Here is a 576,716-nt window from a genome sequence, read left to right as displayed (position 1 = left end):
GGTTGAAAGACCTGCTGGTGACAAAATTGTCAAGTCAAGCGGAACGCGACCTGTCAACATCTCCTCCTTCACATTCTCCCGCAACTGGGGGTGCGAGGAAAAGGCTCAGAATTCCGAGCCCACCCGCTGGCGGTGATGCAGGGCAGTCTGGAGCGACTGCTGATGCTGACATCTGGTCCGGACTGAAGGACCTGCCAACGATTACGGACATGTCGTCTACTGTCACTGCATATGATTCTCTCAACATTGATAGAATGGTGGAGGATTATATGAGTGACCGCATCCAAGTAGGCACGTCACACAGTCCGTACTTATACTGGCAGGAAAAAGAGGCAATTTGGAGGCCCTTGCACAAACTGGCTTTATTCTACCTAAGTTGCCCTCCCACAAGTGTGTACTCCGAAAGAGTGTTTAGTGCCGCCGCTCACCTTGTCAGCAATCGGCGTACGAGGTTACATCCAGAAAATGTGGAGAAGATGATGTTCATTAAAATGAATTATAATCAATTCCTCCGCGGAGACATTGACCAGCAGCAATTGCCTCCACAAAGTACACAGGGAGCTGAGATGGTGGATTCCAGTGGGGACGAATTGATAATCTGTGAGGAGGGGGATGTACACGGTGATATATCGGAGGGTGAAGATGAGGTGGACATCTTGCCTCTGTAGAGCCAGTTTGTGCAAGGAGAGATTAATTGCTTCTTTTTTGGGGGGGGGTCCAAACCAACCCGTCATATCAGTCACAGTCGTGTGGCAGACCCTGTCACTGAAATGATGGGTTGGTTAAAGTGTGCATGTCCTGTTTTGTTTATACAACATAAGGGTGGGTGGGAGGGCCCAAGGACAATTCCATCTTGCACCTCTTTTTTCTTTTCTTTTTCTTTGCATCATGTGCTGATTGGGGAGGGTTTTTTGGAAGGGACATCCTGCGTGACACTGCAGTGCCACTCCTAGATGGGCCCGGTGTTTGTGTCGGCCACTAGGGTCGCTAATCTTACTCACACAGCTACCTCATTGCGCCTCTTTTTTTCTTTGCGTCATGTGCTGTTTGGGGAGGGTTTTTTGGAAGGGACATCCTGCGTGACACTGCAGTGCCACTCCTAGATGGGCCCGGTGTTTGTGTCGGCCACTAGGGTCGCTAATCTTACTCACACAGTCAGCTACCTCATTGCGCCTCTTTTTTTCTTTGCGTCATGTGCTGTTTGGGGAGGGTTTTTTGGAAGGGCCATCCTGCGTGACACTGCAGTGCCACTCCTAGATGGGCCCGGTGTTTGTGTCGGCCACTAGGGTCGCTAATCTTACTCACACAGCTACCTCATTGCGCCTCTTTTTTTCTTTGCGTCATGTGCTGTTTGGGGAGGGTTTTTTGGAAGGGCCATCCTGCGTGACACTGCAGTGCCACTCCTAGATGGGCCCGGTGTTTGTGTCGGCCACTAGGGTCGCTAATCTTACTCACACAGCTACCTCATTGCGCCTATTTTTTTCTTTGCGTCATGTGCTGTTTGGGGAGGGTTTTTTGGAAGGGACATCCTGCGTGACACTGCAGTGCCACTCCTAGATGGGCCCGGTGTTTGTGTCGGCCACTAGGGTCGCTTATCTTACTCACACAGCGACCTCGGTGCAAATTTTAGGACTAAAAATAATATTGTGAGGTGTGAGGTATTCAGAATAGACTGAAAATGAGTGTAAATTATGGTTTTTGAGGTTAATAATACTTTGGGATCAAAATGACCCCCAAATTCTATGATTTAAGCTGTTTTTTAGTGTTTTTGGAAAAAAACACCCGAATCCAAAACACACCCGAATCCGACAAAAATAATTCGGTGAGGTTTTGCCAAAACGCGTTCGAACCCAAAACACGGCCGCGGAACCGAACCCAAAACCAAAACACAAAACCCGAAAAATTTCAGGCGCTCATCTCTAGCAAGTATGCGATTGCACGTGTATGCCGTGTTAAAAGTGTCCCTCAGTCAGCGAACAGCGGCAAATCCGTTCACACCTCACTCACCATCGAATGTTTTTACCACTGTGTGCAGTCTGTGAGCAGCCCAGGACTTAGGGGTCTATTTACTAAGCCGTGAATGGAGATAAAGCGGACAGAGATAAATGGGGACATTTACTAAGCAGTGATAAGAGCGGAGAAGTGAGCCAGTGGAGAAGTTGCCCCATCAACCAATCAGCAGCTCTGTATAATTCTATAGTATGCAAATTATAGATGTTACTTCACTGCTGATTGGTTGCCATGGGCACTTCTCCACTGGCTCACTTCTCTGCTCTTATCACTGCTTAGTGAATGTCCCCCAAAGTCCCATCCAACTCCTAAATGTCATTTTGCAAAACTCAGACTGTGACATGGTAGTTAGGAGCTGATTGGCTGGAACTTTATCTCCGTCCACTTTATCTCCATCCAAGGCTTAGTAAATAGGCCCCTTTGTCCTACAGTGCGATGAGAGCAGGCTGATCGGGTCTGAAGCTGATGTCACACACCCTCCCTGAAAACGCTTGAGAATGCCTGCTTTTTCCCTGACACTCCCAGAAACGGTCAGTTACCACCCACAAATGGCCTCTTCATGTCAATCAGCTTGCGAAAGGCTGTACGATTGAAATTTTTGCACCATCCTGTCGCTGTTGTTGTTGCGATAGCTGTTGTTGTTTAGCGACTACGCATGCACAGTCAATCGATACTCTTCCGCTGTGCGAAAACGCGCAGCAGCAATCAGGTCTGAATCGGGCCCTAAGTTTGAGAACCACTGGTTTTAGAGCATAGTACTCACAGTAGTTCATTTAAACTCACCCTTTTCCTCTTTATTTGTGATACAGTTTAGAAGGTTATGTATACAGTTAATATTGTTTCATAGAATTCTCAAAGCAATAAGTATGGCCAATATAAATGCAGGCTCATGGCTAAATCAAGAACCAAATAAAGTTCTAACAAACCTTTTGTTTAATTTTGGAAGAGAAAGAGTATCAAGGGAATAATATGTAATAAGTTACTAGTTCCTGGATAATGGCCCTCATTCCAAGTTGATCGCTCGCTGGCTAGTTTTAGCAGCCGTGCAAACGCTATGCCGCCGCCCACTGGGGAGTGTATTTTAGCTTAGCAGAAGTGCAGCCGAGCTCTGCAAAAACAGTTTGTGCAGTTTCTGAGTAGCTCTGAACCTACTCAGCGCTTGCGATCACTTCAGGCTATTCGTGCGACTGAAAACTTCGCTAGAACCTGTGCACAACCACAACGGGCTTTGTACCCGTATGTCACGCGTGCGCATTGTGGTGCATACACATGCGCAGAAATGCCAATTTTTAGCCTCATCGCTGCGCTGCTGTCACGATCCGGGTATCTGGACGCCATTACCTGCCGTTTAGGTGTCTTCTGAGACTGGCCCAGCGATCCAAATCCGGATCTCATCTGTGTCAACACTCTGCACATCCCTCCTGTCATTCTGAGACACTACCACAGCGGCGCCATGTTTGAATCCAACATGGCGTCTCCCATCCTCCGCGGCCTCCGCCGCCGTTACTGTGTTATTGCTGCAGGTTCTCAGAATCATGTATCATGCCTGCCGCGGCCTCTGCTGCCCTCCAGGTGTCTCAGCATGTAGCTGCCGTCTGGCGTCTCCTGTCCTCCGCGGCCGGCGCCGCCATTATCACTATGTTTGCACATTTCATTACAAACCAGTTTTCCCTCCAGGTTCCAGCATGGGCGCAGCCATGTTGGATTTGATCACATGCTCCAATTCCTCCAATCCACCATCTCTGGAATCTGCATAATTGCCTAGCCAATGCCTGCATAGCAGCAGGTATAAGTATCCTGTGTCTAGGCCAGATAGATGTCAGTGCTTTGAATGTCATACCTTGTTCCAGTCTCTCTCTCCTGTGGTTTGTTTCTCCAGGTTCCAGCTCCTGTCTCCAGCATCCACAAAGAGACCCGCACCTGCTTTCCATCCTGCGGTGCAGCCTGACTCTGCAATCCTCTGTGACTGCTCCAGCTTTCAGCTATTACTTCGTTTGCTTCCAGCTTCCAAGCTTTCAGCTATTAACCCATCTGTTTCCAGCAACCTGCTTCCAACAGAATTCAACCTCCTTAAAGAGCCGGTGTTCTCCCAGCGGATTTCTACTTACCAGCAGTATCCACTACCACCGGTAACCACTCTTCATTTCATCTGTTTCCACGCACCCTAGCATCTTTCAGTTTTAACTCCGTATCTCCACCATCTGGCTGGTTCCGTCCAGTGACTTCTTCAGTGCATTCCAGTTACCAGCATCATCTTATACACCTATTGGCGTGTTCCTCGGTTGTCTCCACTACTACAGCCTGGCCTGGTAAGGTTATTCTACCCAAGGACTATAACATCTGTTCTGCAACCTACCAGTGCCCTGTTATACCTTCTATGGTTTAGTGATCCAGGAACTGTATTATCTGCCACTGCTAATACTGACTGTGAACACTGTTGTGATTATACGGAGTCTGTTTAATAAACTTTCATTTGACTTTTAACTTGCTTGTCATGGTCACACCTTCGGGTTTCCTTCCACACTTACATGTCCAGGGGTCTGATTAAACCATCTAAGTTTAACTTCATTCCAGCCCCTACAACTGAGGCTTCCTCCCGTCAGCTTAAACCCTCAGTTGTGACAGCTGCGAACAACGGCAGCTAGCGATCAACTCGGAATGATCCCCAATGTGTAGATGTAATGAACCTACAAGAGGGATGCAAGAACAAATGGGCATATAAATAAAAGTTTTGATTTGAAATAATTTTAAAAGATTTTACGCAAACATAAAAAAATAAAAATAGAATGTTTATGAAATTGCAAACTAAAATAAACAATGTACTGTAATGGGGTCCATACACATCCAAACTGCATATGAAAATGCAACACTATTGGGCTGATTCTGGGTTGGATGCTGTTCTTTCCTTATGCTGCATAAGGCTGATTTACTAACATATGCTTCCGTAACCCGCTCATCCCTCTGCTTTTCCATCCGCTGACACACTGTCCTCAGTAGTGTCGCCGCTTGAACCAGATACTAATGATAGTAAATAATGTACATTTTATTGATTTGTTTCTCTTTTTTTTTTGTGGGCTCTACAGTATTGTAGTTTTTATTTTTTTCCATGTTGTGGTTGTTGTGTTGTTGTAGAGTTTATAGTATTGCTGTTTATTGATAATGCATGCTAAGGGTTAATATAAAAAAAATGGAGGGTTTATAAATGCTGGGTGCATATGATATAGGTAGTGTACTTCCATACAATAAAAATGCTGTGCAGTAAATCAGCTGAGTGGAATTAATATGGTAATATGAGAGCAATATTTTAAGCAGCTGTAATTGTGCCAGTATACACAGGGCAATATCAGGTTGAATGTCAGCCCCTCTCAGCTGACATTGGGAAGTGTATCTGTGGATACAGGCAATAATAAAATCACAGTATTTATTACAGCTGCACTTTTTATTGCAGGTATCCATCTAGTACATTTAAACACATTTAAATCAATTTGGTTTAATAAATTCAGTACGAGTTCAATGGATAACTTTCTTGCATGTTCTTTTTATTTGTGAGCTGATCTGACAGGTAACCCTTTCTGTGCACTGTACCGGCGGTATCTAAAATATAATATGAAGTAAAATCATGCCAGTGGATTTTTATTAATGTTTTTCTCTTGGTTTTTTTTTATATTGCTTTTGCTGGAAGAGGGTGTGTGAGGCTGGAATACATTGTATAATGTGCACTGTAATACTGCAAATATTTTAAAAAACAAACATGAAAATTATATATTGAGGCACAAAGAACATCAGGATACCGGTGAATATAGTTACATACAGTAGTTACATAGTTACTGAGGTTGAAAAGAGGCAAACTGCCCATCGGGTTCAACCTGTATTCTGTGTTACGCTGTTCATATTATAATGCACCTGCTGAAGTAACGGTTTAGTACCAATTGACAACTATGATTCTTACCACTCCCAGATATTAATGTCACTTTGTTAAATGCTATAACCCTGGATAGTTTTTCCAGTTATAAATTTGTCCAATCCGTTTTTAAATGCATTTACAGAGTCTGCCATTACTACCTTCTCCGGCAAGGGAGTTCCAAATCTTTATTGCCCTTACCGTGAAGAACCCTTTCCTACGTTGTGTACGGAAATTTCTCTACTCTAGCCTCAGCGAGTGCCCACATGTCCTATACAGAGTTCTTTTAATAAATAAATCCCCTGCTAACTCCTTGTAATGACACTTTACATAGTTGAAGGTATTAATAATGTCTCCTCTTAGACGCCTCTTTTCTAGTGTATAACATATTTAAGCCTTTCCTTGTACTCCAGTGTCTCTAACTCTTTAATCAATTTAGTAGCTCGCCTTTGAACTCTTTCTATTTCCCCGATATCTTTTTTATAATATGGTGCCCAAAATTGAACACAATATTCCAGGTGCAGACGTACCAATGATTTGTACAGTGGCAGCATTACATCCTTGTCCCTTGTCTCAATGTCCTGTTTTATGCACGCAAGCACTTTACTTGCCTTTTTTGCAGCATTTTGGCATTGTGTACTGTTATTAAGCCTATTATCTATGAGCACCCCTAAATCTTTTTCCACCACAGTTACACCTATATTTTCCCCATTAGCAAGTGTGTTTTTTGTCCCAAGATGCATAACTTTGCATTTATCTATATTGAACCTCATTCCCCATTTAGACGCCCAGGTTTCAAGTTTAAATAAGTCATTCTGTGGAGACTCCACATTGCTTTCTGAATTAATTACCTTACACAGTTAAGTATCATCTGCAAAGATTGACACAGTGCTTTCCAGGCCTATTCCTAGATCATTGATAAATATATTAAACAGTAGCGGGCCAAGTACGGACCCTTGTGGTATTCCGCTGACTATTGGTGCCCAGCTGGAGAACATCCCGTTGACCACTACTCGTTGTACTCTGTTATCCAGCCAATTACCTATCCATGTACAAATAGTATATCCTAGGCCAAGTTCCCTTAATTTGATGATCAGTCTCCTGTGAGGCACTGTATCAAAGGCTTTTGCTAAATTTAAATACACCACATCCACTGCTTTTCCCTGCTCAAGATTCTTGCTCACTTCCTCATAGAAGCTAATTAAGTTAGTTTGACATGATCTGTCCCTTACAAACCCATGCTGACTTTTGATAATAATCTTATTAACCTGCAGTTAATCCTCTATGTTATCCCGCAAAATACTTATCCAATATTTTACCCACTATAGAGGTTAAACTAACTGGTCTATAGTTACCAGGATTATTTTTAGTTCCCTTTTTAAATAAAGGCACTACATCAGCTATGCGCCAATCCTTTGGTGCCATGCCTGATGTAACTGAACTATGGAATATCAAGTATAGGGGTTTTGCTAGCTGCGACCTAAGCTCCATAATAACTCTCGTATGAAAACCATCTGGGCCTGGTGATTTATTAATCTTTATGTTGCTTAGTCTCTCCAGGACTACTTCCTCACTTAAACAAGCATCATGCCAAGAGTCATTACCTTCACTATCGTTATGCACTACTCTCACCGTTTTGATCCTCCCTGGTGAATACTGAGGAAAAAAATGTGTTCAGTATTTCCGCTTTTATTTTATCATCGTTTATCAAAGCTCCCAATTCATCCTTTAATGGGCCTACATTCTCCTTCTTTAACCTTTTACTGTTTATGTAGTTATAAAACTTGTTAGGATTGGTTTTACTCTCTATGGCAATTTGCTTTTCGTTTACATTTTAGCAGCCCTTATTACTTTTTTGTATTTTTTATTGCATTCCTTAATGAATGACTTCTCCCCTTCATTACATTTAAATGTTTTGAAAGCACGTCTCTTTTTAGCCATTGCTTCTTTAACCTCCTTATTAAGCCACATTGGCTTGTGTTTAGTACTCCTGCGTTTACTGCTGATGAATGAATTTGTGAATATTGCTATCAAGAAACCCTTTTAAAGCAACCCACATTTCCGTTGTGTCTTTACCATGAAATAAAACTTCCCAGTCAATGTCGTTTAGTGCCTGTCTCAGCATGTTGAAGTTAGCTTTTCTAAAGTTAAATGTTTTACTTGTTCCCTTATAGCTATGTTTCTTGAAACTGATATTGAATGTGATCATATAGTGGTCACTGTTTCCCAAGGTCTCCCCAACTTTAGCGTTTGATATAATGTCCACATTATTGGTAATAACTAGGTCCAGAATAGTTGTACCTCTAGTTGGGTCCTCGACTAATTGAGTCAAGTATTGATCCTGTAATGTATTTAATAACCTGCTGCTCCTAGTTTTTAAACATGAATCGTTACTCCAATTTATATCCGGATAGTTAAAATCCCCTAACACTAGGATGTGCCCCCACTTGTGATCTCAACCCATAGTGACTCCACGTTATCTCCAGTCCCCTCGTAAATACCATCTATTAAGTTTGGTTTTAGAGATGGCTTAACAAAGAGACATACCCCTCCTCCCCTTTTGGTAGCCCTTTTGGTAGCCCTATCCCTCCTGAAAAGAGAATGTTCATCCAAATTCACAACCCAGTCATGAGAGTCGTCTCACCATGTTTCCGTAATACATATAATATCATATTGAGATTTTGATACAAGGCATTCCAATTCCCCCATTTTACCTCATAGGCTTCTTGCGTTCGCATGCATACATTTTAGCTTAGCATCTCCCTTGCCCGTTTATTTTATTGGTATCTTATCTATATTTACAAGTGCCTTTCTAGACTTACCCTTACCGACTGTTATTCTCTTCCCTTTCCACCCCATCATACTTAATACTGCCTTCCTCACTACTATCTCTATTTGACCTATTAAGACTTCCTTGATGTTAGTATCTTCCCTTATGCTATGGACATCATTTTCTATATACGGTATTGTTGAGCCATAATTGTCATTAGGTGATAAATTGGGAATATCTTGGGCAATACCTGTGTCAGTATTTCCAGTGTCAATACCCATGCAAATGCCCTTGCTGGCTGATCTTTCGCTCCCCCCGTCCGCCCCAAACTACTACTGTGGTCCTTATGGGTGGCTCTACTACTGTTGTGTTATTTTTATTGGGCACTAATACTGTGTGCATTATGTGCTGCACTACTGTCGGCATTATGTGTATGGGGCACTACTACTGTGAGAGTTATGTGTAAGGGGCACCACTACTGTGGGCATTATGTGTAGCACTACTACTGTTGGCATTATGTGTAAGGGGTAATACTACTGAGGAATTATATGTGGCACTACTACTGTGACTGCTAGTGTAAAGGGCAATACCACTGTGGGCATTATGTGTAAGGGGCACTACTACTGTGGGCATTATGAGCAGCACTAATACTGTGGGCAGTATGTGTAAGGGGCAGTACTACTGTGGGCATATGTGTGGCACTACTGCTGTGGGCGTTAGTGTAAAGGGCACTACTACTGTGGGCATTTTGTGTAAGTGGCACTACTACTGTGGGCATTATGTGTAAGGGGTGCTACTACTGTGGGAATGATGTGTATAATGGACACTACTGTGGGCATTGTGTATAATGGGCACTACTCTGTAGCATAACATGACTAAGGGCTTTGCGACATAATGTGAATAAGTGGTACTACTATGTGGTGTAATAAGAATCAGGGGTACTATGTGCAGTGTAATGTGAATAAGATCATGCCACTGTATGGCATCATTTGAAATAGGGGTACTATTGTGTGGGCACACCCCTTCCCTGTAAGACCACACCTGTTTTTGGGTCACACTGTCCCTTTATTATTTATGAGAGGGAGTGCGCAAATTTATCATATGCAGGGAGGCGCTGGACACCCTAGGACCACCACTGAATACCATAAAAACAATAACACATTGCAAATAACTGTCCAAACATTTTTGACATATTTACAGTAATGTAGTGCATATTATACAGCACTTTCAAACCCTGTTTTTCTTATATTACTATATATTTTTTATTTGTTAGCAACTTTACCTCTCTCTTTGGTTGAGCTGCTATTGAAAAATAATTATTTGTGCATAGGCACTTATATTTTTACTTGTACTGTTAGTGCTGTCTTACAAATTGTGTCATCTTGTTGTTCATGGAAAACAGAGCCGTAACTAGGTGTGTGTTGAAGGTTCCTGGCACACAGCGCATATGCGCTGTGGTTGTACCGTTCGGCAATACCCGCACGGCTGCTCCACACTGCTAGCTGCAATGCTGCCTGCTGTCATGTACAGTATGCAGTGGTGCACTCAACTACTTCTTTGCCGAGCACACCACTACATATATACTAGACACATACAGCGTGCAGCATTGCAGCTCCGCCCCCTCCCGGATTACCCAGTTTTAGGCGCGCATGTCATAGCACAAGCCTCCCATCCCATACACTCATCTTGACAGTGACAGACAGCCACCAGCGCCGTTGAGCAGCACAGGTCTGCCTGGCGGCTGTCCAATGGAATGAGAGGCTGCAGCCTGCGGCTCAGACATTGGCCGGCATGCAGGCTGCAAAGAAGGAGGAGTTGGGAGGACAGGATGGCACAGTGAAACACAGAAGCCACAGAAGGAACAGGAGGAAGGAAGTCAGGAGCAGGAAACGTGCTCTGCAGCAAATGCAATAGCACTTCTATTGATCGCTACAACTGGTCAGCCAAAAAAGTAAGGGCAATAGTGAACTTTTTAAAAAAAAATTCAGATTGAAATAATTAAAATAGAAACAGAGAAGACGGGACCGCAGGAGCATCGAGCAGCCAGCAGTACACAGCAGCAGCGCATCTTGGCGTTGGGAGTGGCCTCAAACACCGGTGCACTGCTTCCCGCCTCCCTGACTGAGCCCCTGAATAGAGGAGACCTGGTAGCTGCTGTGTGACAGTCCCAGGTTTGACTGCACTGTGAGCCAGAGCTAACTGCCTGCCGAGAAACCAGACCACTAAGTGTGGAGAAGAGGACTTCTGTAAGTGCTCTGTCAGGGGGGAGGGGAGGAAGGTGTTTGCATATACAGTATATGTGCTGTCAGTGTGAGTTTGAAGCAGAGCAGTCGAGGTGTTTTTGTGACGGAGTTGTCAGTGTGGGTATGATGAGAGCAGCGGGGGGGTGGGGGTTGAGTGCGTTAGATGTTAGATTTGATACTATTGTTAGCATGAGGGTCAAATATAGTTGAGAGGAGATAGGGTAGCGACAGGTTAGGAGGAGGGGGAGATGGGTAAGCTGCAGATGAGGGGGAGGAGGAAATGGGGTAGCGACAGGTCGGGAGGAGAAGATATAGAAGCGACAGTTCCAGGGAAGGAGATGGTGAAGCGAAAGGTCCAAAGGAGGAGATGTGGCAGCAACAGGTTGGGAGGACGAGGAGGAAATGAGGCAGCGACAGGTGTGGAGGAGGAGGAGATGGGGAAGCAACAGGTGGGGAGGAGAAGATATAGAAGTGACAGGTCAGGAGGAGGAGGAGATGGGGAAACAACAAGTGGTGAGGAGAAGATATAGAAGAAGCGATAGGTCGGGATTAGGAAATGTGGAAGCGACAGGTCAGGAGGAGAAGATATAAAAGAAGCTACAGGCCAGGAGGAGGAGATGTGGAAACAGCAGTTTAGGACAATTACCAACTATATATATATATATATATATATATATATATATTAACAAATATATGCACATTTATTTAATGCTTGACTACTGCACTAGCCACACACATAAAACAAAATGGTTGCTGGTTACCATTAAAGGGGAGGAACAACAACCTGCCGTAAAGTGTAAAATGGGACTCTACCTGCCGTATTGTGTGATAGGGGCTCTACCTGGAGTAATGTGTAAAATAGGGCTCTACCTGGAGTTATGTTTAAAATGGGTCTCTACCTGGCATAATGTGTGACAGGGGCTCTACCTAGCGTAATATGCAAAAAGGGCTGTACCTGTGTAATGTGTGTAAGTGGCGCTACTGTGTGGCAAAATTGTAATAATGAAGACTTCTGTGCAGCGTAATAAAATTTGTATTATTTTGTGGTGCTCAATCCCCTTCCCCATAAAGTCACGCCCCTATATTTTTGCGTACTTGCCCTATTTTGAATATGGGGGGTGTGTAGATGCTGTTTCTTGCACACATCGCTAAAATATCTAGTTACGGCACTGATGGAAAAGGATGCATGTCAGATGTGAGTGGGGACGACCACAGCAGGATAAAAAATAGTGGGGTACAGAGGTCAAATACAGTTTAGACCTTGATGCACGGCAAGGGAGCATAACTGATTTGCAAACACAGAACATAATAAATGTAGACTGAAATGCTAATGACATTATTTTACTTTTTTTAATGATATATACTAATCAGGGGTGGATTACTGACAAGGTGGTATAGGCAACTGCCTATGGCTTTCTATGGGACCGCCTGCCCACTGCAGAAGGTTATTATTATTATTATTTTTTGATGCCTCCATGCACAAATTCTGCTAGGCTGGGAGGCTTGAGCCGGGTGTGATGGACACAAATGTGTGCATTGTGCTACACTCATCAAGGGTTGAATTGAAAAGGGCAGTAGGGGATGTCCCTGCAGCTCTCACACTGTGAAGTATATCCCAGGGGTCATGGGGAGCATGTGCTGAGATGATCCATGATGACTGGAAGAGTCCCTGATTGGTGGAGCTTCTCTCTGATCCCTGGAATTATGAGGATTCCTCAGCATAACCCATGTATAACCCATGGCTGTAAGTATCCTGCCACCTCTATTTCCACAGCTTCAGACAGCTTCTTCTGTCTCTGCCCCCCTCTATACTTATGGTACCAACTTCTTTATGTGCAAAAGCTATGCCCCTGACCCCTACCTCTATGCCTCTTCCACTGGGTGTGTGGCTCCCGAACACTTCTCCTCTATCTGCTTTCTTCAATGTTAGGCTGTCTGCATTCTGTCTCTCATCCATGGGAATATCTCCATTTATATCTCCCCTATTTTCCTCCCAGTTCTCAATGTTGTATGTGTATCTTTCCCCATGTGTGCCTCTAATTCCCCCACTTTGTGTGTCTGTGTATTTTTCTCTTCTGTGTGTGTGTCTGTCCCTGTCTATGCCCATCTGTTTGACCTCAGCCTTGTAACATTTGTCCCAACACCCACTTTTCCCTTGTGCACCTCACAAAACAGTTTTTCTGTTGCCTTGCACCTTCCCCGCCTCACTGCTCTTATTCCTCTTCTGCTCTCTTCTGTCCTTACCTGTTTCCTCCCTCTGCTGCTGAAGTTAGTGTCTTGGTGGCTGCTGATCAGAAGCAACGTAGACAAACGTATGTATAGCTGTGCCCAACACCACATTATCTATCCCAAGAAGCCTAGAACCCGAACAACAAAACAAAAATGTATTAATTGAGACATGTTGCTGAAACCTTGTTTCTTTGATTTCCTGCATGTTCCTGAACATTTGCGGTGGACACTCCAACAGTAGTCTGCCGCATATGCGCTATTGTCAATGTACCATTCTTCCATGGTCCTTATTTCCTGGTGAAATTGCTCACCAATCGCTTACATCACCAAGACAATGAGGAAATTGATCCAAATGACTGTAGAGGTAATGCACTTTTATGCTCATGTTACAATCAAGTGTATGGAAACAAGTGAGTATATTATCCATAAGTTTAATATAGTTAACAAAAAAGTCTGATCATATAAAGTACATGTTGTGTTCGTGTAAGTGCCCATTGACACAAACAGACATGGAGACCAGGAGCTAAGACCAGCATGCTGCTTTCAACTTTACCTAACTGCAAATGAACATGCTGCAACACACTTTTGCAGCAAGCTGTACAATAGCACTGAACAACAATACAGTGGTGAAACATGGTACTGCAAGTATAAAACAGAAATGCACAGCAATGTAAATCTGACATAGCCAGATTCCAATATCTAACAGTTCCCTCCCCGTGTAGATAAATGCCTTTTAACCCATCTTACAAGTCCAGTCTTTGTGGCTCATGTCTTACATGAGAAGGATAACAGCGGTCCTCATGAATGACCTGTGAACTTGGAGCAGGAGCACTTAAGATGTATGTGGACTTTACTGTGTCAGTGTTCACTTCAACAGTATCATTGTGCTGGAACAATTGTGCAACTCCGGACAGGTCATCTGAACAATCCGCTGTGTCTACTGCTGTGGGTATTGACACCAGAGCTTCTGCAGAAGGTTTTTCTCCATCAAGCGTAGGTGATCCATTATGGTTATATAGTTGATCCAGGTGCCTGTGCCACAGTACCACCGGCTCAATTTCCACTATATATGACAGTGGGCCTTTACATTGTTTGATACAAAAATAAATGGGGAGGTGTATCTAGTGCTTCCCAACAGCTGACCTGAACCAACTCACGAGAACACCAATCCTCAATAGTACATAGATATAAAAGATAGAGAGTGGTTCACAAGCGCTGTTGTAGGTTAATCCTCGAGGTATGTCTCCGAATATCCAATAATCTCAACCACATTGAGAGAGCAGGAAAACTTGATCAGGTACCAGAGGATAAATCAACTATTCATCATTATTTCATTCTGGGAGCCTTAGACTCACCTAGAATCAGTATGATGCGTTCATCATATGGTATCTTTGGTTTTTATTCATTCACCACATCAGAGTATATAAATTCACATTAGATTGACACTCACCAGTAGAACGGTCCCTATGTTTATCAAAAGGTATCTTTAAATATGTTCATTCCCAACTGGTGTATCTTCCAGTAGCAGCAATATCAGGTTGGTATTCTCCACACAAGAATTTATTTATAAAAGCAGGTTACATCCAACAGTTCATTAAAAATCATTAAGAACAATTAAAAAACATTAAACATGGACTAGTTTGTTCCACTCTACTCCGTAAAGTACCAGAAACATAATCCTCTCACCATTTAATCCCGGAAAAAAATGGGAGGCAGGAAAGTTTTGGTTAGGTGGATGTATTACCAAATAGTCAGCTGAAGTGGACATCGAGATCATGAAAATACTCAGTCACCTCAAGGATTTTATTCCACTCCTCCTTAAATTCCGTAGACTCATCCTGAAATGAGGGGGTTTTATTAATTCTTAATCCCTTCTAAACATAGATAGTTACAGGCTCACATAGTCTAGCCTACAGACAAAACTCGCATTTTGGTACCACCTGAACTTAGAGACCGCTTCAGTTGCCAATCACGAATCCATCCACGAATATCCAGCTTAATCAGATCCAGTTGAGACCTGAGGTTCCTGCCCAGGAACAGCATTGCTGAGGTTTGATTCATTGTGGTATGAACCAAATTCCTGTAGGAAAACAAGAAATTGGAGAGCTTGTGTTGTAAAGTGCCTCTGTGCGCATGGCGCGACAAGCTTGCTTTAAGGTTCGTATGAAGTGTTTAGCCAGTCCATTTGTAGCTGGGTGATATGGGGTGGAGGTAATATGATGAATTCTGTTTTTCTTCAGGAAAGTCTGGAACTCTTCAGTGGTAAACTGGGGGCCATTGTCACTGACCAACTGCTTTGTACCCCTGTTCTGTCAGAAAGATTCCTCAACACTTCCACCATGTGTGCAGCTGTAGTAAAAGTAACTGTAAAAATGTTAGTCCATTTGGAACAGACATCCACCACCACCAGGAACATGGACCCTAGAAATGGTCCCACAAAGTCCACATGTATCCGCTGCCATGGAGTGGATGGCTACTCCCATGGATGCAATAGTGCTGGAGCAGGCATATTTTGAACAGATTGGCGTCCGGAACATTCTGGCCACCATTCTGGCCATTCAAGCCTGGCCACCACACAAAACTTCTGGCAAGTGCCTTCATTTTGACCTTGCCCAAATGATCCACATGGAGCTCCTCTAAAATCCATGCACGCAGCTTGACAGGCATGATGATCCACAACCCCCAGAGGAGGCAGCCAGTATCAACTGTCAACTCACACCTCCAATGAAAGTAAGGGGCACAGGCACAACCCACCCTTTTTGTGTGGCTGTGAGTACTTGAGCCGGTATAGTGTACCGAGCAGTCTCACATCTGATCATACTGGCAGTTATGGGAAGACATTCCACCTGTGTCATTGTGGAAACATTCCACAAATCCTCAGTAAATCTGTAAAGGCAGTCGGGACAACCCAGATTCCCCTGGCGCTTGATTAGTTCCACTGGAACAGTGGATTTGGAACAAAATAAGCCAATGCGGATGTCTTCCACACTGCCCCTTAAAGAAAACAGATAACACACCTCATAGGGCAATACATTCTGTCTCTTTGCAACTATTCACAAAATTATATTGAGGACTCCTACCCTGTGAAGGGGTCTACATGCAAAGTAGACAAAACAGCATTTGGTTTTGAGAGGGTAAATCCCACAATGGATTCATCATGCATCCAGTCCTCAAGTAAAACAGATCGGTCCAGAAATAGCGTAATACAGTTTAATACATACAATAAAAACAGTAAAACATGGACAGTGGCAGTAGTACTGGACTCTCACCCGGTAAGTGGTCTACCAAGATTTTAGCAGACAAATGAGCATAGATGTAAATGACAGGCATCCCTGTAAGCTCAGGATACCACTGGTTGCCCCCAGCCTCCTTTCCAACGCGTTTCAATATACCTGGTATCTTTGTCAAGGCATAAGGAGTCAGTACCTAATAGGGTATTTATACCCTGAACAATTTCAATAAAAATATACCTATTTCCAGACATCTATGCTCATTTTGTCTGCTAAAATCTTGGTAGACCACTTACCGGGGTCTAATGCTTGCCAGCTTCCTCAGGAGCATATATCCCTCATGCTGCCCTTATATGTTTATATACCCTCTTAATTAGGGTGAGAGTGGGGACACCTGATACATTCACAATTAATTTACAAAAAATGTCCCCAAAAATATAAAAAGCTTTATACAGAAGGCATTCCTATTGTCACACATATGGGTTCAGAAGCCACTCATCGCCAATTGTTGTGTTCATGTAAGTGCTCATTGACACAAACAGACATGGTGACCAGGAGCTGAGACCAGCATGCTGCTTTCAACTTTACTTAACTAGGCATGGCCATCGACCATGGATGATTCAAAATCATCAATGGTTTATGGCCGATGTAGAATACTTTTGCCATCGATGAGGGAGAACCAGATGGTTTCCCTCCATCAATGGAAAGGTATAACCAAATACTTTTTTTTTTACTGTGGTGCCAGGTCATGGAGCATAGCTCCACCCCTGACACCCGCTAAGCCCTGCCACTGGCTTTTTATTGGTTTGCGGACCAGCCAGCACCTTTCAGTGGTGGCCATCCAGTGGTGCAAACCATTGATGCTTCACCATTGATGGTTATTGTCGATGGTGTCATTGATGGCAACCATCGATGGACACCCCACCAATGGCCATCCTGTATTTAACTGCAAATGGACATAATGCAACACACTTTTGCAGCTGGCTGCACAATGGCACTGAACAACAAAACAGTGGTGAAACATGGTACTGCAAGTATAAAACAGAAATACACAGCAATGTGAATCTGATATAGCCAGATTCCAATATCTAACAGTACACATGCAAACATCAACAGAACATCAGCAAAATCATCTCCTATATAATAGCCCAGATCTGTGACTTTATGCCTGTGTGTATAACGCATCTCTCATTGGGTTAGTGGCAGGTCTATCACACCCAATCCACAGCTGATTGGGCGAGAAATGCCCTCCCACACAGGTTACATCCAATGGGAGGCTCTGTCCTTTGCCTGCTGTGTTTTCACAGAGCAGGATTAGCAATGGGACTGATGGAGCTGCAGCTCCAGCCCCACACCCCAAAATAGGCCCACTGTATCTGCAGCAACATACCCTCCAACAATTTACACATAAAAATTGATACAAATTCGAAAAGGGGGCGTGGCCACACCCCTTTTCCTATACTTTCAATGGAAGCTTGGAGAGTCAAAAATCGGTATAGTCCATAAAAAAAAGGCGCTGTACCTGCCAAACAGGTGCAGCTGGAGGGTATGCCACTGCATCTGCAGCAAGTCTCTGTGCTGTAGATAGGGGGGAAAAAACATCCTTTTACTGCAGCATCCTATGTCCTGCTGCCAGTCCACCTGCCCCCTCCAGCATCAATAATCCCCACTCCCTAGCCGCGGCGCAGGTATAACAAAAGCTTCTGCAGCCACCGGCATAGATGTGTATGAAAGCGATGCAGCAGAAGGCTTTCATAGCCCTCCCTGAGCCGCATACTCTCTGAGCCCCGGAGCCTCCTCTGCGCATGATGTCACAGAACTGCCTCCCCGCCACAACCGCACCTAGATCCCCAGAGGCCCTGACTCCGCAACACAACACCTGGGCTGCCAGCCTGGAAGCCCCGAGATGGCTACTGTAACGGATAGAGTGGGTGATATCGTGGAGGGTAATGTCTGGATCCTGAATCAATGTAAAAGGTAACAGTGCTGTGCAGTGCAGTGGGTGTGCAGTCTGGGCCGGTGCTAGGGTGTTCGTCGCCCCCCTGCAAACTATAAATTTGCACCCTCACATACTTTACAAAGGCACAGCGCACATAATACCCCCTGTAGTAGAGACACACATGTAACGCCCCCTGTACCAGTGACGCTTACACGTGTAATGCCCCCCTGTACCAGTGACCATACACAAGTAACACCCCCTGTAGCAGTGATGCTTACACACGTAACGCTCCCTGTACCAGTGATGCTTACACACGTAACGCCCCCTGTACCAGTGATGCTTACACACGTAACATCCCCTGTACCAGTGACGCTTACACACGTAACGCCCCCTGTACCAGTGACGCTTACACACGTAACACCCCCTGTAGCAGTGACGCTTACACACGTAACATCCCTGTAGCAGTGACGCTTACACACGTAATGCCCTCTGTACCAGTGCCGCTTAGACATGTAATGCCTTCTGTACCAGTGATGCTTAGACACGTAACGCCCCTGTATCTGTGCCGCTTAGACACGTAACGCCCCCTGTACCAGTGATGCTTACACATGTAACGCCCCCTGTACCAGTGCCGCTTACACACATAACGCCCCCTGTACCAGTGCCGCTCACACGTAACGCCCCCTGTAGCAATTCTGCTAACACACGTAATGCACCCTGTACCAGTGCCGCTTACACACGTAATGCCCCCTGTACCAGTGCCGCTTACACACGTAATGCCCCCTGTACCAGTGCTGCTTACACACGTAATGCCCCCTGTACCAGTGCTGCTTACACACGTAATGCCTACTGTACCAGTGTCGCTTACACACACGCTGCAGTCACACATACACACACAACAGACACATATATATATATATATATATATATATATATACAAACACACACACACATACAGTACATACATTACACACATACACAGTCACACATATATACAGTATACACAGACACTGTATATACAGACACACACTCACTCTCTTTCCAGACACTTAACTCATGAAGTCTGGCTGGCCGAAGCTGTAGCAGCTCATCCTCCTCCTGCAGCATGGTCCCATATAGCTCCACCCCTTATTCCCATCTAGCTCCCGCCCCGGCCACTGAATGTAACACAAGGGAGCGGGGGAGAGAGAGGAGGCTTTGTGCTGCCGGCGCCGAGGGGGAGAGGAGGTTTTGTGCTGCTAGCGCCGCTGCATGTGTGACAGCAGCCGGCAGCAGCAGCAGGGATAGCTGCAGCAGCTCAGCACAGGGATGCAGAGCAGGTAGAGCGTCTCTCCTTCCTGGTGCCTCCCTGCACTGTATCCCTTTGCTGAGCGGCTAGCACCAGGCCTGTGTGCAGTGTCACTGACACTGCACAGCACTCTCACCTTTTACATTGATTCAGTCAGTCACTCAGTTCTGCCAGCCAGTCACTATTGTTATCACCAGTGTCCCAACGCGCCGCATTACAGGGAAGTAGATGCACTAAATAAACTACAGCTCCTAGCAGCCCTTAGCACCGAAGCATTCCGGCCCGTAGGGCTACTGGGAGCTGTAATTTATTGAGTGCATCTTCTTCCCTGTAATGCAGCGCGTTGGGACACCGGCACTAACAATAGTGACTGGCTGCTGTGCAAGTCTCCGGGAGAGCCACTGCTAAAGGGAGGACAGCAGCTTAGCTGCTGACAGGAGAAGCAGGATATGCATTACCCGCTCCTCCCCCACTCACAGTACCTTCGGGCCCCATCCACGGCATTCCCACACCCCTTCCAGCACCGGCGGTAACTCTGGACCCCCTCCCCCACCCACAGCAACCCCGCACTTGCCCCTCCCGCCGCACCACCACATTCACCCCTCCCCCACCCAGGGCACCATTGCACTAGCCCCTCTTCCACCTGCGGCACAACCGCAACCGCCACTCCCCCTCCCGTGGCATCCCCGGATACCATCCACGTCTCCCCCACACCCTCCACTCCCCCAACCAAAGCACCTACTAGGTGATTCATCAGGCCTTGCGTGCGCTGTTCACGCCATTGCAAGGGGCTTTGACCCTTTAACCATCGCACGCCCTTTGTCCATGCAATATTTAACCACTCACACAATTATGATTGGAGGTAATACTCCCATATAATAAAAATATTGCACACCACAAGGGTGTGCAAGGGTTAAGGGGGCATAGCCCCTTACGACAGTGTGAAGAGCGCCCGTAGGGCGCGATGAATCACCTAGTAAGTATATATGGAGTAATCAAAAAAACAATAGGTAATGACGTCAGCAATATCTAAAAAACTAGAGCTCCTAGAATGAAAATACCCAGAACCAGGTCTAAAATTCCACACATCACGTAAAATATTTTTTATTTGTCCCACAGTGAAAGAAAGACATAGATTCAAAGGTTGGGAGACACTGCACTGAGACATAGGGGGTAATTCAGACCTTCTAGTAGCAGCAAATTTGTTAGCAGTTGGGAAAAACCATGGTGGTCATTCCGAGTTGTTCATTAGCTGCATTTGTTCACAGCGATCAGGCAAAAAAATGGCTGTTCTGCACATGCGTATGCTGCGCAATGCGCACGCGCGCCGTACGAGTACAATGAACAATGTAGTTTTGCACAGGGTCTAGCGAAGCATTTCAGTCACACTGGTGGCCGCAGTGTGATTGACATGAAGGGGGCGTTTCTGAATGTCAACTGACCGTTTTCTGGGAGTGTTAGGAAAAACGCAGGCAAGCCAGGAAAAATGCAAGCGTGGCTGGGCGAACGCTGGGCAGGTTTGTGACGTCAAAACAGGAACTGAACAGTCTGAAGTGATCACAAGCGCTGAGTAGGTTTTGAGCTACTCTGAAACTGCACAAAAAACTTTGTAGCCGCTCTGCGATACATTCGTTCGCACTTCTGCTGAACTAAAATACGCTCCCAGTGGGCGGCAGCATATCGTTTGCACAGCTGCTGAAAACTACTAGCGAGCAATCAACTTGGAATGACCCCCCATGTGCACTGCAGGGGGGGCAGATATAACATTTGCAGAGAGAGTTAGATTTGGGTGGGTTATTTTGTTTCTGTGCAGGGTAAATACTGGCTGCTTTATTTTTACACTGCAATTTAGGGGGTCATTCCGAGTTCGCTCGCAAGCTGCTTTTAGCAGCTTTGCACACGCTAAGCCGCCGCCTACTGGGAGTGAATCTTAGCTTCTTAAAATTGCGAACGAAAGATTCGCAATGTTGCGATAAGACATCTCTGTGCAGTTTCTGAGTAACTCGAAACTTACTCGGCATCTGCGATCAGTTCAGTGCTTGTCGTTCCTGGTTTGACGTCACAAACACACCCAGCGTTCGCCCAGACACTCCTCCGTTTCTCCAGCCACTCCCGCGTTTTTCCCAGAAACGGTAGCGTTTTTTCACACACACCCATAAAACGTCCAGTTTCCGCCCAGAAACACCCACTTCCTGTCAATCACAGTACGATCACCAGAACGAAGAAAAAACCGTGAGTAAAATTCCTAACTGCATAGCAAATTTACTTGGCGCAGTCGCAGTGCGAACATTGCGCATGCGCACTAAGCGGAAAATCGCTGCGATGCGAAGAAATTTACAGAGCGAACAACTCGGAATGACCCCCTTAGATTTCAGTTTGAACACACCCCACCCAAATCTAACTCTCTCTGCACATGTTACATCTGTCCCCCCTGCAGTGCACATGGTTTTGCCCAATTGCTAACAAACTTTCTGCTGCGATCAACTCAGAATTAGGCCCAAGGGGGGTCATTCCGAGTTGTTCGCTCGCTAGCAGATTTTAGCAGCATTGCACACGCTAGGCCGCCGCCCTCTGGGAGTGTATCTTAGCTTAGCAGAATTGCGAACGAAAGATTAGCAGATTTGCGAATAGAAATTTCTTAGCAGTTTCTGAGTAGCTCCAGACTTACTCAGCCATTGCGGTCAGTTCAGTCAGTTTCGTTCCTGGTTTGACGTCACAAACACACCCAGCGTTCGCCCAGACACTCCCCGTTTATTCAGACACTCCCGCGTTTTTCCCAGAAACGCCAGCGTTTTTTCGCACACTCCCATAAAACGGCCAGTTTCCGCCCAGAAACACCCACTTCCTGTCAATCACACTCCGATCACCAGAACGATGAAAAATCCTCGTTATGCCGTGAGTAAAATACCTAACTTTTGAGTAAAATAACTAAGCGCATGCGCTCTGCGACCCTTGCGCATGCGCAGTAAGCGACTAATCGCAATATAGCGAAACTCGGCAATGAGCGAACAACTCGGAATGAAGGCCATGGGTCTGCCCAACTGCTAACAAATTTGCTGCTATGATCAGGTCTGAATTACCCCCATAGATTGAAGGGGGGGGGGGGGATAGACAATGCACTGAGACATAGATTGTAAGGGTGGGGAGATACTGCACTGAGACATAGATTGAAGGGGGGACACTGTACAGAGACATAGATTCAAGGGTGGGGAGACACTGTGATGGTGTGGAGTGTTGAGAAATAACGCAATGGGGAGGTGATTGTGTGGCTGAAAGATGGCGCAGTGGGGAGATAATGGTGTTCTGAGAGATGATGCAGGGGTCAGGAAGTGACACGGGGGGCACAAGTCTGGTTGAACCACTATTGCATGATAATGACCTTGTTAATATTCCTACACAAACAAAGCATCTTCCAGGCAATGTGACCTACATGAATAGTGAATACCGATTGAAGATGCCATCTTCCCAGGGAGGATGCATTTCTTTAGAGGTTCCACATTGTGAGAAACCATCATATAGGTAAGATGCATATAGAATTGAAAGTATTGTTCCTAGAGTGATGAGAGATGGGTGGCGTTTCATGTTGGCACAGCCCATTTTCAGTGGCCACGTCCATTCCGGTATGTGGCCATGCCCACTTTTCCAACACGAGCTATATTTTGTATTTGTGTGCTGGGGGGAAAAACACCATTCTTCATCTTGCCATGGATGCCAAAAACCCTAGTTACACCTCTATCGCACCCTATCCCTGCCCGCAACCTAACTCTAAACCTCCCTGGCATTGCCTAACCCTAACCCTCCTTCCATGCAGCCTAACTCTAATCCTCCCCCTTGGTGCCTAAACCTAACCCCCCTTCTTAGTGCCTAAACCTCTCTCCCCGCAGCCTAACCCTAACCCCCCTAAAGCCTAACCCTCCCCCCACAGCCTAAACCTACTGTCCCCCTCACAGCCTAAACCGAACCCTCCCCGGCATACTTCCGATCAGGATGCCAGCAGTCAGGATTCTGGCGTCGGCATTGTGATCCATGCGTTGGTCATGTGATCTGTGTCGGGATTACAGCATTGGGATTTTTACTGCTGGCATCTTGATCACCAGTATGCCAATGGGATCCTTTAATGACTACCCAATGAATGATATTTCTCCTGTATTCTATAACTTTATTTTATGGGCTCTAGTAGCTCTGCCTGCATATTGAATTAGATGGGGCACTCAAATATACGTATTATGAATGAAGTGTCTACAATCTTGATCCTTTCATGGGAGAACTTTGACTTTACAGCACAGCAATCTTTTCTCTAGCATTATCTCCAATGTTTTCCTTTTTCATAATAATTCTTCCCATATTACAATCCTAGGGCCTAATTCAGACCAAATCCCAATCGCTCCCAAATCGCAGGTGATAGTTCCTGCTCTTGTGAGAACCTGCAGACAGAAGGGAGTTGGGGGGGTTCCCCCCTGGTTTCTCCCCAGCACGCTAAAAAATTATCTGTAACCATACCTGAGCCTATCTGGTAATAGAATTTCAGAGAATTGGTCACATGTGTTTGCAAAGACATGTTTAGCTGCTGAGCCTCGCCAAGGCTTCTCCGATATCAGCAGTCCTAACACTACATAATAGCAGTGCCCACATAGGGCCATTTGATTTGTGTACAGTAAGGCCTCATAATAAAGGCTCATACTAAAACACATCCAGACAGAGAGCTAACTTACCCGGGAGCCACACCCAGGATCTCTCATTAGCACTGCAAGAAACAGCATGCCTTCCAAATACTGCCCCCATTCAATGCCTTTCTCACACATGCAGACAAACAGTGGTAGTTGCTCTATAATTCCTGGAGATAATTATATATCAGGTGCTAGAAAGGGGGAGGGGTCACAGACAAACAGCAGACAGAGGGGGGGGGGGTGCTTTTGCCCCCCTGGTATCCCCCCAGCACACTAAAAAATTACCTGTAACCATACCTGAGCCTATCTGGTAATATAATTTCAGAGAATTGGTCACAGGTGTTTGCAAAGACATGTTTAGCTGCTGAGCCTCGCCAAGGCTTCTCCAATATCAGCAGTCCTAACACTACATAATAGCAGTGCCCACATAGGGCCATGTGATTTGTCTACAGTAAGGCCTCATGATAAAGGCTCATACTAAAACACATCCAGACCGAGAGCTAATTTACCTGGGAGCCACCCCCAGGATCTCCCATTAGCAGTACAAGGAACAGCATGCCTTCCAAATACTGCTCCCATTCAATGTCTTCCTCACACATGCAGACAAACAGTGGCAGTTGCTCTATAATTCCTGGAGAACCTGTCAGCTACTGTGAGAATTTGTCAGCCTGTTAAATATCCATGATTCTGAGACCCTGCCTGACTGATTTCCTGATCTGATCCAGCTAGCCTTGTATTCGGGTTTTGGTGTGGAGTTTCCACACAGGCACTACATTACTTTATTGTATCCCCCTTATGCATTGTTGCATTAATATTTAATTAAGTTGCTTATTACATCCTGTGCATTGTTGCATTTACAAATCATTTGTATATACAGTCTCGTTGATTATAACACTCTGTGCATTGTTGCATGTACATATTGATTGTGTTAAGAATATACTCCTCAGTCTGTGCCTTAGCATAGTAGTAAGGTTATGTCAGGTGAACATCTCACATTACTGCATTTACCCCTGCACAGCCTCCGATAGTCACCTTGTCCATACATAAAACCTGGGGGCATCTGAGTATGGGGTCGACCTAATTCACCCTGGAAAGGTGGCTGCTATAGGACAAGCCTAGTGTTTCAGGAGACTAAAAGACTGCTGGGCAGTGGGTAATTGCGTGAGCGTCACAAGGCACCACCTATAAACCTATGGAACTGAGTGTAATCGTAACAATCCTTCGATTCCTCACCCATTTCAGTGTGTACATCCTCATCCTCACAGAGTATTGATTCGTCCCCACTGGAATCCACCATCACATGTCCCTCTGTACTTTCTGGAGGCAATTGCTGGTAAAGTTCTTCCTAGAGGAATTTATAATTCATTTTGATGAACATCATCTTATCCACATTTTGTGGAAGTAACCTCCTACGCCAATCGCTGACAAGGTTACTGGCTGCACTAAACACTCTTTCGGAGTACACACTGGAGGGGGGGCAACTAGGTAAAGTAAAGCCAGTTTTTGCAAGGACCTCCAAATTGCCTCTTTATCCTGCCTGTATACATACGGACTGTCTGACATGTCTACTTGGATGCTGTCACCGATATAATCCTCCACCATTCTTTCAATGGTGAGAGGATCATATGCAGTGACAGTAGATATGTCAGTAATTGTTGGCTGGTAGTTCAGTCTGGACCAGATGTCAACACTTGCTCCTGACTGCCCTGCATCACTGCCAGCAGGTGGGCTAGGAAATGTTATCCTTTTCCTTGCAGACCCAGTTGCAGGAGAAAATGAAGGAGGAGCTGTTGATGGGTCACGTTCCGCTTGAGTTGACAATTTTCTCACCAGCAGGTCTTTGCACCTCTGCAGACTCGTGTCTGCCGGAACACAATGTAGGCTTTAAACCTAGGATCGAGCACGGTGGCCAAATTGTAGCGCTCTGATTTCAACTGATTGACCACCATTGAATCCTGGCAAAGCGAATGAAGGGCTCCATTCACAAGTACCACATACTTTGCGGGATCGCACCATCTTAGCTCCTCCTTCAATTTCTCCAGCTGCTTCTGCAAAAGTCTGTTGAGGGGATTGACCTGACTCAAGCTGGCAGTGTAATTTCAGTGCCATTTCTGCACATGCGTATGCACCGCAATGTGCAGGCACGTTGTACGTGTGCAGTGAGCATCGTGGGTTTGCACAGAGTCTAACGAAGATTCCAGTTGCATAGACGAACGCAGGAAGATTGACATGAAGTGGGTGTTTCTGGGTGGCAACTGACCATTTTCAGGGAGTGCTTAGAAAAACGCAAGCGTGTCTGGAAAAATGCAGGCGTGGCTGGGCGAACACTGGGAGGGTGTGTGACATCAAAAGCCGTCCCGCCGTCATTAGAATCAATGCACACGAAGAGTAACTACAGGGCTGGTCTTGTTTTGCACAAAAAGATTTTGCAGGCGCTCTGCTGCACAAGCGTTTGCACTTCTGCAAAGCAAAAATACACTCCCCGGTGGGCGGCGACAATGCGTTTGCACGGCTGCTAAAAACTGCTAGCGAGTGATCAACTCGGAATGACCCCCTCTGTTAGACTCTTGTATAATGGCAATGTAATAGGGTTAGACAGTTCGGTAATGATGGACTATATCATAGTTCTGTCAGAGCACATGGTAATTAGACATCCATGTCACCTTATTAAATCACACAGAATAACATTGTGAAATTCCATGTTACGGTACTGTGCCCCAAGATGTCGTACATACTGTAGTAATGCTGATACAGGGATATGATACAGCTAAGAGTCAGCGTAACTCCAGTAGGAGGGATAAGATGCACATTGCTGAAACCCTAGGTGGCATTTCACGGCCTGGTATTACACCAACAAGCATTTTGTCCATTTTTATAATCTCAGAGAAAACACTACAAATATTATCCTAAACTGCACATTCTCAGCAGGAAGTACAGGAAACATACATATCATGCATATCATACAGGAAATATCAGACAGTGATGAGCAAATGATAGTCTATCAATGAGCATTAAGCAAGATAACAGCTATAGTATAATGTTTTTTTATGACTTGTGGTTCTGTAAATTTGTACGATGGCGTAGAAAATAGAGATGAGCGGGTTCGGTTTCTCTGAATCCGAACCCGCCAGAACTTCATGTTTTTTTTCACGGGTCCGAGTGACTCGGATCTTCCCGCCTTGCTCGGTTAACCCGAGCGCGCCCGAACGTCATCATGACGCTGTCGGATTCTCGCGAGGCTCGGATTCTATCGCGAGACTCGGATTCTATATAAGGAGCCGCGCGTCGCCGCCATTTTCACACGTGCATTGAGATTGATAGGGAGAGGACGTGGCTGGCGTCCTCTCCGTTTAGACACTTGATTTACTAATTTTGGGGAGCATTAGGAGTACTCAGTAGTGTACAGTGCAGAGTTTTGCTGATAGTGACCATGACCAGTGACCACCACTTTTATTTATAATCCGTTCTCTGCCTGAAAAAAGCGATACACAGCACACAGTGACTCAGTCACATACCATATCTGTGTGCACTGCTCAGGCTCAGGCCAGTGTGCTGCATCATCTATTATCTATATATATATATCTGTCTGACTGCTCAGCTCACACAGCTTATAATTGTGGGGGAGACTGGGGAGCACTACTGCAGTGCCAGTTATAGGTTATAGCAGGAGCCAGGAGTACATAATATATTATATAGTGAGTGACCACCAGACACACAGTGCAGTTTATTTAATATATCCGTTCTCTGCCTGAAAAAAGCGATACACACAGTGACTCAGTCAGTCACATACCATATCTGTGTGCACTGCTCAGGCTCAGGCCAGTGTGCTGCATCATCTATATATATTATATATCTGTCTGACTGCTCAGCTCACACAGCTTATAATTGTGGGGGAGACTGGGGAGCACTACTGCAGTGCCAGTTATAGGTTATAGCAGGAGCCAGGAGTACATAATATTATATTAAAATTAAACAGTGCACACTTTTGCTGCAGGAGTGCCACTGCCAGTGTGACTAGTGACCAGTGACCTGACCACCAGTATATAATATTAGTAGTATACTATCTCTTTATCAACCAGTCTATATTAGCAGCAGACACAGTACAGTGCGGTAGTTCACGGCTGTGGCTACCTCTGTGTCGGCACTCGGCAGCCCGTCCATAATTGTATATACCACCTAACCGTGGTTTTTTTTTCTTTCTTTATACATACATACTAGTTACGAGTATACTATCTCTTTATCAACCAGTCTATATATTAGCAGCAGACACAGTACAGTGCGGTAGTTCACGGCTGTGGCTACCTCTGTGTCGGCACTCGGCAGCCGGTCCATAATTGTATATACCACCTAACCGTGGTTTTTTTTTCTTTCTTTATACATACATACTAGTTACGAGTATACTATCTCTTTATCAACCAGTCTATATATTAGCAGCAGACACAGTACAGTGCGGTAGTCGACGGCTGTGGCTACCTCTGTGTCGGCACTCGGCAGCCCGTCCATAATTGTATATACCACCTAACCGTGGTTTTTTTTTCTTTCTTTATACATACATACTAGTTACGAGTATACTATCTCTTTATCAACCAGTCTATATTAGCAGCAGACACAGTACAGTGCGGTAGTTCACGGCTGTGGCTACCTCTGTGTCGGCACTCGGCAGCCCGTCCATAATTGTATATACCACCTAACCGTGGTTTTTTTTTCTTTCTTTATACATACATACTAGTTACGAGTATACTATCTCTTTATCAACCAGTCTATATATTAGCAGCAGACACAGTACAGTGCGGTAGTTCACGGCTGTGGCTACCTCTGTGTCGGCACTCGGCAGCCCGTCCATAATTGTATATACCACCTAACCGTGGTTTTTTTTTCTTTCTTTATACATACATACTAGTTACGAGTATACTATCTCTTTATCAACCAGTCTATATATTAGCAGCAGACACAGTACAGTGCGGTAGTTCACGGCTGTGGCTACCTCTGTGTCGGCACTCGGCAGCCCGTCCATAATTGTATATACCACCTAACCGTGGTTTTTTTTTCTTTCTTTATACATACATACTAGTTACGAGTATACTATCTCTTTATCAACCAGTCTATATATTAGCAGCAGACACAGTGTAGCAGTGAAGCTGCTGCCACTAGTCATGGCCGAGACGATGAAATGCCAGCAACGTCGTCTGCCAAGGCCGATGCCCAATGGCATAGTACAGAGCATGTCAAAACCAAAACACCAAATATCAGTAAAAAAAGGACTCCAAAACCTAAAATAAAATTGTCGGAGGAGAAGCGTAAACTTGCCAATATGCCATTTACCACACGGAGTGGCAAGGAACGGCTGAGGCCCTGGCCTATGTTCATGGCTAGTGGTTCAGCTTCACATGAGGATGGAAGCACTCAGCCTCTCGCTAGAAAACTGAAAAGACTCAAGCTGGCAAAAGCACCGCAAAGAACTGTGCATTCTTTGAAATCCCAAATCCACAAGGAGAGTCCAATTGTGTCGGTTGCGATGCCTGACCTTCCCAACACTGGACGTGAAGAGCATGCGCCTTCCACCATTTGCACGCCCCCTGCAAGTGCTGGAAGGAGCACCCGCAGTCCAGTTCCTGATAGTCAGATTGAAGATGTCAGTGTTGAAGTACACCAGGATGAGGAGGATATGGGTGTTGCTGGCGCTGGGGAGGAAATTGACCAGGAGGATTCTGATGGTGAGGTGGTTTGTTTAAGTCAGGCACCCGGGGAGACACCTGTTGTCCGTGGGAGGAATATGGCCGTTGACATGCCAGGTGAAAATACCAAAAAAATCAGCTCTTCGGTGTGGAGGTATTTCACCAGAAATGCGGACAACAGGTGTCAAGCCGTGTGTTCCCTTTGTCAAGCTGTAATAAGTAGGGGTAAGGACGTTAACCACCTCGGAACATCCTCCCTTATACGTCACCTGCAGCGCATTCATAATAAGTCAGTGACAAGTTCAAAAACTTTGGGTGACAGCGGAAGCAGTCCACTGACCAGTAAATCCCTTCCTCTTGTAACCAAGCTCACGCAAACCACCCCACCAACTCCCTCAGTGTCAATTTCCTCCTTCCCCAGGAATGCCAATAGTCCTGCAGGCCATGTCACTGGCAAGTCTGACGAGTCCTCTCCTGCCTGGGATTCCTCCGATGCATCCTTGCGTGTAACGCCTACTGCTGCTGGCGCTGCTGTTGTTGCCGCTGGGAGTCGATGGTCATCCCAGAGGGGAAGTCGTAAGCCCACTTGTACTACTTCCAGTAAGCAATTGACTGTTCAACAGTCCTTTGCGAGGAAGATGAAATATCACAGCAGTCATCCTACTGCAAAGCGGATAACTGAGTCCTTGACAACTATGTTGGTGTTAGACGTGCGTCCGGTATCCGCCGTTAGTTCACAGGGAACTAGACAATTTATTGAGGCAGTGTGCCCCCGTTACCAAATACCATCTAGGTTCCACTTCTCTAGGCAGGCGATACCGAGAATGTACACGGACGTCAGAAAAAGACTCACCAGTCTCCTAAAAAATGCAGTTGTACCCAATGTCCACTTAACCACGGACATGTGGACAAGTGGAGCAGGGCAGGGTCAGGACTATATGACTGTGACAGCCCACTGGGTAGATGTATGGACTCCCGCCGCAAGAACAGCAGCGGCGGCACCAGTAGCAGCATCTCGCAAACGCCAACTCTTTCCTAGGCAGGCTACGCTTTGTATCACCGCTTTCCAGAATACGCACACAGCTGAAAACCTCTTACGGCAACTGAGGAAGATCATCGCGGAATGGCTTACCCCAATTGGACTCTCCTGTGGATTTGTGGCATCGGACAACGCCAGCAATATTGTGTGTGCATTAAATATGGGCAAATTCCAGCACGTCCCATGTTTTGCACATACCTTGAATTTGGTGGTGCAGAATTTTTTAAAAAACGACAGGGGCGTGCAAGAGATGCTGTCGGTGGCCAGAAAAATTGCGGGACACTTTCGGCGTACAGGCACCACGTACAGAAGACTGGAGCACCACCAAAAACTACTGAACCTGCCCTGCCATCATCTGAAGCAAGAAGTGGTAACGAGGTGGAATTCAACCCTCTATATGCTTCAGAGGTTGGAGGAGCAGCAAAAGGCCATTCAAGCCTATACAATTGAGCACGATATAGGAGATGGAATGCACCTGTCTCAAGTGCAGTGGAGAATGATTTCAACGTTGTGCAAGGTTCTGATGCCCTTTGAACTTGCCACACGTGAAGTCAGTTCAGACACTGCCAGCCTGAGTCAGGTCATTCCCCTCATCAGGCTTTTGCAGAAGAAGCTGGAGGCATTGAAGAAGGAGCTAAAAGGGAGCGATTCCGCTAGGCATGTGGGACTTGTGGATGCAGCCCTTAATTCGCTTAACAAGGATTCACGGGTGGTCAATCTGTTGAAATCAGAGCACTACATTTTGGCCACCGTGCTCGATCCTAGATTTAAAGCCTACCTTGGATCTCTCTTTCCGGCAGACACAGGTCTGCTGGGGTTGAAAGACCTGCTGGTGACAAAATTGTCAAGTCAAGCGGAACGCGACCTGTCAACATCTCCTCCTTCACATTCTCCCGCAACTGGGGGTGCGAGGAAAAGGCTCAGAATTCCGAGCCCACCCGCTGGCGGTGATGCAGGGCAGTCTGGAGCGACTGCTGATGCTGACATCTGGTCCGGACTGAAGGACCTGACAACGATTACGGACATGTCGTCTACTGTCACTGCATATGATTCTCTCAACATTGATAGAATGGTGGAGGATTATATGAGTGACCGCATCCAAGTAGGCACGTCACACAGTCCGTACTTATACTGGCAGGAAAAAGAGGCAATTTGGAGGCCCTTGCACAAACTGGCTTTATTCTACCTAAGTTGCCCTCCCACAAGTGTGTACTCCGAAAGAGTGTTTAGTGCCGCCGCTCACCTTGTCAGCAATCGGCGTACGAGGTTACATCCAGAAAATGTGGAGAAGATGATGTTCATTAAAATGAATTATAATCAATTCCTCCGCGGAGACATTGACCAGCAGCAATTGCCTCCACAAAGTACACAGGGAGCTGAGATGGTGGATTCCAGTGGGGACGAATTGATAATCTGTGAGGAGGGGGATGTACACGGTGATATATCGGAGGGTGAAGATGAGGTGGACATCTTGCCTCTGTAGAGCCAGTTTGTGCAAGGAGAGATTAATTGCTTCTTTTTTGGGGGGGGTCCAAACCAACCCGTCATATCAGTCACAGTCGTGTGGCAGACCCTGTCACTGAAATGATGGGTTGGTTAAAGTGTGCATGTCCTGTTTTGTTTATACAACATAAGGGTGGGTGGGAGGGCCCAAGGACAATTCCATCTTGCACCTCTTTTTTCTTTTCTTTTTCTTTGCATCATGTGCTGATTGGGGAGGGTTTTTTTGGAAGGGACATCCTGCGTGACACTGCAGTGCCACTCCTAGATGGGCCCGGTGTTTGTGTCGGCCACTAGGGTCGCTAATCTTACTCACACAGTCAGCTACCTCATTGCGCCTCTTTTTTTCTTTGCGTCATGTGCTGTTTGGGGAGGGTTTTTTGGAAGGGACATCCTGCGTGACACTGCAGTGCCACTCCTAGATGGGCCCGGTGTTTGTGTCGGCCACTAGGGTCGCTAATCTTACTCACACAGCTACCTCATTGCGCCTCTTTTTTTCTTTGCGTCATGTGCTGTTTGGGGAGGGTTTTTTGGAAGGGCCATCCTGCGTGACACTGCAGTGCCACTCCTAGATGGGCCCGGTGTTTGTGTCGGCCACTAGGGTCGCTAATCTTACTCACACAGCTACCTCATTGCGCCTCTTTTTTTCTTTGCGTCATGTGCTGTTTGGGGAGGGTTTTTTGGAAGGGCCATCCTGCGTGACACTGCAGTGCCACTCCTAGATGGGCCCGGTGTTTGTGTCGGCCACTAGGGTCGCTAATCTTACTCACACAGCTACCTCATTGCGCCTATTTTTTTCTTTGCGTCATGTGCTGTTTGGGGAGGGTTTTTTGGAAGGGACATCCTGCGTGACACTGCAGTGCCACTCCTAGATGGGCCCGGTGTTTGTGTCGGCCACTAGGGTCGCTAATCTTACTCACACAGCTACCTCATTGCGCCTCTTTTTTTCTTTGCGTCATGTGCTGTTTGGGGAGGGTTTTTTGGAAGGGCCATCCTGCGTGACACTGCAGTGCCACTCCTAGATGGGCCCGGTGTTTGTGTCGGCCACTAGGGTCGCTAATCTTACTCACACAGCTACCTCATTGCGCCTCTTTTTTTCTTTGCGTCATGTGCTGTTTGGGGAGGGTTTTTTGGAAGGGCCATCCTGCGTGACACTGCAGTGCCACTCCTAGATGGGCCCGGTGTTTGTGTCGGCCACTAGGGTCGCTTATCTTACTCACACAGCGACCTCGGTGCAAATTTTAGGACTAAAAATAATATTGTGAGGTGTGAGGTATTCAGAATAGACTGAAAATGAGTGTAAATTATGGTTTTTGAGGTTAATAATACTTTGGGATCAAAATGACCCCCAAATTCTATGATTTAAGCTGTTTTTTAGTGTTTTTTGAAAAAAACACCCGAATCCAAAACACACCCGAATCCGACAAAAAAAATTCGGTGAGGTTTTGCCAAAACGCGTTCGAACCCAAAACACGGCCGCGGAACCGAACCCAAAACCAAAACACAAAACCCGAAAAATTTCATGCGCTCATCTCTAGAAAGTGTGACATAGAGAAACATGCCAATGCTATTGTGCACACATTATAGCGCAAATAAGTCCTTCAGCTGTTATGCAGAACTAAATAATTTCAGAAAGGAACTGATACATATTTCTTTAGTTGCTATGCAGTACTCACTTCGAAAAATGCTTCTATGAACAATTCCCTCAGTCAACACAAAGCTGCCGTTTTAGTTTTTCAATATTATAACAAGAAAATGCCTGAAAGATACTTTACTTTTTATTATTATTATTATTATTATTATTATTACAAATGTAAGATTTTAAATTATACTATGTATTTCTCATGGGAGTTTATATGACTGCCATATTGAGAGTACTGCCCTTGAACAATATTTTTTTTTTCTAAAATGTCATGTTGAATTCCATGCTTTTATATATTTATCTTACATGAATATATTCCAAGGTGATTGGTATGATATACCTACAATCAAAATCCCGATGGTCAAAATCCCGACAGCAATTGCCAGATGGTCAAAATCCCGACAAGGTCAAAATCCCGACATGGACAAAATTCCGACATTTAAAATATAGACAAGTTTTTCATTGTTTTTTTTGTGTGTGTATGTTGACATAGGTCGACATGGGCACCATATAAGTGTACCGTGTCCCCTCGCATGGCTCGCTGCGCTCACCATGTTCGGACACAGTGCCTCGCTGCGCTCGGCACACTATTATATTTCCCCTCCAGGTCCACTGGGATGGTAAAGTATGATCAAGTCGGTTTCAATGAAAAAAATCATGAAAAAATGGTCGACTTTTTGACCTGTCGACATTATAAATGTCGGTATTTTGACCTTGTCGGTATTTTAAATGTCGGTACTTTGACCATGTCGGGATTTTGATCTTGTCAGGATTTTGACCGTCAGTCAATTGCTGTCGGTATTTTGACCGTCGGGATTTTGATTGTCGGTAAATTGACTGCATCCCTTTCCAAGACACAGACCCAAGTAGAAATCTGTGCAATGGACACTTGTCCATCTGTTTTTCATTTCTATGGCCTCAATGACATCATTCTGCACCTAATATGATAATACAAACACTTATACAAACACTTCTATCCCTAGATCTTCAAGAAATAGCCCTCTCTTGGTTCCTATCTTACCTATCTAATCGCTCCATCACTGCTCACTTCTCTGAATCCACCTTCTCTTTGCTACCCCTTTCAATTGGAGTACCACAAGGCTTAGTCTTAGGTCCTCTGCTATTCTCAATCTATACCTCATCTCTTGGTATCTTTTGGATTTCAGTATCTTCTGTACGTGTATGGTACTCATATCTATCTATCTATCCTCTCCAGATTTGTCACCATCTGTATTGGTCCATGTCACTGAATGCCTTTCTGCCATTTCATCTTGGATCTCATCTCGCCACCTCAAACGTAATATTTCCCAACCCGTCCGCTCCGCTCTTCACAAGATCTACGTCTCTCATTCACACTCATTACTCACTCCCATGCACGATTGTAAGACTTTCTTCGGGCTGCACCCACTCTGTGGATTGGCCTATAGCACACAAAAATACTCTCTCCTGGGCCAGTATTTACTAAAAATCCGAGTTTGTCCGATTTGTGTTTTTTTTTCTAAGTCCCAATCCGGGAATTCACTAAGCACAAATCTCGGCAGTGTTTGGACTATTCGTAATGGTTTGAATGACAACGTTCAGAAATACGAATGAATAGACCATCGGTCAAACGCGGCTGTTATTACATAGAATACGGGAATTCACTATTCATTTGTATTTGGATGTTAGTCTCTGAGTGCTCAAATGCGGTCGTATTTTTTTGCGATTCGTTAAAAAAAGCGGCAAAAAAATAGACCTGCTTTTTTTCAGGCGTGTTTACATGTGTTGCAAATAAAAAATCACTCACACCTGAATTAGGATGCCTATAAAAGGATGTTAGGCCCATTTCAATACACCTACACTCAGAAATGGCAGCAGGACTGTGGGCCAGTGATCTTTTGTGTGCTGTGGGATTCCTCAGACTCAGACATCAGCCTGTAAGTACCCAGGGCCAAGAAACTGAACATGGTCAGCAGGTTGTACAGGTTCCGCGGAGGCTGCGCAGGCCTCGTTTTTTTAGGGGGCGTTTAAACTTGAACGCATTGTCCGATGATAAGGTCATACAGATGTTCCGTCTAAATCGTAACAACATTTTCCGTCTGTATGACCTTGTCAAACTGGGCCTAGACCCTGAGACAGCACGCTCTCGCTCTGTCTCAGGCCTGCACAAACTCCTGGCTGTGTTGCACTTTCTGGCTACTGGCAGCTTTCAGGCTGTGTCTGGGGATGTCATAGGAATCTCACAGCCCTCATTTTCCAGAATCTTAACACAGGTGATGTATACCAAGCTACCTCTTCTGTTTTTTGTTTGTTTTATTTTCTCGGTGGCCAGTTCTGTCCTAAAATCTCATGTTTATTGTTCTTTAAAATATACACACAGGTGTTGGCTGTTTTGCAGCCCCACATCGAGGCCTCAATCTGCTTTTCTACCCAGGAGTCTCAGTGGCATGCCGTCAGAGTAGATGTCTATGAGCTGGCTGGCATGCCCAATGTGCTTGGAGCCATAGATTGCACACACATTCAGCTGAGACCACCTAGGGGCAGGCAGCACATATATACTAATAGAAAGATGTTTTGGTGTGCTGAAATCTAGGTTTCGGTGTCTGGATAAGTCTGGTGGCCTTTTGTTGTATAGTCCCTCCAAGGTGACTCAAATTGTGTTCTGCTGCTGCTTTCTTCATAACATGTGTTTGCAACAACATCTGCCACATGTTGAGGAGGAGGAAGATGAAGAAAGCAGCCAGCAAGCAGAGGAATTAGAGACATCTGGTGATACTTGGAGTACAGATGTAGGGAGGCAGGTTAGGCAAGAGCTCATCACTCGCTATTTCTAAGGTAAGTTTGGTTTGCTTATTTCATTTGTTGTGTAATCATAAATAGATGTTTTGTTATTTTTATTGGCAAAACCATTACTCAGAATGTGTCTGTCTCCTTGACACATACAAACATACCCTCGCTTTATGCAAAACAAATGTCACATGTGTATTGTGTGTATTTTTAAACTCAAAACAACAGATTATGAGTGGCATGCATTAAGTCTGGATAAGTGATCGTAAACTTGCAGTGCTAATTTATTACAAACCCACATAATCCATTTAGTATTTCACTTTATCATTGTGTGTAACGTCCTAATGCACAGGTTCACAAACTTGGCCCTCAGGACCACACACAGTGCATGGTTTTCACGTAACCCAGTAGAAGCACAGGTGTATGAATTACTCACAGACATATGTTAAAAGGTTCACAGGTGGAGCTAATTATGTCACTTGTGATTCTGTGAGTAGACCTGCAAAACACGCACTGTGTGGGGTCCTGAGGGCCGAGTTTGAGAACCTGTGTTCCCAAAAAACATTCCTCAACATATAATATGTTAGCCTTCAGGAATACATGTGTCCCTATGTGTGATGCTCCATCATATTTAAGAGACACAAACTTACTGTAATCAGGAATAATTTATTTCCTAATGTTTGATGCAGTAAACTTGATGATGTGTAAGTAAATACACAGTTTGCCACATATATACATTATTAGACACATTCTTTGTTTTTTGGTTAAAAAGTTCTTATTTGTTGGTTTCTGCATCATGTGTAATAACATTCTTACTAATTTTTAACACACACAAACATGTCCCAACAATACTGACATTCATTTTGTCAATGTTTTGTTAAAAATTCAATGCCAACATATTAAAAGCTTTTTACGCAACTCAATTGTGTTCTTCTTGTAATGTTGTATAGAGAAGAAAGGTAAAATAGTTAACAATAACATTGTAATTTGGATTGTCTGCAGGAAAAAAGAATGATTGGAATCTAGAAAGAGTAATGATTAGAAAAAAATCAAGTGGTCAGTTTACTTCCTGCTAAAGACGTTCTGCCTGGCTGCCAATTATTGTGTCTGCAGGAAAAGAGAATGATTGGAATCTAGAAAGAGTAATGATTAGAACAAAATCAAGTGGTCAGTTTACTTCCTGCTAAAGACATTCTGCCTGGCTGCCAATTATTGTGTCTGCAGGAAAAGAGAATGATTGGAATCTAGAAAGAGTAATGATTAGAACAAAATCAAGTGGTCAGTTTACTTCCTGCTAAAGACATTCTGCCTGGCTGCCAATTATTGTGTCTGCAGGAAAAGAGAATGATTGGAATCTAGAAAGAGTAATGATTAGAACAAAATCAAGTGGTCAGTTTACTTCCTGCTAACATGTATGTGCGGCTCCATCAACATTTCCCTCCTCCAATACCCCAAAAAAATGGTAAAGAATAAATGTGCGTACAAATTTTATGTTGTTGTTTGTACCACTTATAATTAATGATGTTGTAAAAATTGTCAAGGAGCTAAGTGTTATATATTTTTTTATAAACATACACTTACTAACTATTTTGAGTTACTTATCACAAATGTCTAACTTGTATTATTTTCACGTTTTTTTTGGTGGCTGCTTGTCCTGCCCTTTGCCTTTAGCACTGTCATGTTGTCGTGCTCTGGTGGAGCGTCTTGGTGGTGATGAGACTGGCGTGATATTTGGAGTAGTCGTACCAGAACTGCTGCTTGTTTGCTGTTGGTGCATGCATCTAAGTGTTTCATTCAGGTTAGTGAGGGTGGCATTTAGTTCACGTGTAGCAGCATTTTGATTGTCTACAATTCGGAATAAACTTTCATTAATCTTTTGATTGTTTTGAAAAATGTTCATATAACTTTGCTGTTGTCTGTGCTGTTCTTCCATTAGTCTGTGCTGTTCTTCCATTAGTCTGTGCTGTTCTTCCATTATGCGCTGTAAGTTGCCCATGACCTATGTAATGTCTGTACGCATGAGTTCCATGGTATTGCCTATTCTGGTTGTTTATTCATTTTGTCTATTCAGATTTCTTGATATTCTTCTGAGGTGAGATGGTAGGCTTGCAAACATTTGTGTCTGCCTACGCAGGCAATATTCATTAGTGGCCTGCTGTCTAGCCCAAATGGACCAAAACACCTGATCAGGGCCTTGTGTTACTGGTGTTGTTGGGCTGTGTTGTGGTGGTGGTGTGCTTTGCTGTGGTGGTGTACTCACAGGTGCTGGGGGGCTCATTCCTTGCCTTAATGTCTGCATTTCTAAGATGTTTGTCTCCTCCATGTCACTGTGTTGCTGTTGTTGCGGAGGGATGCTGTTCCCAGGACTAGAAGCTGAAATGTTAAAAAAAACTCCGTTAGCTATCCATATGTTTGAGAAATGTAAACAAATCACTACACATGGAACACATGTCATTCACTGTTGCTTTCAACTATTCTGCCTAGCAACATCATCACTCATAACTTAAATACATACATATGCCTGTTTGTGGCAAATGTGTCTGGTTACTTAATTGTGAAAGCAAACACTTTAGTTTAATTGTAGCTCACACATACTCCACCATAAAAACACATTGGAATCCATAATGTGTTACCTTATAGCTTTGATCAAACAAACATAGTAATGTTTTATATGTATTTTGCAATGTTACCTCAAACACACATGTGAAATTTGGAAAAACAACCTTACTTTTTTCAATTAAAAAAACATGCTTTTTTGTTGCAGCATCTTACACACAATGTCATACTGTATGGCTCAAGTGGACATACATATCTTTACTGGATGTGGACAAGGCCATTTAGCTAGGATTCCATTTCAGCTTTTACTTACTGCGGTAAGTATCTAAGTTTTTGATGTGTTTTGGCTTAATGCGGTTATGAAAAAATGTGATTAAATTCAGAAATTTTTTACATTTATTTCAGTTTGATACTCACAATCAAGATGAGGGGAGTGTGGATGACGTCTTGGAGGTGTGTCCAAAATTTGGAGTGGGGGGACAGAACATACGGACGATAATCTTCGTGGCGGGGTAGCCTGCTGTGGTTGGCCCGGGACATACGACCTTGCTTTCTTTTCGGCCACAGGTTTTTTGTGGTGATGTCTTACAGAAGTGCCACTTCTGCTGCTCCATACTTCTTTTGATGGAACTTTTAATGAAAGTGCAATTTTGTTATGCCCATTCCTTTACAAACATACCCTATACTACAATGGACACTTTACCTGCTTCCGCAGCGTCATCATCATCAGATGTGATAGGAGTTACTGGCCGACGAGTAGTACTGCTTTTTTCAAACACTATAAAATTCAAAAAAAAAACAATTATTCATGCTATTGTGGATACATCCACCCATTATGCTTATAAACATTTATTCTTTAAGAAATGCTTGGTTTTTAAAAAAAAAAAAAACAAGGACCGAAAAAAAACACATAAAACAATAAACATTGTCCAATAGACATATGCACTATGGCAAAATCAACACAGGAAAACATGTACAGGACACTGACAGGCCACAAGTAAAAAAAAAACATTACCAACCAAAAACACACACATCTTCATTTTGTATTGAAAGGAAAAATATTACAGATGCAATATATAAATTGCTCTGTGATGTGGCACTCCAAAGACACATTACCACTATATGAGCCAAACCAAAATGTAGCAACATTTTACAAATTACACTGCAGTGTGGTGTCACGGTACAAATACAAGCTAAAAATTATCAATGAAATAGTGTTATTTTGTTTAAAAATTTTACATTATCTAATAATGACATTACACATGTAAGTGGTTTCCAAACCACTTTCCACTACTCCAGCCTCTAACATGACAGCCACTGTTTTTTAAACATTGCACATGGATCACAAAAATATAAAACATAGTCACAATTTTAAATTAAAAAACGCACAAAAGGAAAACATTATTACAGGACAATTCAGAGACACACCAAGTCCAAACTACACATGCAAAATATCTTTCATAAAAACACATGACATACAATAAAGTAAGATGTTACATTGGCTTTTGTATAAAACATTAACCAAAACAACGTATTTGCTGACACACACTTGAAGATGGGAGTAATATGCAACATCACATGACACACATTTAAAAAAAAAATATCAAAAAAAAATCATAGAATGTAAATGCAAATACACATGCTCACCATTCTTCCTGGGCCTATCTGAATCCCGGACATGGGTTGCAGAGACAACTTCAGGAGGTATTACACTCCGCATGGGCTCCTCATACTCCAGATATCTTGCAATATAGGGCTGCCCACCACCGGTTTTCCGAGCCGACTTGGCCTCCTTGGCCATTTTGGACTTGACACGTCACTTTATGTCATAGTACCGTTTGCGGCACGTGTCCTCCGTCCGCTTGACCACCCCCTCACTATTGACAGCAGCAACAACTTTCGCCCACAACACCGTCTTCCTCCGTGTTGGCACCTTGGCGGACTCAGGGCCAAATAGCTGCCTCTGATACTTCATCAGCTCACGCACCAATGCCACATTTTCAGCAAAACTAAACTTTACATTCCACCCAGTCTTAGTAGTGGTGCGTGGCTGCGGAGCACTCTGACTGTCACTATCACTTGAGGCTGCTGCAGCAACCTCACCCACCTCACTAACCTCACTAACACTCACCTCCTCCACCTGACCAACCTCCTCCCCCTCACTCACACCCTCCACCTCACCCACCTCTGAGTCACACATAATTGTGTGTCTAAACAGTTAACACAGAAAAAAAAGGACAAACAACACACTCCTCCACTACCACTGCACAACTCACACACACACACACACCCCCACACACACACACACACACACACACACACACACACACACACACACACACACACACACACACAAACACTGACAAGGGACTATAAAGAAAAATAACTTGGACTAAAAATGAAACAAAACCACAAAATACAAGACAACAAGATTGACAAGACAACTTTCAAACACAATACCACACTCAGAAATCGCTACCAACACTCCTCACCAAACCACAAATTCACCTACCTCCACAGCACAACCTCCCTCCTCCTCACCACTAACTAAACCCACGAGGTGCGGACGGTTTGGGGCGTATTTATATGGTTGCGCACAGACACTCCTACCATCTGAAACACAACCAATCACAAACGGGGATGAAAATCGAAACTGAAAGTCAAAATGCGGCCGCGGGAAAAAAAAACCCTGCCGCGTTTAACTTAGGGAAAAAAACAGCAAATACAACAAAAACACGTACGCAAACGACAATGATGGGCGTAAATGTGCCAAAAAAAAAACGACTGGCATCGACATCGGAAAACACGAAAACCATAAAGTCGACTGCTTCGTAACTTTGCGTATATGGATTCAAAAAGTTGCATGAAAATGCACCCGATACAAAACGAGTTTAAACACTACACAAACCGACTCAAACACGAATATTAGTAAATATTGCCCCTAGTCTCCAAACCATCAAGCATTCCCTGAAAACTCACTTCTTCAGGATAGCATATCACATTCCAGAACCGCTCACTCAACCTTCATAAGATTTCCTACCCAATTATATCCCCACTGTACAGTCCACGCATATCCCCCAAATATTTTCCCTTCTTTCTAACCCTGGGTCATCTGATGTCATGCAGCCCACCAAGAGCCTTTGCAATCTGGTGGACAACTATGCAATAGAAAGCAACTATCTTCATGTATCAATGCCTATTTCCCTATAGATTGCAAGCTTATGAGCAGGGCCTTCCTACTTCTAGTTCTGTTATTATTACCCAGTTTTGTTTTATCATTGTGTCCAATTGTTAAGCGCATTGGAATTTGCTGCGATATAAAAGAAACTGTTACTATATAAATACCAGTGACGTGCGGTGAGGTCATTGGCTGGGGAGGCACTGATATCTTTTTATATATATATATATATATATATATATAGTGTTTGAAGTGGAAATTTTGAAGTGGGGGTATGCAACAGTTAAGGATGCAAGTATGTGCGCGCCGAAGGCTCCAGAAAAGGGGGCGTGGTCACCCAATAGGTGGCGTGTCCAGTGTAGTAGAACCCCTTATACTATCTAGTACTGGTGCCCCTTTTACCTTGTAGCACACGGTAGGAGCCGAAATTCACATTATAGCACATGGTACGAGCCGAAATTCACATTGTAGCACACTGAATGAGCCCAAATTCACACTGTAGCACACTGAATGAGCTGACATTCACATTGTAGCACACTGAATGAGCCGAAATTCACATTATAGCACACTGAATGAGCCGAAATTCACATTGTAGCACACTGAATGAGCCGAAAGTCACATTGTAGCACACTGAATGAGCCGAAAGTCACATTGTAGCACACTGAATGAGCCGAAAGTCACATTGTAGCACACTGAATGAGCCGAAATTCACATTGTAGCACACTGAATGAGCCAAAATTCACATTGTAGCACACTGAATGAGCCGACATTCACATTGTAGCACACTGAATGAGCCCAAATTCACACTGTAGCACACTGAATGAGCCGAAAGTCACATTGTAACACACTGAATGAGCCAACATTCACACTGTAGCACACTAAATGAGCCCAAATTCACACTGTAGCACACTGAATGAGCCGACATTCACATTGTAGCACACTGAATGAGCCGAAATTCACATTGTAGCACACTGAATGAGCCCAAATTCACATTGTAGCACACTGAATGAGCCCAAATTCACATTGTAGCACACTGAATGAGCCGACATTCACATTGTAGCACATTGAATGAGCTGAAATTGTGATAGCAGGGAGAGCCAGAGTGACGACAGGGAGAGCCAGAGTGACGATAGGGAGAGAGAGTGACGACAGTGACAGCAGGGAGAGAGAGTGACAGCAGGGAGAGAGAGAGTGACGATAGTGACAGCAGGGAGAGAGAGTGACGATAGTGACAGCAGGGAGAGAGAGTGACGACAGTGACAGCAGGGAGAGAGAGTGACAGCAGGGAGAGAGAGAGTGACGATAGTGACAGCAGGGAGAGAGACGACAGTGACAGCAGGGAGAGAGAGAGAGTGAAAATAGTGACAGCAGGGAGAGAGATTGACGACAGGGAGAGAAAGTGTGACAGTAGGGACAGGGACAGTAACGACAGGGAAAGAGGGTGACAGCAGGTGAACATTACTTGACTCATTTGTTGCGGCTGGTGGCGGTGAGTGGCTGGCGGCGGTGGGCGGCTGGCGGTGGTGAGCGGCTGTGCGCGGCTGTGCGCACTACACAGCCGCCGGCCGTCAAGCAGGGGCTTCTGTCTGAGAGAGGGCAGAGGAGGAGAGCACCGGGCGCCGCTCAATTCACGCTGGGTCTGTGGCTTCCTGCCGCTGTTGCCGTGCACATTAGCCAGCGTTTGGGCCAGCGGGGGACATGGAACACACTTTAGCTAGTAGGGGGAGGGGGGTACATGGCACACACACATTAGCTAGTAGGGGGGGACATGGAACACACACATTAGCTAGTAGGGGGAGGGGGGGACATGGAACACACACATTAGCTAGTAGGGGGAGGGGGGACATGGAACACACACATTAGCTAGTAGGAGGAGGGGGGACATGGCACACACACATTAGCTAGTAGGGGGAGGGGGGGGGACATGCCACACACACATTAGCTAGTAGGGGGAGGGGGGGACATGGAACACACACATTAGCTAGTAGGGGGAGGGGGGACATGGAACACACACATTAGCTAGTAGGGGGAGGGGGGACATGGAACACACACATTAGCTAGTAGGAGGAGGGGGGACATGGCACACACACATTAGCTAGTAGGGGGAGGGGGGGGACATGCCACACACACATTAGCTAGCAGGGGGAGGGGGGACATGGCACACACACATTAGCTAGTAGGGGGAGGGGGGGACATGGAACACACACATTAGCTAGTAGGGGGAGGGGGGGACATGGAACACACACATTAGCTAGTAGGGGGAGGGGGGACATGGAACACACACATTAGCTAGTAGGGGGAGGGGGGGATATGCCACACACACATTAGCTAGTAGGGGGTGGGGGGGACATGGAACACACACATTAGCTAGTAGGGGGAGGGGGGGGGACATGGAACACACACATTAGCTAGTAGGGGGAGGGGGGGGACATGGAACACACACATTAGCTAGTAGGGGGAGGGAGGGACATGGAACACACACATTAGCTAGTAGGGGGAGGGGGGGACATGGAACACACTTTACCTAGATTACAGTAGGAAGATCTGCCGTTCCGCTCTCCCCCTCCTCCCTGTACCGCTGCTGCTGCACTCACTGTCTTCAGGCTCTGCCTGTGTGTGACAGGCGAGGGACCAGCAGCGGCAGCAACAGCAAGGACACTGTGAGTAAGGAGGCAGGGAGGGGGAGCTGCTCTTACTGAAGTCAGCCCCGCATGGACTCCTGGGCATCCCGGCGCCGCCGCAGCTGGAGCAGTATGAATGGTCCCGGCGCCACTTCTCCCGGCCGCGTCTATGTGATTGGACCAGCGGATCCAGCACTGGATCCGCTGTCCAATCACAGGTGCCTCGCTAGCAGGGGCGTGCTTTCCCTGCCAGCGAGGCACTTGTATAAGTGCCGCATTCTAGACTTTTTGTAATGGTCTTTTCCAGCCCAGCGCATGGCCCCGCCCCCCCGCTTTGTCCCGTTATCACTAGCTACGGGAGGCACTAGCTGTCAGTGCCTCCCAAACGTATTAGATGGGCTAAAATGATTAAATTAATATAGAGAGGGTACAATACATATGACACAGAATATGTGTCTTATGTATCTTCTTTCTATTATTTTAATCATAATGACAGGGGAGGCACTGCCTCCCCTGCCTCCCCTGACTGCACGTCCCTGATAAATACATATATAATAATAATAATAATAATAATAATAACAACACCATAAAAAGTGTATATGGAATACAGTTATAAATTATATACATTAATTTCAACATTTCCTAAAGGTGGAAGCATAAATAGAATTCCAGCCTTAACAACCCTCTGCTGCAGTATAACATTTTATTCTTCCTTGTTCTGAATCTGCATAAGATTATCTCTTCAGTATTTGATATGAAGCCACAATGTTAATTCTACAACCTAATATAAAATATGTAACTAATATGTTTCCCTTTATTCCAGTTATAACATGCAATAAAATAAAAATAAACTCACAAAAGAGCTGCAGAATTGTCATCCACTAATGCATTAGGATTTCCATGTGGGGAAATGTAACAAGATAACTACTTAATGGAGTCTTGGTAAATCTGCACTTTCCCTGTTGCTCAGCAAAGGATAACATGAGCAATGCTATGTTACGGTTTCCAACTGTGGCAAGACATTTAATATGTGTAAAATCATCATTTAAATAGCAGTTGCCTGCCTAGGTAGAACAGCCAAGTGGATGGCATCAGACAAGTAAGTGTTTTGGAAAATCAAAACCTTCCAACATGTCATCTAAAGAGCCTAATAAATTAAAGTTAATTTTAAAAAGATTATGTATTTATGATGACAACAATTTGCTTCCATTTCCTTGCAATAAAAATATAAATAGACTTGAAGCCTTTTATGTCTAGTGTTTATCTTAACTGTATTATCATAGGCACTAAGAAAGCTTGTCTGCACCTTTTAATCTAGCAATTCATCTGGGATTTTCACTTGGAATGTCTACCTTTATATAATCGCTGACATGGGATAGCAGGCGTTGACAGTATTAGAGGACAGCATGTCTCTTCACAGGAGTAACTTGGGCTAGTAGAGAGTCACACTACTAGAATTTGCACCTTATTGCCCCCATCAGACCGTGTGTGGGCCGTGTGTGGGCCCCCTCCTCTCCCATAGACATTGCGCCGCTGCTAGCGCACTGGCCACTAGAGACTCTGGCACAGTGACAGAGTCTACAGCGCATGCGCAGGACTCCAAAAAAATGGAGCAACGGGCATCTTCCGGAGTCCTGCGCATGCGCTGTAGACTCTGGCACTGTGCCAGAGTCTACAGTGCTCAGAGCGCTAGCAGCGGTGCAACGGCTACAGGAGAGGAGGGAGCCCACACACGGAGTCTGCACACGGGTCCCCTCCTCTCTAGAGACGCCCCTGGTCAGCGCTGTCTCTATCAGATACTGTACCATATGGCACAGACAGAATCTGAGTTAATTTGTATATCTGCTTCTCACATAAAAAATGTTTGTAGGAATTAGGGAATTAGGGTCTGGTCTATGTGTGGCACCCCGGAAAGTTGTGTGTGCCCCTTTAGTGACTTACTGTACAGTGTCATGATAGTACAGCAGGGGTTAAGACTGGACCAGAGTCCGGTCACATGTTCTAGCTGGTGAGCACTAATTGGACAAGGGAGTTTGGGAGCAGAGGAGCCTTGTGGGGAGAACATGATGGAGTTGAGAGGAAGCCATTGTAGTGCTGAATACCCTGAGAGGAGCGGAGCAGGAGCTGTCAAGATGGAGCAAAGAGGGTGGGGGAGAACAGCGGTTCAGAGCTGAAGCAGTGTAGTGCTACCGGAGTGCAGAGAACCGGAGAGTGGGCGTGACACATTGCCAAGCCTATTGAAAGGTGCGGACGCTGTGGCCATCTTGTAAATGCTGAGAATCACTGGGACAGGTCCAGCCAATGGAAGTAACTACAGCAGAGGTTCGAGTGAGTACACAGAGACTGTTGGTGTGGTGTGCCCAATTGTCCCTTGGTTACACACACTACACATTATTGTATGGAGAGAAGCATTGTCACCAGGCCATAGTACTACCATTTACAAACTAGCCCCTTATTTGAATACATTTATTAGGACAGAGACAAACTTTATAAGAAAAACTTGAGAGACATTTACCCATTTTAAGTAGTAAAAGGACTGAGTTATATATCCAAGGAATATTGAGTTATTTAAGAACGGATGAGAGACATTAGAATACTTTTACGATCTACTTCCTTTTTGCACAACTGACTCACAGTGACATTTCTATTAAAACCCATGACTTATCTGGATTAAAAGAGAGCTCCATCATAATTTGCCAGTGAAGATTGAAAAATCATTATTAGGGAACATTAGCAACTGTCATTGAGAATTGTATTTTTCATCACTCTCCTTATCATGCTCATTATTGTTGTGTTGTTGGAAAATGCATATATCTGTGATTAGATTGATTGTCCTATTGAATGACTAAATGTTCCACCACATTGTAAGGTATGGTCAACTGTGATTCGCTAATCTTCTTTAATGCCATCTTATTCTTGTGATTGTCTAGTTTTTGCCAAATAACTAATCATCCTCTTTAATCCAGGTTTTTAAAACTCTGCTCAATAAAAAGACATTGTGTTGGAATTGCTGTCTATACATTCCTGTTGTGTATCAATCTATTCTACCTCCCTGAGCATGGTAATATGGACAAGGTACCGGGGAGAACACTTTAGGGAAAAGGTTGGTCACATAGCAACTATACATCTGTGATACCTCTTCCAACAACTTTGACATACCTCCCAACCCCAACCTCCCAACAAACTACTGCGCATGCATAAGCACCGCAATGCGCATGCACTTCGCCAAATAGCGACAGGATGGTGAAAAAAATTTCAATTGCACGGGCATTTGCAAGGTGATTGACAGGAAGGACGTTTGTGGGTGGTAACTGACCGTTTTCAGGGAGTGTCAGGAAAAATGCAGGTGTGTGACGTCAGCTCCGGCCACGATCAAGAGGAAAGAACCAACCTGGGTTGGAAAGGGTCACTATAGATGGTGGAGAGAAACCTTATGAGATAAAGAATTATATAAACTGTGATACTTCATATGTAATCTACATGTTAGTATGTGGGTGTAACATAAAGTACATTGGGAGAACTACCCATCCACTTAAAATGAGATTTCTTGAACATGGCAGAAATATATTGAAAAAAATCCAAACACATAGCGTATCCAAACACTATAAAGATCACCGCAATGGGAACCCCAGGTGTTTGAAAGTGTTGGGTTTGAAATTTATCCCAAAAACAACACGAGGGGGTGACCGTTACAAAAAACTTTGTAAGCAAGAGGTGCTCTGGATGCTTAAAATGAACTGCATATTCCCTGTGGGTCTGTATGAGTAAATATATATATATATATATATATATATATATATTTATATGGTGTGTGTGTGTGTGTGTGTGTGTGTGTGTGTGTGTGTGTGTGTGTGTGTGTGTGTGTGTGTGAAATTGGCCTCAGTGTCCTATACAATTCCTAACATGCCAGCTAGCGTGTATACAGTACATAAGCAGAAAGACTGGTTGATGGTCGTCACTCAAAGATTTGAAAGTGATAGTACTGTATATTGTGAACAATGTCACAAAATGTTGTGAATTTATTTACAATACACTTTATCACTTTAAAAGTCTTTGAGAGTTGTCCCTTTTCTCTAGTGTCCACCTGCATCTCCCATCAGAGGTGGGGGGTGGGGTTAGCAGGTTAGGGGGCGCTAGGCTGAAGCTTTGCCTAGGGTGTAGAGAGACCTTGCACCGGCGCTGCCTATTGTTGTAACTGTATTCACTGTACAGTATATGAAGCAGTAAGATCGCTGCATTTGCTGTCACACATAGAAGTCTCTTTCCATGTGTCAGTAAAGCATCAAGGTTTGCTCATTCTGACAGCTTTGGACACTGTATTGATGTTGTCAATGTTCCAGTGCAAATGTAACTTGAATCTTTGAAAGTTTGTGTTGAGCTCTGTGCAGAGTAAACCCTCCTTTTGCCCTGGCACACAGATATGTCAAGATAACAGATGTCCCTCCATGAGATACATAAGGGATTTTAGTTGGACTATGCAGAGCCAACTTCAGCTAAAAAATTCCCTTTTAATACACACAAACACTTATTAGCAGCTGGTGCTTCACAGAACAAAATATTTGTAAGCTTGCGATCAGGGCACTCTTATCTCTCTGTCTGTCTGTTAATGCTGAGTCTCTTTTTTATTTTTGTGTTCCCAGTTGTAATTGCCATGGCATATGCTAGCTCTATATAAATAAATATTCATAAAGAAATAAAATGATTAAAATGTTCTATGCCAAATATTAATATAAAATCCAATTAAAAGGGATATCAAATAAAAGTATAGGACATACAGTATGTGATCACAAAAGGACAATTAACCCTTCATTCTTACCCTTAGACCAGTGGTTCCCAAACTTTTTCGAATCATGGCGCCCTAGAGTATCAGAATTTTTTTCCGCAGCAATCCTAGGCCAAAAGTTTATTTTTGAGAAATTTAGAAAGAAATATTATTTTATGTAAATTGTGTTTAATTGTCATCATTAGGTTCAATTGTGTGGTGAGGGATAAGATTTGCTTCTGTTTGTCCACATATTTTATGACTGGCAGCCACCAGCACTGGTTTTGCCTATTATATTTACCATGAATAATTTGAGTTGATCCTGGACCACCAATCCAAGGCACCCTTGCAAGTGCCCTGAGGCATCCCACGAGCCACGGCACACAGTTTAAAACCACTTAACTGGCATGGTCAGATCTCATGCGACTGCGCCGTCCCACCCTGTCCCCCCGTTTTTGATGAGGAGATCCATTCTGCAGAAGTGCATAATATAATGTTGAAATATTTAGAAAAATACTTTTTAAACTTTATTAAATACATTTAAAAAAAACCCCAATGTTATTAACAGTTTTGAAAGGAAAAATCGTCAGTTAAGTGGTTTTAAGTACCAAAACCTTAGGGGATGTCTCACTTCTTTATGTAAACTACTGTGTGGAGTTTGTATATTCTTCCCATGTTTGTGTGGATTTCCTCCAGGTACTCCAGTTTCCTTTCCCCAAAAAAATAATTAACCCTTATGTATGCGTGTACATGTGTTTAGTTAGTTTAGCAGACCAGATCGGCCAAGATAGTTTGAGCTATGTTCAAGAGTGAAAATAAAATTAATGACAATATAGCTATATACTTATGTTATAATTGCAAATGTACTATACAATTTATTATAACAGAAAAAAATAAATGTGTGCATTTTGCTTTGAGGATCCTGTCCCATTAAATTATTTTATCTTCTTTATACTGCAAACGTTTACAAAACTGCTAAACATTTTAAACACCAGTCTGAGAAGGGAGTTTTTTGCAAATGAAATTCCCTGGCAACCGCAATATTGTATTTACTTGAAAAGAGAATGTCTTGCTAATTGCGCCCATGTCCCTGAGATGACCTTGCTTGCTTGGTAAGTCCCCCCCACATGATATTGCTTACAATACATTTACTGGAATAGACGTTTAAACATCAAGATGCACTGTGCTCTGTTTATTTAGTAGAAGGAATTTTTATTTGTAATTGATCACATAAGTACATATGAAAATTGGAGTGGGCAATTAATGCAATCAGTTTAATAAAGTTAATTATAATAATTCTTGAATGTCCACAATAATAACAAACAGAATAATAAAAAGAGATGGGTGATTAAACTAAGCGGAGAATGGAAGGCACAGAAATTGGAATACATTAGATTGAAGTTTTGCTTTTAATTTATTACAAACGCTATTGTAATGTTCTCTGAAAGAATAGCTGCAGTGATCTGCAATTTGATTCTGTGTGCCTGATTATGCGATGGATGCAAACCCATAGGCGTGCGCAGCTTATTTTATTAGGGTGTGCACCGCCAGAGGGGCTTGTCTAGCACTATTTTACATTCTCTCAGTAAAATCACATGGCTTAATCTAATTTATCCCTAGTTCCTAATAGTACATGTAGATATAATACACCTCAGAGAAATAAACTTAATAAAATGAAGCATAATGGCGAGACCACTGGCCAGTACTCCACTATGGCATAACCCTGAGCCCCAGCTGCCACTGCACCCTGTCGCTGCTTACACTTCCCCAACCTATCCCTGACCCAGTGGCAGAACTAGAGAGTGGTGGGCCTAGGTGCATATGCGTTCTCTTGCACTCCCAGCACTTACACCCTGATTTTGAGTGGGACACTCTGAAAAGTATGTGAGATTTAGGGGGGCGAACACTTGTGTTATTCACATTATGTCACACAGTATGAGCCGAAATTCACATTATGCCACACAGTATGAGCCAAAATTCACATTATGCCACACAGTATGAGCCAAAATTCACATTATGCCGCACAGTATGAGATGAAATTGACATTATACCACAAGGCATGAGCCGAAATTCAGAATATGCCACACAGTATGAGCCGAAATTCACAATATGCCACATGGTATGAGCCAAAATTCACATTACGCCACAAGGTATGAGCCGAAATTCACAATATGCCACAAGGTATGAGCCGAAATTCACAATATGCCACACGGTATGATCCAAAATTCACATTATGCCACAAGGTATGAGCCGAAATTCACATTACGCCACAAGGCATGAGCTGAAATTCAGAATATGCCACAAGGTATGAGCCGAAATTCATATTCTGGTTTTCATATTCAGAGGATGACACTGGGGTGAGGCAGAGGGTGACAGCCATGAGGGTGACACTGGGGTGATGCAGTCGGAGAAAAGCAGAGTGTGACATGTAGTGGGATACAGAGGGTGATACTGGGGTTACACAGTGGGTGACAGGCAAATGGTAACACTGGGGACATGTAGTGGGTGACAGGCAGAGAGGGTGACAGCCATGAGGGTAGCACTGGGGTGAGGCAGTGGGAGAAAGGCAGAGGGTGACAATGAGTATACTTAGTAGATGACAGGCAGAGGGTGACACTGGGGACATGTAGTGGGGACAGGCAGAGAGGGTGACACTGGGGTGAGGCAATGGGAGATAGACAGAGGGGCATACTATGGACAAGTAGTGGGTGACATGCATAGGGAGACACTAGTGATACATACTTAGTGACATGGAGGAAGGTTGGGGATGCAGCAGATGGGCATTTGGAGCTGTGAGGGGAGAGTAGCGCATGTGTGGGCAGCAGGTGGGACTGTATTGAGAACGCTCCTAATGAAAAAGCTGAGAGAAGACCAGGTACCCTGGCCACACCACATCCATTAATGTGGAGCACTGACAGACACGGGGAAGAGCCAGCATGTATCAGAGAGTTGGGTAAGTGGGGCAAACCTTGGCTGCGGGCGGCTACTCTCTCCAGTACCACCAGCTGGCTCAGCTCCGCCGACACCTTGCCCTGCAGACGCTCTGAGTCCTGGCCCCTCAGCAGCTCTTTCAGTGTGCACTCTGCTCCGTTCATCACCTCCGCGGGTCCCGCAGCCATGGCATCCTTTAAACAGAATCTGTCAAACAAGTCATGTCACACAAGAGCAAGGGCCGCTGGGGGGAGTACAGACGGCACCTGTGGAGTAGAAACTTGCCCGCTTCTCCATGATCCTTAGTGGACCCACTTCACCGTGACTGTGGAGCTGGTATATGTAATAGGCTAACACTGAGGGGTATCTGACATTAGGGTATGCCTGTGCAATACCCCCCATGCGCACGCCTATGCATAGAACACTTACATATACATACACATAGAACATATACATATAAACACACATATGGGTTTGGTATGCATGACAGCTGGATGGGATGCCGGCAGTCAAAATACCGACGCCAGCATCCAGAGGAATGAAATCCTGACAGGGGTGATTTAACTAATCTAACCCCTGTCCCCTACCCCCCTAAGCCTAACTCTCCCTTCTCGCAGCCTAACCCTAACCTCCCCTCTTAGTGCCTAACCCTAACCTCCACCCGGTGGTGCCTTACCCTAACCCCCCTGTCCGCAGCCTAACCCTATCCCCTAAAAGTGTTGACTAAATCTACCCCCCCCCCCCCTCTCCCCCCTTTCCGGCAGTAGTCAAAGCTCTGTGGCTATACTTACAATGGCCAGGATCCTAACACATACACAGACATAGTACACACACTGTACATATACACACAAATACAAAACATACATATACACATATAGAACACATACACATGCAGTACATATAAACAAACACACACAGAACACATACATATGCACATATATAGACACTACAAACCCACTGACACCTGGAAGATGGAGCCTGGCGGTAGCTGCAGAAACCAGGAACAGATCAGTGCTGGCAGTGCTGGGGGTCGTGCATAGCACTTTTCATCATTAAGCTCCGCCCCCTAGTGGCTTATGCCGCGATTCGCGGGTCGGTGGGGGTGGAGCCAATATGACACCATTCAAAGAGAAACATATCATAATGGCTCCACCCCTCAGCACCGACCCGCAAATCGCGGCATATAGCCGCAAGGGGGCGGGGCTTCAATCGCCGGGACAGGGACCCACTAGAAAAAAAATAATAATTTGTCCACGGTGGGGGGAACTATCAGGTCCTTCCATTGCCCAACGTCTAGGTGAGCCAGCTCTGGCATGCCCCTAGGCGTTTGCCTATAGATAGGGCCGGCTCTGACTGCCCGCTACGTTCTCCGCTGCCACCTGTCAAATGTCAGGGTTGCCGGACATTAGGGGGTGCCCGTGCGAACCAGGCACCCCCCGTGCGCACGCCTATGTGCAAACTAGAGATGTGCACCGGAAATTTTTCGGGTTTTGTGTTTTGGTTTTGGGTTCGGTTCCGCGGCCGTGTTTTGGGTTCGAACGCGTTTTGGCAAAACCTCACCGACTTTTTTTTGTCGGATTCGGGTGTGTTTTGGATTCGGGTGTTTTTTTCAAAAAACCCTAAAAAACAGCTTAAATCATAGAATTTGGGGGTCATTTTGATCCCAAAGTATTATTAACCTCAATAACCATAATTTCCACTCATTTTCAGTCTATTCTGAACACCTCACACCTCACAATATTATTTTTAGTCCTAAAATTTGCACCGAGGTCGCTGGATGACTAAGCTCAGCGACCCAAGTGGCCGACACAAACACCTGGCCCATCTAGGAGTGGCACTGCAGTGTCACGCAGGATGGCCCTTCAAAAAAACACTCCCCAAACAGCACATGGCGCAAAGAAAAAAAGAGGCGCAATGAGGTAGCTGTGTCAGTAAGCTAAGCGACCCTAGTGGCCGACACAAACACCTGGCCCATCTAGGAGTGGCACTGCAGTGTCACGCAGGCTGGCCCTTCCAAAAAACACTCCCCAAACAGCACATGACGCAAAGAAAAATGAAAGAAAAAAGAGGTGCAAGATGGAATTGTCCTTGGGCCCTCCCACCCACCCTTATGTTGTATAAACAGGACATGCACACTTTAACCAACCCATCATTTCAGTGACAGGGTCTGCCACACGACCGTGACTGAAATGACGGGTTGGTTTGGACCCCCACCAAAAAAGAAGCAATTAATCTCTCCTTGCACAAACTGGCTCTACAGAGGCAAGATGTCCACCTCATCATCATCCTCCGATTCATCACCGTGTACATCCCCCTCCTCACAGATTATCAATTCGTCCCCACTGGAATCCACCATCACAGCTCCCTGTGTACTTTGTGGAGGCAATTGCTGCTGGTGAATGTCTCCATGGAGGAATTGATTATAATTCATTTTAATGAACATCATCTTCTCCACATTTTCTGGAAGTAACCTCGTACGCCGATTGCTGACAAGGTGAGCGGCGGCACTAAACACTCTTTCGGAGTACACACTTGTGGGAGGGCAACTTAGGTAGAATAAAGCCAGTTTGTGCAAGGGCCTCCAAATTGCCTCTTTTTCCTGCCAGTATACGTACGGACTGTCTGACGTGCCTCCTTGGATGCGGTCACTCATATAATCCTCCACCATTCTTTCAATGGGGAGAGAATCATATGCAGTGACAGTAGACGACATGTCCGTAATCGTTGGCAGGTCCTTCAGTCCGGACCAGATGTCAGCATCAGCAGTCGCTCCAGACTGCCCTGCATCACCGCCAGCGGGTGGGCTCGGAATTCTGAGCCTTTTCCTCGCACCCCCAGTTGTGGGAGAATGTGAAGGAGGAGATGTTGACAGGTCGCGTTCCGCTTGACTTGACAATTTTCTCACCAGCAGTTCTTTGAACCCCTGCAGACTTGTGTCTGCCGGAAAGAGAGATCCAAGGTAGGTTTTAAATCTAGGATCGAGCACGGTGGCCAAAATGTAGTGCTCTGATTTCAACAGATTGACCACCCGTGAATCCTTGTTAAGCGAATTAAGGGCTCCATCCACAAGTCCCACATGCCTAGCGGAATCGCTCTGTGTTAGCTCCTCCTTCAATGTCTCCAGCTTCTTCTGCAAAAGCCTGATGAGGGGAATGACCTGACTCAGGCTGGCAGTGTCTGAACTGACTTCACGTGTGGCAAGTTCAAAAGGTTGCAGAACCTTGCACAACGTTGAAATCATTCTCCACTGCGCTTGAGACAGGTGCATTCCACCTCCTATATCGTGCTCAGTTGTATAGGCTTGAATGGCCTTTTGCTGCTCCTCCAACCTCTGAAGCATATAGAGGGTTGAATTCCACCTCGTTACCACTTCTTGCTTCAGATGATGGCAGGGCAGGTTCAGGCGTTTTTGGTGGTGCTCCAGTCTTCTGTACGTGGTGCCTGTACGCCGAAAGTGTCCCGCAATTCTTCTGGCCACCGACAGCATCTCTTGCACGCCCCTCTCGTTTTTTAAATAATTCTGCACCACCAAATTCAAGGTATGTGCAAAACATGGAACGTGCTGGAATTTGCCCATATTTAATGCACACACAATATTGCTGGCGTTGTCCGATGCCACAAATCCACAGGAGAGTCCAATTGGGGTAAGCCATTCTGCGATGATCTTCCTCAGTTGCCGTAAGAGGTTTTTAGCTGTGTGTGTATTCTGGAAACCGGTGATACAAAGCGTAGCCTGCCTAGGAAAGAGTTGGCGTTTGCGAGATGCTGCTACTGGTGCCGCCGCTGCTGTTCTTGCGGCGGGAGTCCATACATCTACCCAGTGGGCTGTCACAGTCATATAGTCCTGAGTCTGCCCTGCTCCACTTGTCCACATGTCCGTGGTTAAGTGGACATTGGGTACAACTGCATTTTTTAGGACACTGGTGAGTCTTTTTCTGAGGTCTGTGTACATTTTCGGTATCGCCTGCCTAGAGAAATGGAACCTAGATGGTATTTGGTACCGGGGACACAGTACCTCAAACAAGTCTATAGTTGGCTCTGCAGTAATGATGGATACCGGAACCACGTTTCTCACCACCCAGGATGCCAAGGCCTCAGTTATCCGCTTTGCAGCAGGATGACTGCTGTGATATTTCATCTTCCTCGCAAAGGACTGTTGGACAGTCAATTGCTTGGTGGAAGTAGTAAAAGTGGTCTTACGACTTCCCCTCTGGGATGACCATCGACTCCCAGCAGCAACAACAGCAGCGCCAGCAGCAGTAGGCGTTACACGCAAGGATGCATCGGAGGAATCCCAGGCAGGAGAGGACTCGTCAGAATTGCCAGTGACATGGCCTGCAGGACTATTGGCATTCCTGGGGAAGGAGGAAATTGACACTGAGGGAGTTGGTGGGGTGGTTTGCGTGAGCTTGGTTACAAGAGGAAGGGATTTACTGGTCAGTGGACTGCTTCCGCTGTCGCCCAAAGTTTTTGAACTTGTCACTGACTTATGATGAATGCGCTGCAGGTGACGTATAAGGGAGGATGTTCCGAGGTGGTTAACGTCCTTACCCCTACTTATTACAGCTTGACAAAGGCAACACACGGCTTGACAAATGTTGTCCGCATTTCTGTTGAAATACTTCCACACCGAAGAGGTGATTTTTTTGGTATTTTCACCAGGCATGTCAATGGCCATATTCCTCCCACGGACAACAGGTGTCTCCCCGGGTGCCTGACTTAAACAAACCACCTCACCATCAGAATCCTCCTGGTCAATTTCCTCCCCAGCGCCAGCAACACCCATATCCTCCTCATCCTGGTGTACTTCAACACTGACATCTTCAATCTGACTATCAGGAACTGGACTGCGGGTGCTCCTTCCAGCACTTGCAGGGGGCGTGCAAATGGTGGAAGGCGCATGCTCTTCACGTCCAGTGTTGGGAAGGTCAGGCATCGCAACCGACACAATTGGACTCTCCTTGTGGATTTGTGATTTCGAAGAACGCACAGTTCTTTGCTGTGCTTTTGCCAGCTTAAGTCTTTTCATTTTTCTAGCGAGAGGCTGAGTGCTTCCATCCTCATGTGAAGCTGAACCACTAGCCATGAACATAGGCCAGGGCCTCAGCCGTTCCTTGCCACTCCGTGTGGTAAATGGCATATTGGCAAGTTTACGCTTCTCCTCCGACGATTTTATTTTAGATTTTTGAGTCCTTTTTTTACTGATATTTGGTGTTTTGGATTTTACATGCTCTGTACTATGACATTGGGCATCGGCCTTGGCAGACGACGTTGATGGCATTTCATTGTCTCGGCCATGACTAGTGGCAGCAGCTTCAGCACGAGGTGGAAGTCGATCTTGATCTTTCCCTATTTTTGGAACCTCAACATTTTTGTTCTCCATATTTTAATAGGCACAACTAAAAGGCACCTCAGGTAAACAATGGAGATGGATGGATACTAGTATACTTATGGATGACGAGTGACTGCCGACACAGAGGTAGCTACAGCCGTGGACTACCGTACTACGTCTGCTAGTATAGACTGGATGATAATGATATAAAATATATATATATATCACTACTGCAGGACAGGTATATATTATATAATGACGGACCTGCTGGACACTGTCAGCAGCAGACTCCTAAACTACTAGTATGAAGAAGATAGAAAAAAAAAAACCCACCACAGGTAGGTATACAATTATGGACGAGCACTGCCGACACAGAGGTAGCTACAGCCGTGGACTACCGTACTGCGTCTGCTAGTATAGACTGGATGATAATGATATAAAAAATATATATATATCACTACTGCAGGACAGGTATATATTATATAATGACGGACCTGCTGGACACTGTCAGCAGCAGACTCCTAAACTACTAGTATGAAGAAGATAAAAAAAAAAAAACCCACCACAGGTAGGTATACAATTATGGACGAGCACTGCCGACACAGAGGTAGCTACAGCCGTGGACTACCGTACTGCGTCTGCTAGTATAGACTGGATGATAATGATATAAAAAATATATATATATCACTACTGCAGGTATATATTATAATATAATGAATGACGGACCTGCTGGACACTGTCTGTCAGCAGAATGCGTTTATAGAATAAAAAAAAAAAAACACCACACGAGTGTTTAACTTTTTCAGGCAGACAATATACTGGTGGTCACTGGTCAGTCACACTGGCAGCAAAAGTGGGCACTGTTATGTACTCCTGCTATAACTGCTCCCCAGTCTCCCCCACAATTAAGCTGTGTGAGCAGTGAGCACTCAGCACAGTCAGATATACATAGATGACATTATCATGCAGCACACTGAGGCTGAGCACAGATATGGTATGTGACTGTGTATCGTTTTTTTTCAGGCAGAGAACGGATTTTAAATAATAAATAAAACTGGTGGTCACTAGTATAACTATCAGCAAAACTCTGCACTCTCTGAGTACTCCTAATGCTCCCCAAAATTACTAAAATGAAATTACTAGTAAATCAAGTGTCTCACTCTCTATCTAAACGGAGAGGACGCCAGCCACGTCCTCTCCCTATCAATTTCAATGCACGTGTGAAAATGGCGGCGACGCGCGGCTCCTTATATAGAATCCGAGTCTCGCGATAGAATATGAGCCTCGCGAGAATCCGACAGCGGGATGATGACGTTCGGGCGCGCTCGGGTTAGCCGAGCCAGGCGGGAAGATCCGAGTCTGCCTCGGACCCGTGTAAAAAGGCTGAAGTTCGGGGGGGTTCGGATTCCGGGGAACCGAACCCGCTCATCTCTAGTGCAAACCCCATATTTTTACTCAGTTGATCAAATATCAGCTGACTGCACATGCGCCTAGGTCAAACTGTGCATATGCTACATTGGTCTTGCGATGGAGGTCACAGAGAGGATTTATTAGCACATTGGGGCAGATGTATTAACCTGGAGACGGCATAAGGAAGTGATAAACCAGTAAAAAGTGCAAGGTGATAAACGCACCCGCCAATCAGCTTCTAACTGTTAATTTACATATTGGAGCTGATTGGCTGGTGCATTTATCACCTTGCACTTATCACTGGTTTATTACTTCCTTATGCCTTCTCCTGGTTAATACATCTGCCCTAGTGATTGACAGGGACTGTTTAGGGTGGTTACAGGGAGTGGCGGCAAAAACACAAGAGAGTCGTGACCATTTTCAGTGTATGTCTCAGCCTAAAATAATAGTGCTCCTTAGTCAGTTACTTATATAATAGTAGAATGAAAGTAAATATTACTGATTGCTGATGCACAATTAGTTAAACTCGGGTGAGCCAATCAGGAGAGGTATGTAATCTGATTTGGTTCACAGCTATAAAGTAGCTGGATTCACTCAAGCTTTTATGCTTCAACTGCATTCACACCATAGAGCAATGGTTCCCAAACACGGCCCTCTAGGCACCCCAACAGTACAGGTTTTAGGGATATTCCAGCTTGTGCACAATTGGTATAATCAAACTGACTGAAGTGCTAATTACCTGTCACCTGCGCCTAAGCATGGAAATCCTTAAAACCTGGACTGTTAGGGTGCCTTGAGGATCGTATTTGGGAACCAGTGCCATAGAGTTTTTTTTTTTATATATACCATAAAGATTGTCCATATTCGCAGTGGGTTACATAGGATAATAATATATTAGATAAGTATTTAGTAGGGATACAACATTTAAGTATAAATAATGGAGGCCATTATCATTTGTTTTATTAAGTTGGCAATAGTAATTTATTATCTTATGCTAAAGGGCTATAATATATATTGTCATACTATAGGGGTACTATTATATTATGAATTGACTAAGAGGACACTCATACAGTATTTATTTGAGGATGGGGAAACACTAGTAGTGCACACTGATAGTAGTACAAGAACAGTATGAACTAATTTATCAGACAGGGGTTCGGGGGCCCATTCGTTCCTACCCCCACAAAAAGCAGTTTGGTTCACTGTTGAGTAGGCTGGACTTGGAAATGGAAAAGGAATGGGCGTTAAAACTGAGTTTGCCTGGGGGGGCGTGGCCTGGCAGCTGCTTGGTGAGGACGCATGCAGCCTGAGCTCCTCTATAAATCGCTCCTAAAAGCTATTTTACCTACCCACGCAGCTTGGACAGCCACACTGGGGGCTGCCAACAGCACCTTTCTCATACCTGTCACCCGTCTGCAGTGGTCATGGAGCCGGGAGGGATCTGCTATACTTCTGCAGGTTGTGGCCTGCTAACGCGTGTGGAGCAGGGACCTGGAGTGTAGACCTGGTTAGACCACCCACGACTTGTATGCTGCCGGCGGCGGCGCACGGAGCCCCAGCAGACATTGCCTTGCAGCCGAGTCACCCCAAGAGGAGAAGTGTGCAGAGAGCCTGCTTCCCCTCACTGCCTACGTGTGTAGCTGTGTCGGCACCGAAGTCCTGCAGCCTGGCGGATGCAGCCGCTCAAGTAAGTGAAGCACCCTGCATCCCGCTGCCTACAGAGCGAGAGCGGGGTCACAGTGGCCACAGTGCCCGTGTCTGTTCCTTTCCAGAGGCTCAGGTCCTGTCTCGCCCTCCATGCTAGAGACACCCTCCCTGGGGCTGTGCACTCTGCCCTTCCTGCTATGCACAGAGGGATTCCTAAGCTGTATCTCCCACTGCCTTCCTCCCTGCAGTCCCAGTCCTCATAACTAGCTGTTGCTATAGACTGCTGGGACACTCTTCTCTTTTATGCTGGTCCTGCATCCTGCTCCCTGCATAACTCCAGGCTCATTGGGCCCAACCATTATATATACAGTGTTTATAAGTGTAAAGACCCTGCTATTTTTATTTCAGTCCCTACAGAAATACAGCAGCTGATTATATGATTACTGCACAGGTATATTTGACTATAATGAGCCCTCTACTGATCGCTCGCTGACATACAGATCACGGTGGTTGCTGTGTCTACTGCTTCCCGCATTACATTTACAGATCTGAAGCCTATCTAGCCACGCTGTGGGACTATTTTTTATCTTGTGGAAGCGATTCCTCCTTCTGGACTCATTTGCTTGGAGACGCTCAGGTTGTCATGCTGTTTTTCTGAATACTTGCTTAGCTTCTTTAATGAACTATGTGCTAGCTTTGTACCCGTCTAGTCCACCCGGAATTTCTCTCACCACACCCGCATTGCTATTCTGCCATTGTCATACAAAATGAGTAAGTCACCTCCTAAAGTGAAGAGAAGCAACCAAAAGGGGATTATACAGCATTTATCTCATGCTGACTCTCGTCAATCGTCTGACTCTCCACCAGCCTCTAAAAGTGATATTCAAACTATGATCGCTGACTTAAGTAAATCCCTTAATACCAACTTTCAACATCTCTCTGCTGATCTTAAAACTGAAATTGCCACTTTAACCGGTCGTATCTCGGCAGTGGAGTCTAAGATGGAATCTAATACTAAAGGTCTACACGAAGTCTTCCAGGATGTAGACTTTCTTTACAGAGAACTTGCTTCCCTTCGTGATAAGAATGAGGATTTAGAGAATAGAGAGACAAGAAATAATCTCAGAATCCTCGGAATTTAGAACCTTTCTTGAAGTGACTTTTTCTGATGCTAGTCCCTGACCTTCCTGAACACTCTCTGCTTATAGAACGAGCTCATAGGGCCGAAGCCTAAAGATGGTGACCCACCTAGAGATGTTACCTTGAAATTTCTGTCCTTTAAGACTAAGGACTTAATTGTTGCCAGCAGTAGAGGTTCTTCACATATTCTCTTCGAAGATGTTCATCTTCAGATATTTCAAGACTTGGCTCTCTCTACCATCTTCAAGGGAAAGGAACTTAGAGAAGTTACCAAGACTCTGCGATGCAATGGATATGTCTATAAGTGGGGTTTCCCTTTCCACTTGACTGTGGATATTAATGGACGTCCAGTTTCTGTGAGGGACCCACAGGAGGGTAAGGCCCTTCTTCACAAGCTCAAGCTTACAGGAGGTGGATCGAACCCTTCCATGCAACACTGGGTTGATCAGACTACTTGGACAATTCTTTTTGGTATTGTTGAAGTGTTGGATATTGCCGTTCACTTAGGCGGATACTGATTTTAGATTATGGACCCGGGGTTCCTTGTTCCTGCCTCATATCCTTGGTGCCACGTTTGTTCAGTACTGAGAGATTAGATCTTATACTTATTTTATGTTGACGATATGAGTGCATGACGAGAACCCTGTTCTCATACTTTATTATATTGCTTTCTCTGTATTACAGTAGCACTTACAGTTGTTTACTTTATTGTTTTACATTTGCTTATCTTTATATGCGGGTAACGTGGTTAGTTTAACGAGTTTGTATGTTTCATATATTTTCGGGTGGATGGAGATTGGTCGTTTTTTTACCTTTTTGCCACACCCCCCTACTCGGTGGGACTGGTGTAGTACGGCGGACCGCCGGTCAGGTTACCGATGCCGGGATCCTGGCAGCATACCGAAGCCGGGATCCCAGCGGGGAGGGGCGAGTGCAGAAAGCCCCTTGCGGGCTCGCTGCGCTCGCCACGCTGCGGGCTCGGTTGCGACCTGCGGTCGCCACGGGTTCTATTCCCACTATATGGGTGTCGTGGACACCTACGAGTGGAAATAGTCCCTGTTGGTCGGCATGCCGACCATCGGAACAGTGACCCGTCGGGCTGGTGGAGGAGGTCATGTGACTGTCGGTCAGCTGACCGGCGGTCACATGAATACCACCCCGGTGGGACTAGTGTGAGGTATATTGTTACCCTCACTACTGACTCTGCATTATTCTTTCTTATACGTACTCCCAGAAATTTAAGTCCACAAGGATTTGTCCCTTATATTGGGATGAATTTTCCCTTTTTTTCCCAAGGTCTTACCCGATGTGAACCTTTGGCTTCCAGTTGAGAAGTCTTCGGTTCACAGTTCCCTCTTAACCCGCCCTCCCCTTTTTTTTCTCTTTTCTCACCAGGCAGTGCGATATTCTATAGCCTACGGTTGTTACTACATAATCATATCTCTCCCTCATTTAAGATGCCCATTACTGTATTGTCACTTAATGTGAAGGTTCTTAACACCCCTCAAAAGAGGTCGCTCTTGTATAAAACCATTACTGCTAATCATGTTTATCTTATATTTCTCCAGGAGACTTATTTTAAAAAAGGATTCCACCCTTCCTTAGAGTCTCGTAAGTATCCGACTGTAGAATATTCTAACCACTCTTCTAAAAAAGAATGGAGTGTCCATTTTGGTTCACTTCTCAGTCCCCTCTCAATTGATTTCATCTAAATATAACACTGATGGTAGGTATATTATACTGGTCTGTCAGATAGGTCACCAGATTCTCACCTTGGTTAATCTATATGCCCCCAACGTTGGCCAATCTAGGTTCTTTTGATCACTCTTTACAGACTTGCAAAATGTACGTAGAGGTATGGTTATATTGGGAGGAGATTTTAACTCCATTTTATTAGTGGATTTGGATAGATCTGGCCCTAGACATACTTTCCCTCAATGTCATCTCTCGGGCGCACTCCGAAGACACATGGCTGAGGCTGGTCTCTTTGACTCTTGGCGGGCTAGCCATTCGACTTCTAGAGACTACACTTTCTACTCGCATCCACATGGTTCATATTCCCGTACTGACATGCTTCTGGTTTGCAGCGGGGTGCTGAAAGTTTTAGTGGCTGTAAATATAGTACATAATGTCTGGTCGTATCACTCAATTGTGAAGTTCTCCTTTGACCCCATCCACATAGCCCGCAGTCGCCCTTCTTGGCGACTTAACAAAGCTCTTCTTCATGTCCCCATATTCAAGGACCATATTCACTCCCAGATTGAGGATTATTTCACACTATGACCTGTGATGTACACTCTTCCACAATTTGGGAAGCACACAAAGCAGTGATTCGTGATGCAATCATAAAATATTCTTCCCATAGGAAGAAACAACAAACGCTAAAAATCACTGACCTTACTAACCAACTAGAAGGACTCGAGCGTACTCATAAAACTACACATTCCCCCTCGCTTTACAAACAAATACAGAGTGTCAGAGGTGAGCTCCAGTCCTTGTTAGCTGAACAAACTGCGAAATCTCTTTGGTGGCTCAACCAGAAATTTTATGAGGCAATAAATCAGATAAATTGTTGGCATCTAAATTGAGAACTAAACGGGCCTCTCAAACCATTACAGCGGATTCGCACTAAAACAGGTCAGTTGAGCTACGACCCTGTTGTTATCAATGACTTCTTTTTTTTGCATTTTATAAATCTTTATATAACCCTTTAGGAGGGGGACCCTGTACAGGTACCACACTCTTTAGCTATACAAGCTTACTTGGCTTCTTATAATATGCCTAAACTGAGTCATTTTTCTCTTTCCAAACTCATTTCCCATGTTACTGCTGAAGAATTAGACGTGGCTTTGAAATTGCAAAAATTGTCTAAGGCTCCAGGCCCTGATGGGCTTCCAGCGTCGTATTATAAATCTTTTTCGGGAGTTCTGATGCCTCACTTGCTTTCGCTTTTCAATAAGATTATGCAAGAGCACTTCCATGTTGATACTTTCAAATCTGTTGTCATTGTTATTCCTAAACCCCAGAAGGATGCTACTTGTTGTACTAATTATAGGCCAATTTCCCTAATTAATGTGGATCTTAAATTATTTGTGATGATCTTAGCACAGAGACTAAACCTATACCTGCAACAATTAATTGACACAGATCAGGTTGGTTGTATACCATCTAGGCAGGCTCTCGATAACACTCGCCGCACTTTCAACCTCATTGCTCATGTTAACCGACTAAAACTACCCGCTGTCATGCTCTCTTTGGACATGGAGAAAGCCTTCGACAGATTGTCTTGGCCTTTTATGTTTCAGGCTTTGCAGTCTTATGGTCTTTGCGGTGATTTTCTCACTGCAATACTGGCTTTATATTGCAATCCTACAGCTACTGTATCTGTCAATGGGCTTTCTTCGCTGCCGTTTGATTTGAGTAATGGGACTAGACAGGGTGCCCACTCTCCCCCCTGCTATATGCTTGAAGTATAGAGCATATAAAGTCTGAATATAAATTGTCGTTGTTAGCGGACGACGTGCTGTTGACATTATCCTCTCCTCTGACCTCTCTTTCTACTATGGAAGTTGAATTAGCTTTGTATGGCATGTATTCTGGGTACAGGATTAACAGGACTAAATCAGAAACAATGGCGTTTCACCTTCTCCCTCTGATTTGGCTCTTCTGGAACGTGATTTTACATAGTTATGATGACCAAAATCGCTTAAATATTGGGGCATACAAATTACGAAAGAATATGACCACCTGTACAAGGCCAATTATATTCCTCTTTTACATTCCATTCAATCGGATTTGACTAAATGGGCTCCCCTTTGTATCTCATGGACAGGACGCATTAACTCTGTCAAGATTAACATCTTACCAAGATTGCTTTATCTATTCCAGACAATTCCTATTACTGTGCCTATCAAATTCCTTCATACAATACAAACACTTTGTGGCAAATTTATATGGATGGGTAAGAAACCTTGTAATCGTAGACAATGTTTGGCTAAATCTGCAGTCTAATGGAGGTCTCGGCCTCCCTATTATTGAACGATACTATAACGCCACCCAGCTAAGTCACATTATGTCATGGCATGTGGAATCGGGTACTAAAAAATAGGTAAACATAGAAAGTGATCTCATTGTTGATCACCACGTGAGGTTTCTTCCTTGGCTTCCCCCTTGTCTGAGACCAGCTTCCGTCTGCGCAGTTCCTTGTGTCAAAGCGACATTGAAGGTTTGGGATAGTCTAAACAAATGGCTGAACTTGGGTCCATACCCCTTACCTTTGACTCCTCTATGGCGACACCCTAATTTCCCTATGGGTTGTGTAGGTACATATAGCCGCCCTTGGGTAGCAGCAGGGATCACTAGAATACGTCACATTTCGGGAAACTTTGCTCCTCGAACTTTTGACGAATTATGCCAGAAATTTGAGATGCACGCTAACCACCAGTTTGCATATATGCAGATAGTTAGCTTTTGGTTCCTGAAAAGCTACGTTCTATCTATCCAATGCCGTCAGATCTACAGTATGCTGGCGTTACTGCGGACACAAAGATACATTTTTTCACATGTGGTGGGAATGCCCCCTTATTTCAGAATATTGGAACAATGTCATGTCATTATTGGGTAGTCTCACTACTTCCATGCTCCCTAAAGACCCCCTTCACGCACTGCTTTGTTTACCAGTTCTGGAGTTGTCTAAATCGTTTGATAAGCTCAGTGGACATGTTTTTAATGCTGCCAAACTGCTCATAGCTCTGAATTGGAAGCAGCCCAGTGCACCCTCTATTGTAGCCTTGATTAATAAGGTTTGCTACACTGCTTCCATGGAATACATTACTACTCTTCTTCATGACACTGTAGCCAAATTTCATGACGTTTGGACACTATGGTTCTCTCACTTTAATCGCAATCTGCCTGGACTGGGTTAATATCTATTTTTATTAGTATTGCTATTTTTTCTACTCTTTTCTTCCCTCTTCACCATTTTCTTTATTTTTATTCCTCTTGGACTCTAGTATAAATTGAAATTGTATGTATGTATGTATGTATGTATGTATGTATGTATGTATGCTTTACTGGCTTAACAGCACCTAAATATATGTAGTTTTATGATGTCTCTTTTGTCCTGCGTTGTTTTACATTCTCAATTGGAATTATATTTACTATCTGTATCACTTTTATGTTTTTAGTCACGTCATCTATGCCTAGTTCATATTAATACAGATACTTGATTTTCTTTGTTGTACACTCTTTTGTGACTGCTCCACTGTCTGTTATTGTATTGTCATTGTTTACTACCATTATAAAGAGATTACAAAACTGAGTTAGTCTAAACAGCGTGAGGTTTGGACTGAACCTCTAATGTGGTTTAACCATTTGCCTGACATGGTCGCATCAAATGCAACCACACCAGCAAGTGCCTTATCTGACCTGGTCGCACAGGATGCAACCAGTCAGATACACAGTGTTTACAGCTGCAGGGAAGAGAAACTTCCCTCCGCTGCTGCTCTCAAATGGACCTTCCTGCACCCTCCCGCAGTGTTTGCCGTGTTGCTGATCATTGCTGGTCACAAGACAGGACCACCCACCGTGCAGCTGCAGGCAATAGCAGCCGCTGGGGAAGTGTAAACTAACCCCCCAATCCTCCCTATGTTATGAGCCATGGCTGTGGCTCATTCCTGTTTTGCATGTCAGTTAGGTATTTTATGTTATTCTTCTGTTCATGTTCCCCGTGGGTGTCATGGGGTGCTCGGAGCTCACCCTTAAGGAGGGGATACTGTTATGAACCACAGGTAGTGGTTCATTCCTATTTTATGTTTATAAGTTGTCTTGCAGGCCAGGATTTCCCGTTGCTCTGTTTAAGAATACTCTTGTCTGCTGCCGCTGGTTAGTCTGTGTAATTGCAGCTTGTTCCCATGTGTTCAGCCTCACCTGGCTGCTAATTGCATCTTGTCAGTTTGGAGTCATGCAACAGGGCAGCTGCATGATATTATTAATTAGGCCTCTCTGTTATATGCTGGCTCAGTGCAATTCACAGACGCTGGTGATATTTCTAGGTTTCCAGTCTGCTTGAGTTCTGAGCTTGTTCCTGCCAGTTCCTGAGCTCCTGTGTAGCAGTGTCTGTCGAGCTGCTTCCTGTGTCGATTCCTGTGTCAGTCCCTGTGTCGATTCCTGTGTCTGATCCCGTGTCCTGCCGTCAAGCGTTCCTGTCCAGAAGTCCTGTGGCTTTGCCTATGCCTGGTCGAGTTTCTGGCTTCTTGGTGTTCACCGGATTGTCGTTTGGGATTCTGCCTGTCCTCCAGTTCTGAGAGTCTGTGTCGGCAGCATTGGGGGTTCCTGTCCGTTTGCCAGTATTCGTACCGGTTCCGTGAGTAGCGGCTCTGCCGCGTCCGTCGGCCTAGGCCGCTGTATTCCGTTATTATTTCTGTCACTGGTGTTTTGCAGAGGGTTCTGCTTATGCTGTCACCGCCGGTACACAAAAGTATTGTGTCGGCGTGTGGTCAGCATTTCCTTTGTTGTTCTTTTCCTTTGGCGGCAAGCCGCACATACTTTGGTTTTAGGTTTGTTAGTAGCCCCTGGCCTTGTTGTTTAGTTAGAGGGCCCCTTGTTATCACCCTGTCTCGGTTCACTCTTTGTCTCTCATTAAGACCTGAGGGGGCATCGAAGTTGGGCAGACGTAATCCGCCCTTCAAACGCGGCTGCCATGGGCTCACGCAACCATAGTCTCGCAAGAGTGTACTGACAGCACGGGCGAGACCACGGAGATAGGGCGCCAGGGGCTATTCCCTTTCCATTCCCCTTTCCCAGCATTACGTCCTGGTGCTCTGGACTCACTTCATAACATCTCCCTTGTTCTGAGCACCAGGAACCTAACACCCTATGTACCTGGCGGCTGTCCGTGCTGTTAAAACTAAAGTCGCAATGTTCCCGATGTTTCGATGGTGCTGACCAATGTTCCGATGTTTGGGAACAAAACCAATTTTTTTTACAAATATAAAACATATATATATATTTCAAAAAAATCATTTTGTATAAGGTTAAATTCATGTTTTTCACCTTATTCACTCATAAAAAAAACGACAATTTCAGATCGTTTTTTTTTTGGGGGGGAATCATCAGTTAAGTGTTTAAGGGCTTACAAACTAGAATATATCAGATGTTGGTTTTCAGCCACCAAACCACATGGTATAAGATTCTATAAAGAACAGCAGCAAAGAAATTAATAGCATGTGGTATGGAACACGAAACAAGATGTTATGTATTGCAGTGATCAATTAACATTCCAGATGCCCCACCTTATTTTAGAAGTAAACATGAATATACATGTCAGGAAAAAATAATTCACATGTAGAGAGCTACAACACACACACACACACACACACACACACACACACACACACACACACACACTGTGAAAGTCCATTATTTTAAATAAACATTTACATACCGGTGTTATTATATACTGCGGACGCAAGTTGCATCTTATTACCATATACAATAATAGTGCACTAAATGTTGCAGCACTATGTCCCTTAAGAGAAAGCAAGTAGTCACACACAGTATACTGAGGTGCAATGCTCAGATATACAGTGTATGTATATATATATATATATATATATATATATATTTGATATTAAAAGGTATGCATACAAAATAATGTACAGTATATCATTCAGTATAACATATATAGGCCTAAGTAAGTGGTACAGAATTACATTAACATAGAAACAGTTACAGCCAGCATACATCACCCTTAGCTCAGTGGACAATCATCTCCATTTAGAATCAGCAACAACTGAGCTTCCTGGGTAAGGGAAAATACTTATATACTGTGTATTGGAAAAGGTACATGTCTGGGGCTGGGTCTTCTGCTATTGGTCCAGGGGTGGGACATATCCAGTACACTGGGGATCATTGGTCTGCTCAAACGGTGGGCGATGACTAAGTCCTGAGATGTGATTACCATTGTTTACATCTGAGTTCCCACCCCAAGACCAGTCAAACCCACTACATTATCATACAGTATTATACATGAATTCGGTATTGCTAATATCTTGTTGCTGCAATATGCGACAATATACTCGCAACCACCTAATTATTACTTATGTGACCCTGAACAACTTGATCCCACACACAGTATCCTTATGCATTGTCCTTGATATTTAATGGAACAATACCTATATATATATATATATATACATATACACAGTTAACTAGTTGTGTAAAGGCTATGTATAACTCATTGTGTAGGGGACAGGTCAGTGCTTTGTAAATCATAAAACCAGAATACATAATACATATGCCATATCACTCTTACAGATGTGTCCACTATTACCTTTCTGAAAAAAGTATCATGGCCTGCCGTTCATGGCACGAGATAAGCTTTCCTCTTAAGATATACACGCCAAGCCATGTGTATCTCCTCTGAAATATAGTGCAGTACCACTTTTCAGACAGCAGGTGGCATTTTCAGAAACTGAGCAAGCAGAAAGTCTGATAAAGAGATTCTAGAGGGAGTAGTTCAGACCTGATTCTAGCAGCATTTTATTTGCAAATGGGCAAAACCATGGGGGTCATTCCGAAATGATCGCACGCTAGGTTGTTTTGCAGCATTGCGATCAGGTCGAAACTGCACATGCGTATGCACCTCAATGCGCATGTGCGTCGTACGGGTACAAAGCGGATCATTGCTGAGCAATGGATTTAACGAAGAATCGATTTGCACAGCAGATCGCAAGGAGATTGACAGGAAGAGGGCATTTGTGGGTGGCAACTGAACGCTTTCTGGGAGTGTTTGGAAAAACGCAGGCGTGTCCAAGCGTTTGCAGGGCAGGTGTCTGACGTCAATTCCGGACACGAACAGGCTAAAGTGTTTGCCCCGAATTTACATCAGACACCCACCCTGCAAACGCATAGACACACCTGCGTTTTTCCAAACACTCCCAGAAAACGGTCAGTTGACATCCACAAATGTTTTCTTCCAGTCAATCTCCTTGCGATTGTCTGTGCGAATGGATTCTTCATTAAATCCATTGCTCAGCAACGATGCACTTTGTACCTGTGCGACGCGCCTGCGTATTGCGGGGCACACACATGCACAGTTATGTCCTGATCGCAGCTCAGCAAAGCAACCTAGCGTGCAATCAGGCCTGCATGACCCCCATGGTTTTGCCCATCTGCTAACAAAATTGCAGCTATGGGGGGGTCATTCCGAGTTGATCGTAGCCCTGCAAAATTTTGCAGGGCTACGATCAGGAACAGAGACATGTGGGGGATGCCCAGCACAGGGCCAGTCCGCCCTGCAGGTCAGTTACGCCCCCCCCCCCCCTACCCCTGCAGAAGTGCAAAAGTATTGCACAGCGGCGATGCTTTTGTACTTCAGGAGTAGCTCCCGGCCAGCGCAGCTTTAGCGTGCTGGCCGGGAGCTACTCATTACTACTGGTCAGCAGCAGCGATCGGGTCAGAATGACCCCCATGAGCCGTATGTGCAGGGCAATTTATCCATCATGCACACGGGAATATCAGCTGCAGCAGCTAATTGTGAAGTATTAATATTTTTCCAATACATCTCTCATACTAACTTCCAACATGTACCTGGCTCAATGTTGCCTATATGTTTAAAAAAAATCTTTTTCCTTGTGATTGATAATGTGCTGATGAAGAGTTCATACAAACTCCACACAGAGATTCAATATAGAAATTATGATACTAACTAAAAGGCACTATTGATACTTGTAATTTTTTGCAATTGTTTGGTGGTTAAGGTGCGAGTAGAGAGAATTTTTGGTATTTCAATACCACATATATTTCACTGGGATCCGGTCTGAAGATCGACAGTGTCTGCCATACAAGTGGGTGCTGCGTCTGTCTGCCACAAATCGGTCCAGTGCTGAGGCTGTGTTGCCATAATAAATCACTGGGTGCTCTGTCTGCCATACAAGTGGGTGCTGTGCCTGTCTGCCACAAATCAGTCCTGTGCTTGGGCTGTGCTCCATAATAAGTCACTGGGTGCTCTGCCTGCCATACAAGTGGGTGAATAAACATGAGACCCAGGGCCTGATCAGCCATAAGCCTGCAGCCGGAATGGCTGAGTCCTGGGGGGGCACCGGCACAATAGATGCTTAGGCTCTACCAACTACTGGAAGCTGCAGATTCCATGCAGACAGCATGGAAGACGGCCCTTATAGGAGACAGATGCCAGGGGTATTACTAGACCATTACCCAGCGCTACCCAGAATGAGCATGTAACCCCCTGGCTCTAAGCATATAACCCCTATGGAAAAAAGCATATGTAACCCCTGGCAACGAGCATGTAACCCCTGGCAACGAGCATGTGACCGGGTCAGACTTCCGGTCAGCAGAATCAAGGATGCCGGTGGCTTCTCCTCCCACCTCTAGCCACCAACAGCACCGTGGGCAGCAACATGGACATCCATATGTGCAGGGCAATTTATCCATCAGGCACACGGGAATATCAGCAGCGGCAGCTAATTGTGAAGTATTAATATATCTCCAATACATGTGGGAGTGCCAGTAGTGTCCTCGGTGCAGAGGTGTAGGTGGTGTAATCAGTGCAGGGGGGCTGGCAGTATCCCCAGTGCAGGAGTGTCAGTAGTGCGGGAGATGTCCTCCTTGCACTTGGTTGATGGTACCGTGGACACTTCTGGCACTCCCGCATTGAGGACACCTCAGCAGGAAGCGTCCTGCTATGCAAAACCATTCACTCCCGCTGACATCGCTGGGCAGGCGGAAAATCACTCAGTATGTATGCGCTGAGTGGTTTTCTGCCCAGCGATATCGGTGATCACACGGGCTCAGCAAGATCACTCAGCACACAGAGCTGCACCAGCGATGTGTGCTGAGCGATCTGTCACTGCCCGTGTTTGCAATAGAGAAAACATGGGTGATGACTAGATCTTTCAAGCATGCAGGGACGCACATCACTATCGCTATAGTCCATACACACATAGCGATTTGTGCTGTATTTCTAAGTGACTCAGCAAATCAATTAGAAAAGCAGCCCAAATTGCTATGTGTGTGTGATTGTATTCAGGTCGTTCTGATGTACAGTATTGCCAGCTTTAGAGTCCAGTTCTTAATTGTGTAGGTGTGAAAATCTCAGTGTGAGAGGCCTTTGAAGTAGATTCCTTGGGGAATAGAGATACAGCACAGTAACATGTATTCTGGGTGGGGGAAGGGCTGCTGTCCTGGAATTTGAAATAAACAGTGAACTTTTAGCAATTCAGAGCCTCAGTTTATTAATGCAAAAATTGGAGTAATTTGTTACTCAGAGCACAGAGGTGAATGAAGTCTAAAGTGACATTAAAGAATAAGTTAATTAAAACCTAATAGTGCTACAAGGTAACGGAACATATTATAAGACTTTGCAATGATAAAATAATTCCAACTAAATAGTATAAATATACTGTAAGTTAGACAAAACTGAATGCAATCACTTGGATGCTTTGTACAATCCATACACAATTACAGTATACAGTGTTGCAGAGGTGACTACTTTTTTTTTTTAAACAATTTTCAAGATTGCATAACAAATGTAATACTAGGGTGAAGTACATGTTACAGATAAAATATAACAAATTAATTAATTTAAGCAGGTAGTCTAATTTTGATATTTCAAGCATTTGCAGAAAGGATGAGTACGATAGGTAAAGGGCCCTTTATGCAAATTCTATGCATTATTCGTTTGCGTACTGTCCTTTTTGATGTGTCGACATATGGCCTGTCGACCAATATTGGTCGACCTAATGACTGTTGACCTTCTTTTTGTCGACAATATGATCCATTCTAATTACATGCAGCTGGCTTGTCCATTTCTTTCTATAATCACTGGCAGCACAGAAAATAAATGGTCTACATAATTATTACAGGTCTCCAATGTAAGTACGTTTTTCCAAAATGTATTGATGCCATCAATCAGTTGCTCTTTTGTCCTTGGCTTACATTGAGAACGAATATAACTTTTCATTTGAGACCACACTAGCTCGATAGGATTCATGTCCGGTGATCTGTGAAAAGTCAATAAAGGGAGAGAATTTAAAAATGGAATATTTGGCATTTCATGCTTTACAGTGCGGGAGGTGTCCTCAGTCCATGAGTGCTAGCAATAGGTGTGCCGGCAGGGCAGGGGTGTCGGCAGTGCAAAAGGTGTCCTCATTGCAGGAGTGCCGGCAGTGAGGGCGGTGTCCTCATTGCAGGAGTTCAGGGGTGCCAGCAGTGTGGGAGTGCCGGAAGTGTCCTCAGTGCAGGGGTGCCGGCAGTGTCGGCAGTGCAGGAGGTGTCCTTAGTGCAGGAATTCTGGCAGTATCCCCAGTGCAGGAGTGTCAGCAGTGCAGGCAGTGCCGGTGGTGTCCTCAGTGCAGGGGTGTCGGCAGTGTCGGCAGTGTGGGAGTACTGGAGGTGTCCTTAGTGCAGGAGTTCAGGGGTGTCAGCAGTTTGGGAGTGCCAGAAGTGTCCTTGGTGCAGGGGTTCCAGCAGTGTTGGCAGTGTGGGAGGTGTCCTCAGTGCAAGAGTTCAAGGGTGCTGGCAGTGTCGGCAGTGTGGGAGTGTCTGAAGTGTCCTCGGTGCAGGGGTGCCAGCAGTGCGGGAGGTGTCCTCAGTCTAGGAGTGCTGGCAGTATCCCCAGTGCAGGTGTGCCGGCAGTGTCGACAGTGCGGGAGGTGTCCTTAGTGCAGGAATTCTGACAGTATCCCCAGTGCAGGAGTGTCAGCAGTGCAGGCAGTGCCGGTGGTGTCCTCAGTGCAGGGGTGTCGGCAGTTTCGGCAGTGCGGGAGTACTGGAGGTGTCCTTAGTGCAAGAGTTCAGGGGTGTCGGCAGTTTGGGAGTGCCAGAAGTGTCCTTGGTGCAGGGGTTCCAGCAGTGTTGGCAGTGTGGGAGGTGTCCCCAGTGCAGGAGTTCAGGGGTGCTGGCAGTGTCGGCAGTGTGGGAGTGTCGGAAGTGTCCTCGGTGCAGGGGTGCCAGCAGTGCGGGAGGTGTCCTCAGTCTAGGAGTGCTGGCAGTATCCCCAGTGCAGGTGTGCCGGCAGTGTCGACAGTGCGGGAGGTGTCCTCATTGCAGGAATTCAGGGGTGCCGACAGTGTGGGGTTGCCAGAAGTGTCCTCAGTGTAGAAGTGCCGGAAGTGCGGGAGGTGTCCTCAGTCCATGAGTGCTAGCAATAGGTGTGCCGGCAGGGCAGGGGTGTCGGCAGTGCAAAAGGTGTCCTCATTGCAGGAGTGCTGGCAGTGAGGGCGGTGTCCTCATTGCAGGAGTTCAGGGGTGCCAGCAGTGTGGGAGTGCCGGAAGTGTTCTCTGTGCAGGGGTGCCGGCAGTGTCGGCAGTGCAGGAGGTGTCCTCAGTGCAGGAATGCTAGCAGTATACCCAGTGCAGGAGTGTCGGCAGTGCGGGAAGTGCCGGCGGTGTCCTCAGTGCAGGGGTACCGGCAGTGTCGGCAGTGCGGGAGTTCTGGAGGTGTCCTTAGTGCAGGAGTTCAAGGGTGTCGGCAGTGTGGGAGTGCCAGAAGTGTCCTAGGTGCGAGAGGTGTCTTCAGTGCAGGAGTGCTTGCAGTATCCCCAGCGCAGGGGTGCCAGAAGTGTCAGCAGTCAGGGGTGCAGGCAGTGTGGGAGTGCCGGAAGTGTCGGTGCAAAAGTGCCGGCAGTGTCGGCAGTGCAGGGGGTGTCCTCAGCGCAGGAGTGCTGGCAGCATCCCCAGTGCAGGGGTGCCGGCAGTGTGGGCAGTGCCGGCGGTGTCCTCAGTGCAGGGGTGCCGGTGACTTACTTACTGCAACGTTTTCAGCCTGTTCGGTCCTGGCTCTGACGTCAAACACCCGTCCTGGACACGCCTGCGTTTCTCTCACTACACCCGCATTTTCTTACCCCCCCCCCCCCCCCGAAAACGGCTGCAAACGGTGAGTTGATGCCCAGGTACCCCCTCCGCCTGTCAATCTTCGTGCGATCATTGCAGCGTTCGCTTTTTTCGGTTCCAGCGTCGTTTCCCGTCAATGGCCGTGCGTGCGCATAGCGGCCGTCGCACATGTGCAGTAGGGACCCGATTGCAGCTGTGCGAACGACAACACGCTGCGATTGGGTCATAATGACCCCCTAAGTCCAGAACTACTTAGAAACTGCACAACATTTTTTACCATAACAGGCCTGCACAAGTGATCAAAGCCTTGGTATGGGAAAAAAAACAACCCCCATAGGCGGAGGTTAGTTTGTCGCACGGGCTGAAAAAAGCATCTTCGTCTGATCAACTCGTAATTAGGCCCTTTATTTGGAAATATTTTATCATTGCAAAATCTTATAATATGTTCTTTTATTATAGCACTAAGGTTTTTATTAACTTATTATTTAATTTCACTTTAGATTTCATTCACCTCTGTGCTTTGAGCAACATACTGTATAGTAAGCAGGGACGTGCCCACCGCACGTCACTGATAGTAACATCCCCCAGCCAGGATAAAATCTGTAACCCCCAAGGAGTCTACTTCAAAGGCCTCTCACACTGAGATTTTCACACCTACACAATTAGCAATTAGACTTTAAAGCTGGCCATACTGATTACAGTGTCTATTTAACAGCAATGTTAGTGCAAAGCTATGTTACGTGATGCACTGGCCACCCAGTGGTGAAACTATCAATTGTCACGAATTGTCACGGCACAATATGACGGCACAAAAGCACAAGGAATATATGTCATGCCAAATTTACTACCATAGCTCTGTTTTCAGAAAGGTAATAGTGGACACATCTGTAGTTCAAGTATCAATATCTGGTCTGTATTTTATTGAATATAAATACACAGGATTCTGAAGTGCATGAATGTGTGTTAAGCACACAATCAAGAATCTGCATGTCCTTGCTATTGTATCGTATCTGGCTTCTTGTTTGTTCTGACCTCTTTTGTAACAATGACAGTCCAGGATCTATTGACTCAACACACAACTCTCAATTGTTTGCGATTTACATTCCCAATAACAGAAAGCCTATGAGTATAGAACACTACATTGTATGTTCACAATGGCTGTTTATGTTTAAAACACTGTTTGATTTGTATTCCTGGAGATACCACATTTGAGTGTGTGTAAGAATTATTTGCTATTTTTGTCACAGTATGATATTTATTAACAAATGCATCTTCTACCGTAATGCGCACAGTAACTTGCCATGATGGTCATTCGCACCCTACCGTATCGACGCATGCATCGTAGATGCATCCATTAATAAATGCCATAGCGTATTCTAAATATCGAAATATGGAATTTGACTTTGACAACACATACAGTACATACACACATATCTGTCTATCTAGCTATAAATAAATATATATATATATATATATATATATTATATGCAGTTGATACTGTTAACCTAGCACTACTAACAGAAGGGTTGGTTCTTACCTTCTCTGAAACTGAAGCAGAATCAATTTTGTTTGGACAAGCATTAAATGATGAAACTGATGATCAATCAGTTGATGTGTTATATAAAGATTGGCTCAAACTTAAGCAGAGGGAGATCGACTGTCTATATCATGGTGTGACTTTTAGTGATTATTATAAAGAAAAGCGCATACCCTGCGGTTTTAGAATTCAAAATGCACCTACCATCGGACGCCATAATACAACCTTTTGCAAACGCTGGATTGCGGTGCTGAATAAATGTAGTTTTGATCTCCTGCTGGTGATTGAGGAAATCGACACGGGAGCTGGCTGTTTCACGTGAAAAAATCAATACCTTTGAAGCCAAATATAAAACCATCATTTTGAATGACACTAAGACCAACTGGTTTGAGAAACTTGATGGGCAAATTACCACCTATCGTTCTGACCTTATACAGTTTAAACAACAGAAATTGGTGAAAGTCAATACAGATTATGAGCAGAACTGTGTCTACTTATGGGCTTGTGGAACAAGAAATGAGCGACAACATAACTATCGACAGCGCAACTACAAACAACTCTGGAAATCTGACTCCTCTGGTGACAGAAATACCAACAGTGATTCTGACTACTTCGCAGTCCCCTTTAGGGGTTTGCACCCGCCGGGCTGGCAGCGACAGAGGAGGTGGACACACAGCGGGGGCCAGTGCTAAAGAACGTGGCAGGGGGAGGGTTGGCAGACCACCCCTATACCGGAAGAAATAGTGTTTAAACTCTCCTCGCACATGCTGTCCATTACAGAAATTAGAGTGTAGAGTAAGGGTCTTTCGTTTGTACCCACTTTGCGTTTCAAGCCCATGCAATGGGAAATTGAAAAATACAAACTAAATCGACAATTAAAGCTCCATGAATATTTTCGGGGTTCTAAAGCAAAGGCAGTACAAGAAACACCTGAAACTTTACCTATGCAACTGGTTAAATTACAGGGACGCAATAAATTTGATCCGGTATCTAATAATGCTGCCATTAAAACTTTTGGAAGATTACTTGATCATGCTGTTTCTACTGATGTTGTCCCCTATGCTAATGAGAGTTGCCATAATAATTTGAGTAAGGCTGAATTTTTGGCACTTAAGGATCTGGCCGGTTATATCGATATCATAATACGCCCTGCCGATAAGGGTGGGGGTATTGTGATACAAGATCTTCATCATGAGTATAAATGTAAATTAGAATGACATTTGAGTGACACAATGGTGTATAAATTACTTTCAGGTGACCCCACATCTAGGTTTGGAAAGGTACTGAAGGATAAGCTACGAGTGGCAGTTGACACTGGTACTATATCTAATACTCTGAATGCTTTAATTACTGAGCACCCTGTGGTGCCAGTACTTTATTCTTTACCTAAAATTCATAAGTGACTTGATAATCCACCGTGTCGCCCTGTCATTGCTGCCCGGGATGGATTATTTCAGATGGTGTTCACGTATCTAGAGGCATTATTACAACCGTGTGTTGTAACTCATGAGCGATACTTACTTGATAGAACATCATTTATCAGTAATTGACAGGCACTTGGATGGATTCCTACTGATAGTATACTGTGTAGTGTAGATATATCCAGTCTCTACACGGTAATTCCTAATGATCTTGGTTTGATGGTGGTTTGCAAATTATTGCATGGTAATAGTTTTTACTCTGGTCCTGATGTTGAGTTTGTTCTAAGTTTATTGGAAATGGTTTGACACATAACTATTCCTTATTTGATGGCAGGTTTTACCTGCAGACATCTGGCTGTGCGATGGGGTCCCCTGTGGCCCCATTGGACGTGAATGCTTATATGTTTTCAGCTGAGAACGAAATTTTCTTTGAGAGTTATGTGTCAGATTCAATTCTCTTTTACAAGAGATATATTGATGACTTGTTCATCATTTGTTCCAAATCTGAGCATGAATTTGTTGAATTTATTGACAGTCATAATGTGACAAGTCATCCCATCACATTTACATATAATATCAGAAAGGATAGAGTTAATTACCTAGATGTGTTGGCAAGATCTGATGATGGAGTGTTGCACACTGAATTATATCGCAAACCCACTGACCGCAATACACTCTTGCATTCGGACAGTCTCCATCCTAAATCACTTAAGCTCAGCCTTCCTTATTCTCAATTTTTACTTGCAGTTCGTATTTGCAGTGACATCAATACGGCTAGTAAACATACTGTATTGATGAGATGTTGGTAAAATTCAGACAAAGGGGTTATCCATTGGAGAAATTACTACAGGCTAAGACCAAGGCTTTGAGTATGCACAGAGAAGTATTATTGTCTTCAAAGTCTAAACAGTCAGGTAGCAAATGGTTACCCTGGGTGAATCACTTTAATACATGTAGTACTGGTGTTGCTAGGACAGCCAAAACATTGTGGCCGATTGTGGGGACTGATAGAGATTTGAATCTTAATGATATTTCTATTATGTCCACATATACTAGAGGCAAGAATGTGAGGGACTGGGTTGTGAAAACCGACATAACTGGTCTACAGTCATCATAGAGTGAACAGTTATTTTTTGTCTCTTAAAAAAGGTTGTTTTCGGTGTCTGAATTGCACTACATGTCGATCCTTGTCTATTGGCAGTTTTTTTCGCCATCACATAGTGGACGTAAGTACATGATCAATCACAGGGTGACACGTACTACTAAATTCATTATTTATTTGATCACATGTCCATGCGGACTCAGTTATGTAGGTAAAACCGACCACACTGTAAGAGAACATATGGTGAATCATAAACTTGCCATTAGAAATGTACTTATGACCGGTACAAGTGACCAGCCAGTTGCGCGGCACTTTGTACAAGCGCAACATAATGTAGCAAACCTTAAATATATGATCATTGATCATGAACCAGTGAGACTGCGGGGGAATGATAGGTCCTCACGGCTTTTGCAGAAAGAATCCAGATGGATCGACAGTATGCACTTCAAACTATTGCCCCCAAAGGTCTCAACGAAACATTAGGACTGCATTGCTTCTTATAAGTTTCTTATCATCATGAATGTTTTCCATCAACATTTGTTGATATTATACTGTATTACGTATGACAAGTGGAAGTGTTTACATTGCATTTTTTCTCTGTGATGCATGTTTTTATATTGTAGTGTATTTTGTCTTTTATGTGGGAATATATTATTTGAGTTTCATAGTATATGGTTTTATTGTGTATTTACCATTGGTATTTTTTATGTGTTTAGTTTATTGCCCCGGTGATGTGGCGAGGCATGATGATGCTATCAGTGGGCGTCTTCACACTGGACCCGCTTTGGAGCACATTGCACATGGTGGGGAGAGTTTAAAAGGTACGTGTTTGTGTTCATTTTATGTAACCTGAGGAAGAAGTAATAAAACTTTGAAACTTTGTTGCATTCCTGCCTTTGACTATGATATTATTCTGAGTGCCGCCTACATCGTCATGTACATTTTGACCCATGGCTCATCGCGGATCTAAGGAGGGCACCGGACCAGTTGCTGATTATTTGGGAGTGCTGCCTAAAAGGACCTGTGTGTGTGTATATATATATATATATGCGTGCAGAGATGGTGGCACTCAGAGACTTGAAGAAAGTTGCAAATAGTGCTTTTAATTCGACGTTTCGGGCATCAGCCCGTCATCAGGAGTAACAAACAGTATGTGACAAAGTAACAGACATTTATACACTCATGAATAAACACATAATTACCTGATCTGCCGCGGCTGTGTATGCGCCCCCGGGCTCCGGCGTCCGCGAGTCCTGCCGCATCATCAGAGGCGCGTCCTTGCAGTGCCGTCATCAGGGAGCGACCACCGCCCACAGCCTATCAGATAAACACAGCGTCACGTTGTCCCGGTAACCGGACGACAACAATAACAAAACAAGATAACGTGCTGATAAAAACATGATAAAAAGAAATTGAGCTGGAATTATTGGCAGATATGACAACCATTACTGCTAATAACTATTACTAGCAATATACTGTAAATGCCTGATGCTTAATAGCAAATTTAATGTGATAGATTATATATCATGATTATAGCAAATACATGGCATTTATAGAAAGCATTGTAAGCCCAATGAATCATTCAGGCCTCTTGGCGACAGGGTACCCAGGGTGTAAATCCATTTGCTCTCAAGTTGTAATAGTGATTTCTTCCTGTTACCTCCTCTTATATTAAGGGGAACGTGATCGATATATATATACTGTATATATATTTACAGTGCCTTGCTAAAGTATTCACCCCCTTTGCATTTTTCATGTCCTGTTGCCTCAAAACCTGGAATTAAAATGGATTGTTTGAAGGTTAGCATCATTTCATTCACAGAACATGGCTACAACTTTGAAGATTTTTTTTTTATTGTGAAGCAAACAACAAATAGGACAAAATAACAGAACACTTCAGCGTGCATAACTATTCACCCCCCTAAAGTCAGTACTTTGTAGAGCCACCTTTTGCGGTAATTACAGCTGCAAGTCGCTTTGGATAAGTCTCTATGAGCTTGCCACATCTTGCCAGTGGGAATTTTTCCCATTCCTCAAGGCAAAACTGCTTCAGCTCCTTCATGTTGGATGGTTTCCGCTTGTGAACAGCAATCTTCAAGTCTGACCACAGATTCTCAATTGTATTGAGATTTGGGCTTTGACCAGGCCATTCCAACATATTTAAATGTTTCCCTTAAACCACTCGAGTGTTGCTTTAGCAGTATGCTTCGGGTCATTGTCCTGCTGGAAGGTGAACCTCCGTCCCAGTCTCAAATCACAGACAGACTAAAACAGGTTTTTCTCAAGAATATCCCTGTATTTAGCACCATCCATCTTTCCCTCGATTTTTCCCTGCTGCTTAAAAACATTCCCACAGCCTGATGCTGCCACCACCATGTTTCATTGTGGGGATGATGTTCTTGGGGTGATGGGATGTGTTAAGTTTGCGCTAGACATGGCGTTTTCCTTGGTGGCCGAAAAGTTACATTTTAGTCTCATCTGACCAGAGCACCTTCCTCCATACTTTTGGGGAGTCCACATGCCATTTGGCAAAGTAATGGCTTTTTTCTGGCCACTCTTCCATAAAGCCCAGCTTTATGTAGCGCAAGGCTTATTGTGGTCACATGCACAAGTACACCAGTCTCTGCTGTGGAACTCTGCAGCTCCTTCAGGGTTACCTTTGGTCTCTGTGCTGCCTCTCTGATTAATGCCCTCCTTGCCCAGTCACTTAGTTTTGGTGACCGGCCCTCTCTTGGCAGGTTTTTTTGTGGTACCATGTTCTTTCCATTTGAAGATGATGGATTTGATGGTGCTCCAGGGGATCATCAAAGATTTGGATATATTTTTATAACCAAACCCTGACTTGTATTTCTCAACAACATTGTTCCTGACTTGTTTGGAGAGCTCCTTGGTCTTCATGGTGTGATGCCTCTTGCTTAGTGGGGTTGCAGCCTCTGGGGCCTTTCAGAAAAGGTGTGTTTATACTGATAGATCATGTGACACTTAGATTGCACACAGGTGGACTTGTATTTCACTAATTATGTGACTTCTGAAGGTAATTGGTTGCACCAGAACTTTTGAGGGGCATCCTAGCAAAGGGGGTGAATACATATGCAGATAGCAATTTTCAGATTTCTATTTATAAAAATAATTTTTTATATACATTTTTTTTAATACTTTAGCAAGGCGCTGTATGTATATATATATATATATATATATATATATATATAAATATCATATCGATGTAGATGGACAAACCTGCTGTGACTCAGGGCTTGAATTGCTTTCTCTGATGCTTACATGGAAGCAGCAGTGATAGCTCTAATATGGTAATGCAGTCACGCATCACACCTCCTGCATGCATTACTGATCCAAGCTGCGTCCAGGGATGCAGCTTCGGATTATCTCCACAACTATCGGCTTTGTCCTCTGGCACAGATCCTGGCCTTGTCCCTTTCATGCAACAGCAGCGACATAGCTCAGTTTGGAGAAATGGAGACCTTATCTGCCCCCTCTCTGCCCCAAGCAACATCAGACTATTGATCACCGACTATCTGATGCCATAGTGCAAACATTGTTAGTATGCGGAATGTGCCAATACTGCAACCTGGCCTGAATCAGGCCCTCAGTTTGCAAAAATGACCAAACAAATTGAGTTTTCCATTGGATCAGAAGATGGGAATGTTTTCCATTTACTCATACTACAGGCTGTAATTGGGTTCAATACAAGCTCTCACTTCATCTGTAGTTGTGAGAAACCAATGAGAAATAACATTTCTTTTTTAAATGAAAAACATATGAAACACACCTTGTTTGGATGAAAGTGACCGCTCTTCCTGCACTTTGATCATCAGCAATTTAGACCCCTATTCAAGGAGATGCCAATTTGCTAAATTATGTGAGTTGCATGTGTGAGTAATACCTTTTCCTCATCAGTAATCCGAACATCTACTGATTATAAGCCCCCAAAGACCATGACATCATTCATAGGACATATTAACCAAGAATGCTTTGTAAATCATATAATTCTCCATAAACACAGATTAGATCTCAGATCAGTGTATAAAAGGAGAGGACTACTGAGACACAAGACAAATTATGACTCAGGACAAGCATAGACAGGCGAAATACAGGGCTCAAAAACACCTCATTAAGGATAAATGTAAGCACTGGACATAGGCTCCATCATGCAGGGTTAGTCCATTTAATAGAGGGCTACAGAAACTTGGCAAACCTCTTTATAAAGGGGATAGGTTAGCAAGTAACCATGGTAATTATGCTAATTCATATCATATATATGATACACATCTTCTGAAAAGCACCCAATCCACAAACTAGTATTATCCAGGGACAGGTGAAACCAGGCAGATCAACTCCTGTCACTGCATTAACAAATGAGTATATTGGTTCCAGAACTTGACTTTCTCTTTAGCAGCTCTGTGAAAATGTCTTGTACAATATATTGAAGCCACTCATGATAGACTCTCTTGGAGACCTCAATCTTTTCCATAATCAACATGTGCCAACATGTAACTAATGGCACCAAGCTGAAAATAGAATATATTAGCCAGGGGCGGTTTAAGAGAGGAGGCGGCCCGTGTGCGCTCTCCTCCATTCGGGCCCCATCCTCTCTGCTGGCAGCGCTGGAGAGTGTGAGCACTACAGATCACAGGGAAAATGGAGCGGAGGCCATTTTCCCAGTAAGATCTCTACTACGCATGGGCAGAACAACGTGAAAATGGCCACTGCACAATTTTCACGGTGAATCCACAGCGCTGCGGACGTTGGCTTGGGACTCTGGAGCGGTAAGTAATCAAAAAATATGTGCAGCGTGTGCGGTGGGGGCCCCCCTGGACTCAGGAGCCCGTGTGCACAACACACACTGCACCATTATAGATACGCCGTGATATTAGCTAAACTTATTGCCCCACCAACACAAATATGGCCATGTGGTAATTCCTGCTGGTCTAGGTGTGAAGATGTGAAAGCTATGGGATGAGACAAGAAAATGGTAAACAAAATGAAATTTTGAAAACAGGAAAGATATTACATGATGGAGTAATCTCCTCTTTACCGGATGAGGCTGATTTATTCAGCTATTTGTGCAGGTGCTCTAGAAAGAATTTAATTTTTTCATTGTATTTGAAGCCTGAAAGTCTTATAAATTACTAAACTGAATAATATGTATTTTAAATATACTCTTCCAGCCAGACTCAGATCCCACAACAAGGCAAAATGTCATCATCCCGCTGTCGGATTCTCGTGGGTTTTGTATTCCATATAAGGAGCTGCGTGTCGCTGCCATTATCACACCAGACTTGGAGAGTGAGGGAGACAAACCTCTGTCTCCCTGTGGGTGGTGGCATCAGGTGGGGTCAGTGTGTGCTCTTTAGGGGCGCTGTCCTGTGTGCTGTTAGGGGTGCTGTCCTGTGGTATCCTGTGCTATTAGGGGTGCTGTACAGGGTAGCTGTCCTGTCCTGTGCTATACAGGGGTGCTGTCCTGTGGTGTCCTGTGTTGTTTGGGGTACTGTACAGGGGTGCTGTCCTTGGGTGTCCTGTGCTGTTAGGAGTGCTGTATAGTGGTGTTGCTGTCCTGTTCTGTACAGGGGCACTGTCCTGTATGCTGTTAAAATACAGGGGTTTTGTTAAAATACAGGGCTGCTGTGAAATTACAGGGGTGATATGTTGCTCTCTTGTATGCTGTAAAAATACAGGGGTGGTGTTAAAAACAGGGGTGCTGTTTAAATACAGGATGCTGTGTCCCTGTCTTGTATGCTGTAAAAATACAGGGGTGTTGTAAAAATAAAGGTACATTGGCCCTGTCTTGTATGCTGTAAAAATACAGGGGTGTTGTTAAAATAAAGGTACACTGGCCATGTCTTGTATGCTGTAAAAATAGAGGGGTGTTGTTAATATACAGTGGTGCTGTGTTTGTGTCTTGTATGCTGTAAAAATACAAAGGTGTTGTAAAAATAAAGGTACACTGGCCCTGTCCTGTATGCTGTACAAATACAGGGGTACTGTGTCCCTGTCTTGTATGCTGTAAAAATACAGGGGTGTTGTAAAAATAAAGGTACACTGGCCCTGTCCTGTATACTGTAAAAATACAGGGGTGTTGTTAAAATAAAGGTACACTGGCCCTGTCTTATATGCTGTAAAAATACAGGGGTGTTGTTAAAATAAAGGTACACTGACTCTGTCCTGTATGCTGTAAAAATACAGGGGCGTTGTTAAAATAAAGGTGCAATGTTCTGTATGCTGTAATAATAAAGGAGCGCTGTCCTGTGAAATGGAGAACAAAAATTTGGAGGAAAAAATACTGAAAGATCAGGAACCATTTCCAGTTCCTAATACTAGTGCTAAAGCAGCTGCTACCACCAGTCATGACATTGACGATGCAATTCAATCAATGTCGTATGCTAAGGCCGATGCCCAATGTCATAGAGGGCATGTAAAATCCAAGAAGCAAAAATGAATAACCAAAAAAATGAAGAATTTATATGATGAGAAATGTAAAATTGGCAACATGCCATTCACAACACGAAGTGGCAAGGAAAGGCTAAGGCCTTGGCCTATGTTCATGACTGGTGGTTCAGCTTCCATGAAGATGGAAGCCCTCCTCCTACTCAAGAAATGTAAAAAATAAAGCTTGTTAAAGCACAGGTAAAAACAACTGTGAATTCAGAGATATCACAAATCTCCAAGAGAGTCCAAGTGTGTTATGGGTAGTTGCGATGTCTAGGCCTGACCTTCCCAAGACTGTATGGGAAGAGGAGGCTCCTACCACCATTTGCACGTCCCCTGCAAGTGCTGGGAGGAGCATCACCAGTCCAGTTGCTGATACTGAGACTGTCACTGCAGAAGTACACAAGAATGAGGAGGATATTGGTGTAGCTGGTGCTGAGGAGGAAGTTGACGATGAGGATTCTGATGGTAATGTGGTTGTTTGAATAAGGCACCAGTGGAGACAGTTGTTGGCCATGGGATGAAAATGCCTGGGCAAAATATCCATCTCTTCAGATGTGAGGATGAGGATGTAAACACTAAAGGGGGTGAGGAATCAGAGGATGAGTACGACATCTTGCCTCTGTAGAGCCAGTTTGTGCAAGGAGAGATTAATTGCTTCTTTTTTGGTGGGGGCTCAAACAAACCAATCATTTCAGTCACAGTTGTTTGGCAGACCCTGTCGCTGAAATTATAGGTTTGTTAAAGTGTGCATGTCCTGTTTATACAATATAGGGGTGGGTGGGAGGGCTCAAGGACAATTCCAACTTGCACGTCTTTTCTTTATCTGCCACATCATTCCAGGGGTGTTGCCCCACTGTCGTTTAAGTCCAGGGGTGCTGCTGTCTTTCTGCTGTGCTGTGTAATTCTCCAGGGGTGCTGCCTATGCTGTATAAGTCCAGGGGTGTCGCCTTTCTGCAGTATCAGTCCAGGTGTGCTGCCTGTCTGCTGTATAAATCCAGAAGCGCTGCCGTATAATTCCAGGGGTGCCCTGTCTGAACCCGCTCATCTCTAGTAGATATATCTTCTAGTGTGCACTGTGTACCTAGCATTAGAGAGAGGTTCTTCTCAATTATTTCATGTTAGGGACTCAAATGAATTGCTCCAATTAGTCAACCTTAATTTTGATTTATTATTAATGTTTAACATTTTGGGATTATTTTCAAGATGCATATTTGTTGTACAGGGTTCTTTTACTTTATTTTGTAAATGTTTTTTCCTTAATAATTGTACAATGTAAGGGCTGCATTGGGTTATCACAAGACCTTGCGGTGTTATAAGAATAGAGTTTCAGTGATCTTGCATTGCATCAGCTTTCCATTGCACTACAGCACTAGATGGGACAGGAGCTCCTGTGAGGCACAAACAGTTACTGAATAAGGGCCCAGTATTGGGTCTCATGGTGGCTTACAGCCAGGAAGCTGTCCGGTTTGCCAGTCTGAGGCATGCTGGTGGTACAGAGGTTAGCATTGCTTCCTCCCACAGTCCTACTTGTAGTATGAAATGAGCTTGGACTAGAGTGGTAAACTCCACTAGGGCAGGGGCTCAATAACAAAATATATAAATAAAAATGCAATTAAAAAATGGAAAAATGAAACCCACAAGATTTTTACAATATAAGTCTCCAGACTCTGTGGAGGGGAAAATATACAATCTTGATCCTATGGTATACGCCAGTTTATTTGCATCCCATCATTAAATCCGAGATTATCGTAATCCCTGAAAATGGAGAAGGGGGTACAAATTCGGAGGCTTTGTCCCCTAGTTTTTCAGTTGTCCAGTAATGTGGTAAAAAGTTTTGTGCAGTTTCTAAGTAGGTCTGAACTTACTCAGCCGCTGCAATCACTTCAGCCTGTCCAGTCCCGGAATTGACATCAGACACTCGCCCTGCAAACGCTTGGACATGCCTGCGTTTTTCCATCCACTCCCTGAAAATAGTCAGTTTACACCCATAAACGCCCTCTTTCTGTCAATCTCCTTGCAATCAGATGTGCGAATGGATTCTTTGGTAAATCCATCTCTCAGCACCAATCCTCTTTGTACCCATATGACGCGCCTGCGCATTGTGGTGCATACACATGCGCAGTTTTGACCTGATCACAGCGCTGCAAAAAATAGCTAGCAAGCGATCAACTCAGAATGACCCCCCAAGATAAGAGTGGAGGTGAAAGCCTGTGTGTTATTCCTGTTTGCGTGTGCCTCTCTTATTTTTAATCACCTTCTTAACACTGTCCTCTTCCTCTTTCCTCTTCTCATAATGTGAAAAGTATCAAATATGGAGGTGGTATGTTTGTAGCAAGCTATGATTCGTAATACTTGGCAAGCTTTTTCCAGGGGGACCACCTGTTGCTGAAATGATAGGTTTATTATACTGTGTATGTCCTCTTTAAACAACATAAGGGTGGGTGGGAGGCCCAAACCACAATTCCATCTTGCACCTCTTTTTTTTCTTTTGCATTATGTCCTATTTGGGGGCCTCGTTTTTAAAACTGCCATCCTGTCTGCCACTGCAGTGCCACTCCTATATCTATATGGCCACGTGTTTGTGCCGCCCACTTCTGTCACTTAGCTTAGTTATCCAGCTACCTCGGTGCAACCTTTTGGCCTAAAAACAATATTGTGAGATGTGAGGTGTTCAGAATAGACTGGAAATGAGTGGAAATTAATGCTATTGAGGTTAATAATACTGTAGGAACAGAAAAAAAACAACTGTGATTTTAGCTGTTTTTATGTGTTTTTTTTAAATGCAGATCCAAATCCAAAACACAAAACCCGAAAAGTGTCCGTTGCGCATCTCTAATTTTAAATAACTGTTTTTTTAATGTAAGTACAGTAAATGCAACTGTTCTATACTCCTTAGCAAGAGGTTACAGCAGTTGATGCCTGAAAGATCAGTAAACTATTAAGTTAGAAAACGGCAACAACACGCACACACACGCACACGCACACAGTCTTTACCTGAACAAAAAATGAATATAAAAAAAAAGTAAATTGCCAGCGTGGATTTGTGCAAAGGGGTAGGCCCAGTGATGTTACAGCGACTCAAATGAGACCCTTTCTAAAAATGTGGTAGTGGCTTCAGCAATCTGTAATGCACTAAAGAGAAAATACTTTTTTTTAAACTATGTTACAGTAACTGCAGCTTCACAGATAAGTAAAAACAGTTTTATCAATGGTAACATTTAACAGGAGAAATAGCTACTGCTATTCAAAAATATAAGCCATTTGAAGAACGTTGAAGAACGATTTCACTAGCGCACGCATGCGGAGTTTCTGAGTACCTAGAGTACACATATAGTTTCACTTCAGTCCTGCCCCCTTCTATGCATGGCTCCACACCTACATTGGAAACCCCCCTTCACAAATCCTGCGTTTGCCCCTGGATTTTAAAGGTAGATTGCCGTGGACACAGCTTCTGCCCAAAACTGCTTGTCTAGGCCTGCATCCTTTAGCATACATCTTTCTTTCTTCACTAGTGTAAAGTTTGCTCATCCACTTACACCATTTTGTTCAGGAGTATAGGCAATGGTCAATTGATTCTCTTTTCCATATAATCTAAAGAATAATTCCACGTCTGTTTAGATTTTCTACATCATTATCAGATCTCATGGTCTTAATTAGTCTGCAATCTTCTTCACTACTTCTGACTTCTCTCTGATGAAGTATATGTATGTCGTTCTTGTGAAGTCATCTATGAATGTTATGAAGTATCTGTATTCACTTATATTCTTTACTTTCATTGGATCACACACATCTGTATCACTAATACAAGTTGTGCTGCAGCTATGCTTGCTGACATGGGAAATAGCTGACTGCTTTGTTTTTCTATTATACAGCTCTCACATACGGGTTTCTCTGTGTTAGTCACTGTCATTCCTGTGACCATCCCATTCAGTAGTTTCTGAACCCTGTCATATGCAAGGTGACCAAATCTTCTATCCTACAGTTTTAGTGACTGTGACTCAGTCATCATCATTTGGTGACAATCCTGTGTATCAAGAACATACAATTGTTCACACCAAGTGCTTGTAGCTATTGGGGTCCCTTTTCTGTTTCACACAATGCATTTTTCACTAGGAAAGTCTGTGGCCTCTTTGCTCTAGGACACTGATGGCTATAAAATTTACTCCCATCTCTGTGCATAAAGCATACCTTAGATTTATGTGACTTTTGTTATAGTACCAATATTCAAGCAGGTTTTATTTATTCCAAATTTTGTAGCTGTAAGTACTTATTGCCAATTCTTTTGATTATGATAGTCATATGGCTAATGTGGTTAACCACTCCTCATTGCAGCTGAAATGTCATATTGCACCTGAATCGATATACCAATAATTTTTTCTGCAACTATCTGTAACAGTCAGGGCTGGTTCATCTTTGCCGTTACAGTTTTTACTTTGCATAGGATTTATATTCCTTTGCAAGCACTGAAATGCGTTGTGACCTACAGTATCTTGTGACATATGTACACTTGAACCCCTTTACTCAACAAGAGGTTGAACCGGCCATTTCTTCTTCCCCCTTGGGCAAGAGTCCCATCCCAAATGACCTCGCCATAGCTTACTTTAGAATCTTTAAGGATAAATTGGCACCCATGCTTTTCTGTGAATTCAACACAATTTCTGCAGACACACAATTCTAACCAATATTTAGAGGTCCACATCTGTCATCCCTAAATCGAGTTGAAACCCTTCTTGTGTCCGAGCTACAGACCCATCTCTCTCCTTAATGTTGATCTTAAATTATACGCTAAGATGATGGCTAATAGGCTTAACACCCTCCTCCCACAACTGATCCATAGCAGCCAGATGGGTTTGTCAGAAGTCGAGAAGCTCGTGACAACACGATCAAGGTCCTTAATTTGTTTCATCTGGCATCTCAGGCCAGTGTGCCCACCATCCTCTTGTCCACTGATGCTGAAAAAGCGTTTGACAGGATAAGTTGGACTTTTATAAGATTTATGCTCAGTCATGTGGGATTAGGCCCACTCTCTCTTCAAAGAATTCTGGCACTTTATGCAGCCCCATTGGCTAGGGTCCAAGTCAACAGCACCTTGTCAGACTGTTTTCCTATAAATAATGGTGCTTGACAGGGGTGCCCTCTATCTCCACTGAATTTTTTTTTTGTCTGCATAGAGGCCTTGGTGAGGGCAATCAGGGCTAACCCACTCATTTCTGGCATTCAGGTTGGTGGGATGGAACACAAATTGGCATTATTTGCTGACGATTTGTTTGTCACCATCTCTCACCCTGTTACCTCCCTGCCACATGTAATGCTAGAATTTGAAAAGTTCAGGAAACTGTCAAATATTAAGACCAATTTCTCAGTCTAGGGCCCTTAATATTTCTCCTCCTTCCACAGTATCGGGTCTCCAACATGCCTTTCCATTCACCTGGTGCCCCGCCTATATTATTTATCTAGGAATTTAACTACAGTAGGATTCTGTTACAATTATTCAATGCAAATTTCATTCCCCATCTATCTTGTATTAGCTTGAACTATAATAATTGGCATCTTAAACAGCATTCTTGGCTATGTAAAATTAATATAGTTAAGATGAAAACACTCCCCAAGCTGCTTTATGTCCTCCAGGCCGTGCCGATAGCTTTGCCTGAATCCTGGTTCATTCACTCTCCCTTTAGATTCAGCATTTTATTTGATCCAGGAAAAAATAAGAATTTACTTACCGATAATTCTATTTCTCGTAGTCCGTAGTGGATGCTGGGGACTCCGTAAGGACCATGGGGAATAGCGGCTCCGCAGGAGACTGGGCACATCTAAAGAAAGCTTTAGGACTATCTGGTGTGCACTGGCTCCTCCCCCTATGACCCTCCTCCAAGCCTCAGTTAGGATACTGTGCCCGGACGAGCGTACACAATAAGGAAGGATTTTGAATCCCGGGTAAGACTCATACCAGCCACACCAATCACACCGTACAACTTGTGATCTGAACCCAGCTAACAGCATGATAACAGAGGAGCCTCTAGAAAAGATGGCTCACTACAGCAATAACCCGATTTTTTGGTAACAATAACTATGTACCAGTATTGCAGACAATCCGCACTTGGGATGGGCGCCCAGCATCCACTACGGACTACGAGAAATAGAATTATCGGTAAGTAAATTCTTATTTTCTCTAACGTCCTAAGTGGATGCTGGGGACTCCGTAAGGACCATGGGGATTATACCAAAGCTCCCAAATGGGCGGGAGAGTGCGGATGACTCTGCAGCACCAATTGAGAGAACTCCAGGTCCTCCTCAGCCAGGGTATCTATTTTGTAGAATTTTACAAACGTATTTGCTCCTGACCAAGTAGCTGCTCGGCAAAGTTGTAAAGCCGAGACCCCTCGGGCAGCCGCCCAAGATGAGCCCACCTTCCTTGTGGAGTGGGCATTTACAGATTTTTGGCTGTGGCAGGCCTGCCACAGAATGTGCAAGCTGAATTGTACTACAAATCCAACGAGCAATAGTCTGCTTAGAAGCAGGAGCACCCAGCTTGTTGGGTGCATACAGGATAAACAGCGAGTCAGATTTTCGACTCCAGCCGTCCTGGAAACATATATTTTCAGGGCCCTGACAACGTCTAGCAACTTGGAGTCCTCCAAGTCCCTAGTAGCCGCAGGCACCACAATAGGTTGGTTCAGGTGAAACGCTGAAACCACCTTAGGGAGAAACTGAGGACGAGTCCTCAATTCCGCCCTGTCCGAATGGAAAATCAGATAAGGGCTTTTACAGGATAAAGCCGCCAATTCTGACACGTGCCTGGCCCAGGCCAGGGCCAACATCATGACCACTTTCCATGTGAGATATTTTAAGTCCACAGATTTAAGTGGTTCAAACCAATGTGACTTTTGGAACCCAAAAAACTACATTGAGATCCCAAAGTGCCACTGGAGGCACAAAAGGAGGCTGTATATGCAGTACCCCTTTTACAAACGTCTGAACTTCAGGGACTGAAGCTAGTTCTTTTTGGAAGAAAATTGACAGGGCCGAAATTTGAACCTTAATGGACCCCAATTTCAGGCCCATAGACACTCCTGTTTGCAGGAAATGTAGGAATCGACCCAGTTGAATTTCCTCCGTCGGGCCTTACTGGCCTCGCACCACGCAACATATTTTCGCCAAATGCGGTGATAATGTTTTGCGGTTACATCCTTCCTGGCTTTGATCAGAATAGGGATGACTTCATCCGGAATGCCTTTTTTCCTTCAGGATCCGGCGTTCAACCGCCATGCCGTCAAACACAGCCGCGGTAAGTCTTGGAACAGACAGGGTCCTTGTTGGAGCAGGTCCCTTCTTAGAGGTAGAGGCCACGGATCCTCCGTGAGCATCTCTTGAAGTTCCGGTTACCAAGTCCTTCTTGGCCAATCCGGAGCCACGAATATAGTGCTTACTCCTCTCCATCTTATCAATCTCAGTACCTTGGGTATGAGAGGCAGAGGAGGGAACACATACACTGACTGGTACACCCACGGTGTTACCAGAGCGTCTACAGCTATTGCCTGAGGGTCCCTTGACCTGGCGCAATACCTGTCGAGTTTTTCCCAACGGTTTATAATCATGTGGAAGACTTCTGGGTGAAGTCCCCACTCTCCCGGGTGGAGGTCGTGCTGAGGAAGTCTGCTTCCCAGTTGTCCACTCCCGGAATGAATACTGCTGACAGTGCTATCACATGATTTTCCACCCAGCGAAGAATCCTTGCAGCTTCTGCCATTGCCCTCCTGCTTCTTGTGCCACCCTGTCTGTTTACGTGGGTGACTGCCGTGATGTTGTCCGACTGGATCAACACCGGCTGACCTTGAAGCAGAGGTCTTGCTAAGCTTAGAGCATTGTAAATGGCCCTTAGCTTCAGGATATTTATGTGAAGTGATGTCTCCAGGCTTGACCATAAGCCCTGGATATTCCTTCCCTGTGTGACTGCTCCCCAGCCTCGCAGGCTGGCATCCGTGGTCACCAGGACCCAGTCCTGAATGCCGAATCTGCGGCCCTCTAGAAGATGAGCACTCTGCAACCACCACAGGAGGGACACCCTTGTCCTTGGTGACAGGGTTATCCACTGATGCATCTGAAGATGCGACCCGGACCATTTGTCCAGCAGGTCCCACTGGAAAGTTCTTGCGTGGAATCTGCCGAATGGGATTGCTTCGTAGGAAGCCACCATTTTACCCAGAACCCTTGTGCATTGATGCACTGAGACTTGGCTCGGTTTTAGGAGGTTCCTGACTAGCTCGGATAACTCCCTGGCTTTCCCCTCCGGGAGAAACACCTTTTTCTGGACTGTGTCCAGGATCATCCCTAGGAACAGAAGACAAGTCGTCGGAACCAGCTGCGATTTTGGAATATTGAGAATCCAATCGTGCTGCCGCAACACTACCTGAGATAGTGCTACACCGACCTCCAACTGTTCCCTGGATCTTACCCTTATCAGGGAATCGTCCAAGTAAGGGATAACTAAAATTCCCTTCCTTCGAAGGAATATCATCATTTCGGCCATTACCTTGGTAAAGACCCGGGGTGCCGTGGACCATCCATACGGCAGCGTCTGAACTGATAGTGACAGTTCTGTACCATAAACCTGAGGTACCCTTGGTGAGAAGGGTAAATTTTGACATGAAGGTAAGCATCCTTGATGTCCCGAGACATCATGTAGTCCCCTTCTTCCAGGTTCGCAATCACTGCTCTGAGTGACTCAATCTTGAATTTGAACCTCTGTATGTAAGTGTTCAAAGATTTTAGATTTAGAATCGGTCTCACCGAGCCGTCCGGCTTCGGTACCACAACAGTGTGGAATAATACCCCGTTCCCTGTTGCAGGAGGGGTACCTTGATTATCACCTGCTGGGAATACAGCTTGTGAATGGCTTCCAAAACTGTCTCCCTGTCAGAAGGAGACATCGGTAAAGCCGACTTTAGGAAAACGGCGAGGGGGAGACGTCTCGAATTCTAATTTGTACCCCTGAGATATCCAGGGGTCTACTTGCGAGTGAGCCCACTGCGCGCTGAAATTCATTGAGACGGGCCCCCCACCGTGCCTGATTCTGCTTGTAAAGCCCCAGCGTCATACTGAGGGCTTGGCAGAGGCGGGAGAGGGTTTCTGTTCCTGGGAACTGGCTGATTTCTGCAGCCTTTTTCCTCTCCCTCTGTCACGGGGCAGAAATGAGGAACATTTTGCCCGCTTGTCCACGAAAAGACTGCGCCTGATAATACGGCGTCTTCTCATGTTGAGAGGCGACCTGGGGTACAAACGTGGATTTCCCAGCTGTTGCCGTGGCCACCAGGTCTGAAAGACCGACCCCAAATAACTCCTCCCCTTATTAAGGCAATACTTCCAAATGCCGTTTGGAATACGCATCACCTGACCACTGACGTGTCCATAACCCTCTACTGGTAGAAATGGACAACGCACTTAGACTTGATGCCAGTCGGCAAATATTCCGCTGTGCATCACGCATATATAGAAATGCATCTTTTAAATGCTCTATAGGCAAAAATATACTGTCCCTATCTAGGGTATCAATATTTTCAGTCAGGGAATCCGACCACGCCAACCCAGCACTGCACATCCAGGCTGAGGCGATTGCTGGTCGCAGTATAACACCAGTATGTGTGTAAATACATTTTAGGATACCCTCCTGCTTTCTATCAGCAGGATCCTTAAGGGCGGCCATCTCAGGAGAGGGTAGAGCCCTTACAAGCGTGTGAGCGCTTTATCCACCCTAGGGGGTGTTTCCCAACGCACCCTAACCTCTGGCGGGAAAGGATATAATGCCAATAACATTTTAGAAATTATCAGTTGTTATCGGGGGAAAACCACGCATCATCACACACCTCATTTAATTTCTCAGATTCAGGAAAACTACAGGTAGTTTTTCCTCACCGAACATAATACCCCTTTTTGGTGGTACTCGTATTATCAGAAATGTGTAAAACATTTTTCATTGCCTCAATCATGTAACGTGTGGCCCTACTGGAAGTCACATTTGTCTCTTCACCGTCGACACTGGAGTCAGTATCCGTGTCGGCGTCTATATCTGCCATCTGAGGTAATGGGCGCTTTAGAGCCCCTGACGGCCTATGAGACGTCTGGACAGGCACAAGCTGAGTAGCCGGCTGTCTCATGTCAACCACTGTCTTTTATACAGAGCTGACACTGTCACGTAATTCCTTCCAACAGTTCATCCACTCAGGTGTCGACCCCCTAGGGGGTGACATCACTATTACAGGCAATCTGCTCCGTCTCCACATCATTTTTCTCCTCATACATGTCGACACAAACGTACCGACATACAGCACACACACAGGGAATGCTCTGATAGAGGACAGGACCCCACTAGCCCTTTGGGGAGACAGAGGGAGAGTTTGCCAGCACACACCAAAGCGCTATATATATATAATTGGATAACCTTATATAAGTGTTTTTCCCCTTATAGCTGCTGTATTGTTAATACTGAGCCTAATTAGTGCCCCCCTCTCTTTTTTAACCCTTCCTGTAGTGTAGTGACTGCAGGGGAGAGCCAGGGGAGCTTCCCTCCAACGGAGCTGTGAGGGAAAATGGCGCCAGTGTGCTGAGGAGATAGGCTCCGCCCCTTTTTCGTGGACTTTTCTCCTGCTTTTTTATGGATTCTGGCAGGGGTTAAAATTCATCCATATAGCCCTGGGGGCTATATGTGATGTATTTTTGCCAGCCAAGGTGTTTTTATGGCTGCTCAGGGCGCCCCCCCCTAGCGCCCTGCACCCTCAGTGACCGAAGTGTGAAGTGTGCTGAGGAGCAATGGCGCACAGCTGCAGTGCTGTGCGCTACCTTGGTGAAGACAGGATGTCTTCTGCCGCCGATTTTCCGGACCTCTTCTGTCTTCTGGCTCTGTAAGGGGGCCGGCGGCGCGGCTCTGGGATCCATCCATGGCTGGGCCTGTGATCGTCCCTCTGGAGCTAATGTCCAGTAGCCTAAGAAGCCCAATCCACTCTGCACACAGGTGAGTTCGCTTCTTCTCCCCTTAGTCCCTCGATGCAGTGAGCCTGTTGCCAGCAGGTCTCACTGAAAATAAAAAACCTAAACTAAAACTTTCACTAAGAAGCTCAGGAGAGCCCCTAGTGTGCACCCTTCTCGTTCGGGCACAAAGATCTAACTGAGGCTTGGAGGAGGGTCATAGGGGGAGGAGCCAGTGCACACCAGATAGTCCTAAAGCTTTCTTTAGATGTGCCCAGTCTCCTGCGGAGCCGCTATTCCCCATGGTCCTTACGGAGTCCCCAGCATCCACTTAGGACGTTAGAGAAAGCTTAGAATATTATCACACCTGGAACAGATGGGTGGTCTCCAATTACCAGACATTAAAATATATCACTGCGCCATAGTTCTTTGCAAGTCCTTGACTGGAGCATAAATCATGATATAATGCAATGGCTTGCACTAGATGGTTGCCACAGGAACCAACACCCTGAAATAGTGCAATAGCTACCTTCAGTTCCCAAAATGTATCCTTCCCATCCAACGATTTCCCCTATGCTTTTTGAGATGTGCCCCTTTCATTCCCTCTGTCTTTGGCCCTTTTACCTCATTCTTGGCTAATCCTGGTAAACTCCTGATAAAGTACAGGACTGTCAGAGTGGAGCAGCAGATGATAAACATTTGTTAAAGAAGATCTACCTTGCATCTACATTCAAAATGGGCTGTAGTGGTGAAAGTCTGTTTTAGAGAAGACCAGTAGAGTCAAGGATGACACCTAGGCAGTGCGCTGGTGGAGTAGGGTCAATTGTCAAGTTATCAACAGTGATACAAATATCGGGTTATTAACTACTATTGGCCGGTGGAAATATTATTAATTCTGTTTTGGAAAGATTAAGTTTGAGGTGGTGAGATGATTGATATCCAAGGTGAAATTGCTGGAAGAAATTCATAAAGAGTAACCAATACAGATGTCGACAATTCTAAATAATATTAGAAACATACACCTGCTATTAGTTAATTCAAGCTGTATCTGTAGGGGGAGAAGCCTATACACCTCACTGTTATATGAACTCTACTAGGTAAAATGGCATGCAGATAAATTCTTGCAGATGGCTTAGACTGTTAGTTGTAGCGATCAGTACCTATCGGTTTTTATAACTTGAAAACGGTGTATAGCAATATTATTATTATTATCTTTTATTTATATGGCGCCACATGGGATCTGCACCGCCCAATTACAGAGTAAACAAATAAGCAAAACATGAAGACAGTGACTTACAGTTAATACAATATAGGACAAGTACAGGGTATACAAACATAGCTGTGTCAGTAAACAGCACTGAAATAAGTATCAGGGTGGCAGAGAACCTAAGGATTTGGTGCCATCAAAGGGAGTATTGAAAAGATGATAAGTTAAGTAAGAGATGTAAAAGCACATGAGGGAAGAGTATATAAGAGAATACAGTAATAGTGAGTCTTTATGGCGTTGATCCTAACAGTTGAAGAATCCGAGTCACTACTTTAACTCAAATTTATTGGTATTTCATCACATCAAAACATCTGTAACCTGTGTAAAGTGTACACAAACTTCTGTAACGCATTTCACAGGCAAGCCGCCCACTTCCTCAGACTTGTAGATGCCAATATTTTTGGCCTGTCTTTAGAAAAGAACTAAGTATTACCTTAAATTGGCTATATTTACTGTTTATAGTGACAGGATCTACTAAGATTGGGGAGGGGGGGGGGGGTCATTCTGACCAGATTGCACGCTGCCGTTCAGCGCAGTGTAGCGATCAGGTCAGAACTGCGCATGCGCCGGCATCACAGTGCACCGGCACATGGCTGACAGACGACGTGCTGGGCGTCCCCCCCCCCCCCCCCGCAGTACTTTGGGCGCGAATGCCTGTATATTTAAAGGGGCAGTCATTCTGTTTTGCCTTGTAAATGATTGCTGCTTTAAATATAGGGCATTCTCGCCCGAAGTCCCGCAACTCCAGCAACTCAGACCCTATTGCATTTACCCCACTTTATATTAATGTTACACATAGCACAAGTATCTTACATAAAACAAATATTATACATATATTTCCTGCTCTGGGAAACTACAAATCACACTACACAGCAAATAGGAATTTGTATGCATATGAGAGTATAACACTGGGGCAGATGTATTAACCTGAAGAAGGGCTAAAGCAGTGATAAGGCAGTGATAACAAGTGCAAGGTGATAACGCACCAGCCAATCATTATCGATTTGAAAAATGACAGGAGCTGACTGGCTGGTATATTATCACTTTACACTTATCACTGCTTTTTCCCTTCTCCAGGCTTAATACATCTGCCCCAGTGTTCCTTTGGCCTTAAAGGGTTTTTACATGCACCACTAACCCCTTTGTGCTTGAGTGTACCTAATGACCCTTCTGGGGACCAGTACACTCCCGTTCTGCATATTAAAAAAAAATTCCGAAATATTGAGCCAAGATAAAAGGAGCCTAAATTGTTCATAACATGGTATTTTTCATTTTTCTCCCAGTTTTTACCTCAAACTATAAATTGGGCATGACTTCTTGTTGCTCCAGTTTAATGCCACATTTATACTGTATGTATTTTCTATCTCTTTCTCCAGTAAAGAAAGAAACAGCTGCTCCTCAGTTCAAATGAAATGTGCTCACTTTTAATAAAACTCATACTGAAATTGACAGTAAACACTGCTTCAAGCTGAAAATGCCTTTAAACGATTTTATCACTTGGAAAACAATTTTCAACAATATCAGTGAGGAAATTCTAGCAACACTTCTTAAGATGAGCTGTAGGTTATCTGTATATTGGGGGGACGGCACCCAAACAACTTATTTTATTCCCAGTAAGTATTTATACATCTGCTCATTTTGAATTGTATTACAGGTTGAGTATCCCATATCCAAATATTCCGAAATACAGACTTTTTTGAGTGAAAGTGAGATAGTGAAACCTTTGTTTTTTGATGGCTCAATGTACACAAACTTTGTTTAATACACAAAGTTATTAAAAATATTGTATTAAATGACCTTCAGGCTGTGTGTATAAGGTGTATACGAAACATAAATGAATTGTGTGAATGTAGATACACTTTGTTCAATGCACAAAATTACAAAAAAAATTGGCTAAAATTACCTTCTGGCTGTGTGTATAAGGTGTATATGTAACATAAATGCATTCTGTGCTTAGATTTAGGTCCCATCACCACGATTTCTCATTATGGTATGCAATTATTCCAAAATACGGAATAATCCGATATCCAAAATACCTCTGGTCCCAAGCATTTTGGATAAGGGATACTCAACCTGTATTATTTAAACAACTTATATTTCGGACTCCGTCTGCTTAACTTTTATAGAAAAAAATTGATATTAGATTGATCACAGGCATATTGGATATCAGGGAAAACTAATTTTCATAAAATAATTTTCTTTCTTAAATGTTTCATCAATACCTAATTATTAATGAACATATTTTATTGTAATTGCAAGGTGCCACACATTCTCAAAAGCCAGGACATCAAACTACTTCAGCCCTGGCGATTTTCATAAAATCCGCAAATCTGGGACAAAGCTACAGTACGTGAGTAATTAAGATTTTTAATTAACACAACAGTAAAATGTAAAACTTGTATAGTGTTCATGAGAATAGAAGACTTCAAATGTTAGTAGGTTACAAAAGCATAGTTAATCTCAGAAATAATCATTGTAATTTATATTTAAAATTCTTTTTAATTAATATTTATTTTTGTACAGTATTCTTTTTTTTTTTTTAAATACTGACATAGAAGTCCAAATCTGGGCTTTCAGTTACACTATACTTGTGCAGGCCAGCAAGCCAGCTCATACAGTATATGTGCACAACTGCAGAAACTAGCCCAGCGATGGAGTAATGGGGCTCATACATCTGACAAGTATCATGACCATTCCCCATTTTGCCGATAAATGGATTAGGGGATCGGGGAAAACCCAACATGTTGTTACTCCTTGATTCACTGATAACATCCAAAAAATGATTGGGATTGGCGAGTCTGGGATTCTTAGCATGCTGCTTTTTCTGATTCCCCAACATTTCACCAATCATCAGTGTCCTTCGATCATCAGATCGGCACATGCAGAACGAAGAATTGGGCCATTAATGTTTGGCCCACAAAAACTATAGGTGTGTACACACAGTGAGATATTTTCTTTCGATTTTGACTATATAGTCAAAATCGCAAGAAAAGTTAGTGCAGATCATAAGGTGAAAGTCACCTTGCGATCCCGATGCGCGGTCCCGCCAGGTCGGCATCGCAAGAAAAGATAGAATGTACAGGCAAGTCAATCCTTGCTAGATCGGTGTACCATCTAGTTCATCTCACATGTCAATAACATCTCACATAAGCCAAAATCTTACATAAGCCAAAATCGTAAGCACACATAGTCCAAATCTCAAGAAAAGTTAGTCAAAATCGGTGGTGCTGGACTCCGGGGAGTTCAAGGAAAGTCGCAAGTGAAAATTGGGCATAGCAAGGATCTCACCGTGTGTACACACCCTATCCCTCACAGCTCTGGGCCAGGATCATGGCGGAAGCTAAGCAACAGTCCGCTGCCTCTCCAAGATTTGTTTTGTATGTCTAATTTTTTTTTTCCAAAAACAACCAGGCTTATCACGTCAGTAGGGGATTCTAATGATTGCTTGCAGTTACTTTTAATACATAACTAATTAACTATATATACACAAATCCTGCTTTGGGAGTGGACACATTTTTAATGCTTTTCTGTATATACTAAAAAATGAGCTTAAAAAACTGTATTTGTATGATATACTGTATTGTTTTTTATTGAATTTATTTATGTAAGATAATTGTATCTGCACTGCTGTACACAACATAGTGGCTTCTCCCACCAGTTGTTGTGAGAAACATTACTTTATAAATCTGGACTTGTACTTGTTGCACTTGTTTGCCAGCTATGCACTTGTGACTGCCTACCCACAGTTTGCTGGATACTGTATGTATTGCAGAAGATAAGATACCAACAAAATGAAAGGTGTCAAATAGTGTACAGTTCCATTATATTCAATCAATTATTTCTATATCATTTGGTTTGAGTGTATTTTTACTTCAATACTAGGGCCACAGCATTTGTTAAATATATTTAGGAAAAAGATATTAGTATAATAATCCTATATAATAAAAGGCTAACGCTGCTCCTCACCTCAATGTTTTGCGTGCCGGTGGCCACTAGGTGATGCCTGATGGGCAATGAAAGTTGCGGTTTGTTTGGCCGTGCGCAGCGCTGACATAACTGTTACGTTTTTCCATCATTATGATGGGCTGGTAACTAGTAAAATATATATGTTGGTTATACAACAAATTCAGTTAAGCCAACAATTTGGAGAACCTGTGGTACATTTTCAGAGGGTTCATTTATTTATTTAATTTTCTATATTATTTATTTATTTATTTACCAGTTATTTATGTAGGGCACACATATTCCACAGCGCTTTACAGAGAATATTTGGCTATTCACATCAGTCCCTGCCCTGTGGAGCTTACAATCTATATTCCCTACCACATGTACATTTAACCTACCTGTATATTTTTGGAGTGTGTGAGGAAACCAGAGTACCCGGAGGAAACCCACACAAGCACGGGGAAAATATACAAACTCCACACAGTTAGGGCCATGATGGGAATCGAACCCATGACCTCAGTGCTGTGAGGCTGTAATACTAACCATTACACCATCCATACGGACCATATTCCAAAACGGGTGTAGTATGGTATGCCGGCGGCCGGGCTCCCGGCGACCAGCATACCGGCGCTGGGAGCCCAACCGCCGGCATACCGACGGCGTGGCGAGCGCAAATGAGCCCCTTGCAGGCTCGCTATGCTCGCCGCGCTATTTTATTCTCCCTCCAGGGGGGTCGTGGACCCCCACGAGGGAGAAAAAGTGTCAGTATGCCGGCTGTCGGTATTCCGGCGCCAGTATACTGTGCGCCGGGATCCCGACAGTCGGCATACTGAAGACCACCCTTCCAAAACATATGTAAATATACCAAAAGCTTCTCATCGAATGTAACCCTTAGAGAAGCCTCCACCACTTAAATGGATATTGCCCAAATAATGTTTCATCAATCACTAAGAAAGTACCCACATACAGAGGCGTAACTAAGGGGGGTCAAGCATGGCATGCGCTTTGGCAGGCCCAGCAGAGGGGGGCGCCGCTGGCGGCCAGGGCATCATGATCACTCGCCCCCACTTTTATAAATCTGCACCGTCGGCTTCATTGTGTGTGGCTGGCCACACAGCCCAGCCCACCCGCCGTCATGGTCCGTCTGACTAACTCGCCTTTGACGTCAGCACGTCACACCGCGCGCCCTCCCTCCCTTCCTTACCACCCGCCCTGTGCTGCCGCTGTTCTCTTAGCTCCCGCCCGCAGACCCAGCGACAGAGGGGATCAAAGGGGACAAGTGTATAGGGCCCTGAGAGACAGAAGGGCCCCGTGGATCAGGAAATAAAAAAAAATGGGTCAGCGCCAACCTCCACTACCCGCCGTACTCCTCCCTTACCATGTCACTTGGTCCAGTGATCCCTCCCTGTGGTGATGCTGTGCTGCGCCGGCGCTTCTCCCGGTCTTCAACCTCAGCTGCCACCATGGAGAAGCACTTAGCCAGCCCAGCAGTAATGCCATTGGCTAGTCTCCCGCCGACGCTAGAAACAACAAATGTCTATGTGACAGACAGTCTGTGGGGGCATACAAGCAGCAGCATTCACCCGTAGCCCCGCTGTCCATACACACACAGAGACAGGCTGTGGTGAGTTCCTCCTGACATTGGCACATATGTCTGCTTTGCAGTTTATATACATATATATATATATATATACACATGTGTTTGTGTGTGTGTGTGTGTGTGTGTGTGTATATGTATATATATATATATATATATATATATATATGTATATGTGTGTGTATGTGTGTATATATATATATATATATATATATATATAATGTGAATTTCGGCTCATTCCGTGTGGTATAATGTGAATTTAAGCTCATTTCGTGTGATATAATGTGAATTTTGGCTCATTCCGTGTGGTATAATGTGAATTTCGGCTCATTCCGTGTGGTATAATGTGAATTTCGGCTCATTCCGTGTGGTATAATGTGAATTTCGGCTCATTCCGTGTGGTATAATGTGAATTTCGGCTCATTCCGTGTGGTATAATGTGAATTTCGGCTCATTCCGTGTGGTATAATGTGAATTTTGGCTCATTCCGTGTGGTATAATGTGAATTTCGGCTCATTCCGTGTGCTATAATGTGAATTTCGGCTCATACCGTGTGCTATAATAATGTGAAAGGGGAACCAGTACTAGATAGTATAATGGGTCCTACTTCACTGAAGGACCCCCCCCCCTTTTGAGTGGACACGCCCCCTTTTTTTTTTTTTTTTACACCCACTTTAAAAATTCCACTTCATCCACTGCACCTACATCTATACAAACACACCCTGACATCTTTATATACAGTGACACCTTTTTGTGCAGGAGATGATGATAGTAAGGTGCATATGGAATTGAAAAGAATGTTCCCAGTATGACATGAAACAGCTGGTATGTCATGTTGGTACTAGAGATGAGCGGGTTCGGTTTCTCTGAATCCGAACCCGCCAGAACTTCATGGTTTTTTTCACGGGTCCGAGCAGACTCGGATCTTCCCGCCTTGCTCGGTTAACCCGAGCGCGCCCGAACGTCATCATGACGCTGTCGGATTCTCGCGAGGCTCGGATTCTATCGCGAGACTCGGATTCTATATAAGGAGCCGCGCGTCGCCGCCATTTTTCACACGTGCATTGAGATTGATAGGGAGAGGACGTGGCTGGCGTCCTCTCCGTTTAGAATAGATTAGAGAGACACTTGATTTACTAATTTTGGGGAGCATTAGGAGTACTCAGTACAGTGCAGAGTTTTGCTGATAGTGACCACCAGTTTTATTTATAATCCGTTCTCTGCCTGAAAAAAGCGATACACAGCACACAGTGACTCAGTCACATACCATATCTGTGTGCACTGCTCAGGCTCAGGCCAGTGTACTGCATCATCTATTATCTATATATAATATTATATATATCTGTCTGACTGCTCAGCTCACACAGCTTATAATTGTGGGGGAGACTGGGGAGCACTACTGCAGTGCCAGTTATAGGTTATAGCAGGAGCCAGGAGTACATAATATATTATATAGTGAGTGACCACCAGACACACAGTGCAGTTTATTTAATATATCCGTTCTCTGCCTGAAAAAAGCGATACACACAGTGACTCAGTCAGTCACATACCATATCTGTGTGCACTGCTCAGGCTCAGGCCAGTGTGCTGCATCATCTATTATCTATATATAATATTATATATATCTGTCTGACTGCTCAGCTCACACAGCTTATAATTGTGGGGGAGACTGGGGAGCACTACTGCAGTGCCAGTTATAGGTTATAGCAGGAGCCAGGAGTACATAATATATTATATAGTGAGTGACCACCAGACACACAGTGCAGTTTATTTAATATATCCGTTCTCTGCCTGAAAAAAGCGATACACACAGTGACTCAGTCAGTCACATACCATATCTGTGTGCACTGCTCAGGCTCAGGCCAGTGTGCTGCATCATCTATATATATTATATATCTGTCTGACTGCTCAGCTCACACAGCTTATAATTGTGGGGGAGACTGGGGAGCACTACTGCAGTGCCAGTTATAGGTTATAGCAGGAGCCAGGAGTACATATTATATTAAAATTAAACAGTGCACACTTTTGCTGCAGGAGTGCCACTGCCAGTGTGACTGACCAGTGACCTGACCACACTGACCACCAGTATAGTTAGTAGTATACTTATATTGTGATTGCCTGAAAAAGTTAAACACTCGTCGTGTGACTTCACTTGTGTGTTTTTTTTTTTTATTCTATAAAAATAAAACTCATTCTGCTGACAGACAGTGTCCAGCAGGTCCGTCATTATATAATATATAATATATACCTGTCCGGCTGCAGTAGTGATATATATATATTTTTTATATCATTTATCATCCAGTCGCAGCAGACACAGTACGGTAGTTCACGGCTGTGGCTACCTCTGTGTCTCTGCACTCGGCAGGCAGTCCGTCCATAATTGTAATACCACCTAACCGTGGATTTTTTTCATTCTTCTTTATACATACATAGTTACATAGACATCTTCTCTTTATCAACCAGTCTATATTAGCTGCAGACACAGTACAGTACGGTAGTTCACGGCTGTGGCTACCTCTGTGTCTGCACTCGGCAGGCAGTCCGTCCATAATTGTATACCACCTAACCGTGGTTTTTTTTCATTCTTCTTTATACATACATAGTTACATAGACATCTTCTCTTTATCAACCAGTCTATATTAGCTGCAGACACAGTACAGTACGGTAGTTCACGGCTGTGGCTACCTCTGTGTCTGCACTCGGCAGGCAGTCCGTCCATAATTGTATACCACCTAACCGTGGATTTTTTTCAGTCTTCTTTATACATACATAGTTACATAGACATCTTCTCTTTATCAACCAGTCTAAATTAGCTGCAGACACAGTACAGTACGGTAGTTCACGGCTGTGGCTACCTCTGTGTCTGCAGTCGGCAGGCAGTCCATAATTGTATACTAGTATCCATCTCCATTGTTTACCTGAGGTGCCTTTTAGTTGTGCCTATTAAAATATGGAGAACAAAAATGTTGAGGTTCCAAAATTAGGGAAAGATCAAGATCCACTTCCACCTCGTGCTGAAGCTGCTGCCACTAGTCATGGCCGAGACGATGAAATGCCAGCAACGTCGTCTGCCAAGGCCGATGCCCAATGTCATAGTACAGAGCATGTCAAATCCAAAACACCAAATATCAGAAAAAAAAGGACTCCAAAACCTAAAATAAAATTGTCGGAGGAGAAGCGTAAACTTGCCAATATGCCATTTACCACACGGAGTGGCAAGGAACGGCTGAGGCCCTGGCCTATGTTCATGGCTAGTGGTTCAGCTTCACATGAGGATGGAAGCACTCAGCCTCTCGCTAGAAAAATGAAAAGACTCAAGCTGGCAAAAGCAGCACAGCAAAGAACTGTGCATTCTTCGAAATCCCAAATCCACAAGGAGAGTCCAATTGTGTCGGTTGCGATGCCTGACCTTCCCAACACTGGACGTGAAGAGCATGCGCCTTCCACCATTTGCACGCCCCCTGCAAGTGCTGGAAGGAGCACCCGCAGTCCAGTTCCTGATAGTCAGATTGAAGATGTCAGTGTTGAAGTACACCAGGATGAGGAGGATATGGGTGTTGCTGGGGAGGAAATTGACCAGGAGGATTCTGATGGTGAGGTGGTTTGTTTAAGTCAGGCACCCGGGGAGACACCTGTTGTCCGTGGGAGGAATATGGCCGTTGACATGCCAGGTGAAAATACCAAAAAAATCAGCTCTTCGGTGTGGAGGTATTTCACCAGAAATGCGGACAACAGGTGTCAAGCCGTGTGTTCCCTTTGTCAAGCTGTAATAAGTAGGGGTAAGGACGTTAACCACCTCGGAACATCCTCCCTTATACGTCACCTGCAGCGCATTCATAATAAGTCAGTGACAAGTTCAAAAACTTTGGGTGACAGCGGAAGCAGTCCACTGACCAGTAAATCCCTTCCTCTTGTAACCAAGCTCACGCAAACCACCCCACCAACTCCCTCAGTGTCAATTTCCTCCTTCCCCAGGAATGCCAATAGTCCTGCAGGCCATGTCACTGGCAATTCTGACGAGTCCTCTCCTGCCTGGGATTCCTCCGATGCATCCTTGCGTGTAACGCCTACTGCTGCTGGCGCTGCTGTTGTTGCCGCTGGGAGTCGATGGTCATCCCAGAGGGGAAGTCGTAAGCCCACTTGTACTACTTCCAGTAAGCAATTGACTGTTCAACAGTCCTTTGCGAGGAAGATGAAATATCACAGCAGTCATCCTACTGCAAAGCGGATAACTGAGGCCTTGACAACTATGTTGGTGTTAGACGTGCGTCCGGTATCCGCCGTTAGTTCACAGGGAACTAGACAATTTATTGAGGCAGTGTGCCCCCGTTACCAAATACCATCTAGGTTCCACTTCTCTAGGCAGGCGATACCGAGAATGTACACGGACGTCAGAAAAAGACTCACCAGTGTCCTAAAAAATGCAGTTGTACCCAATGTCCACTTAACCACGGACAAGTGGAGCAGGGCAGGGTCAGGACTATATGACTGTGACAGCCCACTGGGTAGATGTATGGACTCCCGCCGCAAGAACAGCAGCGGCGGCACCAGTAGCAGCATCTCGCAAACGCCAACTCTTTCCTAGGCAGGCTACGCTTTGTATCACCGCTTTCCAGAATACGCACACAGCTGAAAACCTCTTACGGCAACTGAGGAAGATCATCGCGGAATGGCTTACCCCAATTGGACTCTCCTGTGGATTTGTGGCATCGGACAACGCCAGCAATATTGTGTGTGCATTAAATATGGGCAAATTCCAGCACGTCCCATGTTTTGCACATACCTTGAATTTGGTGGTGCAGAATTTTTTAAAAAACGACAGGGGCGTGCAAGAGATGCTGTCGGTGGCCAGAAGAATTGCGGGACACTTTCGGCGTACAGGCACCACGTACAGAAGACTGGAGCACCACCAAAAACTACTGAACCTGCCCTGCCATCATCTGAAGCAAGAAGTGGTAACGAGGTGGAATTCAACCCTCTATATGCTTCAGAGGTTGGAGGAGCAGCAAAAGGCCATTCAAGCCTATACAATTGAGCACGATATAGGAGGTGGAATGCACCTGTCTCAAGTGCAGTGGAGAATGATTTCAACGTTGTGCAAGGTTCTGATGCCCTTTGAACTTGCCACACGTGAAGTCAGTTCAGACACTGCCAGCCTGAGTCAGGTCATTCCCCTCATCAGGCTTTTGCAGAAGAAGCTGGAGGCATTGAAGAAGGAGCTAAAAGGGAGCGATTCCGCTAGGCATGTGGGACTTGTGGATGCAGCCCTTAATTCGCTTAACAAGGATTCACGGGTGGTCAATCTGTTGAAATCGGAGCACTACATTTTGGCCACCGTGCTCGATCCTAGATTTAAAGCCTACCTTGGATCTCTCTTTCCGGCAGACACAAGTCTGCTGGGGTTGAAAGACCTGCTGGTGACAAAATTGTCAAGTCAAGCGGAACGCGACCTGTCAACATCTCCTCCTTCACATTCTCCCGCAACTGGGGGTGCGAGGAAAAGGCTCAGAATTCCGAGCCCACCCGCTGGCGGTGATGCAGGGCAGTCTGGAGCGACTGCTGATGCTGACATCTGGTCCGGACTGAAGGACCTGACAACGATTACGGACATGTCGTCTACGGTCACTGCATATGATTCTCTCAACATTGATAGAATGGTGGAGGATTATATGAGTGACCGCATCCAAGTAGGCACGTCACACAGTCCGTACTTATACTGGCAGGAAAAAGAGGCAATTTGGAGGCCCTTGCACAAACTGGCTTTATTCTACCTAAGTTGCCCTCCCACAAGTGTGTACTCCGAAAGAGTGTTTAGTGCCGCCGCTCACCTTGTCAGCAATCGGCGTACGAGGTTACATCCAGAAAATGTGGAGAAGATGATGTTCATTAAAATGAATTATAATCAATTCCTCCGCGGAGACATTGACCAGCAGCAATTGCCTCCACAAAGTACACAGGGAGCTGAGATGGTGGATTCCAGTGGGGACGAATTGATAATCTGTGAGGAGGGGGATGTACACGGTGATATATCGGAGGGTGAAGATGAGGTGGACATCTTGCCTCTGTAGAGCCAGTTTGTGCAAGGAGAGATTAATTGCTTCTTTTTTGGGGGGGGGGTCCAAACCAACCCGTCATATCAGTCACAGTCGTGTGGCAGACCCCGTCACTGAAATGATGGGTTGGTTAAAGTGTGCATGTCCTGTTTTGTTTATACAACATAAGGGTGGGTGGGAGGGCCCAAGGACAATTCCATCTTGCACCTCTTTTTTCTTTTCTTTTTCTTTGCATCATGTGCTGATTGGGGAGGGTTTTTTGGAAGGGACATCCTGCGTGACACTGCAGTGCCACTCCTAGATGGGCCCGGTGTTTGTGTCGGCCACTAGGGTCGCTAATCTTACTCACACAGTCAGCTACCTCATTGCGCCTCTTTTTTTCTTTGCGTCATGTGCTGTTTGGGGAGGGTTTTTTGGAAGGGACATCCTGCGTGACACTGCAGTGCCACTCCTAGATGGGCCGGTGTTTGTGTCGGCCACTAGGGTCGCTAATCTTACTCACACAGCTACCTCATTGCGCCTCTTTTTTTCTTTGCGTCATGTGCTGTTTGGGGAGGGTTTTTTGGAAGGGACATCCTGCGTGACACTGCAGTGCCACTCCTAGATGGGCCCGGTGTTTGTGTCGGCCACTAGGGTCGCTAATCTTACTCACACAGCTACCTCATTGCGCCTCTTTTTTTCTTTGCGTCATGTGCTGTTTGGGGAGGGTTTTTTGGAAGGGCCATCCTGCGTGACACTGCAGTGCCACTCCTAGATGGGCCCGGTGTTTGTGTCGGCCACTAGGGTCGCTAATCTTACTCACACAGCTACCTCATTGCGCCTCTTTTTTTCTTTGCGTCATGTGCTGTTTGGGGAGGGTTTTTTGGAAGGGACATCCTGCGTGACACTGCAGTGCCACTCCTAGATGGGCCCGATGTTTGTGTCGGCCACTAGGGTCGCTTATCTTACTCACACAGCGACCTCGGTGCAAATTTTAGGACTAAAAATAATATTGTGAGGTGTGAGGTATTCAGAATAGACTGAAAATGAGTGTAAATTATGGTTTTTGAGGTTAATAATACTTTGGGATCAAAATGACCCCCAAATTCTATGATTTAAGCTGTTTTTTAGTGTTTTTTGAAAAAAACACCCGAATCCAAAACACACCCGAATCCGACAAAAAAAATTCGGTGAGGTTTTGCCAAAACGCGTTCGAACCCAAAACACGGCCGCGGAACCGAACCCAAAACCAAAACACAAAACCCGAAAAATTTCAGGCGCTCATCTCTAGTTGGTACATCCTATTTTCAGTGCCCACGCCTCCTTATGGTGTGTATCCATGGCCATTTTTTTCAGTGTGCGCCAGTGGCGTGCGCACATACTATCCTTTGTAGTTTTTTGTTTTGTTTTTGGGGGGAAGGGGACAACATTATTGATCTTGCCCTGGGCTCCAAAATCCCTAGTTACGCCTCTGCCCACATATTGACATTGTAAATAACTTAATAACTTGCCATGTACTGATAAACATAAATCCTTAATCTTAATGCCCACCTGCTCCTCAATCTCAAGGCTAACTCCAAGCTCTCTGTAAGTCACAGTCTCAAAAGTCTCACTGGGCGGCACACTAGATGATATGAACGATAACAGTTCTTGTAAAAAGATCTATTGTTCATATGGTCCAGTGTGTATGGATGGACGATCAACAATGCGTGCACCCGCAGGTTGTTCTCGTTCATCCATGATCTACCAAACATGCAGCTCAATGGTAACTATATTTTTGAGTTGCGTGTTCACGGAGTGAGAGGGATGATTTCACTGAATGATATCTTACATTGATATTGTTCAGTATGCACTGGCTATCTTCCCTAATTAGCAATCAGCGATATAGCACTGATTGCTAACTAGGGAAGGTTTCCCAGTGTGTACCCTGCTTACGTCTCTAAATCCAAAGTAAAAGACCAACCCAACCTCTAAAAGATTTAATCCTGGAAATTGATTTTAAAACTGAATGTTAATAATTGAACGATTTAGACAGTGAAAAGGAATGTCATTTTGATTTGATTTTAGTCTATTTAAATCAACCTTAAAATCGGATACAAAAAATAAGAATTTACTTACCGATAATTCTATTTCTCGTAGTCCGTAGTGGATGCTGGGGACTCCGTCAGGACCATGGGGAATAGCGGCTCCGCAGGAGACAGGGCACAAAAGTAAAAGCTTTAGGATCAGGTGGTGTGCACTGGCTCCTCCCCCTATGACCCTCCTCCAAGCCTCAGTTAGGATACTGTGCCCGGACGAGCGTACACAATAAGGAAGGATTTTGAATCCCGGGTAAGACTCATACCAGCCACACCAATCACACTGTACAACCTGTGATCTGAACCCAGTTAACAGCATGATAACAGCGGAGCCTCTGAAAAGATGGCTCACAACAATAATAACCCGATTTTTGTAACAATAACTATGTACAAGTATTGCAGACAATCCGCACTTGGGATGGGCGCCCAGCATCCACTACGGACTACGAGAAATAGAATTATCGGTAAGTAAATTCTTATTTTCTCTGACGTCCTAAGTGGATGCTGGGGACTCCGTCAGGACCATGGGGATTATACCAAAGCTTCCAAACGGGCGGGAGAGTGCGGATGACTCTGCAGCACCGAATGAGAGAACTCCAGGTCCTCCTCAGCCAGGGTATCAAATTTGTAGAATTTTTCAAACGTGTTTGCCCCTGACCAAGTAGCAGCTCGGCAAAGTTGTAAAGCCGAGACCCCTCGGGCAGCCACCCAAGATGAGCCCACCTTCCTTGTGGAATGGGCATTTACATATTTTGGCTGTGGCAGGCCTGCCACAGAATGTGCAAGCTGAATTGTACTACACATCCAACTAGCAATCGTCTGCTTAGAAGCAAGAGCACCCAGTTTGTTGGGTGCATACAGGATAACGGCAAGTCAGTTTTCCTGACTCCAGCCGTCCTGGAACCTATATTTTCAGGGCCCTGACAACATCTAGCAACTTGGAGTCCTCCAAGTCCCTAGTAGCCGCAGGTACCACAATAAGCTGGTTCAGGTGAAACGCTGACACCACCTTAGGGAGAAACTGGGGACGAGTCCGCAGCTCTGCCCTGTCCGAATGGACAATCAGATATGGGCTTTTGTGAGACAAAGCCGCCAATTCTGACACTCGCCTGGCCGAGGCCAGGGCCAACAGCATGGTCACTTTCCATGTGAGATATTTTAAATCCACAGATTTGAGCGGTTTAAACCAATGTGATTTGAGGAATCCCAGAACTACGTTGAGATCCCACAGTGCCACTGGAGGCACAAAAGGGGGTTGTATATGCAGTACTCCCTTGACAAACTTCTGGACTTCAGGAACTGAAGCCAATTCTTTCTGGAAGAAAATCGACAGGGCCGAAATTTGAACCTTAATGGACCCCAATTTGAGGCCCATAGACACTCCTGTTTGTAGGAAATGCAGGAATCGACCGAGTTGAAATTCCTCCGTGGGGGCCTTCCTGGCCTCACACCATGCAACATATTTTCGCCAAATGCGGTGATAATGTTGTGCGGTCACCTCCTTCCTGGCTCTGACCAGGGTAGGGATGACCTCTTCCGGAATGCCTTTTTCCCTTAGGATCCGGCGTTCAACCGCCATGCCGTCAAACGCAGCCGCGGTAAGTCTTGGAACAGACATGATCCTTGCTGAAGCAAGTCCCTTCTTAGTATCTCTTGAAGTTCCGGGTACCAAGTCCTTCTTGGCCAATCCGGAGCCACGAGTATAGTTCTTACTCCTCTCCGTCTTATAATTCTCAGTACCTTGGGTATGAGAGGCAGAGGAGGGAACACATACACCGACTGGTACGCCCACGGTGTTACCAGAGCGTCCCAGCTATTGCCTGAGGGTCTCTTGACCTGGCGCAATACCTGTCCAGTTTTTTGTTCAGACGGGACGCCATCATGTCCACCTTTGGTCTTTCCCAACGGTTCACAATCATGTGGAAGACTTCCAGATGAAGTCCCCACTCTCCCGGGTGGAGGTCGTTCCTGCTGAGGAAGTCTGCTTCCCAGTTGTCCACTCCCGGAATGAACACCGCTGACAGTGTTATCACATGATTTTTCGCCCAGCGAAGAATCCTTGCTGCCATTGCCCTCCTGCTTCTTGTGCCGCCCTGTCTGTTTACGTGGGCGACTGCCGTGATGTTGTCCGACTGGATCAGCACCGGTTGACTTTGAAGCAGAGGTCTTCCTAGGCTCAGAGCATTGTAAATTGCCCTTAGCTCCAGTATATTTATGTGGAGAGAAGTCTCCAGACTTGACCACACTCCTTGGAAATTTCTTCCCTGTGTGACTGCTCCCCAGCCTCTCAGGCTGGCATCCGTGGTCACCAGAACCCAGTCCTGAATGCCGAATGTGCTGCCCTCTAGTAGATGAGCACTCTGCAGCCACCACAGAAGAGACACCCTTGTCCTTGGAGACAGGATTATCCGCTGATGCATCTGAAGATGCGATCCGGACCATTCGTCCAGCAGATCCCACTGAAAAATTCTTGCGTGAAATCTGCCAAATGGAATCGATTCGTAAGAAGCCACCATTTTTCCCAGGACTCTTGTGCATTGATGCACTGACACTTGGCCTGGTTTTAGTGGGTTTCTGACTAGCTCGGATAACTCCCTGGCTTTCTCCTCCGGGAGAAACACCTTTTTCTGGACTGTGTCCAGAATCATCCCTAGGAACAGCAGACGTGTCGTCGGAAACAGCTGCGATTTTGGAATATTTAGAATCCACCCGTGCTGTCGTAGAACTACTTGAGATAGTGCTACTCCGACCTCCAACTGTTCTCTGGACCTTGCCCTTATCAGGAGATCGTCCAAGTAAGGGATAATTAAGACGCCTTTTCTTTGAAGAAGAATCATCATTTCGGCCATTACCTTGGTAAAGACCCGGGGTGCCGTGGACAATCCAAACGGCAGCGTCTGAAACTGATAGTGACAGTTCTGTACCACGAACCTGAGGTACCCTTGGTGAGAAGGGCAAATTGGGACATGGAGGTAAGCATCCTTGATGTCCAGGGACACCATATAGTCCCCTTCTTCCTGGTTCGCTATCACTGCTCTGAGTGACTCCATCTTGATTTGAACCTTTGTATGTAAGTGTTCAAAGATTTCAGATTTAGAATAGGTCTCACCGAGCCGTCTGGCTTCAGTACCACAATATAGTGTGGAATAATACCCCTTTCCTTGTTGTAGGAGGGGTACTTTGATTATCACCTGCTGGGAATACAGCTTGTGAATTGTTTCCAATACTGCCTCCCTGTCGGAGGGAGACGTTGATAAAGCAGACTTCAGGAACCTGCGAGGGGGAGACGTCTCGAATTTCCAATCTGTACCCCTGGGATACTACTTGTAGGATCCAGGAGTCCACTTGCGAGTGAGCCCACTGCGCGCTGAAACTCTTGAGACGACCCCCCACCGCACCTGAGTCCGCTTGTACGGCCCCAGCGTCATGCTGAGGACTTGGCAGAAGCGGTGGAGGGCTTCTGTTCCTGGGAAGGGGCTGCCTGCTGCAGTCTTCTTCCCTTTCCTCTACCCCTGGGCAGATATGACTGGCCTTTTGCCCGCTTGCCCTTATGGGGACGAAAGGACTGAGGCTGAAAAGACAGTGTCTTTTTCTGCTGAGATGTGACTTGGGGTAAAAAAGGTGGATTTTCCAGCTGTTGCCGTGGCCACCAGGTCCGATGGACCGACCCCAAATAACTCCTCCCCTTTATACGGCAATACTTCCATGTGCCGTTTGGAATCTGCATCACCTGACCACTGTCGTGTCCATAAACATCTTCTGGCAGATATGGACATCGCACTTACTCTTGATGCCAGAGTGCAAATATCCCTCTGTGCATCTCGCATATATAGAAATGCATCCTTTAAATGCTCTATAGTCAATAAAATACTGTCCCTGTCAAGGGTATCAATATTTTCAGTCAGGGAATCCGACCAAGCCACCCCAGCGCTGCACATCCAGGCTGAGGCGATCGCTGGTCGCAGTATAACACCAGTATGTGTGTATATACTTTTTAGGATATTTTCCAGCCTCCTATCAGCTGGCTCCTTGAGGGCGGCCGTATCTGGAGACGGTAACGCCACTTGTTTTGATAAGCGTGTGAGCGCCTTATCCACCCTAAGGGGTGTTTCCCAACGCGCCCTAACTTCTGGCGGGAAAGGGTATAACGCCAATAATTTTCTATCGGGGGAAACCCACGCATCATCACACACTTCATTTAATTTATCTGATTCAGGAAAAACTACAGGTAGTTTTTTCACACCCCACATAATACCCTTTTTTGTGGTACTTGTAGTATCAGAAATATGTAACACCTCCTTCATTGCCCTTAACATGTAACGTGTGGCCCTAATGGAAAATACGTTTGTTTCTTCACCGTCGACACTGGAGTCAGTGTCCGTGTCTGTGTCTGTGTCGACCGACTGAGGTAAATGGGCGTTTTAAAACCCCTGACGGTGTTTGAGACGCTTGGACAGGTACTAATTGGTTTGCCGGCCGTCTCATGTCGTCAACCGACCTTGCAGCGTGTTGACATTATCACGTAATTCCCTAAATAAGCCATCCATTCCGGTGTCGACTCCCTAGAGAGTGACATCACCATTACAGGCAATTGCTCCGCCTCCTCACCAACATCGTCCTCATACATGTCGACACACACGTACCGACACACAGCACACACACAGGGAATGCTCTGATAGAGGACAGGACCCCACTAGCCCTTTGGGGAGACAGAGGGAGAGTTTGCCAGCACACACCAAAACGCTATAATTATACAGGGACAACCTTATATAAGTGTTTTCCCTTATAGCATCTTAATATATAATAATATCGCCAAATAAGTGCCCCCCCTCTCTGTTTTAACCCTGTTTCTGTAGTGCAGTGCAGGGGAGAGCCTGGGAGCCTTCCTAGCAGCGGAGCTGTGTAGGAAAATGGCGTTGTGTGCTGAGGAGAATAGGCCCCGCCCCCTTTTCGGCGGGCTTCTTCTCCCGTTTTTCTGACAACCTGGCAGGGGTTAAATACATCCATATAGCCCCAGAGGCTATATGTGATGTATTTTTAGCCAGCATAGGTACTTTCATTGCTGCCCAGGGCGCCCCCCCCAGCGCCCTGCACCCTCAGTGACCGTTGGTGTGAAGTGTGCTGAGAGCAATGGCGCACAGCTGCCGTGCTGTGCGCTACCTTAAGAAGACTGGGAAGTCTTCAGCCGCCGATTTCTGGACCTCTTCTCTCTTCAGCATCTGCAAGGGGGTCGGCGGCGCGGCTCCGGTGACCCATCCAGGCTGTACCTGTGATCGTCCCTCTGGAGCTAGTGTCCAGTAGCCTAAGAAGCCAATCCATCCTGCACGCAGGTGAGTTCACTTCTTCTCCCCTAAGTCCCTCGTTGCAGTGAGCCTGTTGCCAGCAGGACTCACTGAAAATAAAAAACCTAACAAAACTTTTACTCTAAGCAGCTCTTTAGGAGAGCCACCTAGATTGCACCCTTCTCGGCCGGGCACAAAAACCTAACTGAGGCTTGGAGGAGGGTCATAGGGGGAGGAGCCAGTGCACACCACCTGATCCTAAAGCCTTTACTTTTGTGCCCTGTCTCCTGCGGAGCCGCTATTCCCCATGGTCCTGACGGAGTCCCCAGCATCAACTTAGGACGTCAGAGAAACAAACATTACTAATTATACCCCCTATCTTTTTAGCACTTACAGAACTGAAATGAAAGCATGAAATGTTGTGCGATTTATGGTGCTGACATTTTCTTGTTGAAACATATATTGGTTATTATTATTATTACATTGTTAATATTAATTTCATGATTATTAGGCATCTGCACTGCCTCACCTATCATGGGCTTTTTAATCCAGAGTTTTGACTATAAAAATGATTAGAATAAATGCAAAGAAGATATTTATAATATATTCTTTGTAGTTTTCATATACTTTCTAAAGTCAAAAGGCTCTTCCTCACCTGCCTTACCTCACTGCACGTCACTGACACAACTGTACCTGTTCCCTGGGTACTGGGAACCCAATAACAACCCTAAATGACTGTCTTGCTGAGCACCAGAAGTGGATGAATACCAATTGGCTGCAACTAGGGAAGCCAATCACAAGCCATTTTTTCAAACCCGGGTATCAGGATTGAAAAAATGGCCAATCCCAGCACTCCCGGGATAGGCTTTTAACTATGTGGCCGCCCTGCCCGCCCCGCACACATAACTCACCATATACTGGAGGCGGGCGGGTGGGGAACATCCTCCTCTCTCTCCTGGCGGCTCCCAGCGGCGTGTGATGGCGCAGCGTGACCTCTCTCGCTGCGCTGGGGAGCCGGAAGAAGTAAGCCGGGCAGCGTCTGAGCGTACTGTAGATTCTCAATGCTGATCCCTCAATCCCCGGGATTGGAGCTTCCAATCCCGGCTGTTTTTGGTCCTAAATCCCAGGATCCCGCCGATCCTGGGATTGGCCACCATAGCTGCAACTGAATCCTGATAATATAATAGATCAAAGAACAAGACTGCAGCATAGCCAACTAACTGGACCTATGTTTGAAGGTTCATAATTATAAAACACAGAACATGAACAGAATCTTGGTGTTGTCTTGGATGGTGGCTTGACATTTAAATATCAGGCACAATAAAATCTTTATTCTTTCATCTGAGGAACATGGCCAGAATCATGCAGTTAATTCCCTCAGAAGATCTGTCTAAAGTCAGAAGATCAGAAGACTACTCCAGTGCCCTCTACCCGGATCTCCCAGCAAAAGAATCACCATGCTTGTAGCTGGTAGAAAATAAAGTTCACAGGCTATAACCAACCAGCCCCATTCCAGCCACACAAAACCCATTTTCAACTCCCTCCACTGGCTGCCTGTAAGATTAAAATTAATTTCTTTACTGTCCTTTTTGATTACTGCATTCTGTAGATGAAGGACTTTTGGCCGTACCTAGAATCTCCCAGAATTCAATTGGGGGTCAAGCATTCAGCTTGTGGCTCCAAATCTATGGAACTCACTTGCCCCACACAGTTTGAGAGGCCCCCACTCTAGAATTAGAGATGAGCGGGTTCGGTTCCCTGAGAACTGAACCCTACTGGACTTCACTGCCCGTGCCTGGATCCAAATCAGGCTTGGGTTTTCCCGTCTGACTCGGAAACCAGAATGAGGCAAAACATCATCATCCCGCTGTCGGATTCTCGCGGGGTTTGGATTCCATATAAGGAGCCGCGCATCGCCGCCATTTTCACTCCGGCATTGGAGATTGTAGAGAGAGGACGTTTCTCCGCCCTCAGTGTCCTGCATCAGTACAGTGGTAGTGTCTTGTGCTGCATCAGTCCAGTCACAGTGGTGGTGTCCTCTGCTGCCATATGTCCAGTGCTGCTGTATAAGTCCAGTCCAGTGGTGCTGTGTTGTGCTGCATCAGTTCAGTGGTGGTGTATTGTGCTGCATCAGTCCAGTCACAGTGGTGGTGTCCTCTACTGCCATATGTCCAGTGCTACTGTACAAGTTCAGTCCAGTGGTGCTGTGTTGTGCTGCATCAGTTCAGTGGTGGTGTATTGTGCTGCATCAGTCCAGTCACAGTGGTGGTGTCCTCTACTGCCATATGTCCAGTGCCGCTGTATAAGTCGAGTCCATTGCAGTGGTGCTGTGTTGTCCTGCATTATTACAGTGGTAGTGTCTTGTGCTGCATCAGTCCAGTCACAGTGGTGGTGTCCTCTGCTGCCATATGTCCAGTGCTGCTGTATAAGTCCAGTCCATTGCAGTGGTGCTATGTTATCCTGCATCAGTCTAGTGGTGTTGTCCCTGTGCTGCCGTATATGTCCAGTGGTACTGCCGTATATGTCCAGTGGTACTGCCATATAATTCCAGTGATACTGCCGTATATGTCCAGCGGTACTACTGTATATGTCCAGTGGTACTGCCATATAATTCCAGTGATACTGCCGTATATGTCCAGTGGTACTGGCATATAAATCCAGTGGTACTGGCGTATAAATCCAGTCCAGTGATACTGCCATATGTGTCTAGTGGTACTGCCATATAATTCCAGTGATACTGCCGTATATGTCCAGTGATCATGCCATATAAATCCAGTGGTACAGGCGTATAAATCCAGTCCAGTGGTACTGCTGTATAAATCCAGTGATACTGCCATATATGTCCAGTGGTACTGCCGTATAAATCCAGTGGTACTGCCATATAAATCCAGTCCAATGATACTGCCGTATATGTCCAGTGGTACTGCCATATAATTCCAGTGATACTGCCGTATAAGTCGAGTGGTACTGCCATATAAGTCCAGTCCAGTGGTGCTGTCTTGTGCTGCATCAGTCCCGTGGTGGTGTCTTGTGCTGCCATAAGTCCAGTGGTGGTGTCCTGTGCTGTATATTATTTACTCCAAATAAAAGGGTTATATACATTACTTATATTATTATCCGAATAATTTTTACAGGGTTTGCCCTGTGTGGTGTAGGGGTACGCGTGCCTGTGCTGCATATTATTATAATAGCTCCAAATAAAAGGGTTATTATTATCCAAATTAATTTTACAGGCTCTGCCGTGTGTGTGTGGTTTAGGGGTATGCACTCCTGTGCCACAAATATTGTGTGTGTATTACATCTGGGCAAATTCCAGCACGCCCCATGTTGTTTGTGACACACACTTGTGTCGCTTAGCTTAGTCATACAGCTACCTCCATTGCGCCTCTTTTTCTTCTTTGCATGATGTGCTTTTTGGGGCCTAGTTTTTTTAAGTGCCATCCTGTCTGCAATGGCAGTGCCACTCCTAGATGGGCCAGGTGTTTGTGCCGCACACTTGTGTCTCTTAGCTTAGTCATACAGCAACCTCATTGCACCTCTTTTACTTCTTTGCATGGTGTGCTGTTTGGGGCCTAGTTTTTTAAGTGCCATCCTGTATGCAACTGCAGTGCCACTCAGTGGTGCCAAGAAAGGGGTGGTACGAATTACCCGGGCCCAGGTCTGATGGAGGGGCCCAGTGTGGGTCCATTAGGGGCCCAGGCCCCCTCTTCTTTACCTAGCAGCAGCAGCTGCAGCTCTTTTCCTCAGCCCAGCACACGCTGATGTGTACTGGGCTGCAGTGTGGCCATGGAGATAAAAAAACTAAAACAAAAGAAATACAGATAGCGCTTGCAGATTTATTATTATAATAAATTTATTAATTAACTATTATCTCAATGATAATTCTCCACTAGTACTATTATAGTACCAAGGATATAGATTAATAAAAAATATATATTTCCCTTGCCTTGACAACAAATTTTCATATATAAAAAAAACTAAAACCACATTGACATCAATTAATAATATATAAGAAAATGCTCTGCTCCACAAATTGGTTTAGCTAGCCCTCTTAATACAGAAAGAGATACAATAGTTTAAATGAATCCAAGTGTTTCACTTAATTGCTACAAAGCTGCAACAGCTGAGTCCATTGTCTGGTTACTTAGTTTCATTTAGTTCACTGCTGTTTCCTTTCTTTGGTGATGGTAATCTTGAGATAGATGTTATAACATTAGATAATGTATGATATATATAATAGGGCTTGCTTTCAATCACACATAATACGTATAGTATTTAGCAGCTTTTTTGTCCACTTTAAATGACGCTGATCAGGTTAACAGCAATTTCATCGTGAAGCAGTAGAATTAATGAATATAGTCACAGTTTTTATAAGACATGGCCATGTTAAGTTTTAATTACCACTCCGCCTCAGGTTTCACTACCTCCTGGCATCGGCAGCTTCCTTCAGACTGAGGAAGCTGCCGATGCCAGGAGGTAGTGAAACGCGTCTCTGTATTTGCACCTGCCAGTGACAACTTACTCTACCACTCACGCCGAGTATCAGGAGGACTTTGGACGTATCTCCGGATAAGGCTCGCTTGGAACGGTAAATTAGTACCAGAGCCGGGAGGACTACAAAGACGGAAACCTGAGGCGGAGTGGTAATTAAAACTTAACATGGCCATGTCTTATAAAAACTGTGACTATATTCATTAATTCTACTGCTTCACGATAAAATTGCTGTTAACCTGATCAGCGTCATTTAAAGTGGACAAAAAAGCTGCTAAATACTATACGTATTATGTGTGATTGAAAGCAAGCCCTATTATATATATCATACATTATCTAATGTTATAACATCTATCTCAAGATTACCATCACCAAAGAAAGGAAACAGCAGTGAACTAAATGAAACTAAGTAACCAGACAATGGACTCAGCTGTTGCAGCTTTGTAGCAATTAAGTGAAACACTTGGATTCATTGAAACTATTGTATCTCTTTCTGTATTAAGAGGGCTAGCTAAACCAATTTGTGGAGCAGAGCATTTTCTTATATATTATTAATTGATGTCAATGTGGTTTTAGTTTTTTTTATATATGAAAATTTGTTGTCAAGGCAAGGGAAATATATATTTTTTATTCATCTATATCCTTGGTACTATAATAGTACTAGTGGAGAATTATCATTGAGATAATAGTTAATTAATAAATTTATTATAATAATAAATCTGCAAGCGCTATCTGTATTTCTTTTGTTTTAGTTTTTTTGTTCATTTGAAGGGGGTTGGGAAGTCCCTCTATATATGGTGAGCTGCATGCGGATTTGGGACATATACATGTTGGTAATTGAATAAAACTAATTATACTGGCGCCAGGGGGACTACTTGAGTGTAGGTGTTCTTCTTTTTTTGTTGGCCATGGAGATGCTTAAAATACAATTTTTTCAGTATTTTTTTCAAAGGGTACATGACCACACCTCCTGTGATTAGGCCACGCCCCTTGAAAATTACCTGGGCCCATCCCGGCTCTCAACTGCCCTGGTGCCACTCCTAGAAGGGCCAGGTGTTTCTGCCGCACACTTATGTCGCTTAGCTTAGTCATACAGCTACCTCATTGCACCTCTTTTACTTCTTTGCATGATGTGCTGTTTGGGGCCTAGTTTTTTTTAAGTGCCATCCTGTCTGCCACTGCAGTGCCACTCCTAGATGGGCCAGGTGTTTGTGGCGCACACTTGTGTCGCTTAGCTTAGTCATACAGCTACCTCATTGCACCTCTTTTACTTCTTTGCATGATGTGCTGTTTGGGGCCTATTTTTATAATCTGCCATCCTGTCTGCCACTGCAGTGCCAATCCTAGATGGGCCAAGTATTTGTGCTGCACATTTGTGTCGCTTAGCTTAGTCATACAGCCACCTCGTTGAAACCTTTTGGCCTAAAAACAATATTGTGGGGTATGAGGTGTTCAGAATAGACTAGAAATGAGTGGAAATGAATGTTATTGAGGTTAATAATACCGTAGGATCAAAATTACCCCCAAATTCTTTGATTTTAGCTGTTTTTATGTTTTTTTTCTCCAAAAATCATCCAGATCCAAAACCAAAACACGAAAGGGTGGTTTTGGCAATACTAATCCAGATCCAAAACATGTGCATGGAACCAGAACCAAAACACAAAACACGAAAAGTGCCCGCTGCACATCTCTATCTAGAATACTTTAAAAACTCAAGACCTACCTGTTTGCACACGCATTTTTACTACTATCTCTTTGGTTCCTAAAAGAATACAACCCAAGTGCTTAGTTCTTTTTCCACTTAAAGCTTGTTTTGTATGTAAACGTAAAGTTCTTTGAGTCCTCTTTGTAGAAACATGCTATATAAATACAGTAACAATATTATTATTATTATTATTATTAATAATAATATTTAGATGTTGGATCGGCAGTCTGCACTGATGGTAAGCATGTAACCATCTAGGCACCTCCTCCCGTTATGTTAGCGATTTTCAGATGCTGTGTCTTTAGGCGTGCCACCGCCAGCCAGAGATGCTCAATGCCGCTGCCCGCCAGAGAGATCCGTTGCCGCCTGCCAGCCACAGACTCAATCATTAGCCGGTTCGGGCAGCACTGTCCAGTCTGCACTTCCGCGTGCGTGACTCATAGTTCACGCACACCACGTCTCATTCCTGCCTGGAGTAAACTGGCCACTCCACGTCACATTCCTGCCTGGAGTGCCGTCCGTCCGTCCACTGGCCACTGCTGCTCCTCCATCCATGCTGCCATCTTAGCGTTACAGCTGCAGGTTTTAAATTTAAAATAAAAAATGTATTTATGTAAGCAATGTTTGGAATCACTGGGGGGGGGGGGGGGGGGGGGGGTGGACAGCAGCAATTATTATTGGGGGCAGTGAGTGGAATTATTATGGGGGGCAGTGTATGGAATTACTGGGGGAAAAGTGTGTGGCATTATTAAGAAATAGATTGTTTTACCAACAAACGGGATGCTGGCTGTCAGTATACCGACAGCAGCATCCCGTCTGTTTAATTACTGTGGGGGCTAATGTGTTTTTTTTTCCCCGTGGTGTGCCTTGGTGGTGTGCCTTGGCAATTTTAAAATCGTATTGGTGTGCCGCAAGTTGAAAAAGGTTGAAAATCACTGCGTTATCTTGTAGCAAATTCATTCAAATTGAACAATGAAAGCAGGAAAATCATGTATAATAACAAACAATTCCGAAATTGAATAGCAACAGAATGGATAGATAGTACCTCATGCAATTAAGAATCCAGTCAACTCAGAATCATCTGTGGAATCTGCAAACATGAGAAAATTCACTTTGGCAAATACAGTTTGCTAAATGTCGATATTTACAGCATCAGGCCCATGTTATTTTTTATTGCTCCATGGACAATTAAAACTGAATATAATGGTATTACATTCTATCCGTTGCAACCATGATCACCAGCACGTCAGGCACTGTACAATCAGGGCCGATTCTGGGGCTTTGTGCGCCCCGGGCGGCAATGGGGGGAGTGGCTTCGTACAAGGGGCGTGGTCATTTACGCCACCAGTACAGACTACTGTAGCGCTCTGAAATGTGCCCCCCGCTGCCGCTGGCCGCTGTGAAGCCCTTCGTGGAGAGGTCCTTTAATGTGCGGTGCGCGATGACGTCTAGTTCCCTTCGTGGAGAGGACCTTTGCTGTGCGGTGCGCGATGACGTCATCGCGCACCGCACAGTAAAGGACCTCTCCACAAAGGGAAACTCTAGTTTCCCTTCACAGCGGCAGTGGGGGGCACAGCAGCAGCGGATCTTGCCCTGGTGCGGCGCCCTCCGGATGGCGCCGGCGCCCTCTGGAAGGCGGCGCCCCGGGCAAAAGTCCTTCTTGCCCGTGGCAAGGTCCGCTACTGTGTACAATATAGCATATAAATGCCATACTGGTATTCATAATGCAGAAATAACCTCTCTCAAAGACAACAGCTGGATATGTAACAGATAACTTGTAAATCCAAGCTTAAGACTCAGTTTTAAAACTCTGCAACTTAAAGAGGATTCTAAAGAGGATGTATCACATCTCGGGGCTGCCCCTGAATCTAACAACACCATAGTTCTTAAAGTACATAACTGATATTCTAGTGTGAACACTTTATGCTCGTGCCAAATGTTTTTTTTTTTGTGTGTGAAAGTTCTGCAACAACCAGTCTGGCTTAAAGTGCATAAGATAGCAGATGAAGAAGCACTGCAGCCACTGCTACTCTGGTGGTCCCCCCGGGCCAGTGCGACTTCAGTCCTGGAGGGCCATTAGCTGCCTGCAGTCACATGTTGCATACACTTGCCTGGCAGCTGGGAGACAGACTCAGGATTCTTACCGGCTGCACTTTTTGTGTTACAAAGATAAACAGAGCAAATATGGGAGACATACCAACTGCCAGTCCCTGGCGGCAATGTTTGGCAGTGTTTGGAGTTGCAGTTGGTGTGTCTCCACTTTTTGAATTTTAGACTGCACTGAGCCCCACCTCTGTAGCTGCCGCTAGGCAGCCCAGTCACTTCCCCCCCCCCCCATCCCCCCCCGCCATTCTTGACATGGATATTACATATTGCTTCTGAATCATTTTGCAGTCTCTGACAGTTATTTATGGACCTTTATATATCTATCTTTGTGAGCACGTTATGCTAATGCTTTCATGGGAGTGCCGGCTGCTGCTGTAAGGATAGAATCTGAATAAATAGGGCAGGCTCAGGCAGGATGTCCTCCAGTGGTCAAAAACGGCAGGGCCAGACACACACTAGAAATGAGCGTGGGTGGGAGCCGGGACTCGGAGGACAGCCGACAGTGCAGCCAGGGTGGGAAGGAAGGGAGGGAGGGCGCGCTGTGTGACATGCTGACATCACACTCACACCGCGAGGCAGTCGGATTATGACGGTGGCGGTGGGTGGGCTGGGCTGTGTGCGGCCAGCCCATCCATCCATGAAGAAGCTGCGCAGCTAACAGGGAGCTGTGTGTAAGTGTGACCGGCGGCCGGCAGCGCAGCGGGACTCGGGAGGGGGTGAATGCTGTTAGGGCAGCGAGCGATGCAGCCAGGACTCAGGAGGTTATCCGATCATCACTGTATCAGTGTGCTGCTGTAGTAGCAGTAGCACACAGACAGCGATGATCGGCGTGACGTGTACGGGGGGTGCCTGGTGCGCATAGGCACCCCCTAATGTCCGGCACCCCCCGTGCGCACGCCTATGATGCCAGTGAATCACTGTCACTCAAAGGACAAGGGCTCATATGAGGGAGCTGGAATGACCTGCGGGCTGCAGCAGGTCCCTTGGCCTGAACTCAGCTATCTCCTCCATGACAACACTTATCTCCGCCTGTTAGGGGGTCTGAGTAGGGTAACTCGTCAAGGCAGAGATTAAAGCTCTCTGTCTCTCTCAAAAAAAAAAGTAAATAAAAAAAATCTACGTATATATTTGGTGCGGCCATGGTGATAATTGGCCCAGCAGGGTTACTTTCTTCTAGGTACCCTGATACCTTCCCCAACCCTGTGTACGACTTTGCCCTCCACTTGCTATCCCTTCACTATTCACCTGTGTGCTGGGGCTGTCCCTGACATTTCCCTTCATAGCAGACTATGGTAGCATGTGCAGGGATGAGCGAGCCCAGCATCTCCCTGCTCAGGATGCCCGCTGATGGCGCCACTGCTCGTCAAACAGTTTGGCAGGTGCAGCGGTGGATTGCAGCAACATGGACAGCAGCAGCTTAGCGGTAGCAGGGAAAGCGCCTCTCATGCCTGGCGCCTCCATTGCATCTCTTCTCTGAGTGCGTTGCGCCGGGCCTGCATTCGCAAAATGATGTAAAACAGCTTATGCTGATTAAAATGATATGCTGCATGCCTATATTCTCTGTGCAACCATGGCTGTATCTGCATACGAAATGGTACGCTACATAGAAAACACTGTAATGTACCATTTCGTATGCAGATACAGCCACGGTTGTACTCAGAATATAAGCATGCCGCACATCATTTTAATCAGCATACGCTACTTGTGCATCCTATTTACATAGTGATGGGAATTATATGCATTTTCGGCAAAAAAAGTCCTGACGCTAACAGAGTTGCACAAGACCTGTCAGCTCACTCACGCCAGGCAACTCCTGGTATATGACGTTTTGATACAAGATGTATGAGGACACCTCTATACTGTATATCTACATTGGTGTTTCTTTAATTGGTGCAGTGTGTGCCGTGCACAATGTCGGAGCCTACTGCAATGCGGAGAGGAGGGTGCCCAACCGCAGTCTGCACAGGGGCACTCTCCTCTCTTAAAATGAACCTGTATATCTATCTTATAAAATGACAACTCTGACAAAAAAGGGTAAAATAGATACAGAATAGGAGGAAAAATAGTCCAGAATAGACTGTTTAATTTGAATTATTTGTAATGAATAATGTGTATGTCTGTCATTGAGGCAGGGATGTACTGCTTTCTGTAAGAAGTGTCTCTGATGGTGATGCTATTGTTTACAGTTGTGGAGTGATACTGGTGTGACAGTGTAGTGAGGTTTTTATGACAGTTGTAAGTAGTTTAGGAGTGTGGGTTATGCTGGGGGAAGCACATTGGGAAATAATGCACGTGATCTAGTCTTTCCAATCATGTTACCATGCCATTATATACACACACATATTAGAGATGTGTGGTTTGGTTTTTCTGTAATAGAACACACCCAAACGTAGGGGTTCTGAGTCGAATCAAGTCCCAGTTCCTACTTCCTAATCACTTTGGGGTTTCGTGTGCAACCGTGTCCTGGCTCGGGTCTATTGACTATGTCAGATGAACATGCAGCTCAATTTTAACTAGCTAGTTCACTATCTAGTGCATATTGGTGGTCATTCCGAGTTGATCGCTTGCTGCATTTGTTCGCTGTGCAGCGATGAGGCAAAAAAAACGGCACTTCTGCGCATACGTATGCGGCGCAATGCGCACGTGTGACGTACTATTACAACGAACGATGCAGGGTCTAGCGAAGCATTTCAGTCGCACTGGTGGCTGCAGAGTGATTGACATGAATTGGGCGTTTCTGGGTGTCAACTGACCGTTTTCAGGGAGTGTTCGGAAAAACGCAGGCGTGCCAGTAAAAACGCAGGCGTGGCTGGGTGAACGCAGGGCGTGTTTGTGACATCAAAACAGGAACTGAACAGTCTGAAGTGATCGCAAGTGCTGAGTAGGTTTTGAGCTACTCTAAAACTGCACAAAAAAATCTTTGCAGCCGCTCTGCGATACATTCGTTCGCACTTCTGCTAAGCTAAAATACACTCCCAGTGGGCGGTGGCATAGCATTTGCACGGTTGCAAAAAACTGCTAGCGAGCGAACAACTCGGAATGACCACCCTTGTACCGTGTGCTTGTAACATACGATATTGTATCCGAAGTGTGTCATCACAATAAAGTGAGACGCCATATCTTATGCTAAATCTATTGTGCTAAATCTATGCTATATCTTATTGTGTGTATGCAATATTTTGTTTGTTCAGGAGCTCAGGGAATTTCAAGGGAAATAGTGTAGGATATCTTAACATAACCAAAATCTTACCGTGTGTACCCAGCTAGAACCAAAACCAAAACACGGACATCTATCTATCTATCTATCTATCTATCTATCTATCTATCTATCTATCTATCGCTATCTATACAACCTGTTCTTATGGCAGTCATACAGCTTTTAGGCCAATGAAGCATGTAAAATAGGCTGAGTGCTTCATAGTTCCTTGTATAAGCGTAGAATTGGCTTCCGGAGTGTACAAATATAACATTGTCCCTTTAACGTCAATGTTGGACCACTTGATTTTTTGTTTCAGAACTTAGGGCCACTTGATAGGAAACAGGCTGACAGGGATTGCTTGGTAGGAAATATGCTTTCACATAGTTTCCATCTGTGTCTACTCTAGACATTTCTAGTAATGGTTTATATGCCTTTTCAACCAGTCTTATCTCATTGTGTAAACCTGTGTACACATGTTTCAATCACTTTTATTTACCTCCCATAGAATATTACTGATTAACCATTAACCTCTTCTCAATTTAAATGTATTTACTTGATATAAGTTGTGAATGATTTAGAAGCTGCGGTTATCCCTAGAAGGCAATTAGAGATTGTAAAAGACAAATGAATCTTTGTAAAAATAAATTTGAATTAGAATGAACCTATTGCTAGAAATTAGAACTGGCTCATTTAATAGAGCACTTTATATTACTTATTCCTATCAGTCTAATGTGCGGCTGTTTGACGTAAGTCATGATTATGATGACTAACATGCTCTATTTTGTGAAGCTGAGGGTTAATGCTATATACACAGTAGGTAGCTTATATAAATGTCATTAATTTCTCTAGCTTATGCCTAGAGTTGCTTAATTTTTATTTTTTTAACTACTGTAGTTTAACCATTTTCACTACAGGTGACCATGGCTCCCAATTCAAACTTGCAGAACAAAAGTTCTGACTTACAATCAAACACATTATGTGTATGCTGATTGAAGTTCAGAGATCACATTTGCAGTGTGTTGTTTAAACATTTTCCATGGTGTAACAAGGGAAAGGTGCCATTGGCAGAGATGGCACTGCAGCACCAGCTCCGTATCAGAACCACAGTGAAGTGCTGGGCACCCGCTGTAATCTACAGTTCAAATTAGTGCTCCTGGCTGTACCCGGCGACTGCTCCCCTGAGTCCCGACTGGCTACACTCCTATGCAGCAGTGCTGGTACCAGGGCCGGTGCTGTGCCCCCCTGCAAATTATACATTTGCACCCACCCAAACTTTATTTTCAAAGATACAGCACGCATTTGGTAAAAAAAAGGGGTGTGGTTTCCCAAAGAAGGGGCGTGGCCACATAATAGTAGCCCTATTTCAAATTATGCCACACAATAGCCCCTTACACATATAAATCCCCAGTAGTAGCGCCCCTTATACACCTAAGGCCCACAGAAGTAGCGTCGCTTGTACACATAATGCCTGTAGTAGTAGTAGCGCCACTTATACACATAATGCCTGTAGTAGTAGCGCACCTTATACACATTATGTCCACAGAAATAGCATCGCTTATACACATGCCCAGAGAAGTAGTGCTGCTTATATACAAAATGCCCCTAAATGTAGCGCCCCTTATACACATAATGCCCACAGTAGTATTGCTGTTTATACACATAATACACACAGTAGTAGAGCCACTTATACACATAATGCCCACAAAAGTAGCACTGCTTGCTTATACACATAATGCCCCTAGTTGTAGCACCCCTTACACACAATGCCCACAGAAGTAGTGCCGCTTATACACATAATGCCCACAGTAGCAGTGCCGCTTATATACATAATGCCTGCAGCAGTAGCACCACTTATATACATAATGCTGGCAGTAGTAGCACCACTTATACACATAATACCTGCAGTAGTAGCTCTGCTTATACACATTATGCCCGCAGTAGTTTTACCGTTATACACATAATGCCCCAGTAGTAGCGCTGCTTATACACATGCACACAGTAGTAGTGCTGCTTATACACATAATGCCCACAGAAGTGCCACTTATACACACAATGCCCTCACACACACACACAACACACTTTCTCTATCTCAGCCCCCTTAGTCCCATGTAGCGCCACTCCTTTTTCAGACCCAAACACCAACGCTGTCACAGTGGGGAAGGAGGTTGCTTCAAGCTGCTGGTACCATTGCCCATCATACTGTTTGACAGGCGTAGCAGCAGGAGGGAACCTCAGCAGGGATGCAGAGCAGGAAGAGTACCTCTCCAGTCTAGCGCCTCCCTGCTTTGCATATCTTTGCTGATCAGGTTGCATTGGCCCAGGCTGGATCTTACACAGAATAGTGAGGCATCATATCATCACAATGTCATATGTGTCATCCCCAAGTAGAGCAGCAGTCAGGAAGACAGAGGAGCAAATGCCTAAGCCATCTCTACACTATGGAAAGAATGTAGTCAAAATGTTGACACCAGAGATGATATTGTCACGGTCTCCAGCTGCGACTTAAACCCCGTACCCCGTCCTTTACCGGCCACTTTGCTGTTTTAGCCGCTGCTTGCGGCTCTCCAGAAGCCGCAGGATCGCGTCTTCTGCAGCGCCTCCTGTATCTGAGTCGCCGGCTGAGGACAATCCTCTTTGTTCCCATCCGGTTCCAGTACAGTCACAATCCAGTTCCAGTCCGGTCCCCATCTGGTTCCAGTCTGGGCACCTGTCGGTTCCAGTCCAGTCACCTGTCGGTTCCAGTCCAGTATTCTCATCTCAGTATTACTCCAATGAAGAGAAACTACCTGCAACCTCCCTGTTTCCTATCGACCAACATCAAACCTACACCAGTTCCTGAAGCCTCATTGTATACAGCATCAAGTTCAGCTAGGCCCGTGATAGATATTTTGACATTCTAACATCCTTTCTCTAAAATCGGTGAAATAGTGGCCCACAGGCCATCATCCTGTAACAGATTTTGGGGCAATTACAATTTTCCAAAAAGAACAACAAATGTTGTATGATATATTACACTAACATGTTGCTTATTTTTATACACAGGTGAGGGACATGTTCATGGAGCACAGTCATCTGAAACACTGAAAGCATTTGTGAGGGCCATCATCGTGCATATAAGGCCTTCTAGTATACACTTTAAGGGATTTTGGGCCACATAGGAAAACTCCTGAACAGCTTTGTGGTGGCATCAGACTGCTGGCTCCTGTGTTGCCACAGCAAACTCCCTGCACATCTCACCTGGCGAGGGTAGCCATGACTGAATGCATTTCTCCCCCATCCAGTTTATTAGCTCTGACCAAAGATCCTAACAGGATCATCCACCAGCCTGCAATGTCTGCAGCCCTCCCTTCCCCAGGTGGAATGTATCAGGCATCGCATTTTGGATGTGATACATTCCACCACTTATTCCATGCATAACAGTGTGAATAACACCTGTATGCAAGGGCATAGTTACCATAGATGCAGGGAGTGCAGAGCTGAGAGAGGCCCACCTTCCCTATCACAGCTACATGTGTTATATAGTATATAGAAGGGCATAGCTACCATAGGTGCAGCTGCTATGGGGCTCAGAGTTGAGAGTGACCCACCTTCCCTGTCTACAGGTGTAGCTAGGTGTCATGGTGCAAAGGTATGTTTTAGCACCCTCCTCCCCTGTACTGGCGGCATGTGGTGGCATGTTACATTTGAAAAGAAAAAAAAGAAAAAAATCCTATATTGGTGAAAAGGCTAGTTCTAGACCTTGTGGATCTCAGGGCAAAAGTTTCCTTTGAGCGCCCCTCATGAATAAAGTAAGGACAGTGCACACTGAAGGTGTACACCAAAAATATAGGGGCATGGCTTAATGGGAAAGGGCCATGGCCACAGAATAGTACCAATTCAGATTATACCGCACAGTATTGTTTGTTATTCACATTACACCACTTACTAGTGTCCATTATCAGCATTGCACTACACAGTAATACCCTTTAGACACTTTATGCCACACAGTAGAGCCCCTTAAACATGTTATACCACACAGTAGAGCCCCTTATATATGTTATACAACACAGCAGAGCCGCTTATACATGTTACACCACAGTAGAGCCATTTATACACATTATGACACAGTAGAGTCGCTTATACATGTTACACCGCAGTAGAGCCGCTTATACATGTTACTCTGCAGCTTCCAATGCAGATAGAGGTGCTGCAGCAGCAGCTGGGGCAGAGAGAGGTGCTGCAGCATCAATGTAGCGAGAGATGCTGCAACAGCCGGGGCAGAGAGAGGTGCTGCAGCTGCTGGGGCAGAAATAGGTGCTGCAGCAGCTGGGATAGAGAGAGGTGCAGCAGCAGCCAGGGCAGAAAGAGGTGCTGTAGTAGCGGGGATAGAGAGTGGTGTAGCAGGACAGAAGTAACTCTGCTGCACAGCTACAAGCAGACACTGAGACATATAAAGAGGGCGGCAGAGCTCTGGTATGTGCTGGCTGTCAGTGTATCCTGCTGTCACCCCTGGCCTGCCCTGGACCCTACCTAGTCTTTATATCCACGTCAGTGTGCGCCCCTCTGCTTCTCCTCCTCCTGCCCTGCGGCTGCCTGTACAGCGGCCCGCGGTATATAGTGTAGCGGGCGGAGCGAGGGGGGGTGTTCAGGTGGCAGCGCGCCCTCTAACTTTTCCAGCGCCTGGAGCTCGCGCTCCACCAGAGCCTCCCTCGCTACATCCCTGCCCATGTCACAGTTACATGTATTGTATGCAAAGGCGTAGCTACCATAGGTGCAGGGAGTGTAGCTGCTATGAGGCCAAGAGCTGAGAGGGGTCCACCTTCCCTGTCACAGTTACATGTGTTATATACAAGGGTGTAGCTACCATAGGTGCAGGGAGCGCAGCTGCTATGGGGCCCAGGGCTGAGAGGCTACGCATTTCACTATTGAGTGATATATAGGGGTCCTTACAAACTTTTGCTTTGGAGCCTACAATATATCTAATTATGCCCCTGGACCTACTCATTGTAATGTGGTATTATAATGTTACATAATATGAACTGTGGCACAGTAATGTGGTATAATATGAACTGGGGACATTATATGTTATAATATGAATTGTGGGTACTGTGTGCCGTAAAGTGTACTGGCAGCTCTACAATGTGAATTAGGGCACTACTGTGGGGCATCAAATTAACAACTGCTGTGGAGAGATGTCTCTAGAAGCATTGGGAAATGAGTCCCTTCAAAATATTATGATGGGGCCCACAAAGTTCTGGCTACACCCCTGCCTGTATGTATATACAAACGTGATTAAAATGACAAAGGGCAACTTTTCTGAAAAGAGTTGTCCTTTGTGATGATAGGACTTCCGTATTTATAACCCAGAAGACGTCCTTCTACACATGCGCTGGCCGTCTGAAGTTTTACTTTCAGGAGCTTGTACATATGGGGAATGAGCATATTTTGACTTTAGTATGGTCTGCCTACAGTCTCTTCTCCCTCCCAGGCAGCAATAATGGACAATCCCCAATATTACCAACCCCCTACTGTTGGCTGGTCTTCTTGTATGACTAAATAAAACTTTTTTAGACAAACGGCCCCCAAATTGTTGATTTTTTTCATAATTATCTAATTATATAAATAATGACTAAGCAGGTGACAAACACAAACATTGTATTTTCATACATATCTTAGCATCTCGGCACAATGGCTTGTTCTTCCACAATATTCATATATCACTGCAACTAGCAGGAGTATACGTTTAGAGGTTACTTATTATAAATTGATTTAATTTCTTGGAGAGAATGGTATGACTTACACTGTTACAAGTTCACCAGCATCACTGTATTCATGGTCAGACAATACACTAGAACACAGATACTAAAGCATTTCAGTGGCAAATGTTGGTATTTCTTCTAACTGTTCAAGCTGAAAATATTCAAGACCATACATAATGCAGAAGAAGTAATATAGGGGATTAAAATAATCTTCCACTATCTTCTATCCATAACTTACAGACTTCTCTCTTTTCCTCTGAGAGACTTTGGGGCCTAATCATTATGTTAAATATTGGGAGCTCAGTGGTCCACAATAATTAAGTACTCAACTCACTGTGAGAAGCAGCAGTGGATACAAAATCACCAGAGAAAATCACCATTACTCCGGTGCAGAAACACGCAATACACATCTGCAGAAACAGCTGATTCCCATGAACCTTAGCACTGCTGAGACTGACTCAGCAGAGCTACTGCGCATACGTGAACTTGGGTTCATGCATGCGCGACTTCCGAAAGCAGGAGCCAAACAGGGACAGAGTGATTAAGGTGCAGATACAAACACCATCTGAAGATGGCAAATGTTCCCACAGTCAAGCTCCGAAAATGTTGTTGGAATTATGATGAATAGACCCCTTTGTGTGATAGTTTGGTGAATTTCATTATTACAATCATTACCACTGATAATGTATTTTCCTTTTTTTGCTGTGTGAATGATTAAAGTGTTGTGCAAACTTCTTTGAGTGAGGTTAATGCATTGATACCATTTCAGATGCAGAAAAACACGTGTACAGTACATTTTCCATTTCTAGGGATTTAACAAATACACTGGTTGATATACAAAGGCCATTATTTTAAGTCCAGTAAATAAATGTGTTTTGCGGCCAGCAGGGTCGGATTGGCCCACTGCCCAGCTTACACATGCCCAGCATGATGGCTGCATCTGTGCATTACACACGTCGGGTCTGAAACCACTTGGCTGCATGTCTTTTGGGTTGGAAATTCTAATAATCAGAATTGGTAATGTCCTCAATTCCCTCTCCCACAAATCATCTCTAGCTATGTCCCTGCACTTTGATCTAGGTAAGTGCTTGCACACTATTTTCTATTACTATTATTATATATACATTATTAGTCAATTTCTAGGACTATAAAATAGCCTTTCATCTGCAAAATAAATGAAACTTAATGGCAATTATGTTATATGCATTTTGTTTTCTTAATTGACTAACGTTTATTTTGCCGCTACTTCTACTTATTGCCGCTGGGAAAAAGGGGAACTACTGTAAAGTACACTGGTCTCCAGGTAATTAGCATGTAACTAACCAAAATATATAATCTCAACTCCGTGGTCAGGCCCCGGTGGTGGATTCCGGGGGCGGGGGGGGGGGAAGCTTATATAAAGGGGGTGGGGGAATTAGCTGTCACCTGGTCTGGGTCAGTGGGGGGGGGGGGTTCTGCAAGCTGTCACAGGTTGGGAGATTTGTGCAAGCTGTCACCAGGGAAGGAGGGGTGTTGTGTCTCTGCACCGTGTGTATGCTATTTTGTCACCCCATGTATATGTGCCACTGTCACCCCGTGTATGTCCATCTGTCATCACATGTACAATATGTCCCTCTGTCACTGTTAGCGCTGGGAGGTGCGCGTCCAGGCGTTGCTTAGGAGCCGGGATGCCATGCCTCCCGCTGACCCCTGCCCGGCGCCTAGCAATGTTCAGATGCCAGGTGCAAAGCCTTTCGGTCCCCATCCAGCGCCTAGCAACAGGCAGACGCCGGGCACTGTGAGACGCCAGATCCCAAGCAATGGGGATGGCGGAGGCAGATGGCGTTCCCTGTTGCTGGGTAATTAAGTACTCAGCTGTCTATGTGGGGACGTGCAGCATGGCAGCTGCACGGTATTGTTAATTAAGGTTCAGCAGTGATTGGTGCAGCACCATTTATATTCCTTCCTGGCCTCTCCCAAATCGCTGGTGATAGTTCCTGCTCTGGTGAGAACCTGTCAGCTCATGTGAGAACCTGTCAGCCTGTGATTCTGAGACCCTGCCTGACTGACTTCCTGATCTGATCCAGCTAGCATTGTATTCAGGTTTTGGTGTGAAGTTTTCACACAGGCATTGTCTTGCCTGCATTTCTTTATTGTATCCACCTTGTGCATTGTTGCATTTTGAAATCATTTGTATTTATAGTCTTGTTGTTCATAACACCCTGTGCATTGTAGCATGTGTATAGTGATTGTGTTTTGATTATATTACAACCCGTATTGTTGCACTTACGTTCATTCCTCATATATTCCTCAGTCTGTGTCTTAGCACAGTAGTAAGGTTGTGTCAGGTGACGTCTCAACGTACTGCATTTACCCCTGCCCAGCCTCTGATAGTCACCTTGTATATACATAAAACCTGGAGGCATCTGAGTACGGGGTGGACCTAATTCACCCTGTAAACGCTGGTTTACTTACAGGACTAAAAAGCATATACCTTAAACACACTTGATACACTTTAATATTGAGCAGCTGCGGCCGCGGTAATTAACCTTTCACCTTTATGTTATTCACAGACCTTACGTACACAAAGTCGCACAGTGTACGCACGCCTAAAGGGCGTAGTGACTACAGTTTGCGTACACAGGCCTATACGCACAATACAGCAGCCCGAGTGGCTGTAAATACACTTTAATACCTTAGCAGGGAAAGGAAACACGACACCAGATTGTATTTAAAATGCCAGGTTCCGACACACCAACTTATAATTACTGAAAGGGGGTTACAATAACAATACAATAGAATACTGGCTACAGTCAATAGTACATATGTGTTTGGTTTTTGCCTGCGCTTCCCAGTCTGGTCCTCAGTCATCTGGGAAGATGACCTTTAGAGTCTGTGATAGTGACCTGGCATGCAGCTGTCTCTTTATACAGTGAATTAAAACATAATACAATAGACACTGTGTGCTCTTCTTCCATTGGTTCGGGGGTGGGACATATCCTGTGCATCGGGGATCATTGGTCAGCTCAAGAAGCGGGCGATGGCTAAGACTTGAGATGTGAGTTCTGTTGTTCGCATCTGAGTTCCCGCCCCATGACCAGTTAAACCCATCACATTAATCATACATTAATCTGGTATTATTAATAACTTAATGTGGTAATATATGATAATATTCTTATTCCCACCAGATTAATGTTTACGTGACTCTGAACAATATGATCCCACACATGATATGATTATCTATTTCCATCCTCAAGATATACATATATCCACATATATCCATATATATATATATATATATATATATATATACATACACACACACACACACACACACACATACTCCTGCTATTACAATTTGTTAGGACTTTTATATATATATATATATATATATATATATATACATCTCCAAGAGTTTAGACTATGAATGTTATTACCTCAGATTTCTAAATGTCTGGTTTGTATTTTTGTTAGCTATTGCTAATTTAGTTTCTCCTCAGCCTAGGTTCCTGGGTATTGTCTTTTTGTTTGTCTTGTTTTCAGACAAGACAATGACAATCCAGTATTTATTGTTGTCGACAGAAACTGGGCTACCCTAGAATAATAGGAGTAAACAAAGGTGTTTGCCTTCTTCATAGAATTTCAAAGCTTTGTGTAAATAAGGCCATTGTATTTAAGTCTCTGGGAGTTTAATTTATGTGTGACCGATCTTCATTCTATTAGAAGAGGAAGCAGACAGTGGGGGATTTATGCAATATATGTATTAGATATATATGTCTTTGTGGCTTTTCCATGCAAGTACAAATTCCACTGTAATTACTCATACCACGCTCTAATACGCAGGACTGCGGAAGCGACCATACGCAAATTGCGAATATGTGCACGCACGGACAAATACGTACGCACACGGAGGCCATCTATGTGGTGTTTGTACGTAATGTGTGTACTGTAATATTTTCTGACTTCGACAGTCCACCCTTTGGCAGTCATCAATAACTGCCACTAACTAATCAATAAACAGGAAAAAAATATTACCTATACAATATATACAAAAACTTGGATGATTAGGGGAGAGTTGTAGGTGGGAACTGTATGACTTAGTGGGATAGTAAAAAGCATGTATGTATGAATCCATGTCTGAGGGGCATGTATCATCATGCCGTGTATGTTCTAAATAAGCTTCGAGGTATTGCGAAGTATACATTAAATCCTTCTCATCCCGTATTAAGGGTCTGTAAATGGGCCAACAAACACTACCGAGCTCTTTTCGGCTTCTTGTTCCAACAAATGGGGTGCACATTTAGTTGATGATACATGGAGGGGGAACATATGTGAGTGCTAGTATATGTGGATATCACCTGTCGACTATGTGTGCCATTAACTGGAGGTTGAAGAGATGAAGATAAGACACATATATAAAAATACATTCACATAAACATTTTAGATAGGGCTGACGTCTTTTCCAGTTGGATGTATCTGGGCAGAGGCGGAGACAAAGACAAACGGGTGAAAGAAACAGGCCATGAAATTCATTTGCAATCCTTATCATAACGCCGTCTCTATGGATGGATTGTAGATTAAATCTGCTGCTATAACAGCGCCCTCGCTCCTTAGACTCATCAAATTTGTGCCGTGCTTGCGCCGCATTAGAATTTGAACACACCTAAATATTAAACCAATAATTATGATGACTCCCAGGATACAAAGGAGAAACTTCCCCACACTCATAATGACATTTTGAGCCCACTCTCCTAAACCTGAGAACCATTTGCGTGGGTTCAGCCATGAGACCCAGCCGGTCAGTGCATTACTCACAGTCGCTAAGGTAAGGTTGTGTTTCCTCCTGAACTCCCACTTCAACTGCAAGATCTCGTCCATCTTCTGATCGATGATCTCCATTGGGTCGTCAGTGCTGTTCGTAATATATGTACAGCACTTCACACCATATTGAGTTGCCAGAGTAACACAGTACCCACCCGTCACGGCTGTGACATAATTAAGGACCATCCTGTGCTGAATCAGTTCCTTCTTGTAGGCTTGTAACTCCCTTCCTGTGTACCTGAAGGTGTCATACATCTCAGTGTTATTATCTATCAAGTTCGCTAGCGCATGGATATACTTATAATTTATAGTTCCTCTGACTGTACGGGTAATGTTTAATGCAAGAAGGAACTGAATCCCGGTGGATTCATGGATTAAATCAGAGGCTGCGTGCTCTGCCCTATCTATGAGGTGTCTCTTGATGATGTGTTCATAGTGAGTATGAGTATAAGGAGCCTGAGCACTGCGGTGAACGTCTTTCATTTTATCATGGGTTATGGTCATGACCTCCGGTAGTACTCTCCCAATATAACACAATCCCTCTGAGCTCGGGGCAAGCCACTTGTACGCCTTCCTCCCACATATAAAATAGGCATCATCTGGGAGAACATAGGGGACAAAATGTAACATCACCATATTGCAAACTTTCCAAGTAAAGAAACCAATCCCTAGTTCTCCCATCTGCTCAGTACAAGTGTCGGGCTGGATGATATGGGCACAATACCCTGACGATACTTTTCCAACTCACATGGTCTTGCTTCCACGGATATACCTATACCGAAAATACCTCCCACTGTTGGCTATTTGGCGTACAAGTTCAGAGTCTATGGGTATCCTATCAGCTCTGTGTGAAAAGGTCATTGTCTGGTTATTCCACGTCACTTCCCAATTTCCCGTTTTTTTTGGTAATTGGAAATATTAAAACACAATAAGGACCTGTCTACATGATACTGGTGGAGCTTCAAACTAGGGGGCCTAGAGATATGGAATTTCTTATCTACCGGTCTCCCACCTCGTAATTTGAGTACCTCATCTATTGCTAAAGGGTTATGGTACGAATCCTGACTTACTCTGACCTTGAGGTACCTGTGAGCACACCCAGCATTCTGTCTGGTTTAAGACCTTACCCACTAGTGAGTGGTAATCACTCAACGGATGGCGGTCCATGTCAATATTAAGGTTGGACTGACATCTCTGGATGCACCCATCCTCGACTATATTCTCACAATTCCTACAAATACAATATTCATCAGACAATAACCCTTCACAGTGCCTCCGAGCTCCATGACTACAAGAGCGCTTACTGATACCAGCCTTTACTCGAGTGATGTGCTGCTCCTGAGATCCTACAAATTCGTACTCGCCATCAGAACCCATTCCAGATCCCTGCTCGACCTCTCTGGGACCATCACCAAAACAAATTGTCCTGATCAAAAACAGAATTACTAGTAGAACCCGAAACGCAGTCTCTTGTGATTGATCCATTTCGTTAGGGGAAAGAAGGAAAATAAGAAGGAGAAAAGAAAGGAAAATGCAGGGGAAGGTGAAAAAAGAAAATGGTGCGACAACCGTTCTAGATCTTGTTGCTCTCTGTGCTCAGATACCCTTCAACAGTCCTGCCTCTCAACTTTCCCGGAACAAACACTCCAGTGATACGAGTTCTCTACACTCTGCTCTTTGTCACGAGTTCTCTCCGGGTCAGCGACCTTCTTGCAGTGGGACGAGTGGACCCAAGTCTCTCTTTCGGCGACCTTTAGTGCTGTCGTGCTGGTTAACAAGACTTGATATGGTCCTTCCCACCTGTCTTTGAGGCAACCTGAGCGTAAGAAATTTTGAATCATCACATAATCCCCAGGCTCAATGTCATGACAATTACTGTTCGGTAGGTCAGGAATCACCAGCTTTAGATTTCTTTGTTGATTTCTCAGATGCTGGCTCATCCCAACCAAATATTTCACAGTCACTTAATTATTACATTTCAAATCATCCTGGGGGGTCTATCATTACATGAGGTTGTCGACCAAAAAGAATTTCAAAGGGTGATAAGTCAAGTGGAGACCTGGGAGTGGTTCTGATGCTGTACAACACTAGTGGCAAAGCTTCTGGCCACACAATCCAGTTTCAGCCATTACTCTGCTCAGCTTGTTCCCATCAGTTTGCACATGACCTGAAAGACTTCACCTGTAAAATGGGTACCCCTGTCACTTTCAATCATTCTAGGGATACCATATCTACACACAAATTCCTGCACAATTTTCTTTGCAGAGAACGTAGCAGTATTTGTGGCAGCAGGGAACGCTTCTACCCAATTGGAAAATACATCAATGCAAACTAACACATATTTCAAATTCCTACAGGGTGGTAACTGTATGAAGTCGATTTGTATTACCTGAAAAGGTCCGTCTGTAGGAGGGATATGGAAAGGCTCTGTTGGTATTTTCTTTCCAATATTCTTCCTCAAGCAAGTAAAACATGTCATTGCTCTCTGACCTGCATGAGAATAGAATCCTGGCGCACACCAGTAGGCTCTCATCAGCCTGCACATACCCTCTTTGACTAGATGAGTCAGACCATGTTCCACCTCAGCTAGACTTGGAAGGTATGCTATGGGGGCTACTGGCTTTCCGTGTCCACCTGTCCACAGTCCTGAGGACTCCTGGCCATACCCCTTTGTCCCCCAGACTGCCTTTTCCTGTAGGGAACACAAATTTTTCATTTTAATTTACTATCGTGTGTTATCAGTTGTGTGAAGTAAACTGTCTCTGGATGAGTGGAGAGAGATGAAAAAAATAGTAAATTAAAATGAAAAATGTCAGGTTTGGCATTCACCAACAGGCTGTAACACCATCATGCATATCGGTGTCTGTACACAGTCTCCCTTCACCAGTATTCTCATTCTCCACCCCTTGTGCATGACCAGGCACACTGCATTAATACTGGTGTCCTTTTGTCCTTATGCTGGTGAGATATACTGGATTTGGGCAGAGCTCTGAAGGACCGAGTAGGCATGTGGCATTTGAACTGTGATCGAGGTCCATATATTGTACCCTCCTGTCGGTGAACGTAAGAGATGAGGAGGAAACTTTGAAGAAAAATCACATAGAGGTTAGTAACAGATAAGTTTGCAGAGGCAAAGAGGATTTTATAAAATTTTGACAACTGGATTGTTCACTATGGGGAAGTGATTCTCTATTGTCTATACCCCTATCTGGGATTTTGGCTGATGGGGCTATCCTGTCAGAGCCTGTAAACTTATTGTCATCAGCTTCTCCTCCTGTTGTTTACTGCGCAAGCACTATTCTCGTGGTGTTCCATTGCGCACTCTCTAAGACAAGCTACTGTGGCCCCTCTCCAATTAGGCAAAGATGTTTGTACCCTGTCCCTTACTGTCTTATTGAGTCCGTCCATTAGCACAGAGACAGCCACCTCCCTGTAATTCGCATCGTTCCCTGTATCTGATATCCCAATGTATCTATCCATTATTTGCAGGGCCCGATGGAAATATTCAGATGCCATTTCATTTTCCCTCTGTTTTATGGAGAAAATTCTTCTCCACTTAACAGTAGTGGGGAAATACAACTCTAGTTGCCTGTTAATTCGTTCCACATTCTCCTGATTGTTTCCATCAGTCATAGGACTATCCGATTCTAATCTACAATCAGTGATACATTTTTTGGGGTGTCAATATTAGGGGGTAGGCACGCTTTCAAAAATATCCGCCAATCTTTGTTAGCTGGTTCATGAGCATTACCCAGATCTCTTATAAACTTCTGACATCTGGCTAAATACTTCCGGGGATCGGGGAAGTCTGAAATGATTGACCGCAGCTCAGCTCTGGACCATGGGCAATACATTGGATTATTCCTGGTGAGGATTACTCCCTGACTATAGGTTCCCCCATTGGGAGTTACTATTTCCAAGACAGGATGTAATCCTACCATTCCGTTCCTAATCTGTTTGCTGTAAGGTGTTGTTGTCTCTGTGTAATGACCCGTCTCACACTTACCGGTAGCTGTGACCTCACCAGTTCTTTCAGTGGGGAATACTGTTACTGCTCTAACTGGATGGACAGGCCCCACCTGAGTTTCCTGCAAGGCGACTGCCTGAATGAGAGCTGCGATTTGGCTGGGTCCTTCATCTTCCTGTGACCTATAACCTTGAAAAGACTTCAAAACAGGATACATCTTGCAAAAATTAGGGTTAATACATTTCTCTTGCATTATACTATTATTCAAAGATATACCATTGACTGTAGCCATCTCTTCCCTCTCGACCTGTGTCGATAATGTTGTGTTTGTGTCCTCATTCCTGCTAGGTTTGGAACCTGCTTTGCGGGTTTGTAGCCTTTGCATTTCCCCCTCTTGTTGCCATAGTTTTAAACAATCGTTATGTCTGATCCTTTGTTTTCTGGATTTAATTAGACATATTTTACTGCCTACATTCTGTTGTACCTCTGGTTCAAAGCTGCCCACCCTATGGAATGATACCCTATCGTTGTCAGTCATACGTACCCATTCATCACAATAAACTTCAGCGTATGGACCATATTTTCCACACATGATAAACCTTGCTGACCCTTTTGGTCTTTCTTCTTCAGCCTGAACCCTGCACAAACGTCTCTCACTTGAGCAACTGGCTCCCATATTTGTGGGTCTTTTTAATAACTAAAAAAAAATTCCCACAAACACCAAAATACTCAATGTAAGTAGACGGTGAAAGTTCTTAGAGCGCTTTCACCCACTCCTGCCCACGTTGGCCGGTACCACCATACACTGTCGATAGCGAAGGTGATGTACCCAACTTAGGGCTCCTATCAGACCTTACAGCACCGTAATTTCTTTCGGTGGAGGTTCTGTTGGAATATTTTCCTGAGAGAGGCAGCGAAAAATTCCTTTTCAGTATATTTCTACTGGAATTTTTTTGTAGGGTGAAAAACAGAGACATTAGATAACTATCCTTCACCCTTTCCAGTGAAAGACCACCAGGGAGATTTCCCGACCTTATCAAAGAAAAACCCCTTTGTCTATACAATCACGTCTGTGTATGCTTTTCCACAGCGCATATGACACAATGGTATCACGTTGTGCTGTGTAGAACAAACGGACATGCGATGCAATAGCACAGCCTATAGATACTAGTTATCTATATGCCCTACGATTGCTGTAGACCACCTAGCCTAGACCACTCCAGATCACCTAGTTGTATGGGACACCTAGACCACTTCAGATCACTTAGACCACTTAGTTCTAATCACGCAAGGTAGCGAACCCTACGCCACTGGGCCTCTACTAACCCAGTGTTACCACTCCAGCCACTTAGACCACTTCAGTTCCTGGGTTCAGCTCCACTCACTCCGCTTTCACTCACTTAAATACGCTTTGTTTTTCTGTACAGAAAATTTTCACTTGTTCTGATTGGCAGCTTTACCCCCAGAGGCAATACAATTTAAACAAAAGTTTTATACTAATCTGCTTTAGAAACCGGATAGTTTTGTGCTATTGTAGCATAGATACTATCCCACCTTTTAACTAAATGACACTATTGTGTAATTTGTACTTAGCGCCCGCACTCTTATGCACTTTGCGTAAACACGCGACCGTGCGTGTCTTTTACTCTGCGTGCGCGGTCCTGTACTTTGTCCAAGACACGTGTACAAAACCGTGTGTCCGCAATAAAACAAATCCCACAACTCTATAAATGTGAGCAATACTAACTACTATTGCCCACTAGACACAACTTGTTCTGTATAAACCTTTATGCAGACCTGTGTTTGTGTCTTTACACTTACTTCCTTAAATACTGTTATTTCAATTTTAACTATATAGCAACAAATGTATCCGTTTTCACACAGATCTAAATGAATGTAATAATCCATAATTTAAATGATATGATTCAGATTGGAGAGCTATCTTGCAGAACATACACTGATATAAATATACACATAATTACAATAATATTATATATATATATATATATATATATATATATATAGCCAGTGATGGTTCTCTGGGACGGATTACTGCTCCTCTCCTCTATACAAAAAGAACCAGGCGGCACTCCACGGATTTAAACAAGTATAAATGTATTCAAAGTGAATCAAAGCATTACAAGCATAGTGGACACCAACGTTTCAACGCCTCCTGGGCGTTTTTGTCAAGGTGCTACGCTGTGTTGTGGAAAACAAAACAAATACCTACTAACATTACCGTTGTCTTTTCTTACCTTTTAAAGGTATGTGTGTAAGGCTGCCTCCCCTCCATGCCGGCGTCCTCCTCGGACCGGGAGCCGCGTCCACTAGCACTTCCGGGTAGACGCAGCGGGCTTGATGACGTTCATCACTGCGTCCCACCTGATTGGCCTGCGTGCTGCTGTACTCCGTTGCCAGGGCCGCCGTCACTATGAAAACGGGAAACAGGAAGAGTAACCATATCGTGATTGTATATTGGAGCACCTAGGCTCCGTGATCGATTATATAATACTGTGACTAGAACAGTGCTGCTCTGTGTTACCACCACCGGTTAAAAACAACTAGGGAACGAACCATAGCACCCCTTATGTGTTTTAAATGGGATTTACTGTCCTACTAAATATCGATACAGGGATGTAAATACTGAGATAAACATACGTAGGATGCCCCAAGACTCCTAAATGGATGCTAAGCACATACAATCTGCTATACCCACAGCTTCTCTAAGCTGGACAAGGAATTATAGAAAAAAGGTTATGTATACATACTATGTGTGGAAGAAAAATATCTATAGCTAAACTGTACAGTTTCACTGTATAAGACCGAGCTGGTTTAACTATATATTATACTGATAGAGCTCTAAGCACCTATTCCTATGATAAATAAACATTCCACTGAATTTGCTCATTCAGTCCCCTGGGGGTCAGAGTGTCCAATTCATGAATCCACTTGGTTTCCTTCTGTGACAAGATCTTCGCTCTGTCTCCCCCTCTACTCATTTTTGGTACGTGGTCGATGATGGTATATTTAAGTTGACTCAGTTGATGGTTGGCCTGTTTGAAATGTCTCGCCACCAGCTGATCTTTGCCCTTTCCATCCAAGGTTGCTCTTATCGCCGAGCGGTGTAGGGCCATCCTCTCCCGGAAAGTCCTAGTGGTCTGACCCACATAGATCAAACCGCATGGACATATGATCATGTAGATCACAAATGAAGACGTGCATGTGACAAAGTGAACATTGTGACATTGTATGTGCTTAGCATCCATTTAGGAGTCTTGGGGCATCCTACGTATGTTTATCTCAGTATTTACATCCCTGTATCGATATTTAGTAGGACAGTAAATCCCATTTAAAACACATAAGGGGTGCTATGGTTCGTTCCCTAGTTGTTTTTAACCGGTGGTGGTAACACAGAGCAGCACTGTTCTAGTCACAGTATTATATGATCGATCACGGAGCCTAGGTGCTCCAATATACAATCACGATATGGTTACTCTTCCTGTTTCCCGTTTCCATAGTGACGGCGGCCCTGGCAACGGAGTACAGCCGCACGCAGGCCAATCAGGTGGGACGCAGTGATGAACGTCATCACGCCCGCTGCGTCTGCCCGGAAGTGCTAGTGGACGCGGCTCCCGGTCCGAGGAGGACGCCGGCATGGAGGGGAGGCAGCCTTACACACATACCTTTAAAAGGTAAGAAAAGACAACGGTAATGTTAGTAGGTATTTGTTTTGTTTTCCACAACACAGCGTAGCACCTTGACAAAAACGCCCAGGAGGCGTTGAAACGTTGGTGTCCACTATGCTTGTAATGCTTTGATTCACTTTGAATACATTTATACTTGTTTAAATCCGTGGAGTGCCGCCTGGTTCTTTTTGTATAGAGGAGAGGAGCAGTAATCCGTCCCAGAGAACCATCACTGGCTACACTTTGGAAGGAGGGCACCCCGGTGGCTGTTAAATGGACAGTGAGTGCCACTATTACACGCATGGATATATATATATATATATATATATATATATATGAACAAAGGATGAGGTAGTAAAGGCGACCGCTGGTGTCAATCAAATGCAGAGAATAGGCAGTTACATAAAAATTAAAATTTATTTAAACTGTGGTGCACTAAAACAAAATCGAGTAAAAAAGTGGAAGTTGATACAGTAAAAATAATATGCACAGGGGGGTGAATAAAATGCTTAAAAAATTACAATTAACATAAAAAAAGGTACATGGGACATAAAAACATATGGGATTAAAAAAGTCAAAAATTCAAGAAAGGAGTGAAATATCTTAACTTAGTAGTTGAGGTTTAGATCAAATCAGCACCCAACGCGACACTTCCGCGCCTTTGCTGGGGATCCTTGATGCGGCGGACAAGTTCCTGTGTGCGTAGGGGAACACCGTCCTCCGGAGGCCATTCCCTTGTCACGGCTGTTCCTCAATGCCCTTGTAGTTGCGGCGGCCATGTTTTTGGAGTCAGATTCACATAGAGAGATTCCCCGAGTTAAATTTTTCATCTGGAATATTGTCCTTTGCCCAGCACTTTGTACATCTCCATAGTCAGTCATACATATGTATAAAATAAAAAATGGGGTCAGGGGTTTGTATTGGCACAGTTTTAATGTGAACAAAAAACAATAATAAAATATATAGCAAAGCAGGTGTACTGCATATCTTTACTTAGTGGTAGTATTATTGCTGACATGGTGGAGAAGAGAGGAGAACTTGTATAGGAGAGGCACAGTTGCCATACCGCATATAGGAAGATATGCATAAACTGGGACTAGTGTCATTTTAGTATGTAAAGATAGTTATAAAAAAAAGAGGAAGAAGAAGCAGTAAGAGCATTAAAGTTTAAGACACAGTGATGTGAACATAATATGAAGTCCTTTGTGGGAGTGGGAGAACCCCAAAGGAATTTGTTAGAAAAATGGGAAGACGGCATTATATCAAAGGATTAATTAGTGCTAAAACGGGTAGCAAGATGTATATACACATAATTAATAGAGCATTCCTCCAAGTTTTTCCCGGCATCTCCAAAGTTACAACACCCGATCTTCTAAGGAGGTCTCCCATCCTTATACTGGCCGGGCCCAGCCTTGCTTAGCTTCCAAGATCAGACGGTATTGGGCGTCCCCAGGGTGGTATGGTTGTAATAATAACGTGGGAGCACTAGGCATGAGCTCAGAATTAGCCGTATATACAGAAAACAGTATCCAGGCCTGGATGCTAGGGTCTGAGGAGTGTAACAGAATTACAAGACAGTATTGAAAAAAAGATATTTCTAGGCGAGAATCCACATATCAAAGAGAAATATATATTTGAGTAGGGGGAAAGAGATGGAATAGAGGGATCATAAAAGTGGGGCATTTGATGTCAATTGCTTCAAGTCCTCTGTTCTGTCCTTTTGAAAGATTACAGCACCTGATCTCCCCTGGAGGTCTCCCAGCCAGGTACTGGTCAGGCCCAGACACTGCTTCGCTTCCAAGATCGGCCGGAGTTGGGCATGTCCAGTGTGGTATGGCTGTAAACTTGTTCAGGAGACAGGGATCTAGTGGCAGGTCCAAGGTAAGAAGTAAAGGGGGCTAGTATCCAAGAAAAGCTTACATTACAGGAAAGGTGCAATTTCATATCCTTCAGTGAAGCCGTCTGGGTGCAGGGTGTTCAGTTCGTAGATCCAGAACATCTCTCTCCTGGACAGTAGGTTTGAGAGATCACCTCCTCTGTCTCCCAGGGATACCATTTCAATGCCTTTGTAGGTTAGTGCCTCTGGGTCAGAGTTGTGGTGTTGGTGAAAGAGTCTTGATACAGCGTGCGTTAAGACTTTGTTTCTTACGTTTCTGATGTGCTCTTGGATGCGAAGTTTCAATGCCCTCTTGGTTTTTCGGATGTACTTCATTTTGCATGGGCATTCCAGAAGGTAGATCACTGATGTTGTATTGCAGTTAATAAACTGTTTGATCCGATACTCTTTATTGGTGTTGGTATTGAAAAAGGTTTTTCTGTTTTGGTGAAGATATCTGCAAATGTTGCATCTGCCACATTTGAAACTCCCCACACACTTCGGCATGGTGTTTATTGCTTCAGGGTTTCTTAGCATGCTGGGTGCCACAAGATCCTTTAGGCTTTGAGATTTCCGAAAGACCAATCTTGGTTCTTTGGTGAGGTAGTCCTTCAGAATGGGATCCATTAGCAATATGTGCCAGTGTTTCTTGAGTGTTTGTTTGATAAGATTCTCGTGCCTACTGTATGTGGTGATAAACTTCACTGTATCCTCTTTATTCTCCTTCGAATTGTATTTGAGAAGGTCTCTTCTATCCAAATTTTTTGTTCTGGCAGTAGCTCCTTCCAGAAGTCGAGTGGGATACCCCTTTTCCCTGAACCTTTCCTGGTACACTTCGAGTTGTTTGTCTCTGTCTTCACTGTCTTCATATCATTCTCCGAAATGTGTGTTAAAAAGAGGATACAGTGGACTACCTCACCAAAGAACCAAGATTGGTCTTTCGGAAATCTCAAAGCCTAAAGTATCTTGTGGCACCCAGCATGCTAAGAAACCCTGAAGCAAGAAACACCATGCCGAAGTGTGTGGGCAGTTTCAAATGTGGCAGATGCAACATTTGCAGATATCTTCACCAAAACAGAAAAACCTTTTTCAATACCAACACCAATAAAGAGTATCGGATCAAACAGTTTATTAACTGCAATACAACATCAGTGATCTACCTTCTGGAATGCCCATGAAAAATGAAGTACATCGGAAAAACCAAGAGGGCATTGAAACTTTGCATCCAAGAGCACATCAGAAACGTAAGAAACAAAGTCCTAACGCACGCTGTATCAAGACACTTTCACCAAAACCACAACTCTGACCCAGAGGCACTAACCTACAAAGGCATTGAAATGGTATCCCTGGGAGACAGAGGAGGTGATCTCTCAAACCTACTGTCCAGGAGAGAGATGTTCTGGATCTACGAACTGAACACCCTGCACCCAGACGGCTTCACTGAAGGATATGAAATTGCACCTTTCCTGTAATGTAAGCTTTTCTTGGATACTAGCCCCCTTTACTTCTTACCTTGGACCTGCCACTAGATCCCTGTCTCCTGAACAAGTTTACAGCCATACCACACTGGACATGCCCAACTCCGGCCGATCTTGGAAGCGAAGCAGTGTCTGGGCCTGACCAGTACCTGGCTGGGAGACCTCCAGGGGAGATCAGGTGCTGTAATCTTTCAAAAGGACAGAACAGAGGACTTGAAGCAATTGACATCAAATGCCCCACTTTTATGATCCCTCTATTCCATCTCTTTCCCCCTACTCAAATATATATTTCTCTTTGATATGTGGATTCTCGCCTAGAAATATCTTTTTTTCAATACTGTCTTGTAATTCTGTTACACTCCTCAGACCCTAGCATCCAGGCCTGGATACTGTTTTCTGTATATACGGCTAATTCTGAGCTCATGCCTAGTGCTCCCACGTTATTATTACAACCATACCACCCTGGGGACACCCAATACCGTCTGATCTTGGAAGCTAAGCAAGGCTGGGCCCGGCCAGTGTAAGGATGGGAGACCTCCTTAGAAGATCGGGTGTTGTAACTTTGGAGATGCCGGGAAAAACTTGGAGGAATGCTCTATTAATTATGTGTATATACATCTTGCTACCCGTTTTAGCACTAATTAATCCTTTGATATAATGCCGTCTTCCCATTTTTCTAACAAATTCCTTTGGGGTTCTCCCACTCCCACAAAGGACTTCATATTATGTTCACATCACTGTGTCCTAAACTTTAATGGTCTTACTGCTTCTTCTTCCTCTTTTTTTTATAACTATCTTTACATACTAAAATGACACTAGTCCCAGTTTATGCATATCTTCCTATATGCGGTATGGCAACTGTGCCTCTCCTATACAAGTTCTCCTCTCTTCTCCACCATGTCAGCAATAATACTACCACTAAGTAAAGATATGCAGTACACCTGCTTTGCTATATATTTTATTATTGTTTTTTGTTCACATTAAAACTGTGCCAATACAAACCCCTGACCCCATTTTTTCTTTTATACATATGTATGACTGACTATGGAGATGTACAAAGTGCTGGGCAAAGGACAATATTCCAGATGAAAAATTGAACTCGGGGAATCTCTCCATGTGAATCTGACTCCAAAAACGTGGCCGCCGCAACTACAAGGGCATTGAGGAACAGCCGTGACAAGGGAATGGCCTCCGGAGGACGGTGTTCCCCTACGCACACAGGAACTTGTCCGCCGCATCAAGGATCCCCAGCAAAGGCGCGGAAGTGTCCCGGCATACGTAGCCGGCGCATGCGCACTTTGCGAAACAGGACGCCGGATGTGGGGCGGATATGAGGTCACACGGGGCCCGGACAGGAAGTCCACGGCTCTGTGTTACTTTCACGTTTTAAACTTGTTATACTGCATCTTTATACCACATTTATAATACCTGACATATGGTTTTACATGAGTGTATTTATTTATGACAGTTTTGCTCTTTTTTGCTGTTCTTGATCATTTTAATCAATTAACCACAGAAAGTGATGTAAGCACCACTTCCCTTACAGGATGAGTATATATAGATGATCTGTCTCTAGTCCCAAACTACCCCTTGATGAAGTCCAGACAGGACGAAATGCGTTGGGTGCTGCTTTGATCTAAACCTTAACTACTAAGTTAAGATATTTCACTCCTTTCTTGAATTTTTGACTTTTTTAATCCCATATGTTTTTATGTCCCATGTACCTTTTTTATGTTAATTGTAATTTTCTAAGCATTTTATTCACCCCCCCTGTGCATATTATTTTTACTGTATCAACTTCCACTTTTTTACTCGATTTTGTTTTAGTGCACCACAGTTTAAATAAATTTTAATTTTTATGTAACTGCCTATTCTCTGCATTTGATTGACACCAGCGGTCGCCTTTACTACCTCATCCTTTGTTCACATGTGTTCACCATAGGCACCTATACCAGTGCCTAATTCTATTTGAGGTAACAGGCTGACGCACCAATTTAGAGGGGAGTGTCCAATAGGCAGATATTTTTAATGATCTCACTGTGGGGGTTCCATTACTAGTGTTGATAATTTGAATACTGCATCTGTGGCGCTGATAGCTTCCCTGGTACACACATATATATATATATATATATATATATATAATTTACTGGCCTCCTCAGTGCTTCTAATTTGCATATCAAAGATGTTTTGCCTGCCTGTACTAGTGGTTGAACCAGTTAATTAACATTTCAATGCTTATCTTATTGCAAACAGAGAGTTAACTAACTCCTTGGAAAGAAGAAGAGAGAAAAAAAAAATTTCTTTTTTTTTCTGTGTGCAATTTCTTACACCAAGCCAAGCATTTATCTCACCATTTCTCTCTCACTATGCCCAATTGAAACTATTTGTAAATGACTATGGAATGGGTTAAATAAATTCATTGGTAACTTATAAATGGTGCTTGATGTGACAAAGGAAACTGATTGTTCTGAGCAGACTGAAAATCAGCTATTTAGAAAGTGACCTTCCTAAAATGGCCACTGCTCCTCCCCCTTCCACATCCATGAGGTTTACACAAGATGGTGGACAGGCCATGTGGTTAGTCCAAAATGGAGGACAGACCATGCGGCTTCCTTTGTCACAAAGAAATCACAAATTATACAAGCACCAGCAGTTATTTTAGGCCTGAGTTTAAAAAAAAACTATATCTTAGGCTATGCAGCAACTTTTAAATGTACTTTTAAATCTACTTAACATATAAACAATCCAATCTGAATCAAACACAATATGACTTATTTGAACTTTGTTTTGCAACAATGTGAGAGGGTATGCAAAGTATCGGTGCCCTTTGTGTACGCTTTTGGTGGCAAAAAAATGTCACCAATTTTTAAATAGCTTTTTTCCTGTTTTACGGGTTCTATCAGCACCTCTGCAGACCGCACAGAGCAGACGCAATCTAACAGCACACAAATAGGGTTTTCAGCACATCCATCGAACATGAAAAGGTTACGTAGGATGACTTTCCGCCCTTTGCCGATAAATTAAGTCTGCTATGACCTGTTAGGCTGTGAGCATGTGAAAACTGGACGAAGCTCCCAATTGTAAACGCTGGTTTACTTACAGTACTAAAAAGCATATACCTTAAACACACTTGATACACTTTAATATTGAGCCGCTGCGGCCGCGGTAATTAACCTTTCACCTTTATGTTATTCACAAACCTTACGTACACAAAGTCGCACAGTGTACGCACTCTGCGTACGTACGCCTAAAGGGCGTAGTGACTACACAGTTTGCGTACACAGGCCTATACGCTGTTAGCACAATGCAGCAGCCCGAGTGGCTGTAAATACACTTTAATACCATAGCAGGGAAAGGAAACATGACACCAGATTGTATTTAAAATGCCGGGTTCCGACACACCAACATATAATTACTGAAAGGGGGTTACAATAACAATACAATAGAATAATGGCTACAGTCAATGGTACATATGTGTTTGGTTTTCGCCTGCGCTTCCCAGTCTGGTCCTCAGTCATCTGGGTAGATGACCTTTAGAGTCTGTGATAGTGACCTGGCATGCAGCTGGCTCTTTATACAGTGAATTAAAACATAATACAATAGACACTGTGTGCTCTTCTTCCATTGGTTCGGGGGTGGGACATATCCTGTGCACCGGGGATCATTGGTCAGCTCAAGAAGTGGGCGATAGCTAAGACTTGAGATGTGAGTTCTGTTCGCATCTGAGTTCCCGCCCCATGACCAGTTAAACCCATCACATTAATCATACATAAATCTGGTATTATTAATAACTTAATGTGGTAATATATGATAATATTCTTATTCCCACCAGATTGATGTTTACGTGACTCTGAATAATATGATCCCACACATATGATTATCTATTTCCATCCTCAAGATATACATATATCCGCATATATCCATATACTCATATATATATATATATATATATATATACATACACACACACACACACACACACACACACCTGCTATTACAATTTGTTAGGAATTTCATATATATATATATATATATATATATATATATGTGTGTATATATATACAAATATATACATCTCCAAGAGTTTAGACTATGAATGTTATTACCTCAGATTTCTAAATGTCTGGTTTGTATTTTTGTTAGCTATTGCTAATTGAGTTTCTCCTCAGCCTAGGTTCCTGGGTATTGTCTTTTGTTTGTCTTGTTTTCAGACAAGACAATGACAATCCAGTATTTATTGTTGTCGACAGAAACTGGGCTACCCTAGAATAATAGGAGTAAACAAAGGTGTTTGCCTTCTTCATAGAATTTCAAAGCTTTGTGTAAATAAGGCCATTGTATTTGAGTGTCTGGGAGTTTAATTTATGTGTGACCGATCTTCATGCTATTAGAAGAGGAAGCAGACAGTGGGGGATTTATGCAATATATGTATTAGATATATGATATGTCTTTGTGGCTTTTCCATGCGAGTACAAATTCCACTGTAATTACTCATACCACGCTCTAATGCGCAGGACCGTGGGAGCGACCATACGCAAATTGCGAATATGTGCACGCACGGCCGAATACGTACGCACACGGAGGCCATCTATGTGGTGTTTGTACGTAATGTGTGTACTGTAATATTTTCTGACTTCGACAACCCTGGAAAGGTGGCTGCTATAGGCAAAGTCTTTGGCTGCAGGAGACTAAAAGAGTGCTGGGCAGTGGGTAATTGCGTGAGCGTCATAAGGCACCACCTATAAACCTATGGAACTGAGTGTAATCACAACAGTCACCCCATGTATATGTGCCACCCTGCATGATGAAAAAAAAGGTGTGGCACATGTGGATGAAATATCCTCCCAGGCTACGCCCCTTCTAGTGAGACCGCGGACCTTTTCTTGTGCCCGCAAATACTCCCACTCGAGCTAACCTCCCCCTTTCCCCTATCATTGTGCTCTCTTTGTTATTTTCTTATAGATCCGCCCCTACCTGGCCATGTCACCTCTACTATCTTGCCTCACTTCTCTGGTAGTTGACTTTGTGGTGCAGCACTCACACTTTTTATCGCTTTCCCCTAATTGTCCCTTTCCTTGTCTGACATTGGTGATACAGTAGGCACATCTGTAGAGCTCATCTGCAGACATTTTCCCATCACACAATCCAGGAATAATGAGCGTAGCAGGGCATGGAAGCCTTATATTACTGTAAGTCTGCAGTTCTAAACTAGAGGTAGTACCCTCAAGAGTACATGCTGTCACATTCAGGGGTACAAAAAAAATATATTTTTTGAAATGGTGGGGCAGTGGGAGGAAGGGCATCCATGATATAATGAGACACATAGAGAAAGCAGTGTCATAGGAATCTCTTTCCATGCAACCCAGTATGTCATTGATTACAGGCAGAAACTACATTGACATGATCACTGATTGTCTCCTGCATAAAATAGATTGTGAAATACAGATACTTTCTGACACAGCACCTCCAATGTCAGAACTTGTGACAATGACATCAGCCTATGTTTTTTTCTCTCATTTTAATATACACTGTCGAGTCACATTATTATAATCACCAGCATGTAGCCCAGGTAACCGCCATGTGCAGCACAGACAGTAGCTAGACAGGCTGAACTGTCATATTAGACACACATCTGGTGACCCCAGGTTCATTTTGATGGTGAACTGCTCCACTGTAGCGTGTCGGTCGGCGCTCACACACCTTCATAGCTGACGTTCACCTCTCATATCAATGGCATGTGATGCTCCGCAGTTTCCGCATCGGTTATTCGAAGTGGTGCCATTTGTCCAATCATGTTACACATTCACCACAGCAGCATGCGTACAGTTCACAAACTGCGCTGTTTCAGGAATACTGCCACCCTTGGTCCAATAGCTTATAATCATCCCTTTTTATTGCTTGGATAAATCACCTCTTTACCCATGACAGCAACGAGTGATATGTGTGCAGACGACCTATCACACCTTATATACCCACCAAGCCAGCACATGACACATTACAAACTTCATGGGATATGCGCTGCAGACATCAAATGTAGGAGGCGGTCATAATAATGTGACTCGACCATGCATGTTTAATCAAAAAATACATTGTAAAACATTTATATTCTTGTGCCTCCTTTCTTAAATCTTGGTTATAGTACACTTAAACATTTTGTCTGATAGCATATATATTCATTGCAAATATTGTGCTGTGTAAATGTTGGGGGCACAAATACCACCAATTTGCTGCCAGGGATTAACATGATGAAAAATGATTGAGGGCCACTGTATTAGACATGTGACATTGGTTGATCATTGCTGATTGGCTTCTTTATGCTACAAGCACTATGACTGACGTGATTTTCATCAGGCGTCATTAATGTTGTAAATATTTGGAATTGGACAGTTTATAATAAAGACATAGGCCCTCATTCCGAGATGACCGTAACTGTGCTAAATTTAGCACAGCTACGATCATTCCCACTGAGATGCGGGGGAACGCCCAGCACAGGGCTAGTCTGCCCCGCATGTCAGTGCCGGCCCCCCCACAGAAGTATAAAGGCATAGCACAGCGGCGATGCCTTTGCACTTCAAGAGTAGCTCCCGACCAGCGCAGCTTTAGCGTGCTGGCTGGGATCTACTCGTCACTCCCCAGCCCGCAACGGCTGCGTATGATGTCACGCAGCCGCTGCGGGCCTCTCCCCGCACGGTCCGGCCATGCCTGCGTTGGCCGGACTGAACCCACAAAACGGCGGCCAAACACCGCCATTCCGCCCCCTCCCGCCCAGCGACTGCCTTTGCCTGTCAATCAGGCAGAGGCGATTGCAGCCCAGCTACGGCCTTCGGCATGCGCAGTGGGTACCTGTTCACTCGGCTGCGATAAAAAGCAGCGAGCGAACGGATCAGAATAATACAAATTCCCTCTAACATTCATTGTGACTCAATAATAATAATAAAAAACACATCAGAGATTGTAACATTGGGATTACTATGATTATACGTTGCCCAACTGTGAATAATAGCGGGCCTTATTCAGTATAGATTGCATTAGCAGTGCGATGACATACTGCTGATTTTCTAATGAGTGCGCGTGCGCAGTGCCCATATGTGTGTGCCGGGCAATGTGTTTGTGTTGATGCAAATGCTTTCACCTGATTGACAGGCAGAGGCATTTGCGCGGTGGCAACATGGTGATGCGGGGGCGTGGCGCCGAAAATGGGGACTGGTCTGGGCCATTTTTTGTTGCAGCTGTGTGATATAACATGTAAGATGGACATGCTGCGTCTGCCTTCGCAGTCAGGCAACGCACACAGGGGGCATCACTTATTTTGCAGGGACAACGATGCAATCACAATTGAATTGCGTTTGCATCGCTGGCGGCCATTTGCATGCTGGGCGACCCCCAGCATGCAATCATTAGCAGTTGCAGTTTTGCTAATTGAGCAAAACTGCAAGTGATGTTGAATAGTATCCAGCATCCACTGCTCTACTGCACTTGTTTTGAGTGAACCAATTCATTAATACCATTACATTTCAGAACTGTGCAAATAATAAATGTTGAGCGCAAACATACAAGGATACAGCTCTTCTGGAAGCCAAATGTTAGTATTATATCACAAAAATGACAATATTCTCTATTTTATTTCAATATGTACTTTATATACATTTTATACTTCAACGATATTAAAGGGCTAATGCAGAGCTGGATGGAAATCGTTTTTCACACATTTCCATATTGCGCGTACCTGTACTAAGTGCAAAAGATATGTCTAAAAACATGCTTATTTACACTTCCGTACAAGTCTACACACCCTCACTGAACACTGCTTATGTGAGAATAGCTCTTTATAACTTAGCTACGCCTCTTTGTCTCTAAGTGGAGATGCAAGTAAAATGCATAAGACTCTTCATTGCTTTTACATGTCTACACATGGTCCTGGAGGATGTTCAGAGGGAGATTTATCAAAGCTCGGAGAGAGACAAAGTACCAATCAGCTCCTAACTGACATGTTACAGGCTGTGTTTAAAAAATGACAAGAGCTGATTGGCTGCTACACTGGGGGAGATGTATTAAGCCTGAAGAAGTGATAAACCAGTGATAAGTGGAAGGTGATAATGCATCAGCCAATCAGCTCCAAACTGTTAATTACATATTGGAGCTGATTGGCTGGTGCATTATCACTTTGCACTTATCACTGCTTTATAACTTCTCCAGGCTTAATACATCTGCCCCTTTATCTATCTTCAAGATTTGATAAATCTCCCCCTCCCCCTCTCTGCAAACAGGTATACATTTAAGTCAGAATCAGGCCCTACCTAAATGTTTCATTTATTTCAGCAAATACATTGTCTCATTTTATTAAAACAAACAACAACCTGTAATCACCTCATAATGAAACAGTTGCCACACTGCTGGGCATAGCCACAGGCTTAGAATCATTTTTCTGTTATCCTTAGCCTGCCAAAATGGATGTTACAATGTTCCATTAAAAAAAAAAGTCTAGGCGGATTTGCTTTCTCTTGTTTCCTGAGCCTTGCATACTTGCATGGACCTAAGTAGATGTACACCAGCTGGCCATGTCTATCACTCTGGACAAGTCACAGAATTCCAGAATATACTTAGATCCGGCAGGGCCTGTCGCACAGTCATTAGTCTGCTGTACTTGAACAAACCAGGGCTTAAAATGAAACAAGCTTGGAATTTCACTCTGTTTTTCTAGAGAAGCCAAGTTTTGGGGATATTAATCATGAGAGATTTACCACACATTCCACTTCTTTCTATCTTCACCATGGCTGCTTTTGGTTTGGCGGAAAGACTCCCCAAAGGTTTGTTTCCATCTTGTCACTGGGTCACGGCTGTGAATTGAAAGGGTGGTGAAGGGTGAAAAAAGGGCTGTATGTATTGGGCTCAGTATTTGTGTGGTAACATGTTTTCATGTGGTAACTGGGATAGTATTTGCAATCACTATATGTAACATAGAGCTAAAACAGTGTGCTATATTAATTTGCAATTATTGATGGGTATGTATCAAGCCTTGAGGAGAGATAAAATGGCAATCAGCTCCTAATTGTCATTTTACAGGCTTTGTTTGAAAAAGGACAGTTATGAGGAGCTGATTGGTTGGTACTTTATCTCTTTTCACTTTGTTTCTCTCCAAGCTTTGATACATGATGTGTTGTCTTAATTGTGTAACCCTGAAAAATGTAAATAATATTCTTGCAATATCTTAGAGAGCATTTTTTTATTTTACTTCCTAGGAAAACTCTCTGAAGTCTGTATAATATATTTTTTGTTTACACAGAGAACATTTATCTGACTACCAAATTTGAAAAATACTTTTGTAAAAAAAATGTTTACTAAAAGATTACAATTAATTAGGCTAATTTGACAGTGAAATGTCAGGATGTCTGCTTTAATTGTGCAGGGCTTCGATATTTTACTCTGTATATCTGCATATTATGACAACCAAATTAGATGTATACATTTTTAAGGATAATGACATATAGTCCTTGACGTGTGAATCATAGAAATGTTTATAAATCCATTCATGACCACCCACTGTATATTTACAATGGGCCCAACTGGGCTTTAATCCCTGCTACTGTGAAAAGGTAACCATAAGAACTCTCACTGCTACTGTATATATCATTTTTTTAAGATTTCTTAATTATAATTTATTTTAATAAAATGATCTTGTTTGAGTACTATAGGAAACACTTTGTTTAATTGCCTCATTTATTAGGTCATTAACATAGAAACATAGAAGTTGACGGCAGATAAGAACCACTTGGCCCATCTAGTCTGCCCCTTTTTTTTTAACCATATTGTTACCTCACACCCTATTTGATCCTTACTTCTTTGGTTAGTTAATTGTTAGTTTAATTCTTAGGTTATGTATAGAAAAAAAAAATTCTGGTCCAATAACTAAAGCCAATGTTTCAAAAAGTACATGTGTGGTTTTGCATAGGTGCTTGCTAATAGTATTATTACATGTCATTTTGTGCGACTGCATGAATTGCTTAAATGCAAATATGGGAAGAATTCAATTAGCCTCGGTCATTTACAGCGGGCTAATTAAAGCAGAGGGACTATTTAATTAGAGCTGAAGGCAGTCCGCAGGCTGCACTTAACAAGGATCTCTCTTTGAGACTGAGTAGGATCAAATAGAAATCGACGTGAAATAGCCTGTTTGCGAGTGTTACAACCGTGTTAACCCATAGGTCCAGGAATTTATCCCAGATTCTATTGGATAACAGGATACGTTGATAGGGTCATTTATTGGGCAAGAAAAAGGGGCTATAATTGAATAGGGCTGTAATCGAATATCCCGGTCATTAAAACCCGAAGCAGCACCCTTTTTATCCCAGATTCTATTGGATAACAGGGTACGTTGATAGGGTCATTTATTGGGCAAGAAAAAGGGGCTATAATTGAATAGGGCTGTAATTGAATATCCCGGTCATTAAAACCCGAAGCAGCACCCTTTTTCACCCGTGGTAAATTACCACTGCTAATTGAATTACTCTTTGTACATCTATCTTTTTTTGACAATTCTGTTTTTCCCATTCATTACAATATACATTTAATCCAGTAAACTAACAAAATTAAGCTTTCTATTCTGTGTTATGATAAATACAAAGATTACAAAGAAGCTGTTTACTTAAGCTTAGAATGAAAAAAGATATTTCTGGCAAAGGAAAGAAAGCAAAAAGTGGCAACATTGTTCCATTCATTATAATGCAAACCTCCAATTTTTTAAGAAAAAAACAAACAGTTGGGTTCAATCAGATCAACATGTGCGTACAATATTTACACACATTAATTATGTTATTAATGCATAATGTTGCATGGACTTTTTACTTTTCTATGGGCTTTCTATGTTTAAGGCATTCTTTTTGATCATTATTTTTGTAGTGTAAAACAGCCTCTTACAGGTTTGCTGTCTACCATTGAGTTCTAAAAGGAAACACTTAAGGGGCTCTTGATGAGTTGTATGTACACCTGTTTCTGCAGTGTAAAATACCAAAATCCTGTGCATATGACCACATAAAAATGTATATATTTTACCGGCATCTGTATGCAGATATTTATATCTTGGGGCAGCACTGTTAAAGTTACTGCCTCACAGCACTGAGTTCATGGGTTTGATTCCCGCCATGGCCCGAACTGTGTGGAGTTTGTATATTCTACCCGTACTTGCGTGGGTTTCCTCCGGGTACTCCAGTTTCCTCCCACAATCCAAACATATACTGGTAGGTTAATTGGCTCCCAACAAAATCTAACCCTAGTGTGAATGTGTGTGTGTACGTGTGGTAGGGAAAATAGATTGTAAGCTCCACTGGGACACGAACTGATGATGTGAATGGCCAAATATTCTCTGTACATCGCTGCCGAATATGTGTGCACTATATAAATACCTGGTAAAAAAATAATAATAATAATAACATATGACACTTGCGTGTCCTTACCCTTAGAGGGGTGAAATGGGGAGTGATGGAACATGCAAAATAAGTAGAGCAAGGGAGAGTTTTTGCACATTGTCAAACTAAGTTAGACCCACATGGAGACTCATATTTGTCTGTCAGTACACGCTAATGATGACACATTTACCAGAACTAGCTAGCTACTACTGATTAGCTGTATTTTTTATTTGATTTTGTGGACGTATATTTTGATTCAATTGCTTCTTTTATTTGTACATGAGTAGGAACGAAGATTATACATCCTGTATTATAGAGGCCTATTCTTTCATTTACAATACATCAAACCTACATGCCACTGCTTTTTTGATATTGAATAAAGGTTAAGAAATTTTTATTGTGCTTATATTACCATGTTGTGTGTAATACCACTTTCACACCGTCTGAAGGTGGATCGCACACGGGAGCCTGACCCCTTTCACACCGCAGACTGCAACCCAGCATATTGCCGGGTTGGCGACGTCGGCGGTGAGCGGCGTGGCGGTGCTGGGAGATCAAGTGATATCCAAGTGCTGCCTGTCCACACACTGTGAACGGGAAACGGGTCGCACTGACCTGGCTCCCGTTCACACCGCACAGCGGGCCGGGCTGAACACGAGTTCAACCCTGCTTGCTAGCAGGGTTGAAATACCGGGTTGCTCAACCCGGTATATTGCCCCTGGTACCTTTCACACCGCACAGAAGCACGGGTTATGCGTGCTCATGTGCCGATAACCCGTGTGCAAAGCTGCTGGTGTGTAAGGGGTATAAGAGCAGTATGGTGGGGCAGCGGTACCTCTGGACTGGGGCCCTGACTTTATTGAGTTTACATGTTCGGTAAGGGTACTTCTTGCAAAGGAGCAGCAAAAAAGAAAAAAGTATTTTTGGGGGCACACTTGTTAATGAATTAAATTATAACTTTTATTAGGTATAAAGAAAGGTGTGTTTTTTACCGATTCAGGCTAAGATGAACAAAGGTGTCCAGCTCCCCTATAAATAATAATAATAAGTGGGCATGTTTTGTAAGCTCTAATGATTAGTGATGTGCACCAGAAATTTTTCGTGTTTTGGTTTTGGATTCGGTTCCGAGGCCGTATTTTGGATTCGGACGCGTTTTGGCAAAACCTCCCTCAAAATTTTTTGTCGGATTCGGGTGTGTTTTGGATTCGGGTGTTTTTTTTACAAAAACCCCTCAAAAACAGCTTAAATCATAGAATTTGGGAGTAATTTTGATCCCATAGTATTTTTAACCTCAATAACCATAATTTCCACTCATTTCCAGTCTATTCTGAACACCTCACACCTCACAATATTATTTTTAGTCCTAAAATTTGCACCGAGGTCGCTGGATGGCTAAGCTAATCGACCCAAGTGGCCGACACAAACACCTGGCCCATCTAGGAGTGGCACTGCAGTGTCAGACAGGATGGCACTTAAACATTTTTTCACCAAACAGCACATGACGCAAAGAAAAAAAGAGGTGCAATGAGGTAGCTGTGTGGCTAAGCGACCCAAGTGGCCGACACAAACACCTGGCCCATCTAGGAGTGGCACTGCAGTGTCAGACAGGATGGCAGATTTAAAAAATAGTCCCCAAACAGCACATGATGCAAAGAAAAAAAGAGGTGCACCAAGGTCGCTGGATGGCTAAGCTAAGCGACCCAAGTGGCCGACACAAACACCTGGCCCATCTAGGAGTAGCACTGCAGTTTTCTAGCAAGAGGATGAGTGCTTCCATCCTCATGTGAATCTGAACCACTAGCCATGAACATAGGCCAGGGCCTCAGCCGTTCCTAGCCACTCCGTGTCGTAAATGGCATTTTGGCAAGTTTACGCTTCTCATCAGACGCTTTTAATTTTGATTTTAGGGTCATTTTACTGAACTTTTGTAGTATACTTGGTGACACAGAGGTAGAGCAGTGGACTACTGTACCGTACTGCTATATATATACTGGTGGTCACAGCAACATTCTGCACTGTCCCCTTCTACTATATACTGCGCACAACTAAAATGCAGCACAGGTATGGATGCATAGTATACAAAAGGTTTTCATAGGTGCGCCTGATGTGTGAGGTGTATGCAAAAACTGGTTTAATACCTTAAACACTAAACAGTCAGAAAACTTGACCTAATAAGTAAATAGCAATATAGAGAAATGGGATGAAAAAAACTGTCTTTATTTACAAAGAAAAATATAATAAAATATTCGTGTGGAAAAAAATTTTTTTGGGGGGAAGGGGGGGGGGGGAGGATGATAACAGATGCAGTATGATTAATTTGTGGTCGAGGTATAAGTTGTCTCTCAAGTTGCTGGTCACTCCAGAATGGTGGCGTCCCACCTCTGGGTGAATCATAGAATGTGTGCAAAAAAAGAAAGTCCAGAGCTTTAAGTAAAATTAGTAAAAATTAATTATAATATTGAAAAATGTCTTAGGATCCGGAAAAGGTGAAAAAAGAAGAAAAACAATAAGAAAAATATTTGGGGTACCCCTGGATTGCCGCTGGCGATGAGGGTCGGGGTGTGGTGAGTGCTAGGCAATTAGGACTCCTGGACAGGCTGTGCCCCTCTATGCCCTGGTCCACCCTGCTGTCGCTCTAAGAGCGCAGCACGGTGCCCTGGATGAAAGGAGAACAGTCGTGAGTCTTGGAGAGGGAGGTAGGGGCTGCTTCTAGCACAGTTAGTGCTGTCCGCCGCGCCTTCTCCTCTCCTACAGGGTCCCTTACCTTATCGCTCCTGCTCCGTCTCCTCGTTCCTCCGCCAGCGGTCTTTTCCGTCTCGGCCGCGGCCCGGCGATCTCCTGCACTTCCGGGTTGGGTCACGTGACCAGTCTCGGGTGCCTCCGGGTCCCGTCTAATTCTCGTCGTCCTCTTGTTCTCTCTGTCCTCCGTCTTGGGTTTCACGCTCTGTCAGTTGGATGATTGAATCAAACAGTGTAAAAAGGCGGTGTGTGCTCCAACGCGTATCGGCCGGTATTGGCCTTCGTCAGGGAGTATGTTTCCGCCATCTTTGGTGTGGGCTTTTTATGCCCACATCCAGCGGGAGTGGTTTTGGTTAATTGTTCCAGATTGGGAACACACGGAAAGGGAAGGGGCTGGTTGATTGAATAGAAAAACTTGCAGAATAATACTGGTGAATAAAGGAGGAATTACATACACGGGGAACAAGTAAAAGTAAAAATAAAAATAAAAATAAAATAAAAATAAAATAAAAGGTTGGAACATTTCTGAGCTAGTAATTCTTTGTGTTCCTAATTGTGTATGTCATAAGTAGTATTAGTGTACACAAACCAGTGCAAATGGTTAGATAATGAAAAAATAGTAAAGATAATTTTGAACTGTAGTATATGCAAGCGTGAAAATCGCTAATAATAGTACTCATATGCTGATAATATTATTGATAAAAGAAAATAGTAAACAATATTGATAGTATTAAAGTAATAATTGATAATAATAAAGATAGGGTAAAATTTAAATTGTCAGGAGGTTAAATGCACTATACTTAAAAAAGTAAATGGTATAGTTATGCATAGATAAATAATTAGTGGTATGTATTCTTCATGATTTAAGGCTATATTGCTTACAATACGCATGAAGTTGTTTTAGGGCTATTTTTAATGGGCATTTTTATGGACTTAGTGGTTGAATGACTTCTCTAATATGTGAGAGTGGAGTTATCTTCATGTACTATGTGTGGTCTATTGCTTCTCCTTCGTGTACAATATCGTCATTTGCCTGTGATAATGGTCCTTACCTCATTGTCTAAATTTAGCCCGTGCGGTTTTAAGGTTTTTAAGGTAAACATCCATTTGAGCTCTTCTTTGTTTATTGTCCTGAAAAAGTCCCCCCCTCTCCAATTCTGTTTTACCATTTTTATGCCTAACAATTTCATCCCTTCTGGGTTCTGTTTATGTTCTTCTCTAAAATGGTTAGAGAGACTGTGTGTTTCTAGGCCTTTTTTTATGTTCCTTATATGTTCTGAAGTTCTGGTTTTCAGGGGTCTTGTTGTCCTCCCTATATATTGTAGGTGACAAGGGCACTCGATCAGATAAATGACACCCTTGGATTGGCATGATATATGTTCCTGAATTTCAAATATTTCTTGTGTGACATTCGATTGAAAGTTTGTGGTGCCCTTGGTGGAAACGTGATTCATTTTACAATATTGGCAAGAGTTGCAATGGAAGAATCCTTTACTTAAAGTAGTACCTAGAATGGTGGTCTGTACCGTCTCTTTCTTATGCAAATGGCTGTGTGTTATTTTAGACTTGAGGTTGGGTGCCTTCCTATAAATTACCTTCGGTTTGGCGGGTAATATGTCCCCTAGAGTTTCATCTTGTAGAAGGATGTGCCAATGGTCTTGAATGATTTTTTCCAGTTTTTTATTCTTGTTGTTGTATTGTGTTTGAAATGTTACCTTCCAATCTTTCATTTGTTCTTTTTTGTTTTTGTCTTTGTATGTCAGGAGTGTCCCTCTTTCTAGTTCCCCGACTTTCTTTAAGTCTTCATCTAATCTGTCTTCCTTATACCCTTTCCTAAGGAATTGGGTTTTCATTTCGTTTGCCTGGGTCTGGTAGTCTTCTATCTTTGTGCAATTTCTCCTAACTCTCTTAAATTGGCCCGAAGGGATGTTACGTAGCCAATTGGGGTGGTGTCCACTGGTGGTTAAGATATAGCTATTTACGTCTACACTTTTTTGGAAAGTTTTAGTATTAATGGTGGTCCCTTCTATGAACACGGTGATGTCTAAAAAATTAACCGAGGTCCTACTGTAGTTGTGAATACCAGATTGTTGGTGTTTGCATTAATGTAATCAAGAAAGTCTAACAGTCGTTCCTCAGTGCCCTGCCATATGAAGATTACATCGTCAATATACCTCCGCCATAGGACCAGGTCCGCCCCGAAGTCATGCCCACCCCAGATGTAGTCATCCTCCCACCTACTCATGAAGAGGTTGGCATAACTCGGGGCGAACCTAGTCCCCATAGCGGTGCCAGTGGTCTGTCTGTAGAATGTTTCTTCAAACCAGAAATAGTTATGTTGTAGGATGAATCTCACGCAGTCTAGTAAGAAGTTGGTCTGTGTTCTTTCCATTGACGAGTCTCTTTCAAGGAAGTACTGTAATGCTTCTAGTCCCTGTGATTGATTGATTACGGTGTATAGTGATGTTACATCACTAGTACATAACCAGAAGTTTTCTGACCATGTCATGTTATCCAGTGTTTTAATGATATCTGTGGTGTCTCTGATGTATGATTTTTGTGTCTGTACATATGGCTGCAAGAAGGTATCAATGTATTGTGATAGGTTTGATGTAAGTGATCCTATCCCGGATATTATTGGGCGGCCTGGTGGTTTTGTCTGATTTTTGTGTATCTTAGGTAAATAGTAGAACACTGGTATGATGGGATTTTTTGTATCTAAAAAACCATGTTCCTTCTTAGTCAGTATTCCCTTTTCTAAACCTTGCATGAGTAGGTGTTCTAAGGTTTTCTTGTAGTTGGTGGTGGGATCATGTTTGAGGGTTTCATATGTACCCGTGTCCCCCAATATTCTGAGAGACTCTGTTATGTAGTCACTTTTGTCCAGGATGACAATCCCCCCTCCCTTATCCGCTGGTTTGATTACTAAATTCTTGTTATCTGTCAGTTCTTTCAGTGCCCCCTGTTCTTGAGTATTGAGATTGTAATTAATATTTTTCGTGTCCATTTTGTCCAGATCTCTGGTGACTAATTTTTCAAAAGTGTCAATCAAGGAACCTCTCATATGTTGTGGGTAAAAGGTTGATGTTGGTCTCAAATCTGAATGTTTGAATGCGTCCTTATTTTGATTGTACTCTAGATTCGTAGTGGTGTTGCTGTAGTACTTGGCAAGTGTCAATTTGCGTGTAAACCTATGCAGGTCTAAATAAGTTTCAAATTTGTTGAGTTTCTTTGTTGGGGCAAACTTAAGTCCCTTGTTTAACAACGTTATGTGTGAGTTTTTTAATGAGGTGGTGCTGAGATTGAAGATCCCTGTTTGGTCTATTCCTGTGGGTTGTGTCTTTTTTGTTGTCTGCCTCCCTCTTCTTCCTCTGGCTCCTCTTCTAGTTCTTCTAACTTCCTTTTGTTTGGTGTAGTCTGTTTCTGATCGCAGGTCTTCAGGCCTGCAATTTTTCCTAAAAAAACCCCTGCACATCCTGTCTGGTCTAATACTGGTAGTGTAGAGAGTTTTGTTCCCTGATTTAGGGAAGTGGATGCTTCCTCAAAGTCTGCGGAAACCTGAAACCCTCTTTCAAATGAAAAGCGTGCCAGATTTTCGTAATCAGTTTCGTCGCTCAAACTATAGGTAGAAAAGTCTGTGTCTTGTGTTGTGTCTAAATCCTCTTGTTGTTCACCATTAACATGTATTGTCCGTCCTAAGTTGTCTTTTGCTGTCTTGCTATGTATCCTAGTCATGTACTGCTGGTATGTCAGGTTAAGTTTTTTATATAAAGGTGTTTTGTTGCTTATGGCTGGGCTACATCTTAGTAGGGCCTTTTTGGGTGTTTTGATTGTCTTGTTAACTTGGGGTACTTTCTTTAGAAGCTTAATGTTTGTCTTTCCTTTTTTCCCTTTCCCTATCTTGTCTCTTAGAATTTTGGACTTTTTTGTTGCTATAATTTCTTCCTCAATTTTTCTCAGTCTTTTGTGTGATATCTCTTCAAGTTGTCTGAATTCATTGTCTTCTTTGTGTACTCCTAAAGATGATTGTAGAGTCTCTATTTCTGCCTCTAGTGTTGTCAGTTCGTTCTTGTGGGTCTCTAGGATAAGTTTTATAAGTTGTTTGGAACAGTCATGCAGGATGGAGTCCCATTTATCTCTAAATGTAAGGTTACTGTTGTTCTGTGTAGGGACTTTTTTAATTTTAAGACCTTTGGGGATTAGGTCATTCTCTAGGTACCATTCTAGTGATTCTCTGTCCCACCATACCTTGGATTCCCTAGCCACTAGTTTCTCTAATTTGAGGAAATGTCACAGAATTTGTTCACGGTCTCGTGCGTCTCTGTAGTGTGTGTGAGTTGTGAGAATACCAGGCTGGCTCTAGTAGCTCTACCTGCGCGATGGTCTAAAATACCCATAAACAAAGCTAGCCAATTCAGGAGGTTTTGAACACTGAAGTATATACACAGAGGGTGAATGGCGCTCGTGTATCTGGATATTTTTGTTTGGGCTGCAACCTATGGATGAAGCACCTCCAAAAAATACTTCACTAGGGTAATGTTAACAAAAGGTTTTCATAGGTGCGCCTGATGTGTGAGGTGTATGCAAAAACTGGTTTAATACCTTAAACACTAAACAGTCAGAAAACTTGACCTAATAAGTAAATAGCAATATAGAGAAATGGGATGAAAAAAACTGTCTTTATTTACAAAGAAAAATATAATAAAATATTCGTGTGGAAAAAAATGGGAGAAAAAAAATTTTGGGGGGGGGAAGGGGGGGGGGGGAGGATGATAACAGATGCAGTATGATTAATTTGTGGTCGAGGTATAAGTTGTCTCTCAAGTTGCTGGTCACTCCAGAATGGTGGCGTCCCACCTCTGGGTGAATCATAGAATGTGTGCAAAAAAAGAAAGTCCAGAGCTTTAAGTAAAATTAGTAAAAAGTAATTATAATATTGAAAAATGTCTTAGGATCCGGAAAAGGTGAAAAAAGAAGAAAAACAATAAGAAAAATATTTGGGGTACCCCTGGATTGCCGCTGGCGATGAGGGTCGGGGTGTGGTGAGTGCTAGGCAATTAGGACTCCTGGACAGGCTGTGCCCCTCTATGCCCTGGTCCACCCTGCTGTCGCTCTAAGAGCGCAGCACGGTGCCCTGGATGAAAGGAGAACAGTCGTGAGTCTTGGAGAGGGAGGTAGGGGCTGCTTCTAGCACAGTTAGTGCTGTCCGCCGCGCCTTCTCCTCTCCTACAGGGTCCCTTACCTTATCGCTCCTGCTCCGTCTCCTCGTTCCTCCGCCAGCGGTCTTTTCCGTCTCGGCCGCGGCCCGGCGATCTCCTGCACTTCCGGGTTGGGTCACGTGACCAGTCTCGGGTGCCTCCGGGTCCCGTCTAATTCTCGTCGTCCTCTTGTTCTCTCTGTCCTCCGTCTTGGGTTTCACGCTCTGTCAGTTGGATGATTGAATCAAACAGTGTAAAAAGGCGGTGTGTGCTCCAACGCGTATCGGCCGGTATTGGCCTTCGTCAGGGAGTATGTTTCCGCCATCTTTGGTGTGGGCTTTTTATGCCCACATCCAGCGGGAGTGGTTTTGGTTAATTGTTCCAGATTGGGAACACACGGAAAGGGAAGGGGCTGGTTGATTGAATAGAAAAACTTGCAGAATAATACTGGTGAATAAAGGAGGAATTACATACACGGGGAACAAGTAAAAGTAAAAATAAAATAAAAATAAAAATAAAATAAAAGGTTGGAACATTTCTGAGCTAGTAATTCTTTGTGTTCCTAATTGTGTATGTCATAAGTAGTATTAGTGTACACAAACCAGTGCAAATGGTTAGATAATGAAAAAATAGTAAAGATAATTTTGAACTGTAGTATATGCAAGCGTGAAAATCGCTAATAATAGTACTCATATGCTGATAATATTATTGATAAAAGAAAATAGTAAACAATATTGATAGTATTAAAGTAATAATTGATAATAATAAAGATAGGGTAAAATTTAAATTGTCAGGAGGTTAAATGCACTATACTTAAAAAAGTAAATGGTATAGTTATGCATAGATAAATAATTAGTGGTATGTATTCTTCATGATTTAAGGCTATATTGCTTACAATACGCATGAAGTTGTTTTAGGGCTATTTTTAATGGGCATTTTTATGGACTTAGTGGTTGAATGACTTCTCTAATATGTGAGAGTGGAGTTATCTTCATGTACTATGTGTGGTCTATTGCTTCTCCTTCGTGTACAATATCGTCATTTGCCTGTGATAATGGTCCTTACCTCATTGTCTAAATTTAGCCCGTGCGGTTTTAAGGTTTTTAAGGTAAACATCCATTTGAGCTCTTCTTTGTTTATTGTCCTGAAAAAGTCCCCCCCTCTCCAATTCTGTTTTACCATTTTTATGCCTAACAATTTCATCCCTTCTGGGTTCTGTTTATGTTCTTCTCTAAAATGGTTAGAGAGACTGTGTGTTTTTAGGCCTTTTTTTTTATGTTCCTTATATGTTCTGAAGTTCTGGTTTTCAGGGGTCTTGTTGTCCTCCCTATATATTGTAGGTGACAAGGGCACTCGATCAGATAAATGACACCCTTGGATTGGCATGATTTTTTCTCCCATTTTTTCCACACGAATATTTTATTATATTTTTCTTTGTAAATAAAGACAGTTTTTTTCATCCCATTTCTCTATATTGCTATTTACTTATTAGGTCAAGTTTTCTGACTGTTTAGTGTTTAAGGTATTAAACCAGTTTTTGCATACACCTCACACATCAGGCGCACCTATGAAAACCTTTTGTTAACATTACCCTAGTGAAGTATTTTTTGGAGGTGCTTCATCCATAGGTTGCAGCCCAAACAAAAATATCCAGATACACGAGCGCCATTCACCCTCGATGCATAGTATACTTGACGACACAGAGGTAGGTAGAGCAGTGGACTACTGTACCGTTCTGCTATATATATACTGGTGGTCACAGCAACATTCTGCACTGTCCCTTCCTACTATATACTGCGCACAACTAAAATGCAGCACAGGTATGGATGCATAGTATACTTGACGACACAGAGGTAGGTAGAGCAGTGGACTACTGTACCGTACTGCTATATACATACTGGTGGTCACAGCAACATTCTGCACTGTCCCCTCCTACGATATACTGCGCACAACTAAAATGCAGCACAGATATGGATGGATAGTATACTTGACGACACAGACGTAGGTAGAGCAGTGGACTACTGTACCGTACTGCTATATAATACTTGTGGTCAGCAAAATTCTGCACTGTCCTCCTACTATATACTACAATGCAGCACAGATATGGAGCATTTTTCAGGCAGAGATCGTAGATATTTTCAGCACACTGAGCACAGATATTTGCAAGCACACTGAGCACAGATATTTGCAGCACACTGAGCAGATATTTGCAGCACACTGAACACAGAAACTGAGAGAACGCTGCTCGTCCTCTCGCTATCATCTCCAATGCACGAGTGAAAATGGCGCCGATGCGCGGCTCCTTATATAGAATACGAATCTCGCGACAATCCGACAGCGGGATGATGACGTTCGGGCGCGCTCGGGTTAACCGAGCAAGGCGGGAGGATCCGAGGCTGCCTCGGAACCGTGTAAAATGGGTGAAGTTCGGGGGGGGGGGTTTGATCCCGAGGAACCGAACCCGCTCATCACTACTAATGATGCATAATTGTTGGCACTATATAAATAATAATAATCATCATAATGGTAGTAAATTCCACTGGTACAGAGATTGATGTATCTTGACGTGGGGTTCACTACGATTTGCCGGCGGCCGGGCTCCCGGCGACCAGCATACCGGCGCCGGGAGCCCGACCGCCGGCTTACCGACAGTGTGGCGAGCGCAAATGAGCCCCTTGCGGGCTCGCTGCGCTCACCACGCTACGGGCACGGTGGCGCGCTACGCGCGCCACACTATTTTATTCTCCCTCCAGGGGGGTCGTGGACCCCCACGAGGGAGAAAAAGTGTCGGTATGCCGGCGGTCGGGCTCCCGGCGCCGGTATGCTGGTCGCCGGGAGCCCGACCGCCGGCATACTGAAGACCACCCCTTGACGTGTAGGTGTAAATGTACTATTTTTATATGCAGTTTAATTATTGCTTATTTTCTTTTCCTGCTCACATTCAAACACCTTGACATAACTCCCTTTGGGCAGAATACTAATACTCAAACTGAGGTCATGTCTCCAAAATGCAGTTTTCTGAGGTTTGACCTCATTCCCCACATGCATTAAGCTCCAGAAAGTGAAAATGTCCACAGCTTGTTCTCGATAGACAACGTCATCTATAGCCTATGGGTTTCTTTTCGCATTGTTCCCTAGATCCCTAGCAGTGTCCCCTGTGGCTCATGCATCAACTAGCGCATGCGCATAACAACTCCCAGTCATAAATGCAGACGTCCTATCCAGGTCCGTAACGAGCAGTGACATGCAGTGGGGTGAGGCAGGTGAGGCAGAGCCTTTCCTGTCATACTAACGTTTATGCCTGAGTTTTGACTGTATAAAGTAAAATAAGAATTTACTTACCGATAATTCTATTTCTCATAGTCCGTAGTGGATGCTGGGAACTCCGTAAGGACCATGGGGAATAGCGGCTCCGCAGGAGACTGGGCACAAAAGTAAAAGCTTTAGGACTACCTGGTGTGCACTGGCTCCTCCCCCTATGACCCTCCTCCAAGCCTCAGTTAGGATACTGTGCCCGGACGAGCGTACACAATAAGGAAGGATTTTGAATCCCGGGTAAGACTCATACCAGCCACACCAATCACACCGTACAACCTGTGATCTGAACCCAGTTAACAGCATGATAACAGCGGAGCCTCTGAAAAGATGGCTCACAACAACAAAAACCCGATTTTTGTAACAATAACTATGTACAAGTATTGCAGACAATCCGCACTTGGGATGGGCGCCCAGCATCCACTACGGACTATGAGAAATAGAATTATCGGTAAGTAAATTCTTATTTTCTCTGACGTCCTAGTGGATGCTGGGAACTCCGTAAGGACCATGGGGATTATACCAAAGCTCCCAAACGGGCGGGAGAGTGCGGATGACTCTGCAGCACCGAATGAGAGAACTCCAGGTCCTCCTCAGCCAGGGTATCAAATTTGTAGAATTTAGCAAACGTGTTTGCCCCTGACCAAGTAGCTGCTCGGCAAAGTTGTAAAGCCGAGACCCCTCGGGCAGCCGCCCAAGATGAGCCCACCTTCCTTGTGGAATGGGCCTTTACAGATTTTGGCTGTGGCAGGCCTGCCACAGAATGTGCAAGCTGAATTGTACTACAAATCCAACGAGCAATAGTCTGCTTAGAAGCAGGAGCACCCAGCTTGTTGGGTGCATACAGGATAAACAGCGAGTCAGATTTTCTGACTCCAGCCGTCCTGGAAACATATATTTTCAGGGCCCTGACTACGTCCAGCAACTTGGAGTCCTCCAAGTCCCTAGTAGCCGCAGGTACCACAATAGGCTGGTTCAAGTGAAACGCTGAAACCACCTTAGGGAGAAATTGAGGACGAGTCCTCAATTCTGCCCTGTCCGTATGAAAAATTAGGTAAGGGCTTTTATAGGATAAAGCCGCCAATTCTGAGACACGCCTGGCTGAAGCCAGGGCTAACAGCATTACCACTTTCCATGTGAGATATTTTAAGTCCACAGTGGTGAGTGGTTCAAACCAATGTGATTTTAGGAACCCCAAAACTACATTGAGATCCCAAGGTGCCACTGGAGGCACAAAAGGAGGCTGTATATGCAGTACCCCCTTGACAAACGTCTGAACTTCAGGAACTGAAGCCAGTTCTTTCTGGAAGAAAATCGACAGGGCCGAAATTTGAACCTTAATGGACCCTAATTTTAGGCCCATAGACGGTCCTGTTTGCAGGAAATGCAGGAAACGACCCAGTTGAAATTCCTCTGTAGGGGCCTTCCTGGCCTCACACCACGCAACATATTTACGCCAAATACGGTGATAATGTTGCACGGTTACATCCTTCCTGGCTTTGATCAGGGTAGGGATGACTTCACCCGGAATGCCTTTTTCCTTCAGGATCCGGCGTTCAACCGCCATGCCGTCAAACGCAGCCGCGGTAAGTCTTGGAACAGACAGGGTCCCTGCTGGAGCAGGTCCTTTCTTAGAGGTAGAGGCCACGGGTCCTCCGTGAGCATCTCTTGAAGTTCCTGGTACCAAGTCCTTCTTGGCCAATCCGGAGCCACGAGTATAGTCCTTACTCCTCTCCTTATGATTCTCAGTACCTTGGGTATGAGAGGCAGAGGAGGGAACACATACACTGACTGGTACACCCATGGTGTTACCAGAGCGTCCACAGCTATTGCCTGAGGGTCCCTTGACCTGGCGCAATATCTGTCTAGTTTTTTGTTGAGGCGGGACTCCATCATGTCCACCTTTTGGTTTTTCCCAACGGTTCACAATCATGTGGAAGACTTCTGGGTGAAGTCCCCACTCCCCCGGGTGGAGGTCGTGTCTGCTGAGGAAGTCTGCTTCCCAGTTTCCTGAATGCCGAATCTGCGGCCCTCTAGAAGATGAGCACTCTGCAACCACCACAGGAGAGACACCCTTGTCCTTGGAGACAGGGTTATCCGCTGATGCATCTGAAGATGCGATCCGGACCATTTGTCCAGCAGATCCCACTGAAAAGTTCTTGCGTGGAATCTGCCGAATGGAATCGCTTCGTAAGAAGCCACCATTTTTCCCAGGACCCTTGTGCATTGATGCACTGACACTTGGCCTGGTTTTAGGAGGTTCCTGACTAGTTCGGATAACTCCCTGGCTTTCTCCTCCGGGAGAAACACCTTTTTCTGGACTGTGTCCAGAATCATCCCTAGGAACAGCAGACGTGTCGTCGGAATCAGCTGCGATTTTGGAATATTTAGAATCCACCCATGCTGTCGTAGTACTACTTGAGATAGTGCTACTCCGACCTCTAACTGTTCCCTGGACCTTGCCCTTATCAGGAGATCGTCCAAGTAAGGGATAATTAAGACGCCTTTTCTTTCATCATTTCGGCCATTACCTTGGTAAAGACCCGGGGTGCCGTGGACAATCCAAACGGCAGCGTCTGAAACTGATAGTGACAGTTCTGTACCACAAACCTGAGGTACCCTTGGTGAGAAGGGTAAATTGGGACATGGAGGTAAGCATCCTTGATGTCCAGAGACACCATATAGTCCCCTTCTTCCAGGTTCGCTATTACTGCTCTGAGAGACTCCATCTTGAATTTGAACCTTTGTATGTAAGTGTTCAAGGATTTCAGATTTAAAATAGGTCTCACCGAGCCGTCCGGCTTCGGTACCACAAACAGCGTGGAATAATACCCCTTTCCCTGTTGTAGGAGGGGTACCTTGATTATCACCTGCTGGGAATACAGCTTGTGAATGGCTTCCAATACCGCCTCCCTGTCGGAGGGAGACGTTGGTAAAGCAGACTTCAGGAACCGGCGAGGGGGAGACGTCTCGAATTCCAATTTGTACCCCTGAGATACTACCTGCAGGATCCAGGGGTCCACTTGCGAGTGAGCCCACTGCGCGCTGAAATTCTTGAGACGACCCCCCACCGTACCTGAGTCCGCTTGTAAGGCCCCAGCGTCATGCTGAGGACTTGGCAGAAGCGGGGGAGGGCTTCTGTTCCTGGGAAGAGGCTGCCTGCTGCAGTCTTTTTCCCCTTCCTCTGCCCCGGGGCAGAAATGAGTGGCCTTTTGCCCGCTTGCCCTTATGGGGACGAAAGGACTGAGCCTGAAAAGACGGTGTCTTTTTCTGCTGAGAGGTGACCTGGGGTAAAAAGGTGGATTTCCCAGCCGTTGCCGTGGCCACCAGGTCCGATAGACCGACCCCAAATAACTCCTCCCCTTTATACGGCAATACTTCCATATGCCGTTTGGAATCCGCATCACCTGACCACTGTCGCGTCCATAAACCTCTTCTGGCAGAAATGGACAGCGCACTTACTCTTGATGCCAGAGTGCAAATATCCCTCTGTGCATCTCGCATATATAGAAATGCATCCTTTAAATGCTCTATAGTCAATAATATACTGTCCCTGTCCAGGGTATCAATATTTTCAGTCAGGGAATCCGACCAAGCCACCCCAGCACTGCACATCCAGGCTGAGGCGATTGCTGGTCGCAGTATAACACCAGTATGTGTGTATATACTTTTTAGGATATTTTCCAGCTTCCTATCAGCTGGCTCCTTGAGGGCGGCTGTATCAGGAGACTGTAACGCCACTTGTTTTGATAAGCGTGTGAGCGCCTTATCTACCCTAGGGGGTGTTTCCCAACGCGCCCTAACCTCTGGCGGGAAAGGGTATAATGCCAATAATTTTTTAGAAATTAGCAGTTTTTTATCGGGGGAAACCCACGCTTCATCACACACCTCATTTAATTCATCTGATTCAGGAAAAACTACGGGTAGTTTTTTCACACCCCACATAATACCCTTTTTTGTGGTACTTGTAGTATCAGAAATGTTCAAAACCTCCTTCATTGCCGTGATCATGTAACGTGTGGCCCTACTGGAAATCACGTTTGTTTCCTCACCGTCGACACTGGAGTCAGTGTCCGTGTCTGGGTCTGTGTCGACCATCTGAGGTAACGGGCGCTTTAGAGCCCCTGACGGTGTTTGAGACGCCTGGACAGGTACTAACTGATTTGCCGGCTGTCTCATGTCGTCAACAGTCTTTTGTAAAGTGCTGACGCTATCACGTAATTCCTTCCATAAGACCATCCAGTCAGGTGTCGACTCCCTAGGGGGTGACATCACTATTACAGGCAATTGCTCCGCCTCCATACCATTTTCCTCCTCATACATGTCGACACAAACGTACCGACACACAGCACACACACAGGGAATGCTCTGATAGAGGACAGGACCCCACTAGCCCTTTGGGGAGACAGAGGGAGAGTTTGCCAGCACACACCAGAGCGCTATATATATACAGGGATAACCTTATATAAGTGTTTTTCCCTTATATAGCTGCTGTATTGATTAATCTGCCAAATTAGTGCCCCCCCTCTCTTGTTTTACCCTGTTTCTGTAGTGCAGGACTGCAGGGGAGAGTCAGGGAGACGTCCTTCCAGCGGAGCTGTGAGGGAAAATGGCGCTTGTGTGCTGAGGAGATAGGCTCCGCCCCCTTCTCGGCGGCCTTTCTCCCGCTTTTTTAAGGAAAACTGGCAGGGGTTAAATGCATCCATATAGCCCAGGAGCTATATGTGATGTATTTTTCGCCATCTAAGGTGTTTTTATTGCGTCTCTGGGCGCCCCCCCCCAGCGCCCTGCACCCTCAGTGACCGGAGTGTGAAGTGTGCTGAGAGCAATGGCGCACAGCTGCGGTGCTGTGCGCTACCTTATTGAAGACAGGACGTCTTCTGCCGCCGATTTCCCGGACCTCTTCTGTCTTCTGGCTCTGTAAGGGGGCCGGCGGCGCGGCTCTGGGACCCATCCATGGCTGGCCCTGTGATCGTCCCTCTGGAGCTAATGTCCAGTAGCCTAAGAAGCCCAATCCACTCTGCACGCAGGTGAGTTCGCTTCTTCTCCCCTTAGTCCCTCGGTGCAGTGAACCTGTTGCCAGCAGGACTCACTGAAAATAAAAAACCTATACTTAAACTTTTTCACTAAGCAGCTCAGGAGAGCCACCTAGTGTGCACCCTTCTCGTTCGGGCACAAAAATCTAACTGAGGCCTGGAGGAGGGTCATAGGGGGAGGAGCCAGTGCACACCAGGTAGTCCTAAAGCTTTTACTTTTGTGCCCAGTCTCCTGCGGAGCCGCTATTCCCCATGGTCCTTACGGAGTTCCCAGCATCCACTAGGACGTCAGAGAAATAAAAAATACAGAGAGTATGTTAAAAATATCTTCTTTGTATTATTATAATCATTTTTACAGTCAAAATCGGAGTAAAAAGTCTATGGCAGGTGAGACAGTGCCTATCTTTCCCGCCCATTGCTGAACAAAACCCAGCAAATTTCCAGAAGTTTATACTGCTGCACCTTGGTATAATGCCCACTTAAACCATTTGGCTCATATATTGTGTAAATCTGACTAGAGATGAGCGGGTTCGGTTTCTCTGAATCCGAACCCGCCAGAACTTCATGTTTTTTTTCACGGGTCCGAGCGACTCGGATCTTCCCGCCTTGCTCGGTTAACCCGAGCGCGCCCGAACGTCATCATGACGCTGTCGGATTCTCGCGAGGCTCGGATTCTATCGCGAGACTCGGATTCTATATAAGGAGCCGCGCGTCGCCGCCATTTTTCACACGTGCATTGAGATTGATAGGGAGAGGACGTGGCTGGCGTCCTCTCCGTTTAGAATAGATTAGAGAGACACTTGATTTACTAATTTTGGGGAGCATTAGGAGTACTCAGTACAGTGCAGAGTTTTGCTGATAGTGACCACCAGTTTTATTTATAATCCGTTCTCTGCCTGAAAAAAGCGATACACAGCACACAGTGACTCAGTCACATACCATATCTGTGTGCACTGCTCAGGCTCAGGCCAGTGTGCTGCATCATCTATTATCTATATATAATATTATATATATCTGTCTGACTGCTCAGCTCACACAGCTTATAATTGTGGGGGAGACTGGGGAGCACTACTGCAGTGCCAGTTATAGGTTATAGCAGGAGCCAGGAGTACATAATATATTATATAGTGAGTGACCACCAGACACACAGTGCAGTTTATTTAATATATCCGTTCTCTGCCTGAAAAAAGCGATACACACAGTGACTCAGTCAGTCACATACCATATCTGTGTGCACTGCTCAGGCTCAGGCCAGTGTGCTGCATCATCTATATATATTATATATCTGTCTGACTGCTCAGCTCACACAGCTTATAATTGTGGGGGAGACTGGGGAGCACTACTGCAGTGCCAGTTATAGGTTATAGCAGGAGCCAGGAGTACATAATATTATATTAAAATTAAACAGTGCACACTTTTGCTGCAGGAGTGCCACTGCCAGTGTGACTAGTGACCAGTGACCTGACCACCAGTATATATAATATTAGTAGTATACTATCTCTTTATCAACCAGTCTATATTAGCAGCAGACACAGTACAGTGCGGTAGTTCACGGCTGTGGCTACCTCTGTGTCGGCACTCGGCAGCCCGTCCATAATTGTATATACCACCTAACCGTGGTTTTTTTTTCTTTCTTTATACATACATACTAGTTACGAGTATACTATCTCTTTATCAACCAGTCTATATTAGCAGCAGACACAGTACAGTGCGGTAGTTCACGGCTGTGGCTACCTCTGTGTCGGCACTCGGCAGCCCGTCCATAATTGTATATACCACCTAACCGTGTTTTTTTTTTCTTTCTTTATACATACATACTAGTTACGAGTATACTATCTCTTTATCAACCAGTCTATATTAGCAGCAGACACAGTACAGTGCGGTAGTTCACGGCTGTGGCTACCTCTGTGTCGGCACTCGGCAGCCCGTCCATAATTGTATATACCACCTAACCGTGGTTTTTTTCTCTTTCTTTATACATACATACTAGTTACGAGTATACTATCTCTTTATCAACCAGTCTATATTAGCAGCAGACACAGTACAGTGCGGTAGTTCACGGCTGTGGCTACCTCTGTGTCGGCACTCGGCAGCCCGTCCATAATTGTATATACCACCTAACCGTGGTTTTTTTTTCTTTCTTTATACATACATACTAGTTACGAGTATACTATCTCTTTATCAACCAGTCTATATATTAGCAGCAGACACAGTACAGTGCGGTAGTTCACGGCTGTGGCTACCTCTGTGTCGGCACTCGGCAGCCCGTCCATAATTGTATATACCACCTAACCGTGGTTTTTTTTTCTTTCTTTATACATACATACTAGTTACGAGTATACTATCTCTTTATCAACCAGTCTATATATTAGCAGCAGACACAGTACAGTGCGGTAGTTCACGGCTGTGGCTACCTCTGTGTCGGCACTCGGCAGCCCGTCCATAATTGTATACTAGTATCCAATCCATCCATCTCCATTGTTTACCTGAGGTGCCTTTTAGTTGTGCCTATTAAAATATGGAGAACAAAAATGTTGAGGTTCCAAAATTAGGGAAAGATCAAGATCCACTTCCACCTCGTGCTGAAGCTGCTGCCACTAGTCATGGCCGAGACGATGAAATGCCAGCAACGTCGTCTGCCAAGGCCGATGCCCAATGTCATAGTACAGAGCATGTCAAATCCAAAACACCAAATATCAGTAAAAAAAGGACTCCAAAACCTAAAATAAAATTGTCGGAGGAGAAGCGTAAACTTGCCAATATGCCATTTACCACACGGAGTGGCAAGGAACGGCTGAGGCCCTGGCCTATGTTCATGGCTAGTGGTTCAGCTTCACATGAGGATGGAAGCACTCAGCCTCTCGCTAGAAAAATGAAAAGACTCAAGCTGGCAAAAGCAGCACAGCAAAGAACTGTGCATTCTTCGAAATCCCAAATCCACAAGGAGAGTCCAATTGTGTCGGTTGCGATGCCTGACCTTCCCAACACTGGACGTGAAGAGCATGCGCCTTCCACCATTTGCACGCCCCCTGCAAGTGCTGGAAGGAGCACCCGCAGTCCAGTTCCTGATAGTCAGATTGAAGATGTCAGTGTTGAAGTACACCAGGATGAGGAGGATATGGGTGTTGCTGGCGCTGGGGAGGAAATTGACCAGGAGGATTCTGATGGTGAGGTGGTTTGTTTAAGTCAGGCACCCGGGGAGACACCTGTTGTCCGTGGGAGGAATATGGCCGTTGACATGCCAGGTGAAAATACCAAAAAAATCAGCTCTTCGGTGTGGAGGTATTTCACCAGAAATGCGGACAACAGGTGTCAAGCCGTGTGTTCCCTTTGTCAAGCTGTAATAAGTAGGGGTAAGGACGTTAACCACCTCGGAACATCCTCCCTTATACGTCACCTGCAGCGCATTCATAATAAGTCAGTGACAAGTTCAAAAACTTTGGGTGACAGCGGAAGCAGTCCACTGACCAGTAAATCCCTTCCTCTTGTAACCAAGCTCACGCAAACCACCCCACCAACTCCCTCAGTGTCAATTTCCTCCTTCCCCAGGAATGCCAATAGTCCTGCAGGCCATGTCACTGGCAATTCTGACGAGTCCTCTCCTGCCTGGGATTCCTCCGATGCATCCTTGCGTGTAACGCCTACTGCTGCTGGCGCTGCTGTTGTTGCCACTGGGAGTCGATGGTCATCCCAGAGGGGAAGTCGTAAGCCCACTTGTACTACTTCCAGTAAGCAATTGACTGTTCAACAGTCCTTTGCGAGGAAGATGAAATATCACAGCAGTCATCCTACTGCAAAGCGGATAACTGAGTCCTTGACAACTATGTTGGTGTTAGACGTGCGTCCGGTATCCGCCGTTAGTTCACAGGGAACTAGACAATTTATTGAGGCAGTGTGCCCCCGTTACCAAATACCATCTAGGTTCCACTTCTCTAGGCAGGCGATACCGAGAATGTACACGGACGTCAGAAAAAGACTCACCAGTGTCCTAAAAAATGCAGTTGTACCCAATGTCCACTTAACCACGGACATGTGGACAAGTGGAGCAGGGCAGGGTCAGGACTATATGACTGTGACAGCCCACTGGGTAGATGTATGGACTCCCGCCGCAAGAACAGCAGCGGCGGCACCAGTAGCAGCATCTCGCAAACGCCAACTCTTTCCTAGGCAGGCTACGCTTTGTATCACCGCTTTCCAGAATACGCACACAGCTGAAAACCTCTTACGGCAACTGAGGAAGATCATCGCGGAATGGCTTACCCCAATTGGACTCTCCTGTGGATTTGTGGCATCGGACAACGCCAGCAATATTGTGTGTGCATTAAATATGGGCAAATTCCAGCACGTCCCATGTTTTGCACATACCTTGAATTTGGTGGTGCAGAATTTTTAAAAAAACGACAGGGGCGTGCAAGAGATGCTGTCGGTGGCCAGAAAAATTGCGGGACACTTTCGGCGTACAGGCACCACGTACAGAAGACTGGAGCACCACCAAAAACTACTGAACCTGCCCTGCCATCATCTGAAGCAAGAAGTGGTAACGAGGTGGAATTCAACCCTCTATATGCTTCAGAGGTTGGAGGAGCAGCAAAAGGCCATTCAAGCCTATACAATTGAGCACGATATAGTAGGTGGAATGCACCTGTCTCAAGTGCAGTGGAGAATGATTTCAACGTTGTGCAAGGTTCTGATGCCCTTTGAACTTGCCACACGTGAAGTCAGTTCAGACACTGCCAGCCTGAGTCAGGTCATTCCCCTCATCAGGCTTTTGCAGAAGAAGCTGGAGGCATTGAAGAAGGAGCTAAAAGGGAGCGATTCCGCTAGGCATGTGGGACTTGTGGATGCAGCCCTTAATTCGCTTAACAAGGATTCACGGGTGGTCAATCTGTTGAAATCAGAGCACTACATTTTGGCCACCGTGCTCGATCCTAGATTTAAAGCCTACCTTGGATCTCTCTTTCCGGCAGACACAGGTCTGCTGGGGTTGAAAGACCTGCTGGTGACAAAATTGTCAAGTCAAGCGGAACGCGACCTGTCAACATCTCCTCCTTCACATTCTCCCGCAACTGGGGGTGCGAGGAAAAGGCTCAGAATTCCGAGCCCACCCGCTGGCGGTGATGCAGGGCAGTCTGGAGCGACTGCTGATGCTGACATCTGGTCCGGACTGAAGGACCTGACAACGATTACGGACATGTCGTCTACTGTCACTGCATATGATTCTCTCAACATTGATAGAATGGTGGAGGATTATATGAGTGACCGCATCCAAGTAGGCACGTCACACAGTCCGTACTTATACTGGCAGGAAAAAGAGGCAATTTGGAGGCCCTTGCACAAACTGGCTTTATTCTACCTAAGTTGCCCTCCCACAAGTGTGTACTCCGAAAGAGTGTTTAGTGCCGCCGCTCACCTTGTCAGCAATCGGCGTACGAGGTTACATCCAGAAAATGTGGAGAAGATGATGTTCATTAAAATGAATTATAATCAATTCCTCCGCGGAGACATTGACCAGCAGCAATTGCCTCCACAAAGTACACAGGGAGCTGAGATGGTGGATTCCAGTGGGGACGAATTGATAATCTGTGAGGAGGGGGATGTACACGGTGATATATCGGAGGGTGAAGATGAGGTGGACATCTTGCCTCTGTAGAGCTCTGTAGAGCCAGTTTGTGCAAGGAGAGATTAATTGCTTCTTTTTTTGGGGGGGTCCAAACCAACCCGTCATATCAGTCACAGTCGTGTGGCAGACCCTGTCACTGAAATGATGGGTTGGTTAAAGTGTGCATGTCCTGTTTTGTTTATACAACATAAGGGTGGGTGGGAGGGCCCAAGGACAATTCCATCTTGCACCTCTTTTTTCTTTTCTTTTTCTTTGCATCATGTGCTGATTGGGGAGGGTTTTTTGGAAGGGACATCCCGCGTGACACTGCAGTGCCACTCCTAGATGGGCCCGGTGTTTGTGTCGGCCACTAGGGTCGCTAATCTTACTCACACAGTCAGCTACCTCATTGCGCCTCTTTTTTTCTTTGCGTCATGTGCTGTTTGGGGAGGGTTTTTTGGAAGGGACATCCTGCGTGACACTGCAGTGCCACTCCTAGATGGGCCCGGTGTTTGTGTCGGCCACTAGGGTCGCTAATCTTACTCACACAGCTACCTCATAGCGCCTCTTTTTTTCTTTGCGTCATGTGCTGTTTGGGGAGGGTTTTTTGGAAGGGACATCCTGCGTGACACTGCAGTGCCACTCCTAGATGGGCCCGGTGTTTGTGTCGGCCACTAGGGTCGCTTATCTTACTCACACAGCGACCTCGGTGCAAATTTTAGGACTAAAAATAATATTGTGAGGTGTGAGGTATTCAGAATAGACTGAAAATGAGTGGAAATTATGGTTTTTGAGGTTAATAATACTTTGGGATCAAAATGACCCCCAAATTCTATGATTTAAGCTGTTTTTTAGTGTTTTTTGAAAAAAACACCCGAATCCAAAACACACCCGAATCCGACAAAAAAAATTCGGTGAGGTTTTGCCAAAACGCGTTCGAACCCAAAACACGGCCGCGGAACTGAACCCAAAACCAAAACACAAAACCCGAAAAATTTCAGGCGCTCATCTCTAAATCTGACTCTTGTACTAAACAGTGCCTCCTGAGCCATTTACCTCACTGCATGTCCCTGGCATACCTCCCAACTTTACTGTTCTGTGGAGCGGGACACTTGTGCGGCGAAGCCGCGCGCGCTCCCGAAAAAGGGGCGTGGCATATGAAAAGGGGGCGTGTCTTCGTGGGAGGACCCGCGATCGCGAGCCACGCCCCCGTTTTAGTCACTGAGGGGGCATGCTATTGAAGTGTGGAATCTTATATAATATATGCAGATTTGTATGATTTAGAGATTCCAAAAAAATGAGTTTGAACCATGGAATAATAGCTCTATTTCAATAACACTTTATTCTAGGTATACAAAATACAAGATATGAAAAACACAATGATAATAAATCCTATAATTATTATTAACTGCAGTACATATTAAACAAACACAAACAATATTACAAACTTAAACAATTAACACACATACTGTACACTTGCAAGAATTATTGAGGGTTAAATGCATAGCTACCTTCTTCTGATGTCTTAGGATCCTTTCCTTGTCTCTTTCCCTCTGCACTAACTAAAGACTGCTCCAAACCCTGTCTTATATCCCAACTTTAACAATCCCAATTTACATATTCAAAGGTGTTGTAAAACATATCAGATAATTTGTTCAACAGTGACGAGCAGGGGGTGAATTCTGGAGTCATAGCGTCTGATATTTGTTTGTCTATCAAGGTTTTCCTTTGGTTATTTTGGAGTGTAAATACTGCTAGTGTTCATCAACATTTGAGACTTCGTTAATTCAATTGATCCTAGGAGTCATTGTCTCAAAGCAGAAGGCCGAATAACATACATTGCTCAGGATATGCAGATTCCTGATTGTAGTCTTAGGCACTTCCTTGCGCATGCCATTACCTGTGTGCCTTTGAAGTGACCTAAACCAAGTGGCTTGCTGATTTTATCTATCAGAATCAAATTATTCATTTGCTACAGACATATATCTGTATGCAGACATTGCATTACATTATTCCCTACTATGCCTATACACACAAAAGCATACACATATATACCATCTAACTAGATCGATACTTCCTATGCATGTTCACTATGGTTACATCGCCTATTTATAATGAATTATATTTTGATTCAGACAACATCCATTGCCCTAATATTATATTGAGTGTGGACAATTACCTATATGTCAACAGTCGCCCCCTTGTGGCCATGAGAAATTATTTTGATTGGCCACACATTAAACTAGCGTAATTGCTTCCAAATACATTTCAAAATTTCTTCAAAACATAACTTTTGTTGTAACCATAATATATACCATAAGTGTAATAATAATAACCATTATGATTTTAAAAATCTCAAAAAATTCTTAGCTTACCTAACCTTATTCTACTTTTACTTTTAACTAAAGCAGACAAGACTGAGGTTTTTATTCAGTATTCATGAGGAAAACTAATTTCTACAGACATTTGGAATACCATAGCCCAATTGTAGACCTTTTTTCTGTATCTGGATCAGTACGTTTGGACATTTTTGCTGTTCTTGGCTGTAGCAATTTATTGGGATAAGACTGTCATCTGCGTGATTTGCTTGCAATTGGAGACGCCTTGCGTTTGCATTATGGAGGCAGTTGAAGTAGAATTCTTCATAGCAGCTGCTCCTTTGCTTGCCATTTCGCTGTTTGAGGCAGAGGGCTTTGTACGTCGAGTGCTGTGTATTTTGCGTACTGTGATCTTGAGTTTGCAACTCAGTACTTGTGATGACCCTCGGTAATGGTCTTTATACAGTCCTTAGCAGTTCTGTTTCCTTTGCGTTTATCCAATGCCGCAGTTGTGACCAGTGTCCATATTGCTTTGCACAAAACAGGTTGTGATTTTGAATAGAACAGGCATATTATGAACCAGTCTTTCTTTCTTTCTTTCTTTCTTTCTTTCTTTCTTTCTTTCTTTCTTTCTTTGCTTGTTAATAGTAGGTCTTAATTGTCTTCGGGCAATAGTACCACAAATGGCTGTGAGTAGTACACCTACTCTGTTCTGTATTTCCTCACTGAATAAATTACCATGCAGTCTTAAGTCTCCTTATTCTACCTTGAACCTACTTATACATCTCAATCTTAAGTAACCTTATATTAGTTTAACCCATATAAAGGCGTTTCCTATCCTACCTATATTTGAACTAATAATGCTATATAAAATGATTTGACATGTCTATAGCAACAGCCTATCAATACAATAAATGAATATAACTTTGCTTCAAACAGATATTAAATATCATTTAGGAATGGCTTTAAATATATCTAATTCCATCCAATATTATTTTATATGCAGCCATGTGCATATACAGTTGACCCTGTTACGCTACAAATAATTCCCTTTGACTTGTTACAGTCTTTATTAAGAGAATTATTCATCCCACTTAATAATCTTGTCCCAATTTGTTAAAACGTGGTATACCATCCTGTTTTAGATATTTAATTACTTTTGAAGCTTTTACGAAGGAAGCATAGGTAGTATCTATTGTGTAATATAAAAAAAAATCAAATATTTACAAGGTATATAATATAATGATATAAAATATATCTCAGACAAATGTTTACATATATGTGATTAAGGTATATGAAGGGATGAGACAGTTCTGTATAATCACAGTGATGAGATGTGCTGTACACTGTTGTGGGAATGTACATGTAGTTTGAAAGACAAGTAATGATTACTTGTGATGAAAAGGTTAATGAAAACATTCCCCTTTCTTGTGAACCTGGAAAACTCCTTGAGGATTTGTCCATATATCAGTCTTTAGGGATGCTATGTAGATTTTGCTGGATAGCAGCGATGAAAGGGTTAATGAAGACCTTTTGCCTTGTAAATTGGAGTCTTTTTGGAGTCTTGCACCATTCTGTATACAGGTTGCCAGGATTACTATGAATCAAACAAAAATACATACAATGAATATCACAGATATTTATACAGTGATTTAACATAGCTTGCTATGCATTCTGTCCTATCTGCTGCATGTTATCAGGTACAGAATTTACAAATGTGTCTTTAAAGATTGAAGAACAAACAAACAAACAATTGTTTCTGGCCTGTGCCAATCTTTCCTGTCACATTGTGTGTCAATGACAGCACAATTGTCGCTGCAGATATGATGCTGGTTTAATTTGGAAACTGTGGCTGTTTGAACATCAAAGCAAACAATGGCTACATTGGATCTAACAAGTAAAGGAATGATACTACCGTATTCACTTGTGACCATACTCCCTTGTGACGTAGCCTGGGCCCAGACTGTCTTCAACCATAGCGTTTGCTGCTTGGCATGGCTCCTTAGTCTGGAAGAATCTTGGAGCTTCTGAAAAAACCTACTTTTGTGGGGAGAGAAACTTGTTAGACTTTGCCAAATATGTATTGCAGGTCCCAGGGCTTTCTGTCTTTCCACACCTGTAATAAAATGGTTATGGCACCAGGGCATAAAAACATTTTCATCCTGGTGATCCTTTTTGTCATTGTTAATTGGTGTGTGGTTTGCAGAATGACACTCTGCATGTGGTCTCTCTGAGAGCATGCAAACATTTGCACCATCACTAGATGTCTCTGAGTGTTGTGTGGGGGTTACAAAAGTTTGGGAACCTTGTTTGCAAACATGCATTCCTGAATTAATTTCATGGATTTCCCCTTTAAACATGTTTCCAGGTAAATACATTTCAAGGTTTGCAACTCTGGTTGCCATGGGAGTTTTCACCATGGGGAACTTCTCCACCCCTGTGTGCACTGTACTGCTGCTATCAGTGTTTAAATCTGCTGACAATTCACCTTTGCCTAAGGGCATAACAAATTCTTCATTTACATTGGGAACTCTGAGAGTGTATTCAGCAGAATACTCATAATCTGAGTTACAATAATCTTCCCCTTTAGTAGAAACAGTATAGGGGACATCTCCTATTGCTGCTACCTCCTTTACATTAATGTGCTGTCTGATGATAGACACATCCGGCACATTGCTACTTTCTTCCTTTACCACAGAGGCTGTTCTGCTGGTGGTCTGTGTGACCATAGCAGACTCTGTGTGCTGCACATGGACAATGCTGTCCTGAGTCTCACCTACATCTACAATGTTCTCCCTTGTACTTTCTTTTATCTCCTCCTGAGAGGTCATGACAGTTTGCTTACAATCTGCCAGGCTTTTTGCTTCTGCCCCAAACTTTTTCTGTTTATTTTTCGGTTTAAGGGACTTAAATAATGAATGCATTTTTGCATTAATGGTCAGGCACGCCTTACGAAGACGTGAACCTGATCCTTCTTTACATTTCTGTTTGGCTTCTAAATCCGCAGTTCTGCGCATTTTTCCTAATGCTGCTGCAACTTTTTGCATATTTAACATTACAATGCTAAATTTATATATTCTTTGTTTTTAGTACTGAAGGTATCCTCTCCTTAAGATTGACCGGTGTCTTAAGGTTAAACTCTAATACCTGGTACATTTATACATTTATTTGGAAATACTAATTTCCACTGTGCACATTTTCTATTCTAGGCCTTTAAATTCTTTATTCTCATTTGTAACCTATTCCACTGTGATCTTGTACTTTGCCAGCAGGCTTATAGCCATTGGTGCTGCTTCCTAATAGATATTATGTTAGTTTAAAATAGATACCAAATTATTCCATGGTCCCATCTGGGGTGCCAATTATTGAAGTGTGGAATCTTATATAATATATGCAGATTTGTATGATTTAGAGATTCCAAAAAAATGAGTTTGAACCATGGAATAATAGCTCTATTTCAATAACACTTTATTCTAGGTATACAAAATACAAGATATGAAAAACACAATGATAATAAATCCTATAATTATTATTAACTGCAGTACATATTAAACAAACACAAACAATATTACAAACTTAAACAATTAACACACATACTGTACACTTGCAAGAATTATTGAGGGTTAAATGCATAGCTACCTTCTTCTGATGTCTTAGGATCCTTTCCTTGTCTCTTTCCCTCTGCACTAACTAAAGACTGCTCCAAACCCTGTCTTATATCCCAACTTTAACAATCCCAATTTACATATTCAAAGGTGTTGTAAAACATATCAGATAATTTGTTCAACAGTGACGAGCAGGGGGTGAATTCTGGAGTCATAGCGTCTGATATTTGTTTGTCTATCAAGGTTTTCCTTTGGTTATTTTGGAGTGTAAATACTGCTAGTGTTCATCAACATTTGAGACTTCGTTAATTCAATTGATCCTAGGAGTCATTGTCTCAAAGCAGAAGGCCGAATAACATACATTGCTCAGGATATGCAGATTCCTGATTGTAGTCTTAGGCACTTCCTTGCGCATGCCATTACCTGTGTGCCTTTGAAGTGACCTAAACCAAGTGGCTTGCTGATTTTATCTATCAGAATCAAATTATTCATTTGCTACAGACATATATCTGTATGCAGACATTGCATTACATTATTCCCTACTATGCCTATACACACAAAAGCATACACATATATACCATCTAACTAGATCGATACTTCCTATGCATGTTCACTATGGTTACATCGCCTATTTATAATGAATTATATTTTGATTCAGACAACATCCATTGCCCTAATATTATATTGAGTGCGGACAATTACCTATATGTCAACAATGCCCAGCGCTCTGTGAGCCGCTGGCATGCTCCCTCTCCCTCTGACTCCACTGAATAGACGCTGTGCGCATGCGCACAGCGTCTATTCACCGCTGCTCTGGTAAGCAGAGCAGCGATTGACAGAGCCTCCCAACTGACCCCCCCCCCCCCACCGCGGGACACTGCGGCCCGCGGGTTGGACAGCGGGACAGTCCCCAAAAAACGGGACTGTCCCGCGAAAATCGGGACAGTTGGGAGGTATGCCCTGGTAACTAGGTGTGTGCGGAGGGGGCACCACACATATCGCTATAGAGTAGGGTGCACTGTTGGTGGCTCTTGTCAATTATTTGTATTAATTGCTTTCACTTGCAGCTTCCCCCCTTTTTGAAGACCAGTATCTCCTGACCACCCCTGTCTCCTACCCTTATACAACAGTCATGAACTCGACTTGAGATTTCTTTGTTATTTATTTAGTCACACTGTGCTTTATTACATTTCAAGATGCTGACATACTCGGGATTCAAAAACCATTTCCTGTGGCATTGCAGTCAGACAATCTATTCATTGAGCTATGTGCCCTTGCATAGAAAGCTAGAGAATACTGACTATTTGAAGCTTAGCTTGTACTTTGTGAAAAAATGATCAGCAATGCAGCTGAGCAGATATATATAGTCAGGGCCGGTTCTTGCCCTTGCGGCGCCCTGGGCAAAAGTTAGGGGCGTGGATTAACATGGGGGCGTGGTCAGTCACGCCCCCCATTTGTAGCGCCGCTGGGAAAAAAAAGAAGAAAAAAAAAAGTATACTTACTGTACCCCGCTCCTGTTTCCAGACCCTGCAGACCGGCGCCGCTCTTCTCCTCGGATCTATGGGAGAGACGTCAGTCATGACGTCTCTCCCATAGCACAGCATAAGCGCTAGAGGTCAATTATGACCCCTAGCGTCTATGCCACAATGCTGTGCGGTGCGCGATGACGTCATCGCGCACCGCACACCAAAGGTCCTCTCCATGAAGGGAAACTAGACGCTTAGCGTCTGATTCCCTTCAGAGCGGGGGAGGACCAGCGCCACGAAGGGAAACCAGACGCATAGCGTCTGGTTCCCTTCTCACAGCGGGAGGGGGGACACTGCTGGGGCGCACACTGACAGTGGAGGATCTTGCCATGGTGCGGCGCCCTCCGGATGGCGCCGGCGCCCTCCGGAAGGCGGCGCCCCGGGCAAAAGTCCTGCTTGCCCGTGGCAAGATCCGCCACTGTATATAGTAAGTGGCTGCAAGGGATTGGATGTATAGCTGCACACTACATAAATCTGCTCAATGGCAATGCTGATTATGTTTTTTTACAAAATACAAGTAGCTTCATATAGTTCTTATAGTTTTTATGTAGGATCAAATAGCTCAACAGGTATGATTCTTTGCTTAGAGGCTATAGGTTTGAATCCTGGGTATGGCAGTCTATTGAAATGTGTTATTTAATAAAGGGTATTGTAACTGAATAACAGCGAGCTCTCAAGTTAAATGCATGAATGTGGTATAAAGAGCATTTTCTTACGGATTAACCTTGTCATGCCCCTTCCTCATGACGCATGCGCCTTATGCCCTAGTGAAAAAAGGGGGCGGGGCGCCAATTCTCTCTCTGTCACAGGGCACCAAAAAGTCTAGTTATGACTCTGGTCCTATTATCGCAAAGGACAACTCTTTTCAGGATTTGCAATTTCAATCACATACAGTATGTACATGTGGGTTGTATTGCATTCAAAATGCAATGCTTGAAACATCTTGCCCTGGGAAGGCAGGGCTGCAGACATTCCAAGCTGGTGGGTGATCCTGTTAGGATCACTGATCACAGCTAGTGTGTGTGGCTGAGGGAGAAGTATGGGCAATAGAAGTAATATGGCCCTATGGGCTTCTTACTGCAGACTTCCTGCCAGTGTGCCCTGCGGATCACGTATAGTCCCATGGACTGATCCCTAAACCAAGCTCAAAACATCCATAGTTGCTCCTAGCATTCACATGTACATTGTATAAACCAAACTAATCTTAAATAATTATACAGACAATATATGGGTTAAAATGATTATGTGCTTATTATTATAAGTTCCATAAAACATAAGTTATGACTACTTGAAGGATATCAATTCTTTCAGGCGATATAGGGGTAAATTTACTAAGATTTTGGTTTCTGACGATTTTAGCTAAGATTAATCTCAGCTGACATCGGCTGTTTTACGTAGATTTCAACTTTTTGAAAAAAAAGGGGGCCGCGACTTCATTTCCATTGTGTTAATAACAGAATAAATATTGTCTTTTGCTGTGGCACTACAGGTCCAAGCAAGCCTCCCCTGCACCCTGGCACTTGGAGAATCACAAGTACCAGCATGTGGGGCATTAAAGGGCCCACTGGTACCTGTAGTTCCACAGTAAAATAAATATGGCAATAAACACAGGACACACACACACTATACATAGTATAACTTTAATAAAACATACATGCACACTTACACTTATACTCACCTACATTCGCCCTGAGCCCCTCTGTCCCTTGTCCACGTAGAATCTATGGGGTACCTGTAATAAAAAAATCCTACACTCACGTAATCCAGTGTAGATTGATCCTCTTCATTCCAAGTAGGCATCCATGGGGTCCCGATCCAGAACGGACTAGGAAAAGTGTATGTTTATACACACACTTATACTACACGACTGCCGGCCCTCAACGTGACTAATGTCACTAGAGGGACCCACCAGCCAATCAGGAGCCGCTGCCAAAGCAACAGCTACCTGATAGGCTGTGCAATGGGAGAACAAAGCCAATCAGTTTGCCCATAGGAATGAAAGGAGACGCTCAACCCCGTTCATTCCCGTGGTGGGAACAGCTAAATTGGTAAAACCACAAGTGTCAGCCCCAATTGATCTTGTGGTTTCCCCCTCTATTTCTGTATGAATTCCATGCTTTTGTGGCAGTGTTTTAGAATTGTCAGCAAAGATTGATAATATGAATCCTTAGTAAATTCCCATGTTCTATCAGGTGTATGTGAAAATCCAACTGTGTTTGGCCGATGGTCTATTGATTCGTATTTGTGTGGACAGCTGTGTATCTCAATTAGTGATGAGCGGGTTCGGATCCTCGGGATCCGAACCCGCCCGAACTTCACCTTTCTTTGCACGGGTCCGAGCAACTCGGATCCTCCCGCCTTGCTCGGTTAACCCGAGCGCGCCCAAACGTCATCATCCCGCGGTCGGATTCTCACGAGATTCGTATTCTATATAAGGAGCGGCGCGTCGCCGCCATTTTTCACTCGTGCATTGGAGATGATCGTGAGAGGACGTGGCTGGCGTCCTCTTAGTTTCTATGTTCAGTGGGCTACAAATATCTGTGCTCAGTGTGCTGCAAATATCTGTGCTCAGTGTGCTGCAAATATCTGTGTTCAGTGTGCTGCAAGTGCAAATATCAACGTTCTCTGCCTGAAAAACGCTCCATATCTGTGCTCAGTGTGCTGCAAATATCTGTGCTCAGTGTGCTAATTGCTTTATTGTGGGGACTGGGAACCAGCAGTATTATATAGTAGGAGGACAGTGCAGAGTTTTGCTGACCAGTGACCACCAGTATTATACGTTCTCTGCCTGAAAAACGCTCCATATCTGTGCTGCATTGTAGTATATAGTAGGAGGACAGTGCAGAATGTTGCTGACCACCAGTATAACTATATATATAGCAGTATGGCACAGTAGTCCACTGCTCTACCTCTGTGTCGTCAAGTATACTATCCCATCCATACCTGTGGTGCATTTCAGTTTTGCACAGTTTGCTGACCACCAGTATATAATATATAGCAGTACGGTACAGTAGGCCACTGCTCTACCTACCTCTGTGTCGTCAAGTATACTATCCATCCATAGAAGGAAAAGGGTTATGCAATTGCGCCTGAGAATGTATCACTAACGATGTCTAATTAACTGGGTCTATAAATAACGTGACTGTATATCCCAAAAATAGAGAAGAAAATTTATTGCAATCTAATAATATAACAGAAATATCTGAATAAGCAAGAAAAGAATATAAATGAAATAAAATGCAAAATATAATAACGGAGAAAGAAAAAAAACGTCTTTTTCGTGAAGAAGCAAAACCCTGTTTTCTAAAGTCAAAACTTGGTGCTGCGACGGAGTGTGGCGTCCCACCCCCTCGTATTGCACCAAGAATGAAATCACTGTCTATATCTGCATGCAGTTGTGAACATTTGATACAGTCCCAGCCTGGTAATGCTCCAACTTAGTAAATAAGTCTGTTGTGGAAAAAAGTCTGTTTGAAGCAGAACAACTTAGAAGGGATCCTTGGTTCCAGCGGCGTATACAGTGAACGGGGTTACCCTGGTGGATGAACGGGGGGAAAGGACTCAAAGGGATCGGTATGCTGATCGCTCTGGACCGGCCGCTCTTCTATCTCCGACTGTGCTGCTGGAAAGTGTCCGTTACTACAATCGCCGTCCGTCAGCCAGAACAGAGGGAAGCGGGCCTGTCTCTGCGGGGAAAGTGACACTAGCTTTCAGACCCAGCCGGGACTGTCAGCCGCGCCACTCCCCCTATACAGAGCTGTTACCTGCGTCTCCTGAGGTGCTTCCCGGCGTCCGTCTCCACTTAGATTCACTTTCGTTCCTGTGGTTCCTGGTGCTGAATCTTCTTCCTGGTTAGAGGGTTTGCGGTCACGTGACTCCAAGCTCGACTCTTTTTCGTGTGAACCCCCGGGGTCACTGCTCGTCAAAACGGCTGGGCTGTGATAGATTCCAAATGTCTCTGTGTAGTTGTGCAGTGATGATAATATACACTGCTGCTGTTTGTGCTGCTCCTACGCGTATCGACCCATGTGGGTCTTCATCAGGGAGTCCTTAGTAGCCATGTTGGTTGTGGGCTTTTTATGCCCAAAACTCGTTACATCATCAGAAAGGGGGCGTGTGTTAGAATTGTCATACAGGCATAGCTGAAAGCGTTAATTGTAAAGAAATAAATAAAAGAAGGGGGGAAAAAGGGACACTAATTATAGAGATGTATTAGGATAGATTAAATAAAAATTAAAAGTTAATACAAATAAGAATAAATGCAGAGTTAAAAATTATAGAGTAGATAAATTTAATTGAAGAATAAATGTGGCATAAAAGCTCAAACTTAAAATAAATATGAGATCTATACAGAACTGGGTATCTGTGATCGTGGAGTATCATAAAGAACAGTTTTTATTCCTCTTACTTATTTTGTAATAATTGGCTCTCGACTTTAAATCTACATTGTGATTGTTCAAATGTACAATGTCCCTTTATTGGTTGTATTACGGGAATAAAGTGAACAGTAGTGTATACAGTACATGTAAATTCAGCTGATCTAATGTGGAATAACTCATTATCACTGCCCTCACCTCATTGTCTATATTCAGGCCGTGAGGTTTCAGAGTCTTCAATGTGAAAATCCACTTGAGCTTTTCTTTGTTAATTTGTTTCGTGAAGTCCCCCCCTCTCCAGTTGGGTGATACTAGCTTGATGCCTAAGATCTTCATGCCTGCAGGGTTACTTCCATGTGTCTCTCTGAAATGGTTGGATAGGTTATGGGTCTCTAATCCCTTTTTAACATTCCTCATGTGTTCTGCTATTCTTATTTTTAGGGGTCTTATGGTTCTCCCTACGTATTGCAGATGGCATGGGCATACTATGAGGTAGATTACCCCTTTACTTTGACACGATATATGATCTTGTATGTCAAATTGTTCCCCCGTCTTCTTTGAATCAAAGCTGATTGTTTTCTTGGTACTACTCTTGTGCATCTTGCAGTGTCAAAGTAAAGGGGTAATCTACCTCATCTACCTCATCTTAGGCATCAAGCTAGTATCACCCAACTGGAGAGGGGGGGACTTCACGAAACAAATTAACAAAGAAGAGCTCAAGTGGATTTTCACATTGAAGACTCTGAAACCTCACGGCCTGAATATAGACAATGAGGTGAGGGCAGTGATAATGAGTTAATTATTCCACATTAGATCAGCTGAATTTACATGTACTGTATACACTACTGTTCACTTTATTCCCGTAATACAACCAATAAAGGGACATTGTACATTTGAACAATCACAATGTAGATTTAAAGTCGAGAGCCAATTATTACAAAATAAGTAAGAGGAATAAAAACTGTTCTTTATGATACTCCACGATCACAGATACCCAGTTCTGTATAGATCTCATATTTATTTTAAGTTTGAGCTTTTATGCCACATTTATTCTTCAGTTTAATTATATTTAATTTAATTTATCTACTCTATAATTTTTAACTCTGCATTTATTCTTATTTGTATTAACTTTTAATTTTTATTTAATCTATCCTAATACATCTCTATGATTAGTGTCCCTTTTTTTCCCCCTTCTTTTATTTCTTTACAATTAACGCTTTCAGCTATGCCTGTATGACAATTCTAACACACGCCCCCTTTCTGATGATGTAACGAGTTTTGGGCATAAAAAGCCCACAACCAACATGGCCACTAAGGACTCCCTGACGAAGACCCACATGGGTCGATACGCATAGGAGCAGCACAAACAGCAGCAGTGTATATTATCATCACTGCACAACTACACAGAGACATTTGGAATCTATCACAGCCCAGCCGTTTTGACGAGCAGTGACCCCGGGGGTTCACACGAAAAAGAGTCGAGCCCGGAGTCACGTGACCGCAAACCCTCTAACCAGGAAGAAGATTCAGCACCAGGAACCACAGGAACGAAAGTGAAACTAAGTGGAGACGGACGCTGGGAAGCATCTCAGGAGACGCAGGTAACAGCTCTGTATAGGGGAAGTGGCGCGGCTGACAGTCCCGGCTGGGTCTGAAAGCTAGTGTCACTTTCCCCGCAGAGACAGGCCCGCTTCCCTCTGTTCTGGCTGATGGACGGCGTCTGTAGTAACGGACGCTTTCCGGCAGCACAGTCGGAGGTAGAAGAGCGGCCGGTCCAGAGCGATCAGCATATCGATCCCTTTGAGTCCTTTTCCCCCGTTCATCCACCAGGGGTACCCCGTTCACTGTATACACCGCTGGAACCAAGGATCCCTTCTAAGTTGTTCTGCTTCAAACAGACTTTTTTCCACAACAGACTTATTTACTAAGTTGGAGCATTACCAGGCTGGGACTGTATCAAATGTTTACAACTGCATGCAGATATAGACAGTGATTTCATGCTTGGTGCAAAACGAGGAGGTGGGACGCCACGCTCCGTCGCAGCACCAAGTTTGGACTTTAGAAAACAGCGTTTTGCTTCTTCACGAAAAAGACGTTTTTTTCTTTCTCCTTTATTATATTTTGCATTTTATTTCATTTATATTCTTTTCTTGCTTATTCAGATATTTCTGGTATATTATTAGATTGCAATAAATTTTCTTCTCTATTTTTGGGATATACAGTCACGTTATTTATAGACCCAGTTAATTAGACATTGTTAGTGATACATTCTCAGGCGCAGTTGCATAACCCTTTTCCTTCTGTTCTTGATTTGTGAGGCTGCGGGTTTAGCCTCATCTGCAACTCTGCTGCCACCACCAATACCCACACTAGGAGAGCGCAGGATATCTAAATATTATACTATCCATCCATACCTGTGGTGCATTTCAGTTTTGCACAGTTTTCTGACCACCAGTATATAATATATAGCAGTACGGTACAGTAGGCCACTGCTCTACCCACCTCTGTGTCGTCAAGTAAACTATCCATCCATACCTGTGGTGCATTTCAGTTGTGCGCAGTATATATAGTAGTAGGCCATTGCTATTGATATATTACTGGCATATAATTCCACACATTAAAAAATTGAGAACAAAAATGTGGAAGGTAAAATAGGGAAAGATCAAGATCCACTTCCACCTCGTGCTGAAGCTGCTGCCACTAGTCATGGCCGAGATGATGAAATGCCATCAACGTCGTCTGCAAAGGCCGATGCCCAATGTCATAGTAGAGAGCATGTAAAATCCAAAAAAATAAAGCTCAGTAAAATGACCCAAAAATCTAAATCAAAATTGTCTGAGGAGAAGCGTAAACTTGCCAATGTGCCATTTACGACACGGAGTGGCAAGGAACGGCTGAGGGCCTGGCCTATGGCTAGTGGTTCAGCTTCACATGAGGATGGTAGCACTCATCCTCCTACTAGAAAACTTAAAAGAGTAAAGATGGCAAAAGCACAGCAAAGAACTGTGCGTTCTTCTAAATCACAAATCCCCAAGGAGAGTCCAATTGTGTCGGTTGCGATGCCTGACCTTCCCAACACTGGACGGGAAGAGGTGGTGCCTTCCACCATTTGCACGCCCCCAGCAAGTGCTGGAAGGAGTACCCGCAGTCCAGTTCCTGATAGTCAAATTGAAGATGTCACTGTTGAAGTACACCAGGATGAGGATATGGGTGTTGCTGGCGCTGGGGAGGAAATTGACAAGGAGGATTCTGATGGTGAGGTGGTTTGTTTAAGTCAGGCACCCGGGGAGACACCTGTTGTCCGTGGGACGAATATGGCCATCGACATGCCTGGTCAAAATACAAAAAAAAAATCACCTCTTCGGTGTGGAATTATTTCAACAGAAATGCGGACAACTGGTGTCAAGCCGTGTGTTGCCTTTGTCAAGCTGTAATAAGTAGGGGTAAGGACGTTAACCACCTAGGAACATCCTCCCTTATACGTCACCTGGACCGCATTACAGAGGAAGTCATTGACAAGTTCAAAAACTTTGGCTGACAGCGGAAGCAGTCCAATGCCAACTAAATCCCTTCCTCTTGTAACCAAGCTCCTGCAAACCACACCACCAACTCCCTCAGTGTCAATTTCCTCCTTAGACAGGAAAGCCAATAGTCCCGCAGGCCATGTCACTAGCAAGTCTGACGAGTCCTCTCCTGCCTGGGATTCCTCCGATGCATCCTTGAGTGTAACGCCTACTGCTGCTGGCACTGCTGTTGTTGCTGCTGGGAGTTGATCGTCATCCCAGAGGGGAAGTCGGAAGACCACTTGTACTACTTCCAGTAAGCAATTGACTGTCCAACAGTCCTTTGCGAGGAAGATGAAATATCACAGCAGTCATCCTGCTGCAAAGCGGATAACTCAGGCCTTGGCAGCCTGGGTGGTGAGAAACGTGTTTCCGGTATCCACCGTTAATTCACAGGGAACTAGAGAATTGATTGAGGTACTGTGTCCCCGGTACCAAATACCATCTAGGTTGCATTTCTCTAGGCAGGCGATACCGAAAATGTACAAAGACGTCAGAAAAAGAGTCACCAGTGTCCTAAAAAATGCAGTTGTACCCAATGTCCACTTAACCACGGACATGTGGACAAGTGGACCAGGGCAGACTAAGGACTATATGACTGTGACAGCCCACTGGGTAGATGTATTGCCTCCCGCAGCAAGAACAGCAGCGGCGGCACCAGTAGTAGCATCTCCGCAAACGCCAACTCATTCCTAGGCAGGCTACGCTTTGTATCACCGCTTTCCATAAAAGGCACACAGCTGACAACCTCTTATGGAAACTGAGGAACATCATCGCAGAATGGCTTACCCCAATTGGATTCTCCTGGGGATTTGTGACATCGGACAACGCCACCAATATTGTGCGTGCATTACATGTGGGCAAATTCCAGCACGTCCCATGTTTTGCACATACATTGAATTTGGTGGTGCAGAATTATTTAAAAAACGACAGGGGCGCGCAAGAGATGCTGTCGGTGGCCCGAAGAATTGCGGGCCACTTTCGGCATTCAGCCACCGCGTGCCGAAGACTGGAGCACCAGCAAACACTCCTGAACCTTTCCTGCCATCATCTGAAGCAAGAGGTGGTAACGAGGTGGAATTCAACCCTCTATATGCTTCAGAGGATGGAGAAGCAGCAAAAGGCCATTCAAGCCTATACAGCTTCTTACGATATAGGCAAAGGAGGGGGAATACACCTGACTCAAGCGCAGTGGAGAATGATTTCAACATTGTGAAAGGTTCTGCAACCCTTTGAACTTGCCACACGTGAAGTCAGTTCAGACACTGCCTGCCTGAGTCAGGTCATTCCCCTCATCAGGCTTTTGCAGAAGAAGCTGGAGAGATTGAAGGAGGAGCTAAAACAGAGCGATTCCGCTAGGCATGTGGGACTTGTGGATGGAGTCCTTAATTCGCTTAACCAGGATTCATGGGTGGTCAATCTGTTGAAATCAGAGCACTACATTTTGGCCACCGTGCTCGATCCTAGATTTAAAACCTACGTTGGATCTCTCTTTCCAGCAGGCACAAGTCTGCAGAGGTTCAAAGACCTGCTGGTGAGAAAATTGTCAAGTCAAGCGGAACGTGACCCGTCAACAGCTCCTCCTTCACATTCTCCCGCAACTGGGGCTGCGAGGAAAAGGCTAAGAATTCCGAGCCCACCCGCTGGCGGTGATGCAGGGCAGTCTGGAGCGAGTGCTGACATCTGGTCCGAACTGAAGGACCTGCCAACGATTACTGACATGTCGTCTACTGTCACTGCATATGATTCTGTCACCATTGAAAGAATGGTGGAGGATTATATGAGTGACCGCATCCAAGTAGGCACGTCAGACAGTCCGTACGTATACTGGCAGGAAAAAGAGGCAATTTGGAGGCCCTTGCACAAACTGGCTTTATTTTACCTAAGTTGCCCCCCCTCCAGTGTGTACTCCGAAAGAGTGTTTAGTGTAGCCACTCACCTTGTCAGCAATCGGCGTACGAGGTTACTTCCAGAAAATGTGGAGAAGATGATGTTCATCAAAATGAATTATAATCAATTCCTCCGTGGAGACATTCACCAGCAATTGCCTCCAGAAAGTACACAGGGACCTGAGATGGTGGATTCCAGTGGGGACGAATTAATAAACTGTGAGGAGGCGGATGCACACAGTGAAAGGGGTGAGGAATCGGACGATGAGGAGGAGGTGGACATCTTGCCTCTGTAGAGCCAGTTTGTGCAAGGAGAGATTTATTGCTTCTTTTTTGGTGGGGGCCCAAACCAACCAGTCATTTCAGTCACAGTTGTGTGGCAGACCCTGTCGCTGAAATGATGGGTTTGTTAAAGTGTGCTTGTCCTGTTTATACAACATAAGGGTGGGAGGGAGGGCCCAAGGACAATTCCATCTTGTACCTCTTTTTTCTTTCATTTTTCTTTGCAACATGTGCTGTTTGGGGACTATTTTTTGAAGTGTCATCCTGTCTGACACTGCAGTGCCACTCCTAGATGGGCCAGGTGTTTGTGTCGGCCACTTGGGTCGCTTAGCTTAGTCACACAGCTACCTCATTGCGCATTTTTTTTTCTTTGCATAATGTGCTGTTTGGGGACTATTTTTTTGCAGTGCCATCCTGTCTGACACTGCAGTGCCACTCCTAGATGGGCCAGGTGTTTGTGTCGGCCACTTGGGTCGCTTAGCTTAGTCACACAGCTACCTCATTGCACCTCTTTTTTTTTCTTTGCATCATGTGCTGTTTGGGGACTATTTTTTAAATCTGCCATCCTGTCTGACACTGCAGTGCCACTCCTAGATGGGCAGGTGTTTGTGTCGGCCACTTGGGTCGCTTATCTTAGCCATCCAGCGACCTTGGTGCACCTCTTTTTTTCTTTGCATCATGTGCTGTTTAAGGACTATTTTTTAAATCTGCCATCCTGTCTGACACTGCAGTGCCACTCCTAGACGGGCCAGGTGTTTGTGTCGGCCACTTGGGTCGCTTAGCTTAGCCATCCAGCGACCTTGGTGCACCTCTTTTTTTATTTGCATCATGTGCTGTTTGGGGACTATTTTTTTGAAGTGCCATCCTGTCTGACACTGCAGTGCCACTCCTAGACGGGCCAGGTGTTTTGTCGGCCACTTGGGTCACTTAGCTTAGTCACACAGCTACCTCATTGTGCCTCTTTTTTTCTTTGCATCATGTGCTGTTTGGGGACAATTTTTTTAATCTGCCATCCTGTCTGACACTGCAGTGCCACTCCTAGATGGGCCAAGTGTTTGTGTCGGCCACTTGGGTCGCTTAGCTTAGTCACACAGCTACCTCATTGTGCCTCTTTTTTTCTTTGCATCATGTGGTGTTTGGGGACTATTTTTTTAATCTGCCATCCTGTCTGACACTGCAGTGCCACTCTTAGATGGGCCAGGTGTTTGTGTCGCCCACTTGGGTCGCTTAGCTTAGTCATCCAGTGACCTCGGTGCAAATTTTAGGACTAAAAATAATATTGTGAGGTGTTCAGTGTTCAGAATAGACTGGAAATGAGTGTAAATTATGGTTATTGAGGTTAATAATACTATGGGATCAAAATGATCCCCAAATTCTATGATTTAAGCTGTTTTTGAGGGTTTTTTGTGAAAAAACACCCAAATCCAAAACACACCCGAATACGACAAAAACACGGCCGCGGAACCGAATCCAAAACCAAAACCCGAAAAATTTCCGGTGCACATCACTAATCTCAATGTGAATTGATTAAGTCTGCCATGATTTGTGTTTAGTACATTACTAAGATTTGGCCGAAAATGTCATCTCGAAGCTTAGTAAGTGTCCCTTATGGTGTATTGTCAGTTTTGTTACTGTAGCTATTTTTCCTTTAACTACAGTACTGTACATTTTTATCTTTTGCCAGTGAGTTGCAAATCACTGTATGCTAAATAGTTTAAAAAATTGTCATAAAATAGCAAGTGACTTACTGTACCACAAGTCGCTGTCCCAATGTTTTCACTGTCCTGAATACAAATCAGTGGATGTAATATGTGCCCAGGTCACACCTTATAATAAATTATAAGTAAAATTTCAGCCATATTATAGAATTATATAGTAATGTACGTGACACATTTTAATAAAACTAAAAGAAAAATGGCACTAGAAAAAAATACCCTATCTTACTACTTATATTTTCCCTTGTTTCTTGATATGACATATTGCAATAGAAATTGGAAAGCAAAAAACATACAATTTGCTCCACAGAGCCCCGGCAATGCAATGAGGTGAAAAACATAAAAACTGTCTTGCTAGTTAATGGACAGATAGCCATTCATGAACTGTGCATTATGTTCAAGATAACATGTAGTCAATGAGGAGCTTACATGTAAATGAAATAAAAAAAATAGATTTTTACAAACTTATATTTATTTTTGCCTATGTGGGGATCAATGCCCGAGTGAAAATTTTAGTAAAAGAGGTTCAGCTCGGATCAGGATTAATGATATCTTATCTAACCCAGTGGGGATAAGAAATGGCACTAGACAAGGCTGCCCTCTAACCCCCTTAAACTTTATCCTCTGTATGGAGGACCTGGCACGCAGTATTAGGGCCAATCCCAATGTGACGGGTCTTCAAGTTAAGGGTATGGACTATAAACTGGCTTAATTTGCCGATGACCTTCTGTCAGTACTCTTCAAGCCAATCATCTCCATCCCTAACCTAGTAGCAGAATTACGGAGATTTGGTACTTTATCTAACTTCAAGGCTAACTATCGAAATCTGTTACAGTTAATCTAACCACTCCCTCCCATTCTGTCACCGCGCTGCAACAATCATTTGCATGGAGTAGTTCTTGATATGGACCTCTCTTCAAGCTGTTTGCTAATAATTTTAAGCCCTTACTCCGGATCTTGTGATCGGAATTAAGGAACTGGACTAATAAGACTTTATCTTGGTTTGGATGTGTTACTGTGGTGAAAATTAATGTTCTATACTTACTGCAGACCTTGGCCATACATGTCCCTAAGCAGTGGTTTGGTGAGCTGCATAACATAAGTATTTTGTGTGGGGTGGACGGAAACCTCATTTCAAACACGCCATATTGTTTAGACATAAGACTATGGGGGGACTTCAACTTCCACACTTTCCTACTTACTATGATTCGATCATGCTTGGTCAGATAATGGACTGGATGAGAGCAGGGGCTGCCAGGCAATGGGTTCAAATGGAAAATCACTCTGTCTCTATGGCTCTCTTCATTTACCCGTGAAAATCGAAGATACCTGTTCTGTCTCATCCCGCAATAGATGGAACAAATTGAGGAAGAATCCTTGGATCTCTTCCCCTTTCTCACCTCTTACCCCACTATTCAATAACCCTGACTTTCCTCCAGGTTCCTCTAGCACTAACTTTAGTAATTGGTTAGCAGAGGGGTCTTTCGGGTCAGTCGGCTGGTAGAGTCTGGAAAGGTGTTGTCTTTTTGTTCCCTGCAGACCAAATGGACTTTGTTAGCCACAGAGATTTGGCGGTATCATCAGCACAAACATTTTGTACAAAGTAGTAGAGATGTACAATTGACCTGCAGTAGACCTTTGTCCATTTTTGAGGATATGTGCCTGGCACCTACACGTACTTCTCATTTCGTCTCCTCATGCTATAGACTGCTGATTGAGAATGCATACCCTAAACCCCCAAAGTTCCTGGGTGACTGGTAACGCGACTTGGAGGTCTCCTTCACCCCACAGGACTGATTTAAGATTTTTGGCAATTCCTTTGCCAGCTCCGTCAGTTATTCAGTGATTGAGACTCACTATAAAGTGATCTCTCACTGGTACAGATGGCCACAAACATGAAACGGTCACCATACCGCTAGTCGGAATCCCAGACGTCCCAATGCCGGTGCCGGAATCCCGACTAGCGGGTTAATACTGACGCTGTAATCCCAGCGCCACAGGCTTTCCTCCCTCTATGGGTGTCAATGACACCCATGTTTACGTACTCTGTAATTGGTGCTGCTGATCCCTTTTGGTGCCATATAAATAAAAGATGATAATAATAATACTTACCAAACCCAGAGACCAGTGATTTGTATCCAGGAGGGCTGCCATTCTTCAGATCCTGTGTTCCTGTGCTGTAGAGTGAGCTGCGCTTTGCAGCATCATTTTACTGCACCAGGGGGTCACAGCAGACCCGATGACTGGCAGCCCTCACCAAAGCACTGATCACCAATTTTATGGTGTAGGTAAGTACATATATACTGTATTTTTTTGTCAGTGATCAGTCTCAAGGTCCATAGGGCACAGATAGCTGATCAGACTGGCCAGGTCCCTACATAGCTTTCTCTGTCAGAGGGGCGAGAAAGCTGTGCAATGGCAGAGATATCGCAGTGAGCCCTGTGATTAGATTAAGATTATCACAGGGCTCACTGTGGTGTTTTTGCACATTTTTTTTTTTTTTGTAAATTTATCCAGATCACATGTCACATAATAAGCATGGGAAATGCAGTCTGATTACTAAAAAAATGTGAATTAAAGCGGTTGGAGATGTTTTTCATGGAAACTGCTCCCAAAACCTTTTAATACATTTCATTGAAACTAAAATAATTAGTGATGTGCACCAAACATTTTTCGAGTTTTGTGTTTTGGTTTTGGATTCGGTTCCGCGGCCGTGTTTTGGATTCGGACGCGTTTTGGCAAAACCTCCCTGAAAAATTTTTGTCGGATTCGGGTGTGTTTTGGATTCGGGTGTTTTTTTTACAAAAAACCCTCAAAAACAGCTTAAATCATAGAATCTGGGGGTCATTTTGATCCCATAGTATTATTAACCTCAATAACCATAATTTCCACTCATGTCCAGTCAATTCTGAACACCTCACACCTCACGATATTATTTTTAGTCCTAAAATTTGCACCGAGGTCGCTGGATGACTAAGCTAAGCGACCCAAGTGGGCGACACAAACACCTAGCCCATCTAGGAGTGGCACTGCAGTGTCAGACAGGATGGCACTTAAAAAAATGGCCCTCATTCCGAGTTGTTCGCTCGCTAGCTGCTTTTAGCAGCATTGCACACGCTAAGCCGCCGCCCTCTGGGAGTGTATCTTAGCATAGCAGAATTGCGAACGAAAGATTAGCAGAATTGCGAATAGAAATTTCTTTGCAGTTTCTGAGTAGCTCGACACTTACTCTGCCACTGTGATCAGTTCAGTCAGTTTCGTTCCTAGTTTGACGTCACAAACACACCCAGCGTTCGCCCAGGCACTCCCCCGTTTCTCCTGCCACTCCCGCGTTTTTCCCAGAAACGGCAGCGTTTTTTACACACACCCATAAAACGGCCAGTTTCCGCCCAGAAACACCCACTTCCTGTCAATCACACTCCGATCACCAGAACGAAGAAAAATCCTCGTAATGCCGTGAGTAAAATACCTAACTTTTGAGTAAAATAACTATGCGCATGCGCTCTGCGAACATTGCGCATGCGCAGTAAGCGACTAATCGCAATATAGCGAAATTCGGCAACGAACGAACAACTCGGAATGAGGGCCCATATTCCCCAAACAGCACATGATGCAAAGAAAAAAAAGAGGTGCACCAAGGTCGCTGTGTGACTAAGCTAAGCGACCCAAGTGGCCGACACAAACACCTGGCCCATCTAGGAGTGGCACTGCAGTGTCAGACAGGATGGCACTTCAAAAAATAGTCCCCAAACAGCACATGATGCAAAGAAAAAAAGAGGTGCACCAAGGTCGCAGTGTGACTAAGCTAAGCGACCCAAGTGGCCGACACAAACACCTGGCCCATCTAGGAGTGGCACTGCAGTGTCAGACAGGATGGCACTTCAAAAAATAGTCCCCAAACAGCACATGATGCAAAGAAAAAAAGAGGTGCACCAAGGTCGCAGTGTGACTAAGCTAAGCGACCCAAGTGGCCGACACAAACACCTGGCCCATCTAGGCGTGGCACTGCAGTGTCAGACAGGATGGCACTTCAAAAAATAGTCCCCAAAACAGCACATGATGCAAAGATAAATTAAAGAAAAAAAGAGGTGCAAGATGGAATTGTCCTTGGGCCCTCCCACCCACCCTTATGTTGTGTAAACAGGACATGCACACTTTGACAAACCCATCATTTCAGAGACAGGGTCTGCCACACGACTGTGACTGAAATGACTGGTTGGTTTGGGCCCCCACCAAAAAAGAAGCAATCAATCTCTCCTTGCACAAACTGGCTCTACAGAGGCAAGATGTCCACCTCCTCCTCATCGTCCGATTCCTCACCCCTTTCACTGTGTACATCCCCCTCCTCACAGATTATTAATTCGTCCACACTGGAATCCACCATCTCAGGTCCCTGTGTACTTTCTGGAGGCAATTGCTGGTGAATGTCTCCACGGAGGAATTGATTATAATTCATTTTGATGAACATCATCTTCTCCACATTTTCTGGAAGTAACCTCGTACGCCGATTGCTGACAAGGTGAGCGGTTGCACTAAACACTCTTTCGGAGTACACACTGGAGGGGGGGGGCAACTTAGGTAAAATAAAGCCAGTTTGTGCAAGGGCCTCCAAATTGCCTCTTTTTCCTGCCAGTATACGTACGGACTGTCTGACGTGCCTACTTGGATGCGGTCACTCATATAATCCTCCACCATTCTTTCAATGGTGACAGAATCATATGCAGTGACAGTAGACAACATGTCAGTAATCATTGGCAGGTCCTTCAGTCCGGACCAGATGTCAGTACTCGCTCCAGACTGCCCTGCATCACTGCCAGCGGGTGGGCTCGGAGTTCTTAGCCTTTTCCTCGCAACCCCAGTTGCGGGAGAATGTGAAGAAGGAGCTGTTGACGGATCACGTTCCGCTTAACTTGACAATTTTCTCACCAGCAGGTCTTTGAACCTCTGCAGACTTGTGTCTGCCGGAAAGAGAGATCCAACGTAGGTTTTAAATCTAGGATCGAGCACGGTGGCCAAAATGTAGTGCTCTGATTTCAACAGATTGACCACCCGTGAATCCTGGTTAAGCGAATTAAGGGCTCCATCCTCAAGTCCCACATGCCTAGCGGAATCGCTCTGTTTTAGCTCCTCCTTCAATCTCTCCAGCTTCTTCTGCAAAAGCCTGATGAGGGGAATGACCTGACTCAGGCTGGCAGTGTCTGAACTGACTTCACGTGTGGCAAGTTCAAAGGGTTGCAGAACCTTGCACAACGTTTAAATCATTCTCCACTGCGCTTGAGTCAGGTGCATTCCCCCTCCTTTGCCTATATCATAGGTAGCTGTATAGGCTTGAATGGCCTTTTGCTGCTCCTCCATCCTCTGAAGCATATAGAGGGTTGAATTACACCTCGTTACCACCTCTTGCTTCAGATGATGGCGGGGCAGGTTCAGGAGTGTTTGCTGGTGCTCCAGTCTTCGGCACGTGGTGGCTGAATGCCGAAAGTGGCCCGCAATTCTTCGGGCCACCGACAGCATCTCTTGCACGCCCCTGTTGTTTTTTAAATAATTCTGCACCACCAAATTCAATGTATGTGCAAAACATGGGACGTGCTGGAATTTGCCCACATGTAATGTACGCACAATATTGGTGGCGTTGTCCGATGTCACAAATCCCCAGGAGAGTCCAATTGGAGAAAGCCATTCTGCGATGATGTTCCTCAGTTTCCGTAAGAGGTTGTCAGCTGTGTGCCTCTTATGGAAAGCGGTGATACAAAGCGTATCCTGCCTAGGAACGAGTTGGCATTTGCGAGATGCTGCTACTGGTGCCACCGCTGCTGTTCTTGCTGCGGGAGGCAATACATCTACCCAGTGGGCTGTCACAGTCATATAGTCCTTAGTCTGCCCTGCTCCACTTGTCCACATGTCCGTGGTTAAGTGGACATTGGGTACAACTGCATTTTTTAGGATACTGGTGACTCTTTTTCTGAGGTCTGTGTACATTCTCGGTATCGCCTGCCTAGAGAAATGAAACCTAGATGGTATTTGGTACCGGGACACAGTACCTCAAGCAATTCTCTAGTTTCCTGTGAATTAACGGTGGATACCGGAAACACGTGTAACACCACCCAGGCTGCCAAGGCCTGAGTTATCCGCTTTGCAGCAGAATGACTGCTGTGATATTTCATCTTCCTCGCAAAGGACTGTTGGACAGTCATTTACTTACTGGAAGTAGTACAAGTGGTCTTCCGACTTCCCCTCTGGGATGATGATCGACTCCCAGCAGCAACAACAGCAGCGCCAGCAGCAGTAGGCGTTACACTCAAGGATGCATCGGAGGAATCCCAGGCAGGAGAGGACTCATCAGACTTGCCAGTGACATGGCCTGCAGGACTATTGGTTTTCCTGTCTAAGGAGGAAATTGACACTGAGGGAGTTGGTGGTGTGGTTTTGCAGGAGCTTGGTTACAAGAGGAAGGGATTTAGTTGGCAGTGTACTGCTTCCGCTGTCACCCAAAGTTTTTGAACTTGTCAATGACTTCTGATGAATGCGGTCCAGGTGACGTATAAGGGAGGATGTTCCTAGGTGGTTAACGTCCTTACCCCTACTTATTACAGCTTGACAAAGGCAACACACGGCTTGACACCAGTTGTCCGCATTTCTGTTGAAATAATTCCACACCGAAGAGGTGATTTTTTTTTGTAATTTGACCAGGTATGTCAATGGCCATATTCGTCCCACGGACAACAGGTGTCTCCCCGGGTGCCTGACTTAAACAAACCACCTCACCATCAGAATCCTACTTGTCAATTTCCTCCTCAGCGCCAGCAACACCCATTTCCTCATCCTGGTGTACTTCAACAGTGACATCTTCAATTTGACTATCAGGAACTGGACTGCGGGTGCTCCTTCCAGCACTTGCAGGGGGCGTGCAAATGGTGGAAGGCGCCACCTCTTCCCGTCCAGTGTTGGGAAGGTCAGGCATCGCAACCGACACAATTGGACTCTCCTTGGGGATTTGTGATTTAGAAGAACGCACGGTTCTTTGTTGTGCTTTTGCCAGCTTAAGTCTTTTCATTTTTCTAGTGGGAGGATGAGTGCTTCCATCCTCATGTGAAGCTGACCCACTAGTCATGAGGAACATAGGAGAGGGCCTCAGCCGTTCCTTGCCACTCCGTGTCGTAAATGGCATATTGGCAAGTTTGCGCTTCTCCTCAGACGCTTTTAATTTAGATTTTTGGGTCATTTTACTGAACTTTTGTTTTTTGGATTTTACATCCTCTCTACTATGACATTGGGCATCGGCCTTGGCAGACGACGTTAATGGCATTTCATCGTCTCAGCCATGACTAGTGGCAGCAGCTTCAGCACGAGGTGGAAGTGGATCTTGATCTTTCCCTATTTTACCCTCCACATTTTTGTTCTCCATTTTTTAATGTGTGGAATTATATGCCAGTAATATATCAATAGCAATGGCCTACTGTACCGTACTGCTATATATTATATACTGGTGGTCAGCAAAATTATGCACTGTCCTCCTACTATATATACTGTGCAAAACTTAAATGCACCACAGGTATGGATGGATAGTATACTTGACGACACAGAGGTAGGTAGATCAGTGGCCTACTGTACCGTACTGCTATTTATTATATACTGGTGGTCAGAAAAAGTATGCACTGTCCTCCTACTACTGCGCACAACAACTAAAATGCACCACAGGTATGGATGGATAGTATACTTGACGACACAGAGGTAGGTAGAGCAGTGGCCTACTGTACCGTACTGCTATATATTATATACTGGTGGTCAGCAAAATTATGCACTGTCCTCCTACTATATATACTGCGCAAAACTTAAATGCACCACAGGTATGGATGGATAGTATACTTGATGACACAGAGGTAGGTAGAGCAGTGAACTACTGTACCGTACTGATATAATTCTGGTGGTCACTGGTCAGCAAAATTCTGCACTGTCCTCCTACTATATACTACAATGCAGCACAGATATGGAGCGTTTTTCAGGCAGAGAACGTATAATACTGGTGGTCACTGGTCAGCAAAACTCTGCACTGTCCTCCTACTATATAATACTGGTGGTCCCCAGTCCCCACAATAAAGCACACTGAGCACAGATATTTGCAGCACACTGAGCATAGATATGGAGCATTTTTCAGGCAGAGAACGTAGATATTTTCAGCACACTGAGCACAGATAATTGCAGCACACTGAGCACAGATATTTGCAGCACACTGAACACAACTGAGAGAACGCTGCACACGTCCTCTTCCTATCATCTCCAATGCACGAGTGAAAATGGCGGCGACGCGCGGCTCCTTATATAGAATACGAATCTCGCGAGAATCCGACAGCGGAATGATGATGTTTGGGCGCGCTCGGGTTAACCGAGCAAGGCGGGAAGATTCGAGTCCGCCTTGGAACCGTGTAAAATGGGTGAAGTTCGGGGGGGTTCGGATTCCGAAGAACCGAACCCGCTCATCACTAAAAATAATGTGAAACGGGTGTAGTTTGCTGCAGTTGTTCTGCACTCCCCTATGCTACTCAGACAAAGGGCCTAATGCAGATCTGATCGTAGCCCTGCAAAATGTTGCAGGGCTACAATCAGGCACACTGACATGTGGGGGGACGCCCAGGACAGGGCTAGTCAGGCCCCCCCCCACGCAAAAGCATCGCACAGCGACGTTGCTTTTGCATTTCAGGTGCAGCTCCCAGCCAGCGCAGCTTTCGCGTGCTGGCCGGGAGCTACTCATCTCTGCCTGGGTTGCAGTGGCTGCGTGTGACGTCACGCAGCCACTGCAGCCCGCCCCCCAAACGGTCCACATACCCCTACGATGGCCGGACCGCGCCCACAAAACGGCGGCCACCGTGCCGTCCCCTCCCGCCAAGCGACTGCCTATGCCTGTCAATAGGCAGCGTGCGATCAGGTCAGAATGACCCCCACAAAGAGAACACAGAAGTTCCTTACGAGGCTGCTGCTGTCTAATGTCTCCATGGATCACTCAGACACATTAGCTATTACACACATTAGCTACTGTTTGTATAAGGACTTACCTTAGCTATTTCACTCAGCGCAATTGCTCGTGACCCTCTTACAACTGGTGCCAGGGGCACAAGCCCTGCCAGTCACCCTAGCTTTGCTTCTGTCTTATTTATTCACCTCTTGACAAGTCTGCATGGCGTTAACAATCTTCTGGGCAGCTATAAAGTTTTAATGAAAGTACTAGCAAAATAATCTTTTTTTGTGCTTCTGAGAAACTTCATTTGACATCACCAGAGCTACAGAGTTTCAAGACAATTTTCCGTTTGGTTCTGAATTCTCAATAGGGATGTTTCGGGACTTTCACGTCATGGGTATGGGTCATTAGGTCGACCACACTTAGGTTGACAGTCATTAGGTCGACCACTATTGGTTAGTATCCCCATGTCACACTGCGGGTCACAATACATGTATTATTTTATTAAGAAATGTAAATTTACATACCTCTAGTTATTAGTGATGAGCGGGTTCGGATCCTCGGGATCCGACCAGCCCGAACGTCACCTTTTTTTTACACGGGTCCGAGCGACTCGGATCCTCCCGCCTTGCTCGGTTAACCCGTGCGCGCCCCGAACGTCATCATCCCGCTCTCGGATTCTCGCGAGATTCGGATTCTATATAAGGAGCCATGCGTCGCCGCCATTTTCACACGTGCATTGAGATTGATAGGGAGAGGACGTGGCTGGCGTCCTCTCCGTTATATTAGAAAAGAACAGAGTAAACTGAGTGACTTAGTTATGTGGGGAGGATTGGGGACGGGGAGCAGCTGTTAGGGAGTACAGTGCAGGGTTTACCACCAGTGAGTTAGTTTAATCCTTTGTTTCTCTGCCTTAAAAAAAACGCTCCACCATATCTGTGCTCAGTGTGCTGCACTGCTGCATGATATATCTGTGCTGAGTGCACTGCTCACACTGCCTAATTGTGGGGACTGGGGAGCAGTTATAGCAGGAGTACAGTGCACAGTTTTGCTGACAGTGACCACCAGTCCAGTATACGTTTGTCTGCCTGAAAAACACTCCTGTGGTGTTTTTTTTTCCTTCATACTAGTTTAGCAGTCTGCTGACAGTGTCCACCAGGTCCGTTATATACAGTATATTATATATATATAAGCAGTACGGTAGGCCACGGCTGTACCTACCTCTGTGTCGTCAGTGCACTCGTCGTCCATAAGTAATATAATACTATACTTACTATCCATCCATCTACATTATTGTATACCTACCTGTGGTGGTTTTTTTTTTCTTCATACTAGTTTAGCAGTCTGCTGACAGTGTCCACCAGGTCCGTTATATACAGTATATTATATATATAAGCAGTACGGTAGGCCACGGCTGTAACTACCTCTGTGTCGTCAGTGCACTCGTCGTCCATAAGTAATATAATACTATACTTACTATCCATCCATCTACATTGTATTGTATACCTACCTGTGGTGGTTTTTTTTTTTCTTCATACTAGTTTAGCAGTCTGCTAACAGTGTCCACCAGGTCCGTTATATACAGTATATTATATATATAAGCAGTACGGTAGGCCACGGTTGTACCTACCTCTGTGTCGTCAGTGCACTCGTCGTCCATAAGTAATATAATACTATACTTTCTATCCATCCATCTACATTGTATTGTATACCTACCTGTGGTGGTTTTTTTTTTTCTTCATACTAGTTTAGCAGTCTGCTGACAGTGTCCACCAGGTCCGTTATATACAGTATATTATATATATATAAGCAGTACGGTAGGCCACGGCTGTACCTACCTCTGTGTCGTCAGTGCACTCGTCGTCCATAAGTAATATAATACTATACTTACTATCCATCCATCTACATTATTGTATATCTACCTGTGGTGGGTTTTTTTTTCTTCATACTAGTTTAGCAGTCTGCTGACAGTGTCCACCAGGTCCGTTATATACAGTATATTATATATATAAGCAGTACGGTAGGCCACGGCTGTACCTACCTCTGTGTCGTCAGTGCACTCGTCGTCCATAAGTAATATAATACTATACTTACTATCCATCCATCTACATTATTGTATATCTACCTGTGGTGGTTTTTTTTTTCTTCATACTAGTTTAGCAGTCTGCTGACAGTGTCCACCAGGTCCGTTATATACAGTATATTATATATATAAGCAGTACGGTAGGCCACGGCTGTACCTACCTCTGTGTCGTCAGTGCACTCGTCCTCCATAAGTAATATAATACTATACTATCCATCCATCTACATTGTATACCTGTGGTGGCTTTTAGTTGTGCGCATTAAAATATGGAGAACAAAAATGTGGAGGTTAAAAAAATAGGGAAAGATCAAGATCCACTTCCACCTCGTGCTGAAGCTGCTGCCACTAGTCATGGCCGAGACGATGAAATGCCATCAACGTCGTCTGCCAAGGCCGATGCCCAATGTCATAGTACAGAGCATGTAAAATCCAAAACACAAAAGATCAGTAAAAAAATGACCCAAAAATCAAAATTAAAAGCGTCTGAGGAGAAGCGTAAACTTGCCAATATGCCATTTACGACACGGAGTGGCAAGGAACGGCTGAGGCCTTGGCCTATGTTCATGGCTAGTGGTTCAGCTTCACATGAGGATGGAAGCACTCATCCTCTCGCTAGAAAAAATAAAAGACTTGCGGCAAAAGCACAGCAAAGAACTGTGCGTTCTTCGAAATCCCAAATCCCAAAGGAGAGTCCAGTTGTGTCGGTTGCGATGCCTGACCTTCCCAACACTGGACGGGAAGAGCTTGCGCCTTCCACCATTTGCACGCCCCCTGCAAGTGCTGGAAGGAGCACCCGCAGTCCAGTTCCTGATAGTCAAATTGAAGACGTCACTGTTGAAGTACACCAGGATGAGGATATGGGTGTTGCTGGCGCTGGGGAGGAAATTGACAAGGTGGATTCTGATGGTGAGGTGGTTTGTTTAAGTCAGGCACCCGGGGAGACACCTGTTGTCCGTGGGAGGAATATGGCCATTGACATGCCTGATCAAAATACAAAAAAAAATCAGCTCTTCAGTGTGGAATTATTTCAACAGAAATGCGGACAACTGGTGTCAAGCCGTGTGTTGCCTTTGTCAAGCTGTAATAAGTAGGGGTAAGGACGTTAACCACCTCGGAACATCCTCCCTTATACGTCACCTGCAGCGCATTCATAATAAGTCAGTGACAAGTTCAAAAACTTTGGGCGACAGCGGAAGCAGTCCACTGACCAGTAAATCCCTTCCTCTTGTAACCAAGCTCGCGCAAACCACACCACCAACTCCCTCAGTGTCAATTTCCTCCTTACCCAGGAAAGCCAATAGTCCGGCAGGCCATGTCACTGGCTAGTCTGACGACTCCTCTCCTGCCTGGGATTCCTCCGATGCATCCTTGAGTGTAACGCCTACTGCTGCTGGCGCTGCTGTTGTTGCTGCTGGGAGTCGATCGTCATCCCAGAGGGGAAGTCGGAAGACCACTTGTACTACTTCCAGTAAGCAATTGACTGTTCAACAGTCCTTTGCGAGGAAGATGAAATATCACAGCAGTCATCCTGTTGCAAAGCGGATAACTGAGGCCTTGACAACTATGTTGGTATTAGACGTGTGTCCAGTATCCGCCGTTAGTTCACAGGGAACTAGACAATTGCTTGAGGTAGTGTGCCCCCGTTACCAAATACCATCTAGGTTCCACTTCTCTAGGCAGGCGATACCGAGAATGTACACGGACGTCAGAAAAAGAGTCACCAGTGTCCTAAAAAATGCAGTTGTACCCAATGTCCACTTAACCACGGACATGTGGACAAGTGGAGCAGGGCAGACTCAGGACTACATGACTGTGACAGCCCACTGGGTAGATGTATTGCCTCCCGCTGCAAGAACAGCAGCGGCGGCACCAGTAGCAGCATCTCGCTAACGCCAACTCGTTCCTAGGCAGGCTACGCTTTGTATCACCGCTTTCCAGAATACGCACACAGCTGAAAACCTCTTACGGCAACTGAGGAACATCATCGCAGAATGGCTTACCCCAATTGGACTCTCCTGGGGATTTGTGGCATCGGACAACGCCAGCAATATTGTGCGTGCATTACATCTGGGCAAATTCCAGCACGTCCCATGTTTTGCACATACCTTGAATTTGGTGGTGCAAAATTATTTAAAAAACGACAGGGGCGTGCAAGAGATGCTGTCGGTGGCCAGAAGAATTGCGGGCCACTTTCGGCGTACAGGCACCGCGTACAGAAGACTGGAGCACCACCAAAAACACCTGAACCTGCCCTGCCATCATCTGAAGCAAGAGGTGGTAACGAGGTGGAATTCAACCCTCTATATGCTTCAGAGGATGGAGGAGCAGCAAAAGGCCATTCAAGCCTATACATCTTGCCACGATATAGGCAAAGGAGGTGGAATGCACCTGTCTCAAGCGCAGTGGAGAATGATTTCAACGTTGTGCAAGGTTCTGCAACCTTTTGAACTTGCCACACGTGAAGTCAGTTCAGACACTGCCAGCCTGAGTCAGGTCATTCCCCTCATCAGGCTTTTGCAGAAGAAGCTGGAGGCATTGAAGGAGGAGCTAAAACAGAGCGATTCCGCTAGGCATGTGGGACTTGTGGATGGAGCCCTTCATTCGCTTAACCAGGATTCACGGGTGGTCAATCTGTTGAAATCAGAGCACTACATTTTGGCCACCGTGCTCGATCCTAGATTTAAAACCTACGTTGGATCTCTCTTTCCAGCAGACACAAGTCTGCAGAGGTTCAAAGAACTGCTGGTGAGAAAATTGTCAAGTCAAGCGGAACGCGACCCGTCAACATCTCCTCCTTCACATTCTCCAGCAACTGGGGGTGCGAGGAAAAGGCTACGAATTCCGAGCCCAACCGCTGGCGGTGATGCAGGGCAGTCTGGAGCGACTGCTGATGCTGACATCTGGTCCGGACTGAAGGACCTGCCAACGATTACTGACTTGTCGTCTACTGTCACTGCATATGATTCTCTCACCATTGAAAGAATGGTGGAGGATTATATGAGTGACCGCATCCAAGTAGGCATGTCAGACAGTCCGTACGTATACTGGCAGGAAAAAGAGGCAATTTGGAGGCCCTTGCACAAACTGGCTTTATTCTACCTAAGTTGCCCTCCCTCCAGTGTGTACTCCGAAAGAGTGTTTAGTGCCGCCGCTCACCTTGTCAGCAATCGGCGTACGAGGTTACTTCCAGAAAATGTGGAGAAGATGATGTTCATTAAAATGAATTATAATCAATTCCTCCATGGAGACATTCACCAGCAGCAATTGCCTCCAGAAAGTACACGGGGACCTGAGATGGTGGATTCCAGTGGGGACGAATTAATAATCTGTGAGGAGGGGGATGTACACAGTGAAAGGGGTGATGAATCGGACGATGATGATGAGGTGGACATCTTGCCTCTGTAGAGCCAGTTTGTGCAAGGAGAGATTGATTGCTTCTTTTTTGGTGGGGGCCCAAACCAACCAGTCATTTCAGTCACAGTCGTGTGGCAGACCCTGTCGCTGAAATGATGGGTTCGTTAAAGTGTGCATGTCCTGTTTTTACAACATAAGGGTGGGTGGGAGGGCCCAAGGACAATTCCATCTTGCACCTCTTTTTTTCTTTCATTTTTCTTTGCGTCATGTGCTGTTTGGGGAGTATTTTTTTAAGTGCCATCCTGTCTGACACTGCAGTGCCACTCCTAGATGGGCCAGGTGTTTGTGTCGGCCACTAGGGTCGCTTAGCTTAGTCGTCACACAGCTACCTCATTGCGCCTCTTTTTTTCTTTGCGTCATGTGCAGTTTGGGGAGTATTTTTTGGAAGGGCCATCCTGCGTGACACTGCAGTGCCACTCCTAGATGGGCCAGGTGTTTGTGTCGGCCACTAGGGTCGCTTAGCTTAGTCGTCACACAGCTACCTCATTGCGCCTCTTTTTTTCTTTGCGTCATGTGCTGTTTGGGGAGTATTTTTTGGAAGGGCCATCCTGCGTGACACTGCAGTGCCACTCCTAGATGGGCCAGGTGTTTGTGTCGGCCACTTGGGTCGCTTAGCTTAGTCACACAACGACTTTGGTGCAGCTCTTTTTTTCTTTGCGTCATGTGCAGTTTGGGGAGTATTTTTTGGAAGGGCCATCCTGTCTGACACTGCAGTGCCACTCCTAGATGGGCCAGGTGTTTGTGTCGGCCACTTGTGTCGCTTAGCTTAGCCATCCAGCGACCTCGGTGCAAATTTTAGGACTAAAAATAATATTGTGAGGTGTGTGGTGTTTAGAATAGACTGAAAATGAGTGGAAATTATGGTTATTGAGGTTAATAATACTATGGGATCAAAATGACCCCCAAATTCTATGATTTAAGCTGTTTTTTAGGGTTTTTTGAAAAAAACACCCGAATCCAAAACACACCCGAATCCGACAAAAAAAATTCGGTGAGGTTTTGCCAAAACGCGTTCGAACCCAAAACACGGCCACGGAACCGAACCCAAAACCAAAACACAAAACCCGAAAAATTTCAGGTGCACATCACTAGTTATTTATATGACTGTCCCTCTGTCCTACTCGTGGACCATGGAGAGGAAAAGTTTTTTTTTTTAGGGGGGGGGGCGGGAGCACTATCAATGCTCACGCATCTGTTCACAGTGCAGGTGGAGAGTCTGGGGCTGCCCAGTATCTCGGAGACTGCTCCACAGTGATGTAACTCGGGGTTTGCCATGAGGCTCCACCCCTTTTATGGAAAGCCTTGTCTGATGTCCAGCTTCCTGTAAACGCAGTGTTGTGAGGTATGCATTTACCATACCTCCTAACATCTTACAATGTAAAATGGTTGCACAAATAAGCATAAGTATAATCTACCAAAACCATGCCCAGATGGGAATGTAGTCAATATATCACCATTCATAATGTCGACAGCAGAAGATCAACATTCATGATGTCAACATGTTAAAATGTCAACATCATTAATGACACCTAAAATATGTTGACATTGACAGAATGTCTACGTACAAGATACTGACATTGTCATAATATCTACATTTCCATGAAACTAAGGATTAGCATTAGGGCTATCACAGGGCAGGTGCTAGGGTGTTCGGCGCCCCCCTGCAAACTATAAATTTGCGCCCTCCCATATTCCTTTGGCGCGCGCCGGGAAAAGGGGTGTGGTCTCACAAGTAAGGGGCATGGCCACACAGTAATACCCCCATTTAAAATTACGCCACAATGCAGCACAATCTTATTAATCTTATACGTAATGCCCCACCCGTAGTAGTAGCGTCCTTATACGTAATGCCCCACCCGTAGTAGTAGCGTCCTTATACGTAATGCCCCCCAGTAGTAGTAGCGTCCTTATATTTAATGCCCCACCCGTAGTAGTAGCGTCCTTATACGTAATGCCCCACCCGTAGTAGTAGCGTCCTTATACGTAATGCCCCACCCGTAGTAGTAGCGTCCTTATACGTAATGCACTCCAGTAGTAGTAGCATCCTTATACATAATGCCCCCCGAGTAGTAGTAGCATTCTTATACATAATGCCCCCCCAGTAGTAGTAGCGTTCATCTACGTAGTGCACCCCAGTAGTAGTATCGTCCTTATACGTAATGCCCCCAGCCCCAGTAGTAGAAGCGTCCTTACACGTAATGGCCCCCCCCAGTAGTAGCGTTGTTGCACGTAATGCCCCCCTGTAGTAATAGCGTCCTTATACGTAATGCCCCCCCAGTAGTGGCGTCCATAGAGCGCGCGCACAGACATATCTCACACACACACACAATTCACACATATATACACACACACATACACACACACCATACACACACACACTTCTCTCTCACCCTCCACTCACCTAATCCAGTCTCCCTCTGTACAGCAGCAAGGTCCGTGTAGCCCCGCCCCCTTTAGGCCCGTTTAGCCACGCCCCTACCATCCCGTGTAGCTCCGCCCCCTTCTGTCCCGTACTCGGCGCTCTCACACACAGATGAGATGAGGTGAGGGGAGGGAGGAGGCGTATCATGCCACTGGCATACAGTGACAGACACAGCAGTGGCAGCAGCAGCAGGGGGGACAGGACGGCGCAGCAGGGAAGGGATGTAGAGTAGGGGGAAGCGCCTATCCGTCCCAGCGCCTCCCTGCACTGCATCCCTTCGCTGAGCGGGTAGCGCCGGCCCTGGGCTATCATTAGAGTGACAGTATGGTTGCCATTAGGATTAGGGTTACAGTTAGTGTTACCATTAGGATTAGGGTCAGAGATAGAATTACACTAAAGAGAAATTGTTGACATGTCAACAGTGTTGTCATGCAGAATTTCAGGATTATGAACATGTCGACATTCTTGTTGGGACCTAATGAATGCATCATACTATATCACACACCCCAGATGCACTCAAGTAATTTTGGATTGCAAGATCTCATGGGCAGGATTATTTTTTTCTATCCACCAGTGCACTAATGTCAGGCACCTCATGTCTGGTCTCTTAGCCTCCACCTACAGCTTTTTTGGTCATGTGTGTTGTGCCCTTGGCAGTGTGCACTGGCTTGTTCCATGCTGGCATGCTTCTTGTGTTGCTCATATCCTTATTCTGTTTATTTCATTGGTTAATTTGTAGGTGTTTTGCTCCACCAACTGTCTATGGGTTATAGACGTATAAAAGGTCGACAGTGTCTAGGTCGACACTACATGGTCAACATGCACATGGTCGACATGGCTAAAAGACTGACATAAGCAAAAGGTCAACATGAAAATGGTCGACATATGAAAAGGTTGACGTGTTTTTTTTAATGTTTTTTGGGGGTCAGTTTGTCTGTTTCAGCACATAAAACCCAAATTAGTGTATAGCGTCCCCTCGCTCTGCTATCGCTGCACTCGGCACAGGTTACTACTCCCAGACATAGTCCACGCGGATGGTAAATTATAGAAAGTTTAATAAATTTTAAAAAACTGTGTCGACCATATGTTGTTTTGAACATTTGAACCTGTCGACCATATGCATGTCGACGTATTGACTGTCACCCTATGGAAACCCTGGAACATAGGGCCTGATTTGTATTTGGAAACAAGGCAGAAAATGCACGTTAAGTTTGTATATGGAACAAACCATTTTGTAATGCAAGGGGAGGATATGCATTTATATTTTTTCTGTGTAGCGTAAATACTGTCTGTTTTTGCATGTAGCTCACAAATGTTAGACAGCTTTATTTTTACACTGCAATTTAGATTTCAGTTTGGACACACCCTACCCAAATCTAACTCTCTCTGTACATGTTAGTGTTACACTTCCCCACCTGCAGTGCAGCATGGTTTTACCCAGTTGCTTGCTTTTTTGGTTTGCTTCCACATCTGAATAACCCCCAGACTTGCCTATTATACTGGGCATATGGGGAGTCATTCCGAGTTGATCGCTAGCTGCCGTTGTTCGCAGTGCAGCGATCTGGCTAAAAATCGGCATTTTTGCGCATGCGTATGCACCGCAATGCGCACGCGAGACTTACGGGTACAAAGCCCGTTGTGGTTGTGCACATGTTCTAGCAAAGTTTTCAGTCACACTGACGGCCGCAAGAAGATTGACAGAAAGGGTGCATTTCTGGGTGTCAACTGACCGTTTTCAGGGAGTGTTTGCAAAAATGTAGGCGTGTCTGAAAAAATGCAGGTGTGGCTGGGCGTTCGCTGGGCGGGTGTATGACGTCAAATCCGGACACAAATAGGCTGAAGTGATCGCAAGTGCTGAGTAGGTTCAAAGCTACTCTGAAATTGCACAAACTTTTTTTGCAGAGCTCGGCTGCACAGGCGTTCGCACTTCTGCTAAGCTAAAATACACTCCCCAGTGGGCGGCGGCATAGCGTTTGCACGGCTACTAAAACTAGCCAGCGAGAGATCAACTCGGAATGAGGGCCTTGGTGTTATTATGAAAGAATAGAGGTGTGAAATAGTAATGATGGCCAATCCATTTGCAGTGGTTGTGGCAGGGGCTGGCTACAACTTTTAGCCTGGGGGTTAATTAAATCAAGTGGCACCAGCTTCTCTACAAGCACATGGCAATGGCAAAATGGATGCGGCAGATAACTGCAGGCGTGGTTTATCTAATAGGGATGCAGTTTAAATGTGTAGTGAAATATCTGAAAAATCATTATGTCTAAGAACAATACATTGCCTACCAGCCATGTGTGACAAACAGAAACTATTCTAATGACTGATATAAAACTTAGGAAACAATGGGCCTAACTTAGATGTGGATGGAGTGGCTGTCACTTCCTTGGAGGCAGCAGTGATAGCGCTGTATGGTGATGCAGCAGGAGGCGCCAAGTAGACGCCTCCTGCTGCAGTAGTGATCTGACCTGCATCCTAGGACGCTGGCATCGGATCACTGACTCCCCATCAGACAGCTTGCAGAGATTCCTGGCCTCTTCTCTCTCCTAAACAGCAGCGACATGCCTCCATTAGGGGAAACAGGGCGTTGCCACCCTCCCCACCACAAAGTGGCAACAGACTGTCACTGTCATTGACTGTCACTAACAATCTGCTGCCATCCTAATTCCTACATCGCAGAACCCATTTGTGCATGCACTCAATGGATCCTGCGCTTGAGCAAAGTACCGCTAATAAGTAGAGATGTGCGGGGCGGGCACTTTTCGTGTTTTGTGTTTTGGTTTTGGATCTGGATCCCCGCTCATGTTTTGGATCTGGATTGGTTTCGCCAAAACCACTATTTCAGGTTTTGGATATGGATGATTTTTGAAAAACAAACAAACATAAAAACAGCTAAAATCACAGAATTTGGGGGTAATTTTGATCCTACAGTATTATTAACCTCAATAACATTAATTTCCACTCATTTCCAGTCTATTCGGAACACCTCACACCTCACAATATTGTTTATAGGCCAAAAGGTTGCAATGAGATACAGTAGCTGGATGACTTTGAGAAGCGAAATAAGTGTGCGGCACAAACACCTGGCCCATCTAGGAGTGGCACTGCAGTGTCATACAGGATGTCAGATTTATAAAACAAGCCCCAAACAGCACATGATGCAAAGAAGAAAAAGAGGTTCAATGAGGTAGGAGTGGCACGCAATGGCTGAATGTCGAAAGTGGCCCACAATTTTTCGGGCCACCGACAGCATCTCCTGCACACCCCTGTCATTTTTCAAAAAATCCTGCACCGCCAAATTAATTGTATGTGCAAAACATGAGACATGCTGGAATTTGCCCAGATGTAATACAATATTGGTGGACTTATACAGCAGTACCCCTGAACTTATATGGCAGTACCCCTGAATGTATACGGCTGCACCACTGGACTGGACTTATACGGCAATACCCCTGGATTTATACGGCAGTACCCCTGAACTTATACGGCTGCGCCACTGGACTGGACTTATACGGCAGTACCCCTGGACTTATACGGCAGAACCACTGGACTTATACTGCAGTTCCACTGGACTTATACAGCAGTACCACTGGACTTATACGACAGTACCCCTGGACTTATACGGCAGTACCCCTGAACTTATACGGCAGTACCACTGGACCTATATGACAGTACCCCTGAACTTATATGGCTGCACCACTGGACTGGACTTATACGGCAGTACCCCTGGACTTATACGGCAGTACCCCTGGACTTATACCGACAGCATCTCCTGCACACCCCTGTCATTTTTCAAAAAATCCTGCACCGCCAAATTAATTGTATGTGCAAAACATGAGACATGCTGGAATTTGCCCAGATGTAATACAATATTGGTGGACTTATACAGCAGTACCCCTGAACTTATATGGCAGTACCCCTGAATGTATACGGCTGCACCACTGGACTGGACTTATACGGCAATACCCCTGGATTTATACGGCAGTACCCCTGAACTTATACGGCTGCGCCACTGGACTGGACTTATACGGCAGTACCCCTGGACTTATACGGCAGTACCACTGGACTTACATGGCAGTACCCCTGGACTTATACAGCTGCAATACTGGACTGGACTTATACGGCAGCACCCCTGGACTTATACGGCAGTTCCACTGGACTTTTATATAGCAGTACCCCTGGACTTATACGGCAGTACCCCTGGACTTATACGGCTGCACCACTGGACTGGACTTATATGGCAGTACCCCTGGACTTATACGGCAGAACCACTTGACTTATACTGCAGTTCCACTGGACTTATACAGCAGTACCACTGGACTTATACGACAGTACCCCTGGACTTATACGGCAGTACCCCTGAACTTATACGGCAGTACCACTGGACCTATATGACAGTACCCCTGAACTTATATGGCTGCACCACTGGACTGGACTTATACGGCAGTACCCCTGGACTTATACGGCAGTACCCCTGGACTTATACGGCAGAACCACTGGACTTATACGGCAGTTCCACTGGACTTATACGGCATTTCCACTAGACTTATATGGCAGTACCACTGGACCTATATGGCAGTACCCCTGAACTTATATGGCTGCACCACTGGACTGGACTTATACTGCAGTACCGCTGGACTTATACGGCAGTTCCACTGGACTTATACGGCAGCACCCCTGGACTTATACGGCAGAACCACTGGACTTATACGGCAGTTCCACTGGACTTATACGGCATTTCCACTGGACTTATATGGCAGTACCACTGGACCTATATGGCAGTACCCCTGAACTTATATGGCTGCACCACTGGACTGGACTTATACGGCAGTACTGCTGGACTTATACGGCCGTTCCACTGGACTTAAATGGCAATACCCCTGGATTTATACGGCAGCACCACTGGACTTATGGCAGCACAAGACACCACCACTGGACTTATGGCAGCACAGGACACCACCACTGGACTGATGCAGCACAATACAGCACTGGACTGGACTTATGGCAGAACAGGACACCACCACTGTGACTGAACTGATGCAGCACAAGACACCACCACTGGACTGATGCAGCACAAGGCAGCACAAGACAGCACTGGAATGATACGTAAGAGCAGGTTACCACCCCACGCGCCACACTACTTTCTTGCATAGATACTAAGGAGACACATCCTCTCGCTATACTCTCCAATTCCGTAGTGAAAATGGCGGCGACGCATGGCTCCTTCTATGGATTCCAAAACCGGGCGAATCTAACAGCGGGATGATGACATTTTGCCTCGTTCTGGTTTCAGAGCCTGGCGGGAAGTCCTGAGCCAGGCTCGGATCCGGGTTCGGGACATGATGTTCGGGGGGGTTTAGTTCTCAGGGAACCTAACCCACTCATCCCTAATAATAAGTAGCAACATCAACTGGACCAGAATGAGGTCCAATATACTGTACAATAACCACTTCACATCACATCACCTCCCTCCACTCCTTCAGTGTCCAAATTACATAAAATGTATATCAAGACAAAAAAAGTAAGAACGTGCAGAACAAAACAAACACATTCACAACACTGTGGCATTTGAATAAGCAATTCCTAAACCAAAATAAACCATTAACATCAATGTTCCAGCAGCATACAGATGACACAGTACTGTAACTCATTTCAGCAACTACATGTATGCAGAGTAAACATCAGTTTATAGTGTATGGAGGTAATGCATGTACACAAATGTGTTTTTTGACAAAAACTATAGCACCTATCAAGTACTGATGATGTTCAGGTGGTGCTGCTTAGTGTCAGTGGGTACATAGTACCAGTTTGCACAGGGTGGGGGCACAGAGAAGATGCACGGTGTCAGTGAGCACAGCTGGGCTGCATAGTATCAGTGTACACAGGGTGGGGGCACAGATAGGATTACACGGTGTCAGTGGGCACAGGTGGGTTTGCATAGTACCAGTGTATACAGGGTGGGGTCAGAGGGTGGCTGCACAGTGACAGAGCATACAAAGTGTGAGAAGAGATGGGACTGCACAGTGTCAATGTTCCTAGGGGTAAAGCTTTATAATAGCAGTGTCTACAATGAGGTGGAGCTACAGTATACAGCACAATACCTGTTTGTTTTTTTTAAATTGAGTTTTATTTATTGATTTCCACTTTACAATACATATATTGCTCAGACAAAAATAGAATACAGAAAGAGTACCCTTGTAATTACCCTACACCCAAGGCAGTCTTTTCGTAAGGGCTCAATGGGCTCTTGCCCAAGGCCCCAGGAGTCTAAGGGCCCTAGGCTGGTAGCTGAGGGTCCCCTCTTTCCAGGGGTACCAGAATTTTGAAAATTGGCCCTGGGGAACCAAAAATATCTGACTTCGAAGCGGTGGTCCCCATCCAAGACTGTTAATTGCTCTTCCCAGCCAGATATCTTGGGTTGTGTCTGACTTATAGCTTTTCTGAGGGGATTCTCCAAAATATGGGACCCCTTCCCTTTCAGTGGACACTGGCAGCTTGACTCTACTATGCCCAGAACCGGTGATATAAGCCTTCAAGCAGCTGGTCCCTGCTCCAGCTTCATACATCTAGTTTGCAGTTTTATATTTTCACTGGTGGATTGCTCTGGATCCTGAACTCTGATCCACACTCAAAGGTGGGACTCTCTAGTTTTTTTTATCACAATCAAAGCTTAGAATTTTTTTTCCAGGAACTGGAGATATCTGCAGTCAAGCAAGCTGCCCTCCCACCGGAAAATTATGAATATTAAGCCCACTCCACTATCCACCCCCCTGCGTATTACACCCCCCCCGACCACCCTGGAAGTCATGTACCGGGGCCCATTCATTCAGCCCAATGCCTCTTCTACAGTTTTGTGTTCTCTCTCCCACCATCATCTTCCACCATCTGTGCAGTAAAGGAGTAATTAGCAGAAATGAATGCTCCAGGTCCTACATGCCTACCGCCCGATAATAGCACCCCCCACACCTACCACTGGAGGATGGGTTGCTGTGCCCAGGGGCCTACACTGTTGTTAAGATGGCCCTGCCTACACCCCCCTTACCTTCATTCATACAATACACTGAATATGTCCTTCATTTCATGCCATCCTAGCAGATTATTCCCTTCTATTTTACTCACTTTCTTTGCATGGTGTTGATTGCTTTCTACTTTGCACTGATCAGTTACCGTGTATACTAACAGGAGAGAATAGCAATACAGCTAACATCTACCTTTACCTTACTACCTTATCCCCCTACCTCCCAATGTACATATGTGACATTTTTCTACTCTTTTACATACGTGCCTATACTTAACAATATTACTCTCTCTAGTAAGCTTACTTGTTATTCTAAACCATCCACATATTTCATATATTGTGAGTCCGTGCTATTTTTCCCCAGTAATTAATTTATATATACAGTATCCTTTTTTTCATCTTTGTTTTGCATTGTTCTCTCCCCCCCCCCCCCTTATCCAACCTTTCCCCTCACCCTCCCTTCCCGCCCCCTACTTCTCATTGTTTATACATTAAAATATCATCTTTCCTTTGTGAGAAAAAAAAGGTAATCATTATTGCATATTCTCTTCTGATCTGTGCAACTTTTTCCATTGAGCTTTTTCTTTACTTAATCAGTACCAATATGGTTCTTATAGGCGTTTTTGTATATTTTTCATACATACAGACTCTCACGCCCCCCCAAACCTCCCCCCCCAATAATAATCAAAACTCTCCCCCTCTCCTCCTCCTCCTCCTGCTCCTCTCTGACATAGAAAGCACATCCTTCAGTTATTTATCCATATTTTACTCGTCTGATTTTCCAAGCCTTGAGTATCTCCATCTACCCCATTTACCACTTAATTTAACCAGTGCATTCCTGGACGCAAACAAACTTCTCGTGCCTAATTGTTTTGTTGACCAATGCCCTCCACTTAACTATTTCTGGCGGACTGCATGAAAACCATCCGCGCGCTATAATTACTTTCGCCAATGTGGAGAGACTCATTAAATAACTATAAATTCCATATGAGTATGTATCCACCACACCCATTTCATATAGGCATATTTGTGGATTCATCCCCGGTAGTGATGGAACCGTGTACTGAATATCCCTCCAAACTAGCTCCCAGAAGTAATGGACCAGTGGGCATTCCCATAATAAATGCCAGAATCCTGCATTATCCACTTGACATCTAGGGCACAGAGAGTTATCCCGTATACCTGCCCGTTGCATTATCACTGGAGTATAATAAACCCTGTGTGGCACATAGAACCTCACAGATGCTGTGGCTATATTAATTGAACTCAGAACCTGTTCCCATTGTTCATCTGAAATTCAGCCTACATCCTTCTCCCACTTTGCTTTTAGCCATGCGACAATCTGTCATTTAACGCAGCATACACAGCAGACATCCGGCCCTTAGGTATCAATTTAGCCAGTAACATTTTAATTGGAGAGTCCGATATTACTAGTATTTCTTGAAACTGGGCTTGCACAGCATGACGCATCTGTAAGTACCTAAAGAATACATTCCTTGGTACATTGAATGCGTTCTGCAGTTGTTGAAACGTTTTGAAGATGCCTTCTTCATACAATTGTTCCGCCATGCATAACCCCCTCAATGACCATGGGGGTTATTCCAAGTTGATCGCTCGCTGCCGATTTTCGCAGCGCAACAATCAGGTGAAAAAAATGGCATTTATGCGCATTCATATGGGCCGCAATACGCACGCGTGACGTACGGGTACAAAGCCTGTTGTGGTTGTGCACAGGTTCTAGCAAAGTTTTTCTTCGCACTGACTGCCGCAAGAAGATTGACAGAAAGGGTGTGTTTCTGGGTGTCAACTGACCGTTTTCAGGGAGTGTTTGCAAAAACGTAGCGTGTCTGAAAAAATGCAGGTGTGGCTGGGCGTTCGCTGGGCGGGTGTATGACGTCAAATCCGGACACAAATAGGCTGAAGTGATCGCAAACGCTGAGTAGGTTCAGAGCTACTCTGAAATTGCACAAACTTTTTTTGCAGAGCTCGGCTGTACATGCGTTCACACTTCTGCTAATCTAAAATACACTCCCCAGTGGGCGGCGGCATAGTGCTTGCACGGCTGCTAAAACTAGCGAGTGATCAACTCAGAATGACCCCCCATATATTGTCGCATGATATTTTAAACAGCTCAGGATAAGCCTTATTAAACCAAAGCGGGGATTCTGCATCTATATCTATCCATTCATACATCGTATGCATGAATCGCCAAACCAGTAGTACTTGACGAAGTAAATGTGGTAAACTCTTATCCGTTGTCCCTGACAATAGAAACCTTAATGGCTCAAAAACATTCCCCATTTGTTCAACCAATAGGCCATGTAGTGCTGATCCTGTTGAATCAGCAATCCATTCCCCTATTTGAGCCAACTGTGCGGCCACATAATACAGCCTCAAGTTGGATAACCCCAGCCCTCCCATAGTCTTGTCCCTATACAGTGTTTTTATAGATACTCTCGCCGAGCTTTCTCCCCATATAAATGATGATACTATGCTCTCAATTATTGTAAACACCTTTTTTGGGACATACACTGGAGAGTGCTGCAATACATCAACAAACTTTGGCTGAATACACATTTTGAACAAATTGATGCACCCCATCACTGACAACGGTAGCTTTTTCCACACGTGAGCCTTTGCTTTAAAATGCACTGTCACTGGGTCAATATTTTGCCGCACATATTCTGTGGCCTGTGGTGTAATCCATATACCGAGATATTTAAATTTTACTGTCCACCGCAACAGGCAGTGATCCTGCCGCTCCTCCAGTATAAGAACTGAGATGGGAAAGATAATTGACTTTTCCCAATACCTGTTTACTAGTTTTTATCTGCCTTAGTTTGCAGACAGCTGCTGACTCCCACTACAATCTCTCCAGAGGTGAAGCTGGCCAAGACGTTCATTCTTTATGCAGGGAGTTCACATAGCAGTATTCTAGGCTGCTCCTAACTGTACTAGCCTCTGTCGCCCCCTCTCTGTACATACTCCAGCAGAAGGAAGAGCAGCCCAACTCCTCCAATAAGCCCCAACCTCTTTATCCACTCTGCCCCTATGGTCCTAGGAAAGGACACCTGGCTTCCCATTGGTCAGCGGTGGCCATTTTCTTATAGCCCGCTATGGGGGCAGTCAATTTCTGCTAGCCCTTGCTGTTCAGCAGCTAGGCAGGGGGGTTAAACGTTATAACTCAGAGCAGTCGGAAGCAGTCAGACCTCTGTTTGCCTCCCGCAACCAGGAGGCCCTGGATCACTTACATTTTACATGCCTATGGGGCAGATGGCATCCTGCCCCCCCTTGCCAGACAGCCTCTGGTTTGTGGGAAGAAAATGACAAAAGTTGTTCTTGGTGGGTACATGCATTATACTAGGGGCAGGCTGAAGCACTGGCTGTACTTTAACATAAAGTGTATATCCGCATCTATTACATTTAAGAAATTCTGTTATACAAGGTAACAGGGACCTACAGATCGCACATGTGCAGTAACACAGAGCCAGGAAAGAACCTGGGTGGTTTGTCCTATTAACCAGGATAGCTGCTTATGAAGCAGCTGTCACTGAGTGAGTAAAATGATATATTGACCAGAAACTACATCTGCGAACAGACCCCTATACTGTATATCACACAGATTTAAAGGGGCATACTGTATACATTAACAAGTGTTGATCATTATCCAACATATTCCACTGTGGTGGAATATTACACATGCTATAGAGAGAATTTTCATCCAGATATGGTAAGAATGTGCAGCACAGCAACGCAGTGTTATTTAATTCAAATAAAAAACTCTGTAGACAGACTTACATAGCAGGTTGTCATTGTCACCTTGGATGGCGGGATGCAGCTGTAACACTTGCTGAGACATCAGAACATACTAGTGAAATATATCTTTCTGGTCACATGGTCTAGTCACACGCTAATATTTAAAGTATGTTGTGGAAGGTATAAAAGAAAACAACAGTTTGCTCATGTCCTCTGATAGTGAAATTATATAACATGTAGGAAAGAAACGTACTGTAGGAGATGTAAAATGCAGCAGATGAGGCTCACTTACACACAATATTAGCTCATTATTGGGTTTATTATTCAATATTTGAGATAAACTTCACCAAACTATCTATATTAACAGTCATATACCGCTAATCACTTACTGTACATAGCTATTTATCATCCAACTGTAGCAGGGACAGCATTTGCGAGAACCAGCATTTTGCATTCAATGTGCATATGCTTCCACTTATTTTTGGGCATGCACTAACCATTTTGGCAGTGTTTTGGCACATGTGAGACCCTTGGCTTGTTTTCCCCCCCATAATGCATCCCGGTAAGCGACACATACAGTATATACACTGTCGTCCACATGATACCACAGAAAATGGGATTCATAGGACCAGACAACATTCTTTCATTTATACAATGTTCTGTTCCAATGCTCGCTTACCCATTGTAGACACGTTACACGGTGGACAGGGGTTAGCATGGGCACTCTGACTGGTCTGTAGCTACACAGTCCGGTGTACAGCAGAGTTTAAAGCACTGTGACACATTGCTCCCATCATGACCGTTAACATCTTTTGAGATTTGTTCCAGTTTGCAACAGTAGACTGTACTAAGTAGCAAAAAGAGTTGAGAAGTTGCCCATGGCAACCAATCAGCTTCTCTGTATAATTTTATAGTATGTAAATTATAAATGTCACTTCAATGCTGATTGGTTGCCATGGGCAACTTCTCCACTGGCTCACTTCTCCACACTTTTCACTGCTTAGCCCCTCCCCCAGCCCCTGGGCGCAATTTAGAGTAAATGTTCCTGCCCTGGAGCTGTATCTCTCTCTCTCTCTCCCTCACTTCCTGTCAGCGTTTGGACGCCATTACACACAGCTGAGCTGATTCTGGGACTGCTGGGTGATGCCTCCTCTGTAAAGCCGCCTGCATCATCAGTGCTGTGCATTTACAGGACACTTAAGTATTCTACATGTCGTTTAGACAGTGTTAGCTAAGAACAAGTGCATACTTCAGGGTTATTTAGTACAAGTACCCTGTGATATTCATCCCGTTTTTACTGTGCATTGATATATCCATACATCCCAACTTCTTGGTTTTCTAAACAGGGAAACAACGCGTTCCCGAAAAATGGGCGTGGTCTAAGAAAAAGGGGCGTGGTTTCGCGGAGGACCCGCGATCGCGAGCCACGCCCCTGTTTTCGTCACTGAGGGGGCATGCCCAGCGCTCTGTGAGCCGCTGGCATGCCCCCTCTCCCTTTTACTCAAGAAGTGAATAGACGCTGTGCGCATGTGCACAGCGTCTATTCACTGCTGCTCTGCTAAGCAGGGCAGCGAGACACAGAGCCTCCCAACTGCCCCCCCCCCCCCATCGCGGGACACTGCGGCCCGCGGGTGGGACAGCGGGACAGTCCCCAAAAAACGGGACTGTCCCGCGAAAATCGGGACAGTTGGGAGGTATGATATATCTATTTATATACATAGCTTTACTCAGTATTAGTATTGGTAGTCCAGTGCAGTTTTATTGTTTGTCATAATTCCTGCATTGTACATGTGACTGTGTGTGTGTGCATATAGCTGCTGGGTGATCTCTACTCCGTGTAGCTCACTCCTACTGCTATCCCTATATTCTGTAACCTGAGGGGGCTCTGTGCATCAGAGTTATTAGATAATATAGGTTTTTCACAGGATTTACATATTTTGTATTTTTCTCTGTGTATTTCAGTCACATTTTACCTCAGAAATCCTCTGTTTGTGCTGTCACACTGCACAGGGGGTTTGTGCTAGGTATTCTATCTCCTGACATTGTACTGTGTCGCCCGTGGTTTACGCTTTCATATTATGTCAGCTACAGGGGGCGATGGGTCTGGGGACTGATTCCGCCGTGCACAGTTATGATATCCCAGATACATTTGAGGATAACATGGCTGCGGAGGGTTCAGGTTTTGGGGGTTCTGTACCCCCCAGTCGGTTTGTAACAATGGGGGCACATCAGGGCCCGCCTTGGGCTCCCTTTTCTAACTTACTGACTATGCTGGTAACTAGACTTGCGCCCCCTATGGGACCTCCTGTGCCTTATCAGCCTTATATGGTCCCAGCGGTTAATCCGCCATGGATAGATACTCTGTCCACTCAGTTACAGTACTTGAATAACTCTTTGGATAAACGTATTCCTGACCTTGTCCCGCCTAAGACTAAACCTTAGAAGTTCTCTAAGCGGGCTGTTACTTTCTCTCAATCCACGCATGTTCCATCTTCCAATGAAGATGGCGTGTATACTGACCCCACAGACGCTGATCATGACGTTTCTGATGGGGAGTCTGTTTCACAGGTGGAAATTCCTGATCTCTTGGGGGCTATCAGGCTCATTCTTCAGATTGATGATGATCCTGAGCCTGCTACTACATCTAAGCAACCGGACAGGTTCAAACGTCAGAAGGTTACTAAATTGGTTTTACCTCATTCTGACCACTTGGTTGACATTCGTCAGGAATCCTGGGAGGGGTGTATTACGGTATGCTGGTGGTCGGGCTCCCGGCGACCAGCATACCGGCGCCGGGAGCCCGACCGCTGGCATACCAACAGCGTGGCGAGCGTGCCACACTATTTTATTCTCCCTCCAGGGGGGTCGTGGACCCCCACGAGGGAGAATAGTTGTCGGTATGCCGGGTGTCGGGATTCGGGCACCGGTATACTGTGCGCCGGGATCCCGACATTCGGCATACAGAAGACCACCCCCTGGGAGAACCCAGTAAAATAAATTCACCCCGCACAAGAAGATGCTAGCTTGCTATCCCCCTGTGGCAGAATTGAGTAAAAATTGGGAAACGCCACCGCGGTGGACTCACAAATCGCTCGGCTGGTGGTGTCATCTGCTCTGCCTGTCACTACCGTCACTTCTCTCAAGGAGCCGACAGATAAGCGTTTGGAGGGCTGCTTAAAAGCTATCTATACCTTTGCAGGGGCTGCACATAGGCCCACTATTGTGGCTACTTGGGCCGCAGAAGCTATTGAGGCGTGGGCTCAGGAAATAGAGGCGGAGTTTCCATCCGATTTTCCTGAACATGCCAGACAATGTCTCTCTTATATTGTCATGGCATCTCATTACATTAAAGAAGCAGCTTCAGATGCTGGTGTTCTGGCGGACAAGGCTGCAACGACATCCATTTTGATTCGCCGTATTCTCTGGTTACGGTCCTGGTCAGTGGACTTGGACTCTAAGAAAACCCTGGAGGTGCTCCCGTTTAAAAGAAACATCCTCTTTGGTGAGGATCTCAAAAAGATTGTTGCTGACTTGGCGTCTGCTAAGACTGCATGTTTACCTAGTACTATTCCTTTGGCCCAGAAGGCTAAGAGTACTTCCTTTCATTCATTTTGCCCTCCGGGTAAAGCAAAGGGTCAGGCGTACCTGAAACGCCTAAACGTGCCTGGGCTGCCCGTCAGCCTGCTTCCAAATCTGACAAGCCTGCGGCATGATGGGGCAGGCCTCCCCCGGGGGGGATCCCAGGGTGGGAGGCTGACTTCTACAGTTCACCCAGGTATTTTTGAAGACCACTTCAGATGCTTGGGTACGGGAAGTCGTCATTCACGGACATGCTATATCCTTCAAGACACGTCCCCCTCTTCGCTGTTGCCTGATGGACATCCCTTCGGATCAGGTAAGGGCAACAACTCTCCGTTCAGTGGTACAATCCCTCCTGGACACCGGAGTCGTAGTGCCGGTGCCACTGGCTCAGAGGGGCAGGGGGTACTATTCAACACTGTTCTTAGTCCCCAAACCGAATGGTTCCTCCTGGCCCATTCTCAACCTCAAATCTTTGAACAAGTTTGTGAGGGTCTCCAAGTTTCATATGGAGGCCCTTCACTCTATTGTCCTGGCTTTGGAACCAGGAGACTATATGGTATTCCTATATATACAGGATGCTTACCTGCATACCCCTATTGCCATGTCACATCAGCAATACCTGCGGTTTGCTATTGGCAATCTCTATTACCAATTCCGGTCCAGTTTCTGCAAGTCCGCGGGTGGCTCATCAACTGGAAGAAATCATCCCTGGTCCCTGCCCAGAGCATGGTGCATCTGGGAGCGTTGTTGGACACACACAACCAGAGGTTGTTTTTGTCAAAGGAGAAAGTCCTGAAGCTTCAGGACAAGATATGTTGCTTCCTCTCTCGTCCGCGTGTGTCGATACACTCGGCGATGCAAGTACTAGGCCTCATGGTGTCGGCTTTCGACATGGTGAAGTACGCTCAATTTCATTCCTGCCCTCTGCAGAAACTGATTCTTGCCAAGTGGGACAGCCTGCCTTACTGGATCAGGTCTTAAATTATCTCCTTGTCTCCCGAGGTCTGTTTGTTACTGACCTGGTGGCTGCAGGACCACCGATTGGGCAGGGGCCGTCCCTTCTGGATCTCCAACTGGGTCCTTCTGACGACAGATGCCAGTCTGAGGGGTTGGGGCACGGTGTTGGAGCAACACTCTCTTCAGGGTTGGTGGACCAGGGAGGAGTCTCTCCTCCTGATAAACATTCTGGAATTGCGGGCAGTGTTCAATGATCTGAAACTGGCCAAGCATCTGGTACTGAACAGGCCTGTTCAAGTACAGTCAGACAACGCCACCACAGTGGCGTACATAAATCATCAAGGCGGCACTCGAAGTCTCATGGCAATGATGGAAGTGCCAAAGATTCTTCAATGGGCGGAACGCCATCTGCCAGCCATATCAGCAGTGTTTATTCCGGTGGTCCTCAACTGGAAAGGGGACTTCCTCAGTCGTCAGAACGTACGCGCCGGAGAGTGGAGCCTTCATACAGAAGTATTTCAACTCCTAGTAGACAAGTGGGGCCTACCAGATGTAGACCTGATGGCGTATCGACACAATCACAAGGTTCCGGTCTTCGGAGCAAAAACAAGGGATCCTCAAGCGGCGTTCGTGGACGCACTGGCAATTCCATGGAACTTTCGGCTGTCGTACGTGTTCCCTCCGGTGTCACTCCTACCCAGAGTAGTGAGGAAGTTCAAGCAAGAAGGAGGAATCCTTCTTCTGATAGCTCCAGCGTGACCCAGACGGCATTGGTTCTCAGACCTGCAAGGTCTCTCGCTAGAGTGTCCTCTTCTGCTTCCGCAATGACCAGACCTCCTCGTTCAGGGCCATTGTGTTTTCCAGGATTTGGCCCGACTGGCTTTGATGGCGTGGCTCTTGAAGCTTCTGTACTGAGGGCAAAAGGATTTTCTGAGGCGGTCATTCAAACTATGTTGAAGGCCTGTAAGCCGGCTTCTGCTCGGATTTACCATAGGGTCTGGAATTCTTACTTTGCTTGGTGTGCATCTAACAATCATGACGTTTACAAGTTTAGTACGGTCAAACTTTTGGCCTTCCTACAACAGGGCTTGGACTTGGGCCTTCGGCTGGCCTCCCTCAAGGTTCATATTTCTGCCTTGTCGGTATGGTTTCAGAGAAAAATTGCGATGTTCATAGATTCACTCAGGGTGTTTTATGGATTCAACCTCCCTATGTCCCACCTGTGGCTTCTTGGGATTTGTTGTGGTTCTGGAGGCTTTGCAAGAGTCTCCGTTCGAATCTCTTGAATCTGCGGATCTTAAGTGGCTTTCCCTCAAGGTCTTGTTTCTGCTGGCTGTTGCCTCTGCTAAACGGGTATCAGATTTGGGTGCCTTTTCTTGTAGGTCCCTCTATCTGATTTTTCACCGTGACCGGGCGGTTCTTCGGACGCACCCTGGTTATCTACCTAAGGTGGTGTCTTCTTTCCACCTTAACCAGGAGATTGTGGTTCCAGCCTTTGTCTCTCCGGATTTAACCTCCAAAGAGCGGTCTTTGGATGTGGTATGGGCTCTCCGTGGCGCATCCCTCAAACAATTGTGCAAGGCGGCTACGTGGTCCTAAGTGAACACGTTTATAAGGTTCCATGCCTTCGATACTTCTGCCTCCCAGGATGCTTCCTTTGGACGCCGGGTTCTTGTGCCCGCTACAGTGCGTCCCCTTCCCTACGGACCTGCTTTAGGACATCGGGAGATTATGGTAAGAACTTACCTTTGTTAAATCTCTTTCTGCAGGTACACTGTATTCCACAGGGTGCCCACCCTGATGCACTTAGCTTCTTTGGGTTGGTATGGCATTAGCCACTTATACCTTCTCCTGTCGTGAGAATGTGGTGTCTGTGGCTACTAAGTGTTGTCGTCTCTTTTGCCTGCTACTGCATTGGACTGGTTAACAAAACTGAGCTCCTGTGCACGGAGGCGGGGTTATAGAGGAGGCGGCGCTGAGCATCTTGGGAACAGTCAAGCTCTTAGCCTGTTGGTGCCTCGGATCAAGATCCTACTCTACACCCCGATGTTATTCCCTGTGGAATCCACTGTACCTCGCAGAAAGAGATTTAACAAAGGTATGTTCTAACCATAAATCTCCTTATTTTAGTGACTGGAAAATAAAATAAAGTTATTGTACTCACGTCTCTTTAGTTATACAATATAGAAAAGAGAAAATAAATAAATAAATAAATAAATAAAATTAAGCAAATAGTGTTTAGCATATCTTGTAAACTTTATACTTAATTCAAAATCTATTGAGTCTGACTCTAAATCAGTTATTTCTCTACTAATCAAATGTCTTACGAAATAATTAAAAATGTTTTTTTTTCTCTATACATTCAGTATACCTGTATTTTGAAAATAAACCAAACGCTTATAAGAGAACCAAGACTATATACAGTAGGTTTCTGAAAAAAGCACCATATTTTTACACTTTGTTTGCCTAATATAAATTAGAGTGTTATGGTGTGATAAGAAGCTAAAATAAAAACTCATATCATTATGATATAACAAGTTGGAATTCTTTTTGGGAATGCAGTACTGATTGGTATGAATCTACCACAGTGCATAGGTCATTCAGCGGACATGCTGTGAATTGTTATGTTGATACAGTAGGTTATGGGTGTTGTTGCTCAGAGTCGTGTGGCTGGGAGCTGCCAGGTTTGAAAAGGTGTCCAGCTATTGTAGACTATAATAAGTAACAACTCTACAGATTATTTGTCACCATTGCATGGGAATATCTTTTCTGTGACATGCAACACGGATTCTTGTCTGAATGTGAAGACAGCTCTTTCTAGTTTCTAAACTTTTCTGTATTAAAAACTGTTTCATCCCTGTGGACCACATCCAGAAATGGGTGTGGTATTGGAGATCAACAGTAGCCAAGGATCTGAGGTGGAAGTCTAACATTGATGGCATTGTGGGAAAAGCCCAGCAGAGGTTGTACTTCTTACGACAACTTAGGAAGTTCAAACTGCCGCAGGAAATTCTGATCCTCTTTTACTCTGCAATTATTCAATCTGTTCTCTGCACCTCGATAATAGTGTGGTTTGGTTCGACCCCAACCCATGACAGGAACAGACTACAGCGAATCATTAAGGTAGCAGAAAAAATCATAGGGACAAACCTCCCAGCAATTGAGGATATCTATCGGGCAAGGGTCATGAAGCGGGCGGGAAGGATCATTGATGACCACTCCCACCCCGCTCACATCCTGTTCCGTCGGCTGCCATCGGGCAGACGGTACAGCTTGAGGCTGGCGAGAACTGCTAGACACAGGAACTGTTTCTTCACTCAAGCAACTATCTTGGTTAATTCGATAACTGCCTAGCCCATTTCATACCATACACGTAAAATGTACTCAAGTATCCGTCATGCTTCTTTTCCCTATGTTGTGTCATGTGTTGTATCTTGTCTGAGAGCTGTGGTCATCAGAAACAAATTCCTTGTGTATTATGTACTGATATACTTGGCAATAAACTGATTCTGATTCTGATCTAATTCTGATTCAACAGTAATAAGATAGATGGTCTATAGGCTGACCCCATATCATCAACGTGCATTAGGTCAGCAGGGTCAAAAGGTTGACATAGAAACATGCATTAGGTCAGCAGGGTCAAAAGGTTGCCATGTTAAAGCTAGCCAGTAGAAAAAGTTGTCAGGTAAAAAAAAACTTTGACAGGGTCAAAAGGTCGATGGGTCAAAAGGTTGGCATGGAAATGGTTGACACAAAAAGATTGACACAAATTTTGAAATTTTTTTGGGTGTTATTTTCTGTGTTTCATCATAAGTGACCACAATTAGTGCAGACATATACCCTCGCAGGCTCGCTTCACTCGCCATGCTTTCTATTCCCAATCATAGTCCACAAGGATGGTAAATCAAGCAAATGTTAAAAAATATGTCAGACCCCCCCCCCCAAACAAGTGTGTCGACCATATGTGTGCCAACAATTGTCATGTCGACCTTTTAAAACATGTTGACCTTTTGTACCTGTCGACATTAAGCACTGTTTACCTTTACCTGTCAACCTTTTGACTCTGTCGACCTAATGCACGTTAACCATGTGGTGTCAACTTGATTGTCTATCTAGATACTGTTGATCTATTATCCGGATACCTCCAGAAATATATTGGTTCCCTCATGTGAATTTCATTATTTGTTTTAAACATATGCCAGTCCTAAAGTAAGTTGGCCGGTAATTTATAATGTACGGTATAAGAAACTATGATGGGAAACACCAGCTTGACAATTTGGCAACCAACACTAATGACTCTAACTCCGTAGATTGTAAGCTCCTAGGATCATGGCCCTCTTCCTTCCTGATCGCACAACCATCTTTTCTTGTACTTCAATTACAATTACAGCTCTCTCTGACTCAGCAACCATCTCCTCTCGCTCATAACCGTTCATCTCTTACAACCTGCCCCATTAGTACACAGATTATTCCTTTGTTTACTTACATCTTAGCTGTATTGTGTCCTGAGAATTGTGATGCTAATTGTTACCTGTGCTCTGTTTTAGTTTTAGAGAAGAGAAAGATAGTCTACAGTAACTTTGAAAGAGCTTCCGCATCTCTGCCAATGCCTGTACTATAGATATTTCAATACATTTAAAATGGAAAACTTAGAATAAAATGTTAATAAAATAACATATAGGCCTGTAAGTTAAAATAGTGGTACATACGGGGTCATTCCGAGTTGATCGCTAGCTGCAGTTGCTCGCAGCGCAGCGATCAGGCTACAAATCAGCATTTCTGCGCATGCGTATTCCCCGCAATGCGCATGCGTGACGTACGGGTACAAAGCCCGTTGTGGTTGTGCACAGGTTCTAGCAAAGTTTTCAGTCGCACTGACGGCCGCAAGAAGATTGACAGGAAGGGGGCATTTCTGGGTGTCGACTGACCATTTTCAGGGAGTGTTTGCAAAAACGCAGGCGTGTCTGAAAAAACGCAGGCGTGGCTGGGCGTTCGCTGGGTGGGTGTATGACGTCAAATCCGGACACAAACAGGCTGAAGTGATCGCAAGCGCTGAGTAGGTTCAGCGCTACTCTGAAACTGCACAAACTGTTTTTGCAGAGCTCGGCTGCACAGGCGTTCGCACTTCTGCTAAGCTAAAATACACTCCCCAGTGGGTGGCGGCATAGCGTTTGCACGGCTGCTAAAACTAGCCAGCGATCGATCAACTCGGAATGAGGGCCATAGTACACATGGGAGGGGGCAACCAGAAATTCGGCAACTATGATGTACACACGTACACTATTACATTGTTATAGTAATAACTGTATGAGAGGTAAATTCACTTACAGTATTTTCATGTTACCCTACCGTATGGTATGGCATCAGTTTTAATTTGGCTCCAGTCTTGTTATATGGGTAGCCTGTACCAGTTATATATAATGTTGATGCAGAATAGTCACACAGGGGGTCATTCTGACCTGATCGCATACTGCCGATCAGGTCACTACTGCGCATGTGTATGCACCGCAATGAGCAGGCGCATCATATGGGTACAAAGCGGATTGTTGCGGTGCGATGGATTTAACGAAGAATCCATTCGCACAGCCAATCGCAAGGAGATTGACAGGAAGAAGGCGTTTATGGGTGTCAGGTGACCGTTTACTGGTAGTGTTTGGAAAAACACAGACGTGACCAAGCGTTTGCAGGGCGGGTGTCTGACGTCAATTCCGGGACCGGACAGGCTGAAGTGATCGCAGCGGCTGAGTAAGTTCTGATCTACTCAGAAACTGCACAAACTATTTTTGTACTACTCGGCTGCACATTCGATCACACCCTTGCACAGAAAATATACACTCCCCGGTGGGCAGCGACTATGCGTTCGCACAGCTGCAAAAAGTAGCTAGCGAGCGATCAACTCTGAATGACCCCCATGTCACTTGACATTTAAAGGCAACATAATATTGTGAAATTCAGACCTCAGAAACTTATGTGCAAATGGAGCAGTTAAATTATTCTTTATTCATTATTCAGGATGCTACAATTTATTCTAATTACTACTAAAAGCTAAAATAGGAACTTACCCTGAATTTGGGTGTTAAAGAGGCCACATCTGCAACCAGTCTGAGAGGCATATTGAGTTAGGTAATTGTTGGCACTGCCCTATTGTGCTTATTACCAGAGGCAAAAAAATTTCTCGCAGCCACACGCAGGGAAACCCAGTGATTACCGTACATGGAAAAGGCTAATTAATTGAATAGCTTTTCCCGGTGAAATCAATTAGCTGCAAGGTAAACCCCGTGGCTATTTTAATATGCCCCTGAGTGCTTGAAAATAGCTGCAGATATCTGTCTGTATTCAGAGTAGGCTGCATCTATGTCATACCTCTCAACTGTCCCGCTTTTTCTGGGGATGGCCTGATGACCTGTTCTTGGGCTGCAGTGTCCCCTGCAGGGAAGACAAGTTGGGAAGAACGCTCTCACAGTGTGGGAAAGAACCCGGCATGTGCCAAAAGTGATCAAAACAGGGGCAACTCCAATCCAAAGAACAACTGGCACACTCACGTCATATACCACAGCAACTGAGGTGCTTCCAAACTCAATGGCAATCCATGTGGGTTGTCACAATAAAACTCTAAGGTAGTTACCAAGTATTTGGGGTGCCTGGGTTGTGATCTTCCCCTGTCCTCCTATTGGATAAGAAATGGTGGAGGATGATGGGAGGGAGGGAGAGGGGGAGAATGTGTTGGGTGCTGCATGTTTCATACATACTGTATATATGGATAAGCAATGCTTAAAATTTGTGACTGATGGGTACATCATTGTGTAAGTGCTGGAGTAAAGGCAAAGCAAATGAAAAAATGAACATTTGGTCAATAAAAATGTAATTGAGAATTTCTGTGTGTACGTTATACTTGAAGTTTTGGTTGACAGGAGTCCCCTGGTAAAGGATGGGTTTCAGGCAATAGGTCAGTGTGATAGATGGGAGCTGTGGTTGCTCCAGAGGGAGAGAAGGGGGGGGGGGATCTGAATGTGCAGTGATGTAGTGATGTAATGCTCCTGCTGGTGCTGTTGTGATGTTGTTTTTTTATCACTCGTGTGGGTGTTAATGTTAATATGTTCGGATAATAATCTCACTCCTCTACAGGTCACTCGGGTAGTGTAAAAAAGATACTTTGTGGCTGGTGTCATTATTTTGGATAGTAGATAGGAGTATTCAGTTTGACTTTTGTACTGATGTTCTGATGTATGGTTAGTCAATGGTGGATATTTTTATTGTTTTGGAAAACGGGAAAGGAAGTAATCCTTGTTTATCAGAGGAAGATCGGGAGGGAAGGGAGGGAGGAAGGATCAGGGAAGGAAGGATAGGGATATTTGGGATATATGGTGATATGAATGGAGAAATGGAAGAAAAGCAGGGAAGGGGGTGGAGAATTATGTCTGTGGATTGTATGATGAACCCAATTTGTGTGAGTGGTAGGTCGGGGTATAACTACACATGGTACAATAGTACATTTCATCTCCATACAGCAAGGACTGCCATGGGAACAAGGTTTGTCCCTAGTTATGAGCAAGTAGGAAGAGGAAACAATATGGCAGATGGCTTTGAGTGCAACCTCGTTCTTTGCCGAGGTACATCAACAACATTATCTTAGTTATTTAGCGAGATACATCAACAATATTTTATCTTTATCTGGAATGGCCCCAACGACACCCTCAACCAATTCATTTCACACATGGAAAACAACCTGCACAACTTGAAATTCACCACTAACCTCATCAAAATAAAAGACTTCTCTGATCTGGAAATATACATCGACAATGGCAATTTCACACTCTGAACTTTGAGAAACAACTAAATGTTAACAGTAACATACTGGCCACTAGCAGACACCACCACAAATGGTCAGCAAACATCCCAGATAGAAATTCAAATGCATGAGAAGATACTGCACCAAATTGTAAGACTACACATTTACTGAACAGTTAATTGGCAAGAAATACAGAGATAGAGGTAGAAAACACATTTTACAGAGAGTTAAAAAAACACAGGACACACTCCTAAATCCAAATCAATAACAGATAACACACAACAGAACAAGATATATTTCATTATACAATATAACGAAGAATGAAGCAGTGGCAGACCTAAGGATGATCCTCAAAAGACATTGGAACATTCTACTCAATGACCATGGCCTCAACACATTATTAAGGAAATGCCAGACATAGTCTACATGAAAGCTCCGCATTCTAATAAAAGAAAACTAGTTAGAAACCACATACGCTCAAACAAACAGACACAAATGACAATCACACAAAAAAAACCCACCTACTGGCTTTACTGTGGAAAATGTTAAGCATGTAAGACCCTCATCAAACCAAACCAAACACCAAAGCCATCTAGAATTACACATCCACCACCACAGGACAGGACTTTGACATCCAATCACGCATTTCATGTTACTCAAAAGGGGTTAAATAACTACTGAGGTGAGGTGCCCTTGCGACCTAGAATGGGGAGGAAAAATAGGCCACTCAAAACCAGGCATTATGAACACAGAAAGATAAAACATGGCTACAAGAATGAAAGTGTCTCTAATCATATCAAGGACATACACCACTATAATCCCTCAGCCTAGATTTTCTAGCCATGGACACACCAGGTCAAAACTGGAGAGAGGTGATTTTGTATACACCATCAATAGAAATTAAATATACAGTAGAGTATTTACACTCTAAACTACACTAGAATCCAGAGGACTCAAACATTGACTTCAACATCACCATATTAATATGTAAGACATAGGCACTACATCCAACTCTAAACTCATGTGACCCACAAATGCTGGGCAGTTTTAATTTTACACTGGAATTTAGATTTGAACTTGAACACACCCCTCTCAAATATAAAACTCACTGCACCTTAAATCTGCCCCACTTTCAGTGTAACATGGTTATGCCAAGGTGCAAAGTAATTTGCTCTTTTTTGCTTTGCGCTCAGTCCAGAATCAGCCCCAATGCGGCAACAAGTTTTGTAGGCTGCATACATTTTTTTATGGCCTAACGGTTAAATGTTAATGTGCAAGAACTTCCGGTTCTGGTCTCATGCTGTGAGGGCGCACCACAGCAGAGCTCCGTTAACCCCGACAAGGGAATCGATATAACGACTGTTCTACAGTCTCCCGGGGACAGCCACCCACATCAGCCCTCACCGGTAACCGTCCTCAGTGTGCCGCAATCAAGATCACACCATACGGAGCTGTATCCTTAGCACCGAGTGTTCCCGCCGTATGACCCGTCGCAGCACGACTCGACGCGACAGCTACGCTTCCGGGCCTGCCAACAGGAGTGGACACACACCCCGGGCTGCACCTCACTGTAGCGTCTCCTTCACCGCCGGAGCTCACCACTCAGTGACGCTGCTGCTTAACCGAGGGTGCTTACCAGTGCAGCTGACCGGGACCAACACAGTGTTCCCAGACCCGCGAACGGAGACCCCGGGTGACACGGTCAGTGTAAACAACCTCTGCTGGTCGGATTAACAGCTCCGTACTACTACCAGCATAAGGTACAATACCCACTCGCCTGTCACACACAGTAAAAGTCCAGGGCTGCACTGCATGCTGCACACTCACCAGGATTCCTATCTCTAAGGCTTATTCAGCCAATCTCCACTACCCCTTACACTTGCTACAAAGATATTACACAAACCTCCACTGCTGCTGATGGACCGTTTCTTGTCCCCCAGTACTCAGGTTAAAGCCTCTGCTTCATCCTTACCCGTTAGACAGGAAAAAAGGAGAGCAAACACATCTATGGCTCCAGGTATTACTACTCCCCCTTCCTCTCCAGCTCCCAAAAAACTAATTGCTTCAGCGTCTCTAGTCTGCACACCAACATCAAACCGCTCTCCTGACACACCAATAACTTTTGCAGATTTGACAGAAGCTATAACGCAAGCCATGTCACCGTTATTATCTAAAGCGGTTTCAGATATCACTCTTCAATTACAACATCTATCCCATAAAGTCTCCGTTAATGAGAATAGAATTGGAGGTCTTTGTCATGATATGGCTACTGTGCAAGGAAATATGAAACGTCTTGAGAAAGAAAATTATCAGTTATGGATGAAACTAGATGACGCAGAAAATAGGTCCAGAAGAAATAACATTAGGCTGATTAGCTTGCCAGAATCTGTCAAGGGAGAAGACCTCACACAATTTGTACGATCCTCCCTACCCGACTTACTCGGTATCACTGAATCGTGTAAAGATCTAGTAATTGAACGTGTACATCGAGTAGGTCCTCCTCCTCGCACTACCAATGGCCGTCCACGTGTCACTTGATTCAGATGCCTCAACTATCTTCACAAAGTGGCCTTCTGGACTGCATCTAGAAAGATACGATTCCTTCATTGGGAGAATAACCGTTTGCTCATATTTCAAGACTTTTCAGCCGAGCTAATGAGAGCTCGAAAGGCCTTCAATCCTATTTGTGCGAAACTGGTCTCAATCAAACGTAGATTTTTCATGCTCTATCCGGCTAAGCTTAGGATCTACGATGGAGAGAAGCATTTAGACTTTACCAGCCCGGATGATGCAGCTGCATATCTTCAGGAGGAATCTGTGGATGACCACTTGGACATTACTGATGATGTCACTACCGCCAGTACCTGAATTACAGTTTAAATCTAAAACCTGTATCCTTCTTTCATTGTCTTATTTTTCAAGATTTAAGAGTACAAATATGGTTCCTGCTTAGTTGTTTCCCTGTTTAATTGAGGTTCATCAGTAGCATTCCTCACGTCTCACTCACCTGAGTGCCATGTTTGGAGTAAATTGTAGCCTACGTGGGCCTCTTTGTTATACTGACCTTCATTCGTCTCTATGGTTTACATTTACACATAAAGATGTTTGAATACCTATCCAGTGTTTTAAGTACTATTTTACATTGGTTTCTTTGTTACTGTTGGTATGATTCCACTATATCTCTAGGTTCAATAATACCCAGATCCCATTGTCGGGGGATTATCTGGAGTACTGCACTGGATTGACATTTATGCAAAGCTTAATATTTGTTTCTGTCTTGCATTTAATATTCGGAAGTTTATTTGCTTGTCAAAAAACCATTTCATTTTGTCATGTGCTCCCGCATTGTTCCTATGTCCCTCCCCTTCCTATCCCCACTTCCCATTTTTCATTTCTGATCTTTGATATTGTTGTTGTCAACACATTACTACTTCTTTTATACCCGCTTGTAGTTTATGAATGGCTGACCTAAAAATTGGCACGCTCAATGTTGGTGGTGTTAACTCTCCTGCTAAACGCCGTAAAATTCTTATGTATTTAACCAAGACAAACATTAACATTGCTTTTTTGCAGGAAACTCACCTAACACTACAGGAATCCATGAAATTGCAGGTGTCGCATTGGTCCCTTATAGCGGCTGCCCCATTCAGCTCTAGGGGAGTTGTTCTATTAGCAAAACGTAACCTCAACATTCAAGTTCTTACCTCTGATGCAGACCCTGCTGGTCGTTTTCTTATTGTCCAAATTTCTCTCAACTCCCGAGTCTTCACCCTTTGCAACATATATGCCCCGAACATTTATAACAAATCCCTTTTTTAAGAGACTCCTGGCCAAACTAACTCCCTTCACCGCTGAAAACCTTATTGTATGTGGCGATTTCAACTTAGTCTCTTCTACATATTTAGACCGTTCCAACACTTATAAGACACCCCAACATCTCCCCAAACTTGGTATCCCACATTTCTGTAACAGTTTACAATTAGTTGATATTTGGCGTGCACTTCATACTATCGATAGGGAATTCTCTTGTCATTCCGCTGCCCACGACACGTTCTCTAGAATTGATTATGTATTTATTTCACAACATCTATTCCAACAGTAACAGATACGGCAATCGAACCTATTTGTATATCTGACCACGCATTGATTTGGTTCTCTTTCATATTACAACCAAAACACATTTCGTCTCCTCAATGGAGATTTCCACCTCATTTACCTAACTCCACAAAGTTTTGTGATTTTCTGCAAGGGGCTTGGGATTCCTTTTACTTTTCAAACAAACAACACTCCGATACAAACCCCCCTTTGTTTTGGCAAACGGCTAAATCAGTAATTAGAGGTGACATTATCTCCTATTCTACTGCTTTAAGAAAGAAATATGCTCAATCTTACCTAGAAATGCAACTTTCTCTTTCTGAAGCTTATCAAGTTTTCAAAGCACACCCTTCACCATCCACGAAATCTATTTACTTAACGATAAAACTTCAATTCAATGAATTTCTCTCAGCGATGGGAGATAAATATAAATTCAAAGTCGATTTTCGTTTTCACAAATTTGAGAATAAAATAGGTAAGCTCCTTACAAACATTCTGAAAGGTACCTCTCCTCCTATGATAGTACACCCTTTAAAACTCCCTGATGGCTCCTTAACTAATGATCCTCAATGTATTGCTAATATCATGAAATCATTTTATGAATCTTTATACTCTGGCGATATTTCCCCCTCTGGTGAGCTCTTTCATTCCTGGTCTTTCCCTCAACTCCCCCAATTACCTTCTGACTTTCTTGATTCTCTCACTAATCCTATTACTTTAGAAGAAGTTCGTTACACTATCACCCATTTAAAGCCCAATAAAGCCCCTGGACCTGACGGTTTTTCTAGCGAATTCTACATGTTATTAATGGACAAAATTGATACTCACCTTCTGGCTTTGTACAACTCCATCATTAATTCGAAGTCCCTGCCCTTATACTTCAATAATGCTATAATAAAAGTTCTTCTAAAACCAGGTCGTGACCCCTCCCTTCCAAGCTCTTATCGCACGATCTCTCTCTTAAATTTAGATTATAAAATTTTTACAAAAATCATAGCCGACCGTCTCAAATTTTCTCTCCCTCACATAATTCACCCTGACCAATCTGGTTTTATTTGGGGTCGTTATTCTGTAACTAATGTATGTAAAGTTCTCTCTACAATCCAATATTTAAAAAATCATTCCTCACCTGTTCCCAATGTAGTTTTAGCTTTAGACGCAGAAACTGATTTGGTCTCGTCTTTTTAAATCTCTGCAACTGTTTGGCTTTTCCTCTTCCTTCATCTCTATTATACAAACTCTATATACCTCACCTATTTCTCAACTCTATTGCAATGGACAGTTATCTGCGCCTTTTGCTATATCTCGGGGAACCCGTCAGGGCTGCCCTCTCTCACCGTTACTTTTCGCTATAGCCATTGAACCTTTAGCAATCTCTATCAGAAACTCTTCTAACATCCAAGGGGTGCTAATCGGAAATATCTCACTAAAACTTGCCCTTTATGCAGACGATCTTTTACTATTCTTGTCTAATCCTTCTACCTCCCTGCCTTCACTACTTTCACTAATTTCTAATTTTGGCACTCATGCAGGATTTAAGATAAATACTTCTAAATCGGAAATTTTAGCAATTAATGACCTCGACACATTTACGCAGTCTCCCTCTGAATCTTTCTCTTCCTCTTTAATCAAAACTGATATCAAATATTTAGGTATCCAAATCCCTTCTGATTTTTCTTCCTTATATAAACTTAATTATACACCGACCTTATCAAAAATATTTTCACTCTATGATTCCTGGATGGATCTCCCACTTTCTATCCTGGGAAGGGTAGCAATTGTTAAATGCATTATCTTTCCAAAAATCTTCTATTTATTACAGATGTTACCGATTGGCCTTTCCACCTCTGATTTGAAACGTTTCAATCAGCTCACCTCCAAATTTCTATGGCAAAATAAAAGACCCCGAATTGCTTTTCATAAATGACAGACTCACCGCTCTCATGGAGGTATGTCCCTTCCGAATCTAAAACTATATACTCTAGCTACACATTTTAGGTATATTTCAGACTGGTTGCTTTCTAAATCATCTTACACTTCGTACTCCTTAGATACAGCTCTCTTCAGTCCATACTCTCCTAGCGCTCTTCTTCATTCCAAGAAATCTGATATCCCCACGCATATTTTGCACCACATACTATTCCATGACACTTACTCAGCATGGTTAACGATTAATAAAAAACTAATGAGAGATCCGTCTTCTTCTCCGTACAATACACTTTGGGGTAACCCCTCATTTTCTCCATCACTCTACAATCCAATCTTCCTCTCCTGGAAAGACAAGGGTTTATCCCTTACCTCATAAGTCTTTGACCCTGGAGGACATATACTGACTTTCAAAATGCTTCAGGAACAATTTATGATACACACTTCTAATTTTTTTCATGTTTCTACAATCACGACATTATGTTCTCTCCTTGGACCCCAATACTAGGTCTCTGAATTCTACTGACTCTATTAACTCCCTTTTACGATTGCTTAACACTGTCTCCTACCGTACTAAACTTCTCTACTCAGCCCTTTTGCCTACTTCTATCACGAAACTGTGGCAATTACTGACGGGCACTTGGCAAGTTGACATCCCGGACATTCATTCCCCTTTAGTTCTCACTAAACATTGCCACAATACCCATACATTTCTGAAATCCTCCTATCTCCAAGAGATGCATTGGAAAACTCTACACAGAGCATACATTTCCCCAGCACAAAGACAACATATGATGCCAAATACATCTGCCACTTGTTTGAAATGTCATTGCTCACACGCTAATTTTTTCCATTGTTTTTGGGAGTGCGGTAAGATTAGGCGTTTCTGGAATAAGGTGATTGTCTATCTAAATTCTCTATTTGCCACACACGTTCTCCCCGACCCATTAGCATGCTTATGTGCAAACTTCAAAGATTGGCTCCCAAATCAGGAACTTTCCCCCCATATACCGTTGTTGGTGACCATTGTGACGCTTGCAAAGAAAATTATTCTTATGCATTGGATTTCCTCCTCCTCCCCTACATTACAAGAACTTAAACTAAAATTATTGCAACTTCTTTATTTTGACAGGAACAGTACATTCCCTGATATAGGCAAACATGTAGAAAATTTTTATGCTAAATGGTCTCCTTTCATACAATCACTTTGAAAAAGTCACGGGTCACGTGACGAAACGCGTCAGGACTCCTCCCCTTCGTTTCTTCACTGAACACCTGCATTCAGGACGTTTCCAGGCCACAGCTACTTCACCTGGCATTTACCCACGGCAGCTACGGGCGGCCCCTAATTGGCTTTACATCCAGCCGTAGGCGTTGTGAGGTCACGATCACCGTCTCCAGTACCTTCCATCTCGTCATCTACCGGCGGACGGTGCACGTCCAGGTAGATTGAAAGGAAGTTTCCTTTATAGCTGGATACCTCAGACGGCGTTTTGATTTAGCAGCCACACGCCCGCCGCTCCTCATTGTCTGCACAGCCATAATAAGGTGAATACCAGCAGGCCAATACAACATATCCAGCGGCTGGCTGTTATATTTAAACACGCAACGTACCCTCCTGTTTCACCATCTATTGGGCATTTTCTGGACTTACCCGGGGACGCTCGGGTCCACCAGCCCTTATGGAGAGGTAAACTCATTCATATATAACCCATCCATGCGGGTAATCTCTATTACAGCAATTTTAGCAGCTGTGGCAACAGTGTTCTTAAAAGGATTGCAACATTCTGTTACATTTTTGAACTCTTATAATATCTAGTTCAGTGAAACTTTATTTGATATTTATTACAGTAATCAAAGCTCAGATTATTCATGTGTTTTTAAAAAAAAATTTTTTGTATTTTATAAATCAAGTACAGAGTATTGTTGTTAATAAATACACACACTTATTATTAAATTCATCTGATTCCTTGGTTGTTATTGAACCCGTGAAAATCTGGTGTGTGGTTCTACATGAGCGCCTCTATTAATTTTTATAATTTAATCACTAGATTTGCCTACTCAGGAACGTATAATGAAAGTATATGAAAATACGGAGTGGCACCTACTTCGCATTCTTACTATCTCGTAATACCACTTTAACATTGACCTAATATACAATTTCATACATATTCTAAAGTTCGGTATAAGATTTCCTTTTCTATTTTGAGATCAGATACCACCCTCCCCTTCCCTCTCCTTCCCCTGTCTCCCCCCCCCCTCCTATTATTTTCATTACTAAAATTGTTAATGTATCCAGGAAGTTAGTATGTCTTGATTCTCGAGCTAATCTCACGGTTGATATATATTTATGGATGTTTATTACAGGCTTCTTACATTGTTCATTGTTTGTATAAACTTCCTGATCTTGTCTATCCACGTGAACTCTCTTACCGTGACTATATAACAGCACTCTGGTTGTTCTATGTATATCTATGTCTTTAATCAATAAAAATTGTATTGAAAAAAAAAAAAAAAAAAAGTTAATGTGCAAGATAAAAATATAAGTTGCTGAGTAGCGTAAGGCAGCCGTATGACAGTATATATCTTTTTTTGTACAGCAACTTTTTTTATTATTACAGTAACTTTCCAATGCTATTCTGAAACTTACTGGAGAATTGTTGGGAACATTGGAAAAGTCTGTTTTACTGTTTGGATCCAGTACAGTTGGTTAAATTCTTGGTTATGTAACAATCAGAAGATTACAGAAAGATGAATTAAGCAAATGTAGATGCTTATTGGGGTGTAAAATAGTATCTACTATAGTCAGATTCCTTCATGGCTCTTGGCCATGTTATAAAAGCAAGTATTTCTAATTAAGAACAAGTATTGTATCCATTTACTCATTCCAGATGCACAACAGAAGATATGACTTTTATGTAAACTGCACCAGTCTGGAAATCTTTGTGAATAAACATGTGCAAATGTTTAACTTCAAGCAAAATACTTCAAAAAGCAGAGATCAACAAATAACCCTTTCATGGAGCTATCATAGTAGCATAACAGTATTACATTAATGGGGGAAATTAAATAAACCCTCTTTCTAGTAGGTCCAATCTAATGCACCTGACAATGTCTATAATATTTGTCCTATTAAAAACACGTTAAAGGTTAAAGAACACAGTACGCAATTGGCGTAAAAAGTACCGCAAGGGTACTCCCTTAACTATACCTTAAGGAATGTACTTATACTGTAAACCTCTGTGTAGTGGGAGAGTGTAGATGCAACACAGTATAACCTTATTACCTTTAAAGCTGTTCGAGCATCACTGACGCTCTGAGATTACTTAATACTATAAGAAATACACAGATACCGTGCTCAGGGTCCAACGCCTAAATATATATTATGAATGATATACTTGCAAAAGAATTTAACACAATACAAGTCATACACTACAATATAACATAGACTACCTAACCAGATAACTACACGGGAAATACAATACAATACAATTACGTTTAAGGGAAAATAAGAGGGGAAGAGAAGAAGAGAGAGAGAAAGAAATGGCTCACAATAACAAGAAGACAAATATGATTGCAGAGAAAGCTTACACATGTGAGGAACAATCGCTGCGCAGTCAGTCAATGCTGAGAATCTTTGTTTAGAAAGTACTTGAGCTTACCCATGCTGCCTGTCCCTATATACACAACACCCAGCAACACAATTGTCCCTACAATGCCGCATGGGGCAGAAGCTAGACTCCATTTTGGGAAAACTCCACTTGATTCCAAAGACTACACCACATGGCTGAAAGGGGGAGGGGAAAATACCCGGCAGCAGCCATTTTAGATTTGCAGGTCCAAACACATGGCACTCTCTACTACACCACAATCACATAGCAGAAAACACAAGACTCCATTTTATTCCAAAATGTCCAAGCCTCAAAACAATGCATATGTTCTGATTTTACAATTCCAAACAATCTAAATCACCTTTCACAATTTCAATCCAACTTCCTAGAACCATCTTATTAAATCTCCATAGGCAAACAAATACCACAAATGCTATGCTACAGGTTGTCTAATGTTCCACTTCATCACAGACTTCACAGAGTATTCAGCACAAACAAGTTACAATCACACAGCTGCGCAAGCCTCACCATCCCCAAGCCATTTGTTTCTCCAAACCAACCACTCTATGCTTACCCATCATTCCACAACTACCCCACCACAAAACACACATTTAAAACTACTCTATGCCAATCAGCCATGAGATATTGAAATTATGATACTTAGCCTTTCGTAAGGAGCTTGGTGATGATCCAGCCATGCTTGCTGTGTGTCAGGTAGCTGTGTGAGTGAGTGAGTGAGTGAGCCCTGTGATCTCCAGTGGGTATATCATACCCTCATTCCAGCTGTGGGGGTGTGTCAACAACAAGATGTGTGTGTGTGTCCCTCACAGCATGTGAGCCAGCTGCATCAGTGGCCTTGGTTATGCAAAACAATGGGTGATGACCGACACATTCCTGTCTTGTGGGAAGCTATTGTTTGGCGAATACTGTCCCACTGTCCACTCTCAGTTGAGACAATGACATCTCAGCAATCATTCTTCTGTATACAAATCCAGCCCCATTTCGTAAACACAGGTGTTGGCCCTCCTCATTGAGTCTCAAAGCTCAGTGTAATTAAAGGCTATTGTACTCTGTCTGCGGGAAAGATACTGATTCGGAATACAATTAATCTTCAATTACTATTCCTGTGCTTTAGCTATGCATATGAAGATGTGAAGCCCTCACAACATGCAAACTATTGTTTGGGGGATCTCTAAGGTCAAAGAGCCATTTGAGACCCACTGATACCTGTTGGACTCAGGGGAATATTAACTTATAAAATACATTATATGGTTGAATTATGTAACGATTGAGTCGCACGCTGGGCACACAGAAACTCTACCGTAAATGCGCATACAGTGCACGTAACAGCGGGTATGCGCACGCACGGGAGAGCGCCCGCATGCGCAGCGCGGACATGTATGAGGTGCAAATATGGCAGTGTGCATAGTGATATTTTTCTGACTTTGACACACCACTCAGCTCAAAACTGAGTATCAGATAGATATGCATTAGGATGGTAAAAGTCAGGGCCGGATTAAGGGCCACATGGGCCTGGGGCTGGTAATTATCAAGACCAGTGGAGGGTGTGTGACTATAGCTGTGTGGGTGTGTCCGGTGTGACCAATTCCAAGTGAGTGTGTACACCCCCTACACTATTTGCCCTAATGTCTCCCTAACTATGTAACAGTAGAAAAATTGCATAATATTGTGAGGAAATACGTTTCTAAAACTTGATTTATGGCTGACCGTGTGGTCAGCTGGGCAACTGGTCATCATCATGTTGCCATGGTGATGTGCCTATTTTTATGTGGAGGCTTAGCGCTGTAGCACCATCCGCCTCATTGTTAACCTGGCTCTGATAAAAGTGAAGTTTTACCTCCAGTGTATTATGGACACCTGCAGCTCCTTCTGCAGCTTCATGACCACTGGCGTATTTATAATGGGTGCACTGTGTGCGGGGCACACGGGGTCCAGGGGGACCCACACCACACACCCTGCATTATTTGTAATACTTACCCTTGGCTAAGCAGCAGCGCTGCAGGAATCACTGGGAAAATGGTGCAGTGCCATTTTCCCAGTGTTTTGCGTTTGCGCAGTAGGAAAATCACTGGCAAAATGGACAATGCGCCATTTTCCCAGAGATCTGCGCATGCGCTGTAGACTATGGGACAGTGCTAGGGTCCCCAAAGGACCTAGTGCCCAGTCACAGTGCTGCCGCCAGCTAGAGAGGAGGGGGCCCTGACAGAGCCTGCACATGGGCCTCCTCGGGCAGGATGTACTATCCTCTTCCGCCGCGTTACCTGCCTTTCTCTGCACTCCCTGTAGTTTTTGGATAACCCTATAGCTATAGTGGGTACTTTCTTCTTTGGGTTCCATAGGGCTCCACAGGGATAACATTGGGAACACAGCCTTTGATTTTTATTTGTATCAGATAGTGACTTTACTTGCTATTTAGCTTAAATGATAGGATTGTTCTGAAGGACAGTGTCAGAGGTTACAGATGGGATCACAAGGGCAGGGAACTGTTTGTTTTCATCACAGCTACCGTAGATCTTCTGAGAGAGACATATAAGTGGGGGGAGGGAACACACATATATATACAGTACAATGCTTTTATAAATTCAGCCAAGAAATACAAAGAAAGTCGGCTGGAAATCTGAAGGTGACAGACAGAAAGCATTACACAGTTTTAATATTTTGATGAATGGTGAAAATAATTCTTGTAGCAGATCTCTTTTTAAAGATACATTCAATTAAAACATTTCCATTGTTTCATGTTTACAGTATTGTTATATATTTTAAATATTGTTCATAATTGTAAAACACGGGAGAGTATGCTAGTGCTGTATAAAATAAATAATAATCAAATCAATCAAGTTATTTATCCATTCATTCATTCATTCATTCATTCATTCATTCATTCATTCATTCATTCATTCATTCATTCAGGTGACCAACATTGGACAAGTTTTTTTTAGAAGCTGGCCCTGCATTAAGTCATGTGACAAGTAACAATGTATGCCTAAGCAGATAAATGGACAGTATGAACAAGGCTATAATAGACAGGATACATAAACATACATGTGAGCTCAGATAAAAGATACGCTGTAACACTCTGAGGGCCTCATTCATAGGTGGATGCAGCGAAACTGCAAAACAATATGCCAGTGCCGCAGCTGGGATTTGTACAGAGACGTCTGTGATCCGCCACTTGCGCACAAAGACGCACCATCAGACTTCAGAGCAACCGTATATTTCTTCAGAATGTCTGTCACAAGTATGCCACAGGAGCGTTTACAACTGCATTCAAGAAACATGCGCAGTACAACAATAATCGCTCAACTACGCAAACATTGGCATGGCAAAGACAATGGGCCGGAGTCAAATGTTAACATTCCCCCTGTCTCCCATCTAAATTGACAGGAGATAGGGGGCCGATATTGAAATGTCCCCCATTTTCGCCCCTATTGCGCCCAGTACAGTCGAGTTTTGGCGCGCAAAGCGCCTAAACCCGACTAAACTAATGGGCGTGATCATAAAAAGACCTGTTTGGGTGGCCAAATGGGTCTCTTTACTCACATGAAATGATCTTGTCGTACTCATCGGCAGTAACATTAGAATACCACCAGCGGGCACGATCGCGGCCGGGAGGGGGGAGCGCACATTTGAATCCGTCCCTTTGTGTCCTCTTCTGAATCAGGCCTTTAGAATGGTTACAGAAACCTTTTACCAGACTAGTGCTGGTATCATCCACTGCATGTCTCTCCATCTATAGAGTCAATTGTGGGGCACATATAACAGCCTCCGTGATGCAGGCATTGATGAGTTCCCGGTTAGTCTGCCCAATTTTTTAAACGGGCAATAATTTAAAAGGCAAAGCCAGGCTTTTATCTTATATAAGTGTGTAAGGGTAGTGTAGCAAGATAGATTTTGTAATGTCTTTTGGAAATAGTAGGCAAAATTATAGCATACTTTACATGACATTACAGAATGTTGTTCTCCTATCCATATGCAGAGCTTGATTATAATTATTGCTAAATAGACAGCCAGCCAATCACAAGCGGTCTCTCACTTCAACCCCCTAAATAAATACCATGCTGGTTCTCTTCTTAGCTACAGTAAATAATGTCATTAAGGTCCTAAGTAGTGGGTAGATTTTTGATCTCGCACCTACCTTCATGTATTTAAGATGATTGCTATCATGTTTAGCAGTATTTATGTTGCTGTTTTTGAGATATGTGTATGTGGCAATTAACTGTTATGTGCTTTTTTACGTAGCTCCTTTCATTACCACGCCCCTTGAAACACTTGATGGATTAGTGGAAGACGTTGCCACTTTCATGTGCGCAGTTGATTCGAATCCGCAGTCAGAAATAACATGGACACGTAATAACATTCCTATCAGGTCTGTAAGATATCATGTACAAATGCTTACAACTACAGTATGTGTATAAACTGTACAGTGTTGCTAAAATAAAACTTTAGGTGCTGTAGTGCATCAGACATGAAGACAAAACAATGATTAAATATATAGGGAGATCAATATAATGAACGGGAGGTAGTTAATATATCAGCTGTCGAGATCCCAGCATTCAGGATCCCAACGCCGGAATCCCAACAGCCGATAAAATGCCGGAGGTCAGATTATACCCATAGCGAGCAAAGCTTGCCACCGGGCCTGTAGCGCATTGAGCGCAGCAAGCCTGTGAGGGGACTTGCTGCACTTGCTGCCGGTATTCTGGCCAGGATATCATACTGAATACTAATGAACACAGTGGTTTTAGTGGGATCGGTATTGGTTCCTCGCGTCGAGCCTGGCACACTAATATATTCTTCCTCGGGTGGTGGCCTGGACCACCACCCAAGTGGGAATACTGGGCTTGGGTCGGTATTCCGACCACCAGATTTTTACTCGGCTGTCGTAATTCCAGCGTTAGTATCCTGACCGCTGGGATCCAGACAGACGGTAATTTAACCGCATACCATTTCAGTAGATGCAGCTGGAAGCATTTTAATAAATGCAGTGCCTTGTGTGCGGCAGGCCTTCTTCTGAGCAGACAGCTCTAGCTCTGCACAACGGCCAACTGTACCTGCTACAGGTGGTGATATCTTTCTGACAATGTCTTAGGAAACAACTCTGGCACAGTTCCAAAGTCTTTACTAGCACATGTGCCAGGACCATCTTTCTGAAGACATCACTGGAAGATAGAGCTGGTGTAATTCAGTGGCAAATTTCCCATTAGGCACGTGAGGCATGTGCCTAGGGGGGTACTTGTATGTTTGTGTTGGTACTGTCAGTCCAAAATGTACAAGTGACTGCTAAGCATTTCCACTGCACTGTACCATGTACCATCTTGAATGGAGTGTAAATGGGTAGAACATGCATATACTACCCTATAAGCTGTCCTGCTTAGTAAATATTTATACATACAGTAATTTAAAAAAATGTCAGTGGCATTTTTATTATTCTATTAATTGGCTATCATCAAATGAGAGATTATAACCAATCAATGAAAATAATAAAAGGGGGGCGTTACTGTTGTGCCTAGGGGTGACCTTACCCCTATATTTGCCCCTGGTGTAATAGGTGCAGTTTACTGTTCAGCACATTGTACAGTAACTGTGTTCTTGATGCAGGGCATATGACATGGGCACAGGTGTGTATCTTACAATTGGCCAGGATGGCACTTGCCAGGGGCGCTGGCCAAAAGGGGGCGCCGCCCAGTAGTGCCACCCGCGCCAGGGGGTAGAATGACATAGTAGTTCTCATCCAATGCTGGACTCTCAGAAGCGTATTGCACTCTGACACTCTCTGTGACTACAGTCACAATGATGGTGAATATAGCCGGGGAGCGGGGCACTTCCAGGTATGGGGAGGGCCGAGGCACCTCCTCTTCCTCATCCGCTCCCCTTCTCATTGGTCCCATGTGGTCTGTCACCAAACACCAGCCACTACAATCAGCACCAGTCAGCAGTGCAGCCTGAGCAGACCTGTACATTTTCTGTGGTACCGTAGCTGCACTGCATGGTCTATCCTGGCAGTCTGGATCACAGTTTATAAAGAGCTCTGTATGGAGAGGTATCCAGTGACTGCCGGTCCAGTTGTGTTGAGACTACAAGTCCCAGCACACCTTGTCAAATGGATTTGCTGGGACATGTAGTGCCATCACACCTAGAGATGGGTTTTTAACTGTATGTATGTGTGCATATATCCCCTCGGTGTCCCTGTCCACACCCGACTTATAATTCCCCCTCAGTGACCCTGCCCATACACTCCTGTAATTTCCTCTGTGTCCCTGCCCGCACCCTCCCAGTAATTCCCTTTCAGTGTCCCTACCCGCACCCTAACCGTAATTCCCTCTCAGTGTCCCTGCCTGCACACTCCTCTTAATTCCGTCAGTCTCCCTGCCTGCACCCTCCCCATAATTCCATCTCAGTGTCCCTGCCTGCACCCTCCTCATAATTCCTCCTCAGTGTCCCTGCCTGCACCTTCCCCGTAATTCTCCCTCAGTGTTCCTGACATCAGCCTCCCTGTGACTCCCCCCTCAGTGTCCCTGCCTGCACACTCCAGTAATTCCCTCTCAGTTTCCCTACCCGCACACTAACCGTAATTCCCTCTCAGTGTCCCTGCCTGCACACTCCTCTTAATTCCCTCAGTCTCCCTGCCTGCACCCTCCCCATAATTCCATCTCAGTGTCCCTGCCTGCACCATCCTCATAATTCCTCCTCAGTGTCCCTGCCTGCACCTTCCCCGTAATTCTCCCCCAGTGTTCCTGACCTCAGCCTCCCTGTGACTCCACCTCAGTGTCCCTGCCTGCACACTCCAGTAATTCCCTCTCAGTGTCCCTACCCGCACCCTAACCATAATTCCCCCTCAGTTTCCCTACCCGCACCCTAACCGTAATTCCCCCTCAGTGTCCCTGCCTGCACACTCCTCTTAATTCCCTCAGTCTCCCTGCCTGCACCCTCCCCATAATTCCATCTCAGTGTCCCTGCCCGCTCCCTCCTCGTAATTCCTCCTCAGTGTCCCTGCCTGCACCCTCCCTGTAATTCTCCCTCAGTGTTCCTGTCCTCGGCCTCCCTGTGACTCTCCTCTCTGTGTCCTTACCCACACCCTAACCGTAATTCCCCCTCATTGTCCCTACGCGCACCCTGTTTTGTTCATATGTTTGTAAATCCAGTCATCAGGACACAGAGACATGTGAGTTCACTGCTGTGCTGTTTTATTTCATCACCAACTCCAGACACACTGCACACTGGACCACCCACTTCCCAGCATCACCCTGGTCCTAGGGACCATAACTGAAGATTCAGGCATACACATGTTAGTAAGGTAGTGTCTACAAATATTAAGCATTCTAATACACTAACATCACAGCCTCTTTTCTTTAAAGATAAGCCCTATACGCTTCAATGCAACAATTAACAACGTCATATTAAGAACATCATCTAACACATTTCAATTAGTCTCTCAGGTCTGCGTATTTCCCTTTTGGGTCTTTCATACACAGTCTGTGTTTCATCGACCATGTTGGACCTTTCTAGAATCGTGGTTTGTTCACCATTATCAGGATCATCATACATGTCAGATGAAAGGTATTCTTCAGTCATGTTGTCTTTATTATGGTTAGGTTGAGATCTTAAATCCACCCGATTTCTTACTTCCGTTCCACGCTCTGTACGTATAGTATAAGATCTTGGTGCTACTTGTGCTTGCACAATACCTTTCTGCCCCCAAATACCTTTCTCGTGATCTCTGAGACGGACTTGGTCACCCGATTTTAGATCAGATAAGCTTTTTGCTCGCCTATCATGGGACAGTTTCTGTTTTGCCTGTTGACGTTCCTTACTCAGTCTGACCAACGCTGAGTTATGTGTATTAAGCAGTTCATCATGTATCGGGAGATTTGCTCTAATCCTCCTTCCCATCAGCATTTGTGCAGGAGAAAGTCCATTCTGTAAGCTGTACTGCGGTAGATTAAAAGACTTTTGTAGAAATCTTCTTTACCTTCTTGAGATTTTTTCATGAGACTCTTTACAGTTTTTACTGAACTTTCCACCAACACATTTAAGCGTGGATAGTGGGGACTTGATGTAGTATGGACAAATTCCCACTCATCAGCAAATTGTCTAAATTCAGCACTGGAAAACTGAGGACCATTGTCAGTGAACACTTCCATAGGAACACCATGCCTTGCAAAGATTGACTTCATGCAATTGATTACGGCTATAGTAGTGGTTGTATGTAGTGTCTTCACCTCAGGGTAGTTAAAATAATAATCAGTCACGACAATGTACGTTTTCCCATTACAATCAAACAAATCTGCGCAAACTTTCTGGTATGGTCTCTCTGGCACTGCGTGAGGACTCAGTAGCTCGATTTGTTGTTTCGGTCTATATGTAAGACATAATTCACATGTAGCTGTAGTCTGTGCTATGTCGTGGTTCATTCTTGGCCAATACATAACTTCACGTGCTCTCCGCTTACATTTTTCTTCTCCTAAGTGGCCTTCATGTATCTTGCACAGCATAGTTTTTCTTAGTCGTGCAGGTCTGACAAACCTATTGTCTTTGTAAATAATACCATTGACAACTGTAAGGTCACTGCGGTACATCCAATAATCATGGATAGACAGCGGGCACGCATGTTTTTCTGCTGGCCAACCTTTCAGAATGATATCTTTCAACACTTTCATTGTGTCATCTGTCTCGGTTTCTTTCCTAATCTGTTCTTGTCTTGCAAGAGACACTGGTAGAGAAGCTACGATCAAATTAACATAGGCTTCTATCTCTTCATCCATCAGACTTTTGGAACCTTCACTTTTGTCCACAGCACGAGAAAGTGTATCAGCAATGTACATGTATTTGCCGGGACAGTACAGCAAGTGTACATCATATTTCTGTAGTCTGATAAGCATTTGTTGAATTCTCATGGGACAGGCATGTAATGATTTAGTCATGATAGCTACCAATGGCTTGTGGTCAGTTTCCACTGTAAATGTTTGACCATACACAAACTGATGAAATCGCTCACATGCATATGTGATCGCTAGAAGTTCTTTTTCTATCTGAGCATACCTTGTTTCAGCACTTGTCAGTGCTCTTGATGCATAGATTACTGGTTGCCATATATCCTCATGTTCTTGTAACAGCCGCGAGCCTAGGCCAAATTGCGAAGCATCTGCTGAAATTCTTATTCTTTTCACAGGATCAAATAATCTTAGCACTGGTTGCTCTGTAATGATCTGTTTCAAGTTTTGCCAACTTTCTTCTTGTTCATGTGACCACATCCACTCGTTATCTTTGTCCAACAACCATCTAAGAGAGGCTGTTCGTTCAGAGAGTTGAGAAATAAATTTTCCTAAGTAAGTAATCATTCCTAGGAATTTTCTGACGTCGTCTTTGTTGTTAGGACGTTCCATGTTCACTATGGCTGATATTTTCCTTGGGTCTGGTTTTACACCTTGATCCGAGACCACGTCGCCCATAAAGGTAAGTGTATTCACGCCAAATTCACATTTGTCCTTGTTTAGCTTTAGATTCACTTTCTTGACAAGTTCCATTACTTGTCTCAATCTAGAATCATGTTCTTCCTTTGTAGATCCCCAGACAATAATGTCATTCATCATTGTTTCAACACCTGGAATATGTTCAAAAATCATGTGTATCTTTTTGTGATATACTTCTGGAGCAGACAATATTCCATATGGTAGTCGAAGAAATCTGTATCGACCTTCTGGTGTATTAAATGTACAAAGCTTTGAGCTGGCCTCATCTAGCTTCATTTGCCAGAATCCTGAAGATGCGTCCAATTTACTGAACCATTTTGCTCCCGCAAATTGCGACATGATTTCATCTCTGGTTGGTAGTTTGAAATGTTCTCGTTTAATAGCTTTGTTTAAATCTCTGGGGTCTAGACATATTCTGAGTTGTCCATTTTTCTTTTCAACAATTACTAAGGAGCTTACCCATTCAGTAGGCTCATCAACTTTCTGTATCACACCCAAGGCTTCCATGTGATTTAACTCTTGTTTCAGTTTTTCTCTCAGCGCAAACGGCACTTTTCTACAGGGGTGTATCACTGAAGAAACTTGCGTGTCTATATTTATTTTATGCTCTCCAGGCAAACAACTTAGACCTTCAAACAATTCTCTGTATTCTGTAAACATTGATTTGCAGTCATCTTCTACTTGTGATGTCACCATAAAAACTTTCTTTAGCAAGCTTAGTTTCTCACAGGAACTTAATCCTAGAATCGGTTGCACATTTTTATCCACAATCAGTAGAGATGTTTTAAACTGTTGTCCCTTATATTTCAGTGTCACTAAGCATGTACCTTTCAGAGGAATTTCCTCCCCAGTGTACCCTGTAACGTTCACTTTGGCTGGATGAATTTTAGGTTTTACTCTAAAAGTCTTATAGTCTTGAAATGATATTAAATTCACCTGCGCGCCAGTATCAAGCTTAAAGGGAATGACAATCTCGTTCACAGTTAAAGGGACAATCCATTCTTTCTTATCTGCACTGCAAAGTTCAATGCAATCCACAAATAATTCCTCTGTTTGTTTAACAGCATGCACATTGGTTGTTTCACTTTTAATTTTACAGCATTTGGCAAAGTGATTAAGTCTACCACATTTCATGCAGGTTTTACCATAAGCAGGGCACATTTTAGGATTGTGAGCATTTCCACATCTACTACACATTTCCTTATTAGACTGTGGCTTAGACGGCTTAATTCTTGAGAATGGAGGTTTGCTTGGCTCTGTTGTCTGCACTACATGTACATCAACATCAACTTCCTTGTGTAACGTTTTGGCTTGAAATCTAGTTATTTCTGCAGATCTACACATAGTCACTGCCTTGGCTAGTGTTAGGTCTTGCTCTCTCAGCAGTCTCTCTCTGAGTCCATTATCAGGTATTCCACAGACAATACGATCTCTAATCAGTGAATCCTTTAAATCACCAAACTCACAGGTTTTACTGAGTGATTGCAGCTCTGTAACATACTGATCAAATCCATCTACAGACTTCTGATCACATGTGAAAAACTTATATCTTTCATATGTCACATTTTTCCTTGGCACAAAGTAATCTTCAAACTTTTGCATTATAGAAGATAGCACGATATTCTGCTCCTCATCAAACTGAAAACTATTATAAATGTCCAGCACATCCTCTCCTATCACATGGAGGAAAATGGATGCCTTCGTTTTGTCAGCCTCTGTATCAGCTCCACATGCAGCAAGATATATATTAAACCTTTGCTTAAATCTTTTCCAGTTTTCAGACAAGTTACCAGACATCAGCATGCCGGTTGGAGGAGCTAGTTTATCCATGGTTACTCACTGTTTGAAGAGAGGAGCACACTGCAGGCTTTTCAGACACTGAGTATCACTGCCTTACAGACTGCTGCAGGATTCTTTCACACTCTGAGAGCACTAGCAGTCCAAGTTAAACTTCTTCTGACACCATGTTTTGTTCATATGTTTGTAAATCCAGTCATCAGGACAAAGAGACATGTGAGTTCACTGCTGTGCTGTTTTATTTCATCACCAACTCCAGACACACTGCACACTGGACCGCCCATTTCCCAGCATCCCCCTGGTCCTAAGGACCATCACTGAAGATTCAGGCTTACACATGTTAGTAAGGGAGTGTCTACAAATATTAAGCATTCTAATACACTAACATCACACACCCTAACCGTAATTCCCTCTCAGTCTCCCTGCCTGCACACTCCTCGTAATTCCCTCAGTCTCCCTGCCTGCACCCTCCTCGTAATTCCTCCTCAGTGTCCCTGCCTGCACCCTCCCTGTAATTCTCCCTCAGTGTTCCTGACCTCAGCCTCCCTGTGACTCCCCCCTCAGTGTTGTGGCCGCACACTCCAGTAATTTCCTCTCAGTGTCCCTTCCCGCACCCTCCCTATAATTGCACCTCAGTGTCCTTGACTTCAGCCTCCCTGTAGCCCCTCCCTCTCATTTTTCCTACCCGAACCCTCCCTGTAATTCCCCCTTAGTGTCCCTGACCTCAGCCTCCATGTGACTCCCCCTCAGTGTCCCTGCCCACACCCTCCGGTAATTCCACCTCAGTGTCCATGCCCACACCCTCCCTGTAATTGTCCCTCAGTGTCCCTGACCTCAGCCTCCCTGTAAGCCCCCCACCTCATTGTCCCTACCCGCACCCTCCCTGTAAGTCTCCCTCAGTGTCCCTGACCTCAGCCTATCTGTAACTCCCCCCTCTGTGTCCCTGGGTGGGGGAGGTGGGGGGGCGCCAGTTCCTTACTTTGCCAGGGGAGCTCAGACCCCTAGATACACTCCTGCATGGGCACCACAAACCCTTGCACCATTTTAGATAAGCCATAGGATGCAGAACTTACAAGGTTTAACAAAGCCCCCCCACACACACACTTGCACATGGTCAGGGCCGGATCCAGAACAAACCGACAGGGGGGGCACCACGATAGGGAAAGGCGGGGGGGAGGGGTTGGTCTTTTGTGCGAACTCCTGGGATGGTGGGTGTGGCCTCACAGGGAATTCTGTACTCACAAGCCACAACCTTATTTGATCACACTGGGGGCATGGAGTACAGGCTTCTCCCTGTCACTGTGCCAGCAGAGCCGGATTAAGACCATGGGGGGCCCGGGGCACTTAAGACTGTATGGCCCCTAATAAAGAGAAGATATATATATATATATATATATATATAATATATACATACACACACATATATATATTATATATATATACATACATATATACATACATATATAATATTATATATATATATATATATATATATATATATATCCCTCCAACGGCGGTACTCTGAACGGATAAATAAAGCTCAGAAAAACTGCATGACTGTGCAACGTTTCAGCTCATTTATTGAGCTTTTTTCAAGCAGGTAACATGATATACTGTAAAATAACTCACCTCATTTAAATACCCTCCACCAGTGCACTAATAGGACGCCGGTCCCTGTTTCCGGTCAAACCATACAGCAGCTTAATAAAACTAAAACTTCCTCCCCAAGCAGCACACGCGGACCTCCTGCCCTGCACTCCCGTCCCCACTGCAGCACAGCGGCCACACAGACAGGACAGCTGAGCTGAGCGACGGCTCAGCTGTCCAATAATGTATGAATGAAGCAGCCTGCCGCTCAGTCATTGGCTGGGCACGCAGGCTGCTTCATTCATACATTATTGGACAGCTGAGCCATCACTCAGCTCAGCTGTCCTGTCTGTGCGGGTGCCGCTGTAGTGGGGACGGGAGCCGGGGAGCGCAGCACCGCAGATCGGATCGGAAGAGAGATCCGATCTGTGGTGTAGCAGGGGTAATCGGGGTACATAGGGGGTCATTCCGAGTTGTTCGCTCGTTATTTTTTTCTCGCAACGGAGCGATTAGTCGCTAATGCGCATGCGCAATGTCCGCAGTGCGACTGCGCCAAGTAAGTTTGCTATGCAGTTAGGTTTTTTACTCACAGCATTACAAGGTTTTTTCTTCGTTCTGGTGATCATAATGTGATTGACAGGAAGTGGGTGTTTCTGGGCAGAAACTGGCCGTTTTATGGGTGTGTGTGAAAAAACGCTACCGTTTCTGGGAAAAACGCGGGAGTGGCTGGAGAAACAGAGGAGTGTCTGGGCGAACGCTGGGTGTGTTTGTGACGTCAAACCAGGAACGACACTGACTGTACTGATCGCTGATGCCGAGTAAGTCTGGAGCTACTCAGAAACTGCTAAGAAGTGTCTATTCGCAATTCTGATAATCTTTCGTTCGCAATTTTGATAAGCTAAGATTCACTCCCAGTAGGCGGCGGCTTAGCGTGTACAAAGCTGCTAAAAGCAGCTTGCGAGCGAACAACTCGGAATGACCCCCATAGTGATCCTAAATGACAGGGGGGGGGGCACGTGCCTGGGTGCCCCCCCCCCCCCCCCCTCCCTGAATCCGCCACTGCACATGGTACTGCAGAACTTTCATGGTGAAAAAACAAGTATACACAACTGCCACACGTATTAAAATTCAATGGTAACATTGCACACCCATTAACAACCAGTCGTCCACTTGTCGAGGATCAAATTGTGCAGACCTATCCTGATCGCAATTATCCAATCTTATTACATTGCAATGAAATTTTGCTATGAGTAGTGGATCAAACAAAATCTTACTATGAGCAGGTAACTTTTGAATTAATTAACTGAAGAGCAAAGAATGAAAAATTGCTTAACACTGCATTGAGAAATTCTAAACAGCTGAGAGCAAGTGATTGAACAATCTCAAATTTATAGAGGACTTCCTGCAGAATAGAAAAAACAAGACAGTTACAAACAGGGAATCTGCTGTGCATTGGACACATACTCCCCAGCAATCACAGCTACATCTACGTGTGCAATAAGTTTTCGGATGCACAAAAAGTATTATATTTACAAACAAAGTGAAACTTACATTTTTTCAAAGTATTCCACAGAGCAGTCTATGCTAAGTTACATTTGCATAAACCACTTGGTGAAGCAGTTGGACCAGTCCGAAGCAGATATGTCCTCTACATGCTGGTTAAAGGTCTCTACTGCAGCTTCTGGTGACTCAAAACAAATCCCATGCATCTTGAGCTTGATTTGTGGGAACACAAAGAAGTCGTGGCCAGGTCAAGACTGTACGGTGGAATAATCAAGCTCCTGGATGCATTCATGGGCCAGAAACTCCACCATTTTCAAGGACTTGTGGGCAGGTACATTGTCGTGATGGAGAAGGGTACCACGAATGCAAGTCATTGGACATTACCTGAAAATGGCTTCCATTAGTTGGCATACCAGTCACCAGTGATGGTGTGCTGTTGCACGAGTGGTACTGTAGCTACATGACCTGTCTTGGCCACAATAACAGCCACCATCTGCTTGGCCTCACTGCTCTCATCTGCTTGGCCATCGCTGCGCTCATGTCAGAACTTTTGTGGCAGTGCAGCTCCACCTGGAGTCCACTGGGCCGACTGTCGTTTGGCTCGAGGTTGAAACTGTAGATCCAGGATTCATCGCCACTGATGATCTCCCAGACAGAGATTGAGTGACTGCCATCAAACCTGGCCAGCATGTTGTAGCACCAATTCAGACGAGCCTACTTCTGATCTTGAGTCAGCTGATGGGGCTCCCATTGTGCAGAAACCTTGCTCAGGCCAAGCTTTTCGTGGAGTATTAAGCAGATGGAGCCCGATTAGATGCCTATCTCCTTCTCTAACTGGGCCACATTCACCCTGGCGTCCACCTCAACTATGGCCTGCATGGCAGCAATGTTGCCCTCGATGATGGCGGACACAGGTCTGCCACAGCGATCGTCTTCCAGGGACTGTCTCATACACTGAAATTCTGTGAACCACTCAAACACAGTGGTTCAGGACGGTGCTGCCTCCCCTAAAGCAGCTCGTAGTTGGTCAAACTCTCCCGCTGTTGCAGACCTCTCTTGTAGTTGTACAAGATCACGGCTCTCCAATGGCCTCCATAACGAGTTTGTGAAGGAAGTGAACATGCTGACTTCTTCGGCGTGCAGTGCTGCTTATATACGGTTCTGTGCCTTGACATTTCACAAGAACTTTAGTCAGTAATTACAGTTTACAACCAGATAATCAGATTGTTCTTACTCTACCTATGCAAGGTACAACTTATCATATAATCTATGATCATGTCCTCCAGGAACCCGGGCTCAGAGCTGGGATAATTCAGCATTTAGAAACCCTTTTGAGCTTTTACATATTACTTCCGTTCTCAACGACCCCTCGACCCGGAAGCAACTCTCCACCATCTTTAAAAACCGATTCTGAAGAGGAAACAGACCATCAAGCCCTGAGGAAGAGATTCTATATCTCGAAACGCGTTGGCTACCTGGGTACCTGATCTTCAGTGACTGGACCTTATGTAGAACTGTGACTGCTGACTGACCTGACATCGACCTGTGGTAATCATTTGGGAGCCAGAGCAGGGTGAAGTCTGGACCACCCTGCTTTTCTAAAAACACCTGCGGCTCCTTATTACCTTACCGGTACGTTTTCAGCCTTTTGTATCATTCTACAAGCAATATCACCCATCCGTGGACATTAACCTACAGATAAGCTTAGGGGCCAGAGCAGGGTGAAGATTTCCACCACCCTGCCCTATTATAATATAACACCTGCGGCTCCTAGCTTACCGTTTTGGTACGCTCACAGTATTTTATTGCATTTTATTGTTGATTAAACTCTGTGTTAATTTTATTATTATCCTGTACAGTATTTTGACAAATTTGTACTCTTCTACCTTTTTGAATTGTGAGGTGACCATTGCTTTGGTCCCGCTAGAAGTCCACTGAAAGGTTGGGCGCCCAAGGTACACCACCATCCCTTGATATTATCATATAATCACTCTTGAAATATATACTATTTACTACTAGTAGCTTTATGTAAGGCAACTTATATTTTATGTTTTGTGGTTCTTTTAATTAGATGCTGCAATTGTGCAATTCCAAAGTGATGGTTTCGTGATTACACTGACAAAATATACTGATGGTGTGACAGTGATTACATGGCTACATACCCTCTAATTAAAGTTTTGCAGAATTTTAAACAGTCTAATTATTTTTTAAATATATTCAGTCTGGTCAGTTATACCCCTTTCAGACTACATAAAGCGGGTCACACCCAGGACTTGTACATGACTCCTTCCCGGGTGTGACCCCTTTCAGACTGGCCGGGTTGGTGACGTCCCCTGTGACGCATCCCGGAGGCGGTGCTTGGAGATGAGGATCTCCAAGTGCCACCTCTTCCTATAGTGTAAACAGGTGTGACCCAGCTTACTCATTTACACTGCACCGCAACTCAGATTGAACACATGTTAAACCCTGGTCGCGAGTTGAAATACTGACCCAGATTATTTCAACTGGACCCTTTCTGACTGCACAGCATCCTGGGTTGCTTCGAGCTCATGTGCAATAACACGGGTTATTGCTGGCGGCCTGAAAGGGGTGTTAATAGGTTTTACCAAATCTGATTAAAGTGTAATATACTGTGAGATATAGCCAGGGGCGGATTGGGAACAAAAATCGGCCCTGGAAAAATTTGTACTAGTGGCCCCACATGGGCAGCAGCAGAGGTGTAAGGTCTAGCCATGGGCCATGGCAGCAGCACCCTCCCCCCAAGACTTTCCAGATAGTGGGCATGTCCAGCATCAATGGGGAAGTTAAAAAGAAATAAACGTACATATTATGAGCACATTATATGATACACCTTCAGAATTTAGGAAACTATATCATTCTTTAGAAAGATATATTTTCTTGCTTATTACACCAACCGTATCCCAATCACTATTCACTCAATCTTATATGTCAGCCAAGCAGGCAGACAGAGCATACACTAGATCATCTGCAATCATAGGCTAAGTGGCAAAATAATTTTCATATATGCAAATTATTTTGCATCTTATTCATTATGTCCTCAAACAAAACAGGCCCCACGGGTGCGTCGGCCCACCGGGAATCTTCCCTGTAAACCCTATGGCCAATCCGCCTCTGGATATAGCAAGCAAATCTTGGAGAGAGATTATACAGTATCTACACTACAATTTAAATTTTCCTGTTTATGTCTTAAATGTCAAATCGGGTAACTGTTTCTTGATTCAGGCCACCTTTACAAAAGCTAATGAAACTGCCAACTCGTCTATTTATAAATATACTAACAATAGATGTTACTCTCAACAAAACAGCCGCCGGACTGTTTATGTAATGATGAATATTTGGCAAAGATGATTTGACCCTTGCACTCTGCATTGTATTCCATTAGCAAATAACCACAAATATATCATGGCTCATAGTTTCAGTGATCCAGAAAATACGAAGATTTTAAGTTTTCTTTGTTCTTACCAATGCATTTTGCAATGCTTTATAGCCATTAACAAGACATTTTTGGTGATGTCATCCTGAGAGCTCTCCACAATTCCCTGCATGAAAATGTACAAAGGCCAATTATTGGTTATAATGAAAATCCCTCTGCAAAAAATAAAAATAAAAACTTGGGTGTAAAGGAAATTACTAATGTAGTTATGTAAAATAAAAAAAGAGCATGGTCAATTTTACAGGTCTATTTTAAAACACATATAGTACCTTACTGACATATAGATCTTTGTTAAGGGGAAATTAAATACAAAACCAAAAAGCAAAACCTAATCCCAAAAGACTACTTACTTGAGGTTCAGCTTCCATGTAGTTCAGAGCTACTTAAAATGACTCTGACCGCCAGTGGCGTGCGGTGAGGTCAGTGGCTGGTGAGGCATGCGGCTGCCCGTTACCACCACCACTATGGCCGCCGCCAGTGTCCACTACTGTACTGCTGCCCATACCAGCTGCCAGTGCCTGCTAAAGTTGCCGCCCGCACAGCTAATTCCCCATCTGATACTGCCACCAATGCCCGCAAAGTCTGGGGAGTAACAGCAGCCAGGGCCTGGGCAGCAGAGGTGCCCGGGGTTAAAGAGAGCAGTGGAGGGTCTGCCTGGAAGCGGGATTACAGCTGCAGGCCGGTTAATCGAGACAGCAGTAGTAATCGCCCCCTGTCCTTATACCCCAGCACAGACGCAGTATTCATCCCCCCTCCCCTTATACCCCAGCACATATGCAGTAATATTCCCCCCCTTATACCCTGGCAGACACACAGTAATCAACCCTCCCACACACACACTTATACCCCAGCACATATGCAGTAATCCCCCCCCCCCCCTCACCTCCCGGCAGACACACAGTAATCATCCCCCCACCCCTCCCCTAATACCCCAGCACATATCAACTCCCCCCGGCAGACACACAGTAATCATCCCCCCACACCCCTTCCCTTATAGCCCAGCACGTATGTAGTAATCACGCACTCCGGCAGACATACAGTAATCACTAGATATGTGCACCGGAAATTTTTCGGGTTTTGTGTTTTGGTTTTGGATTCGGTTCCGCGGCCGTGTTTTGGATTCGGACGCGTTTTGCCAAAACCTCCCTGAAATTTTTTTGTCGGATTCGGGTGTGCTTTGGATTCGGGTGTTTTTTTTTACAAAAAACCCTCAAAAACAGCTTAAATCATAGAATTTGGGGGTCATTTTGATCCCATAGTATTATTAACCTCAATAACCATAATTTACACTCATTTTCAGTCTATTCTGAACACCTCACACCTCACAATATTATTTTTAGTCCTAAAATTTGCACCGAGGTCGCTGGATGGCTAAGCTAAGCGACACAAGTGGCCGACACAAACACCTGGCCCATCTAGGAGTGGCACTGCAGTGTCAGGCAGGATGGCACTTCAAAAAAATTGTCCCCAAACAGCACATGATGCAAAGAAAAAAAGAGGCGCACCAAGGTCGCTGTGTGACTAAGCTAAGCGACACAAGTGGCCGACACAAACACCTGGCCCATCTAGGAGTGGCACTGCAGTGTCAGACAGGATGGCACTTCAAAAAAATTGTCCCCAAACAGCACATGATGCAAAGAAAAAAAGAGGTGCAATGAAGTAGCTGTGTGACTAAGCTAAGCGACACAAGTGGCCGATCTAGGAGTGGTACTGCAGTGTCAGACAGGATGGCACTTCAAAAAAATAGTCCCCAAACAGCACATGATGCAAAGAAAAAAAGAGACGCACCAAGGTCGCTGTGTGACTAAGCTAAGCGACACAAGTGGCCGACACAAACACCTGGCCCATCTAGGAGTGGCACTGCAGTGTCAGACAGGATGGCACTTCAAAAAATAGTCCCCAAACAGCACATGATGCAAAGAAAAAAAGAGACGCACCAAGGTCGCTGTGTGACTAAGCTAAGCGACACAAGTGGCCGACACAAACGCCTGGCCCATCTAGGAGTGGCACTGCAGTGTCAGACAGGATGGCACTTCAAAAAAATAGTCCCCAAACAGCACATGATGCAAAGAAAAAAAGAGGCGCACCAAGGTCGCTGTGTGACTAAGCTAAGCGACACAAGTGGCCGACACAAACACCTGGCCCATCTAGGAGTGGCACTGCAGTGTCAGACAGGATGGCACTTCAAAAAAATAGTCCCCAAACAGCACATGATGCAAAGAAAAAAAGAGACGCACCAAGGTCACTGTGTGACTAAGCTAAGCGACACAAGTGGCCGACACAAACGCCTGGCCCATCTAGGAGTGGCACTGCAGTGTCAGACAGGATGGCACTTCAAAAAAATTGTCCCCAAACAGCACATGATGCAAAGAAAAAAAGAGGCGCACCAAGGTCGCTGTGTGACTAAGCTAAGCGACACAAGTGGCCGACACAAACACCTGGCCCATCTAGGAGTGGCACTGCAGTGTCAGACAGGATGGCACTTCAAAAAAATAGTCCCCAAACAGCACATGATGCAAAGAAAAAAAGAGACGCACCAAGGTCACTGTGTGACTAAGCTAAGCGACACAAGTGGCCGACACAAACACCTGGCCCATCTAGGAGTGGCACTGCAGTGTCAGACAGGATGGCACTTCAAAAAAATAGTCCCCAAACAGCACATGATGCAAAGAAAAAAAGAGACGCACCAAGGTCGCTGTGTGACTAAGCTAAGCGACACAAGTGGCTGACACAAACACCTGGACCATCTAGGAGTGGCACTGCAGTGTCAGACAGGATGGCAGAATTAAAAAAATAGTCCCCAAACAGCACATGATGCAAAGAAAAAAAGAGGTGCAATGAGGTAGCTGTGTGACTAAGCTAAGCGACCCAAGTGGCTTACACAAACACCTGGCCCATCTAGGAGTGGCACTGCAGTTTTCTAGCGAGAGGATGAGTGCTTCCATCCTCATGTGAATCTGAACCTCTAGCCATGAACATAGGCCAAGGCCTCAGCCGTTCCTTGCCACTCCGTGTCGTAAATGGCATATTGGCAAGTTTACGCTTCTCATCAGACGCTTTTAATTTTGATTTTTTGGGTCATTTAACTGAACTTTTGTTTTTTGGATTTTACATGCTCTCTACTATGACATTGGGCATCGGCCTTGGCAGACGACGTTGATGGCATTTCATCGTCTCGACCATGACTAGTGGCAGCATCTTCAGCACGAGGTGGAAGTGGATCTTGATCTTTCCCTATTTTAACCTCCACATTTTTGTTCTCCATTTTTTAATGTGTGGAATTATATGACAGTATCAATAGCAATGGCCTACTACTATATATACTGCGCACAACTGAAATGCACCACAGGTATGGATGGATAGTATACTTGACGACACAGAGGTAGGTAGAGCAGTGGCCTTCCGTACCGTACTGCTATATATACTGGTGGTCACTGTCAGCAAACTGCAAAACTAAAATGCACCACAGGTATAGAATCTAGATGGATAGTATACTTGACGACACAGAGGTAGGTAAAGCAGTGGCCTTCCGTACCGTACTGCTATATATACTGGTGGTCACTGTCAGCAAACTGCAAAACTAAAATGCACCACAGGTATAGAATCTAGATGGATAGTATACTTGACGACACAGAGGTAGGTCGAGCAGTGGCCTTCCGTACCGTACTGCTATATATACTGGTGGTCACTGTCAGCAAACTGCAAAACTAAAATGTACCACAGGTATAGAATCTAGATGGATAGTATACTTGATGACACAGAGGTAGGTAGAGAAGTGGCCTTCCGTACCGTACTGCTATATATACTGGTGGTCACTGTCAGCAAACTGCAAAACTAAAATGCACCACAGGTATAGAATCTAGATGGATAGTATACTTGACGACACAGAGGTAGGTAGAGCAGTGGCCTTCCGTACCGTACTGCTATATATACTGGTGGTCACTGTCAGCAAAACTCTGCACTGTACTCCTCCTATATAATACTGCTGGTCCCCAGTCCCCACAATAAAGCAGTGTGAGCACAGATATATGCAGCACACTGAGCACAGATATGGAGCGTTTTTCAGGCAGACAACGTATAATACTGGTGGTCACTGGTCAGCAAAACTCTGCACTGTACTCCTTCTATATAATACTGCTGGTCCCCAGTCCCCACAATAAAGCAGTGTGAGCACAGATATATGCAGCACACTGAGCACAGATATGGAGCGTTTTTCAGGCAGAGAACGGATAAAACTGGTGGTCACTGGTCAGCAAAACTCTGCACTGTACTCCTCCTTTATAATACAGCTGCTCCCCAGTCCCCACAATTAAGCAATAAGCACAAATATTTGCGGCAACATTAATAAACGGAGAGGACGCCAGCCACGTCCTCTCCCTAACATTTCCAATGCACGAGTGAAAATGGCGGCGACGCGCGGCTCCTTATATAGAATCCGAATCTCGTAAGAATCCGACAGCGGGATGATGGCGTTCTGGCGCTCTCAGGTTAACCGAGCCATACGGGAGAATCCGAGTATGCCTTGGACCCATGTAAAATGGGTGAAGTTCGGGGGGGTTCGGTTTCCGAGGAACCGAACCCGCTCATCACTAGTAATCACCCCCACCCCTCCCCTTATACCCCTGCACATATTCACTGCATTAATCACCCCCCCTTATACCCCAGCACATGTGCACTGCAGTATTCACCCCCAGTATTCACTCCCTCCACCCGCAGATACACAGTACTAACCCCCCCACCCCTTATACCCAAGCACATATTCACTGCATTAATCACCTCCTCCCATATACCTCAGCACATGTGCACTGCAATATTCACCCCCCTCCCCCCGCTGACACACAGTAATCACCACCCACCCCCACCCCCACCCCTTATACCCCAGCACATATTCACTGCAGTAATCACCCCACACACATACACAACCCTCCCCTTATACTCCCAGCACATCTCCATGCTGAGCGCTGCTGTGAACTCACCATTGGCTGCCCTGCTCTGTGAAACGGGTGGTCTTCTGTATGCCGGCGGTCGGGCTCCCGGCGCTCAGTATACCGGCGCCGGGAGCCCGACAGCCAGCATACCGACACTTATTTTCCCTCGTGGGGGTCCACGACCCCCCTGGAGGGAGAATAAAATAGTGTGGCGCGCGTAGCGCGCCACCGTGCCCGTAGCGTGGCGAGTGCAGCGAGCCCGCAAGGGGCTCATTTGCGCTCGCCACACTGTCGGTAAGCCGGCGGTCGGCCTCCCGGCGCCGGTATGCTGGTCGCCGGGAGCCCGACCGCCTGCCAGCCGTAGTGAACCCCTGTGAAACACAGAGTGCAGGGCAGCCCATGGTCTGTACACAGCAGTGCTCAGCACGGACTCCGGGAGATGGCGGGTTATACACACCCGCTGGCTGTCTGGCAGCGCTGCTGACAGCACGGACACTGACCTGTGGAGGGGGCGGAGCGCATAGTTCACAAGCTCCAGTATGTCGGGCTGCGGCGCCCCCCGAAGTGTGAGGCCAGCCTGTCCGTACCTGGAGTGATGGCAGTGAGAGGTGAGCAGGGGAACAGGTGCACTGGTGCAGGGGCCTCTCTCGGGGTGGAGGGTGGACTGGATTCCAATGAGAGCTGTGATTCTGGTGCCCATGCATCAGTGATAGGGGCGTGCTTTCATAAGGGGGAGAGGTCGACCCACGGCGTCCCCCTTTGTTACCGCTCAAATAAGCTCCCCTTTAAATAAGAGTCTGACACATGTCTTTTGGATCGAATTACTGGCCACAGTTTATTTCCATTACCTTATTCCATGTTACCTTACAAGGTTGCAGGGCACGGACAGAAATGGTGGGCAAGGCGCAACTGGGTCACTGACCCCTCCTGATTACCTGGGGGCGTGCCCTGCCTACCCTGTAGGCACCGCGGCAACGCCCCTGGGGAACCAGCCCTCCTGGCGCATATCACGCTCGCCTGGCACGCAGCTCACTGGCCCAACCGTCCAAAGCTGGAGCCGAGCGTGCGCCCGTTCACCGAGGGTGAATCTGCCAACCTCAGCTGGCTCCCCCCGTTCGCCATGCCTTGCGCACCGCTTCTTCCCGCCACGCGAGGGTCTCGGCTGCCCCCCCGAGACCCGAAGCCCCCACCCTGCAACCAGCTACCGACCCCCGGCCTCCAGTGCCTCCTGAAGCGCATTATTGAACAGGTCAATCCCAATGTCCGACAAATGGACCCCGTCGCACCTATACATGCCCACTGATCTTTTGGCTGATGTCCTTATGCCGTACGACCCGTCCCCCTAGCGCTGCAACGCACTTGCCCACGGCCGCGTTGACCCTTTTCCTGGCCCTCTCTACTCCTGCCCCTTTCCATGCTCCGCGCCAAGATAGCCTGGGGATAATGTTAGACCATATTAACTCTACGTCCGGCCATCGCTCGTTTACCCACGCTAGATCGGCCCGTATTGTCCTGATCAAGTCTAGGGATTTCATGTCGCCCAAATTGTTACCCCCCAGGTGTAATACTATGGTGTCCGGGCTGCCTGCCGCCTCTTCCCCGGATAACAAGGTGCCCCTCAAGCCGTGCCACCTCATCCCTCTTTGCCCAAACCAGCGTACATTCCCATCCTTCTCCGCTAGCCCCAACTGCCTTCCATACGACCTCCCTGCGGCCCTTGCTGCCGCCCAGTGAACGTATGAATGACCGACGATCCATATCTGTCTTGCCTCCTTTTCTCCTGCGGATGGGGAATGTGTGGGAGAGGGGGGAATATGATAGTTAGATATTTTCTGTTTCGTCGTTGAGGGGTCTAATGTAGCGCCTACAGCTGTTGGACCCCCACCTGCCTAACGCTTTGATCTCCTCGATCGCGCACCCTTCGTTAGCGGCTGACGTGGCCGCCCCAATTCTAAACGAGTGTGTCCCGAACCTCTCCGCCTGCCAGCCAAGTGCTCCTACGCATCTCTTCAATACTGCTGAGAACTGGTACCTAGTGAGCGCAGCCTCGTCCTTGTGCACCAGAAAATTCTCCCCTCCTGCCGGTCTTGTTACCCGAAAGGCTTCGACCGCCCTTACCGGGCAGACCGTAGCGTCGGCGTGCCTACGTAGCTGCACCCATTTTCCCTTTCCGTTCTGGTCTGTCTTAGATCGGCGTATTTTACACAATACCGTGTCATCCGCTATGCTAACGCTACTGTGCTGCAGGCCAGTTTCCTTTGCCGTTTTGGACTGCGCTACCAATTCGCTAACCCTGAATGCCCCACTAAAAGCCATCATAAACGCCGTTGTAAACAACCTCGCCTCGCTCTGGTCGCGGCAGACGCTTGGGACTGCTTCTATCAGTTTCCTCAGCCTTTCGATTGTGATTGGCTCTCTAGCATCTGGTTTCCTAACCTCCGCCCTTGCCCAGCCCTTCATTATAGTGCGTACTACGAAACTCTTCGTCTCGTCCCTTTTGCCTGCCAGTTTCTGAAAAAAGGATACACCTGCCAGTATCGTGTTTGCTCTGACCCTGGAGGTCTGCTCCCTTCTGAGCTTGTCCAAGAACGCCAACAATTGATGCTGTGGAGGCTTGGCTTCAATATCCCCCGCCCCCTGGAACTGCCGCCATTTTTCCCATGCGGCCTTGTAGGCCTTCCAGGTCTTTGGTGCCAGGGACCGCTCCACCAAGTTGTCTAATTCTGATCGACTATCTGCCAGAGATAGGAGGGGCATGTTAAACCTATTGCGTTTGCTCCAGGTGCTGCTGCCCTAAAAACTTCCCACTTCTGCCTGGACAATGCGTCCGCTATTACGTTCTTCTCCCCTGGCACGTGTCTAGCTTTGAATGTTATGTTGTGGTGCAAACATGCTGCCACCAACCTCCTAAGCAACCTGACCACTGGCGGCGATGATGCCCGCTGGTTGTTAACGGCTTGCACCACCCCCATGTTGTCGCACCAGAATTGGATCTGCCTGTTTGCCAGCTCTTTTCCCCATATATCAACTGCCACGATTATTGGGAACAACTCCAATGCCGCTAAATTCCTGGTGATCCCCGCGGTCTCCCATTCTGGTGGCCATTGCTGGGCGCACCATTCGCCCTGCAAGTATGCCCCAAACCCCGTAGCTCCTGCTGCGTCTGTAAATAACTGCAGCGCGCGGTTTGACGCTACTGCCTTGGGCCAGATTTGCACACCGTTGAAATGTAGGAGGAACTCCTCCCACACCCGCAGGTCCTTCCTAAGCTCCCTGGTGATACGTATGAAGTGGTGCTTTGTTGCCATGCCTGCTGTGGCTTGTTCCAGCCGCCTCTTGAAGATTCTGCCCATTGGAATCACCCTGCAAGCGAAATTTAGGCTCCCCAGTAATGACTGCAACTGCCCCAACGTGACCTTCTTGGCCTTTGCGCAGTCGCTCACCTCCCTGACCAACTTTACCACCTTCTCTGTGGGGAGTCTGCACTCCTGCCTAACCGTGTCGATTTCTATGCCTAAATAGGATATAACTTCCGTTGGACCCTCAGTTTTCTCCGCCGCGATGGGTACGCTGAACTCTTCCAGCATACCCCGTAGCTCGCGTAAAAGGTGGCTGCACTGTCCCGACTCTGGTGGGCCCGCCACCAAGAAATCGTCTAGATAATGCGCTATGGCCCTTGCCCCAGCGCGTTCCTGCAAACACCATTGTAGAAACGAACTAAATGCCTCGAAGAAAGCGCATGAAATGGCGCAACCCATTGGCAGGCATTTGTCCACAAAGAAAACCCCGTCAAAGCTTAACCCCATCAGCCTGAAGCTCTCTGGGTGCAAGGGGAGCAGTCTGAAAGCCGACTCGATGTCTAGTTTTGCCATGAGAGCTCCTCTCCCTTGTGCTCTTACCATCTTGACCGCCTGGTCAAAAGATTGATACTGCACTGAGCATTGCTCTTTGTCCAGTGCGTCGTTCACTGACCCTCCCTCGGGGTAAGACAGGTGCTGAATGAGCCTGAACTTCCCCGGTGCCTTTTTTGGGACAGTCCCAAAGGTGAAACTATCAAATCCTGTATTGGTGGAACTGTGAATGGCCCCGCCATTCTACCTAACTCTAGCTCCTTTGCGATCTTCTCGCGTACCACCCCCGGTTGTTCCTTGACGGATTTCAGGTTTCTTATTTTTTCTGTGGGCGGGACCTCTCTTATTATCGGTATTCTAAAACCCTCCCTAAAACCGTCCCGCAGCAATTTGGCTTCCTGCTGCTTGGGATACCTGGCTAGCCACCCCAGGATCCTGCTTAGGTTCACTGGGCTAACCGCTTTTCCCAGCCCCTGCTGCCGCGGGTAGCTTTCTTGGGTGATTAGCCCTTTTCCTATTGCAATCCTTTGCGGCATGGCTTGCGTTGCAAAAAGAACATGCGTGCTTGAACTTGCACTGCGTGCGGGTGCACTGTGATTCGTTAAACGCCCAACATTTAAGGTCATGCTTCTGCGTGCTAGGCCTCCCCGCACCGGCTGCATGTGCCGGTGTAGCCTTCTCCCCTATACCACTTGCTAATGCCTTGAGTCACGCGTCGAGGTCCCTAACTCCGAAGTCAATGGGCTTACCGCCCTCCGCCTTCGCTCTGAATCTCTCGTCGTACCTCAGCCAGACTGATCCCCCTTGCTCCTTGTACACGGAGTATATAAAATCCGTATATTTTAACATGCTCATCGCTACCTCGGGGTACGCTTCTATGTAACAGCCGGAGTAGGCGAACATTCCGCTCAGCCAGTTCTCCATAGTCTTGTAGCTATCGGCTTGTGTACCCCCTTTCGGTTTCGCCTTTTCCTTGTCGCTCAGGCCTTTCTCGGTCAATGAGCATATATCCACGAACGCCCCTTTTTCAATCTCCTTTCTGGTTTGTTTTGGCAGGTGGCCTGCCACTGAACTAAACTCACAACCCACTGCGGTCCCTGTCTGCAAAAATTTCTTAGCTGTGTCCTGCTGCACCTGCCCCATCCGCTCCCTAACCGCGTCTGTCCCAGGGGTAAGCCCTTTCTTTTTCTTACAAGTCGCTCTGGCTAACTTTAGCTGCTCCCTCAATACTCTGCATGATTCGTCCTCATCCGAATCCGTTACGCTATCCCCCTGCTCCCTCCCCTGACCTGCTCCGCCATTACCAACCACCCCCGTGAACATAACCATAACATCACTAACATTTTGCGAGATATCTGGGGACACAATAACATTACACAAACTGTTCATATCAACATTGGTCTCACCCATCCCGTGTGAGGATTCCCTCGCTGGACCGTCCGCGCTGGTCATTGCGCAGGACACCGCCTTCGGTGCGGTAGCCACTTGGACCGTGTGGACTGCTGGGGCATCGCTGGCCGGAGCGTAGCCCGTGACGCTCTCTGCACGCTGGAATTCCGCGCCTCCTGACCGCTGCGTGTATACGCGCTGCTGCTCCCGTGGCGTGATGGTACCGTGGACCGCCGTATTGTTCCCATGCAGTGATCTGGCTGGCGTGGTGAAGACTTGCAAGTTCCTGTGTCCTGCCGCCCTGTCGCCTTGTCTTGCCGGAGTGCCATGCTGGCTGCTGTGCTGCGCTGATCGATACCCTCCTTCCATCAGCTGATAACGCTGCTCCTGCCTGTCTTCTTGCCTGCTGCAGCTGCACCCTCGACAGCCGTGCCGTGAGGTGATGTATGCCGCCGGCGGTGATGCGTGTCGGCTGTAACTCCTAATCGGTGATGACCTGCGTGCTGCGGAATGGTGGCTGTGTTGATGTCGGGAGCTGGGAGGTGGCGAGTGGTAACGCGGGGATCTCTGGCCATAAGATGACTCCCTGCTTGCATGCCCCTTGTAATGCCTCTCCCTGCTGTGACGGTGTACGGGGTCCTGTCGTCCCCTGCCCAGTTGCCCCAACGCCGGAAGCTGTGACACCTCCCTGAACAGCTGGGTGGAAGCCTGCTGCACCCAAGCGTCCCGGCCGCCTGATGATGGCCCGCCCTCGTATCCTGCTTCTCCTTTCTCACATCTACGGGCTGGGGTTTGCGGTTGTGTGGTGGGTGAGCTGGGGTTGCCGTTGTTCAAACTTTTTTCCCAAACCTTCCGCCCCTCCCCCCCGGAGTCGGGGCCGTCTGACTCCGCTGCCGCGGGGATATCTTCGTAAATAGGCGGCAGGTCACTCACCCCCTGTTGCTGCTCGCTGGTGGTCGCTGCTGCCGGCTGCTTCTTCCTCTTCGCCGCCCTGGCTGTGGGATTGGAGCTGCTTTTTCTTCTCCTCTGCTCCTGCAGCCGTCCTCTTCCTTTCCGGCCGCCAGGGGGAGCTTTCTGCCTCATTATCCCTGTGCTGCTGCTGTTGCTGCTGACATGTTCCTTCCCTCCCTGCAGGGTTAAAGTATAACCCTGCGCTGTCCTCGGTCTCCTCTCTGAATCTGTGGGGTATGCTCCTTCTTCTGACCCCCCTCTCTGCTGGCCCCTCCATGCTGCTTTTTATTGTGCTTATGCAGGGGAGACAGTGTGCGCTGTGCAGCTGACCAGCGGGGCCGAGATCGCGGGTGGCCCTGTCCGGCGAGTGTAACACTTTTCGGCCCCCCCGCGATGCGCCCGAAAGTAGGAGCCGCCGAGCGACCGGAAGTGACCGGAAGTCACTTACCCGGCCTGCGCGCGATGAAGATCGGGCTCCCCTGCCGCTGCTGCCTGCGCCTCCGATGTGGACCCGCTGTGCCGCGCCCCCCCGCGAGTGAATGCTGCTTCTCGTTGTCGATGTGGGTGCCTTCCGCTCCGCTTCGCTGGCCGCCGCCGCTGCTGGTGATCGGACTCCTCGCAGACAGAGCTCACGCTATGAGCTCTGCTCTCTCCTCACTGGCCGCCTCCTCCCCCCGCCTTTCCTATTTACCCGCCCGATGTCCGGCCGCCCCCCCCGCCTTCTGACTGGCTGCCAGCTCTCCAGGTGTGAAAGAGGGGACGGGCACACCTGCCCGCCCCCCCTTTCCTTTGCGCCGCTGGCCCGCGGGCCACCTGCCGCCCCTCCCCCTTACCCCTTTCCGGCGCCATCCCGGGCTCGGCGCCTTTGTTCCCATATGGGCTGAAAGCACGTCCCTGTCACTGAGGCACTTATACTAGTGCCGCTTACCCCGCTTTTTTGAATGGGCTTTTTACTGCCTGTTGCTTGGCCCCACTCCCCACTTCTGACCCTTTATTATTGGCCACGGGAGGCACTGCTGTCAGTGCCTCCGAAAGTTATTTAAGCATGTTTTTAAATTGTAAAAAATTATTACAATAATATAAAGCATATACTTATGACACAGAAACAGGATGTGTCATAAGTATCTTTGTATTGTTGTAATCATTAATGATAGAAAAGGCACTGCCTCTCCTGACTGCACGTCCCTGCTGCCCGCAGTGTGTTATTGGAGGACTACTCTCCTTCCACCTGCTGAACCTCTCACACAACACTGGGAAGTAGCTTAGTAGAGCCAGGTGGGATATGGTCATTAGGTCAACAGCACTTAGATCGACAGTCATTAGGTCGACCACACTTAGGTCGACAGTCATTAGGTCGACATGCATTAGGTCAACATTGTCAATAGTTCAACATGGTCAATAGGTCAACATGTACTAGGTGGACATGGAAAAGGTCGACATCAGTTTTTCAAATTTTTTTCTTAATTTTTGAACTTTTCCATACATTACGAACCAAGTGTACTACAATTAGGAATGGTAACCTGTGCCGAGCGCAGCGGTAGTGGAGCGAGGCACCTTGCGCATGGCGAGTGAAGCGAGCCATGCGAGGGGACACGGTGCACTAATTGGGGTTCCCCATCACTTTACGAAGAAAATGACACCAAAAACTGTAAAAAAAACTCATGTTGACCTTTTTCCATGTCGACCTAGTGACCATGTCGACCAATAGTGGTCGATCTAATGACTGTCGACCTAAGTGTGGTCGACCTAATGACTCATACCCGAGCCAGGTTAGCACAAGTCATTGGTGTATCTGCCTGATCCCACGATTCTGGATTCCAGGTAATCAGTTGGGATCAGTTTGTATTTTACATCTAGAAATGATCCTTTAGTTAAGTGTATTTACTTTGTCTTACACTTCAGCAATACTGTATGGATGTCCATAGTGATGCTCAGAAGCAGAAAACTGCATCGCAGGGCCAATCAAAATTTTTTGGGGCGAACTTGGCCATACAGTTTAGATGTACTTTTTAAAAGAGGCAGAAGTCTATTCTTCTATGAGCAGAATGGGTGATTCGAGAAGGTAACCAGGCACTGATGTCCCCCTTCACTCTGGGCCCTATAACTACTGCACCCACTGCATTGTTGGTATTTCTCCTGCTGGGTACATTGATGCCCATTTTCCATTCTATGTCAGCATAATATAAGGCGCACTCAGCCTCTACTGTATCTGTCAGGCCGATGGTAATTCCACACAGCCAGCCCATTTAACCAAAATAATTATTTGTGATTTCAAAAGGGACAGTAACAAGTTTCTATCATTTTATAAAGTTAAAGTACATGCAATTGGTTGCTCTTTCAGAGTGATGGTTCCACAGTTCCGCAATTGTCCTGATCTGCAAGGAAGTTTGGCAGACATTCCCCTGTCATGCCACCATCATGCCCCTGTCCGATTCTAGACTCCCAAATATTAGGTTATGCACAATGCTATGGGCAACACTAACTAACTAAAACCTACATTTTGACACACAACATATATTTTGTATGCCCCAGGATTCTTACAAATGAGTACAGAGTATACTGGCTGGGTCTACAGTATATGGGGGGGTGATTCCGAGTGGTTCGCTCGCTAGCTGCTTTTAGCAGCATTGCACACGCTAAGCCGCTGCCCTCTGGGAGTGTATCTTAGCATAGCAGAATTGCGAATGAAAGATTAGCAGAATTGCGAATAGAAATTTCTTAGCAGTTTCTGAGTAGCTCCAGACTTACTCAGCCATTGCGACCAGCTCAGACCTTTTCGTTCCTGGTTTGATGTCACAAAGACACCCAGCGTTTGCTCAACCACTCCCCCGTTTCTCCAGCCACTCCTGCGTTTTGCAACTCGAATGCCTGCGTTTTTCTGCACACTCCCATAAAACGGCCAGTTTCCGCCCAGAAACACCCACTTCCTGTCAATCACACTACGATCAGCACAGCGATGAAAAAGCTTCATTATGCCGTGAGTAAAATACCTAACTTTTGTGTAAAATAGCTAAGCGCATGCGCTCTGCGAACATTGCGCATGCGCAGTTAGCGGATAATCGCAGTATAGCGAAAATCGGCAACGAGTGAACAACTCGGAATCACCCCCCATGGGCCCTCATTCCGAGTTGTTCGCTCGCTAGCTGCTTTTAGCAGCTTTGCAGACGCTAGGCCGCCGCCCTCTGGGAGTGTATCTCAGCTTAGCAGAATTGCGAACAAAAGATTAGCAGAATTGCGAATAAATAATTCTTAGCAGTTTCTGAGTAGCTTGAGACTTACTCCTACACTGCGATCACCTCAGCCCGTTTCGTTCCTGGTTTGACGTCACAAACACACCCTGCGTTCGGCCAGCCACTCCCCCGTTTCTCCAGACACTCCCGCGTTTTTCCCTGACACGCCTGCGTTTTTTAGTCAACGCCGGGAAAACGCTGAGTTGCTGCCCAGAAACGCCCCTTTCCTGTCAATCATTTACCGAACACCACTGCGACTGAAAAGCGCCGCAGACGCTACAGCAAAACAGCTAAGTTTTTAGAAAAATAACTAAGCGCATGCGCTCTGCAGTATAGCGAAAATCGGCAACGGGCGAACAACTCGGAATTACCCCCATGGTGTATTACATGCATCTCACCTAAGGAGAACAAGAGGAGCTTGAAATAAGAACCATTGATCCATATGATAATGATAAACAGTGTTCATCCATATTCATGAGCATTTTTTGTTTTGTATTTATAGACCACAAGCAATTAAAATACCATGCGTAAGAGCAGTTGGAAGCACAGACAACCTCTAATGTATCTAATGGTTTAATGGGTGCTTTTAATCAATCTCCCTGTTATTGTGATGAAGTGTAATTTTTTTGCAATATGCCATTTACAATTTGCCATTATTCCTATGACAACAGATTTTAAAATATTTTCTAACTTATATAATACACTGCTGGAACGTCATGGGAGACTCTCAAATCTTGGGTAGAATTCCCTAACACCTGGAAAACTAGACAAGTTTCCCCTGTCGCTGCCACCCACTTCCTGATCAAAGTGGTGGTCCGGGCAGCTTGTAGATATGAATCTCACTAAACCACTAGGCCCCTGCCCTTTGCTGTACAATGCCGGGAATCACAAGTTTGTGTAGCGGTTTGCTCCCCAAACTGCCAGCCTTGTTACATGACGCCCACTGAACTACCCACCCGACTGCCTCTCCCGACGGGGAAAGCAATTATATCAGCAAGCATGATATAACATAATTTCAGTAATTATTTATGAAATGTCAGTTAGAGAAGTAATATGTACTACCTTCTGAATAGATAAAGCTATAATTTTATGTGCTATGCTACATTTATTATTATTATTATTATTATTATTATTATTATTAATAATAATAATAATAATAATAATAATAGTAATAATAATAATAAATGATTTATGCACAGCACTGCATTGGAGTGTTAGGCCAGTATTAGGATAAAAGCTGAGTGCATTTGACTTCATCCTCATAGTGCATTTTAGAGGCTTTTCCTAGAATGGAAAAAAGAATTGAAATAAGTTCATCAAACAATTTTTTGGCAGTTGTCAGCACGTAGATGTGTTTCCAATGAGTTTATCTAAATTGTGCTTGCACAGGACAGCTGAGCATAACATTTTCCGTTTGCTCACCTTCTACTTGTCTAAACAGTCGCATAGAAGTGTCCATATTACTAGGAGCTGAGGGATGTGTATAAATGTAAAGAGGTCCCATCCTATTTTACCGCTTCCCTACGTGATATATACGCCGATCAAGCATCACATATGTGTTAGTGAAACTTTCCAATAATGCAGCTATCTACACAAATGAAATGAAATTAAACCTGGTACACAGAAGGGAAATTTTAAAAATGCAGTTTATTCTTTTTGTCATTTTCTTTTAATATGGGTCTTGTAACCAGCAGCGGCGGCTGCCCCTGGGTTGCAGCGCCATCCAAAGTGTGCAGGGGGAGCTGTCCAGGACATATGAACATACATGTGAAGTTGTATGTAACATATGTCCTGGCTCCCTTCCCCGGGAATCATCCGCCCCCGCAGTATGGAACACACTGTATTATTACTGCTCAGTCTGTCAATCGTCATTTAGCCGCCGCTAGACCAGGGCCGGATTAAGCCTCGTGGGTGCCCGGGGCACTTAAGACTGGGGGGGGCTAGGTTGAAGGTGGGGGATGTATATTAGATTGTGCATACCTCCCAACATGTCTCATTTCAGGAGGGACAAAATGCTCTCTACCTGGACTTCCCTCTTAATATATGATTGATGTCACCTATGTTGAACTATTTAATTGATAAGAAAGGTGTTTCAACACAGGTGTTTGCAATCATAAATTAAGAAGGAAGTCCAGGTAGAAAGCATTTTGCACATCCAGGAATGGGGCATGGTGGGAGGTATAGATGTGTTTATTAAATTTAAACGAATGCTGTATATTAGTTTTAAACTAATAGTTTAATAATGCCTGGGTACAGTTTATAGCTCCACCTAATTGAGAGACGACAATTTTATACAATTTTCTTGAAGTGGAACAAAGACAACTTAAAGAACTTTAAAATACATAGAAAAATAAAATAATTTATCTTGTCACATGCAAGACTAGCATCAGCCTCTGTACTACTTACACACTGGGATAGGACTCAGGAGGACTCTGTGTGTCTCTATCTCTAGATCCAAATTGTTGAATTGCATGAAAGTTTACACAAGACTCAGACACCCAGGCAGGGAGGAGGAGAACCTCTGATCTCTCCTCTGGTCAGAAAGCTCCATCGGTAGCTCATGAAACATGATATTCCTGTGTCTCTGACTGCACTGCACACTGTCCTGCTCGCATTCTGGCTCTCTCATTAAGAAGGAAAGCTAGTGGTATCAGTGTGCTCTGGCCGGGGGGCCCCCTGACACAGGGGGGCCCGGGTACAGTATGTCCTGCATACCGCCCCTTAATCTGGCTATGCGCTAGACTCCTGTGAAACCAGCCAATGGAAGTCCAGGGACAGGCTAAATGACTATTGACAGGCTCAGCAGTGTATTCCAAGCTGCAGCAGCTACTGATTCCCGGTGAAGGAAGCCACAACAGAGGTTACATACAACGTCACATGTATGTTCATACTGTATGTCCTGGCCAGCTTTCCCCTGCACACTTTGGATGATGCTGCAACCCAGGGGCAGCAGCCGCTGCTGGTCACAAGACCCCTATTAAAGGGGTATGTACTTTTTAAAGGTCATGAGATGGAAATAAAAATTAACCTAATTTTGTAATTGAAATCAATGCAATAACCATGCAAAACTGCTGAAAGTGTAAACCAGTATGATGAACACTGTATCTGCAGGTTGTTTGACACACGTTACAACATTCGAGAAAATGGCCAACTCCTAACCATCCTCAGCGTAGAAGAAGGTGATGATGGTGTGTACTGCTGCCTGGCTAAAAATGGAGTGGGGGATCCTGCAGAAAGCTGTGGGGCTTTGCAAGTGAAAATGAGTAAGTGTCAACGATAATAAAAATAAGCTTAGTCTGTGCCAGCAGTTGTTCAATCCTTAAAACCCAAACATCGAATCTGTCTATTTAACTGCCTCTAAAACAACCAAAAATAGACACGGCTTTACAAATCAAGCAACAAGAATGGTAATGTTTAATGAGAACGCTGTTTATCGGCATTGATGTTCATGATTTCAATATACTATAGGATTGTATTAGGAGGGCATACATATTATTATCATATTAATCAATGGATGTGTCCCAGGAGACAGAGACTCCAGCCTCTGTAGGAACTATCAAAATAGTTGTTTATTTTAAATGTTTGTTTCTAACATTTACAGTATATGGACACAATAAAATTGCATGTTTGGTATTTATTTCAGATTAATTGAATGCATTGATATGTTTTATTGTGTGTGTGTGTGTGTGTGTGTGTGTGTGTGTGTGTGTGTGTGTGTGTGTGTGTGTGTGTGTGTGTGTTTACATATTTGTTTGCACTAGGAATAACTTCTAAAAGCCATAGAATATGACATAGAATATGTGACACTGGGCCTAATTCAAAGTTGATTGCAAGACAACATTTTCCTCTAATGGGCAAAACCATGTGCAGTGCAGGGGGGGCAGATGTAACATGTGCAGAGAGAGTTAGATTTGGGTGGGGTGCGTTCAAACTGGAATCTAAATTGCAGTGCAAAATTAAAGCAGCCAGTATTTACCCTGCACAGAAACAATATAACCCACCCAAATCTAACTCTCTCTGCACATGTTATATCTCCCCAACCTGCAATGGACATGGGTTTGCCCATTAGAGGAATATGTTGTTTTGTGATCAACCTTGAATTATGCCCACTATGTCACATAGGAGCTGTGGTCCTATTCTTTCTTTGGTATTCATTTATCTACTTTGTGCATCTCTGGTAAATGAACAGACTATTTGAGCTATTTTTTTTTAAATGAATGCATTTATTCAGCTGTATGTTGCACATTCATTCTTTGTTTTGCTTGTTTATGTTTACATTTATCTAACTCAGCTGAGTTTTTTGTTAATGGTGTCTCATTAGGAATAGAGGGGGTCATTCCGAGTTGATCGCTAGCTGCATTTGTTTGCAGCACAGCGATCAGGCTAAAAAAACGGCAGTTCTGCACATGCGTATGCGGTGCAATGCGCACGCGCGACGTTGCGGGCACAACGAACGATGCAGTTTTGCACAAGGTCTAGCGATGCATTTCAGTCGCACTGGTTGCCGCAGAGTGATTGACATGAAGTGGGCGTTTCTGGGTGGCAACTGACCGTTTTCAGGGAGTGTTCGGAAAAATACAGGCGTGCCAAGGAAAATGCATGCGTGGTTGGGCGAACTCTGGGCAGGTGTGTGACGTCAAATCCGGAACTGAATAGTCTGAAGTGATCGCAAGCGCTGAGTAGGTTTTGAGCTACTCTGAAATGACACTACATTTTTTTGCAGACGCTCTGCGATACAACCGTTCGCACTTCTGCTAAGCTAAAATACACTCCCAGTGGGCGGCAGCATAGCGTTTCCACGGCGTTAAAAACTGCTAGCGAGCGATCAACTCGGAATGACCCCCAAAGTGCACTTAGTAATAGCCATATTGTTCCTCTGCAAGCTCTTCTTAATTGGTCAGAGTTTTACCCAAGCACAATAGTACGAGCAAAAAACTAATGAATGAATGTGCACTGTGCATTAGACCAGGGCCGTAACTAGGGGGGGGGGCTAGGGTGGCACGTGACCTGGGCGCAGGAGTTTTTGGGGCGCAGAGGGAGCAGGAGAATTGAAGGAAGACCCGGCAGCAGCGGTACACAAATGTCTTGGAGCTGTGCGGCTGTGAGAGGTGGATCCGCGGTCAGGCTGAGTAGAGCACCATCAGTCTGTCTGCCGCCCACCACTCACGTCCTGCTGCTCACCCCTGGCTGCCCGCCGCTCACCGCCCGCATCCTAATGCTCCCCATCCGCTGCTCACACCCGGCGGCCCGCGTCCTGCTGCTCACCACCCGCCGCTCACCGCTCGCGTCCTGATGCTCCCCACTCGCCGCTCACACCAGCCGGGGGTCACAGGAGGCAGGGTGATGACACCAGTAATACCAGTAGAGAATAATGAACAGGGTATGGTGGAGGAGGGGAATAGTAGCTCAGACAGGGAACTTTTAAAACTGGTTGGATACATATAAGCTGAAATCTCCAGCTCACAAGTGAATAGAAAGATGTTTATATTGAACCTGTCACCATGTTTAGGATATCATTGGGCTACACTCTCCCAGAAAAGGGTAAATAGCTTTGGTTTTATGCTGGGCAGCTTGCTCCATGTCCTGCTGCTCACCGCCTGCCGCTCACCCCCGGCTGTCCGCCGCTCACTGCCCGCGTCCTGATGCTCCCCACCAGCCGCTCACACCCGGCAGCCCGCGTCCTGCTGCTCACCCCCTGCCGCTCACCGCCCGCGTTCTGATGCTCCTCACCCGCCGCTCACCCCCGGCGGCCCGCCATTTTCTGCCCGTGTCCTGCAGCTAACAGCACCTGCAGCTCACCCCTGGCCACTCGCCGCTCATCGATTATTACTTCAGCTGGCGCTGCATGCCTCTATGTGTCCTCTCCTACACACTGCATTGGAAGAAGAAGATGAGGATGCAGAGGATAAACTAGTCTATATAAGAAACAAGAATTGAAGGTGAGGGGTTGTATGGGGTAGGTCAGGTGTGGCATTGGGTGGTGGGATAATTTATTGTCGCCGGCAGGTACTGGGGGATAAGGGTGTATGTGTGATAGTGGGTCCAGGGGAGAGGCAGGCCAGGGTGGGGGAGCTTTGTAGTATATGCACCGACAGTTACAGTTGGGGGTTAGTGCAGTGGCAGGTTGGAAGTAGAGGGAGTTGTGGTTTGTGTGTGGCAGCAAGTTTGGGGGTCACCTGGGGATAGGATTGGGAATTATATTTCTCTGACGTCCTAGTGGATGCTGGGTGCTCCGTAAGGACCATGGGGAATAGACGGGCTCCGCAGGAGACTGGGCACTTCTTTAAAGAAAAGATTAGGTACTACATCTGGTGTGCACTGGCTCCTCCCTCTATGCCCCTCCTCCAGACCTCAGTTAGAATCTGTGCCCGGCCTGAGCTGGATGCACTTAGTGGGCTCTCCTGAGTTCACTATACAGTAAAGTATTTGTTAGGTTTTTTATTTTCAGTGAGATCTGCTGGCAACAGACTCACTGCTACGTGGGACTTAGGGGAGAGAAGCAAACCTACCTGCTTGCAGCTAGCTTGTGCTTCTAGGCTACTGGACACCATTAGCTCCAGAGGGATCGAACACAGGGCCCGACCTCAATCGTCCGTTCCCAGAGCCGCGCCGCCGTCCCCCTTGCAGAGCCAGAAGACGGAAGAAACAGGAGAAAATCGGCGGCTGAAGACTCCGGTCTTCAATAAGGTAGCGCACAGCACTGCAGCTGTGCGCCATTGCTCCCACAGCACACCACACGCTCTGGTCACTGGTGGGTGCAGGGCGCTGGGGGGGGCGCCCTGGGCTGCAATTAGTATACCTGTTGGCACAAAAAAGCACATAATACAGTGTATAACACTGTATATGTGCAGAAACCCCCGCCATTAACGTTATAAAGAGCGGGAGAAGCCCGCCGCTGAAGGGGCGGGGCTATCTTCCTCAGCACAGCCAGCGCTATTTTCTCTTCACAGCTCTGCTGGAAAGACGCTCCCCAGGCTCTCCCCTGCAATATACACTACAGAAAGGGTAAAAAAGAGAGGGGGGGCACATAAATTTAGGCGCAAATTGTGATATAAGCAGCTATAGGGGGAAAATTCACTATGTGTATAGTGTATATCCCTCTGTTATATAGCGCTGTGGTGTGTGCTGGCATACTCTCTCTCTGTCTCCCCAAAGGACTTTGTGGGGTCCTGTCCTCAGTCAGAGCATTCCCTGTGTGTGTGTGCGGTGTGTCGGTTCGGCTGTGTCGACATGTTTGATGAGGACGCTTACGTGGAGGCAGAGCAGTTGTCGATAAGTGTGATGTCGCCCCCTGCGGGGCCGACACCTGAGTGGATGTATATGTGGAAGGTATTAACCGACAGTGTCAACTGCTTGCATAAAAGGTTCGATGACGCCGATTTGGGACAGCCGGCATCTCAGCCCGCGCCTGCCCAGGCATCTCAGAGGCCGTCAGGGGCTCAAAAACGTCCGCTACCTCAGATGGCAGACACAGATGTCGACACGGAGTCTGACTCCAGTGTCGACGAGGATGAGACAAATGTACAATCCACTAGGGCCATCCGATGCATGATTACGGCAATGAAAAATGTGTTGCACATTTCTGACATTAACCCGGTTACCACAAAAAAGGGTATTATGTTTGGGGAGAAAAAGCAGCCAGTGACTTTTCCCCCATCTGATGAGTTAAATGAATTGTGTGAAGAAGCGTGGGGTTCCCCAGATAAGAAACTAGTAATTTCTAAGCGGTTACTAATAGCGTACCCTTTCCCGCCAACGGATAGGTTACGCTGGGAGACATCCCCTAAGGTGGACAAGGCGCTCAATCGCTTATCAAAAAAGGTGGCACTGCCTTCTCAGGATACGGCCGCCTTAAAGGAGCCTGCAGATAGAAAGCAGGAGGCTATCCTGAAGTCTGTGTATACACACTCAGGTACTATACTGAGACCTGCTATTGCTTCAGCATGGATGTGTAGTGCTGCAGCAGCGTGGTCTGATTCCCTGTCTGATAACATTGATTCCCTTGACAGGGACACTATATTGATAACCATAGATCATATTAAAGACGTAGTCTTATATATGAGAGATGCACAGAGGGACATTTGCCGGCTGGCATCTAGAATTAATGCAATGTCCATTTCTGCCCGGAGAGTATTATGGACTCGGCAGTGGACAGGTGATGCTGATTCTAAAAGGCACATGGAAATTTTGCCTTATAAGGGTGAGGAATTGTTTGGGGACGGTCTTTCGGACCTCGTATCCACAGCAACAGCTGGGAAGTTGACTTTTTTACCTCAGGTTCCCTCACAGCCTAAGAAAGCACCGTATTATCAAGTACAGTCCTTTCGGCCTCAGAAAGGCAAGCGGGTTAGAGGCACGTCCTTTCTGCCCAGAGGCAGGGGTAGAGGGAAAAAGCTGCACCATACAGCCAGTTCCCAAGAACAAAAATCCTCCCCTGCTTCCACTAAGTCCACCGCATGACGCTGGGGCTCCACATGTGGAGCCAGGTGCGGTGGGGGCCCGTCTCCGGAACTTCAGCGACCAGTGGGTTCGCTCACAGGTGGATCTCTGGGTTCTACAAGTGGTATCTCAGGGATACAAGCTGGAGTTCGAGACGTCTCCCCCTCGCCGTTACCTCAGATCAGCCTTGCCAGCTACTCCCCAGGACAGGGAGGTAGTACTGGCGGCAATTCACAAGCTGTACCTCCAGCAGGTGATAATCAAAGTTCCCCTCCTTCAACAGGGACGGGGTTACTATTTCACAATATTTGTGGTACCGAAACCAGACGGTTCGGTGAGACCCATTCTAAATTTGAAATCCTTGAACACTTATATAAGGAAGTTCAAGTTCAAAATGGAATCGCTCAGGGCGGTTATTGCAAGCCTGGAAGAGGGGGATTACATGGTATCACTGGACATCAAGGATGCTTACCTACATGTCCCCATTTACCCACCTCACCAGGTATACCTCCGTTTTGTGGTACAGGACTGCCATTACCAATTACAGACGTTGCCGTTTGGTCTGTCCACGGCACCGAGGGTATTTACCAAAGTAATGGCCGAAATTATGATACTCCTTCGAAAGAAGGGAGTTATAATTATCCCGTACTTGGACGATCTCCTTATAAAGGCGAGGTCCAGGGAGCAGTTGTTGGTCGGAGTAGCACTATCTCAGGAAGTGCTACAACAGCACGGCTGGATTCTGAATATCCCAAAGTCGCAGCTGGTTCCTACGACGCGTCTGCTGTTCCTGGGTATGATTCTGGACACAGAACAGAAGAAGGTGTTTCTCCCGGAGGAGAAGGCCAAGGAGTTGTCATCTCTGGTCAGAGACCTCCTGAAACCAAAACAGGTGTCGGTGCATCACTGCACGCGAGTCCTGGGAAAGATGGTAGCTTCTTACGAGGCAATTCCATTCGGCAGGTTCCATGCAAGGATCTTTCAGTGGGATCTGTTAGACAAGTAGTCCGGATCGCATCTTCAGATGCATCGGCTGATCACCCTGTCCCAGAGGGCCAGGGTGTCTCTGCTGTGGTGGCTGCAGAGTGCTCATCTTCTCGAGGGCCGCAGATTCGGCATACAGGACTGGGTCCTGGTGACCACGGATGCAAGCCTCCGAGGTTGGGGGGCAGTCACTCAGGGAAGAAACTTCCAAGGACAATGGTCGAGTCAGGAGGCTTCCCTACACATAAATATTCTGGAACTAAGGGCCATTTACAATGCCCTAAGTCAGGCAAAACCCCTGCTTCAAAACCAGCCGGTGCTGATTCAGTCAGACAACATCACGGCAGTCGCCCATGTAAACCGACAGGGCGGCACAAGAAGCAGGATGGCGATGGCAGAAGCCACAAGGATTCTCCGATGGGCGGAAAATCACGTGATAGCACTGTCAGCAGTGTTCATTCCGGGAGTGGACAACTGGGAAGCAGACTTCCTCAGCAGGCACGACCTCCACCCGGGAGAGTGGGGACTTCATCCAGAAGTCTTCCAGCTGATTGTAAATCGTTGGGAAAGGCCACAGGTGGACATGATGGCGTCCCGCCTCAACAAAAAGCTAAAAAGATATTGCGCCAGGTCAAGGGACCCTCAGGCGATAGCTGCGGACGCTCTAGTGACACCGTGGGTGTACCAGTCGGTTTATGTTTTCCCTCCTCTTCCTCTCATACCAAAGGTACTGAGGATAATAAGAAAGAGAGGAGTAAGAACTATACTCATCGTTCCGGATTGGCCAAGAAGGACTTGGTACCCGGAACTACAAGAAATTATCTCAGAGGACCCTTGGCCTCTGCCTCTCAGACAGGACCTGCTACAGCAGGGGCCCTGTCTGTTCCAAGACTTACCGCGGCTGCGTTTGACGGCATGGCGGTTGAACGCCGGATCCTGATGGAAAAGGGCATTCCGGTTGAAGTCATTCCTACGCTGATAAAAGCTAGGAAGGATGTGACAGCAAAACATTATCACCGCATATGGCGAAAATATGTTGCTTGGTGTGAGGCTATGAAGGCCCCAACAGAAGAATTTCAGCTGGGTCGATTTCTGCACTTCCTACAGTCAGGAGTGACTATGGGCCTAAAATTGGGATCCATTAAAGTCCAGATTTCGGCCCTGTCTATTTTCTTTCAAAAAGAACTGGCTTCACTGCCTGAAGTTCAGACGTTTGTTAAGGGAGTGCTGCATATTCAGCCCCCTTTTGTGCCTCCAGTGGCACCTTGGGATCTCAACGTTGTGTTGGATTTCCTAAAATCACATTGGTTTGAGCCACTTCAGACCGTGGAGTTGAAATATCTCACGTGGAAAGTGGTCATGCTTTTGGCCTTGGCTTCAGCTAGGCGTGTGTCAGAATTGGCGGCTTTGTCATGTAAAAGCCCCTCTCTGATCTTCCATATGGACAGGGCAGAATTTAGGACTCGTCCCCAATTTCTCCCTAAGGTGGTATCAGCGTTTCATTTGAACCAACCTATTGTGGTGCCTGCGGCTACTCGGGACTTGGAGGCTTCCATGTTGCTGGATGTAGTCCGGGCCCTGAAAATCTATGTTTCCAGGACGGCTAGAGTCAGAAAAACTGACTCGCTGTTTATCCTGCATGCACCCAACAAGCTGGGTCCTCCTGCTTCTAAGCAGACTATTGCTCGCTGGATCTGTAGCACGATTCAACCTGCACATTCTGCGGCTGGACTGCCGCATCCTAAATCAGTCAAAGCCCATTCCACGAGGAAGGTGGGCTCTTCTTGGGCGGCTGCCCGAGGGGTCTCGGCTTTACAACTTTGCCGAGCTGCTACCTGGTCGGGATCAAACACGTTTGCAAAATTCTACAAGTTTGATACCCTGGCTGAGGAGGACCTTGAGTTTGCTCATTCGGTGCTGCAGAGTCATCCGCACTCTCCCGCCCGTTTGGGAGCTTTGGTATAATCCCCATGGTCCTTACGGAGTACCCAGCATCCACTAGGACGTCAGAGAAAATAAGATTTTACTCACCGGTAAATCTATTTCTCGTAGTCCGTAGTGGATGCTGGGAGCCCGTCCCAAGTGCGGAATTCTGCAATACTTGTATATAGTTATTGCTTAACTATAGGGTTTTTTGTTCTGAGCCATCAGTTTAATGAGGCTCAGTTGTTGTTCATATTGTTAACTGGGTATAGTTATCACGAGTTGTACGGTGTGATTGGTGTGGCTGGTATGAGTCTTACCCTGGATTCCAAATCCTTTCCTTGTAATGTCAGCTCTTCCGGGCACAGTTTCCCTAACTGAGGTCTGGAGGAGGGGCATAGAGGGAGGAGCCAGTGCACACCAGATGTAGTACCTAATCTTTTCTTTAAAGAAGTGCCCAGTCTCCTGCGGAGCCCGTCTATTCCCCATGGTCCTTACGGAGTACCCAGCATCCACTACGGACTACGAGAAATAGATTTACCGGTGAGTAAAATCTTATTATTTTTTCTAAATATATGATTTAGTGCGATGATTGGGGGGGGGAGGGGGAGGGGGGCAAATTGCGGCCTTGCCCCGGGTGACGAAAATCCTAGTTTCGGCACTGATTAGACAATGTTATTTCTCAGAGGGTTAGTCACAATTTAGATGTAGGTTCTTAGGCAGAACTCCTCTGCAGATATCCTCCTTAAGCCATAGAGTTTATAGGCTTTAGAAAATCAGCAGACGGAAAAAGAATATTGTGCCTATTTTGGAAAGATAATTAGTATTAAACCTACAGATAATTATGTCTGACAATAGTTATCCAGAATGTTGAAGACTATATTAAAGAATCAAACAGTCAAATAAGTAATGATAAATTATATGAAAGCTATCTACTAATCCAACGAAGACTTTTCAGAAAGAGTTTCAAATAATGCTTGATCAGGGTTTGGAAAGGGGGCCAATATCCAAGCTATTCAGGTCGCATTGCTTCCACAATAACCCCGGCAGCGGTGCGCACGTGCAGGTACCGTCCTGTGCGTGGCCCCTGAAAGCGATGTGATCCCATTGGCTGCGAATGGCTCAACCTGATTGACAGGCAGAGGCATTCACGGGTCCGGCCATGACAGAGAGTTGCGGGAGTGACGTGGGGGCGGGTCAGCAGCGTTTTCAGGGTGGCTGCATGACATCACACGCAGCCGCTCCAATGAAAAAAATGGCGTCAGACCTCCTTGCGGCAGCAAGGGGTCGACCACAGTTTTCCACAGATGGACACTCTCCAGCTTGAAATATCTAGCTGTCTATGCAAGGGCAGATAGCTCAATGAATATATTGTCTGACTGCAATGTAATTGACAAAAGCTTCCAACAGCACCCCCTACTCTGCAGTGGTATGTGCAAAGCACACTCCGCACACACACCTAGTTACGGCCGTGTTAGCTAGTATGTACAGTATATTATTTGTCGAAATATTCCAAAATCAATATAGGCAAAGCTTTATCCACCTAGAAATATTTGATTCCTTTGTAATTAGAAATAACTAACATTTACATTTTCTGATCAGAAGTTACAAAATCAGTACAGAACGTACTTCATCTATATTGATCTACTTTCCATGCTGGATTCATACTATAGTTAAATTCATGCGAATTAGTTATTTTGCACTTTAAAGCCACTGAATTAAAATGATAAAATTCACAGGAGGAATGTGTCACCTTATTACAAGTACACTACCCCATGTTGTGGAAGCAATAGAGTACATGTTACAAGTAGAGATGAGCGGGTTCGGTTCTCCGAGATCCGAACCCCCCCGAACTTCACCCATTTTACACGGTTCCGAGGCAGCCTCGGATCTTCCTGCCTTGCTCGGTTAACACGAACGCGCCCGAACGTCATCATCCCGCTGTCGGATTCTCGCGAGATTCGTATTCTATATAAAGAGCCGCGCGTCGCAGCCATTTTCAGTCGTGCATTGGAGATTGAACGGAGAGGACGTGGCTGCGTTCTCTCCCTGAAAAGCTCCATAATCTGTGCTCAGTGTGCTGCAAATATCTGTGCTCAGTGTGCTGCAAATATCTGTGCTCAGTGTGCTGAAAATATCTACGTTCTCTGCCTGAAAACGCTCTATATCTGTGCTCAGTGTGCTGCAAATATCTGTGCTCGGTGTGCTTTATTGTGGGGACTGGGGACCACCAGTATATAATTATACTTATAGTAGTACAGTACAGTAGGCCATTGCTGTATCTTGCAGCTCTGTGTCACTGCAAGTATCCATCCCATATCTGTGCAGCATTTTTGTGAGCAGTATATATAGTAGAGATGTGCACTTGAAATTTTTCGGGTTTTGGTTTTGGGTTCGGTTCCGCGGCCGTGTTTTGGGTTCGACCGCGTTTTGGCAAAACCTCACCGAATTTTTTTTGTCGGATTCGGGTGTGTTTTGGATTCGGGTGTTTTTTTCAAAAAACACTAAAAAACAGCTTAAATCATAGAATTTGGGGGTCATTTTGATCCCAAAGTATTATTAACCTCAAAAACCATAATTTCCACTCATTTTCAGTCTATTCTGAATACCTCACACCTCACAATATTATTTTTAGTCCTAAAATTTGCACCGAGGTCGCTGGATGACTAAGCTAAGCGACCCTAGTGGCCGACACAAACACCGGGCCCATCTAGGAGTGGCACTGCAGTGTCACGCAGGATGGCCCTTCCAAAAAACACTCCCCAAACAGCACATGACGCAAAGAAAAAAAGAGGCGCAATGAGGTAGCTGTGTGAGTAAGATAAGCGACCCTAGTGGCCGACACAAACACCTGGCCCATCTAGGAGTGGCACTGCAGTGTCACGCAGGATGGCCCTTCCAAAAAACACTACCCAAACAGCACATGACGCAAAGAAAAAAAGAGGCGCAATGAGGTAGCTGTGTGAGTAAGATAAGCGACCCTAGTGGCCGACACAAACACCTGGCCCATCTAGGAGTGGCACTGCAGTGTCACGCAGGATGGCCCTTCCAAAAAACACTCCCCAAACAGCACATGACGCAAAGAAAAAAAGAGGCGCAATGAGGTAGCTGTGTGAGTAAGATAAGCGACCCTAGTGGCCGACACAAACACCGGGCCCATCTAGGAGTGGCACTGCAGTGTCACGCAGGATGGCCCTTCCAAAAAACACTCCCCAAACAGCACATGACGCAAAGAAAAAAAGAGGCGCAATGAGGTAGCTGTGTGAGTAAGATAAGCGACCCTAGTGGCCGACACAAACACCGGGCCCATCTAGGAGTGGCACTGCAGTGTCACGCAGGATGGCCCTTCCAAAAAACACTCCCCAAACAGCACATGACGCAAAGAAAAAAAGAGGCGCAATGAGGTAGCTGTGTGAGTAAGATAAGCGACCCTAGTTGCCGACACAAACACCTGGCCCATCTAGGAGTGGCACTGCAGTGTCACGCAGGATGGCCCTTCCAAAAAACACTCCACAAAAAGCACATGACGCAAAGAAAAATTAAAGAAAAAAGAGGTGCAAGATGGAATTGTCCTTGGGCCCTCCCACCCACCCTTATGTTGTATAAACAGGACATGCACACTTTAACCAACCCATCATTTCACTGACAGGGTCTGCCACACGACTGTGACTGAAATGACGGGTTGGTTTGGACCCCCACCAAAAAAGAAGCAATTAATCTCTCCTTGCACAAACTGGCTCTACAGAGGCAAGATGTCCACCTCATCATCATCCTCCGATATATCACCGTGTACATCCCCCTCCTCACAGATTATCAATTCGTCCCCACTGGAATCCACCATCTCAGCTCCCTGTGTACTTTGTGGAGGCAATTGCTGCTGGTCAATGTCTCCACGGAGGAATTGATTATAATTCATTTTAATGAACATCATCTTCTCCACATTTTCTGGAAGTAACCTCGTACGCCGATTGCTGACAAGGTGAGCGGCGGCACTAAACACTCTTTCGGAGTACACACTTGTGGGAGGGCAACTTAGGTAGAATAAAGCCAGTTTGTGCAAGGGCCTCCAAATTGCCTCTTTTTCCTGCCAGTATAAGTACGGACTGTGTGACGTGCCTACTTGGATGCGGTCACTCATATAATCCTCCACCATTCTTTCAATGGGGAGAGAATCATATGCAGTGACAGTAGACGACATGTCCGTAATCGTTGACAGGTCCTTCAGTCCGGACCAGATGTCAGCATCAGCAGTCGCTCCAGACTGCCCTGCATCACCGCCAGCGGGTGGGCTCGGAATTCTGAGCCTTTTCCTCGCACCCCCAGTTGCGGGAGAATGTGAAGGAGGAGATGTTGACAGGTCGCGTTCCGCTTGACTTGACAATTTTCTCACCAGCAGGTCTTTGAACCCCAGCAGACTTGTGTCTGCCGGAAAGAGAGATCCAAGGTAGGTTTTAAATCTAGGATCGAGCACGGTGGCCAAAATGTAGTGCTCTGATTTCAACAGATTGACCACCCGTGAATCCTTGTTAAGCGAATTAAGGGCTCCATCCACAAGTCCCACATGCCTAGCGGAATCGCTCTGTGTTAGCTCCTCCTTCAATGTCTCCAGCTTCTTCTGCAAAAGCCTGATGAGGGGAATGACCTGACTCAGGCTGGCAGTGTCTGAACTGACTTCACGTGTGGCAAGTTCAAAGGGCAGCAGAACCTTGCACAACGTTGAAATCATTCTCCACTGCGCTTGAGACAGGTGCATTCCACCTCCTATATCGTGCTGAATTGTATAGGCTTGAATGGCCTTTTGCTGCTCCTCCAACCTCTGAAGCATATATAGGGTTGAATTCCACCTCGTTACCACTTCTTGCTTCTGATGATGGCAGGGCAGGTTCAGGCGTTTTTGGTGTTGCTCCAGTCTTCTGTACGTGGTGCCTGTACGCCGAAAGTGTCCCGCAATTCTTCTGGCCACCGACAGCATCTCTTGCACGCCCCTGTCGTTTTTTAAAAAATTCTGCACCACCAAATTCAAGGTATGTGCAAAACATGGGACGTGCTGGAATTTGCCCAGATTTAATGCACACACAATATTGCTGGCGTTGTCCGATGCCACAAATCCACAGGAGAGTCCAATTGGGGTAAGCCATTCCGCGATGATCTTCCTCAGTTGCCGTAAGAGGTTTTCAGCTGTGTGCATATTCTGGAAACCGGTGATACAAAGCGTAGCCTGCCTAGGAAAGAGTTGGCGTTTGCGAGATGCTGCTACTGGTGCCGCCGCTGCTGTTCTTGCGGCGGGAGTCCATACATCTACCCAGTGGGCTGTCACAGTCATATAGTCCTGACCCTGCCCTGCTCCACTTGTCCACATGTCCGTGGTTAAGTGGACATTGGGTACAGCTGCATTTTTTAGGACACTGGTGACTCTTTTTCTGAGGTCTGTGTACATTTTCGGTATCGCCTGCCTAGAGAAATGGAACCTAGATGGTATTTGGTACCGGGGACACAGTACCTCCAACAAGTCTATAGTTGGCTCTGCAGTAATGATGGATACCGGAACCACGTTTCTCACCACCCAGGATGCCAAGGCCTCAGTTATCCGCTTTGCAGCAGGATGACTGCTGTGATATTTCATCTTCCTCGCAAAGGACTGTTGGACAGTCAATTGCTTGGTGGAAGTAGTAAAAGTGGTCTTACGATTTCCCCTCTGGGATGACCATCGACTCCCAGCAGCAACAACAGCAGCGCCAGCAGCAGTAGGCGTTACACGCAAGGATGCATCGGAGGAATCCCAGGCAGGAGAGGAATCGTCAGAATTGTCAGTGACATGGCCTGCAGGACTATTGGCATTCCTGGGGAAGGAGGAAATTGACACTGAGGGAGTTGGTGGGGTGGTTTGCGTGAGCTTGGTTACAAGAGGAAGGGATTTACTGGTCAGTGGACTGCTTCCGCTGTCGCCCAAAGTTTTTGAACTTGTCACTGACTTATTATGAATGCGCTGCAGGTGACGTATAAGGGAGGATGTTCCGAGGTGGTTAACGTCCTTACCCCTACTTATTACAGCTTGACAAAGGCAACACACGGCTTGACAAATGTTGTCCGCATTTCTGTTGAAATACTTCCACACCGAAGAGCTGATTTTTTTGGTATTTTCACCAGGCATGTCAACGGCCATATTCCTCCCACGGACAACAGGTGTCTCCCCGGGTGCCTGACTTAAACAAACCACCTCACCATCAGAATCCTCCTTGTCAATTTCCTCCCCAGCGCCAGCAACACCCATATCCTCCTCATCCTGGTGTACTTCAACACTGACATCTTCAATCTGACTATCAGGAACTGGACTGCGGGTGCTCCTTCCAGCACTTGCAGGGGGCGTGCAAATGGTGGAAGGTGCATGCTCTTCACGTCCAGTGTTGGGAAGGTCAGGCATCGCAACCGACACAATTGGACTCTCCTTGTGGATTTGGGATTTCGAAGAACGCACAGTTCTTTGCGGTGCTTTTGCCAGCTTGAGTCTTTTCATTTTTCTAGCGAGAGGCTGAGTGCTTCCATCCTCATGTGAAGCTGAACCACTAGCCATGAACATAGGCCAGGGCCTCAGCCGTTCCTTGCCACTCCGTGTGGTAAATGGCATATTGGCAAGTTTACGCTTCTCCTCCGACAATTTTATTTTAGATTTTGGAGTCCTTTTTTTACTGATATTTGGTGTTTTGGATTTTACATGCTCTATACTATGACATTGGGCATCGGCCTTGGCAGACGACGTTGCTGGCATTTCATCGTCTCGGCCATGACTAGTGGCAGCAGCTTCAGCACGAGGTGGAAGTGGATCTTGATCTTTCCCTAATTTTGGAACCTCAACATTTTTGTTCTCCATATTTTAATAGGCACAACTAAAAGGCACCTCAGGTAAACAATGGAGATGGATGGATACTAGTATACTTATGGATGGGCGAGCGACTGCCGACACAGAGGTAGCTACAGCCGTGGACTACCGTACTGTGTCTGCTGCTAATATAGACTGGATGATAATGAGATGAAATCAATATATATATATATATAATATCACACTAGTACTGCAGCCGGACAGGTAGATATATTTATTATGTAATGACTGATGACGGACCTGCTGGACACTGTCAGCTCAGCAGCACCGCAGACTGCTACAGTAAGCTACTATAGTAGTATGTATAAAGAAGAAAGAAAAAAAAAAAACCACGGGTAGGTGGTATACAATTATGGATGGACGAGCGACTGCCGACACAGAGGTAGCTACAGCCGTGGACTACCGTACTGTGTCTGCTGCTAATATAGACTGGATGATAATGAGATGAAATCAATATATATATATATATAATATCACACTAGTACTGCAGCCGGACAGGTAGATATATTTATTATGTAATGACTGATGACGGACCTGCTGGACACTGTCAGCTCAGCAGCACCGCAGACTGCTACAGTAAGCTACTATAGTAGTATGTATAAAGAAGAAAGAAAAAAAAAAAACCACGGGTAGGTGGTATACAATTATGGATGGACGAGCGACTGCCGACACAGAGGTAGCTACAGCCGTGGACTACCGTACTGTGTCTGCTGCTAATATAGACTGGATGATAATGAGATGAAATCAATATATATATATATATATATATAATATCACACTAGTACTGCAGCCGGACAGGTAGATATATTTATTATGTAATGACTGATGACGGACCTGCTGGACACTGTCAGCTCAGCAGCACCGCAGACTGCTACAGTAAGCTACTATAGTAGTATGAATAAAGAAGAAAGAAAAAAAAAAAAACACGGGTAGGTGGTATACAATTATGGATGGACGAGCGACTGCCGACACAGAGGTAGCTACAGCCGTGGACTACCGTACTGTGTCTGCTGCTAATATAGACTGGATGATAATGAGATGAAATCAATATATATATATATATATATATATATATATATAATATCACTAGTACTGCAGCCGGACAGGTATATATATTTATTATGTAATGACTGATGACGGACCTGCTGGACACTGTCAGCTCAGCAGCACCGCAGACTGCTACAGTAAGCTACTATAGTAGTATGTATAAAGAAGAAGAAAGAAAAAAAAAAAACGGGTAGGTGGTATACAATATTATATATATATTATATATATATATTAAACTGGTGGTGATTATTAAACTGGTGGTCAGGTCACTGGTCACACTATCAGCAACTTGCAAGTAGTACTCCTAAGCAGACAATCACAATATATATTATACTGGTGGTCAGTGTGGTCACAATGGCAGTGTGGCACTCTGGCAGCAAAAGTGTGCACTGTACGTTATACGTACTCCTGAGTCCTGCTCTCAGACTCTAACTGCTCCCCACTGTCAGTGTCTCCCCCACAAGTCAGATATACATTATACAGTCACACTATCTCTCTATCACTTCAGCAAGTAGTAGTACTCCTCCTAATGCTCCCCAAAATTACTACTGTGTCTCTCTCTACTCTAGTCTCACTCTCTTCTCTATAAACGGAGAGGACGCCAGCCACGTCCTCTCCCTATGAATCTCAATGCACGTGTGAAAATGGCGGCGACGCGCGGCTCCTTATATAGAATCCGAGTCTCGCGATAGAATCCGAGCCTCGCGAGAATCCGACAGCGGGATGATGACGTTCGGGCGCGCTCGGGTTAACCGAGCAAGGCGGGAAGATCCGAGTCGCTCGGCCCCGTGTAAAAAAAAATGAAGTTCGGGCGGGTTCGGATTCCGAGGAACCGAACCCGCTCATCTCTAATATATAGTATTACGGTGCAGCATTTTGGTGACCCAACAGTATATAGTTGTGTACAGTAGGCCATTGCTGTATCTTGCAGCTCTGTGTCACTGCAAGTATCCATTCCATATCTGTGCAGCATTTTTGTGAGCAGTATATATAGTATTACAGTGCAGCATTTTGGTGACCCAACAGTATATAGTTGTGTACAGTAGGCCATTGCTGTATCTTGCAGCTCTTTGTCACTGCAAGTATCCATTCCATATCTGTGCAGCATTTTTGTGAGCAGTATATATAGTATTACAGTGCAGCATTTTGGTGACCCAACAGTATATAGTTGTGTACAGTAGGCCATTGCTGTATCTTGCAGCTCTGTGTCACTGCAAGTATCCATCCATTCCATTTTCTTCCAGTGATTTGTACCAATAATACCATTGATTAGAACAAATAATTCCAGTGATTTTGTCATTTTTTTCCACTGATTTGGACCAATAATACCATTGATTAGAACGAATAATTCCAGTGATTTTGTCATTTTCTTCCAGTGATATGGACCAATAATACCATTGATTAGAACGAATAATTCCAGTGATTTTGTCATTTTCTTACAGTGATTTGGACCAATAATACCATTGATTAGAACGAATAATTCCAGTGATTTTGTCATTTTCTTACAGTGATTTGGACCAATAATACCATTGATTAGAACGAATAATTCCAGTGATTTTGTCATTTTCTTACAGTGATTTGGACCAATAATACCATTGATTAGAACGAATAATTCCAGTGATTTTGTCATTTTCTTACAGTGATTTGGACCAATAATACCATTGATTAGAACGAATAATTCCAGTGATTTTGTCATTTTCTTCCAGTGATTTGGACCAATAATACCATTTATTAGAACGAATAATTCCAGTGATTTTGTCATTTTCTTACAGTGATTTGGACCAATAATACCATTGATTAGAACGAATAATTCCAGTGATTTTGTCATTTTCTTCCAGTGATTTGGACCAATAATACCATTTATTAGAACAAATAATCCCTGTGATATTGAGGTGTTTGTGTCGCTTAGCTTAGCCATTCAGCGGCCACAGTGCACCTCTTTTTCTCTTTTCTTTGCATCATGTGCTGTTTGGGGACAATTTTTTTAAGTGCCATCCTGTCTGACACTGCAGAGCCACTCCTAGATGGGACAGGTGTTTGTGCCGCCCTCTTGGGTCGCTTTGCTTAGTCATCCAGCGACCTCGGTGCAAATTTTAGGACTAAAAATAGTATTGTGAGGTGTTCAGAATAGACTGGAAATGAGTGGAAATTGTGGTTATTGAGGTTAATAATACTATAGGATCAAAATGACCTCCAAATTCTATGATTTAAGCTGTTTTTGAGGGGTATTTGAAAAAAAACACCCGAATCCAAAACACACCCGAATTCGACAAAAAAATTTCAGGGAGGTTTTGCCAAAACGCGTCCGAATCCAAAGCACGGCCGCGGAACCGAATCCAAAACGAAAACAATTTCCGGTGCACATCTCTAGTTACAAGTAATGGTGAAGGTCAATCTTCATGGTGATATACTTTTCACTAGAGGTGTGCACAGACCCTCGTGTTTTGTTTTTAGTTCTACAGTAATTCATCATTGTGTTTTAGTTTTGGAAAAATCAAAAAGTGGTTTGATTTGGATTCAGTTTTAGATTCGATAAAACAGTTTTAAATTTTTGCAATCTAAAACCCTAAATTTGGATTTCAAAGTCAAAACCGCGGGAAGATCCTAACTGGAACTTGGTTCAGATCGGATCTCCTAAGGAGATCCAGACGTGGTTTTGGTTCGGTTCGAATCCACAAACTTTGTGTGGATTTGGATTTCTGTAGAACTGAACCGCACAGCTCTACAGTACTTCTCACTAATACTTGATCAAATATACATGTAACAATTTGCAATCAAACAAATTATCAGTATCTATTTAGAATAGTTGCTATTATTAGGCTGTTTCAACTGTTCTAAGTTTATTCTATATTTCACTTTAGTTTTAATATGTTAATAAGTGTTATGTTTTATTTAGTTACTTTTAAATACCTCGATTTGGTTGAGATGATCCCTGAACATCTATGCATGTCAGACGTATCTCCGCTTGTGAAACGTGTAAGGTTACAGAAGGGAGAGTGCTGTTAGTGCTGAATCTTTGTTTCAGTCATTTGCCTTCTTGGTTTGTATTATACGTTTTTAATTAATTGTGGACACACTGATTTAAGTATATTTCTCTGATGTCCTAGTGGATGCTGGGAACTCCGTAAGGACCATGGGGAATAGCGGGCTCCGAAGGAGGCTTGGCACTCTAGAAAGATTTATGACTACCTGGTGTGCACTGGCTCCTCCCACTATGACCCTCCTCCAAGCCTCAGTTAGATTTTGTGCCCGGCCGAGGTTGGATGCACACTAGGGGCTCTCCTGAGCCCTTAGAAAGAAAGTATAGATTTAGGTTTTTTTTATTTTCAGTGAGACCTGCTGGCAACAGGCTCACTGCAGCGAGGGACTAAGGGGAGAAGAAGCGAACTCGCCTGCTTGCAGCCGGATTGGGCTTCTTAGGCTACTGGACACCATTAGCTCCAGAGGGATCGACCGCAGGCCCAGTCCTTAGTGTTCGGTCCCGGAGCCGCGCTGCCGTCCCCCTTACAGAGCCAGAAGCAAGAAGAGGTCCGGAAAATCGGCGGCAGAAGACATCAGTCTTCTCCAAGGTAGCGCACAGCACTGCAGCTATGCGCCATTGCTCCTCACACACACTTCACACTCCGGTCACTGAGGGTGCAGGGCGCTGGGGGGGGGCGCCCTGAGAAGCAATTATAACACCTTGGCTGGCAAAAATACCACAATATATAGCCCTAGAGGCTATATATGTGGAAAATACCCCTGCCAGAATCCAGAAAAAAGCTGGAGAATAGGCCACGGAAAAGGGGCGGAGCTATCTCCTGCAGCACACTGGCGCCATTTCTCCTTCACAGATCCACTGGAAGGAAGCTCCCTGGCTCTCCCCTGCAGTCTACACTACAGAAAAGGGTAAAAAAAGAGAGGGGGGCACTAAATTTAGGCGCTGTATATAATTTTATAGAAAAAGCAGCTATAGCGGACATAACTCAGTTAGTCCCTGCATTATATAGCGCTCTGGTGTGTGCTGGCATACTCTCACTCTGTCCCCCCAAAGGGCTTTTGTGGGTCCTGTCCTCTGTTGGAGCATTCCTTGTGTGTGTGCGGTGTGTCGGTACGGCTGTGTCGACATGTTTGATGAGGATAATGATGTGGAGACGGAGCAGATGCCTTTAGAAGGGATGTCACCCCCTGCGGGGCAGACACCTGAGTGGTTGAACTTATGGAAAGAAATGAGTGCACGTATAGACTCCTTACATAAGAAATTTTACGACATGCCTAATGTGGGACAGCCGACTTCTCAGCTCGTGCCTGTCCAGGCGTCGCACAGGTCATCAGGGGCTCTAAAACGCCCGCTACCTCAGACCGCAGACCCAGATGTCGACACTGATACTGACACCAGTGTCGACGACGATGAGTCTAATCTGATGCCCACTAAGGCCATTCACTGCATGATTGAGGCAATGAAAGAGGTGTTACACATTTCTGATATAAATACAGGTACCACTAAAAAGGGTATTATGTTTGGGGAGAAAAAACTACCCATAGTTTTTCCCCCATCAGATGAATTAAATGAAGTGTGTGAAGAAGCGTGGGCTTTCCCTGATAAAAAATTGGTAATTCCTAAGAAGGTACTAATGGCGTTCCCTTTCCCGCCAGAGGATAGGTCACGTTGGGAAACACCTCCTAGGGTGGATAAAGCACTCACACGTTTATCAAAAAAGGTGGCACTACCGTCTCCGGATACGGCCGCCCTCAAGGAACCTGCTGATAGAAAGCAGGAGGCGATCCTGAAGTCTGTATATACACACTCAGGCATTATACTTTGGCCAGCTATTGCGTCAGCTTGGATGTGCAGTGCTGCCGCTGCGTGGTCAGATAAACTGTCAGAAAATATTGACACATTAGACAGAGACACGATCCTGTTAACCATAGACCATATAAAAGACTCAGTCTTATATATGAGAGATGCACAGAGGGAAATCTGCCGACTGGCATCTAAAGTTAGTGCATTGTCCATTTCTGCTAGGAGAGGCTTATGGACTCGCCAGTGGACAGGAGATGCAGATTCTAAAAGGCACATGGAAGTGTTGCCATATAAAGGTGAGGAATTATTTGGGGATGGTCTCTCGGACCTAGTTTCCACAGCAACGTCTGGGAAGTCAGCATTTTTACCCCATGTCCCCTCACAGCCTAAGAAGGCGCCGTTTTATCAGGTTCAGTCCTTTCGGACCCAGAAAAACAGGCGTGGAAAAGGCGGATCCTTTCTATCCAGAGGCAGAGGTAGGGGAAAAAGGCTGCAACAAACAGCAGGTTCCCAGGAGCAAAAGTCCTCCCCCGCTTCTTCTGCCAAGTCCGCCGCATGACGGTGGGGCTCCACAGGCGGAGCCTGGTACGGTGGGGGGCCGCCTCAAGAATTTCAGCGATCAGTGGGCTCGCTCACAGGTGGATCCCTGGATCCTTCAAATAGTATCTCAGGGGTACAAACTGGAATTCGAGGCGTCTCCACCCCACCGGTTCCTAAAATCTGCCTTGCCGATTGCTCCCTCAGACAGGGAGGCGGTGCTAGCGGCAATTCACAAGCTGTATTCCCAGCAGGTGATAATCAAGGTACCCCTACTTCAACAAGGCCGGGGTTACTATTCCACACTATTTGTGGTACCGAAACCGGACGGTTCGGTGAGACCCATTTTAAATTTGAAATCCTTGAACACATACATAAAAAAATTCAAGTTCAAGATGGAATCGCTCAGGGCGGTTATTGCGAGCCTGGAAGAGGGGGATTACATGGTATCCCTGGACATCAAGGATGCTTACTTGCATGTCCCCATTTACCATCCTCACCAGGAGTACCTCAGATTTGTGGTACAGGATTGCCATTACCAATTCCAGACGCTGCCGTTTGGACTGTCCACGGCACCGAGGGTATTTACCAAGGTGATGGCGGAAATGATGATACTCCTTCGAAAAAAGGGAGTTTTAATTATCCCGTACTTGGACGATCTCCTGATAAAAGCGAGGTCCAAGGAACAGTTGTTGGTGGGAGTAGCACTATCTCAGGAGGTGCTGCACCAGCACGGCTGGATTCTGAATATCCCAAAGTCACAGCTGGTTCCGACGACACGACTACTGTTCCTGGGAATGATTCTGGATATAGTCCAGAAAAAAGTGTTTCTCCCGGAGGAGAAAGCCAGGGAGTTGTCATCTCTAGTCAGAGACCTCCTGAAACCAAAACAGGTATCAGTGCATCGCTGCACGCGGGTCCTGGGAAAGATGGTGGCTTCTTACGAAGCAATTCCTTTCGGCAGGTTCCATGCCAGAATCTTTCAGTGGGACCTGTTGGACCAGTGGTCCGGATCGCATCTTCAGATGCATCGCTTGATAACCCTGTCTCCAAGAACCAGGGTGTCGCTACTGTGGTGGCTGCAGAGTGCCCATCTTCTAGAGGGCCGCAGGTTCGGCATACAGGACTGGGTCCTGGTGACCACGGATGCCAGCCTTCGAGGCTGGGGGGCAGTCACACAGGGAAGAAACTTCCAAGGACTATGGTCGAGTCAGGAGACTTCCCTTCACATAAATATTCTGGAACTAAGGGCCATCTACAATGCCCTAAGTCAAGCAAAATCCCTGCTCCTACACCAGCCGGTGCTGATCCAGTCAGACAACATCACGGCAGTCGCCCATGTAAATCGACAGGGCGGCACAAGAAGCAGGATGGCGATGGCGGAAGCCACAAGAATTCTCCGATGGGCGGAGAATCATGTACTAGCACTGTCAGCAGTGTTCATTCCGGGAGTGGACAACTGGGAAGCAGACTTCCTCAGCAGACACGACCTCCACCCGGGAGAGTGGGGACTTCATCCAGAAGTCTTCCAGATGCTGGTAAACCGTTGGGAAAAACCACAGGTGGACATAATGGCGTCCCGCCTCAACAAAAAGTTAAAAAGATATTGCGCCAGGTCAAGGGACCCTCAGGCGATAGCTGTGGACGCTCTAGTGACACCGTGGGTGTACCAGTCGGTTTATGTGTTCCCTCCTCTGCCTCTCATACCAAAGGTATTGAGAATAATAAGAAAGCGAGGAGTAAACACCATTCTCGTGGTTCCGGATTGGCCAAGATGAGCGTGGTACCCGGAACTTCAAGAGATGCTCTCAGAGGACCCGTGGCCTCTACCGCTCAGACAGGACCTGCTACAGCAGGGGCCCTGTCTGTTCCAAGACTTACCGCGGCTGCGTTTGACGGCATGGCGGTTGAACACCGGATCCTAAAGGAAAAGGGTATTCCGGAAGAAGTCATTCCTACGCTTATTAAGGCCAGGAAAGATGTTACGGCAAAACATTATCACCGCATATGGCGGAAATATGTTGCATGGTGCGAGGCCAGAAAGGCCCCAACAGAGGAATTTCAACTAGGTCGATTTCTGCATTTCCTGCAAGCAGGAGTGAATATGGGCCTAAAACTAGGCTCCATTAAAGTACAGATCTCGGCTCTGTCGATTTTCTTTCAAAAAGAACTAGCTTCAGTACCTGAAGTTCAGACATTTGTGAAAGGAGTGCTGCATATTCAGCCCCCATTTGTGCCTCCGGTGGCACCTTGGGATCTCAACGTGATGTTGAGTTTCTTAAAATCACATTGGTTTGAGCCACTAAAAACCGTGGATCTGAAATATCTCACGTGGAAAGTGGTCATGTTATTGGCCTTGGCTTCAGCCAGGCGAGTGTCAGAATTGGCGGCTTTATCATGTAAAAGCCCTTATCTGATTTTCCATATGGATAGGGCAGAATTGAGGACTCGTCCCCAGTTTCTCCCTAAGGTGGTGTCAGCGTTTCACCTGAACCAGCCTATTGTGGTGCCTGCGGCTACTAAGGATTTGGAGGACTCCAAGTTGCTAGACGTTGTCAGGGCCCTGAAAATATATGTTTCCAGGACGGCTGGAGTCAGAAAATCTGACTCGTTGTTTATCCTGTATGCACCCAACAAGCTGGGTGCGCCTGCTTCTAAGCAGTCTATTGCTCGGCTCGCTGGATTTGTAGTACAATTCAGCTTGCACATTCTGTGGCAGGCCTGCCACAGCCAAAATCTGTGAATGCCCATTCCACAAGGAAGGTGGGCTCATCTTGGGCGGCTGCCCGAGGGGTCTCGGCTTTACAACTTTGCCGAGCAGCTACTTGGTCAGGGGCAAACACGTTTGCAAAATTCTACAAATTTGATACCCTGGCTGAGGAGGACCTGGAGTTCTCTCATTCGGTGCTGCAGAGTCGTCCGCACTCTCCCGCCCGTTTGGGAGCTTTGGTATAATCCCCATGGTCCTTACGGAGTTCCCAGCATCCACTAGGACGTCAGAGAAAATAAGAATTTACTCACCGGTAATTCTATTTCTCGTAGTCCGTAGTGGATGCTGGGCGCCCATCCCAAGTGCGGATTGTCTGCAATACTTGTAAATAGTTATTGTTAACTAAGGGTTATTGTTGAGCCATCTGTTGAGAGGCTCAGTTGTTTTCATACTGTCAAACTGGATATAGAATCACGAGTTGTACGGTGTGATTGGTGTGGCTGGTAAGAGTCTTACCCGGGATTCTAAATCCTTCCTTATTATGTCAGCTCGTCCGGGCACAGTGTCCTAACTGAGGCTTGGATGAGGGTCATAGTGGGAGGAGCCAGTGCACACCAGGTAGTCATAAATCTTTCTAGAGTGCCCAGCCTCCTTCGGAGCCCGCTATTCCCCATGGTCCTTACGGAGTTCCCAGCATCCACTACGGACTACGAGAAATAAAATTACCGGTGAGTAAATTCTTATTTTTTGTTGCATTTCAGGTGTGTGTATATTTGCAGGAGAGTTCCATTAAGGTACCGAAATCTACAGTATAATTTAAATACACATTTAGAAATAATTTGCTCTACTGCAGAGTGTACTTTCATTCATTGATCAATTTTAACTGCTTGTAATCTTATCTTGCAACTGAACACTGAGCCATTAAGAGGAACTCGGTGAGGGAACAACACTGCCATCATTACGTTAGGCATGGACACTGGAAGCCGATGGTTTTCAACACTGGATGTTCCTGGCACATTGGAAATAGTATGCCCATCTGATGTCAACTGGCTTATACATTTAGATGTCTGCAACACAGCAGCTTTGAGCATGTGCAGAAATATAAACCAACCATGCATGCACACTACACAACCTTATGATGGCTACATACAGTACCACTGTAATGCATTTTCTGATGATGCATCACTGCCATTAATCGAGGGCCATCTGTACATTTAGTGCATTTTATTTATAAAATGTACAGTATGACATTCAGGAGTAGGACAGTACTTAATAAATTAAACATTAAATTATTGACATAGTTTTACTGTAAGTGATTGGGACTCCAGCCACTATAGAAGCTATCAGAATAGTTTGTGTTTGGAGGTGTTCCAGGTTGCGGTATTTATGTGGACATATTCAAATGTGCCCTAATCAGGAGGCATGTTTGATATGTATATTAGACTATTTAATGCTCCAATATGGTATATTATACTTTTATGTATAGTATTTTTTAATGATCAATAAGTGCAGCTGTTTGCATTATAGGATATTTGTGTTTGTATATTTGTTTACACTGACAATGCACATAGCTATAGTATATGTGACATTGTGTATTATATCTGTGCTCCTTTTCCTAGTTTGTTGTTATTGTTTTGAGATGTCAGGTTCCTCAGTCTATGGAATGATGGGGGTAATTCTGAGTTGATCGCAGCAGGATCTTTGTTAGCAGTTGGGCAAAACCATGTGCACTGCAGGGGGGCAGATATAACATTTGCAGAGAGAGTTAGATTTGGGTGGGGTGTGTTCAATCTGCAATCTAAATTGCAGTGTAAAATAAAGCAGCCAGTATTTACCCTGCACAGGAACAAAATAACCCACCCAAATCTAACTCTCTCTGCACATGTTAAATCTGCCTCCCCTGCAGTGCACATGGTTTTGCCCAACTGCTAACAAAAATCCTGCTGCGATCAACTCAGAATTACCCCCGATGTGTGCTCCCGGTATCATAAGTTCTAATATGAATTGTTTTGTTCAATTATTTGTCTTTCTTAGTACCTGTAAGTACACGCATAACGCCTTACTTAAATTCTTACTTAATATCTGTCTTGTCGCTCCATAGTTCAAGTTTGTAAAAATCAAGTGGCTTAAAATATATAAATAAACACCACAGGGCACCAAAAACATGCACTTAAAAAGAGATAAAGCTCCAGTAAGCCCAGCTAATAAATAGCAGGGTAGCCAGGAACAGTCTCTTTTACCACTAAGCCATTGGTTTTCAAACTCAGTCCTCATGACCACAAACAGGTCATGTTTTTCAGGCTACCTAACAAGTGCACAGGTATAGTCAATACTCATTGACACATTCTAAAAGACCCACAGGTGATACTAATTATTGCATTTGAGATTCTGTGAGGAGACCTAGAAGAGATGAACTGTTTGGGGTCCTAAGGACCTAGTTTGAGAACCTATGCACTAAGCCAAACACTGATAGTTGCTTTGTAATTGCCTGGTCACAGTTGCGCAAATTAAATGGAGGCAAATTGCCCTTATTGATTAATGAGTGATAAATTTCACTGTGAGTGAAAAATTGCACCAGCCAATCAGCTCCTAACTGCCATGTTACAGACTGCAGTTAGGAGCGGTTTGGCTGGTGCAATTTATCACTTACAGTGAAATTTATCACTAATTGATAAATAAGGGCAATTATTTCAGAGAAACAAGAAAGATGGCCCATTTAGTTCAGAATCCCGCAGCACCTTCCTGCTTTATTTCCCATTTTTTTCCCTTTTCTCTTCTTTTTGTTTGGCTGACCCCGAGTTCTCTATGTTTTATGCCCCACCAGCTTAACTTGAGGTCTCATTTCATCTAAAGGGAGGCAGTCTATTTACCGCCTGTCGGGATCCCGTCGGTCAGGATACCGACGCCAGAATCCCCACACCAACTGAAATACCTGGCTGGTTACCCATCTTGGGTGGTGGTCCACACCACCACCCGGAGGGGAATAAAACCCTGTGGCGACTGAAGCGTGGCGGTGGTCCCCGCCACCACCGGGAGAGAAATAAAATCCTTTGGCGACCGAAGCGTGGCAAGCGCAGCAGGCCTGCGAGGGGACATGCTGCGCTCACCGCCGGGATCCCGGCCGTTGGGCTCCTGGCGTCGGTCTTCTGTGACCGCCGGGATCTCGTACTGATCCCCATCTAAATAAGAGTAGTGCAGAGGGTCAAGTGCAATGGGTCTTAATACAGAGCATAAGTTGTTACTAGTATATTACATGACCTGCTCCAATAACATGACTTCCTCAGCACAAAACATAAAGGTTATGCAATATGCAGTGTCAGCAGCTCACCTGAGATCAGAGGAAGATGTTTTATCTGTTAGGAATAATGAGTGTACAGGTGTTGTTATTTGCACAGTTATATGATATATACACCAGTGGATGACTCAAGTCAATTTAATTAACCAGTGTTGGTTTATTGAAGTATAACAGGTACAGCCCTACTCGGTTCCGGTATGAATGGTCGACCATGTTATGGTCGACAGTCATTAGGTCGACCACTATTGGTCGACATTGACATGGTCGACATGGACACATGGTCGACACGTGAAAATGGTCGACGCATGAAAGGTCGACATGAGTTTTTTAACTTTTTTTGGTGTCGTTTTTTGTGACTGGGAACCCCAATTAGTGCACCGCGTCCCCTCGCATGGCTCGCTTCGCTCGCCATGCTTCGGGCATGGTGCCTTCGCTTCGCTCGGCACAGATTACCGTTCCAATCGTAGTCCACGTGGATCGTAAAGTATGGAAAAGTTCCCCAAAAGAAAAAAAAGTAAAAAAACTTATGTCGACCTTTTCATGTGTCGACCATGTGTCCATGTCGACCATGTCAATGTCGACCAATAGTGGTCGACCTAATGACTGTCGACCATAACATGGTCAACCATGTGAACGGATACCGCCCTACTCACTGTTGTAAACACAATGGATCTCATGGATCGAAGCTTCAGTGTAGTGGGGTTCTATATAGCTCACCAGCCAGTGAGTGTATGCTTTACAGTACTTGCAAGTAGTCCATCCTTGCCTACCTGACCCTCTCCATGAGGGAGAAAATGCTCTGTTCCTGGACTTTCCTGGTAATGTATGATTGCCATCACCTGTGGTGAAACACCTTTCTTATAAATGAACTAGCTCACCACAGGTGATGGCAATCATACATTACCAGGAAAGTCCAGGAACAGAGCATTTTCTCCCTCATGGAGAGGGTCAGGTAGGCAAGTATGAATTAGTCTCTCTGGAGCTAAGTGGGAGACCTGTCCAAAAAAGATGAATCTAGTCAAGATGGCTGCAGTCACAAAGTTCAGCAGCACATCACGGTGGAGAACAGACCTCCTGGGTCCTAGTGCCCAGCAGGTATACACAGTAAGGAAACAGTGCAATAGCTTACTGCTTCCTAAGATAACATTCTCCTACCTTCCATCAATGGGAAAGAGCTGTGTGATTATTTCTTAGTTAAAGCAAGGTAAGGAATGTTTAGGCAGACTCTGTTATGCACCAGTGTTTTACATTCCATGGGCCAATAGTTGACAGGTGGAAACCACTGTGCAGAATTGCATCATGCCTGTTCCTAACTGAGCAAAAACTAAGAAAATCTTTATATTATCAGATTTGTTTGTCATAACTTATAAGACATGTCATTCTAATATCTAATGTGATGATATAGCATTATAGATTGGTGTCTATTACTTTGATTACATTTATTTATTTTCTCTGACGTCCTAGTGGATGCTGGGGACTCCGTAAGGACCATGGGGAATAGACGGCTCCGCAGGAGACTGGGCACAACTAAAGAAAGATTCAGGACTATCTGGTGTGCACTGGCTCCTCCCCCTATGACCCTCCTCCAGACCTCAGTTAGATTTCTGTGCCCAGCCGAGCTGGATGCACACTAGGAGGCTCTCCTGAGCTCCTAGAAAGAAAGTATATTTTAGTTTTTTTATTTTACAGTGAGACCTGCTGGCAACAGGCTCACTGCAACGAGGGACTAAGGGGAGAAGAAGCGAACCTACCTAACTGGTGGTAGCTTGGGCTTCTTAGGCTACTGGACACCATTAGCTTCAGAGGGATCGCACACAGGACCCGACCTCGTCGTCCGGTCCCGGAGCCGCGCTGCCTTCCCCCTTACAGTGCCAGAAGCAAGAAGTGTCCGGAAAATCGGCGGCTGAAGACTTCTGTCTTCTCCAAGGTAGCGCACAGCACTGCAGCTGTGCGCCATTGCTCCTCATGCACACCACACACTCCGGTCACTGATGGGTGCAGGGCGCTGGGGGGGGGGGGGGGGGCGCGGGCGCCCTGAGCAGCAATATTAACACCTTGGCTGGCAAAACTGACACCATATATAGCCCTAGAGGTTATATAGGTGTAAATTACCCCTGCCAGATTTACACAAACAGCGGGAGAAAGCCCGCCGAAAAAGGGGCGGAGCCATCTTCCTCAGCACACTGGCGCCATTTTCCCTCACAGCTCCGCTGGAAGGATCGCTCCCTGGCTCTCCCCTGCAGTCCTGCACTACAGAAAGGGTAAAAGAGAGAGGGGGGGCAATAAATTTAGACGCAGTATATATAATACAAGCAGCTATAGGGGAAAACACTCTGTATAGTGATATCCCTGTGTTATATAGCGCTCTGGTGTGTGCTGGCATACGCTCCCTCTGTCTCCCCAAAGGGCTTTGTGGGGTCCTGTCCTCTGTCAGAGCATTCCCTGTGTGTGTGCTGTGTGTCGGTACTGCTGTGTCGACATGTATGATAGGGATAATGATGTGGAGGCAGAGCAAATGCCTGTGAATGTGATGTCACCCCCTGCGGGGTCGACACATGTGTGGATGGACTTATGGAAGGAATTACGTGACAGTGTCAGCTCCTTACATAAAAGGTTTGACGACATAGGACAGCCGGCTACTCAGCTTGTGCCTGTCCAAGCGTCTCAAATGTCATCAGGGGCTTTAAAACGCCCGCTACCTCAGATGGCAGACACAGATGTTGTTGACACGGATACCGACTCCAGTGTCGACGACGATGAGACTAGTGTACCTTCCAATAGGGCCACCCGTTACATGATTGAGGCAATGAAAAATGTATTACACATTTCTGATAGTACCCCAGGTACCACAAAAAAGGGTATTATGTTTGGTGAGAAAAAACTACCAGTAGTTTTTCCTGCATCTGAAGAATTAAATGAGGTGTGTGAGGAAGCGTGGACTTCCCCCGATAAGAAATTGATAATTTCTAAACGGTTATTGTCAGCGTACCCTTTCCCGCCAGAGGATAGGTCACGTTGGGAAACACCCCCTAGGGTAGATAAAGCGCTTACACGTTTATCAAAAAAGGTGGCACTACCGTCTCCGGATACGGCCGCCCTAAAGGAACCTGCTGAGAAAAAGCAGGAGGCTACCCTAAAAGCTATATATACACACACGGGCATTATATTGCGACCAGCGATTGCATCGGCATGGATGTGCAGTGCTGCTGCTGCGTGGTCAGATTCCCTGTCGGATAATATTGATACTCTGGATAGGGACAATATTTTGCTGACAATAGAGCATGTAAAAGACGCTGTCTTATACATGCGTGATGCACAGAGGGATATTTGCCGGCTGGCATCAAAAATAAGCGCAATGTCCATTGCCGCCAGAAGGGGGTTATGGACTCGGCAGTGGTCAGGTGATGCCGATTCAAAAAGGCACATGGAAGTTTTGCCTTATAAGGGGGTGGAACTGTTTGGGGATGGTCTTTCAGATCTCGTTTCCACAGCTACGGCTGGGAAATCGACATTTTTGCCACAGGCTACCCCACAGCAAAAGAAAGCACCGTATTATCAAGTACAGTCCTTTCGGCCCCATAAAAGCAAGAGGGCTAGAGGCGCATCCTTTCTGCCGAGAGGCAAAGGTAGAGGGGAAAAACTGCAGCATACAGCCAGTTCCCAAGAGCAGAAGTCCTCCCCCGCGTCCGGTAAGTCCACAGCATGACGCTGGGGCTTCACAGGCGGACCCGGGTACGGTGGGGGCCCGTCTCAGAAATTTCAGCGCACAGTGGGCTCTCTCACAGGTGGATCCCTGGATCCTTCAAGTAGTATCTCAGGGGTACAGGCTGGAATTCGAGGCGTCTCCCCCCCGCCGTTTCCTAAAATCTGCCTTACCAGCAACTCCCTCTGCCAGGGAGGCAGTGTTGGTGGCTATCCAAAAACTGTATTCACAGCAAGTGATTGTCAAGGTACCCCTCCTTCAACAAGGAAAGGGTTACTATTCCACAATGTTTGTGGTACCGAAACCGGACGGTTTGGTGAGACCCATCTTAAATTTAAAATCCTTGAACACATATATCAAAAGATTCAAGTTCAAGATGGAATCGCTCAGGGCGGTAATTGCGAGCCTGGACGAGGGAGGTTACATGGTCTCCCTGGACATCAAGGATGCCTACCTGCATGTCCCCATTTACCCTCCTCACCAGGAGTACCTCAGGTTTGTGGTACAGGACTGTCACTATCAGTTCCAGACGCTGCCGTTTGGGTTATCCACGGCACCGAGGGTCTTTACCAAGGTAATGGCCGAAATGATGATACTCCTTCGGAAGAAGGGGGTTTTAATTATCCCGTACTTGGACGATCTCCTGATAAAGGCGAGGTCCAAGGAACAGTTGTTAGTGGGGGTAGCACTTTCTCGGGAAGTGCTGCAGCAGCACGGCTGGATTCTCAATATCCCAAAGTCACAGCTGGTCCCGACGATACGTCTTCTGTTCCTGGGAATGATTCTGGACACAGACCAGAAAAAAGTGTTTCTTCCAGTGGAAAAAGCCGAGGAGTTGTCATCTCTAGTCAGAAACCTCCTAAAACCAGGACAGGTGCCGGTACATCAATGCACGCGAGTCCTGGGAAAAATGGTAGCTTCGTACGAAGCAATTCCATTCGGAAGGTTCCACGCAAGGATTTTCCAGTGGGACCTGTTGGACCAATGGTCCGGGTCGCATCTCCAGATGCAGTAGCGGATAACCCTGTCGGCAAGGACCAGGGTGTCACTACTGTGGTGGCTGCAGAGGGCACATCTACTAGAGGGCCGCAGATTCGGAATACAGGACTGGGTCCTGGTGACCACGGATGCCAGCCTTCGGGGCTGGGGAGCAGTCACACAGGGAAGAAATTTCCAAGGGCTGTGGTCAAATCAGGAGATTTCACTACACATAAATATCCTGGAGCTCAGAGCCATTTACAATGCCCTATGCCAAGCAAGTCCCCTGCTTCAAAACAAACCGGTTCTGATCCAATCAGACAACATCACGGCGGTCGCCCATGTAAACAGACAGGGCGGCACAAGAAGCAGGAGGGCAATGGCAGAAGCCACAAGGATTCTCCAATGGGCGGAAAATCACGTGCTAGCACTGTCAGCAGTGTTCATTCCGGGTGTGGACAACTGGGAAGCAGACTTCCTCAGCAGACACGACCTTCACCCGGGAGAGTGGGGGCTTCATCCAGAAGTCTTCCGATTGATTGTAAACCGTTGGGAAAGACCACAGGTGGATATGATGGCGTCCCGCCTCAACAAAAAGCTAAAAAGATATTGCGCCAGGTCAAGGGACCCTCAGGCGATAGCTGTGGACGCTCTAGTGACACCGTGGGTGTACCAGTCGGTTTACGTGTTTCCCCCTCTGCCTCTTATTCCCAAGGTGCTGAGAATAATACGAAGGGGAAGAGTGAGAACTATACTCATGGTTCCGGATTGGCCAAGAAGAACTTGGTACCCGGAACTTCAAGAGATGCTCTCAGAGGACCCATGGCCTCTACCGCTAAGGCGGGACCTGCTGCAGCAGGGGCCCTGCCTGTTCCAAGACTTACCGCGGCTGCGTTTGACGGCATGGCGGTTTAACGCCGGATCCTGAAGGAAAAAGGTATTCCGGAGGAAGTCATTCCTACCCTGATCAAGGCCAGGAAGGATGTGACTGCAACCCACTATCACCGCATTTGGCGGAAATATGTGGCTTGGTGTGAGGCCAGGAAGGCCCCAACGGAGGAATTTCAACTGGGTCGTTTCCTGCATTTCTTGCAAGCAGGGGTGACGATGGGCCTCAAATTGGGGTCCATTAAGGTCCAGATTTCGGCTCTGTCGATTTTCTTTCAAAAGGAACTGGCTTCGTTGCCTGAAGTTCAGACTTTTGTCAAGGGAGTTCTGCATATTCAGCCTCCTTACGTGCCTCCTGTGGCACCTTGGGATCTCAATGTGGTTTTGGGATTCCTGAGGTCACATTGGTTCGAGCCACTTAAAACCGTGGATTTGAAATATCTCACGTGGAAAGTGGTCATGTTGTTGGCCCTGGCTTCGGCCAGGCGTGTATCAGAATTGGCGGCTTTGTCGTGTAAAAGCCCTTATCTGATTTTCCATATGGATAGGGCAGAGTTGAGGACTCGTCCTCAGTTTCTCCCGAAGGTGGTATCAGCGTTTCACTTGAACCAACCTATTGTGGTGCCTGCGGCTACTAGGGACTTGGAGGATTCCAAGTTGCTGGACGTAGTCAGGGCCCTGAAAATTTATGTTTCCAGGACGGCTGGAGTCAGGAAAACTGATTCGCTGTTTATCCTGTATGCACCCAATAAGCTGGGTGCTCCTGCTTCTAAGCAGACCATTGCTCGCTGGATTTGTAACACTATTCAGCTTGCACATTCTGCGGTAGGACTACCGCAGCCAAAATCAGTAAAAGCCCACTCCACAAGGAAGGTGGGCTCATCTTGGGCGGCTGCCCGAGGGGTCTTGGCACTGCAACTTTGCCGAGCGGCTACTTGGTCAGGGTCTAACACTTTTGCTAAATTTTACAAATTTGATACCCTGGCTGAGGAGGACGTTGAGTTTGCTCATTCGGTGCTGCAGAGTCATCCGCACTCTCCCGCCCGTTTGGGAGCTTTGGTATAATCCCCATGGTCCTTACGGAGTCCCCAGCATCCACTAGGACGTCAGAGAAAATAAGAATTTACTCACCGGTAATTCTATTTCTCGTAGTCCGTAGTGGATGCTGGGCGCCCATCCCAAGTGCGGATTGTCTGCAATACTTGTAAATAGTTATTGTTCCACAAATCGGGTTGTTATTGCGAGCCATCTGTTCAGAGGCTCCTTTGTTATCATACTGTTAACCGGGGTTCATATCACGAGTTGTACGGTGTGATTGGTGTGGCTGGTATGAGTCTTACCCGGGATTCAAAATCCTTCCTTATTGTGTCAGCTCTTCCGGGCACAGTATCTTAACTGAGGTCTGGAGGAGGGTCATAGGGGGAGGAGCCAGTGCACACCAGGTAGTCCTGAATCTTTCTTTAGTTGTGCCCAGTCTCCTGCGGAGCCGTCTATTCCCCATGGTCCTTACGGAGTCCTTAGCATCCACTACGGACTACGAGAAATAGAATTACCGGTGAGTAAATTCTTATTTTTTACGGCACATCAGTGCTGATTCTGACAGAGATATAAGGTGGGATGTGGACGGTTCTTGCAGGTTTCAGGTTAATGCACAGGGCTGTTTCTAGACAATTTGGCTGCCAGTGTGAGCATTAAAAAATGTGCCCCCCTCCCCCATAGACACTCAAAATTGCACATACACCTCCCCCACCCCCATAGACATAAAAATAATAATATTTTGAGTGTGCTCCCAGAGAGGGGGCGTGACCTCGTTAAAATGGGTGTGGCCTGACTAAAATAGGTGTGGCCTCACAGGAAAATACTACCTTACACCCAGGGGCGGTGCAAGGTTTCTCGGCACCCTAGGCAAAAAATCTGCGCACTCTCCCCCCACTCCTCCCCCTCAGGTGAAAATGTGGAGGTGGCGTCTCAGAAGTTCCCCAGCTGATATTGTTAAATAGAGAACGCCACCTACAAAAAAAATAAAAATGCTAAGCACGACTTTTGCGGGGACCCCATGTAGGCTGTATTGTAGGAAAGGGGGACAACACAGGCAGGAGATATACAGAGATATACAGCATATGGACTATAGTTGTGGGGGTGGGGGAGGGAGGGTTCTTTGCTCGGAATGCGGTTAACATCCTGACTGTTGGGATCCCGTGGTCAGGATACTGATGTCGGAATCCGAACACTTGGCGGACAAGCCCAGAATTCACCCTTGGGTGGTGGTCCACGTCACCACCCAAGAGGGAGTATAATAGTGTGGCCAAAGGTCGCCACCGGAGCCGACGAGTGGCAACCGCAGCGAGCAAGAGGGGATTCGCTGTGCTCGCTGCTTGGATTCTGCCTGTCGGGATCCCGGCGTCGGTCTTCTGACCGCCGGGATCCCATACCGATCCTCTTTGCTCATTATGATGAGCAGATCAAATTATGCCACATTACAGTACCCTCAGTTCATATTATGTCACATTACAGTGCCCCCTCTACCATTATAACATCCACTACACACTGCTCTCACTGACAGTGTCACACAGCTCAGGCTGGGAATGGATCAGACCCAATTACTTAGCAGCCATAACTAGGGAAATTGCTAGGCAACTTTATAACTTGGGTCCAGGCCCCCCTAAGCCTCTGTGCCCCATAACAATGGCACCCCCTGCACCCACAATAGTTACACCCATGATTATAGGCATCAATGCAGTGACAGACCATACAATACTGATATCACTGGCACTGCAGTGACCGCAATGCTGCACATTCACTGTCCCAACGACTACCATACCACATAGACAGCATGCCAGTAATTGCCGTACCGCACAGAGGTGGTAATTCAGACCTGATCGCTGGGCTGTGTTTTTTGCTGTCCTGCGATCAGATAGTCGCCTACAGGGGGAGTGCATTTTCACTGTACAAGTGTGCGTTCCTATGTGTAGCAGAGCTGCTAAAAATCAGTTTGTGCAGTCTCTGCGCAGCCCGGGACTTACTCTTCCAATGCGATTGAATCAGGCTGATTGGAGCCGAAGCTGACGTCAGACACCCTCCCTCAAAACGCTTGGACACGCCTACATTTTTCCGGACACTCCCTGTATACGGTCAGTTGCCACCCACAAACAGCCTCTTCCTGTCAATCACCTTGCGTATGCCTGTGCGAACGGATTCTTTGCACCATCCCATCGCTGACCGGTGATGCCCGTTGTAGCTGTCCGACGCGCCTGCGTATTGCGGTGCATACGCATGCGCAGTTTGGACCTGATCGCAGGTCCAGCAGCGATCAGATCTGAATTACCCCCAGAGAACATTCTATCATCTGCCGTATTGCACAGACTGCACACGGTATCAGTGACCACCATACCATACAGACGACACCTTTGGGATTGCAATACTGCAATACAGTCCACTGAGTACAATGTGTGCTGGGACTTGTAGTACCTCTACTGCTGGATACTTGTGGTCCCTCTGCTAGCTAGGCATAGGCATGCCAGTCAGTTACGTGTATTAATACGGGATTCACAAAATTCCCATAATCCGCAGCTGCAGTTGCCAAATGTGGTGACATGCACCAGAAACAAAAGGGGTGGGATAATTCATTGCTGACCAGGAGGAAATGGAGAGACTACAGCCAGGGAGGAGCCACCCGAGAACAGGTGCTGTACGGGCAGGTGACATCACAGCACACGACAGTCATGTGACTGTCAGTGCCGATGCTGTATCCACGCTGAGACCAGCACCTAGAGCCAGGATGGCAGTTTAGTCATATGTGCATTGTGCAGGCAGTGCCGTAACTAGACATTTTAGTGCTGTGTGCAAAAAACAGCATTGGCGCCCCCCTTACGTAATATAAGGGCAATGCGCGCTGCAGGCATGCGAAAAATATATAGGGGCGTGGCTTCATGGGGAAGGGGTGTGGCCACAAAATAATACCAATTCCTATTACGGTGCACAGTAGTCTCCATTATTCAAATTACGCCACACAGTAGCGCCACTACACCATGTAGAGACCCCTTTACACATTACGGCGGACAGATTCCCCTTTTTACACATTACGGCAGACAGCGTCCCCTTATTACACATTACGGCAGACAGCGTCTCCTTATTACACATTATGGCAGACAGCGACCCCCTTTTTACTCATTACGGCAGACAGCGTCCCGCTATTTACACGTTACGGCAGACAGCGTCCCCCTTATTACACATTACAAGCTGCTGATGATTTTAGGGAAAGTGGGCAGTTGCGCCCTCAGGGCGACTGCGCTGTCGCATAGTTACGGCTCTGTGTGCAGGGCAAACGCAGAATTCGTGCCGGGGTGTTTCCAAAGATGGGATGGAGAACTGCAGAGACTGAGGTGACCATCTATATGCTGGGTTTGTTAGTGTTTGTGTGTATGTATTTTATTTATATATATATATATATATATATACACCCCCATAAGTACACTGGCAGCAATAATTACAAGTCAGACTGTACACACACCCCGTCCTTCATGCTTAACTTACCACTGAGGTCAGCAGCAGGAACAGCACAGCAGAAAGCCTAGTTCAGTAGTTCACTGACTGCAACAGGAGCTGGCCGGGTGTCTAACTTAATGAAGCCCTGCCCCCTTGCAATGTGTTCCGGTCAGTAGAAAGGGGGTGGGGCCAAATGCCGAGAGGGGCGGGGCTTAAATAGTGGGTCTGGGCTGGCGACTTTATTGCATGAAAAACAATGCTAGCCTGTGGGGGAGGGGTTGGGGGGGTTGTGAGGGAGGGTTGATAAGTCCCGTGGCCTGCAGCTGCTGCCCATTATCTAAATGGAAGGATGTCTCGATGTCTCTCAGACAAGAGACATCCTTCTGTGTTGTTTGTTAAGTGGCTCAGCGGCGCCCTCCAGTGGCTGGCACTCTAGGCAGCTGCCTAAAGCTGCCTAGTGGTAGCGCCGGCCCTGCTTACACCCCATTTTTTGACCCTGCAACAACAGACCTCAGCCACCACTAAAAAAAAAATAAACATTATACCATATTAAGCCCCACCCAGTAATGCCCTTTGCACCATATTATGCCATACGGGCAGTACGGATGGTGTAATGGTTAGCATTACTGCCTCACAGCACTGAGGTTATGGGTTCGATTCCCACCATGGCCATAACTGTGTGGAGTTTGTATATTCTCCCCGTATTTGCGTGGGTTTCCTCCAGGTACTACGGTTTCCTCCCACAGTCCAAAAATATACAGGTAGGTTAATTGGCTTCCAACAAAATTAACCCTAGCGTGAATGTGTGTACATGTAATAGGGAATACAGATTGTAAGCTCCACTGGGGCAGGGACTGATAAAGCACTGCGTAATATGTGTGCCTATATATATATAACTGGTAATAAAAAATAATAATAATACACCACAATGCACATGATACATTATGCCCTACAGTAAAGCTTCTAATTACTTTTAAATTACCTGCTTGTTGCCAGGGGTTTCATGCGCTGGGTGTCACGCTTGTTGCCGGGGGTTTAATGTGCTGGGTGTCATGCTCGTTGCCATGGGTTTCATGTGCTGGGTGTAATGCTCGTTTCCAGAGGTTTCATGCTCTTGTATCCATGCTAATTACCAAGTTGAATGCTCGTTGCCAAAGGGAATGCTCAATGCCAAGGGGGTGTAAGTATATTCGCTGGTGGGCGCCAGCAAATATTTCCAGCTCCCCCTCCTCCCACTTCCCTAGTACTACTACACTCTGGATCGCACGGCTTGCCTGATGCAAGAAACGGCACTGGTAATGCGCATATGGGCGTGAAATAAATCAGCAGTTGCATATGAGACGGAGTTCATCAGTGTGTACGGATTGGACCACACTATCCTCGAAATGGATGTTTCTGGGTGGCAGTCATGCAACTGCACAGACCTGATCCATCTCATGGAATGTCATACGAGTGCCGGCCAACTTCACTACTCATTTGCAGTGTGTGAATTTTCCCGCCATCCTGAGTAACCTGACGGTTACTCGGATGGCCAATGTTCATGAAGATGATCTGATGCTGTGTCTTCAGTGGATTACAGAGGCTTGCATAAGACGTCTATTTTATAATATGCCTCCCGTGGCAATTACATATTTTAGCACAGCCGCTGCATACATAGATGCATTGCTGTGTTATTACATCCATCGCTAATTAAGACCCTGTGGGCTGGATATACTTCCACATGTATTTGCACAGATTTTTAATATACAAAGCCAGATTCCCCCACAGGCCCGACGCTACTCGCTCAGCTGGTAGGAGCCAGGCTGGGAGAGGCGCTCTATCTGCTCTGCATCCCTGTGCTGCACCTAGGCCACTTGCTGCTGCTGTGCCTGTCACACCATTTGACAGGCAGTGGCGCCGGCAGCTTGAAGCCTCCCCTTGTCCTCCATATCCTGGCCAAAAATGGGGTGGGTCTACATGGTGCCGAGGGGCGGAGCTACCCGGGACCAGGCTTCAGAGCCTGAGGAGGACAGAAACTGCGGCCAGCCAGATGGTATGTGGAGGGAAAATGTGTGTGTGTTTCTGTGTGTGTGTGTGTACACGTGTATGTGTATCTGTGTGTATGTGTGTATGTGTGTGTGTATCTGTCTATGTGTATGTGTGTGTGGGTGTGGGGCATAATTTGTATAAATGGCACTTCTAAGGGTATTACAGTGGTTGAAGTGGGCCGGAATGCAACAGTATGGCATACCGGCACTTCGCCACTGACCCGGAAGTTGTTTTTTTCCAACTATTAGCAGTATGCACTGCAGACCATAGTCATGCGCACCCCTCACTCACATGCTTGCTGCCGATTAATGCCCCCCCCCCCTGCTGCCGATTAATGTGCCCCCCCTTCGAGGCGCCCGGTCAGGTCTCATTCATATGCCATGCAGTGTGGAGACGGAGGAGCAGGACACGGTGCCTTGGCTCCTGTGTGAGGCTGCTGCCAACGTCCACGGAGGGAGCGAGGGTGGATGGGAGCTATGGGGAACAGTGTCCACGGAGGGAACGATGGCGGCCAGGACCCAGGATGTACGGGGAGCAGGTGACATTCTTGTTTAACCTAGCACCTTTCTCTACCATACTGCCCCCCTGCTCCGCACCATTGCTGCCATACTGCCCCCCTGATCCACACCACTGCTCCCACACTGCCTCCCGCTCCGCACCACTTCTCCCATACTGCCCCCCTGCTCCGCACCACAGCTCCCATACTACCCCCATTGCTCCGCATCACTGCTCCCATACTGCCCCCCTGCTCCGCACCACTGCTTCCATTCTGCCCCGAACTACTGCTCCCATCCTGTGCTATAATGCTATACCGTGTGCGATAATGTGAATTTTGCCTCACTCTATGTACTATAATGTGAATTTTGGCTCATTCTGTGTGCTATAATGTGAATTTCTGTTCATTCAGTGTGCTATAATGTGAATTTTGGCTCATTCTGTATGCTATAATGTGAATTTTGACTCATACCATGTGGCATAATGTGAATTTCAGCTCATACCGTGTGCTATAATGTGAATTTCGGCTCATTCTATGTGCTATAATGTGAATTTCGGCTCATTCTGTGTGCTATAATGTGAATTTTGGCTCATTCTGTGTGCTATAATGTGAATTTCGGCTCATACCGTGTGGTATAATGTGAATTTCGGCTCATTCTGTGTGCTATAATGTGAATTTTCAGCTCATTCCATGTGCTGTAATGTGAATTTTGGCTAATTCTGTGTGCTTTAATGTGAATTTCGGCTCATACTGTGTGGTATAATGTGAATTTTGGCTCATACTGTGTGCTATAATGTGAATTTCGGCTCATACTGTGTGGTATAGTGTGAAAGTTGCACCAGTACTAGATAGCATAAGGGGTCCTACTATTGTGGTGCATAATGTGTATAAGGGGCATATGGTATGGTACACTACACTTATGGACACGACCCCTTTTGAGTGGCCACGCCCCCTTTTCCAGAGCGCGCAGAATTGCAACCTTCATTTTTCCAAACTCCCACTTCAAAATTTCCACTTCGACCACTGGGTCGAAGTGGAAATCGGCACTACTACAGGGGCTATTATGTGTATAACCAGCGCTACTACTGGGGCTATTATGTGTATAAGCAACGCTACTACAGGGGCTATTTATGTGTATAAGCGGCACTACTACAGGGGCTATTATGTGTATAAGCAGCACTACTACAGGGGGTATTATGTGTATAACCGGCGCCACTCCTAGGGACATTATGTGTATAAACAGCACTACTATGCGTGGGGTAATGTGAATAAGATTGTGCTTCTATGTGGCGTAATTTAAAATGGGGGTACTATTGTGTGGCCATGCCCCTTCCTTGTGAAACCACATCCTTTTTTGCAGCACACTGTCCCTTTGTAAAATATGGGAGGGCGCAAATGTATAGTTTGCAGGGGGGCGCCAACCCTAGCACCGACCCTGTTCCCACATTAGCTTAATGTAGTAAGCGGGCATCCACAGAAAAGTGACAGCAGCTTGGATCGGCTCAGAATCAGACCCATTATTTCAAGTTGCCCGTTCCCGATTCCCCAATACTTGTAACTACTGTACATACTGTATGATAACTTAGGAAATAAATTTAGTGAAATATTTTTTCTATGTCTTTTACATATTTCTAGAACCAAAAATTACTCGTCCACCAATGAATGTAAAGCTTATAGAAGGAGTAAAGGCTATCCTACCTTGCAATACTTTAGGAAACCCAAAACCTTTTGTTACATGGATGAAAGGCGAAAATGCTGTCAAGGTAAGAAGTCTAAAGCAACAAGTAAAAAAAAAAAATAATAATAATAAAAAATAATAATAATAATAATAATAATAATAATAATATCTATGTGTATACAATTATGCTCATAAGTTTACATACCCTACCAGAATTTGTGATTTTCTGGCCATTTGTCAGAGAATATGAATGATAACTCACAGACTTTTCTTTCACTCATGGTTAGTGGTTGGGCGAAGCCATTTATTGTCAAACAACTGTGTTTACTCTTTTTAAATCATAATGACAACAGAAACTACCCAAATGACTCTGATCAAAAGTTTACATACCCCAGTTCTTAATACCGTGTATTGCCCCCTTTAACATCAATGACAGCTTGAAGTCTTTTGTGGTAGTTGTGAATGAGGCTCTTTATTTTCTCAGATGGTAAAGCTGCCCATTCTTCTTGGCAAAAAGCCTCCAGTACCTGTAAATTCTTGGGCTGTCTTGCATGAATTGCACGTTTGAGATCTCCCCAGAGTGGCTCAATGATATTGAGGTCAGGAGACTGAGATGGCCACTCCAGAACCTTCACTTTATTCTGCTGTAGCCAATGATAGGTCGACTTGGCCTTGTATTCTGGATCATTGTCATGTTGGAACGTCCAAGTACGTCCCATGCGCAGCTTCTGGGCTGATGAGTGCAAATTTTCCTCCAGTATTTTCTGATAACATGCTGCATTCATCTTGCCATCAATTTTGACCAAGTTTCCAATGCCTTTGTAGCTCACACATTGCCAAAACATCAGTGATCCACCTCCGTGTTTCACAGTAGGACTGGTGTACCTTTCATCATAGGCCTTGTTGACTCCTCTCCAAAGGTAACGTTTATGGTTCTGGCCAAAAAGTTACATTTTGGTCTCATCACTCCAAATGACTTTGTTCCAGAGGTTTTGAGGCTTGTCTCTGTGCTGTTTGGAGTATTGTAAGCAGGATGCTTTGTGGCATTTGCGTAGTAATGGGTTTCTTCTGGCGACTCGACCATGCAGCCCATTTTTCTTCAAATGCCTCCTTATTGTGCATCTTGAAACAACCACACCACTTTTTGTCAGAGAGTCCTGTATTTCAGCTGAAGTTATTTGTGGATTTTTCTTTGCATCCCGAACAATTTTCCTGGCAGTTGTGGCTGAAATTTTTGTTGGTCTACCTGACCGTGATTTGGTTTCCACAGAATCCCTAATTTTCCACTTCTTAATTAGAGTTTGAACACTGCTGATTGGCATTCTCAATTGCTTGGATATCTTTTTATATCCCTTTCCTGTTTTATACAGTTCAATTACCTTTTCCCGCAGATCCTTTGACAATTCTTTTGCTTTCCCCATGACTCAGAATCCAGACACAGTGCAGCACTGGATGAAAGATGTAAGGGTCTTTCAGGAGTCCAGAAACTCACTGACCTTTTATACACACACTGATTACAAGCAAACAGATCAAGGGTGAGGATGGTCATCTTTAGTAGCCATTTAAACCCGTTTGTGTCAACTTGTGTGCATGTTATCAGGCCAAAATCTCCAGGATATGTAAACTTTTGATCAGGGTCATTTGGGTAGTTTCTGCTGTCATTATGATTTAAAAAGAGTAAACACAGTTATTTGACAATAAATGGCATCACCTAACCACTGACCATGAGTGAAAGAAAAGTTTGTGAGTTATCATTCATATTCTCTGACAAATGGCCCGAAAATCACAAATTCTGCTAGGTTATGTAAACTTATGGGCACAACTGTATATATATATATATATATATATATTAGAGATGAGCGGATTCGGTTTTACTCGGTTTTACTCGGTTCTCAAAACGACATCTTATTGGCTCACGGATGTCACGTGTTTTGGATAGCCAATAAGATTCGGTTTTGAGAACCGAGTAAAACCGAGTAAAACCGAATCCTCTCATCTCTAATATATATATATATATATATATATATATATATGTATGCAAAAAGTGTCCGGCACTCCAACAAGAAATCACATTACGCCCGGTGCCCTCACAGCCATGATGAGACGAATATATAGTAGTAAAATGCGGCACTCACAGCATTGTAGAAAATGATAAATAAATGGCCAGACTCCGTACAGATGAATCAACGTTTCAATTTCATTACAAATTGTTGTTAATTTGTAATGAAATTGAAACGTTGATTCATCTGTACGGAGTCTGACCATTTATTTATCAGTTTCTACAATGCTGTGAGTGCCGCCTGTTACTACTATATATATATATATATATATATATATATATATATGTATATTCATCTTGCAGAGAATTTTGCAACGTTTAGGACCTTTTTCAAGCATACTATCACAGCAAGAAACTTCAAAGTTCTCAGCAAAGTGTACAGCAGGCTCAGGATTTTAAACATACCTGTACCACGGGTGCACCTAAAATGCCTCGTACACAGGGGGTCATTCCGAGTTGATCGTAGCTGTGCTAAATTTAGCACAGCTATGATCATGTTCCCAGACAGGCGGGGGAACGCCCAGCACAGGGCTAGCCTGCCCCGCATGTCTGTCCGCCCCCCCCCCCCCCCGCACAAGTACAAAAGCATCGCACAGCGGCAATGTTTTTGTACTTGTTGATTAACTCCTGGCCAGCGCAGCTCCTGCGGCTGACCGGGAGTTATTTGTCGCTGCCCCTGGTCGCAGCGGTTGCGTGTGACGTCACGCTGCGGCCAGCCCCCCGCACGGTCTGGCCACGCCTGTGTTGGCGGGACCGTGCCCCCAAAACGGCGGCCAAACTCTGCTGTGCCACGCTCCCTCCCGCCCAGAGATCGCCTCTGCTTGTCAATCAGGCAGAGGCGATCACTAGGGAACGACGGCCTTCGGCCGTCCGGCATGCACAGATGCACTGTGGCGCATGCGCAGTTCCGACCCGACCGCTGCACTGTGAACAACTTGATGTGTCCCAGCATCTGGAACGCACAGACCAGAATAGCGGTCCATTTCCGGATCCATAGTAACATTACAATACTGCTCAGTTGCGCCACGTCATTTCCGGTTTGCGTTCCAAACAGTGGAACCCAAATACTGGAAACGGGTGCGTGGTCCCACATCAGGAACCGCCAGGGGCGGATTGGGAACAAAAAGCGGCCCTGGAAAAATTTGTACTAGTGGCCCCACATATGCAGCACCAGAGGTGTAAGGTCTAGCCATGGGCCATGGCAGCAGCACCCTCCCCCCAAGACTTTCCAGATAGTGGAGCATCAAGGGGGAAGTTAAAAAGAAATAAAATTAAGTATTATGAGCACATTATATGATACACCTTCAGAATTTAGGAAGATAAATTTCTCATACGTCCTAGAGGATGCCAGTATAAATATTACAGTGTATATATGAGTGTAAGGACGCGCCATTGTGGGGGCGGAGCTTCTTCCTCAGGCAGCCAGCACACTACTCAGCGTCATTTTCTCTCTCTCCTCAGGCTGCAGAGAACACGCTGGTCCTCTCCTCCACTTCTGACAGTACAGGGTGCTATTAAGGGGGGGTACAAAGCGATTGTGGTGCATTTAATAGTGTGAATTACTGTTTAAAGGCGCTATTTGGCTGTGGACATTCTGTGTTCACAGTGAATACTGGCGCTGGGGTTGTGAACTGGCTGCTCCTATCCCTTGTCCCTCTGACAGATTTTACTGTGGGTCTGTCCCCAAAATAAGTCCCAGTGTGTCTGTTGGTGTGCTGTACAAGTGTGAGGCATGTCTGAGGCAGGGAGTTCCTAGGGACACAGAGTTGTAATGTGGTGGCGCTACCGGCACACAAAGAGCCTACATGGGTGAAAGAGATACGTGACAGTATGCATATGATTAACCGTAGATTAGATAAGTCTCAATCTAAGGCTGCATGCTGGAGAAAATCTGTGGAAGATGTGATTTTTCAGGATGCTGTTATTCCTTATGCGGGCGGCCTCTCTGGGTCACATAAGAGAACATTTGCAAATGTTGTAAACACTGATACCGACACGGATTCTGACTCTTGTGTCGACGATAGTGAATCCAGAGAGATAGATCATAAATTGGCAAAAAAATATACAATATATGATTGTGGCTATAAGGGACATGTTGGAGGTTGAAGAAACAACTCCTGTACCTCAGAAGAAGGCGTATTTATGTAAGGAAAAGAAGTCCAAAGTCACGTTCCCGCCTTCACACGAACTAAATGCTCTATTTGAAGGGATGTGGGTGAATCTTGATAAAAGATTTCGTATTCCCAAAAGGATTCACATAGCTTACCCTTTCCCAGCTGAGGACAGGAAAAAGTGGGAGTCACCCCCTGTGTTAGACAGTGCACTTTCCAGGTTGACAAAGAAGGTAATTCTCCCTGCTCCTGGCACGGCTTCTCTTAAAGAGCTGGCAGAACGCAAAATGGAAACGACATTGAAATCCATTTCTGTTACCAATGGTACACTGATTAGGCCCACTATTGCCTGCGCATGGGTGAGTCGCGCTATTGAAAAATGGTCAGAAAGCGTGTCATCAGAAATTGACACGATTGATAAAGATGAGATACTCTTTAAGTTAGGGAATATCAAGGACGCTGCCGTCTACATGCTGGAAGCAATGAAGGATATTGGACTCTTGAGTTCACAGGCCGCTACCCTGGCAGTATTGGCTAGGCGGGCTTTGTGGATTCGCCAGTGGAACGCGGATGCAGATTCCAAAAGAAACATGGAGGCTCTCCCATATAATGGTGAGGCCTTATTTGGCGATGGCCTGGATGCGTTAGTCTCGGCGGCTACCGCAGGTAAGTCGACATTTTTGCCCTCTGTGCCTGCATCGGCAAAAAAGACCTATCACCCGCAAATGCAGTCCTTTCGGCCCAATAAATACAAAAAGACGAGAGGTTCCCCCTTCTTTGCAGGAAGGGGAAGGGGAAAGAAGCCCACAGCGGCTCCAGGTTCCCAAGAGCAGAAGTCTACCCCTACTTCTGCCAAATCCCCAGCATGACGCTGGAGCTCCCTTGCGGCAGGCCGCTCGGATGGGGGCACGTCTCAGACTCTTCAGCCAGGATTGGATTCTGTCTGGCCTGGATCCCTGGGTGTTGCAAACAGTATCCCAGGGGTACAAGCTGGAGTTTCAAGACGTTCCCCCATACCAATTTTTCAAATCGACTTTGCCAGTTTCTCCGTCAGAAAGAGAAGCAGTAACAGTGGCAATCCAAAAATTATGTCAAGACCAGGTCATAGTCCTGGTACCGTTGTCACAACAAGGGAGGGGTTTTTATTCAAGCCTCTTTGTGGTTCCGAAGCCGGACGGCTCGGTCAGACTGATCCTAAATCTAAAGGATCTGAATTGTTACCTAAAAAGGTTCAAGTTCAAGATGTAATCACTTCGGGCAGTGATTGCCAGTCTGGAGGAGGGGAACTACTTGGTGTCGGTGGACATAAAGGATGCTTACCTGCATGTTCCCATTTATCCTCCTTACCAGGCTTATCTGAGATTCGCGGTTCAGGATTGCCATTACCAATTCCAGACGTTACCGTTCGGTCTCTCCACGGCGCCGAGGGAATTCACCAAGGTGATGGCGGAGATGATGGTTCTCCTTCGTCAGAAAGGAGTCAATATAATTCCTTATCTGGACGCCCTCCTGATAAAGGTGAGATCCAGGGAGCAGTTGTTACAAAACATATCCCTCTCTCTGTCAATACTCCAACAACACGGGTGGATCATAAATTACCCAAAGTCACAGTTGGAACTGACGACAAGGTTGTCTTTCCTCGGGATGATTCTGGACACAGAAGTTCAGAGAGTATTTCTTCCACTGGAAAAGGCTCTGGAAATCCAGAAAATGGTAAAACATATATTGAAACCATCAAGTGTGTCGATCCATCAGTGCATTCGGTTGTTGGGGAAGATGGTGGCGGCCTACAAGGCCATACAGTTTGGCAGGTTCCATGCCAGAGTATTCCAGTGGGACCTGTTGGACAAGTGGTCGGGGTCACACCTACACATGCACAGAAAGATAATCCTGTCGTCAAAAACCAGGATTTCGCTCCTGTGGTGGTTGCACAGCTCTCACCTGCTAGAGGGATGCAGGTTCGGGATTCAGGACTGGGTCCTAGTAACCACGGATGCAAGTCTCCGAGGCTGGGGAGCAGTCTCTCAGGGAGAAAACTTCCAGGGACGTTGATCACAACAGGAAGCCTGCCTTCACATAAACGTTCTGGAGCTAAGAGCCATTTACAACGGCCTTCAACAAGCGGTACATCTTCAAGACTGTCCCGTGCAGATCCAGGCGGACAATGTAACAGCAGTCGCATACATAAACAGGCAGGGCGGAACAAAAAGCAGAGCGGCAATGGCAGAGGCGACAAAAATCCTCCGCTGGGCAGAAAAACATCTACAAGCTCTGTCAGCAATATTCTTTCCAGGAGTAGACAGCTGGGAAGCAGACTTCCTCAGCAGACACGATCTCCATCCAGGAGAGTGGGGCCTCCACCAAGAAGTCTTTGCAGAGGTGACAAGTCTTTGGGGAGTTCCTCAAATAGACATGATGGCGTCTCGTCTCAACAAGAAGCTTCAGAGATACTGTTCCAGGTCGAGAGACCCTCAAGCAGTAGCAGTGGATGCACTGGTGACCCAGTGGGTGTTTCCGTCAGTGTATGTCTTCCCTCCACTTCCGCTGATCCCAAAAGTACTCAGGATCATAAGAAAAACAAGGGTTTGAGCAATCTTCATTGCTCCAGACTGACCAAGGAGGGCTTGGTACCCAGATCTTCAGCAGTTGCTCGTAGAAGATCCTCTGCCACTTCCTCCTCGAGAGGACCTGCTGCAGCAGGGGCCGTGCGTGTACCAAGACTTACCGCGGCTACGTTTGACGGCATGGCTGTTGGGCGCCGTATCCTAGCCAGGAAGGGTATTCCCGAGGAGGTCATCCCCACCCTTATTCAGGCCAGAAAGGCAGTAACATCAAAACATTACCACCATATTTGGAGAAAATATGTGTCTTGGTGTGAATCCAAGAAGGCTCCTACGGAAGAGTTTGAGTTGGGACGTTTTCTCCATTTTTTGCAGGATGGTGTGGAGGCGGGCCTCCGATTGGGATCAATCAAGGTCCAGATTTCGGCCTTGTCAGTGTTCTTCCAGAAACAATTGGCCTCTCTTCCAGAGGTTCAGACCTTTGTGAAAGGGGTTCTGCACATCCAGCCTCCATTCGTGCCTCCAGTGGCACCATGGGACCTTAATGTGGTATTGCAGTTCCTTCAATCGGATTGGTTTGAGCCTCTACAAAAGATAGAGTTGAAGTTTCTCACTTGGAAAGTGGTGATGCTTTTGGCTTTGGCATCCGCAAGGTGGGTGTCTGAATTGGGGGCCTTGTCTCACAAGAGCCCTTACCTGATCTTCCATGAAGATAGGGCAGAGTTGAGGACTCGTGAATATTTTCTTCCGAAGGTGGTTTCATCTTTCCACATAAACCAACCTATTGTAGTGCCAGTAGTTACTGACACATTCACTGATGCAAAATCTCTAGATGTGGTTAGAGCTTTGAAAATCTATGTCGCTAGAATGGCTCGTATACGGAAAACAGAGGCTCTGTTTGTCCTGTATGCTCACAACAAGATTGGCTGTCATGCTTCCAAGCAAGCTATCGCACGTTGGATTAGAAATACGATTCAACAAGCTCATACTACGGCTGGTTTGCCGTTACCGACGTCGGTAAAGGCCCACTCCACTAGGAAGGTGGGCTCATCCTGGGCAGCTGCCCGGGGGGTCTCGGCATTACAACTTTGCCGAGCAGCTACTTGGTCAGGGTCAAACACATCTGCTAAGTTCTACAAGTTTGACACCTTGGCCGATGAGGACCTCAAGTTTGGTCAATCGGTGCTGCAGGGTCATCCGCACTCTCCCACCCGTACTGGAGCTTTGGTCTTGATGTCGTCCCCAGCATCCACTAGGACGTATGAGAAAATAGGATTTTGATAACCTACCAGTAAATCCTTTTCTCTTAGTCCGTAGAGGATGCTGGGCGCCCGTCCTAGTGCGTACTTTACCTGCAGTTTAGTTATTAGAGTTAAACAAGTTGTGTTTTCTTGGTATCAGCATGTTGTTGCAATTGGTTCATGCCTGTTGGCGTGTGTTCTGTTGAATGCCATGTGTGCGGCATGGTTGAGGGTGTGAGTTGGTAGATATCTCACCACTAGTTAAGTAATTCCTTTCCTCGAAATGTCAGTCTCCCTGGGCACAGTTCCTACAACTGAGGTCTGGAGGAGGGGCATAGAGGGAGGAGCCAGTTCATACCCAATGAAAAGTCTTTAGAGTGCCCATGTCTCCTGCGGATCCCGTCTATACCCCCATGGTCTTGATGTCGTCCCCAGCATCCTCTACGGACTAGGAGAAAAGGATTTACCGGTAGGTTATCAAAATCCTATTTTTCTTGCATATTACACCAACCATATCCCAATCACTATCCACTCAATCTTATATGTCAACCAAGCATGCAGATAGAGCATTCACTAGATCATCTGAAATCACAGGATAAGTGGCAAAGTAATTTTCATATATGCAAATTATTTTGCATCTTATTCATTATGTCTATAAAAAGGACCACATGTCCTCAAACAAAACAGGCCCCATGGGTGCGACGGCCCACCCGGAATCTTCCCTGTAAACGCTATGGCCAATCCACCTCTGGGAACCACTAATCCCGACTGGGATCATCAACAATACCAGATTAACAACTAGTGTGCTGTTTTCAAAGTGGCCATTTAGTAAGTAAATTACAGAATCTCAAGTAACACCTTAAACCTAAGGTCAATTACCACGGTCGAGGCATCAAAGGAACACTTGGGAAATACAACAGTGAAGACACATCTATAATACAAAAAGATCAATAAAAACAGTCACTATGGATTATATAAAAGTATTATAGAATTTTTATAAATTTCTGTTTTCTAATTTTTATAATATTAAAAGCCTAAGGAGACCTCACCAAGATGAAGTATACTTATGGAGAATATAATACAACATAATAGGTGTTGTGGAGTACAATCCAAAAAATGACCCAGAAAAAAAGTATATAAATATAGTCACTCATATATTGAATAGCTCTGTATAAACAAACATCTTTCTTTAAGCATCATCATGGCAAAAGGCGCATAATGCATTAGGGGGAATTCAAATGTTTGAAAAGTTCCAGCAGTCCATACACCAACTAAAAACCTCTCTGCAATAAATCCTGACTTTTACAAAAACTCGTCTATGTACAGTATTTTCTTTTATCCAGTGATTACATTTACACTACCGGTCAAATGTTTTAGAGCACCCTCATTTTTCCAGCTTTTATTGAAATTTAAACAATTCAAGTCCTGTTAATAACCTGAAATTGAACAAAGGTAAGCAGTAAACTGCTAAAACGTTTAGGTTAGCAAAACTGAAAATTGTGACAATTTTAGAGCTATAAAAATAGGCCTTTTTCAGGGAACAAGTAATGAGGTAAGAACTTACAGCTGTTCTGCAACAATGAAAAGGAGGCTTGTCTGAGCCATGAAGCACCGCCAGTGGACTACTGAAGACTGGAAGAAGTCCTATTAATCAAAATTTGAAATCTTTTGTTCATCCTTCAGGATTGTTGTATGCCAAATAGCAGAAAGAGGATGGTTCCTCAGTGTGTGGGGTAACTAAGCCACCATTTAATTGGCAAATGTTTTTTCTCTTACGTCCTAGAAGATACTGGCGTCCACATTAGTAACATGGGGTATAGACGGGTCCACTAGGAGCCATGGGCACTTTAAGAAATCAATAGTGTGGGCTGGCTCCTCCCTCTATGCCCCTCCTACTAGACTCAGTTTAGAAAATGTGCCCGGAGGAGCCGGTCATGCTTTGGAGAGCTCCTGAAGAGTTTTCCACCTTTATTTTAAATGTTTTTTTTTTTTTCAGTCTGGTCTGTTTTGGCAGCAGTCTGCTTCGTGGGACTTAGGGGGGAGAACGGCCCAACTTCCTTAGAGTTAATGGTCCCGTTTCTCTGCAGACAGGACACTGAGCTACTGAGGGAGTCATTCGCAAGCCACACCACGGCGCAGCATACCTTTCCACAGCACGCCGCCACCCCCTAACAGAGTCTGAAGACAGAAGAGTGGTGAGTACAGCGCCGGCGTCCCGGTTAGCGGGTCGCCGGCGGGAATGATGGCACAAGGGTGGGAGCACAGCTCTGAGTACCGGCTGTGCTCCAGGGGGCTCGGAAGGCACACACTGCAGTGTGTCCCGCTGTGAGGGGCGCGCTGAGCCACCATTGATACCCACACTGGCCACTATCTAACAGGAGTTTTAACCCTTGGTCGGACATTATATTGCCTCAGGCCAGTATAATAAATGCGGGAAGCCGCACGCCATTACAGGGGGCGGGGCTTCACTCAGAGCGGATCCTACCAGTGGCGCACCCAGGGGGGGTTTCCGAGCACCCAGAAACCCCCCTCCACCTAAAAAAAAAAAAAAAAAAAAATTTTTTTTTTTTTTTTTTTGCTGCATGAGTATTATTAATGGCTGTCTAGCGTCCTCTGCAGCCTGCTGTCTTCCTGGTGGCACTTGTAAGTGCTTCATAAAAGTTTACTTTATTTTAATGATAGTACATATATATCCATGTGCATACATATATACACATGTATATACATACATACATATAAACACACACATATATGATATATATACACGTGCATATATACGTACTGTATATATATATATATATATATATATGCATGTTTGATATGCTATGTATATGTATGTATATAAATATATATATATATATATATAGGTGTATATATGGTATATATATATATATATATATATATATATACATACACACACACAGACATACTAGTTTTACGGACCCAGCATATGCTGGGTCACCTCAGTCCCCAACCCCGTGATTGGCTCCACCCAGTTCTGGAAACCCCCCCATGCAAATCCTGCGTTTGCCACTGCCTACAGCTCTCCGATGCCATTTTCCCTCTGCAGCTCATGCAGGCAGCATTAACAGGGAAGCGCAGCTCCTCCACAAGGACTTCAAGTCTCCTCAGCAGTACCAGGGGATCTTAGTGAAGGGGGGAGCAGTGTTAAGATTATAAGCACTACTGAGGTGTTAGTTCTTGCGACCCAGCTAAGTTTCACTTTTGCTAATGGGGCGCTGTGTGGCTGGCTCTGACTTCTGTGTCTCTCTGAAGAACCTGCCTACATATACTGTGTTTTCACCTGGTGTGTGTGTGGGTGTCCCTTCACAATCATGTCCAGGGACTGTGTTTCTTGTACAGCGGAATGTCTCTCATCCCCTGGGGACTCACTACCTTGTACCCAGGATAGTGCTCACTCCCAGTCCAGTGGGGCTGAACCCCCATGGTTAGCTTCCATAAAAGGGATGATTTCTAATATTTCCACTAAACTGTCTCATAATGAGAAGGAGAAGCAATTCTTATGGCAGTCTATGGATGACCTGATAAATAAAGATTCAGCTCACATGCCTGCATATCAAGCCCTCGCCATTTGCCCACAAAAGCGTACTCTGGACCAAATCATGCAGGATAATAGTGATCCTGATACATCAGATCCAGAGGAGGCTGAAGTGGATGCGAGTGGGTGGGGGATTTTGTCCTGTCACATGGGATTCAGGCCCTCATTGAGGATATCAGAACTGTCCTGCAGATTCCTCACAGGACAGAGGAGGTAGAGGAGGAATCTTATTTTAATACTAAAAAGAAATCCTCAGCTTCAAAGAAATTGAATGCCCTCTGAAGAGGCTTGGGTAAATACTGACAAGAAATTTCAGATCCCTAAAAGGTTGATTTCTTCTTTTCCCTTTCCATTAGATGATAGGAAGAAATGGGAGAACCCGCCGATTGTGGACGCATTGGTGTCCAGGTTGTCTCGTAATATAGACTTACCGGTTCCCGGGGCTGCGTCCTTAAAAGATGCGGCTGACCGCAAGATTGAGACCACTCTCAAATCTTTATACATGGTGGCAGGGGTGGCCCAGAGACCCACTATTCCTTGTGCATGGATCACTAGGGCCATCGCTAAATGGTCAGGTAACCTAATTGATGGTTTAGATTCCTTAACCAGGGACGATATTATTTTACTCCTATAGCATATCCAGGACTCTGCTAACTTTATGGTGGAAGCCATAAAAGAAATTGGTGTGCTCAACGCACACACCACTGCCATGGCAGTGTCAGCATGCAGGGGATTGTGGCTACACCAGTGGACTGCGGACTCCAGAAAAGGAGTGGAAAATCTGCCTTTCACTGGAGAGGTCCTGTTTGGGGATGAACTGGATAAGCTAATATCCAAGGCTACGGCGGGTAGGTCTACATACCTTCCTTCCACATCTACCCCGGCTAGGAAAGCATACTGTGCTCCAACTCTGCAGTCCTTTCGGACGGCTAAATTCAAGGGCAAATCCAAGGGTTCTTCTACAGCCTTGAAAGAGAATAGAAGTAAGCCCATAAAACTCACAGCTGCAGGTTCTCAGGAACAGGCCTCAGGGTTTGCTTCCTCAAAGCCTTCAGCATGACGGTGGAACACACTGCCTGGAAGACAGGCAGATGAGAGCCCAGTTACGTTGTTTCCATCACATTTGGGCAACGTCATGCCAGGATCCCTGGGTCAAAGATCTTATAACACAGTGATACAGACTGTGATACAGTTCAACCTTACAAGCAGCAATTCAAAAACTGGTACTGACTCAGGTCATTGTTCCAGTTCCTCTTCACCTGCAAAACAAAGGTTTTTATTTCAAACTGTTTCTGGTACCGAAACCGGACAGTTCGGTAAGGCCCATTTTAAACCTCAAGTCACTGAACCCGTACTTACGGGTGTTCAAGTTCAAGATGTAGTCTCTGAGAGCGGTGAGCTCAGGTCTGGAGGAGGGGGAATTCCTGGTGTCTCACAACATCAAGGATGCGTACCTTCATATTCCAATTTGGTCGCCTCATCAGGCTTATCTAATGTCTGCACTGCAGGACTGTCACTTCCAGTTTCAGGCCCTGCCATTTGGCCTCTCCACGGCACCGAGAATTTTCACCACGATGATGGCAGAGATGATGTTTCTCCTCCGCAAACAGGGAGTGAACATCATACCATACCTGGACGACCTGCTGATAAAAGCGCCTTCCAGGGAGAGGTTGTTGGACAGCATTGCCCTTTCAACCAGACTTCTCCAGGATCACGGGTGGATTCTGAACCTGCCAAAATCCCACCTGGAACCTACACGGAGGCTTCCATTCCTAGGAATGATCCTGGATACAGAGGAACGAAAGGTGTTCCTTCCATTGGAAAAGGCATTGGTAATACAGTCAATGGTGCGGGATGTCCTAAAACTAACTCGGATATTGGTGCATCTGTGCATTCGCCTTCTGGGGAAAGTGGTAGCCTCTTACGAGGCTCTACAGTACGGAAGGTTTCATGTCAGGCCATTCCAGCTGGATCTGTTGGACAAATGGTCCGGATCACATCTTCACATCACCAGAGGATACGTCTGTCACCAAAAGCCAGGATTTCTCCTCTATGGTGGCTCCAGACTTCTCACCTGACCGAGGGTCGACAGTTCGGGATTCAAAATTGGATTCTGCTAACCACGGACGCAAGCCTCAGAGGTTGGGGAGCAGTCACTCAGGGGAAACAGTTCCAAGGAAAATGGTCAAGTCAGGAAACCATTCTCCCGATCAACATTCTGGAAATAAGGGCCATATTCAATGCCCTTCTACAGGCTTCGCATCTTCTTCAAGGTTAAGCCATTTAGGTTCAGTCGGACAATGTGACGGCCGTAACGTACATAAACCAACAGGGCGGAACGAAGAGCAGAGCTGCAAAGTCAAAGGTAACAAAAATTCTCCTCTGGGCAGAAACGCAGTGGCGCTGTCGGCAATCTTCATTCATGGAGTAGACAACTGGGAAGCGGACTTCCTCAGCAGACATGACCTCCATCCAGGAGAGTGGGGCCTTCACCCGCACATGTTCGAGTCCTTAGCAAGCCGGTGGAAAATTCCACAGATAGACATGATGGCCTCTCGTCTCAACAAGAAGCTAAAGCGCTATTGTTCCAGGTTGAGGGACCCACAAGCAGTGGCGGGGGATGCTCTGGTGACTTCATGGGTTTACAAAGAGGAAAAGTAGCAGGTGCACAATCTCACACTAGCTCAACCTGTAGTAACCAGAGGCATTTAGCATATTCCTGGCCAGGGCTATGAGCTTACCCACCGCATCAAGGTAGCCTCTCATTGGGTAAGTCCCTAACACTAACTATAGGGGTTCAGGTCCGGGGGGCAGGACACCCCAGAGCCACCCAGCCAGACAACCCCAGGGCATCGCAGGAGTGATAAAATTATAGGGTTAAAGTGGTAGGAGCAGCTGTTGCTGCATGTGTGAATAATGTGAGCAGTAAAAGAAAATTATGTGAAGGTGTTACATATATATAAAACAAACTAAGTGCCATGGAGTGATGAAATAATGTTAAATTGCGATGCCCAAGGGACACCCAGCCACGGTAGGCACAGGGAGCCCCGCACCCCAGAGAATTCTCCCCATTATGGACTGCCATATTAAACAAAATGTAAGAGTCTTACCACAGTGTGCTCTTTCCAAATGTAAAGGCTGGAGTGTTGGACTATTTAAAATCAGAGGGGTGGGTGGGGCAGGGTGCTAAATTAGGATGAAGGCGTCTCCTACCTTCAAAAATGTATGAATACATCGGTTACAGAGGGAAAAGGGCCCTAATTTGCACACCTTAATTAGGTAGTGAGGTGCTACTCTGCTTGAGACTTAGTAAAGTGTACAAAGAGGAAAAGTAGCAGGTGCACCAATGAGAGGCTACCTTGATGCGGTGGGTAAGCTCATAGCCCTGGCCAGGAATATGCTAAATGCCTCTGGTTACTACAGGTTGAGCTAGTGTGAGATTGTGCACCTGCTACTTTTCCTCTTTGTACACTTTACTAAGTCTCAAGCAGAGTAGCACCTCACTACCTAATTAAGGTGTGCAAATTAGGGCCCTTTTCCGACTTCATGGGTTTACCAGATGGTTTACGTGTTCCCACCACTTCCACTAATCCCAAGAATTCTCAAGAGAATAAAAAGGGACAAGGTTCAAGCACTTCTCATTGCTCCAGATTAGCCGAGAAGGGCTTGGTACGTGGATCTACTGGAGTTGGTCCTGGAGGACCCGTGGCCTCTACCTCTGTGAGAGGATCTTCTGCAACAGGGGCCGTTCGTCTATCAAGACTTACTGCGGCTACGTTTGACGGCATGGAAGTTGAACATCAGATTTTAGCCCAGAAAGGCATTCTGAACAAGGTTATTCCAACCCTGATCCAAGCTAGGAAAGGGGTAACGTCTAAACATTACCACCGTTTTTGGAAAAAATCTGTCTTGTGGTGTGAAAACAGGAAATTTCCTGCAGTGGATTTTCAACTGGGACGTTTTCTCCTTTTTCTACAGTCAGGTGTGGATGTGGGCCTACGTTTGGGCTCCTTAAAAGTCCAAATTTCGACCTTGTCCATTTTCTTCCAGAAACAATTGGCTTCCCTCCCTGAGATTCAGATATTCTTGAAGGGTGTTCTGCACATCCAACCGCCCTTCGTGTCTCCTACGGCACCTTGGGATCTTAACGTGGTGTTACAGTTTCTGCAATCAGACTGGTTTGAACCTTTACAGTAGGTTGACGTTAAGTTTCTTACGTGGAAGACTGTTGGCCTTGGCTTTTGCAAGGAGTGTGTCCGAACTGGGGGCGTTGTCTCACAAAAGCCATGCGTCATAAATGGCATATTGGCAAGTTTATGTTTCTCCTCAGACCATTTAAATTTCTTTTTTTGGGTCTTTTTACTGAACTTTGGCTTTTTGGATTCTACATGGCTTCTACTATCACATTGGGTATCGGCCTTGGCAGACGACGTTGATGGTATTTCATTGTCTATGTCATGACAAGTGGCAGCAGCTTCAGCACTAGGAAGAAGTGGTTCTTGATATTTCCCTATTTTATCCTCCAAATTGTTGTTCTCCATTATTTTTCTACAGATATATAACAATATGTGGTACAGGAGAGCGTACCTCTACACCACACAGGGCAAACCCTGTGAAAATTATTTGGATTAAATATTAATAACCCCTTTATTTGGAGTAAATAATATACAGCACAGGACTGCACCACTTTATATGGAGTTATATGGCAGGATCACTGGAAATATACGTCAAGATCACTGGACTTATACGGCATGATCACTGGATTTATAAGGCAGTACTGCTGGACATATACAGCAATATCAATAGACATATACGGCAGGATCACTGGACTTATACAGCAGGATCACTGGATTTATATGGCAGTACTGCTGGACATATATGACAGTATCAATGGACATATACGGCAGGATCACTGGACTTATAGGGCAGGATCACTGGACTTATACGCCAGTACCACTGGAATTACACAGCAGGATCACTGGAACTATATGGCAGGATCACTGGAATTATACGCCAGTACCACTAGATTTCCAGTACCGCTGGACGGGTGTAGTATGTTATGCCGGCGATCAGGCTCCCGGCAACCAGCATACTGGCGCTGGAATCCCGACCGCCGGCATACCGACACTGGGCGAGTGCAAATGAGCTGCAGGCACGGTGGCGTGCTACGTGTCCCGCACTATCTATTCTCCCTCTACAGGTGCAGCAAAACACCACTCAATCTGCACCAGAGACACGGAGCTGCAAGTTTAACCGCAAAGGTATTAGTATTAAACATATACAAAATCACAGATGAAGCACAACGTAACTTGGCATAAAAAAGCCGCGGCCACTGCATCATAGCATTTCCTATACAGATTCAGACTCATTCACACACAGATATAATAAGTGTCACATATCAAATTAACTAGTGCAGACTCATTGAGCAGTTTTTTTGCACTGCATTGCAACTAAGACTAAAATTCAAGTACTAAAGATGCAAAAAAAGTTGATCAGAGGAAGTCGAGTGGCATTGGAGCTGGCACACCGAAAAAGGCTGTTTGGCACGGCTGCGGAAATAGTGTATGAGGACATATCTGTATACAGAATCAACAATTATATTGTCTCTGATTTGCACCAATTTGCATTGGATCCATATAGGCCAGTGAGTGCACAATATGAATTGAAATAAATATTGGTGAGGAAATTAATAAAAATACACATTGAGAGGGATATCACTGATGTGGTGAAGAATTTAGGGTGGAGAAAAAAAAGGATGAAGACATTACAGGAACCATTTAACTTCAAAGTCCTGGTTTAACCCATTGGGTGTGAGTGTCTTTAAATTGAAGATAGTTTTCATTTCCATTTTGGCAAGAAGTTTTTCTACATTTCTATTCTTCCAGGAGGCTTTGGCGTTTATAAGTCCCACAAATAGTTTTATCGCACTGGTGGAGCATTGATGTTCCTGTCGAAAATGTTCAGACAGGTGATGTGTTGAAAGGCCTTTCTTGATATTTCAGAGATGCTCCCCTATACGTGTTTTTAAAGATCGTGAGGTACGGCCGATGTATGACTTGTTGCAAATGCAGGTGATCAAATGAACAACATTGGTGGTATGACAAGTGATGAAGTCATGGATCTTCAAAGTGATTCCATTAACCATTATCTCTGTGTATTTGGATTTGTTCGATTGTATCTGTCTACAGCCTAGACATATTCCACAGCGATGAAAGCCTTTAGTTCTAATTGGATTCACACTCTTAATGGGTAAGGCGCTACGGACAAGACGATTCTTTATATAGGGTGCTTTGCGGTAAATGAATTGTGATTGATCTGGGATGATGTTCTTCAGGACCGGATCCCCTTGCAAAATGTACCAGTGTTTACATATTATTTTCTCAAAGAGTTTATGTTTGGAGTCATAGGAGGAGAAGAAAGCCCAATTTGTGTCCTTTTTGGTGGTATTTAGGGTATTATGCTGGTTGTTGATAAGAAGATCTCTATTTATTGAAGAAATTTCTGATAGGGCTGTATTAATAGTATCTGATTTGTATCCCTTTTTTAAAAATAATTTTTTCAAGTTTTGAATTTGGTTGTCACATACTGTGGTTTCACTGCAATTTCTCTTGATACACATAAATTTACTTTTGGGGACCCCTCGTAACCAGTTTTGATGGTGTTCGCTGTCGATGGATATATAATTTTGAGTGTCCATTGGTTTATGGTAAATTTTGGTTTCAAATCTTTCGTTTTTGATGTAAATGGTTAGATCGAGGAAATTCACTTCTATTTTACTGATAGTGAATGTCAATTGTATATTTACGCTGTTGTTGTTAAGCTTGGAACAGAAAACATCTAATTCTTCTCTTTCTCCTTGCCATATAAAGAGAATATCATCTATATAGCGACCCCAATTTTTCAGTTGTGTACCCCAAGTTACGCCAGCATAGATGATACTTTGCTCCCAGAACGCCATGAACAGGTTGGCGTAACTTGGGGCAAAACGGGTACCCATTGCGGTCCCTCTACGTTGTAAATAATAGTCTCCATTAAAAAAGAAAAAGTCGTTGGTAAGTATAAATTGGATTGATTCCATAACAAAATTCTTCTTTTCTTCGCTCATCTCTGTTTGCTCTAAAACCATTTGGTAGCCTCCAAGCCGTCAGTGTGGTCGATTATAGTATACAGCGAAGATACATCAGCTGTAAACAGATGGATATCAGGGTCCCATTGGAATCCTTGTATTTTCTTAATGACATCTCTAGTGTCTTTTAAAAAGGAAGGTGTCTTAGAGACTAAAGGTTGAAGTAGATGGTCTATAAGTTCTGATAGATTTGAGGTGAGACTGCCTGTTCCAGTTATGATGGGTCGGCTGGGAGGGTTGGTGAGGCTTTTGTGAACCTTTGGTAGAACATAGATGGTGGGTGTGGCTGGATCTTCAATATTTAAATAACCGTATTCATCTTCTGTAATTCCACCGCTGGTAAGATGTTTATGGAGATGTTTGGAGAGAGTTTTTAATACGTATTGTAGGATCTCCTTTAAGTTTCTGGTAAGTTTCTGTATCAGATAGTTGTCTGGATATTTCAGCGATGTAATCTTCAGTGTTGAGAATTGCTATTCCTCCCCCCTTGTCACACGGTTTGATGATGATTGATTCGTCTTTGCTGAGATCAGTCAGTGCTTTACGTTGATTTTTTGTGAGATTTGACTTAAATTCATGTTTTTTCTTTTCCACTTTACTGAATTCCTCTGTGGTGAGTTTTTGAAAAGTATCGATAAAGCTTCCTTTTATATGTGCAGGATAAAACTGAGATTTCTTCCTGAACTTGGTCACTTCTGCATTGGAGCATGATTCGCTTGGACATGATGGATTAGTTACTGTGGTGGAGCTGGTAGATAAGTTCTTAATCTCAAAATTTTTTCTCAAAGTTAGCTGCCGGGTTCATTTTTGGAGATCCACAAATTTGTTGAAGGATTCTGAGGTGGTGGTGGGGGCATATTTCAGACCTTTTTTGAGTACGGTCCCTTCATTCTTCGATAAAGGTCTTCTACTCAGGTTGAAGATGATTTGCTTTTCATTATTCTCTAAATCTTCCCCTTCTTCCTCTTCTCTTCCATTAGGGTTGGGGGTGAGATTTTTCTTCTTATTTTGATGTTTACTTAGATTCTTTCCTGCCCTTTTTCCCCTTTTCCGATGATTCTTGGATTTGGAGGACAGTCAATGTCGTTTGGGGCCCTTCCTTTCAGTCTGGAGGCGGGGTTCTTTATTTTGTCCACTTGTTGATGGTTCCGTGTCTTCAAAGTGATTGACTCTATCGGCTTCTCTCCTGACGTTGAATTTATTGTGTGGCACTGAGGGCTAGCGATCAATGGTCCATTCCTTATTGTGGGATGGTGCTCTCCTTCTTCCCGAGATACTTCTCTGATGTCGGTACCGAGATAGATTTCAATTGAATGATCTTCTTCTCTCTCTATTTCCGTCTTGGAGTACAATCAGAGATGTATAGATGATCTCTATTGTGGAAGTCTCTTGAGGGGGATCTTCTCCTGTAGGTATCTCTGTAATTAATTTCATCTCTTCTGTAAGGTCTCCTAGTATAGTTCTCATTAAACTTGATTCTAGGGTTTCTAGGGTTGCGGTCGTTCGCATCTGAATCTGTTGAATGTCTGATCGTCTTTCCTTATGTTCCTTTCCGATGTATAATTTCCTGTATTTCTTCCCTGATTCCTTTCACCATCTTCCCTCTCATTGATTGTTGTTTGATCTCTGGATGGTGCGTCAGTCTGTAAAGGACGGCTTTTCTTTGGTTTGATTATTCCAAATCTGTAAAAAAATCACAATCCCTTTGAAGTTTTTTTCTGTTTTTTCTTAATGAGTTCTCTAGTGTTTTGTTCCATTTTGAGAGTGAGTTCTTTCTCTAACTCCTGAAATTTTGGAAGTTTAGTGAAGGGTTCTATTATAGATTGAAAAGATTCAATCCTTTCTTTAGTTTCCTTTAATTTTGCAGTTCTTTCTTTAATTATGAGGTCAATAAGTGAAAATGAACATGTTTCAAGAATGTTTACCCATTCTTTGGTGAACATGTCCGATGCATCGGTGAATGAAGGATGTTTTTCTATTCTTAGACCTTTGGGAATAAGTTGTTCAGTTCTGTATTTTTCTAGGGTGGCTATTTCCCACCATAGTCTATTTTCCTTCAATAGCCAATCATTTATCCTGTGCATTACAGTCTCTAGGTTTTCATTATTTGTAACAAATTCATCTTTACTGAAATTTATGTCAAAGGCTTCTTTTAGATTTTCTTCTCTTCTGGTGATGTGATGTAGCATACTGCAGCCCCACTACTCTCCACCCGGTATTGACGTCAGATACCCGCCCAGCAAACGCCCGGCCATGCCTGTATTTTTACGAACCCTCCCAAAAACCGGTCAGTTGCCACCCAGAAACTCCCACTTCCTGTCAATCTCCTTGCATCCGCCAGTGCGAATGGAAGCGTCACTAGAACCTGTGCAAAACCACAAACCTCTTTGTACTTGTATGACGTGCCTGCGCATTGCGGTGCATACGCATGTGCAGATTTGCCCTGTTCTGCCATAATCGCTGCGCAGTGAAAATCCGTAGCGAGCGATCAACTCGGAATGACCCCCTATGTGCACTGCAGAGGGGACAGATAAAACATGTGCAGAGAGAGTTAGATTTGGGTGGGTTATATTGTTTCTGTGCAGGGTAAGTACTGGCTGCTTTATTTTTACACTGCAATTTAGATTTCAGTTTGAACACACCCCACCCATATCTAACTCTCTCTGCACATGTTATATCTGCCTCCGCTGCAGTGCACATGGTTTTGCCCATTTGAGAAAAATTCTGCTGCTGTGATCAAGTCTGAATTAGGCCAAAAGTCGCTACACCTGTGAGGCTTACTCACACCAGGTGCCTCAAACCCGATTGGCGCAATGAGGCTAGGTGTATAAAGACACATCTGTACATCTTACGGCTCTAGTTAATGCTCATAACATTATCGGAATGTATTAGCATGCATTGCTTGTTTGATAATTCATAGACCTAACAGGCAATGGGAAGCTTGAGAAGTTAGATCTGGAAATTGATCACCACTTATTTATACATTCTAAATATTTACACCTTGCATGCAAACATATTGTATCTGTTCAAGTGTTAAGGCCCGTACACACTGGTCGATGTATCGGCTGTTCTCTTGAACGGCCGATACATCGCGGGACCGTCGGCCAGTGTGTACGGGCGATACGTCTGTGAACTCCGTCGTTCACAGACGTATCGCGTCGGCCGCGCAGCACAGCCGACAGCCAATATATCTAACTATATATTGGCCCGTCGCTGTGTGTACGGGGCGGTTGTCCGACCGCCCGTACACATGCTGCGGCGGCCGTCGGTGATTGACAGGTGAACTGGGCGGGCGCGAGCGCCCGCCCGCCCAGTTCATGACGTCAGTCCCCCGACGGATCGGGCTGTGTGTATGCACAGCACACTGCCCGAACCGTACATAGATATATCTGCAGATCAATTGATCTGCAGATATATCTAATAGTGTGTACCCACCTTTACAGTTAGTACATTTTGTAATGTGACATTTGTGTGAAATAGAATCAGCTTGTCTGTGCTGAATTCTTAAAAAAAATTATTGTTACTCATCTGTATGTTTGCAGGAAAATGCTCGCATCTCCATCTTAGATTCTGGCAGCCTGAGAATTCAGAAAGTACAAAGAGAAGACCTAGGCCAGTACCGCTGTGTGGCCAGGAACAGCCTCGGCACTGCAATTTCCAAACCTGCAATGCTGGAAGTGGAAGGTAAGTCATGGATTATCATTAATGCCATTTAGCTATGAGGCATGTATTTTCCTGTAAGAGAGGAAAGAGGTACAGATAGTGCTATGAAGAAAAGGAATTGACTCTTGGGAACAGGTTGGCTTAGATGAATCTATATTCAATTTCAATGTTCCTGATAACTGTCTCACTATGTTTGGTCCAATAGTCCAGTAGTGGTAATATAGAGAGTGTATAGAATGTCTAACAAAGATATATATCGTCCAAAAATATTTAATTATTTATTTATTGCAAAATGGAGATATTATGAGCAGGTAACATATCGTAGAGTAGGCTTATGTTAATTTCAGTTTACAATGCGTTTCACGGTTAGCTGAGTGCTCATCAGGTTGGAATTGCGCTGATGATAAAAGTGAAAAGCTTGTTGTGTGACAGAATTACAGCTTTTTTCTATTGTTGTAGTGAAGCAGCATGTGCCCTCTCTGACCTCAGTCCCACGTGGCTATTACACCCACACGGCTGCATTGGAGTATGACCACTGCAGACTGGTGGAGAGGTTGTAGATTTAACGTTAAAAAATATTTATCCAAATGAAATTATTTAGTAGATAGTACTGTTTGGTCTGGGCTTAAACTATGATTTTTGTCACCTGGGGCAAGGAGGTAATTTGGCACCCACCCCACCCCGCTCCCTCCAGTGTCTCTACAGCAGTCTGTGTCCCTCCTTTTCCCGTATCACTGCAGCAGCCTGTATCTTCACCCCCTGGGTGGGATGTATTAAAATACATTGCCGCACCTCGCTGCCCACCGCACCAATGCTAATCGCATATGTACTATCATATGCGATTAACATTGGCCCCCCCGCGATGTTGGTGGTGTGGTCTGAAGGGGGCTCCGGTGGTCTCCGTCACCTCCCAGACCTGGGAGGTGACGTGTGCAGGGAGTCACTAGGCTCCTCCTCTTCCCCCATGCAGCCGGAAGGACAAATGGCTGTGCTGTGGGGGAGGAGGAGCTGGGGGGCCACACCAGGAAGCTTGTTTGAAGGGGGTGAGCAAAGTCATCGTGAGCGGCGTGCGGTGGCAGAGGCAGCAGGATGCGGTAAGAAGCCCATAGGCTTCTATAGAGTATCACCACAAAAAGACGGCGATACCATCCATATTGAAAAGCTTGCGGACGGGGGTTAGTACATTTTGAAAATGTGGTAAAACCCCCGAAAATGCGGGTCTTACTGCATTTTTCCTTTAGTACATCCCGCCTCCTATATCTCTGCAGCAGCAGCTTGTGTTTGTGTTACCCCTCTCCCAAGCACCACTTACCTGGATCTTTTCCTTGCTCCTCTTTATAGCAGCAGTGGCGATAGGCTCCTCACACACTGTTCTTCAGTGCGCAGGACAGATAGGGGAAAAAAACTTTATTGTACTGGGTGATCCCAGTCCCTGTACGCTTGCGCCCTTCTGATTAGTCCAGCATGGAGCCCAGTCACAATCCCAGGACCGGACATCAGCTAAATAAAGGTTGAGGGCGCTTCGGCTGGGGAGCCCCTGAGAGAGCTGTGCCTCGGGGTACTCGTCCCCTTTGCCCCCCCTTAATCCAACCCTGGACTACCCTCTGAAGCATATCCCCACCATGGCATGCTTGCGACTCCCTCCTCAAATCCAGCACACAGAATATGCGCCCCTCCCCCCAGTTCCTCCTAATTGCGGCTCTTGTTTAGTAAACACGAAAAGCCAAGTAGTGCCTAAGAAACCGATAACTCCACCTTATCCATGAGAAGCTACCACTATTGCTGGGCTGCCAATACTTGCAAATATTAAGTATCCCTCGTATGTATCTATAGAGCAGCACAGCAGAAATCGGAGATTTCTGCTGCGGTCCCCTGTATTCAGCAGAAAAGATACAATGATCTATAAATAAATGCAAACACCTGTGATGACTTGGTGCGGCTGGACCCCGGATAAGCTACTGCGGTATACAGCACTTTCTGCTGCTGGAGGGGGGATCGTCTCCCAGTGGAGTCTGCAGTCACTGGTGATGATCAATGCATAGTAAGCCAACCAAGATTCCAGTGTCCACGATTTACCAGTGTTGACAGGGTATTTATCAAGATATGAGTGCTTGCTAACTGCTAATTACTAACAAATTTAAATGCACTAATATGGATCCATACTAACTGTGACTTTACACTCTACCACGGATGTTCTTCTACTCAATTATTAATTCATTGCAATTTTTGCTTTGGGCTTTACTAAAAAGGCTAATATACATCGATGCATGCAGTATTTAATTAAACAGCTGTGGACAAAGTTTAATATCCATTTACATTGACTGTTTGCACGTTGTTTGATCTGGACTGTGGTTTCAATTAACGGATGACCAGTAAGATACATCTGAGAATCACTAAAGAGCTGTGATTAATTAATTGCTAATGTGCATTGACCAATTAACTAATGAGGTCTAAATATTCTGGTGCCTTATAATAATAGAGAGGATTATTTGATTATTTCCAATGGTTAGGCTGTCTAGTAATAACTATTCTCTGAAGCAATTGTCATTTTAAGTATTTTTATACACTGGCCGTGTGTTTAGTGTTGTTTGTTTATGTGTTGTTTAATTGTGATATTAAATTTATAAAATATATTCTGGTTGTACAGCGCTTCAATCATTTTTGTTTGGTGGTACCTGTGATGGCAGCCCGTGGATACAAAGGAGCCTCCATCGTTCTCTCAAAAAAGTGCACAATAATTGTGCAAAATAGTGTGTGGCTCTATTTTGTTTTACTAGATTTGGATTTCTATATACAATATCTCTAGGAGCACCACAATGACACAATTATTTTACGCTATAGTCCCCTGTATTCAAGCCCAAAAGCAGTCCCCATAGAAACCTATGGGGGCTGATTTCTTGCTGAATTTAACAAGCTGCAGAATGCAGAGCATTCCTGAGCTTGGCCAAGGTAGCCACATGCCATCTAAGGATCATGTTAGCCATTGTAACCTACAGGCTACACTCCACGGAAAGTCCCAGGAGAGGGATCCGCTGGCACTCACAACTCGTGCATGCATGGTCAGTAGACTGCACATGGGCAGTAGGGCAGTGGATCCCAGTAAACTGATAAAGTGACCACTAATGCGATCACTTGACTTTTGCCTATTGCATAGATGGGCTCCTGGATATGGACAATGTTACATGCTGGCTGTAATTACTTTGTTATTGTCACAAATAGTAATAATACATGGGCCCCCAAATAATGAAAATACTTACTAAATAGTGTCTGAAAATATATATCCTCTCATTGAACATGTAAATTATGCTAGATAGTTAATGAGAAATGTGCCAGAAGACAGTTTAAATCCCGTAGCACAGTGGTAATATTACAAATAGAACGTCTTCTATGATCACCCCCATGGGATTACACACAGTAGGCATTTTTGTTCTAAGTGCATGGTAACCATGTAAGGAAACAGGAGAGGTCTGCATGGCTGAGAGCTGTTTATGCAGGACTAAGGTTGCCAAGGCTAATAAAACTGCCTTGCAATAGGATTGAATGAACCACATTTTTGGCTTCTTTTGTGTGTCTTGTCCAGTCTCTCATGGTTTCCTAAGGCTGGCTGCCATTTTTTACTGTTACCCTGCTTGTTCTAGGTAACAGATTTACTCAGATTCCTCAGTGTATTTTTGTTTGCACAAATATATGCTGTGGATTATAAATCTGATTCTTTCTTACTATAAGAAATAGGATGTTACTGATAGGAAATGTACTTGAAGAGAGGGCAGGGTTTCCGTATTTCATTAAATTTCAGAAATAAGTGAGAGTACTCATTCTTAATGACCTGTCAATTTTTCATGTGCTGAAACTATTAGTGGTTATTAGAGATGTGCGCAGACCCCTTGTTTTGGTTTTGGATCTACATCATTGTTGAGTTTTAGATTTGCAAAACCACCCTCAAGTGTTCTGGGTTTGGTTTTTTAATCTGGATTTTTTTTAAATCATATACTGTAACTTGGACCTGTTTTTTTTCTTATAATATTAGTAACATCAATAACTTTAATGTCCAGACATTTCCAGTCAATTTTGCCTATCTCACCATGTACTCTCGTGAGTACAATGACACCTGAAAAAAAGCCCCAGATTTGTTCTTTAAACCCGAATTCCGAACTCATGGGAAGACTAGGCTCGGGACTTGGTCCACTCAGATCCCAAAAGTGATCCGAGCCGGGACTCTGTTCTTCTTGGATCCACAAAGTTCGGGTGTGTTTGGTTTTTAACAAAAAATAAACCGCTTATCTCTAGTTGTCGTTATGTGCTATTAATGTCCACTTAATCATGTCTGGCCTGTACTTGTCTGTGCCATTGATTACCAACTATGTTATAGGGACACATCTATAATGACAGTTGTTTAGGAATCTGCTACAGTATACCTTTCCGACATTATAATATACACTAATATATGACATGATTACTGTTTTCAGTTACTGTTGAAATGCTTTATGGTACTTTGTAGTGAGGGTAACAGCGGTGACTGGGCCTCTTATGGAGAGGTTGTAATCAGCCCCAATGCAGAGAGAGGTGAGTTCCTTAACAAAAATGGGATCAAGAATAACCTGCAAACAGTTATTGCTGGATACATGGCCGGATTAAGCCTTAGGGGGGCCCAGGGCACTAAAGACAGGGGGGCCCTCTCCCTCATGTCAGCACGGCACCCCTGGCTGTAGAATGTTAACATATATATATATATATATATATATATATATAAAATCTGTTTAATATATGTGAAAATATGTATGATTTGTAATCATATTACCCCCAAAATGTATTGAATAATTATATATATTTCCCCTGCCTGGACCCCTCTCCACTCTGGTTCCCCTGCAGGCTGCAGTCACTTACTCATTGACACACTGTTGCCTGAGTCAATGCTGCTGCCGTATCTGTCTCCTGAGAAGAGCGCGCTGTAATGTTCCTCCTTATCAATGCCCTGGCACAGAAGGGGAGACTGATCATGGCGGCATCACATTGCGCACATATACGTGGGAAGGGACGACCGGGCGGGCTCCTTCAATTGGATTAGAAGACCCTGGGAGGCGGAGCCGGAAGATTGAACGGTACCCACATTTGACCCGGTCAGTAATCCATTCCTGACCGGGCGCTGCGGGGGGTACATTAATTGGCCGGATCTGCAGTCATAGCCGGCATGGGTGAGGGGGAGTGCCTGTGCACACCAGGCACTCCTATGGCTGTCTGCCACCCGCACCGCCACCGGAGGGACTGTACAGTGCAGACACAGGTGCAGGCATCCGCTATGATTCTACTCCAGGCTCCGTTGCCGGCAGCAGCTCTTCCATCAGCTGCCGCAGCTGATGGTCATGGAACCTGGCGTCGGTATCATCCCTGGTTGTTGAACAGCATCTCCGGCTGGGAGGCCCCCGAAAGTCAGGGGGGCCCGGGGTACTTACCCCCTGCCCCCCCCCCCCCCCTTAATCCGGCACTGGCTGGATATAGAAAACATATTCATTTAAAAAGCTCACTAATTTCTTGAAAATTAAGATTTTTAAATTATTAATCAAATGTGCATTCAACAAATCTAGTTATTTTTAGCTACTATCAATAAAACAGGGCTCTACAATTTCTTTCATACCAACATTTTAAGAAATCAAACTCCTCATACTGCATATTGCAAAACTAAGTAAATCATAAATATTTTATGGTTTTTTTGTGTATTTTTTTTCTCTAGAAATCTGAATGTTCACTTATAGACATTAAGGGGTATATGCAATTCCGGACGAATTGCGCCTTTTTTTCGTCAGTTTAAAAATTCGACTGTACTCGACAGCCGCAGCCCTCCCGCCGGGACTATGAATTCACCATATGCAATACAAAACGCATTCGACACTCCCCTTGGCGAATAACGGACCAATCGGCGAGTAGTGGGCGTCCTGAATTCGACTTCCCGCCGTTTGCAGCCCTTTATTAGGGCTTGTTTGCTGTGTGCTCAGCAGCCATTTTGTGAACCTGCAGAGAGGTGTGAGGAGGTGCAGAGCTAGCAAATTGGTTGTTTGCTGTGGTATCGTTTGGACACCCAGCAGGCTTTAATCCAGGACAGACAGGAGGATACCTGTTACCCCGCAGGAGAGTCATTTTTGGAGCGATTTCTACATTTTTAGGTAAGTACCACATGTGGGTCTGGTGTTGCATGTATGTGTTTGTGTAGTGCGGGTTGCCATGAGGTGTACATGGGGTGTTTGGGGTATGTCTTTGGGGTGTTTGGGGTATGTATATATATATGTGTGCAGGTATGTGTATAGCTCCTGCTTGTATTGCTGCATTTTTTGGGGGGAGTTTTGTGTTTTGGGGTAGTTTTTAGCGTTTTTTTTTCTTCTTAAAATGACTTTTTGGGTCATGCTTTTGCATTGGTGTACCTCCAGCATGTGCAGGGATGTTTTTTGTCTTGTTTGGGGTTATTTTAGTGCGTGTCGGTATCAATGTGGTCGACATGTGATGTTGTTTGTTTGCTAAAACAGGTTTTTTTGCGCCTATTTTAGCACTGGTGTACCTCCAGAATGTGCAGGGATGCTGTTTGGCTAGTTTAGGGTGACTTGGAGCAAGTTTGTGTCAGCCATGCGGTCGACATGTCATGTCGTTTGTTTGCCAAACATGTTTTTTTGCTCCTATTTTAGTACTGGTGTACCTCCAGAGTGTGCAGGGATGCTGTTTGGCTAGTTTGGGGTGACTTGGAGCAAGTTTGTGTCAGCCATGCGGTCGACATGTCATGTCGTTTGTTTGCCAAACATGCTTTTTTGCTCCTATTTTAGCACTGGTGTACCTCCAGAGTGTGCAGGGATGCTGTTTGGCTAGTTTGGGGTGACTTGGAGCAAGTTTGTGTCAGCCATGCGGTCGACATGTCATGTCGTTTGTTTGCCAAACATGCTTTTTTGCTCCTATTTTAGCACTGGTGTACCTCCAGAGTGTGCAGGGATGCTGTTTGGCTAGTTTGGGGTGACTTGGAGCAAGTTTGTGTCAGCCATGCGGTCGACATGTCATGTCGTTTGTTTGCCAAACATGTTTTTTTGCTCCTATTTTAGCACTGGTGTACCTCCAGAGTGTGCAAGGATGCTGTTTGGCTAGTTTGGGGTGACTTGGAGCAAGTTTGTGTCAGCCATGCGGTCGACATGTCATGTCATTTGTTTGCCAAACATGTTTTTTTGCTCCTATTTTAGCACTGGTGTACCTCCAGAGTGTGCAGGGATGCTGTTTGGCTAGTTTGGTGTGACTTGGAGCAAGTTTGTGTCAGCCATGCGGTCGACATGTCATGTCGTTTGTTTGCCAAACATGTTTTTTTGCTCCTATTTTAGCACTGGTGTACCTCCAGAATGTGCAGGGATGCTGTTTGGCTAGTTTGGGGTGACTTGGAGCAAGTTTGTGTCAGCCATGCGGTCGACATGTCATGTCGTTTGTTTGCCAAACATGTTTTTTTTGCTCCTATTTTAGCACTGGTGTACCTCCAGAGTGTGCAGGGATGCTGTTTGGCTAGTTTGGGGTGACTGTGTCAGCCATTTTGTTTGTGTCAGCCATTTTGTGTTAGCACTGGTTGACCTCCAGTATGTGCAGGGATGCTTGTACGGGGGTTTTGGCTTATTTGGCTTTTTTTATCTATTCTTTTTTTTTTTGTGTGTGTGTTTGGTCCTGCTTGAGAACTGGGGTCCCAGCAGCATGACATGTGGTTGCATGTAATTTTGTAATGTGTGTTAAATTTGTAAACATATATTTTTTTTTCTTTTTACAACAGAGATGTCCAGGGACAAGCGGCCCCGACCCCCCCCTTCCCCTCACCCCTTAGAAGAACTTTCCCTGCATAGCAACGAGGAGTGGGAGCCGACCCAGGAGGAGGATACAACCGACCAGGCATGCAGTGACCCAGAGCCGGCCCTAGCCAATTTGATGCCCTAGGCAAAATTTTGTCTGGTGCACCCTAGCTTCGCCGCTAGTTCTGCATCTGTACCTGCAACGCTCAGGTAGTGGGGCCCACCGGGGGGGTTACCCTGTGGGCCAGTTCAACTCTGCACAATGCCACACAGTAATGACCATAATACATATAATTCCACACAGTAAAGGAACCTTACACATATGCCCCACATTAGTAATGCCCATAATACACATAATGCCACACAGTAATGCACCTTACACATATGCCCCACATTAGTAATGCCCATAATACACATATATTGCCACAGATACTGCCACACTTGCTGGTTATACAAAAAGATCAGTATCAAACATGTAGAAACTGTCCATTCTCTTCACTATTCAGTGTGTTTGCTGGTGTCTGTTACTCCCGGCAACTGCATGCACTTTACTTTATACTAAATGCTCTGCCCTCCAGTCTGATCTGTCCAAAAGTCACGCTGCACTGATGTTTCATATAGAAATAGCACAACGCAACTTACTGACCACGTTACAGTGCTGGATGGCAGGGGAATTTTACGGTATGGACTGACTAGGAAATAAAGTGTGGGGATAACACAGCCCATGTTATGTCCCTGCAGACACCTGGGGTTTGCACAGGGACAAGGGACACACACAGGATGTCAGGGTCCCCCTCCCCCATGTGCACAAGCAGTATAGGTGATGTCAGGTTTCTGTGAAGCAGTCTTCCAAAATACACATGTGGTATCATAAGGATCCATCCAGTAATAACCTTATATAGTCAGTAGAAATGTCACAGGTCCAGAAATTGCATTTACTGGGCTTCTGCTGTCTGTCTGAGGTCTCACAAGTCAGGGGCATTCAAGCATGTCAGAGGAAGTTTAGGGCACAGTGTGCATTTTTTTTGACAAATGTAAACAGCAGTGTATACAAGTACTGATTGAATACATTTGGAAAGTAACAGATAGTTTGCGGACTGTCCCTCTCAGCATGAGATACTGCAGGGACATGCTTGGATGCCCCTAGACATGCTTGAATGCCCTAGGCAAATGCCTAGCCTGCCTATAGCTAAGGCCGGCTCTGCAGTGACCAGCCGCGGTCGTCAAGGGACCAAATGGAGAAGTCAAAGAAAAAGAAAAAGCCTAGACAGGTAAATACTGACATCACCTGCAGACACAATAGCATCCAACTTGACACACCCTAGTTTGCGCACTGCCATGAACACCTACAGGTATCTTTGCGCACTGCCAGGGATACTGACACTCACAGGTACATACCGATCTTAGTAAATGCATGTTTTGTTTTTTTTAATCCCTAAAGGCAAGAAGCCAGCCAGAGGAGCAGTCGGAGGAGGAAGCCTCTGGTGAAGATGCAGGACCGAAGAAGCCGCGTGGACCCAGATACACTGAGGCGGAAAACTGTGCCCTAGTGGATGGCGTCGACAGGTCCTACGACGTTCTGTATGGACCAAGGGCACAGACCACAGCAGCTAAGACCAAGCGAAACATCTGGGATGCCATCGCGAGACAAGTCACTGCAGTATCTGGAAACCGCCGGAGCACCAGAAACTGCATGAAGCGGTACAGTGATTGCCGTAGACAGACCAAGAAGAAGATGGGGATTCAGCGCCGACATGAGACAGCTACGGGAGGTGGTCCGGTTCTCAATCTGAAGTGGCTACCCTGGGAGAACGTTATCAAAAGGCGCATGAACCCTGCCATGGTCGAAGGAGTTCGCAGAGGTGTGGACTCTAGCCGTCCTGCTGGCTTTCCCAAGGAGGAAGAACCGCCCAGAAGACGGAAGACGGCGGGAGACAAAAGGAGGCCTGATGGTAAGAATACATTCAGATGAGCTGTACTAAAAAAAATTATTTTTGTATTTGCTAATGTGTTTTTTTTTTTCACAGATACGCCTGCCCAGAGGACATCACCTGCGCGCAGGACATCGTCAGCGCGCAGACCATCACCTGCGCAGCAGGCATCGGCAGCAGCGCGCGGACCATCACCTGCGCAGCAAGCATCGGGAGCGCGCAGATCATCACCTGCGCGCCACACATCGTCATTGCGCAGTAAGTCACCTGCGCGCCAGACGTCATCAGCGCGCAGACCATCACCTGCGTGCCAGACATCAGCGCGCAGAACGTCACCTGTGCGCCAGACACCGTCGGCAACCACACCACCAGATGGGCACCAAACTACATCTCCTGCGCGCAGGCCATCACCAGATCGTCATCTCTCCAGGAGCTCTGGGACTGTGACCGAAGAGCCTCAACTAGACACTACCCTTGTGGACCCATCACCCGAACTGTTTGAGTCTACAGGGTTAACGGATGAGACTTTTCTTGGGTTTGAAGACAGCCGTGCAGAAGTATCCAGCCAGACCCTTGAAAAGTCTCCAGAATTGAGGACAAGTGAAGCTCCTGGAGCAGCGGCACCACCGGATGGAGATTGTTTGTATTTATTTATTTTTGGGGGGGGGATGGGAGGGGTACCATTTTTGAATAGTTTATTAACTTAATTTTTTTTTCTTTTGCAAACAGGTGCCACGGACCAGCAGCGGACTTGCCTCGGGGATTGGTTCATTCTTCAGGCCGGATCTCCTACAGGATTCGTCGGACGACAAGGTGGAAGTGCAGCAGCCTGCTGTTTCTACATCCCTGTGTGAGTAAATATCGAATTGTGAGCCTTCAAACAAATGTATGAATGTGTATAATAATTTCTAATTTTCTTTTCAGCTGCACAAATGCAATTGGTGGCAGATGTACAGGAAGGGCAGGATCCCTCAAATGTTCAGAGGGTACACACCCTGGCATCCGAGATTACTTCCCGCCAGGATACTTACACGAATGTCGTTGGAACCAGACTAGACTCCATTGAGAGGACAATGGAGAAGATGGCAAACGGTCTGGCTGAAATGCAGAAGGCTCATGCCGACAGCACGGCCGAAATTCAAAAGACCAGACGAGAAGATCACAGGGAGACTATGGACATCCTTTACGTTCTGGCCACATCCATGACCAAGCTGGTGGACAACACATCATGCCTGGCACACAGTGTAGACAACATGTCGGAGAGCCATCGACATTCGGCATCCAGCCAACAGATCATCGCAACCCAGAGCCAGCTCGTCAACACGCTGGTGATCCACCACTTCCGCCATCACAAGCCACATGGACGCCTCCTTCCCTTCCTCCACCAACATCCTGGTATAGACGGTCACAGCTGTACCAAGGATATACAGGGATGTACCCCACCCACCAGATGCCTCCACCACCAACACCGGCCGCAACATCTACACCCGCACGGGCACCGAGGCTAAGTCAACCCACTACCCAGCCACCCAGGGCATCGACACCCCATCAGGAGGAAGACAAGGATCCGGACAGACAACCACCATAGCCCGGTCGTATTGTTTTATTTACTGTTGTGTTTTTCATGTATCCCTTTCTCCCCCTCCCATTAGTTTTTTTTCTTCTTACTATTGTTTTATATGTGTTGGGCTCCCCCACCCGTGACCTGGTACTACCAAGGAGCTTTATGTCTAGGCATACATGCGCGGGCATGTATGCGGGCGCGTGTGGTAACGGATGAAAGCTCCTTGTGGCTACATGTATGATGGGCCAAACAGCTATTCTGATACCACTTTTTTACCCAAAAAATCCTTTTTGTATTGGTGTACAATAGGCTTTCACTGTTGTGTGAATTTACTATTCACTAGTGTTTGTTTTTGGCTTATTCATAGTATTGGGTGGAAAATTGAAGTGGACGGCATAGTTCGTGTTGTGCGTACCAAGGTGAGTAGAGCCATGTTTCAATGTATATATTCAAGAAACTTTGGACCACCTGCCCTTGTGGAACGACACAACCCAGCAATGGGTCATGCTGGGCTGTGTGGTTCCACAAGTGCAGGCGTGTCAAAGTGCTGACCACTGACACCACTATTCCACTTTGGACCGCCTGCCTTTGTGGAACCACACAACCCAGCAATGGGTCATGCTGGGCTGTGTGGTTCCACAAGTGCAGGCGTGTCATAGTGCTTACCACTGACACCACTATTCCACTTTGGACTGCCTGCCTTTGTGGAACCACACAACCCAGCAATGGGTCATGCTGGGCTGTGTGGTTCCACAAGTGCAGGCGTGTCAAAGTGCTGACCACTGACACCACTCTTCCACTTTGGACCGCCTGCCTTTGTGGAACCACACAACCCAGCAATGGGTCATGCTGGGCTGTGTGGTTCCACAAATGTTCTTGGGAAAGGAATGAACATGACATTAGTGTCTTTACTTAATATGCTTTTTTTTTCCCCCAACAGATATCTACACAAGAAAAGAATGTAAAGAAGAACAAACTATTTTTTTTTTATTACCGTATATACTCGAGTATAAGTCGACCCGAATATAAGCCGAGGCACCTAATTTTACCACAAAAAACTGGGAAAACTTATTGACTCGAGTATAAGCCTAGGGTGGGAAATGCAGATCTAGCCGTACACATCCATTCGCACAGCGAGCACGTTGATGCGCAAGAAAAGATTTATATATATACGTACACACACAAACATATAATATGCACACACACACATGTAACTGCATGTATGCAGTATTTGGCGGCTCCAGCATCTGATACAACACTACATACACATGTACAATTGCAGCCCTGTTTGAGGAGTAACTTGCCGCCCACTGTGCCCCAGGCATGGAGGGGTCTAACATACATGCCAGCAGCCCCCGGCCAGGGCACATCAACTCTTTGCTGCTTGTACATTATTCAGGACACTACCAAATTGCATAGATAAACTGGTGGTACCTGAAACACAGCACAGGATCCCAAACGACACTCAGCATGGTCCTAACATCCGGGAGTCGGGAGGACGTTCTTTTTACTTCTAGTGGTTGATCAGCCTCAGCGGTGCCAGACGCTGATTGGATGGTTCCGCCATCAGCCATCAAAATTGAGAGGGCTGTATTTGGGGCGGCTGTTTGGCTGCAGCTGCTGTCATTCAGGCCAGCTGGGAGGGAGGAACGACTATTGGTGCTGCTGTCCTGCAGAGCTATCAGCCGTCACTGGGAAGTTAAGCAGCTGGGCCATGAGATACTGCACTGCCGCTGCTGATGCTCACCGCAGCGGCACTTTACATGCACAGATCGGGAAAGGCTGAGCTGTGTAACTTTGAAGCTGTGTGTGTTAGCAGCAACGGAGGTGAGGTCCAGCCGGGTGACTGTTCAGCAAGAGCAGCAGCGGCGGCAGTGCAGCGCGTATCTCACTTGCTGAACAGTCACCCGGCCGGACCTCACCGCCGTTGCCGCTAACACACACAGCTTCAAAGTCACACAGCTCAGCCTTTTCTGATCTGTGCATGTAAAGTGCGGCTGCGGTGATGTCACTGAGAACGGGCCGTGGCTGCTAATAAGAAAGGGATCCTGTCCAGCAAGACTCCAGCCCAATACACCGCTGGCGGGTGGCATGCGACCCGGGCCCTCCACTCGCTGTCAGAGAGGCCGGGCCCGGGACAGTTGTGGCCCCAGCACTTCCTTGATGGCGGCCCTGGCCGCTCACCCGGAAGCAGGTACTTTTCATTGTGGTCCTGGAGCATCACTCGAGTATAAGCCGAGGGGGGGCTTTTTCAGCACAAAAAATGTGCTGAAAAACTCGGCTTATACTCGAGTATATACGGTACATTTCATTTTTTATTTCAAAAATAAAATACAATTTTTCTTCAATAAATTTTTAAAATGAGAAGTTTTGTGTGGTTTTTATTTTAATTATTAGTAAATACAATGTTAAATATGAGATGCAGTGGAATTGTGTTAGATCGCCCATGGTACAGCAGGGGAACTGTCGTGTCCCTTTTCATCCATGAGGATTCAAGCCACTTGGGAAGGATACTCCGCAAGACCTGTGGAAGAGAATAGTATGAGGTTCCAGCTATTGGTAATAGTGTCCCCCTGGTATGGAAAAGACAAGGTAAAGCAACACGACACAAGCAGGTTACAGTGGCCCCAAATGCAACCCTCCGGCACTTGCGTAACTACACATCCAAACATTCCCTGACAAGCATTGGTGTATCAGGGCATGATTGGATGTGCAGTTTTGCAAATGCCGGAGGGCTGCACTTTGGACATGCAGGGGTGACTTGGACAGGAGGGAGTTTTGGGCAATACATCTCACCTGAGGGGGGTTGTCTGCTACAAGGCGGAGGGTCAGGTCCACATCACAAGTAGGTCGCCCATGGTACATCAGGAGAAATGTCGTGTCTCTTCACATCCACGCCACTTGGGAAGGATACTCCGCAAGACCTGTGGAAGAGAATAGTATGAGGTTCCAGCTATTGGTAATAGTGTCCCCCTGGTATGGAAAAGACAAGGTACAAGCAACACGACACAAGCAGGTTACAGTGGCCCCAAATGCAACCCTCCGGCACTTGCGTAACTACACATCCAAACATTCCCTGACAAGCATTGGTGTATCAGGGCATGATTGGATGTGCAGTTTTGCAAATGCCGGAGGGCTGCACTTTGGACATGCAGGGGTGACTTGGACAGGAGGGAGTTTTGGGCAATACATCTCACCTGAGGGGGGTTGTCTGCTACAAGGCGGAGGGTCAGGTCCACATCACAAGTAGGTCGCCCATGGTACATCAGGAGAAATGTCGTGTCTCTTCACATCCACGCCACTAAGGAAGGATACTCTGCAAGACCTGTGGAAGAGAATAGTATGAGGATCCAGCTATTGGTAATAGTGTCCCCCTGGTATGGAAAAGACAAGGTACAAGCAACATGACACAAGCAGGTTACAGTGGCCCCAAATGCAACCCTCCGGCACTTGCGTAACTACACATCCAAACATTCCTTGACACACAGTGTAAGCATTGGTGTATCAGGGCAAGATTGGATGTGCAGTTTTGCAAATGCCGGAGGGCTGCACTTTGGACATGCCGGGGTGACTTGGACAGGAGAGAGTTTTGGGCAATACATCTCACCTGAGGGGGGTTGTCTGCTACAAGGCGGAGGGTCAGGTCCACATCACAAGTAGGTCGCCCATGGTACATCAGGAGAAATGTCGTGCCTCTTCACATCCACGGCACTTGGGAAGGATACTCTGCAAGACCTGTGGAAGAGAATAGTATGAGGTTCCAGCTATTGGTAAAAGTGTCCCCCTGGTATGGAAAAGACAAGGTACAAGCAACACGACACAAGCAGGTTACAGTGGCCCCAAATGCAACCCTCTGGCACTTGCGTAACTACACATCCAAACATTCCCTGACAAACAGTGTAAGCATTGGTGTATCAGGGCATGATTGGATGTGCAGTTTTGCAAATGCCGGAGGGCTGCACTTTGGACATGCAGGGGTGACTTGGACAGGAGGGAGTTTTGGGCAATACATCTCACCTGAGGGGGGTTGTCTGCTACATGGCGGAGGGTCAGGTCCACATCACAAGTAGGTCGCCCATGGTAGAGTTGGATAAACGGGTCCAATATTTGCAGCAACCCAACAACAGTAGAAAACAGGGGGTAACAGGTCATCAACAGGACGAAACTTTGAAAACAGGCCTGGGAAGGTGCGTCAACAGGACGTAAAACTCTGAAAAACATAAATAAAGATGTTTTTTTAGAATATTACAATCTCAGTTTACACGATAATACAAATGTTACAAGTATACTCACAGGCAGTGGAAAAAAAGCTTTGGATCAATGTCCGTCGGGAATCATCTCCTTCGTCCATACCCACCGGTAGAGCAGAAGAACGGTTCCCGCGTCGGCAAGCACTGCGACGAAGAGTCACCGGCAAGTTGTTTGCGACACATATGTTGTGTAAAATACAACATGCATTTACCATGCCGCAAACCTTTCCCGGTGAATACAAAAGAGCAAAGCCGGAAGTGTCTAAAGATCGAAACCGGCTTTTAAGGACACCGAAGGCACGTTCAATTATTTGCCTCGATGCTTTGTGTGTCTCTTGGTAACGTTTTTCTGCTCTACCAACAGGATTGGACAATGGGGTCAAGAGCCACGATTTGTTGGGATAACCCGCATCGCCTAGAGAAAAGAAAAAAAATGGTGGGTAATATAAAAATAAATAAATAAATTAATTTTTTTTAAATAAAATAATAAAAATATTAAAACAATTACAATAAATACCTAACAGCCAGCCACCCGGCATGTTTCCTGTTTCGAACTTCTCAAACAGCGATGACTGACTTAGGATGAAGGAGTCGTGAGACGACCCAGGAAATCCCACAAAAATATTCAAAAATTTCATGTTGACATCACAGACCGCCTGTACATTAATGAAATGGAAATGTTTTCGGTTCTGAAAACATTCTTCCGAATTCCGTGGCGGTCTGATCTGCACGTGGGTACAGTCAATCGCGCCCAGAACATTGGGAAATTTCTATTTGGTAAAAAAGCCTAATTTGATCTCACAACATTCGCTGTCCGTCTCTGGAAATGTGATGAACTGGATCGTCAATTTGCGGAAAGCCCTAATGACCTGGGTTATACAGCGCGACAGTGTCGACTGTGAAAAACCGCATGTTTGAGACAGTGTAGGCTGGAATGTGCCTGACGCCAAAAAATGTAACGTAGCCAGCAGTTTCTGGAAATCGCTGAATGCGCGATTGGTCTGTGCCCGAGGTTCCAGGTCGGCCTCCAACAGAGCGTACAGCGAATATATGTCGCGAGTCAATAAGCGATAATTTTGAATCACCTCGAACTCGCTGAGATCCTCCAGTTTACGCCTAGTGCGATACTGGCGTGGACGTGGAAATTAAACCCGCAATACTGGCTCACCCAATGCAGACATTTGCTGACCTTGATCCTGATATCTACCAACCCGTTCTTCCTCCATGCTTGCAGCCAGCATGAACATCACAATCTGGTCAGAAAAAGGCTCCATTATTGTAGTCAGTACAAAAATAGGATATAAATGTGTTTTAAAACGCAGGGATTGTCCTAAAAAAACGATTCCACAACAGAGCCGACTGTAATGGCTCCTTCTCCCTGAAGTCTCAAAAAACCGGGAGTGAGGAGATAGGAGGGGCTTTGCAGAAGTGTATCCTGGGTAAAACTGTTGAACCATGGGTACATTTCCCTCAGCAGAGTGAAGAAAAAAATATTATTTTAAAAAATCAATTAAATAATACTTGTGAGTCAAAAAAAGACAAACCAAGTAGATAATCCCTTCAAATATAAATAGATATGCTATTAGCAATCCAAAAAGCAAAAAAAATAATCATTTTTTAAAAAATTTTTATTAGATCCCGCCAGCAAAGTGAGGCGGACTGAAAATGACGAATTTGCTGTCGAAAAGCACTGTTGTCGAATCGTCATTCTTCAATTGAATATACTTTTGTCGAAAAGCCGCATTTTGACCGTTGCAGACATGTCGAATTTTGAAAATGTCGATTTGCAAAAAGTCGAGTCTGAAACAGAAGATATTTTGTCGAAAAGTACTGTATTGCATTGACGAATCCAATTCGACATGTTTTTTTTGTCGAAAATGTCCCGTTTTTCGACTTTCGCGTCAATTCGACCGCAATTGCATATACCCCTAAACCTTGTAGTAATTATGGGCCTTAGACCTCCGTAGTACTGTGGACTGGATTTTAAATCCCAAAAATAAATGTTCACAGATAAGAATAATAGTAAAACTATCCCTAACACCGACAAAGAGCTTACTTTATGTCAGGTCTTAATGGATTATTTTTTAAATATTTAAATAATTTTACTATTGTAATAACAAATTGTACAATTTATCACATGCAAAATATCAACCCTGTTGAAAAGTGATGATATTTTTTTATGATTAGGTACCATATTTAAAATGATAACATTTTTAGTGCCATTATAATGAGATGTGAATATTTACTGTACAATATAAATGAGAGTATTGTAGAGCAAACTACACACAGATTTGTACTGTAATGCTAGAACTTTCAGTTCTGAAATCCAAAAAAGGAGGATATAAACTGAACACAATGTACTATGCAATTCTCTAAGAAAATGTACTATTCAATGAATATGTTTACACTCTACTGTATTTCAAACAAAAATGTTCAGGTCATAATGATACTGTTTTCTATTTCACATTCTTCAGTAAAGTTCACTTAGAAATGATGTGTATTGTTTTGTGATTTACTGTATGCTATTCAAGCTACAGTACATGTATTCAGTTGCTGACAGGGGGAGGTGTATCAAAGCTCGGAGGTAGATAAAGTGGAGAGAGATAAAGTGCAAAACAATCAGCACCAAACTGTCACTTTTCAAACACATCCTGTAACATGACAGTTGGGAGCTGATTGGTTGGTACTTTATCTCCACATTGTCTCTCTCCAAAATTTGATACATCTCTCCACTGTGAGTTATTAAAAAGAGCTCAAGTTGTATGGAGATGTTCACAGCCAAAATAAGTACAGTGAGTGTTTCACATTTCCGTGCTGTAAGGTCGAGCGGTAAGAGTCAGAAGATGCCACACTGTCCTGGAATGACATGACCTTCCGTATTGCTTTGGAATGACAGTATAACCCACAGGCCAGTATATGTTCTGAATATAGACATTACTTCTACTAGAAGCCGGTATCACACAGTGACCCCGGATAAAAGCTATCTACTTACATATTTCTCCTTGCTGTGTCCAATGACACCGAGAGAGGGGGGGGAGGGTGCAAATTACATGGGCCCATGTCTGATGGAGGGTCCCAGTGGGGGCCCAGACACATGCCTCCTTTGATTAGGCATTGCCCCCTGAAAAGTACCTGGGCACAGCCAGGCTCTCTACTGCACTAGCTGGGAGACATGCCATGCTCCTGTGTTTGGGTGCTTCTCATGTGCTAGACATGCCCCTAAAGAGGTATGGCCATGCCCCCCACATGCTTTGGTCACACCCCTTCCAGGTGGGGGGCAGAAAGTTGTTGTACCGGGGCCCAGGATTTCTCTTGACAGCCCTGGCTGTGTCATGAGAGAAAAAAACAACTTTTTTTAGAATGATGTAATTGTGACAAGGCATGTTTAATGATTTCAGTGTCATTATTTAGAGACTAATTAGCAGTACACAGTGTTGGACTGGGACATGAAGTGCCTACCGGGGATGCAGTGGTAGGGGCCCATGTTTAGGGGTGTAGACAGTCTCCAGAGGGGTTGTTGCCAGCCACCACATTGGTTTGCCTAACAATTAGAGGGGGTAATTCAGATCTGATCGCAGCAGCAAATTTGTTAGCTAATGCATAAAACCATGTGCACTGCAGGTGTGACATATATAACAATTCCAGAGAGAGTTACTGTAGATTTGGGTGGGCTATATTGTTTATTGTTTCTGTGCAGGGTAAATACTGGCTGCTTTATTTTTACACTGCAATTTAGATTTCAGTTTGAACACATCCCACCCAAATCAAACTCTCTCTGCACATGTTATATCTGCCCCACCTGCAGTGCACATGGTTTTGCCCAACTGCTAACAAATTTGCTGCTGCGATCAGATCTGAATTAGGCCCAGAGAGTGCATAGGCTGGGCACCTTGATAAACTGCTCTGTAGAAAACATATGTATAATGTACAGTTCAAGTGCACAGTCTGAAACATGATCCCTAGTTTGTGGGGGGGGGGGGGTGATGCCCACCGGGAGTTTCCACTGTACCCCTGTGGGCCAGTCCAACACTGGCAGTACATTTCAGTTAATATTGTCTCTATAGAAAAACGAAAATATAGAAATCTTAAGAATTATGTATAAAATAAGTACATTTAGATTCTACAAGATGAAACAATCTACAGCTAGATACATTTAGATTCATTTATTGAGGGTATGGATGCATGTGAATTAATAAATAGTGTCGGTGTAATATAGTGGTGCATGGCCACTCCACGAAAATGAGTAAAAATGTCCAATACGTGACACTGAAAAAAATCTGTACTGGACCTGTGTAGCTTTTGAATTTTCAACATGACAAGTTAAATGATAACTCATAGGTTTTCATAAAAATAACACAGGCTCTTAACTCAGTGGTGGACGTGACTTGTCCCGTATGTGACAACTAAATATTGTGATATTGGGTTGGGTATACAGTAATGGAGAGAGAAAAAAACATTCTTCTTAAATAATAAGCTTAGTTAGGCAATTTGATATTACATCCATCTTTAAAAAAAAAAAAAAGTCCTTGTGTTAAATTGATATGTTAAAACTTCTACAAATGTCCTGTATGTGACAGTGGAATGGCCCTGCTAAAGAAAAAGATGATAATAAACATATTGTTCACTCTATTACAGACTAGTGTGTATTTATATATTATATTTGATTATTGTTTATATTTATCTTTGTATTTGAGGTGACTTCATTTATTGTTGAGCGTTTAATATAGGATATTGGTCATTTGTACAAATTTCTTGGAAAATCATATTCAATATACATATTCTGACAGTGTAACTAGCATTAATGAGTATGAAATAAAGCTACTATCTAATATTTTTATGCAGTCAACTTAGCATTGCAGCTTTTGTTTTTTGAGGGTTTTTTACAACTGCACTGCCACCCCCTGTATCTACTCCTCTCTCAGGCGAAAGTGATGGGGGATCCTCATGAACACCCTCCATCTGCTTGCAGAATTGTAAAGTCCAGCAAGAACTAAGGAGAGATACTTGTGCTATATTGTGTTAATATATAGTCATCTGTAAAATCAACAAATGTTCCTAATAAAAGGACAACTTTTTCTAAAGACAATTTTTGTCTTAGTGTGAAAGGTTATAAAAGGGTTTCTTATCATTGCAGGTGATTTCATTCAGTCTCTGGACCACATAATGGACAGAATATCCACCCAGGGGACACAGTCATTTAGAGGTAGGGAGTCTGCAGCTATTAGGTTTGCCAATCTGGTCCGCAAATTTGATCTTTAAAACACCTGAAGATATAAACACCCTAAAGATCATTATTTAAATTATAGTTTTTATGCAGCAGTGAGTAATCCCCACATAGACTGCTTCCTAATAGACAATGCATTTATACAACATGTCATCATAGCTATAGCCATTGCTGCATCTTTTACCTCTGTTCAACAAAACTAAATGCATCAAAGGGCAGGGTAATGGAGGCTCAACATCTTTCTGTTAACATCTCCCAACCTAGTAATTACATTTGCAATTATTTATACTTTATATGCAATAGCATTCATGAAATTTCTCTGCAAAGTCACAGGGCAGTTTTACAGTGTCAATTCATTAGAGATTCAACTAACATGAAAAGGTTCATAGAGAAAGAAGCCAAAGCTCTAGCAAGCCTCTGAATAAAACTTCACGCACAAAACTAAGATATCCATATGTAAAGCCATAACTAGAAAAACTCCATAGATTAAAAATAAACCTCAATAACTACAGTATTTCTGGCTAATAGCAAATTGGATTTAAGAGATTTTAGATTTAAACACTATTCCAAAGGCAATAAGGAAAATAATTCACATGCCGATTTATTACATCAAAAGAGGTTTCAAAAATGGATGGCCAACTAGTAATGAGCAGAATTTTTCAAACTGTTCTGTGGAATCGTAGCCACATTAGGGTACAGAATTTTGAATCCTTCTTTAACATAGCTTTTCTGTGCAGAATTTCTGCATCATTTTTTTTCCACCCAGACTTTCCAGTCCTTTTCCAACCGCAGAACAGAATTAATTAATCCTTATTGACCCTGTTCTGTTGATAGAATATACATTCAGCAAAATGCAAATTTACAAATATAACATGAAATGATCATTCATTGGAAACTGCACAATTGTTTCGCTTGAACTTTGCATCTCAGTAAAATGGCATGTTCCCTGACAAAACACAATTCGCATGAAAATTCACTGTAGCTTCATTCATCTCTTGTCTACTTAGAAGATTTTGGTCACACAATCATGAACCCCAGAGATAAATAATAAATTGGCAATTTTTGCATTTCCCTTTAAAACTTCAATAATAAACTCTTCATAGTCAAGAAAAAATGTTTTTTCCCTTTAGGCTTACCTTTACAAAAACATTCCTTACATGTCTTCTGAAATTGAAAGAGTTCTGAAAGTTCTTCTTGCAGCTTTAGGAGCACATAGGCTTACCGATTTATACTTATTTACACATTTTATCGTCACATTTAAAAACATTGCTTAATTCTTCTATATCTCTATCACCGTTTTCTCTAGAGAGCCACCATTGTTCATTCTCAAAGCAAAGCAAAGATCCTTCTTCTTGCAAAAACTATAGCTCTATTTCCTTATTAAAACTGGGATATAAAAATGAATGCTAAATTCTGGCCCACTGACTGACCACAAGCCTTAGTCCTTTCATCGCGGACCAGGTTGGATCATTCCTGGCCAGCAGACTCTCTATATCACGCATAGATCTCTTGGACAACTTTATTTGTTCATTTTGTTGGATTCAGAGAAGGGACGTCATATACTGTAATCAGCGACGGACTAGGGCCTTGATTCGGCCCTGACATTTGTGAACACAAGCGCACACGTCACAGGGAGCGTGCCGCACAACGTGTGGGGGCGTGCCGCGAGTCATGGGGGCGTGGACTCGTGGCACGCCCTCATTACCATGGCGATGGTTGCCTGGGGGGGGCGGAACGCGCCGCGAGTCCGGGGGCGTGGACTCGCGGCACGCCCCCCATTTCCATGAAGACCATGGGACCAGAGAGCTGGAGGCTGCGCACGGCCTTCCCAGCTCTCTGAGTGCCTGATTTGGCCCACCTGCCCATCGGCCCTTCTGGCATGTGCCAGAGGTGCCAGATGGCCAGTCCGGCCATTACTGTAATGCACAATGCTTACATTTAAATTTGGTCCATTCTTAAAGCAGTCATAGCACTATGTTATATCTCATGGATAGAAGTGTCTATCATTGTGTTTATAGCTGAAAATGTATTCATAACTAAATTATCTGCAGTGATATTCAACTTAGTTATAGAACCCCAATCACAAACCATCTGTGAAGAATGCCATACACAAGGTCTACAAGTTAGCGATAGGTTTCTCTTTTCGCCAATTACGTGAACGTAATTTGAAACCCCACAGCATCACTTAAAACATTAAAAAGTATTATTGAGAACTTCAACAAAGTTTTTTTAATATAAACTCAGCCAAGATAAGACCTAAACTTTACTTGCAAGTCTTAAGATTTGAATATATGTTGTGATACTTTACTATTAACGATTTAAATATTACTCCACCTAGGCTATTTCAACAAACAATTTATATTCCCAAAAATGTTCTTGAGCATAATAGACCTTCAAATTAGGAACACTTATTCTCTCTCATTGCTCTGCAAACTTGCAATGTCAAAAATATACTTTTAGCAAAATGAATTTATTTTCTAAATGTTGCAGCTGCTATTCAAATATCATTCTTGCTTTCAGACCAAAACCTTTTAACCAATTTGGTCATCACTAGTGATGTAGGCAGCTCCAGAGCTAAGTGACTTTGTATGCTTATTATTATTATTATTATTATTATTATTATATATTATTATAAAACTTTAAAGCTTCAGCAGTTATCTCTCTGCTATAGAGACTGCAATTAAATAAAATAAAACATATTATACTGTTATAATATTATACTGGTACCTATAAATCAATGGTTTTGGCCTCAAGACCAAACACCTCCTTTAAAGCGCAATATTTAAAATAGTTGTGTTGGGGCTGATGCAGAGGTTGATGATTTTTGTTTACTAGAAGCTAAAATTTAAAATATATGCAATGCAACAACTATTGTAAGGTATAGAGTCACTTACACCAGTAGAAGTTTTAGGCCAATCATGCGTAACATAGGCTGGGTACACACTTGGCCAATGACACCACCAACCAACGGACCCAGCGACCATGTGATTGATATTGGTAAGCATACACTCTTATCAATTTGCTGCCAGATTTGCCTGGCCAGCAATGAGTCCGTTGGACAGACGTCATACACAAAGGCAGATGTATCGATATACTGTATACGCAAGATACAGTATATCTGCATCTGCACTGCTGCAGGGCTGTCACTGTTCACACACACAAGCCAATGTACTTAATGATATATCGTTTGTTGTGCAAATGATATATTGCATGGTGTGTACCCAGTGATACACTTGCATCTTTGTTTATAACCACTTGTTTTTATTTAGAAAATATACATTAACTATTATTAATCAATACAACTTAAAATACTTCTCTAATATGCAAGAAACAACTTCCCATCTCACCTATGAGAAAAGAACAAAAGCAAACAAAAAAAATGCTTAAACATGTAAACATAGGCATATTATGTTACCAAGCAAGGAAGAAAAGCAGCATCGCATTTGCAAATAGTTAATCAGTCATTCACTAGTGCTGGCGACTCGTCGTCGTCGTCATCATCATCATCATCATCATCATCATCAGCAGCAGCAGCAGCATCATCATCATCATCATCTGCTATTTGCGTCTTTGCTTGACCATCCACAAATACCATGGCTTCCTCAGACTTATTATATGCATCTGTGTCCTGGTCTGTACGTGTTCACATTTATAAAACAAACCCACTTTATCATCCTATGTTAGAATATCTCTTCCCTGCAGTGTCCGTCCTCATCAGTAACAGGCTTAAGTTAATACCAGAATAACACAAATCTGCTTATACACATATGCCTGCACCTACTGCATACAGCAATTTCATGCAAGATATACCACGCTAACTGGCATACTATACCCATTGCATCAGGCTCATAGTCAATAAAAGCTATAGTCTAGAGATGGGCACCTCATTCCTAATAATTAAGTTTCAATATCTTTCTTATCTTAATATTTTCAAGATGTTAATTTAAAGGCAGAAGGGACAGTATGTCAGACACAATACAAAAAACACCCTAGTTCTCCCTTTAAAACTAATTGAACACCATAACCTATTCTAGAAGGTCTTCCCAAACCTTGATGAGAAGGGACCACTGATATTGGATTTTAACTTTTGTTTACATTTTAACCAAACGCAATAATCATGTAAAGAGACATAAATGTAGTTTTTCTTTGTACCTAGCTCCCGATCAGAGTCACCAAATGAACCTCTTCTCCAGTATGCTTGGGACATTGATGCCCTACTGGCACTCTCTTTCACAGCTTGTAGGATTGCCCCAACTTTTACCAGTAGTGACCTCTGTGTTTGACTGTATTTAAAATGCATTGGATCTGAACGTCCAGTTAGTTTAGTGGGGTTCTCAAATTGATTCTTATATAAAATATGAAATTCATTATTGATCACTTTGGCATAACTGTGAGACTAGCCACAGCAAATTCCTCATAGGACTCCAGTATGAAATGATGATTGCCAAAGTAAGTTATTACCCCTGCTCGAAGCCAGAGTCAGGATACTGTAGTTTGACATGAAAATCTTGAAATTAAGTAAGACTGTTATACAGTAAGAATCAAATGTTCATTGTGACTTTATTTGCAAATGTATTGCTACTTACTAACTAAACGCTACATTTTCCTTTCACCAAGGTGCAAGACAGTAATGTTTAACTAATCACCCCATTACCATTTGTTGATAATTCTTCTTTTTTGTGTTGTGTATTTACATACTCTAGGTGTTCTCTGATTGTACATTTCCCCCATGTCTCTCCTGTTCTATTTTGACATGCTGACCGTCAATTACTGTATACTGTTTTTTAAAAAGTCCACAGTTAAAACTGTAGCGCTAATGAATGGTTAAGGTTTTGACCACATGTCTATCATGCGGATTGTGAGTGGTACCTGTAACATCACTGGACACTGTGTACTCCACATGTCTCTATTCACTTTACACTTCCAAGCAGGTAGATGAGTTTTATGAGAGGAGGTGTGCAGTGAAAAATAGCCCTCCCCACACCCCCTGCCCCCACCACCACCACCACCACTACCAGAAGAAATCCCACCAGCGCATGTGCTGAAACGCTGGCCCTGTGCCAGAGTCTGCTTCACATGCGCAATACCGCTGGAAACGTGGCGCCATGCAATTTTTCCTGTGATTTCTTCAGAAATATGGTGTCAGTAGCATATTTCTGAAAAAAGCAGCAAAAAAATTACATGGGAAGGTAAGTAAATTTAATGGGTACAGTGAACAGATACAGTGCATCCGAAAAGTATTCATAGCGCTTCGTTTTTCCACATTTTGTTATGTTACAGCCTTATTCCAAAATGGAATAAATTCATTTTTTTCATCAAAATTCTACACACAATGGGGGTAATTCCAAGTTGATCACAGCAGGAAATTTTTTAGCAGTTGGGCAAAACCATGTGCACTGCAGGGGGGGCAGATATAACATGTGCAGAGAGAGTTAGATTTGGGTATGGTGAGTTCAATCTGCAATCTAAATTGCAGTGTAAAAATAAAGCAGCCAGTATTTACCCTGCACAGATACAAAATAATCTACCCAAATCTAACTCTCTCCGCAAATGTTATATCTGCCCCCCCTGCAGTGCACATGGTTTTGCCCAACTGCTAAAAAATTTCCTGCTGCGATCAACTTGGAATTACCCCCAATACCCCATTATGACAACGTGAAAAAAGTTGTTTTGAGATTTTTACTAAATTTATTAAAAACAAAAAACAAAGAAATCACAGCTGTTCTGGCTGCGGCACTGAACAGTGCTGTCACATTGTGCCGTTTGCATGCTCTTTTAGATTAAAGAGCATATTCTTTAAGAAACTGGCTAGGTGACATCGAACCCAAGCTTTGACAGCGGTTCGCAATATTATGATCCGCAAAGCACACACGTGCAGCACATATAACCTATCTGGACTTTAACACACCCCTTTTCCCCTTAAAAAGGGAACTCACCTGGCAGTAAGTGCTTGGTGATCAAGTTCTGCTCTGGTCCTAGCTCCTACATGATCGATTGATTACCTGTGTTCTATCCCGGATTACATCTTGATACTGAGAGGACTAATTACCTGTATTTGTGTTCCATTATCAGATCAATTATCAGATCAGTCGATCTGCAGATACATCGTTCAGGTGTGTACTCAGGGGGTGATTCAGACCTGATCGCTGGACTGCTAACTTTGTTGTCCTGTGTTCAGATAGGTGCCACCCAAGGGGGAGTGTAACTTTGACGTGCAAGTGTGCGATCGCATGAGTACTCCGGGGTGCAAAAATTCAGTGTGTGCAGTCTGTGCACAGCCCAGGACTTACTCCTACAGTGCGATCAGAACAGGCAGATCGGGGCTGGAGCTGATGTCACACACCTTCCCTGAAATGCTTGGGCATGGCTGCGTTTTTTCCGGACACTCCCAGTAAACTGTCAGTTACCACCCACAAACAGCCTCTTCCTGTCAATCACCTTGCGAACGCCGGTATTATAGGACTTTTGCACCATCCTGTCGCTGTATACACATGAGCAGTCTATTGCTGAACGCCCGCTGTGCGAAAACTCACAGCAGCAATCCGGTCTGAATCACCCACTCAGCCTGAGCTCAGTCTAAAACTGTTCTTTGCCTTCCATTTCAGCCACTGGTCTGTGATTCTGACTCCATACTACTGCAGGGCAGTTTCCGTCAATCATCCATAAGGAATCTTCCTCCCCATACGTGCGCTTTCTGTTATGCTGCCTGTAGTGGTAGTTCAAACTAAACAAATATGGGGCAACAACAATGTAAAGTAAAGGCCTTATTCAGTATGGATCGCATCAGCCATGCACTCGCCTACTGACGATTTACGCAGGAGCCATACTGCGCATGTGCATGCAGTGAGATGTGACCGCCTCTGCCTGATTGACATACAAAGGCATTCGCGGGGCGGTCCGGGGCGTTGATGTGGTGTTGCGGAGGTATGGCGTAGGAAATTGGGGCGGGCTCGTGGGTGGCCGCTGCAAACAGGAATATGGTGGTGGCCTGACTGCCTTCACAGCCAGGCTGAGGAGGCGGGAGGGCTTCCCTTATTTAGCGATGCTATCACAATTTAATTGCAATCGCATTGCTGGTGGGCATTTGCTCGCTGGGTGGCCTGGCCCTGTGCTGGGCGGCCTCCAGCATGCGATAACAAGCATTTTTACTAATTTAACAAAACTACAACTGATGCTGAATAATGTCCTAAGTACAGTGATCAAATGGATCGGTATCAAACCAGTGGTATCTTCCTTGTTTCTGACATACTTGGGACAGTACGGATGGTGTAATGGTTAACATTATTATATACATATTCTCCCCGTACTTGCATGGGTTTCCTCCCACAATCCAAAAATATACTGGTAGGTTAATTGGCTCCTGACAAAAATTTACCCTAGCGTGAATATGTGCGTGTGCATGTGGTAGGGAATATAGGGGGTAATTCAGATCTGATCGCAGCAGCAAGTTTGTTAGCAGTTGGGCAAAACCATGTGCACTGCAGCTGGGGGCAGATATAACATGTGCAGAGAGAGTTAGATTTGGGTGGGGTTTTTTACACTGCAATTTTGATATCAGATTGAACACACCCCACCCAAATCTAACTCTCTGCACATGTTATACCTTCACCCCCCTTCCCCATGCAGTGCACATGGTTTTGCCCAACTGCTAACAAATTTGCTGCTGCGATCAGATCTGAATTAGGCCCATAGCTTGTAAGCTCCACTGGTGCAGGGACTGATGTGAATGGCCACATATTCTCTGTAAAATGCTGCGGAATATGTGTGTGCTTTATAAATAACTGGTAATAAATAAATACATACTTGTGTCCTGTGGTGACAATTAGTGAAGCAGTGATGTGTGTAGTGCAGAAATAGTGTCAGTGTACTTGATGGAAATAGTGTTCTGCTGCTGATTGATGAATGTGGGAGATGATGATGGGTAGTGCACATCAATGAAGTTGGAGGGATGACTGTGGTATTTAGTGACATATGAAAGAATATGCAAAAATAAAAGTGAAATTGTTAAGCAAACGCCACAAAGGGATGTATTTTGATGAACAGGGAATGTGATCATATCATATCTATGGAAATTAGTATTTTATTGAGAGGTACACATTCTGTGGCTAAGTCAGAGGTGATGCCACTTAAACTGTATTAACTACCTTATGCACAAAAGAGATTCCATATAGTCAATCACCAATACCAATGGGAAGTGTTGACACCTGCACCAGCACTGTGGGGCAGATTGATTAAGCCTGTTGAAGTGATAAAGTGGAAGGTGATAACGCACCAGCCAGTCAGCTCCTAACTGGCATTTTTCAAACCCAGCCTGTAACATGGCAGTTAGAAGCTGATTGGCTGGTCCTTTATCACCTTCCACTTTATCACTTCACCAGGCTTAATAAATCTGTAAACAGTAATTGAAAGCGCTGTTCAATATTGAAGAGTATTTTATTTTAAAACATTAAAATCATCAGAATCACATACAATTCACATTTAGGGCGGGATTCAATTATTTTCACCCCTTTACACACCCATTCTGTTTCTGCCTTCAGGGACGTTGTATCATTATTTCAGCTTGCTACCCCCGGAGTAGCGAAGCACCCACCCCTTTACACGGCTAAACCTGATTACTTTGGGCGCAATATGCACGATAACGGAGATCATTTTAGAAAGGAAATTGGGCGTGATATATCATTTGAATCTCACCCTTAATATCAATTCCTATAAATCTCTAAATTTCAGTGAACATCATAGTATTTCCAAAACTAAAATCTGTTCTGGTGATACCTAGTTGTAACACAGCTGTGCACAGTGGATACAATTCAGTAAAATAGACACATCTTGTTGCAAAAGCAGCAAGTGAATCAATGGTGATAAAATATGTATATTCTTCCACAATAAGCATTACAGGTTGAGTATCCCTTATCCAAAATGCTTGGGACCAGAGGTATTTTGGATATCGGATTTTTCCGTATTTTGGAATAATTGCATACCATGGACCTAAATCTAAGCACAGAATGCATTTTTGTTACATATACACCTTATACACAAAGCCGGAAGTTAATTTTAGCCAATATTTTTTGTAACTTTGTGCACTGAACAAAGTGTGTGTACATTCACACAATTAATTTATGTTTCATATACACCTTATACACACAGCCTGAAGGTCATTTAATACAATAGTTTTAATAACTTTGTGTATTAAACAAAGTTTGTGTACATTGAGCAATCAGAAAACAAAGGTTTCACTATCTCACTCTCACTCAAAAAAGTCCGTATTTCGGAATATTCCGTATTTCGGAATATTTGGATATGGGATACTCAACCTGTAATAGGGCAATGAACAGACCCTCACTTTTTGCTTTCAGCCTCCTAAAATGAAATATACACTTATAATTTCACAGTCCCAGGAGGAAGTAGGATCACCACATATTTTCTTAGTTATCCAGAAATTGCTTGAATCCTCCCGCTAGGACAGTAAAATCACTGTAATCAAAATGTTTAATCAAAAAGTGAGGGGCTGTTCAGTGCCCTATTAATGCTTATTGTGGAAAAATATACATATTTTATCACCATTGATACATTTGCTGCTTTTGCAACAAGGTGTGTCTATTTTACTGAATTGTATCCACTTTGCACAGCTGTGTTACAACTAGGTATCACCAGAACAGATTTTAGTTTTGGAAATACTATGAAGTTCACTGAAATTTAGAGATCTAGAGGAATTGATATTAAATGTGAATTTTATGTGATTCTGATGATTTTAATGTTTTAAAATAAAATACTCTTCAATATTGGACAGCGCTTTCAATTATTGTTTATTGTTTTACTAATTTTATTGGGATTCAACACCCCAATTATTTGAAGGCAGCAGTCCATATTTATGAAGAGGTGAATTATTGGTAAAGGTCTTTGGGAGTTAAATAACTGACACACATATTTCAGCATAGTGCTTTCTTATATTGAAGTTAATAAATCTGGCCCTGTATTAGGTGCAGGAGTACTGTTTGAAACAGTCTTCAATTCTCTGTGCGCACAAATTCAAATAGCAAGGACCTCTAACACTATTCGTCCATGCACAGAGATTCGTCCTGGTTAGAGGCAGCCCCAGTGGGAGGATTGTGAGTACAGGGGTTGTAGTGCTGTAGGACATAGTCCTGGTGTGGGGGTCTTTGAGGTAAGGAATGATCCTTGTGTGAATATAAGTACAAAATCCAGTGTATATTTCCAAATACCTAATGAAGAAAAAATGGTGTAGCCAGCATAAGTACGGCACAGTGTATTTACAATGTATTTAGTGTCTCGTATTCTGTATGTTCAGTGGGGCTGAAACCCCAGACTAAGCAAAATCTCATATAAATTAGTATGGGGTTATTTGAATCAGTGCTGCGGTATGTGTGTGATCGTACTGATACAATATATGGATGGAGTACCAGTTGCATACCTCCCAACATGACCCGTTTGTCCCTCCTGGAGAGGGTCATATTGGGAGGTATGTAACAGAGATGCTACGGTGAGTGGTGTGAGCAGGGGCTGAACTACAGATGGGTCCTCCGTTATCTTGGCTGACATTGGTGTTCGTTTATGCCGTTAGGGGACTTGGACGCTCATTTAGTGCACTGTACATACTGTAAAGTCAATGAGCTACATCAGTCCTTTCACACATTAGTTGCGTCTGCATACACAAGTATTCACACATTAGTTGCGTCTGCATAAACAAGTGTTTTAACACATTCGTTTGCGTCTGAATAAACTTTTTTTTTTTTTTTTTACTCTGTCCGTCTGACCATCGGTCACCATCTGTGTGTACACTATTCAGTACAGGACTGTATATTAATATTACAGTTATCACTGACCATTTGCCAGAGCTTGTACTGTAGCTCAATCCACTGCTATTCAAACTAAAGTACTGGATTAGTGGAACATTAGCCACCCAGTGGTGGAGATGTGTATTGCATGCTGAGTATCTAGTTGCGCCTCAACGCGCCTGTCCATGATTAAACTCAGCAGCCTAAGCTATCGCCTAGGTGTGACTAAACCTCCGTCTAGGCGCAGAAACAGTCAAGATAACGGAGGACCCATCTGTAGGTTTTCTTTCACCAGGGCAAATACTTCCCCCTAAACATTCTGCAAGTGTAAAGAGTTGCTTGCACAACTGATATAAAACAACAATGAAATATATATTGGTCGAAGCAGGAATTGCTGGTAAGGAAACTATAGGAGAAAGGTTTGGACCATGGGGGTCCCAGGAAAATGTAGGGATTTTGATAATGCTAAATTAATTTCAGATACTTTAGCACTATATTGTATAATACAAATGTACACAGATGTGCAACGAGGGTGATACTGTGCTCCATATGTAGACAGGTGTGCAACGAGGGTGATACCATGCCCCATGTATGTAAACAGATGTAATTAGGGTGAAGGGGATGTAAGAAGTAGACTCAGTGGATCTCATAAGAAGAGAAAGTGTGTTTCAGGAGATATGACCATGAAGGTACCATGAGGAGGAGCCTGACTCTGCCACCATGATGGCTGTTTGGTATGTACGTGCAGGAGCAGGATGAAAAACAGCAGGTCAGTGAGAGAAAGATAAGAGGATGGTGGAGGGGTATGAGTGAGGAAAACAGAGAGGAATATGAAGCAAAACAGGCCACTCACAGTTAAAGCAACAAACACATGGAGGAAATCCACCCCAGTGGCAGGAAGAGGATAAAGAGGCAATGATCACAACCTCAGGGTTGAGTTACTGGGGGTAGCAGTTCAGGTTATACCAGGGCTACCGCAAGGAGCTGCTGCAGGAACTAGGCTGGTGGAGACTCCACAGGTGGTGGCCATCACCAGATGAGTATAACAGTCTGAAGGTAACAGTACTGAGGGGGTCATTCTGAGTTGATTGCTAGCTGCTGTTGTTTGCTGCATAGCGATCATTTTAAAAAATGGCAAAACTGCGCATGCGTATGCAGTTACAAAGAGCATTGTTGCAGTGCAATTGTTCTAGCAAAGAATTTATTCGCACAGCTGAACGCAAGGAGATTGACAGAAAGAGAGCGTTTATGGGTGTCAACTGACCGTTTTCTGGGAGCGTTTGGAAAAATGCAGGCGTGTCCAGGCATTTGCAGGGCGGGTGTCTGACGTCAATTCCGGGACCTTCATCGCTGGATTCATCGCACAGGATAAGTAACTGCAGGGCTAGTCTTGTTTTCCACAAAACGTTCTTTGCAAAGCAGGGATGCACAAGCGATCACAGCCTTGCAAAGCGAAAAAACACTCCCCCGTGGTCGGCGACTATGCGTTTGCATGGCTGCTAAAAGTAGCTAGCGAGCGATCAACTCGGAATGAGGGTCCGAGTACACACTACACAGTTGGGTGTCCATGGCTGTAGCATCTCCCTACCCAACTTCAAGCTGAGCAGACCAGCGGCTGCATAATCTATATACGGCATAATGGGTAGCTGGGGGCCTGCGGATGCAGTATCTCTTAACCTACCTTCCATCTGGGCAGACCCAGCAGAAGAGCAGTGGATGTGTTTTGTGTGACCGGCGGTCAGGAGACTGCCGATCAGCATACCGATGCCGGCAGGGGGGGGGGGGCGCGAGCGCAACAAGCCCCTTGTGGGCTCGCTGCGCTCACCATGCTGCGGTTTCGGTGGTGACCTGTCGTTGCCACGGGTTCTATTCCCACTCTCAGGGTGTCGTGGGAGTAGTCTCTGTTGGTTGGGATTGTGGGTGTGCGGGATGTATGGGGAGGTAATGTGATCATATAATCCCGTTTAATATATATAACAGATAGCCGGGCAGACCAGACAGGGTGAAAGGGGAGAGTGAAGACAACTGTGGGCAGACGCTACCTGTGTATATTCCTGTCAGGTGCAAAAAGTCTGGGATGGTAATGCAAGTTTGCTAGGATGTGGAGAGGCTAGTAATCCTTAAGACACTTACGAAAAGCTGCCTCTGCTACTGGTAGCTATCACCATCATATAGGGGGAGTTGGATCACATTTTCTAAAGAAAACAAGTGGAGGTGCTGCCTGAATGCTTTTGATATTTGATCGCTACAATCTGATTGGTTGCTATGGGCAACAAACACTTCTTTTTGTCCTCTGTACAAGGTCTGACATATCTCCCCCAAAGTATTGGTGCATAAACTTCCACAAGACATACTGGTCCTAAAATGCATATCTGCAGGTATGTTCTTGTCTTACTGTGTGAACACGCCTTTTCTGTGCGCAGGCTATGCATAGCTGCCACTCTAGCTGTAAGGAGACACAAATCAACTAAACACAAAAATGCATACAGATGCTGTAGGTGTATGCAAAAACATTTTTGTTGAACATACTTAGGGCTAGATGCATCTCAACTTGGAAGGTGATAAAATGGAGAGTGAAAAAGTGCCAGCCAATCAGCTCCTAACTACCATGTCACAGACTGTGTTTGAAAAATGTCAGTTAGGAACTGATTGGCTGGTACTTTTTCACTCTACAATGTATCACTTTCCAAGCAATTATGCATCTAGCCCATAGTACGGTAATACAGGAAAAGATGACATGACCAAATCTAAGTGAGCCCTGATATGTCTCCTGCCACATAATAAAGGTGGCAGTATTTACACATACTGTAGAGCAGAACATACTTACAGTATTTTGCATGATCCTAGAACAATGTTTAAAAATTAGACAGTTCACTTTAATAAATTCACCATTACTGTTATCTTACTTACAGTATCATGCCACATTTCGCAGCTTTTGTTACTGAAAGGTTACGAGAAAGCATATTTATCACTAGTGAAGGGGTGGTGTTGAATTACAGATTGCTCAAATGTCTGACTCTAATTATGACAGCACACCAGATGTTTTATTTATTTATCTGCCAGGAAATGATTCTGGACAGCTACATAGAACCAAGTGACCTCATACAGCAATTAGCGCGGACTTGGCACATATTTACTGTGAAGTTGTACTAGCAAATTAATGAGCTTGTTCCCTTCTATTGTAGCTCTTAAATCAGTGTCATTAGTTTCAAAAGCACAAGTCAATTACTTGCTGATAAACAAAGTTTTTTTTGCCATTAGAGTGGTTTATATTAGTGCTCTTGCAAATGTGGTTTCTTATTTTAATGCAATATTCCTTTTCTACAATATGTATAAAGTTTCATTTTTTTAAACTTTTTTTTACTCTTCCCCAATATACATACATGTCAGCGGGATGTGGTCAATTTACCTACAATCAAAATCCCGACAGTGAAAATACCGACAACCATTGACCATCGGTCAAAAGCCAGACAAAGTCAAAATACCTACATTTAAAATACCGACAAGGTCAATATACCGACATTTAACAAATGTCGACAGGTCAAAAAGTCGACATGAGTTTTTCATGATTTATTCATTGAAACTGACTTGTTCATACTTTACCATCCCAGTGGACCTGGAGAGGGATATATTAGTGTGTCGAGCAGAGCGAGGCACCGGGCCTGATGCATGGCGAGCACAGCGTTGCACTTATATGGTATCCATGTTGACCTGTGTCGACATACACACAAAAAACAATGAAAAACTTTTTAAACTCTTGACAATTTAAATGTTGGGATTTTGACCTTGTCGGGATTTTGATTGTAGGTATTTCATACTAAACCCAATTCAGCAATGACAGCAAAAGTCATAGAAAAAATATCAACCAGTATCTTAAGTATTCAAACTCTTCCTGATTTTTACCTCTAATGTTTTCATTACATGATTTGCTGTTGCATGTGTGTCAATTAAAATAGCATACAGTATTTGGAAACCAATTATTCAGTCTTTAGTAAAGTAATGTATGTTGTTATTATTATTATTATTATTATTATTAGGTATATATATATAATCAGTTTTGTCCATTATCAAAATTCACTAATTGTGCAAGAATGTTGTACAGCCAGACAAAGGAATAAATACCGTATATACTCGAGTATAAGTCGACCCGAATATAAACCGAGGCACCTAATTCTACCACAAAAACCTGGGAAAACTTATTGACTCGAGTATAAGCCTAGGGTGGGAAATGCAGCTCTAGCCGTACACAGCCCTCAGTGCCAGATATGCCCTCATACTGCCAGATATGCCCCACAGTGCCTGATGTGCCAGATATGCCCTCATGCTGCCAAATATGCCCCACAGTGCCAGATGTGCCAGATATGCCCTCATGCTGCCAGATATGCCTCTCATGCTGCCATATATGCCCCACAGTGCCAGATGTGCCAGATATGTCCTCATGCTGCCAGATATGCCCTCATGCTGCCAGATATGCCCTTCATGCTGCCACATATGCCCCACAGTGCCAGATGTGCCAGATATGCCCTCATGCTGCCAAATATGCCCCACAGTGCCAGATGTGCCAGATATACCCTCATGCTGCCAAATATGCCCCACAGTGTCAGATGTGCCAGATATGCCCTCATGATGCCAGATATGCCCCTCATGCTGCCACATATGCCCCACAGTGCCATATGTGCCAGATATGCCCTCATGCTGCCAGATATGCCCCTCATGCTGCCAGATATGCCCCACAGTGCCAGATATGCCCTCATGCTGCCAGATATGCCCCTCATGCTGCCAGATATGCCCCTCATGCTGCCACATATGCCCCTCATGCTGCCACATATGCCCCCTCCCCCAGTGCCTGTTACTTACCCCTCCATCGATCCCGCGCTGTCTTCTGAAGGAGGGACACGGAGCGCACAGCACGCGCCTCTCCTGTGTCCCTCCTGCATCTCCGGCGGCCGCGGCGGGTCTATTAAAGGAAGTGCCGGTTCGTGATTAGAGGTCACGAACGGGTACTTCCTTTAATAGACCCGCCGCTGCCGCCGGAGATGCAGGAGGGACACAGGAGAGGCGCGCGCTGTGCTCTCCGTGTCCCTCCTTCACACTGCTCTGCCTGTCACACTGCACTGCCACTGACTCGAGTATAAGCCGAGGTGGCTTTTTCAGCACAAAAAAAGTGCTGAAAAAGTCGGCTTATACTCGAGTATATACGGTAGTTCCTAGCTATAAGAAGCACACTTTTCCCCTCAATAATAAAATAGTGGAGGCCAGGAAATGAACGTGTAAACATATTTAAGAAGAGCAGTGCATATTATTTGTGACCTTGTCAAACAATCTTAAATCTGCAGTGCTTGCCAGAATCATAAAGGCGCCTGAATCACAGAATGTTACATTTGGATCAAAAGTGTCTCTGAGATGTACAGCAGCCGGCATTCCAGTTCCATCCATCAGGTGGTTTGAAAATGGAAAAGCTGTGAGTATTTTCATTGTTCATATACTAATGTTTTGTTTTTTTCTTCATACTACTAGCCTAATATGGATAATTAGTAAAATAAATGTATTCACATAGTAATGATCACACCAATAATGTAAGTTTCTTGAGATAACGTGGTTTCAAGCAAATCACTTTTTAAGGAGTTTATATACAGTATGTCTTAAGTGTATGCTTCAGAGTTCTGGTTTATGTCAATTGACTTTGATTGTTTATTCAGAGTTGTCTGTTGTTAGGGATGGGGAGTCAACAATTTTGTTTATTGCCTAGTCTACAGATCCTAAATGAGAAATAGATACAAAGCAACATGCTTTGGATCACTCCAAATATACTCCTTAGTGCAGTGGTTCCCAAACTTTTTAAACTCATGGCGCCCTAGAGTATCAGAATTTTTTCTTGGCACCCCTAGGCCAAAAGTTTCCTATTAAGAATTTTAGAAAACAATAAGTAAATTATGTTTATGTGTCATCCTTAGTTTCTTTAGTGTGGTGCGGAACAATATTTGCGTCTGTTTGGCCTTATATTTTATAATTGGCAGCCACCAGCACTGGTTTTGTCTATTACTTTGACCAAAAATAGTTTGAATTGGTCCTGGACCACCAATCCAAGGCACCCAACCTAGTGTCCTGAGGCACCCCAGGGTGCCTAGGCACACGGTTTGGGAACCACTGCCTTAGTGTATAAGTCTACCAATGCACTATTTTCTGTATACGATGTTTAAGAATACCTTTGCATAAATTTATAGCCAACAGAACTAGTCAGACAAAATATGTCAGAGGCATAGTGTAATCTCCACAAGAAATCCATATAAAACGATCATGTTTTATATGCATATGTGCAGAACTATAATACCACGTTCAGTGGAATTAATGTTCATTCCTTCTATGTTCCAGAAGAGAGTTATAATTGTAAAAAAAAAATTCCAAGACTGTTCTTGGAAAAAGGACAAGCAATGGCTGTAAAACAGACTAGTGTACCAGCCTGTGCCATGTCATGTGTTTGGACAAGAAAGAACAAACTTTAGAATTGATCAAATTATTTTGGAGATTATCAGTACTCTGTTGATGAATTAGTCATACCTTCTACCCTTCCCCAGGCACTAGAGTACTACTTTGATAGGCATATGAATATTCTTACAAAGAACTAAGGATCAAATACTGTAGGGTTGAGGTTACCAGAAGATTAAAAAGGGTCAAGTGGTTCTTATCTGCCGTCAAAATCTATGTTTCTATGTTACTGTTTTATTTTGAAAATTAAATTTATATCTGAATTTGGCAAGTCCTACTGATATCTAAATCTCTCTGGAGATTTTACATCTGCTCCACCTGCAGTACAACATGGTGTTACCAAAGTGCAAAGTTAATTGCTCCTTTTTGCTTTGTTCCCAACTCATATTCATTTCCTGCGACCACGCCAGGCAAAGGTCTAAGGGTCTCATCGGCTGGGAAGTAAAAATGCCTATTGTGAGTAGAGATGAGCGGGTTCGGTTTTACTCGGATTTACTCGGTTCTCAAAATGGCATCTTATTGGCTCACGGACGTCACGTGTTTTGGATAGCCAATAAGAAAAATCCGGATAAAACCGAACTGGCGTTAATTCTGGCGTTACATCCGAACCCGCTCATCTCTAATTGTGAGGTGGAGCTGTGACCAGTGCTGTGTGGGTGTCGCCAGTGTCATATGGACATACACAACCTACACTGTCAGCCCCAAAGTCTCCCTAAATATGTAAAAGTAGAAAGATTGCATCATGTTGTAAGGTAGTTAGAAATATAATTTGAATACTTATGATTTATTGCTGACCTTGTGGCCCGCTGGTCAGCTGGTTATCATAATGATGTCATGATGATAGCCTGTTTTTATATGGAGGCCTGTAGTCCCATCCTCCACATTGTTAAGCAGGTTTTGAGTACATGCTTCATTTTCATCAACAATAGTAGTTTAGACCTTAAAAAATTCATGTAGCATTAGAACTCTAGGGGTGATTCAGACATGGATGCAGTGCAGTAGCTACTGGGAAATTATGCAAATGCAGCAGGAGGCATCTTATGTTTATAGACGCATCCTTCATGTTTCTTTGATCCACTTCTGCATCTGAGGACATAGCATCAGATAGATCGCTTGCATGACCATTGCCAAATGAGTAACCTTCAGTCTGGCCTTGGTACACCTACAAAACAAGCCAACACTCCCCCACCCCCAGCCCGTCAATCAGGATGCAGCTTGGGCACCGTGTGCAAAGACCCAGGACCGTTTCTGCACATACATCATCGAAGATGTACATACTGTAAACCATTGGTTAAACAAACATCCCTGAATCAGGGATTCTATGCTTGCTTAGTTACTGTTCTGTATATTGATCCTTTAATTGCATTAAACTTGTTAAATGTATGCAGCCTCCATGTATTAAAAGCATCCAAAAAGCAAATACTGCTGAGGTTGTGTACTGTTACTTGTGGTTTGTACAATTAGGCACATATAGAAAAATATATTACACTAATGCATATTTTGTATTTCATAATTGACCTTTGCAGGCTTAGTTTAGATAAACAAGGTGTGTACTGGGTTTCATGATTGGTTCTAATAAGTGGGCACTCCCTTGATCTTCTTTACTTTAACCTATCCTTTACCCCTACTGTCACCACTGTAACCTATTTCCTTTTTCTTGCTGCTTGACTACCTTTTCTCACCACATTGTCACCCCTTCCTGCTTTGACCAAGCCATTTACCAGCTGCCACTACTCACCTTCATACTGTAGGTCTATACCATAGCCCAAGTATTCTGAATGAACCTGATATTTGCAAATGTGTTCTTGAACCACCAAGCAATACTGGAGCAAGTCACACTCTCCTGTGGAATTCCTATATTTAAAAATGTTGCTCTCCTCCCAAAGTGCTGTCCTTTCTTTTGCCAATCTTCTTTCTAAAGCCATATGTCTTCTCAGCCCTCCAACCCCTGTTCCCTTCTTGCTATCATCAACTCCCCCCTCTGCCCCCCTTTTTCACCTCGCAGCCTCACTCTCCGTCCATGTTTTTGCATCCAAAATTGAACATCTATCAAGAAGACATCACCTCCAACTAGGACCTCCTCGCCCCACTCTTTCCATTGCCATTTTACCTCCTACCCTTCAACCTCTCCCCAACTTCTCCCTCCATCCAGCCTCTCCTCAGTTTATCAAGATGAAGTCATGGCTCTAATCCAAATCTACTCCCATCAATCTTCCCCCTTGATTATATCCTCTCCCACCTACTCTGCCCCTTCTCTCTCACAGCCTATTCCCAACTTGCCCATCTCTTCAACCTTTCTCTCTCATCAGACACCATCCACCTTGCACTTAAGCTTGACCTTGTCTCTCACATTCTGAAAAAAAACTTACTTTTGATCCCAACACTCTCTGCTAGATCCACTATAGTTTGGCTATTCACACTACAGATACTACCCACACTAGTCAGTATTATCCTACAGTACTTACAGCAAAATCCAAGGGTCATTAAGCCCTGCTCATTCCCCTTGATCTCACTACCAATTTTGACACTGTGAACAACATTCTTATCTTGCAAGTCTTTGGCTATCTTGGTCAAAGTGACACTTCCCTCACCTTTCTTTCCTCCTACCTCTCTGGCCACTCTTTCTGTCTCTTCTCTTAACTGCACTTCTCACGCTTTTCCACCACAGCTGGTTACCACCAAGGTCTGTTCTTGATCTCCTACTATTATCCACTTATATATAATTCCAATCTAGTTAAATTAATCAGCTCTTTTGGCCTCCAATATTATCTCTATGCTGGTGACACTCAGATTTACCTCTTCTCCCTTGCCTTTCCCCCTTCTTTCTGCAATTGTGACTCCAGCTGTCTACCTCTCTGCTATACTCTGCTATTTCCTCATGGATGTCCCAGTGCTCTATTAAACTTAAAATGTCTAAAACCAAGATGATTAGCTTACTACCCTCATGAGTTCCTTGACCTCCCTCTACTTTGCTGTCCAATGATAGCCCCACCGTTTCCTATATCTTGCAAGTCCTCCATATTGAAATTGGAGGACACCAATAATTATGTTTTTCTGGCGAGCTGTGATGACCCAAACTAGATGAAAAACATACCCAAAGAACTATGTAAATGCATTCTAAAAACGAACAGAATTCCTTGAAAGAAATATGTGGAGAGGTTACTCTTCATAAACTTTTCATTAAACGCACTGATGAATATGAAGCAATTTACTTGGCACACAGAAAGGAAACAAAACATCAACTAACAACATTCTTCCATTCTCATTACTCAATATAGCTATCAAGCTCCTGAAGTGAAAAGAATGATTTAAAAATATTGGTGCATTTTACTTCAAGTACCAATTCCTTAACCTATATTACCTCCAAAAATGAAGACTGCATTTATAAGAGCTCCAAAACTCAAACAGAACCTTTCACCCACTGTTCTAAGAAGTACACCCAAGAACAAAGGAGACTGACTCAACCTACAATCCAATTCTATCCCTGTGTTGGCTGTAAAGTTTATAAATTTGGGCCTGATCCAGAGGTGCAAACAACTCATGCGAGGCTGCGATTAATCACAGATTCTCAAGTGTGAAAATATGCAAATGCCAGTTTAAGCTTCCCCTTGTGTTCTTCCACGTGATCGACTGCACAATCTCTGCAATGTCCACTTTTGTTATCTGAGCATTGCTCAAGTGCACTGGTTGATTCAATCACTTGACCATTGAGGCACCATCATACAAACATTGGCTACTCAAGCAGCTTCTGGCTGGCTCAGATTCTCTTGTGTTACTTTCTTTAAAAATGGATGCTGTGACTGCAGTACTGCAAAAGAGATAGCAGCCGCATGCTGAAACATATCCATAACACTCCCATAACATGCCCCTGACATCTCCTCTGTTTGCAATGAATGAAAGCCACTTCCTAGTCTCCACCCTGAAAGGTCCAGGAATGCATTTGCCTTCTCAAGTAATCGATATTTCATAACCAACAAAATGCTCAAACATCGGCACTGGGTGTACCACTGAATTGGGCCCTTAGTGTGAGAACAATCAAATTTTTTCCTGCAGAGTTGGTACAACCATAATTGCCTGGTATGAGTGCAGCTGCGCAGTACCGTGATGCCTGGTGGCACATTGCGTACAATTGAATTCCCCCATTGTGTGCCAAAACGTTTTAACAATAAACACAATTACAACCCTTCTGGCCTTAAACTGATAGGCATTGAAATAATTTGGAAAGACTAAAGAGGTGTAGACAAACTCGAGAGTTGCACCAAGAGAAAATGTTGGATTTACCATCTTAAAACTCACACCCCACATGGTGTCAGATGTTATGCCTTGTAAATAATTGACACTTTAAAAAAAAAATCCGAGGAAGTCTTATGTATTTTACTGAAAAATCTGTATATTATGTCACTACAGTATTTTTCTATTTGTATTATCTTGGTTTCTTTATTTAAAAATATATATTGGTGTGTTCTTTGCACACCTATTGTCTTCTCACACAATATTTTGTTTAACTTCAATTATTTACATCATGGATGCAGATAGTAGGGGCAAGTGGGGCATGTGCCCTAGGTGACATACGGAGATGAGTGCCGCCAGGGGGTCTGTAGTTGCAGATGGGATGCTGCATAGCAGGGAAAGGAGAGGACTAGTATAGCATTATCCCCTTCCAGGGAACATGTTCTGCAGCAATAGGCTGCATGGCTCATGTTTTCCCTATCTCTCAAATGACAGCAGCAGCCTAAATGGCACCTTCCTGCTTTCTGGGCACTTCTGTGGAACAGATTCAATAGAAGAGATTTCCAACAGGTAAGTATTGGGGGTGGGGGGTATGGTTTATGGTAGGTAATACTAAGAATAAGGGGGTAAGGGGTTATCGATCTAATGGTCTTTTTATGAGGGATGTAATTATGAATTTAATACTGTCTGTATTATATGGGGTCACTAATGCTGTCTGTATTATGTGGGGGTCACTAATGCTGTCTGTATTATATGGGGGTCACTAATGCTGAAGGGCAAGGAAGAATTCTTGACAATGTGCTTGTCATCGGGAGCGATGGCTCAAACTCAAATACTGGCCGTCTAGCAGGTGTCATCACACTAATATAAAATACCTTGCACAGAAATTTTCAATGGGCAATATGCCTTCCTCATTTCAATGAAGTGCCACTTCATCGCCTCACGTTACTTGGTGGGCGAACAACTGTTTCTGAAAAAAATTTCAGGTCCTATAGGAGAGAAGCTTGCTGACTCTAAAAAAAAGCCAGTAGTTAGATTTTGCAAAATAGGTCCAGAACTTCCACATATTGACACAAGTGACCTAAGTACTGACCAAAAGTACCTCCTGGAGATATGGATAGCTATTTCTGCTAGCTCTATACCCGAAGATCTTGCTTACAGAGACCCGGAGCTGCTACATCATTCCAGATAGTTGACAGATGGAAATCGCACTCTTTGCTTGTACATTGCCACATCACGACCTTCAAGAAGCCTGGTAACAATTACAAATTACATTATGAAGGTATATGCCAGGCTTTGGTTACCTATTAAAAGAGAATGGCAAATAAGACACTCAAGCATACTTACCTGGAACGCTATACAATTCTAACAATACTTATCTGATCCTGCACGGCTAAAAGTCAATGAGGTCATCCAGACAAATGCTTACTTTTTGCATCCAGAAAATGTACTGGTCAGTATGCTGTTCGATGAATGGTCAGATATCAAATGTTTGGCTGGGAAAAGAATTATGAATGCTAGAGCCCAAGAAGATGCACAAAGTGTGAGACAGTTCCAAATTCCTACACTAAATTTCTGAGCCAAAGACTATACTGAGATCACTCACTGGAAAACAACTAAAGTGACTCCACCTCCGCTCCTCAGAGACATGTCTGAGTAAGAACTGATGTTGTCAGTCGCATTTGCATCACGTGGTTCAGTTTCCGTGCCACACACAGACCATTGAGAGGACTGTGAAGCTGGTTACCATGGCCACAGCATCTGTTTGTGGATTTAGAGCAAAAGATTGCATGATCAGAAATACTCTAAAATCAAGGGAGGAAATGACAAAATGTGCAAAACAGTCTTATTAAAAAGATGCTACAAAATAACTTACCATCTCTTTCTTCATGTATAGATGACACAACACATACATGTACTACATGCACAAACATTGTCTCTTGCTACATGGTTGGTTGGTTGGTTGGTTGGATGGGGTGGGGGGTGAGCCAAACTACAGCCATCTCCTCGCGATGGGTCTTGGATATTTTCTGGAAATATCTTCTGAAACTAACTAAGAGCTACAGGCTACGTAATATAACCAGAATTCTGCAGAATTATAGTCAAATTGAGCATCAAATGCATAATGTTTTATGTACATTTATTGCGGGTTTTGCCTATCAGGACCAAATTTGAAAACTTTGAGGTAATAATGGGAGCTGAAAATATTGACCTAGGATGACGAACCTTTGGCAATTAATTATTACCATGGGGTAGAACATTTTTCATATCCAAGCATTTTCGATTTCTAAAATCTGCCATTTTCACTACACACTAGGAAACATGGCCCCCTGTTCAGCTGCCAACTATGATCTTTGCACACTGCCTCTTGCCTCTGTGTAACACCTGTCTGATTAGCCCTCCTTTATAGATTGTAAGCTCTCATGAGCAGGGCCATCTTCCCTGGTGTGTTTTTAGTTTCCTCACTTATGCTATAACTAGCTTGCATGGGAGTTCCTGATTTTCACGGTTGTTCATATACATGAGTGTTAATAATTTGGTAAATCTATAGAGCGTATCAGTATGGGATACCGGTGCACAGGATGCCGACTGTCACTATACCGACAGTAGCATCCCATCCGCTAGAATGCTGGCAGCAGGGCGAACTCATTGAGGCTCCTTGTGGGCTCTCGCCACGCTGTGGGCACAGTTGCTCACTTTGCTCACCAAAGATTTTTTCTCCCTATATGGGTGTCGTGGACACCCACAGAGGGAGAATAATCTACCTCACCGGTATTCGGGCAGCGGAATTGTACCCCTTTTGGGATTCCGGTGTTGTCACCACCAGGATCCCGATGGTTGGTATGTTAAACACAGCCCCTTTAGAGATGTAAATGTGAGACATGTTAATGTAAGTAAATATTAATCCATGGTTCCTGGCGTTACCCGAGGAGCGCACGTAGCAGATGCGGTAAAAAGTAACGGACCAGTTTTGTAGTTTATTAAATTCTACACACTGGAGGTGCAATCCAAATTTTGACCGGATTGGGCGTTCTCGTTCACGCAACGTAAGCCATGCATCGGTAATTATGTCATTATGTCAACCCCCTTTTCATCCCCTTAGGGGAGGTTTATTAAAAAATACTAATAGTTTTCCAGCTTCCCACCTGTAGAATTCAGCTTCCTAACATATCAGGAAGTAAGAGAATTAGGGGGACATGTACTAAGCAGTGATAAAAGTGGAGAAGTGAGCCAGTGGAGAAGTGGCCCATGGCAACCAATCAGATGCTCTATATATGTTTATAGTATGCAAATTATAAATGTCACGTCAATTCTGATTGGTTGCCATGGGCCACTTCCCCACTTTTATCACTGCTTAGTACATGTCCCCCTTAGTGAAGAGTGAGTGAGTGAGTGAGTGAGTGAGTGAGTGAGTGAGTGAGTGAGTAAGGGTTTTCACATTTATATATGTCCTATCCATTACTACCAGTGGGTTCAGCTGACGCTGTTTTTCTGGGTAATATAACTGCCTATGCAGCAATGTTTATATAGATTGTATACTATAGTATGTTCTGCAATGTTTGGTACGGTAAGTATTTTGCACTTTGTTAATATTTCTGAACAGTATATTTCCAGCATATGAACTTAATTAATAGAATGTTGTGATTTTTTTGTTTACTAGGTTTCACCAGAGTCTATTGAGGACAATATCAAAGATGGGGTCATTTTCTCAAAGGTGCACATTTTAGCAACCAGGCCAGGACTGTTTACTTGTATGGCAGACAACAAGCACAGTGGTAGTTTTGGCACTGCAAAAGCTGCAGCAACAATTAGCATATCAGGTATGTCCAAGAAAATCATTTGTACCTAAAGTTTGGAGTCATACTAAAACACCAAATTGTTACTGCTGCATAGTATTGCAGATTATCTGAAATGATCATGCACTTGTTAAAGGGAAATAAAAAAAAAAAGAACAAAGAAAAATAGAAGAATGAAAGCAAGGGATAGAGAACAAGTGATGGGGTGCAGCATACCAAGTGGTTCTCCATATTGCTAGTTTCAGGGTGTTATGAATTTAGCGTGCCTGCATATAAGTGTGGTGCTTACAGCCCATCGGGAGAATGGTGGAAGAAAAATGCACTCCCCAACACTCTCCACTTGCCATGCGAGTCCATGACCCCACTTTTGAGGTTCCTACCCGCTGTTACGTATAAAAGTGGAGGTCTCTAGTCTTCACAGACTTTTCCACAACCACCGTTTTATGCAGAAAGAAGTTTGAGCAGAGCTCTGGTTACTCCCATTGATATCACTGGCACTCTGTACACACCAGTTACCTCACGGAGGGCTAGGCTGTATAGCTTAGAGCAGCCCCTCCTCCACTTGATACTACAGTGGGGTAAGAACTGCTAGCAGGCTTGTATTGGAAGCGCTATATGAGGCGGAACGTACCTTCCGTCTCACCCTGACACCAGGAAGAAGTCTTGGCTGCAAAGCAGATGCAAAAAATTGTGACTTCACCATCAGAACCAGGATAGGTGGCAGAAAAATATGCTCACTCTGCCTGATTTTGTAGCTTTGATTACCTGCTTTGCTTCTGGTGTCTTAAACTGCTATTTGTCTGTATCCTGGAATGTCGAGCCCCTATTTGGAAAAGAGATGGGTACTAAACACTTCCTAAACAGCCTAATACTCCAGGCCTGCCACATTACACTAATTGCCCCCACCAGCCATCACATTGAATTAACAACCCCACTACATAACCTTAATAACCCCCACTAGCACCTAATATATTAAATTAATACCAACTCACACAAACACACTAAACATTAATACTACCATTTCACACACATTACTATGATCCACACACATATTACATTCATTATAATGACACACATTTTACATTACTACTGTGTGACATACATGAATTTTACATTACTATGACATAAGGGGAAAGGCCAGACACCATTTAGAACTAAAATGCCAGAACTCAGCACAACTGTCCGTGTAGTTTTTCCCAGAAGTCAACAGGCTAGTGTGGTCCCCTTCTGTCACATGGTTCTTGTGCTTTTCACATCATGCATTCATGCTAGATACCGTATGCTACTTGCTAATTTAGATTAAGCCAGCAATGATTGCATTGTGTACAGGCAAAGCACAACACTCAGCTCTCAGTCTGCATAGGAATGATTGGACAGGGGCATCACTATCTATTTCTACACCCGGTCTGGTGGACATCCCCAATGCGGCCTGACCCTCATTTGTATCACTCCAGGAGACTGTCTGCAGTGTCATCCACACTGTTACAGTGCTGCACCCAGCTCCTGTCACTGAGGAGGAGCCGGCAATTTGGTGCCACCGCTTGGCGGGTGACACCTGGGTGTGGCCCGCAGCCTCCTAGTGACACCACTGTTAACCAGTGTTATGATAGCAGAGTAAAGTGAACCTCATTCAGTGTTATAATCACATATTGCCCCATGTAGAGTAGCACGGATAACCAACCATTATATAGTTTTCAAGCAGGTTTAGAGCAGGAAATAAATTAACTACAGTAGAATAAATGGATGGGATTCATTTTGTGTGAAGAATACCTTTAAAATGAGTGATTTATCTGAAATTGTACATCTTTAGGCATATCCATTTATCCATTCTATATATATATATATATATATATATATATATATATATAATAATTAATAGTATGGTCTATGTCAGTCTGGGCCAATGTAGGTCCAGGAAAACACGGGTAGCCAGCACACCAATTATATGCAAAAAACATTTATTGCTGTTTGGGCATACAAAACCAATGCAGATTCAGCATAAGTTTCTAAATTTCAAGAGATTGCAGTCATTAATAAGGGTATAAGAATAGTCACCCATTCCGCAATAATGCAAGGGTTTCAACAAGTCACCCATTATAAAGGCAACAATATTGTTTCAATGGTATTGCAGTCCTGGAGAAAGGTGGCAATACCACCGAAACGATATCGACCAGCTTATTTAAAAATTATTATCAGTGTTTATAGAATGAGTTGCAGCCTCAGAAAATATGTCAACATTAATGAACTTACAGTACATTAACTATTCTTTTCTTCTTCCCCTAATGGTATTTTTCTGTGACTGGATTACCACTGTTTCCTATAGAATGGAGGTAGGACATTTTTCTGTATTAATGTTTTAAATATGTTTTACAGTATATTCTTTGAAATGAATGAATACAAAGTGAAATAATTTAAATGATGTAATGAATAGCTTGCAAACCCATTAAGTCATCTGGCACAAGTTGTACAGTGTTATGTAATATTTTCCCTTACTGTCTACCAAATTTTACAAACAGCAGACGTGAGGATTTGGTGAGTCATGAATGTACAACTAAGGGCCTAATGCAGAGGTACACACAGACCATGTGCAGCTGCAATTCCTCACGGGTTCTCATTCTCAAGTGCAAAAACATGCAAATACCAGTTTTGCTTTGTGCACTATCATGCACGGGCTGAGCAAACCCTGTGATGCCCACTTTGCCTGCATAAGCAATGCTCAAGTGGGCCGGGGAATCCAATTACACACCATTATACCTGGCGCAGAGTCTCCCTTATAAGTTTCTTAAGATAGGGCCACTGAGGCTGAGGTGCTGCAAACAAGATCGCAGCCGCATGCTGAATCACACCCCTGACCAAGGGTGTATTAAGAAAAGAGGGGACCCGTGGGCAGTCTCCGACCGGGTTCCCCCCTCTCTAGCAGGCAGTGACAGTGGCTCTGAGCACTATGTGGTGCGCAGCTCTCCAGGGAAATGGCGTGATGGACATTTTCTAAGCAATTTTCGCTACTGCGCATGCCTAAAATGCAGGAGGATGGCCACTGTGCCATTTTCCTGAAGACCTGTGCATCACCTAGTGCTGTCACTGCGCTGCCTCCGGGCTCCGGAGAGATAAGTATTGAAAAAATGGGTGCAGTGTGTGCGGTGTGGGCCCCTCTGGACCAAGCGGCCTGTGTGCACTGCACACACTGCAACCATTATAGATACTCTACTGCCCATAACACTCCAATAACACACCCATGGCATCTCCTCTTTTATCAAAGACTTTATAAAACACAGAAGCCGTCTCATGTAATACTTATGCGTGTGCAGTAGGGGTTTCCTAGACTTACTGAGCATGTGCAGTAGCAAAAAAATTGCTCAAACATTGGTACTGCGTCCACCTCTAACAGGCCCTACATTTTATGTCTCCTCTTTCCCAGTAAAATAGTATTTATCACAAGCTTAGATGAACTGTACTTACTTTATAAATACTTGGCTAGTGGAGTGCAGTCTCAGATATTGCACATTTCCCTAGAGATGATAACGCTTGTAAACTATTTAATAGAAATTCCAGACACACAAAATAAATTAGTGATTTACATTATCAAAAAAGAAAATAAAACACTGTCACAAATATATTGTCATTTCAATATCATTTTAAAACACATTTTCTAGCCTAGACCTGCATCATGTACAATGCAGCTGATGTTTGCGTCTATTTTCTTACATGCACTAAAAATAAGTTAGAATCCAACTTTTTCTTGAGCATCATGTTTTTGATCCCTATTAAACTGTGTCTGTAAAGAAGTTTTGAAAATACTAACATTGTATGGCAGCTTGTGTCAAAGCCTAATTGCAACCAGGGTGTAACTAGCTGTTTGTGGGCACCATCGCATGTACATACCTCCCAGCTGTGCCCCATATTCAGCGAGACAGTCCCATTTTATAGGACTGTCCCATCCGTGGGCCACAGTGTCCTGCAGTTGGGGAACACACACCGGTGCTCTCTGTTGATCTGCACAGAGCAGTTGGTAAGCAGTGGGTGAATAGACACTGTGTACATGCACACAGCATCTATTCACAGTGCAGGGAGAGCCTGGGGGCGTGCCTAGCATCTCGGAGAGTGCTGGGCACGCCCCCACAGTGATAGGCCACAGCTCCGCCCCATTACCCGAGGCTCTGCCTCCTTTGCGGACGCTAATGTTGAGAGGTATGCATGTATCACCAAAGGGCAGTGGTGCAAGTAGAAATATTTTCTTAGTGGTACTGAGTGTCAAAAAATGGGCGTGACCATGTGTTGTGAGGGGGCATAGCCACATGCTGCTAGTGGGAGTGGCTACATGACACTAGCGGCGTGGCCACATGACACAGCCCATTTTTTTTTTATCTAGAGGCAAGGCTAAAAATATATAGTAATGCCTCCAGTATATTAGAAATAAAATATATAGTGATATCTCCAATATAATAGAAATATATAGTAATGCTCCCAATTTAATAACAATATATAGTAAATAATGCCTCCATTATAACAGGAAAATACAGCCATTGTGGCACTCCCAGTAACCCTGACAAAGTGGGAGGAGCCGTCATGCTGCCAAGCACCATGGTTATGTGGCTTTGTGGCACATTATAATTGTGGTAATGGCAAAGTGTGTGGTAGTGGGTACTGCGTACCCGCTGCCAAATTCTTAAGGGTACTCCGTACCCGAGCGTACCCGCATACTTGCACCACTGCCAAAGGGTAATACAAAAACACATAACTACACAAGGGGTTTTGGGCCTGTTTAAGAGCTGCAAGCAGTGTTGATGATTTATTGTTTGCCACTGTGCATGCACCAATGACACGCTGCGCATGCAAAGTGAATGATTAGCGATTGCAAATGCATAGAGGATGTATTTGCTAAGTGAGTGACATGTAGTCAGCATTTGGGGGAGGTAATGGGGGATGACTAGAAAAATACAGACTTGTCGGACTGTTTCCTGTCATTCCCTAGTTATCCACTGCGAATCCATTCGCAACTGGAGAGAGTTCTGGGTATCTTAGGAAAGCCACTCTGTCTGAGACAGCATGGGATTGCTCAGAGGTCCAATGTTCCGACTGATTATGTACCTGCTTATGTACGTGAGCAGTGTATGTGAGGCACTGGCAGTGGGCGTCTCTGTGCACAAGGCAGTGGCTGAGTCATTAGCATATTTTCGCCAGTCCATTGTGAACAAAATCGCAGCTGCGCATGCAACTGCATGTACCTCTGTATCAGGCACTCACAGAGGTGTGGAACCTACAGTAGCTGCACCCCCTGTTGCAATGCTAGTTGCACCCTTATTTTCAGCATAAAGTAACAAAAAGACATACTACTTCTTAGAAAGCTCAAGTAAAATGTCTCTGTCTTATAGCTTTCTCCTTAATTTCCTGTAATCCTTGGGGTGATTAAAAGCTCCTGTGACACTGAGCTCATGTAATCATTGAGAGCCAGTGTAGTGACAGCAGGCATATTATATCACTGAATGTTTCTCAAGAGCTATGCTCCTGCCAATGCAGCAGTCATTATTGTTCACTAGTATGCAGAGCTGCTCAGCAGATAGCTCACTATAGACCTAATTCAGCGGTGGACAGTGTGGTGCGACTTTTTACGCAAAGTAACAAATTATAGGCACATCCATTGGGCATCTTTGTTCGAATACATTTGCACTCCTGCTGTGTAATACGACTCAGTATTATTATTTTATTATTATTATTTTATATATAAGGCGCCACAAGTGTTTTGCAACGCCGTACAAAGGACAGTACAGGGAGACAAAACTTAGCATTACAGTAAATAAATAACAAAAATAGAGTACAGGTAACAAGGAGCACCACAATTCTCAAGACATAATACAGCTAAGATGTAAGTAGCGAGTGAGTAATCATTGTACTACTTGGGGCTGGCGGCCATAGATAGAGATGAGCCTTTACCAGCAGGAGAAAAAGCTGGTCGCTGAGTGGGAGAGAGCTGTGAGGGAAATGTGTTGAGAAGAGGGCTGAGACAACAAGAGGAAAGAGGGCCCTGCTCTGAAGAGCTAACAATCTAGTGGGAAGGGGCAGACAGATGACATGAGGTGCAAGCAAGCGGGAGGTAGCTTGATGGCAGGATGTAAGCAAAGCATAGATGGTCAAGGCATGAGGCAGAGGGATGGAGGAGCAGCCTCAGGACTAGGTTATGCATCAGAAGGGTACACTTTGATGAATAGGTGGGTTTTCAAAGCCTGTTTGAAGCTTTGCAAGGTTGGGGAGAGTTTAATGGAGTGGGGGAGCACGTTCCAATGAAGGGGTGCAGCACAGGCAAACTGTAGCAACTGCATTTAGCGACTGTATTTACTTCCACCTCTGAATCAGGCCCTTTATGTTGCCATGTGTAAATGAGAATATAAAAGTAGCCATACTTCTGTAACATACAGATGTAACATTTGTTAAATTGTATGCTCTCTTTTAAGATAGGAGTTAAATGTGCTATAACATAAGTGACAGGTCCATCTCTCTAACTCTGTTATCAGGCTTTACAAAGGAGATACAGGCTACTGCAGCACCTATAGAGGGGATATATGCAATGCTATGCTCACAAAGGATTCATTGGTTTTCTTTAATACGTCTAATGCTGAACCAGAAGAGAGCCAGGAGATGCTCGCTCAGACAGCCTGGAGTGAACTGAAAACAGTCAGCCCCCTTTGTCGACCTGCAGCTGAGACTCTTCTGTGCAACCTCTTTTTCCGTGAGTGCAACCCAACAGGAGATGGCCCAGTTCCAAAGCCAATATGCAGGTACTACTGTGTGTATGTGATGAAGAGGTGTTCTTGGAGTTATTTTTCAAAAGACAGTACATTATTATCATCATCCTGTAATTCTTCACCATTTATTATATTCAGGGCTCAAAGTGGTCCTGGAGAGGTGGTGGAACTAATTTACCCCACCACACCTCCCCCCTCCCCCCCCCCCCCCCCCCCCCATTTACCACCCTCTCCCTTAAGCGGAGCCAGTGCTAGAGTTTTCAGCACCCCCTGCAAACTATAAATTAGAGCCATACTTTCGAAAAGGACTTTGCTCTCTCAAAGAAGCAGCTTTTCTGTTGGAATAAATGTGCAGGGCATTAGAGGTGGTGAAACTAGTCCCCCCTAAAATTACAGGTGGTGGAACTAAGTTCCACCTCATCGTCATCCCCCACTTTAACCCCTGATTTATATTTAATTACATTAGGTAAACCATTCATACCACATATTTATAATACGCATTTAGACTGACACTTTTACCTGTGAAGGGTGCAAGTTGCCATTGCAACAGCATGTAATCCTCGAGAACAACACCCGAACTTACGCCTCTTACGGCACCTTCTAGTGCTGGACTCACACATTTTTGCTGGCGGTCCTATGGGGCTGGGGCAGAAATCTGCGAGTCTGTGGTACCATAAGTGCGGCATATAGCTGCACTTACTCGCACCCGCAAATTAATCTCAGGCAATTGGAATCCCCCCATAGTGTCATATACCTTAGGAAATAACCAAGTAATTACAGAGTGTTTGCAAAAATTCAGGCATGTAAGGCCAGGTAGAAATAACTTTACCTTGGCACATATCTAAATCAGAGACTGTACTAAACCATCTTACAGTAAATGTTCTTATTATATCGTACAGTTATATAAAATTACATGAAAATGAAATGCAAAGTAATGGAGTCCTCCTCCTCCTCCTCCTCCTTTTCCTATCTGCGCCAGACAAGGTCATCCACATGTCTTGCAACATAAGAGGCTGGAAGTGGTCATCGCTGACATCAGAGGCCCTCCTTAAAAACACCTGGGCACACCTGCAATTTTTCAGACACACCCAGAAAACAGCTCCCTATCAGTCAAACAGCAGTCTTTTAATAATCGTCTGGATTGCGATTCGCAAATATAGCAGCTCAACCTGAATAAGACACACAATGCAAAAGAATTAACCATCCCATTGCAGTGAAACCACAGAGAGTAACAGTTATGGGCCCTACACAGGCCGCTGAGGTGCCTGACAGCCGATACAGCCGACGGACGACCCGGTGGCGGGGGGAGGAGTCATGGGGGGAGTGAAGTTTCTTCACTCCCCACGTCACCTGGCCCCATAGCTCTGCATGCTAATATGGACAATATTGTCCATATTGGCTTGCATGCATAAATGAGCCGGCACCAAAGATGAACGAGTGTGGGGCCGCGCATTGTTCATCGTTGGTGCATACACACTGAAAGATATGAACGATATCTCGTTCATTAATGAACGAGATCGTTCATATCTTTCAGTGTAATTGGTAAATGTGTAGGGCCCATTACATGGGGAATGGTAGGGCAACTAGCTGTGGCTTGTATAAGAATGCAGTTGTGAGTTGCAGGTGGAAGGCACAACAGATCTCAAAGATCCTGTACCCATCGTATAGGCGAGTGGTGTCAGGATCGCTGAAGGAGAACATGAAACAAGACACTAGATGTCAAGCAAAATCATTTAGTGTATGTACTTCTATAGAATAGTATTGGGATTTTAATGTCCCTGTTATAACATGCCAAGAATCAGTGGCTTCTGTAAACTGCCACTTAATTATTTTGCCCCATGGTCTCTAAAGAGGATATGCTACTAATCTCCTGTATTTGATATATGTATGTCATGGTGAAGGTTAAAATGCTTTCTACATATCTACAGATCAGTATCTTAATGGCTTCTTTACAATAAAAGGAAGTGAGCACTTGGAGACATATTTAGACAGGTTGACTACTGTATGTTAAATTAATGAGTGAACTTAACTAGATAATGTTTAGCCATATTTCATTTACAGAACCATTAAAACAGAATAGCTATTGTCATGAGATCACTGTCTACATAGTAGGAAGAGAGCGAGAGAGAGAGAGAGAGAGAGAGAGAGAGAGAGAGAGAGAGTATTACCAACAGACTCCAATATTGTGCATGGTTGCATGGTTTTCCTGCTCATCAGTGGTACTGTAGATGATGTTAAAATAAAAAAAAAAGGTCCTGATTCAGAGGTGGACACAAAGCAGTAGCAGATGCGGTTTTTGTCTTACTCTCCCACTACACGTAAGGGAGCTTCTCAGGTCTAGTCTCTCCTTTTCCACTGTCCCAGACTCAGAACCCTCTTCTCCCTGGGGGCTGGTTCTTGAAATTACCACCTCGAGCAGTTAGAATCAAACTAGCTCAGTTATACTCACAGTCGCTTAGAGTGGACGGGCTATAGGGCAACAGTGCACACTCATTGGATGGTAGCACTCGACCCCATGGTAAAATGCCAGGATTAGTCTCTGCTGATTATGGTCTTTATATTTATCTACTGAATATGCAACAACCTGGGATTGGCAGGTGTCTAAGTGGTTGTAAGATGTATCACAGGTGCTCGGTGTCTATGTGACAGACCCTTTCCCTAAGATGTTTCCCACCATACCTTGTTCATTGTACCTTGCTCAGGTAGAATAGATTGATATGCAACAATGATTCACTGACAGCAATTTTCAACAGGAAGTTTCTTTTATTGTGCCACAAAGAACTCTGGATTAAAGATGATGATTATTTTGTAAAAATAGCAATCACAATATTAAGCATGAATTAAAGAAGACAAGAAAATCAGATTTGACTACAGATCACAATACACTGGAACATTCATTAATTCAGTGGTTCAATCAGTCTAATCACAGAAACATGTATATTCCAAGAAAATAAGACAATAATGAGGACAATGAAGAAAATTATTAACAAGATTGTTTCAATGGCAATCACTATATTTTTAACTATCCCTGATAAGAATGTCCCAATCTTCATTAGCAATTTACGTTGGAGCTCTTGGTTCCTAGAGTGCCACAATAGTGTAATGGGGGTGATGGCACTTGTGAAGCAATATTAATCCTGGGTTTTATTAGTACAAATGTCACTAGAGGTCATTCCGACCCGATCGCATGCTGCACTTCTACACAGCCGTGCGATTGGGTCGGAAATGCGCATGTGCAGCGGCCGCATTGCGCAGGCGCATTGTTGCCCGGTGACAGCAGAAGCGCTGCAAATGAAGAAAGCAGTCGCAGCCGCAACCTCAAGAATATTGACAAGAGGAAGTCATTCCGGGGCGTCAACTGACCAATTTCTGGGAGTGGTGCGGTGAACAACGCAGGCGTGTCCAGGCGTTTGGAGGGCGGATGTCTGACGTCAATTCCGGGACCTGCATCGCTGGATCGATCGCACAAGGTAAGTAACTCTTACCCTGGTCTACTTCTACACAAAACTTTTTTTGCATAGCAGGGCTGCACAAGCATTTGCAGCCTTGCTATGCAAAAAAGCCCTCCCCCATAGGTGGTGTCTAGTTGATCTAGCAATGCAACTTTCTCTGTAATAAGTATTCCTTGAATAAATAACACAGTTTTTACTCTTTAAAGCAGCTCAATGTCTCTCCCAAGTTCCTCTCACAAGTAATGTCTTTGTCCTGGCAACTTTGTTCAAGTAGGAGCTAATCTGTGGGGTTTTCTATTAAGGGCCTGGTAGCACCCCTTCTCTCCACGCCAGTATGTGTGTGACAAATGTACAATTGGGTCTAGCACTCACCTGCTTGCAGTCCACAACACAGTCTTTGTTAACTCACTCTGAACCTCCCAGGTTATTCTGCTCTCTTTCTGGACCTGTCACAGTGGTTTTCAGCTTCTCAAGATGGCCATGGCATCCTCACATCTGCATAGGCCTGGCGGTGTCCAGTCACCGGCTCCAATGTCTCACGCCCACTCTCCCGGTTCTTTGCACTCATGGAAGCACCCCCCTGCTCTAGCTCTGCAGCGCTTCTCTTTACTGCCCTGCGTGAACACCCGGTTTGCTTTGTTCAGTTTCTCCTGCTCTGCTCCTCATAACACATCCAGGTCCTTCAATGGCTTCTTTCCAACTCCTCCCTTTTCTTCCCACAAGGCTCAATGCTCTGTCTCTCTCTGTGTTTAATCAGCTCTTGCCACCTCACCAGTACTGGACACGTGACCTGACTGCAGTCCATCATTTAACCCCTGCTGTACCAACATAAGATTCTCCAGGTTGCAAACACTTATTTCCATTTTTAAAGGGGCACACACAATTTTCTGGGGGGCCACACATATGAATTGAAAAAAATCTCAGCCTCTCTGTAGCAGTAACTATTGACTGCTTGTACTGGCAATAAAATGAAAGAGCAAATGTAAAATGTTACAGTGAAAGGTAAGGTAAGCGTTGTAATGGCTGTCTGGCAAGTAGTATACTGTAGGGTCTGATTCAAAGATGTATGCAATATGGAATGCAGACACAGTGGAGCGATGTTTCACTACTGCACATGCGCCAAAGTCAGTATGTATGCACAGAGGATTTATTTGCAAAAGTGAGTGACAGGTAGTCATCGTTTGGGGGAGGTAAAAGGGGAGTGGCTAGAAGAACTCAGGCATGTTGGGACTGTTTTGTAGGTGAGCAATAGTCAGCCACTGCGAATTTGTATGTAGCTTTAGAGGTTCATTCTTACACAGCACAGGGTTGCCAGAGGTTCCATGGTGCAATTGATGGATGATGCTATTGGGTGTATGCACAAGATGGCATCTGAATCATTAACATATTTTCACAAGTCCGCTGTTTACGAAATAAGCACAAAATCGCAGCTGCGCATGTAACTTTGCATCATGCCATACTGGATGTTGGGCAAGCGCATGACTCAGCAGTCCATCGTTGGCAGCGTTAGGCTGCCAGCAGCAGAGCGGAAGCTGTCACTGAGGAGGGAGACAGTGCTAAACCTCGCCGGAGAGGTAAGTAATGCTGTATAACAGCTGTATATTCATTAGTATTGCAGTGATACTAAATGGAATATGCCACTCGTATTAAGATTCATTGATAAATGGGGACCTAGGTATGAATTTATTATAACTCTGTAGCTTGTATGCTGTGGTGTATGGCAACAACACCTGCAGCTGTTGAAATCAATAGCTGCAGGTGTCGGAACGGTTGATGCAGCTGACCGTTCATATATTTGCCTTGCATATTGGCATACTATCTTGCAGATAGCAGCCCCAATATGACACCCTGTCACTCAGCACACTATCCCGCATTCATACATGAGGGAGAAGCGGTATCAATGCACATAATGTTGCTGATACCGCTTCTCTCTCATAACAAGCTTTCATAGGTCCTAATTCAGATATGTACAGTATGCAAACCTGATGGTTTACCTACAACTCCGAAGTTGGTTGAACTAAACGTGCAGATCGAGGTTATGCGTCATAAAACATAGTGTTGCTGTAGACGTCATGTTGGCGACAGTCTGCTGTTATTTGGGGGTGGGGAGGAGGCAGCGACGAGAAGCGTTTTAAAAACGTGTCAGCCCTATTTTGTATGTGTGCAGAGGCCAGGGTCTGCGTCTTCCGATGCAGCTTCACTAGCCCCACACGCATGAAAACACTGGCGATCCTGCCTAAGCTGAGGGTTCATGTAGATGATCCGATGCTGTATTTTTGGACGCAGCAGCAGATCACAAAAGTCAGCATTGGGGTCTTTGTACAACAGACGCCTCCTGCTGCTTTCGCATATTTGATCACAGTCGCCGCGTACAGAGACGCAGCAGATGCACAATACCGTTTATCTCTGAATTAGGCCCATACAGTAGTTCAGTAGGGTGGTATTCATGTGACCGCCGGTCAGCTGACCGACAGTCACATGACCTCCTCCGTGAGCCCGACGGCTCACTATCCCGATGGTCGGCATGCCGACCAACAGGGACTATTTCCACTCGTGGGTGTCCACGACACCCATAGAGTGGGAATAGAACCCGTGGCGACCGCAGGTCGCCACCGAGCCCGCAGCGTGGCGAGCACAGCGAGCCCGCAAGGGGCTTGCTGCACTCGCCCCTCCCCGCCGGGATCCCGGCGTCGGTATGCTGCCGGGATCCCGGCGTCGGTAAGGTGACCGGCGGTCAGGAGACCGCCGGTCACCAGTACTACACCCGTTCAGTATGCTGCAGGGAAACTTTAAGACACACAGTTATTCTTTTAAAACAATTAACTACGTGTACATTTGTACAAAGTCTAAGATGCTCAATGTTTCACCAGAAAGTAATGGAAAAGTTATTAACATTAAAATGTAAATGATCTTATTATTCATTTTGGGAACAAGAGCAACACATTATTTTGTAATACAGCATAAAGCTGGGGAAAGTGAAATTCCAATTGCAGCATACAGTATGTGTCTAGCCTTAGTTAAATATTAAACATACATCATGTTAGCAATCTGATATAACTATCATTAGAATATTTTCATTGTTATAGTTGCAGTGAATGCTTTTCTCTCTGAGAATTCTCACTTTTCACCAGTTCTGCCACTTCCCGTTGTGCGGCATATTTATCACAATCAGCATTTCAGATGTAGCTGGGATGTGATAAATTTGCGCAAAAATGCAGTGCAATAATTAATTACATTGCAGGGATGTATCAATTATCACATGCAGGGACAGAGCTTGCTAGAAAGCTGTCCTTGTGAATACTGTTGCTAAACTGCTCAGGGTATTTTTCACGAAAAATCCCCCGGGGAGTCTAACCATGCCGCCAGCTACCCCCCCCCCCCCCCCCACACACACACACACACACACACACACACCCTTACCTGCACCAAGAAACGGTGATCTGTGAGTTATGGTCAGCTGATCTCCAGTGTTGCTGTTTTGTCCCCTGTCATCAGTAAAGTGAACAGATGACAGGGTCACAGCAGGAGCATAAGAACAGATGACTGAAGCTCACCGATCACCACTCCTTGGGTGCCAGTAAGTACTCTTTTTTTTTTTTGTAAACAGCGTGATCGGCTTGTGTGTGGCATAACTACTGCCCCCGCAGTTCCCGCCGTGGCATGGGGGCACAGCCACTCCGGAGTTTGAGTGACAAGCCTGGGCTTGGCTGACATATTTTCTGCCCAATTAGACTGAGATGTGGTCGGCTCTCCACTGCTTCTGGTGACATACGTACATGTGTGTGGGAGGGTGGGTATGCCCGGCACGTGGAGCGGTGTGCAGACCGAGAGAGGAGAGACAGAGGCTGTCAGGGCAGGCTGAGTTGCTGCTGCTGCTGCTGCGGCGGTGGTCCCGTGACTCCCGCCGCCTGGCCCCAGGAAGAACTTGCAGTGCTTGGAGAGTTGGTGAGACTCAGACTGTCACTGACTGATAAACACAGACTGACTATCTCAGGCAGTCTGTGTGTAATACGTAGTCACCATGCGGAGCTCCATAGAGTGAGCAGGCATTGAGGGGCGAGTCAGTCTCTCTCTGTCTACACTCCAGCATGATGTGGTGCTGCTGGTGTGTATGGAGAGAGGCTGGCTGAGCCCCCAGGCCAAGACCATCTACCTAGCGCGCCGGCACCTAAAGGTGTGTACACACGGTGAGATATTTTCTTTCGATTTTGACTATATAGTCAAAATCTCAAGAAAAGTTAGTGCAGATCATAAGGTGAAAGTCACCTTGCGATCCCGTTTCGATCCCAATGCGCGGTCCCGCCAGGTTGGCATCGCAAGAAAAGATAGACTGTGCAGGCAAGTCAATCCTTGCTAGATCGGTGTACTATCTAGTTCATCTCACATGTCAATGGCATCTCACATAAGCCAAAATCTCACATAAGCCAAAATCGTAAACACACATAGTCCATATCTCAAGAAAAGTTAGTCAAAATCTGTACTATCTGGGCTCCGGGGAGTTCAAGGGAAATCGCAAGTTAAAATCGGGCATAACAAGGATCTCACCGTGTGTACACACCTTAAGTCTCCACTTGTACTTTGTAGAGAGAAACAGCTAAATGGCCACACCCAGGCCAGTCCAGGACCATTATCTAATCTCATCTACCGTATCGCACCTGACTCAGTAAGCTACTATCATAGGCGGCCCAGCTTTAGGTGATTATAACTGTGGTGGTACAGCGGCGATCTGTGCATGTAACTATATCATTTTACATAGATTTACCCAAAAATTGCGTGAATGCTGGCTGACACAGTAATAAATATAATAGCATGTTACTAGGTGTATCATACACCTAGTTATGTACTATTACATTTATTACAGCATCAGCCAGCCTTCACGCAATTTTTCGCAAGTCTATGTACAATTATATGCCCAGATTCCTCGCCCCTACACCACATAGCACTTATCACCTAAAGCTGGCCATACACACGTGTAACAAGCATGACACCCCTGGTAACTGGCATTACACCCCTGGCAATGAGCATGGAACCCAGAGCATGAAACCCCTGGCAATGAGCATGGAACCCATAGCATGAAACCCCTGGCAATGGGCATGAAACCCCTGCAATGAGCAGGTAATTGAAAGTAATTAGAAGCCTTACTGTGGCATAATGTGTAATGGGCATAGTAGTGTGTGGCATAATGTATCAAGGGCTTTGTGATGTGTGGCATAATGTGTCACGGGCACTATGGTGTGTGGTATAATGTGTCAGGGGCATTGTGGTGTGTGGTACAACTTTTTTGGCTTAGGGGAGCAGAATTTGTAGTTACGCCACTGGGGGCCATATCCGAGCATAACCTTCACTGCCAGTAGGCAGAGAAGGATGTGCAGGAGTTGGGGATCCAGGGAGAAGCCCAGATAATGCTATCTCAAGATATCATTATTATCACAGCGCTCCCTGCAGTATATTTGTACATTATTTTTATTTTATTTTTTTTAGTAAATTCAGCTAGATCATATTTCCCGAATGGGAAATGCGATCTGGAATGCGAATTTAAGGGCTTGGAGGAGAATTTTGCTAAATCTCCTCCAGTTGCTCTTTAGTACATTCTGGTGATGCTAAAATAATGTCAAATGGGTGTAAAAGCACACTTTTAACATTATTTTGGTAAAAATATGATTTATAAATATGCCTGTATGGCATTCAAACAGCTATTTAAAATATCAGGAGTAGCCAAAATGAGAAGCCTTAGAATAATGTGATGGTGACTAAATTTGTCTTTTAATGTTAACAGCTGCTGTTTGACCTTTATGAAATTAGGTGTTGATGTCAGTCAATTGTGCTATGGGCTGGCTTCCATGAGCCATTCACCTGGCTGGTAGATGAGAACCCAGTGGTTTACATAACAAAATCATTTGGCTTAATACACTTTCAACTGTTTTATTGTTTGCAAATACACTGATGGAACAGAGTATGTTTGACTCTAACATTTGTTGTCATTTTGTCTTTGTTTTGGACTCTTCTGCATGATCCCTGTATGATCTATGTGGGAAATCTGTGACCTCTCTATGGGGTATATGCAATTGTGGTCGAATTCCCGAAATTGTCGAATTTCGGGTCATTTTCGACCAAAAAAAAAATTCCCCTATGCAATCCAGTGCTTTCCGACCAAAAAACGGACTTTCAAAATTCGACTTTTTGAAATTCGAATTTTTGCAAATTCGACTTTTCTGCAATGATACAAGTGCTGCAATTCGACCAAAGCATATTCAATTCAAGTTTTGAAATTCGACAGCAGTGCTTTTAGACAGCAAATTCGTCATTTTCAATCCGCCACACTTTGGAGGGTGAAAACAAATAAAAAAATTTTAAACATGTTTTTTTTGGTGTTTTTTTTTTTGGGAATAGCAGATCTATTTATATTAGAAGGGATTAGGTACTTTTTTTTTTTTTTTTGGGAGGCACAAATATTATTTATATATTTTTTAAAATATTATTTTTTTTATTTTTTATTTTTTTTATGCTGGAAGGGTAAAATCATGACCCCACCGCTACCCGCAAAGTTCCCACCATTGAAAGTAATGGAGCGGCTTTGCGATGCGCTGTCACAGTACAGACAACGGACAGCCAATCAGGTGAGCGCCACGGAAGTAGCGCTTCCTGATTGGCTGAAGGGACGTCAGTGACAGGAGTCACGTGATGTCCCGGCATTCGGGAGAAAGGGGTCTGATGTGAAAACATTGGACCCCTTTCTAGTCCGGTATGGATCGGTGTTCGGTTTGTTTTTTTGCCAAGAACGTGGATTTACCTCTGGACGTGGATGTACCTCTGGACGCTGGAAGGTGAGTATAATTTTTTCACAGGTACCCTCGGATCGTCGGCGACCGTGGCAGTCGGCGTGTCAACATAGGTAAGTATGTGTGTGTCGGCAGTATGTAATAAAGTTGTACAAGTCACGGTGTCTGTGTCCTGTTTTTATTTGGGTATTTTTTTTCCAGTAGTACTACAGGTACCAGCGGGCCCGTTTTTCTCCCGCATGCTGGTACTTGTGGTTCTCCAAGTACCAGCTTGCGGGGGAGGCTTGCTGGGACTTGTAGTACTAATGGAAAAAACAATATCTTTTTATTATCACAAAGGCTATCAGCCCCCCCATCCGCAGCCCATTGGATGGGGGGGGACAGCCTCGGGCTTCACCCCTGGCCCTTGGGTGGCTGGGGGGGGGGACCCCTTGATTGAAGGGGTCCCCACTCCCCCAGGGTACCCCGGCCAGGGGTGACTAGTTGGATATTTGATGCCACGGCCGCAGGGCACGGCATAAAAGTGACCCCCGGCTGTGGCATTATCTGTCCAGCTAGTGGAGCCCGATGCTGGTGTTAAAAATACGGGGGACCCCTACTCTTTTTGTCCCCCGTATTTTTGGCACCAGCATCAGGCGCAGAGCCCGGTGCTGGTTTTAAAAATACGGGGGATCCCTGGCCAATTTTTCCCCTGCATTTTTAGAACCAGGACCAGCTGAAAGAGCCCGAGGCTGGTTATGCTTTGGAGGGGGGACCCCACGCCATTTTTTTTTCGGGTTTTTCACGTTTTTTTCCCGTTTTTTAAAATCGCGGCAAAATCCGCCAAATCGGCCGATTTTCGCCCGCGATTCTGGCGAATCCGTTTTTCATTGAATATGGTGAATCCCGGCAGGCACCTGCCGGGATTCACCTGGCGAATTTGGTCGAATTAAAAAACGGCGATAATTGCCGCGAATTCGACCGCAATTGCATATACCCCTATGTATAACCTTTGGCTAGACCCTAACTCTCCTCTGCATAAACCTTGTGGCTTATACGAGAACTTTATTGTACCAGTTCCCGGCTTCCTGAGTCTTCTCATAGCCTGCTCTCCACAACTGCTTGGACAGGTCGGATTAGTTCACAGCATTAAATTATAGGTAAAACTGCATATCATTCATAATCATTATTATATGTGAGTTACTAGTTTCACATATAAAAGACAAATGTGATGCCAAAATTAAGACATAAAACGTTTGTTGCTGCTGAAATATTCAAAATGTTAGTACACCACTTTTTGGTCAATCAGAATTCTATCATCTGATACAATAAATGAACACAAAATAGTACTAATTAATCATTAACGTTCAAGTGAAATGCAAGAGTATGGTTAAATGGGGACTGAAGTCAAGATAAATATTTAAACTAATAACATTTTCATTTAATTAGCTGCTGTGCTCTTTTTCATTTCTTACCGTGCCCTTGCAAAATATATTTCCCAGGAGTCTTTATTCCATTATTGGCAGGTGTGGTGCCACGTCTATTCTTACAAATCTGTGGCTGGTGGTAGTTTATTTCAAGCTGGTTAATCACTGGGTTCTAAATGCTGCTGTCACTTAAATAACTGGTGGCCCTATCGAGCCTTACTCCAGTGCCAGGAGATTTTCATCACAGTTAGCAAAGGGGGGCATGCAATAATCAAGCTTAAACAGTCAATAGCTCCTGCTTGACTGAATGCACTGAAAAAAATGTGTAAGCTTAATTTCTGGGACTTATTTAAAGCTGATCCTCATCACTAAAATAGTGCAACAAAAAAAAAATCATTACTCAGACAACAGACGTTGAAAAAAAAATGTACTTGGAGATATCCTTTAATAGCCCTTCGATATTATCTAAATAAATCTTAAACACGATGTTTTAAAAAATATATATAGCTGTATTAAAGGCTGAATATAAATCATTAGCTGGCCTGCAATCTGCACCCCTGAACTAATTTCATTCCCTGCCAGCAATACAATTACAGGGCTTTGCTTTGAAGCACAGGCAGGTGCAGAAGGGTCACTTTAATAAGAAGTAAAGCATAATACTTCTTCTGACTTAAGAGCCTGCTTCGTGCTAGATAAATCTTGGCTTTATAGCCGTACTTGGCAGGGGCAAAACATTCAGACAGAAAAAAATCAAAGCAGAGTAGATCAAATCTATCATGAATTCCTTATCACAAGCTGTGACAGAATCAATATTTCTAGTCAGAGAATATTTCTAAGTGGAATTCTTGATAATTGTTCTTGACTTCTGGAGCATGCAATATACTGTAGTTGGCATCGGGGACATTTGCTCATTCATTGTATGCTATATGTACATTGCTTACAAAAGAATCGGGCACAGTAAACCTTGTGTATTAATAATATCAGCAAATCTTTACATAAGTTTATTCTTGCTGTCAGTATGATGAGTCCGGTTTGCTGCTGTCACTCTGGCCAAGTTTTTCAGGGTGTGACAAATGAGAACCTTGGGTGTGAATTATGTATGAGTGCAGTTTGTTCTGTACAAGATTAACAAGTTGTGGTTCCTTCCTTAACCTTATCACACTGATAATGAAAAGGGAGCATTACACTATCATTTTTAGGGGTCATTTCGAGTTTGCAAAAGCAAGTTTGCTTCATGACACCTATATATATATATATACTGTATTGCATGAATGCGCACATCCTAGAAATGTGAGATTCAATTAGAAATGGCAATTTGCTGTACCCGGTTGCGCAACATTTCTACAAAAAGCGAAATGGGAAAAGTGCATGATAATGTGGAGGAAACCTACCTGGACCCCAAAGAGTGCCAACTGAGACAACTGTACCAAACAGAAGGCTGTTTGTGGCATAAGAAAATGAGTCTTTCCAGCATTTTGGGGTAGGCCCAGGGCAGTCGAGAGCCAGGATGGGCCCAGGTACTTTTCAAAGGGTGTGGACTAATAACAGGAGGTGTGGTCATGTACCCTTAGAAAAAAAATACTGAAAAAAATAGTATTTTAAGCACCTCCATGGCCACACTGCAGCCCAGTACACGGCGGTGTGTGATGGGCTAAGGAAAAGAGCTGCATCTGCTGCTGCTAGGTAAGGGGGAGGTGGTCTGGGCCCCTAATGGACCCTCACTGGGCCCCTCTATCAGACCTGGGCTCGGTAATTTGTACCCCTTTCTCAGCACCACTGGGTAGGCCTACAGAAGAATGCATTTACATTATACCATCTTTTTATACAAGTTAATAAAAAGTTGCAATAAACACTTTTAGGTAACGTCTGTCAGTTCTACCCCTCCCACCTCCCCACACATACACACCCCACCACCACCACCACCATCAATACAACACCTTCCCGTACCTGTCCCACTTTATCTATCCCATTATTGAGATTTTTAGAGAAATTCTTGTGAAAACTGACATGTCTTAATTGCCCAAATTATTATCTTTAAACCACTCTAAGTTCATGATTATTCAATAGGGGGGGTGCACCAGAGGTTCTGCACTGAGGGCATAATTCAGTAAGGATTGCAAATTCTGCTAATTAGCAGAATTTGTAGTCCTTTTGTTAGCATGCTGGTGGCTGCCCATCATGCAGAAATTATGGATGCCTCCTGTGGGCGCCCGCAGGAGGCCCGCTGCCATGTTTCCGATCCAGGCGACTGCGTGTGACGTCACACAGCCGCCGCAACCACACCATCACCATGCCCCATTAGTGCCACACCGCCCCCTTTTGCCGCCCTCCACCCCTGCAACGCTCCATCTCCGCCATGAAAATGGAGAGTTGCCACCGCCCCGCAACCGGCAGAGGCGATTGCATTTTCTGTGGCCCCCCTACAGAAAATGTGGGCACATCTTTTTCTCATTTTTTGCGGCTGGATCGCACACTGCAATCCAACCTGAATTAGCCCGAGTCCCGACATTTTTACCTTATAAACAGATTTTCCCTAGCTTTGCACCTGATCAGGGGGATGCCCACAAAAAATGTTTAGTTTCCTCTGAAAAAGCAATGCGAGTTTGTAACTAAATTGCAAATAAAATTTGCGGTGCAACTTCACTGTGAGAACGGTTTGCAGGACCCAACTCACAGCCAACTGAAATGACCCCTTAGAGTGAAATTGAGGTTTAGGGTCAGATTTATCGGGAGAAGATAACCTCTTATTTCACCTATTTTGCAGAAAAAAGGTGTTTTCAACATTATACAAAATATAATAAGAGGCATTTTGTGGAGAATTCAAAGATTTCTCTTGTGGCACCTAAGATATGGAGTATTTCTGCCACTGTTATAGTCGGCTATGGCAGAACAGCTTTGGCTACTTATCAAGCAACAAAATGCATAGCTTCTAAAAAATTATATGAGGCTGTAGTTGGGTTTAACTAAATTCCACCCACAACTCCATAAATTCCTCCTGTATATTATACACATGCTTGACTTGTGCTTCAGTGGTTTCTTATGCATGTGCATTACGTATCGCATTAGCTCTATGCTGAGGTTATGCAAAGGCGTGCAGATCACCAAAAGGGTCAGTTACTGCAATTACTCAGTCCCTCTGGAGACCAAGGCATCTATGTACTAAACCCTGGATAGAGCTAAAATGGACAGAGATAAAGTACCAACTACTAACCAGCTCTAAACTGTCATTTTTAAAACACAGCCTGTAACATGGCAGTTAGAAGCTGATTGACTGGTACTTTCTCTCCATTTACATTATCTCTCTCCAAAGCTTAGTACATAGATTGCTGAATCTCTACATATATAAAATAAAGTTCATGGTCGGCATCTGTCTGTTCGTTCGGCCAATCTCAAGAACCACTGGATGGAATTTGATGCGGTTTCACAATTTTATAGAGCATTTGTCACGGAAAGTTTAGGTGTAATAAATATCAATCTATGACAAAAGGGAGCCGAGCAGTTACGATTTTAGTGAAACAAGTCAGTAAGAGAAGAATGGTAGGGTTCTACAGTAAAGTTAAACATACACATAAAAAGGGTAATCACCGTTCAAATATCCATTAGGATATAGTCCTAGATAGAGTAGATAGGTTCTCTTTTCCTTTATTTCATGCACAGAAACTTCTCCTCTTGGACGTATCTATGAAGAGAGGTGTCTTCCCTCCCCTATGCACTTATAGCAATCGAGGACACAGAGAATTAATTAGGAAATAAAGGAAAAGAGAACCTATCTACCCTATCTAGGACTATATCTTAATGGATATTTGAACAGTGATTACCCTTTTTATCTGTATGTTGAACTTCACATCTGGTGTTACCAAAAGTAAATGTGTTCTTTAGGTGAGCACTATATCAACTGTGCAATATCTTTTTGTATGTCTTGTGTTTCTGAGTATTTGTGGGTGTATACTCTTTTGCATTGTTTTTAGCTGCATCCTATTTTTTATTGTGCGCCTTTTCCAAGACTCTATTATCAGGGTTCTACAGTGCCACACAATGACCAAGACTGGTACTGCAGTACCTGTGTTCAGTGTTTTGCATTAGAGCTATAGGCAGTCCAGATACCTGTATCCAAAGAACTTGCTACCGTGGGTGCAGGGAGTACAGTTGCTATGGGGTCCACAGCACCTCCGGGGCCCGCCTCCCCCCTGCACCCATTTCACCACAGTGGACATGACAATGATGACAGTGAGAGATCGAAGTGGCCGTTGCGCTGGCTACACCATTCAGACAGCTGTGCCCTCCCTCTCCTGGTTACTCCAACTATGTAACTATGGGGTGGAGCTACATGGGGTACTGCTGGGGAAATTTTTTATGGGCCCTATACATTTGTCGGCACCGCCGCCTAGCTGCCCAACGGCGGATATGGCCGACTCGGCGGCGGGGCGGCAGTGACGGGAGGAGTGAAGTTTCTTCACTTCCCCCATCACCTGGCTCCATAGCAGTGCAGGCAAATATGGACGATCTCGTCCATATTGGCCTGCATGCACAAACGACGGGGCACCAGTAATGAACGAGCATGGGGCCACGCATCGTTCATTGCTGGTGCCTCCACACGGAAAGATATGAACGGTATCTCGTTCATTAATGAACGAGATCGTTCATATCTTTCAGTAACATCGCCCAGTGTGTAGAGCCCATGAGTGTGGGACAGTGAGTGGTGTGTTATATTAGGACCACAGTAGTGATGATTCCTCCTGCGAACTGCTTCTTAGTCACAGGAAGACTTCAGCTTCAGCTTGTGACTAATTAGCAGTTTGCTGCAGGGATCCCTCTCATAGAATGTCTCACTCTGAAACTCTGCACTGGGGAGGAAATCATCACAGATCATCCTTCACATATGTCCCTGTTCCCATCTCTCCTTAATACTCCTCCTTTACCTGCTTCCATGAGTCATCAGTAATATGGCAAGTTTCTCCCATGAGTGCATCTGCCCCCTGCCACAATAAGTGTCCTTTGACCCCCCTCCCCATGAGTGCCTCTGTCTCCTACCTCCCCATATACCCCTAGCAGCTCCCCTCCTCATATGTACCTCTGCCCCCTGTATCAATAAGTGTAACTCTGACCACCCTCCCCATGAGTGTGTCAGATCCTCCACCCCATGAGTGCTGCTGCCTCCTACCTCCAGATGTGCACCAATCATCATCTCCCCTCCCTATATGTACCACTAACTCACCAAGCATGCCTTTGCCCCCTCCCCATGAGAGCCTCTGCCCCTTCACATAAGTGCCTTTGCCTCCTACCATTTCATGTGCAGCTATCATCTCCCCTTCCCATATGAACCTCAGCACCACTACCCTGACCACTGCTTCCCCAGTTGTGCCTCTGAACCCCCATGAGTGCCTACTACATCCCTATGTGTGCCTATGATCTCCCCTCCCCATAAGTACTTCTTACCTCCCTCAAGCATGCCTCTCACCTCCCTCCCCAAATGTATCTCTGGCCTCTTCCTCCCCATATGTTTCTCTGATCCCCATCTCCATATGCTCCTCTGACCCTCTTTCTCCATGTGTTCCTCTGACCCCCTCTCACTATCTGTAATTCTGCCATGGCCACCGTCCCTACTTTTTGCCTCCTCAGTGGCTGCTAATCAGAAAAAGCATGGATGAATGGAGACAATGGGAATGGGGATGTTCAGAGCCACATGATTAAACCTAAAGATGGCAGATAAGAATAATTTTCTTTTTAATAATGATTAAAGGGATTATGTAGTAGATACTGAGCTTAAGGACCTGTATGTTTTCATCAAATTTGCTGCTAAATGTAAAACATTCGAGGCCCCTTCAATGTTTGCTATGTGGCCCGTAAAGTTCTAGCTATTGTATCTCGGTACGCATCTGTCTGTTTGTTTGGTCTAATCTCGAGAACTACTGGACTGATTTTGATTCGGTTTTCACAGTTCTATAGAGAATTTGGTGAGGAGGGTTATGGTATTTGAAACATTAATCTATGACAAAAGGGAGTTGAGCAGTGTTCAATTTAGTTAAGAAAGTCAGCTCCTAGTAATACATTCTACACTATGATATCTGGTATTCATAAGTGTATCTATAATGGGTGGAAGGTGTGGGGTGCATACAGGCCACTGGGTCCAGGGGAGCCCATACCATACACTGCACAACCTGCACCCATATAGTTGTACTTGCCCCTCCACAGTCCCGTGGAGATGGTTTGCGCCATGTTCGCAGAGACCTGTGCATGCACAGTAGACTCTGGCATAAAGCCAGAGTCTACTCACTGTCAGAGACGAGTGGGCCTGCAAGGAGCTTGCGCAAGGGCCCTCTTCCCTCTTAAAATGCCCCTGCTGGTATTGTTGTGATAAAAGCAGGGCCATCTTTTTGTATGGGCTCAATGGGCAGTTGCCCAAGGGACCCAGGAGTAGAAGGGTCCTAGACTGAAAGCTTAGGGTCAGTCCCCTTTTTTGAGGGGTACCATATTTTTGAAAATTGGCCCTGGGGAACAAGAGATATCCAACTTCAAAGTGGTGGTCCCCATCCAAGCCTGTAAATTGCTCTTCCCTGCTAGAAATCTCAGGTTCTGTCTGACTTAGAATTTTTCTGAGAATATATGCCAAAATCTGGGACTCTCCCCTTTCGGTGGACACTGGCAGCTTGGCTCTACTATGCCTAGAACCAGAGATACAGCTTTACAGCAACTGGTCCCTGCTCCAGCTCCACATGCCTGGTATGCAGTTTTAGATTTTCATCGGTGGATTGCTCTGGCTCCCCAAGTCTCCAGTACCTCCTGAAAGGAGGGACACTCTAGTTTTTTATCCCATTGAAAACTAGAAATCTATTTCCAGGAACTGGAGATATCTGCAGTCAAGCAAGCTGCCCTCCTACCGGAAAATGATGAATATTAAGCCCACTCCACTATCCACCCCTCCCCTGCATATTAAACACCCTCTCTACCTTGAAAGTCATGTACCTGGGCCCCTTCATTAAGCCCAATGCCCCCTTCTACAGTTTAGTGTTTTCCCTCCTGCCCTATCTTCCAGCATATGTGCAGTAAATGAGTAACAGAAATTACTGCTCCAGGTTCTACATGCTGAGTGGAAGGTAGAGCAACCCCTACTGCCCGGGGGACATCAAAGCTTGCGCTGATAGCAACCCCCACCCCTACCGCTGGAAGATGGGTAGGGGCCCCAGTGCATTGCTTTGCCCAGGGGCTCACAGTGCTGTTAGCCTTGAAAAAGACAGACAGCCTTGAAAAAAGTTGATACTAGATGTATCTAAGTGTACAGATATGAAAGATGTTGACACATCTCTCCCTGAGTTACAGTTATTATAATTAATAGATTAAGAGTCTTTAATTTTAATCCTACCTTAGAATGAACATAATGTTGGTTGAATAAAAAGAATCCAGTAAAACCAAATATCGTGATACCTAAAACTTTCAATATGTGTTTTTTTTTTAAATATTGTATAAAATGACTGGCAGGCTATGTGTATAAGCTGTATATGAAGCATAAATGCATTCTGTGATTAGACTAGGGTCCCATACCCAGAGCCGTCCCTAACCTATATGATGCCCTAGGCAAGATTTTGGCTGGTGCCCCCTAGCACCACCGCCAGTTCCGCCCATTCCTCTTTGCAGTACCTCTCAAGCTCCATCAGATTGGATGGGAAGCGTTGGTGCACAGCCATTTTCAGATCTCTCCAGAAATGTCCAATAGGATTCAAGTCTGGGCTCTGGCTGGGCGATAAAAGGACATTCACAGAGTTGTCCTGAAGCCACTCCTTTGATATTTTGGCTGTGTGCTTAGGGTCATTGTCCTACTGACAATGTATTACAAATGTGTGTCATTATGTGTATAAGGTGCTCTACTGTGTGGCGTAACGTATAGAAAGGGCACTACTGTGTGGTCTAATGTGAATAAAGAGCATATGGTGTGCTGTAATGTGAATAAGGAGCAATATGGTGTGGTGTAATGAGAATAAAGAGCAATATGGTGTGGTGTAATGTGAATAAGGAGCAATTCAGTATGATGTTAAGTGAATGAGGGGCACTACTGTGAGGAGTAACGTATATAAGGTAAATTGGTACTACTGTGTGATGTAATGTGAATAAGGGACACTATCGCATGATAAATTGTGAATAAAGTTGCACTACTGTGAGGCATAATTTGAATTGGGGGGTACTATTGTGTGGCCATACCCCTTGCCAGCAAAAACACATACCTTTTTGGGCTGTGCGCCGAATGTGCACACTGTTCTTATTTAAATTAAGGGGGTAGGAAAACAAAAAAAAGGACTGCTATGGGTGGGGGGTGATGGTGCTGGGAAAGGGGTGCAGGGTCAGAGGCGGAACTGGCGGTGGTGCTAGGGGGCACAAGCCAAAATCTTGCCTAGGGCATCATATTGGTTAGGGCCGGCTCTGATGACCCACATAATGTCCCTTACACATATGCCATACATTATTAGTGCCCTTATACACATAATGAAACACATAGTGCCCCTTACACATATGTTACACATTATTAATGCCCTTATACACATAATGACACATATAGTTCCTGGCGTGAGTCAACTGACAGCTCTGCTGACGTCGGGTGCCTATTTTCTAAGAAAATTCATCTTATTTACATTGCTATGTGGCTTGGATGCCCAAGCAGCTTCTGCTGATTAAAATGATATGCGGCATGCCTATATACTGTGTGCGACTGTGGCTGTATCTGCATACGAAATGCTACACACAGAATATAGGCATGCTGCATATCATTTTTATCAGCAGAAGCTGATTGTGCCCCTAGGCATACCATATGCCCTAGGCAATTGCCTAGTTTGCCTATGCCTAGGGCCGGCTCAGCCCATACCCAAGAAATCTTGTTATGAAATGCAAATATTCCAAAATACGGAAAATCCGGTATCAAAAATACTTCTGGTCTCAAGCATTTTGGCTATGGAAGACACAACCTGTAATAGTTACTAGAAATATATGTTAAATACTGTAAAGATAAACATAAGTTAACAATATCAGAATCAAAACTAAAAACTAAAATATAAAATACTGAAAAGATAGTGAACTCTTCACATCAACTATATAAACAATATATATATGTAATAAAATCATCGTAATAATAATTTCAAATCACATCTATATACTATACTATATTGTACTATATATCTATACAGGTTGAGTATCCCTTATCCAAAATGCTTGGGACCAGAGGTATTTTGGATATCGGATTTTTCCGTATTTTGGAATAATTGCATACCATAATGAGATATCATGGTGATAGGACCTAAATCTAAGCACAGAATGCATTTTTGTTACATATACACCTTATACACATAGCCGGAAGGTAATTTTAGCCAATATTTTTGGTAACTTTGTGCATTGAACAAAGTGTGTCTACATTCACACAATTCATTTATGTTTCATATACACCTTATACACACAGCCTGAAGGTCATTTAATACAATAGTTTTAATAACTTTGTGTATTAAACAAAGTTTGTGTACATTGAGCCATCAAAAAACAAAGGTTTCACTAACTCACTCTCACTCAAAAAAGTCAGTATTTCGGAATATTCCGTATTTCGGAATATTTGGATATGGGATACTCAACCTGTATATACATTATCATCTAAATTGATTGCACTTTAAAAAAAAAATCTATTTTTTAAAGTTCAATAAATATTGTTTATGTTTTTTCTCTGCTTAGGCTTAGGGGTGCGGTGCGCACCTGGGTTTCAACCCTCCAGCGGGTGACACCAAAATGTTGGATTCTCCTTAGTGAACAGGAACTGGTTGCTGCAGCGCTCAGCTCCTGCCAATGAGAATGAGCCGGTAGTGTAGATGCTAGTCTAAAGGGCAGCCCACCATCTCTGGGGGTTCTAGGCACGCCTCCAGAGTAATGTAAACAGATGACTTCCCACAAGGCCACACCCCATAGTGATGTCAGCAGGGAACTTCCCCTTAGGCCAAGCTGGGTGTCACCGACCCCGATGCCCCATTGGCAAAGCCATCTATAGTGTTTCCTATAGAAACTTACATGCTTTTTTCCTCACAAATTCCTGGAGAGGGATCCTACGTGTCCCCCACGGCTTGTGCATGCGCTGAACGACTGTCTTGTATGCGCAGGATTCCAGGATCATAAACCCGGAAGTTCTCAAATTGGAAAAGACGGCTCTTATCTGAAGAGCTGACCATAGCATTGTTATTTACATTTATTCATGGATATGGCATTAATAAACACTGCTATGCATGTGATAAGAGGCAAGATGTATTGCATAGAATATACATTACATAGTACATCCCACCCCAAGCACTGGAAAGGTGTTGTAAAACTTGTGGAACAGTTCACTTTAGTTATTGTACAATTCCCCCCCTAAAACTATTAATAAACATATTCCTACAAAATATTTTTTTCTTTACCTGGGAGAACAGAAGTTATTCCAGAGTTTTAAGAAGCACTGATGAGATAGCCTAATCAAAAATACAGACCAACAGAGAAAGAAGAGAAATTGCAGGTGCACACCCTAGGCAATAACAATAATAATAGTAAACTCTGTAAAGTACCATAGAGCAAAAATTAGGTGCCTGGGATAATTTTTGGCCAAATATATATGGGTCTACCCACCGCATCAAGGTGACCTCATCATCAGGTGGGTCCCTAATGCAGAGATACAAGTCCAGGTCACGGAACCCACCAAGTCGGCACAGGCCAAACGCCCCAAGGCATCACACTAGTAAGAGGTTAAAATGTTAGTAAGAGTTAATAAAAAGCATAAGCTATGTATTAAAAGAGTGTTAATGGATGAGAGGTAATGTTAATAGGTGTTACATAGGGGATTAAAATAATACGGTGCTAAAAAAGCGCTGAATTAAATATTACAATGTGATGCCCCAAGGCAGCCAGGCAACACCAACCCAGGGTGCCCCATGCCCTGAACCCTTCCCTAAAACTAACAAATTGTATAAAATGATTTAGGAAAAGTGGCAGATTTTACTTATGGACTGCAGCTGCACCAGGTAAAATCTGGCCCCTGTCACTGAGCATACTTCCCCGCATTCATACATTTATTTATTTATTTATTTATTTATTTAACAGTTTCTTATATAGCGCAGCAAATTCTGTTGCGCTTTACAATTTGAAATAACAATAACAAACTGGGTGATAACAGTCATAGAGGTAGGAAGGCCCTGCTCGCAAGCTTACAATCTATAGGGAAATAGCACCTTTCCTTGTGTACATATGCCTATCTATTGCATAGAATGAGAAGACATGTGAGGATATGTGTGGACTGTACAGAGTGGATGCAATTTGATAGGAAGGTCTATGAAAGTTATGTGGGCGGTACTGGAATTTGATACGCTTGCCTAAAGAGGTGAGTTTTCAGGGAACGCTTGAAGGTTTGGAGACTAGAGGAGAGTCTTATTGTGCGTGGTAGGGCATTCCACAGAGTGGGTGCAGCCCGATGAAAGTCCTGCAGTCGTGAGTGGGAGCAAGTAATGAGTGTGGATGAGAGACGCAGGTCTTGTGAAGAGCGAAGAGGTCGGGTTGGGAGATATTTTGTGATAAGCGAAGTGATGTACGTTGGTGTAGTTTGGTTAATGGCCTTGTGTGTGAGTAAAAGTATTTATGGTGGAGATGTCAGAGGATAGGAAGTGAGGGAGCCAGGCAGAAAAATCTTCCAAAAATTGTTTAGGATGCCCAGGTGGGCGGTAGATAGCTGCAACACGCAGAGAGAAAGGAGAGTAAACCCTAATGGAATGTACTTCAAATGATGTATATGTGAGTGATGGAACCTGTGGTAGAACAGTGTATGCAAAATATTGGGAAAGTAAAAGTCCAACTCCTCCTCCTTTATGGTTATCGGGTCTGGAGGTGTGTGTAAAGTGGAGACCACCATGTGCCAGTGCTGCAGGGGAGGCTGTGTCAGATTGTGTGAGCCAGGTTTCTGTTATAGCCAGCAGATTGATGTTGTTGGATATGAAGAGGTCATGGATGGATGTTAATTTGTTACAAACAGAGCGTGCATTCCATAAGGCACATTTTAGTGATCTGGAGGGTGATGGAAGACATGTGATGTTTATGAGGTTAGCTGGATTTCTATGTTGCTGTGAATCAGGAGAATGTGAGCGATGCAAGAGAGGTTGTAGATGTTATTGGCAATGAGTATAGGGAAGTAAAAAGCTCATGAGTGCTAATTAGAGGGGAGTGTAGAATTGAGGGGGCAACATGTACAGAGGGCTGAGTTGCTGGGAGACTGTTACGCACACCAGTGCTAACAGGAGTATACCGGTGTATGAACAGAGAGGGAAGCGAAGCAAACGAACTCACAGACAGTATAACATAACATACACAGGAGGTGATGGAATAACTAATAAACACAAAGTGAACGGAGAAGCCCAAAGGCTCAGGAATTGGGTGTCTCCCTAGTGTCAGGAATGCTCAGATGGAATAGAGCGGACAATGAAGCGATGTGTAGTGATTTAACATGTGGAGCACCTGAAATGATGTTGCTAAGAGCAACAGAAAAAACCCCAATGGGTTACCAACGGGTGTGGGAATAAACTCCTTGGTCAGAGATAGAAATATAGACACAAGGAGAGTATCCACAATCCTAACCCCCACTTGCAGGGCACAGGTTCAGCTTACTGCCACTAAACTGACACCTGGACGCCCTGCACAGTGAGGGAGGATTAAGCAAGCAGGTCTGAGAGTACAGCCGCAAACCTGCTGGGTTCACAGAATAGCAAAAGAACCCCAGCAGGTCAAACAACTGACTCCAGTCTTACTGCTAGGTCCGGATTGGCAGAATGAAGTACCGAATCCCAAGGCCTATTCGCAGTAAGCAACAAGTAAATACAAAGTCACACAGTACTAGCTAACTCTCTGGAACTGACTAACAAAGATTCAGCAGCATTTGCCTAGCCTGAGAGGATGGTTTATATAGCAGGTGCTGTCCACGCCCCACTCAGACCTCACAGACTGTGAGCACAAAACCAGCGCCGGATTCCCTGCCGTGCACAGAGCCTGTAACCACTACACAGTAAAAACCCGGACCGGAGTATCAGCTGCGCTCAGGTTACTTCGATAACACTTGCCTCCCGGTTGCCATGGCGACGTGGCAGCACAGAGCAGGAGATCCTAACAGTACCCCCCCTCTGACTAGGGGTCAAAGAACCCCTACCACCGGGTTTATCGGGGAACTGCGAGAAGAAAGAGCATATCAGTCTGGGGGCATGAAGATCACAACTGCGCACCCACGACCGCTCCTCCGGGCCATACCCCTTCCAGTGCACCAAAAATGACAGCCGACCCCGAACCATCTTGGAGTCAAGAACCCTTTCAACCACAAACTCCCTCTGACCCCGTATCAGAAGAGGAGAAGGTCTTTCACTGGAAGAAGGATTACTAACCGCCAGTTTTAAAAGGGAACAATGAAATGTTTTATTGATACCCAATGAACGGGGCAGATCTAACTGAAATGCCACCGGATTGATAACCCTGGTGATCTTATAAGGGCCGATGAACCGGGGGCCAAACTTATGAGATGGCTGTCTCAACTTCAAATTCTTGGTGGACAACCAGACGAAGTCTCCTAATTTGAAGCTGCAGGGTCTTCTCCGCTTATCAAAACCCCTTTTGGTCACTAATGACACAGACACAAGGGCTTTCTTCACTTTCCTCCAAATACCCCTAAGGACCGAAACAACAGAGGAACCACCAGACGTGGAATCCAGGGGGTCAAAAGAATTGGCCTTAGGATGATGCCCATACACACAAAGGAAGGGAGAGATCCCTGTAGCAGAGTGAGCCGCGTTGTTATAGGCAAACTCCGCCATGGACAGATGAGCAACCCAGTCAGTCTGACACTTGGAGACATAACACCTGAGGAACTGCTCCAAGGACTGGTTCACCCTCTCAGTCTGCCCATTAGACTGCGGATGGTAGCCTGACGACAAGCTGACAGAAATCTGGAGATCGGAACAAAATGCCCTCCAGAATTTGGCCACAAACTGGGATCCGCGGTCAGAGACCACATCAAGTGGCAACCCGTGGAGACGCACAACATGCAGCATAAATAATTCAGACAGGCGTCTGGCCGATGGCAGCCCAACCAGTGGAACGAAGTGCGCCATCTTCGAAAACCTGTCAACGACAACCCAGATGGCTGTCATCCCCGAGGATTTGGGCAAGTCCACAACAAAATCCATTGAAATGTGGGTCCATGGCTTAGATGGAATAGAGAGTGGATGTAATGGGCCAACAGGAACCCCTCTAGGAGTCTTATTTCGGGCACAGATGTCACATGCCCGAACCCACTGATCCACATCCTTAGCCACCGAGGGCCACCACACCGCCCTAGATAGCAACTCCCGAGTTCTGGCAATACCCGGGTGACCTGCCGACTTCTTGGCATGGAATTCCAGGAACACTCGCTGTCTTAACCTAGGAGGCACAAACAAAAGACCTACCGGAAGGTCTGGAGGAGCCTGCTCCTGTGCTCTAAGGACTAATGACAAGAGGTCCTGGGTAATGCCCACTTTAATACATGATGGGGACACAATGGGCAACGGCTCCTCGGTGGTCTCCTGGATTGGAGCAAAACTCAGCGAGAGCGCATCAGCCTTGATGTTTTTTGACCCAGGGCGATATGTTATCAAAAAATTAAAGCGAGCAAAAAACAAAGCCCATCGTGCCTGCCTGGCATTGAGACGCTTCGCTGACTCTAAATATGCCAAATTCTTATGGTCGGTGAGAATTGAGACCACAAACTTAGCCCCCTCAAGCCAGTGTCTCCACTCCTCGAGTGCATCCTTAATAGCCAACAATTCCCGGTTACCCACGTCATAATTCATCTTGGCAGGCGAAAATTTACGGGAAAAGTAAGCACAGGGATGAAGGCGATTATCAGACACTCCCATCTGAGAGAGCACTGCCCCAATACCCATCTCAGAGGCATCCACCTCCACCACAAAAGGACGCTCTGGATCTGGGTGTCGCAGCACCTTGGCCGAGACAAATGCCCTTTTGAGACGGGCAAAAGCCGCTTTGGCCTCACGAGACCAGTGAGCAACATCCGCCCCTTTCTTAGTGAGTGCCACCAAGGGCGCCACTATAGACGAAAATCCAGTGATAAATCGTCTATAAAAATTTGCAAAGCCCAGGAAACGCTGAAGCGCCTTCAAACTAGTGGGCTGCACCCAATCCAGGACTGCCTGTACCTTGGAACCCTCCATTTGGAAACCTTCTGGGGAGATAATATATCCTAGAAATGCGATTTGCTGAACTTCAAATTCGCACTTCTCCAGCTTCGCCCCAAGCCGGTGGTCTCTGAGTTTCTGGAGGACTAAGCGTACATGCTTCCGATGTTCCTCCAGGGAATGGGAGAAGATTAGGATGTCATCTAAGTATACAACTAAGAATCTATCCAAATATTCCCTGAGCACATCGTTCATGAAATCCTGGAAGACTGCCGGGGCATTACAGAGCCCAAAAGGCATCACCAAATATTCATAATGCCCTGAGTGGGTATTAAAGGCAGTCTTCCATTCATCCCCCTCTCTTATTCGGATTAGATTGTACGCACCGCGTAGGTCAATCTTAGAAAAAATGGTGGCAGTACGAAGTTTGTCAAACAAGACCGAAATGAGAGGCAGTGGGTATGAGTTTTTAATCGTGATACGGTTCAATTCCCTGAAGTCGATGCAGGGTCGCAATGAACCGTCCTTTTTACCCACGAAGAAGAACCCCGACCCAACTGGAGACTGTGAAGGTCTGATAAATCCTTTAGCCAAGTTCTCCTGAATGTACTCTGCCATAGCCTGAGTCTCAGGACGTGACAGGGAGTACAACCTGCTCTTGGGAAGCTTAGCATTCGGCAACAAATCAATGGCACAGTCATAGGGGCGATGGGGAGGTAGTACCTCTGCAACTTTTTTGGAGAACACGTCCGCAAAATCTGCATAACACCCTGGCAATCCTGGCAAACTTAGCTGCGAGAGCCTGACTGGAAGGCTCAAGCGACTCCTGAAACAATCAGTACCCCAACTAAGAATCTCCCCAGAGACCCAGTCAAATTGAGGATTGTGGGCCCTTAACCAGGGTAACCCCAACACCAATGGGGCAAAAGTACAGACAGTCACATAAAAGGACAATTTTTCAGAGTGTGTGGCTCCAATAAACAAAGAAATCTGGCTAGTGCAAGATGTAATTTTACCCTGGGATAATGGTTCCCCGTTTAACCCACAAATCTCAATTTCCGACGCCAAGGGTACTAAGGAAACAGAGTGTTTCAGGGCGAATTGGCGGCCCATAAAAACCCCGTCGGCCCCACTGTCCACAAAGGCCCCAGTCTTGACAGTTTGACCGAGGATCTTCAAGGTCACCGGAATGATAAAAGTCTTCTTGGGAAATTCTGACTTCTGGCCTGACAGGATATTTCCCATCACCCTCAGGCCCTGAAGTTTTCCGGCTTTTCTGGGCATGATACTACCACATGACCCTTATTCCCACAGTACAAACACAACCCCTGCTGTCTCCTCCGCGTCTTCTCACGCGAGGAGAGGCGGGTAGCCCCAATCTGCATAGGCTCCTCGGAAAATTCCTCAGAGTCTGAGGTTCCCTTGGGAAAGAAGGAAACCTCGGTCTCCCTTTCAAGCCTACGCTCTCTCAGCCGTCTATCCACCCAGATGGATAACTGCATGAGCTGATCCAAGCTATCAGGCAAGGGATATTGTACCAGTTGGTCTTTTATCTGGTTAGAAAGACCTCTTCGGTACTGGTGTCTCAGGGCTGGGTCATTCCACTGGGTATCATGGGCCAACCTCCGAAACTCCGTACAGTAAACCTCAACTGGCCTTCGCCCTTGCTTAAGGATCGAAATCTGAGCCTCGGCTGAGGCCGTCTTGTCAGGGTCATCATACAACATGCCCAGTGCCGTAAAAAAAGCATCAAGACTTTTAAGCGACGGACAGTCAGGCTGCAACCCATATGCCCAGACCTGTGGGTCTCCTTGTAGCAAGGAAATCACTATGCCCACCCGCTGAATCTCTGACCCAGAAGACTGAGGCCTAAGCTGGAAATATAACTTGCAGCTCTCCTTGAAACAAAAGAACTGCGAGCGATCTCCAGAAAAACGATCCGGAAGATTTACTTTCGGCTCCTTAACCCCTGAAGCTGCTGCTGCTGCGGGAGCTCCGCCAGCGGCCTGGGAGGTGTGCATTTTAATGGACAAATCATTAAATTGACGAGTCAGGACCTGCACCTGATCGACCACCTGTTGCAACGTATTTTGAGGGGTATGCTCCATATTCCCACAAAATTTCAACAGGAGTATTGGGCTGCTGAATATGTTATGCACACCAGTGCCTGCAGGAATGTACTGGTGTTTGAACTGTTATGCACACCAGTGCCTGCAGGAATGTACTGGTGTCTGGACAGAGAGGGATGCAAAACAAATGAACTCACAGACAGACTGGGAAATATGACATAACGTACACAGAAGGTGATAGGGTAACAAAACCAACACAGAGTGAACAGAGAAGCCCAGAGGCTAAGAAACTGGGTGTCTCCCTAGTATTAGAAATGCTCAGATGGAAAAAGCAAGATGTTGTGTTTTAATACGTAGAGAACCCGAAATGCTGTTGCTAAGGGCAACAGCAAAACCCTAAAGGGTTACCAACGGGTGTGGCAGTAAACTCCTTGGTCAGAGATGGAATAATAGACACAAGGAGAGTCTCCACAATCCTAATTCTCACTTGCAGGGCCCAGGTACAGCTTACTGCCACTAAACTGACACATGGACACCCTGCACAGTGAGAGAGGATTAAGCAGGCAGGTCTGAAAGTACAGCCACAAACCTGCTGGGTTCACAGAATATCAAAAGAACCTCAGCAGGCTAAACGACTGACTCCAGTCTTACTGCTAGGTCTGGATTGGCAGAGTGTAGTACCAAATCCCCAGGCCTATTTGCAGTAAGCAACAACAAATACAAAGCTAAACAGTACTGGCTAACTTTCAGGAACTGACTAACCAACAAAGATTCAGCAGCATCTGCTTAACCTGAGAAGAGGCCTTATAAAGCAGGTGCTGTCCACGCCCCCCTCAGACCTCACAGACTGTGAGCACAAAAACCAGCACCGGATCCCCTGCCTGTAACCACTGCACAGCAAAAGACCCGAACCGGAGTATCAGCTGCGCTCAGGTTACTCCGCTAGCACTTGTCTCCCGGTTGCCATGACGACGTGGCAGCACAGGGCAGGAGACCATAACAATACCCAATGAGCGGGGCAGATCTAACTGAAATGCCACCGGATTGATAACCCTGGTGATCTTATAAGGGCCGATGAACCGGGGGCCAAACTTATGAGATGGCTGTCTCAACTTCAAATTCTTGGTGGACAACCAGACGAAGTCTCCTAATTTGAAGCTGCAGGGTCTTCTCCGCTTATCAAAACCCCTTTTGGTCACTAATGACACAGACACAAGGGCTTTCTTCACTTTCCTCCAAATACCCCTAAGGACCGAAACAACAGAGGAACCACCAGACGTGGAATCCAGGGGGTCAAAAGAATTGGCCTTAGGATGATGCCCATACACACAAAGGAAGGGAGAGATCCCTGTAGCAGAGTGAGCCGCGTTGTTATAGGCAAACTCCGCCATGGACAGATGAGCAACCCAGTCAGTATGACACTTGGAGACATAACACCTGAGGAACTGCTCCAAGGACTGGTTCACCCTCTCAGTCTGCCCATTAGACTGTCGATGGTAGCCTGACGACAAGCTCACAGAAATCTGGAGATCGGAACAAAATGCGCTCCAGAATTTGGCCACAAACTCTGATCCACGGTCAGAGACCACATCAAGTGGCAACCCGTGGAGGCGCACAACATGCTGCATTAATAACTCAGACAGGCGTCTGGCCGATGGCAACCCAACCAGTGGAACGAAATGCGCCATCTTCGAAAACCTGTCAACGACAACCCAAATGGCTGTCATCCCCGAGGATTTGGGAAAGTCCACCACAAAATCCATGTAAATGTGGGTCCATGGCTTAGACGGAATAGAGAGTGGATGTAATGGGCCGACAGGAACCCCTCTAGGTGTTTTATTTCGGGCACAAACGTCACATGCCCGAACCCACTGATCCACATCCCTAGCCACCGAGGGCCACCACACCGCCCTAGACAGCAACTCCCGAGTTCTGGCAATACCCGGATGCCCTGCCGACCTCTTGGCATGGAATTCCAGGAACACTCGCTGTCTTAACCTAGGAGGCACAAACAAGAGACCTACCGGAAGGTCTGGAGGAGCCTGCTCCTGTGCTCTAAGGACTAATGACAAGAGGTCCTGGGTAATGCCCACTTTAATACATGATGGGGACACAATGGGCAATGGCTCCTCGGTGGTCTCTTGAACTGGAGCAAAACTCTGCGAGAGCGCATCAGCCTTGATGTTTTTTGACCCAGGGCGATATGTTATCAAAAAATTAAAGCGAGCAAAAAACAAAGCCCATCGTGCCTGCCTGGCATTGAGCCGCTTCGCTGACTCTAAATATGCCAGATTCTTATGGTCGGTGAGAATTGAGACCACAAACTTAGCCCCCTCAAGCCAGTGTCTCCACTCCCTGAGTGCATCCTTTATAGCCAACAATTCCCGGTTACCCACATCATAATTAATCTCGGCAGACGAAAATTTACGGGAAAAGTAAGCACAGGGATGAAGGCGATTATCAGACACCCCCATCTGAGAGAGCACTGCCCCAATACCTATCTCAGAGGCATCCACTTCTACCACAAAAGGACGCTCTGGATCTGGGTGTCGCAGCACCTTGGCCGAGACAAATGCCCTTTTGAGACGGGCAAAGGCCGCTTTGGCCTCACAAGACCAGTGAGCAACATCCGCCCCTTTCTTAGTGAGTGCCACCAAGGGGGCCACTATAGACGAAAATCCAGCGATAAACCGTCTATAAAAATTCTCAAAGCCCAGAAAACGCTGAAGCGCCTTCAAACTAGTGGGCTGCACCCAATCCAGGACTGCCTGTACCTTAGAACCCTCCATTTGGAAACCTTCTGAGGAGATAATATACCCTAGAAATGCGATTTGCTGGACTTCAAACTCGCACTTCTCCAGCTTCGCCCCAAGCTGGTGGTCTCTGAGTTTCTGGAGGACTAAGCGTACTTGCTTCCGATGTTCCTCCAGGGAATGAGAGAAGATTAGGATGTCATCTAGATAAACAACTAAGAATCTATCCAAATATTTCCTGAGCACATCGTTCATGAATTCCTGGAAGACTGCCGGGGCATTAGAGAGCCCAAAAGGCATCACCAAATATTCATAATGCTCTGAGTGGGTATTAAAGGCAGTCTTCCATTCATCCCCCTCTCTTATTCGGATTAGATTGTAAGCACCACGTAGGTCAATCTTAGAAAAAATGGTGGCAGTACGAAGCTGGTCAAACAAAACCGAAATGAGAGGCAGTGGGTACGAGTTTTTAATCGTGATACGGTTCAATTCCCTGAAGTCGATGCAGGGTCGCAACGAACCGTCCTTTTTACCCACAAAAAAGAACCCAGACCCAACTGGGGACTGTGAGGGTCTGATAAATCCCTTAGCCAAGTTCTCCTGAATGTACTCTGCCATAGCCTGAGTCTCAGGACGTGACAGGGAGTACAACCTGCTCTTGGGAAGCTTAGCATCCGGCAACAAATCAATGGCACAGTCATAGGGGCGATGGGGAGGTAGTACTTCCGCAACTTTTTTGGAGAACACATCCGCAAAATCTGCATAACATCCTGGCAATCCTGGCAAACTTAGCTGCGAGAGCCTGACTGGAAGGCTCAAGCAACTCCTGAAACAATCACTACCCCAACTAAGAATCTCCCCAGAGACCCAGTCAAATTGAGGGTTATGGGCCCTTAACCAGGGTAACCCCAAAACCAATGGGGCAAAAGAACAGACAGTCACATAAAAAGACAATTTTTCAGAGTGTGTGGCTCCAATAAACAAAGAAATTTGGCTGGTGCAGGAGGTAATTTTACCCTGGGACAATGGTTCCCCGTTTAACCCACAGATCTCAATCTCTGATGCCAAAGGTACTGAGGGAACAGAGTGTTCCAGGGCGAATTGACGGTCCATGAAAACCCCATCGGCCCCACTGTCAACAAAGGCCTCAGTCTTGACCGTTTGACCGAGGATCTCCAAAGTCACCGGAATGAGAAAAGTCTTTTTAGGAAATTCTGACTTCTGGCCTGACAGGATATTTCCCATCACCCTCAGGCCCTGAAGTTTTCCGTTTTTTCTGGGCATGATACTACAACATGACCTTTATTCCCACAGTACAAACACAAACCCTGCTGTCTCCTCCGCGTCTTCTCACGCGAGGAGAGGCGGGTAGCCCCAATCTGCATAGGCTCCTCGGAATATTCCTCAGAGTCTGAGGTTCCCTTGGGAAAAAAGGAAACTGCGGTCTCCCTTTCAAGCCTACGCTCTCTCAGCCGTCTATCCACCTGGATGGATAACTGCATGAGCTGATCTAAGCTATCAGGCGAGGGATATTGTACCAGTTGGTCCTTTATCTGGTCAGAAAGGCCCCTTCGGTACTGGTTTCTCAGGGCTGGGTCATTCCACTGGGTATCATGAGCCAACCTCCGAAACTCCGTACTATAAACCTCAGCTGGCCGTCGCCCTTGCTTAAGAACCGTAATCTGAGCCTCGGCTGAAGCCATCTTGTCAGGGTCATCATACAAAATGCCCAGTGCCGTAAAAAAAGCATCAACACTTTTAAGCGACGGACAGTCAGGCTGTAACCCATATGCCCAGACCTGTGGGTCTCCTTGTAGCAAGGAAATCACCATGCCCACCCGCTGAATCTCCGACCCAGAAGACTGGGGCCTAAGCCTGAAATATAGCTTACAGCTCTCCTTGAAACAAAAGAACTGCGAGCGATCTCCAGAAAAACGATCCGGGAGATTTACTTTCGGCTCCTTAACCCCTGAACTTGCCGCTGCTGCTGCGGGAGCTCCGCTAGCGGCCTGCGGGGTGTTCATTTTAATGGACATCTCATTAAATTGTCGAGTCAGGACCTGCACCTGATCGACCACCTGTTGCAAAGTATTTTGAGGGGTATGCTCCATATTCCCACAAAATTTAAACAGGAGTAGGGCTGCTGAATATGTTACGCACACCAGTGCTAACAGGAGTATACCGGTGTATGAACAGAGAGGGAAGTGAAGCAAACGAACTCACAGACAGTATAACATAACATACACAGGAGGTGATGGAATAACTAATAAACACAAAGTGAACGGAGAAGCCCAAAGGCTCAGGAATTGGGTGTCTCCCTAGTGTCAGGAATGCTCAGATGGAATAGAGCGGACAATGAAGCGATGTGTAGTGATTTAACATGTGGAGCACCTGAAATGATGTTGCTAAGAGCAACAGAAAAACCCCCAAAGGGTTACCAACGGGTGTGGGAATAAACTCCTTGGTCAGAGATAGAAATATAGACACAAGGAGAGTATCCACAATCCTAACCCCCACTTGCAGGGCACAGGTTCAGCTTACTGCCACTAAACTGACACCTGGACGCCCTGCACAGTGAGGGAGGATTAAGCAAGCAGGTCTGAGAGTACAGCCGCAAACCTGCTGGGTTCACAGAATAGCAAAAGAACCCCAGCAGGTCAAACAACTGACTCCAGTCTTACTGCTAGGTCCGGATTGGCAGAATGAAGTACCGAATCCCAAGGCCTATTCGCAGTAAGCAACAAGTAAATACAAAGTCACACAGTACTAGCTAACTCTCTGGAACTGACTAACAAACAAAGATTCAGCAGCATTTGCCTAGCCTGAGAGGATGGTTTATATAGCAGGTGCTGTCCACGCCCCACTCAGACCTCACAGACTGTGAGCACAAAACCAGCGCCGGATTCCCTGCCGTGCACAGAGCCTGTAACCACTACACAGTAAAAACCCGGACCGGAGTATCAGCTGCGCTCAGATTACTTCGCTAACACTTGCCTCCCGGTTGCCATGGCGACGTGGCAGCACAGAGCAGGAGATCCTAACAGAGACTGAATGATGCAATGGTCTTTATGACTACTCCATGAAGAGCAATGCAGAAAATCAATTTGTGAAACATAGTTAGTTTGAGATGAAACCAGTGTTATCTAGGCTGAGAGTGTAAGGTTTCACTTGTTCAAATTAAAAGTTCAGGTGCCTATTTACTGGTGTTGTTATGCTGTATGTTAGCTGTGCATGATAGAGCAAAGTGACAAACAGGTATGTACAATCACATGTAAATCACAATGTAAATAGTTTTATACAAAATTGGTTGCATTTTGTTCTTAGAGGTCATGAGGATTGTAGTTGGTAAAATATATATAATCAGGCCAAACCAGGCCGATCTAAGCCATACTTTAAAAGGTATACCAAACATGCAGTGTGTGAATATAACAGTATATAAGTGTACATGTAAAAAAGGTTACTACCCATCCACAGAGAGACTGCTAGGAATGGTAGGTAAGCATCCGGAGGGAGGAGCCAGGCGCAGCGTGGCAGACAGATCCAGAAGGTCCGAACAGGGGGGCAGTCAGAGTATCAAGTAGGGGGGGACATCTTAAGCAACCAAGGGCTCCACACTAGTTCAAATTTGTGTGGACAATCATGCAGATAGTAAGTGATCCTTTCCATGTTAGCTACAAACCAAATGTAATTATTTAGCGCAGAAACAGTAAGGGCATCGGGAGACTTCCAGTTCTTGGCTATCAAGAATTTAGCTGCCACCAATATATGGGAAAACAGCTTATTCAGGAGCGGGTCAAGATCCGGGTACGGCCACGCCAACAAAAATACCCACGGGTCCAACCCGAGGGGAAGGCCAGAGAGGGACTTCAATAAGTCAAGCACCTTATTCCGAAAGTGAGCTATACGGGGGCAGGTCCACCAAATATGGAGGAGGGTTCCCCGATGTCCACATCCTCGCCAGCAAACCGGGGTGGCAGAAGGGAACATCCTAGACAATTTATCCGGGGTATAATACCACTGGTAATACAATTTATAGGATGTTTCCTTAAGTCGAGTTGAGATAGAGCTTTTAGCAATGCCCTCTCGTACCTCCTCCCAACAGGCATCATCCGGCGGGGGGCCCAGGTCCCTCTCCCACTCCCGCTCATGGCGAGTCTGGTCCCGAGGAATCCCCAACTAACATTGAGTATATTAGCGAAATTAGACCTCTACATATAGGTTTTGTGGTGCAAAGAGATTTAAAGGGGGTGAGATCCCACTGGACTTTGGGTTGAGGTAGGGAGAATAGGAAGTGTCGGATCTGGAAATATTCAAAGAAGGGAGGGGAGAGAGTGGAAAACTTACATTTGATATCGGTTATCGTCATCCAGCTATCCCGGAGGTAGAGATCATGTACCACATGGACTCCTGCACTAAACCACGGGGTGAAACGAAGGGTTGAAACCCCAGCAGGAAAAGCAGGAATATCCCATAGGGGGGTGAGAGGGGAGCAGGGGGAGGACAGTTTATATTTCATGAGGGAGTTATGCCAGATAGATAGATGGAATTTGAGAGACGGAGAAGAGTCCGCCAGAGTGAGCTGGTACGGTTTGCCCAGGCCCCAAAGCGAAGCCAATGAACGGATCCCCAGGAAGAGAGCCGCCATGTCCACCCAGGCAATAGAGCCACGGGGCACAAAGGAAGCCACTATTTGGCTCAGGTGACTAGCCAGGTAATAAAACCTGACATCCGGGAATCCCCGGCCACCTGCGGAACGAGGGAGTCGGAGAACTGCAAAAGCTATTCTTGGAGGTTTATCGCTCCATACAAACTTCACAAATGAGACCTGGGCATCCCTAAGAACCCTCTCCGGGACCTTGACAGGTAAAGTTTGAAAGAGGTAGAGAAGTTGCGGCATGACTGTCATTTTGAGGGCAACTATCCTACCCAGCCAGGATATGATATGGGACTTCCATCTCGACAGGTCACATTTAATCTTAGCGAACATGCGCTGGAAGTTTTCAGAATATAGGGAGCTATAGTGAGATGTGATATAGACTCCTAAGTACTTGATCTTATTGGTTTGCCAGCGAAGGTCATAGGTGGACTGTAGATCACGTTTAAGGTCTCCTGAAATATGTAATAACATGGCTTCAGATTTAACAAAATTAATTTTATATCCCGATAGGGAACCATATTCCTCTATAATCTGATACAAGGCGGGGAGCGAAGACCGTGGCTGAGTGAGGGACAGCAGTACATCGTCTGCAAAAAGTGAGATCTTAAACTCCTGAGAGCCCACCTTCACTCCCCGGATTCTACCAGAGGCCCTCATTCCGAGTTGATCGGTCGCAAGGCGAATTTAGCAGAGTTACACACGCTAAGCCGCCGCCTACTGGGAGTGAATCTTAGCTTCTTAAAATTGCGACCGATGTATTCGCAATATTGCGATTACTAACTACTTAGCAGTTTCTGAGTAGCTCCAGACTTACTCTGCCTGTGCGATCATTTCAGTGCTTATCGTTCCTGGTTGACGTCACAAACACACCCAGCGTTCGCCCAGGCACTCCCACCGTTTCCCCGGCCACTCCTGCGTTTTTTCCGGAAACGGTAGCGTTTTCAGCCACACGCCCCTGAAACGCCGTGTTTCCGCCCAGTAACACCCATTTCCTGTCAATCACATTACGATCGCCGGAGCGAAGAAAAAGCCGTGAGTAAAATTACTTTCTTCATAGTAAAGTTACTTGGCGCAGTCGCAGTGCGAACATTGCGCATGCGTACTAAGCGGATTTTCACTGCGATGCGATGAAAAATACCGAGCGAACAACTCGGAATGAGGGCCAGAGTTCCTTATCACAGCAGCCAGGGGTTCTATGACCATAGCGAACACCAGGGGGGAGAGAGGGCAACCCTGCCTCGTACCGTTGGACAATGGGAAGGGAGCGGACAGCACTCCGTTAGTGAGGACCTTAGCTATAGGGGAGGAGTAGACGGCAGAGACCCCCGTCAAAAATTCAGCCGATATCCCAAACGCCTGCAGGGTCTGAAACAAGAAGGGCCACGATATACGGTCGAACGCCTTCTCAGCGTCTAGTGAAAGGACAATAGACAGGGTGTGTCTGCAGTTCAGTCGTTGTATCAGATCTATCGCTCTTCTAGTGTTATCCCTAGCCTGACGGCCAGGAATAAAACCGACCTGATCATAATGAATCAGGTCAGGGAGCACGCCATTGAGACGGGTAGCTAAAATTTTGGCATAGATTTTAATGTCCAGATTCAAAAGGGATATCGGCCGATAGTTAGCACAATCTCGAGGGTCTCTACCCTCTTTGTGGATAACTATTATTCTGGCCTCCAGCATGGTGCTCGGGAATGGGGTGCCATGCAGTACAGCATTGAACAATACTCTGAGACGTGGGATTAAGATGGGAGCAAATTTCTTATAATATGATGCCGAGAAGCCATCGGGCCCTGGAGCCTTGGAAGATTTAAAGGACTTCAGGATGGCAGCAATTTCCTCATCTGTTATATCCCTATTCAATTCCGAAGAAGCACCGTCAGACAGTTTGGGGAGTTTAGCCTTACGCAAGAATTCCGAGATTAAGACATCTGGGGGGCCCGAACCTGGATTGACAGGATTTAAATTATAGAGCTGAGCATAAAACTCCTGAAATGCCTTGTTTATGGCATCCGGGGCATACGTGATCTCGCCTGACGTAGTATGCACCGCCAGGATATAATTCCGAGAGCGTTGTGCTCGTAGACGGGATGCCAGCATCCTATCTGCTTTATCTCCCTTCTCATAGAAGGACTGGTTAAGCCTCTGAAGGGTCTTAGCCATGCGCTCTGACAAGAAAAGAGACAACTCAGACCGCGCCCTCAGCAAAATCTCTAAATTGGCAAGGGTAGGGGAGAGCTTATGTTGTCTTTCAAGCACCTGCAGTCTAGTGGACAAGGAGAGGAAATTCAATTCCTGTGACTTTTTGTACCTGGCAGATTGACTTATCAAATGACCACGGAGAACAGCTTTATGCGCTTCCCATAATATGATAGGTGAGGTCTCTGGGAGGTCATTGAGTAAGAAATAATCAGTAATGTGACCTTTAATCAAATTAGAAATTTCCGGATTATGTAATAGGGAGTCATTCAACCGCCAAGAGGTGGGAGGGGGCGGGGAGCAATAGAGTGGAGCTCAGCAGTGATCGGACAGTGGTCCGACCATACCATAGGAAGTATACAAGTAGACTTCAGTTTAGAGGAAAGGTCCCGGCCGAGTAGGATCATATCGACCCTAGAGTAGGATTTATGTACAGGGGAGTAGAAAGTGTAGTCCCTAGTAAGAGGGTCAGTGAGTCTAAAGGAATCGAATAGTAATTGAAGCTTCAAAAGATCTAACAGTGCGAGATATCCCAGGGATGGGCATTTGGGGGTAGAAGGGAGAGAGGAGAGAGGGGAGGATCTGTCTAACGAGGCATCCAGGACCTCATTAAAATTACCGGCCACTATGATCTCCCCTTGGCGGAGCATAGTTATGCGTGAATTCAAACCCCTAAAAAAGGCAGCCTGATTTTGGTTCGGAGCATAGACATTGACAAGGGTACACAGGGTGTTGTTAAGCTTCCCAACAAGGATTAGCCATCTACCAGATTTATCTGCATGACTGTCCAACAACTCAAACGTAAGGTGAGCAGCGAGCAAAATGGAAACCCCACTTTTTTTGTGTGTCGCATCACAAGCATGAAATGTATGTGGAAAGAGTTTGGATTTTAAATCAGGGTGGAGGGACTTTTTAAAGTGGGTTTCCTGCAAGAAAACCAAATCACCTCTGGCCTGTTTAAGAGAAAGAAAGAGCTTGGTGCGTTTGGTGGGGCTGTTCAAACCTTTAACGTTGTGGGAAAATATCCTAAGGGCCATGACAATCAACTCTCTGGAACGCAACGTCTCCTCCCTCCGGACACCGCACCACTGCAATAGACCAAACAGAAAACATCATAAACATCAGAAACAAACATGGCAATCGACAGTCATCAGTGAACGGCTGAGTGAAAGAAAAGAGAACAGGACAGATAGAGTTCGGGGAAGGCAGGGAAGAGGGGAACGTTGGGGACCAGAAGAAACGACATCTGGTCTAACATGCCGGTCAGGAAATGACAGAGAAAAGTCACTAAGTGACAACAACCGGACTTGGGTATAAGACCCAGTAGGGGGGACGCAGCCCAGCCAGGCCAGGCGAATCGGGTACAGCGGATACTCAACATGTTTCCCGAGTCTAGGAACCAGTAGCAAAAGGGGAAAAAAACGGGACTTTGTGTCCCAGAACCTACTACCGTTTAGGGCAACTAATAACAAAGACGAGACTTTCCAAGGCTTAAACGAGTCAAGTCTGGGGTAGGTAACAGCGCTAATCTATATCTAAGCAGGGGTTGTCAGGTCCCACACAGGGGGGATTCTACCCCCATAAGGGGGGACGAGACATAATAGATACCTAAGGTGGTCTAATACAAGAAAAAAAGGGGCTTTTGCCCTTGTACGCACACAGAAGGTTTGGAGCAGGACGAATCCAAAAATCAAGGCTGGAAAATAAAGAGACTAAAGAAAGAGATTAGCCCCTCACAACATACGCATAAACAAAAATACAAAACCACAGGATGAAATGGCATTAGGACATGTACAACATCAGGTGGCAGGGCCAGCGGAAGCAGATTTCCGCGCAGAGGGCACTTTCGTCCAGTCCCGGTTCAAGGATCGTCGAGGGGTGGCAGTCGACTCCATGGGCGAGGCCACACGTGCCCGCTGCGGGGAAACAGATGAAGCCGGTGGGGGGGGGGGAGAGGCCCAAGGTGCGCAAAAGTCCTTGCGCTTCAGCCAGGTCCCTCGCCGAGTGGAGACGGTTGTGATGCCACACCAAGATGCGAAAGGGGAAACCCCATCTGTAGCGAATGCCATTGTCCCGAAGCACCGAGGTGATAGGCTTGAAATCTTTTCTCTTGATCAGAGTAGCAGGAGCATTCTCTTGGAAAATTTGGAGCGAGTGGCCCAGGAATAGTAATTTGGAAATCTTCCTAGCTTCTCTGAGGATGGCCTCCTTAGTCGTATAGTAGTGGCATCTCAGGATGACATCCCTAGGTAGAGCAGAGTCTTGTGATCGAGGGCGTAGAGCCCTATGGGCCCTATTTAACAAGAGCTGGTCCTCTGGAGTCGATGGCGATAAATGGACAAACAGTTTTTTGAGGTAATCTTGCAGGGACGTCATATCAACGTCCTCGGGGACGCCTCTAATGCGCAGATTATTACGTAGCGCCCTGTTGTCCTGGTCTTCTTGATGTTCCAGGATGTGCTGGATCTCCTTCTTTAGACCATGAATGTCATCTCTCATGCCCTGTTGGGTAGTGATCACTTCATCCACTCTAGTCTCCAGGTGGTCCGTTCTGTCCCCAAGTTCGGCAACATCTGTTTTGAGGGAGGCTATTGTCGTGTGCACCTCCGCCTGTACTGCTTGGATGGATTTCCTTGTCTCCCGTATTTCACGGAAGAGCAGCTGTAGATCTTTCCGGGTCAGCGGGGAGTGGTCTGAATCCTCCAAGTCAGAGACATCAGGGTGCGAGGGGGTTTCCGGACCTGAAGAGGTAGCATGGGAATAGGCAAATTTTTTAATGCTTTGGGTCAGGTCCGCTCCACATTGTTTTTTACTATTTCTAGGCATGGTGGAACCCAGAGACTGAACACCTGAGAAAAGCCCCCGCAAGACGTAGCTAGGTAAATCTCGGTAGCAGGGAGACAGTCCTGTAGTTATTCAAACATAGATATCGGTAAAAGGAGTTCCCAAGACTCAGGGCGTGTTCTACAGGGTCACATGTTAAGGGAAGCAAGCTTCATCCATGCACAGCAATCCCAGCGAGAAAAGCTACCAGCAGGTGGAGCTCCAGGGTCAGTTATCATAGATGGTGTGACACAGCCGGGGCTCTGAAGGTATATAATAGGAACAGAAATACTCCCAGCACGTGGGGCACAGGGGGAGCCCCCTACTGAAATCTCACAGTGTGACGCAGTGCGTACAGAACACCAGCAGTGGGGAAGGGAGCCAGCTAGGATAGGGATAGGGATAAGTGCTATAAGGGGTGGGAGTCCCTTTTTCGTCCCCAAAGCACTATTTTTCCCCCCAAAGATCCCAGGTGACAAGGGGCAATACCCAGCCTTAGGGGGGCCCCAGCCACGGACCAGCCAGTAGCCAGGGAACCCCCCAGTTACCCCCAGCTATCAGGGGAAGCTGGAGCTCCGGTTGCCCTTAAGCAAGATGGCCACCGGTGTTAAAGGAGGGCAAAGAATCCCGGCCCAGCAACTTTTTATAACTTCAGGCAAGGCTCCCCGGGCGCCCGGTGCCAACAAATACAGTGCCGCTGCAAAAAAGGGCGGGCTCAGCCCGCTCGACCGCGGGAACTTCCGGTCTGGACCCCGGCAGGAATAGGAAGAAATCAGTGAAATCATTTCAATAGTGAATAAAATAAGTGTCTGAAGACTTATCCAGAGTGTGAACGCTACAATACTGTAGCTATATATCTCACAATCATTATTAAACATCCAGTCCAAAAACCACAAAACCACTTTTTTCTGAGCTCATTGACAGTCTTCAGTTATTACCCAAATTTTCCCAAAATACTATTGCAGCCTAAATGAATAAAAAGATAATGTAAACTAAATATTTCATAAACATTTATAAAATCAAGCCCATCTAACATTCTTTATGGACACAAATACAGAACAGTATTAAATGGTGTTTAATACAAAGATGTTTGCAATGCGTATTGTAAAAAAAGAAAGGGAAAGCACGAGGGCCTGTTCATAGTAACATAGTAACATAGTTGTTGAGGTTGAACAGCGGCGAAATGCCCATCGGGTTCAACCTGTATTCTGTGTTTAGCTGTGCACATTATAATGCACCAGCTGAAGTAATGATTTCGTACCAATTGTCAATTATAGTTCGTACAACTCCCAGATGCTTAATGTCAATATATTAAATGTTGTAGCCCTGGATACTTTTTCAGCTAGAAAGTTGTCCAATCTGATTTTGAATGCATTTACAGTGTCCGCCTTTATTACCTTCTCCGGCAGGGAGTTCCACATTCTTATTGCCCTTACCGTGAAGAACCCTTTCCTACGTTTTGTACGAATTTTTTTTTCCTCTAACCTCAGTGAGTATCCAAGTGTCCCATACAGAGTTCTATTAATAAATAAATCCCCTGCTAACTCCTTGTAATGATGCTTTACATATTTGAAGATGTTAATAATATCTCCTCTTAGATGTCTCTTTTCTAGAGTATACATATTTAACCTAGTAAGCCTTTCCTCGTACTCCAGTGTCTCTAACCCTTTAATCAGTTTAGTAGCTCGCCTTTGAACTCTTTCGAGTGCCCCAATATCCTTTTTATACTATGGTGCCCAGAATTGAACACAATATTCCAGGTGCGGACGTACCAATGATTTGTACAGCGGCATGATTACATCCTCGTCCCTGGTCTCAGTACCCCGTTTTATGCAAGCCAGGACTCTACTTGCCTTCTTCGCTGCATTTTGACACTGTGTACTGTTATTGAGCGTATTATCTATGAGAAACCACAAATCTTTTTCCACTACCCCTATATTTTCCCCATTAAGTGAATAGGATGCAAGTTTGTTTTTAATCCCAAAATGCAAACTTTGCATTTTTCAATATTGAACCTCATTCCCCACTTAGACGCCCAGGATTCAAGTTTAAATAAATCATTCTGTAGAGACTCCACATCTGTTTCTGAATTAATTACCTTACACAGTTTAGTATCATCTGCAAAGATTGATACTGTGCTTCCCAGACCTATTCCTAAGTCATTAATAAATACTGTATATTGAACAGTAGCGGGCCAAGTATGGACCCTTGTGGTATACCGCTGACTACTGGTGCCCAGCTGGAGAACATCCCATTGACCACTACTCATTGTACCCTGTTATCCAGCCAATTACCTATCCATGTATAAACAGTATATTCTAGGCCAAGTTCCCTTAATTTGATGATCAGTCTCTTATGAGGCACTGTATCGAAGGCTTTTGCAAAATCTAAATAGACCACATCCACTGCTTTTCCCTGGTCAAGATTATCGCTCACTTCTTCGTAGAAGCTAATTAAGTTAGTTTGACATGATCTGTCCCTCACAAACCCATGAAGATAATCCTCTATGATATCCCTCAAAATTCCTTCCAATATTTTACCCACTATAGAGGTTAAACTAACTGGTCTATAGTTCCCAGGGTGCTTTTTAGATCCCTTTTTAAATAATGGCACTACCTCAGCTATACGCCAATCCATCGGTACCATACCCGATTTAATGGAACTATAGAAAATCAAGTATAAGGGTCTTGCAAGCTGTGCTTTAAGCTCCATAATAACCCTCAGATGAAAACCATCTGGGCCTGGTGATTTATTAATCTTTATGTTGCTTAGTCTCTCCAGGAATGCTTCCTCACTTAAACAAGCATCTAGCCAAGAATCATTACCTTCACTGTCATTATGCACTGCTAACACCGTCTGATACTCCCTGGTGAATACTTATGAAAAAAGCTGTTCAGTATATCCGCTTTTATTTTGTCCTCGTTTACCAAGGCTTCCAGTTTATCTATTAATGGGCCTACATTCTCCTTTTTTAACCTTTTACTGTTTATGTATTTATAAAACTTTTTGGAATTAGCTTTACTCTCTATAGCGATTTTGCCATTGAGACGGGTAGCTAAAATTTTGGCATAGATTTTAATGTCCAGATTCAAAAGGGATATCGGCCGATAGTTAGCGCAATCTCGAGGGTCTCTACCCTCTTTGTGGATAACTATTATTCTGGCCTCCAGCATGGTGCTCGGGAATGGGGTGCCATGCAGTACAGCATTGAACAATACTCTGAGACGTGGGATTAAGATGGGAGCAAATTTCTTATAATATGATGCCGAGAAGCCATCGGGCCCTGGAGCCTTGGAAGATTTAAAGGACTTCAGGATGGCAGCAATTTCCTCATCTGTTATATCCCTATTCAATTCCGAAGAAGCACCGTCAGACAGTTTGGGGAGTTTAGCCTTACGCAAGAATTCCGAGATTAAGACATCTGGGGGGCCCGAACCTGGATTGACAGGATTTAAATTATAGAGCTGAGCATAAAACTCCTGAAATGCCTTGTTTATGGCATCCGGGGCATACGTGATCTCGCCTGACGTAGTATGCACCGCCAGGATATTATTCCGAGAGCGTTGTGCTCGTAGACGGGATGCCAGCATCCTATCTGCTTTATCTCCCTTCTCATAGAAGGACTGGTTAAGCCTCTGAAGGGTCTTAGCCATGCGCTCTGACAAGAAAAGAGACAACTCAGACCGCGCCCTCAGCAAAATCTCTAAATTGGCAAGGGTAGGGGAGAGCTTATGTTGTCTTTCAAGCACCTGCAGTCTAGTGGACAAGGAGAGGAAATTCAATTCCTGTGACTTTTTGTACCTGGCAGATTGACTTATCAAATGACCACGGAGAACAGCTTTATGCGCTTCCCATAATATGATAGGTGAGGTCTCTGGGAGGTCATTGAGTAAGAAATAATCAGTAATGTGACCTTTAATCAAATTAGAAATTTCCGGATTATGTAATAGGGAGTCATTCAACCGCCAAGAGGTGGGAGGGGGCGGGGAGCAATAGAGTGGAGCTCAGCAGTGATCGGACAGTGGTCCGACCATACCATAGGAAGTATACAAGTAGACTTCAGTTTAGAGGAAAGGTCCCGGCCGAGTAGGATCATATCGACCCTAGAGTAGGATTTATGTACAGGGGAGTAGAAAGTGTAGTCCCTAGTAAGAGGGTCAGTGAGTCTAAAGGAATCGAATAGTAATTGAAGCTTCAAAAGATCTAACAGTGCGAGATATCCCAGGGATGGGCATTTGGGGGTAGAAGGGAGAGAGGAGAGAGGGGAGGATCTGTCTAACGAGGCATCCAGGACCTCATTAAAATTACCGGCCACTATGATCTCCCCTTGGCGGAGCATAGTTATGCGTGAATTCAAACCCCTAAAAAAGGCAGCCTGATTTTGGTTCGGAGCATAGACATTGACAAGGGTACACAGGGTGTTGTTAAGCTTCCCAACAAGGATTAGCCATCTACCAGATTTATCTGCATGACTGTCCAACAACTCAAACGTAAGGTGAGCAGCGAGCAAAATGGAAACCCCACTTTTTTTGTGTGTCGCATCACAAGCATGAAATGTATGTGGAAAGAGTTTGGATTTTAAATCAGGGTGGAGGGACTTTTTAAAGTGGGTTTCCTGCAAGAAAACCAAATCACCTCTGGCCTGTTTAAGAGAAAGAAAGAGCTTGGTGCGTTTGGTGGGGCTGTTCAAACCTTTAACGTTGTGGGAAAATATCCTAAGGGCCATGACAATCAACTCTCTGGAACGCAACGTCTCCTCCCTCCGGACACCGCACCACTGCAATAGACCAAACAGAAAACATCATAAACATCAGAAACAAACATGGCAATCGACAGTCATCAGTGAACGGCTGAGTGAAAGAAAAGAGAACAGGACAGATAGAGTTCGGGGAAGGCAGGGAAGAGGGGAACGTTGGGGACCAGAATAAACGACATCTGGTCTAACATGCCGGTCAGGAAATGACAGAGAAAAGTCACTAAGTGACAACAACCGGACTTGGGTATAAGACCCAGTAGGGGGGACGCAGCCCAACCAGGCCAGGCGAATCGGGTACAGCGGATACTCAACATGTTTCCCGAGTCTAGGAACCAGTAGCAAAAGGGGAAAAAAACGGGACTTTGTGTCCCAGAACCTACTACCGTTTAGGGCAACTAATAACAAAGACGAGACTTTCCAAGGCTTAAACGAGTCAAGTCTGGGGTAGGTAACAGCGCTAATCTATATCTAAGCAGGGGTTGTCAGGTCCCACACAGGGGGGATTCTACCCCCATAAGGGGGGACGAGACATAATAGATACCTAAGGTGGTCTAATACAAGAAAAAAAGGGGCTTTTGCCCTTGTACGCACACAGAAGGTTTGGAGCAGGACGAATCCAAAAATCAAGGCTGGAAAATAAAGAGACTAAAGAAAGAGATTAGCCCCTCACAACATACGCATAAACAAAAATACAAAACCACAGGATGAAATGGCATTAGGACATGTACAACATCAGGTGGCAGGGCCAGCGGAAGCAGATTTCCGCGCAGAGGGCACTTTCGTCCAGTCCCGGTTCAAGGATCGTCGAGGGGTGGCAGTCGACTCCATGGGCGAGGCCACACGTGCCCGCTGCGGGGAAACAGATGAAGCCGGTGGGGGGGGGGAGAGGCCCAAGGTGCGCAAAAGTCCTTGCGCTTCAGCCAGGTCCCTCGCCGAGTGGAGACGGTTGTGATGCCACACCAAGATGCGAAAGGGGAAACCCCATCTGTAGCGAATGCCATTGTCCCGAAGCACCGAGGTGATAGGCTTGAAATCTTTTCTCTTGATCAGAGTAGCAGGAGCATTCTCTTGGAAAATTTGGAGCGAGTGGCCCAGGAATAGTAATTTGGAAATCTTCCTAGCTTCTCTGAGGATGGCCTCCTTAGTCGTATAGTAGTGGCATCTCAGGATGACATCCCTAGGTAGAGCAGAGTCTTGTGATCGAGGGCGTAGAGCCCTATGGGCCCTATTTAACAAGAGCTGGTCCTCTGGAGTCGATGGCGATAAATGGACAAACAGTTTTTTGAGGTAATCTTGCAGGGACGTCATATCAACGTCCTCGGGGACGCCTCTAATGCGCAGATTATTACGTGGCGCCCTGTTGTCCTGGTCTTCTTGATGTTCCAGGATGTGCTGGATCTCCTTCTTTAGACCATGAATGTCATCTCTCATGCCCTGTTGGGTAGTGATCACTTCATCCACTCTAGTCTCCAGGTGGTCCGTTCTGTCCCCAAGTTCGGCAACATCTGTTTTGAGGGAGGCTATTGTCGTGTGCACCTCCGCCTGTACTGCTTGGATGGATTTCCTTGTCTCCCGTATTTCACGGAAGAGCAGCTGTAGATCTTTCCGGGTCAGCGGGGAGTGGTCTGAATCCTCCAAGTCAGAGACATCAGGGTGCGAGGGGGTTTCCGGACCTGAAGAGGTAGCATGGGAATAGGCAAATTTTTTAATGCTTTGGGTCAGGTCCGCTCCACATTGTTTTTTACTATTTCTAGGCATGGTGGAACCCAGAGACTGAACACCTGAGAAAAGCCCCCGCAAGACGTAGCTAGGTAAATCTCGGTAGCAGGGAGACAGTCCTGTAGTTATTCAAACATAGATATCGGTAAAAGGAGTTCCCAAGACTCAGGGCGTGTTCTACAGGGTCACATGTTAAGGGAAGCAAGCTTCATCCATGCACAGCAATCCCAGCGAGAAAAGCTACCAGCAGGTGGAGCTCCAGGGTCAGTTATCATAGATGGTGTGACACAGCCGGGGCTCTGAAGGTATATAATAGGAACAGAAATACTCCCAGCACGTGGGGCACAGGGGGAGCCCCCTACTGAAATCTCACAGTGTGACGCAGTGCGTACAGAACACCAGCAGTGGGGAAGGGAGCCAGCTAGGATAGGGATAGGGATAAGTGCTATAAGGGGTGGGAGTCCCTTTTTCGTCCCCAAAGCACTATTTTTCCCCCCAAAGATCCCAGGTGACAAGGGGCAATACCCAGCCTTAGGGGGGCCCCAGCCACGGACCAGCCAGTAGCCAGGGAACCCCCCAGTTACCCCCAGCTATCAGGGGAAGCTGGAGCTCCGGTTGCCCTTAAGCAAGATGGCCACCGGTGTTAAAGGAGGGCAAAGAATCCCGGCCCAGCAACTTTTTATAACTTCAGGCAAGGCTCCCCGGGCGCCCGGTGCCAACAAATACAGTGCCACTGCAAAAAAGGGCGGGCTCAGCCCGCTCGACCGCGGGAACTTCCGGTCTGGACCCCGGCAGGAATAGGAAGAAATCAGTGAAATCATTTCAATAGTGAATAAAATAAGTGTCTGAAGACTTATCCAGAGTGTGAACGCTACAATACTGTAGCTATATATCTCACAATCATTATTAAACATCCAGTCCAAAAACCACAAAACCACTTTTTTCTGAGCTCATTGACAGTCTTCAGTTATTACCCAAATTTTCCCAAAATACTATTGCAGCCTAAATGAATAAAAAGATAATGTAAACTAAATATTTCATAAACATTTATAAAATCAAGCCCATCTAACATTCTTTATGGACACAAATACAGAACAGTATTAAATGGTGTTTAATACAAAGATGTTTGCAATGCGTATTGTAAAAAAAGAAAGGGAAAGCACGAGGGCCTGTTCATAGTAACATAGTAACATAGTTGTTGAGGTTGAACAGCGGCGAAATGCCCATCGGGTTCAACCTGTATTCTGTGTTTAGCTGTGCACATTATAATGCACCAGCTGAAGTAATGATTTCGTACCAATTGTCAATTATAGTTCGTACAACTCCCAGATGCTTAATGTCAATATATTAAATGTTGTAGCCCTGGATACTTTTTCAGCTAGAAAGTTGTCCAATCTGATTTTGAATGCATTTACAGTGTCCGCCTTTATTACCTTCTCCGGCAGGGAGTTCCACATTCTTATTGCCCTTACCGTGAAGAACCCTTTCCTACGTTTTGTACGAATTTTTTTTTCCTCTAACCTCAGTGAGTATCCAAGTGTCCCATACAGAGTTCTATTAATAAATAAATCCCCTGCTAACTCCTTGTAATGATGCTTTACATATTTGAAGATGTTAATAATATCTCCTCTTAGATGTCTCTTTTCTAGAGTATACATATTTAACCTAGTAAGCCTTTCCTCGTACTCCAGTGTCTCTAACCCTTTAATCAGTTTAGTAGCTCGCCTTTGAACTCTTTCGAGTGCCCCAATATCCTTTTTATACTATGGTGCCCAGAATTGAACACAATATTCCAGGTGCGGACGTACCAATGATTTGTACAGCGGCATGATTACATCCTCGTCCCTGGTCTCAGTACCCCGTTTTATGCAAGCCAGGACTCTACTTGCCTTCTTCGCTGCATTTTGACACTGTGTACTGTTATTGAGCGTATTATCTATGAGAAACCACAAATCTTTTTCCACTACCCCTATATTTTCCCCATTAAGTGAATAGGATGCAAGTTTGTTTTTAATCCCAAAATGCAAACTTTGCATTTTTCAATATTGAACCTCATTCCCCACTTAGACGCCCAGGATTCAAGTTTAAATAAATCATTCTGTAGAGACTCCACATCTGTTTCTGAATTAATTACCTTACACAGTTTAGTATCATCTGCAAAGATTGATACTGTGCTTCCCAGACCTATTCCTAAGTCATTAATAAATACTGTATATTGAACAGTAGCGGGCCAAGTATGGACCCTTGTGGTATACCGCTGACTACTGGTGCCCAGCTGGAGAACATCCCATTGACCACTACTCATTGTACCCTGTTATCCAGCCAATTACCTATCCATGTATAAACAGTATATTCTAGGCCAAGTTCCCTTAATTTGATGATCAGTCTCTTATGAGGCACTGTATCGAAGGCTTTTGCAAAATCTAAATAGACCACATCCACTGCTTTTCCCTGGTCAAGATTATCGCTCACTTCTTCGTAGAAGCTAATTAAGTTAGTTTGACATGATCTGTCCCTCACAAACCCATGAAGATAATCCTCTATGATATCCCTCAAAATTCCTTCCAATATTTTACCCACTATAGAGGTTAAACTAACTGGTCTATAGTTCCCAGGGTGCTTTTTAGATCCCTTTTTAAATAATGGCACTACCTCAGCTATACGCCAATCCATCGGTACCATACCCGATTTAATGGAACTATAGAAAATCAAGTATAAGGGTCTTGCAAGCTGTGCTTTAAGCTCCATAATAACCCTCAGATGAAAACCATCTGGGCCTGGTGATTTATTAATCTTTATGTTGCTTAGTCTCTCCAGGAATGCTTCCTCACTTAAACAAGCATCTAGCCAAGAATCATTACCTTCACTGTCATTATGCACTGCTAACACCGTCTGATACTCCCTGGTGAATACTTATGAAAAAAGCTGTTCAGTATATCCGCTTTTATTTTGTCCTCGTTTACCAAGGCTTCCAGTTTATCTATTAATGGGCCTACATTCTCCTTTTTTAACCTTTTACTGTTTATGTATTTATAAAACTTTTTGGAATTAGCTTTACTCTCTATAGCGATTTTGCCATTGAGACGGGTAGCTAAAATTTTGGCATAGATTTTAATGTCCAGATTCAAAAGGGATATCGGCCGATAGTTAGCGCAATCTCGAGGGTCTCTACCCTCTTTGTGGATAACTATTATTCTGGCCTCCAGCATGGTGCTCGGGAATGGGGTGCCATGCAGTACAGCATTGAACAATACTCTGAGACGTGGGATTAAGATGGGAGCAAATTTCTTATAATATGATGCCGAGAAGCCATCGGGCCCTGGAGCCTTGGAAGATTTAAAGGACTTCAGGATGGCAGCAATTTCCTCATCTGTTATATCCCTATTCAATTCCGAAGAAGCACCGTCAGACAGTTTGGGGAGTTTAGCCTTACGCAAGAATTCCGAGATTAAGACATCTGGGGGGCCCGAACCTGGATTGACAGGATTTAAATTATAGAGCTGAGCATAAAACTCCTGAAATGCCTTGTTTATGGCATCCTGGGGGATACGTGATCTCGCCTGACGTAGTATGCACCGCCAGGATATTATTCCGAGAGCGTTGTGCTCGTAGACGGGATGCCAGCATCCTATCTGCTTTATCTCCCTTCTCATAGAAGGACTGGTTAAGCCTCTGAAGGGTCTTAGCCATGCGCGCTGACAAGAAAAGAGACAACTCAGACCGCGCCCTCAGCAAAATCTCTAAATTGGCAAGGGTAGGGGAGAGCTTATGTTGTCTTTCAAGCACCTGCAGTCTAGTGGACAAGGAGAGGAAATTCAATTCCTGTGACTTTTTGTACCTGGCAGATTGACTTATCAAATGACCACGGAGAACAGCTTTATGCGCTTCCCATAATATGATAGGTGAGGTCTCTGGGAGGTCATTGAGTAAGAAATAATCAGTAATGTGACCTTTAATCAAATTAGAAATTTCCGGATTATGTAATAGGGAGTCATTCAACCGCCAAGAGGTGGGAGGGGGCGGGGAGCAATAGAGTGGAGCTCAGCAGTGATCGGACAGTGGTCCGACCATACCATAGGAAGTATACAAGTAGACTTCAGTTTAGAGGAAAGGTCCCGGCCGAGTAGGATCATATCGACCCTAGAGTAGGATTTATGTACAGGGGAGTAGAAAGTGTAGTCCCTAGTAAGAGGGTCAGTGAGTCTAAAGGAATCGAATAGTAATTGAAGCTTCAAAAGATCTAACAGTGCGAGATATCCCAGGGATGGGCATTAGGGGGTAGAAGGGAGAGAGGAGAGAGGGGAGGATCTGTCTAACGAGGCATCCAGGACCTCATTAAAATTACCGGCCACTATGATCTCCCCTTGGCGGAGCATAGTTATGCGTGAATTCAAACCCCTAAAAAAGGCAGCCTGATTTTGGTTCGGAGCATAGACATTGACAAGGGTACACAGGGTGTTGTTAAGCTTCCCAACAAGGATTAGCCATCTACCAGATTTATCTGCATGACTGTCCAACAACTCAAACGTAAGGTGAGCAGCGAGCAAAATGGATACCCCACTTTTTTTGTGTGTCGCATCACAAGCATGAAATGTATGTGGAAAGAGTTTGGATTTTAAATCAGGGTGGAGGGACTTTTTAAAGTGGGTTTCCTGCAAGAAAACCAAATCACCTCTGGCCTGTTTAAGAGAAAGAAAGAGCTTGGTGCGTTTGGTGGGGCTGTTCAAACCTTTAACGTTGTGGGAAAATATCCTAAGGGCCATGACAATCAACTCCCTGGAACGCAACGTCTCCTCCCTCCGGACACCGCACCACTGCAATAGACCAAACAGAAAACATCATAAACATCAGAAACAAACATGGCAATCGACAGTCATCAGTGAACGGCTGAGTGAAAGAAAAGAGAACAGGACAGATAGAGTTCGGGGAAGGCAGGGAAGAGGGGAACGTTGGGGACCAGAAGAAACGACATCTGGTCTAACATGCCGGTCAGGAAATGACAGAGAAAAGTCACTAAGTGACAACAACCGGACTTGGGTATAAGACCCAGTAGGGGGGACGCAGCCCAGCCAGGCCAGGCGAATCGGGTACAGCGGATACTCAACATGTTTCCCGAGTCTAGGAACCAGTAGCAAAAGGGGAAAAAAACGGGACTTTGTGTCCCAGAACCTACTACCGTTTAGGGCAACTAATAACAAAGACGAGACTTTCCAAGGCTTAAACGAGTCAAGTCTGGGGTAGGTAACAGCGCTAATCTATATCTAAGCAGGGGTTGTCAGGTCCCACACAGGGGGGATTCTACCCCCATAAGGGGGGACGAGACATAATAGATACCTAAGGTGGTCTAATACAAGAAAAAAAGGGGCTTTTGCCCTTGTACGCACACAGAAGGTTTGGAGCAGGACGAATCCAAAAATCAAGGCTGGAAAATAAAGAGACTAAAGAAAGAGATTAGCCCCTCACAACATACGCATAAACAAAAATACAAAACCACAGGATGAAATGGCATTAGGACATGTACAACATCAGGTGGCAGGGCCAGCGGTAGCAGATTTCCGCGCAGAGGGCACTTTCGTCCAGTCCCGGTTCAAGGATCGTCGAGGGGTGGCAGTCGACTCCATGGGCGAGGCCACACGTGCCCGCTGCGGGGAAACAGATGAAGCCGGTGGGGGGGGGGAGAGGCCCAAGGTGCGCAAAAGTCCTTGCGCTTCAGCCAGGTCCCTCGCCGAGTGGAGACGGTTGTGATGCCACACCAAGATGCGAAAGGGGAAACCCCATCTGTAGCGAATGCCATTGTCCCGAAGCACCGAGGTGATAGGCTTGAAATCTTTTCTCTTGATCAGAGTAGCAGGAGCATTCTCTTGGAAAATTTGGAGCGAGTGGCCCAGGAATAGTAATTTGGAAATCTTCCTAGCTTCTCTGAGGATGGCCTCCTTAGTCGTATAGTAGTGGCATCTCAGGATGACATCCCTAGGTAGAGCAGAGTCTTGTGATCGAGGGCGTAGAGCCCTATGGGCCCTATTTAACAAGAGCTGGTCCTCTGGAGTCGATGGCGATAAATGGACAAACAGTTTTTTGAGGTAATCTTGCAGGGACGTCATATCAACGTCCTCGGGGACGCCTCTAATGCGCAGATTATTACGTAGCGCCCTGTTGTCCTGGTCTTCTTGATGTTCCAGGATGTGCTGGATCTCCTTCTTTAGACCATGAATGTCATCTCTCATGCCCTGTTGGGTAGTGATCACTTCATCCACTCTAGTCTCCAGGTGGTCCGTTCTGTCCCCAAGTTCGGCAACATCTGTTTTGAGGGAGGCTATTGTCGTGTGCACCTCCGCCTGTACTGCTTGGATGGATTTCCTTGTCTCCCGTATTTCACGGAAGAGCAGCTGTAGATCTTTCCGGGTCAGCGGGGAGTGGTCTGAATCCTCCAAGTCAGAGACATCAGGGTGCGAGGGGGTTTCCGGACCTGAAGAGGTAGCATGGGAATAGGCAAATTTTTTAATGCTTTGGGTCAGGTCCGCTCCACATTGTTTTTTACTATTTCTAGGCATGGTGGAACCCAGAGACTGAACACCTGAGAAAAGCCCCCGCAAGACGTAGCTAGGTAAATCTCGGTAGCAGGGAGACAGTCCTGTAGTTATTCAAACATAGATATCGGTAAAAGGAGTTCCCAAGACTCAGGGCGTGTTCTACAGGGTCACATGTTAAGGGAAGCAAGCTTCATCCATGCACAGCAATCCCAGCGAGAAAAGCTACCAGCAGGTGGAGCTCCAGGGTAGTTATCATAGATGGTGTGACACAGCCGGGGCTCTGAAGGTATATAATAGGAACAGAAATACTCCCAGCACGTGGGGCACAGGGGGAGCCCCCTACTGAAATCTCACAGTGTGACGCAGTGCGTACAGAACACCAGCAGTGGGGAAGGGAGCCAGCTAGGATAGGGATAGGGATAAGTGCTATAAGGGGTGGGAGTCCCTTTTTCGTCCCCAAAGCACTATTTTTCCCCCCAAAGATCCCAGGTGACAAGGGGCAATACCCAGCCTTAGGGGGGCCCCAGCCACGGACCAGCCAGTAGCCAGGGAACCCCCCAGTTACCCCCAGCTATCAGGGGAAGCTGGAGCTCCGGTTGCCCTTAAGCAAGATGGCCACCGGTGTTAAAGGAGGGCAAAGAATCCCGGCCCAGCAACTTTTTATAACTTCAGGCCAGGCTCCCCGGGCGCCCGGTGCCAACAAATACAGTGCCGCTGCAAAAAAGGGCGGGCTCAGCCCGCTCGACCGCGGGAACTTCCGGTCTGGACCCCGGCCGCCAGGAGCACGAGGCAGCTGCCGCCGTCCCCTCAGCTCCCGGCGCAGCAGGCGGAAGCAGGCCCCGAGGCGGACGTCAGGCACTGAGCCCGGCCGGCCGCTCCACAGAGGACAGACGGGAGGTGGATACGGGTCTGCCCAGGGGTGGAGGGAGCCGCAGGCAACAGGAGGCCGGGCACCAGGTAAGTCAGGCGCAGCGTCAATTCTCCACGGCGGGGATCGCCAGGTACGGGGCGCAACAGGAATCGAGCCCCCGGCTTCTGTAGGGTGCGCAGGCCTCAACCCGCAAGGAGGCAGGAGGCCTTCTCCGGCTCCGCCACTCCTCTCACCAGGATCAGGGGAGATAAGGGCAGGATACAGGGAACAGGGATAGGCTGGAACAGGGCCAAATTAGGTATTTTTGGAGAGGGTGACACAGGAGCTCTCCTCAGGAACGTCTGCCCTGCCTGCCTGCCAAGCCACGCCCCCCTGCATAAAGAAGTTTAAGGATGCAATTATTCTTTCCTTTTTGGTTTTTCTTCTTTCTGTCACCCCCATTTTTTCCCTCTTATGGTATATGCCTGTATTTTGTATTTTATATTTAATATTATCTTTGTGATTAAGTAAAAAAAATAAAACTGTTCAGTTACAGTATATGCATAGGAAGATAACTTCAGGCCACCTAATATGCACATGATGTACTATAACCAGTGCTTTTCTCTCGTGGTACTCAGTGGTACGTGGTACCTGCACCTTTTTTTAAGAATTTTTTGCTGTAAGTTTTAATTCTTATAACTACTTTCAGGAATAGGAAGAAATCAGTGAAATCATTTCAATAGTGAATAAAATAAGTGTCTGAAGACTTATCCAGAGTGTGAACGCTACAATACTGTAGCTATATATCTCACAATCATTATTAAACATCCAGTCCAAAAACCACAAAACCACTTTTTTCTGAGCTCATTGACAGTCTTCAGTTATTACCCAAATTTTCCCAAAATACTATTGCAGCCTAAATGAATAAAAAGATAATGTAAACTAAATATTTCATAAACATTTATAAAATCAAGCCCATCTAACATTCTTTATGGACACAAATACAGAACAGTATTAAATGGTGTTTAATACAAAGATGTTTGCAATGCGTATTGTAAAAAAAGAAAGGGAAAGCACGAGGGCCTGTTCATAGTAACATAGTAACATAGTTGTTGAGGTTGAACAGCGGCGAAATGCCCATCGGGTTCAACCTGTATTCTGTGTTTAGCTGTGCACATTATAATGCACCAGCTGAAGTAATGATTTCGTACCAATTGTCAATTATAGTTCGTACAACTCCCAGATGCTTAATGTCAATATATTAAATGTTGTAGCCCTGGATACTTTTTCAGCTAGAAAGTTGTCCAATCTGATTTTGAATGCATTTACAGTGTCCGCCATTATTACCTTCTCCGGCAGGGAGTTCCACATTCTTATTGCCCTTACCGTGAAGAACCCTTTCCTACGTTTTGTACGAATTTTTTTTTCCTCTAACCTCAGTGAGTATCCAAGTGTCCCATACAGAGTTCTATTAATAAATAAATCCCCTGCTAACTCCTTGTAATGATGCTTTACATATTTGAAGATGTTAATAATATCTCCTCTTAGATGTCTCTTTTCTAGAGTATACACATTTAACCTAGTAAGCCTTTCCTCGTACTCCAGTGTCTCTAACCCTTTAATCAGTTTAGTAGCTCGCCTTTGAACTCTTTCGAGTGCCCCAATATCCTTTTTATACTCTGGTGCCCAGAATTGAACACAATATTCCAGGTGCGGACGTACCAATGATTTGTACAGCGGCATGATTACATCCTCGTCCCTGGTCTCAGTACCCCGTTTTATGCAAGCCAGGACTCTACTTGCCTTCTTCGCTGCATTTTGACACTGTGTACTGTTATTGAGCGTATTATCTATGAGAAACCACAAATCTTTTTCCACTACCCCTATATTTTCCCCATTAAGTGAATAGGATGCAAGTTTGTTTTTAATCCCAAAATGCAAACTTTGCATTTTTCAATATTGAACCTCATTCCCCACTTAGACGCCCAGGATTCAAGTTTAAATAAATCATTCTGTAGAGACTCCACATCTGTTTCTGAATTAATTACCTTACACAGTTTAGTATCATCTGCAAAGATTGATACTGTGCTTCCCAGACCTATTCCTAAGTCATTAATAAATACTGTATATTGAACAGTAGCGGGCCAAGTATGGACCCTTGTGGTATACCGCTGACTACTGGTGCCCTGCTGGAGAACATCCCATTGACCACTACTCATTGTACCCTGTTATCCAGCCAATTACCTATCCATGTATAAACAGTATATTCTAGGCCAAGTTCCCTTAATTTGATGATCAGTCTCTTATGAGGCACTGTATCGAAGGCTTTTGCAAAATCTAAATAGACCACATCCACTGCTTTTCCCTGGTCAAGATTATCGCTCACTTCTTCGTAGAAGCTAATTAAGTTAGTTTGACATGATCTGTCCCTCACAAACCCATGAAGATAATCCTCTATGATATCCCTCAAAATTCCTTCCAATATTTTACCCACTATAGAGGTTAAACTAACTGGTCTATAGTTCCCAGGGTGCTTTTTAGATCCCTTTTTAAATAATGGCACTACCTCAGCTATACGCCAATCCATCGGTACCATACCCGATTTAATGGAACTATAGAAAATCAAGTATAAGGGTCTTGCAAGCTGTGCTTTAAGCTCCATAATAACCCTCAGATGAAAACCATCTGGGCCTGGTGATTTATTAATCTTTATGTTGTTTAGTCTCTCCAGGAATGCTTCCTCACTTAAACAAGCATCTAGCCAAGAATCATTACCTTCACTGTCATTATGCACTGCTAACACCGTCTGATACTCCCTGGTGAATACTTATGAAAAAAGCTGTTCAGTATATCCGCTTTTATTTTGTCCTCGTTTACCAAGGCTTCCAGTTTATCTATTAATGGGCCTACATTCTCCTTTTTTAACCTTTTACTGTTTATGTATTTATAAAACTTTTTGGAATTAGCTTTACTCTCTATAGCGATTTTGTTTTTCGTTTAAAATTTTAGCTGCTGTTATTACTTTTTTGCATCTTTTATTGCATTCCTTGTAATACTGGAATGACTCCTCCCCTCCATTAGTTTTAAATGCTTTAAAAGCATGCCTCTTTTTAGCCATTGCTTATTTGACATCCTTATTAAGCCACATTGGTTTGAGTTTAGTACTCCTGCGTTTACTTGCCAAGGATATGAATTTGTGAATATAGCTATCAAGCAACCCTTTTAAAGCATCCCACATTTTCGATGTGTCTTTACCATGAAACAAAACTTCCCAGTCAATGCCGTTTAGTGCCTGTCTGATCATATTGAAGTTAGCTTTTCTAAAGTTTAATGTTTTGGTTGATCCCTTATAGCTATGTTTCTTGAAACTGATGCTGAATGATCATATTTGTGATCACTGTTTCCCAAGGTGTCCCCAACTGTAATGTTTGATATAATGTCCACACTATTGGTAAAAATTAGGTCCAGAATATTATTACCTCTGGTTGGGTCCTCGACTAATTGAGACAAGTATTGATCCTTTAATGTGTTAAGAAACCTACAGCTCCTAATTTTTACACATGAATCGTTACTCCAACTTATATCCAGGTAGTTAAAATCCCCTAACACTAGGATGTCCCCCATTCCCGCAACTTTTTCAATTTGCTGTAAGTGTAGTTCCTCGTCATTTATGCTAATATCTGGTTGCTTGTAGCACGTGCCAATGACTAGTTTCTTTATTTCAGTGCCCCCACTAGTGATCTCAACCCATAGTGATTCCACATTATCACTAGTCCCCTCGTAAATAACATCTAATAAGTTTAGTTTTAGAGATGGTTTTGCATAGAGACATACCCCTCCTCCCCTTTTGGTAGCCCTATCCCTCCTGAATAGTGAATACCCCTCCAAATTAGTAACCCAGTCGTTAGAGTCATCCCACCATGTTTCTGTAATACCTATAATATCATACAGATTTTTTTATACGAGCCATTCCAATTCCCCCATTTTACCTGTTAGGCTTCATGCGTTTGCAAGTAAACATTTTATGATAGTATTTCCTTTGCCCATTTGCTTTAATGGTAACTTACCCTCCCATCATACCTAATACAGCCTTTCTTACTACTAACCCTAATTGTCCTATTAGGTCTTTCTAACACCCCCCCCCCCCCTGATGTTAGTATTTTCCCTTATGCTATGGACAATATTTTCTATGCAATTACCCTTGCCAGCTGAACTTTAGCTCCCCCCTTCACCACCCTCGTTTTGTTCACTACCCCCATCCTTACTGTACTCACTGTTTGACCCATAACTTCTAGCTAAACTCTCCCCCCAGGCTCCTAGTTTAAAAGCTCCTCCAACCTTCTAACCATCCTGCCCCCCAGCACCACAGCCCCCTCCTCATTCAGGTGCAATCCATTGCGACAAAAAAAGATGGCGCCTGACAGAGAAGTCCACCCAGTGTTCCAAAAACACAAATCCCTCCTTCCTACACCAGTCTCTAAGCCACACATTTACCTCCCTAATCTCCCTCTATCTCCCTTGGCTATCACGTGGCACAGGTAATATTTTGGAGAATATTACCCTAGATGTAATCATCAGCAGAAAAGACTAAGCATAAGAACTGTCAACTGTTTATACTTGTTGATTTTTTCCCCTGGTTTTATGTGCTTATCATACACTATTTTCTAGTTGTAAATTCTATAAGACCACTTCTTTTAATATACTGGACATTGTTTTAATCATAATTTTCAGACACAGAATATGAATTTATGCACATTTCAAGAATTAATTCCTTATGAAGATATATCATTACTTTATGTTCTCTTATCAGATTTGTTTCACTGATTACCAATTGGCACAGGGATCTCATTAAATGTGAATTATGAAAAAGTTTGTTAAGGGTATCTTTCTTAGGAAGATAACATAAAGGCCTGGTTGAAATCCTTGTTCTAGTCCCCTGTATGTACAGCATCTAGGCTGGTCACAAAAATACCCTTTTGAGAGACTAAGCAAAATTAAGATAAATAAATCACCTGGTCCTGAAGGACTTCACCCGAGGGTTCTTACGGAACTTAGTTCACAACTAGCACGACCCCTATACTTGATTTTCAATAGTTCAATTAGATCAGGCATGGTGCCGAAGGATTGGTGTATAGCTGAGGTAGTGCCATTATTTAAAAAGGGATCCAAAAATCTTCCGGGAAACTACAGACCAGTTAGTTTAACATCTATAGTGGGGAAAATATAGGATGTAATTCTAAGGGATGTCATACAGGAGTATCTAAAGTCCGCTAGGATTATTAGCAAGAACCAGCATGGGTTTGTGAGGGACAGGTTATGTCAGACTAACTTAATTAGCTTCTACGAGGAAGTGAGCAATAATCTTGATCAAGGAAAAGCAGTGGATGTGGTCTTCCTAGATTTTGCAAAAGCCTCCTGTTCCTCACAGGAGACTGATGATCAAATTAAAGGAGATTGGCCTAGGAAAAACTATTTGCACATGGTTAAGCAGCTGGTTGGATAGAAGGGTACAGCAAGTAGTGCTCAATGGGAAGTCCTCAACCTGGTCCCCAGTCGCCAGCGGAATACCACAAGGGTCCATACTCGGACCACTACTGTTCAACATAATTATCAATGACCTAGAAATAGGCCTGGAAAGCACAGTGTCAATCTTTGCAGATGATACTAAACTGTGTAAGGTAATTAATTCAGAATTGGATGTGGAGTCCTTGCAGAATGATCTATCTAAACTTGAACTCTGGGCGTCTAAATGGAAAATGAGGTTCAATACAGACAAATGCAAGGTTATGCATTTTGGGACTAAAAACAAACTTGCATCCTACATATTAAATGGGGAACGCCTAGGGGAAACAGAGTTGGAAAAAGATTTTGGGGTATTCATTGATAATAGGCTTAATAACCATACACAATGTAAAAACGCAGTAAAGAAGGCAAGTAAGGTGCTAGCATGCATAAAAAGGGGAATTGAGACAAGGGACTCGGATGTAATCATGCCGCTGTATAAGGCATTGGTACGTCCGCACCTGGAATATTGTGTTCAGTTTTGGGCACCATTGTATAAAAAAGACATCAGTGAACTCGAAAGTGTTCAAAGGTGAGCTACTAAATTGATTAAAGGCCTAGAAGGACTGGACTATAAGGAAAGACTTACTAGGCTGAATATGTATACACTAGAAAAGAGGCGCCTAAGAGGAGATATTATTAATATCACAAAGAGTTATCAGAGGAATTATTTATTAAAAGAACACAGTTTAGGACACGTGGGCACTCGCTGCAACTGGAGGAGAGAAAGTTCCGAACGCAACGGAGGAAAGGGTTCTTCACTGTTAATCAGGATGTGGAATTCCCTGCCAGGGAAGGTGGTAATGGCGGACTCTGTAATTGGATTTAAAAAAGGAATGGATACATTTCTGAATGAAAAAGCTATCCAAGGTTATAATACTTAAAAATTCAACGTGGTTAATCCGGGGGTTATATGAGTTATAGTAGCTAACTAGTCATAAAACATTATTTAGCTAGTATGTAGAATCATCACAACTTAAAACAGGTTGAACACGATGGGCAATTTGCCTCTATTCAACCTTAAATACTATGTTACATCTCCAATGCCGGATCCCACCTGGGAATTGGAAACTGGTCCTTTCCGGGTGGAATGTGGCATTGAAGCCTCCGCGCTGGTTTCCCGACCCGGCAATATGCCGCGCCGATTGCCATAGCTGCGGGGGGGGGGGGGGGGGGGGGGCGCGGAGCTGGCAGTGGGGGTGGAGGCGGTTGAATTACCGGGTCAAGGGAACCGTGAATTCTCCAAGGCCCCTTTCACATTGCACAATGCCCCGTGTTGACCTGACAATATGCCAGGTCAATACTGGGTTATTTTTGCGATGTGAAAGGGGTATTAGATGACATGCCAGTTTGGTTTTAACTTATCACAAATACATACCTCCAACATGACACTCTCCAGGAGGGACAAAATTGCCATCACCTGTGCTGCTGAAACACCTTTCTTATCCATTAACCTGTTCACCACAGGTGATGGCAATAACAAATTTAGAGAAAAGTTCAGAAGCAGAGCATTGTGTCCCTCCAGGAGAAGGTCATGTTGGGAGGTATGTAAATAGGTATCAGTCTTCTCTGCTTATAAACATTTTTCTGTGTGACATTGGATACCAGCTCCATATAGAAACATAGAATTTGACGGCAGATAAGAACCACTTGGCCCATCTAGTCTGCCCCTTTTTTTTATCCTTTAGGTAATCGCAACCCTTTTTGAACCTTAATTCTTTGTAAGGATATTCATATGCCTATCCCAAGCATGTTTAAATTGGTCTACAGTCTTAGCCTCTACCACCTCTGATGGGAGGCTATTCCACTTATCCACTACCCTTTCTGTGAAGTAATTTTTCCTTAAATTTCCCCTGAACCTCCCCCCCTCCAGTCTCAGTGTATGTCCTCGAGTACTAATACTTCTCTTCCTTTGAAGAATGTTTCCCTCCTGAACTTTGTTAAGACCCTTGATATATTTGAAAGTTTCTATCATGTCCCCCCTTTCCCTTCTCTCCACCAAACTATACATGTGTTATGCACACCAGTGCCTGCAGGAATGTACTGGTGTTTGAACTGTTATGCACACCAGTGCCTGCAGGAATGTACTGGTGTCTGAACAGAGAGGGATGCAAAACAAATGAACTCACAGACAGACTGGGAAATATGACATAACGTACACAGAAGGTGATAGGGTAACAAAACCAACACAGAGTGAACAGAGAAGCCCAGAGGCTAAGAAACTGGGTGTCTCCCTAGTATTAGAAATGCTCAGATGGAAAAAGCAAGATGTTGTGTTTTAATACGTAGAGAACCCGAAATGCTGTTGCTAAGGGCAACAGCAAAACCCTAAAGGGTTACCAACGGGTGTGGCAGTAAACTCCTTGGTCAGAGATGGAATAATAGACACAAGGAGAGTCTCCACAATCCTAATTCTCACTTGCAGGGCCCAGGTACAGCTTACTGCCACTAAACTGACACATGGACACCCTGCACAGTGAGAGAGGATTAAGCAGGCAGGTCTGAAAGTACAGCCACAAACCTGCTGGGTTCACAGAATATCAAAAGAACCTCAGCAGGCTAAACGACTGACTCCAGTCTTACTGCTAGGTCTGGATTGGCAGAGTGTAGTACCAAATCCCCAGGCCTATTTGCAGTAAGCAACAACAAATACAAAGCTACACAGTACTGGCTAACTTTCAGGAACTGACTAACCAACAAAGATTCAGCAGCATCTGCTTAACCTGAGAAGAGGCCTTATAAAGCAGGTGCTGTCCAAGCCCCCCTCAGACCTCACAGACTGTGAGCACAAAAACCAGCACCGGATCCCCTGCCTGTAACCACTGCACAGCAAAAAACCCGAACCGGAGTATCAGCTGCGCTCAGGTTACTCTGCTAGCACTTGTCTCCCGGTTGCCATGACGACGTGGCAGCACAGGGCAGGAGACCCTAACAGTACCCCCCCTCTGACGAGGGGTCAAAGAACCCCTACCACCGGGTTTATCGGGGAACTGCGAGAAGAAAGAGCGTATCAGTCTGGGGGCATGAAGATCACAACTGCGCACCCACGACCGCTCCTCCGGGCCATACCCCTTCCAGTGCACCAAAAATGACAGCCGACCCCGAACCATCTTGGAGTCAAGAATCCTTTCAACAACAAACTCCCTCTGGCCACGTATCAGAAGAGGGGAAGGTCTTCCTCTGGAAGAAGGATTACTAATCGCCCGTTTTAAAAGGGAACAATGAAATGATTTATTGATACCCAAAGAACGGGGCAGATCTAACTGAAATGCCACCGGATTGATAACCCTGGTGATCTTATAAGGGCCGATGAACCGGGGGCCTAACTTATGAGATGGCTGTCTCAACTTCAAATTCTTGGTAGACAACCAGACGAAGTCTCCTAATTTGAAGCTGCAGGGTCTTTTCCGCTTATCAAAAACCCTTTTGGTCACTAATGACACAGACACAAGGGCTTTCTTCACTTTCCTCCAAATACCTCTAAGGACCGAAACGACAGAGGAACCACCAGGCGTGGAGTCCAGGGGGTCAAAAGAATTGGCCTTAGGATGATGCCCATACACACAAAGGAAGGGAGAGATCCCTGTAGCAGAGTGAGCCGCATTGTTATAGGCAAACTCCGCCATTGACAGATGAGCAACCCAGTCAGTCTGACACTTGGAGACATAACACCTGAGGAACTGCTCCAAGGACTGGTTCACCCTTTCAGTCTGCCCATTAGACTGCGGATGGTAGCCTGACGACAAGCTGACAGAAATCTGGAGATCGGAACAAAATGCCCTCCAGAATTTAGCCACAAACTGGGATCCGCGGTCAGAGACCACATCAAGTGGCAACCCGTGGAGACGCACAACATGCAGCATAAATAATTCAGACAGGCGTCTGGCCGATGGCAGCCCAACCAGTGGAACGAAGTGCGCCATCTTCGAAAACCTGTCAACGACAACCCAGATGGCTGTCATCCCCGAGGATTTGGGCAAGTCCACAACAAAATCCATTGAAATGTGGGTCCATGGCTTAGATGGAATAGAGAGTGGATGTAATGGGCCAACAGGAACCCCTCTAGGAGTCTTATTTCGGGCACAGATGTCACATGCCCGAACCCACTGATCCACATCCTTAGCCACCGAGGGCCACCACACCGCCCTAGATAGCAACTCCCGAGTTCTGGCAATACCCGGGTGACCTGCCGACTTCTTGGCATGGAATTCCAGGAACACTCGCTGTCTTAACCTAGGAGGCACAAACAAAAGACCTACCGGAAGGTCTGGAGGAGCCTGCTCCTGTGCTCTAAGGACTAATGACAAGAGGTCCTGGGTAATGCCCACTTTAATACATGATGGGGACACAATGGGCAACGGCTCCTCGGTGGTCTCCTGGATTGGAGCAAAACTCAGCGAGAGCGCATCAGCCTTGATGTTTTTTGACCCAGGGCGATATGTTATCAAAAAATTAAAGCGAGCAAAAAACAAAGCCCATCGTGCCTGCCTGGCATTGAGACGCTTCGCTGACTCTAAATATGCCAAATTCTTATGGTCGGTGAGAATTGAGACCACAAACTTAGCCCCCTCAAGCCAGTGTCTCCACTCCTCGAGTGCATCCTTAATAGCCAACAATTCCCGGTTACCCACGTCATAATTCATCTCGGCAGGCGAAAATTTACGGGAAAAGTAAGCACAGGGATGAAGGCGATTATCAGACACTCCCATCTGAGAGAGCACTGCCCCAATACCCATCTCAGAGGCATCCACCTCCACCACAAAAGGACGCTCTGGATCTGGGTGTCGCAGCACCTTGGCCGAGACAAATGCCCTTTTGAGACGGGCAAAAGCCGCTTTGGCCTCACGAGACCAGTGAGCAACATCCGCCCCTTTCTTAGTGAGTGCCACCAAGGGCGCCACTATAGACGAAAATCCAGCGATAAATCGTCTATAAAAATTTGCAAAGCCTAGGAAACGCTGAAGCGCCTTCAAACTAGTGGGCTGCACCCAATCCAGGACTGCCTGTACCTTGGAACCCTCCATTTGGAAACCTTCTGGGGAGATAATATATCCTAGAAATGCGATTTGCTGAACTTCAAATTCGCACTTCTCCAGCTTCGCCCCAAGCCGGTGGTCTCTGAGTTTCTGGAGGACTAAGCGTACATGCTTCCGATGTTCCTCCAGGGAATGGGAGAAGATTAGGATGTCATCTAAGTATACAACTAAGAATCTATCCAAATATTCCCTGAGCACATCGTTCATGAAATCCTGGAAGACTGCCGGGGCATTACAGAGCCCAAAAGGCATCACCAAATATTCATAATGCCCTGAGTGGGTATTAAAGGCAGTCTTCCATTCATCCCCCTCTCTTATTCGGATTAGATTGTACGCACCGCGTAGGTCAATCTTAGAAAAAATGGTGGCAGTACGAAGCTGGTCAAACAAAACCGAAATGAGAGGCAGTGGGTATGAGTTTTTAATCGTGATACGGTTCAATTCCCTGAAGTCGATGCAGGGTCGCAATGAACCGTCCTTTTTACCCACGAAGAAGAACCCCGACCCAACTGGAGACTGTGAAGGTCTGATAAATCCTTTAGCCAAGTTCTCCTGAATGTACTCTGCCATAGCCTGGGTCTCAGGACGTGACAGGGAGTACAACCTGCTCTTGGGAAGCTTAGCATTCGGCAACAAATCAATGGCACAGTCATAGGGGCGATGGGGAGGTAGTACCTCTGCAACTTTTTTGGAGAACACGTCCGCAAAATCTGCATAACACCCTGGCAATCCTGGCAAACTTAGCTGCGAGAGCCTGACTGGAAGGCTCAAGCAACTCCTGAAACAATCAGTACCCCAACTAAGAATCTCCCCAGAGACCCAGTCAAATTGAGGATTGTGGGCCCTTAACCAGGGTAACCCCAACACCAATGGGGCAAAAGTACAGACAGTCACATAAAAGGACAATTTTTCAGAGTGTGTGGCTCCAATAAACAAAGAAATCTGGCTAGTGCAAGAGGTAATTTTACCCTGGGATAATGGTTCCCCGTTTAACCCACAAATCTCAATTTCCGACGCCAAGGGTACTAAGGAAACAGAGTGTTTCAGGGCGAATTGGCGGTCCATAAAAACCCCGTCGGCCCCACTGTCCACAAAGGCCCCAGTCTTGACAGTTTGACCGAGGATCTTCAAGGTCACCGGAATGATAAAAGTCTTCTTGGGAAATTCTGACTTCTGGCCTGACAGGATATTTCCCATCACCCTCAGGCCCTGAAGTTTTCCGGCTTTTCTGGGCATGATACTACCACATGACCCTTATTCCCACAGTACAAACACAACCCCTGCTGTCTCCTCCGCGTCTTCTCACGCGAGGAGAGGCGGGTAGCCCCAACCTGCATAGGCTCCTCGGAAAATTCCTCAGAGTCTGAGGTTCCCTTGGGAAAGAAGGAAACCTCGGTCTCCCTTTCAAGCCTACGCTCTCTCAGCCGTCTATCCACCCAGATGGATAACTGCATGAGCTGATCCAAGCTATCAGGCAAGGGATATTGTACCAGTTGGTCTTTTATCTGGTTAGAAAGACCTCTTCGGTACTGGTGTCTCAGGGCTGGGTCATTCCACTGGGTATCATGGGCCAACCTCCGAAACTCCGTACAGTAAACCTCAACTGGCCTTCGCCCTTGCTTAAGGATCGAAATCTGAGCCTCGGCTGAGGCCGTCTTGTCAGGGTCATCATACAACATGCCCAGTGCCGTAAAAAAAGCATCAACACTTTTAAGCGACGGACAGTCAGGCTGCAACCCATATGCCCAGACCTGTGGGTCTCCTTGTAGCAAGGAAATCACTATGCCCACCCGCTGAATCTCTGACCCAGAAGACTGAGGCCTAAGCTGGAAATATAACTTGCAGCTCTCCTTGAAACAAAAGAACTGCGAGCGATCTCCAGAAAAACGATCCGGAAGATTTACTTTCGGCTCCTTAACCCCTGAAGGTGCTGCTGCTGCGGGAGCTCCACCAGCGGCCTGGGAGGTGTGCATTTTAATGGACAAATCATTAAATTGACGAGTCAGGACCTGCACCTGATCGACCACCTGTTGCAACGTATTTTGAGGGGTATGCTCCATATTCCCACAAAATTTCAACAGGAGTATTGGGCTGCTGAATATGTTATGCACACCAGTGCCTGTAGGAATGTACTGGTGTTTGAACTGTTATGCACACCAGTGCCTGCAGGAATGTACTGGTGTCTGAACAGAGAGGGATGCAAAACAAATGAACTCACAGACAGACTGGGAAATATGACATAACGTACACAGAAGGTGATAGGGTAACAAAACCAACACAGAGTGAACAGAGAAGCCCAGAGGCTAAGAAACTGGGTGTCTCCCTAGTATTAGAAATGCTCAGATGGAAAAAGCAAGATGTTGTGTTTTAATACGTAGAGAACCCGAAATGCTGTTGCTAAGGGCAACAGCAAAACCCTAAAGGGTTACCAACGGGTGTGGCAGTAAACTCCTTGGTCAGAGATGGAATAATAGACACAAGGAGAGTCTCCACAATCCTAATTCTCACTTGCAGGGCCCAGGTACAGCTTACTGCCACTAAACTGACACATGGACACCCTGCACAGTGAGAGAGGATTAAGCAGGCAGGTCTGAAAGCACAGCCACAAACCTGCTGGGTTCACAGAATATCAAAAGAACCTCAGCAGGCTAAACGACTGACTCCAGTCTTACTGCTAGGTCTGGATTGGCAGAGTGTAGTACCAAATCCCCAGGCCTATTTGCAGTAAGCAACAACAAATACAAAGCTACACAGTACTGGCTAACTTTCAGGAACTGACTAACCAACAAAGATTCAGCAGCATCTGCTTAACCTGAGAAGAGGCCTTATAAAGCAGGTGCTGTCCACGCCCCCCTCAGACCTCACAGACTGTGAGCACAAAAACCAGCACCGGATCCCCTGCCTGTAACCACTGCACAGCAAAAAACCTGAACCGGAGTATCAGCTGCGCTCAGGTTACTCCACTAGCACTTGTCTCCCGGTTGCCATGACGACGTGGCAGCACAGGGCAGGAGACCCTAACAACATGTTAAGATCTTTTATCCTTTCCGGGTAAGTTTTGTGATGTAGGCCATGCACCATTTTAGTTGCCCTTCTTTGTACACTCTCTAATGTATTTATATCTTTCTGGAGATATGGTCTCCAGAACTGGACACAGTATTCCAGATGGGGCCGCACCAATGACCTATACAGTGGCATTATCACTTCTTTTTTCCTGCTACTGATTCCTCTCCCTATGCAACCAAGCATCTGACTTGCCTTTCTCATTGCATTGTTGCATTGCTTTCCTGCCTTCAAGTCACTTGAGATAGCGACTCCTAAATCCCTTTCCTCCTCAGTAGTTTCCAATACAGTACCCTTGATACTATATTTAGCCTTTGGGTTTTTGAGACCCAAGTGCATGATTTTGCATTTTTTAGCATTAAACTGTAGTTGCCACGTTCTTGACCATTTCTCAAGCCTACCTAGGTCATCAATCATTTGTTTTACCCCTCCCGGTGTGTCTACTCTGTTGCATATCTTTGTATCATCTGCAAAAAGGCATACCTTCCCTTCAATACCATTTGCAATGTCACCAACAAAGATATTAAAGAGAACTGGACCAAGTACAGATCCCTGGGGTACTCCACTGGTAACATTTCCCTCCATAGATTGCACTCCATTAACTACGACTGTCTGTTTCCTATCCTGCAACCAGGTTGTTATCCATTTAACTATTTTATAATCCACCCCCACGCTTTCAAGTTTATTTAGCAGTCTGTGATGTGGGACAGTGTCAAATGCCTTACTAAAGTCTAAATATGCTACATCTACAGCTCCCCCTTGATCTATTATTTTCGTCACAGAGTCAAAAAAAGTCAATAAGATTTGTTTGGCATGATCTCCCAAGAGTGAATCCATGCTGTTTTGGATCCTGTAAGTTGTTTGATTTAAGATATTCCACAACTCTTTCTTTTAATAGTTTTTCCATTACTTTCCCCACTACTGATGTAAGGCTTACTGGTCTGTAGTTGTAAAATATGTATGTATTTTTTAATATTATTCATATGATTTATGCATATAAATGGTATAAATGATTAGAAACAGCTGGCTTAATCAGGGTATCCCTGAGAAGGACGATACAGACGTCATTAGTAACGATCAATAATTCTGTGACCAATGAGAAATCCCCAACGGGGATAAATAGAGACTGTGCTTTGAGATTCTCAAACCTCTGAAGAAACCGCCACCCACAAAAGCGGAGAAACGCGTCAGGTGACTCAAAGACGTCAGGTGGAACGCAGGTGGAGCGCATCGGAAGCCCCGCCTAACCCGGAAGCCGCAGTACGCAGCAGAGCGCTCCCTGCCATACTACACGCTTTGAGCGTGCCACCGCTCAGCTGGACAAAGCTACATGCCTCCAGTGTGATTTAGCCCAGCCGCAGACACGAGAACCGCCGGTGAGTGGGAGGGTAAGCATGGCCCATATGAGTGTCACGACGGGGGACTAACTGATTACAAAATCTATCAGCATCACACTTTTAACCAATATAAGCTGGCACCATATAATATCATTTGAGGAAAGCTGTTACACATGAATGGACTGTGCCATCAATATGTATTAAGGGACGTTTTTGGATCTTCTGCTCAATCAACTAAATACTAACACTACTAACAAAAATCCCCTGGAGGGATTAAAACAGCTTTAAATGATTAAGACTGCACCTAAGGACCATGTCTTGTTCTAACTAATCATCAAATCTATTGGTATGCATGCAAAATACTAATTACATAAAGTCCAATTGGCCATAGCGGGGATATATGCTTAATTTCACTCTGTGATTTCCATTGTGATGTTCTTTTAATTTTGTTAATGTTTATTTAGTCTGTTTTTAAGAAATAAAAATATTTTTTATTATTAAACCAGCAGCCTAATTAACTATATTTTAACTATATGTGCGCTCACACGTGTAACTACATTCTTTAGGTGCAGTGTCTCCTTATTCAGGAGGACATCCAGATCCTCCTTGTGTGAGCAGCCATTTAATATTTTAATTTGACAATACAACAAATTTAGCGCCCATCGTATATTGTTTATTGTTTCTGGTCTGTAGTTGCCTGCTTCTTCCCTGCTTCCACTCTTGTGCAGCGGAACTACATTTGCTCTTTTCCAGTCCTCTGGAATGGCACCTGTACTTAGATACTGGTTAAATAATTCTGTTAAAGGTGTAACCAGCACATATGCTGAGGTGCACACATTACAAGATGTAGCCATCTCTACATTAAGTACAGTATACCGTACTTACACCCACAAGAACCATTTTTATGATTTGTTTAATAGCAAAAAACACTTTCACTATAAAAATGTATTTAAACAAAAACATCTGCTATAATATAATAGATATAAATATTCTTACAAATAAATGTCTATAGCAAGGACATTATTTTTAAAATACGCACACAAAATCATATAGTACATATATAGTATTCACACAATCATTGAAGAATTCAGATATTAGCTATCAATTTACTACAAAATACATGAAACAGAATGTAAAGATGGCCATGCCCAATGATCTTACAGTGTTAGAAATGTGAGGAACACTGTACACAACGTAGTGGAATAACAATTGTAGCTGCTGGTCAAGAAAATGTGTGTGGCCACTGTCAGGAACATTATCAGCCAACAATAATAAATCAGTCATTGGCTACTGGCCATGATGTGCAACTACCGGTGGTACATCACAGCTGGAATGAGGAGAGACAGCGGAAGCAGAAACATGAAACATGAACCAGTCGCTGTAGAAATCTTAAAAGTCAGCTGATGTCACTTATAACTGTCCTTCACTATTTATACCAACTGTACCTCCTTGTGCTCCTGGTTCTAGAAAAGGCTTTTCTTGTGTGCTGCAGAGGTACTTTTGTAGCTATCTGAAAGTATGGAGTACTGTGTGCCTGGCTGGCTGTTTTTTTTTTTTTTTTTCATTCTCATTGCTGGATGCAGAACAATGTTGGTTGTTTCCCATTATATTTAGTGGTAGCTGCTGTCACCAAACATGAAAAACAGGGAACAGAGAGGGCAGCAGCAGTGACAGTTGTTTGCACTGTCTACAGCAGTTGATTTGAGATGGTATTCCATTACATTTTCTAAATAACGTAATCCTTGATGTGATGACACTCCTCAGAACTACTATGTAATTTCTCAGGATGTTCCTAAATTGTATTTGTATTAAACTGTTAGGACAGTAGAAAGCTTGGCTGGATCCAGGTGCTTTTCTGGGGCGGGGGGGGGGGGGGGGGGGTAATCTGGGGAGGCATGCCCAGGCCCCTTAGAAAAAAACTATATTTAAAAGGCGTTGGTTCATGCTGCACAGGGGGTTGCACAGGAGCAAACTTAAAGAGGAGGGTGCCCCCTCTTGGCGCCACTGACAGTCTGCGCAAAAATCCCAATGAGACAAAGCGGCTGATGCAGAGTGAGTGCTATGCCACTTTGTATGATGTTGCTCTGTGCTTGCTCTGAAAGCCAGTGCACAACTGCAGGCCTGCATGCATCTGACACGTATGACCTCCTACAACTGTAAAGGCAGGGTATAAAGGGCCGTCTAATATGGCAGGGTACAGTCAGGTGATTTCTGAACAGTAAAAAAAAAAAAACATTAACCAAACATTGAACAACATCACCGAACAGGTAATTTCAACTTTAGACTTGAAATAATTTTTTTGTACTGTCTGAACATGGCTAGGAATAAGAGATGCATAAACTAAATTCTTAAAGCTATGTATGCAAGACGTGCTAGGAGCTTATGGGACAAAATTCCAGAGTTAATTACCAGGATACAATTTGTTTAGGAAGGACAGAATGGAAAGAATTGGAGGAGAGGTAGCATTATGTGTGAAAAAAAGCAGAAATGCTACTTTAATACAAAATATTAAAGAAAAATCTGAGGCCCTTTGGATGACCATAGAAATGGGTGAGAAGGATACTATTCACACTGAGGTGATCTATAGACCACTAGGCCAGGGGCAGGATTTGGACAGGAACCTATTGCTGGATATCACTAACATTGCTTTAAAGGGTGAGGTCATAATCATGGGAGATTTTAATCTACCTGATGTAAACTGGGAGGGATCTTTTGCAAATTCCACTGCAAGTGGCACATTTCTAAATTCCTTACAATTGCAATTGGTGAGGGTCATTATTAAATGTAATACTCACAAATGGTGACAGGATATCAGACATCTATGTGGGTGAGAACCTAGGATCCAGTGATCATCAAGCAGTATGGTTTAGTACAGTAGCGGATCTTGCCATGGGCAAGCAGGACCTTTGCCCGGGGTGCCACCTTCCAGAGGGTGCCGGCGCCTTCCAGAGGGTGCCGCACCATGGCAAGATCCACTACTGTGCTACTGTGCCCCCCGCTGTGTCTGCTGTGTCCCCCGCTGGTCCCCCACTGTGAAGGGAACTAGTTGCTACCCTAGTTTCCCTTCGTGGAGAGGACCTTTGCTGTGCGATGCACGATGATGTCATCACGCACCGCACAGCATTGTGGGACTGACACAGACGCTAGGGGTCATAATTGACCTCTAGTGTCTATCTGTCCCATAGATCCGAGGAGAGGAGCGGCGCCGGTGGAGGTCTGCAGCGGTCGGGAATCAGGAGCGGGGATAGTAAGTATTAATTTTTTTTGTGTGTGTAAGCGGCGCTACTCTTACAGGGGGCACAGATGGGGGCACAACTCAACAGGGGGCGTAACTGACCACGCCCCCTGTATGAATCCACACCCCTATTTTCCGCCCGGGGTGCCAAAAGGGCTAGAACCAGCCCTGGTTTAGTATAAAGACAGGGTCCAACTCCTGTCACACAAATACAAAGGTCTTGGCTTTTTGGAATGCTGACTTGCAAAAATGGGGAGATGTTTAAGTGATTCATTGGCGAATTGGGGGAACTTGAAAGGAGTGCAGGAGAGGTGGGAAAAACTAAAAAGTGTAATACTAAAGGCAACGGACCTTTGTATCAAAATGGTTAAGAAAAGCACCCGGAAAAGGAAGCATGTGCAGTTCACAAAAGAGGTATCAACTAGGGTGAAAGCAAAAAAGATAGCCTTTAGAAAATATAAACAGACTCAAAATAATAACAACAAAGAGGTGTATATTGCCAGATGGAAGGAGACTAAAGGGGGGTACTCACGGGAGAGATGTGTGCTGAGCGATCTTAACACAGACCGCTCAGCACACATCTCTCTCCCCGCTCAGCACAGCGCGATGTGCTGAGCGAGGGGGAAAGCCGACGGGGGGGCGCTCACTTCACACAACGGTGAAGTGAGCGACCCGCTAGATTGAGCCTGCATGCAGGCTCAATCTAGCACCAGCGATAGCGATGCGCTGGGCTGCGAATCGCTATCGCTGGGGGGCATACACACGGCAGATCCATGCTTAAAATCTAAGCAATCTAGCAAGATTGCTTAGATTTTAAGCACGGATCTCTCCGTGTGTACCCCCCTTTAGAAGGTGATCAGGCGTGCAAAGGCTGAAGCTGAGGAGAAAATGGCAGTCAGTAGATAAAGTAAGGCATTTGGCACTGTCCCACATTGCAGACTGCTAAATAAACAGAAAGGTCTGGATTGGATTATAAAAGAGTTGAATGAATAAGAACCTGGTTGCAAGATAGGAAACAGACAGTTGTAGTAAATGGAGTGCATTCTATGGAGGGAAATGTTACCAGTGGAGTACCTCAGAGATCTGTACATGTACCAGTGTTCTTTAATATCTTTGTTGGTGACATTGCAAGTGGTATGACTTTTGCAGATGACACAAAGATATGCAACAGGGGTGACACACCGGGAGGGGCAAAACAAATGATTGATGAGCTAGGTAGACTTAGGAAATGGCCAAGGACATGGCAACTAAAGTTTAATGCTAAAAAATGCAAAATCATGCACATGGATCTCAAAAACTCAAAGGATAAATGTAATATCAAGGGTACTATAATGGAAACTACTGAGTAGGGTACTATAATGGAAACTACTGAGGAGGAAAGAGATTTAGGAGTTACTATTTTAAGGTAGGAAATCAATGAGGAAGGCTCGTTAGATGCTTGGTTGCATAGGGAGAGTAATCAGTAGCAGGAAGAAAGAAGTAATAATGCCACTGTATAGGTCATTGGTAGAGACAGTAGAGCAATTTAAGCCTGCTTGGGACAGGCATGTGAATATTCTTACAAAGAACTAAATATCAAATAGGGCTGAGATTACCTAAAGATGGACCAAGTGGTTCTTATCTGCTGTAAAATTCTATGTTTCTATATAAATACCTGTAGCTAATAATAACATTACAAACTAGACACATATGTTGCCTATATGGAGATGTACAGTATGTATTTTGGGGGTTAGTATTCAATGGGGACAGAATGAGAGGGGACAGGTCAGTGTGGAGGAGAGGACCAGGGTGATTCAGCATTTGCTGGGCACCTTTACTAATTCATTAATATTTGTTCCTTTCACTTGTAATCATTGACGCAAACAGTTGATGATCATTAAGTTTCACATGGTTTTTCCAATTATGACAGTAAAACTGGGTACACACTAGAAAGATATGCTTGTGTAATTCCCAGACACATCAGGATGGCCTTGCAGCACAGCCAATGGTGATATATTTCCACCTGAGTGTACAGCCGACCTTTCCATATGCTGACAACAGGGTCCACCAACACTGATACTGATGCCACAACAGGGCAGGCAAATCTAAATGCCCAACCAGCTGTTATATCTGGTCTGTCATATAAAGTGGCAAATTGGTAGGTGTGTATATAGATTTATCCTCATACATCTTGCCTCAATACGCCATGCAGCAGGACATGTCTGGCGTGAGTGACCCGGAAGATCCCGGGCAGCTCTGCTAATGTTGGGTGTCTCTTTTTGCCAAAAATGATCTTATTCTCATCACTATGTGACTAGGATGCACAAGCAGACTCTGTTGATTAAAATGATATTCGGTATGCCTATAATCTGCAGAGGCGGATTGGGATAAAAAACTAACCCGGGAAATTTATGGAAACAGCCCTAATAGGGGTGGGGTCTGTTGAGGGGGTGGAGTCTGTCAAGTAGGCAGGGTTACTGCTCAGAAGGCCTGACTACACGGAATAATCATTTTAGGGGCGTGGCTTCATGTGGAAGGGGCGTGGCCACATAACAGTGCCAATTCACATTACACCACACAGTAGTGCCGCTTATACACATTGCACCAGGTAGAACCTCCTATACACACTGCGCCAGGTAGAGTATGTTATACATATTGCGCCAGATAGAGCACATTGTACACTTTGCGCCAGGTAGAGCACGGTATACACTTTGCGCCAGGCAGAGCACATTATACACATTGCACCAGGCAAAGCACATTATACACTTTGCGCCAGGTAGAGCATGTTATACATATTGCACCAGGTTAAGCACATTATACACTTTGCGCCAGGTAGAGCACATTATACATATTGCACCAGGTTAAGCACATTATACACTTTGCGCCAGGCAGAGCACATTATACACACTGCACCAGGCAGAGCACATTATACACACTGCACCAGGTAGAGCACGTTATACACACTGCACCAGGTAAAGCACGTTATACATATTGCACCAGGTAAAGCACGTTATACATATTGCACCAGGCAGAGCACGTTATACACATTGCACCAGGTGAAGCACGTTATACACATTGCACCAGGTAAAGCACGTTATACATATTGCACCAGGCAGAGCACGTTATACACATTGCACCAGGTAAAGCACATTATACACACTGCACCAGGTAAAGCACATTATACACATTGCACCAGGTAAAGCACATTATACACATTGCACCAGGCAGAGCACGTTATACACCAGGTAGAGCATGTTATGCTAATATATAAAATATATATGATGCAGCAGGCAGGCACACTATATAATTATTAAATGTAGTAGAGTAGACAGTACTTACTGACTGTCACACAACTGGTGTGTGACGCAGTCAGAATTAGCTGGTTGCTGCGTCCAAGTTTTATCAGCAGCCGCTCCTTTGAACAGTGTGATGGAGGGGCTGAAGGGGAGGCGGAACACGTGATGCCGCTGGCGGTAGGCGGAGCTGTCAGTAATGTTGCCCCTCAGCTGGCCATCACTCTGCAGCAAACATAGCTTTATAGTTAATCCTAAATCATATATAAAATACGGGTGGTCTTCAGTTTGCCGGCTGCCGGCATACCGACACTTTTTCTCCCTCTTGGGGGTCCACGACCCCCCTGGAGGGAGAATAAATAGCGCGGCGCGCCACCGTACCCGCAGCGTGTCGAGCGCAGCGAGCCCGCAAGGGGCTCATTTGCGCTTGCCACGCTGTTGGTATGCCGGCGGTCGGGATCCCGGCGCCAGTATGCTGGTCGCCGGGAGCCCGGCCGCCGGCATACCATACCACACCCATAAAATACAGCCCTCATTGGCTGGCCGTTACCCCCTATGCAGGCTGCCGCCAGCCGCCAACCACCAGCCGCAACCGCAATCGTCACCCCCTAAGCAGGCCGCCGCCGCTGCTATCATCACCCCCTAAGTAGGCCATCAGCTGTGATCACGGCAGCCGGGCATCGTTTAGTGAAACTTCTGCGCATGCGCACACAAGCTCTCTGAAGCATTTAAAAAATGTCCGCCGTCGGAGCAGCTGCGCATTTTTAAATGCTTTACTGGGCTTCTGCGCATGCGCAGAAGCTTTACTTAATGCTGCCCGACTGCCGTGATCGCGGCTGGCAGCGGCGGCCTGCATAGGGGGTGCGGGCAGCCAATGAGGGGACGCCGGACCGGCCAAACGGAATCTGGTCCTGCGTCCCGGCACACCAATCCGCCCCTGATCATTTGTGTGCAACTGTGGCTGTATATGCATACAAAATGATATGTTACAGTGATTTCCAGGAGAACACTGTAATGTAGCATTTCATGTGCAGGGTCAGCCGCAGTCACACACAGAACATAGGCACGGCACATTTTAATCAGCATAAGCTGCTTGTGTATCTTATTAACATAGCAATGAGACTTAGATGCATCAAAAAGGATACAGGTGCATTCTCCCTCAACACTCCTGCTCACCCCTGTCTATTATTTGAAGCAGGCTCAGTCGGAGCCAACACAGGAGATCAGCCGCACCACGTCTGCTGTCACTGCGGCTGTTAACCGCCCAGCTCATGCCCAGGCACCGGGGCTCCGGTGCCTTTCCATCCCGCCGGTGGTGCATACCAGTGAGGTTCAGCCGGAGCCTAGTGCGGAAGCGCAGTGACCACACTGCTGTCCACAGCGCGGCTGGTTCCAGCACACAGCCAGCGCAACACCACTGTGGCTCCATCATCATCTCGCCTCTACACAGGTGATTTGCAGAGAGACTCCACCTGAGCTGCCTGTGGGAGACTTGTCACACCGCTCCTGGTGAGAGGTCATTTGCATTAGGCCGCACAGGTAACATCCCGCCGCCTGGGCACCACAGCCATCCGCCAGCCTTGTGCACGGCTGCACTCCATCTCAGCCCGGCGGCTAGTGTGGACCTTGCTCTCCCCTCCCCGTGCAGGGGTTCAGCGGCTGACTATATCAAGACCACTCCGGGCTCTCTTTGCTACTATCCTCACTGCGGCCTGGGTCTAAACCTAAGGTTCTTCTGCTCACCATCATTGTTACATTAACATATTAAAGGTCCCAACCACTCTAGGACCATTGGAACTAACACGTTTATTACGGATTTAGGACTGTTTGGGACTTTTTCACGTATCAAGTGAGTCACATTCTCCTGTATACAGAGACCTTCAGTCTATTCTTACAGTCTTATATTATTGTTGTAACCTTATTTCAAACGACACCTTTGGGGTTATGCATTATATATTATTGGGCATTTTCTAATAGAAAGTCCCCAATAATCATTTATTTAGGCATAGGGGTATTGCATTTAGCAGATTTCATGTCATAATTAATTGTTTTACTACACTCCCGGGAAAATTGTTGTTAACATTATAATCTTATAAAATAAATGTTTTTAACTTTCGATTGTTGAGCGCAACTTGGTCTTTGTTGTATTTAGACTTAGATGCATGTAAATGTTAAAAAGTTGCAAATAAAGGCGCTCAGTGCTACCGAGTCACGCCACAGCATGGCATGACTAGAAGGGCTGTTTAAAGTGACTGCAGCAAGAATGTAGGAGGACACATCTGTTCTTACCAAGTCAGCTGGTCTGTTGGCCAATCTGACAGTTGCTGAATCATTCGGCATAGTGTATACCCAGTACAAGGGTACAATGCAAGTGGCAAGTATCTATTTTTGTGCGAATGAAACAATATTTATAAGTAAGCAAAAGGCATTCATTTTCCAACTTGCAGGGGTACAAAATTTGAACCTTCTATTGGGAGACGGGGGTAGCTTGTGGTGTCCTTTGCTGAGTACAGGTTAATTATGCCCACACATGCAAAAACTAGATTTGCTTTATGGACCAATTTATTTAAATGGAATTAAAACATGAAGAAAGAGTATACAGAAGTGCATTTCCGGAAGAGCAGGGCACGAATTGAGTATCGGGGTACGGGTTGTGGCCCCGGCGAGGAGGGTTAGGCACTAAGGGGTGGATAACCATAGCTGCGACCCCCGAGGGTTATCCGTAGCTGACACACTGAAGGGTTATCCATAGCCGCCACCCCAGGATGGTTAGGGTAGGGAATGGAAGGGGGTAGAATAGTTACGGATACTAGAATACTGGTATCAGGATTGTCAGTGTTGGGATGCCACTGTATGTCATGTGACCGCCGGCATCTTGATCGCTGGGATAACATACCCAACCCTTTACTCAGGAGGTCCCAGTAACCAAGTTTTCCTATACATTTAATATTGAACTATGTTTATGCTGGGAGGTATCTTTCTAGGCACAATTCAAACAATGCAATGAAAAAAAAAATGACACAAAGTTTAGTATTTTAGGAGAAAAGTTGAAATGAATGAAAGGAGTGTTACTAAAGTAGGTTCTGCCGTGCACTGGGAAGTGCCATTCTCATTCTTTCTAGAGATGAGCGGGTTCGGTTTCTCTGAAACCGAACCCGCACGAACTTCATGTTTTTTTTACGGGTCCGAGCAGACTCGGATCCTCCCGCCTTGCTCGGTTAACCCGAGCGCGCCCGAACGTCATCATGACGCTGTCGGATTCTCGCGAGACTCGGATTCTATATAAGGAGCCGCGCGTCGCCGCCATTTTCACACGTGCATTGAGATTGATAGGGAGAGGACGTGGCTGGCGTCCTCTCCATTAGAAATTAGATTAGAAGAGAGAGAGAGATTGTGCAGAGTCAGACAGAGTTTACCACAGTGACCAGTGCAGTTGTTGTTAGTTAACTTTTATTTATTTTAATATAATATATCCGTTCTCTGCTATATCCGTTCTCTGCCTGAAAAAAAACGATACACAGCAGCAGCCAGTCACACAGTGTGACTCAGTCTGTGTGCACTCAGCTCAGCCCAGTGTGCTGCACATCAATGTATAAAAGGCAAAGCTTATAATAATTGTGGGGGAGACTGGGGAGCACTGCAGGTTGTTATAGCAGGAGCCCCCAGGAGTACATAATATTATATTAATTTAAAATTAAACAGTGCACACTTTTGCTGCAGGAGTGCCACTGCCAGTGTGACTAGTGGTGACCAGTGCCTGACCACCAGTATAGTAGTATATTGTTGTATGTATTGTATACTATCTCTTTATCAACCAGTCTATATTAGCAGCAGACACAGTACAGTGCGGTAGTTCACGGCTGTGGCTACCTCTGTGTCGGCAGTCGGAACTCGGCAGGCAGTCCGTCCATCCATAATTGTATTACAATATATACCACCTAACCGTGGTATTTTTTTTTCTTTCTTTATACCGTCGTCATAGTGTCATACTAGTTGTTACGAGTATACTACTATCTCTTTATCAACCAGTGTACAGTGCGGTAGTTCACGGCTGTGGCTACCTCTGTGTCGGCAGTCGGCAGGCAGTCCGTCCATCCATAATTGTATTATTATTATAATATATACCACCTAACCGTGGTTTTTTTTTCATTCTTTATACCGTCATAGTGTCATACTAGTTGTTACGAGTATACTACTATCTCTTTATCAACCAGTGTACAGTGCGGTAGTTCACGGCTGTGGCTACCTCTGTGTCGGCAGTCGGCAGGCAGTCCGTCCATCCATAATTGTATTATTATTATAATATATACCACCTAACCGTGGTTTTTTTTTCATTCTTTATACCGTCGTCATAGTGTCATACTAGTTGTTACGAGTATACTACTATCTCTTTATCAACCAGTGTACAGTGCGGTAGTTCACGGCTGTGGCTACCTCTGTGTCGGCAGTCGGCAGGCAGTCCGTCCATCCATAATTGTATTATTATTATAATATATACCACCTAACCGTGGTTTTTTTTTCATTCTTTATACCGTCATAGTGTCATACTAGTTGTTACGAGTATACTACTATCTCTTTATCAACCAGTGTACAGTGCGGTAGTTCACGGCTGTGGCTACCTCTGTGTCGGCAGTCGGCAGGCAGTCCGTCCATCCATAATTGTATTATTATTATAATATATACCACCTAACCGTGGTTTTTTTTTCATTCTTTATACCGTCGTCATAGTGTCATACTAGTTGTTACGAGTATACTACTATCTCTTTATCAACCAGTGTACAGTGCGGTAGTTCACGGCTGTGGCTACCTCTGTGTCGGCAGTCGGCAGGCAGTCCGTCCATCCATAATTGTATTATTATTATAATATATACCACCTAACCATGGTTTTTTTTTCATTCTTTATACCGTCGTCATAGTGTCATACTAGTTGTTACGAGTATACTACTATCTCTTTATCAACCAGTGTACAGTGCGGTAGTTCACGGCTGTGGCTACCTCTGTGTCGGCACTCGGCAGGCAGTCCGTCCATCCATAATTGTATTATTATTATAATATATACCACCTAACTGTGGTATTTTTTTTTCTTTCTTTATACCGTCGTCATAGTGTCATACTAGTTGTTACGAGTATACTACTATCTCTTTATCAACCAGTGTACAGTGCGGTAGTTCACGGCTGTGGCTACCTCTGTGTCGGCAGTCGGCAGGCAGTCCGTCCATCCATAATTGTATTATTATTATAATATATACCACCTAACTGTGGTATTTTTTTTTCTTTCTTTATACCGTCGTCATAGTGTCATACTAGTTGTTACGAGTATACTACTATCTCTTTATCAACCAGTGTACAGTGCGGTAGTTCACGGCTGTGGCTACCTCTGTGTCGGCAGTCGGCAGGCAGTCCGTCCATCCATAATTGTATTATTATTATAATATATACCACCTAACTGTGGTATTTTTTTTTCTTTCTTTATACCGTCGTCATAGTGTCATACTAGTTGTTACGAGTATACTACTATCTCTTTATCAACCAGTGTACAGTGCGGTAGTTCACGGCTGTGGCTACCTCTGTGTCGGCAGTCGGCAGGCAGTCCGTCCATCCATAATTGTATTATTATTATAATATATACCACCTAACCGTGGTATTTTTTTTTCTTTCTTTATACCGTCGTCATAGTGTCATACTAGTTGTTACGAGTATACTACTATCTCTTTATCAACCAGTGTACAGTGCGGTAGTTCACGGCTGTGGCTACCTCTGTGTCGGCACTCGGCAGGCAGTCCGTCCATCCATAATTGTATTATTATTATAATATATACCACCTAACCGTGGTTTTTTTTTCATTCTTTATACCGTCGTCATAGTGTCATACTAGTTGTTACGAGTATACTACTATCTCTTTATCAACCAGTGTACAGTGCGGTAGTTCACGGCTGTGGCTACCTCTGTGTCGGCAGTCGGCAGGCAGTCCGTCCATCCATAATTGTATTATTATTATAATATATACCACCTAACTGTGGTATTTTTTTTTCTTTCTTTATACCGTCGTCATAGTGTCATACTAGTTGTTACGAGTATACTACTATCTCTTTATCAACCAGTGTACAGTGCGGTAGTTCACGGCTGTGGCTACCTCTGTGTCGGCAGTCGGCAGGCAGTCCGTCCATCCATAATTGTATTATTATTATAATATATACCACCTAACCGTGGTTTTTTTATACCACCTAACCGTGGCAGTCCGTCCATAATTGTATACTAGTATCCAATCCATCCATCTCCATTGTTTACCTGAGGTGCCTTTTAGTTCTGCCTATAAAATATGGAGAACAAAAAAGTTGAGGTTCCAAAATTAGGGAAAGATCAAGATCCACTTCCACCTCGTGCTGAAGCTGCTGCCACTAGTCATGGCCGAGACGATGAAATGCCAGCAACGTCGTCTGCCAAGGCCGATGCCCAATGTCATAGTACAGAGCATGTCAAATCCAAAACACCAAATATCAGAAAAAAAAGGACTCCAAAACCTAAAATAAAATTGTCGGAGGAGAAGCGTAAACTTGCCAATATGCCATTTACCACACGGAGTGGCAAGGAACGGCTGAGGCCCTGGCCTATGTTCATGGCTAGTGGTTCAGCTTCACATGAGGATGGAAGCACTCAGCCTCTCGCTAGAAAACTGAAAAGACTCAAGCTGGCAAAAGCACCGCAAAGAACTGTGCGTTCTTTGAAATCCCAAATCCACAAGGAGAGTCCAATTGTGTCGTTTGCGATGCCTGACCTTCCCAACACTGGACGTGAAGAGCATGCGCCTTCCACTATTTGCATGCCCCCTGCAAGTGCTGGAAGGAGCACCCGCAGTCCAGTTCCTGATAGTCAGATTGAAGATGTCAGTGTTGAAGTACACCAGGATGAGGAGGATATGGGTGTTGCTGGCGCTGGGGAGGAAATTGACCAGGAGGATTCTGATGGTGAGGTGGTTTGTTTAAGTCAGGCACCCGGGGAGACACCTGTTGTCCGTGGGAGGAATATGGCCGTTGACATGCCAGGTGAAAATACCAAAAAAATCAGCTCTTCGGTGTGGAGGTATTTCACCAGAAATGCGGACAACAGGTGTCAAGCCGTGTGTTCCCTTTGTCAAGCTGTAATAAGTAGGGGTAAGGACGTTAACCACCTCGGAACATCCTCCCTTATACGTCACCTGCAGCGCATTCATAATAAGTCAGTGACAAGTTCAAAAACTTTGGGTGACAGCGGAAGCAGTCCACTGACCAGTAAATCCCTTCCTCTTGTAACCAAGCTCACGCAAACCACCCCACCAACTCCCTCAGTGTCAATTTCCTCCTTCCCCAGGAATGCCAATAGTCCTGCAGGCCATGTCACTGGCAAGTCTGACGAGTCCTCTCCTGCCTGTGATTCCTCCGATGCATCCTTGCGTGTAACGCCTACTGCTGCTGGCGCTGCTGTTGTTGCCGCTGGGAGTCGATGGTCATCCCAGAGGGGAAGTCGTAAGCCCACTTGTACTACTTCCAGTAAGCAATTGACTGTTCAACAGTCCTTTGCGAGGAAGATGAAATATCACAGCAGTCATCCTACTGCAAAGCGGATAACTGAGTCCTTGACAACTATGTTGGTGTTAGACGTGCGTCCGGTATCCGCCGTTAGTTCACAGGGAACTAGACAATTTATTGAGGCAGTGTGCCCCCGTTACCAAATACCATCTAGGTTCCACTTCTCTAGGCAGGCGATACCGAGAATGTACACGGACGTCAGAAAAAGACTCACCAGTGTCCTAAAAAATGCAGTTGTACCCAATGTCCACTTAACCACGGACATGTGGACAAGTGGAGCAGGGCAGGGTCAGGACTATATGACTGTGACAGCCCACTGGGTAGATGTATGGACTCCCGCCGCAAGAACAGCAGCGGCGGCACCAGTAGCAGCATCTCGCAAACGCCAACTCTTTCCTAGGCAGGCTACGCTTTGTATCACCGCTTTCCAGAATACGCACACAGCTGAAAACCTCTTACGGCAACTGAGGAAGATCATCGCGGAATGGCTTACCCCAATTGGACTCTCCTGTGGATTTGTGGCATCGGACAACGCCAGCAATATTGTGTGTGCATTAAATATGGGCAAATTCCAGCACGTCCCATGTTTTGCACATACCTTGAATTTGGTGGTGCAGAATTTTTTAAAAAACGACAGGGGCGTGCAAGAGATGCTGTCGGTGGCCAGAAAAATTGCGGGACACTTTCGGCGTACAGGCACCACGTACAGAAGACTGGAGCACCACCAAAAACTACTGAACCTGCCCTGCCATCATCTGAAGCAAGAAGTGGTAACGAGGTGGAATTCAACCCTCTATATGCTTCAGAGGTTGGAGGAGCAGCAAAAGGCCATTCAAGCCTATACAATTGAGCACGATATAGGAGATGGAATGCACCTGTCTCAAGTGCAGTGGAGAATGATTTCAACGTTGTGCAAGGTTCTGATGCCCTTTGAACTTGCCACACGTGAAGTCAGTTCAGACACTGCCAGCCTGAGTCAGGTCATTCCCCTCATCAGGCTTTTGCAGAAGAAGCTGGAGGCATTGAAGAAGGAGCTAACACGGAGCGATTCCGCTAGGCATGTGGGACTTGTGGATGCAGCCCTTAATTCGCTTAACAAGGATTCACGGGTGGTCAATCTGTTGAAATCAGAGCACTACATTTTGGCCACCGTGCTCGATCCTAGATTTAAAGCCTACCTTGGATCTCTCTTTCCGGCAGACACAGGTCTGCTGGGGTTGAAAGACCTGCTGGTGACAAAATTGTCAAGTCAAGCGGAACGCGACCTGTCAACATCTCCTCCTTCACATTCTCCCGCAACTGGGGGTGCGAGGAAAAGGCTCAGAATTCCGAGCCCACCCGCTGGCGGTGATGCAGGGCAGTCTGGAGCGACTGCTGATGCTGACATCTGGTCCGGACTGAAGGACCTGACAACGATTACGGACATGTCGTCTACTGTCACTGCATATGATTCTCTCAACATTGATAGAATGGTGGAGGATTATATGAGTGACCGCATCCAAGTAGGCACGTCACACAGTCCGTACTTATACTGGCAGGAAAAAGAGGCAATTTGGAGGCCCTTGCACAAACTGGCTTTATTCTACCTAAGTTGCCCTCCCACAAGTGTGTACTCCGAAAGAGTGTTTAGTGCCGCCGCTCACCTTGTCAGCAATCGGCGTACGAGGTTACATCCAGAAAATGTGGAGAAGATGATGTTCATTAAAATGAATTATAATCAATTCCTCCGCGGAGACATTGACCAGCAGCAATTGCCTCCACAAAGTACACAGGGAGCTGAGATGGTGGATTCCAGTGGGGACGAATTGATAATCTGTGAGGAGGGGGATGTACACGGTGATATATCGGAGGGTGAAGATGAGGTGGACATCTTGCCTCTGTAGAGCCAGTTTGTGCAAGGAGAGATTAATTGCTTCTTTTTTGGGGGGGGTCCAAACCAACCCGTCATATCAGTCACAGTCGTGTGGCAGACCCTGTCACTGAAATGATGGGTTGGTTAAAGTGTGCATGTCCTGTTTTGTTTATACAACATAAGGGTGGGTGGGAGGGCCCAAGGATAATTCCATCTTGCACCTCTTTTTTCTTTTCTTTTTCTTTGCATCATGTGCTGATTGGGGAGGGTTTTTTCGAAGGGACATCCTGCGTGACACTGCAGTGCCACTCCTAGATGGGCCCGGTGTTTGTGTCGGCCACTAGGGTCGCTTATCTTTCTCACACAGTCAGCTACCTCATTGCGCCTCTTTTTTTCTTTGCGTCATGTGCTGTTTGGGGAGGGTTTTTTGGAAGGGACATCCTGCGTGACACTGCAGTGCCACTCCTAGATGGGCCCGGTGTTTGTGTCGGCCACTAGGGTCGCTTATCTTACTCACACAGCGACCTCGGTGCAAATTTTAGGACTAAAAATAATATTGTGAGGTGTGATGTGTTCAGAATAGGCTGAAAATGAGTGTAAATTATGTTTTTTGAGGTTAATAATACTTTGGGATCAAAATTACCCCCAAATTCTATGATTTAAGCTGTTTTTTAGGGTTTTTTGAAAAAAACACCCGAATCCAAAACACACCCGAATCCGACAAAAAAAATTCGGTGAGGTTTTGCCAAAACGCGGTCGAACCCAAAACACGGCCGCGGAACCGAACCCAAAACCAAAACACAAAACCCGAAAAATTTCAGGCGCTCATCTCTAATTCTTTCCACCATGATTATTTCTAGCCATACCTAGAATCATGCATTATAAGCACCACTTAATTTTCTGCACCAGTTTAAAAAAGCTAAATGTGTGTTCACCAAGGCAAAAAGCAAAAGCAAGACCACTGCAAGTCTACATGACACACCTTTCCTCTTTGTTGTAACTGACCATTAATGAATGTTAAGTGCTTAAAAGAGAAATCAAAACATAGCAGCCATTGCTTAGTAGCACCTTATAGCACTGCATAGTATGTTGGTGCTATATAAAGCAGGGCCGCAACTGGGGGAAGGGGGCCTTGGAGGGCATACGCCCCGGGTGCAGTATTTTAGGGGGCACCGAGGAGTTACAGAGGAGCAGGGTCATTTTTTTTGTTTGTTTTTAACCGGTAGTGCTGGGCTGCTCCAGTGAGACAGCAGACGGCTCCCGAAGCAGTGTCTCTGACCCACCTGTCTGCTAGCAGCTTGCTTTGATGCCATGCAGCTGAGATCCAGTACCTGGGATCTCTCCTATGCTGGCTATGGTCTTAAACTCTCTTCGTTGTCATGCAGTGCTGCGACTAGCATGCGGTGCACATTGCAAGCTATAGAAGCGAGCTGTTGGTGCTGTGTTTTTCAGCAGGCTATGATCCCAGCTGCCTGCCCAGTACCAACCGATAACAAGCTGCCAGCTACACACCATTGAGAGGACACGCTGCCCCAGGCTTTTGCTTGTTAACAGGTGCAGTTACCGATGTTACAGAAATCAAAGGATCATTTTTGCTAGCTATCCACTTGACAATGGAAACTAAGAACCTCCAACTCTCACAGAGTATCACTACAGCATCTTTGTGGTGAGTTTAAAGACAGACTTTATTATCAACACTGTGCTCCCAGTTAGCAGTATCAACCTCCGCTTTGCTTCCCAGATGGGGGGATTTGGTGTAGCTTATAGGGGAATGTAGTGCAGTGATGTAGTGTACCATATAGGGTATGTAGTTTAGTAATATATTGCAGTATATAGGGGCATGACGTGCACTGATGTGGTGTAGCATATAAGGGGATGTAGTGTAGTGATGCAGTGTAGCATATAGGGTATGTACTGCACAGTATAGGTGCATGCAGCGTAGTGATGGAGTTCAGCGTGTAGGGGATGTACAGTAGTATAGTGATGCAGTACAGTGATGAAGTGTTATGATGATATAGTGCAGTGATATAGTGCAATGTATGGGGACACATGTAGTGAAACATGCTGCTGTGGGGGAAATATTGTCCAATAATATCCCCTTTTATATATTTTTTTAGATTCTGATTATTTTAGTCTGGCATGGTTTGTTTGTTTTGATATTTGTGTGTTTGTTTTGTTTTTGTGCTTTTTTTTTGGGGGGGGGGGGGGGGGGCGCCTAATTACTGCCTTGCCCCGGGTGACGAAAATCCTAGTTTTGTCCCTGTTTAAAGGATATTGATAATGATGATAATAATAATAATTATAATAATAATAATACTGTTGTAATAATAATAATAATAATAATAATAATATGCTTGTACGTTTTCCCAATCAGATTGTATGTATCTTACATTGGGAACTGTAGGAAAAACTGGAATATAGATCATACTAAGCAGGGATATTCAAAGCCCTCCAGCTTCATGCTGCTTTTGATTATGTTTCTGGTATTCTTTTTATCTTAACAGTGTGTTACTTTTCAGGGAACATTGTCTTGCTGTTAAAGGACTTTACTGCTATAAAGAATGGCTATCCATGGAGGAACAGTCACGCAAAGGAATTTATAAGCCTGGCTTAATGCTGCAGACTCTTCCTGTCTGTGAGAAGCTTCCCAGCCTGCATGACAACCCGTTGGCCTGTATCAGAATTCCATATTTTGGTAAGATGATATGTGACATGTAAGTGATGAATGTATATAGGTTTCTATAGATAAAACAACATTTAACTAATTGAAGAAGATGCAAACCCACATAGGCCATACAAATCAGATATTTCCCATTCCGTGCTAAACTTATTTGTGAAGGGCATCTCATGATATCTTGTTGTGGGAGCCCATTTCTGACCAGGGTTGTCTTAACAGCATTGTAGGCCCTGGGCAAAGAAATGCACTGGGGCCCCTACCCACCCATTCACAGGAATACATTTTCAAAAATCATAACTTACCCCCGCTGCGGCCCCGCAGTGTCTCTCCCCATGCTTCCATAGAGTAAATCGCTGTCAGCACTCTGATTGCTGGCTAGCTTCAGACGTCCAGCAATCAGCATGCTGACAGCCATTCACTGTCTGGCTACAGCCAGGGAAGCAGGTATATAATGCTGCCTGGCTGCTCTGATGGTGTGTAATTCCCATTCAGTGCAGTCAGGCAGCATTCTCTCCATGCCCCTCCAAAATCTCCTGAGGCACCAGCCCAGGGGGCATATGGCCCCCAGCCTAACCCTTCCCTGCTTGAAGTCCCCTAGAATTGTGGGCCCATGGCAGCTGCCAAGTGTGCCCATACATTAAGATGGCACTTGCTTCTGAGTCTGTGTTGTTTTTTTGTCTATGTGGCTCATTATTTAGTATTTTAAATGCACAATACAATATAAATTTATAGAACATCTCAAAAATGTGTTGGGTAATATTTTAGCATTAGAATTCTAGCATATGACCATGGCCTACTCAGTCTTTTGGTCCAGTATTGGATTTTATGAGCATGTACAAATTAGATTCAAAATAACTTTTTTTATAGTCTACTATTTTAGGTACCCAGCGTTGACCGGGTTTAAATCTTAAAGTTATTAAGTTATTAATGAGTTGCATGTAAATGTCAACATTTTAAAATTAAAAAGCATCTTAGCAGGTCTTCCAATACACCCATGAGGTGACTAGCCAGTTTTTTTTTCTTTGGGGGGTCGGGGGGTGGGGTTTGAACCCAGTAGCCCTAATCCCCAGCTTTCCTTTCTGTTCAGTTTATTAATCATGTTTACATTGGCAGATGGGTTTAAAGTTTTCCTTCTGTTTCTAAAGTTGCTATTCCAAGGCTTTTGGGTACACAATATTTTTTTGTTTTCCAACCTCCATTCTGTCAGTTATTTCAGCTCATTGAATTATGCTTATTTCTGTCAGTTATTACAGTCCATTGAAGTTTTTATCCAAATTCCTCCAGTGAAAGTCCCAGAACAGGCTCCCTGGGTCAAAGTTCTGCCTGGCATACACCAATGTGAGGTTCGGCAAGGATCTCAAGCCTTTAGTTTGTGTTTTTGGATCCAGTGTTATCACTCTGTGAAGTTTTCATCCAAATCAATCCAGTGGTAGGCCCAGAATAGGCTCACTGGGTCAAAGTTCTGCTTGGTGAACACTAACAGGAGGTCCAGCCAAGACCCCAACCCCCTAATATGTCTTCTGTGATCCAATATTATCACTCTGTGAATTTTTCATCCAAATCTATCCAGTGGAAGCCCCAAAACAGGCTCCCTGGGTCAAAGTTCTACCCAGGATACACTAACAGGAGATCCGACTAGGACCTCAATCCCCTAGTATGTCTTCTGGGATCCAATGTTATCACTCTGTGAAGTTATCATCCAGTGGAAGGCTCAGAACATGCCCCCAGGCCAAAGTTCTGCTCAGCGTACACCTGGGACCATAACCCCCCTAAAACTTGGCCAGGATCCAACTGGGCCACCTCATATTGGTTTCATCCCAGTTGGTGCAGGGATATCTGAATTCATAACTGGACAGACAAACAAATAGACCAATGAATTTTATATATAAGATTGACATACAGGGCCAAATTAAGAGACTTCTGGGTCTAGAGTGCGTTCCTTTTACAAAACCAAAGTGTCAACATTTATCAATGCTTAGGGAGAGATAAAGTACCAAACAATCAGCTCCTACCAGACATTTTTCAGATACAGTTGTTGATTGGTTAGTACTTATTCTCTATCTACTTTATTTTTAGCCAAACTTTGATAAATAATGCCCTAAATCCTAAAAGTAGAGTATATCTAAAAAACTGTTATTATCGTATATTTCCATTATTACTCTTTATGCTTTTTGTATTTATATCCTTTTTATATTTTAAATTGTGATGCTAATTATACTTTGTCTGGATTTAAGCTTGATTTGGAACTTCAGCTATGATTTAAACTAATGAAGTAAACCTTTGCTATCTAATGAAGCATACACCAGCTCTGCCATAGATGCAGTTCAGACTGTCATATGGCATATCTCTATACAGAGCAGAAACCACTTTCCACTACTGTTTAAGAGACTATCCCAGGAAACTAGGGTATCACCAAGACAAGAACAAATTATACCTGAGACAATATCACCATTTATATCCCATTAGACCTCTCTAAGCAACAGTGCATTGTTACAGTGAGCAAATTGCAGAACATTCCATAATTGAACCATATCCATGTATGAGACCTGTCAAGCAGAATAATACAACAACCAATTTGATATATATATATATATATATATATATTTTTTTTTAACATTGTACTGTAAAAGCAAAGACCATTTTAAAAACAAGTAACGTCTGTTAGGTCTCTGGGGTTTTGTTGACAAAAGGGATGGCTACTGTATTTGGAGAGTGTATTAAGCTAGGTGGCTTGAAGCTTCTCATGCAGGTTCCTAGTAATACAGAGGCAGAATGCAGAGTAGTTTGGAGAGGGTCTGGGAATAACTGAGACGAACTGGAACAGTCTCTGAAACAAAGTCTCTAATTCACCGATGTGGATTGATAAATCTAAATAGACATTAAAAAGAAAAAAAAAACAGGCGCTACTTGAGCTGGTTTTCTAAGCAGCTGTGAATTAGGAGGTAGTCTCTAATTCACCGAGATTAAATTGGTACACAAAGCACAGGCTGTCCCAGGAGCACAGGATCCATGGAGCCGCATGATGCAAGTAGATGAGTCTTGGTAAGTATAGTATACTGCTGAGACTGGTTAATAGGGTCTTGCGCTCAGCCAGAGATAGTTGTTGGGATATGGCTGAGTATTGACAGTGTTACCTGGATAGCAATGCACATCCTGACTTTACCAAGTATGGCACCCTAGCCTGGAATTGAAGTTAGAGTGAACTGTATATAAAACAAATAAAGGAAGAAGATATATATAAAATCCATCCCTAGCAAGTGGATTGCTGCTGCACCAATTTTAAACACACAATCTACTCAAATATTTATTAGTACTCAAAATGCTGGAAATTATCCTCATAAATACTCTTTTAATTAAATTTTAAAAAAATCACATAAAAAAGTAATATACATATATATTAGAGATGAGCAGGTTCGGTTCCCTGAGAACTGACCCCCCCCCCCCCCCCTCCCCTTCCGAACATCACGTCCTGAGCCCGGATCCGAGCCCGGCTTGGGACTTCCCTCCAGACTCGGAAATCGGAAAGAGGCAAAACGTCATCATCCCACTGTTGGATTCCATATAAACAGCCGCACGTCACCGCCATTTTCACTCCGGCATTGGAGAGTGAGGGAGACAGACCTCTGTCTCTTTCTGTGGGTGGTGGCGTTGGGTAGGGTTAGTGTGTGCTCTGTAGTGGTGCTGCTGCAGCCACTGTGGTGTACCTGTGCTGTGTTAGGGGTGCTGCAGCTGTACATGGGTGTTGCTGTCCTTGCTGTCACTGTGTTGTATAGGGTGCAGGGGCACTGTCCACTTGTATGCTGGAAAATATAGGGGTGCTGCTGGCCCTGTATGTTGTAAAAATTCAGTGGTGCAGTTGTTAAAAATTAAAAGTACGCTGCTCCTGTATGCTTTAAAATATAGGGGTGCTGCTGGTCATGTATGCTGTAAAAATTCAGAGGTGCAGTTATTAAAAATGAAAAGCACACTGCTCCTGTATGCTGTAAATTATAGGGGTGCTGCTGGCCCTGTATGTTGTAAAAATTCAGTGGTGCAGTTAAAAATTAAAAGCACACTGCTGTATGCTGTAAAATATAGGGGTGTTGCTGTTCAAATAACATTACACTGGCCCTGTATGCCATAAAAATTCAGGGTTGTAGTTGTTAAAAATTAAAAACACACTGCTGTATGTTGATAGGGGTGCTGCTGGCCCTGTATGTTGTAAAAACTCAGATGTGCAGTTTTAAAAAATGAAAAGCACAATGTTCTTGTATGCTGTAAAATATTGGGGTGCTGCTGGCCATGTATGATGTAAAAATTCAGAGGTGCAGTTGTTAAAATTTAATAGCACACTGCTGTACGCTGTAAATATAGGGGTGCTGCTGGCTCTGAATGTTGTAAAAATTCAGGGGTACAGTTAAAAATTAAAAGCACACTGCTATATGCTGTAAAATATAGGGGTATTGCTGTTCAAATAACATTACACTGACTCTGTATGCTATAAAAATTCAAGGGTGCAGTTGGTAAAAATTAAAAGCACACTGCTGTATGCTGTAAAATATAGGTATGTTGCTGTTCAAATAACATTAGACTGGCCCTGTATGTTGTAAAAATTCAGGGGTGCAGTTGTTAAAAGTTAAAACCACACTGCTGTATGCTGTAAAATATAGGGTATTGCTGTTCAAATAACATTACACTGACTCTGTATGCTATAAAAATTCAAGGGTGCAGTTGGTAAAAATTAAAAGCACACTGCTGTATGCTGTAAAATATAGGTGTGTTGCTGTTCAAATAACATTAGACTGGCCCTGTGTGTTGTAAAAATTCAGGGGTGCAGTGAAAATCAATGTACACTGGCCCTGTCTTGTATACTGTAATAATTATAGGGTGCAGTGAAAGTCAATGTACACTGGCCCTGTCTTGTATGCTGTAATTATTCTAGGGTGCAGTTAAAATCAATGTACGCTGGCCCTGTCTTGTATGCTGTAATTATTCTAGGGTGCAGTTAAAATCAATGTACACTGGCCCTGTCTTGTATGCTGTAATTATGCTAGGGTGTCGTGAAAATCAATGTACACTGGCCCTGTCTTGTATGTTGTAATTGTTCTTGGGTGCAGTGAAAATCAATGTACACTGGCCCTGTCTTGTATGCTGTAATTATTTTAGGGTGCAGTGAAAATCAATGTACACTGGCCCTATCTTGTATGCTGTAATTATTCTAGGGTGCAGTTAAAATCAATGTACACTGGCCCTGTCTTGTATGCTGTAATTATTCTAGGGTGCAGTGAAAATCAATGTACACTGGCCCTGTATTGTATACTATAATTATTTTAGGGTGCAGTGAAAATCAGTGTACACTGATCCTGTCTTGTATGCTGTAAAATTACAGGGGTGTTGTGAAAATACAGGGGCGCTGGCACTGTCTGCGGTTGCAATGTCTAGGCCTGACCTTCACAACACTGTATGGGAAGAGGAGGCTCCTACCACCATTTGCACGGCCCCTGCAAGTGCTGGTAGGGGCACTGCCAGTCCAGTTGCTGATTTTGAGATTGAGGATGTCACTGTAGAAGTATACCAGGATGAGGAGGATATGGGTGTAGCTGGCGCTGCAGAGGAAGTTGACGATGAGGATTATGATGGTGATGTGGTTTGTTTGAATAAGGCACCAGTGGAGACAGTTGTTGGCCATAGGATGAAAAAGCCCATTGTCATGCCTGGGCAAAATACCAAAAAAGCTACCTCTTCAGTGTGGAAATATTTCTCCACAAATCCGGACAACAGGTGTCAAGCCATCTGTTGCCTTTGTTAATCCATAAGAAGTAGGGGTAAGGACATTAACCACCTAGGAACATCCTCCCTTATACGTCACCTGCAGCGCATTCATCATAAGTCATTGTCAAGTTTAAAAACTTTGGGTAATACCGCAAGCAGTCCACTGACACCTAAATGATGTGGTTTTCTTTGTATATAATTACTCTGTGAGGATGAGGATGTAAACACTGAAAGGTGGGGGGGTTCTGAGGATGAGGATGAAATCTTGCCACTGTGGGGGCCCAAACAAAGCAATCATTTCAGCCACAGTCATGTTTCAGACCCTCGTGCTGAAATGATTGGTTTGTTAAACTGTTCATGTCTTGTTTATACATAATAAGGGTGGGTGGGAGGGCCCAAGGACAATTCCATCTTGCACCTCTTTTTTTTCTTTGCATTATGTGCTCTTTGGGGACTAGTTTTTAAAACAGCTATCCTGTCTGCCACTGCACTGGCACTCCTAGATGGGCCAGGTGTTTGTGCCGCCCACTTGTGTCACTTAGCTTAGTCATCCAGCTACCTCGTTGCACCTCTTTTTTTCTTTGCATTATGTGCTCTTTGGGGCCTAGTTTTTAAAACTGCCATCCTATCTGACACTGCAGTACCACACCTAGATGGGCCAGGTGTTTGTGCTGCCCACTTGTGTTGCTTAGTTTAGTCATCCAGCTACCTTGTTGCACCTCTTTTTTTTCTTTGCATTATGCGCTCTTTGGGGCCTAGTTTTTAAAACTGCCATCCTGTCTGACACTGCAGTGCCACTCCTAGATGGGCCAGGTGTTCGTGCCGCCCACTTGTGTCGCTTAGCTTAGTCATCCAGCTACCTCGTTGCACCTCTTTTTTTCTTTGTATTATGTGCTCTTCGGGGCCTAGTTTTTAAAACTGCCATCCTGTCTGACACTGCAGTGCCACTCCTAGATGGGCCACGTGTTTGTGCCGCCCAATTGTGTCACTTAGCTTAGTCATCCAGCTACCTCATTGCACCTCTTTTTTTTCTTTGCATTATGTGCTGTTTGGGGCCTAGTTTTTAAAACTACCATCCTGTCTGCCACTGCATTGCCACTCCTAGATGGGCCAGGTTTATTTGCCGCCCACTTGTGTCGCTTAGCTTAGTCATCCAGCTACCTCGTTGCACCTCTTTTTTTTCTTTACGTTATGTGCTCTACGGGACCTAGTTTTAAAAACTGCCATCCTGTCTGTCACTGCAGTGCCACTCCTAGATGGGCCACGTGTTTGTGCCACCCACTTGTGTCGCTTAGCTTAGTAATCCAGCTACCTCATTGCACCTCTTTTTTTTCTTTGCATTATGTGCTGTTTGGGGCCTAGTTTTTAAAACTACCATCCTGTCTGCCACTGCAGTGCCACTCCTAGATGGGCCAGGTTTTTTTGCCGCCCACTTGTGTCGCTTAGCTTAGTCATCCAGCTACCTCATTGCACCTCTTTTTTTTTCTTTGCATTATGTGCTCTTCGGGGCCTAGTTTTTAAAAACTGCCATCCTGTCTGCCCCTGCAGTGCCACTCCTAGATGAGCCATGTGTTTGTGCTGCCCACTTATGTCGCTTAGCTTAGTCATCCAGCTACCTCTGTGCAACCTTTTGGCCTAAAAACAATATATATAACAAATGGAAGCAGCCCGCCACTCCTCAATATGGCAAAAGTGCCCCGGTGCCCTCAGTGTAGGGTCAGATAGCAAACAAAAAATCTGCGGCACTCAGGGTTTTGTAGAGAAACGAATTGTATTAAGACATCAAAGTGGAATCCATCAACTTTTCGGGGAATTAAACCCCTTTGTCAAGATGTGTGACAAAGGGGTTTAATTCCCCGAAACATTGATGGATACCACTTTGATGTCTTAATACAATTCGTTTCTCTTCAAGACCCTGAGTGCTGCAGATTTTTTTTTTTATATATATATATATATATATATATATATATGAGAAAAGTGTTAAATAAGGAGAGCGCACTTGTGAATAATATATCAAGGTAATTTACACTAATAATAAAATATCCACACACATGTCAGTTTAAAACAGCACACTCAGCTGATTCTCCAATGGTAACCACTCGGCTGAGTGTGCTGTTTTAAACTGACATGTATGTAGATATTTTAATATTAGTTAAATTACCTTGATATATTATTCACAAGTGCGCTCTCCTTATTTGACACTTTTCAGAATTCCTCGTCTCCTGGCTGGAGTGGATGAGCTGTCACTACATGTTTCAATATAAATCTGGAAACTGCTAGTGTGTGCGCGGACCTTATCTTTATATATATTTATATATGTTTTACATAAAACACAATTCAACAAATAATATGTAAAAACAGATCACACATTTTATGCATCTCTGGATTATTTTCTGGCGCCTATTAGCATTATATTGGTTAGCATTACTGCCTCACAGCACTGAGTTCATGGGTTCGATTCCCACCATGGCCCTAACTGTGTGGAGTTTGTATATTCTCCCCGTACTTGCGTGGGTTTCCTCCGGGTTCTCCGGTTTCCTCCCACAATCCAAAAATATACTGATAGGTTAATTGGATCCCAACAAAATTAACCCTAACATGAATGTGTCTGTGTGTACATGTGATAGGGAATATAGATTGTAAGCTCCACTGGGGCAGGGACTGATGTGAATGGCCAAATATTCTCTGTAAAGCGCTGCGGAATATGTGTGCGCTATATAAATAACTGGTAATAAATAAATAAATAAATAAATAATTATATGTATAAACGTCCATCTGTGAAAAAAAGAGATTCTATATAATAACCAATATGAGGCACACAATAATATAGCCAAGGTTTTTATCCCTTTCCTCCGGACTCCACACTCCAATATGGTCCCTCTTACCCACTGCTGCTGGTATCTGCCAATTATCACAGCGCTGGTGGAAACGGATCTCCTCCTGGAGTTGTTATCATGCAGTGATGGCTGTGTACTTTCAGCTGGTTAAGTAGCTGTAAATCAGTATAGATCTCCTTCACAGTGTTTGGGCTCCTTTGTAACATGTTTTTCTGCCTTTTAATTGACATCTGCGGCTTCCTCAGACTGTATATAGAGCATAGTCTGGAATTGATGTTTATGTATTAGTCTTGCAGTACGCGCACAACCTGGAGCTGATGTTGGAGCTTACTGTGTATAACACACAGCTTGGAGTTGATTGCAAAACTTAGATGAACTAGAACTGGAAAAGATGTGCAGATACACTGCCAGGATCCAGTAAGCAGGTCTTTGGAGATAAGTTGTTCTGACAATGAGTTCACTGCCAGGGCCTTTTTTAAATAGGGCAAACCCTCCCTGGTTAGTAGATACTCGGGTGATATCTGCCAATACTTCAGCAGGGTAGGAGATGATTCCAGGTCTCCTGGTTGCACACCAACCATCCAGCTGGTTGGCAAGTATAAAACTCCGGGATGTCTCAGGCAGCCAGAAGGAGCACCAATGGCTGTGACATGGTTCTGCTGGGTCAGTTATGGGGCCTTCAACCTTGATGTGTGGCAACCTCTTCTTTATACTGACGATTACTTCTCCAATGCTATCTTAAGACGTTTGGATCATTCCATGTCGAGTGGACCATTGCTTCCCACCTGACCATCTCCAATTTTGATAGTTGGCATACATATCAAACTAACATTGGGAAAATTTTAGTTCACAATATGCAGTAGTAGTAAGACTATGGCCCTCAGAGTGGGGGTAGGTAAAAATGTCACTGACTCCGCAGTACACAATCAGCAATGTATAAGTTACTGCTGCGGCGGTCCAAGAGGAGTAAAAGTTGTATGTACAACTCTTGGCACTGATTTAAAAAAATCGAAGCCCGAAGACTTACAGTAATTTCTTTAACTTTTTCACAGCATGAAGCCAAAGTAGGCAAAAAAAAGTCATGTAAAATGTCATTTGAATTCAGCTGCTTATATCACCAAAGGAAAGCAACATTTTAGTATGCCATCAATTCAGTTAACCCCTTAGGTTTACACCATCACACTGCTAAAATATCAGACTCTAAATTAATTTTGCTCCTGTGCTAACATTAACTAAATTTGCTATCACATACTGTATCTAGCAATAAAAAAATGTCAACAAAGTTACCAGAGTGGCTTGCTACTGTATTAGCCCCTACCACCTCTGATGGGAGGTTATTTCTTTGATCCACTTTTGAGGCAGCACAGCCAAGTCAGGTGACGTGGCCTGTCCAATGCTATCCTAAGGTGATTTTATGTCCTGCTGTCCACCCTCAGCTTTAAGATCTTCAAATACCTGTGTGAAGTACTGGGGGTCATCATGGATGAGAGCATCTTTGCCCTCATTAAGTCGATAACAGAGAGGCAACGGCTCCAAAAGGCTTCCTTTAAGCTTTTGACTAGGAAATGGCTTCAGTGGGTAGGAGGTCTTACTGCCCACGAATGCGTAGGATACATACAGACATGTTGTCAGAGATTCTAGTAGTTCCTGCACACTCACTGGCTGGGATGAAATGACCTCTCGGCAGAGCATGTAGAGTACATTGTCTGGAGTTATGAAGCCAACTGTCTACCAGCATCCAGTGAGAGACCTGTCTATAGGGGTTGGCCATAAAGCAGTATCTGTCGGTGATAGATGCTGGAACTGCTTACACCCTTGACATATGAACTCCTCAAGACAGCTCAGCAGCTTGCTGATGGATGCTTGCACCATCTTACATTTTGGAGGTAAACACACTTGCTGATCTTTAGCAGGTTCCTTGGCAAGAGCATCCTGTGAGTCCTGGGGGAAGGTTGATAACAAATCCTTCATGCTCTCACTGATGAGGTGTGTAACATTGGTTTCACCATTTTTGACTTGCCTGCTTTTAGCCATAAAGCACCCGATGAGCAAATGTCTCTTTACTGTTCTTCCAGCCTCGCTGTTTTGGACTGCAGTACTATGGGCCTCACTTGATGAGTCTTCATAAGACAGGCTCGCCTTGTTGCAGCACGGGAATGGGAAACAGTTCCCTATTCCTATTCAAGGTCCTATTCTTTATGGCACCTGCAAGCAAATCCAGATTCATGCTGTGATCTGTGGTGGCTCTGACTGCAGAAATCAATCAGATGGTCGTGATTTGTTTCCAGCACATTGCGAATGAAGCTGTTTGTTTGTAGTTTAGACAGTGAGGGGTCTATTCATGAAGCAGTTAAAAGAGGGGAGAAAAGGACCAGTGGAGAAGTTGCCATGGCAGCCAATCAGCTTTGAAAGAAGCCTTTATCAAGTACATTCTATAAAATGTAAGGGAGATGCTGATTGGTTGCCATGTGCAACTTCTCCACTGGTCTGTTTCTCCACTGTTTTCTCTGCTTTATGAATAGACCCCCAAGTCCAGTAAGTAGCACTCAGAGGTTTTCCCTGTTTACAATAGGCAATTCCAAAGATTATGAAAATTGGTGAAAATATAGAAGGTATTCTCACCTGATTAGAACACTATAAGGAATGGATGTTTTAAATAAATGATAGAGTAGTACATAGGACATTTGAATAATCTAAGAACTACAGTACTTAGTTACAAATTAACTAAATGCAAAAAAAAAATTCTTTCACAAATGGACCCAAACACCCCTCCTACTAATTATGTGTTTTAAGAAAAAATATTTTTCCTTTTTAATATGAGATAATGGTAGATGCATTCATGTCTGTTGATGTAAAGTTGAGAAAATAATCGCTGGCTATTTCAACTGGCATTAAAGTAATAATGTAACAGAAACTTGAGGTGTGCTAACTGAATACTGGACATTTGATGGATGCATTATTATTACCTTTTATTTATAAGGTGCCACAAGTGGTTCACAGCTCCGTACATATGGCACACACATTTGAACAATACAAGGTACACAGAACTTAATATTATCTAGGGGGAGGGGGGAGACAGGTGACATGAGGCACAAGGGGGAAGAAGGTGGACTGATGGCAGGAAATAAGTAAGGCAGAGATGGCCAAGACATGATGCAGGGGGTTTGGAAAGATGCCTCGAGACTAGGTTATGCATCAGAAGAGTACACTTTAATTAACAGGTGGGTTTTCAGTGTCCGCTTGAAGCTATGCAAGGTCAGAGAGAGCCTAATATAGCAATGGAGCTCATTCCAGTAAATGGAGGCAGCACAGGCAAAGTCTTGGATTTACGCATGTGACCAGGGAAGAGGAGAGGTGAAGGTTATTGGCCAACTGGAGGAGACTGGAAGGAGTATGTAGGGAGATGAGGTTTGAGATGTAGAGGAGTTAGAGAGGGCCTTGTATGTGAGGGTGAGGAGTTTGAAGAGGATTCTGTTGGGGAATGGGAGCCAGTGTAGATTTTTTCAAAGGGGAGTGGCAGATGTGGAACAGCGAGAGAGCAAGATAAGTCTAGCTGCAGAGTTGAGAACAGATTGGATGGGAGTGAAATGGGAGCATGGAAGGCCAGCAAGGAGAATGTTGTACTAGTCGAGCAGTAAGATGACTAGTGATTGGATAATAAGTTTAGTCTCACTCTGGGAGAGGAACAGCCTGATGCGAGTGATGTTGTGCAGCAGGAACCAACAGGCTTGAGCCACAGATTGGACATGGGGGGGTTACAAAAGAAAGGGAGGAGTCAAGACTGATGCCCAAGCAGCGGAGTTGGGGAACAGGGGAGATGATGGTGTTGTCAACAGTAATAGAGATATTGGGCTATGGAGACTCTGGATGGGTGGAAAGATGATGAGTTTGGTTTTGTCCATGTTGAGCTTCAGAGAGTGCTCAGACATCCAGAAGGAGCTAGCAGAGAGGTAGCTGGATACCCAAGAGAGAACAGAGGGTGAGAACTCAGGACAGGAGAAGTATAGTTGCGTATCGTCGGCACAGAGGTGGTTAGTGAAGTAAGTGATGAACCAGGCAATAAAGCACAATTCCCGAGTCCCAAGGCTTAATACACACAGCACTGCCAAACCCCCAGTATAACCAGCCAGCACTTATATTGCATAACACATATTTAGCGCCCCCACCCCCTCCCGCACTTTCACGGTGCACCTTTCTTCTATCTTGTATCTATCTACCTACCTATCTATCTAGATCTATCTCGTATATCTGTGATATTTATCTATCTCATATCTATCTAATGCAGACTAAATGGGCCAAATGGTCCTTATCTGCCATAAATTTCTATGTATCTATGTATCTAATAATTTCTCTATTTAGGCCATACTTGCCTACCTGACCCTCTCCATGAGGGAGAAAATGCTCTGTTCCTGGACCTTCCTGGTAATGTATGACTGTCATCACCTGTGGTGAAACACCTTTCTTATCAATTAACTAGCTCACCACAGGTGATGGCAATCATACATTACCAGGAAAGTCCAGGAACAGAGCATTTTCTCCCTCATGGAGAGGGTCAGGTAGGCAAGTATGATTTAGGCTTGGGTTGAGCAAAGGAGTTTATTCAGCTTCAATCACACCTGTGATGCAATCACATTCTCCCATTTGTCAGGCCAGCGTGGGCCAGGAGATCATATTGCAGTGATGCAAACACCAGGGCGGACCCAAACAAACTGATTCAAAGGTTCTTTTGTCAGTATGCTAAAATAACACATCTTTCTACGCCTTTCCATACAGGCTCTATCCCTTTGAGAAAATGCTAGTATCTATCCTGGCAGGCCCAGGGCAAACTTTGCCATTATATAACTAAATATCATTTTAATTTAATTATTCATTATATATACTGTATATTATTTTTATTTAAGTAAAACTCATCAAGTAACTACATTTAATTCATGTCTCTATTTTTTTAAATCTTTTGTGCCAGTTTAAATAGGGCTTTATTCAGGTTTGTTAGCAAACCAACAAAGCACACTAATTGGCAAAACTATGTTGCACTGCAGGTGGGGCAGATGTAACATGTGCACCCCACCCAAATCTAAATCTCTGTGCACCTGTTACATCTGCCCCACTTGCAGTGCAACATAGTTTTGCCCATTATACCCCTGTTCCACCAGGCAGCATACAACACGGGTTATTGCACATGAACGTGCATAACCCGTGTTGCTGGCTGGTGTAAAAGGGCTGAGTTGGAATATTCCAACTCGGGTAGCTTGGAGGGTAGAACACGGGTTCAACCCGGGAAAACTGTGCAGTGTAAACGGAAGCGACACGGCTCCCGTTCACACTGTATGGGAGGGTGGCGCTGGGAGATCATGTGATCTCCCAGCGCCGCCCCCGCTGCTTCACCGGCAATGTCACCAACCCGGCAATATGCCGGGTTGGAAACGGCAGATGAAAAGGGGGCTGACGCGGGTCGCGGCCAAGTAGCACCCGTGTCGGGCTCCCGGCTGCGACCCGTGTAATTAGATGGAAAAGGGGTATTAGTGTGCTTTGTTGGTTTGCTAACAACTCTGAATAACCTCTATATACCACAAAGGCTATGAAAATTAGTATGGTTTACACTTACTGTCTTTCTCCTCTTTTTTTTCCAGAGTTGAATAAGGAAAATATTACTAGTAAGTTGTAAAAACGTTTTCAACAGTCCAAAGCTTGTTACATTTTCCTTCATGAATATTTATTACTTATTTCTAAACCCAAATCTAAAATGACAGAGGCTAATAGAAAAACACAAATCTACAGTACATGTCTTGACTGCAGGAAAGATCATATTTACTAATGTGCTAAAAGAGATCAGATATGATTCTGGTCTACACCATTATTGTGTCCTGTGGATGAACGTGGTCTTTGCATCTGCAACATGTGGTTTTGCTGAAATATTCATAGTTGTCTGTCTGGACCTATTTTACTAGTCGTCCTTCAGTAGTCTCTGTCTAGACCTACCAAATGCTGTATTTTTCTACATACATCAAGTGGGAATATTTCACAGTATGCCACGTTACTTCTGCTAACCTCTGCTAAATGTATTCCGTCCATCCACTGCATTTTACAATATTACTGTAAGTGCTGTTAATAAAATGTTTTAAAACAGTTGTTGTTATGCTCCTTCCTTGCAGTGCAAGACTATTCTGCATGAATCTGACATACAGTATGTTACAATGGTGTCATGCATTTATGAACAAATGCTGTATACATTATCAAGACACAAAGAATTATTGTGGCCTGATAACCCACACATTTTTATCAGCATACCTGGCTTTTTGCTCCCATATGTAGAATTGCCCAGGGGAAAGTCGGTTCCTGTTGCTTCTTGTGTCCTCTTTGGGCTACTCAGGCAGCCTAGATGGTTATGTTTGCATTGTCCTATTTCAATGGGGCTGCAGATAGGTGGAAGGGATAGGTGGCATTTTAAACATGCACAGTGGACCGAAAGCCCTGCGATGTATCAAACCTTGAAAAGAAATAAAGTGGAGAGAGATAAAGTACCAATCAGCTACTGTAATTTTTTTTTAACACAGCCTGCAAAATTATAGTTAGGAGCTGATTGGTTGGTACTTTATTTCTCTCCCTTTTGTCTCTTTCCAAGTTTCGATGCATCTTCTGCTAACTCTGTAATGGGCCTGTACAATAAATATATCTATAAAAAATCTCTATCTCTGCCCAGGGTCATCTCAACAACATTGCAGGCCCTGGGCAAAGCAATGCACTGGGGTCCCTACACACCTATTCACAGTAACTGATAATAAAGTTATAAGATGTCCCTCCTGTGGTCCTGTGCCGCCTCTCCACATGCTTCCATACAGTGAATGGCTGTCAGCACTTTCATTGGTGGATAACTCCAGCCATCCACCAATCAGCATGATGATAGCTATTCACTGTCTGGCTGCAGGCTGGGAGGAAGGTAGAGAATGTTGCCTCACCACTCTGATTGTGTGGCCACCACCCACCCCTGCTCGAAAGGTCCCTAGAATTGTGGGCAGCTGCCCAGTGTGCCTATATGTTAAGATGGCCCTGTAACAGCCTCAAAAATACTAATCCATCTTTTTATATAGAATAAATAAATGTTATAGTTAGCGAACGCAACACACAAATTTGAGAAGAATTTGATCATAAAGAGCTGAAAATCCCACTGGTCAAGTCATTAAACCTCATTCCCTTTATCTCGCACCCTACCTACAATGACCAGAAATATACCCAACAGACAAAACACTATTTACATTTTTATACAAATATTCACTTTTGCATAAAATCATGTATTTCAAATATCTGTGTATTCCAGAAACATGTTACAAGGGTAACGGTGGAGATTACAGAGGAGATGTCAACATTACAGCATCAGGAATCCCTTGTCAGAAATGGAGTCAACAGGTAATATATTTTACATCATAATAAATAGAATATGCAGTCAAGCAAAAGAAGGAGTCAGTAACAGGTCAGTAAGTGTGATGTGAACATTTGTGAAATACTTTTACTCTCTGTCTCAGGAGGAATGTCAGATTTCATATGTGCTACAGTATATTAATATAAGAAAAGAACTAATAAAATAAAGAAAAAATCTTACCCAGCCGAGACCTTTGAAAGATATTTTGCATTCTATGCAGGCACCTGCATTTTCCTGTGTTGCCACAGAACAAGATTTTCAAATGATTTATTTGGTTTTTAAATGAGTAACTTGAGATATAAACAAAGTCGCTGTATGAAATGATAAGTGTGTACAGCTGCAGCTGTAGTTACAGTGAAGTTCTGCACAGTTTAAAAGAAAATATATTTGTAGATATTCCAAGAACAGCCCGCACCCGGGTATCATCTGCTGAGGAATGACACTAAAGTGCCTACTCCTCTTCAGTGACAGGAGCCAGGTGCTGCACTGTGACACTACTCCTGTCACTGTGTAGAAGCCTGCACTGCAATCACACTGGTCCCCAGGGCTAGTTTGGCATCCCCCAGCGGCGGATTGGGAACAAAAAGCAGCCCTGGAAAAATGTGTACTAGTGGCCCCACATGGGCAGCACCAGAGGTGTAAGGTCTAGCCATGGGCCATGGCAGCTGCACCCTCACCCCAAGACTTTCCAGATAGTGGGGATGTCCCGCATCAGGGGGAAGTTAAAAGGTTAAAAGGAAATACAATTAACTATTATGAGCACATTATGAGCACATTATATGATACACCTTCAGAATTTAGGAAACTATAATTATTTAGAAAGATATATTTTCTTGCTTATTACACCAACCGCGTATCCCAATCACTATTCACTCAATCTTATATGTCAACCAAGCAGGCAGACAGAGTATACACTAGATCAGGGGTGACCAAACAGTCGATCGCGGACATGCGACCAGTCGATCGCGATCCGCCGCCCAGCCACCCGAAGCCGCGCCTCTCCTGCCTGCCGCTCTGCCTCCTCAGTCTGGTCTGCGGCAGTGACGGCCGAGTGTATAGCTCAAATCAGGTGCCGGTTCGTTAGCCAATGAGAGCTCGCGGACCGGCGCCTGATTTGAGCCATACACGCTGCCGTCACCGCCGGAGATCAGACTGAGGAGGCAGAGCGGCAGACAGGAGAAGCGCACGCTGCGCTCTCCACACACCAACAGTGAGCACTACTATGGGGGCATATCTGGCATTGTAGGCACATAGCTCAGTGGGGGCATATCTGGCACTGTGGGGTCATATGTGGCACTGGGGGCATATCTGGCTCTGCGGGCACATGGCACTGTGGGGGCATATCTGTAATCTGGTGCTGTGGGGGCATATCTGTATCTGGCACTGTGGGGGCATATCTGGCACTTTGGGCACATGGCACAGTGGGGGCATATCTGGCACTGTGGGGGCATATCTGGCACTGTGGGGTCATATGTGGCACTGGGGGCATATCTGGCTCTGCGGGCACATGGCACTGTGGGGGCATATCTGGCACTGTGGGGGCATATCTGTAATCTGGCGCTGTGGGGGCATATCTGTAATCTGGCACTGTGGGGGCATATCTGGCACTGTGGGGTAATATGTGGCACTGGGGGCATATCTGGCTCTGCGGGCACATAGCACTGTGGGGGCATATCTGGCACTGGGGGCATATCTGTAATCTGGCACTGTGGGGGCATATCTGTATCTGGCACTGTGGGAGCATATCTGGCACTGTGGGCACATGGCACTGTGGGGGCATATCTGTATCTGGCACTGTGGGGGCATATCTGGCACTGTGGGCACATGGCACTGTGGGGGCATGTGTATCTGGCATTGTGGGGGCATATGTGTTTGAGGTTTTTACCTGTGGGGGCTAATGTGTTATTTCGTGTGAGGCAGTCATTACACTCTGCGCAGCAAGGCTACGTCCCTTTTTTTTGTTATACCACGCCCACTTTTTGTTATACCACGCCCACTTTTTGTTATACCACGCCCTTTTTTTTGCTTGCGCGCCTACGGCGCGCGCTATCATTCCTCCTAGGTAGATCACAAAAGCTTTTTAGCTTTCACAGTAGATCACCGACTCCAAAAGTCTGGCCGCCCCTGCACTAGATCATCTGCAATCACAGGCTAAGTGGGAAAGAAATTTTCATATATGCAAATTATTTTGCATCTTATTCATTATGTCTATAAATAAGACCACATGTCCTCAAACAAAACTGTAACGCGTTTGGGGAGAGACACAGCCAAAGTGACCGCTATGTTACAGCGATTAGCAGTGGAGAATTGGAAGTTGGAAGCCAGGAGTCAAGCGCAGGCTGTGCAAAGTGTCCTGGATAAATAACCTCCATTGTGATAAGCCCATTTTAACTGTTATGTACGTGCAAAATTAAAGTAAAATCGTATGTGTCTTAAATGATACTGCACTTTACGCGCCCCTTGTGTGTTTATGTTTTTTATGTCTATCAATTACCCATCTATCAAGGGTGTGTAGGGGAGCATATTGTTTTATATGTGTGTGTGTGTGTGTGTGTGTGTGTGTGTGTGTGTGTGTGTGTGTGTGTGTGTAAGCCCTCACTCACTCACTCACTCACTGACTCATCACTAATTCTCTTACTTCCCGATATGTTAGGAAGCTGAAATGTAACATAGGTATTCCTCAGGTGGGAAATAGGAAAACTACGTAATTATAATTTTATTAAACCTTCCCTAAGGGGATGAACAGGGTGTTGACATAACAATGTCATTACCGATGCGTGGCTTGCATTGCGTGAACGATAGTGCCCAAACGGACAATCTGATCAAAATTTGGATTGCACCTCCAGTGTGAAGAATTTAATAAACTACAACAATGGTCCTGTTACTTTTTACCGTATCTGCTACGGGTGTTCCTCTTTAGATTTACCAAATTATTAACACTTATGTATATGTACAACCGTGAAAAAAAAAAACCGGGTAGAACACACACACACACACACACACACACACACACACACACACACACACATATAAATATATATATATATATATATATACACACACACACACACACGTACGTGGACTGGGAACTAAAAATTGCACTGAAAAATATTATGGAAGTGGTGTCAACTGTAGGCGGAACCAACACCACAGTAGGCAGGATTAGTACATCACTATACCAGAATACATCAGTGATAGGCAAGGCTGAAGATGACCATACACCAGACGTATACATAAAATCAAATTTTCTTATTGCGGAGCTGCTCAGTGGCTAGTGATGAGTCCCTTGCCACCATGCTATTACTATTAAATGCGATCACTGCTTTTTAAGCTCTCTCTCTCTCATTTTTCCCCTGTTCAGCATCATGATGGATGAAGGGGATGTGGTACCCTGGAGGTCATCCAGGTCGAATAGCAATGGCATCCTTTCTCCCCGGGTAGCCATCATAAATGATGGATCCTAGAATAAATGAAATAGAAAGCACCGCCTTTCCCACCCCACCCCCACCTCACCCCCTGCCACGATCAGGTGGATGCAGAGGTGGTCCATTGGAACCTGGCACCCAGAGCAAGTGAAATGCAATGATGCACCCCCATAGTACCGGTATGCGCCAGATGCTCCTCTCCACATACCCCCAGATCTTCCTACATGCGCACAGACATCCCATATTCCCTATGCATGCCTCTCAGACTTGCACATATGACATACACACACACACACACACACACACTTACACTAGTTAATACATGGAGCCGGCACCTGCAGGTCACCTCAGTTGCTCCGCTCCTTCTGTCCCCTCCCATCTTATTATACTTACCCCCCTCTCTGTCCTATTTATTCCCATCACTGCAGTGAATATCTGCACGTAACACCTTATATGTGCGCTGTGGGAGTATACAGTGTATATATGTATATATATATATACAAACGGATGTGTGGCGGCACTCAACCATTTGTATATTGTTGGCTTATGCTAAGCTGACTAGGAGGGCACCGCAGTACAGTTTATTGTTACCATTGGAGTGCCGGAAATTTCCTTTTATTATATATATATATATATATATATATATACTCCACAAACACTCTCCTCCTGCGCTAATTGGTTTCAAAATAGGCGATTAGGTATAGCTATCTCTAGGATGGGCTGCCTGGTTCCTCTGAGTTCCTTGTTAGGGGGAACTGAGCAAAGAAAATAGAGTATAGAAATAGAGGAAAAATGGCGCCTCGGGGGTTTACAAATACCCTTATACAAAGACTATTGCTTAACAGGATTTGCAATCAATATTTATACAGGTTTTTAAAACACATAACGGACTGTTCTTTTCATAAAAATTTATTAAAACAATTATACAAAAACATGAAGTATATCCATCATTATTACATGTACATTATGATGTAGTTTCTCCTACAGAAATCCATCAATGGAATATGGAGGAAAGAAGGCAACCTTTCTGTTGTATCCTTATTCTTCCTCATTAAATATTCGGAGATAACATCAACAAGAAATACAGTAACCCAATGCGTTTCGTCTAGGAACTAGACTTCATCAGGGGTGCGTCTTAGATAATAATGTCTATCCAAGAGAGTGATAGGCCTAGATCATTGGCCGAATAGGTTCATACGTGGGCTTCCAGACATCAATGAGGCGTGAAATAAGGGCATAAATTCAGCCTCGTGGATCTGGTAACTCAGATTACGAAGAGCTCAAAAGGGAAGCATTTGTATGAAAAAAGAGGAATCAGCAACTTCATGCACACATGGAGGACCTCAGAAGTCACAATACAGGTGAAAAATGCAGAAATCTATAGAGTCCTTATGGTATCCTATGGATATGATACCTTCCAAATAGTGATCAGCAGTGAGCCAGTGATCATGCAATTTAATGAGGAAGAATAAGGATACAACAGAAAGGTTGCCTTCTTTTCTCCATATCCCATTGATGGATTTCTGTAGGAGAAACTACATCATAATGTACATGTAATAATTATGGATATGCTTCATGTTTTTGTATAATTGTTTTAATAAATTTTATGAAAAGAACAGTCCGTTATGTGTTTTAAAAACCTGTATAAATATTGATTGCAAATCCTGTTAAGCAATAGTCTTTGTATAAGGGTATTTGTAAACCCCTGAGGCGCCATTTTTCCTCTATTTCTATACTTATATATATATATATATATGTATATATATATATATATACACACATATATATATATATATATATACATACATATACACTGTATACGCACACATACACAAATATAAAATAGAAATATAACATTATTAGTGGAAATTGTGCTTACCTGCCATCCTTAAGATATTTTATGTTGCATGGCACATGGTTCTTATTCTGTTAGTCTTCGTTACTTGGTCAGCCACCAGCCATAGGGAGGTGGGGATGGCAGATGCACACGAGGCGGTAGCAGAGCTACAGATGGCAGAGACACACATTGGGTGGGTTGGGCAGAGACACACATGGAGTTAGTAGGGGGGGGTGAGACATACATGGTGTGGGGGGGTAGCAGAGAGACACATGGAGTAGGAGGGGCTATGAGACACACATGGTGTTGGGGGCAGAGACACACATGGTGTGAGGCGGGGGGGGGGCAGAGACACGTATGGAGTGAGAGGGGGTCAGAGACATGCATAGGGAGGCTTGGAGCAGTGGCTTAGCTGAGGAACGTTTTTTCAGCTGTGTATGCCTGTGTCTAGCAGCACAGGCAGGGCAGCAGGGAGAAAAGGGAGGAGCTACAGGAGACCAGGGGGCGGGGAAACTCGTGGAGGAGTCAGGACTGGAGGAGAGCGAGGGAGCTGAACTAATACGGACTCCGGGCTGAAGGTCCCAGTCCTTTCAGCATGAGAGAAATGGGGCACACAACCTCTGCAAAAGACAGAGGGACCATCTGGTGCTAATGATCTCAGCTCCGATGTGCACATGCAGCCATCTGTGACTGCCTGTGAGTGAATAGCAGGCGACAGCCACGATCACCAGCACCAGTGGGTCCTCTGTCAGTGGTACGTCCTGTACCCAGCATACTCCAGAGCCTTCCTTCATTCTGCCCCTCTCTGCGCTCCTCCTACTGCCGCCCACCTCTTCAGTCAGCCTGGTCTCTGAGCGCTGTACTGTGTAGCTCCGCCCAGCAGCAGCTCGTAAGCCAGTCAGCCTTGTACCTTATCCCCGCTGGCTGACTGACTGCTATCATGTAATGTGGTGCGGCCCCGCAGAACACCCTCCAGCTGCCCTGCCTCTATATTGCTATGTGGCGCCGGCATTTGCCGGGGCAGAGACAAAAGTTCAGCATTGCCGATCGGATCGGTAAAAAAGCGATCCGATCTGCTGCGGGTGGCGGGGGCCCTTTTAGATAGTGGGGCCCGGGGTACTTATCCCCTGCCCCCCCCCCCCCCCCTTAATCCGGCTCTGCCGCGGGTGCGTCAGTCCACCGGGGATCTTCCCTGTAAGCCCTGTGGCCAATCCGACTCTGCCCCAGAGTTATGAAACGGGGTTTCGGGCCATGACCCTTACCAGGGAGGCCACACCCCCTTTCCCAGGCATGCGGCTTTGCCGCGCTCACTGTGTATCCCCCCGCATCGGGTGTCAGCACCATTAGTGACGCTTCTGCATCTACTTAATCTCTCTCCAAGGCTTAGTACATAGACCCCACTGTTTTATATTATTTCTCTAGTTAGCCATGGTCTAACTTTCTTGTATTGTAGAATTAAAATGGATGTGATGAAGATTCATTACTATGGATCAATAATTCTCTGTATTGTCATTTGTCAGTAATATAAAAAACAAAAAACAAAAACCTTTTTGAGGTAGAATACTGTTTAGCAATAGCCACTATTGCTTAATTATGCTAATGCCGCTGAAGGCATCTTGTGTAAATACTAGACACCTCCTGCTGGCTCCTATACAGTAGTGCCAAGGCAGGGGGGAGGGGGTGTGTGTGGTACTTTTTGCCCTGCCTCAGGCCTGATGAAGGGCCCCAAGTTATTGTCTCCCCTTAACTGGCAGCAGCAGCTGCAGCTCTTCACCTCAGCCCAGGACATGCTGCCTTATACTGGTCAGCAGTGTGGCCAGGGAGGTGCTTAAAGTACAGTTTTTTTTCCTGCATTTTTTCTAAGGGTGCAGGGCCACACCTCCTGAAAAGTAACTGGGCCCAGCCAGGCTCTCTACTGCCCTGCTCCTATGATCTGAAGAAGCAGCATCGGATCATTTGCGTGAACATCAACCATCAGAATAACCCTCTGATCGCTAATTTTACTGGTTACCCTTCATCACGACTGCACCCAGATCTCATTCTACGGCCCCTCTATCTCTCATCCTTCTCCACAGGGGTTCAGAGAAGGGGAGGGGGGTGGTAGGTACTGATTGTTGTTATGTGTGTGCTGTTTTGCACTGTCCACGTTTATTAAATAGTACACACCAGTGGAAAGTAGATTGGTAAACACACCGGCTGGTTAGACTTAACAACTTGTATTTATTTTAGCTTGTATTTATTGTAGTGCACAGTTTCAGTACAGTACTCACAGTTATGTATACAAGCAGCGGAGATGGAACGGAGCATACAGTACCATCTGGTCATGTATGAAGGCCGGAACACAGGCTTACAACACAGGGAAGCCATGGAAACCCTACTGAAAATACAAATTGTGCACCAAACTGCTTGTCCATAATACTCTTTCTTGCCCAGGGCAGTAAAATATCTAGCTAAGGCTCTGCTCCAAAGTTTATTTAATGGTATCTTAGCAAAAGGGTTGTCTTCTAGATGTAACAAAATGTTTTTTGTTTTGTTTTTCATTTGTAATTATTAAAAAAAAAGTTTAGTGTTACTTTTACTTGAGCATTTTGTGTTGGCCAGTGGTGGTGATTCCTGAATAAATCCACTTTAATTTCATAATGTGGCGTAAAAATAAAATGTGAAATATGCCACAGTGAGTAAATACTTTTTATAGTTAATGTTCATTATACTAGTATCACCAGGAATTACTCAATAAACTGAAATTATACTTTCTCTTTACTATCACCAGCACTATCTAGCTGCCTCTAATTGAATACTGATCGCTGCAGTTGATAGTAATAAAATCATTACCATTGATGATACATTGTATCAATTTGCAACCATCTGTTTGCATTTCTTAATTGACATTTTGGCCGTTGTCTCACAAGTGATGTTAAATAAGAAAATGTTTTAATTAAAATTAGTTTATTATATTTGTATTTTATAGCAAATGCATCTTCTCATCTGTGTCTGTCTGGTAGGTGGTAGTTTCTAATTGGTCACCCCTGGGGATGTAAAATCAGGATTTTAATTACCTACCGGTAAATCCTTTTCTCGTAGTCCGTAGAGGATGCTTGGGTCCATTTTAGTACCATGGGGTATAGACGGTTCCGCAGGAGCCTTCGGCACTTTAAGACTTTTCAACAGAGTGAACTGGCTCCTCCCACTATGGCCCTCCTCCAGACCCCAGTATAGGAACTGTGCCCGAGGAGACGGACAACTTTGAGAGAAGAATTTACATTAAACTAGTGGCGAGATTCACACCAGCTCACACCATACAAAACATGCCGCCTAACATGGCTTTCAACATAACCCATGCTAACGTGCATGCATAACGCAACAGCAACAGCTGTGAACATCTTAACACATGAGAACCTGTGTAAAAAGATAAAACGTAATTCTGCAGGAAAAATGAGCACTGGGTGGGCGCCCCGCATCCTCTACGGACTACGAGAAAAGGATTTACCGATAGGTAATTAAAATCCTATTTTCTCTTATGTCCTAGAGGATGCTGGGGTCCATTTTAGTACCATGGGGATGTACCAAAGCTTCCAGTACGGGCGGGAAAGTGCTAATGTTCCTGTAGAACTGACTGACCAAACTGAAGGTCGTCAGCAGCCAAGGTGTCAAACTTGTAAAACTTAGCAAACGTGTTTGCCCCTGACCAAGTAGCTGCTTGGCAAATCTGCAACGCCGAAACACCCCGGGCAGCCGCCCAGGAAGAACCCACTTTCCTTGTAGAGTGGGCCTTTACCAAACTCGGTAATGGCAATCCTGCCGTGGAATAAGCATGCTGAATGGTACCTCTGATCCAGCGCGCAATAGTCTGCTTAGAAGCAGGACCCCCAATCTTGTTGGGGTCATAGAGGACAAACAAAGATTCTGTTTTCCTTATCCGAGGCGTTCTTGCAACATAAGTCCTCAACGCTCTGACGAGATTCAAGGACTTTGAAACGGCTAAGGTGTCAGAAGCTACTGGCACCACCACAGGTTGGTTGATATGGAAATAAGACACAACCTTTGGAAGAAAATGCTGACGCGTCCACAGTTCAGCTCTATCTTCATGAAAAATCAAATAAGGACAGAGCCCCTAATTCAGACACTCGTCTGCCAAGGCCAACAGCATGACCACTTTCCAAGTGAGAAACTTCAACTCTACCTCTTGTAGAGGCTCAAACCAGTACTATTTAAGAAACCGCAACACCGCATTAAGATCCCATGGCGCCGCAGGGGGCACAAAGAGAGGATGCGCAGAACCCCCTTCACGAACATCTGGACCTCAGGAAGGGAGGCCAACTGTTTCTGAAAGAAAATGGACAAGGCCGAAATTTGGAGCTTGATAGACCCTAATCTCAAGCCAGCATCCACACTCGCCTGTAGAAATAGGAGAAGACGTCCTAATTTAAACACCACCGCAGGAGACTTCTTGGATTCATACCAAGATACATATTTTCTCCAAATACGATGGTAATGTTTGGACGTTACCCATTTCCTGGCCAGAATAAGTGAGGGAATTACTTTATTGGGAATACCCTTATGGGCTAGGATCTGGTGCTCAACAGCCATGCCGTCAAACGCAGCTGCGGTAAGTCTTGATAAACAAATGGCCCCTGCTGAAGCATTCCTCGTGAAGAGGCTGAGAATCTTCCAGTAATAACTCCTGAAGATCTGGATACCATGCCCTCCTTGTCCAGGCTGGAGCAATGAGGATTGCTTGAACCCTTGTTCTTCTGATGATTTTGAGAACTTTTGGTATTAGTGGAAGTGGAGGGAACAGATACACCGACTGAAACACCCACTGGGTCACCAGTGCATCCACTGCTATTGCTTGTGGGTCTCTCGACCTGGAACAATATTTCTGAATCTTCTTGTTGAGATGTGATGCCATCATATCTACTTGAGGAATGGCCCAACGATCTGCTACCTCTGCAAAGACTTCTGGGTGGAGGCCCCATTATTCTGGATGGAGATCGTGTCTGCTGAGGAAGTCTGCTTCCCAGTTGTCCACTCCCGGAATGAAAATTGCCGACAGAGCTTTTGCATGTCTTTCTGCCCAGAGGAGTATCTTTGTCATCCTGCCTTTGCCGCTCTGCTTTTTGTTCCACCCTGGCGGTTTATGTAAGCTACTGCCGTTACATTGTCTGACTGGATCTGTATGGGACGACCTTGAAGAAGGTGTGCCGCTTGATGAAGGCTGTTGTACACTGCTCTCAATTCTAGAATGTTTATGTGAAGGAGTACTTCTTGACTTGACCATTGTCCTTGGACGATTTCCCCTTGTATGACTGCATCCGAACCTCGGAGGCTTGAATCTGTGGTCACCAGGATCCAAGTCTGAATCCCGAACCTGCATCCCTCCAGGAGGTGATAACTTTGAAGCCACCACAAGAGTGAAATACTGGATTTTGTTGACAGGATTATCCTTCGGTGCATGTGTAGGTGCGATCCGGACCACTTGTCCAGTAGGTCCCATTGGAACACCCTGGCGTGGAATCGGCCAAATTGTAGAGCCTCGTAGGCCGCTACCATCTTCCCCAGCAGGCGATTGCACTGATGAATCTATACGAGTGCTGGTTTTAAAACTTGATTGACCATCCTCTGGATCTCCAGAGCCTTTTCCACCAGTAGGAATACTTTATGTGCTTCCGTGTCCAATATCATTCCCAGAAATTATAACCTCATTGTGGGTTCCAATTGTTATTTTGGAAGGTTTATGATCTAACCGTGCTGTTGAAGCACTGTCAGGGAAAGTGCAATGTTCTGCACTAGTTTCTCCCTGGATCTCGCTTTTATGAGGAGATCGTCCAAGTATGGGATGACTTTGACTCCTTTCTTGCGAAGAAGAACCATCATCTCTGCCATCACCTTGGTGAATATTCTCGGAGCCGTGGAGAGCCCGAAAGGCAATGTTTGGAACTGGTAGTGGCAGTCCTGCACCGCAAACCTCAGGTATGCCTGATGCGGCGGGTAGATGGGAACATGTGAATAAACATCTTTGATGTCCATCGATACCAGAAATTCCTTTTCCTCCAAGCTGGAGATCACCGCTCTCAGGGATACCATCTTGAATTTGAACCTTTTCAAGTAAAGGTTCAGAGTCTTTAGTTTAAAATCGGTCTAACTGAGCCATCCGGATTCGGCACTACAAACAGGCTTGAATATAGTCTTGACATAATTTCTGTGTTGCGTTCAGCACTTTTGCTCTGTCCTGAACAGAAGCTGGTAAGGCTGATTTGAAAAATCGGCATGGGGAAGGTCCTGAAATTCCAATTTGTACCCTTGGGATACTATCTGCAATACCCAAGGATCCAGATCTGAGTGAATCCAGACCTGGCTGAAAGACAGTAGACGTGCCCCCACCTGATCGTACTCCAGCAGGGGAGCCCCAGCATCATGCTGAGGTTATAGCAGAAGTAGCTGTTGACTTCTGCTCCTGCAAGCCTGATGGTGTTGTAGATTTTTTACCTCTTCCTCAACCTCTTCCTGCGAAGTAGGGGGTACCCTTTGCCTTTTTGGACTTCCTTTCCTAGGTGGAAATCCTTTCCTAAGTGGAGCACCTGCGGAAGGCATTAATGCTGACTTGCCTGATGTAGTTGTTGAAATTATGGCATCCAGCTTGTCTCCAAAGAGGACTTCTCCATTGTAAGGAAGCGCCTCAATATTCTTTTTTGATTCCACATCAGCATTCCATTGGCAGATCCACAGCGCCCCGTGGGCTGAAATCGCCATAGCGGAGGATCTTGAACTCAGCAACCCAATATCCTTCATCGCTTCAACTAAGTAACCTGCAGCATCTTTGATATCGCCGAGAGTTAGGACTATTTCATCCCTGTCAACTGTGTCTATGTTAACAAGCAAGTTGTCAGACCATTTTTCCCCAGCGTTACCTACCCACGAACAAGCAATTGTGGGCATGAGCACCATTCCTTTAGCCGTATATATGGATTTTAGGGTTGTTTCTAATTTACGGTCAGCTGGATCTTTTAATGAGGCTGAACCAGGGGCAGGCAAAACTATTTTCTTAGACAGCCGAGAAACTGAGGTGTCTATCATTGGGGTGTCTCCCATTTGTGCCTGTCTTCCTCAGGGAAAGGGTACGCTACACGTATCCTTCTGGGAAGGGTACATTTCTTCTCAGGGTTAGCCCAGGATTCTTCAAAGAACGCATTCAAATCCTTTGAAGGAGGAAAAGTCACAACCTGCTTTTTATTTAGTTTAAAATAATCCTTTTCCTCTGGGACCAGTATTGTTTCAGGAAACTCCAACACTTCCTTTATAGCAACTATCATACATTGTATGCTTTTAGCTAATTTGGGGTCTACCCCTCTCAAATCCCCAGTGTCGACGTCAGAGTTGGAATCTGTGTCTGTGTCCCCTTGCATTATCTGGGCCAGAGACCTTTTCTGGGAACTGGACGGGACCCGAGTGGATGATATGGAGAGGTCAGTAAACAGTGCATCCTCCACAGACTGCCTCCAATATTTAGTCTGTTGTTCAGACTCAGAGAATTTCTTTGCAAGCATTGACATATTATTTTCCAACATTCTCCCCCACTCCGGCTCCTTCTGAGAGGGAAGGGCCACCACATTACCCTCTTGTGCATATAAAATGTGTTCTTCCTGGGAAGAACCCTCCCCAATGTCTGACATGTTGCACACTTGTACACACACACACACACACACACACACACACACACACACACACACACACACACACACACACACTATCACACAGGGGAGCTATTGGGGACAGACCCACACTAAAGTCTGCCAGAGAGACACAGAGGGATTTGCCAGTCCACACACTGCGCCTTATTGTGAATTGTGGAAATATTACCCACTTACAACGCATATACCAATAATAGGCCCACAGACCTAATTATAATGAACACTCTCTGCCCCTTCTATAACACCCTGTACTTGTATCAGCGTTGTCATGAGGAGAAACAGCGTTCAGGAGCTTCACACTGGAGTTTTTGCAGGAGAAAATGACACCCAGTGACTGTTCTGGCAAATCTGAGGAGAAGCCCCGCCCTTCAGCCTCAGCAATGTAATATTTATACTGGCTGGGGATGGCACATCAGCGGCTGTACATGTATGTACCCTTTTTGCCAGTGACAGTAAGGTTTTAAAACATGCCCTCAGAGCTCGCCCCCCCCCCCCGCGCTCTGCACCCTTGTGCTGAGAGACATGGTGCGCAGCATCCCGCCGTTGAGCATGTACCTGTATGCCGCCAATGATGACCGGAGGATCCCCTCTCTGCAGGACTCCGGTAATATACTCACCAGCCTTCTGACTGTTAGGGGGTGGCGGCAGTGCTGTGGGAGTGAACGCTGGCTAGGCTTAGGCTGTGTTCGCCCCTAAGTCCCACGAAGCAGGGAAGCTGTTGCCAGCAGCTTGCCTGTTTAGTATTTTTCCAGCAAAGCTCTTTAGAGCTCCACTAGTGTGCATCCAGTCTCCTGGGCACATTTTCTAAACTGAGGTTTGGTGGAGGGGCATAGAGGGAGGAGCCAGTTCATACTGTTGAAAAGTCTTAAAGTGCTGAAGGCTCCTGCGGAACCGTCTATACCCCATGGTACTAAACTGGACCCCAGCATCCTCTAGGACGTAAGAGAAATTCTGTCCTGTGACATGGATATGTATGTGCATGTTCTCTTGAACAGTGCAGCCGTACTAGGATCTATGGAGATTATGGAGGCACGAGGAGCTGTATTTTTGGGTTGAGTTGCCTTAGCTACGTGTAGGTGAAAATTCTTCTATGATACTTGTTTTCAGAAAGGCACAAAGAAAGCTTAACTTTATGTCTGAGCTTTTCTTATTCTTAATAAACAACAATAGAAAAACACCTACACTAAAGTAGCCCCCCTGGCGCCAGTATAATTAGTTTTATTCAATTAACAACATGTATATGTCCCAAATCCGCATGCAGCTCACTATACACAGAGGGACTTCCCAACCCCCTTCAAATGGACAAGAAAACTAAAAACAAAAGAAATACAGACAGCGCTTGCAGATTTCTTATTACAATAAATTTATTAATTGACTTTTATCTCGGTGATAATTCTCCACTAGTACTATTATAGTACCAAGGATATAAATTAATAAAAAATCTTTCCCTTGCCTTAACAACAAATTTGCATATAAAAAACCAAAACCACATTGACACCAAGCCCTATTCTAAATATATCATACATTATTTAGTGCTATAACATCTATCTCAAGATTAAAATCACCAAAGAAAGGAAACAGCAGTGAACCAAGTGAAAATAAGTAACCAGATAATGGACTCAGCTGTTGCAGCTTTGTAGCAATTAAGTGAAACACTGGGACTTATTGAAACTATTGTATCTTTTTTGCACTATAAGAGGGCTAGCTAAACCAATCTGTGGAGCAGAGCATTAAGAAAACATTTTTTGTATTATTAATTGATGTCAATGTGGTTTTAGTTTTTTATATGCAAATTTGTTGTTAAGGCAAGGGAAAGATTGTTTTATTAATTTATATCCTTGGTACTATAATAGTACTAGTGGAGAATTATCACCGAGATAAAAGTCAATTAATAAATTTATTGTAATAAGAAATCTGCAAGCGCTGTCTGTATTTCTTTTGTTTTTAGTTTTCTTAATAAACAAACCTATGTTGTCTCCTAAAGTTACTTTTATTAAAAAGTGTTCTTCAATTTACTTAAACCTCTCAAAATTCTTAACTGTACTTTTGATTTTTTTGTGTTAATTCAGTTTAAAGACGGGTTTTTGTATCTTTCAAGGTGCCTCATCTACACGAGAATATCTTAAATCTTTTCAAAGAGCAATCCAGTGAAGAAAATTATTGTAGAAACCCAGGAGGAGAATTTGAACGTCCTTGGTGTTACACAACAGATCCTAATGTTCAATGGGAATACTGCAACATTCCAGTATGTAGGACAGGTAATCATTTTGTTTTCTCTGCTGGATTCTAATAGGAAACAAATTGGGGTTTAGCCCAAATGCCCTATGTGTTACTTCTTCCCTATACAGGTAAACGCTATTCTATTAAAGGGATTAGCTCACTAAGGGTCGCAATTGCAAAACTGTTAGCAGCAGCCTTGCAATTGCTATCCTTAGCAATGCAAATGAAGGAGGAGGTGAGTACGTACCACTTCCTTCCTGCTTTTGCGATGTGATCACATCTGAGATGACCATTTGTCACGATGTTCATCTGCGATGGCAGACTGAGTAAGCCTAAGCTTTCTCAGCCTTGCTGTCACAGGGCGGTTTAGAAGACAAGGAAACTACGACTTGGAAAACGGTGTGGCATGCCCCCTTTTTCCCGTACGCCAGCCATCCCCACCCCCGTCCCTCCTTGCAATGGCCCCTGCCCCTTCATCAGGCCTGGGCACATGCGCAGAACGGGGCCTGCGCAGGACCTGACCATTGGGGTAAATGCAGTAAAAATCGCATCAGAAATCCTTATTGAATCACCCCCAAAGTTTGTTATGTATGTTCAGTATATTTCAGTTATTTTAGAACCTATTTAATATTCTATGGGACCCAGGCAGTTACCTTTATTGGTAATGATGAGTTCTCTGGGATCAACACCTTAGAGAACTTTAAATGAACAATGTACATCATCACACACATCATGCAGTCAAAGTAACAACTACACTATAATACAGCATATCATCACAGTGAGTAAAATCATTGAAAATCAGTTTATTTAAAGTTAGCTGTATTAGTTTTAGTATTTATTAGAATATTTATTAACAGTTCCTTATATAGCACAGCAAATTCCGTTGAGTTTTACATTTGAAAACAACAGTGAAAAAACAAAACTGGGTAATTACAGACAGTTATACAGGTAGGAAGACCCTGATTGCAAACTTACACTCTGTAGGGAATACATTTTTTTTCAGCAAACTGTGAGAAAAAATGTTGTGTACCTCCATCCAAAGTACATTTCTAAATGTGACACTCCCAAAAAAATTGGATACCCCTGCCATAGATAGCTATAGACAAATAGATGATGAAAATATAGAAAAACATTGGTGGACGGACTTACATCATAAACAGCCTTTGTGTTGTCAGTCAGCTTTGTTATAAAAGTCACTGCTTGATGATCAACTACGTGAGAGGGTTAAATAAACAGCCATTGTGATATCAGCCAGCTTTGGTATACATGTCATTGCCTGGTTAAAAAAAACAATGATGGTAGGAGGTAGTGAGTGTGGAAGGTAAGGGATGTGGGAGGTTGAGAGGGATGAAGGGCACATGGGAGGGAGGGAGGGAGGGAGGGATGGAGGAAATTATGGATAGAGGGAGGGAGTGTGGGTGAAAGGTTGAAGCAAAGCATTCAATTAAGTTCTCTTTATTCACTTTAGTATGATCATTTATGATCATTTGGGTAAACGGGCACATGTAGATGAGGTACTTTGCGCCATCTTCCATTACTGGTTAGAGTCTTCTTTATTTTTTCAATGTGACACCTCAGGCTTATATCCTTCACTCTTACATATTAAAACCTACCAGTAGTGAGTATCATTCAGCAGTATCTTGTAGCAGTTTTTCTTTTCTTCAGATCAACTGTATTATAGCTTAGTAGAAAGACAAGCTAGTCACATGGTTCTATATGCCTTACTTTTACAATTACAAGTTGCTTTGTAAGTTTTATAAAAAAAATTGAAAGCTTACAATCCGCGTTGGACTGACTCACCAGGGATTTGCTTCCGGTCCATTTATGCTGGGACAATGTTTAGAAGCACCCAGAACCTTACACCCACTACCTGCATCACTGTCATCACACAAGGTGATGTCAGGTCCGGATGTTTTTGTGAATCCGTTAACCCGGAACCAACCACAGGTGTAGGTGCTGGGGTATGAAGAAAGCAGGGAGGACGAAGGAAGTTCTGTTTCATATATTTATTAAGATAACAATTCAGTAAGGAGTTAAATGACTAGTTGTTAATCATCATTTTATACTGAAGTATTGCAGGAATGGCAGAAATAATATGCTAGAGAAAACTCAAAAATAAATAAAAGAAATGTTCATGGAAACATATGCAAAAACAAGCTGATGAATAAATGTTGAATTGTCCAAATATAAACAAGCTTTGATGCTGAACTGCAGAATGTGTTTAACTGGTTAATGCAGACATGAAGAAATAACTGTAAGGATTTGCAATGGAGTTTTGAGAGTTAACTGAGAGACTGTGAAGAATTATCCTTGTTATGACAACATAGAAAATATAAAGTACTGAATTGGGTTACTTGCGGGTTCCGGAGATCACTGTGAAACTGTAGTAGATGACAAGGTGATGAATGGGTTAAATGCAGAGTTGAACAAACGAACAGCTGAGGGAAATGGAATCCTCCAAACTTTGAATGGTAGGCCGACAAGGTAACCTCATGCAAGACTCTGGGAATTCAACTGTTTCCAGTAGGTGAGCAATTTAACTGACAGCACAGCAGAGAGCCGGTGGATCTTTCAGCAGTGAAGGCTGCAGACGGACCTCTGGGAACGGAGGCGATATCTGGACCACGGGAATCACACAGGAATGCACGGAGAGAGCTCAGAGCTAGAGCACAGCGTTGATACAACAAAGCACTGGCCCAGAGTAACATGATCCCAGCCTACTTAAAGGCAGCACACGCACGGGATTGGCTTACACCTGCCCACAGGTGTTTTCACAAGTGCTCTGTATTACCTATTTGGTCTCCAACATGGCCACCTCCAATACAGCAGACACACCGCAGTGCCTTAGGCCATTTGGTCCCCGCACTCCCAGTTCCCAGACTCTGCATTACCTGTGCCACTGATCACGCCGCGTCCCCACACGGGCGCACAGCACCGCGAGCAACCGCACCGGCAACGGACGAACCCCAGAACCCGCAGAGGTGAGAGACCGGTTCGTGACAGTACCCCCTCTTCTAAGGGTGGTCTCCGAACACCTTTGAACCTTATCAGGATTTTTGGAGAAGTATTTCTGTACCAGTCTTGGAGCATGAACATCTTCAGAGAAAACCCAGGATCTTTCCTCCGGACCGTAACCCTTCCAGTCGACCAGAAACTGTAAACGTCCATATCGGGAACGTGAGTCCACAATCTCTTTAACTTCAAATTCCTCATTCTGCAAAGAGTGAACTTTAGGAGATTTGGACTGGGTAGTACGGAACTTATTGAGAATCAAAGGCTTCAGTAAAGATGTATGAAAGGCGTTAGGAATTCTCAAAGATGGTGGCAACTTGACTTTGTATGACACAGGGTTGAGTACTTTTACAATGGGAAATGGACCAATAAACTTGGGAGCAAATTTCTTAGAAGGAACTTTGAACCTGAGATTGCGCGTAGAAATCCAAACTTGGTCTCCCACCTTGTAATTCGGTACAGCTTTACGTTTTCTATCTGCAAAAGATTTATAACGAGCGGAAGTTTTGATCAACGACTTACGCACACAACTCCAGATTCTAGATAGACGTTGAAGCTCTTGATCTGCTGCTGGAACCTCTAGGGCTGGCAATGGATGGAACTCTGGCACACGAGGATGAAAGCCGAAGTTAATATAAAAGGGCGTAGATTCTGAAGACGAATGGAAGAGATTATTATGAGCAAATTCTGCCAATGGAAGGTAGTCAACCCAGTCATCCTGTGAGGACGATATATATAGCCGGAGAAATGTTTCAAGGTCTTGGTTTACTCTCTCAGTTTGTCCATCTGTCTGAGGATGATATGCAGAAGAAAAGTTCAACTTGACATTTAAAGACGAACAAAGCGACCTCCAAAACTTGGCCACAAACTGTGTTCCCCGATCAGAGATGATCTCTCGAGGAAGGCCATGCAACTTGAAGATTTCAGAGATGAACAATCTGGCTAATAAAGGGGCTGATGGTAACCCAGTTAATGGAATGAAATGTGCCATTTTCGAAAATCGATCCACTATCACCCAAATGGTATTTCGCCCTTTTGATGGAGGTAGATCGGTCACGAAATCCATTGAGATATGAGTCCATGGTTGTTTGGGTATGGATAATGGATGTAATAAACCTGGTGGAGAACTTCTTGGACTCTTATGTTGGGCACATTTAGGACATGCTGCTATAAACTCTTGGACATCGGCTTTGAGACGTGGCCACCAATAAGACTGTTGAATAAATTTGAGAGTCTTTAGAACCCCAGGGTGACCCATGAAGGAGGAGGAGTGAGCCCAGGTAAGCAGCCGTTTTCGAAGACTTGTGGCGACAAAGGTCTTGCCAGGCGGAGGAACTGGAGAGGTTCGAGTCATTAAAAAGGACGTAGGATTCACAATGGCTTGATTCGTGGTAGCATCATTTGATTCAGAGGAAACGAAGGACCGAGAAAGGGCATCTGCCTTTTTGTTCTGAGATCCTGGACGATAGGTGAGCTTGAAATTAAATCGTGTGAAGAAAAGCGCCCATCGAGCTTGTCGTGGATTTAAGCACTGAGCTGACTGCAGATATAGATGATTCTTATGATCAGTATATACTGTAATGCGATGTTGTGCTCCTTCTAGAAGGTATCTCCACTCCTCAAATGCCAACTTGATGGCAAGTAATTCTTGCTCACCGATTGCATAATTACGCTCGGCCGGGAGGAACTTATGGGAGAAATATCCGCAGGGATGGACTTTTTTATCTTCAAAGACTTGGGATAACACAGCTCCTACTGCTTCTGTAGAAGCATCCACCTCTAGTAGAAAGGGACGATTCAAATCAGGCTGTCGAAGAATGGGGGCTGACACAAAGGCTTGCTTTAAATCAGAGAAGGCTTTGATTGCTTCAGAAGACCAGTTCGTAGGATTTGCTCCCTTGCGAGTTAGGGCTGTGATGGGAGCAGCTAACGTAGAATAATTCTTAATGAATCTCCTATAGAAGTTAGCAAAGCCAAGAAATCGCTGAATCCCCTTGAGAGTTGTAGGAGTGGACCAATCTCGGATAGCTTGTACCTTACCGGGATCCATACATAGCTCTGATCCAGAAATTATGTAACCAAGGAACGGTATGGAAGATACTTCAAAAGTGCACTTTTCTAACTTACAATAAAGTTGATTTTCCCTCAGACGTGTCAGTACCTCTTTAACTTGGTGACGGTGAGACTTTAGATCCTTAGAGAATATTAGGATATCATCCAGGTACACTACTAGACACTTGTAGAGAAGGTCACGAAAAAGTTCATTCACATAGCTTTGAAAAACTGCAGGTGCATTACAAAGACCAAAAGTCATTACAAGGTATTCGTAATGCCCATCCCGGGTATTAAAAGCAGTCTTCCACTCGTCCCCTGCCCGGATGCGGATTAAATTGTAGGCCCCTCGGAGATCCAGTTTTGTAAACACAGTGGCTCCCTTTACCCGGTCAAATAACTCTGGAATTAAGGGTAATGGATACTTGTTTTTCACGGTGATCTCATTGAGTCCGCGGTAATCTATGCAAGGTCATAACCCACCGTCCTTCTTCTTAACGAAAAAGAATCCGGCTCTTGCAGGTGAAGAAGATGGTCTGATAAATCCTTTGGTTAGATTTTCCTGTATATAATCAGACATAGCTTGCGTCTCTGGGATGGATAGCGAATAAATTCGGCCCCTAGGAGGGGTTTTGCCCGGAACCAGGATGATTGGGCAGTCCCATTCGCGATGAGGAGGTAGAGAGTCTGCTGCTTGTTTACTGAAAACATCCGCAAAGGGTTGATACACCGGAGGTAGATCGGGAAGGCTAATTGACCGGAGAGGTACAATTGAGGCTAAACAGTCCTTGATACAAGATTTACCCCACGAAAGGACTTCCATGGTTTGCCAATTAAGTTGAGAATTATGTTTCTGCAGCCAAGGTAAACCAAGTATCACATCTTGAGAGGCTTTGGGAATCACGTAGAAGGAGAGGTATTCGGAATGGAGCACACCAACTTTCATCTTGAGACATACGGTTCGATGAGTAATTATACCATCTGGAATTCGACTGCCATCCACTGCTGTAACAGCAACTGCTGCTTCCAGAGGTATGGTTTGAACTTTAGACCGTATGACAAAGGCTGAGGAGATGAAGTTCTCGGCTGCCCCGGAATCTAGGAGAGCTGAAACTTTCACTGTAGAACTTGGAACTTCTAATTGAATAGACAAGGTCGGCTCTTTCCCAGAACGTGATTCTAGAGTAACTCCTAGCTTAACCTCTCTTGAATAAGCTAGGAGCGAGAGTTTCCCGATCGGAGTTTGCAGAATTTAACTAAGTGTTCGGAGGACCCACAGTACATGCAGAGGTTACCCTGTCGACGACGAAGTCGTTCCTCTTCTGTGAGGCGAGAGCGCCCAATCTGCATAGGTTCTTCTGTCGTTACCGGAGACTGTGATGAAGAAACTTGTCGAGGCCTAGGATGATAACGTGGACTGGATCGCTCTGCCCTGGATTTCTCTAAACATCGCTCCCTGTAGCGTAGGTCAAGTTTGTTACAGAGAGAAATCAATTCATCCAGTTTAGTTGGCACATCCCGGATAGTTAAATCATCCTTGATTCTCTCTGAAAGTCCATTCCAAAATGCGGCGATCAGGGCCTCCTCATTCCAATTTAACTCTGAAGACAACGTGCGAAACTGAATAATATATTGACTGACAGGACGTAAACCTTGACGTAGACGGAGAATCTCCAAGGATGCTGAGGTGGTCCTGCCTGGTTCATCAAAGATTCTCCGGAAGGAAGATACGAACTCTTTGTAATTAGAGAGGATAGGATCACCTCTCTCCCATAATGGTGATGCCCACTCCAGAGCCTGACTGGAGAGGAGGGCAATAATATATGCAACCTTAGAACGAGCTGATGGGAAACTGGCGGACATCAGTTCGAACTGGATCTCGCATTGATTCAGGAATCCTCTGCAAAGTTTTGGAGTTCCGTCAAACTTACTCGGAGAGGGTAACTGCAAGCGGGACGTAGGCAGCATCACAGGAGAAGCTGTAGTGGTAACTGGGACAACCGGAGTTGGAATCTGGACTTGAGACGTTTTAATAGCTGTATGAAGAGTCTCTAAACGGTCTGCCATAGTTTGCATAAACTGCACTATTTGTGTCTGTATAGACTCCTGATTTTCCAGACGGGAAAGGATATCTGACGTAGCACCGCCTCCTGCGAATTGGTCACTTGACGGATCCATGTGGCCAGTGCTTACTGTCAGGTCCGGGTGTTTTTGTGAATCCGTTAACCCGGAACCAACCACAGGTGTAGGTGCTGGGGTATGAAGAAAGCAGGGAGGACGAAGGAAGTTCCGTTTCATATATTTATTAAGATAACAATTCAGTAAGGAGTTAAATGACTAGTTGTTAATCATCATTTTATACTGAAGTATTGCAGGAATGGCAGAAATAATATGCTAGAGAAAACTCAAAAATAAATAAAAGAAATGTTCATGGAAACATATGCAAAAACAAGCTGATGAATAAATGTTGAATTGTCCAAATATAAACAAGCTTTGATGCTGAACTGCAGAATGTGTTTAACTGGTTAATGCAGACATGAAGAAATAACTGTAAGGATTTGCAATGGAGTTTTGAGAGTTAACTGAGAGACTGTGAAGAATTATCCTTGTTATGACAACATAGAAAATATAAAGTACTGAATTGGGTTACTTGCGGGTTCCGGAGATCACTGTGAAACTGTAGTAGATGACAAGGTGATGAATGGGTTAAATGCAGAGTTGAACAAACGAACAGCTGAGGGAAATGGAATCCTCCAAACTTTGAATGGTAGGCCGACAAGGTAACCTCATGCAAGACTCTGGGAATTCAACTGTTTCCAGTAGGTGAGCAATTTAACTGACAGCACAGCAGAGAGCCGGTGGATCTTTCAGCAGTGAAGGCTGCAGACGGACCTCTGGGAACGGAGGCGATATCTGGACCACGGGAATCACACAGGAATGCACGGAGAGAGCTCAGAGCTAGAGCACAGCGTTGATACAACAAAGCACTGGCCCAGAGTAACATGATCCCAGCCTACTTAAAGGCAGCACACGCACGGGATTGGCTTACACCTGCCCACAGGTGTTTTCACAAGTGCTCTGTATTACCTATTTGGTCTCCAACATGGCCACCTCCAATACAGCAGACACACCGCAGTGCCTTAGGCCATTTGGTCCCCGCACTCCCAGTTCCCAGACTCTGCATTACCTGTGCCACTGATCACGCCGCGACCCCACACGGGCGCACAGCACCGCGAGCAACCGCACCGGCAACGGACGAACCCCAGAACCCGCAGAGGTGAGAGACCGGTTCGTGACAGGTGATTGCAGATGCGAGCACAGAAAATCGGGTGCCTCTAAACACTGTGTCGGCATAAATGGACTGGAAACAGATCCCCGCTATATAACGCACCAAATATATACTTTCCTCTAACCCAAAGCTGTGCATTTGCATGTCTTCTTAGGCGTACATGACTTTTTAATGCTTTGTGAGGCTCTAATGAAGGAGCACATCATGATATACAGGTTAATGCTTGTGTACACTCCTAGCGCCATCACAGGTTTGCCTTATTGAAATGGTTTAAACCTGCTATTTCTAAAGCTTGGGTTCTCTTTATTGACCTGGCTTGCCTTTTGACTATCCTAGTGTTTACAATCACCATGGTCTTAGCTATGTGTCCATGGCCAGAGCCCTTCTCTATTTTTATATAGCTGTGGCCTTCATTTTCAGCTTTAGAATGTCAGAAGTATGGCTGTAACTGCTCATCTCTTCATATCCCTCTTACAGATACAACGCACCCACAATATGACTACTATTACTGTCTACTGGCATATGGAGAAATGACCTTGTTGCAGCTGCAGAAAGCGCTAGTACTGTATAACAGTACATTGTTACATGGAAATGTTTGGACAATTAATCAGTCCAACTAATTAACTGAAAAAATACTCTATATACTGTAAGATATTGGAGAACTGAGAAGGTTTTATAGAGATGAGGTACTGTTTATTACAATGCATGGCTTACACTGGCACAGGCAGATGGGGTTCTTGTAGACTGAGCTCCCTTTCTCCAACCTCCACAGTGCCATTACATTTTATTTATACCAGCAGTTCCTCCCATACATATTCATTTATCACTATAGGATTGTTTATCACAGCATGTAGTGCCCATATATGTATGTACCAAAAGGGTCTTCATTCCTTTATACCAGCCAATTGCACCAAAGTACAGTATATATACAGATAAATAAGTTACAACTGAGTTCACAAATAACTAGAAGAGCTGTATTAGATAAATGAAGAGTCTCAGTAAACTCTGGCACAAAGGCAGGGTCTCTTGTACTTCCAGTGAGGAGGGGTACTTACACATGGACCACTCCTCTCTTAAACTGCCCCTATACCAAATGGATGATTTTTGCACTTTTTACTAATTGTTAAATAATTATAGCATGCAAGGGTTTTTCATCAAATTAAAGTTTTTACAGCATTATAGGGTACAGAAAAAATGATGCATAGTAATTTTTCAATGTTTTTATACAAGTTTGTAAAAAAAGTTGTAATAAACCAGTTTACCTCTCATCAGCAAGTTCTAAAGCCCCTCTCCCATCAATCAGAGGAGGATATAGACCTCATGGGGCCCTAAGCAAGATACAGATTTGGGGCCCGCTTCCCTCAAACAACCCACAGCACTATTTTTTCCTTCCTGATTTATGCTTCTTACATTATTTGTTGTTTTTCTACCTCTATTACAGTATATTACTTGCCCCTTCACTGAGTGCACCATGTCCACTCACTGACTTTATTTTATATCAGCATTTTATAATGCCCATTATTACACCTCTCAGTCAGTGTGACTGTATTGATTTTATATCAGTGCCCCACTGATTGTAGCAGGTAGGCCTCCAATTAACATTAGTACTTAAAATAGAGTATAATGTCATATTGATATATCATCAGTCAGCAGGGGTCTTGGTCCACCGGAAATGCCCTCCATACAGCCATATCAGCGGGCCCTCCTGGGTTCCACAGGGTCCCCTGAGATCCACAGGGCTCTAAGCAACCGCCTTGGTTGCCTTGTGGTAAATCCTTCTCTGCCGTCAATACAACACTTCCATGTACAATACCTGTCCCACATCAAAACTGACATGCCTTTAAACCCCTCCAACTATGTACCAACATTTTTACCTTAAAATAAAGATGTTCCTTACCTGTGAATTTCATCTAGAAAATGAATGCGAGTTTGGAATTGAATTGCAAATGTAATTCACAGTGTGAGTTCGGTGTGAGAATGGCTCGCAGGACCCATCTTGCACGTAATTGGATTGACCCCTTACCGTACATGCTTAGAAATGGTCAAATGTTGGTAGTTCATAGGCATAGGCAAAACTTGTTTTAGATGGGGTGTTTCCACTTAGTTCAGTGAAGATGTGTTCACACAAATGTGGCCTATGTAGACTTGGGTGTAAGCAAAAATACACATTTTTGGTGTTGAATATGTGTGTATAAGCAGAGTAAATAGTATACATCAGCGGATCCACCCAAATAACCTAACAGGACAGGATTTAACTTGTTCTGTAGTATGGTTTAGTGAGCCATATTACTTAGAATGGTTTACTGTAGTATGGTTTACTGTTTGTACTGCCGTACTCACAGTTACATACTCCATCAGTGTCTGGATGGAGTGGAGCTTGAGCGGATCATACTAGAGATGTGCGGTTGAGTTCTCCAGAAACATGAATCTACCCGAATTTTGTGGATCTGGATCGAATCAGAACCCAGTCTGGATCTCCTTTGGAAATCTGATCCAAACTGAGTCCTAATTTTGGATCTTCCTGTGGTTTGGAATTCAGATTTTAAATCCGAATTTCAAGCTTTGGATTGCAAAAATTACATGATTTTCGCTGTTTTTATCAATTTGGAGAACCTGATTCACTTCCAACTCTACCTCACACCGACAGTGTCTGCATGAGTAGGAGAAGCAAAGGTAGCCAGATGACTAAGGGGTTCATTCTGACCCGATCGCACGCTGCAGTTTATCGCAGCTGTGCGATCAGGTCAAAACCGCGCATGCGCCGGCGCCGCAGTGCAGTGATTGACAGACAGAGGCAATCGCTGGGGGGGGGGGTGGAACAGTTGCGTTTGGCCGCTGTTTTGTGGGCGTGGTCCGGCCAATGCAGACGTGGCCAGCCCATGCGGGCTGCAGCGGCTGCGTGATGTCACACGCAGCCGCTGCAGGCCGGGGAGTGATGAGTAGCTCCCAGCCAGCGCGCTAAAGCTGCGCTGGCTGGGAGCTACTCCTAAAGTGCAAATGCATCACCGCTGTGCGTCACTGACATGCGGGGCGGGATAGCCCTGTGCTGGGAGTCCCCCCACATGTCTATGGTCATGTTCGTAGCCCTGCCAAATTTGGCAGGGCCACGATCAACTCGGAATTACCCCCTAAGTACTGTGCCACAATTGGTGATGGAAAACAATATCAGCATTGCCTGTATAATTAACTACAAGGTAACCCAAATAACAAAATACTAATACAAATGGCATAATTATCTGATCAGTACCCACAGTGTGTACCATCAGCAGGAGTTTATTGGAAATTTAAAGCGGCCCAGGAAAAATTTGTGAAAGTGGCCCTATAAAAAGCACAACTTGGTGAGGTTAGTAGAACATTAGCCCTAGTACTGACAGTATCCTAGTGAATGCCATACAGCATACCTTGGTCCACAAGCATCTCCCCTGTCCATGATAGGCCTTGGATTGGGATAGTCTGCACTATAGCAGGGTTCAGTATTATAGTTTAATAAGCATTCACTCACAGTACTGACAGCAGCATATCTAAATATAGCCCTGGTAAAGGGGGTAAATACACCTTTAAAAGAGCTAATCTGAATTATTATATGTTTGCTTGATGAACTTCTAATTACAGCATGGAGCTTAGGACGTTATTCAGAGATGGACCAGGTCTTGCTTCTGCAGCAAAATTTGCACTCACAATTTAATCGAATAGAGGTCGACACATGCCTGTGCAGCCTGGCTGCATAGGCAGGGTTCCCGCCACCATATTTCCATAAGCAGGAAATGCAGGCAATGTCATAGGCCAGCCATGAAAATGGCCATCACACGCCTGCATTTCCTGATCGCCGCTGCTTCCCCACACACCGCATCGCCCCCCTGGAAGCCCCGTCGTCTGTTAATCACCTTGCCTTCAAACCTTCCGGGTTGAATGCACGGTAAAGGCTTGCGCATGCGCACTATGGCTGGTGCATGTGCGCAGACCCTATGGATGCGGCCATCTCTGAATAGAACCCTTAATGTATCTTTTGTGCAGTGTTGTGGCAGCAAACATAATAAAAATAACATGATTATACACATATTTCATACATAAGGAAAGGAAACATCACTTGACAATCATTCAATCATTCATCCTATAATTAAACTATCCTGTACTGCGGTATAAAATGTATTTAGAAAATTTAGTGAAGTCTACAGCCAGTCTGCCCCGATCACCAGTTTTAGGTGCCCCATCTAAGTATATACCAGAAGAGGTGACTGTGGTGTAACATATCTCTATCATAATGCTTGCATTATGAAGTTAGTTGGTGTGGGTCCAGCTCCACATTGGCTCCACTAGTAATCCAAGCACTATGATACGAGTGACATGGCATTGTACTATGGCCCCACTGAAGTTTAAAGACATAGGGGTACAGTATATTTACTATATTGACTATAGAACTATAAAATATCAATTCCTAGTCTTAGTTCCCATTCACATATTACTTTTTGTCTTCTTTAAAGGTCCTCCACATTTACCAACAACAATAAAAACAGCATTTGAGGTGCCACTTATGCCATCATCATCTTCATCTTTCTATCCAACACATTCAATGACTGTTATCATATCAATAATATCCAGCTTTGCCTTGACTTTACTGGTAATTGTTGCCCTTGTTTGCTGCCGAAGACAAAAAAAGTTAAAAAATATAAACAGGTAAGCTTGCATGTTCATGTATGTGTCATTTATGTAACAGAGCTGAAATTATTCTATTGAGAGCACCTGCCACCCACCTCTCTCGACTGAGCCTATCCCTCAGCACCTCTAGATGCCCGGGTAAGAAATCAGTAGATATGATAATACTGTTAGCACTTTTTGGACACTATGAGTCAGCTCTAACACCAGCTTTTAGAATGCCATGATTACTGGCTTTGTACAGTAGGAGCTGAACTACATGGGCATTGTGGTGTGTGTCATTATGTTTTACGGGCATTGCGGTGTGTGGCATAATGTATAACGGGCATTGCCGTGTGTGGCATAATGTATAACAGGTATTACGGTGTGTGGTATAATGTATAACAGGTGTTACGGTGTGTGGCATAATGTTTCACAGGCAATGCGGTGTGTGGCATAATGTGTCATGGGCATTACAGTGTGTGGCATAAAATGTCACAGGCATTACAGTGTGTGGCATAATGTGTCATGCGCATTATGGTGTTTGGCATATTGTGTCAGGGGCATTACAGTGTGTGGCATAATGTGTAAAGGTCATTATGGTGTGTGGCATAATGTGTAAGGGGCATTACTATAAGGAGGAAAAATTACAAATAATGTAAGGGGCATGAATCAGGATTATTTTTTTCCTGTGGTGGCCAATGTCTGGACGTGCAGTTTTTTCCTGGAATGCCATGCCCCTTGCAGTGAGGCCACGCCCCTTTGTAGTGAGGCTACACACTCTTTTTGTATACTTTTCATATGGCGGGAAAAGAGGGGGAGGGCGGTGTCAGAAACTTTTTGGGCAGCGGGGAGTAAAATATATAGTTCTGCCAGTGCTCTGACGGACTGGCTATTTGCTCATGGTGTTTATGCTATTTTGAAACATAGGGGAAACATACATTAACAGGCATCATAAAACTAATTATCAAAAGTAATAGATGCAATGAAATGCATCCCAAAATTCTGATCATGTGTATTCTCACATTACATGTAGGATAATTTGTCTCCTACTGCACATCAATATGTATTTTTTCTTTTTTCTGCGGAAGACGCATTTCTGTAATGCATGTGGGCACCAAAGTGTTGTTGGGGCTTATATGCCGGTGGTTGGGATGCGAGAATCCTGACAGGGGAAACGTAACTATATAAACCTCCCTTCCCACAGCTTAAACCTATCCCCCCCGTTTCCCTCTCTCCCTGCTGCCTAACCCTCCCCGGTGATGCCTAAACCTAACCTCTCCTTCCAGTAGCTTAAACCTAATACCCCTTCCCCTGCTGCCTAACCCTCCCCGGTGGTAACTAAACCTAACCCCCGCTTCCCGCAGCTTACACCTAACTCCCCCACAGCCTAACACTCCTTGGGGGTGCCTAAACCTAACCCCTCCATCCCCAAAGCAGCATACTTGCCTACTCTCCCGGAAGTTGCGGTAGGCTCCCAATTTTTGGGGTAGCCCCCACCCCCACCCCCTGAAGAGTAGGCAGAACTCCCGCATCCTGCCCCACCCTAGTGATGTGGGCAGGATGGGGAGATACTCTACGGTATTCACTGTCCGTGTGGTGGGGAGGGGTTAAAATGATGCAAATCACATAATTTTCCCAATATGTGGGTAGGGCTTGATGATGACACAACTCAGCCCCCCCCCCCCTTCCCTAAAGATCCCTGCAGCGTTTCTTCTCCTGGAGAAGAAAGTAAAAGTAGGTAAGTATGCCCTAAAGCGTAACCCTCCCTCCGCAGCCTGTTCCAACCCCCCCTCCCTCCCCCCCTTTCCCAAGGCTTACCTCTCTGGTGGCCTGACAATCGCTCTTTGGGGATTCCGGCGGTCGGGATTCCGGCGCCGAGATTGAGATCCTAGTCGGAACACAAGTGCCGGCATTCCGAGCACTGTCAGGATTCTGCCGTTGGTATTTCAACTGCCGGGATCCTGGCCGAATCCCCGCCAAACATGTGTACACATAGATCAATATCTACATTTTTGTGCATCTTTGACTTATGTTTCCTTGCACCTGGATATACAGTATGGAGCAGGCACAGGTAGGAGTGACCTAGTGCAGGCTGAGTATACATAACTGCGACTCAATTATATGTGGACCCATTTGCAGATAAGCACTAAGCATTTTACATATTATTATCATTTCATGAATATTAACAGATGGACTCTTTACACACAGTCCAGAGAAAGATTATTGCCAAAATGATGTATATGTACCAAGTTGGTAATGAGTCAATATGCCTTCTATTTCACAGTGATGTTATTCAGCAGACGTCTGTAGACAAAGGGTGTATATGGCTCTCACTCCCATGTTACCGGATATAGCTCAGTTTAATCCACAGCAGTCTTGTATTGTAAAATAGGCAACATTGAATGGCACACAGTCAAATATGGAAGAAGTTCTTAGTACAGTACACTGAATGATGATTATGATGACTCATGTCAGGGCTAGATTAAAGGCTACAGTACATAGGTCTGGGATGATCAAATGCCTTTTGTGAAAAGTGTAAGGGATGTGACCAGTGCTATGTGGGTGTGGCCAGTGCAATATGGGCGTGTACACACCCTACACTACCAGCCCCAATGTCTCTCTAGATATGTAAAAACAGAAGAATAGCATAATTTTGTGAGGATAATAGAAATACAATTCTAATACTAAGCAGCTTGACAGCTGGTCATCGTCATGCTGACATAATGATGGGCCTAGTTCGATGTGAGGGCCTGGAGCTGTAGTGCATTTTGCCCCATTGTTAATCTGGTGCTGATTAGGGTTGATACACAATATTTCCCTGGAAACAAGTGATTACAGTATCTCTGAGCTCTATTGAATATGAGCACCTGAGAAGCTGCATAATTGGAGGAATTTAGAACATTTTATACCAAAGTTATAGTAACTAATACTGAACTGGCAGCAAATCTTGGCCAGAGCAGGCAGCAGACCAGGAGAGCAACACAAGCTTAGGCAAAAAAAACCCAGATACAGGGGGTTATTCAGAGTTGATAGCAGTGTCCTGAAACTTGCAAACTGGTGAATTTCAGGACACTGCACCGCGCCCAAAGTGCACGCGTGCGACCAATCATTATGTGATCACATCCCAGATGGATGGAATCACATTATGATTGACAGTCGGCGGGACGACGTGGAGTTGGTGGGCGGCAACAGGAAACTCAGGCGTGTGGAATGGCTCAATATGCAACTGTTTATATCCAACCTTTGTTCATAATACACACATACTGCATGTTGGGGCCTCTTGAGCACTTGGTCCTGGCTTTAGTTGCAACTTTTGCAGTTGTGACCTTAAAACATAATTAGTCATACATTTTAACAATATAATCTAAAATGAATGTACAGGACTTCTGGTTTCAGTGCTACATGGAGTAACAGCTCCCTGAGCTAGCTCCGGTGCCAGCCACCTATCTACCCTGTTCCACGCTGTTTTCAGGCGTCTAGAAACCCCCTCACAGCTCTCCTTACCTGCCTCAGGCTGCCCCCACTGTGCATGGAATGTTTCCTGGCTGGAATGCTGGGGAAATCAACCTGTTCGCGGCCAAATTCTGATCGCAGGGCCGCATCCAAAATGGCAGCCGCCACTCAGCCTGACGCCGGGGACCTGCTTCCAAGAGGTCAGTTATGCAGCCTCACAACACTAAACATCCCTCTGACCTCCCTCTGTCCTACCAGAATATAGTTAAAGCAGTCAGGAAGACAGTGCAGTCCCTGCTCCAGGAACAGGCACCGACGGACGCTGCAGCTTTACAGCAAGCGGTCACTGACATAAAAAGCCAGTGCAAGCAGCTTGCTAAACACATCCCTCATGTTGAGCACACTGCAGGGGAAAATTTCCAGGTTATAGCAGAATTAAAGGAAGGAATGGACAAATTCCAAAAATCTGATGCACTGGTGTGGGCGAAGTTGGACGATAACGAGAACAAAATGCGTTGAAACAACCTACGTCTGATTGGCCTCCCGGAAGCCATTAAAGGCCCAGCATTGTATGACTTTCTACATAATACCCTGCCTGATCTGTTGGAGATACGGGACATTTGCAATGATCTGGTTGTGGAGAGAGCCACCAGGACTGGTCCTGTCCGTATGTCCTCCTCTGCCTCTGCTAGACCCAGACAAGTGCTGTTTCGGTGCCTCAACTTCATTCACAAGGAGGCCCTATGGTCTGCCTCATGCAGGAAGAAGGATCTTGTTTGGGAGGAATCTCGGCTGTTAGTTTTCCAGGATTATTCCCCGGAAATCACCAGGCTGCGTAAAGCTTTTTCTCCTACCTGTTCTAAACTAGCCCAGGCGGGGCGTAAGTTTGCGTTACTTTACCAGGCAAGGCTGCGGGTATTTGAAGGTACCTCGTTTAAAGATTATACGGTTCCTGAGGACGCAGAGGCGTATCTCTCTGAAGCAACTTATTCTGAGACTGAGCCTGACTGACTCAATGGACCTGGGAGTCTCCTGGATCATCTGCAATATATCCAGTTTCTGCGTGATAGTTGGTTTCCTTTGCAGCACTCTTGTTCTTTGATTTCTCCGAATGCCTTAGAAGTGACTCTGCTGACATGTATTTCTCGTCTAAATTTGGACATGTCCTCTGACGGGGTCAGTCTCCATGCTGATCCCTCCTTTCATATGGTCGGTTGTTTGGGTATCAAGTGTCCTATTTTTCGACTATGATAGGTGGTTGTGGCTAGGAGTGGGTAACTCCATGCTGCATAGCGCAAGTCCTCCCTGGCATGCCGTGAAGTCTCTTGAAGACAGAATTCAGAGTTTTCCGGGCAAGGAATTCTCTGAGACTTTATTCTTTGTCTGTATTGTTGTATTGTTTTTGTGTTGTTTTGGTATGGCTGAGTTTGTCTTGTTGTCCCCCCCCCCCCCTTGTTTCCCCCCCCCCCCTCATGTTTCCCTCAATATTTTAATGTTTTCTATTCACAATGTGCTGCTACTACAATTCTATTATGTATACAGTATTTATGTTTTTCTCAGTATAACACCGGGTTATGGCCACTCTTAGAGTAGCAACATGGAATGTCGGTGGTGTACACTCACCGATCAAAAGGAAAAAATGTCTCATGTACCTGAATAGATTAAAACTGGATTTAGTATTCTTGCAAGAAACACATCTTCTCTCCCCCAAAGCCCAAACCTGGGAACTTTGGGATTGCATGTTCTTGCGGAAGCCCCCTATTCCACAAAAGCTAGAGGTGTTATGATCTTAGCCAGATCTAGGCTCCCAATCCAGATAGTCTCATCTACCCGAGACCCAGAGGGCTGGTTTTTGATACTTAAAATTGATATATATATATATATAGTATGAGATATGTTTTATGTACTGTTTATGCCCCCAATAAGTACTCCAAGCAATTTATCCGCCTACTCATCTCAAAACTTCTCCCGTACTCCTCTATGCCGCTGATTGTAGGTGGGGATTTCAAAATGATATCCTTCAAACTGCTGGATAGTAATTCTCGTACACACTCGAGATCTCCCCCCAAGCTTGGTATTCCCTATATAATGCAACAATTGAACATCACTGATATGTGAAGATTCTTTCATCCTACTGAGAAAGATTTTACATGCCTCTCTGCTGCACATAATTCATTGTCACGTATTGATTTCCTTTTATTGTCTGATTCTTTGATCCCCAGTTCGGTACAGGCCAGTATAGAACCCATGGTCATCTCTGATCATTCTTTAGTTTGGGTAGAATTTTCCACTTCACTAGATGTAGGCGCTTTTCGGCGGTGGCGATTCCCTACTGATTTCGCCTCATCTGTTTCTTTTAGAGAACAGTTGAAAGTATTTTGGGAAGACTTTCAAAGAGAAAATGCTGAAATGGCCCAAACTGATCATCAACTTTTTTGGCAGGCCGCAAAAGCTGTTCTACGAGGACGTATAATAAAATTTGTATCCTGCCGCAAAAAAACCCAGTTTGCTGCCACATTTAAATTGGCCCAATAAAAATTGACTTATACAACTTTTAAGATGAGCCCTACAATTAATTCCAGACGTCTCTACCTTAAGACTAAAACCCACTTTGAGGCCACTTTAAAAGCCTTAGTTGATAGGCATTCTTTCCACAAAAATCATAGATTCTACCGTTTTAGCAATAAGACAGGCCGACTGTTATCGAAGTTATTGAAGGGAGCTTCTCCAGACTCCCTTATACAGGCGCATAGATGCCCCGATGCTTCCCTTGCCACTGAGTCTAGGGATATTGCGGCTGTACTCTCAAGTTTTTACTCGGATATCTATGCATCACCCTAGATTGATATAAATTCCAAATCTTCTTTTTGGAACTCCCTGAAGTTGCCGGTTCTTGATTCTTCTCTGGCTAACAGAATCTGTGCATCAATTACTGCTCAAGAGTAATAGGGTCTCTGAAGCCAGTTAAGACTCTGGGTCCTGATGGCTTTTCGGGGAAATTCTATAAAATTTTAAAGTCCAGAATAGTGGTGACTTTGACAGAAGTGTTTAATGTTATTCTGTGTTCCCATAAAATTCCACAATATTTTAATGATGCCATGATTCGTCTTCACCCTAAACCGGGGAAGGATCCTAATCTGCCAGGCAGCTACAGACCCATCTCACTACTTACTGTAGACTACAAATTATTTACAAAAATATTTGCAGACAGGTTACTCCCCTTCTTCCCTCCTTAATCCACATAGCCCACACTGCATTTATTACATGGCGGCACTCTTCTAGCAATATACGAAAGGTGCTGTCTGTGGTGCACTGGGTGGGGCTCAGCAGGGACCAGAACCCACATTTTATACTTTCTATAGATGCAGAGAAAGCTTTTGACCTAGTCAGTTTGGATTATCTGTATACTACGCTATCTAATTTTGGGTTTCAGCTGGGCCTCTCCAGTGTGCTGCAGACCTTATATGCCTCCTCGAATTCCCGTATCCTATGTAATGGATATCTGTCTGCGCCGGTGCAATTACATAGAGGTACTCAGCAGGGTTGCCCCCTATCCCCCTTATGGTTCGCCTTAGCTATTAAGCCTTTGGCTGTGGCATTAAGAGAGCTCTCGCAATTTTCTGGAATTCCTATAGGTAATCAGGAATTAAAATGAAGTCTTTTTGCTGACGACATGTTATTATTTGTCTCAAACCCTCAAAAATCGATACCGGCCATAATGTCTTTGCTACACACGTTTGGATCCTTTGCTGGGTATAAAATTAACATGTCCAAATCCAAACTCCTACCACTTAATCCCTCTGCTTTACACATGGCCTCTTCCCCTGTCCTATCGCAATTTACGTTTAACACTTCCACACTTAAATACTTGGGCATCTTTATCCCGACAGAGCTTCCCCAGCTGTATTTATTTATTTATTAATTTTTCCCCAATCCTGACCACAGTTTCGCAATCCTTATTTTCTTGGTCTACGCTCTCTATATCCTTAATGGGTAAAGTAGCAGTACTAAAGAGTATAATTTTCCCTAAGATTTCTTATACTCATCAGATGTTACCTTTTAAACTTAATAAGGCTGATCTTCTTGCTTATGACAGTCTATTTACAAAATTTCTGTGGAGTGGAAAAAAAGCCTGCATAGCCTTATCCAAACTCAAACTCCAGAAAACTAATGGGGGACTGACAGTACTGGATCTGGCAGCATTCTCCAAGGCAGTCTCTTTTAGATACCTTTCTGATTGGCTGTTAGAATCTTCCACTTTTGCTAACTATGATATTGAACAGGCTCTTGTGGCACAGTATGATCTACGCGCACTGATTCACACCCCAAGAAATCTGTTACCTTTACGTGTCAAGAACAATATACTATTTTGGGATACTTACCAAGCTTGGGGGACCATAAATTTAGCTCTAGGTAGACATCCTGAACAGTCTCTGTTTATTCCCTTTTTTAGGCAACCCTTGTTTTACTCCAGCATTGGAAAACATCAAATTTCAAAATTGGAAACAGAAAGGTATAGCGATAGTTAGTGAGAGATGTTTTTGTTCCTGGAGGAGTATTGTACTCCTTTCTGAAACTAGTGGAGAAGTTTGGACTTCATCCCTCAGATTTCTCTAATCGCTAGAACTAGTAAACAAGGCTTTAAGACTCAATGGATTTACTGGGGCCTTCTTCCTGAGGGTGCCAAGTTAAATAAGATGTGGTTATCTTGGTCACAAAAGTGGAGCACTGATTTTTCCTGAGACATAGCTTGGGTTGATATTTTTAAATTTACACCAAATGTCTTTGAAGTACTCCATTCTTTACCAGTTGCAGGAAATGCATTACACATTTCTATAGAGAGCCTATATATCACCTGGACGGTGGAAGCACATGGTTCCTACGGAATCGGGCAGATGTCCCAAATGTAAGGCACCAGATGCTTCCTTTATGCATAATTTTTGGCACAAAGTACAATGGTACATAAGCCAAACTTTTGGTATCACCATCCCCCTGACTCCCGATTCATTTTTGGGTATGCTTGTTTCGACTTGGAACTAGCCCCGCTCTCACTCAAATTATATTCCCCTATTGTGGATGATTCTTACAGTTGGAAAAAACCTGATCTTATCCCAATGGATATGCGCTTCCCCCCCACGGTTAGAAATTTTGAAAGCCTCTCTGATAAATCTACTATACTTTGAGAGGCAATCCACCTTACCGGATTTGGGAACCAAAGTGACACACTTTTATAAGAAATGGGGCCCCCTTGTGGAATATTTAGAACCCTCGCAACATGCTCATATACTGCAATTGTTTGACGGCCTCTTGTTGACATCATACAAAACTGTGACAGACAACTAACCATTTTATCTTTTTGTTCTGTTATTGCCTCATTATATGTGTTAGAATATTTTCTCTTCTTTTTCGATTACTGTTATGGGAATACTGACCCTCCCCCCTCCTTCTCTTACATTCTGTATGTCTTGTGGAATGAATGTGTGGATGAATGTTCTTTCGAGTATGTTTAATATATTGGAAATGTGTATTGCTGTTCTCTTTTATATGTGAGGAATTGTTTTGAGCTATGTGTTAATGGGATAACAGTATGTTTTTCCACATCTTCTCACATGCTGATTTTTGAGTTTCTGTTGCTATATGGCTCTATAGTATTGAATGTCTGTTTGTATTAATGATTGAAAAATTTCCAATAAAAACATTTACAAAAATTAAAAATAAAATGAATGTACAGACTACTAACCTTACTAATTGTATTACTATAAGTTTATTCCTTAAAGTATATAAGATAACATTGCTCCATTAGAGGAGTGAAGGGATGATGGTCCATTTTAGCCAATAAAAAGTACCTTACTTTTTCAGGGAATCAGCACCGACTCTCACAGCGCTTCCATCAGAACTTGTGCTAGATAGATTACATCCAAACCCCATGTATCAGAGAATGCCTCTCCTCCTCAACCATAAGCTCATAAGCCTGGAATATCCCAGGAATAATATTGAATATGTCCGAGACATTGGAGAAGGAGCTTTTGGAAGAGTGTTTCAAGCCAGGTAATATATATAGTTTCATTTTTGGTAATGTTTTAATTTATGCCATGTAATAATGTATGTTATATAACAGGGATGTCAGTGTCCTTCCAGTCATCATCATTTATATATCATGTGAACAGTGGAGAGACATACATATCACATCCTGCAATAAGCCAGGCTTGGATTTATATTATATCACTACTTTACCATATGTTCATATCTGACATTTATCAACACGAGTTGCTGCTGGTCTTATTAAAATATTTGTCTTGTCTTATGTTAAACACATGCCTATTGCTAAACTTAGTAACCCCCTTCATTCCTCTAGTGCAATATTTCATTTCTTGAGACATAATTCTGTGTTGAGTGCCAATAATATGTCAAGCAAAAGCATTCTGTTTATTCTGTTTGTTTTCAGCCTTCATGTAGTCAAGAATTTTGTCAGCGCAGAAAATGAGGGTCATGCCATTTACTGAGCCTGCTAAGGGGGTAATGACATGCCATAGATCCTATTTCGCCATGTAATATATTACTGAGAGAATCCTTCCAGAAAAAAAGACAGTGAGGCCAGGAGCTCTATCTCCCATGATCTCTTAAAGTATTAAAGGATGTTTAATTATTTATTTTAGTTACTATTCCACAATTATTTTAATTCTTGTTTCAACAGGGCAGCACAGTTGGCATAATGGTTAGTATTACTGCCTCACAGCACTGAGGTCTTTAGTACGATTTCCACCAAGGCCCTAACAGTGTGGAGTGTCATATTCCACACAGTTAGGGCCTTGGTGGAAACCAAACTCAGAGTGTGTACAGTATGTTATTTCCATTGGCTGGAACTGGAGAAGTCTTTGGACAGACAGATGGAACCAGGTTGGGTCCAGAGACACTTGAATCAGCTGGAACCGAAGGAAGCAGATTCTGTCTGGAACCGGAACATGCAGAATCTGGGCTGGATCTGGAACAGACAGAATCCAAAGTTTAGATGGCCCATCTTGAATCTGGACCATGCTGGCTATCAACATGGAAGTGCTCCCTGAAGGTGGCAGACAGTAGTCCATGTTTGCATCTGTGACACTATGAATCCCATCTGGGATCCATGCTCTGGAAACCCTCCCTGGGGCTGCAGCTCTGGAGACCCCTCCTGTGGTTGGAAACTCAGACACCTGGGGCTAGCAAGTCAGATGCCTCTCCAGAGACTAGCAAGTCAGACGCCCCACTAGGGGCTGCAGGATCAGACACCTCTCCGACTATGAGCAATGTGAATATTCTCTTTTGGAATAGGCCCTTCTTGTCACTGGACCCCAATTGTAAATTCAAGTCTCTTTTTGGGCAGCATTCTTGACACTATCAAGAGTATCAGGAATAGAAACACAGGATGGCTTGGATACATACTATTGGATTACGATATCTTGGATTACTTTGACACTGAGACTTGTGACCATCTCTTGGCTTGTGAAGGGTACAAGCCTTAATGAATTGATCAGAATTTACCCGCTGATGTTCTGCCTTGGAGAGCTTGGGTCGTGGTAGCTCTGGAATCTATCACTGAAGAGATATTAAATCTAGGGAAGGGAAGTCTGAGACAGAAGTCCCTCCGGTGACAGACGATTGAGATGAAGTCTTTACTGTGTCTGAAGTACTTCCAAGGGTTTCAGGAAGTAACAGGTTAATACTGATTAGAAGACCTTACAACTCTTTGAGCAGTTGATAAAGGATCATTAGGCAATCAGGATTCACTGTACTGGATGACTAAAGAATCTGAGAACAGTTATGAGAGGAGGTTGCCTTTGCAGGAAGTGAAACTTTAGTGAAATTGCCTTTACATTTTCCAGAGGGAAGCTGACGAGATGCAGCCATAAGAACAGATGCGGGAGGTTTCTGGGAAAGTGTACTAGAAGCTCCAGAACCACTGAGCGAGGATTGAATATTATCCAGATGAGTAGATAATTCTTGCAGGTACTGCATAATTGTACAGATCCTGCGGTCTAAACCTAATCCCTCATTGGATCCATTAGGCCAGTACAAATTGTCATCTCTGAGGGTTGGGTGTGGCTGGGGAAGGCTTGAGTGGCTGGAACTGACAGAGACAGAGTGTGGAGGAAGCTGGGATGCTTGATCCAGCTTCTGCTCATGAAGCTAAAAAGCAGTGAGGGACAGCAGCGGCTAGTGGACTTGGACTATAATGTAGATGCACTGGTAGAGGGGAGCCTGAAGACGGGATCAGTTAGAAAATAATGTAAGCTTTATTATACAGGAACAGTGACCGGGATGGAACCGGAATGGTGACTGGGCTGGAACCAGATTGGTGTCCAGACTGGAACTGGATTTGTGACTGGACTAAAGCTGGATAGGCAAGGAGAATCATGGAGCTCAGCACAGAGTTGTGACTCCAGGAGAAGCAACATTGTACTGGTAACGTCTCAAATTACTGCTGCCCTTTTATCCCCTGAGTTGCACTGGGATTGGGGAAGCAAGTCACACGAGGAAGTGATGGAAAGACACTGGTGTTCCAACAGTCAGCTGACTGAATCCCATATGGCGACACCCAGCCCTCAGAGATGGAGGGAAAACTCATGAAGTGCATGCAGGAGGAACCAGGGTGCCCTTTGGGTAGCAGCGCTACTGAGAGTAAATGCATCCAAAAGATCACTGCATTGCAGTTTCAGCACTGCTAACTGGACTGATACACTGCTGCAATATTCACACACAGGAGAGCACTCAGGTGAATAATCAGCTTGGAAGAAGATTCAGCAAACCGTAACACAGTCTCATGATCAACCTGAAGGTGTTGCAGCTAGTATGGTAAGCAGTCTTCTCAAGCAAGAAACGGTCAACCTTTTCATGTGTTGACTTGTCCCATGTCGACAATTTTAATGCATTGATCTTTTTCCTGTGTCGACCATGTCAATGTCAACCAATAGTGGTCGACCTATTGACTGTAGACCTAATCCATGTCATCTACCATCCGAGTACCGTTGGCGCAGTGGTTAACATTAATGCTTACCTACAGTACATTGGGGTGATGGTTTTAGTTCCAACCAGGTTTCTATAGATGTTTTCTTTCTATACTTTCCCCTATATACATACTGGTAGGTTAATTGGTGTGATTCTGAAGCAGATGCAAAGCAGCAACAGCTGCAATGTTTATCATAGCTCCTACTGCAAAATGATGCTACTGCTCCAGCCGATGGGCTGTCTATTGAGATACCCACGAGATGCTGCACCATCGACATCGGCATCACTGTCAGACTCCTGAGCAACCCCATGATTGCTCACAATGTCCATCAGAATTTGGCCTATGGGATCAGAGGAACTGTGTCTTCCTACGCAGTTCCTGACACTGACATACCCACCGCCTTGAGCCACCTCCCCACCAAGGAATGCCAATCAGAACTGCATGAATCTCCATGCAGTTCCAATATTCATTTGCTGGTGGTGGCAATTGGGTTACATGCACAGTGCTTCTAAGATGCATGCGCATAAGTAAAAACCATGCCCAACACCTGATGTATTTTGGATTTTTGTCTGTTTGACCAACTCAGGCATATCGTGACCTTTATTCCATCATTGTTTGCTTATATGTGTCACACAGAACAGAGTGTCACCCAGAACAGAGACATTACAGCAATTAAACATGGCGTAGGTTATCCCATGCCTCATCCAGCTCCTTTTCCAATCCCAGGTGTGATGCTATTCAGATACCAGCCAGGGGAGGGACTGAACAGTGTGAAAACTATCATGGATGTAATGGGAAGGTTATTTGGACCTGAATAATGGGTGTGGAGTGCCATCTCCTACCAAGTGCAATGTCTGGGTAAGAACTGATCTTAGGGGTAGGTAATCTACCTAGAGATTGACAGTGGTACTATTTGAATTTATTTTGGTGTGCTGTAGCATACTGTATCATGAATACTGGAATAGTGTTGATGTGAAGTCAGGTATATTTGTCCAAGGTTTCTAACCTATGTATTTTTAAACCCAAGGTTTTGGGCTCCTGGGTTTTTATGGATGGAGGGAGAGGGTGGGCTCCATCCATTAGGCCCAGTTTGGGGTTTTGGGTCTGTAGCCTCATTGTGGGCCAATTAGAGATTTTACCTGCAAGAGGGTGATAACATGCTGCTAGCCTGATCTTTAGGTCTCCTGATCTTTTTAGGTCTCTCCTGGGGAAAAGGGAAACGGCAGAGTCTCTGTGACAGAAACCTGCCACAAAAAACAAGTGAGCTATGCTTGGTAAAACTTGGTGTTTTTGTAGTTAGGAGTGACTTGTGTTTAGTTTAGTACCAGGTGGCAAGGTATTTATTTTGTTGTTGTACTTTGTTTTGCTGCTTAATAAAATTGGTTGAGGCCAGTTGCACCAGAAACCTTGGACTTGTGTGATCTGCCATCTGCTACAGGAGATGGTACCGGTTTCCTTAACCCTATTACAATACAGTTCACATTTATAAATACTGTAACCGAGATACCGATGTAATAGAGAGACTGTTGTAGCTTTCCTGATGCCTTGCTGGAGAGATCCAATCTTAAGGTACTGTACCCTGGTTTACCTAGTAAGCCCCATCTCTAATACCCAGGTGCCCCACAGTTTGGCTTCTAAAAAACCCTAGTGTGTGTCTGTAGAAGGAAATATAGACTGGAAGCTCCACTGGGGCAATGATTATGGTCTCTATGAAGTGTTGTGTAATATGTACTGTAGATCATATATATAATTAATGTTGATAATAAATAACTAATGTCCAACACATATGGTAATAGACACCGGTTTACAGATCCATGTCTACCAGGCTTATGCTAATTATCTAAGGTTATGATTCTGCTGTGACTGCTTTAGTGTTTTTTGCCATAGTCACATGTGCAACTTTATGCTAATGGTAGTATCAGCTCTTCCCCTCTTGTATATCTGTGTGTCAGAATGTGCAAGGACTATGACACCAACTTTCTGTTGTTAGACCCTGTAATACCACTTGGTGCATCTTTTGGACGCCACGACACCACTTCACCAACACGTCCACGACAGTCCTATAGCACACCCTAAGACAGACCATTTGCATGAGTCTGAATAGCCACATCTAGGTCACCATCCGAAATGGCCAGCACATTTCTGTTACCACGTGTCACAACTGTGTCCGTGGGATGCATATACAATGAGGTTTTAGGGATCAGCTCTGTGAGCATCGGTATTACATGCAACTTACAGTAGAATCAGTTCTTAAATATCTTAGCCAAATGAAAACATTTTACAAACAGTCCTGTGCTCAGAATTTCATCATCATGCCACCAAGTACGGCCCTTAACCAGGCTGAATATAGTCTGATGCCCTGTGCCCAACATATGCAGCCTCAATCACAGGCTTCTTCAGCTTTACGCTCTCTTCTCCCATATCTCCTACTCCCTGTGGGGGTTATTGTACACAATACATAATCATGGCTGAGAATGCCCTGCTAACATTGGGGGGCGATGTACTGTACATCAATGGCGGAGAACCATTAGTTCTCCGCTATCGATGGTAGACCCATCTTACATAAGCTGTCAAATATCAGTGGTTTACAAACAGTGATGATCAATGGCCAGATTCCCTACTTTGCATAGTCTTACTAAGTTGCCAATGCCTCCAAATATACACTATCTGTACCCTTTCAGGTTTATGAAAATATCACATACCACAAAATTGAATCTTACTTTATTATTTGTATCCCAACATGTAGATGTTGGTTGAGTCCTCCTCAATAAAAGTGCACATACTCTATTCCATTTTGGAGCTGTAAACACTGTACACATTAAGATCAAAACAACAGCTACTATTACAGCAAAATTCTCGGAATGATTAATCCCATAGTAAGAGCAATCTGTATGAATGCTGCATACTTTATTTTATATGCTGGAATGACATTATCCACTGTCAACAGATCTGAACTGTCAACATCAGTCAGTTCTACATGGGGTACTGTACCGCTACTGTAACGTATTAGCATACAATAGGCGAGAGTCAAATGAATTTGTGGCTGGCAGCCACTAGATGGCGCCCAATGAAGATATTCAAATATAGCTCTGTACAGGCGTGATTGGCTGCCGGCGTCTACATTTCAGCTTGCACCTGCCGGTGGTTGGGGAGCTCCGCTTCGGAGCCCAAGTGGCACTTTTCCCAACCGCACCTATTAGTTTATTTGGGTTTAGCCGCCTTACTTGGCTAAACACGACACTAATGGGCGCGATCAGCACAATAGGAGGCATCAAATGAATATCGCCCCCTGCGATCTCCCGTCACTTTAGACTGGAAATCAGGGGTGATAACATTTGAATTCCCCCCACTAAGCAGGGCCGTCTTTTCGTATGGGCTCAATGGGCTCTTGCCCAAGGGCCCCAGGAATATAAGGGCCCTAGACTGATAGCTGAGGGTTCCCTCTTTCCAGGGGTACCAGAATTTTTAAAATCGGCCCTGTGGAACCGGAGATATCTGACTTGAAAGCAGTGGTCCCCAACCAAGCCTGTTAGTTTCTCTTCCCAGCCTGATATCTCGGGTTTTGTCTGACTTAGAGTATTTCTGAGGGTGTAATCCAAAAGCTGGGACTCTCCCCTTTCAGTATACACAGGCAGCTTGTCTCTACTATGCCCTGAATGACAGATATCAGCCTTCAAGCAGCTGGTCCCCGCTCCAGCTCCACACGCCTAATATGCAGTTTTAGATTTTCGTTGGTGGATTGCTCTGGCTCCTGAACTCTGATCCCCAAGTCCCCAGAACCTTCTGAAAGGTGGGACTCTCTATTTTTTTTATCCCATTCAATGCTAAGAAATATATTTTCAGGAACTTGAGATATCTGCAGTCAAGCAAGCTGCCCTCCCACCGGAAAATTATAAATATTAAGCCCACTCCACTTCCATCCCTCCCCTACGTATTAAACACCACCTACCACTCTGGAAGTCATGTACCATTGCTTCTTCATTCAGCCCAATGCTTCCATCTACAGTTTAGCCCCATCTGTGCAGTAAAGGAGTAATTAGCAGAAATTACTGTTCCAGGTCCTACATGCTGAGCGGAAGATAGAACATCCCCTACCGTCCGCGGGACATCAAAGCTGTGCTGATAGCACCCCCCATCCCTACCGCCAGAGGATGGGTAGGGGCCCCAGTGCATTACTGTGCCCAGGGGCCTACACTGCTGTTAAGACGGCCCTGCCACTAAGTCATACAAGCCTGCACGCCAGGTGCTTATATACATGTCACAGATATCGTGCAAGAGGACTTCTAATATCTGTATTAATATACAATTTTAATAAGGGTTCCATTAATAAATACTAAATGGATGACACTGCTGCTTAGATAAAGAGATAGATAGATAGATAGAAGGGTGATTCAATACGTAATAAAACAAGACCTCTCACATGTGTAAAGCTTGACCACTGCTTCCCCTCATGGAAATTACACTCACCTCATATCAATCATACTGTCCCAACATCTGTTGTACGATAGCATGACTGGTGGAAACATGGTCACACATTGAGGTGCATAGTGTGATCAGATTGTTCTAAAGAGAACATCAGCAGCTGAAACTCATCATCAGCTTGTTAAGGTATATGGTGATAACATCATGTCATGGAAACAGGTTTGGGTTGCTATTGCATAAAACAAAACATGTTGCTACTATTTCCATTTCAAGATTCCCGCAGATCTATAGTAAAGGTAAAATATGATCAATATAATGTTTAATTTCTTTGCAGGGCACCAGGTCTCCTTTCCTATGAACCATTTACCATGGTGGCTGTGAAGATGCTGAAAGAGGAAGCTTCTGCTGATATGCAGGCAGACTTCCAGAGGGAGGCAGCACTAATGGCAGAATTTGATCACCCCAACATTGTAAAGCTTCTAGGTATGGAAATAGTTCAGAAATAAATTGAATAGATATGAACCAAAGTGATAACTGTGCCTAGTATGAAGCCAAAATCAGGCAATAGTGCAGAACACATGATATGACCGTCTCTTGGGTTTATTTACTAAGACTTAAATGGAGATAAAGTGAACGGAGATAATGGGCTAGATGCATCATCGCTTGGAAAGTGATAAAATGGAGAGTGAGAAAGTGCCAGCCAATCAGGTCCTAACTACCATGTCACAGGCTGTGTTTAAAAATGGCAGTTAGGAGGTGATTAGCTGGTACTTTTTCACTCTCCATTTTATCACTTTCCAAGCGATGATGCATCTAGCCCAAAGTCCCAGCCAATTGGCTCCTATCTGTTATGTCACAGGCTGGGTTTGAAAAATGACAGGAGCTGATTGGCTGGTACTTTATCTCCATCCAAGGCTTACTAAATAGATCCCTCTGTTCCCTACATGTTGCAGGTTCTGCTGCTGCTAGAAAGATGCGAATGTTGAGATTTATCACTGTATATGCAGCCCAGTAAGGAGAGTTTCAAGTACAAAAACAAATGTCATAATAATATACAGTATTTCAGAATTAAACACTAATTACTAGAACTGATCCACCAATTTGTTGATTCATGATGAGGTCACCATTTTGTGGGAAGCAGAACAAATAAGATGAGTTTGCAGCTGTCACCTTTATTATAATAACTAATCTGGACAGGTCATCAGTGTGTATTACTACACAAAGTGATCAGGCACATTCTGTTGTTTGTGGTCAGCTTTCTTTGTAATCACAGTCACTGCCGTCATTCCCCTTGGCATCTGTAAACAGCAGCTGGCTGAAAATGTCCTATTTCTATAACAGCTATTGCAGATCTACTCATCTCAGAGTGAGCAGTATTTCACCCATATGTACCTATTGGAAATATACCTAATTACATTACATTTTATTTATATGGTTTACTATGGATAGGTATTAACCTAAGCTTCATTTGAATTGTATTACTGTAATTTTACTTCTTACAGTATATTAAAAGAAATTTGCTACATTTTTATACACAGCAATATCCACACTACCACGTTCAAGGAGAATTGGTTCATCTATGTGTTTAAAGGGTTAAAATAGGAGATGTGCACCAGACCATTTTTGCTGGTTTGAGTTCTAATTCGTTGTCCGGTTTTGATTTTGCCAAAACTGCCCTCACTGGTTATGGTTTTGTATTTATTTATTTTTTAAATTGTCAATAAAGCTAGGGGGGGGGGGTGTAATAGGGTGTGAGATTAAGAAAGTGAGAGACTTTGGGAGAGTTTTTCTGTTTTTTTTAAAGTGGCAATCATTTACATGGGAAAACCAACCTGGTTTTGCCATGTAATGATTGCCACTTTAAAAAAAACAGGAGAACTCTCCCAAAATCTCTCACTTTCTGATTCTCACACTCTATTACATCCCCCCCAGTATCACACATTTTGGGCCTGTCTTTGTTCCTACAGTATTACTAACCTCAATAACATTAATTTGCAGTCATTTCCTATTTTGACCACCACCTAACTCTCAATAGTGTTCACCAACATAGGCCAAAGGCTGGGCTGGCTACACTAAGCAGCATAGCAGTGGCACAAACACACGGCAGTTATTTCTGTTTAAAAATTTTTTTGCAAATTTGTAATGTATTAGCAATAATCAATGTAACCAACTCGTAAGTACTTTCAATAGAAAACAATACAACACAGAAATGTACTAAGAATAATGGGGCAGATGTATTAACTTGGAGAAGGAATAAAGAAGTGATAAACCAGTGATTGCACATGGTGATAACGCACCAGCCAATCATTACGGATTTGAAAAATGACAGTTAGGAGCTGACTGACTGGAGCACTTATCACCACTATATACATTCTCCAGGCTTAATACATCTGCCCCTATGTGTGAAAAATCATTACTCTAAAGTAGTAGTAGTCAACAAACAGCAAAGAAAAAGCCCTAAACCATGTGTAAAATAGCAACAGCAGAGATAGATGCCCCCTACACAAGTGCACATGCCCTCAGCACATGCCTATTGTCAGTGCCCAATCTGTACCTTTCTCCTGGGTTCTGTGCATTAAACTGGGATGCTGGCCATGACTTCACAGCATCTAGGTTCACTTTACAGATCTGAGTGGGGTTACAGAGCACAAAGGTCATACGACCAGCTCGCTCAACAATCACTGGTCCCTGGATACAGGTGTTATTTGTTAATTGTAATTTCATTTTTTATTCTGTGATCAGCCTGTGGTCTGTCACACATGGCACGCACACATGGCTGATCACAGGAGTCTACTCTGTGCTCTGTTTTCCCAGGGAAGGCTGAGCTAGAGTAGGTGAAACAGGGGAAAGCCATCTTAACGCCATCTAATATTTTTTCACAATTAGATTTCAGTAAATAATGGGAAATACAATCTGCTTTCTAAAATAGAAATGCAAATTTATGGACTTGGAGGAGAATTTAGCAAATTCTCCAATTGACCTTTGATACATTTCTGTGATACTGAAATAATCTGAAAAGGGTCAGTTTTCATATTAGTGTAGTAAATATAATATTGATAAGTATGACACTTAGGGCAGTTGGGTGTATCCTGAGTGTCCAGGGCACATGTAGGCTCTGTGGGGGATCAGGATTTGAATGAAACTATTTGTAGCTTGGACTAAAATTTTAAAAGGAACGTTCAATGCATCCCATGATGAATCACCTATACGGAGCACCAGAATATAAATACACTTTAAACAAATGTCAAGCAGGTTAAAACACTCACTCTGACGTCTTCACATGTAAGTGGTGACATATTTTTGTTATGTGCTTTTAGAATACATACATTAATGAATATTAAGGAATATATTTTCCTATTTACACAATAGTACGTCATTCTCCAAGTCTTTAAAAACAAGGTTATGGTTCAAGAAAGTATGTGGTATTAATCATTTTCTGAGTACAGGATTCTTTGCATTCCAAAGTGAAGTCATCCCACGAAGAGTCCATGGTCAGTTATTTGTATCACATTAGCTATACACACACATTGTAATTTTCATTTGTTAAAACCATGGAGGAATGCAAATGGCACAGCCAAGCTCAGGCACAACTGACATAAAATGAGAGTATGTGGCTTGGTGTGCATATCTGACCAGAACCATTGTAATTTCCGCACATACTATTCCAGTTCTGGGTGAGCAGCAGTGGAGGTTTGGCAAAATGGCAACAGGCCTTCAGGTCATCCTTGTTTTTACAGAAGGGTGCCAAAGTGAAACTGATAATGTTGCTTAGTGTACAGGTACCATATAGGAATATCCTGAATGCTTAGCCATAGGTATGTCTAGTGGAACAACAATGCCCAGCAAGCTGTACCGAGTCTGCTAATTATCATATAGGAATATCCTGAATGCTTAGCCATAGGTATGTCTAGTCACTAGTGTATTAAATATTAGCAGATTTATTCAAGTTTTATTTGTAGTTATTTGGGGAATGTGTAATGGTTTCATCCCTACACATTATTTGTTTGTTTAAGTTTTATTGCCCCAAATGGGTGATGGGCTAGGGGAGGGTCCAATCAATCAATGTGCTTACATACACATGTTTGGGCTTTATATTGGTGTGTAGTTTAGCTGATTTAGCGTAGCTGAATCATTGTGTGGAGAAAGATCTCAAAGGGAGAAAATCTCTAAGGGATTCGTCTGGCACTTATACTGGACTTTAACTGGACGGAAACTGCATGGAAACTCCAAACAAAAGCAAATAAATCATCACAATCCACCAAACCTTGGACTGCAGCTACAAATGTATGTACACACCTATTATTCTCCAAACCTCACTTACCCGGACACTAAACATTCACTTTCTGCAAAAAACCTGCAATACAACTTTTACTCTGACCCTGCAAATACCTGGAAAACAAATGTTTAATTGAGAAGCATATTTGATGAAGTAACACTGACTTGTGGTTTGCCAACACTGTGTAATTTTCCATCTAACATCAACAAATATTTGATTTACTGGTAATCTGTAGATATTAACATCATTTTAATTACTTGCAAATCGTATTTCTTTCTGCAAACTTCACTGCTCTCTCATACAGCCACCACTCCTCCCCCTATTCTCATTATACTACCAGTTTACACACCATCCACACTATGGCCAGGCTGGCAACCCCCCTTACTCATTGTCCTTCTATTCCTTTATTCTGTCCCCTGTTACCACCTCTATCCCTCTCTCACAGTCTCCTACATCTCCTCCTCCCTCCTCTCCTCTGTCTGCCTCCCTACCCCTCTTCTGTTTCCCCATTGCAATTCACTTCTGCCCCTTCACACCACTTATACCCCACCGCTCAACCCTACTCTTTCCCTCCTCTGCCTGTCTCCTCACCTCTCCTCCACCAGTATCAAACTGCACTCCCTCCCTGTTTCACGCATGCAGTCTCCCTTCCTAGCCAAGGCCCCAGCACCATCATCACACCCTCTTTATCTTCTCCTTCCAAATTACTCCTACCTCAACGCTACAGCAATCCTGATAATCTCATTCACATCTCTCCCACAAACTCATACCCCCTATCTTGTGCACTCTGGAATGCCAGATCTATTTGCAACAAACTGACCCCCACTCATGACCTTTTCATTTCCAACTCCCTGCACCTCCTGGCCATTACAGAAACCTGGATTACTCCTCATGACACCACTTCTCCTGCTGCTCTCTCTGCTGGGGGCCTCACATTCTCACACACACCCCGACCCGGGGGTCGCCATGGGGGTGGTGTTGGGATCCTTTTACCCTCAAGCTACACATACCAACTTATACCTCCAGAACCTTCTCTTACATTCTCTACATTTGAGGTCCATGCATTACGCCTCTACCAACCTACTAATCTTCGAGTTGCTGTAATTTACCGTCCACCTGGCATTTCCTCCAAATTCCTTGACAACTTTGCTTCCTGGCTACCTCACTTCCTCTCTTCTGACATTCCCTCCATTATTCTAGGTGATTTCAACATCCCTATCGATAACCCCACAAAATCACCTGCCTCTAAACTCCTTAACCTCACCTCTTCACTTGGTCTCTCCCAGTGGACCACCTCACCCTCCCATGTGAACGGGAGCTCACTGGATCTGGTTTTCACTCACCGCTGTGATATTTCTGACTTCTCCAATTCCCCTTTTCCCCTCTCTGACCACCATTTGCTTTCTTTCAACTTATCTATCTCTGCTTCCCCATCTCTCCCTCCTAAGGCTACCATCACGAAGCGTAACATTGAGGCTATTGACACCTCATCCCTGTCCTCCCTGTTTGACTCCCTTCTCTCTCCTCTTCTCTCTCTCACATGCCTTGAACAAGCCACATCCCTATACAATGCATCTCTTACTTCTGCCCTTGACTCTGTTGCTCCGCCAACCACTATTCACCCTCGCAGATCAAAACCTCAACCCTGGCACACCAAATGCACCAGATACCTACAAAAATGCTCACGTACTGCCGAGCGACAGTGGAGGAAATCACGCTCTAAAGCAGACTTCCTCCATTTCAAATTCATGCTCTCATCCTTCAGTACTGCCCTTTCCCTTGCTAAACAATCATACTTCAAAATCCTCATTTCTACACAGTCTTCCAACCCCCGGCGCCTCTTTGCCACTGTTAACTCCCTCCTCTGCCCACCACCACCTCCTCTCCCTTCCTCATTGTCTGCTCTTGACTTTGCCACTTATTTCACATCCAAGATTGACTCCATACGTCAGGATATCACTTCCCACCAGACCAGCAACCAGCCACCACCCATCCCTTGCCACCCCTCCCCTTCCCTCTTACCAACTCTGACATCTTTCTCCCATGTATCTGGCGAGGAAGTCATGGCCCTCATCCGTTCCTCCCCCCCCACAACCTCCCCGCTCGACCCTATCCCCTCCCACCTCCTCCGTTACCTCTCCCCTTCTGCCTGTTCCCATCTTGCCCACCTTCTCAATCTCTCCCTTTCATCAGGCACTGTCCCCTCTGCCTTCAAGCATGCTCTTGTCTCCCCTATTCTTAAAAAACCTACCCTTGATCCTAACACTCTCTCCAACTATCGACCCATCTCTCTCCTCCCCTTTGCCTCCAAACTTCTTGAGCGTATTGTCTATAACCGCCTCACTGCCTTTCTTTCCTCTCACTCACTGCTTGACCCATTCCAGTCTGGTTTCCGTTCTCTCCACTCCACTGAAACTGCCCTCACAAAAGTCTGCAATGACCTCCATGCAGCCAAATCTAAGGGCCACTACTCTCTGCTTATTCTTCTTGACCTCTCTGCTGCTTTTGACACTGTGGACCATCCTCTCCTTCTGCAAATCCTTCACTCTCTTGGTCTGCGTGATACTGCCCTCTCCTGGCTGTCCTCCTACCTCTCTGATCGTTCCTTCTCTGTCTCCTCTCATGATGCTACCTCCCCCCCACTTCCACTAACTGTTGGTGTCCCCCAAGGCTCTGTTCTTGGTCCTCTCCTTTTCTCTCTCTATACGTCCTCTTTAGGTGAACTCATTAGTTCTTTTAACTTCCAATATCACCTCTATGCTGATGACACTCAAATCTACCTCTCCTCCCCTGATCTCTCCACGGCTCTCCTCACTCGTACCTCAAACTGTCTTTCTGCTATCTCTTCCTGGATGTCTCAGCGCTTTCTTAAACTCAACATGTCTAAGACTGAGCTGATCATCTTCCCACCCTCCCGCACAGCCTCACCTCCCACAATCTCATTATCCATTGATGGCACAACTATCTCCCCTAGCCCCCAAGTACGCTGTCTTGGCGTAATCCTTGACTCCTCCCTCTCCTTCAAACCACACATTCAGCACCTCTCACAAACCTGTCATTTTCATCTCAAAAACATTTCTAGAATCAGACCTTTTCTCACACAGGATGCCACTAAGATCATTATTCACTCACTGATTATTTCCAGACTGGACTACTGTAATCTCCTCTTAACTGGTCTCCCTGACAATCACCTCTCTCCACTCCAATCTATCCTCAATGCTGCTGCCCGGCTCATCTTCCTCACCAAACGCACTACGTCTACCTCCCCCCTCCTACAGGCCCTCCACTGGCTTCCCTTCCCTTTCAGAATCCAATTCAAACTTCTCACACTCACTTACAAAGCACTCACCCACTCCTCTCCCATCTACATCTCTGACCTTATCTCCCTTTACTCTCCCACCCGTCCTCTTCGCTCTGCTAATGCACGCCGTCTCTCCTGTCTTCTGATTACTTCCTCCCACTCCTATCTCCAAGATTTTTCACGTGCTGCTCCATTTCTCTGGAATTCTTTACCTCTCCCCCTCAGACTCTCCACCTCTCTACAAAACTTCAAACGGGCTCTTAAGACCCATTTCTTTACCAAACCTAGCCAAATCTCAACATAACCCTCTATTCCACGCTCTCTATGTACCCCATCTGTGTCATCCCTGTCTGTCTACCCCTCCCCTTAGAATGTAAGCTCTCACGAGTAGGGCCCTCTTCCCTCATGTGCTTATACTTTTCTTACTTTAATAATCCTCAACTGCCCAGATCCCACAGTTTTTTGACCACCTGGAACTTATCTCTATGTTTACTGGTGTAGTTATGCTTAGTTGCCCTGTACTTGTCCTATATTGTATTCAACTGTAAGTCACTGTTTTCCTATTTTTTATGTGCATTTGTACTCTGTAATCGGGCGCTGCGGAACCCTTGTGGCGCCATATAAATAAAGGATAATAATAATAATAATAATATAAATACCCTACAGTATATAAATTACTTACCATGGGCAATAGGCCTGGCCTGAAATAGAGTGGCTATCACCTCTAGTTGCTGTGTAGGGGGATAGTTAGTCCTGACAGCAATAATGCCAGGTAAAACAGCGCTATAAGCTGGATCTGGTAAAGAATTTACATTTATTCATACAATAATATACTTTAAAAAGTACAGTTGCAACGGGAATTAATACATGACTGATAAAAGAAAAAACAAGTTAACATGAAATAAAAAGGCACACATTAGCACTGCAATTCAATGATAATATATATATATATATATATATATATATGAGCTGGAATTTATATAGGGATTTGTCCATGGAGACTGGACACAATCCTGGGAGGTAAGTATGCAAAAGTGGCAATTACCAGCTTGGTGGTTAGATGAATGACCTCTTGAAGCTTGATGGGAACCCAGCAAAGATCCTATTAAAATCTCCGGTCTTGTCCTTATTAAATCGAAATGGTAATCCCTGTGGATTTCTAGGCTTCGCTCCTGGTTGATCCAAATTGCAATGGTGCCCAGCTCTTGGTCCAACGCATTTTGCTGTGAGACACAGCTTTTTCAAGGTAATGGTGCTTGGTGCCAAGATGCCCTTTATATAGAAGTGATAATTGTCCATGATTTGCAGATGCTGCTATTGCATATTCATACTCAACATTAAAAACAAATCCAAATCCATCTTAATGGTTTAATGATAGACACACTGGGGTAAATTTACTAAGATTCGTATTTTCCCGTTTGAGGTCAAAGTTCAATCACGAATGACATCGAAAGTGTAAATATGCAACTTTTTGAATTGATTACGACTAATTTACTAAGCTGCCGTATTCTGCATTTTCGGTTTTTCCGATGTCGATGTCATTCGTTTTTTTTGGCAGTGTTTTACGTGAGTGACTTGTAAAACACTGCCGACTTTAATACAATGAATCTCGGCCGGATCTGAGAGATACGTGCTGGGCTTCATTGTGCACCTTGTAAAAAAAAAAGTTTAAATGTAAAAAAAAAATTGCGTGGGGTCCCCCCTCCTAAGGCAAACCAGCCTCGGGCTCTTTGAGCCGATCCTGGTTGCAGAATTATGGGGAAAAAATGGACAGGGGTTCCCCCATATTTAAGTAACCAGCATCGGGCTCTGCGCCTGGTCCTGGTTCCAAAAATACGGGGGGCAAAAAGAGTAGGGGTCCCCCGTATTTTTGAAACCAGCACCGGGCTCCACTAGCTGGACAGATAATGCCACAGCCGGGGGTCATTTTTATACAGTGCCTTGCGGCCGTGGCATCAAATATCCAACTAGTCACCCCTGGCCGGGGAACCCTGGGGGAGTGGGGACCCCTTCAATCAAGGGTTCCCCCCCAGCCACCCAAGGGCCAGGGGTGAAGCCCGAGGCTGTCCCCCCCCATCCAATGGGCTGCGGATGGGGGGCTGATAGCCTTTGTTCAAAGTGATTGATATTGTTTTTAGTAGCAGTACTACAAGGCCCAGCAAGCCTCCCCCGCAAGCTGGTACTTGGAGAACCACAAGTACCAGCATGCGGCGGAAAAATGGGCCCGCTGGTACCTGTAGTACTACTACTAAAAAAATACCCCAATAAAGACAACACACACACACCTTGAAAGTATAACTTTAATACATCCATCCACACCTCCATATACACATACTTACCTTATGTTCCCACGCAGGTCGGTCCTCTTCTCCAGTAGAATCCATGGTGTACCTGTAGAAAAAATTATACTCACATAATCCAGTGTTTTAGGCTCCTCTGTAAATCCTTTTGTAATCCACGTACTTGTAAAAATAAAAAAACGGATACCCGACCTCGCACTGAAAGGGGACCCATGTTTTCACATGGGTCCCCTTTACCCGAATGCCTGGAACCCCCTCTGACTTAAGTCCAAGAAGGTTCCATCAGCCAATCAGGGAGCGCCACATTGTGGCACCCTCCTGATCGGCTGTGTGCTCCTGTACTGTCTGACAGGCGGCACACGGCAGTGTTACAATGTAGCGCCTATGCGCTCCATTGTAACCAATGGTGGGAACTTTCAGGTCAGCGGTTGACCGAAAGTGACCTCACCCCTGACCTGAAAGTTCCCACCATTGGTTACAATGGAGCGCATAGGCGCTACATTGTAACACTGCCGTGTGCCGCCTGTCAGACAGTACAGGAGCACACAGCCGATCAGGAGGGTGCCACAACGTGGCGCTCCCTGATTGGCTGAAGAAACCCACTTAGACATCAGCCAGAGGGGGTTTCTGGCATTCGGGGAAAGGGGTCCCATGTGAAAACATGGGGCCCCTTTCAGTTCGTGGTCGGGTATCCGTTTTTTTATTTTTTCAAGTACGTGGATTACAAAAGGATTACAAGCAGAGGAGCCTTCAACCATGGATTATGTGAGTATAATTTTTTCTACAGGTACACCATGGATTCTACTGGAGAAGAGGACCGACCTGCGTGGGAACATAGGATAAGTATGTATGTATGTTGGTGTGCATGTATGTATTAAAGTTATACTTTCAAGGTGTGTGTGTGATGTCTTTATTGGGGTATTTTTTTTAGTAGTAGTACTACAGGTACCAGCGGGCCCGTTTTTCCGCTGCATGCTGGTACTTGTGGTTCTCCAAGTACCAGCTTGCGGGGGAGGCTTGCTGGGCCTTGTAGTACTGCTACTAAAAACAATATCAAACACTTTTCACAAAGGCTATCAGCCCCCCATCCGCAGCCCATTGGATGGGGGGGACAGCTTCGGGCTTCACCCCTGGCCCTTGGGTGGCTGGGGGGGGGACCCCTTGATTGAAGGGGTCCCCACTCCCCCAGGGTACCCCGGCCAGGGGTGACTAGTTGGATATTTGATGCCACGGCCGCAAGGCACTGTATAAAAGTGACCCCCGGCTGTGGCATTATCTGTCCAGCTAGTGGAGCCCGGTGCTTGTTTCAAAAATACGGGGGACCCCTACGCTTTTTGTCCCCCGTATTTTTGGAACAAGGACCAGGCGCAGAGCCCGGTGCTGGTTGCTTAAATACGGTGCTGGTTGCTTAGTATGTGTGTATGTTGGTGTGCATGTATGTAATAAAGTTGTACTGTCACGGTGTGTGTGTCCTGTTTTTATTGTGGTATTTTTTTAGTAGTAGTACTACAGGTACCAGCGGGCCCGGTTTTCCACCGCATGCTGGTACTTGTGGTTCTCCAAGTACCAGCTTGCGGGGGAGGTTTGCTGGGACTTGTAGTACTGCTACTAAAAACAATATTCACCATTTTTCACAAGGCTATCAGCCCCCCATCCGCCGCCCTTGGATGGGGGGGACAGCCTCGGGCTTCACCCCTGGCCCTTGGTTGGCTGGAGGGGGGGACCCCTTGATTGAAGGGGTCCCCACTCCTCCAGGGTACCCTGGCCAGGGGTGACTAGTGGGGTATGTAATGCCAGGGCCGCAGGGACCAGTATAAAAGTGTCCCCCGGCTGTGGCATTATGTACCTGGCTAGTGGAGCCCGGTGCTGGTTTTAAAAATACGGGGGACCCTTACGCTTTTTGTCCCCCATATTTTTGGAACCAGGACCAGGTGCAGAGCCCGGTGCTGGTTGATTAAATATGGGGGAACCCCTATAATTTTTTCCCCATATTTTTTCAACCAGGGCCGGCTCAAAGAGCCCGAGGCTGGTTATGCTTAGGAGGGGGGACCCCGCGCAATTTTTTTTTTCAGTTTTAACACTAAACAGACCCTTTCCCATAGATAACCATGCACAGATCTCACTGATCCGTGCATGGTTATCCAAACTCGACTGGAAAAAGCAGGTCTATTTTTTTGCTGCTTTTTTTAACAAAACGAAAAAAAACAGACCCGCACTTGAGCACTCAGAAACTAACACCCAAATACGAAAGAATAGTGAATGCCCGTATTGTATGAAATAACAGCCGCGTTTGACCGATGGTCTATTCATTCGTATTTCGGAAGGTTGTCATTCAAACCATTACGAATAGACCAGACACTGCCGAGATTGGTGCTTAGTGAATTCCCGGATTGGGACTTAGAAAAAAAAAACACAAATCGTCCAAACTCGAATTTTTAGTAAATACTGGCCCATGTTGCCATGCGAGGGGAGCAAATACATTTATATTTTTTCTGTGCAGAGTAAATACCGTTTGCTTTTGCATGTAGCCCACATATGTTAGACAGCTTTGTTTTTACACTGCAATTTAGACTTCCGTTTGTACACATCCCACCTAGATCTAAATCTCACTGCACATGTTACATCTGCCCCACCTGCAGTGCAATATGGTTTTGCCCAGTTGCTTGCTTTTTTGCTTTACTTACAAACATGAATCAGACCCTAAGTGACTACATTGCTTATAATAGTTTTCTTTTTTTAATCTCTTTACAGGTGTGTGTGCTGTTGGGAAACCGATGTGCCTGCTTTTTGAATATATGGCCCACGGAGATTTAAATGAATATTTGCGTCATAGATCACCACGAGCTCTAAGTAGCCTAAGCCACAGTAGTCTTGCTGCAAAAGTCAGGCTCTCAGACCTGAATCCATCACCTCTTTCTTGTACTGATCAACTACATATTGCCCGTCAGGTGTCAGCAGGAATGGCCTACCTCTCAGAAAGGAAGTTTGTACATCGTGACTTGGCCACCAGGAACTGTTTGGTGGGTGAGAACATGGTGGTCAAAATTGCAGATTTTGGTCTTTCCAGGAACATATACTCAGCTGATTATTACAAAGCAAATGAGAATGATGCCATACCAATCCGCTGGATGCCTCCAGAGTCCATATTTTACAACCGTTATACAACAGAGTCTGATGTTTGGGCTTATGGTGTTGTTCTGTGGGAAATATTCACTTATGGCATGCAGCCATACTACGGCATGGCTCATGAAGAAGTCATCTATTATGTTAGAGATGGAAACATTTTGTCATGTCCGGAAAACTGTCCACTGGAATTGTACAATCTAATGCGCCTCTGCTGGAGCAATATGCCCACTGATCGCCCTAGTTTTGCTTGTATCCATCGCATTCTGGAGCGTATGTTTGACAGAGCTGTTTCTGCCCAAGTGTGAAGGATATGTGTTCCAGTGTGGCATAATACTTCCTTTAGTCCTTATAAAAAAATGCATAGTCCTGCCACTTATCATGGATGTGTAACCATTATACACACACTGGCATACAGCACATGCATGAACAGACGCTGGACCTAAGTTACCAGCACAGAAGTGGATATTTTCCCACAAGTTTAGCTTATCTGAGGGGAAAATACACTCTATGAGGGAAATGTCCTTCTCATGCTAAGAATAGTAAGTAAATGAGAGTAAAATGGCAGCACAGTGGCTTGCTTTATGCAAGTTATCACATGCTTTTACAGTTGTGAATGATTAACAACATGGCCCTGAATATAAGGACATTTTTATTTCCATTGGGTAAATGAGTTACACAGCACACCTGCCATGCAGCAACATAAAAGTCTAAAGTAATCGTCTCAATATACGGTGTATGTTTCTAGTGAATTTCAAATTAAAGGTTTTTCAGTAGCAGAAACAAGTTGTCTGTCAGGCTAATAAAGCTTTTCAATAACCCCATTCATTCCTTGTATTTTACAGCAAAGACACCTTAAATATAATCAAGATTGAAACACAAATAAAATGTTCAATAAATATGATGTAACTATATACTAAAATGACAATGTAATGGATACAGCAGTTCCAGATGAGGGCTGGTGATCAATAATACACTATGTTTCTCATTTAAAGGGAGACCCCTTCTTTTGTTAACTGTTATTTATTAAATATAGACTTTGGGAATCCACAGACTTTGCAGGAGCACGGAGGAAGTAAGCTATAAAAGAAGGTAACACTGCTGCAGTAGTGGAGAAAGCTGATCAGAAGGCACTGTACCATTGCATATCCAGTCAGCTTCAGTACACACCTCATGTCTCCAAGCAATGCTGATGCAGGAGGTCCCAGGGCAAGGAGCCTTGTGTATGTTTATATTAACTCATTCTATGGAAGTGGTGGTAAAGTTACATTTAGAAGACCGTTTATTAACTGATAGCTAGTGATCTTTCTTATTTCCACTAAACATGTTAAACTACTAAGTAAAAATATCCTGATTAACTTTTTTTTATTTTATGTCATTTTTATTTCAGCTCATTGGTCATTTTGTCACTTTTGAATATTTTTTGTAATCAATAAATAGCTGATATTTAATGACAAAGTATGTGTGATTTCAATGTGATACTATATGTATAAGAATGTAGTTCCAGTCACTCATTTCGTTGTAGCGTTATGTTTAGATTATATAGAAGTGCTTGTCTTGGTCAGTATATAAATATTGAGGCTGTTTCTTCATGTTTAATGTAGAATTAAGTATCACCCCTATTTGACAAGGATGTAAGGCAGGACATATAGGAGATATCTCTTGCTTTGTTAACAAAAGCTTTCACAGCAGCTATCACCATAGTTTTCTAACAGGATGGTGTTAAGAGGTGGTGGACTGCAGCCCCCTCTCCCCAGTAAAATTCACCACCTGCAGGAACTGCCTAGCAATGGTAATGACTCCCCTTTGGCAGCACTCCCTGCTAATCACAGCCAGATAGGCAGTCCCAGGGGGAGGTGTTTTCACCCCATGCGACTGCCAGTCCATCTGCTATAGCAGAAAGAGCACTTCCTGTGTGAGGCAACTCCCCTGCTATTACAGCAGCCCTATCTAGCTTCTAGGGGCTGCAACTGATGCAGTCCCTAGAAGTCAGCAAATTTGCTAGCAGTGCCAGACTTATGCCCTGCACCAAACGTAAAACCCATCTGCCACTGCTGCCAGACTTAAGTTCTGCCTCCTAGTGACATCAGCTGTCGTAGGAGACCAGACACAATGCAGACCTCTTCCGTGGCCAGACAGGTAAGGAGCAACTGCTGGTGTTAAGAGTCTATTTAACAAGCTCCTGCTTCCTCTATGGCAGTGGTTGCCAAACTTTTTTGAATCATGGCGCCCTAGAGTATCAGAATTTTTTTCACGGCACCCCTAGGGCAAAAGTTTTTATTGAGAGATTTAGAATAAATAGTAAATGAAGTAAATTGTGTTTATATGTCACCCTTTGGTTTAGTTATGTGGTGTGGGACAGGAATTGCTTCTGTTTGTCCACATATTTTATGACTGGCAGCCACCAGCGCTGGTTTTGCTTATTACATTGATCATAAATAATTTAAATTGGTCCTGGATCACCAATCCAAGGCACCCCTGCAAGTGTCCCGAGGCGCCCCAGGGAGCCGCGGCACACAGTTTGGGAACCACTGCTCTATGGGGAAGAGCAGTTTCTTCCCAATGTACATCGCAAATAACACATGGCATAATGACCACACGTGCACTTGTGTGGGATGTCCGATCCTGGAAATAAAGTGATAGTATCAGCTATCACTTTACTTTTTACTCATTGCTGGCATAAGCCCTTATTGGAGCCAGTGTCACTGTGAATGGCCCTTAATAAATTGCTCAAAGAATGTTACTTTTCAAAGGCTATAGTAAAAATTTTGCTAAGAAAGTCTAATAGAAATACAGTAAAGGCAATAAACCAAAATGTATAACGTAATTAACATTTTCATAATGCTGAATATGCTTACTATAGGTTCAACATTAATGCATAATTAAGGATTGTGTGCATGGAAATACATGCACATATTTATAAGTATGCAGGGCTGTACGCATTTTGCAGTCTGCCAGCTCCCTTTCAGTTAGCTACTCATCATCATCAGTGCACATTGCACCAATTTATACTTGGTGCAAATAATTAACCTGGAAGCAGCTCACCTCTAAATCTGCTTATCCCACAGTTCTACTGACCCCCGCCCTCACTGAACTGTGCCCCTATGTTAGAATGCCCAGATACAGCAACTCGGGTACACCTTAGTTGCAAGTGGCAACTTACTGACTCGACCATCTTCCCTGAAACTGTACTAAATAGATTCCCAGTATCCCCTACAGACTACGAGAAAAGGATTTACCGGTAGGTAATTAAAATCCTATTATATCCCTGATGATTGATCAAACATAAAATTAGGGTATTCCTTTAAACTGCAATCTTAATAGATGATAATCCAGCTAACAATTGAGAGAACATATAGGGGCCGATATATCACCCTCTGCATCTGAGGATGTGGATGTGAGGTGAGAAAATCAACACAATCCACAATGCGATTCTTGGTTACATTGCATGGATGTATCAATAATCACATGCAGGGACAGAGCATGCAAGAAAGCTCTGTCCCTACGATGCTATGCCGCAGACATATCTTGGTATGTTTGGTAGTTCCCCAAGTATGTCCTGCGCACGCACCTCCGAAATCACCTCCGCTACCACTGCCACCTACTCCCTGTCACGATAAGAATTCCCCCCCAATGGCAGATCATGCTCACCACAGGTGGGTATCTGTAATCGGAGCTCCAGATCGGCTGCTGGACATCAGGGCACCTTTACTGCAGCGGAGGTCACAGGAGCAGTAGGGAGCCCCAATGACCTGCATCCTGCACCAGAGCCCTGATCACTGGACCCTGGGTCGGTGAGTATGATTTTTTTTTTTTACACATTGATCTGCTTGTGTGTCAGAGCTGATCACACTGCCAGATCCCTGCACAGTAGTGAAATCTGTGTAGAAGTACCCGATCCGCAGTGAGCCCTGTGATTACGCCAGCTTAATTAGGGCTCACTGCTGTATTTTTTTACAATTTTTTTGTACTAAATTTGGTCAGATCGCATTTCCCATTATAAGTATGGCAAATGCGATCTGGGTTACGAAAAAAATAGAATTTAAGGGTTTGGAGCCGTTTTTCACAAAAACTGCTCCAAAAGCCCTTTAATTCATTAAAGTGATACTAAAATAATGTGAAAACACCCTTTTTAACATTATTTTAGTAAAACAAATGTTAATAAATATGCCCCATAATGGTTAAATGAAATCTGTGATCCATGAAAGTGTCAGGCTTACAGTCTGGGACCCCAGGACCTGCAGAGCTTGCTATAGGATGCCTATAGAAATTTCAAGTAATGACTCTTGCTCTCGTTTATCAGTGTAGACGCTGTGCTCAATTTCAGAGTGTTGAAACCTGCTGTGAATTTGTTCTTGTACATACTTGTAACACAAGACAGAAAAGTATTTATCTGAGAAAAGATAACTTAGAAAGGTTGTATCACCAAAATTACAAAATCGCGTGTTGGTGAATATTGTCAAAATAACTTTAATTCATTAATTGTTGATTATCTACACATTGCAGTTTGGAAATGTTCCTCATCATTTGTTCTTTATGTAATCTTTTATGTATTTGTTTCCTGGTGGTCCAGCAACTATTGTTTTTCAGCTGATACTATCATACGCATGAAGTTACCAAGGCACGGCACTGCAGTTTGGAAGAATTTACCCCCTTCGGGTGTGATATGATATGTTGACAGAGAACAAGAATTCAACATTTGTTGAATTAATAATATATTTTAAGTACAGTCCTTTGTTCACAGAATTTGTTTAGAACTCATACTGTATAGACAACTTTCGAAGAAACTACTAAAACTAAAAGTCCATTTTCTATAATGGTATAACTAAGATGGTTAAACAACTTTTCTTACATGGTCATGTGATTTTTCATCAACAAAACCTGACTTTCTCAGGGGCAATTACATCTCAGATCTTTTCTTATTCATTTCAGTTGCACAATAATTTTTTATCATGGGGCTGATGCCAACCCCCCCCCCCCCCCCACACACACACACACGAATCATCATACTCACTTACAAAGCCCTCACCCAATCCTCTCCTATTTACTTCTCTGACCTCATATTCCATCACGCTTCTATCCGTCCACTTTGTTTCACTAATAATGCTGCCTCTCTTCCTAACTGATGACTTCCTCCCACTCATGTCTCTAAGATTTTGCCCATGCTGCTCCCTACCATCGGAACTCTCTCCCTCTCCCTATTAAAACACATTTCTTTGTCAAAGCCATGAAGCTCTCATCTTAGCCCACTACTCCATGTGCCTTGCTCTCCTGTCTCTCCCCTCTGTGTTACCCCTGTCTTATACTTAGTTTTAGACTGATAGCTCACACGAGTAGGGCCTTCTTCCCTCATGTGCTTTTCCTTCCCTCAATTACAGTATATCATCATCTCTTCCCCACTGCCTATAACGACACCTAACCTTTGGCTTCTCCTGAATCCTGCTTATTTGAGTATTATGACTGCGGATATAGTAATGTTTTAAAACCACTTTGTCCATGTCCCGTAATGTTCTTTATAGGAAGCCACTATTTCTTATTTTGCTCATACTGTTTCTTTTTAAGTATTTTGTAAGGTGCTGTGGAAGCTTGGTGGCGCCATATACAGTAAATAAAGAAGAATAATATTCGCTAAACGACCTGGGCTGGATTTAAACAATAATAAGGAGATCACAAGTGTGGGGTTATGCATGGGCTGGTGATTTTGTTTGGGAGACTGTAAAAAAACACAAAATGTCCAACACTCATAGGCCCTCATTCCGAGTTGATCGCTCAGTAGCTACTTTTAGCAGCCATGCAAATGCATAGTCGCCGCCCACGGGGGAGTGTATTTTCACTTTGCAGGAGTGCGAACGCCTGTGCAGCCGCGCGGCTGCAAACACATTTTGTGCAGAACAAGACCAGCCCTGTAGTTACTTATTTTGGCGATGATTGCTGTGACGAATGACACGGTTATGACATCAGATACCCGCCCAGCAAACACCCGGCCATGCCTGCGTTTTCCTGGACACTCCCAGAAAACAGTCAGTTGCCACCCAGAAACTCCCAATTCCTGTCAATCTCCCTGCGTTCGGCAGTGCGACTGGAAGCGTCGCTAGAACCTGTGCAAAACCATGATGCTCTTTGTACCCGTACACCGCGTGTGCGCATTGCGGTGCATACACATGCGCAGTTTTGCCATTTTTTTTAAATGATCACGACGCAGCGAACAACGGCAGCTAGCGATCAACTCGGAATGAGGGCCATAGTACTAGAGACTTGAGTAACAGCCAACCAGAAGCGACCTACAGATGGAGCCCTCCTCATCTTTGCCTTTAATAGGATTAACTGAGCAAGGGCAGTCGGATTTAGGGCCTAATTCAGACCTGGTCGCATGCAGGCGGTGTTTAGTAATTAGTATTGTTCACATTTATAGAGCTGGGTGATTTGTTTTATTGCGGACGCAGGGTTTTGTACACGTGTCTCGGACAAAGTACAGGACTGCGCACGCAGCGTAAGAGACACACACGGTCGCGTGTTTACACAAAGTGCGTAAGAATGCGGGCGCTAAGTACAAATTACACAATAGTGTCGATTAGTTCAAAGGTGGGATAGTAGACATTTAATACAATAGCACATAACTATCAGATTTCAAAAGCAGGTTACTCTAAATTTAGTTTAAAAACTGTATTGCCTCTGGGGTAAAGCTGCCTATCTGAATGAATTTAAATTTTCTGTACAGAAAAACCAAAGTGTATTCGAGTGAGCGAACATAGGAGTGAGTGGATTTGAACCCCGGAAATCGGGTCCCGTGGAGGCTTGGTGGCGTGAGGCGGCTGATTCACGTTAATATAGATTGAAATACACAAATCGTGAGATTTGCAGAGGAGCGTAATAGGGAATTGTGCATTGTGTAGTATTGAAGTAAAAAGGTTTTTTGTTACGCTCCGAGCTGAGGGTCACAGTTTGTACATTGACCCATGGTTGTACGGCAGATAGGTAACAAGTACCTATACGCTGTGTGATTGGACCGCGCGTTTGTGGGTGCGATATATAGCTCAACTTGATACCCCTTTTACGAGCTTTTGCGTAGAATCGCGGTATCATTAGCGCTGTATAGAACATATGCAAGCATGATTTGTGTATAAGTGTATAGGGAGTTTTCGCTGGTCTCTCTCAGGAAAATCTCCAGCGGCAGATATTTACTGGAAAAGGTAAGTCACTCCTAACATTTCCAGTAAATAGAAACTAAATAGGGCCTCACTGGGTACGCGGTGTTCACTATTGGAGTGAGTCGTGGTACTCAGCAGAGAAGGAGCGAGTGAAAGCGCTAGGTGTCTTTCACCGTCTATCTGCGGTGTGCATTGGGGATTGCGTTTATTGGCAAAAAGTCCGCGATGGGATCCAATTGCACAAGCAGTGGGCGTTTGGTAGCTAGGGTTCAGGCTGAAGAAGAGTTGGGACCGAGAAGGTCAGACTCGAGACTGAGAAGGTCAGAATTGCGACCGAGAGGGTCAGCAAGGTTTATTATGTGTGAAAAGTATGGTTCACACACGGAGGCTTTTTGCAATGAATGGTTATGTATGACTGACAAAGATAGGGTATCATTCCCTAGGGTGGGCAGCTTTGAACCAGAGGTATTGCAGAACTTAAGGATAAGGATATGTCTTCTTAAATCCAGAAAACAAAGGGTAAGACATACAAAGTGTTTAAACCTGTGGCAGCAAGAGGGGTTGGTGAGTTTGATCCTAAGGTACTGCAGGTGGGATGTCTATAAGTCATATAAGACAAGAATGGAAATATAAGAACTGTTTGAACTTGTTGCAACAATAAACAAGTAGGAAGAAAAAAAGAGAATGCAAGTACACCGCCTTATGTAGATGTGGAAGCAGTTACGGCCAGCATACAAACTATAGAAAATAATAAAAATATGAAAAATATGACTGTAACCTATATATGTACTAATGAATGTTGAAGTTTTATTTAGGAGGAGAAGGTGACCTGATTGTTTTCAGCCATTTCTCATGTACCCAGACGAGTATCCAACAGTAAAAGAAGAGCAGTAGCCTGTGGGGGAAGTGGCTGAGACCAATGGAACAGGTAAGTATGGTATCATTCGTGTACATATATAGTAAAACCAAAAAAAAATCAAGAAAGTAACGTCAGAAATGGAGAAAAACCTGTCCGCACATTAGTATTTGCCAGTAGGAAAGCGGACAGAGACAAGGTAACCCCAGGGTATTTCTTTCAGTTACCATATAAGAAGTATTCATTCCTAGTAATGCCCCTAGTCAAGATGAGCTTGGAAATGTTTGTTGGACCATGTACAGACCCTTAATACGGGATGAGAAGGATTGAATGAATACTTCGCATGACCTAGAAGCTTGTTAAACTTTTTTTTTTTTTTTGTCTCTTGCAGTAATAGAAAACTCTCCATCTGGATAAGACCACTGGCAAACACTACTTCGGCAAATGGGAGGTGGCTGTCTCTGTGCAAATGGACGGACTCAATAAGGCATTGAGTGTCAGGTTGCAGACTTCTTTGCAAAATTGGAAAG

At 44.7% G+C, this 576,716-nt stretch overlaps 1 protein-coding gene and 4 pseudogenes across 2 annotated transcripts; 3 read left to right on the top strand and 2 right to left on the bottom strand.

Annotated features, from left to right (window-relative positions):
- Window positions 1–149,044: 149,044 nt before the first annotated feature.
- On the bottom strand, window positions 149,045–149,163 carry LOC134944653 (5S ribosomal RNA; annotated as a pseudogene).
- A 254-nt stretch (window positions 149,164–149,417) lies between these two features.
- On the bottom strand, window positions 149,418–149,537 carry LOC134945213 (5S ribosomal RNA; annotated as a pseudogene).
- Window positions 149,538–151,116: 1,579 nt separating this feature from the next.
- Window positions 151,117–151,236, top strand: LOC134945204 (5S ribosomal RNA; annotated as a pseudogene).
- Window positions 151,237–151,490: 254 nt separating this feature from the next.
- Window positions 151,491–151,609, top strand: LOC134948160 (5S ribosomal RNA; annotated as a pseudogene).
- Window positions 151,610–159,628: 8,019 nt separating this feature from the next.
- MUSK (muscle associated receptor tyrosine kinase) lies at window positions 159,629–568,585 on the top strand. Of its 2 annotated transcripts, XM_063914218.1 has the most exons (17): window positions 159,629–159,853; window positions 257,473–257,599; window positions 288,505–288,656; window positions 330,202–330,329; window positions 352,444–352,585; window positions 389,459–389,583; window positions 398,500–398,659; window positions 400,959–400,965; window positions 405,145–405,408; window positions 494,004–494,179; window positions 508,380–508,403; window positions 510,065–510,153; window positions 525,215–525,374; window positions 538,171–538,363; window positions 547,637–547,825; window positions 555,517–555,665; window positions 567,811–568,585. In XM_063914218.1, exons 1-17 carry the CDS (start codon window positions 159,775–159,777, stop codon window positions 568,488–568,490), a joined length of 2,844 nt encoding a protein of 947 aa, XP_063770288.1. In that variant the 5' UTR covers window positions 159,629–159,774; the 3' UTR covers window positions 568,491–568,585. The 2 variants fall into 2 exon arrangements, with proteins under 2 accessions (XP_063770288.1, XP_063770287.1); XM_063914217.1 differs by lacking the exons at window positions 159,629–159,853; window positions 257,473–257,599; window positions 288,505–288,656; ... (4 more) ...; window positions 400,959–400,965; window positions 508,380–508,403 and having other exon boundaries at window positions 405,149–405,408.
- The last annotated feature ends 8,131 nt before the right edge of the window (window positions 568,586–576,716 follow it).

The sequence above is a fragment of the Pseudophryne corroboree genome, chromosome 1, assembly GCF_028390025.1.
Source record: "Pseudophryne corroboree isolate aPseCor3 chromosome 1, aPseCor3.hap2, whole genome shotgun sequence".
Classification (NCBI taxonomy): Eukaryota; Metazoa; Chordata; class Amphibia; order Anura; family Myobatrachidae; genus Pseudophryne; species Pseudophryne corroboree.
Note: the sequence above shows the minus strand (reverse complement) of the source record. Positions and strands in the feature narration are given on the sequence as shown.

Bases quoted from the DNA above. Each gene is read 5' to 3' on its own strand.
- MUSK (XM_063914218.1), top strand. From the start codon at position 159,775: ATGAGAGATTTACCACACATTCCACTTCTTTCTATCTTCACCATGGCT. The intron at 389,584-398,499 runs GTGAGTATTTTC...TTTGTTTACTAG, and splicing joins GGTTTGAAAATGGAAAAGCT to GTTTCACCAGAGTCTATTGA. The intron at 494,180-508,379 runs GTAAGATGATAT...TTTTTTTTCCAG, and splicing joins TATCAGAATTCCATATTTTG to AGTTGAATAAGGAAAATATT.